Source organism: Corythoichthys intestinalis, chromosome 14 (genome assembly GCF_030265065.1).
Source record: "Corythoichthys intestinalis isolate RoL2023-P3 chromosome 14, ASM3026506v1, whole genome shotgun sequence".
Lineage (NCBI taxonomy): Eukaryota > Metazoa > Chordata > Actinopteri > Syngnathiformes > Syngnathidae > Corythoichthys > Corythoichthys intestinalis.
This window is the reverse complement of record NC_080408.1, coordinates 2,770,923-3,195,136: the sequence shown is the minus strand read 5'-3', so window position 1 is coordinate 3,195,136 and position 424,214 is coordinate 2,770,923. Positions and strand designations below refer to the sequence as shown.

Genomic DNA, 424,214 nt, shown 5'->3' with positions numbered 1-424,214 from the left:
TTTTTTTGTTTTCATTCATTTTTTCCCTTAATTTATATAATTAAACACTTGCTTAAATAATTCATTGGCTGCCATTGACGTCCTATCCATTTGAACTGGGTGGGCTAGCAGTGAATGACCGAACGTTCGTAATTAAAAAGAAAAATTACGTTGCATTTTTATTTGTTATATATATTTTATTTCAATAGATACATTAAAAAAAGCACATTTTAAAATGATTTTAGTAGTAAAATCAACAAATTTACATTTTTCAAAATGTCTTTACTTTTTTTGTCAATTACAGTGGTATGGAAAAGTATTTGAATTTTTTGAAATTTCTCACATTTCTGCATAAAATCACCATCAAATGTGATCTGATCTTTGTCAAAATCACACAGATGAAAAAACTGTCTGCTTTAACTAAAACCACCCAAACATTTTTCATATTTTAATGAGGCTAGTATGCACACAATGACAGAAGGGGGAAAAATAAGTAAGCGAACTAAAAATTTAATTTTTGTACCCCCCCTTTTGGCAGCAATAACATCGACCAGACGCTTCCTGTAGCTGCATATTAGTCTGGCACATCGATCTGGACTACTCTTGGCCCATTTTTCTCTACAAAACTGCATTAGTTCAGTCAGATTCCTGGGATTTCTGGCATAAATCGCTGTCGTTAGGTCATGCCACAGCATCTCAATGGGGTCCAAGTCTGGACTTTGACGTTGCCACTCCAGAACATGTATTTTGTTCTTCTGAAACAATTCTGAGGTTGATTTACTTATGTGTTTTGGATCATTATCTTGTTGCAGCATCCATCCTCTTTTTAGCTTCAACTGTCTGACAGACGGCCTCAGATTTTCCAGCAAAACTTTTGAAATTATTCTTCTATTAATGACTGCAAGTTGTCCAGGCCCTGAGGCAGCAAACCAGCCCCAAATCATGATGCTCCCTCCACCATACTTCACGGTGGTGATGCGGTGTTGATGTTGGTGAGCTGTTCCATTTTTTCCTCCACACATGATGTTGTGCGTTACTCCCAAACAATTCAACTTTGGTTTCATCAGTCCATAAAATATTTGGCCAAAACCTCTGTGGAGTGCTCAAGTGCCTTTTTGCGAACATTAAACGATGTTTTTTTAAGACAGCGGTGGCTTCCTCCGTGGAGTCCTCCCATGAACACCAGTCTTGGCCATAGCTTTACATATGGTTGATGTGTGCACAGAAATATTGGACTGTGCCAGGGATTTCTGTAAGTCTTTAGCAGACACTCTAGGGTTCTTTTTTACCTCTTTGAGTATTCTGCGCTGAACTCTTGGCATCATCTTTGGTGGACGGACACTCCTTGGGGGAGAAGCAACAGTGCCCAACTCTAGACAACTTCTCTGACTGTCGATTGATGGACATCCAGCCTTTAGAGATGATTTTGTATCCTTTCTCAGCTTTATACAAATCAACAATCGTTGATTGCATGTCTTCAGACAGGTCTTTAGACTGAGCCATGACGCACATCAGACAATGCTTCTTATCAAGACAATTCTTACCAGGTGTGTGTTTTATAGTGGACAGGGCAGCTTTAAACCTCTCATCAGTAATTGAGCACACACCTACTGTAACTTAAATGGTTTGGGAAAAATTGGTTTCAATTGCTCTTTCTTAAGTCTCCTTTGGCATAGGGTCCACTTAATTATTCCCCCCCCCTTCTGTCATTGTTTGCATGCTATCGTCATGATAATATGAAAACCTATAGATTTTTGGGTGGTTTCAGTTAAAACACTGTTTTTACATCTGTGTGATTTTGACAAAGATCAGATCACATACTGTATGTTGGTGGTTTTATGCAGAAATGTGAGAAATTCTAAAAGGTTCAGATACTTTTTCATACCACTGTATATAATTAAATATCTGTGTAAATTATTCATCGCATCTCTGGCTGCCATTGACGACGATAAATGTCAAATCCATTTGAACTTGGAGGTCTGACAGCGAATGAATGAACGTTAATAATTAAAACATTTTTAATTAAGACATTTAATTTAAATAGCTAAAGTAAAAAATATATATACATTTTTTTTTTAAATGATTATAGTAGTAAAAAATGAACAATTCCCCATTGTTTTCGGTCTTTATTAATGTTTCATTTATCTAAATAAAAATACACAAGTTTTATAAATTATCGAATTCACAGGCAAAATACAAACTCCAGGTTTTATAACATTGGATGTATACAAGAAACAACAAATACTGTACGCACACGTGACGTGCACGTATTGAAAGGCTATAAAATGGTCAACATAGTCAAAGCTATTGCAGGTTTATCTAGGATTTGTATATGCACGAAGGTTATTAAGGCAACACTGAAAAAATATCCCAAGAATAAACGAAAAGTGTTTCAAGAAAGTCACTCATTTCAGTTCATTTACAATGAATTTTCCCACAAATGGAGCAAAAAAAAAAAGCATTTGAACAAAGCTTGATATTTACAAATGTTTCCTAAATATCATTATAATAAAGAAAGTCATACATGTCCTCTTCATGTTAAATTAGGGGTGTCAAACTGGCGGTCCCAGGGGCAGATCCAGGGCCACTACATCCTTTTGTGAGGCCCGGAAAATTAAATCACGTGCGCAAATGTCATGATTTTTTTTTTTTTTTTTTGCTATAATAAATAAAAAGAAATATATTTTTTGTCAAATTTCTGTAGCCCAAAAATAGATTATATTTTTTTCCTTTAATGTACACAAAAATAAAAAATAAAAAAACAACATATATATGATTTTTAATTAAATCCCAAATTTATTTAAAAAATGATTACCAGGTTTTTTTTTTTAATTGAAAATTGTAAATACACAGAAGACAAAAATTGAAAAAGAATACTAAATGGCGAATATTCATGTGTTTACCTTTTGTAATCAAAACGCAAAAATACTTTAAAATAAATATTTAACGTTTACTGCCCATGTTTTTCAAAAAAAAGGAAATTAAAAATGAAAAAGATTTTTTTTTAATTTAGAGGCTCAATTTAGTTAGTTAGTTTACAGTCAAAATAGGTGACGATTCATTTGCTTATCTAAATGCTAAAAAGTCGACCCACAAGATTTACTTTGGCAGGCCGCATAAAACGACGCACCAAGCTGCGTCTGTTCCCTGGGCCGCCATTTTGAGACCACTGCCTTAACTACTATTGCTAATCAAATTCTCCATTTGAATTGACAGACGTGTTTCTTTCAAAAGCGCAATCAAAAAATACAGTATAAGCACATTCACTTTTAAAAATGTCAAGAATTTTAAAAAGGCTATTTGTAAATGTACTGTAATAATATCATTCTCACTGTACAACCCATTTACAGACATTTATACACAACACAAAACCAACTCATTTACATTCACGAGTCCAAAATGATTTGACGAACAATTACATTTCACTGCTGTGGGATGAAATCACCGTCCTCAACTGTGCCGTAATAATATTTGTATATTTTATATTTTAATTTATTTCTGCACGTCAGAGCATCGTTAACAGCCATTGTTGTCAATAGCCAGTCTGTTTCGACTGGGAGGGGGGCTTCCAGTTTAAAGGAGTTAAGAACATGAAAGGAAATTATGTAGTCCTTAAAAAGTAAGGTGCCTTTAAATATATATATGTATATATATATATTTTAGGGCTGTCAAACGATTAAAATTTTTAATCGAGTTTATTACAGCTTAAAAATTAATTAATCGTAATTAATCGCAATTCAAACCATCTATAAAATATGTCCTATTTTTCTGTAAATTATTGTTGGAATGGAAAGATAAGACACAAGATGGATACATACATTCAACATACAGTACATAAGTACTGTATTTGTTTATTATAACAATAAATCAACAAGATGGCATTAACATTCTGTTAAAGCCATCCATGGATAGAAAGACTTGTAGTTCTTAAAATATAAATGTTAGTAAAAGTTATCGAAATTTTATATTAAGACCCCTCTTAATGTTTTCCTTTTAATAAAATTTGTAAAATTTTCAATCAAAAAATAAACTCGTAGCCCACCATTGTTGATGTCAATAATTACACAATGCTCATGGGTGCTTAAGCCCATAAAATCAGTCGCACCCAAGCGCTAGCAGAGGGCAGCAAAACTCCAAAAAACACAAGTAACAAGTTGGCATTGCACTGTGTTTTCATTTTAATCTGTTTGAGGGGGGCATGTGCATTAATTGCGTCAAATATTTTAACGTGATTAATTTAAAAAATTAATTACCGCCCGTTAACGCGATGATTTTGACAGCCCTAACATATATATATATATATATATATATATGCTAAATATACTTCTAAACTACAGTGCTGGCCAAAAGTATTGGCACCCCTGCAATTCTGTCAGCTAATGCTCCATTTCTCCCAGAAAATGATTGTAATTACATATGCTTTGGTAGAAATATCTTGATTGATTTTGCTTGCAATGAAAAACCACAAAAGAGATCGAAAAAAAAAAAAAAATCATTTTACACAAAACTCCAAAAATGGGCCGGACAAAACTAATGCCACCCTTTGACAAATCATGTGATGCTTCTCTAATTTGTGTAATTAACAGCATCTGTTAGCCTCGGCACTGTGGCTAACCTCCCTAGATGTGGACGGAAAAGAAAAACTGAGGAGAGATTTCAACAAAAGATTGTGCGGATGGTGGATAAAGAACCTCGACTAACATCCAAACAAGTTCAAGTTGTCCCGTAGTCCATGGGTACAACATTGTCAACCCCTACTATTTGTCAGCGTCTGAATGGAAAGGGACTCTATGGTAGGATACCCAGGAAGACTGATGAAATAATTATTAAATGGTTATTAAATATCTGGAAATGATAATATTAAATGGTTATTATATTTGCTTTTAGGTTCAATGAAGGCTCATAATAAGGTATTGATTGCTATAATAGGATGTTCCATGATTGATTGCAGTACATTTTTGTGATTGATAACTATAGACATGTTTAGCTCTTATAGAACTGCCTTGTCATTCTGATTGGTTTAAACCGGTCCAGGTTCCACAGGTCAACTTCAAGTACAAGCCACAGACATTGAGAAACTGAACTGTCTGGGACATCTAAGAAATCATATTGTTGCATTTAATTACTTGCCAAATGCTATTGCTTAATGAAACGTATTAATAGTTGCTTGCAATGAAGAAATGCTTTTGCTTGAATCTGCTCGCAAAGAAGAAATGCTTTGGCTCATTGTGCTCACAAAGAAGGAATGTTTTTCTTCAGGAAGCCTTGAAGACTCTTGCCTTCCCAAGGGCAGAGACGACTGAGACAGTTTTGCTTTGCTGGAATGTGCTGACACAAATGTATTAATCCCACCTACCTGCATACACATAGGCAAACAAATTCATAGAGGTGTCGCCCGGTTTGCTCCCCATCCTTTTAAAGTTGACACCCTTTGTTGTTGTTAGGGCCATCCCAAATAAAAATAGAGCTGAGGGAGTTTTTTTTTAGAACAATTGCAGAAGCTGTATTTTGTAGTACAAAATTGCATTGTATAGTTTCCCTCCTTCTCCTTGCAAGCTTTTCAACTGAATCGAGTGCCTTCTCTCTTTATTTTTGTTAATCTTTATAAATGTCCTTCTAAGGAGTGTTATTTGAACTTGACAAAGACCCCACTTCTGACCCAGAGACATAAAAAAGCCAGGCTGGAGTTTGCCGAAACTTACCTGAGAAAGCCAAAAATGTTCTCTAGTCAGATGAGATAAAAGTAGAGTTTTTTGGGAAAGGGCATCAACATAAGTTTACAGGGGAAAAAATGAGGCCTTCAAAGAAAAGAAAAAGGTCCCCACGGTCAAACATGGCGGAGGTTCTCTGATGTTTTGGGGTTGCTTTGCTCCCTCAGGCACTGGACTGCTTGACCGTGTGCATGGCATTATGAAGTCTGAAGACCACTAACAAATTTTGCAGCATAATGTCGGGCCCAGTGTGAGAAACCTGGGTCTCCCTCTGATGGTTGAAAATATTATGTGATACCTTAACATTAGCACATTATGCCTTATGATAAATTCAATCCGGGTCAAAGGGCGGAATGATGGGGGAAAATATTATGTGATGCCTTAACATTAGCACATTATGCCTTTGTGATGTATGATTGCTTCTGCGACCTAGATTGTAACAACTTCTATTGTTTTTCACCTTGGGTCCCATAGTTAGGAGGGAATCTCACGAGATAACTTAAATAAACATTCTACTTTAACTCATGGGAGCCTCAACTGGGGGGGAATCTCATACCCTTGCGGGGGGTGGAGTCTCACGAGTTCGGGTGGTGCGTTTTCGTGGGGGCAGGGAGTGGCCACCCGTGTCCCCACCTTTAAGAGTCAGGAGATTCCCCTAACTCCCCGGAAGTCTGCCAGAGGATTACGTACGGGTCGCTTGGCTTTGTTCCTTCGCCGCTTTGCCGGAGCGTTTGGCTCCCCGCTCATTTGTCAACGGTAAGCGATTTTCATTGTTAAGGAACAGTTTGTTGTGCTGTAACGGTAACCCGGGGATTCTGGGATTGACAAACTAGATCTCACGTCATCGTTACCACTTATTCTTGTTTTGATACTTGTTGCTTGCTCTTGTGGGGTTGTAATCAATACATCTCATTTATTCTGCATTTTCTAATCAATAAACATCGTCTATTGAGCAAAAGTGTGCTGGTTGCTGACTCACCGCGAACCCGGAAATTTCGGAAAACACCCTCAGAGGTCATGGGTCTTCCAGCAGGACAATGACCCAAAACACACTTCAAAAAGCACTCGAAATGGTTTGAGAGAAAGCACTGGGGACTTCTAAAGTGAGTCCAGACCTGAATCCCATAGAACACCTGTGGAGAGATCTGAAAATGGAACCCTTCAAATCTCAGAGACCTGGAGCAGTTGGCCAAATAAGAATGATCTAAGATTCCAGCAGAGCTTTGTAAGAAACTGATGGATGCCGGAACCGGTTGTTCGCAGTTATTTTGTCTAAAGGTTGTGCTACCAAGTATCAGGCTGAGGGTTCCAATACGTTTTTACGGCCTATTTTTGGAGTTTTGTGTAAAATTGTCATGTTTTTTTCTTCATTCTCTTTTGTCTTTTTTCATTGCAAGCAAAATAAATAAAGATATTACTCATAGGCGAAGTATTTTTATGGGCACGGGAGGCACAACATGTTGATGACCCCGAAACGCAGTATCAGCAATGAAATTAACTTACAAGAATATTTATAATAATAAGTTGACAATGAGCGTTTTTGTTTCCCATCATTCTTGAGGGGAATTTTAAATCAGGCTGCTTAGGCAATGCTTTTCGCCAAGCTCGTCAACCATTGAATATGGTACGCCCGCAGGTGTCGTGCCAATGTAGTTACCCCAGTCAAAAATTGTATCCCCTGGGCGGAGCCATATGTAGGTAGATTTGTGTCTTTATTATTCAATCCCCAAAAAGTTGCTTCAATTAAAAAAAAACTTGCTTCAATCAAAATATATATTTTCAATTTTTAAAAAAAGTCGCTTCAAAACTCAAAAGACTGCATGTGAAAGCTATTTTTCCTTGATTGAATTTTTGGGGGGATTGAAGCAACTTTTTTGATTGAAGTAATGCTGATTTGTGCTTGGGCCACATTTTGGTTAGGATGTTTTTGTCTTATTCAATCCAAAAAAAAAAAAAAAATTTCAAAAAGAAAAATCACTTCAATCAAAAAAAGACAAATTTCAATCATAGAAAACGTTTTTGAATGCGAAAAAATATTTGAGATTGAAAATTTTGCATTTGAATACTTAATTTTTCATTGAAAACGTATTATTTGATTGAAGCAATCCTTTTTGTGTTTGGGCCCTATTATGGGTAGGACATTTATGTCTAAATCATTCAATCCCAAAAAAGTTTCTCCAAGCAAAAAAATTATTTTCAATCAAAGAAAAATCATTTGAAAAATAAAATTGCCCTCCCCTAATTTTTTGCGGTAAAATTATATGCAAAGAAAATGACCGTTTAAGATGCTATTCACATGATCTGTTCAAAAAATAATTTTGACGCCATTATAAAACCTTTTTTTTTGTTTGTTTTTTGGTTCATTTCATTCATTTTTGTTGCAGTTTTATTGCTTTACAACTTTTATATACGTATATAGGAAAGTCAATTTCAAGTGATGACACTTTTCGGCCACCAGGGAGGGCCTGCCCCCCCCCCCCCCCCCCCCCCTTAAAATCCGCTTATGATAGTACTACCAAAGCATTTGTAATTGCAAACATTTTCTGGGAGAAATTGAGCATTTTCTGACAGAATTGCAGGGGTGCCAATACTTTTGGCCAGCACTGTATCTATATATTTGGGGCAGCGGATTACGCAAGGCCAAAGGTGGAACTTTATAAAGTCAAAATATCACTCTTTGTCACATTGTTTATATGAGAAATATAGAACTAAATACTGTATGTACTGTATTCATTTTAATGGAAGAAAAAAAAGCTGAAATTTATTTTACGTATATAGTAATTTAAATATGTTGTTTTTTTAAAGTCATTTCATAGTGCATACATAATGTAGTCATTTTATTTTGTGACTTGTGTTATAATGCAAAATTATATTTTTAAAAAATTATACACTAGTTTTATCTCGTATTTTGAACCCTGCGGCTTTTATCAGTGGTTTTTAAATGGCATGTTCTAAGGTTTCATTTACTATAATAAAATATGTTTTTTTCAATCAATCTCAGTTTTATTGGATTGTTAAAAAGTTTTTGGGTCACCCTGTATATACAGTGCCCTCCATAATTATTGGCACCCCTGAAAAAGATGTGTTTTTTAGCTTCTAATATATATTTTTTTATTCAAATGATATGGGACCTTAATGGAAAAAAAGAGAAAAATCCAACCTACAATACAAGTGCATTCATTCAGTGGGGACAACATCCCACATAAAGAAAAAATTGTTTGACATCAAATAACGTGTGTCACAATTATTAGCACCCCTGGTGTTAATACTTTGTACACCCCCCTTTTGCCAACAAAACAAGGTCTGGGGACTGAGATGGCCATGGGAGGAGCTTGATTTTGTGTCTGGTGAACCATTTCTGTGTCGATTTGGCCATATGTTTAGGGTCATTGTCTTGCTGAAAGACCCAGTGACGACCACGCTTCAGCTTTCGGGCAGAGGGCAACAGATTTTGATTTGAAATTAGGGTTGGAAATCTCTGGCATAAAGCCGATTTGATATGTATCTAGATACACAGGTTACGATTCGATTAAAAAAACAATACATTTTTAAGGCCGAGCGATTCGATACGATTTGATGCAGTGTAAGAACGATACGGTTCGATAGAGTGAAAACGATACGATAGTAAACATTTGTTGTGTGTGTTTGTACAGTATTTTGTACGTACAAAATTTCATAACAATGTTATGTTTTATTTAAAAAAAAAAAAAAAAAAGGCTTACTATATGACTGTCATTTTGTTGGATGGGATTGATAATAAAACAAAACTCCAGTGACAGACAACAATAAAGTGCAGTAATTCAATTACTGTATTTCCTGGTGTTTTTAACACAAGAGGTAAGTAATTTAAGTGCAAACTTTCAACGTAAACATCTTACAAACCAAAAAATATTAATTATATGCAGCAGCTCAAAAAAAAAAGAATTAAACCTGCTAGTGTTATCATAAATAAATAATAAATTATGCTTTACGACTGGTATAATTGGGGGAATAAGAACATGGCATTTTAGACAGACAGGTCAATAATCATTACTTTAACCTAATAAACAGCAAAGTCATTCACTTATGCCTGTGCTTCCTCATTTTTTATTCCTCATCCCTGTCCATATCTTTTTCGAAGGGCAGATTTTTCTTGAAGAAGATCAACTAATCCACATGTTCATGTTTAAGTAGACTGCGTTTCGTGGAAACAATATGCCGCCCTTTCCACCATTGTAGTGAGCTATTTTTCAGGTTTAAAAACTCACGATCTCTGTACCGTTCCACATTTCACACAAGCTCTATCCCATGCGAACACATCTGGCTGCCTTCATCACTTCAAAGTCCGACTTTTCCTGTTGTCCTGGGTGCGTTGAAAATCAAGCGCTGCACGTCGCTGGCGTCGGTGATCACACTGTCCATTGTTTTAGCATGTTGCTTCGTTGCCACTACTAGTTTCGTTTTGGGCTCTGAAGAAAACGCTACGGACCGTGCGTTACAGTGGTTTTGTTAGCTCTCGCGTTGTTATGACGATCGTGGAATGACGGCGACTAGTATCGGTTCTGCCGAAATGCATGGGAAGTTGAGGCAACCACGACTGTGAGTAGTGCTTGTCCATATTATATCATGCGTGCGGTCTTGATCTAAGTGCGCTGTGTGGTGAATGACACAAGCGCAGCATGTGAAGTAAAAGCTAAATATCATATTTAGCAATGCATTTGAAGCCGGTTCTTGTGCTCGCGATAGCCGAATCCTATCTCTACTATCGGTTCATTGAATATTTAATGGCTAATTACTGTCGAATGGTAACTTTACTATTGATACATCTGTATCTCTCACCTGTAGAACCGGATATCCGGTCGTATCAGTTTATCGTTCTCAAGCTTATTTAAAATGTCCTGGTATTTCAAAGCATTCATGATGCCATGCACCCTAACAAGGTTCCCAGGGCCTTTGGAAGCGAAACAGCCCCACAGCATCACTGACCCACCCCCATACTTCACAGTGGGTATGAGGTGCATTTCAGCATGCGCATCTTTCGTGGCACATCAGACCCACTTAGAGTGTTTGTTGCCAAAAAGCTCAATCTTGGTCTCATCTGACCAAAGCACACGGTCCCAGTTGAAGCCTGGGACCGTGTCAAAGGCCCTGGGAACCTTGTTAGGGTGCATGGCATCATGAATGCTTTGAAATACCAGGACATTTTAAATCAATATCTGTTGCCCTCTGCCCGAAAGCTGAAGATGGGTCGTCACTGGTTCTTTCAGCAAGACAATGACCCTGAACGTATGGCCAAATCTACACAGAAATGGTTCACCAGACACAAAATCAAGCTCCTTCCATGGCCATCTCAGTCCCCAGACCTTGTTTTGTTGGCAAAAGGGGTTTGTACAAAGTATTAACACCAGGGGTCCTAATAATTGTGACACACATTATTTGATGTCAAATATTTTTTTCTTTATGTGGGATTTTTTCCCCACTGAATGAATGCACTTGTATTGAAGGTTGGATTTTTCTCTTTTTTTCCATTAAGGTCCCATATTATTTGAATAAAAGAACAATTAGAAGCTAAAAAACACATATTTTTCAGGGGTGCCAACAATTATGTATACTGTATGTATGTATGTATGTATGTGCACTGTATACGGTAATTTTCCGACTACAAGCCACTATCTTCTACTTTGAAGCCTGCGGCTTATGGTACATAGTACTGGAGCATATCCCTTGGGCGATATATAACCTTTATGTTGTCACACCACTACTCCAAAAATGGCAAAAATATGTGTATATTGCCCAGAAAATCAAATCTTCCTTGGTGGCGAAAGACGATATTTGACCAGATTAAGCTTCCTTAAAGGCCAAACCTAGACTTTGAGGTGGCGGGTGCGTCATAATGGGCCGGGGCAAAGTAGGCGGAGGGTGCGGACTCGGTCGCCCGAACATTCCTTGTAACTGTCTGTTATGGTGGACGGGATTGTCTTGGAAAAAATGTCCGCTTTCACCTTTGAAGACGTTGTTCCCCGAATCTTGACCGAAGTGAACTTCGGCGCCGTCTTTTCTCCTCAAGGTGGACTCGCGGCTGGAAGACGCGGCCGACTGGCTGTCGGAGCTGCCGTCGCTGCTGGCGGCCGTCCCTTCCACGGGGGTGACGCGAATGGTCGTGACCGACTGGGGGTGGTAATGGAAAGGAGGGGAGAATACGGAATTGGGAGTGAGAGGATTGCAGGAGTTGGGATCCTGGAAATTGGAATGGGATTGGTGCAAAGGGTAAACTACGTGCGGGTGATTGCTCGGAACTCCTTCCACGCCGAGTTTGCCCTCAAATTTGTTCCCCGCGACGCTCTGCCGGCCGTCCGAGGAGCCGGCGTCCTTCAGGGAGTCGCAGCTGTCCGCGTTTCGCGGTATGTCGTCGATGTTAAAAGCGGACTGTCGGAGGGACGGACGTTTTTCCACGGGAGTCCAGCGCCAAGAGCCGCTGCCGTCCGTGCTGGGGGGTTTCACCACGGGCTTGTTGGACTCGGGGTGGGCTTCCACACGGATGATGCTGCCGCTTCGTTCCAACGCTTGGCCTTAGAGACAAAGACAGGTTAGGAGGTTTTTGAGGGGAGGCAGTGCCCGCCCCTAGTGGCTGAAAAATGTCATTGCATGTAATTGACTTTCCTATACAGGTAGTCCCCCGGTTATGAACAATTTCTGTTCATACTAGAGCTGAAATGAATACTCGAGCAACTCGAGTAACTCGAGTTTAAAAACTGATCCGAGTAATTTTATTCACCTCGAGTAATCGTTTATTTTCACAGCTCTAAGCATCACTTTTTGCTCTGACTACTTTTAATGCGGGACAACGCGCTGATGTCACGTGAGTAGAGGAAGAAGCAAAAAAAAAAAAAAAACTTACTGCAGCCGACAGCCACTACAAACGACGCCGACGTTGCTAAATACTAGCCCGCACGATGCTACGTTGGTACAGGTAGCGTCTGATGCGTCTCATAGAGATCACATGTATGTTGAACTAGATGCGAAATGACAGCCTCGGCCGCGTCTGGGCAGCGTTAGTAAACAGCCTCCATCTTAAAGCAGTAGAGCACTAAGCACTAAAAAAGAGCGCTAAGCGCTAATAAATAAGATTAACGTTACTGTTACTAGCTCACGTAACGTTAGCCCTGCGGAGGGCTAGGTTTCTATTAATCATGACCACTGTCGATGCGTGGCTAACGTGTCTTACATACAGGCTTTAACATAACATAGCGATGTGGAGTGATGAGGGTGTAAAATAAAAACTCAATAATGCTAACTATCAATTTTAGCTCAGTAGTCATTGCTGGATAAAACACCAAGTAGCACTGGTCCCTAATTGTGCTCCAATACAGCCTGTATCATACATTTATTTTGAACACTGCAAAAACTCAAAATCCTATCAGGACTTACAGTTTAGACTAACTTAAAACTTAACTAGAACTTAAAAATGGCTTGACACGAATAGAAATTCAATTGAAACACGTGGGGAAAAAATCCTAACTTTTAAATGATGTGTGTTATCAAGCGTAACGGCATATATATGGCGGAAAACACAGACAAGACTGTAAAAGCAGTTTCTGCTCTTGCACCCCTCTTTAAAATAAACAGCTGCATTTTAAGCCAAAACAACTGTTGTGTTTGATAGATTAATATGTCTATATGCTGCCATAGCAGATTCATGGCACATGAAGCCCCCGAACTATTTTTAATTTGTCCGTTTTACCCTGAAAACCCCCGTTTACAGATGTCGCGCAACCGCTTTTGTTTCAACAGAGCCATAAAACGAAGGTAATTAATTATATTTATTATTCCAAATGTCTGTCGTTTTTAGTTTAGAATCATTCATTGATGTCTCATATTTCGGTTTAAAAAAAAAAAACCTTTAAAAAATTATTCACTCACACATTTTAAACTTTTAAACAAATTATGTCACAATGAAAAAAATGGCGTCTGTAAAAAAGTCATGGATATCTACCTCATAACTATCCCTTAATTGTATTTTTTTGTTTGTCACTGTTGCATTTTCCTCAATATGTTAGATGATAAATAATTGATTCAAACAAAAAAAAAGTTGAAAAAAAACATTTAAAAGGGTAAATATATAAAAAAGAAAATCTCGACCACTCCTTGATGTCTGCGATTTCTGCATCGCGACCCTTGTTATATTACCATGTTTCACCTATCAAATCCCCCAAAAAATCAAGCTGTGGCCATTCACAGCTATGTCTTGACACTCAGTGATACATGCGACATGGAGTTTTTGGATCGAAACAAAGTAAGTACGCAATAATATCTCGTTAAAGTCGTGGCGTCTGTAATTCTGTTCTCGCGTGCTCTCACCTCCAGATATGGTTTTGCTGTTTAAAATTTTTTTTTTTAAAATGCCCTTCTATAAATAACCTCTTGCTGCTTCGCTACTGTGCAGACGTCTCTCTGCTTTGCTCCTGCTTCTCAAGCTTCAATCATCTTTTTAATCATTTTTAAACACCTCTAAATTACTCAGGAGGTCTTGGAATTATCTTTTAATCATGTTTATATTCAAACAAAGGCTTTTTGAGCATTTTTGAGCCTTTTAAAGTGCTTTTTTGTCGTTACTGGAACACAAGTCTGCCTTATCGGAGCTGAGGAATTCGGCTAACGAAAGCTAAGTAGCAGCAACATGCCTCCCCTGTCAATGGATGATTACCACAAACTGCTCCAGAAGATAGCAGTACTGGAAACAAAAATCTACCGGCTTGAAGTGAATATGGAGGTAAACGGACAGCTCGGGAATGAAACCACTCTGCCGATCTCCCAAAACAGCGAGTGGGAGCGGACCCACAGAATGCAAACAAACACCATTGAGACTCAACGGGACCCTGGCAGAACCCAGCACTGGCAGATTTACGATGAAAAGGAATGGCCACCTCTGCAGAAGAATGCGTCATCTACTCCGGCACCAGAAGGAAAATTATCACAGATCAAGGCAACAACAAAGGCTCAAAGCAAAGTGCCTCAAGCTGCTGGAATTTTACTGGAAAATAGATTTACGCCACTCTCCGAGACTCCTGACCCAGGGAAAGTTGGAACACCCAGCTCGAAAGAGAGGTACGATGCTAATGCATGTGCTAGCAGGCTACAGAGAAAGCGACCCAATGGGCCCCGCACTCTGATAGTGGGCGACTTTGCTGTGAATGGGATGAAACACTTTTGTAGCAACAATACCAGAGTATGTTGTTTAAACAAAGCTACGGTGTCTGTTATCTCTGAACATATCTTGAGCATTGCTGCTCAGCATCCAACAGCCACTAGTCTGATAATACACACAGGAGCCCTCGATATTGCGAAGCAAAAATCAGAGCTTTTAAAGCAAGACTTCACTGAACTGATAAACAAAGTCAGAACTTTAAATACTGAGGTGTTTTTCAGTGGACCCATACCCGCGCCCAGGCTGGGGGATGAAAGTTTCAGCAGAGTGATGATGCTTAACAAATGGCTCAAAGCAACATGCGCTGGACAATCGATGTACTTCATTGACAATTTCAACATATTTTCAGGGCGCAGGCACCTCTTTAAGAACGATGGCCTTCACCTAAATAAGTCAGGAGTGCGGTTACTAAGCAGCAGCATGTTTTATCTCTTGAGGCACAGACAGTCTGCTTATCTCGAGGAAAGGAGGCAAGCTGTCCCAAAACATCGGATAAACATGGTGGCTGGGATGAGTGCTGAATCAGACAGTGTGCACGCAGGATCAATCTCTCCTCCAAAAATGGAGCCGATAGTCGCTGAAGGGGAAGTGACTAAGCTAGCCCCGCCAGGCTGTGACCAACCCTCATCTGCTGAGGCTCCACTGCTTCAACGGAAGGAGACCCTGGTAGCAGGTGATCGACCCCCTTCAGACGAGACTCAAGAAGTGGCTCCATCAGCTCAACAGGAGGAGAACGACCCGACCGTGCAATCCTCTGCTGTCGAGGCCCCATCCAGCACCAAATCCTCGCACTCCAAGACGCCACCATGCCGCCGACTCCAGGCTAAGGCCCCATCCAGCCCCAAATCCTCACACTCCAAGACGCCACCACGCCGCCGACTCCAGGATAAGGCCCCATCCAGCACCAAATCCTCACACTCCAAGACGCCACCACTCCGCCGACTCAGTCAGGCTAAGGCCTCATCAAGGCCTAAATCCCCACAGTCCCGGAAGCCACCCCGCCGACGACTTAGTTTGGATGGAATAATGAGTCAACCTGATTGGGACTCCATGGGTCTAGATAGCAAGGTTAACCAGTCTCTTGATCTCCTCAAGTTCATGTCTTCACTTCCACCCTGTACCTGCCACACCCGACAGGTGCCAGGGGAAGATGGCAACAAACCAACCAGCCTCCACTGGAATTCTCTCGGGGCAAAGCCAAAGCACTACAACTCTGGAACTACACGGTATTATCCTTCTATGGAGGAAGCCATGTTTGCGACACCAATATGATGTGCACCGGGTCCAGGCTGTGACAACATTACAAAGACTTTTCTGTCCCAGCAAAAGCCGGGGCCTTATGGAGTACAGTATGTATGCTCAACAATCCCAGTGGTGATAAACAACAAAAAAAGGGCTAGACTGGTGAGAAATAAAAAACGTTCAATAAATTCTGCCAACCTGTTAACCATAGTATGTCATTCCCAAAGCTCACCAGTGAATCCAGTCTGGCATCTCCAATTGGCTCTGCTAAATATTAGATCTTTAGCTGGCAAATCTTTCTTAATTAATGATTTTATCTGCAAACATAACCTTGACATGTTGTTCCTAACAGAAACTTGGTTAGATCAAGATAAGAGTTCGACAGTTCTGATCGAGGCAACCCCCGCAAACTTCAATTTCTTTAGTGCGCCAAGAACCCATAAGAAAGGAGGTGGGGTTGCCAGTCTGATCAGGGACAGTTTTCAATGCACGAATATTTCATGTGGTCAGTTTGATTCCTTTGAGTATATTGTCATTCAGCTAAAAAGCCCTTGCAGAGCTGCCTTGGTAACAATTTACAGACCACCGAAGTATAACACAATGTTTTTTGATGAGTTTACCAAAATACTGTCTTCTGTGTGCATGGACTTTGATTGTGTTGTTTTAGTGGGTGACTTTAACATTCATGTTGATAATCCTGAAGAAAGATGTGCTAGAGAGCTTTTAAATATTTTGGATACATTTGGTTTATCTCAGCATGTCACAGTTCCAACACATAACAGAGGGCACATACTGGACTTAATAATATCCAAAGGTCTTAACATCTCTGAGGTCACAGTGAATGATGTTGCTCTGTCTGATCACTACAGCATTATGTTTAAAATGACCACCCCTGTCCATCCTCTGAAAAGGGAAACAGAGTTTATTAGGAAGCGTTACTTAAGTGATAACACATGTGCGTTATTCACACAGGCCTATGCCTCATTATTAACCCCTACAATAGCTCCAGTGGAAGAACTTGTAAATAGTTTCAGTTCCGGTGTGATGACTGTAATGGACACTATTGCCCCGATTAAGACAAAAACTTTGTCAAGAAAGAAGAGGTCACCCTGGAGAAATGCCATACTAGCTATAAAACAAAAGCAAGTTTGTAGACGAGCAGAACGCAGATGGCGAAAAAACAAACTCCTAGTTTTTTATGATATCTACAAAGAGAGTCTTCGCAAATACAACCAGGAACTGAAAAATGCTAGACAATCATATTTTTCAGAGATCATTAGTAGAAACACCAACAATACTCGCACACTATTTTCTGTTGTTGACAAACTGACAAACCCACAAGCATCAATACCTCAGGAATTGGCATCTGAGGTGTCCTGTAATAATTTCGCAGCATTTTTTACACACAAAGTACTAATGATTAGACAGACTGTGTGCAACTCCGGATTAACAAATGTTACACTAAATGCCTCCCAACATGTCCCCCACGTCAATCTTAGACAGTTTAGCCTCTTGGACTATGCCACTTTAACAGAAATTGTGTCGAAACTAAAGCCCACAACATGCTGCCTTGACATCCTTCCTTCAAACTTTTTCAAAACTGTTTTTCATTGCATAGCCCCAGACATACTTCAGATTATAAATACTTCCCTCCAAACAGGAGAGTTTCCTCAGACTTTAAAAACTTCAGTAATAAAACCTCTCCTAAAAAAACCTAATCTGGATGCCTCAACCATTAGTAATTACAGGCCAATATCAAATCTGACATTCCTGGGGAAAATTATCGAAAGGGTTGTGTTTGAACAGATCCAGACTTTTATGATCCAAAACAATCTTTTTGACTCATTTCAGTCTGGATTTCGGCCACAACACAGCACCGAGACCGTGCTTATCAAAGTCCTAAATGATATTCGTCAGAATACCGATGCAGGCAAATCATCTGTTCTGCTACTATTGGATCTCAGCGCCGCATTTGACACGGTTGATCACAACATACTACTCAGCAGATTGGAACAGTGGGTAGGGCTTACTGACACTATTCTTCAGTGGTTCACATCCTATTTACATGATAGGGATTTCTTTGTGTCAATCGGAAATTATCAGTCAGAACGAACCAAATTCACGTGTGGAGTCCCTCAAGGGTCAATTCTTGGACCACTCTTATTTAACATCTATATGCTTCCGTTAGCTCAGATAATGGAACAGTATGACATCTCCTATCACGCCTATGCAGATGACACACAACTGTACATTTCTGTGTCCCCACATGATTATAGTCCCTTAGTCTCCCTGAGTAAATGCATTCATCAAATCAATGAATGGATGTGCCAGAATTTTCTCCAGTTAAATGTGGAGAAAACAGAGGTGATCATTTTTGGGCCAAAAAAGGAAAGGTCAAAGATAAGCAGCCAACTTAGCACAATGTCACTTACAGCTACAAATCAAGTCAGAAACCTTGGCGTAATTATTGACTCAGACCTAAAATTTGATAGCCATCTAAAGTCCGTCACTAAATCCGCTTATTACCACCTAAAAAATATAACCAGAATTAAGGGGCTTCTGACTCAACAAGACATGGAAAAACTTATGCATGCATTCGTTTTCAGCAGATTGGACTACTGCAACGGTATATTTACAGGTCTTGATAAAAAATCAGTCAGGAAGCTGCAGCTAGTACAGAATGCTGCAGCCAGAGTCCTCACAAATACAAGGAAGCTGGACCACATTACACCGGTTTTGAAATCGCTACACTGGCTTCCAGTGAGTCAAAGGATAGACTATAAAATACTACTGCTCGTCTACAAAACACTTAATGGCCTTGGACCAAAATACATGCTTGACTTGTCAGATTCCTATGAGACATCTAGACCCCTAAGGTCGTCTGGAACGGGTCTTCTGCATGTTCCAAGAACCAGAACCAAGCAGGGTGAGGCAGCATTTAGTTATTATGCTCCTCACCTCTGGAACAAGTTACCCGAACGTCTGAAGTATGCTCAAACCGTTAGCTCCTTTAAATCAGGGCTAAAAACGCTTTTGTTTAGCACTGCATATCCATAACTGTCTATATATTTCAATCTACCTGCCTTCTATTCCTCTTGTGCTTATCTCCATTGCTGATTTCAATGATTATTATTAGTAGTAGTTTTGGCTTTATTTCTATTTTTGTTTTATTTTCATTTATTTATTTTTATTCTGTGATTAAATGCGATCTTTTGTCTTGGTTTTTACGTTGTGTTGATTTAAATGTGATTTTTATGGTTTTCATGTGATGTAAAGCACTTTGAATTGCCTTGTGTTGAATTGTGCTATATAAATAAATTTGCCTTGCCTTGCCTTCTGCTCAAAATTTTTCTTCCCCCAGAAAATTGAGATTTTAAGCTTTCCAGTGATGTATCACACGTGCATATTGGACAGTTTTGAAAGTTGGCTAAATTGGGGGTCTCAGAGCGGAACTTCAAGTCACCTGAGTGTTGTCCGCCATATATGTTTTTTTTTTTTTATACGATCTAAAGGTTTTTTGAGTGAAAGCAGTGAATTAGTCTTTTTTTTTTTATTCTAGTTACATCTGAGATGCAATTGTTGGCTGTTTTCAACAATATACATCGAAAATAAAGACATTGATTGACTGGAAATGGTTTAAGATTAGATGAAATCTCTTATTTTCTCATGTATATTTATAATTGCTCTTCACCAAAAAATATATTTGTTTTATCCGATTACTCAATTAATCGATAGAATTTTCAGTCGATTACTAAAATATTCGATAGCTGCAGCCCTCGTTCATACGCTGGCGATATAACCCGAATTTCCGCGTAAATTGGAATTAACCCTTTAAAAATAACTGTTCAAAAAGTCCAAAAGTATTTGTTTGTTTTTTTTTAATGATGAAAGATACACTGCCCTCAGGTGGCAGCGTTGGGTGCGGGTGGACTGTCGCCTTGGCTTCTATGACCGAGTAGGAGACTCGGTCTTACATGGATAAAGGGTAGCTGCACTCTGGTTTGGCCCACATCAGGCTGTAAGCTGTTTCAGCTAACATGACGATATGACGGTATAAAACATTTTCGATCGTCATATGATGGGGGGAAAATTTACATTATGCTTTTGTGATGTATGATTGCTTCTGTGACATAGATTGTAACAACTTCTCTTGTTTTTCACCTTGTTGCCATAGTCAGGAAACGCGCTTGAGAATCTCACGAGATAACTTGTTTTGCACCATAGTATTGTTTTACTACACGCCTGGGTCCCATAGTTACACGCCTGGGTCCCATAGAGATAACTGTTTTGCACCCATAATATTGACCATTTGTCCCATGTGAAAAGCCCCTTTTCAAGGGGGCTGAACCAAAAGTAGCTTAAATGCTTGTGATTGGACGGGGCCGCACCGCTCGGGGGTGGAAGTTGGCCTCTCCGCCTCCGAGGGGTTCGTCCTTACAAAACCGGACACTTCCGGGCGACCCGTGAAGTCCGCCAGGGGTCACATACGGATCGCCTAGCTTTGCCCCTTTGCCGCTTTACTGGAGTGTTGTTGGGTTCCCACTCGTTTGTCACGGTAAGCGATTTTCATTGCTAGGGGACACTTGGTTGTGCTGTAACGTAGCGCGGGGATTCTCGGGTTGACAAACTCAAATCTAGCATCACGTTACCATTTGTTTGCTTGTTTTTGATATCTGTTTGCTTGCTCTTGTGGGATTGTAATCAATAAATCTCATTTATTCTGCATTTTCTAATCAATAAACATCGTCTGTTGAGCAAAAGTGTGCCTGTTACTGATTCACCGCGAACCTGGAAATTTCGGAAAACATCATAAATAGACCTGTTCCTGTGATATGCATACTGCATATTTTGGCCAACAGATGGCGCCTAACTTGCGCCAACTCGACTGTACATGAGTATTGCATACGTACATGACGAATGAACATAGCAACAGACAACTTAATTAACTCATTTGCTCCCAAAAACGTATAAATATGATCTATTTTAAATTGTTTCAGTGTCCCAAAGACGTATTTATACGTCTTTTACGTTTTTTTTTCACAAGAGACATCTCTGGGTTCTGATTCAACTTAGCTCCAAAGCACAATGCTGAAAATCCATTTTAAAGGAATAAAACTGGCCACTGGAGGGCAGTAGCGCATTTGGTAAGACCCCGAACCCGATTCAACGGAACGAACGGCCGGGCTGCACGGCCAGGGCGCTGGCGGAAGACGACCGAATGGACGTCGAGGATGCCAGGCGGCGGACGACCGGGCAAAACAACCGGGAAGATACCCGAGATGCCAAGCGCTGGACGACCGAGCAGAACAACCGGGACCACCAGTGCAGTGGACGATGCTGTTGAGTCCGTACTGCTCGCCAAGCAGAGCTGTGCTCGGCCGCTCTCGTCCCCCGCACCCTCCAGTGTCCCGCGACTCAGCCGGGACACTGGCGCATGGCCAAACCAGTTCCCCCGCAGGGACACAAGTTCCCCAGGCGAACTCCGCCACGAGACAGTGGTCACCACAAAAGAAAGACTAAAAAAAATCCATCTTTATGAGACAGGCGGCGATGAGGGAAAGGTTTACCCCGGCTGTCGCAGCCACAACAGCGTCATCTCTCTGTTAGTTATGTGTAAATAAATTGTTACTTTGCTATCAAAAGCTCTATTTGTCTTGTTGTTTATGGCATTTTGTAAAAGGAAAACATTATTCAGATGTTTGGGATGTAACTAAAGCAAAAAATAGCTTTGTTAAAGTCAAAGTTATGTTTGAAATGTATCCTTTTACAAAAAGCTCAATTTCTCTGTTTTTTCATCAGAAATGGGAAAATTGCTCAAACTAAGCTATTTTCTAATGCTGATTTCTAAAGAATGGAAAAAGATTAGGGCTGTCAAACGATTAAAATTTTTAATCGAGTTAATTACAGCTGAAAAATTAATTAATCTTAATAATCGCAATTAATCGCAATTCAAACCATCTATAAAATATGCCATATTTTTCGGTAAATTATTTTTGGAATGGAAAGACAAGATGGATATATACATTCAACATATGGTACATAAGGACTGTATTTGTTTATTATAGCAATAAATCAACAAGATGGCATTAACATTATTAACATTGTGTTAAAGCGATCCATGGATAGAAAGACTTGTAGTTCTTAAAAGAAAAATTAGTACAATTTATAGAAATTTTATATTAAAACCCCTCTTAATGTTTTCGTTTTAATGAAATTTGTAAAATTTTCAATCAAATAATAAACTAGTAGCCCGCCATTGTTGATGTCAATAATTACTTACACAATGCTGATGGGTGGTTGAAGCCTATAAAATCAGTCGCACCCAAGCGCCAGCAGAGGGCGGCAAAACTCCATATAACACAATTAACAAGTGGTGTTTTACTGTACCGTCATTTAAATCTGTTTGAGCGGGTAATCTGCGTTAATTGCGTCAAATATTTTAACGTGATTAATTTAAAAAATTAATTAACGCCCGTTAACGCGATAATTTTGACAGCCCTAAAAAAGATACAAACTAACTTTTTTCTCCTGCTGAAAGAAGAGAGTCTAATCTTTCTTTTGGTGGATTCCATGTTTATATAGAAATAGAAGAGAATTTTCTGTGGGCCTTGCAAAATCAGTCAAAATCCAGTAAAACGGCCGGGAGCAAAGGGCCTTGCTCCAGTGAAAATGGTTGGGAGTGAATGAGTTAAATTAGTTAAACAATGGGACTTCGACTTGGCCGACTTTGTTGTACGTATCCGTAAAGACAGTCTTTGTTTAAAAGGACAATTAATTAAACGAGTAATCGATATACTCTGTAAATGTCACTTTTTTCAATCACCTTCACAAGTTTTTTTTGGCCTTGTTGTAAGTCATAGTGAAGACAAAACGGATGACTATTTTCTTTTATTTCTATTTTTCTTTCTATTTTCTATTTTTTTCCCACTAATATAGGCGATAAATTGAAAATTTGGCACATTTAAAAAAATCAATAAAAAAAACAAAACAATTAAGGGCAAATTTATTGTATTTTTGATAGGCTTAGGGTTGCAATTAATCTCAATTTAAGATTTTTTTAAGTCAAATTCCAGTCACCTGCAGGCAATGAATTAATTAGTAAAACAATGGGACCTTGAGAGTTTGAAGAGTACATACCTTCCATTACACCAGTAGTAGAAGCCGGCGGTGACGGGTCTTGGTCCATCAGGGTTCTGTAGCGAATAGATCCGGTGCAACTGACGGTGCTGCCGCCGTCCTCTGATCGGGAATTGAGCAAACCCGGCGGTTTCGAGAAACCGATCACCTACAAAGACAGATTATGGTAATGAGCCAGCTCACCTGACTGACAACATCTACTAGGCATGTGATAATATATCAAAAAGGTGATATATATCGAGATACCTTGTATCCCAAAAGGTTATCGATATGCTCCCACCAAGAATCTATATGTCGTTTTAAAAAAGCTGTCACTGTTTAAAAAAAAAAGAAGGATCCAACAGGTTGCTACTAAAATCTTCCATTAGAATAGTGTGTACATTAGCTCACAGTGACACTTTTTAAAGACGATATATCAATTCTTGGTGGGAGCATAATGCATATGCCGAAATGTTCACACTCTAAGCCGCCACCCACCAGATGTGACACGAAAACGGCATTTGTTCACAGATAAGCCGCACTGGAATATAAACAGCAATTGTCCTCACTGTATTATGGAATATTTACACCAAAAGAAATGAACCAGTAACAGTTTATTTGATGACTGTCATAAGACCAAATGAACCACCATGAAGCTTTGAACCGATTGGCTGCAAAGCTTCATGGTGGTTCATTTGGTAACATTTTATTTGATGACTGTCATAAGACCAAATGAACCACCATGAAGCTTTGAACCGATTGGCAGCAAAGCTTCATGGTGGTTCATTTGGTCTTATGACAGTCGTCAAATAAAGTGTTACCGTTTAATAACACTTTATTTGACGACTGTCATAAGACCAAATGAACCGATTGGCTGCAAAGCTTCATGGTGGTTCATTTGGTCTTATCACAGTCGTCAAATAAAGTGTTACTAGTTAATGACACTTTATTTATTACCGGTTAATAACACTTTATTTGACGAGTGTCATAAGACCAAATGAACCATCATGAAGCTTTGAACCGATTGGCTGGAAAGCTTCATGGTGGTTCATTTGGTCTTATGACACTCGTCAAATAAAGTGTTACTGGTTAATACTTTATTTATTACCGGTTAATAACACTTTATTTGATGACTGTCATAACATTGGCTATAGGGGATAGTTGCCTTTCTCGCAGACACCGTGTAACTGTTTGGATCAGTTTAACACATTCATTATAGTAAAGCATTTAACCATAGTTTAGGCAGACTTCACTCCCTGCACTTTGACACAGTAAAGTGGACCAGCTTATCAGCCCTCACCTGATAAGCGAAGGACAAAAACGTCAGCATCTCTTCGGTGGAGTCAGGACACCACCGCCCTACCAAGGCAACATGTTGATAGCCTGGCGCCTTAGACGTCAACATATGCATCAGTTGCCGTGGCAACCACGACCCAGCCACGAAAAATGACGCATGAACTTGACTGCCCAAACCTGCCACGGAAGGATGATTCCAAGACAACACCCAGGCACATCTTCCGCCCACTCCACCGCATCTTTCAAAAGACTGAACATTTAGCTAACAACTGTTGCTTCTCTGGAACATTCTGATGTATCCGTTGTTTTGCGGACCCAGCATTGCCTCTCCGTCGTCTGTTTTGCCTTGCCTTTTGATCATGGTCGATGAATAAATCGACAACCTGTTTTCGGTGAGCCTTCTTTAAACCGTTCAAAATGGAGTCAGTAAAAAGGGTTAGCGCTGGAGTGAACGCGCGGAGTTTGGCCTTTCCGGCCGACTTGCTGGGGCTGCACCAGCGGGACGATTACTGGTTCGGCTGTCGTGGTTCCGGCGACTTGGCTGGGGGGCCGAATTTCTTCATGGCCTAATTATTTCTTCAGTGACTGTTCCAATTGTTTCATTAATTGCTACTTATGGTATTTGGCAACACTTTATTTGACAGTGACGCCATAAGACTGTCATTAGACAATCACAATCATGACATGACACTGTCATGAGCATTAATGAATGCTTATAACCAGTGTTGGGAGTAACGCCATTATAAATAACGCCGTTACGTAACGGCGTTATTTTTTCAGTAACGGGGTAATCTAACTAATTACTTTTTCCACCGTTACAATGCCGTTACCATGCCGTTACCGTTACTGACGGTCAAAAGCGGTGCGTTACTTACTCTGAATAAATTGAAGAAACTACCAGCCGTGTCGAGTCGACTCTCTGCTCTGTTGATTTGTCATCCAAGACTTGGGATGCGTTCACGTTCGAGAATAGCGCACGTACTTCTGACTCCAAGCTGTTTGTCCCTGCTCATTCAATTAGACAATGATTTCCAAAGTTTGGTAACGTTTCTGTGTTTGCTACACCTGAGCAGCCTCGTTCCCATCTCCCACTGTCAGACAGCAATAATTCTGCTTCCATCTTGAGGACGGCAGACGCTTTGAAGGTGACGTGAATTGTCGGGAAACGAGCCTACCTGAATGCAGCCCCTCGAGAGATGCGATTGAAGTGATTGTGATTGGCTGAGGGTTAAAGTCATGTGTCGTGGTAAGCCAATCAGAGCCGGTGATTTCACAAGCAAACCAGAACAGCGCGTGTGGCAAACACACTTACGCAAAACAGATGCACAGGGTCGGGATAGCAGACCATTCAGAGGAAAAATTGTCCTTTAAGAGGTGGAGATATAGACACTATTTCAAGTTTGTCGAAATTAAAGGAAAGAACCTGCATGTAATGTGTAATTTATGTCCCGGGGCAAAGCTTTTGTCGACATCTGTGGCAAGTAATTCAAATCTGCAGAAGCACCTAACAAGTTAACTACCTGTCTGTTCTTCTCTATTCCACTGACTCGAATACTGCTCAGAAAATGTCAAATTCTTTGACATACAACAAGTTCTTTTTAAAGTAACGGAAATAGTTACTTTCCCTGGTAACTAGTTACTTTTACTATAGAGTAATTCAGTTACTAACTCAGTTACTTTTTTGAAGAAATAGTGAGGAATGAAACTAATTACTTTTTTAAAGTAACGTGCCCAACACTGCTTATAACAGATGTCATTTGGTGTTATCCGGCAAATGATCTCACTTTGGAATGGATGTAAAACATCAGAGCTGGACATAAATGGAGTTAGTAACATAATTTGCCGAATGACACTTCATGACATCTGTTAATAACGTCTTGCCATTATTACGACGGTCTTATGACAGTCTTATGACGCCGCTGTCAAAAAAAAGTGTTAAAAAATACAATAACTAGCAATTAATGAAGAATTAACTAAACAAATAATTAGCACAGAACATGAATTTTGATTGTTATTTACATATGTAGCGCTGCAATGCATGTTAGGAGGCACGTGTTACCTATTAATCCAAATAAATCTACATATAAGCCACACTGGACTATAAACCGCAGGATTCAAAATGAAGAAAAAAAGTAGCAGTTTACATTCCGAAAATTACGGATAACCTTTTCGGCTAAAAATATGTTACACTCCTATATGTCTACCACTCACCTGCATGAGTCGAGGCTGCCCGCCCGCGCTGAGCGGTCTACATGGGAGCGTGCTTTTCTCCGTAACCCTCACCCACTTCTGTTTCGCAGACGCCAGCACATCAAAAGTGCTGTCTTCAGATTCGCTCTCCTGATCCTTGACGGTAGAATTTTCCTCTTCGGGGATGTGAACCAGCTGAGAAGATCCGGGGCGGGACTGGATGATCATTCTCGGTCCGGCCGAGTAGCCACTTCCTCCGTTCTGGATTTGGGGAGTTTTATTTTGAACGCAACTGGCGGCTATCTTTATATAAGAGGCTGGGATGTGAGCTTCTTGTCCAGCAGCTGGCGAGAGGTGGCTTCCCGCGTGGAGCTCCGCGTCCATGCCTCCGGCGGGTGTTTCGGAAGGATAGCGAAGATGTATGTCTCTTTGCGGAGATAAGGAAGCTGGTCTGATGCCGTCCATGACCTGCAGGGACAGTTTCCGCTTGTCGTTTTTATTCTTCCATTGGCTGAGGAGCTGTTTGGATCGGGTGGAATCCATGGAGGTGTGGATGGAGGCGTGTCGACGAGGAACGCGACAACCCTCTGATGAGGAGCCGCCGTGGTTCCTGAAGGAACAAGTTTTTGGACAATCATGAGAAAATTTAAAAAAGAAATATTTCTTTTTTCGCTCGATATCATTTCATTTCCTCACATGATGAACATTCCTTCTAGCTAGCGCCGTCAATGGCAGACAGTGAGTTAATTACTGGAATAGAATCTTTTAATTAATCCTGGGAATTGTTTTCTCTTGAACCCCTTGATGAATTCACATTTTTGGCAAATATGCATAAAAAGCGCGAGGGAAATACAGTGGGGCAGATAAGTATTCAGTCAACCACCAATTGTGCAAGTTATTCAACTTGAAAAGATTAGAGAGGCCTGTAATTGTCAACATGGGTAAACCTCAACCGTGAGAGACAGAATGAGGGAAAAAAAACAGAAAATCCCATTGTTTGATTTTTAAAGAATTTATTTCCAAATTAGAGTGGAAAATAAGTATTTTGTCACCTACAAACAAGCAAGATTTCTGGCTGTCAGAGAGATCTAACTACTTCTAACAAGGCTCCACTCGTTACTTGTATTAATGGCACCTGTTTTAACTCATTATCGGTATAAAAGACACCTGTCCACAATCTCAGTCAGTCACACTCCAAACTCCACTATGGCCAAGACCAAAGAGCTGTCAAAGGACACCAGAGACAAAATTGTAGACCTGCACCAGGCTGGGAAGACTGAATCTACAATAGGTAAAACGCTTGGTGTAAAGAAATCAACTGTGGGAGCAATTACTAGAAAATGGAAGACGTACAAGACCACTGATAATCTCCCTCGATCTGGGGCTCCATGCGAGATCTCACCCCGTGGCGTCAAAATGATAACAAGAACGGTGAGCAAAAATCCCAGAACCACACTGGGGGACCTAGTGAATGACCTACAGAGAGCTGGGACAACATTAACAAATGCTACTATCAGTAACATAATGCGCCGCCAGGGACTCAAATCCTGCACTGCCAGATGTGTCCCCCTGCTGAAGCCAGTACACATCCAGGCCCGTCTGCGGTTCGCTAGAGAGCATTTGGATGATCCAGAAGAGGACTGGGAGAATGTGTTATGGTCAGATGAAACCAAAATAGAACTTTTTGGTAGAAACACAGGTTCTCGTGTTTGGAGGAGAAAGAATACTGAATTGCATCCAGAGAACACCATACCCACTGTGAAGCATGGGGGTGGAAACATCATGCTTTGGGGCTGTTTTTCTGCAAAGGGACCAGGATACTGATCTGTGTAAAGGAAAGAATAAATGGGGCCATATATCGAGAGATTTTGAGTGAAAATGTCCTTCCATCAGCAAGGGCATTGAAGATGAGACGTGGCTGGGTCTTTCAGCATGACAATGATCCCAAACACACAGCCGGGGCAATAAAGGAGTGGCTTCGTAAGAAGCATTTCAAGGTCCTGGAGTGGCCTAGCCAGTCTCCAGATCTCAACCCCATAGAAAATCTGTGGAGGGAATTGAAAGTCCATGTTGCCCAACGTCAGCCTCAAAACATCACTGCTCTAGAGGAGATCTGCATGGAGGAATGGGCCAAAATACCAGCAACAGTGTGTGAAAAGTAGGAGTGGGAACCTCTTGGTACCTCACGATACGATACGATTTGCGATAGAAAGCTCACGATAACTATGATCTGACGATATGGCGACACAACGATTTTCGATACATTGGTCAGGAAATCATTCTAGGATATTCTACAAAAGAACTAATAAACAGAAAAACAAGCTTCTGCTGTGAATTGGAATGAGTTTATCACTAGTACACGTTCAATCCGTTTGAAGTGGGAGGGTGGCAGCGAATGAACGAATGTTCATTCGCTGCCACCCTCCCAGTTCAAATGGATTGGACGTCTATGCCGTCAGTGGCAGCCAATGCCAGGCAATGAGTAATTTTGGGCCATTTAAGGTCATTTACCTGTTGATTTTCAGTTACTTCCTGTTGATTTTGGGGTATTTTATGGGTCACTTGCTGTTTATTTTGCGTTACAGAACAGAAAGTGACCTGGGAATCACCCAAATGAATGGGCCGTGACTGAAACTCAACAGGAAATGACCTGTAAATGCCCCGAAAATCGGACCGAATGACTGTGAATGCTCTGGTTTTGAACGAACGAACGTTCCCAGTCTAAATGGATTGGGCGTCGAGCACCGTCAATGGCAGCCTTTTTTCAAATTTAAAAACTTTTTTTAATTGACACATTTTTAAAACGATATCGCAATTCTTGACAGGAGCATATCGATAACCTTTTGGGAAACAAAGTATCACGATATATCACCATTTCGATATTTTGTCACACCCCTAGTGAAAAGCTTGTGAAGAGTTACAGAAAACATTTGGCCTCCGTTACTGCCAACAAAGGGTACATAACAGAGCATTGAGATGAACCTTTGGTATTGACCAAATACTTATTTTCCACCATGATTTGCAAATAAACTCTTTAAAAATCAAACAATGTGATTTTCTGTTTTTTTCCCCACATTCTGTCTCTCATGGATGAGGTTTAACCTTGTTGACAATTAAAGGCCTTTCTAATATTTTCAAGTGGGAGAACTTGCACAATTAGTGGTTGACTAAATACTTATTTGCCCCACTGTATGGCGGAAAACAAAGACAGGGCTGAAAAAGCAGTTTCTGCTCTTGCACCCCTCTTTAAAATAAACAGCTGCATTTTAAGCCAAAAGAACTGTTGTGTTTGATAGAACAATATGTCTATATGCTGCCATAGCAGATTCATGGCGCATTAAGCCCCTGAACTCTTTTTATTAATTTTTTTCTTTTAAAAATCCGGCTGTGGCCCTTCACATCTGTGTCTTAACACTTGGTGATACATGCTACATGGAGTTTTTGGATTGAAACAAGGTGAGTACGCGATAAAATCTCGTCAAAATCGTGGCGTTTTTAATTCTGCTCTCGCGCGCCCTCACCTCCGGTTAGGGTTTTGCTGTTTTAATTTTTTTTTTTTTTTTTTTTAAATGCCCTCCTGTTCAAAATTAGAATTCTATTAGTTACCTTGGCAACGTGCTGCTGTTGAAGTTTTTATCACAAGCCGTCATCGGGCTGGGCGGAATGATCATCTCCAAATCAGCATTGGTGACCTTGAGATTGGATTGAGAAGGCTCCCGGTAGGAGGCGCTTCGTGTCAGGATTCGTTTCGGCGGCTCCGGGGACAAGCTGTGGGGAGTGGTCCTGATGCTGATCGGTTCTGCTTGGCTGACTGACAACATGTGGTGGCCCACTAGATCGCAAGGTAAAAAGAACACAACAAAGTGGAAACTACAAATTGACCGATAAGGGATTTTCAAATGCTGATGCCGACATCTTTTTTTTTTTTTTGTGCCAATTTTCGACATCTAAAGTAGGGCTTTCAAAATTATCGCGTTAACGGGCGGTAATTAATTTTTTAAATTAATCACTTTAAAATATTTGACGCAATTAACGCACATGCCCCCCTCAAACAGATTAAAATGACAGCACAGTGCAATGCCAATTTGTTAATTGTGTTTTTTTGGAGTTTTGTCGCCCTCTGCTGGCGCTTGGGTGCGACTGATTTTATGGGCTTAAGCACCAATAAGCATTGTGTAATTATTGACATCAACAATGGCGGGCTACTTGTTTATTTTTTGATTTAAAATTTTACAAATTTTATTAAAACGAAAACATTAAGAGGGGTTTTAATATAAAATTTCTATCATTTGTACTAACATTTATCTTTTAAGAAGTACACGTCTTCCTATCCATGGAACGCTTTAACAGAATGTTAATAATGTTAATGCCATCTTGTTGATTTATTGTTATAATAAACAAATACAGTACTTATGTACTGTATGCTGATATATTCAGCTTGTGTCTTATCTTTCCATTCCAACAATAATTTACAGAAAAATACGGCATATTTTATAGATGGTTTGTATTGCGATTAATTAATTACGATTAATTACAAGTAATTGATTTTTAAGCTGTAATTAACTCGATTAAAAAATTTTATCGTTTGACAGCCCTAATCTAAAGCCGATTTTGTTTGATGATATTTGAGGCCAATATACTTTTAAAAACATGTTGGTTATAAAAAAACAAATGAAACAGTCATTATTAGAAGTTAAATCTGTCTTATGCTATTTCATCATGTAAGACTAACCACTAGGTGGTGCAAATTACAAATAAAGATGATCTCCCAAGCACTAACGGGCGGCCTTCATGAGAAAGAATGTTAAATAAACACCAACCCATTATATCAGCTACAGTATATATCACCAGTTGTTTACCATTTAGTTATTTTAATCTTGACCGAATAGTTTCGTTTCTTTACCTTGATGGCTATTGTTGACTTCTGATTGGCACACACTGTGGAAAGAAGAAGGGGGAGGCTTCCTTAACGTAAAAGACAACTTTCGCCTTTTCGACTTATCTTCTCCAGGCCGGAAACTTCCCACCGCAAAAATTCCCTGTATACAAATATACGTTGTCAGTCTGACAGCACGTGAAAACAGCAATTTCGACAGAAAAAATGGACAAAACTATTTGTTGACTGCGTTACCAGGTAGGACGCAACGGCTAACCCCAGAATCCAGCCGCAGTAGACATCAACGGGGTGGTTCCGGAACTGGATGATCCGGGTTAATCCGGCCAGGATAGCCAACATGATGAAAGAAAACACCAAGAGAGGCTTCAGTAGCTTTGTGGAGTCTGTCAGCACTGTGTTTAAATACATCTGAAACACAGTTCATAATAATTTTTAAAATAACAATTTTTAAAAAATATTACTGCCATCGAAAAACTGATATCATAGGTCACCTGTGGGTTATATTTCTGTGCATGCATTGACTTACTGAGACGTAAACAGCAGCAAAGCCAGCCATAGACGCATGCTGAGAGGGAAAAGACTTCCTACAAAATAAGAAGAATCAGTCAAATGTGGCCAGTCAATTGCCAAAATGACAAATTTATGTTTATTCTACATATTGACTTTATTTTTGCCAAAGAAGCAAACAGTGGCTGTCTCAATTTCAGCCATGAGACGTCGCAACAATAACCAAATGACTATTATACCAATCAGTGGTAATAATGTTTTTGTTTGTTTTTTTTACTCGAGGGCACTCATGCTCTTTGGAAGAGTTTCTTAGTTTTGTTCTGGTCTGAATTCAAGGATTTTTGGGTCATCTTTTGGCATAATATGGTCATGTAATAAGTTACACAGTGATTCCTCGCTACTTCGCGCATCAAACTTAGCGCCTTCAGTCCATCACGGATTTTTTTTTTGTCAATTAAAAAAATTTTAAAAATACAGATGAGCTGACCCGAGCCAATCGCGTAGTCTCACTCTCCCTCCCTCCCTCTCCCTGCTCTTTGTTCTTCAGAGAGTGAACTGGAGTTGCTTATTGAAGTAAACGATGATTGACAGCTTTGATTTTGCCATTGACTTGACCTTCAAAGCGCCGCATGCGTCAATCATCGTTTAACTTGTTAAACAGTTGCTTTGGCAACTTATTGTGTGAAAGCAGCTGGAGCAGACTCATTCAACGAAGCATTTAATAAAGACAATCATTTTTTTTTTTTTAATGGATTAGGCATCTACTTTTTTCTGGTTTAAAGATAATTCTGTGGGAAAGTAACATGTTTTAAACCAGTTATCAAAAAAATATATATATTTGTGTGTGTATATACTGTATATATACTTTATATACACATACATAATTTTTTAAAAATCATACTTAGGGAAAAAAAAAAAAATTGGGGGGGGGCGCTACTTCGCAGTTTTTCCACTTATCGCGGCGAGTTCTGGTCGTCATTTACCGCAAAAAACGAGTGCTCATCGTAGTACAGTATGATAATAACAGTTCATACAGATGAAGTTTTGCTTAGAAAAAAATACACCATTGTTTAAAAAAAAAAAAAAACAGACATTGTAAGCATTTACTCACAATGTTACTCAGTACTTGAGTATTCTTTTCAACAAATACTTTTTTTTACTTGTATTTGAGGAGGACTTTAAACACACCTAAGTTTACCTCAAAGTCTATGTTTGCCCTTTTTATAAAAGGCCAAAAACACCCATAAAAAAGGCTCAGGACCTGAAGGGTTAAATTATTTTAGTTTAAAATATTATTTATCATACTATTTCAAATTTAGCAGGATAGATGTTTATTTTACTGTATTTAGTAGGGCTGCCAAAATTATCGCATTAACAGGTGGTAATTAATTGCTTTAATTAATCACGTTAATATATTTGACGCATTTAACCCACATGCCCCGCTCAAACAGATTAAAATGACAGCACAGTGTAATGTCCACTTGTTACTTGTGTTTTTCGGTGTTTTGTCGTCCTCTGCTGGCGCTTGGGTGCGACTGATTTTATGGGTTTCAGCACCATGAATGAGCATTGTGTAATTATTGACATCAACAATGGCGAGCTACTAGTTTATTTTTTGATTGAAAATTTTACAAATTTTATTAAAACGAAAACATTAAGATGGGTTTCAATATAAAATTTATATAACTTGTACTAACATTTATCTTTTAAGAACTACAAGTCTTTCTATCCATGGATCGCGTTAACAGAATGTTAATAATGTTAATGCCATCTTGTTGATTTATTGTTATAATAAACAAATACTGTACTTATGATCTGTATGTTGAATGTATATATCCGTCTTGTGTCTTATCTTTCCATTCCAACAATAATTTGCAGAAAAATATGGCATATTTTAGAGATGGTTTGAATTGCGATTAATTCATTTTTAAGCTGTAATTAACTCGATTAAAAATTTTAATCGTTTGACAGCCCTAGTATTTAGTACTATTTTGTATTTAAAATACATTGCTGATAAATATTGTTTTTCCATGTGCTTATATCACTCAAATATGTACCTAATTATTTCAGGTTTGGGTACAATTATAATAATGTAATTATTAACAAAATAAATCAGTTATTACATCCCAAAAAAAGAATTAAAGAATGACGGTTATCGGGCCGGCTGACTCTACCAATGAGGTGTCCTTGTTTTTTCTGTGTTTTTTTTTTTTTTTAATAGAGAGTTGGCAACCCTACTTGTAGCCACATCAACCTTAATTGCTAATGCTAAGCTAACATGTATGTGAAGCCGTCTCTCCACGGCCAGTGTTGTCAGTAACGCGTTACTAAGTAATTTTTGATTTTTGTTCATTTCATTATTTTTTGTTGTTTTATTGCTTTACAACTTTTATAGACAATATTTTAACAGCTAGGTCTTTATTTTAAATGGGAAGTTCAGAATTTTTGACATTAGGCGTTATCTTGGAGTTAGCGGGGGTTTATTTACTCGTTGGAGTTGATTTGAACAAATTCCGTGCAGTTTGTCAGTTATTTGCTAGTTTCAGGGCTCCGGGGTGGCTAAGCTAGCGCGAGTCAATGGTGGTTGAAATCAACTCCATCGACTAATTAAACCCCCGCTAACTCAAAGATTAAGCCTTATGTCAAAAATTCAATTACATGCGATGACATTTTTTTGTTGTCATTTTTATGTTGAGGCAGCAAAAGGAGAAAAATTGGTAAAAAGTAACTGATAAGTTACTTTTAAAGTAAATTAGTTACTTTGATAATAAAGTAATCAGTAAAGTAATTAGATTACTTTTTTTTAGGTATAATCAGTAATCAGTAATCAAATTACTTTTTTAAGTAATCTGTGACAACACTGTCCACGGCCATAATCTCTCTTTGTTGATGCTTACCTGTGTGGTGCGCAATTTTTTGCCTCCCATTACTGATTCTTTGTAGAATCAGCCGAAACTGATACCACACTTTTTGAAGAAAAATATATTAGTAAATCCTAAATTACTGTAAAGTAATTGCTTTTGAATGCGCAACGTTCGTGCATTTGCTGCTAGCACTCCCACTTTAGATGGATTGGACAGCTAATAGTGATAAACTATTTGGGGTGACGGTTCATCAAGAACAAATCTTATTTTTTAAAACTCACTGGCTACCATTGACGGGGAGATACGTCCAATCCGTTCGAAGTGGGAGGGTAGCAGCGAGTGAACGTTCATTTGCTGACACCCTTCACTTCAAATAGATTGTACGTCTACTAGTGATAATATCAGAAGAACAAATTACATTTTTAACTGCCACTAACGGCCCTAGACCGATAACGTCATTCTAGTGTCGTATTGATACCGATACGGAAACTCGCATTAGTATCGGTAGCAATTTACCTCCCAGCAATGATGAGCGGAGTGTCTTGTCCGGAACAAATGTCTTCCAGAATAAAAGCTTCATCACAAGTTGATACATTTATGTGCGTTAAATTGGGTTTGCACACGTCCAGCCAGTAAGGTGTGTGCTGTCCAGTCGAAAGCTGAAAAATGTCCGTTATCAGCGCGGTTACACACAGGCCGAAGATATGGACCCCTGTGAAAAATCAGGAGAAGTTTGATTCCGTTGTAGTAAAGGGAAATAGTGTTTTTGCTAACATGCTAATCAATAATCAGAGACATGTCTGCTTCTATTGTTTTAGTACAGAACGAAACAAATATATTAAAACCATAGTGTAACCAACAAAAAAATACTGTACCTTCTAACATAGACTTCATAATATATTGACGATTCAAGAGCAGTTATTCTCAAACACACGCAGCGAACTAATTCCGGATTAAGATTGAAAAAGTACGAAGCTGTACCGCATAAAAACAGGAAGAATTGTTTCAGGAGTGATTTCTTCGAGGATTCAAGGTAATTATTATATTTTTCGTACCTAGCATGCATTTTGAAACGTTGTGAAAAAAAATCAATTGGAGAAATTAGCCGCTACGGCATGGGGTGGCAAACCGGTCCTCGAGGGTCGCAGTGGGTCCTGGTCTTTGTTCCAACTGACCCAGCACAGATAGTTTAAATAGTTTATCCAATGAGGTTTCAGCAGAAATGAGAAGCACCTGCCTGCAATCAACTGATTGCACTGCAGATTGGTGAAAATCTGTCCTCTTAAAGGGTTGCAACAAAAACCCGCAACCACTGCGGCCCTTTGTGGAATAGTTTGCCCACCCCTGCGCTACGGCATACTTGGCAAAATTTACGTTAAATAAATGCTAACTGCCCGGCTTTTTAACCAAGAATCAAGACTGTTTTATGTTCATATCTATAAAGAATTCAGAGATTTAAGGATTTATTCGCAAGAATTTTCAATGTAAAAAGCTCTTTTTAAGGCGGACACCACATTGGCTTACAGACTAGCATCATACTTTGACATATTACGTAAGATAAATGCTAACTGCCCAGTTATTTTGCTTTTAACCAAGAATTGAGACTGTTTTACGTTCATATCTATAAAGAATTCAGGGATTTAAGCATTTATTCATAAGAATTTTCAACATAAAAAGATCTTTGTTGTGCATTGAACGTATAATGATGTATAAGGACAATAAAGGGCTATTCTATCCTATTCTGTTTTCAAACAATGCAGAATTGCACTTTCATTTCACAAGAGCAATAAGTGTATTCAAAAATAAATAAAAATACCTGAACTTACCCTCATACAGTGTAAAAAAAATATGAAATGAGGAACAAAATATATCAAAAGAACAATTGGCTAACTTGCATTGCAAAGGTCCGCTAGCTTAAATGCTATAAAATGCTAGCGTTATTTTTTTTAACTGCTCTCAACAAATCATTCAAACAAATACTCCCACAAAAATCTGCTAAATACACTTCTAAACTAAATAACAAATGCATACACAAACATTTTAGCTCAAACAATAGCATACATTATGTTGGTCTTAACAGGGAGCAGCTGGATCCAGCCATGTTAGATGAGTTATGTCATATTCACTGTTGCCACTATCCACCCAAACGAATAAATAATTCTCATGGAATTACTCGAGTTAATCGTTGCAGCACCCGTTTACATGATTCCTATTTCATAACACGTAAACGAAGCAGCACACAGACAAAGATTTTGCTCCGCCAGCACTTCCGAAACAAGTCCTCTGGCGCGGACTTGTCGCTTAATTGCACAAAAGCGTGGCTTCAGAAGAGCACCGTCGCGGGATTCGACTTACAACTCCATGTCATACCTGGGAAAGGACACTAAAAGAAATCAATGGAGCTACACATAATGACTTTAAAAGCTAACTTAAAACAGATGGCACTAATTACAGGTGGCGGCGCATTGCTTTCCTGCCAGGCTGACTTGGCAACACCGACAGCCAATTACAAGAGCAATCCATGCGTGAATGCTCAACTCTGACGTCACGTCTGGGCCAGAAGCCTGCTACATTCGGCTAAGAATTATTCCAAGATCGATCTGTATCAGCTGATATACTGTAATTTTCAGACTATAAAGCGCACCTGACTATGAGCCGCCACCCACCAAATTTGACACAAAAACGGCATTTGTCCATAGACAAGCCAGACTGGACTATAAGCCGCAGCTGTTCTCACTGTATTATGGGATATTTACACCACAAGATATAACCGGTAACACTTTATTTGACAGTGGCATCATAAGACTGTCATAAGACCAAATGAACCACCGTGAAGCTTTTCAGCCAATTGTTTCAAAGCTTCATGGTGGTTCATTCTCATTGCTTCAAGAAGCTTCATTTGGCCATCACTGCTCCCTTGGAGGAGACAGTCAACCTCTGTTGTCACCTGCTGTTAACACTGTTGTCGTCCAACATGCCTCCTAGCGTGCATTGCAGCGCTACAGATGGAAATAACATTTAAAATTTATATTCTGTGCTCATTAATCATTACTTTAGTTACTGTTCCAGTTGTTTCATTAATTGCTAATTATGGTATTTGGTAACACATTTTTTTGACAGTGGCGCCATAAGACTGTCATAAGACCAAAGGAACCACCATGAAGCTTTGAACCAATTGGCTTCATTGCTTCAAGATGCTTCATTTGGCCATCACTGCTCCCTTGGAGGAGACTGTCAACCTCTTATGCCACCTGCTGTAAACACTGTTGTCGTCCACTGTGCCTCCTAGCATGCATTGCAGCGCTACAGATGTAAATAATCAAAATTCAAGTTCTGTGCTAATTATTTCTTCAGTTACTGTTCCGGTTGTTTCATCAATTGCTAGTTAAGGTATTTGGTAACACTTTATTTGACTTTGGCGCTATAAAACTGTCATAAGACCATCACAATTATGACATGACACTGCCATGAGCATTAATGAATGCTTATGACAGATGCCATTTTGTGTCATCTGGCAAGTTATCTCACTTTTGAATGGATGTGAAAGATCCGAGCAGGAGATGGTGATATAATTTGCTGGATGACACTTAATAACATCTGTCATAAACATTCATTAATGCCCAAGATACTGTCATGTCATTATTATGGTGTTTTTTTGGCAGTCTTATGATGCCACTGTCAAATAAGCTGCACTAGATTATAAACTGCAGGATTCAAAATGAGGGAAAAAATTAGCAACTTGTAGTCCGAAAATTACGGTATTAGGATGACTGTTATTGTCATTGTTTGGGTGAGGATCTTTTTCCCTCTTGCGGTTTAGTGTGAAAATAACATGTAAAATGATCTAATACAGGTAGCCCCCGGGTTACGACGTACTCGACCTGAGCGATTTCGACGTTACGACACCGGAGTCTCGTCCGCCATTTTGTCTCCAGTTGTTTTTTAGTCGCATAAACAGTACCCTATTGTCCCTCACAGTATCTTATTTTTTTCTTTACTTTATTAATATGACGTGTTCTGTCCTCACTAAACGGGAAGTTGTTCAGCTTTACAGACATCAATCAAGGCAGTTGTGCTTTTTGAAGCTTTTGGCTTCCTTCACTTTTGACAATTTGTAAAGCTGTAACACATATGTACACTTACGTTCAAAACGACACACATTTTAACAGTAAAACCCTTGACACAAAAGAACTGGTGTTCAAACATCCATAGAGTCTGATCAATATGGAAACTTAGTAGATTAATTTGCCTAGAAAAAGTATTATAACGTATTTACAATTCTCATAGCAAATCGCTTACGCGTAACTTCACGTAACTCCACAAACTGTGGCTTTAAACTTAAATACAAATGCATACACACATATACAGTATATTAGCTGAAACAACTTACAGCCTTATGTGGGCCAAACCAGAGCGCAGCTGTCCTTTATCCATGTCAAACGTCTGAATCTGTCATTCAAGGCGACAGTCCAGCCAGACCCACCGCTGCCACCAGAGGGCAGTGTATCCTCCATCATCAAACAAAATACAATAGTTTTTGGGGTACTCAAAGGGTTCCGACTTACACAGAAACTCGGTTTACGTCGCCAGTATAGGAACAGAACTCGTTCGTAACCTGGGGACTACCTGTATTCTTCTTTTTTTCACATACATGAGCATTATGTAGCACATTGTGGTGTGTGCACTTCATTTGTTGCATTTATAGTCAAACGAAGTTACACTATTGCATTGCTGCGAGCAGGGATGATCTATCATCACGTTTTATCTTTCGTATGATGAATGATTTTTAGTAATATAAAGTGAAAAAAGCTTCAAAAAACTTTGTACAATCAAATTTTGGTGTACAAAAGCCTTCCTAATTCGAGGTACCACTGTAGTAGTATTCTGTGGCTCAAGTTGCTGAAGGCGTTTCCTCACCAATGAAGCGAACAACTCTGCGAATGTAGGAGTTGAAGTTACAGCCCGCGGCGCTGATGTTGGCCTCAGTCTGGATGGTCGATGACCTCCTGGATAGATAGCAGAATAGAATAGCCTCTCCTATTAGGATCTAAACAAAAGAAAAATAATCATTCATTTGGCAGCTCAGCTAACTGCCTGACATTCACAATGATAGATGAACAAGATCTGCTCTTAATATGAACTATTTTTACATTTAGCACATGGTAAAGTAGCCATATTGCCACTTACAACTGTCAAACTAAGGGAACACATCAACATCCTGCTACTGATGTAACTGCTTTAATGTTATCTCATAAATTTATTTATCGGTGCCCATCGACGGTGACAGACGTCTAATCCATTTGACCCAAAACATGTTTTTCCTTTTATCTCTTTAATGCCTGACTTTATTTTGAAAAAAATATATACATCAAAAAGCATTGGGGAACTACATATAGAGTATATGAAAATAATAATATATATTACTTATTTCAAATATCTCAAAAAAAAAAAAAAAAAAGAAACTTCTAAAAAAAAATTTTTAAAAAACAAGATTTTAAAAAAGCAAAAGAATTAGAAGAAAATGTAAAAAAAAAAAAAAAAAAAAAAAAATCATTAGTATTTTGGTATTTAAAACAATTTAAAGAAACCATTTTGGGGTAGATATAAACAGTAAATAAAGAGGAGGTATTTATGAATCCATGCCATCTTTTTTTAAATTATTTATTCATTAACAAAAACAAAAAAAAAACAGTTATTACCATCATATAGCATTTAAGCTAGCAGATTTTTGTTATGCAAGTACCGTATTGGCCCGAATATAAGTCTGCCCTGATCATAAGATGACCCCCCTCTTTTTCAAGACTCAAGTTTGAAAAAATACTTTTTGAACACCAAATTAATTTTTATACAGAAAATAATCACAGTACAACTGAAACAAATGATTATAACAATATATTAGAGAGAAAAAGCATGTTATTTTGCCTCATTCAAATCTTAATATCAGAACATTTAAATATGTAAACTAAAATGCGATCACATTCGTAAATGAATGGCTTCTGGTTTTTGAAATGTAAATAAACCAATCTATTGTGATAAAACAACAAAATTGCAATAACTGCATTAACCAAAGTGAAGTCTAACTGTAACTGCAGTCTTGAAACAAATCTGAATAAGGAAAAACATTGCAATAAAATAATGCAAACTGGTTAAACTTGAGAGTAGCTGAGATTTGTCATGACAGAACATCGCTTGCTTCAATGATATCTGGCGCCATCTAGCGTCGTGAATGGGGAGAGTAGCTGATCTGTCATGCCAGAACATCAATTCAATGATATCTGGCGCCATCCAGCATCGTGAATGGGTATAATGTCTGGACCGCGAATATAAGACGACCCCCTCTTTTCCATTGTTATTTCAATGCAAAAAACACCTTCTTATATTCGGGCCAATACGGTAATTGGCTAACTCGCATAGCAAAAGTCTGCTAGCATAAATGCTATAAAATTCAAATATTTACAACAATTGGCTAACTTGCATAGGAGAAGTCCGCTAGCTTAAATACTATATAATGCTCATGTTTACAACAACTGGATAACTTGCATAACAAAAGTCCATGAACTTAAATGATATATAATGCTAATGTTGTCAACAATTGGATAACTTGCATAACAAAAGTCCACTAACTTAAATGCTTTATAATGCTAATGTTTACAACAAATGGCTAACTTGCATAGCCAAAGTCCGCAAATTTAAGTGCTATATAATGCTAATGTTGAAACCAATTGGCTAACTTGCATAGCAAAAGTCCTAGCTTAAATGCTATATAATGCTAATGTTGACAATTATTGGATAACTTGCATAGCAAAAGTCCGAAAGCATAAATGCTATATAATGTTAATGTTTACACCAATTGGCTAACCTGCATAGGAAAAGTCCACTAGCTTGAATGCTATATAATCCTAATGTTTACAGCAATTGGCTAACTGCCAGAGCCCTAGATACAATCTTCTGGTACGCACCATAATGCTTAAATTTATTTTATTTCTGTCGATCTCCCTTTAGGGGGTCCGTACTCCAAAGCTTTACGTATATTAGTTAATTCATTGGCTGCCACTAACGACCCTAAACGTCCAATCCGTTTGAAGTGGGAGGGCTGACAGCCAATGACGAACGTCCTGCTAGCGATGACCTCATTTCGATTCGCGGATGACTGATGATCGGACACCACGTGATTAGCATAGCATACGTACATACTGTAGCATCTAGCGTGTTGTAAGTGCATTCTACTCACGGTCGTAGTAGGAATGGCAAAAGCCAAGCTGAAAAGCAGAGGCAGAGGACAAACTTCTTTTTGCGGTGTGACATAGGGTAGAGAAAGACTTTTGTCATTGCAGCTGTACCCAGAATGCACTGGTTGGAAAAGATCGGTTAGCTCCAGGAAGTAGAGACTGATGACCGATAGCGCTAGAATAGGTAGCTGCGATAAAAACAGACACAAACGAACACGTTAAAGGTATAAATTACATGAAAAAAAATCACTATAATACCATCTCCTGTCATTATTGCTGTAAATAGACATGTTGGCCAGCAGATAGCGCCCAAATTGCTACATATTACAATTCCATGTCATAGTAGTAACACCAATCGGCCTCAAGATGTCCCTACTGGCTCTTCCGTCCAACCGCCCAAGTTTATTTTTTCTGCATCTGTCTTTAATACTTTTAGTGTTATTGACTTACCAATTTTGTTGATCAACAAAAGCAAAACATTTGACGGGAAAAATTTAATATTGAAACTCAAAACAGAAAACAAACGTTGTCTATAAAATTGAGGAAGTTGAAGAAATCAATTGTTTAAAAAGAAAAATTAGAAATCTTAAAAACAAAAACAACCCGGGTTGATAGATCCTACAAATCATCAAAAATAACTATTGGCTAAAATTTAAAACCAGCTCTTATTAAAGTACATTACGCTTCCTTCCGGTAGGTTACGTTACGCTACGTTACTCTACGTTACGTGAAGCTACGATATGTTATGCTATGCTATGCTAAAATTAGGGATGTAGCAAAAGCAAAATTCTTGGCCAAAACTGGCCAAAAACAAAACAAAACTGAAAGACATATGCATATAATTCATTATTTATTTATTTATACAATTTTATTTTATCTTATTACTTTCCGATTATTACCCCTTGCCTTAGCATTGGTTCTACAACCCTGGACGCTTGAGAAATTTAGTTTAAGAGGTCTGAAACCTTTTAACTCTTTGACCGCCATTGACGGCGACATACGCCCAAACCATTTGAATTCAGGGGCTTGGATGTCCATCAATGGCGGCAAATGAGTTCATATATATATATATATATATGTATACAGTGGTATGAAAAAGTATCTGAACCTTTTGGAATTTTTCACATTTCTGCATAAAATCACCATCAAGTCTGATCTGATCTTTGTCAAAATCACACAGATGAAAATACAGTGTCTGTTTTAACTAAAACCACCCAAACATTGAGAGATTTTCATATTTTAATGAGGATAGCATGCAAACAATGACAGATGGGGGGAAAATAAGTAAGTGAACCCTCTGCCTAAGGAGACTTAAAGAGCAATTGAAACCAATTTTTAGCAAACATTTTAAGTCAGGTGTGTGCCCAATCACTGATGAGTGGTTTAAAGCTGCCCTACCCACTATAAAACACACACCTGGTAAGAAATGTCTTGATGAGAAGCATTTTCTGATGTGCATCACGGCTCGGTCAAAAGAGCTGTCTGAAGACCTGCGATCAAAACCATCTCTAAAAGTCTGGATGTTCATCTATCGACAGTCAGAGAAGTTGTCCATAAATGGAGAGCATTTGGTACTGTTGCTACTCTCCCAAGGAGTGGCCGTCCACCAAAGATGACCCCAAGAGTTCAGCGCAAAATACTCAGAGAGGTTAAAAAAAGAACCCTGGAATGTCTGCTAAAGACTTACAGAAATCACAGGCACAGTCCAATATCTCTGTGCACACATCAACTATACTATATGTAAAACAATGGCCAAGAATGGGGTTCATGGGAAGACTCCGCCTAGGAAGCCACTGCTGTCTAACAAAAACATTGTTGCTCGTTTAATGTTCGCAAAAAGGCACTTGGACACTCCACATAATTTGTGGGCAAAATATTTTGTGGACTTATGAAACCAAAGTTGAATTTTTGGGGGGTAACACCCAACGTCATGTGTGGAGGAAAAATGGAACAGCTCACCAAGTTACTTAAAGCAGACACTGTTTTTTCATCCGTGTGATTTTGACAAAGGTCAGATCACATTTAATGGTGATTTAATGCAGAAATGTGAGAAATTCCAAAAAGGTTCAGATACTTTTTCATACCACTGTATGTATATATATATATAGTATATATCATATATCATTACAAAATAAAAAAACATATATAACTATATATTTTAAAAAGTGTATTCATTTTTCTTGTAGTTTAACTCCATCATATCATTCTGAAGCACAATGTTTAGAAATGTCAAGCTATAAGCTTTCATTTATTGATGGAAGGATGATTTTTCTAGCCCTTCTTTTGTCTGTCAGTTGCTATGTGCCCGCATTTTATTTCTCACTCTGTCATATCATCCTACCCGCTAAACGGCTGCTAGGCAACTACGCGGACTGAATGAGGTTTATTTTTGTATCCGCGCACTCCGGACTAGATCCGCCGAAGTAGGAAAATATCATCCATGTAACGTACAGTACGCTTACAACGAAGATGTGTGTAATTGTAAAAATTGACGGCAACTGACAACTAGTGCTGTACGATATGGAAAAAATCGGCGAACATTCCTCGGCTGTCCTTCCAATATAAGTGAATTGAACGTCGATCGTTGTCAGTGGCAGGGAATGAGTTCATTTTACGTCACTTCCGAGTCATTTTAAGATACTTACTGATCACTTCTTGTAAATTTAGGGTTATTAAATGTTGTTTTTTGGCATATCCGCATCGCTACCTGTTAGTTTTGATGTATATTCTAACTGAGGAAAAAGTTAGGACACTCTACCACCTAATAGCTATTGTTAACCCGTGTTGCTGAAATAGCTTCAGTGAGACGCTTTTTTGTAGCCATCTATTAGGGTCTCCTAACTTTTTCCTCGGTTAGAATATGCATTTTTGTTGATAAATTTGGTTTAATGAGTAAAACAATGTTTTGTTTTGTTTTGTTTTTTTACCTGCAATTAAATCACTTTATTTCCCAGAAATAAAGAAAAACAAGATCAGACATTGATATGTGAACATTTCTAAATAAAGAACTGAATATTTCATGGGTTGTCCTAATTTTTTCACATGACTCTAACTGTGGACACAAAAGTGACCCAAGCGCAGTATTACATGCACTCGATAATTCAAATTTATGGTTTTACGGCACCAGTGTCAAAATAAAGGCATGTGAAATATATATATATGTATATATATATTAGGGGTGTCAAACGATTAAAATTTTTAATCAAGTTAATTACAGCTTAAAAATTAATTAATCGTAATTAATCGCAATTCAAACCATCTATAAAATATGCCATATTTTTCTTTAAATTATTGTAAGAATGGAAAGATAAGAGACAAGATGGATATATACATTCAACATACGGTTCATAAGTACTGTATTTGTTTATTATAACAATAAATCAACAAGATGGCATTAACATTATTAACATTCTGTTAAAGCGATCCATGGATAGAAAGACTCGTAGTTCTTAAAAAAAAATGTTAGTACAAGTTATAGAAATTTTATATTAAAACCCCTCTTAATGTTTTCGTTTTAATAAAATTTGTAAAATTTTCAATCAAAAAATAAACTAGTAGCCCGCCATTGTTGATGTCAATAATTACTTACACAATGCTCGTGGGGGCTGAAGCCGATAAAATCAGTTGCACCAAAGCGCCAGCAGAGGGCGACAAAACTCCGAAAAACACAACAAGCACACATTTCACTGTGCTGTCATTTTAATCTGTTTGAGCGGTGCATTTGTGCGTTATTTGCGTCAAATATTTTAACGTGATTAATTTAAAAAATGAATTACCACCCGTTAACGCGATAATTTTGACAGCCCTAATATATATATTGATATATATATTGATATATATTAAAAGCACTTTAAAATTATATCGGATCATATTAACATCGTTTTACATTATCGGTTTGGGGCGAAAATGCATGTTTCCTTCAAGGGAATTTAAAAGCCACCTGCCATTGTACAAGGGCTGGTCACGGCTTAGCACAGCAGTTATGCTTATTGACCATTAGATGTCTCCAAAGTAAGATGCTTGGGATTTCTTATGTGAGTGTTATCATTATTTATTAAAGCATCCAGTGGGGCATCACGATACAATTATATATATATTAAGTCCGCTCGCATATATTAGTATCTTTTTTTTAAGTTGGGCGATATCAGGATATTTGTTATGCTTTAAAATGTCATTGTCTGACAACTCTAATACAGTATATATATATATATATATATATATATATATATATATATATATATATATATATATATATAATTCAACAGACAAATTAAAAATAGTTCGGGGGCTTAATGCGCCATGAATCTGCTATGGCAGCATATTGTTCTATCAAACACAACAGTTGTTTTGGCTTAAAATACAGCAGTTTCTTTTAAAGAGGGGTGCAAGAGCAGAAACTGCTTTTTCAGCCTTGTCTGTGTTTTCCGCCATATGGTGGCTGCTAATTTCCTTACAGACTAGCCTCATAGTTTGCAATATTTAGGTAAAATAAATGTAAGTAAAATAAATGCTACCTGCACGTTTTGATTTTTTTTTTTGCTTTTAACTAAGAACTGATACCGTTTTACATCCATATTTATAAAGAATTCAGGGAGTTAAGCATTTATTCACAAGATTTTTTAACACAAAAAGCTCTTTGTTGTACTCAGGGGGCTGCCACAATGTCTTAACTAGCAGCACATTCGCCATATTTACATAAAATAAATATTAACTGCCCGTTTTTTTTGCTTTTCTTTTCTGCTTTTAACCAAGAATCGAGACTGTTTTACATCCAAATCTATAAAGAATTCAGGGATTTAAGCATTTATTCACAAGAATTTTATACAGAAAAAGCTCTTTGTCTGTGATTCCACTCGGTCAGCTTTGACGGCCTCGCCAACAATACAGGCCCCCTATTTATTGCCCCCACGTCCTGTGTCCCGTCAATACGTCATGAAGTCTATGATTACATATGTATTATTGTATATAACTATATATATTACATATATGTAGTATACTGTAAAAATGCTGTACATACATATACATATACATATATACATATACATTATATATATATATATATATATATATATATATATATATATATTTATATACAGTATATGGCGGAAAACACTCAGGTGAGTTGAAGTTCCGCTCTGAGAACCCCAATTTAGCCAACTTTCAAAATTGTCCGATATGCATGTGTGATACATCATTGGAAAGTTTAAAATCTCAATTTTCTGGGGGAAGAAAAATTTTGAGCAGGAGGGCATATTAAAAAAAAATAAATACATTTAAACAGCAAAACCCTATCTGGAGGTGAGACCACGCGAGAACAGAATTACAAACGCCATGACTTTAACGAGATATTATCGCGTACCTACTTTGTTTCGATCCAAAAACTCCATGTAGCATGTATCACTGAGTGTCAAGACACAGCTGTGAATGGCCACAGCTGGATTTTTGGGGGATTTTATGGGTGAAACATGGTAATATAACAATGGTCGCGATGCAGAAATCGCAGACATCAAGGACTGGTCAAGATTTTGTTTTTCATATATTTACCCTTTTAACTTTTTTTTTTTTTCAACTTTATTTTTGTTTGGATCAATTATTTATCAGATAACATATCGGAGAAAATGCGACAGAAACAAAAAAAAATACAATTAAGCGATAGTTATGAGGTAGATATCCGTGAATTTTTTACAGACACCATTTTTTTCATTGTGACATAATTCGTTTAAAAGTTTAGAACATGTGAGTGAATAATTTTTTTAAGTCGTTTTTTTTTTTTTTTAAAGAAATATGAGACATCAATGAATGATTCTGAGCTAAAAACGACAGACATTTTTGAATAATAAATATAATTAATTACCTTCGTTTTATGGCTAGTTTGAAACAAAAGCGGTTGCGTGACGTCTCTAAATGTGGGTTTTCAGGGTAAAATGGACAAATTAAAAATAGTTCAGGGGCTTAATGTGCCATGAATCTCCTAGGGCAGCATATACACATTTTGTTCGATCAAACACAACAGTTGTTTTGGTTTAAAATACAGCAGTGTCTTTTAAAGAGGAGTGCAAGAGCAGAAACTGCTTTTTCAGTCTTGTCTGTGTTTTCCACCATATATTTATATTACATATATATTTTAAATTTGAACTATTTCACTGGTGTTTTTTTTTTTTTTTTTTAAATTACAAAAAAAAAAGGAAAAAAATCCTGCAAATGATCCAAAATTAACTGGATAAGATCCAAAATGGACAGAAAGTGACCCAAAATAAATAGGAAGTAACCTATATGATCAGGATTAGTGATGCACGATAATACATTTTTCAACCGATATCGATAACCGGTAATTTCCTGCCCCATCCACCCGATAACCGATAATGTCACGCCGATAATTCTATTCAAATATGTATGTAAAATTTTTTAGTATACAAAGATCAAATGTTACTGTGCAAAAATTTAATTTAGTGCTATTTTTTTCCACATAAAATGTGAACAAGTAGTAAATTCCAACAACTAAACAATGGCAATGACGTTGTGTAATGGTAAGCTTTTGGCAATAATTACTTAGAGAGTAAACACACAAGTTGCACAAAAATGCCTTTAAAAGTAAGCCATTCCTAACATATATCACATTACTACACAGCAAAAACACCTCCTTAAAACTAGCAGCATTGGACAAAACTGTTGATTGCGCACATTTGGAGGCTAAATCAAGTATATAATTATCGGATTGCATTATCGGTTGAATTTCGTTTTATCTGGATTATCTGTGTGACGTCATAATTGCCATTATCGGACGATAATGATCGGTGACCGATATTATCGTGCATCTCTTATCAGGATATATGTAAGTGCAGTATGAATGAGCTTCAGCGTGAAAGCCCAGGGGCCGAATTTGACCCAAAGGCGGGCCGCTTTGGGCCCGCGGACCATATCTTTGAGTTAAACTAGCTCCATGCAGCTCGCTTTTAATCGTCTTGCTATCGATACAACTTGACTGTGCGGAGTCATATTACTGAGGTCAATCGAGGTAGAAAATGGATGGAAATATGCCAGCTTATCACCAAAAAAGCGACATGATATTCAGGTATTAAAATGGACTTTTTTTTTTTTGTTTGCATTTCGGTTTTCCATAAACTGCATCCCCGAAATTGAGTCAGCCTCAAGAAGGGCTTACTTAAACTCATTTGAATGTCAATGTTTTACTCCTCTTTAACACACAATTTGCGATAATCAGTCACATCAGTCATGACCTACTAACTAAACGTTATCTGCCAATCTGTGATTGTTTTATGATGAGATGATAGATAAGATTTTTTTTTTTTTTTAATGTCAGATACATACTAACCTCTACAAAATAAAAACATGGCAGCAGCGTTACGCTGTCCTTTGTCTCCTTTCCAAATTTTAGACGTTCCAGGGTTGTCATCCCGATCTGCTGAGCCTCCCGTTGCCGAGAAACAAGGCGCTCTATTTCTTGAAAAATTCTCTCCTTTTCCCCGCAAAAAAAAAAAAACAGATTGCCTTGGCGAGATGGTGACCTAGAGCTGACGGCGCTCCTGCGTTTCGGCTTTGGCTGTCCTAAATGCGTGGAATTGCATGTGTATCATTGGCATGACGTCCAAATTTCCAACTATTATCGTTGATCTCAAGTCCGCTGCGTGAATAAGGAATGGCAGCTCTTTGCTTACTCGCAAGGGCTCCGCTCTGTTGCCATAGATCGGTTGGGCTAACTTGCGGCCGATACTAGCCGCGCGCGCGCGCGCGTGCCCACGCACTCACGCGCGTGAGCAGACGGTGTTCAGCCTTCACTTGTTCTAAATCTTGCAAAGAAATGCGCAATTTCTTCTTCATTGACGGTGATGGACGTCCAATCCATTTGAAGTGGGAGGGATGGAGGAAAATGTACAAATGTACTCATTGCATCTTGGCCAGAGGAAGAATACATTTTTAACTCATTGGCAATTGTTGACTGGGATTGACGTCCAATTGCTTTGAAGTGGGAGGGATGGCAGCGAACGAAGTATGGATTGGACGTCTACTAGTGATAAACTCATGGGTGGGAAGGTGTATCCTTGCCATAGGAAAAACAAATTTCATTTTTTCACTCATTGGTAACTAGGGGTGGGAAACTCTTGGTACATCCCGATAGATACGATATGACTTGCGATACAAAGCTCACGATAAGGATGATCTCACGACAGGGGCGCCACTAGGTTTTAAGAGCAGAGTTACACAGGATGTCGGTGAATGTAGCGTGCAAGCACAAAACTTCACAAAAAGCTGACAAAGGCAGATGGATAGATACAGTGCCTTGCAAAAGTATTCGGCCCCCTTGAATCTTGCAACCTTTCGCCACATTTCAGGCTTCAAACATAAAGATATGAAATTGAATTTTTTTGTCAAGAATCAACAACAAGTGGGACACAATCGTGAAGTGGAACAACAGTTATTGGATAATTTAAACTTTTTGAACAAATAAAAAACTGAAAAGTGGGGCAGGCAATATTATTCAGCCCCTTTACTTTCAGTGCAGCAAACTCACTCCAGAAGTTCAGTGAGGATCTCTGAATGATCCAATGTTGTCCTAAATGACCGATGATGATAAATAGAATCCACCTGTGTGTAATCAAGTCTCCGTATAAATGCACCTGCTCTGTGATAGTCTCAGGGTTCTGTTTAAAGTGCAGAGAGCATTATGAAAACCAAGGAACACGCCAGGCAGGTCCGAGATACTGTTGTGGAGAAGTTTAAAGCCGGATTTGGATACAAAAAGATTTCCCAAGCTTTAAACATCTCAAGGAGCACTGTGCAAGCCATCATATTGAAATGGAAGGAGCATCAGACCACTGCAAATCTACCAAGACCCGGCCGTCCTTCCAAACTTTCTTCTCAAATAAGGAGAAAACTGATCAGAGATGCAGCCAAGAGGGCCATGATCACTCTGGATGAACTGCAGAGATCTACAGCTGAGGTGGGAGAGTCTGTCCATAGGACAACAATCAGTCGTACACTGCACAAATCTGGCCTTTATGGAAGAGTGGCAAGAAGAAAGCCATTTCTCAAAGATATCCATAAAAAGTCTGGTTTAAAGTTTGCCACAAGCCACCTGGGAGACACACCAAACATGTGGAAGAAGGTGCTCTGGTCATATGAAACCAAAATTGAACTTTTTGGCCACAATGCAAAACGATATGTTTGGCGTAAAAGCAACACAGCTCATCACCCTGAACACACCATAACCACTGTCAAACATGGTGGTGGCAGCATCATGGTTTGGGCCTGCTTTTCTTCAGCAGGGACAGGGAAGATGGTTAAAATTGACGGGAAGATGGATGCAGCCAAATACAGGAACATTCTGGAAGAAAACCTGTTGGTATCTGCACAAGACCTGAGACTGGGACGGAGATTTGTCTTCCAACAGGACAATGATCCAAAACATAAAGCCAAATCTACAATGGATTGGTTCAAAAATAAACGTATCCAGGTGTTAGAATGGCCAAGTCAAAGTCCAGACCTGAATCCAATGGAGAATCTGTGGAAAGAGCTGAAGACTGCTGTTCACAAACACTCTCCATCCAACCTCACTGAGCTGGAGCTGTTTTGCAAGGAAGAATGGGCAAGAATGTCAGTCTCTCGATGTGCAAAACTGATAGAAACACACCCCAAGCGACTTGCAGCTGTAATTGGAGCAAAAGGTGGCGCTACAAAGTATTAACGCAAGGGGGCCGAATAATATTGCACGCCCCACTTTTCAGTTTTTTATTTGTTAAAAAAGTTTAAATTATCCAATAAATGTTGTTCCACTTCACGATTGTGTCCCACTTGTTGTTGATTCTTGACAAAAAATGATAATTTTATATCTTTATATTTGAAGCCTGAAATGTGGCGAAAGGTTGCAAGGTTCAAGGGGGCCGAATACTTTTGCAAGGCACTGTAGACAGACAGACAGACAGACAGATAGATAGATAGATAGAGTGCCCTCCATAATAATTAGCACCCCTCAAAAAGATGTGTTTTTTAGCTTCTAATATATTTTTTTAATTCAGTTAACATGGGAAGCTTAATCTGGTCAAATATCGTCTTTCGCCACCAAGGAAGATTTGATTTTCTGGGCAATATACACACATTTTTGCCATTTGACAAGTTTCGCAGCAGTGGTGTGACAACATAAAGGTTATATATCGCCCAAGGGATATGCTCTAGTACTATGTACCATAAGCCGCAGGCTTCAAAGTAGGAGATAGTGGCTTGTAGTCGGAAAATTACCGTATACAGTGCCCTCCATAATTATTGGCACCTCTGAAAAAGATGTGTCTTTTAGCTACTAATATATTTTTTTTATTCAATTAATATGGGACCGTAATGGAAAAAAAGAGAAAAATCTAACCTTCAATACAAGTGCATTCATTCAGTGGGGAAAAAATCCCACATAAAGAAATAATTATTTGACATCAAATAATGTGTGTCACAATTATTAGCACCCCTGGTGTTAATACTTTGTACAACCCCCTTTCGCCAACAAAGCAAGGTCTGGGAACTGAGATGGCCATGGGAGGAGCTTGATTTTGTGTCTGGTGACTGGTCAACCATTTCTGTGTAGATTTGGCCATATGTTTAGGGTCATTGTCTTGCTGAAAGACCCAGTGACGACCCATCTTCAGCTTTCGATTTTGATTTAAAATGTCCTGGTATTTCAAATCATTCATGATGCCATGCACCCTAACAAGGTTCCCAGGGCCTTTGGAAGCGAAACAGCCCCACAGCATCACTGACCCACCCCCATACTTACTATACTATACATATATATATATATATGTCAGAAAACACAGACATTTCTGCTCTTACACCCCTCTTTAAAATAAACTGCTGTATTTTAAGACAAAAAAACTGTTGTGTTTAATAGAACAATATGTCTATATGCTGCCTTTGCAGATTCATGGTGCAATAAGCCCCCAAACTATTTTAAATTTGTCTGTTTTACCCTGGAAACCCCGTTTACAGACGTCGCGCAACTGCTTTTGTTTCAATCTAGCCATAAAAAGAAGGTAAGTAATCGTATTTATTATTTGAAATGTTTGTCATTTTTAACTTAGAATCATCAGTCCTCCCATTTCAAATGGATCGGACATCAATTACCATCAATGGCAGCCAAAAAGGTATAAAAAAAAAAAAAAAAAAAAATCTGTTCTTTTCCCCACCATTTAGTTATCTATGGGGCGCCGTTTGTAAAGCAGCACATGCTGAAAGTTACGACGACATTTTCTCACATTTAACGCAGCAGTTTTTAAAATGTGTGAAAATTTTAGAGTCACTTTTTTTTTTTGCACATTCAATCTAAATCTTAAATCTTAAATCTAAATCTTAAATCTAAATCTTAAATCTAAATCTTAAATCTAAATCCTTAATGTAAATGTTAAATCTTAAATATAAAGCTTAAATTTAAAATGTAAATTTTAAATATACTGTATATCTTAAATGTAAATCTAAATCTTGAAACAGGTGAAACTAGATATTTAGCTAATATGCAAACACAGTCTGAGCTGCTCCAACTTTTATTTTATTTTTTTTAATTTACTTCCGGTCACCAGTCATATGAATTTACATGTTACATAAAGAATTTAGTTCCACATGTTTCAAGAGTTAGGATTTACATTTAACATTTACGATTTAGATTTGAGATTTACATTTAGGATATATAGTTAAGATGTAGATTTAAGACATATATTTAAAATGTAGATTTAAGAGTTAGATTTAACATTTAGATTCAAGATTTATATTTAAGACTTATATTTAAGATTTAGATTCAAGATTTAGATTTAACATTTAGATTAACCATTTAAATTTTTTTTCTTTTTTTCAAATTTCTTTTTATTGGTTTTACAAAAATACAGAACACCCCTCTCCCCAAACTAAAAATAAAATAAAATAAATAAATAAAAATAAATTTTCCACTCTAAGTTACCAAACACAGCCAACCATGAAGTCCAAGTCTAATCGTAAATGTCCAGAGAGCCATAGAAAGTTCTTCCGTGCCATCACTCTCAATAGACAATAGTTACAGAATCAAAATACAGTGCAATACGTTCAAATGTCCAAATAGGAGCAGCATGGAAAGCGACCATACTATTGCCCATCCCCCATAGCTAAATTGACAATATACAGTAACAGTGCATATGTCATTCCTGTACTTGTGTAGCGGTGTTATCAAAGAATGAAAGAAAAGGTCCCCATGTACTGTAAAATTTCTTTTCAGAACCGCGAAGAATATATCTGATTTTCTCGAGCCAAAGGTTCATCAGCACATCCCTTATCCAATGCGATGTTGTGGGTGGGGCAGCCTCCTTCCACCTCAAAAGAACCAAACGTCGTGCCAAAAGGGTGGTAAATGCAATAACCCTACACCCCCAAGTAGGCAGCCGCAGACCCTCCGGTAAAACTCCAAATATTGATATTAAAGGATCAGGAGTGATTCCGACCCCCAACACTAGGGAGAGGGCTTCCAAAATATTTCTAAGCTCGGACATAACCAAAACATATGGATCAGTGTTGCATCCACCAGCTTACACCTATCACACAAAGGGCTGATTTCTGAAAAGATTCTGGACAATCTTACTTTAGAATAGTGTACCCGATGTACTACCTTAAATTGAATCAGAGCATGAAGAGCGCACATAGATGAATTATGTACCCTGCCCAAAACCTTAGACCACAGTCCCTCTCCGATTGGTATTTGAAGATCCCGTGCCCACAGGTCTTTGAGTCTGGATAAGGACGGAGCTACTAAATGAGAAATTAGATTAAAAATGCGCTTAATTCCCCCTTTCTCTGTCGGATCTAAAGACATAACATCATCTAAAACTGTTGTAAGAGGTTTATTTGGGAAAAGCGGTATGATACTCTTAACAAAGCTTCTAAGTTGCAGATATCTAAAATGATGAGAATTAGGAATATTAAATCTTTGGACTAACTGTGCGAAAGAGGCAAAAATATCATCCACAAAAAGGTCATTTAAATGTGTAAGACCCAGGCTGGACCACAAATGAAAGGCTTTATCAACTGTTGAGGGTACAAAAAAATGATTCGACACCACTGGGCTAAAAAGGCAAGTACCAACTACACCATTTTTTTTCCTAAATTGAGAAAGTATCCGAAGGGAGTGAGATAATACCGGGTTATTTCCCGATATCCCAACTGTCAAGGGCAGTGGCGCACCACACAAGGCGGCTAATGAATTTGGGAGACATGCACGTGATTCCATCTGCACCCAAGTGGGACCATTCTCCTTAAGATGGTAATATGACCAATATGCCATACAATTTAAATTTGCGGCCCAGTAATACAACTGAAAGTTAGGAAGAGCCAAACCGCCCTCGCATTTAGCCCCTTGCAGGAATTCTTTACGTAAACGTGGCTGTTTATTATTCCATATATAAGAAGAAATAATTGAATCCAATTTTTTAAAATATGAAGCGGGAATGAAAATAGGCAAACATTGAAACAAGTATAAATATCTGGGCAATACCGTCATCTTGACAGCATTAACGCGTGCTGCTAGTGAGGTATGCAGTAGTGACCAATTAGCCAGATCAGTCTTAGTCAGAACCAACAGCCTGTCAAAGTTATGCTCACGGAGTCCCTTATATTGCTTGGTTACCGATATTCCCAAGTAATTAAAGCTACTAATATTCACTTTAAAAGGGAAGCTGACTTCACCAATTTCAAATTTGACAACATCTAAAGGCATCAATTCACTCTTATGGAGATTGAGCTTGTAACCTGAGAATCTGCCGAATCGTTGTAGCAGGTCAAGAGTAGGTGGAATCGAAGTTTGAGCTTTAGATATGTAAAGGAGTAAGTCGTCAGCGTACAATGAAACTTTATGTTCTATGCCTCCTCTATTTATTCCTGGTATATATCGGTTAGATCTAATAGCTACTGCAAGAGGTTCAATGGCCAAAACGAAAAGCATGGATTAATTAATCGCAATTAATCGCAATTCAAACCATCTATAAAATATGCCATATTTTTCTGTAAATTATATATATATTCTGTAAAATAAATTGTTGGAATGGAAAGATAAAACACAAGATGGATATATACATTCAACATACGGTACATAAGGACTGTAGTGGGCATTTCACTCTATTGTCATTTAAATCTCTCTATGCCGTCCTCACTCCGAAGCGTCTACTTTTTCCAAAGCTAGACAGCTAGTGAACGACGCCTTAATAATTAGACTTCTTCCTTTTTCATCTGATTTATTAATAAAATAGCCTCAAACCATTGTCCTCTTTAGACCGCCGTAAAACTACAAAATAAAAGTACACAAGCATGCATTAGCAACAACGTTAGCTTAGCACACTATACAGGTTCACTAAACGTAAACAAAAAGCGTCTCATACAAAAAATATAACATTTCGCTTACTAACATAATATGTACATTCTTTACAACAACCATACTTACGGACAAATCTTGTCCAAGGATCATATAGCACAACATTATGAGCCCGAGACGTCGTGCAGCCATAATGAACTGGCAAGAAAACAATAAACCATGTCGCAAAGCGACCACAAGAGTTCGCTGTTGGACAGCAAAAAAAGCCTTGCTGTAAAACTTACCAGAAGGCAGAATACTTTCTGAGAGGGACATGTGCGTTAATTGCGTCAAATATTTTAACGTGATAAATTTAAAAAATTAATTACCGCGCGTTAATGCGATAATTTTGACAGCCCTAATATATATATATATATATATACACAGGTATATATATATTTTAAGTTATAAGCAAAGCAAATGACTGTCTAAGGTGCGCAAAAAATAATTTCTACCAATTATAGAAATATGTTTTTTTTGTTCATTTCATTCATTTTGTTGCAGTTTTATTGCTTTACAACTTTTATATAGACCCTACCCACGTGACGTCACAACTCCGCCCTCCTGACTGGTGCCGCCCAATTGTCCGTCAACACATCGTGTTTACCTGTTACGGCTACGTACATTCCTCCTATTTACGGCGTGTTTTTCTGCTCGTTAACATTAATAATCGAAATGGTGAAGGCGTGTGTGGCGGTCAGCTGCAATAACAGAGAAGATAGACGGAGAGACTTGAAGTTCTACCGGATTCCGAGAGACCCGGAGAGGAGAGCTAGATGGGCTGCTGCAATTCGACGAGAAAACTGGGCTCCAAACGATTACCACAGATTATGTAGTAGTCATTTTATATCTGGTAAGATGCATTTAATATATATTTAGAGGGTTTTGGGCTGGCAACCACAATTAAGATCATTGCTAGGCTAATCGCCGACAACATACACGTATGTATGTAGTGAGAGTGCTATCGCTAAACCATATAAACATTAAAAGCCCTAGCTCCATTGACAAATGACATGAAATACATTAGACTTGACAGTGGATCTTAGCAAGAACAAAAGATTTTGAATTGAAAATTTCGTAACTCACCTTTCCGAGCACAAGATAGATTCCTGCCGAATTCTCGTGGACGAGGACCTGTTTCACCCAACCAGCAACGAAGTATTTATAAGCCTCCAAGCTCTTAAAGTTTTTCAAACATTCGTGAGAATAGGCTGATTTTGTGTGGACAAGATAGTTGTACATATCAGGGTAGCTAGCAGATGTCAGGCAAATACGGCGAAGACAGCGGGTCGAAAAACATCGATTTAGGCATCAAATATGGATCTGGCGAATGGATAAACTGAAGCCTTTCCACATAACGCCTTTTATGCAACGCATCAAGTGAGTTCACGGCATCCGAAAGCACCGGGTCTTCCATGAAATGCATTATAAATTGCTCGATCAATTGAGACCATTGATAATACAGACACAAAATGACCGACAAGGGGGCGGAACAATACAGCGATCACGTGATTTTGTGACGTTGGTGGGTAGGGTCTATAGGAAAGTCATTTACATGCAATGACACTTTTCGGCCACCGGGGGGGGGGCCTGGACCCCCTGCCACCGCTTAAAATCCGCTTATGGCGCCATCCCTCACTTTAAAAGGATTGGACATCAATCACCGTCAATTGCAGCCAATGAGTTAAAAAGTCCAATCATGTAGCTCTTTGCATCCTGCTATTAATTGAAATGAGTTACAAATCACCATTTTCAAGCAATGCAGTAATTACTACAAATCAACGGGTGGCGGTAATGAGTATTGAGCATTTCAAAGCGTACTTAAATAGTCACGAAGAAGAAGGAGCGCTTGTTTATTTCTCACCACACACCGGTTTCGATGTAATGTTCATGTTCGTGACAAACTTCACAAAATGGAGAAGACCTTTAGCGAGTGGAAGAAACGGTGTCTGAACAAAGCCGATCTTAGTAAAAAAGCCAATGTGGATGAAGATATCGTGGATTTAGTGTCTATGCTCAATAGCTGTGAGGAGTATTTCACAACCAGCTCGTGCTCCGGAAGAATTACAGTCATGGAGACGGTGAGCGATGAAGTATTTTGACTTCTTTTAGCGAATAAAAGACTTTTCATCGCATTTGAGCAGTTTGTCACGTAAAAAATGCCCACATTATTTGATTAATAATTGTTATTTATCTGTTTGAGGCTTCCGAAAGCTGTGTTGTGCAGAAGAAAAATCTGACCTGGCTGTTTGTCTCGCATCAGAAATGCAAATTTGATGACGTGGTAAGCATGTTTTATGTAATGAACCTATTCATTATTTGCAGATACTTACTGTTGTGGTATGATTTTGCTTTTCAGATGACTGCTCTGGCCAACTCTTGCGGGAATGCCGTGCTTAAATTTGAACCCTTTGTGCTCCATGTTCAGTGCAGGACACTAGAGAACGCACAGTTATTGGTGAGGACAAAGGTGGTTGCCAAACATTTGATGAACAAGTTCAAATGAACTACAACTGCCCGGAATGCAGACATGATGTGATGCAAAACTGCCATCTTCTGAATAGCTGGAGTAACTTGTTAGAATTTCTGAAGTTCAGAATCCGCAGTGAGCGGTACTATACTGCTGACTAGACATATGCTTTACCACTGTAAAGGTGTTAATACTAGGGCTGTCAAAGATAAAATTTAATCGAGTTAATTACAGCTTAAAAATTAATGAATCGTAATTAATCGCAATTCAAACCATCTATAAAATATGCCATATTATTCGGTAAATTATTGTTGGAATGGAAAGATAAGACAAGATGGATATATACATTCAACATACGGTACATAAGGACTGTATTTGTTTAATATAACAATAAATCAACAAGATGGCATTAACATTATTAACATTCTCTTAAAGCGATCCATGGATAGAAAGACTTGTAGTTCTTAAAAGATAAATGTTAGTGCAAGTTGTAGAAATTTTATATTAAACTAGGGCTGTCAAACGATTAAAATTTTTAATCGAGTTAATTACAGCTTAAAAATTAATTAATCGTAATTAATCGCAATTAATCGCAATTCAAACCATCGATAAAATATGCCATATTTTTCTGTAAATTATATATATATATATTCTGTAAACATACGGTACATAAGGACTGTAGTGGGCATTTCACTTTACTGTCATTCAAATCTGTCCATGCTGTCCTCACTCCGAAGCGTCTACTTTTTCCAAAGCTAGACAGCTAGTGAACGACGACTCAATAATTAGACTTCCTTTTTCATCTGATTTATTAATAAAATGGCCTCAAACCATTGTCCTCTTTAGACCGTCGTAAAATTACAAAAAAAAAAGTACACAAGCATTGCATTAGCAACAACGTTAGCTTAGCACGCTATACAGGTTCACTAAACATAAACAAAAAGCGTCTCATACAAAAAATATAACATTTCGCTTACTAACATAATATGTACATTCTTTACAAAAACCATACTTACGGACAAATCTTGCCCAAGGATCATATAAGCACAACATTATCAGCCCGAGACGTCGTGCAGCCATAATGACCTGGCAAGTAAACAATAAACCATGTTGCAAAGCGACCACAAGAGTTCGCTGTTGGACAGGACAAAAAGCCTTGCTGTAAAACTTACCAAAAGGCAGAATACTTTCTGAGCGGGACATGAGCGTTAATTGCGTCAAATACTTTAACGTGATTAATTAAAAAAATTAATTACCGCGCGTTAACGCGATAATTTTGACAGCCCTAATTAAAACCCCTCTTAATGTTTTCGTTTTCATTTATAAAATGTTCAATCAAAAAATAAACTAGTAGCCCGTCATTGTTGATGTCAATAATTACTTACACAATGCTTATGTGTGCTGAAGCCTATAAAATCAGTCGCACCCAAGCGCCAGCAGAGGGCGGCAAAACTCCATAAAACAATTAACAAGTGGGCATTTCACTGTACTGTCATTTAAATCTGTCTGAGCGGGGCATGTGCGTTAATTGCGTCAAATATTTTAACGTGATTAATTTAAAAAATTAATTACCGCCCGTTAATGCTTTAATTTTGACAGCCCTAGTTAATACAGTTAAATCGATTGATACATTTAAATGTAAGATTAAAACTATGACGTAACATGAGTATATGTGAGTAAATAAAGTGCAATTCTATTTGAACTCAACATTAACTACATTACAAATCCACAGTTAATCAGCCCATATTGAACTGGCAAGAAAACAATAAACCATGTCGCAAAGCGACCACAAGAGTTCGCTGTTAGACAGCACAAAAAGCCTTGCTGTAAAACGTAACAAAAGGCAGAATACTGTCTGAGCGGGACATGTGCGTTAATTGCATCAAATATTTTAACGTGATTAATTAAAAAAATGAATTACCGCGCGTTAACGCGATAATTTTGACAGCCCTAGTTTTAATATAACATTTCTATCACTTGTACTAACATTTATCTTATAAGACCTACAAGTCTTTCTATCCATGGATTGCTTTAACAGAATGTTAATAATAGCAATGCCATCTTGTTGATTTATTGTTATAAGAAATACAGTCCTTATGTACCGTATGTTGAATGTATATATCCATCTTGTCTTATCTTTCCAACAATAATTTACAGAAAAATATGGCATATTTTATAGATGGTTTGAATTGCGATTAATTACGATTAATTTTTAAGCTGTAATTAACTCGATTAAAAATTTTAATCGTTTGACACCGCTAATTTTTACTAGATTGGACGTCTATCGCCGTCAATGGCACTGAAAGTAGGGCATTTACAGGTGACTTCCTGTTAATTTTGAGTGTGCTGAGTCATTTGGCAACATTCTTGAGTCACTTCCCGTTTAGTAACCCAAAATCAACAGGAAGTGACCCGTTAATTTTTTTTTTTTTTTTTAAAGCTATCAGGAGCTGTCCAATCCGGCTTCAGGAACTCTGGTATCACGTTGGGCAAGACTGGAAAGATCATGATGGTACGGTAAAGTGCTAAACTTCTGAAATTTAAACACAAAACTGCTTTTAAGGCAAAAATTTCAACATATTTTTAATGCTAATCAGACAAGCACACATTAGCACACGAGCTAATTAGTATCTACGGACAATTTTAGCACTTTTAGCTCCTCTATGTCAACATGAATGGTGCAGCAGCATGTGCAGGCAAATGCTACAACAAAACAGGCATATATAATTTTAGGAGGCTGAAAGAAACTTACTTTTGAACATTTTTTTGGGATCCAGTACCAGTTTTTAGATAGAAATAGACCCGAAATTGTGCCTTTCGTTTGTGCTGCTATTGTATAATAGATATTAAGCCTGAACGATGTATCGTTTAAACATCGCCATCGCGATGTGCGTGATAGTCCCATCGCAAGCACGTGCGATAGTTTATTTTTTTAAATCCACATATGCCTTGGTTTCTGCTCTGTGCACAGCCTCACACCCTCCCTCTCGCAGCCCTTTGTTCCTCTGTCACTGCGGCACTTGCTTATTAAAGTTAACGATGGCTTTGATCTGGCCAAAGAAGCCGGGCAGCAATCTGTCAATCATCGTTTAACTTGTTAACCCTTTAACACCTAAGCCTATTTTGGCAGAATTTGCATGCATTTGATGTTGCCTTTATATTTCAAAGAAAAAAATGTTCACAATGGCCAAGTTGGGTCCCTTTTTTCAGGACACCTTGAACTTCATGTCCAAACTGTTGTTTTCTTCACTGACCAATTATAATCCACATTTTGGACCCAAAAAGACAAAAAAATCCCAAAATATTTTTTCAAAATTTGTAATGTTGGTGTCCCATTGACAACCAAACATGCTCGACCAACCGTTTTGAAGCTTTATAATATTTATTCAACTTGTTAGGATAAACATTCAATAGAAAAAAATAAGATTGAATAGTTTTATGTTTGACTATTCAACACAAACAGCGGGTATGGTCATAGGCGTTTTTGGCCTTTACACATACTATGGTCAAAACAGGTTATATACAGTGCAAAATAGTGAGAGAAAAAATTAGATATATATATATATATCATCTAACACAAAAAAGGTTTGGAGGATATCTCTTTGTGAAGTTAGGTATTATACCCATCACCTTATCTAAAGTATACGTACATGCAATCAAGCTTCTCGAACACACATCTATATAAAAATTGAAAAGATTCATAGTGAAGAAAAATATATATATAACATTGAAAAAAGTATTTTCAAAAATATTGACAAGTAGTTCAGTTCAATTCAATTTTTTCAGGCATGCGACCCGATATTTCTTTTTTTGCGCACTCAATAAAGTTTGTTTTTGAACAGGTCACTGAGCTGCGTCACATAATGGAGATAGATACATGGTACATGCAGCATTTTAATGCTTATTTATGAGTGCAATAAAACTATAAAACTCAAATGACATTATCTCCCGTTTTTCATGGTCGACTGACTTCAAATAAAAACTGGCGTGGACATCAACTTCCGCACTTTCAAATGAGACCAACCAGCAGCACGTGGGTGACGTAATTACAGCGTGACGAAGCTTCAAAGACGACATGCATAAACACGTTGCTGCCGACACGTTCGGTGTTAAAGGGTTAAACAGTTTCTGCAAGGAAGCCACGCTGGAATGAATGTGTGTGTGTGTGTGTGGAGACGTTGGAGACATAAATGCCAGAAGTGATCATGAGTTTGAAATTTCTACATGTCACTCCAAGACTCCCAGCTAAGGTAGATAAACAGAAGCATTTATCTACTACAGTACTTTATTGTTGTTCAAAAATTTTTTTGGGTTGACAGTTATGTTTAAAACTGATCATAATTATGACTTTTTAAGTGCTTAAAAACAATTTATTACCATTATTTTTTAAATCACTTTCGGGGGGGGAAAGTGAGAAAAAAACATGTCTTATATGTATCTCTTTCCAATACTAAATCTGAATAAATACATTGAGCACAAAAAAACACCCCCCCCCCCAACAAAAATGGGGGTAGGGGGGTGCGCTACTTCACGGTTATTCACTTATCGCGCCGGATTCTGGTCCCCATGAAAAAATGGGGTCACTGTACATTGTGATGATGGTGAGTCATCCAAAGTCTTTCCAAACAGCTATTTGTCATCTAGTGAAAATGTCTTAAAAAAACAAAAACATTTTTTATAATATCGCAATATATCGCAAACCCCCCAAAAATCGCAACAATAGTTTTTTTTCCCAATATCGTTCAGGCCTAATAGATATTGACAATACATATTAATTTCGAGTGATGACGTCACTCGCTTTTCCGTATCCAACTCCCACAATAATAGAGGGTTGTCCCAACAACGAGCACAAACGTAGCACAAACAAATGTCACCCTCTCAGGTCCATTTTGCAATAAAGGGGAGGCTGTGTGACGTCATCACTTGAAATTAATATCTCAAAAACGATAGCAGCACAAAAAATTAAAACCATTTTTAGTCGTCAGGTCTGGTTGACCTCAAGTTGACCTATAAAACAATTGTGAATATCTTAAAAACGATAGTAGCACAAACGATGGAAATCATTTTTATATAAATTTACATCTGATGGGGGGGCCAACTTCACGGAGGTCCTATTTTCTCTCTGTAGGCAGTCCGCTGTACCCACGGTCTGGAAGTTCCGTTGAGTAAACAAGGCAGTCTTTTGGTTTCACAAGAGTACATCCAATTTTTAATTGAAATAGCTAATCAAAAGTTGGAGGAAAATCAAAGACGAATTGAAAGGTCAGTAGTAGTACGGCGCTTTCGTCAAGCTAACATTTCCGAAGAGCCATTTCTCAGATGGAATTCTCTTTTCTAGATTTCACCAGCGTATCCAGACAACTGTGATGACAAACAAACATCAGAAACCACCGGACAAAGAAGAGAAGCTTGTGACCAAGGACAATATATCAATTAAACAAAGTCGTCAAACTGATGATTGCCATAGCGACGAAAGTATCATAGAGAGTGATGAAGATCTGCATTTAGTTAAATGGTTCAACGGTGCTCTTTAAAGTGCATGTGACACGAAAAAGCATGTTTATTTCATAATACACGCGGTATTTTATGCTCCTGAATGATATGGACCGCTTGGATGTGTGTGGAAGCGATCGCTATATTTATTTAGTTTTTTGAGTCCCGTGCCATGAAAATGAGTGACTTCCGGCTTCGGTCTTGCATTGAGGAGGAGGGCGCTGTGACGTGTACGGATGAAGGCGTCCTCTTCACTATACGGCCGTACCGTTGTGTATGAGGTCTAAGGATTCAGCTGATTTTGCGGATTAATACGTTTATTTTTCGCATCACGACAGCCAAACGGCTGCAGAAAAATCTTGCTTTATGAGGGAGAGGCGTGTGCGCCTTTTTGGAGTTTCAAAAGGTTCCCATTCACCGTGGATATTAGCCAAAACAAGCCCTACTACTGTGGGACCATTGGACTTATGAGGAAGTGAGTAAACATCTTGTTTTGTATTATGTCAAATACGAATACAGCGATTACAAAATAAACACTACAAACTTTCTTTAAACAAAGGACTACTTACGTTTGATTATTGAAAGGCATGTAAAAAGCTCTCCTCATGCACATTAGCAGCCACCCTCCTCCGGGGAACGAACTGTAAACTGCACTCCGCCGGGCGGTTTGCAGATCCGCGAAGACAATCGACAACCCAGTCGTCACGTCAATAAATCCAGGCTAGTTATGAGTGATTTTCCGCTTCGAAGACTTTGAAACATCACTCGGTTCAGGTTAGCGTGTCGGCTAGCTGTCACGCCTTTTGGTTTGTTTAAATTCTCCGAAGCCGGGGAAGGGAAATGACATATGTCCGATTTACGTGTCATAAAATATCGTTCGGGAGGTGCGACAGTAAAGATGAAGACAGTTTTGACCATTATGGAGTCATTTTGCCATGTCGTCCTGAATAAGTGCATTTTTATTATTTCATATTCCATTTAGCACAAGACTTATTTGTCATGAACATGCCGTTTATTTAGCAATTGGGGAAAATACTTGGATAAAAATCCTGTAAATATATTGAAGAGACAGAAACAATGACATTTTGCGGCTCTCGTCGCGTTTTCCTCGTTGTGAATAGTTCCCCCTCGATGGGCAGACTGGTCCTTCTCAAGCCATTTATTTAGCTATTGGGGAAAAATACTTGGATAAAAAGAATATCCTGTAAAAATATTGGAGTAGAGAGATGAAACAATAAAAATGCACATAAATGCATGCAAATGTAACTCATTTTGGCATGTTGAAATACTATTTGATCCTGGCCGGCAAATTTCAATAGTTTTTTCTTATTACAATAATACATTTTATTTGAAGGCGCCTTTCTGACACTCAAGGTCGCTGTACAATAGTTTAAAAAAACAATTAGACAAATTAAAGACTAAAAACAGTATCTAATGTATAAAAATAATTAGCAGAACAGTAAAACACAAAGACATCAGGTATTATGATGGATATGCTAGTCTCAACAGGTGAGTTTTGAGTTTGGATTGAAAAATGGGGTGTTAGTCTGTGTTCCTGTGTTCCTTATGTCAGGGGCAGGGGCGTGATCTGTTGGTCCAGCTTTTCAGTGCATCAACAAATTTCCAACAATTTCAAATGACGTTAAATTTTTATAAACAACATGCAATTATTGGGATCTGTTCTGTAAATGAATTCATGCATACTATTTTATTTTATACTGTAATGTCCGTAACTATGTGGAATATTCTGATATGTTTTCCGAGGCACCCTGAAGTGCACGCAACGTTACTGTTGTTTTGGTCACGTGATGCGGGAGTGAGAGAGAGGCACAGCCTGCCGAGAGCCCCAAGCTGTGTAAAAAAAAAAAAAAAAAAAAGTCAGCACGTCGTGTGTTCGATACCTTTGTCAACAAAAAGCTCAAAACAAGACACTATGCACGGTCTGTTTAAGAGACGCTGGGACCGGAGAGCTGTGAGTAGTAGGAAGCAAAGGGGGAGACGGGCGAGAAGTAAAAGTTTGCGGTCGAATGTGGCGGCAGTCCGCTGTTATCGTTTTCTTATTGTTGCCACAATAAAAATGAGAAAGCCAACGACTCCTTCTTTCCCCCCAACGTTTTTATATTATTATTTTCTTCTATGCACAAGAGGTGCCGGATCTGCCCAAATAAGTCCCGGAACACAGGGTGGCCAAAATCAATAGGTGCCGGATCTTGTTCCGGCAAGATCCGGCTCAAAATAACCCCTGCGAGCTAAAAATTTGATTTGGGTGACAAAAACTAAGATAAATGCCAGTTTTCATTTGAGGAGACAAAAACCAGGCGAAAACGCACAATAGTTTCCGTCACATTTTCACAATGTGTGACATTTTATGTGTAGTTATGCTCAGTGTTGTCAGTAATGCATTAGTAACGCGTTACTGTAATCTGATTACTTTTTTCAGTAACGAGTAATCCAACGCGTTCATTTTTCTACTCCAGTAATCTGATTAAAGTTAGTTTCCTTAGTGTCTCTCTGCGTTACTATTTTTTCATTGCCTCATAACGTATGTAAATGAAGATTATTGTTGTCATGTACAAAGAGCATTTTAAATAGAAAATGCTAAATAAAAAGGTTCCCTGTACGTGTTTCCGTGACAACCTCTTAGCTATTTCCGGTTTTGGTCTCGTGTCACATGTGTTGTGGGACTGAAGGCGCAGGCCAGGCGGGTGGACATTGGCGCCGAGTGTTGACACGTTGTGAGGGGATATTGATCCGTGGATATCCACGAATGAAGGTGAGTATTTTTCCTTCATTCTGGAGGGTATCAGCAAAAGGCTGGACTTCCTACATGCGAGGCCGTTTCGTAGCAACGACGGGCAGTCATCGCTCCAAGTTGGAAAGCTTTGTTTAAAATATGCGTGTTGCACATTTATGCTGTGAGGTGATGTGTTCGTGTAGCCTCTGGGGGATGTGTTGTAAGTCCAATTGAGTGTGAAGTGCTTAGTTGCCGCCACGTTTTGTGGCCAAATTGACCGCCTGTGTGTTGAGAGGAGTACTTCCGGGTTGTGGACGCGCATCCGCGCCCGCCACCACCTTTGCAATTTTGTGTAGTCAGTTTGCATTGTTTTACACTGGCACTGATATGCTGTTAACCATAATACGAAATTCAGAAGTTTTGACATTAATTAGTTAGTAAATCTTAGCGGGGTTTAAATGGTCGGTGGAGTTGATTTCAACAAATTCCAAGCAATTTGTCAGATATTTGTTAGTTTCAGGGCTCCGGAGTGGCTAAGCTAGTGCGAAATACTGATGTTCCCCTTTAAAGTCAATTACATGTGATGACATTTTTCTGTTGTCATTCCTATGTTGAGGCGGTGAAGGGAGAAAAATGGGTAAAAAGTAACTGATTACTTTTAAAGTAACTTACTTACTTTGATAATGAAGTAATCAGTAAAGTAACCAGATTATTTTTTGGAGGCGTAATCAGTAATTAAATTACTTTTTCAAGTAATCTGTGACAACACTGGTTATGCTGCATTTTAGCAATGTCTGGTTGTGTCACTCGTGACGTTTTGCGCCCCGCCGACTCACCAGTGCGTCTTCTCCAGTCTTCATGCAGGCTTGCACACAGGTAAGATTTGTTTTCTTATCATGGCTAGAGAGAATATGCAGTGTTGCTTTAGCCTTTAAGGTCTGTGCTGAGCGATTATCACACACTAACTAGTAAGTAACTTGTAGCGTTAGGATTAGGCTAACGGCAAGCGTCTTCTTAAACTCAATTTTTTTTTTTTTTTTGGACATACAGTTCGTGGCGTCCAGCTGGGTATAAAAACTTGGGCTGTCAAAATTATCGTGTTAACGGGCGGTAATTAATTTTTAAATTAATCACAAAATATTTGACGCAATTAACGCACATGCCCCGCTCAGATTAAAATGACAGCAGTGTAATGTCCGCTTGTTGCTTATTATTTGGCGCCCTCTGCTGGCGCTTGGGTCCAAATAATTTTATGGATTTGGGGAGTGAGCATGGTGTAATGACAGCAACAATGGCGAGCTACTAGTTTATTATTTTGATTGAAAATTTTACTAATTTTAATAAAACGAAAACATTAAGAGGGGTTTTAAAATATAAAATTTCTATAACTTGTACTAACATTTATCTTTTAAGAACTACAAGTTTTTCTATCCATGGATCGCTTTGAGAATATTAATAATGTTAATGCCATCTTATTGATTTATTGTTATAATAAACAAATACAGTACTTATGTACCGTATGTTGAATGTATATATCCGTCTTGTCTTATCTTTTCATTCCAACAATAATTTACAGAAAAATATGGCATATTTTAGAGATGGTTTGAATTGCAATAAATTACGATTAATTTTTAAGCTGTAATTAACTCGATTAAAAATTTAATCGCTTGACAGCCCTAATAAAAACAAAATAGGTCTAATACTTTTCTTTTAGCACCGACTGCCACAAACACTTGCAAAATCATTTTTTATCACCAACAGAGTACGCAATCCAACATTTTGAGAGTAATTTTTAATGTAACAAAATGGCACTTAAACAGATGATTTTTTTTTTTTTTTGAAGTACAATTAAAGAGTAACAGGAAAACAAAAACTGCATACTGATGGAAGGATTGCCTGACCACATGTGACATATTAGCTTAGGAAGTTGCTCATTTATTTATCAAACTGTACACGGAATTAAACGCAGATATTAGTGTTGCACAGGGGGTGAAAGTGGGCCAGAACAGTTAGGAACGCAGTTCCGGTATAAGATTCAGGGCCGGAATGCTGTTCCAGTACACGGTGATTTGATGCCGAAAATATGACAGCAACTGTTAAAATGCCATTTATTAAAAAAAAAAAAAAAAATGCTAAGCTGCCACACATGCATTTCAGCTCCAAGAAGAAAATCTACCAACATCAGATTTTCATACACAAGTGTTAACAACGAGCATAATAAAGTGCTTGTGTAGCGTAATCTGTTTTCACCAATATTTATTATTGATTTTATTCCACGGACGGCATGGAGGTTTCCCCAGCTGCTGCAGTTATCAGAGTCTGACGATGATGAGTCACTTCAATGTGCGAATGCACGCGGCAAAGCAAAACGCCTGGACTCATTTATCCGTTCAATTGGCTGACATACTGACATATGATCAGCAGAGATGGTTAGCTCTGATTGGTTCAAATGTGTATGTTTTCTGGAACAGCAAAAAAAAAAAAAAGCTTGTTGAATTGACGCGACAAAAAAAGAGCAATGCAAATCTTTAAGAACAAGGAAAGAGTTGAGGAGGCTTATTTATCATATTTAGTTTTATTTGCTCTGCTGGGGAGGTTCAAAACATCTTAGCTGTCAATGTGCACTTTGGACTATATTTCTTCATTTATGTTAGGATACTTATTCATTTCCTTATGATTTCAAAAAGTCAATGTTTGCGCAATCTTCAAAATCTATTCCAGTTCACTCTGCATAATATGTCATTTGTACTTATTTTTCTGAATGTATGTTACTTATATCTTTATTATTATTTTAAAAAAAAAGGTAAATGTTTACATTAACTTCAATTTTATTATATATCCTATGTTCTTTAGTTAAAATTGAGATTTGGTATTTAGAATGTGAGGAAATGAGGGAAAATAAAAATTAGGAGATGGAGGTTGGGGTTATTGCTCTTTTTGTTAACTTTTAATTTGCAAATCATTGGGAAAAAAAATACAATTTTGAATGAAAATCAGTATTTGTATGTGTTATAGAAATAACAATTAGTGCTAAATAGTGCTAAAACAGTTTTCTTAGCATTTCAGCAGTTTGAGAGGTTTGACCCCCACCCCAAAAAAAAAATAAAAAATTTCTGGCTCCGTGGCGACCTTCACGTCGGGGAGTTCCGCCAAGAAATTCTAGTCACTTTCACCCCTGGTGTTGCACCGATATCTTTTTTTTTTTTTGCCCCGTGATATCGATTCCGCTGTGAAAAACTCATTTAAACTCACAGCAGCAGGATGATTGGACGCATCACGACTGGCGGCCATCTTGGGTGCCTCAGTTTCTACGCTGCATTTCCACTGCAAAGTGCCAGCTCAACTTGTCGGCAATCATTAAACAGAACCTGTAATGTCGACGGTAAGAAGGTTGGTAGATTGGTGACTATGCGATGGCACGTTTTGACCTAACAGTCCAATTTTCTGACATTAAACATGCACCAAAGACACCAATATCAATAATAAACTCTCATCCAATCATCGACTGAGTAAAAACTACAAAAAAATGGGCGCTTCATGAAGACAAGTACAGTAAATTTATTGTTGAAAAACCATCATCAACAGAAAGACCCTGGTGAATTCATCTACTAGCTAGTGGGTTGAACCTGTCGGACGCTGCTAACCGCTACTGGAAAAAAACCACGAAGATATTGAGGGGATATAAGAAAAGAGTTTTCTTTTTACAAGAGTCATTTCTGAGGATTGGAGAATCTTCCCCTTTTCCTTCAGACACAGTTCACCTTCTTTGTGTAGAGAGGTTGGTCCAGCTCCACAGCTGTACTTAATGACTGAGGCCGCCTTACTTGTGTTCTTTAGTAGGGGCAAAGTATAGTTCCATCGGTTTGTTCACCTTCCAGTATTTTTCGCTGACCAGCTCCAAAGAGAAGGAACCGTTCAGGACCTGCGGGGAAAATTTATAAAAGGACATGAATATGCGCTGCGTGCAGAGTCAAATTTCACGACGGATCTCGTTTTTGTTTTGGTTTTTTTGGGGCACAATGCTAACCAAAACTTGCTGAAATCTAAAACAGGGGTGTCCAAACTTTTTGCAAAGGGGGACCAGATTTGGTGCGGTAAAAATGTGGGGGGCTGACCTTGGCCTTTACGTAGAACTATATATTTAGGCAAATTTTAGCATGCTATTCTGTGTGTCACATTTGCTTTATTATTATTCTTTTAAAATTAATTTAGGGCTGTCAAAATTATTGCGTTAACGGGTGTTAATTCATTTTTCTAATTAATCACGTTAAAATATTTGACGCAATTAACGCACATGCCCCCATGTCCACTTGTTACTTGTGTTTTTTGGTGTTTTGTCACCCTCTGCTGGCGCTTGGGTGCGACTGATTTTATGGGTTTCAGCACCATGAGCATTGTGTAATTATTGACATCAACAATGGTGAGCTACTAGTTTATTTTTTGATTGAAAATATTACAAATTTTATTAAAACGAAAACATTAAGAGGGGTTTTAATATAAAATTTCTGTAACCTGTACTAACATTTATCTTTTAAGGACTGCAAGTCTTTCTATCCGTGGATCCCTTCAACAGAAAGAATGTTAACAATGTTAATGCCATCTTGTGTCTAAAAAACGATAGCAGCACAAACAAAACTTTTTACAACACAACCGATTGATATTTTTACTAAGGCTGTCAAAATTATCGCGTTAACGGGCGGTAATTAATTTTTAAAATTAATCACGTTAAAATATTTGACGCACTTAACACACATGCCCCGCTCAAACAGATTACAAACAGACAAACTGTCTGTTGTCAAACAGAAATGACAGCCCAGTGTCATGTCCGTTCGTTACTTGTGTTTTTTGGATTTTTGTCGCCCTCTGCTGGCGCTTGGGTGTGACTGATTTTATGGGTTTCAGCACCATGAGCATTGTGTAATTACTGACATCAACAATGGCGAGCTACTAGTTTATTTTTTGATTGAAAATTTTACAAATTTTATCAAAACGAAAACATTAAGAGGGGTTTTAATATAAAATTTCTATAACTTACTAACATTTATCTTTTAAGAACTACAAGTCTTTCTATCCATGGATCGCTTTAACAGAATGTGAATGTTATCTTGTTGATTTATTGTTATAATAAACAAATACAGTACTTATGTATAGTATGTTGAATGTATATATCCGTCTTGTGTCTTATCCTTCCCTTCCAACAATAATTTACAGAAAAATATGGCATATTTTATAGATGGTTTGAATTGCGATTCATATATTTTTAAGCTGTGATTAACTCGACTAAAAATTTTAACCGTTTGACAGCCCTAAATTAATTATTTCAACAATCTCGCAACTAGCCTTTGTGGCATTCTCTTTCGACTCTCTGGCTCTTGCTGAATACAAACACATGAACGCTACTCGTCTCATCCCGTCTTTCCTGTTAATTTTGCTTTTGCTGCACTTCTCATTAATGTTCCACTCAGGTTCAAATTAGAATGGCAGAATGGATGGCATGTTTGTGTAGTTAAAGAGTGACACTGTGGAAGGCCGGCAGCGTACCCATGTGACGTCAACAACAATGACGACCTACTAGTTAAATGCACCGAACAACAAGCTGCAGATATTTACGTTTTCTGAGATATTTGCGACTACACAACTGTTATGTCGCGTATATACTCACAGTGAACTGGTTGCCAGCAGTGGGTATGTAGATGGTGTACTGTTTCTCCGAAGCCGCGTCTACATTGACGGGACTGGCCTCGGTGTTTCTTCGAAGCTCCTCCAATGCCAGACGCACAGCCAAGTATTTGGACAGGTGATCCACCGTGGCGTTCCCAGATGTCTTTATGTAGCGAGGCACAAACTCCACACTACGCGGACATAAACGGGAACCATTTTACAGACGGTCAATTCAGCGCTCAAATATGATTTCTCAATTGACCTGTTGTGACCGTCATCCTTCTCCATTAGTGTGGGATGAGGCCTGAAAACCAGTTCTATTTCGCTGGCGCCGCTGTCAATCACGGAGTCGCCGCCTCCGTTCTCAGCGGCGTTGTCCATATCGAGTCCGCTGTCGTCACTCGTCTTGGTGCGTTTTATGCTCGGGCCGGCCTCCTGCCAAGTTACGTCAGATTTATACATAGTAAGTGAAACCCAGGGGAAGAAAGTAATACTGGTGTCAATATATTTAATTACAGAGGCCGAGACATGCCAGGCAAACTACAACGTCCAAATACCTCACAAATTGAGTATTAATTAAATTAGCGTGGCGTTGTTACAGTTTGTTTTGAAAGAGTTTGCATTTAGTTTGGGTCGGTACACTATGGAGGTAGATTTGCATCTTTATTTTTCAATAAATCAAAAAGAAAAAAAAATTTCAAGTTTTCAAATTCATTCTTTTGAGTTTCAAATTTATTTTTGCATTTAAACTCGGGCTGTCAAAATTATCGCGCTAACGGGCGGTAATTAATTTTTTATATTATTTAATTATTTTTTTAAATTAATTACGTTAAAATATTTGACGCAATTTACGCACATGCCCTGCTCAAACAGATTAAAACATCATCTCAGGGTGATGTGCACTTTACTTGTGTTTTTTGAAGTTTTGTCGCCCTCTGCTGGCGCTTGGGTGCGACTGATTTTATGGGTTCAGCACCATGAGAATTGTGTAATTATTGATATCAACAATGGCGAGCCGCTAGTTTATTTTTTGATTGAAAATTTTACCAATTTTATTAAAACGAAAACATTAACATAAAATTTCTGTAACTTGTACTAACATTTATCTTTTAAGAACTACAAGCCTTTCCATCCATGGATCACTAACAGAATTAATATTAATGCCATCTTGTTGATTTATTGTTACAATAAATACAGTACTTATGTACAGTATGTTGAATGTACAGTGCCTTGCAAAAGTATTCGGCCCCCTTGAATCTTGCAACCTTTCGCCACATTTCAGGCTTCAAACATAAAGATATGAAATTTAATTTTTTTGTCAAGAATCAACAACAAGTGGGACACAATCGTGAAGTGGAACAACATTTATTGGATAATTTCAACTTTTTTAACAAATAAAAAAACTAGGGCTGTCAAAATTATCGCGTTAACGGGCGTTAATTAATTTTTTAAATTAATCCTGTTAAAAAATTTGACGCAATTAACGCACTTGGCCCAGCTCAGACAGATTTAAATGACAGAGGAGTGAAAGGCACACTTGTTAATTGTGTTTTGCGGAGTTTTGCTGCCCTCTGCTGGCGCTTGGGTGCGACTGATTTTATAGTGTAAGTAATTATTGCCATCAACAATGGCGGGCTACAAGTTTATTTTTTGATTGAAAATTTTATTAAAACAAAAACATTAAGAGGGGTTTTAATATAAAATTTCTATAACTTGTACTAACATTTTTCATAAAGAACTACAAGTCTTTCTATCCATGGATCACTTTGGTTGGTTGGTTGGTTGGTGTTATGCTTTTAACAGAATGTTAATAATGTTAATGCCATCTTGTTGATTTATTGTAAAATAAACAAATACAGTCCTTAAGTACCGCACGCTGAATATATATATATATCCATCTTGCGTCTTATCTTTCCATTCCAACAATAATTTACGGAAAAATATGGCATATTATATAGATGGTTTGAATTGCGATTAATTGCGATTAATTACGATTAATTAATTTTTAAGCTGTAATTAACTTGATTAAAATTTTTAATCGTTTGACAGCCCTAAAAAAAACTGAAAAGTGGGGCGTGCAATATTATTCGGCCCCTTTACTTTCAGTGCAGAAAACTCACTCCAGAAGTTCAGTGAGGATCTCTGAATGATCCAATGTTGTCCTAAATGACCGATGATGATAAATAGAATCCACCTGTGTGTAATCAAGTCTCCGTATAAATGCACCTGCTCTGTGATAGTCTCAGGGTTCTGTTTAAAGTGCAGATAGCATTATGAAAACCAAGGAACACACCAGGCAGGTCCGAGATACTGTTGTGGAGAAGTTTAAAGCCGGATTTGGATACAAAAAGATTTCCCAAGCTTTAAACATCTCACGGAGCACTGTGCAAGCCATCATAATGAAATGGAAGGAGCATCAGACCACTGCAAATCTACCAAGACCCGGCCGTCCTTCCAAACTTTCTTCTCAAACAAGGAGAAAACTGATCAGAGATGCAGCCAAGAGGCCCATGATCACTCTGGATGAACTGCAGAGATCTACAGCTGAGGTGGGAGAGTCTGTCCATAGGACAACAATCAGTCGTACACTGCACAAATCTGGCCTTTATGGAAGAGTGGCAAGAAGAAAGCCATTTCTCAAAGATATCCATAAAAAGTCTCGTTTAAAGTTTGCCACAAGCCACCTGGGAGACACACCAAACATGTGGAAGAAGGTGCTCTGGTCAGATGAAACCAAAATTGAACTTTTTGGCCACAATGCAAAACGATATGTTTGGCGTAAAAGCAACACAGCTCACCACCCTGAACACACATCCCCACTGTCAAACATGGTGGTGGCAGCATCATGGTTTGGGCCTGCTTTTCTTCAGCAGGGACAGGGAAGATGGTTAAAATTGACGGGAAGATGGATGCAGCCAAATACAGGAACATTCTGGAAGAAAACCTTTTGGTATCTGCACAAGACCTGTGACTGGGACGGAGATTTATCTTCCAACAGGACAATGATCCAAAACATAAAGCCAGATCTACAATGGAATGGTTTAAACATAAACGTATCCAGGTGTTAGAATGGCCAAGTCAAAGTCCAGACCTGAATCCAATGGAGAATCTGTGGAAAGAGCTGAAGACTGCTGTTCACAAACACTCTCCATCCAACCTCACTGAGCTCGAGCTGTTTTGCAAGGAAGAATGGGCAAGAATGTCAGTCTCTCGATGTGCAAAACTGATAGAAACATACCCCAAGCGACTTGCAGCTGTAATTGGAGCAAAAGGTGGCGTTACAAAGTATTAACGCAAGGTGGCCGAATAATATTGCACGCCCCACTTTTCAGTTTTTTATTTGTTAAAAAAGCTTAAATTATCCAATAAATTTTGTTCCACTTCACCATTTTGTCCCACTTGTTGTTGATTCTTGACAAAAAATTAAAATTTTATATCTTTATGTTTGAAGCCTGAAATGTGGCGAAAGGTTGCAAGGTTCAAGGGGGCCGAATACTTTTGCAAGGCACTGTATATATCAGTCTTGTGTCTTATCTTTCCATTCCAACAATAATTTACAGAAAAATATGCCATATTTTGAAAGATGGTTTGAATTGCGATTAATTACGATTAATTAATTTTTAAGCCATGATTAACTCGATTAAAAATTTCAATCGTTTGACAGCCCTAATCAAAACATCTTTTTTGATTGAACCAACTTTTTTTTTTTGATTGGAGCAACTTTTTTCTGATTGAATAAATGAAGACACAAATCTACCTCCATGTACACTGCACTCTTAATTGCAATAGTGAATATGACGTAACTCCTTTAACTTGGCTCGATACAGCTGCACACAGTTAAGACCAACATCAGGCAAATTTTTGTCTGAGCTAATGTTTTTTTAATGCGTTCGCAATTTAGTTTATATGTATATTTAGCAGTTTTTTTGTGGGAATATGTGTTTGAATGATTTGTTCAAAGCACTGAAAAAAAACATTACTATTTTACAGCATTTAACCTAGCGGACTTTGCAGTGCAATTTAGCTAATTGTTATTTTGTTGTACTCTGAGCATTATTCTTTTTTTTTTTTTTTTTTTGGTATTTTTTTTATTTTTTAAATGCATTTATTGCTCCTGTGGAATGAAAGTGCAATTCTGCATAGTTACTGAATGTTTCTAATCCGATTACTCAAATTATTCGAACTAACTGATTAATGGATTACTAAAATAATCAGATAAACAGGACAGGTTAAAAAAATATACAGTGGTACCTCTACATACGAAGTTAATTTGTTCCAGGACCTTGTTTGTAAGTCGAAATGGTCGTATGTCGAACAGGATTTCTCCATAGGAATACATTATAATTCCATTAATTCGTTCCACAGTACAAAAACCGTACACTGAATCCTTAATAAATACTGCTGGTACTATTACAAATGGCAATTAAACATAGATAAACAAATAATTATAAATAAAAATCGTAATAATAATAACAATAATAATTCCTGTAAATAATGTAACGAATCGGATTCTAATGTGGCGGACACTTTTTGCTGTACCTGAACGCACCGCGGGGCTGATGTCACAGTGAGATAGGTCGGTGCGGTAGAGATACTACTTTCGTTTTCTCAAGAGCAAAGTCAACTGCGGAGGAAATTGGAAGTTTTGTGCTGGATAAGTTCTTAAATAAATGATAAAAATGTGACGAAGCTGGTGATTGCCTTGGCAATGTTACCACAATAATTGTCACCTTAACTTAAAAAGACTGGCGAACGGTGGTCGGAAGAGGACCGTGGAGCTGTATTGTTGAGACAGATCACATGCGCACCACACGCTCATATTTTTCTATAATTTGCATCTTCATTTCAAAGGTTTCTTTGTTTCACCAAGTGTACCAACTTTTTTAAACCTATGTTGATTTCTCACACAAGAAAATCCACCATGCGTTCATTTGCGGTGCTGTCATATCGTCGTATTTCGAGCATGTCGTCGGATGTAGAAACAAATGGCGAGTCAAATTTTACGTCGGATGTCGAAAAGATCGTGTGTCGAAGCGATCGTACGTAGAGGGACCACTGTATATATCTTTGCAATTAAATATCGTATCCAGATACAACATTCCAGTAGCTACACTTCAATATTTTTTCCCCATACTTTTGACAACTAAATTAAACTGTGATTAATCAACTATCAATTAGTTGTTTGAGGCAGCCTTATTTAACTTTTTTTGTGACGGCAGTCGAGGAACTTTTGACAACTCGTATACAGCTGTAACAATATCAATTTCCCTTTGGGTTTTATATAGTGGTATGATGACCTGATTGCTGTGGACAGATGCATTACTGCAGTGTGAGGAGTCTCCGTTGTCTTCAGCGCCACTGCCATTCTCCACCGTTTGTCTTTTACCACGCTGCAGTCTGATAGTAAAGAAGTGTCATTAGTACAGTGTCTACAAGCACTTTTTCCACCAACACAACAGTAGTTTGGCAAAGTTTGCCAAAGCAGCCATCAGCAGTGTCTTCTTACCGTTTACGTACACAAAAATGTGCTCAACCAAACTGTACTGTAACACTTTGTCTGAATATTGCACATAGGCGCACACGTGAAAATTGACGTTACAGGCGGCTTTACCTGGTGATAGCTTGTATCTTGAGTCCTTCCTCTATGCTGTCGGAAAGTGCTTGCTGGTTGTTATGTTTGCTGATGCGAGCCAGCACTCTTTCCTGGTGTGCTTCGTACTCGTCTCGGCTGGGGTAAATTTTACCTGTTGGGTAACAGAAGTGCTGTACTATATGACGGTGTAAAACGTTTCCCATCGGCATAACTAGACCCATTCCTGTGATGTGCATATTGCTTATTTTGGCTAACAGATGGCGCCTAATTTGCACCAACATGCTACATTCATTACTAACCCTCTATATGCCATAGTAGTACCACCAATCGACCTCAAGATGTCCCCATCTCCACACAATAGCTAGCTAATTGGATTTCCTGGCCAGCTGTACGTGAGTAATGCATACATGACAATTGAAAATAGCAACATACAACACAGGTTGTTGCAATATGTATTACCCCAAATAGAAGACAGTGTTTTTTGCATTGAAATAAGACTGAAAAAGAGGTGGTCGTCTTATATTCGCGATCTAGACATTATACTTATTCACGGCGCTAGATGGCGCCAGATATCATTGAAGCGATGTTCTGTCATGACAGATCTCAGCTACTAGTTTAACCAGTTTGCATTATTTTATTGCAATGTTTTTCCTTATTTAGATTTGTTTCAAGACTACAGTTACAATTAGACTTCACTTTGATGGTTAATGCAGTTATTGCAATTTTGTTGTTTTATCACAATAGATTGGTTTATTTACATTTCCAAAACCAGAAGCCATTCATTTATGAATGTGATTGCACTTTAGTTTACATATTTAAATGTTCAGATATTAAGATTTGAATGAGGGGAAAATAACATTTTTTTTCTCTCAAATAAATTGTTATAATCTTTTGTTTCGGATGTACTGTAATTTCTGTATAAAATTTAATTTGGTGTTCAAAAAGTCTTTTTTCAAACTTGAAGTCTCGAAAAAGAGGGGGTCGTCTTATAATCAGGGCCGTCTTATATTCGGGCGAATACGGTAATTCGTTTATTGTTTAGTAGAGGTCGACCGATATGGGATTTTTCAGCCAATTAGCGATGTCTAAAGCACATTTACTTTCTTTTGCTACTTCTTTTTGTAACACTGGCAACTTGGTTCTGCAAAATTTCAATGACCAAAGCTCATCCTTCAAACAGCGAACATAAGTTATCCTATTATGTTGGCTTTGCATCAGCCAATCTTATACAGTGGTACCTCTACATACGAAGTTAATCCGTTCCAGGACCTTGTTTGTAAGTCGAAATGGTCGTATGTCGAGCAGGATTTTCCCATAGGAATACATTATAATTCCATTAATTCGTTCCACAGCCCAAAAACCTGCACTAAATCCTTAAAAAATACTGCTGGTGCTATTAAAAATGGCAATTACACGTAGCAAAACAAATAAATTATAAATCAAAATTGGAATAATGTAATAAAAAGAATAATAATAATTCCTGTAATAGTGTAACGAATCGGGTTCTAATAAGGCGGACGTTTTTTTGTGTACCTGAACGGACCGCGGGGCTCACGTGCCAGAGACGGACCGGTGAGCTTGAGTTTCACTTTCACTTTGAATGTCCTCTTGAGAACACCATCAATTGCAGCAGACAGCAGGCGTTTTGTGTTGAATAAGTTGTGAAAGAAATGATGAAAACGTGGCGAAGCTGGCGATTTCTTTGGAGACAATAAGAATTGTCAGCTTAATTTATAAAGACTGGCGAACGATGGTCGGAGGAGGACCGTGGAGATGTATTGTTGAGCCATTTCACGGATGCCCACCCCACGCTCATATTTTTCTGTCATTTGCATCTTCATTTCGAAGGTAAGCATCAACTTTTTCCTTGTTTCACCACCTGTACCAACCTTTTCTGAAACCTGTGTTGATTTGTCACACAAGAAAATCCTCCGTGCATTCGTCTGCGGTGCTGCCATTGTCGTCGTATTTCGAGCATGTCGTCGGATGTAGAAACAAATGGCGAGTCAAATTTTACGTCGGATGTCGAAAAGTTCGTGTGTCGAAGCGATCGTATGTAGAGGTACCACTGTATATATATATCAGTCAACCAATATATCGGTACAACCATGATCCTATCATATCAGATATACACAATACAGGTAGTCCCTGGGTTAAACCAAATTTCTGTGTAAGTCGGAATGAACCCTTTAAGTACCCCATAATAACTATCCAAAAAGTATTGTATTTTTTTTTTAATGATGGAGTATACACTGCCCTCTAGTGGCAGCGTTGGCTCTGGCTGGACAGTCGCCTTATGACTGAGGAGCAGACTCGTCTGACATGGATAAAGGACGGCTGCGTTCTGGTTTGGCCCACATAAGGCTGTAAGTTGTTTCAGCTACTATATGTTTGTATGCATTTGTAATTAAGTTTACAGCAACAGTGTGTGGCGTTACGTGTGAGCGATTTGCTGAGGGAATTATAAATACGTTAGCATTCATAGCATTTAAGCTAGCGGACTTTTGCTAGGCTAATGTACTAAATTTACATATTGATCAGACGAGATGGACGTTTGAACACCAATTATTTTGTGTCAAGTGTTTTATTGTTAAAATGCATGTGGTTTTGAACATAAACGTACATAGGTGTATTACAACTTTACAAATCGTCAAAATTGGGAGTAAAAAGTTTCAAAATGCACAACTACCTTATTTGATGTCTGTATAGATGAACAACTCCACTTTTAGTGAGGAGAAAACACGTCATAATAATAAAGTAAAAAAAAAAAATCAGATACTGTGAGGTAGAGCTGGGCGGTAAACCGAAAATTTACCGTCACCGAAATTCTTCATGATGACCGACGTAATTTTGACCATGTCGGTAAATTCGGTAAATTAATAAAACAAGAAAATAGTCTTTTCATCCCGCTTTGACTCTGTGTTGTTCGTCTATGCTCATTCCCCTTTAAGAAAGCAGTGAATGTACTTACGTAGGGAGTCACGTGATCATCAGGAAGCCAATCAAACAGAAGCCCGGTAAGCTAACGCTAGCAGCTAATGCTACAAGCAAAACGTGATGGAGTGTGGCTTAAGGGAGGTTCGCCAAACTTTCACCCGACATTTAATAGACTCTTGGTGGCATCCAGACGGGCTTTCACCAGCTGTCCTCCCTTGTTCTCACAATTTCCGGAGATGGTGCTTTCCGTGCTTTCTACCGGTAGCCAGGCCACAGGCTAACGCTAGCCGCTAACGCTAGCGGCCGCTAGCGGCTAACGCTACAAATGAACGTGATGGAGTCGGATAGCGGCTCTAACCTTGTCGAAACGGCTGAATTTAATGAGTGGATTGGGCATGGACTGCATCTAGCAATTACTATGTCGCGTTATTTTGTATCTGACTGTGTGTGATTTCTCTGATAGCTTTTTATGATGGTAAAGCATTCAGCATAAAGCACAAATGGCCCCAGCTATTTTTCTGTATGTGCTTAATTCTGTGTCATTATTGCTATCATAAAATCTTAAGTGTTTCATTTGCAGAAGATCAATATAGCTTTAATGTGTGTCTGTCTGTTTGGGGGTTCATGTATGTGTGCATTTATTAAAAAATGCACTGGGGGGGGAGACCCCGAAACCATAAAGTAGACACTTGTATTGAATAATTATGTCACAGCAGCCATTAACAATAGATTGTCTTTTTGAAGTGTACTGTTCGAGCTGCAAGTCATTTGTGTTACAATGACATGTTTGCACAGGCATATCGATTTTGACAATGTACATTGTTCAAGCCATACACTCTGTTATAAATGCTCATACTTGAATTCTTATTGTTTACAATTCATTTGTATAAACCTAATGTCTAGACTGCATGTACATTTGTTAAATATATCAAATTGAATGATGGTAACTAAATCAACAAGAAACTGTTAATCTGTATTTCATGCACTGATTCAGATTTTCAAATTATATAACAGTCCGCTTGGACGACTTTATCGTCATTTATCGTTATCGAGATAAATCTGCTCCATTTATCGTGATACATGTTTAAGGCCATATCGCCCACTCCTACTGTGAGGTTCAATAAGGTACTGTTTATGCTAAAAACAAAAACAAAACAAAAAAAACGACAAGAGACCAAAATGGTGGACGAGACTCCGGTGTCGTAAAGTTGATATCGCGTAAGTCGAGTACGTCATAAACCGGGGACTACCTGTATATCGGCCAATGGATGATCTTAAAAAAATCCATATATTAGCCCGATATATCGGCTGGCTGATATATTGATCGCCCTAAAAATATATTGCTATAACATACCCCTTACAGTGATAGATTTTGTAACATTTTACTTGACAGTGGGCTCATAAGACTGTCATAATGAACACATGACACTGTTATGAGCATTAATGAATGCTTATGACGTCACAAACTTAACTCCATTCATGTCCAGTCCATATCTTTTACATCCATTCAAAAGTGATGTCATTTGCCTGATGACACTCCATGACATCTGTCATAAGCATTCATTAATGCTCATAATAGTGTCATGTCATAATAATGACGGTCTTGGGAACTTACTGTCGAATAAAGTGTTACCTAACCCCCCCCCCCCCCCCCCCAATCGCACAGCACTAGTAATCAGCGAACAATGATATAATCACCACCTATTATTGTAATTCATTTTTACACTCATGAGTCATTTAATGTCATTTTTGCATAATTACTTTGGTGACAGTGCATATGACACAAAACGACGGTTTTGTACAGGGACACTTACTTATCAGGGCATCGAAATTAGGGTCAGGACGCAGTGACCTCTTGGAAACCAATTTCTTGCGACACGTCGGACATTCTTTATTGCTAAAATCACAAATAGCACACAAATTAAACTCATTGGCAACAAGAGTCATCCAATTCACCTCTGTTGAGTTGGCCTTCCATTTGATAGCAATTTATTTAAAGTTATGTCAATCATTTGTAGTGCTGCAACGATTAATCGATTAACTCGAGGAATATTGTCATGGTCTGTTTTGAAAGTGTTTGCATTTAGTTTCATTGATTTGGGTGGATACACTACCATCTTATGGCAACAGTGAATATGACATAACTTATCTAACATAACAGGATCCAGCTGCTGCCTGTTCAGACCAACATAAGTTGTGAGCAGGGTTGGGCATCGTTTGAAATTGAATGATCCCGCTTCAGATTCCGATTTTACGTTTCGATTCCGGTTCCGAACGATTCTCAATTCCGATTCTTTTAAGAGGTATGGTAAATTCCATCGTTTATATTAAAGTCTTAACTTCCTGATAGTGTTTTTTAAACAAAATGAACTTCTGATTGGCCTAATTTTAACTCATATACAGTAAATATCAGTCTTTGAACTCGAGCATTTTTTTCCCGCTCGGCGCTCAGGGCATCGAAACAAGGAATCTAAATTTAAAAGTTCGAACGATTCCAGGAGCATCGGAATGTTAGATCCGGTTCCCATCGATGCCCAAGCCTAGTTGTGAGTTTTTTTTTGTTTTTTTTTATGACCGTTTATGCATTCGTAATTTAGTTTCGAGCTATATTTAGCAGTTTTTTGGTGGAATACGTGTTGAAACAATTTGTTAAGAGCATTATAAAAGCATTAAAGCTAGCGGACTTTTGCTATGCAAGTTAGCCAAATGTTCTTTTGTTGTACTTCAATCCTCATTTATTTATTTATTTTTTGGTATTTGAATTTGTTTTAAATGCATTTATTGCTCCTGTGAAATGAAAGTGCAAACCTGCAGTGTCATGTTGCCAATTCGATTACTTGTTTGTGCTGTAAAAAGTTTCATTTGTGCTGCTCTTGTTTTATAGATATTGAGCTATTCATTTCGAGACGTCACTTGCAGCGTGACGTCATCACTGTAAATTAAAAGCAGAATAAAGTGATCCCTCGTTTTTCGCGGTTAATGGGGACCAAAACCGGCTGCGATAATTGAAAAACCGCGATGTAGCACCCCCTGCCCAAAAATCTTTTTTTGTACATATGTTCCATGTATTTATTTAGATTTATCATTGGAAAGAGATACAAGACTTTTTTCACCCCCCCCCCAAAAAAAAAGTATAATGGGAAAAAAAAACACAGACAAGGTTGAAAAAGCAGTTTCTGCTCTTGCACCCCTCTTTAAAATAAAATGATGTATTTTAAGCCAAAAGAACTATTATATTTGATAGAACAATATGTCTTTATGCTGCCATTGCAGATTCATGGCGCATTAAGCCCCCAAACTATTTTTAATTTGTCTGTTTCATCCTGGAGACCCCCGTTTACAGACACTTCACAACCGCGTTTCAGCCCAGCCTTTTCTTATTCCATCATTTGTTATCATTTTTAGCCCAGAATCATTAATTGATGTCTAATATTTAGTTAAAAAAACAATTTTATAAAATTATTCGCTTGCATATTTTAAACTCTTAAACACATTACGTCACAATGGAAAAAAGGTTGGTAAATAGGTCACGGATATCACTTAATTGTATTTTTTTGTTACTGTTGCACCCCCCCCCCCCATATTTTAGATAATAAATAATCGATCCAAACAAAGAAAACTTTGAAAAAAAAAAAAGTTTAAAAGAGTAAATATTTGAAAAAGAAAATCTCGACCACTCCTTGATGTCTGCAATTTCTGCCTTGCGACCCTTGTTATATTACCGCGTTTCAACCATAAAATCCCCAAAAAGTCCGGCTGTGGCCATTCACAGCTGTGTCTTGACACTTTGTGAGACATGCTACACGGAGTTTTTGGATCGAAATAAGGTAAGTATGTAATAATATCTTGTTAAAATCATGGTGTCTTGAATTATGCTCTCTCATGCTCTCACCTCGAGTTAGGGTTTAAAAAAAAAAAAAAAAAAATTTAAATGCCCTCCTGTTTAAAAATTTTCTTCCCCCAGAAAATTGAGATTTTAAAATTTGGCCAAATTGGGGGTCTCAGAGCGGAACTTCAAGTCACCTCAGTGTTTTCCGCCATATACAGTATATACTTTAATAAATAGTTTTTAAGCACTTCAACTGCAATAATTATGATACATTTTAAACATGTTACTGTCCACCGAATTATTTTTAAACAAGAATAAGATAGAAAAATGATTGTCTTTATTAAATGCATCATTGAGTGAGTCCACTCAAATCCGCTCAAGCTGCTCACCTACACACAATGAGTTGCCACAGCAACTGTTCAACAAGCTAAACGATGATTGACGCATGCGGCGCTTTGAAGTTTCTGCTTCCAAGCGTCTCTGGCAAGCTCAAACCTTAACGTCTATCATTCATCGTTAACTTTAACAACAACTTCAGTGCACTGCCTGACCATGAAAAGCAGCAGGAGGGTTAATCGGAGGCTGTACGTCATAGGATCGGGATTGCTCTATTTATTTCTTGAAAAAAATCTGCGATGGACTGAGGGCACGAAGTTTGAAGCGCGAAGTAACGAGCATCTACAAAACCGTTGCAGCACAAACAAAAAATTTTTTGAAGCATCATTGACACCATTTTTAGCCGGTCCAGATACAAATTGGAGGACTGGTTGACCTCAGATTGACCTACGAAAAAAAATGGTACATTTCTAAAAAACGATAGCGGCGCAAACAAAACTTTTTACAACACAACCGATTGATATTTTTACTAGGGCTGTCAAAATATTGCGTTAACGGGCCGTAATTAATTTAAAAAATTAGTCACGTTAAAATATATGACGCATTTAACACACATGCCCCGCTCAAACAGATAAAAATGACAGCACAGTCTCATGTCAATTTGTTACTTGTGTTTTTTGGTGTTTTGTCACCCTCTGCTGGCACTTGGATGGGACTGATTTTATGGGTTTCAGTACCATGAGCATTGAGTAATTGTTGACATCAACAATGGCGAGCTACTAGTTTATTTTTTTGTTTGAAAATTTTACAAATGTTATTAAAACGAAAACATTAAGAGGGGTTTTAATATAAAATTTCTATAACTTGTACTAACATTTATCTATTAAGAACTACAAGTCATTCTATCCATGGATCGCTTTAACACAATGTTAATGTTAATGCCATCTGGTTGATTTATTGTTAGAATAAACAAATACGGTACTTATGTACAGTATGTTGAATGTATATAGCCGTCTTGTGTCTTATCTTTCCATTCCAACAATAATTTACAGAAAAATATGGCCCATTTTATAGATGTTAGAATTGCGATTAATTACGATTAATTCATTTTTAAGCTGTGATTAACTCAAATAAAAATTCTAATGGTTCGACAGCCCTAATTTTTACACAAATTTCTGATTGGGGGGCCAACTTCACAGAGGTAACAAATTCACTAGCTGTGAATGCTCATCTTTCAGTTCAACCGCTCATTGCAAATTGGAAGCATTTTAGTGACGTAAACAAATCAAAATATACTTACCCAGATCGCAAAGCAGTGATAATGCATTCAGCACAGAAACGGTGCAGGCATTCTTTGGTCGTCATGGTGTTTTTAAGCATATCCAGACAGATGGGACACATGAGTTCGCTGTGTAATGACCTGGGCGAAACGGCAATCTCCAACCCATCTGTTATAGCTTCCTATAACAACAGGGAAAAATTCATGAGAATAAATCGGACAACTCATCCTTTGACGCAACTCCATTTTACAATCATAAATGAATAATACATGTTGCGAAAGCCTTTACCTGTGGAGTTCTTTGCAGTTCATAAAGGCTCAACTCCCAGGTCTTACTCAGGGCTTGAACCCCGTTGGTCTGAACTGTTTGAGTCATCGCCGTAAAACTGTAACAACATTTCAAGGTGTAGTCAGGATTTGGGGTGCGACAATACAGTGTATCACAAAAGTGACTACACCCCTCCCATTTCTGCAGATTATTCTTCATCTTTTCATTAAAGATGTCCCGATCGATCGGGTCCAATCACGTCATTTTAAAAGTAACGGAATCGGCAAAAAAATATCAGACATACCTTTTTTTAATATATATATATATATCAGAGGTTGCGCTAGACATTTTCGTTATCTGTCATTTTGACTGACAGGGTCATAAAAATCCGGTCATAGTCTATTTTTACCCGTCACTTAAATTTTTAAAATGATAATGATGACATATTCAATAGTATTTAGTTTTCATTCATTTTTAATTAATATTGTAACACTTGCTTGGCGGCGAAAAATTAGACACGGAAGTCGTGGTATTTTTCTCCCTTGTTACTCTGCTTACCGCCAACAACTCCGCCCCCAAAGAAAAGGAGGCAACGATATAGACCCCAATCACCAACGTCACACAATGATCTTAATTGTGGTTGTCAGCCCAAAATCTTCTAAATATATATTAAATGCATTTTACCAGATATAAAAAGACTACTACATAGTCTGTGGTGATCGTTTGGTGCCCAGATTTCTTGTCGAATTACAGCAGTCCATCTCGCTCTCATCTTCGCGTCTCTCAGAATACGGTAGAACTTCAAGTCTCTCCGTCTATCTCCTCTGTTACAGCAACCAACCGCCACACACGCCTTCACCATTTTGATTATTAATATTAACGAGCAGAAAAACACGCCGTAATAGGAGCCATGTACGTAGCGGTAATGTATAAACATGACGGGCTGACACACAATATGGCGGCTCCGGTCAGGGGGGCGGAGTTGTGACGTCATGTGATTGGGGTCTATACACAGGCGGCAATCTTGTCCATCAATTGGATGACGCGCTGGCACACCGGGTGCACCAATAAGAACCTCGCGTTGATGTGTCAATCACGGTGCCGCCGCCAGACCCCGGTTACGCTACAATATTCTAACAGAATAGCCAACGACGTCATGCATTAAGAGAGACAATAGCTAATTAATATGCTAACTCGCCACCCTGTGGTCTGGGGTGTGAATTGCAACCTGTCAAAATGACTGATGGACTTCAGTTTTTTCCGTCACCGTTTTAAAAAACCGGTCAACGACGGAAAATTTCCGGTTAACGCGACCCCTGATATATATATATATGTATATACATATATATATTAGAGATGCACGATAATTATCGGCCGATAATGGCAATTATGACGTCACACAGATAATCCAGATAAAAAGAAATTCAACCGATAATGCAATCCGATAATTATATACTTGATTTAGCCTTCAAATGTGCGCAATCAACAGTTTTGTCCAATTCTGCTAGTTTTAAGGAGGTGTTTTTGCAGTGTAGTAATGTGATATATGTTAGGAATGGCTTACTTTTAAAGGCATTTTTGTGCAACTTGGGTGTTTACTCTCCAAGTAATTGTTGCCAAAAGCTTACCATTACACAACGTCATTGCCATTGTTTAGTTGTTGGAATTTACTACTTGTTCACATTTGATGTGGAAAAAAATAGCACAAAATTACATTTTTGCACAGTAACTTTTGATCTTTGTATACTTTAAAATTTTACATACATATTTGAATAGAATTATCGGCGTGACATTATCGGTTATCGGGTGGAAGGGGCAGGAAATTATCGGTTATTGATATCGGTTGAAAAATGTATTATCGTGCATCACTAATATATATATATAATTAAATCGTTTTCTAATTGTATTTAACGTTAAAGACAAAATGTCTTACATTCATCCAGAGTCTTTAGTTTTGGCTTAAAGTAGGGCTATCAAATTTATTGCGTAAACAGCTGTAATTATTTTTTTTAAATGAATCACGTTAAAATATTTAATGCAATTAACGCATGCGCTGCACAACCCACTCGCGCATTGTTGCGTTCAATCTATAATGGCGCCGTTTTACCTATATATAGAGAGCTAACAGGCAGCGTAAAATGGGTAGAGAGAATTTTGGCAGTCTTTGAAGGCTCTTTTTAATGGGCTAAAGCCTTAAAATCCCCCTCTCACCAATTAGAAATATCGTGGGAAGCAATGTGGGGAAGAACGGTAGTGGTTGATCTTTTCCATAACACCCTATGTTACTTCCCAATCCAGAGAAGATATATCAATTGGTGCCACTACGCACCGTCGTGGTCGCACGTCCCATCATGCATTTGGGCAGAACAGTTAAATGGCTACAGTATCATTTACTGAAAGCTCAACAAATACACTAGATGGCAATATTTAGTCACAATATACAAAGTCACATTTATCCTTTAAGAATTACAATTCTTTCCATCCGTAGAAAGAATGTTAATAATGTAAATGCCATCTTGAGGATTTATTGTCATAATAAACAAATACAGTACTTATGTACGGTATGTTGAATGTATATATTCGTTCGAGTTTTATTCATTTTTTTTTCTTAATGCGTTGCCAAAATGTATATGATCGGGGAAAAATCGGGAATGATTGGAATTGAATCGGGAGCAAAAAAAAAAGCAATCGGATCGGGAAATATCTGGATCGGCAGACGATCGGGATCGGATCGGGAGCAAAAAAACATGATCGGAACAACCCTACTTTTCATGGGACAACATTGACAAAATGACACTTTGGCACAATGAAAGGTAGTCAGTGTGCAGCTTACATAATAGAGTTAATTCATTTTCCCCTCAAAATATAGCCATTAATATATAAACCCCTGGCAACAAAAGTGAGTACTGCTTGTCATTTTCCCTCCAAAATGTCATGTGACTCGTTACAGGAGTGCTGTCAGCATTGCTGCAGAGATTTAAGAGGTGGGGGGTGAGCCTGTTAGTGCTTAGACCATACGCCGCACTCTACATCAAATTGGTGTGCACAGCTGTCACCCCAGGGGGAAGCCTCTTCTGAAGACGGTACAAAAGAAAGCCCGCCTGTCTCATCAGACCATAGGACATGGTTCCAGTAACCCATGTGCTTTGTTGACATGTCTTCAGCAAACTGTTTGCGGGCTTTCTTGTGTACCGTCTTCAGAAGAGGCTTCCTCCTGCAGCAATTTTAACAACTTTAACGCTTGAGTCACAACATCAAATGAATTAAATGTAGTTTAAAGCTGCCGATACATAATGGGGACTTGAGTATTTTATTTACTGTTTTGAACTGTTAACTTTATACTGAAATAATCGTTTACTTAAGCCTGAGAGGATTTTTGTAAAATTTTGTAACTAAAAACATTCAAAGCAGCTTTCAGCTGAGGGGGGTTGTGCATCAATAATCAAACAAATCGTAGCCTCTGAATCGTAATCGTATCGTGAGGTGCCCCAAGATTCCCACCTTTAATATTCACTGTTGCCACTAGAGGGCAGTTTATCCACCCATATCAATAAAACTAAATGAAAACAAAACGAATATTCGAAGCTGAAAAATTTGATTCGAAGCTTTTTTTCTATCGAATTACATGAGTTAATCGATTAATTATTTCAGCACTAATTAAGACCAACAAAAGCTAATTTGTATCCATTAGTAATTTAGTTTATAGGTATATTTAGCCATTTTTGGGGGGAAAGTGTTTGAACGATTTGTTATAGGTATTGTTTTTTTTAACAAAAAACTTTTATAGCATTTAAGCTAGCTGACTTTTGCAATGCAAGTTAGCCAATTGTTCTTTTGTTGTACTTAAATTTTTTTTTTACAACATTTAAGGCTAAACTCAGGTTATTTTAATTTATTTTTAAATGAAAATGCAATACTGCATAGTTTGAAGAAACACTCAGAAATTTTATTTCGTATTCACATTTAATGCTTTTTTGAAAGTGCAATCTTGGAAAACCATTGTTTGACATCTTCTAAAATTGCAACGCATTAAATGCTCCTAATCAGATGACTCGATTATCAGAACTAACTAGTTGATATATTAATCGACTACTATAATAATCGATAGCTGATGCCCTAACGTCAAGCGACGTCAATGTCGCTCAAACATGACCACTTTCTGGTTTTGGGGGCATTTATAGGTCAATTCCTGTTCATTTTCGGGCATTTGCAGACCATTGCTTTTTGATTTTGAGTAGGGCTGCAGCAATCGATTATTTTAGTAGTCGATTAATCGATGAACTAGTTAGTTCGAATAATCGAGTAATTGGATAAGGAACATAAAAAAATAAAATACTTAAGCTGAGCCTTAAACAGTATAAAAAATAAAATAAGGATCTATGTACAACAAAAGAAAAACTGGCTAACTTGCATAGCAAAAGTCTGCTAGCTTAAATGCTATAAAACACTGACTTTTTTTTTTTTTTTTTTTACAATGCTCTTAACAAATGGTTCAGACACATATTCCAACAAAAAATGGCTAAATATACTTATGAACTAAATAACGAATGCATTAAAAAAAACATTAGCTCAAACAAAAACTTGGCTTATGTTGGTCTTAACATGGAGCAGCTGGATTCATGTGAAATGAGGCAGACTAGAGGGCAGTGTATCCACCCAAATCAATAAAACTAAATACACTTTCAAAATTAACCATTACAACGCCACTATAATTAAATGAATACTTGAAGCAGCAAAATTTAATTCGATTCATTTTTTGTAATCGAATACTCTAGTTAATCGATTAATCGTTGCGGCACTAATTTTGGGTCACTTCCGATTCATTTGGGGACATTCATGCCAGTGACTCCTAAATGCCCCAAAATCAACAGGAAGTGATGGAAAAAATCAACAGGAAATGACCCAAAATTGACTCAACGGCTGTCACTGACGGCCATAAGACCTCCGACGTTCGTTCATTCGCTGCCATCCCTCCCACACAACATAAAATAAAATGAATGTTATTTAATGGAATTTCAGACCCTAAATGTACAAGTCATTCGTCAAATGACGCTAAATGCTTCCGAGCCCAAAAAAAAGAAGGCCCCTTTCTTGCTGACCGATCACTTTACTCTTAACATCGGTTTTCAAATCTTAGCATTAAATGACATCTCCGGTTGAGAATGATTAAACAACAAGTAGGCCAATGCTAACCCCCTTCGCCATTAGCCTAAGACTTTACAACAACAGCCGTGGTATTTATGACACCAAGAAGCACGACGCGCTAAAACAGCTCATGAATCATTTTGCATTTAACAGGCCCACAAATAAATCGAGCCGCTCGAAAATGAAACGTTAGCATCGTAAATGTGCAGAAGAATTAGCTACGCTAGTCGTTGACATGGAAAACAACAACAGTGTGCGACCTCATTAACTCACCGACCAGGTGTACGAAATCCAAAGAGGGAGGTTTTAACGCTTTTCAATGTCAAACGCTACAGGGGTGACATACACATACATGCGAAACACGTATTTTGAAGACAATAATAATGATCTCCATACTTACCTAAAGGTATACGTCGATGGAAGAAGAGTACGTTTTGGTTAATGCAATATGGCCGAGGAGGAGGAGGAGGAGGAGGAGGAGGGAGGGTCTTCTTCGCCGTCTCCTATTGTCTTAAATGGCAGTGAGTGAGCACTTGAGCCCATTACCGCCGCCTGCTGGATAATTTCCCCAAACAATTCCTATTTACAGTAATTTCAGAACTACACATACAAAAAAAAAAAAAAAAAAAAAAAAGGCAAATATCGTTGTACTCTTTAACACACATTTGAAAAGGTTAATATTATAAGAATACAGAGTATAAAAAGTGATAAGTATGGCGGGAACAAACAAAATAAATAAAAGAAGACATAAAATAAGAGGTGGGTAGTACCAAAGTGCTGATGGTGCTGCAGAACCATAGGCGGAGTTTGACTTTTGGGGCAGGGGGGCACAACATGTTGATGACCTCGAAACGCAGTGTCAGCCATAAAATTAATTTACAAGAATATTTATAATAATAAGTTGACAATCAGCGTTTTTTTGTTTCCCATCATTCTTGAGGGGAATTCTAAATCAGGCTGCTTAGGACAGCTATACTTTTCGGCAAGATCGTCAACCATTGAATATGGTACGGCCGCCGGTGTCGTGCCAATGTAGTTACCCCAGTCAAAAATTGCATCCCCTGGGCAGAGCCGTTATGGAGGTAGATTTGTGTCTTTATTATTCAATCAAAAAAAAAAAAAAAAAAGTTGCTTGAATAAAAAGAAAAGTTGCTTCAATCAAAATATATATTTTCAATCAAAAAAACAGTCGCTTCAATAAAAAACAACAAAAAAAATGTTTAAATGCAAAAATACATTTGAAACTCAAACAAATGCACTTGAAAGCCATTTTTTTTTTTAATTGGGGTCAAGTTTTTTTTGGATTGAAACAACATTTTTGATTGAAGTAATGTTGATTGTTTGGGCCACATTTTGGCTAGGACGTTTTTGTCTTTATTATTCAATCAAAAAATAAGTTGCTTCATACAAAAAAATATATATTTTCAAAAGAAAAATCAATCAAAAAAAAGAAAAAATTCAATCATAGAAAACGTAAATGCGAAAAAACATTTGAGATTGAAAAATTTGCATTTGAACACTTAATTTTTCATTGAAAAAGTTTTCTTTGAAGCAGTCCTTTTTGTGTTTGGGCCATATTATGGGTAGGACATTAGTGTCTAAATCATTCAATCCCCAAAAAAGTTCCATCAAAAAGAGATATTTTCAATCAAAGAAAAAAATCATTTGAAAAATAAAATTGCACTCGACTATTTTTATTTTTTTTGGGGGGGGGGGGGGTATTATATGCAAAGCAAATGACCGTCAAATGTGCTAGTCACATGATCTGTTCAAAAAATGATGATTTTGACCCATTATAAAAATATATTTTATATATATTTTTTTATTTCATTCATTTTTGTTGCAGTGTTATTGCTTTACAACTGAAAGGTACCTTATTGTACCTCACAGTATCTTATTTTTTACTTTACTTTATTAATGTGTAATTAATAATATTTGTGCTTATTAAAGATTTGACTTCGTCCACTGTTGACAATTTGTAAAGCTGTACCACACATCTGTACAGTACTTATATTCAAAACGACACGCAACAATAAAACATTTGACACAAAACAATTGGTGTTTAAACGTCCATCTAGCCTCATCAATATGTAAATTTAGTACATTAAATTAGCCTAATTTGCCTAACAAAAGTCCACTATCTTAAATGCTACAAATGCTAACATATGAAGGGAATAGTATCATTTCTCGTGTTTACCGATTGACTGTTTGTATTACTCTAACACACTTGAAATAATCAATCAGGGAATTGTTTCGTTTCTCTGATTTTCTGTACTGTTTGACGGTTTGTATTATTCTAACACACCCAATATAAAATAAATAGCACTTACACCATAGTATAAGGAAAACAAGCGGAATATAGGGCATTAGAGATACATGACACCTTCTTATCACGGAAGCCCAACCAACGTGTGCGTCATGCAACTGACTAAGCAAGATTGACGCTGACGAGACAAGACATCTACAAACCCGCGTCTGCAACACCAATTCTCACAATCAGTTCTACCGGACAGTCAGAAAAAATGGCGGACCATCCTGTCCCAACACAAGGAACACTGGAGAACGCCCGATATCCAACTGATAAGACTCCAACAGCCCCTTTGGTGCTGAGGTGGCAAAATCCACAACCCTCGTTGTCCCGACAATAGCAACTCCCGAATCCTCCTGTCCAATCCACAGACATGAATGCTAAACAACGCCCAAGCACACCCTTCTTCTGCCCACAGCCCGCCCCGCGAGAGCCCTAAAAAAAGACAATCCTTACCTAATATTGTAATTTTTCTTGGCAATCTTTACCTAATATTGTAATTTTTCTTGGGAACCTTGTGTTGACTTGTGATATGGTGACCTTGGAACGAGTCTGCCTCCTTGCCATAGTCAGTTTCGCCTTGCCGTGTGATCGCCGTCGACCTGAATAAATTGTCAACTTCTGCGTCGATGCTTTTTTCCAGCTTTCAAAATGGAGTCAGTACAAGGAGTTGAGACCAAGTTGAACGTGTGGAGTTTGGCCTTTTTGCCAGGTTTTCAGATTTTCGCCAGCCCGGGTCGTTGGATCTGCGCCAGTGCGGGTCCGGCGGTTCGACTGGCATGATTCTGGCAATCTGGCTAACAGGTCGGATTCCTTCACGTATTTACAATTCTCATAGCAAATCACATGTAACTGTAGCTGAAAACTTAATCACAAATGCAAACACAAACATATATTAGCTGAAACAACTTACAAAACAAACTGGGCCAAACCAGAGCGCAGCTATCCTTTATCCATGTCAGACGTCTGATCCTGCTTCTCAGTCATATAAGGCAACAGTCCAGCCAGACCCAACGCTGCCACCAGAGGGCAGTGTAGCCTCCATCATTAAACAACAGCACAATATTTTTGGACATTTTGGATAGTTATTTCGGGGTACTTTAAGAGTTAATTACGTCGTCAGCGTACGAATGGAACTTGTTCGTAACCTGAGAACGACCTGTATTTTGAAGTCACGCAACTCCTACTGGAATACAATTTTTCGCCACCACTGCATGCCATATGAATTTTTTAAAAAATTGCAAAACAGCAGCATGTATCCCTTTTTTAATATATTAGTGAATACAGTGCAAGACAGGTATACTTGGCTGCTTTTTCACTAAATCAACAGTGTGAAGACAACAAAAGGTGCAACAAGCTGCAGTACAGTTAAAAGTAATCATAAGGACAACAAAGGGAGAACACAAACGATTCACTTGCAGTATCTGTTATCAGGTACATACTTTGATGTAACGTAAACACTATCAAGGTAAGGTTTCATTTATTCGCTAATCACATGAACTCTTTATTATTTTTTTTTACAGTGCATGCATGTTTTCCTCTTGCTTAGTTTTTCTGCCTTTTTCCCCAAAAAGCCACCATGCACAGAACAACAAAACAAACAGGTATTCCTTTTGCTATTATCTTGACATTTAAAAATATTAGATTCCTCTGCTACCTGTACATATAACATTATTCCTTTATAGTTTTTTCACAGCATCGTTTAGTATTGTTGAGAATAGTTGTATTTTTTTGTGAATGCTTATGTATTGCTTCAAGATTTAGGTCAAATGAGCTGTTCTGTACAATTATCCTCTTGATATCTGAATTTACATTCAAACCGTATACATAAAGCATTGGAGAAGTATATAAAAATAGTATTGATTCATTGACTGCGATTGACTGTGATCGACGGCCGATCTATTTTAACTGGGCGAGCGAAAAGCGATTCAGCCAGCTCCTCAGTTGAAATGGATTGGACGTGTATCGCCGTCAATGAGTTAAAAACAAAACAAAAAAACAACTAAATATAGAACATTAAATTGAAAAATACAGCTAAAAATGAGAAATGAAATCCATTTATATATTTTTTTTTAAATGGGGTGAAAACAAATAAAAAGGAGTTACTCATTAATACCGGATATTATACTTTTTTATTGATTATATTTTCCCTAAAACATTTGTTGATTAAAAGTATTTTTTAATGTAAAAATATTTTCAATATTTTCTTTCTTTTTAAATGAATTAAATGAATTTTTAATTACTTGTTTCTTTTTTAAATCAAGGATTTTCCAATTCGGAAAAAAAAAAAAAAAAAATCATGAGCTAAAAATGAGAAGGAAAAAAAATCATTAAAAAATTTTTGAATGGAAAATTTTCAAAAAAAGAAATTTTTTTTTATTAATACTGTATATTCTAATTTTTTGTTATATTTTCCTCAAAAATATTTGTTCGTTAAATGTATTATTTAAATAAAAAAAATATCAATATTTATTTAAATGAAATAATCCATTTTTAAAATTATTTTTGATTTTTTTTTTTAAAGGATTGTCCAGTTTTTGAAAAAAAAATATGAGATGAAAATGAGAAAATAAAAAAATATGATTGATTGAGTGATATACATAAAATAAAAAAAGAACAAATTCATAAAAACAATTTGGAACGTTTTCAAAAACAAATAAAAAGGAGTTATTTATTCATACTGTGTATTCCACTTTTTTGTTATATTTTCATTAAATGTATTTTTTAATTCAAAAAGTATTTTTTAATATTCTGTTTTTAAACGAATTAATTTTTAATTATTTTGATTTCATCTAAAGGATTTTCCAATTCTAAAAAAAAAACCCAGCTAAAAATAACTAAGACAAATTAAGAAAAAAAAAAAAAAAAAAAAAAAAAAAAAAAAGGGAGGTAAAGTTTTCAACAATAAATAAAAAAGGAGTAATTTATTAATCCAGTATATCCCAATTTCTTCTTGGTTATAATTTCACCTAAAATATTTGTTAATTTTTAAATTTTAAAAAGAATTTTTAATATTTTCTTTCTCTTTTTAACTTTTTTTTTCAAGGTTTTCATTTTTTTTCTAAAGTGAGGATTTTCCAATTCTTATATTTTTCAAATGTAATTTTTATTATTACTACATATTGTGTATATGTACATATGTATTCCTCTCATTGCTTTTTTTATGTATATTTGAAAAATGAAACTCAGACACCAAGAGGTTAATCAATCCGAAACACTTGGCTCGTTATTGATTGCCAGATATCCCAGAACAAATGCATCGGACATCTCGGCCTGTCGATGGCAGTGAATGTGTTAACATGCAATACAATGTTAAACCACTGAAATTAAGGTTGCCCAGGTCAACTCCAGGACTAGAAGTCATAAAGTACTTCCAACAGGCAAGCCAAAGACCACGCTTGAGTCTCGCAGCTGAACGAACAGTACTGGCCGTTCTCATTGGTTAGCTCCGGCAGACCTTTCCAGGGAGACCTAAAAAAGCAACATTAAAAACTGCGTCAGGAACTGAGCAAAATGCTTGCGCATCGTGTTGATGATGTAGAAGATGTAAAATTCCTACCTCTCCAGATTGGTATAGTGTCGTGAAAGAACATTTTTGACCAGGGTCGCCGTCCTGGCGTAGGTTTCCTCGCCTTGCTTTCTGGCAAAGTACAGTTTAGCACGCAGGAAGTAGCCAACAGGCCAAAGCCACTCCTAGAAGAAACATGAAGTAGAGGTCGGTCGTGGATGCTCGATTGTGAAAATGGCTGATTGTAAAACTCACTGGCCCTTGATGGTAGTTGAAGCCCTTAGCCACATTATAGTTGTCATTGTCAAGTGCGTTGTCATACACACCGCAGTAGACCATATCACTGCAAATACACAAAATACTGTTGTAACGACGCTAACATTTTCAGCTCTATATCGATACTATTTTCGATACTACATAAATAAAAATCCCCAAATTAAAATATTTAATGAACTCTTTGCGCCACTGACAATGACTTAACGTCCAATCGCGAGGCATCCAATCAGCTGTCTGCTGTGAACTGAAATGAGTAGACGTCCAATCCATTTGAAGGGGGAGGGTTGGCAGGGAATTAACGAACTAATGTGAATTCCAATTTGAAATTGGACATATGGTGAGGTCAATGGCGCTGAAAAACGAGCATGCGTTGCTAATTTCGATTGTCTTGCATGCATTACTCCAATACTGTTAGCAAGGGAAGCCAATTACATTGGAGATAAGGACCTCTTCAGGCCAATTGGTGGTACTACTAATGCATATAAGGAATCCTATCAATGCAGCAAGTCAGTGCAAATTGGAATCCATCTGCTGGCCAAAATGTGATTTGCAGGAACAAGTCTATCTATGGCGATAATGACGATATGTAAAATGTCGATAGAAAATTTTATATCATTTTATAGCACTACGGCTGAATCAAACAACTAATTTTCTCCCGACGAGTCAGCAAACTACCGTATTGGCCCGAATATAAGACTACCCTGATTATAAGACGACCCCCCTCTTCTTCAAGACTCAAGATTGAAAAAAGTAAAAAATTAACTTTTATACAGAAATAATTATAGTACATCTGAAACAAATGATTATAACAATATATTTGAGAGAAAAAGCATGTTATTTTGCCTCATTCAAATCTTAATATCTGAACATTTAAATTTGTAAACTAAAGTGCAATCACATTCGTAAATGAATGGCTTCTGTTTTTTGAAATGCAAATAAACCAATCTATTGTGATAAAACAATAAAATTGCAATAACTGCACTAGTCATCAAAGTGAAGTCTAACTGTAACTGTAGTCTTGAAACAAATCTGAATAAGGAAAAACATTGCAATAAAATAATGCAAGCTGGTTAAACTTGAGTAGCTGAGCTCTGTCATGACAGAACATTGCTTCAATGATATCTGGCGCCATCTAGCGTCGTGAATGGGTATAATGTCTACACCGCGAATATAAGACGACCCCCTCTTTTTCAGTCTTATTTCAATGCAGAAAACACCGTCTTATATTCGGGCCAATACGGTTTTTTGACCATTAGTGGACTAATCTAAGAATTTTTTTTTTTGGGGGTAACTAATTTAGCTATGACATTTTTGCTGATGCTTATTAATGCACAAACACATTTTGGAACACTTAAATTCTTTTTTAAAGTACAAATAAACATGTAAATAACAACAATAAATCACAAATAAAAAATTAGGTCAGATGCTAATAGCATTAACTAGTGCAAAAGAATGGAACGTAAACAGATTCAGAACACTGACTTTGCCTTTCCAACATGATTCAAAACAATTCTTAAAAAAAATCTAGCAATAATATTATAGTATACTACTATATATCATAGTAATATAACACTTATCAATCTGATTTTTCATAAAGGGTGTCATTTTAAAGCTAATCTTAGTGTAAAATCTGAATTCTGAAGTATGTGGGATTAACTCCAGAAATCATCATTTATATGGTGAACATGACATGCTTTTATTTTGAAATGTTCACCGGAAGTACGTTCGTTAAACCTCTAACCGTAAGCTTTATACTCCGTAAAAAAAGCAATTTTCGTCATTGCATGTGGTGTCAGTAATAGATTATTATTTTTTTTTCGTTTGCAAATGCTGTTAACCAGCGATTTTTCATGTTTGAAGTGTCACCTTTAAACCGCAAGTTTTGGAGAAGACTGCCAATGTTTTATAGCAGGCTAAAGGAGGTTGTCCTTTTTCCCCATTAGAATAGAATAGAATAGACCTTTATTGTCATTATACGGTTGTACAATAAAATTGTGGAGCATCTCACTTTACAGTGCAGGACAAGTAAAATAAAAAAAAATCTATAAAGTGGCTTGCAAGAATAAATGTATAAAATCCAAATAAAAATAAATAAAAAATATGTATGAGGTAGTCCTATGTTCAGGCAGTGCAAGTAATTGAAGTGAAGTAGCAGCAGTTGACTGTGAAGGCATTGAATATTGCAGATTATTATTGCATGTAAATACTAAGTATTGCACATAGAATATGTGTGAATGGAGGTTTAGTTGCAGAAGTTGAGAGTGAAGGCATTGACTATTGCACAAGTAAAAATCTCAAAAGTGGCTTGCAAGAATAAAAGTATCAAATCTGAATAAATACAAAATATGTATGAGGTAGTCCTATTTTCAGGCAATGCAGCCTCAGTGTAGCATTGCTAACGTTTACAGTGTTTAATATAGCTGTGTTTCCTTGTTTTGTATGTCTGAACTTTCACTCTACGGCGCGTAGATGACCAATAAACATCTGTGAAAGGAACTCAGATGCCATCAACATGCACGCACGCGACAAAACGCAGCCGTGAAAATTACCGACCTCATTTTTATTTACCGTGCGATAAATGGACTCATTGCATATCGCGACAGGCTTAGCAACTTTGATAAATTAACATGTCGTTAGTTAGTTAGATGGAGTTACGATCTGCCAGCTTGTTGTCTCCTGTCATCTCCCATAATTACAACTGGGTGACGGCACTTTAGGTGTTCATTCACGGCCAACGTGCAGCTAAGCTTGGTATTGAAGAGACAAGACACAACAGTGTACCCTCCTTTGTTTCGTTGAAATAAGTCAATGTTTTGGCCACTATGATGCGCTTTTTTGGTAGGGTGCCGCTTTCCCCGCTTGCTTACTGAGCGTCCGATAATCTGAACTTTCCACGCACATATATATATATATATATATATATATTTTTAACCCTTCATTAACAGTCGACAGGATGATGTGCTCGTTGATGCATTTAAGTCAACGATGACGTCGACTAGTCGGGACAGCTTTATGCAGCACTAGTTTAACTTTAATTCTTAGCTGCTATTGACGGTGCTATATGTCCTTTTAAATTACCCCAAATCATCACTTGGCCTACAAAGGGATAAACAACAAAGACTAAATAGCTACAAATAGCTACTAAATAATATTATTTTAATAGCTTAAAATAGCTACTATATCGAGAAAATTAAAAAAGCTGTAATACTCAGGGTCAAGTGTTTTCATTCCGAGGGGTCCCAGTAATTTCTCCTCAGCCATTTCAAGCGCTTTCCAGGCTTTTTCCACTTCAAAAAGTTCTGGAGCCTGCCATCAAAAGGAAATACAAAAACCTTGTCAACACTTCAACCCTTACAAAGAAAATGTTTCCAACAATTTTGAATGAACATTGTCAGACGAGCACACAGGCATTGATCAGACTGCCAGCCAAAATCTGATTTTTAGTGATTGATGTTAACTCATTCACTCCCAGCCATTTTCACCGGTGCAACGCCCTTCACTCCCGGCCGTTTTACTGGATTTTGAATGATTTTGCAAGGCCCACAGAAAATTCTGTTCTATTGCTATATAAACATGGAACCCACCAAAAGAAAGATTACTCTCTTCTTTCAGCAGAAAAAAAGTTAGTTCATATCTTTTTCCATTCTTTAGAAATCAGCATTACAAAATAGTAGTGATGGGACGAAATGAGCCGAGGTTCCGAAGCTTGTGTCGAGTAATGGGAGGGGGGTTTCCACGAAGCTTGTAGCGAGGCGCGCTTCATTTCGGCAAAACCCGGAAATGATGACGTGGAAAGCCTCGCCGGTGGCCGGGGGCCGGCTGAATCTCGTGAGTGCTTCGGAAGTGATCCAACATTGCAAAAACAGGACAGACTACGGTATAAATTGGTTGCAAAACGCAATGGCGATCGCCTGTTATCTCACATTTTGTGGATTTCGGGCTCCTGTACTTGTTACATCTGTGCGCAACAGTGCGACCAGTGCAATCTTTTTTCGAGCCTTGTCCTTTGCTTGCGATGGAACCTGCGCGAAAAGAGCGATCCTCCCCTGTATGGGAACATTTTGATTTGATTGCTTTCAATAAGGTAAGGGAGAAAAACTACTTTAATATAAACGTGAATGTGTGTGTGTACCTATCTGAACCAAACATCAACAGAATGAACAATCCATTAGTGTACTGGGAGGCACAAAAGAATACCTACCCAAATTTATATAAACTGGCACTCACATTTCTCTGCACCCCAGCTTCATCTGTGTCTTGTGAAAGAATATTTTCTAAAGCTGGTGAAATATTTTCCAAAAAAAAAGAAACTGTTTAAAGCCAGCCATTGTGGGAAAGCTATTATTTCTAAATAAAAATGAATAACAAATTACCCCTAGCACTTGTTGTATTTTGTTCACATACTAAATTACTAACACAAGCACATTCATATCTTTGTCTTAAGCAAATAGCCATTGAATTCTTAACAATGTTGACCTCTTGGGCTTCTAGACCACTTGATGGCGCCATAGGGTAAATGAAGCACCATGAAGCTTTGCTACATGTGCAAACCAATTGGCTGCAAAGCTTCATTGCTTCATGAGGCTTCATTTGGCCATCACTACAAAATAGCTTAGTTTGAGCAATTTTCTAATTTCTGATGAAAAAATGGAGAAATGGAGCTTTTTGTGAGTGCATACATTTCAAACATAACTTTGACTTATACACAACTATTTTTTTGCTTTAGCTACATCCCAAACATCTGAATAATGTTTTCCTTTTATAAAATAAGATAAACAACAAGGCAAATAGAGCTTTTGATAGCAAAGTAACAATTTAATTACACAAAGATGAGGCTGTTCTGGCTGCGACAGCCGGTTAAACTTTTCCCTCATCGCCGTCTGTCTCATGAAGATGAATTTTTTTGAGTCTGTGCGGGCTCTGCTCGCGAGCAGCACGGACTCAAAGGCATCATCCGCTGCACTGGTGGTCCCGGTCATTCTGCTCGGTCGTCCAGCGCCTGGCATCCCGGGCGTCCGACCGGTTGTTCTGCTTGGTCGTCCGCCGCCTGGCATCCATTCGATCATCTTCCGCCGGCGCCCGGCCGTGCGGCTTGGCCGTTCGTTGCCATTGAATCGAGCTGCGGGTCTTGCCAAATGTGCTACTGCCCTCCAGTGTCCAGTCTTATTGCTTTAAAATGGATTTTCAGCTTTGTGCTTTGGAGCTAAATTGAATCACGACCCACAGATGTTTAAAAAAAAAAAAAAAAAAAAATGTAAAAGACATATAAATACGTCTTTGGGACACAAAACTCGTTCATAAACCGGGGACTACCTGTAAACATAGACTTCATAATGATATTGACGGGTCAAATTCCACCTTCACTGCACCACGCCTTCAAGTAGAGGCCCATCCCACAATTCACGTCAGTTCGCAGTCAGTCGCAGCGACACACGCTGCGATCCAACGCCGGGTTAAGGTTGAAAAAGTAGGAAAGCTGTACCGCATACAAACAGGAAGGATTTTCTCAGGGAGTGATTTGTTCGAGGATTTAAGACAATTATCATAATTTTCGTGTTTTTCACAAGAATTTTCAACGTGAAACGCTCTTTGTTGTAAGTCTGCCGCCACATTGTCTAACAGACTAGCATCATTCTTCGACATATTTTCGAAAAATAAATGCTAACTGCCCGTTTTTTGCTCTTTTAACAAAGAATCGAGACTGTTTTATGTTCATATCTATAAAGAATGCAGGGATTTAAGCATTTATTCACAAGAATTTTTAATGTAAAAAGCTCTTTGTTGTAAGGCTGCTGCCACATTGACTAACAGACTAGCATCGTACTTTGACATATTCACATGAAATAAATGCTAACTGTACGCTTTTTTTGCCTTTAATAAAGAATTGAGACTGTTTTACGTCTATATCTATAAAAGATTCAGGGATTTAAGCATTTATTCACAAGAATTTTCACCGGAAAAGCTCTGTTTACATAAGGCGACTGCCACATTGACTAACAGACTAGCATTGTACTTAGACATATTTACTTAATAAATGCTACCTGCACGTTTTTTTTTGTTGCTTTTAACCAAGAATCAAGACTGTTTTGCGTCCATACCTATAAAGAATTCAGGGATTTGAGCATTTATTCACAATAATTTTCAACGAAAAAAGCTCTTTGTCTGTGATTCCACTCGGTCAGCTTTGACAGCCACACCAACAATACAGGCCCCCTATTAATCGGCCCTGCGCCCCGTCAATATATTATGAAGTCTATGCTGTGAATTAAAATTCCTGAGCTTAGACTAAAACAGTATAAAAAAACACATGAATGAGGATCTTAGTTCAACAAAAGAACAATTAGCTAACTTGAATACCAAATGTCCGCAAGCTTAAATGCTATTAAATGCTAACATTTTTTTTCACATTTTTTAAAAAACACAATGCTCTTAGCAAAGCGTTCAAAACCATACTCCTACAAAAACTGCGAAATAAACCTCTAAACGAAATTACCGCTGCATAAAATTATGAGCTCAAACAAAAAAATTCCAGCCTTATGTTGGCCTTAACTGGTAGCAACTGGATTTGGCTATGTTCAATGAGCTATGTCATTTTCACTGTTGCCACTAGAAGGCAGTGTATCCTCCCAAATCAATAAAACTAAATGCAACACTTTCAAAACAAATCATTACAACACCACTCTAATTAAACATATCTTTAAAGCAGCAAAATTAGATTCAAAGCTTTTTTGTAATTGAATTGCCCGTTTTAATAGATTAGCAGTTTCAGCACTAAATGGAAACGATGGCACATTTTCATCCTCTTGTTATGTTTTAGTCTCTTAAGACATGTTTTTAGTTCTTTACTACGTCGTTATTAGAAACGTGCGAAATTTCCGATTCATAGATTATTTGTGATTCGGCCGTGGAAGATTCGAGAACGATTCATAGACATCCAAATTCCGATTATTGAATTATACCAGGTAAAGTGGAAATAAAACACAGTCAGCGCAGTCAGGGGCGGACTGGGACTAAAAAGCAGCCCTGGACTTTGACTCAGCCCAGCCCACAAGAATTGCTATACGAAGGGAAACACCGACCCCCTAGGGGGTTCGGGGGCATGCCCCCCCGGGGATTAAAAAAAAAATTTTTTTTTTACACATTTTATTGTAAAATGCATCAATTTCGTGCACTTTGAGAAAAAATGAAGAAAATGTGTCTAGACTGTGACTGTCTGACTTGAGGCGCTCAAAGTACTGCAAGGCTGAACTGGAGTTTGATTCATTTTCTGTACTAGCTCTATGATCAACCTGAATAAACAAATGAAAGAATGTATTTTTCAAAGCAAGTTTTATGTATCCAATTGATTATAATATATCTCTATATATCTCTGTCTATAAAATGACTTCATTGTTTATGCCATAATTCAGTGGTCTCCAAACTATTACACATAGGGCCGCAGCGGGCGAGGGATTTCATTCCAACAAAACAAGACAACACGTATCCACCAATCTGGTGTCTTACAAGTGTAATCAGTTGATTGCAGTCAGGTGCTGCTTGTTTTAGCAGAAACTTCTTTGGTTAAACTGTCGGTACTCGATCAGTTGAAACAAAAACCAGGCCCCACAGCGTCCCTTGAGGACCGGTTTAGAGACCCCTGTTGTGTTGATTTAAATGTGATTTTTATGGTCTTCATGTGATGTAAAGCACTTTGAATTGCCTTGTGTTGAATTGTGCTATATAAATAAATTTGCCTTGCCATAATTAATCTTGCCATACAAATAATAAATTTCAATGAAAATACAATAAACATTTCAAGACAAATCCTGTATACATAACCTTCATTGGAAAGTATTAACCTTAAAACAAAACGATATATAAATGATTAATATATATAACATCAATTTAACTACCTAAACTTTAAAGTAAAGTTTATTAATATTTTGTTATATTTCTTCTGAATTAATATTGCTGCTGCGTGTGCATACGTTGTTTTACAGCTAAAATATTTTTCTTAGGAGAGTGCTAGTAGGACTAGCATACTGTAACTTGACACGATTGCAAACGGGTACATGGGCTAGCTGGCACTAACCCTTTAATTGTCATTTATTTCATTTAAAATGTAGCTACCTGGTGGATAACTGCCAGTATACCGAGCAAGTAACCCTCTTCATCACTACTTACTTTCCCTGCGTTTGTCTGGGGAAGTTCCATATCGTTACCCCCCTCCCTCTTCTTTTCTCTCTCCCTGCACCAGTTGCACGTCAGAGCGGCTGCCGCTCCCACACTCAGCATCGCCGGGGGCTGGGCTGTTGACTTGTTACCCGACGTGGCCGTTGCAGCTTGCGAAAATATTTGTCAATTTATGACATTTTAATGCTTCGCTCTCCAGTTTCTTTAATTTTTTCTCCCTAACCTTCTCAGCGCCACCCTTCTCTTTTCTTTTTTTGCCACCACCATTCGTATTGACGCATGTTGCTATTTTGCTTCCACAAGGATCCAATGAAGGCTACTCTGTGCTTTCTTCGTTCTTCTATCAGATTGGCAGTGCCAGGCGCATTGCTGCCACCTGTCGGATTGGATGCGAACTGTAGTTAATCAGAGGATAGGGGGGATAAAAACAGTGATGTATAATGAATGGCGGCCGCCGGCCGTCCAGGGCACCGGCCGTTCTGTGATCCTCCAGAACCCACAGATTACCAGTCCGCCCCTGAGCGCAGTCTTTGGGACGCCGCGGTCTTCGGGATGCAATGAGGAACGGACCGAGAGTAAATATCTTGTTCAACTCATGCCGCTAGATTACAAAAAACAAAAAAAAAACAACCATATCTGGCTGCGGCCGACAGCCGCTACAAACAGCGACCGGTTGCTAGTTGCTACAAACATACGGCAACATATGGCAATGGTAGATATCACATATGGTAGAACTAGATGGGAAATGACAGACAACGACAGCGTTGGAACATATACAAAGAACTAGATGTGAACTTGTCGCCATCTTAAAGCAGAACACTTCTCTAGAAGGCTCCATTGTAGCGAACCTAATTACTTTTTATCTAAAAACTCCCTAAATCGGCAAAATCTTGACTTGAATCTATCTTTAAATGATGAAAGAGTTTTAAAACTTTGACATGTCGTAGACAGATGGGAAATTATGGAATAATGGGAACAATTTTAACAACTTTAAAGAGCATATGACACGAGAAAAAAAGTCTTAAATGGCATTATTATGTGAATTAGAATCATATTTTGAGACGATTCGACTATATACAACAATTTAGAAAAGCACAGATGACGAGAAATTAGTCTTTTAATCTGCCGGTTAGCCACGCCTACCTTTATAGGGCTTTAGCGTCCCCAACAGGTGGATGACGTCAGCGGTAGACTGGGCTCATCGGTTTTACTATTCAGCCCATTGAGGGGGAATTATTCAGAACGAGGAAAACGCGACGAAGAGAGCGGCAAAGTGTGATTGTTTCTGTGTCTTTACTTCAATATTTTTACAGGATATTCTTTTTATCCAAGTATTTTCCCCAATTGCTAAATAAATGGCATGTTCATGACAAATAACAGTTTTGTGCTGAATGGAATATAAAATAATAAAGATGCATTTATTCAGGACGACATGGCAAAATTACTCCATAATGGTCAAAAATGTCGACTTCACCTTTATTGTCACACCTCCCGAACGATATTTTATGACACCTAAATCGGACATATGTCATTTCCCTTCCCCGGCTTCGGAGAATGTAAACAAACCAGAAGCCGTGACAGCTAGCCGACATGCTAACCTGAACCGAGTGATGTTTCAAAGTCTTCGAAGTGGAAAATCACGCATAACTATCCTGGATTATTTGACATGACGACCCGGTTGTCGATTGTTTTAGTGGATCGGCAAACCGCCCGGCGGAGAGCAATTTACAGTTTGTTCCCCGGAGGAGGGTGGCTGGATTTGTTGTGCAGCTAACGTGCTGCTGCTGCTAATGACCATTAGGAGAGCTTTTTACATGCCTATCAATGATCAAACGTAAGTAGTCCTTCATTTAAAGGAAGTTTGTAGTGTTTACTTTGTAATCGCTGTATTCGTATTTGACATAATACAAAACAAGATGTTTACTCACTTCCTCGTCAGTCCAATGGTCCCACAGTAAATATCCACGGTGAATGGGAACCTTTTGAAACTCCAAAAAGGCGCATACGCCTCTCCCTCATACAGAATGATTTTTATGCAGCCGTTTGGCTGGCGTGATGCGAAAAATAAACGTATTAATCCGCAAAATCAGCTGAATCCTTCGTCCTCATACACAACAGTACACTGTAGCGTGAAGAGGACGTCTTCTACCGTACACGTCACAGCGCCCTCCTCCTCAATGCAAGACCGAAGCCGGAAGTCACTCATTTTCATGGCGCGGGATTCAAAAAAACTAAATAAAAATAGCGATCGCTTCCACACACATCCAAGCGGCCCATATCATTCAGGGTCATAAAATACCGCGTGTATTATGAAATAAACATGCTTTTTCGTGTCACAGGCACTTTAACGGTTGATTCACAACATTAAATTAATTGAATGTAGTTTAATGCTTTTGATACAGAGTGGAGACTTGAGTATTCTATTTACTGTTTTTAACTGTTAACTTGATACTAAAATAGTTTGGTTTAACCTGAGAGGATTTTTGAACAATTTTGGAACTAATGTACAAAACATTAAAATTGTGGTGGGGTGCTTCAATAATCGATTTATAATCGAAACGGAGCCTCTGAATTGTAATCGTAATCGAATCATCAGGTGCTCTAAGATTCCCAGCTCTAGTCGTTATCATGAAAAAAAAAAAAAAAAAAGTTCGTCGGTGAAATATTTTCGGCATCGTTGATGAAAACAACAATGTTACAAAGTATACTCGCAATAGAAGAAGTAGCAACTTACCACAACCATAGCAATGGTAAAGTTTGGTCTCAGTTGGTAGTCACACCAGGGACTAGATGCTCCAAAACTGTCCTTATAGATCCCTTTTTTGTGCACCAGGTCAGGATGCTTCTCATTGGGGTCCATTGGCTCTCCGGACACCCAGAAAGATGGATCAAATGACTGCTGGATCTGCTCATTCCATTTGCTGTATTGGATAAACACCTCTTTCCCTGCAACGCATATGAGAAATGACTTGGAATATCTATAACATATTAGTCTGCACTTGGAACGATAAAACGTAACTGAACAACAAATCTAATTGTTTGTTTGTAAAGAGCGCCCGATACCATTTCTGTGGACTTTGGCTCCATCGTAAGGGAAGAGGCCTTTGCCGTGTAGCTCCACAACCCAGCGGATGGCCGACTTACTCAAACCAATGATTTCCACAGCTGCTCCGTCTCTGCAAAGACAATTTCACAGAACGTTTGTTCATTCGCTGCCAACTGTTCCACTTCAAATGGCTTGGACGTTTACTCGTAATTATTGTTGTCACAGATTACGGTACTTGAAAAAGTAATTTAATTACTAATTACACCTCCAAAACATACTCTCGTTACTTTACTATTATTATCAAAGTAACTAAGTTACTTTAAAGGGATCCTCTATTTTTAAGACAAGTAATTCTTAAAAGATAAATGTAAGTATGAGTTATAATAATTTGATACTAAAACCCCTCTTAATGTTTTTGTTTTAATAAAGTTTGTAAAATTATTTTAAGTGATAGGTCGTCACCGGGCCCGTTGCTGAAATTCCAGCGTGTCACTCGTTAGCTTTCCCAACATGTCGTCAATTCTACCCTTCCTATTTAAACCAGATCTGAAAAGTGAAGAGCAGGACAGCACTGTTGGTCGTTCACAAGCCGAGCTTCAGGGAAAAATGCGTGCAGCAAATACCTGATAAGACAAAAGTTGGGCAAAACTGGTGATGCGAGAGAGTCCTGTTGGGAAGTCCGGTCGGGAGCGAGAGTGTATGCTGTCCGGTTTTATTAGCAGATATTCAAGGTAACCATATTGCGTTTTCAAACTTATCCCAATATAATTATGTAGATTGTTAGCATCCAGAGCTGTCGTGTGCTTACAGTACAGGCCAAAGAGCACACCTTGTGTAATCCATGTCTTGTACATTGTAACGCGTGGTAGCTAGGATACGTGTATAAAAGTACCAAAAAGGGGAGAAGCTTCCACTTATGCACATTTATTCACTAAAAATAATAATTCCACCTTGACCACTCACTTCACTCCCCTTGTTTCCATTTGACTGGAAATTGCATCCAAAAGCAGCACATCGTGGCATTTTACTTGGCGAGTTTAGGCAGCAATAAGCAATTGTTGAACACGAAAGATACCAATGACGTCATCACTGCGATCCCGCAAACCATGGCGCCAACTAACGGTCAAAATATGGACTAAATATTATAAAATATTGCCATTGTTTTAACATTTTATGTGTTTCTAACAACATATTTTAGTACAAGTGAACAATCGTGGTTTATTAGAGCCTACATGTATTTAAGTTAGAGGATCACTTTAAAAGTAATTTATCTTTTACTTTTTTCCAATTTTTCTCCCTTTGCTGCCTCAACATAAGAAAGACAACAGAAAAATGTCATCTTTTCATCCCTTCATCATTTTTCTAAGGGGTGTACTCACTTTTGTCGCCAGGGGTTTGGATATGAATGGCTGGCTATATTTTGAGTTATTTTGAGGGGAAAATATATGAACTCTATTATATAAGCTGCACACAGACTACTTTTCATTGTGTCAAAGTGTCATTTTGTCAGTGTTGTCCCGTGAAAAGATGTACTTAAATATCTGCGAGGAGTGTACTCACTTTTGTGATACACTGTATTGTCACACCCTTAGTGATTAGCATTTCCGCATTACCTGGGAGTAGCTGGTATGCCTTTGTTTCTCGCTCTCTCACTCTCTCCCATTTTATCCATCCAAGTTCCGCAGTTGAAACGGTTTCCTCCGTGGACAAAACCCGTTTCGGGATCCACGTGAATCTCCACATTGAACCCTAGAAGGAAGATCATCATTTTTCATTGGCTATTCTCTGTCCAAACATGAGCAAAGGCGATCTACCTTCATCTCTCATGTTCATGTCTATCTTGGGTCCTGCATTTCGCTCTCTGTAGGAAATTCCCTCCAGGTGACGCTGAAGAATCTCTTGGATGACGTCACACAGAGGCTGCTCCTGGATGCAATGATGTCATTGTTTGCTGGCTCAAAGGTGGTTTGCTTTACACTTAAGGGTACGTACCACTTCTCCTGGTAAACAGGGCTCGCTGTCATCGGTGGGGTACATCCGGGTGACAGGAGACTGGAGGATACTGTGCCCTTGGGGAACATGGCAGACGTAATCCTGAAAAATATTGGTTGATATAGTTTTGTCATGGAAAAATTGCTAAATTTGGACAAATTGACACTATTCGTGTTCCTCAGTCAGTTTGTGGTTACTGCAGACTAGGCATTACTGGTTTCAAGGTTTACTGTGCTATGAAAACCTATCTAATCCACTACTGATAAACTCATTCTGGATTATCTGCAGCTTCCTGATTGATTTTTTTTGGTAAAACCTGTTAATACAACCCCTAGCAAAAAGTATGGAATCACCAGTGTCGGACGAGCACTCACTCAGACATTTTATTATGTAGAACAAACTTCGATAAAAAGCTTGTAAAAATAATGAATTAGTTCAAAAGTGCAACTCCTTGGCAGTCAGAAACACTAAAAGAAATGAATAAAAAACATGGTGGTCAGTAAATGTTACTTTTATAGAGCAAGTGCAGGGAAATATAGAATCACTCCATTCTGAAGAAAAAAATATGGAATCACTCCATTTTGAGTATAAAATACAGACACACCCAGTCAATTTCCTTTCTTTAATTGGGCCCCTGCCTCAGCTTAGATCTGCTCATTACTCAGCAGTTAAAAACAGTGCAGTTATCACACCTTGGAGGGCTGCTGGACCAAGTGGATTCACAAGAATCATGGCTCCAACAAGAGAGATGTCTCTTGAGACCAAGGAGAGGATCATCAAACTTCTTGAAGGTAACGCTAAACGTATGTTTGCCAAATATGTGGGCTGTTCACAGTCAGCTGTATCAAAAATCCAGACCAAGTACAAACAGCATGGCAAGGTTGTTTAAGTTAAGCGTACTGGTAGACCGAGGAATACATCCAACTGTCATGACAAACAACTAAAGGCCATATGTCTTTAAAACAGAAGACAAATGAAGAAATGGGAGGAAGCTGAAGTTAAGAATTGTGCAAAATCGCCAAAAGGAAATGGGATTTTCATACAGGAAAGCTAAAAGGAAACCATTATTGACACAAACAGAAAAGAACAAGACTGCAATGGGCTAAGGAGAGGCAATCGTGGACTGTGAATGACTGGATGAAGGTTACTTTCAGTGGTGAGTCAAGAACCTGCATTGTACAAGGTGATGATGCTGGAACTTTTGTTTGGTGCCGTTCCAGTGAGATTTGCAAAGATGACTGCCTGAAGAAAAAAAAAAATCCCTCAGTCCTTGATATGGGGCTGCATGTCAGGCACAGGCACTGGGGAGATGGCTGTGGTTAAATCTTCAATGAAGGCACAAAGTTTACATTGAAATTTTAGATAGGCTTTCAACAGCCTCAAATGAAAATATGTTTGGGGATAATGAAATAATTTTCTAAGATGACAATGCATCATGCCACAGAGCTAAAACTGTTAAAGCATTCCTGGGAGAAAGACTCAATCCAGTCAATGTCATGGCCTGCAAATAGCCCAGATCTCAACCCTATTGAAAACCTGTGGTGGAAATTACAACCATTACAATCACCCAATCTACTAGTTTTTAAGTTCTCTCCTACCTGGAGGCACTGCAGCCACCACCACACAGCATCACGGCAATTATATCTGGCGAAACGACCTTCTCCGAGCAGATTCGGGATCAAACCGTGACGCAAAGTCCCGGCGAAAGACAAAATGATGTTCCTAAAGATGCATTAAAAGACCTTCAGTTACTGTTCAAATGAATAATACTATGACAGGAAAATCGCACGTGGTTACCGGGCTTCCACGTGTCTCCCCGTGAGCAGCATCAGTCCTCTAAGCGCGATGAAAGTGTCTCTGCCCCAGCAACGGAAAATCCCAGTCGAGAAATGAGGAAGACCTGAAAATATATATTTTAATTTAGACTTGTTTTTTTCCCCTCCAATACTCTTTCTAATACAGACGGTCCCCAGGTTACGACACACTCGACTTACGTGATTTTCACTTTACGACGCCGGACTCTCGTCCGCCATTTTGTCTCCAGTCATTTTTTTGTTTTGTTTTTAAGTTACATAAACTAGGGTGACCAAACGTCCTCTTTTGCCCGGACAAGTCCTACTTTCACGTAGTGTCCTCGTGGTCCGGGCGGGTTTTATAAATTCATAAAAATGTCCGGTTTTTCATGATTTTTCACGGGACCAGTTTGAAGAGAATCCCTCCGACCGCTGGGTGGCAGCAGTTGACATGGCTCCTACGAGAATGGAGGGAAGTAGTAGTTCTTCTTGTTTTTTTTGGCAGTTTAGCCCTATCGTGAGGCATTAAAGCCATCTACTGGGTTGACGATTTGGCCACAATGCCTGAAGTTTTTTTTATTTTTTATGATGAATACGTATATAATGGCAACTGTTGACTTCTGTAGGAGCTTTGACTGTAAAATCCCGTTTGGTGTCGCATCGGCACGCTGCCGATGATTGTAAACTTTTATAGCAAAGTTTGATTTTTGCCTCAGCTAGCTATCAGTAAGCTAAACCGCGCTAGGCATTATGGGAAACGTAGTTTTGAACTGCTACCTTTGGAAACATGCTGATTGAATAGTTTGTCAGTTTATTTCGGTTTTTGTTTGTGTGCAATCTAGAACATTGAATGAGAACATAAATTGAATGGGAATAACAAATTGTCAAGGACAATTGTCGTGATAGTAATTTATAAAAATGTTTAGTTGGCACAAAGCCTACTGTGTGTATGTGTATTGACTGGACTACATTTCTATGGGTCTGCATTATATATATATATCAGGGGTCGCGTTAACCGGAAATTTTCCGTCGTTGACCGGTTTTTTAAAACGGTGACGGAAAAAACTGAAGTCCGTCAGTCATTTTGACAGGTTGCAATTCACACCCCAGACCACAGGGTGGCACATTAATTAGCTATTGTCTCTCTTAATGCATGACGTTGTTGGCTATTCTGTCAGAATATTGTAGCGTAACCGGGGTCTGGCGGCGGCACCGTGATTGACACATCAACGCGAGGTTCTTATTGGTGCACCCGGTGTGCCAGCGCGTGATCCTTATGTCTTCCTTCCCCTTCCGTTTCCGCCTGTTTACCATTGAAGTCAATGGCGGTGGAATCGAAGTTGGAAGGTCTTTATACAAGATCCCGGGAATGTTATTTTGATGTAGGCGGGTGGAGAACCAAGCCAAGGCCTCCATGCTTCGTACCATGTCGATTTCCAAACCATGGGTGCTCGTACTCGTCATAAGGAGATGGACAAAACTGACAGCTCCTGCAGTCATGCCCCCGCTGTTATGGAAGGTAATGTGCTCTAAAAATACGAAACCTAAAATCTGGCGCATGAAACGACTTGTTGCCTTTGCTATTGATATTACGATGATGATTGTAATTACGAAGTTTAATCATTTTTACAACAACTAGCTTCTGCTACTGCTGCTAGCCGCCTGTTGCTAATCGTGTTTGAATGCACCGCGTATATCCAAGTGTTACAAGTTTTTATTCCTTTGTTTACAGCTGGGAAATGCTGTTATAAAAGAGAAGACAACTTGACTTGTACGTTGATGGACATATATCGAACATATATAGTTTGCGTTCCACAATGATGATGACAGCTCGACTCCCGGGAGAGGCCGAGAGAGGCAGGAATTGTGACAGACGGTGGTTCGCCGAGATCGCCGTGATCCAACTACGAACTTGTGAACGGTAGCATTTTTAAATATATGCTATTGGAGCTGGAATTACCGAAGAGGCGAGCGAGATGGACTGCTGTAATTCGACAAGAAATCGGGGCACCAAACGATCACCACAGACTATGTAGTAGTCATTTTATATCTGGTAAGATGCATTTAATATATATTTAGAAGATTTTGGGCTGACAACCACAATTAAGATCATCGTGTGACGTTGGTGATTGGGGTCTATATGGTTGCCTCTTTTTCTTTGGGAGTGGAGTTGTTTTGTTGGTGTTGTTGGCGGTAAGCAGAGTAAAAAGAGGGAGAAAAATACAACTTCAGTGTCTAATTTTTCGCCGCCAAGCAAGCGTTACAAAATTAAAAATGAATGAAAACTAAATACTATTGAATATGTCATCATTATCATTTTAAAAATTTCAGTGACTGGTAAAAATAGACTATGACCGGATTTTTATGACCCTGTCAGTCAAAATGACAGACAACGAAAATGTCTAGCGCAACCTCTGATATATATACATATATATATACATATATATATATATATATATACATATACATATATATATATATATATATATATATATATATATATTAGGGCTGTCAAAATTATCACGTTAACGGGCGTTAATTTTTAAAATTAATCACGTTAAAATATTTGACGCAATTAACGCAGATTACCCGCTCAGACAGATTTAAATGACGGTACAGTGAAACACCACTTGTTAATTGTGTTTTATGGAGTTTTGCTGCCCTCTGCTGGCGCTTGGGTGCAACTGATTTTATAGGATTCAGCACCCATGAGCATTGTGTAAGTAATTATTGACATCAGCAATGGCGGGCTACTAGTTTATTTTTTGATTGAAAATTTTACAAAATTTTATTAAAACGAAAACATTAAGAGGGGTTTTAATATAAAATTTCTATAATTTGTACTAACATTTTTCTTTTAAGAACTACAAGTCCCTCTATCCATGGATCGCTTTAACAGAATGTTAATAATGTTAATGCCATCTTGTTGATTTATTGTTATAATAAACAAATACAGTCCTTATGTACTGTATGTTGAATGTATATATCAGTCTTGTGTCTTATCTTTCCATTCCAACAATAATTTACAGAAAAATATGGCATATTTTAGAGATGGTTTGAATTGCAATCAATTACGATTAATTAATTTTTAAGCTGTAATTAACTCGATTAAAAATTTTAATCGTTTGACAGCCCTACTTCCTTTACTTTTGACAATTTGTAAAGCTGTAACACATATGCAAAAATGCAGCGTATTGAATAGGCCACTCACACGACACCACCACAGTGCAGACAAGACCACAGGCCAAAAGAGGCGTTCTCGTTAGCATTAGCATTGCGAGCCTCCGCTTAAGCTCTCGGGCAACCACAACACCTCTGCTTTCATGGTTGCTGTGGACCCAAACGATGTGCGTAAATCCACTCTCGCAAATCCGCTAGCAATCATAGCTGTGCTGGAATGCAGGGGGGCAGCAGCACTAGCAGCTAGCTGGCTAGTGCTAGCTGCTGTCGTTTCGCTTACATTAGGAGCTTGCTGGCTGGCTTTAGCTTCTGTCTCTTCAGGCTCATGAGCAGCTGGCGGTCTTATACAGGCAGATTGAAAAGCGCCGGCAATGGAGGGAGTTTGTTTCTTCCCGGGATTTTCACCCGGGGCTGCGTTGCGTTTTAAAATGGATCCTCTGCCTCCATTTATTTATTGAGGCTACGTTAATTGATCAAAATGACAAACTTTTGAGGAGGAATGAGAGACAGGGAAGTCACATACATCATCAATTTTAAGACCCAGTTATGAAAATTCAATACTTCAAGACTTTTCAAGGTATTATTTCCAAATTCATAAATTCAATCCTTTTAAAGACTTTTTAAGAACGCGCGGGGAACCCTGTACTCGGTAAAAGGTAAGATTAAGTTAACATAGTGCTAATAAATAAGATTAACGTTACTGTACCTCGACTTAAGCGATTTCAACTTGACGCCGCCAGAGTCTCGTTCGCCATTTTGTCTTCAGTCATTTAAAAAATTTTTTTAGTCACATTAAGAGTACCTCATTGTACCTCACAGTATCTTATTTTTTACTTTGTCCTCACTGAACGTGAAGTTTACAGCTTTGCAGACAGCAAACAAGGCAATTTTGCTTTTTGAAGCTTTTTAGTTCCTTTACTTTTGACCATTTGTAAAGCTGTAACACATATAGACTTATGTTCAAAACGACACACATTTTTACAATAAAACACTTGACACAAAACATTTGGTGTTCAAACGTCCATCTCGTCTGATCAATATGCAAATTTAGTAGATTAAGCTAGCCTAATTTGCCTAACAAAAGTTCATTAGCTTAAATGCTACGAATGCTAACGTATGTCTCTCACACGTAACTCCCCAAATTGTAGCTCTAAACTTAATTACAAATGCATACACAAACATATATTAGCTGAAACAACTTACAGCCTTATGTGAGCCAAACCAGAGCGCAGCTATGCTTTATTCATATCAGATGTCGGAGTCTGTTTCTGTCATACAAGAAGACAGTCCAGCTAGACCAGGGGTGGGCAAACTATTCCACAAAGGGCCGCAGTGGGTGCAGGTTTCTGTTCCAACCCATCAAGAAGAAACCTTTTCACCAATCTGGTCCGGTCTTGCAAGCGCAATCAGTTGATCGCAGTCAGGTGCTTCTTGTTTCAGCAGAAACCTTATTGGTTAAACTGTCTGTGCTGAATCAGTTGGAACAAAAACCAGGACCCGCTACGGCCCTTGAGGACCGGTTTGCCCACCCCTAAGCTAGACCCAACGCTGCCACCAGAGGGCAGTGTGTCCTCCATCAGTAAACAAAATACAATTTGAACTTTTAAATAGTTATCTTGGGGTACTTAACTCATTTGCTCCCAAAAACGTAAAAATACGTTCTATTTTTCATTGTTTCAGTGTCTCAAAGACGTATTCATACGTCTTTTACGTTTTTTTTGTTTTTTTTTTCCAAAAAGGACATCTCTGGGTCCTGATTCAATTGAGCTCCAAAACACCAAGCTGAAAATCCATTTTAAAGCAATAAAACTGGCCACTGGAGGGCAGTAACGCATTTGGTAAGGCCCGCAACCCTATTCAACGGCAACGAGAGGCCAAGCCGCAAAGCCGGGGCACCGGCAGAAGACGACCGAATGGATGCCAGGCGGCGGACAACGAGCAAAATAACCGGTAGGATGCCCGGGATGCCAGCCGCTGGACGACCGAGCAGAACGACCGGGACGACTAGATGCCGTTGAGCCTGAGCTGCTCGCGAGCAGAGCCCGCTGAGACTCAAAAAAATCATCTTTTTGAGACAGGCAACAACGAGGGAAAAGTTTAACCGGCTGTCGCAGCCAAAATAGCGTCATCTTTCAGTTAGTTATGTGTAAATAAATTGTTACTTTGCTATCAAAAGCTCTATTTGTCTTGTTGTTGCTGTTATTTTGTAAAAGGAAAACATTATTCAGATGTTTGGGATGTCACTAAAGCAAAAAAAATAGCTGTGTTAAAGTCAAAGTTATGTTTGAAATGTATGCTTTCACAAAAAGCTCAATTTCTCCGGTTTTTCATCAGAAATTGTTAAAATTGCTCAAACTAAGCTATTTTCTAATGCTGATTTCTAAAGAATGGAAAAAGATATGAACTTTTTTCTGCTGAAAGAAGAGAGTCTAATCTTTCTTTGGAGGGGAGGGGGTTCCATGTTTTTAATAAGCAATAGAACAGAATTTTCTGTGGGCGTTGCAAAATCAGTCAAAATCCAGTAAAACGGCCGGGAGCGAAGGGCCTTGCTCTGGTGAAAATGGCTGGGAGTGAATGAGTTAAAGGGTTAATTCCGACTAATGCGGAAATTCAGGTTACGTCGCTAGCGTAGGAACGGAACTCGTTCGTAACCTGGGGACTACCTGTATTTCTATTCTTTCTTACCTGCAGCCACTGTGGCACAACACTGCTCCTTTAGGCCGGTTATGGGACTGATGCGATACGGGACATTGTCGATTTTCAAGGAAAGAGGTGGAAGAGCGGGGAAGCGTCCGACGCCGCACATCTGAAGTGAAGCCAACGCCAGGTGGCGCGCAAAACTTGAGCCGCTCTGGATGAAACTGAAGCCAAATCATGAGCAGAAAACATGTTTGGATGCAGTCGACGGCGATAGAGGTCCAATCCGTTTTGACTAGGATTAGACTTCAATAGCTGTAAATGCCAGATGGTGAGTTAAAAAGTTACAAATAGTGCTGTACGATATGAGATACGACCAGAAATTCGGCGCCGAAAACTTTTCATTTTTAATTTTAATTAATTTATTAATCGGAAATTTCACACACCTTTAGTCATAACTAGGGTTGTTCCGATCATGTTTTTTTTGCTCCCGATCAGATCCCGATCGTTTTAGTTTGAGTATCTGCCGAACCCGATATTTCCCGATCCGATTGCTTTTTTTTCTTCTTCTCCCGATTCAATTCCAATCATTCCCGATAATTTTTCCCGATCATATACATTTTGGCAATACATTAAGAAAAAAATGAATAAAACTCGGACGAATATATACATTCAACATACAGTACATAAGTACTGTATTTGTTTATTATGACAATACATCCTCAAGATGGCATTTACATTATTAACATTCTTTCTGTGAGAGGGATCCACGGATAGAAAGACTTGTAATTCCTAAAGGATAAATGTGACTTTGTATATTGTGACTAAATATTGCCATCTAGTGTATTTGTTGAGCTTTCAGGAAATGATACTGCAGCCATTTAACTTCTGTCCAAATGCATGATGGGAAGTGCAACCATGACTGTGTGTAGGGGCACCAATTGATATATTTTCTTTGCGTTGGGAAAGAACATAGGGTGTTAAGAAAATTATCAACTACTACCTTTCTTCCCCACATTGCCTCCCACGTTATTTTTAATTGCTGAGAGAGGTATTGTAAGGCGTTAGCCACATAAAAAATGGCTCCAAAGGCTGTCAAAATTCTCTCTACTCATTACACGCTGCCTTTTAGCGCTACCAATAGGTAAAACGGCGTCTTTATAGATTGAACGCGACAATGCGTGAGTAGGTCGTGCAGCGCATGCGTTAATTATTTAACGGGATTAATACAAAAAAAAAATTAATTACCACCGTTAACGCAATAAATTTGATAGCCCTACTTTAAGCCAAAACTACTCTGGATGAGTGTAAGACATCTGTCTGTAACGTTAAATACAATTAGAGAATGATTTAAATAAATAAATATATATATATATATTAGGGCTGTCAAACGATTAAAATTTTTAATCGAGTTAATTACAGCTTTAAAATTAATTAATCGTAATTAATCACAATTCAAACCCTCTATATAATATGCCATACTTTTCTGTAAATTATTGTTGGAATGGAAAGATAAGACACAAGATGGATATATGTATTCAACATGCGGTACATAAGGACTGTATTTGTTTATTATAACAATAAATCAACAAGATGGCATTAACATTATTAACATTCTGTTAAGGCGATCCATGGATAGAAAGACTTGTAGTTCTTAAAAGAAAAATGTTAGTACAAGTTATAGAAATTTTATATTAAAACCCCTCTTAATGTTTTCGTTTTAATAAAATTTGTAAAATTTTCAATCAAAAAAGAAACTAGTAGCCCGATTTTAATCAGTCGCACCCAAGCGCCAGCAGAGGGCAGCAAAACTCCGCAAAACACAATTAACAAGTGGGCCTTTCACTCTACTGTCATTCAAATCTGTCTCAGCTGGTCAAGTGCGTTAATTACGTCAAATATTTTAACGTGATTAATTTGAAAAATTAATTAACGCCCGTTAACGCGATAATTTTGACAGCCCTAATATATATGTTAAAAAAAAGGCATGTCCGATATTTTTTTGCCGATTCCGATACTTTGAAAATGACGTGATCGGACCCCATCGATCGGGACTTTTATTTATCACTGAATAATTCAAAAAATTCTGGCATATGGATACCACCATATAAAATAGCCCAGGAGATTGTTCTATATCGCACAGCACTAATTCAAATAAAGCTACCTTGACATGAGTTTAAAAGTTGCATCCAAAGCTGTGGTGAACGTTGATACAAGGATGGCATCAAAATATGCGGGGATGAGATAGCGTGGGATGTGCTTCAGGTAAATAAACATGGCCTCTAGCCATTTTCCAACCTGCAGCCATAAAATTGACAATCAAGGATTTTCCATGATTGAAGCAATCCTCCATCGTACTTGTTATTGTCCGTTAGGGTTGTCAACATTAATCGAAAGGCATTCATTCATTCAAAACAATCATACGGTTACAAAGAATTCAAAGTTGTAGCGCCGTCAATGACAGCTAACGAGTATATTTTCAATGCATTTCTATTGTCCTTTTAAGGTTGTCCAAGCTTTACCTGTGCCAGAGGCCCTTCTCGATGTATGAGTCTATTGGATATATAGTCCATTAGCCAGTCTCCTTGTCTGAGATTCCCGCACACTGGATGGCCCAGGTCATTGTTGGCACGAATATCAGCCAAAACTGACATCAGTCCTGCATTGACAAATCCAGAATATTCACTATCAGGTATTGCCTGATCTGGACTAGTAAAGGCTTATTCCACTAGTCTTAAACATTATCCATGTCTCATCTAGGCAATTTTGCAGTTTACCTTGAAGGCCTGCATATTTGAAGCTTCCCCATCCTGGAATATTGTAACAGCCTCCGCCATCTTCTTGTTCTTCTGCATCGCAGCGAAACAGCAGGATGTTAAAGTCTGCTAGCGTTAGCTTGGACATCAGCCTATGGAAGAATTTCACTGTATGACATATACACGTGATACAAAACAGCCTGGAAAGGAGTAACAATGTGGACTCACTGTGCCAAAGGCATCTTCAGGGCCTCTGGTGGGTTTTCATCAGCTCGACTGCCTTTACGGTATTTTAGGCTAAACTGGGACAGGAAATAACGGATTGCGCCGACCAACTTCTGCGCTTTGGGGTCCAAACTAACCCTACAAGGAGAAGGAAAAAAGACAAGTGTATGAGCTGTATGAGGTTTATGTTGAATTCACTTGAATTGGATCAATGCAATTTCATAAAAGTTCTCTAAAAGGTCTTCAGCTAGTCCAAAACGCAGCAGCAGGACTTTTAACAGGAACCAATAGAAGAGAGCACATCACCCCTGTGCTCAAGGCCCTTCACTGGCTTCCAGTCGAGTTTAGAATTAAATTTAAAATCCTCCTTCTTGCATTTAAGACCATTAATGGGTTGGGGCCATCTTATCTCACCGATGCCCTGGTTCCATACCGCCCCAACAGAACACTCCGCTCTCAGAATGCAGGTCTACTGGTAGTTCCCAGGGTTTCTAAAAGTACTGTCAGAGCTAGAGCCTTTAGCCACCAAGCCCCTGTATTATGGAATCAGCTTCCAGCTAATATTAAAGAAGCCGAGACAGTCTGCACATTTAAGATTAGATTAAAAACGTTCCTATTCAACAAAGCTTATGGTCAGGCTAGTTGAAGTCGGAGGAGACTCACAGTTTAGTCTAAGCTGCACTAGAAGCTATAAAGCTGGAGGAAGTAAAGCCACTGAGTTCTATCTCCTTTTTCTCACTCTACCTACCACTTGTCTTACTTTATTTCTATTTTCCAATGTTAATATCTAGTTGTCTAGTCTCTTCATCACTAGTCAACCGGTGTCCCCTTTCCCCCCTCCCCTTTGGGGAAGGGCTATTTTTCAGCTGCAGGCTCCTGACTGTCCGGAACCCTGGCTGGATGGACGTCCTCGTTGCTACCCCCGTCTCATCTGGCTAGATGGACCTCTTCTTGTTCCTTTACTCCACTGCATTTTTACGGACTGTAACTTCGCCTGCTAATTCCCATTAGCAGTCTTGGGGCTTCCTGTCTATCCGTCCTGGGAGTGGATCTCTCCTGACTGTGGTACTCCGCTAGGTTTCTCATTTTCTCCCAAAGACTCTGGATTTTTTGGAGTTTTTCCTTGCCGACATGGAGGGTCTAAGGCTGGGGGATACCCAGGACTTGAACTTTATTTATTCATCTTTGTTGCTTCATTTGCTGTTTGTGATTGTGTATCATACTGCCTCTGCAAAGCCCTTTGAGACAACGTTGTGATCCAGGGCTATACAAATAAAATTGAATTGAATTGAATTAAAACACATGATTACATATGGTTAAAAAAGACAGAATTTGTCAGAAGGCTAGTTTTCATCTCCAATCCCAACAACATGAAGTAAAAGCGTGTCCTGGGTTGGCCCCACGGCCTTCTCCCAGTAGGACGTGGCCGGAGCGCCTCAGCATCCAATTCCAGCTAATCAGCAGTGTCTTTAAACCGATCCTAGGCAGGTTGCCGAGATATTGATGAATTGATCCCAAACCAACCATCACATACCTTTTGTTCGTCTCCCATTACACCAGGGGTCCCCATACTTTTTCCTGTGAAGGCCACATAACTTTTCCCTTCTCTGATGAGGGGCCGGGGCCAGTTTGCAACAGAAAAGGTGTGACGATTCCTTAGGCAGAGGTTTAACTTATTTTTCTCCCTTCTGTCATGGTTTGCATGCTATCCTCATTAAAATTTGAAAACAAAAGTTTTGGATGGTTTTAGTGAAAGCAGACACTTTTTTCATCTGTGTGATTTTGACAAAGATCAGATCACATTTGATGGTGATTTTATGCAGAAATGTGAGAAATTCCAAAAGGTTCAGATATTTTTTCATACCACATTTTGACTTTGGAATCCAATGTTTACCAACAGGGTGCAGTTTTGCATTGAGTATGTTCCTAATAAAAGAGTACCTGAATGCAATGACGCTTCCCGGTGTCAGTTTCTTGAAGCTGATTTCCTGCACAAACTCTGATCGACCTTTAGATGTCACGCCAGCTTGGTTCACCACTGAGCTCTCCTGTAACTATAAAAGTATACAATATGTGAAAAGTGAAATGGGATGAAGCATTGATAATTTAGATATTCATATGATATCTTTTTTCTTATAAAACTTTACTTTGGGGGGGAATGAAAAAGGATGTCTTATATGCAAATCAGAGCAGAAGTACTGGGATATACGTAGAAATATACAGGGGAAAAATACATTTATTTACTGGAATATGCTCTTTTATCTCGACTGTGTATTCAGGCAGCCCGTTAATGTAGTCGTCATCCTTTTTAAAACTCTCCGACTGTCTTTCCACCGTCCTCGCTTCCAACACCACCTCCTCAATTTTCCCTGGAGAGACAAAAAATGCAAAATATGTGACTAATACAAGGCAAATAAGTACTATTTACAGTAGTTGTACTTAGGAAACTGGTTGTAAATCTTTTGTGCAAACTTGTTTTGTGAGTAATTACCTACCGGGTATAAACATTGGTGGTACATCGGTGCTATACTGGTGCGTTTTGGGGTTTTTGAAGGCAGTTCGACATACTGCCACCACTGACTGATGGGTGCTGGGGCAGTGGCGAGTTATAGCTACAATATCTGCGTCAACCTGGTCTACGTAGACCTGGAGAGGAGACACATTGTAATAGGCGATGGTAACAAATTTGGATTTAGTTGTACTTCATTGGATGCATTTGATGGTGCGAGTCCATTTTGACTCAGAATGGATTGGACGTCTAACGTTGTCAATGGCAGAGCGAGAGCTAATGATATAATACTAACAGTATATGCAGTCTTAAAAGTCATAACGACGAGTCGCAAGTATTAGTAGATAATTGAATAATAAAAAACAACAAATTTTCAATTAATCTTGAGTTAACTATTCGAACAATGTGAGAATTTTTAGATGAATTCCGAATTAACTAAGAAAAAAAATTGCAACGAATTCTCAGTCAACTATTAAAAAGATGCGACAAATTTGTGATTAATCGCGACCTAATCAATTAAAAAATGTGACAAATTTGCAATAATTCGAGAGTTAACATAAAAAATAAAAAAAAAAAGCGAACAATCATGAGTTAACGATAAAAAAGATGTGAAAAATTTGCGATTAATCTGAGGTTAACAATTTAAATATGTTAGATTTTCAGGTAACCATCAGTTAATTATTTGTAGGGCTGTCAAACGATTAAAATTTTTAATCGAGTTAATTACAGCTTAAAAATGAATTAATCGTAATTAATCGCAATTCAAACCATCTATAAAATATGCCATATTTTTCTGTAAATTATTGTTGGAATGGAAAGATAAGACACGACAGATATATACATTCAACATACGGTACATAATTACTGTATTTGTTTATTATGACAATAAATCAACAAGATGGCATTAACATTATTAACATCCTCTTAAAGTGAGCCATGGATAGACAGATTTGTAGTTCTTAAAAGATAAATGTTAGTACAAGTTATAGAAATTTTATATTAAAACCCCTCTTAATGTTTTCGTTTTATTAAAATTTGTAAAATTTTCAATCAAAAAACTAAACTAGTAGCTCGCCATTGTTGATGTCAATAATTAGACCATGGTCACTCATGGTACTAACCCATAAAATCAGTTGAACCCAAGCGCCAGCAGGGGGAGCCAAACACCAAAAAACAAGTAACAAGCGGACATTACACTGTATTGTCATTTTAGTCTGTTTGAGCGGGGCATGTGCGTTAATTGCGTCAAATATTTTAACATGATTAATTTAAAAAATTAATTACCGCCCGTTAACGCGATAATTTTGACAGCCCTAATTATTTGAAAAAAAATAATCAGGAGTTAATAATGGAAAAAATGCAACAAATTTGTAATTAACCGTACGATATATAATAAAAATATGACAAATTGGCGATGAATCGCAAAATTGCCATAAATCTTCTGTCAACTAAAATTGTAATTGAGTAAATTATTTATAAATGCAACAGATTCGTAATTGAGAGTCAACAATTATTATTATTTTTTTTTAAAGTCCAATTGATCCCGAGTTAAACGATTAAGAAAATACGACAAACTTGTGATTAATCATGCGTTAACCATTTGAAAATGTAAAAGATTTTCGATTAATTGTGAGTGAACTATTTCTCAAAATGTAACGTATTAAGATTAATCATGGTTACCAATTGAAAATGTGAAATTTGCAGTTAACTGCCAGTTAACATAAAAAAATAAATAATTTGCAAATCATCATGAGCTAATTATTTAAAAAGGCAACAAATTTGCAAATAGACACGACCCAATGCAAAACTAGGTAACCTTTCAGTTTTGGTCGATTTTAGCAACGCTGGTGGACGATAGCGATAGTGTTTTGCCTTAAGGAAGACGACGTTTTCCATGAGGACCAGCGCACACCCGCAGTGTTGTAAAATCATAATCTATCGGTTGCCTGCAGATGGATTAAACGATATTTCTGTTTCCAGCGGCTGTGTGAAGGATGAATAGTAATAGGGTAATGAATCCAGTTATGACTAAACAATAGCATATGACGGTTAGCAGTTGTGTGGCTATAAAACTCGTCAGCTCTGACGAGTTCGGTTGAGGGCGATGACACGCCAGCAAGTGAAAGCCGGGCCAATGTTCATTCTTGAGTATCTTTTTATCCTGGTAGCCTCCCTTTTTTCCCTCCTACCACAAAACTTTTGGTCTCTTTTGTTGCTCTGCCATCTTTGCAGAATTTATGCAAAAGGGCTCGCATCGACTTCCGTCTTTATAATGAAAGGGCGAAGTGATACATGCCTGTTTTCCGAAATTTCAAGGTTCGTGGTGAATCAGTAACAGGCACACTTTTGCTCAAGAGAAAATGTTTATTGATTCGAAAATGCAGAATAAATGAGATTTATTGATTACAATCCCACAAGAGCAAGCAACAAGCATCAAAAACAAGCATAACGGGTAACGATGACGCTAGATTTGAGTTTGTCAATCCCAGAATCCCCGCGCTACGTTACAGCACAACCAGGTGTCCCTTAGCAATGAAAATCGCTTACCGTGACAAATGAGCGGGAGCCAACGCTCCGGACCTCCGGTAAGGCGGCGAAGGGACATAGCCAGGCGATCCGTACGTGACCCGCTGGCGGACTTCCTTCGATGCCTTAGCGGAGCGTTAGCTCCCGCTCATTTGTCACTGTAAGCGATTTTCATTGCTAAGGGATACCTGGTTGTGCTGTAATGTAGCGCGGGGATTCTGGGATTGACAAACTCAAATCTAGCGACATCGTTACCCTTGTTATGCTTGTTTTTTATGCTTGTTGCTTGCTCTTGTGGGATTGTAATCAATAAATCTCATTTATTCTGCATTTTCTAATCAATAAACATTGTCTATTGAGCAAAAGTGTGCCTGTTACTGATTCACCGCGAACCCGGAAATTTCGGAAAACAATGCCATATAGCAGCAGTCAGCACATTTTTAGTTATTTTGTGTGGCAGGGTTCCTGCCACCCTCCTCAAAGAAAATTAGTGCTGGTGAAAGACCCCCTCAAGATATAAAAGAGTTGTCATTCAACTCGTTTTCAGTCGACACATCATCACAAATGTTATGAAAATATTTGATAAAGTTTGAAAAGTTACCTAGTGTTGCTTAACAATTAAAAAAATGCAACAAATTTGTGATTAATCATGAGTTAACTATCCAAAAATGTAGATTAATCATCAGTTCACTATTTAAAAATGTGGGGAAGAAAAAAAGCTCTTTGTTGCATATTGTATACATCCTGGGGGCGAAACATGCGCCGTAACAAGAGTAGGGAAGAAATATTTTTGCACTCAAATAATTCATCAAATCAATTTCCCGCCCTTGCTTAGACTGAACCGATACCTGTATGAACCCTTGAGCAGCCAGTTCTTGATGCAACTTATTGAGTGCCAGTTTCCCAGCAATAATGCCAGTCTGGGGCCCGACTTCCATGGTGGAGGTCAGGGAGGCTGAAGCGTTCCACTTTGGGTAAAAACGTTCCTCTTTGACAACAGAAATCTACATACACAAACAATTTATTGAATTCAAAAACTTTAATGCAGCTATATTAATCAATTTCATTGCCGTGTGTGGGCGCACGTTACCTGATGCGGGACTAATTCATCGTATCCTCGGGTGGATCCGGTAGCACAACAGGCCATGGAAACCAGAGCGGAGCTCGGAAGAGAGTCGAGCGCTGAACGCAGCTGCGCCAGAGGGAAAAAAAATGTATTCATGATTTTCATGCGCGACTAACAAAAATCCAGTTGTCGACAGACCTGTATGGGGCATTCGTTGTCATGAGTGACGTCAAGGAACATGGCGTGAGCGATGCAGGGCACCAGCGGGCGGAGACTCGGCTGAACAAAGGCGCCAACTGGTTCGCCGCCGTAACGATAGACCAGCCTGCCTTCTTCGTGGCTGTCGCCGGCTGACAAGGCCTCTGCGAGATTGAGTCAGGGTGCAAAATACAGAGGAGAACTTAAAATTCTTGCGGGATTAACTCATCCACTGCCATTGACGGTGATAGGTTGATTATAGATATAACAAATATTTATTAATCTACCTACACATCTATCTATCTACATCTAATAGATAGATAGGTGTAGATGTAGATATAATAGATATATCAACATCTACCTACAGTACATCTATATAATAGATATACCTACATCAATTTCTACCATTTATATCTAAACATATTAGGGCTGTCAAACGATTAAAATTTTTGATCGAGTTAATTACAGCTTAAAAATTAATTGTAATTAATCACAATTCAAACCATCTGTAAAATATGCCATATTTTTCTGTAAATTATTGTTGGAATGGAAAGATAAGACACAAGATGGATATATATACGTTCAACATACGGTACATAAGTACTGTATTTGTTTATTATGACAATAAATCAACAAGATGGCATTAATATTTTTAACATTCTGTTAAAGCAATCCATAGATAGACAGACTTGTAGTTCTTAAAAGATAAATGTTAGTACAATTTATAGAAATTTCATATTAAAACAACTCTTAATGTTTTCGTTTGAATAAAATTTGTAAAATTTTCGATCAAAAAATAAACTAGTAGCCCGCCATTGTTGATGTCAATAATTGCACAATGCTCATGGGTGCTTAAGCCCATAAAATCAGTTGCACCCAAGTGCCACCAGAGGGCGACAAAACTCCAAAAAACACAAGTAACATGTGGACATTTTGACTGTTTGAGCAGGGCATGTGCGTTAATTGCGTGAAATATTTTAACGTGATTAATTTTAAAAAATTAATTACCGCCCGTTAACGCGATAATTTTGACAGCCCTAAAAGATATACATCTATATCCATCAACATATCTGTCTATTAACATGTAATGGATATATTCAAATCTTGTGTCTCGGCTTCCCTCATTTTATTATGTGCCTGTGACAATCTCCATCTATCTAATACCCTACCCTACCAATCTACATCTACACTTATCTACATCTAATAGATATATCTATATCTACCTACATATATCTACATCTTTCTAATAGATACATCTATAGTTACCTACATATCTCTAATCTTGTGTCTCAGCTTCCCTCATTTTATTATCTCCATCTAATACCCTACCGTACCTCTACACTTATCTACATCTATCTAATAGATATATCTACATCTACAGTACCTACATATCTATATATCTACATTTCTACATCTATATCTATCTACATCCATCTTTATGTACCTACATCTAACACATATAGCTCCATCTATCTACATATAATAGCTATATCTCCATCTATCTAAAGGATATATATACATCTCCATCTATCTACATCTATCTAATAGATATAGCTACATCTATCAAATCGATCAATCCATCCATCTATATTGTTGAGTGATCATGTTTCACCGTCATTGATGACAATAGAAGTTTAATCCAATTGGACTGGGAAGGCTGTTAGCTCCTTAGGCAAATCAGATTGGACATCTATCGCTGTCAATGGCAGCCAGTGAGTTAATGACATCACAAAATGCCTCGCTTATGGCCAGCACATGCAAAAGTTCAGTATCTTAAAACACTACAAAACACCATAATGAAAAATTGTGATATTAAGTAAAATCGGGACACGTATTACATAAAAGTATAACTTACGCGATCGTTATGTGTTTATATAATTGTTTTTAAATTATAGTGATCATGTTTTTACATTATATTCCTCACGTTTTTACATGATAGTTATACATTTATATGATAAGACTGTATGATGTATTTACACGATAGAGATCACATTTTGACATGATAATTCTCACGTTTTTACACGATAGTGTCCTCTTTTAATTGGCATTTATCAAATTTTTACATTATAGTAATCGCGTTTTTACAAGATAAACACCAAGTAAAATGTGATACTAAAAAATTCTTACATGATACTAATCACGTAATAACATGATTAAGACCAAATTTTCACATGATAATTCGCACATTTTTATCTGATCGATAATCATCATGTTTTGCACACTTTATTTTCATGGCAGCAATCACATTTTTCATGATAATTCTCACATTTTTACCTTATAATGGTCAGTTTTTAACCGGTATAATTATCACGTGTTAATATGATAGTCATCTTGTTTGTACTTGATCATTATCATGATTTCACATGATAAAGATGATGTAATAACTAGGGCTGTCCAACGATCAAAATTTTTAATTGAGTTAATTACAGCTTAAAAATGAATTAATCGTAATTAATCGCAATTCAAACCATCTATAAAATATGCCGTATTTTTCTGTAAATTATTGTTGGAATGGAAAGATAAGACACAAGACGGATATATACATTCAACATACGGTACATAAGTACTGTATTTGTTTATTATAACAATAAATCAACAAATGGCATTAACATTATTAACATTCTCTTAAAGTGATCCATGGATAGAAAGACTTGTAGTTCTTAAAAGATAAATGTTAGTGCAAGTTATAGAAATTTTATATTAAAACCCCTCTGAATGTTTTCGTTTTATTAAAATTTGTAAAATTTTCAAACAAAAAATAAACTAGTAGCTCGCCATTGTTGATGTCAATGATTACACCATGCTCACTCATTGTGCTGAAGCCCATAAAATCATTTGGGCCCAAGCACCAGCAGAGGGCGCCAAACACCAAAACACAAGTAACAAGCGGACATTACACTGCTGTCATTTTAATCTGTTTGAGCGGGGCATGTGCGTTAATTGCGTCAAATATTTTAACGTGATTAATTTTTAAAAATTAATTACCGCCAGTTAACGCAATAATTTTGACAGCCCTAGTATTAACCAAACGATTACATTTTTACATTACAGTTGAGTTTTTACACGATAATTACGATGTTTCTACATGAGCGTTAGGTTTTTACATGATGAATAACGCGTTTCTGTACTGCCATCTGTACTAGAGAGGTAAGCTAGCGAATGACTTTAAAAAGATCGTACCAGACACAACGGTCGCTCCATTCAAAACACATTTGAGTACCATACCTCGTATCAGTGACGTAATCCCTAGATTTGTAACGAAGACGTTATCCAGTTCTTCGCTGCCGGTGAAGAGTTCGGCCACCACATACAGGTTAGGGCACACCGTTCTAGCCGCATCTAACATGAACTGGTCAAGCGCCACCACAAAGCCACACGTCAAGGCCCGAGAAGTCAGTACAAAGTGAGGTAGGAAGTGGAGGAATGTCAGTTAGTGAAAAAAAAGAATTAGAAAAGTAAAACCACATGAATTCATGCAGTTCGGGAAAAGAGAATGTGAAAGGAGACAAAATGCAGGGAAAAGAGAAGAGAAAGAGCAGAGGATTAGTACCTCGGATGAGGCTGCTAATTCCCAGCCGATTCACAAATACATTATCAATCAGCTCGCTGCCTGTAAACAGTTCAGCTATCAAATACAAATTGGGTCTGACCAGTCTGGCTGCATCAAGCATAGCCTGGACAAAACATTACATTACAGACAGGGAGAAAAGCAGAGGATTGTAAACACTATACAGCATTTTTGTTGATAGGTTGTTATTATTCCATGTATGCAGAGGTGGGTCAAATAGCCAAACGTTTTACTCAAGCAGGAGTAATGCTACTTCAAAATAATATTACTCAAGCAAGTAAATGAGTTGCCTATACATCAGCTTGTGTATTAAGGGTTTGACAAAAACTCAAAATGGTGATATACCGTGATACTTTGCATCCTAAACGGATATCGAAACGCTCATTCCAAAAATTGAGGTATTGTTTTCAAAAGGTGTCAATGTTTAAAAAAAAAAAAAAAAAAAAAAAAAAATATATATATATATATATATATATATATATATATTAGGGCTGTCCCAAACGACTAATTTTCTCCCGATTAGTCAGCCGACTATTTTTACGATTAGTCGACTAATCTTATAATTAAAAAAAAAATTTTTTTTTTTACTAATTTAGCAATGAAATTTTTTTTGACGCTTGTCAATTCACAAAAACATTTTGGAACACTTAAATTCTTGATTAAAGTACAAATGAACAGATAAATAACAATTATAAATCACAAATAAACAATGAGTTCAAATGCTGATAGAATTAACTTGTGCAAAAGAATGGAATGCAAACAGATTCAGAACACTGACTTCACCTTTCCAAAATGATTCAAAACAATTCTTAAAAAAATACCTAGCATTAATATTATAGTATACTGTAGTACTATATATAATAGTATTATAATAATTATTCATTGCCAATCAGAATTTTCATAAAGGGTGTCATTTTAAAGGTATTCTTAGTGTAGAATCTGAAGTATGTGGGATTAACGCCAGAAATCGTTATTTACGTATATGACGAACATTACATGTTTTTATTTTGAAATGTTCACCGGAAGTACGTTCGCTAAACCGCTAATTTAAGCTTTACACTCCGCAAAAAAGCACTTTTTGTCACTGCATGTGTGGTCAGTAATAGATTTTTTTTCCCTTTTGCAAATGCTGTTAACCAGCGATTTTTCATGTTTGAAGTGTCACCTTTTAACTGCAAGTTTTGGAGAAGGCTGCCTGTTTTATAGCCGGCTAAAGTAGGTCGTCATTTTTCCCCATTCACCTCAAAGTAGCAATGCTAACGTATATAGTGTGTAATATAGATGTGTTTTCTTATTTTGTATGTCTGAACTTTAATTCTACAGCGTGTTGATGAGAGAAAACCATCAGCCCGCACGCATAAATGTACGCACGCACGCACGCGCGCGCAGCGATAAAACACAACCGTGAAAAACCGCCCTCATTTTAATTTACCACGCGATAAATGGACTTATTGCATATCGCGACAGGCTTAGCAACTTCAATAAAACATGTCATTAGTTAGTTAGACGGACTTACAATGTCCTGTCGTTATCATTCACAGCCGACGTGCAGCCAAGCTTGGCATTGAAGAGACAGGACACAACAGTGTACCCTCCTTTGTTTCTTTAAAAATAAGTCAATGTTTTGGACTCTGGTGCGCTTTTTTGGCTTTGTGCCGCTTTGCCTGCTTGCATACCAAGCGTGCGACATTCTGAACTTTCTACGCATATATTTTTTTAACCCTTCATTAGCCGTCGATGGGATGTTATGCTCGTCGACGGATTTACGTCATCGATGACGTCGACCATGTCGACTAGTCGGGACAGCTCTAATATATATATATATATATATATATATATATATATATATATATATGGCGGAAAACACAGACAAGACTGAAAAAGCAGTTTGTGCTCTTGTACTCCTCTTTTAAAAGAAACTGCTGTATTTGAAGCCAAAAGAACCGTTGTGTTTGACAGAACAGTTCGTCAATATGCAGCCATAGCAGATTCAGGTCGCATTAGGCCCCCGAACTACTTTTAATTTGTCCATTTTACCCTGAAAACCCCTGTTTACAGACGTCACGCAACTGCTTTTGTTTCAACCCAGCCATAAAACGAAGGTAATTAAAATTTATTTATTTTTCTTTATTTATTTTCCCTTCAGGCATGACAAATCCAACAAGCATACAGCATTTATATGTGTTTACAATTAATTCAACCCGAAGAGAAAAGGGTAGACGGGAGAAGCCGGAGCTTATTTAAACCCGCCACCAGTATACCTTAGGACGCAGAAAATATTGAATAACAATTTTTGACATTCAGATTGCGTAGTGATTACAAGGTTCTTTTTAAAGTCATGGATATTTACCTCATAAGTATCGCTTAATTGTATTTTTTTTTTTGTTACTGTCGCATTTTCTCCGATACGCTAAATGATAAATAATCGATCCAAACAAAGAAACATTGAAAAAAAAAAAAAAAAAATCTAACAAAACACTTTTTTCCTCCCCAACACCAGGGGTTGCTGTAGCAGGGTCCTGCCACTGCCTTTTGGGATACAAAGTATCACGATATATTACCATTTCGATATTTTGTCAAACCCCTAGTTACTCCCCACCTCTGCTCGTATGTCAATTGTTGTGGTCACTACAACTCCTAGATAGCTTACCTCTGCTACATGTAACGGTGTCGAGTGGCAGTTATCCAGTCGGACTCCGTGAAAATATTTGGCTGTTATTTCAGTGTATTTCTTCATGTGAGCCCACAGGAAAGGGCAGTCTTCCGGTCCCTTGCCATAGCGGAGTTTGACACTGTCGCCCCAGCATATCAACTCTCGACGAATATAGACGTTGGAGCCTGGAGAGGCAATAAATGAAGACCACAGAAACACAGTAAATGTATCAAGTAGCACCACAATGTTACAATATCCAGCGAAACAGAACCACAACAGTAGCCTACATACAAGCATTTTTGCTCAACTGTAAAGATGTCCAATTGTCTTTTAATACTTGTGATTAGCATATCAAAGGTACTAAACAAAAATTGTGGTATTAATTCAAAATACTTTTCTACTGTACACATACTCCCTCTACCAATGCCCTGATGAGTATACAGAGACATTTTAACTGAGACTGTTGACTACAAAACGCCGTTTTTCTAGAGTGTTCCGGGCAAACACGCGCCTATGCCACTTCCCGTGGCAACAGCGCTGTTTTACCAAGCCTCCGTCTAGTCTCTGCTTGGCAAAAACACATGTCTAACTCACTTTTCTAACCCACTTAAGACTTGCTATTAACAGTAAACAATCACAGTTGCTGTTTTTACGTGTCTGGTACTGATTTGATGGTTCAAACACTTGTGCTCGTACAAGTATGGTCGCCATGCACAAGTTTAACATCGGCTGCAGACTGCAGTTACACTTTAGGCCAGAGGGTGGTGGCAGTTGCCAGTAAAAAAGGTGACAAACTCCATATGCTGTATCACTTTTAAATTACAATAATAATACGATTTAGGGCCGGAGCACCAAGTGGTGCGAGAGCCCGATTGTAATGCAAAGGATTATTTTTATATATATTTTTTCTTTCTTCAGGGTAAATGAAGATGGCCAATTTGGAGGGCTAAACATGCTCGAAAATGTACCTAAATGTGTAAATTTCGATAATTTTCCAATGTTGTGATAAACAGAACAAAATGGCTGAGTGCCGCCCCCTTGAATTTTTCAAAAAGGCCTCTCCAATTAGTTTTTTTTAGGAAATCTGGTATTTTAGATTGAATGTGAAGTTTATATCGAGTTACAGGGTGCATATCTGAGACATTGGCGTCTAGAGAGTTAGTTGTATCCTCCCCACAATTGGTGAGACTTGTTTATGAGACGTATGAGATCTTAAGTTACCAAAATGGTGAGTTTTCATTCACGGGCCTGACCTGGGCAGGGTGCCAAAGTTGGCTATTTTTTATTTTATTTTTTGGCAACACGCCAATTTCAGTAATTGACAAATAACTCCCTGAAACAAAGTTCAGTCTTTTTCATATTTGGCATCTATGAGAGGTATCCCAGCCTGAATACGACTGCATTGAAATATTAACTATTAGGCCTGGCGCCTCCTGCTAGGAACAGGAAACGGCCATTTCTACTAGACAGGCTCCATTTGACCTCAAACCTGCATCAGGGGTGCCTTCATACATGTGTTCAGATGCCTGATGAAAAATATTGAGGTGTGGTTTAAGTTGAAGGGTCCAAACAGGAAAGTGAAAATGATTGTCACCATTTTGTCTCGCCACAAATTTTGCACTGTCGTACCTTGGCAGACATACAACATATCTGCGCCAAACTTCCCGTGCTTGGTGAGAGTTGTACCCTGAAGGGTCCTGTAGAGGTCATTTGCAACAACTCTACAGCGCCAACTAGTGACAAAAGAAATCATTCATTTTACTTATACATGTCCAGTTCTTTTCAGGTTGGTAATTGTAGCTACAAGACCTTTTGTAAATTAAATTTATAAGGCCCATGTCCACATGTCTCTGTCTGTTGCCACGAAATTTAGCACACTTGGTCGAGTTGGCTTAATTAGAAAATTCATTTTTTGTTTTGAATAAGGATGTGGCTGCACAGCTCAGTTGCGCCTCCTTTTTTGTAGGACCCTCTTCAATAGGGGTTTTTCCTCCTCGGTGTATGAAAGTATTTCTAATCCCAAAAAAAGAGGCAAGTTTCAAACATGTTAGGTTCTCATGAGATAATGAGACGGGGGACGATCTGCTGCCACCCTAACCGTGCCGTCAGAGTTGCGCCAAACTGCGAGGGCCCGTTCAGTCCTGCTCACAAGCCTATTTGGATTGGATTTTTGAAGATTTGTTTTTTTTTGCGTGTGTGTACATGTTTACCAGGCTCAGCAAAGTTGCGCAGCGGATCGTCCCCCATCACCCAACCATTGTGAGCCAGGAAGTGACACGTCTTCTCCGGTTGATCCAACATTTGCATCTCCTGCTCTAGAGTCATGTCTTGAAATGGGAAGGTGAAATACCTGAGAAAGACAGAAAAAAATTGCAAAACCATTGAAATTACTCAACAAAATTTACTGAACTCTAGGACTCGTAACAACAAGATGACTATCACACTTTGATCTCGCTCACTGTCGTCATTTTAACAGACTAACATTGCTTAAATTTGCCTAAATAATATAAATATTTTGTTCATGAAAGTCTTGCTAGAATGGAAAAGAATGAAAAAGTACCTGGTAACAAGAGGGTTCTTCTTGCTAACAGGGCCTAATTTGGGTCCGTGGTCAGCTAGACGCTCATACAATACATTTCCCACAATACAGTTGGCGGCCTGCAAGTCAACAATTACAAGGAAATGAAAGAGTAACACAGAAAATGGTTGTTTCCATTCACTTAATCATTTGGTTCATCTTAATTTTAAATAAACTTAAAACAAGTTAATAGACGTCCAATCCACTTTAACTTGGTGCAACCCCTCCCAGTCCAAATAGACTGGACGTCTGTCGCCGTCAATGGCAGCTAAAGAGTTAGCCCACCTGCTCTTGATGCTGATGCACAATGTGGTTTTGCTCCTCATTGAGTTGGTTCAGTTTCTGTCGCAACAAATGGCAAGACTCCTCTATGTGCTGAGGGGAATAGCTTTAAATAAAACAAAACAAAAAATACGTTACAATACAACCACAGACTTCATAATTATATTAACGGGTCACAATCGTCAGACACTGCGCCACGCCTTCAAGTAGGGGGCCGCCCACATCAAGAGGAGTTATTCTCAAACACACGTACGCAGCAATCTATCTACCGCCGGATTTAGGTTGAAAAAGTAAGAAAGATGTACAGCATACAAACAGGAAGGATTGTCTCAGGAGTGATTTGTTCAAGGATTCAAGGTAATTATTAGAGGCGTGCGAAATTTCCGATTCATAGATTATTCGCGATTCGGCCGTGGAAGATTCGAGAACGATTCATTAACATCCAAATTCCGATTATTGAATTACACCAGGTAAAGCAGACCTAAAACACAGTCAGCGCAGTCTTCGGGACGCAATGAGGAACGGACCGAGAGTAAATATCATGTTCAACTCATGCCGCTAGATAAAAAAAACAAACAAAAAAAAAAAAAACAATCATACCTGGCTGCGTCCGACAGCCGCTACAAACAGCGACTGGTTGCTAGTTGCTACAAACATACGGCAACATATGGCTATGGTAGATATCACATATTGTAGAACTAGATGTGAAATGACAGTAATGACAGTGTTGGAACATATACAAAGAACTAGATGCGAAATGACAGATTTGCCGCCATCTTAAAGCAGTAGACCTCTCTAGAAGGCTCTGTTGTAGCGAACCTAATTACTTTTTATCTAAAATATACCTAAATCTGCAAAATCTTGACTTTAATCTATCTTTAAATGATGAAACAGTTTTAAAACTTTGACATGTCGGAAGTAGACGGATGGGAAATTATGGAATAACGAGAACAATTTTAACAACTTTAACAGTTGATTCACAACATTAAATTAATTGAAGGTGGTTTAAAGCTTTTGATACAGAATGGGGACTTGAGTATTTTATTTACTGTTTTTAACTGTTAACTTGAGACTAAAATAGTTTGGTTTAGCCTGAGAGGATTTTTGAACAATTTTGGAACTAGTGTACAAAACATTAAAAGTGTGGTGGGGTGCATCAATAATCGATTTATAATTGAATCGGAGCCTCTGAATCATAATCGTAATCGAACCGTTAGGTGCTCAAACATTCCCAGCTCTAGTAATTATTATATTTTTTTCGTACCATGCATGCATTTTGAAACCTTGTGAATAAATCAATGAGAGAAATTACCCGCTACAGCATTGGCGTTATACTTCGCAATATTTACGAAAAATAACTGCTTACTGCCCAGTTTTTTGCTTTTAACCAACAATCGAGACTTTTTTACGTCCATATCTACAAACAATTCAGGGATTTAAGCATTTATTCACAAGAATTTCCAACGTAAAAAGCTCTTTGTTTGTGTTTCCGCTCTGTCAGCTTTGACAAAGATAGGCCCCCAATGAATCAGCCCCGCGCCCTGTCAATACATTATGAAGTCTATGATAAAGCAAACAATACAAGAATCATTTAAAAAAAAAAAAAAAGCCCTTCGGGACTATATAAATAAAACTGACTTAACATGTTTGGAAACAATAGGTGTGTTTATGCTGATTAAACCGCTTTTTGTTCATTAAAAAACAAGAACAACGCAATCACATAAAAACGTCGCCAAAATGTGGTGTTCAAATATGCGGACACCAGGTCCCAAATTTTAAAAACTTTTTTGTTGTTAATCATTGTAGTATTTTTTTCATATTAATTTGATATTTCTTCATGAATGAATAAAATTATAAATAAATAGAGTTAATTAAAACTAATATAATTCAAAAGAAGAAAACAAATACAGATTTTATTATTATTATGTCTGTGGGTAGAGTAGCCAAAATATTTACTCAAGTATGAGTAGAGTCACTTTAAATAATATTAATTTTAATAATTTTCTAAATCCGACCAGCCGATATGAAATACATTTATGTTTTTCAGCTTAATGCTAGTACAGCCTCACTCTCCCTCCTGCTGCTTTTCTTGGTCAGCAGTGCATTGCGAGTTTTGCTTGTAAAAGTTTATGGTGATCGACAGGCGTTGAAGCTTTGATCTTGCCAGAGAAGCTTGGCATCGCTACCTTCAAAGACGTCGAATGTGTCAATCATCGTTAAGCTTGTTAAATACTAGTGTGCTGTGGCAACTCATTGTGTGTACGCGGCTGTTCTCAGCAGTGACCAGTATTTTATAAAGACAAGCATTTTTCTACATTATTTTTTAACCTTTTATTCAACTATATCAGTGACGTGCGGTCAGGGGAGGCAGGTGAGGCAGAGCCTCACCTGTCATCATGACAAAAAAATAATTATAGCATCAAATTTATATTAATATTTGTCCATTGCTCTTTATCTATGACTCATTTCAAACATTTTTTATAGTCAAAATCGCTGAATTTGCCTATTTCCTGTTCAAATAAAGAAATGAAACGAGAGGTGCGGCAGCAACGAGTAAAGCCTCACCTCTGATTGCGCAATCCTTAACAAACTGGGTTGATACATGGAATTGGAGCGTGCTGGTTGCCGTACATCTGCATGTCGCCATTATAATGTTTCCAGATACGTTTATTTGACCTGATTTTCCATAGTCTGGCTAATGTCTTCAACCCTTAAAGTTTAATGTTTGTTAGCGACATATTTAGTTTTGCTGATGGGAAATAAAACCGCAGTGAAAAGACACAGGCTGCGGCAGATAGTACTCTGCCGCACTGCAAGGGGGCGTACGTGAAACTGGACTTTCCGTTAAAAGTGGACGCGGTTAACACAACGCCGGAGCTAAAAGGTTTGCTTCAAACTGCGGGACAGAGGATAACTCGCGCTTTTCAAACGGACTGGTACACCCGAAAAGACTGTCTATGTGGCTGTCCTTCGAAAAATCGCCTTTGCTGCTTTCCCTGCCTTTTCTTCTCAACTTGTGCCAATGTCTGGACTAACACGAGATATTGTGACATTAAAAAACTACCACGAGGCCTCAGCAAACATGAGAGCTCGACCACTCACATCCAAAGCCTGTTTGCTTTAAAAACTTTTGGAAGCTCAAGGATCGATTTGGCTTTGACGAACAGCGGAAGCTCAACGGTAGCATCCTCAAAAGCTAAGGTAAAGAAAAGAGTTTGAAAGACCTCATTAATGCAACCTGCATCCTAGCTAAACAGGAGTTAACATTTCGTGGTAACGATGAGCGTGTAGCTCTTCTAAAAGTGGCATATATGTAGAACGATTACATGGTTTTGCTGAGAAAGATGAAAGGTTTGCTAGACATTTGGACACATCCACTGTGTTTTCTGGCTTGTCAAATAGAACACAGAACGATCTAATTGAAGCAATCCTCTCCATTGAGGGGGAGAGATTTTTTAAAGTAAAGGAAAATAAGGAGGACTTTTACAAAAAGGGCGTAGGTTTGCATAGGGACGGTAGGGACATAACACTACCAACTTTTCAGAATGCTAAAATTGTCCCCACCAACTTTTAAGCAACCTTACCTTTTTTGCATGATATAATGTTCAGTTATATAGAGAATTTAGATCTTTCAATAGTTCCATATGTTGTAAGGATAGAATTGACCCTACCATTATTAAGTGAATTATTTTCACTATGTTTATGTTTGCTAATAAAAACCAGACATTTATTCAGGAAGTTTTCAAAATGTTTCTTTAGTATTTTTTGAAAAAAAAAGGTTTGAATTGAACAGTGTATCATCTAAACCAATGCACGTAAAAGTTATTATCAGTAGATAAGGATTTATTTTGCATTGATCATTTTGCCTATTAATTAATTAGGTTCATATACATTAGAAATGTGGCCCTTTGCCCCCTTCATCCAATCTGTTTGGTCTAAATAATGTCCCGTCCCCAGCAAAAAGTGTACCTACGTGCAGGTTATGCTGTTATATCGTCCCTACGAATGTTGAGACAAAACCTATGCCCTTCCAAAGTAACGCCGGTTTTTGTGGTGAAGGACAGGCGCAAGACCACAAACAGTTTTCATTTCAATCTTATTAAAAAAAAAAAAAAAAAAAAAAGAGCTCGGACCAAGAAAAATACAATAGAATATTTAAAAACTAAATTTTGGCCTTAAATAAAATATTATTTGTTTTTCTTTTCACACTTTTTGTTTAGCAATCTGTAATAAATTGATTAAAGTTTCAGAATTAAAAGTTTTAAAAACAACTGAATATTTCACTAAAGGTCAGAATTGAATTCTGTGGTTTTGTACACCACTCTTTACTCTCATTTATGTTGCATTAATTATAGAATGGTGACGGCCAACACATTGAGGGTGTAGAGCAAATGCATGTTATTTTCTTACTTTTACGTATCGATAATATGTACCGTGTGTGCCTGTTTTGTGAAGAATGCTGATGAGATATGAAATAACCGGTAGCCAATTGAATAAGCTACCCTTTTTGGTTTATATATTTGGAAATCTGACACTAAAGGAGTCAGTGCCTCACCAACCATGAACCTCACCGCACGTCACTGAACTATATCTGAGATGTTTCTAAGTCTAGGAAATTCAGGCACATCTGGACCTATTTTATTTATTTATTTATTTATTTGTGTGATTCAATAAAAATGCTTCAGGCATTTCAATGAAGTTCAGTGTTTACATGATTCCATTTTTTTCCCCCGACAATTTTTACACTTTTACTGCAAATGAATATCGGCTCCAAAAATCGTTTATTGGCCCCTGTAACTACTAATAGTCAATATCGGTCCTGAAAAACTAATATCGGTCGATCTCTACTGTGAATGCTCATCTTTTAAGTGCCACTGATGGAGCTAAAATGACTCACCTGTACGGCGCAAACGTTTCAAGGGCAGAGTTCATGTCCACGGTGTTGCCATATCGTCGCCAAGCAGGGTCCTGGTTGATAATCAGGCCTTTTTGGCCTCCGGTTTTACTACGATCTGCTTTTACACCTTCAAATGTTCAATTTCAATGAGGATAGATGATTAGAGGTCAACTTGTTTCTCAAGGCATCACTGAAACATATGTACAGTACCGCATTTTTCAGACAATAAATCGTAATTCCTCCCCCCCCCCCCCCCCCCCCCCCCCCCCATAGCCTGGTCGGGGGTTCAACTTGTACTCTGGAGCGACTTACTGTATGTGTAAAATTATTAACACATTATTATATCTTTTCAAACTAAACCACAAGAGGCCACTCCAGGAAGGCCTGGGTTTCAACATTGGCGGTAACTTATGAACAAAATGGCACCGAAAATGGCTCTATTCATTTTTAATTTTAATTTGCCTTTCGAGATGACATATCTGTTCTTGGTGTTGGATTTTAAGAATGCGACTTTTATGTGTTTTTTCCCTCTTTCTGGTGCGACGTACAGTCAGAAAAATACGGTACATACATTTTTTAAACATGATAAATAATGTAAAGAACAACAAAAGGCCAGGCCAATTCATTGTTATTTCCTTATCAACTCAAAATGTTTAAGGTTTACAAAGAGATATGGGCATGAATAACGCTTCAATGTTATTTCTAGTTAACTTTTCGGATCTTAAGGCAAATCTTTTGTTGTCAAATCTAGGCTTTAGGTGAAAGTGGCTCTATATCAGCCCAACGGTTGTACAAACCACTTTGTAGCAGCGTCCTGAACTGCTCCACGGCGCTGTCCACTTTGACCTGGAAAAACTCCCAAAGTTTTATCTGAGGGTACACATCCTGCCAGAGCACACTTCGGATTGCCTGACAACACACAAAATATTGACAAAGGCAGTTTGAAATTGTACACAATAGTGCTGTACAATTGACAATTTTCTGATATAACAATATGAAACTTTCTAGCTGCTATTCATTTTTAATATGAATAGACACGTTTCCTGCAATGCGCATGTTGGCTAAAAGGTGGCGCCCAATTTTGGGATTGCACATTACGGAGCCCCTTAAGGGACATCGATAGAAATAAATTCAAACCATCTGGTGTGAACCAGAAACAAACTGGTGCACACCAGAAACAATCTGTTAAACATTAGCATTATATAGCATTTAAGCTAACGTACTTTTGTTATGCAAGATAGCCAATTGTTCTTTTGTAAGATCCTCATTTATTCATTTTTTAAAATATCGTTTGAGGCTAAGCTCAAGGGCGCAACGGACACCAGCAGTTTCAGCGTGCTAAAAATGATAATAGAGGTTTTAGTTGAGCTTTACTTCAATGTTGGACTCAACTCGCACCAAAGCTTAGCCTCAAACGACATAAAAAAAAAAAAAATTGAGGATCTACAGTTGTGGTCAAAAGTTTACATACACTTGTGAAGAACATAATGTCATGGCTCTCTTGAGTTTCCAGTTATTTCTACAACTCTGATTTTTCTCTGATAGAGTGATTGGAACAGATACTTCTGTCACAAAAAACATTCATCAAGTTTGGTTCTTTTATGACTTTATTATGGGTGAACAGAAAAAAGTGATCAAATCTGCTGGGTCAAAAATATACATACAGCAGCGCTAATATTTGCTAACATGTCCCTTGGCCATTTTCACTTCAGTTAGGCACTTTTGGTAGCCATCCACAAGCTTCTGGTTGAATCTTTGACCACTCCTCTTGACAGAATTGGTGCAGTTCAGTTAAATTTGATGGCTTTCTGACATGGACTTGTTTCTTCAGCATTGTCCACAAGTTCTCAATGGGGTTTTGGGAAGGCCATTCGAAAACCTTAATTCTAGCCTGATTTAGCCATTCCATTACCACTTTTGATGTGTGTTTGGGGTCATTGTCCTGTTGGAACACTCAACTGTGCCCAAGACCCAATCTTCGGGCTGATGACGTTAGGATATCTTGAAGAATTTGAAGGTAATCCTCCTTCTTCATGATCCCATTTACTCTCTGTAAAGCACCAGTTCCATTGGACGCAAAACAGCCCCACAGCATAATACTACCACCACCGTGCTTGACAGTAGGCATGGTGTACTTGGGGGTAAAGGCCTCACCTTTTCTCCTCCAAACATATTGCTGGGCATTGTGGCCAAACGGCTCGATTTTTGTTTCGTCTGACCACAGAACTTTCCTCCAGAAGGTCTTATCTTTGTCCATGTGATCAGCAGCAAAATTCAGTTGAGCCTTAAGGTGCCGCTTTTGGAGCAAGGGCTTCCTTCTTGCACGCCAGCCTCTCAGTCCATGGAGATGCAAAACACGCTTGACTGTGGACACTGACACCTGTGTTCCAGCAGCTTCTAATTCTTGGCAGATCTGCTTTTTGGTGATTCTCGGTTGAATCTTCACCCTCCTGACCAATTTTCTCTCAGCAGCAGGTGATAGCTTGCGTTTTCTTCCTGATCGTGGCAGTGACAAAACAGTGTCATGCACTTTATACTTACAAACAATTGTTTGCACTGTTGCTCGTGGGACCTGCAGCTGCTTTGAAATGGCTCCAAGTGACTTTCCTGACTTGTTCAAGTCAATAATCACTCACAAGAAATTGCTAATTTGTGTTGCTGTATGTATATTTTTGACCCAGCAGATTTGCTCACTTTTTCTGTTAACACATAATAAAGTCATAAAAGAACCAAACTTCATGAATGTTTTTTGTGACAAAGAAGTATCTGTTCCAATCACTCTATCATAGAAAAATCAGAGTTGTAGAAATAACTGGAAACTCAAAAGAGCCATGACATTATGTTCTTCACAAGTGTATGTAAACTTTTGACCACAACTGTAAGTACAACAAAAGAACAATTCGCTAACTTGCATATCAAAAGTATCCTAGCTTAAATGCTTTATAATGCTAATGTTTACCATCCAGTTTCTTGTGTGCATGCGCACCAGATTGTTTCTGGTGCGTGTTTAAATTTATTTTATTTCTGTCGATGCACCACAAGGTGCACTTACATTAAGATGGTTCTCATTGGTGACGTTAGCAGGAAGGCCGACGTCCTCGTAGCGTCCGTCTGCCATTCTGGTTGTTAAATGCCAAATGGCTCTGTCCAAAACCCAGGCTGGCCGTAGATGGGGCGAGTTGACCAGATTGTAACCACATTCCGGATGCTCTCGGATCCATTTGCTATTCGCCGCTGCGAGCGAGAAAAATAGTATCAAAATCAATCGGTTAGCGAGCTATTTTCACGCAATGGTAACAGTGGAAAAATAAAATCTATTGCTGTGAGAAACTCAATATTTCTTACTGTTATATTTTACTATTGTTGTTCTTGTGTACAATAACTTTGAAATAGAGATGTCTGATCACGTCATTTTCAAAGTATCGGAATTGGCAAAAAAATATCGGCCATGCCTTTTTAAACTTTTTCTTTTTTTTTTTTTTTTTTAAATTAAATCATTTTGTAATTGTATTTAACATTACAGACATAATATGTTACACTTATCCAGAGTCTTTAGTTTAGGCTTAAGGTAGGGTTATCAAATTTATCCCAAGGAGGGCGGTAATTAATTAAAAAAAAAAAGTAACACGTTAAAATATTTCACGTAATTAATGCATGCGCTGCACAACCCACTCACGCATTGTCGCACTCATCTGTAAGGGCGCCATGTTGCCAATATAAAGAGCTAAAGATGCAGTAGAGTGAATATTAACAGCCTTTACAGACTTATTTTAATTGGCTAAAGCCTTTCAATATCTCTCCCTGCGATTCAAAATATCATGGGAAGCAATGTAGGAAAGCAAGGAAACAATTGATATTTTTCTTAACACCTTGAATTATATCCCATCGCAGAGAAGATATATGAATTGGTAGCACTACGCACAGTCGTGGTTTCACTTGTCATGGTTCCACTTCCCATCATGCATTGGGCATGGCCTTCAATATCATTTACTGAAAGCTAAACAAATACACTAGATGGCAATATTTAGTCACTATATACAAACTCACAAGTCTTTCTATCCGTGGATCCCTCTCACAGAAAGAATGTTAATAATGTAAATGCCATCTTGAGGATTTATTGTCATAATAAACAAATACAGTACTTATGTACTGTATGTTGAATGTATATATTCGTCCGAGTTTTATTCATTTTTTTTCTTAATGCATTGCCAAAATGTATATGATCAGGAAAAATTTTCGGGAATGATTGGAATTGAATTGGGAGAAAAAAAAAAAAAAAAAAAAAAAAAGCAATCGGATCGGGAAATATCGGGATCGGCAGATACTCAAACAAACAATTGGGATCGGATCGGGAGCAAAAAAACATGATCGGAACAACCCTAGTGCCAATACTTTTGTCCGGCCTATTTTTGGTGTTTTGTGTAAAATGACATTGATTTAATTTTTTTTCCAATTCCCTTTTGTGTTTTTTCATTGCAGGCAAAATCAATGAAGATATTACTACCAAAGCATTTGTAATTGCAATCATTTTCTGGGAGAATTTGATTATTATCTGACAGATTTGCAGGGGTGTCAATACTTCAGGACTGTATGACTTCATTTTAATGTCAATGCATTGACTTTGATGGGAAAGTTTCCCGTTCTGCCAACCCTCCCACTTAAAATTTATTGGACGTCTAGTGCCATCAATGGGAGCCAATGTGTTAAGCAGTGTTTAACCAAGCCATGATAGCAATTACTTTACATTCAAGTGAGTACTAAGTAAGTTATTACTAAAAGAAAGAAAAAAAAAGTATTTAAAAAACAACAACAACAACAACCTTGTATCGGTACAGTATCTGCATCAGCTAGGTATCGAAAATGAGAGCCAAAAAAGTGGTATCGGTGCAAAACTTCAATATACATTATAAAACACATGAACATATATTCAGTTACATACCAGTATGGTTGTATACAACATCAGTAATGCACAGCATGTTCCATTCTTTCTTCATCTTTTCCACCAGAGCCCCAACATCCTTCCAGGTGTAGTTTTTACCACCTGGACTGAACTCAGGGCTAAAGGTTAGCTGGTCTGCCAAGGAGTAACAAGACCTGGATTCTCCTAGTGTCTGCAAAGGTGTTAAATGGACCATGTTGTATCCTAGGGATGAAATAAACATATGTATTGATCAGATTTGATTACAGGCAGGCAAGTTTATTTATTAAATAACAAAGTGGTTACAACATCAGGTAGTCTGTTAAAGTATGCATACGCACCTGACTCCTTCGCAACTTGCAATCGGGCTGGCCAGTCATCAAAAAGACCCAAACACTTGGATAAATAAGTCTGAATGCTGATGCAGTCCAACGGGAGGACGTGGTTCTCTGGTCCCACACGAAGAACTGGATTGACAACAACGTAGCCTCCTCCTGATCTTTCTGTGCCTCTGTATATTTGAGAGAAAAAAGTTATTGTTCATTTCAATCCTCTTACTTCAACTATTGTTGTGTTGTTTTGGTTTTGTTGGCGTTGGCTACAGCTTACAGCAGTTGTGCTCTGCGCTTCGGTTGCAAAAAAAAAAAAAACATTGGAAAACCTTCACCAAGTTGGCATACAATGTGTGCTCGCCGGGCAATGTATATTCGAAATTGTTGGAAACCTTTAAGTTATTTTTGGAGTAAAACCTTTAAATGTTTATAGATGAAAACATTTTGAGTGCTTGTTGAGTTTTCTTCAACATAAACTTGACGAAGACAAACAAGATTAATAAGTATTATTGTCCAAAAGACTAAGACGAAAATTTGAAGGGCTGCCAAAAACAACACTGTTACACTGAATATTTTTAATTTGCAGCACTACTTGATGCATTTAACATTTGTGGCTGGTCAAATTAAAATTAGGGCTGTCAAACGATTAAAAATTGTAATCGAGTTAATTACAGCTTAAAAATTAATTAATCGTAATTAATCGCAATTAATCGCAATTCAAACCATCTATAAAATATGCCATATTTTTCTGTAAATTATATATATATTCTGTAAAATAATTTGTTGGAATGGAAAGATAAGACACAAGATGGATATATACATTCAACATAAGGACTGTAGTGGGCATTTCACTCTACTGTCATTTAAATCTGTCTATGCTGTTCTCACTCCGAAGCGTCTACTTTTTCCAAAGCTAGACAGCTAGTGAACGACGCCTTAACAATCAGACTTCTTCCTTTTTCATCTGATTTATTAATAAAATGGCCTCAAACCACTGTCCTCTTTAGACAATAGTGAAACTACAAAAAAAAGGAGACAAGCATTGCATTAGCAACAACGTTAGCTTAGCACGCTATACAGGTTCACTAAACATAAACAAAAAGCATCTCATACAAAAAATATAACATTTCGCTTACTAACATAATATGTACATTCTTTACAACAACCATACTTACTTTGTCCAAGGATCATATAAGCACAACATTACAACGTAGGCGTCAGCCCGAGACGTCGTGCAGCCATATTGAACTGGCAAGAAAGCAATAAACCATGTCGCAAAGCGACCACAAGAGTTCGCTGTTAGACAGCACAAAAAACCTTGCTGTGAAACTTACCAAAAGGCAGAATACTGTCTGAGCGGGACATGTGCGTTAATTGCGTCAAATATTTTAACGTGATTAATTAAAAAATATTCATTACTGCGCGTTAACACGATAATTCTGACAGCCCTAATTAAAATGTAATCATTGTTGTATCATTTTTTACCAAATAATTACGAATGTATTTTATTTTGGCATATCGATAATCCCCACCCGCCATATCGCACAGCACTACTATGCATCATAAGTTTATTGAAAGTCAAATCTTACCCAAATCCAAAGTAGTACTGAAAAGAACCAGCCACTTTGATATCCAGATAGCAAAACTTGTCAGAGTCATCCTCGCGTCCGGTTGGGTTTTTCCAGGTCAAAACGCGAAAAGTATTGCGTTCAAAGCCCTGTCCTTCAAGCGGGTAGTTGGTGTGCACTGTCACTCTCCTGCCCTGAAGACTTGGACCCAGACGGAATTGGAGCTCAAAGCCTGAGGAATAAAAAAATATACTGCGTTAACTTTTTGAAAACTCTTGTGTTGTAATGTGTTGCCTCCCTCCCACTTTAAATGGATTGGACGTCTACTAGTGATAAACTCACTAACAAATGAAGTTGCACCCAGCATACATACTGCCGCAAAGCCAATACTGAAATTTACCTAAATGATTTGAAATTCTTTTATCAGCCGATATCATCTGGCAACCCTTCTCACAAACAATGGCGCTGAAGGAATTAATAAAAAACAGTTTTCACTTGCGCAATACGCAGTTCAAAATTGTTTCGCCTCGAGCCATTTTGAAAAACTTTGTTGGATTATGCTGCCTCAGCAAGTTGTTAAATACTCGCTTGCTTACCGGTGTCCAACCCACGGCCCGTGGGCTACATTCGGCTCACCGCGGTAGATTATGTGGTCCGTGAAAACGAATCATGTGCATTCAATTCTTGTTTTGCACTCAAATGCCAACACCAGGTTCCGATAAGTTTCATCAATGGTTCGATTCCCCGCTCTAATGACCTCGGCTAAGCTTCCTTGAGCAAGATACTGAACCTCACGTTGGTCCTGATGCTGTGCTATCAGTCGATAGTTGGGGATATAGTGTCAAAGCTTTTTGTAAGGTATAAAGGCGCTATTGACTAATCTGAGTAAAACGACCGGAAGCACCCCATCTGCCATTGCTGAAGTGTACACAGCCAGCAGCAGCTAAAAGTACTGTTTACATTGGCTGATCCTGGGCTGCTACTGGGATGTGTAAACACACAAGTAATGGCAACCGACCACTAGAGGACGACAAACACAAATCTCTACTAGTCTAGTCAATACCAGCATAACTACATTTATCTACCTGAAGAAATTCAATGCCTCTTTAAGACCCATAAATCACTAGAACTACCAAGGGTGGATCAGTTGAAACAAATCCATTTTGTATCCAGAGAAGGGTCATCTGACCCTAATCAACATATCTTTTGTGAGCATTGAGGTCCTCATTAGTCATTCTCATTCACACCCGCAAAACCACAGGGTTGGATTGCTCCAATTAACATCTTGAGTGTTTGCAGGGCAGGGCTTTGTCGGACAGTGGACCACTCAGGCAGGAAATCGGGCACACAAATTCACCACATATTCCAAAAGCTGCAGTTGGCCTACAAGACAAGGGACGGTGTAATAAAAAAAAAAATCTTTTTTTAAGTGGTGACCAGGGGTCGCGTTAACCGAATATTTTCCGTCGTTGACCGGTTTTATAAAACAGTGACGGAAAAAACTGAAGTCCATCTGTCATTTTGACAGGTTGCAATTCACACCCCAGACCACAGGGTGGCGAGTGAGCATATTAATTAGCTATTGTCTATCTTGATGCATGAAGTCGTTGGCCTTACTCGGAAAAATGTCAACGCAACTGAGTGTTTGCCTGGCACGGCCAGACTGTTCTCCCTGTATTTTTCAAACACTGAGAGAAAAGTCTGGGACACAGCCTCTCGAATAGGTACAAAATAAATCGACAAATCAGATTTGTTTATTAGCGTGACGTGTTCTTCACGAGCAACGTCACTCTTGCGCGCCGAAAGTCGTCTCTTGGACTTGCTGCAACAACACGGATGGTGAACGGGAGAGCCGAGAATATGTTGCAATCCGCGGTAAATTCAGTTTTAAATGAGCTAAAACACATCGACACGAGTCATTGACAACAGTCTGTCTCACGCTAGCCATGTTGAATAAACTCCGTTCTCCTCGTATGCTTACTTTCGCGCGCAAGTCCCTCGTCCTGCCCTCGACGCTTTGCTAACGGCACGTCTGCCCGTCGCTGATTGGTGCACTCCGCTGTCTGTTTGCCTCTTGTTAAGCTTGTTCGGACAGAATATTAATTAAAAATGAATGAAAACTAAATACTATTGAATATGTCATTATTATCATTTTAAACATGTAAGTGACGGGTAAAAATAGATTATGACCGGATTTTTACGACACTGTCAGTCAAAATGACAGACAACGAAAAAGTCTAGCGCAACCTCTGGTGGTGACATATAACACTTCGCCCTTTTCCCGGGGCTAGGTGTTGGAGGTTGTTGCCGAAACAATTTTTCCTTCTGTGCCTGCTTTGTGCCCACATGAGAGTGAGCCAATTCCTTTGCAAGACCCACCAAGAAGTCCACCCGTCTCTTTTATATTCAAGATGCTAATTGCAGCTATCCAGAGTGAAACCCTCCCTTTAGGCAGCTACTCCACAGGAGTGTGTGGGGGGGTTGTCTGCTGGATTGCTTGTTTGAGTGGTTTATTGTTTGACAAAGCCAAGTAGTCAGCTTGGTATTGGGGTCATTTGATACCTTTCTCGTCTTTATAGCCCAAAAAAGATTACTAGATTTAAAAAAAATTAAAAACCCGCACAAACTCTTACAAATTTAGGATTTTGTAGGTATCTGGCTTCCGATTTGAAAACCACCTATCAATCATTTTGTCGCGAATGTAATAATCTGAGGTGATAGCACAATTTAAATTAAAAAAATTGGTTGGTGCTGGGGCCACTTTTCTGCAGGACTATCACATGTCTGAGTGGGTTCATGCATGACTGGGTGTAATTAGACACACTTAGGTAGATAGATTGTTGGTGCCAGGATTAGCGATCAGGTAGCATAGAATAGGATGTCAATTTATCCACACTTACAAGTGATTTACAAAATACTGGGTTCCCCCACCCCAACAATAACAGTTCAAATAGATAACTTTATGCTGAGAAAAAAACCATTGCTAAAAAAAAAAAAAAAAATCATCATCAAATCACAATGTTACTCATGACTTGAGTATTCTTTTCACTGGATACTTTTTTACTTGTACTTTAGTACATTTTTTCGATGACCACTTTTACTTTTACCTGAGTAATATTTTGAAGTAACGCTACTCTTGAGTAATTTTTGGCTACTCTACCCACCTCTGTCCACGGGTAAATATTATTAGCCAATGATAGCAGCCCCATGTTCATTAATAGCATTAGTGTGTAATAATGTGTATCTTGTTGTTTGTTCTTCTCCTCTTCTGTCTGCATCCTTCCTTTCTGTCCCCCCTTAACCCGTTCCTTGCTTTCACCTAATAAATAAAACATGAAGGACAACTGAAATGGGAGTATATCTAACTCCCATGCGATACATTAAGACTGTTCAGACCATAAGGACACTCAGATCCCTATTCTCCGTGTACCAGCAGCTGAACAAGTCAAAAAAAAAAATTTGATTAGACGTCCGTCGCAGTCAATGGAAAGTGATCATGCCTCACCGCAGAAAAAGTTTACCTTGATCGAGTCTAAACAGGGTCCTCTCCAAATTCTCCTTGTCGTTGAGTATTAGTACTCGAATCTGCTTCATGTCTTGAGGTACCATTTTGACTTCGTCAAATACGGCGAATCCCGGTCACCTGGAAAGTGGACATGTCGCATATTAATTGGAATATTTATCTCATTGCCTTCCATTTACTGGCTTTAAAAATCAACTGTTTTTATACTGACCACGCTTTAACTTACTCAAATAAATACTTATAACACTGAAACTAAGCAAACCCATCAACAACCTTCCTACAGTTGGATAAGCTTTCATTTTCCTTCATAAATTAACATTGGTCATAGATAGGGTTGTCCCGATCATGTTTTTTTGCTCCCGATCCGATCCCGATCGTTTTAGTTTGAGTATCTGCCGATCACGATATTTCCCGATTTGATTGCTTTTTTTTTGCTCCCGATTCAATTCCAATCATTCCCGATAATTTTTCCCGATCATATACATTTTGGCAATGCATTAAGAAAAAAATGAATAAAACTCGGACGAATATATACATTCAACATACAGTACATAAGTACTGTATTTGTTATGACAATAAATCCTCAAGATGGCTTTTACATTATGAACATTCTTTCTGTGAGAGGGATCCACGGATAGAAAGACTTGTGACTTTGTATATTGTGACTAAATATTGCCATCTAGTGTATTTGTTGAGCTTTCAGTAAATGATACTGTAGTCATGCCCAAATGCATTATGGGAAGTGGAACCATGACTGTGCGTAGTGCTATCAATTAGAGCTGAAACGAGTACTCGAGCAACTCGAGTAACTCGAGTTTAAAAACTGATCCGAGTAATTTTATTCACCTCGAGTAATCGTTTATTTTGACAGCTCTAAGCATCACGTATTGCTCGGACTACTTTTAATGCGGGACAACGCGCTGTCACGTGCGGAGAGGAAGAAGGGGAAAAAAACTTACTGCAGCTGACACAAACAACGCCGATGTTGCTAAATACTAGCCCGCACGATGCTACTTTGGTACAGGTAGCGTCTGAGTCTCATAGAGATCACATGTATGTTGAACTAGATGCGATTTGACAGACTCGGCCGCGTCTGGGCAGCGTTAGTAAACCGCCGCCATCTTAAAGCAGTAGAGCGCTAAGCGCTAATAAAGAGCGCTAAGCGCTAATAAATAAGATTAACGTTACTGTCGCTACTAGCTCAGGTAACGTTACCCCTGGGGAGGGCTAGGTTACAATTAATTATGACCACTGTCGATGCGTGGCTAACGTGTCTTACATTCAGGTTTTAACATAACATAGCGTTTTGGAGTGATGAGGGTGTAAAATAAAAACTCAGTAATGCTAACTATCAATTTTAGCTCAGTAGTCATTGCTGGATAAAACACCAAGTAGCACTGGTCCCTAATGTGCTCCAATACAGCCTGTATCATACATTTATTTTGAACACTGCAAAAACTCCAAATCCTATCAGGACCTACAGTTTAGACTAACTTAAAACTTAATTAGAACTTAAAAATGGCTTGACACAAAGAGAAATTTAATTGAAACACGTGGGGAAAAAATCCTAACTTTTAAGTGATGTGTGTTATTAAGCGTAACGGCATTTTTAGGTAAGATATATATATATATATATATATATATATATATATATATATTTATTTTTTCCTTTAATAAGATCTAAAAGTTTTTTGAGTGAAAGCAGTGAATTAGTCTTTTTTATTCTAGTTACATCTGAGATGCAATTGTTGACCGTTTTCAACAATATACATCGAAAATAAAGACATTGATTGACTGAAAATGGATCAAGATTAGATGAAATGTCTTGTTTTCTCATGTATATTTATAATTGCTCTTCACCTAAAAATATATTTGTTTTATCCGATTACTCGATTAATCGATAGAATTTTCAGTCGATTACTCGATTACTAAAATATTCGATAGCTGCAGCCCTACTATCAATTAATATCTTCTCTGCGTTGGCAAATAACATAAGGGGTTAGGATACAAGTCAATTGCTACCTTGCTTCCCCACATTGCTTCCCATGATATTTCTAATCATAGGGAGAGGGATTGTAAGGTTTTAGCCAATTAAAAAAAGGCTCCAAAAGCTGCCAAAATTCACTCTATTCATTTTACGCTGCCTTTCATCTCTCTATATAGGTAAAACGGCGCCATTACAGATTGAGCGCGACAATGCGTGAGTGGGTCGTGCAGCGCATGCATTAATTGCATTAAATATTTTAACGTGATACATTTTTAAAAAAATTAATTACCGCCGTTATAAGGATAAATTTGATAAACCTACTTTAAGCCTAAAATAAAGACTCTGGAAGAGTGAAACATATTATGTCTGTAAAGTTAAATACAATTAGAAAACGATTTAATTAAAAAAAAATTAAAAAAAATTAAAAAAAGGCATGGCCGATATTTTTTTGCCGATTCCGATACTTTGAAAATGACGTGATCGGGACATCTCTAGTCATAGACTTCATTACTTATTGACCTGACACTTCGTCATTCTTTGCGTCACGCCTTACCATAGGGGGCCGAGCTTGAAGCTTCATTTAGTTATAGCCAGCCGAAGATGGCACACGGTCATGTCAAAACCGGGTTTAATCTTGGATTTTTGAAGAACTACGAAAGCTGTACCGCATACAAAAAGGAAGGATCGTCTCAGGAGTGAGTTGTTCAAAGATTCAAGGTAAATTCTATATTTTTGTACCGTGCATGCATTTTGAAACGTTGTGAAAAAAAAAATCAATGGGAGAAGGGTAACCTCTACTGCATTGGCATCATTCTTCGACATACACTCACCCGCCACTTTATTAGGTACACCTGTCCAACTGCTCGTTAACAATTTCTAATCAGCCAATCACATGGCGGCAACTCAGTGCATTTAGGCATGTAGACTTGGTTTAAGACAATCTCCTGCAGTTCAAACCGAGCATCAGTTTGGGGAAGAAAGGTGATTTGAGTGACTTTGAACGTGGCATGGTTGTTGGTGCCAGAAGGGCTGGTCTGAGTATTTCAGTAACTGCTGATCTACTGGGATTTTCACGCACAAGCATCTCTAGGGTTTACAGAGAATGGTCCGAAAAAGAAAAAACATCCAGTGAGCGGCAGTTCTGTGGGCGGAAATGCCTTGTTGATGCCAGAGGTCAGAGGAGAATGGCCAGACTGGTTCGAGCTGATAGAAAGGCAACAGTGACTCAAATAACCACCCGTTACAACCAAGGTAGGCAGAAGAGCATCTCTGAACGCACAGTACGTCGAACTTTGAGGCAGATGGGCTACAGCAGCAGAAGACCACGCCAGCCGGGTGCTACTCCTTTCAGCTAAGAACAGGAAACTGAGGCTACAATTTGCACAAGCTCATCGAAATTGGACAATAGTAGATTGGAAAAACGTTGCCTGGTCTGATGAGTCTCGATTTCTGCTGCGACATTCGAATGGTAGGGTCAGAATTTGGCGTCAACAACCTGAAAGCATGGATCCATCCTGCCTTGTATCAACGGTTCAGGCTGGTGGTGGTGGTGTAATGGTGTGGGGAATATTTTCTTGGCACTCTTTGGGCCCCTTGGTACCAATTGAGCATCATTGGAACGCCACGGCCTACCTGAGTATTATTGCTGACCATGTCCATCCCTTTATGACCACAATGTACCCAACCTCTGATGGGTACTTTCAGCAGGATAATGCGCAATGTCATAAAGCTGGAATCATCTCAGACTGGTTTCTTGGACATGACAATGAGCCTCAAATGGCCTCCACAGTCACCAGATCTCAATCCAATAGAGCATCTTTGGGATGTGGTGGAACGGGAGATTAGCATCATGGATGTGCGGCGGACAAATCTGCACCAACTGTGTGATGCCATCAAGTCAATATGGACCAAACTCTCTGAGGAATGCTCGTTTGGTGCCCAGTTTTGTCGTCTAATCGCAGCAGTCCATCTAGCTCTCCTCTTCGGGTCTCTCGGTATACGATAGAACTTCAAGTCTCTCCGTTTATCTTCCCTGTTACAGCAACCAACCGCCACACATGCCTTCACCATTTTGATTAAACAATGCTAACAATTGTCCGGGAAGTTTTTGGGGTCGTTTACTAGGCGGTGATTCCTTAAACAAGCAGAAAAACACGCAGTAATAGGAGGAATGTACGTAGTGGTAACATGTAAACACGATCAGCTGACGGACAATATGGCGGCGCAAGTCAGGGGGCGATGTTGTGACGTCATGTAAATGAAGTCTATTGATTTGGGTGGATACACTGCCCTCGGGTCTGCCTCATTTCACAAGGGTAAATCCATCTGCTCTATGTTAAGACCAACATAAGTTTTTGTTTGACCTAAATGAATTCGTAATTTAGTTTATAGGTATATTTAGCCGTTTTTTTGTGGGAATATGTACCATTTGTTAAGAGCATTGTTAAAAAAAAAAAAAAGAAAAAAAAAAAAAAAGAAAAACATTAGCATTTAAGCTAGCAGACTTTGGCAATGCAAGTTGGCCAATTGTTCTTTTGTTGTACATAGATCCTCATTTATGTTTTTTATACTGTTTGAGGGTGAGCTCAGGTATTTTAATTTTTCATGTTCCTTGTCTGATTACTCGATTATTCAAACTAACTCATTCATCGATTAATCGACTACTAAAATAATCGATAGCTGCACCCCTACCCTAGTGGTATGGATAAATACAGACATGCTCGAATGAATAACAGTCTACAGACAATCTGTGCATCTATCATCTGACCCTCACAAAAACTTTGACTACCGTAATTTGACTCTTACATTACTTTAACAACAAAGTTTGCAGAGTAGTTTTGACAAAAGTCCGAAGTCTAACCTCTTGGACTCTTTCCAATAATTCATTTGCAGTTTACTGTTGTTTATAGAAACGTTTCAGTGCCATTTACGACAAGAGTTTATTAGTGATAAACGCATTTCAATTCACAGCAGATTGAACATTTATCATCCGCATCAACAATGGCACTGAGGAAGTTAACTTGGAGAGTTGCCAGTGAGTTTGTTACATTGACTTAATGCTGCAACAACTAATCAGTTAAATCGAATACTAAATTAGGTGCCAATGAATTTGTTAATCGATTTTTTCCGGCTGCTATGAGCAGTCCCTTTTGGGTCCTGGCTTGTGAGTATTGTGAGGCTGTGCGCACTCCAGTGACTAGAGCAAGAGAGAGAGTTCACTGCTTCACCCAGGTTGGGTAACTCGGTGTCGAGAGTTAGATTGTCTTGTGTGTTGTCAGATCCAGTGTGCCTCTGTCAGAGGTGAGTAAATGAAGCCAATTTGTTGATGAGATGTTACTACATAGCACGGAGCGCTAATGTAGTTAGCGATCATGCTAATCAGTGTCTCAGGTCCGTTTGTATTTTGTGTTGGAGAAGCATATAAGCACTTGAGTTATTGTTAGATAGTAAAGTTGTCTCGTTTTTTGTTTTAAATAAAGAAGCCACACACATAAACCCATTCATATAACAGTCTCCTTTCAATACAAACTCCCATTCAAACTGTAAATTGGCATGCAAGAGAGTGTGCTCTGAAAATGGATTTGGATTGTATTTATGAGGAGCTGTTTGATAAAGAAATCTGATTCGTTACAGTCTGCCTTCTTCTCATTCGATTTTGTGTTAATGAATCATTGACACAATTAATATCAGCACTTTGCTTGCAGGGAAAAAAATGTCAATCAGCTCTTTTTTTTGGTGTTTTTTTTTTTTTTTGAAATAACAGGACTTGTCGGATTTGTGTACTGCGAAATTCTTTAAATGTTTTTTACTCAGGACATTTATTAAAAACTTTAACCACTTTTATGTACTAAAAACAGTACAGTTGTAGACTACTGTACAGTGGCGGACTTGGCAGTTTTGGGGCCTAAGGCGAACATATCCAGGGGCCGTCTTCATGGGTCCGGGGTATAAAAGGTGAGAAGGGTGTGGAGGAAATATGTTCCGGTACACTAGGGCTGTCCTAAACGACAAATTTTCTCCTGATTAGTCAGCCGACTAGTTTTACGATTAATCGACTAATCTAATAATTTTCTTTTTTTTTTTTTTTTTTTTACTAATTTAGCAATGAACTTTTTGTTGATGCTTATTAATTCAAAAAACTATTTTGGAACACTTAAATTATTTTTTAAAGTACAAATAATCATGTAAGTAACACAAATCACAAATAAACAATGAGGTTAAATGCTGATAGCATTTACTAGTGCAAAAAAATGGAACGGAAACAGATTCAGAACACTAACTTTGCCTTTCCAACATTATTCAAAACAATTCTTAAAAAAAAAAATTCCAGCAATATTATTACAGTCTACTACTATATATAATAGTCGTATGATAATTATGATAATTATTCATTGCCAATCATATTTGTCATGAGGTCATGTGGGAATAACTCCATTTTTTTTTTTGTTCGCTGTTAATGCTGTTAACCAGCTGTTGAGTTTTATTGTATGACTGATTGGAACTGTACTGTAGTTTCGCCACAGGGTGTGCTGTTGTGTATTTTATGTTCGGTGTGAAGAAGAAGAAGAAAGCTAAAAGAGGCATTAGAGGCCTGTTCTCAATATCTCCCTCACTGGCTCTCTCTCATGGAGAGCACGTTCGCTCATGTGTTCGAAATAAACCATAGCCGACGTGCAAAGTAGCAAATGAGCTGTAAAAATAGTGAGCTTAGTGGCGTGAAAACCGTGGGAGGGCTATGTGAAGCTATCGAACAGCTAAGCGATGCTAAACGGCGCCAAATGAAGCTAAGCGACTGATACTCAGTCCGTCGGCGTGGAACAGTGCATTGTAGTACGTGCGTGTGTGTGGGGGAGATAATATAAACGCAGCATTCAAATGGCTTTCTTTTTTGTTTTGTTATTTGTTTGTTTGGTATGCTGACATAATTATACATGACGAATAGTTGGGGGTGCTGCTGGCTCCGGTGGCCTGAGCCGTTGCTCGTTGGGGCAAGGGCAGCTGGTTGGGGGCCCCCTACTGGTTGGGGGCCCCCTACTGGTTGGGGGCCTAAGGCGATCGTCTACTTCGCCTGAATAGTAGATCCGCCTATGAGACTACGGTTAAGTCAGGAAGCTGCAATAAAATATAATTTTTGAAGGAGATGGTCATCCATTTTGTCTTCATTGTTACTTACAACGTGCCTAAAACAACTTCAATTGTGAGGGTAATTGAAAAAGGTGAAAGGAAATTTAAGACGGTCAATTTGACTGTCTTAAATTCTATTAGTTACGCCACTGCACACTTGTATTGTAGCCTGTAATACTTTCCTGCATTAAAATACCTATTTTAAAATGAAAATAATGAGCTTATTGGCTAACCAAACAAGAAAATAAACGAGCGCAGAGTCACCGGAGCCCCCAGAAACCCCAACTTGAGTCTGCGTCGTGCTTTTGCCTGGACAAGGTCAGGAATCTAGTCGATAATGTCAACGTGTATTTATAAAACTGTTCAAGCTAGCTTGCCTCTCTTATCTCATGTCAACCTTTCACGGCAACAACGTGCACTCATATACATGCATAAAACACCAAGACACGCACAAAACAGCTAGAAAGACACTTAGCTAGGAACGAAGTCCAGATTTCTTAGCAAAATAGCTGTTATTCCCTTGAAAGTACACATTAAATGACAACACAGCAACTCCTTCAAACGCATGCATTCTTATTATAATAACAATAAAGCATTTTGGGAGTAAAAACCAAAAAAATATGTGCTGGAATATAACTAAATGTAAAACGTTTCAGGAACAAGAAATGTTGATTTATTACGGAATGTGTCATGTCGACTATGACAGCGCAAGACGAGGCTACGGCAAATGACTGAATGATAACGGTGACATATTGACAGAAAACTATGTACCTGTTCGTCGTATGAATTTCCAGTCTTCGCAAGTCGTCTATTTGCTATGCAACGACAGTTTTACTGGGACATTGGAGGCTGGAGGCGTGGCAGAAATTCGGCCAGGCGGAATTACCGTAATAACCCCAGAAAATGTTACCAACCAACTGGCTTTGTTTGTTTGCGATTGTTTGAATAATAATAATTTTAAAAAAGGCTTTATTTTATTAGGCTTTGTTTAGAGTAAAAATATACCGAAAGTCATTCCCGCCACTTGAAAAAAAAAAAACAACTGGCTTATTTTTTATTATTTTTTAAAAAGTTTTGTTAAGAGTAAAAATCTATGAAAAACCATTCCCGCCACTTAAAAAACAAATAACCGTCTTAGTTTTATTTTCTTTTAAGTTTAAAAAACAAACAAACAAACAAAAAAAACTATCATAGTTGTATTATTTTTTTCTTAAAGTTTTGTTTCGAGTAAAAGTCTATGGAAACCCATTCCCGCTGCTTTAAAAAAACCCAACTAGCTTTGTTTTATTTTTTTTAAGTTTTGTTGAGAGTAAAAGTCTATGGAAACCCATTCCCACCACTTTAAAAAAAACCTTGAACAACTAGTTTTGGTTTATTTAGTTTTTAAAGTTTTGTTTAGAGTAAAAATCTATGGAAACCCATTCCCGCCGCTTAAAAAACCCCCTGAACAACTAATTTTGGATTATTTAGTTTTTAAAGTTTTGTTTAGAGTAAAAATCTATGGAAATCCATTCCCACCACTTAAAAAAAACCCCTGAACAACTAGTTTTGGTTTATTTAGTTTTTAAAGTTTTGTTTCGCGTAAAAGTCTATGGAAACCCATTCCCGCTGCTTTAAAAAAAAACCAACTGGCTTTGTTTTATTTTTTAAGTTTTGTTGAGAGTAAAAATCTATGGAAACCCATTCCCACCACTTAAAAAAAAAAACCCCGAACAACTAGTTTTGGTTTATTTAGTTTTTAAAGTTTTGTTTTGAGTAAAAGTCTATGGAAACGCATTCCCACCACTTAAAAAACAACAACTCTGGACATCTAGTTTTGGTTGATTTAGTTTTTAAAGTTTTGTTTCGAGTAATAGTCTATGGCAGGGGTTTTCAACCCAGTCCTCAAGGCACACTGTGGGTCCTGGTTTTTGTTCCAGCCGATCCAGCAGAGACAGTTGAACCAATGAGGCTTCTGCTAAAACAAGCCACACCTGACTGCAATCAACTGATTGCACTTGTAAAACACCAGATTGGGGAAAAAGTGTTGTCATCTTGTTTGGTAAGAATGAAATCCTGCACCCACAGTGTGCCTTAGTGGAATAGGTTGGGAACCCCTGGTCTATGGAAACCCATTCCCGCTGCTTTAAAAAAAACAACTAGCTTTGTTTTATTTTGTCTAAGTTTTGTTGACAGTAAAAATCTATGGAAACCCATTCCCACCGCTTAAAAAAAACCCTGAACAACTAGTTTTGGTTTATTTAGTTTTTAAAGTTTTGTTTACAGTAAAAATCTATGGAAACCCATTCCCGCTACTTAAAAAAAGACCCCAAACAACTGGCTGTTTTATCATCATTTTTTTTTTTTTTAAGTTTCATTTTGAGTAAAAATCTACGGAAACTCATTCCTGCCTTTTAAAAAAACAACTGGCTTAGTTTTATTATCTAAAGTTGTGTTTAGAGTAAAAATCTATGGAAAGCCATTCCCGCCACTTGAAAAAAAACCCCCAAAACTGGGTTAGTTTTTTAAATATTTTTTTATAAAGTTTTGTGTGGGTTAAAAATTCATGGAAACCCATTCCCGCAACTGAAAAAACAACAACAACAACAACAACAAAAAACTTGTTTTTTAAAAACAAAACAAAACATGAAGCCCATTTCCGCCAGAGGATTTTTTTTCTTCCAATTTTTATTTATTATTTTCCATTTCCAGAAAGTGGCACCAGCAAGTTTTGTTGAGAAAAAAAAAAAAAAAGCATACCTTTATTAAATTTTTGTTGTTGTTGTTGTGGCGGGAATGGACTTCCATACAAATCGTGTTGCAGCTAAAAAAACATGTTTTTTTCCTTTCAGGCTCTGATAAGTGAAAAAAAAATTGAGTGTCAACCCAAAATTGATCTGTTTTTCCACATAAAGTTTTCTTCAGAAATATGATATAAAAAAAGCCGATCATTTAAAACCATTTTCAAACATTCCCATGCCATTAAATATGAAAAAACAGGCATAACTACAGACATGATTTGACACTACAGTATTTTGTTATGTTTTAACTGTCAGGGATAATTAAAGGATATTATTCATCATCATTTTATTTTGAAATGTAACACCAGATTTTGCTACAACTACAGGATTATTATTACTATTTTTCTTTAAATCTCCATCGATATTTTGATTTGCAAATTAATAAAAACATTAATGAATTAATGTTGAGTAGTTGTGTGAAAATTAGCAGTTTGAAATAAATATGATATAACACAAGTGTCGTTAATTTAAAACCATTTTCAAAACTTTCACATGCCATCAATTATGAAAAAGGCATGACTACATGAACAATTTAACGTATTTTCTTCAGTTACGGAGATAATTGAGGAATAGTCATAATCATTTTATTTTGAAATGTAGTACCAGATTGAACAGGCTACAATCTTACACTTTTTTTTTTTTTTTTTTAAGAATCTCCATCTATATTTTGATCTACAAATAAATGTGTCAAATTCATATTTAAACCATCTTCAAATGAATTAACATTGAGCAGTTTCGTAAAAACGAGCAGTGTTTGTATTTGTTGAATATTTTATTTTGAAGGCACACACAGTTTTGGCTGTGTGCTACCGTAATGCTTAGTATAAACAAAAGCGTGTTTGGACATATTTGAAAAAACACATGGAAATATTAAAACAGTGTTCATTATACATGATGCTGTAACAGGTTCCGGAATAATATGAACATACAAAAATGAGAATGCTAATGCTAAAGTATTGCAAAAACATGATAGTGTATTGTTAGTAACTGTAGCTTGTAATAATAATATACAAAATACGAAATAGTGCTTAAAAATACATGAACAGAGCAAAAAAATGGTGCAAAAATAATGAGCATGATGTATTCTGAGGATGCTAGACGTCCAATCGCGAGTAGCCGCTCAATCCGTTTGAACTGGGAAAGTGGCGGCGAATGAACATTCGTTTAATTGCCGCCATCCCTCCCATTTCAAACGGATAGGATGTCTAGCAGCGTCTCTGGCAGCCAATGACGTCAGTGTGATACAGTGGGATGAAAAAGTATCTGAATTTCTCATATTTCTGCATAAAATCACAATTAAATGTGATCTGATCTTTGTCAAAATCACACAGATAAAGAAACAGTGTCTGCTTTAACTAAAACCACCCAAACATTTATAGGTTTTCATATCTTAATGAGGATAGTATGCAAACAAATACAGAAGGGGGGAAAATAAGTAAGTGAACCATCACATTTAATATTTTGTGGCCCTTCCTTTGGCAGCAATAACTTCAACCAGACGCTTCCTGTAGCTGCTAATAAGTCTGGCACATCAATCATGACTAATCTTGGCCCATTCTTCTCTACAAAACTGCTGTAGTTCAGTCAGCTTCCTGGGCATGAATCACTGTCTTTAGGTCATGCCATAGTATCTCAATGGGGTTCAAGTCTGGACTATGACTTGGCAACTACAGAATGTGCATTTTGTTCTTCTGAAACCATTCTGAATTTGATTTACTTCTTTAAATTTGATCATTGTCTTGTTGCAGCATCCATCCTCTTTTTAGCTTCAACTGTTTGATAGACGGACTCAGGTTTTCCAGCAAAACATCCTGATCAACTTTTGAATTCATAATGATTGCAAGTCCAGGCCCTCACGCAGCAAAACAGCCCCAAAACATGATGCTCCCTCCATCATGCTTCACGGTGGGGATGAGGTGTTGATGTTGGTGAGCTGTTCCATTTTTCCTCCACATTTGACGTGTGTTACTCCCAAACAATTAAACTTTGGTTTCATCAGTCCACAAAATATTTTGCCAAAACCTCTGTGGAGTTTCCAAGTGCGTTTTTGCAAACATGAAACGAGCAACAATGGTTTTTTTTTTTTTAGACCGCAGTGGCTTCCTCCGTGGAGTCCTCCCATGAACACCATTCTTCCCCATAGTTTGACATATGTTTGATGTGTGCAGAGATATTGGAATGTGCCAGTGATTTCTGTAAGTCTTTAGCTGACACTCTAGGGTTCTTTTTTACCTCTCTGAGTATTCTGCGCTGAACTCTTGGCACCATCTTTGGTGGACGGCCACTCCTTGAGAGAGAAGCAACAGTGCCAAAGACTCTCCATTTGTAGACAACTTCTCTGACTGTCGATTGATGAACACCCAGACTTTTAGAGATGGTTTTGTATCCTTTCCCAGCTTTATACAAATCAACAATCTTTGATTGCAGGTCTTCAGACAGCTCCTTTGACCGAACCATGATGCACATCAGACAAGGCTTCTCATCAAGACAATTCTTACCAGGTGTGTGTTTTATAGTGGGCAGGGCTGCTTTAAACTTCTCATCAGTGATTGGGCACATAGCTGACTTAAACTGTTTGGTAAAAATTGGTTTCAATTGCTCTTTAAGTCTCCTTAGGCAGAGAGTTCACTTACTTACTGTATCCCCCCCCTCTGTCATTGTTTGCATGCTATCCTCATTATAATATGAAATCCTATAAATGTTTGGGTGGTTTTAGTTGAAGGAGACACTGCTTTTAAATCGGTGTGATTTTGACAAAGATCAGATCACATTTGATGGTGATTTTATGCAGAAATGTGAGAAATTCCAAAAGGTTCAGATACTTTTCCATACCACTGTAGCTAGCTAAAGCTAAGTAACTTAGTGGCAATACAATCATGTTGTTCTCCTTCATAAAAAATACAAAGTATAAAATACTTTACTGGAACTTATGGCACTGTTTAATGGCCCACTTAAAGTGTTTTTTTTATGTATAGTGGTCCAAAAGAAGTTTCCACCCATTTAGGATAAGAGCTTAAATTTGCCTCCATCAAGTGGTGAGATTAGCGGGCGTGCCGACCCCGGGGAGAAGAGGGGTCTCCATCTGTTTCTCCAGATGACGTTACAGACTCGGAACACCAGCAGGATACATGCCAACACCAGGAGACAAACTAGTAAGAGACACCAAAAAAAGTATGCAGAGTATTAGGGAATAATCATACAATCCTTCACTTACTGTTTGGTATTATTGCACGTTTCATCTGGTTAGTTGTGCTTACAGAACTACCCAAATTTTCGCACTATAAGGCACACCTGACTATAAGCCGCCCCCACCAAATTTGGCAGGGAAACGGCATTTGTTCATAGATAAGCTGCACTGGACTATAAGCCGCAGCTGTCCTGTATTATGTATGTATGTATGTATGTATGTATTACGGGATATTTACATGAAAAGGATATTAACCAGTAATACTTTATTTGACATCAGCGTCATACCAATTACTTTGAACCAATTGGCTGCAAAGCTTCATTGCTTCAAGAAGCTTAATTTGGCCATCACTGTCAAACAGTCAACCTCTGCTGCCACCTGCTGTCAACACTGTTGTCGTCCAACATGCCTCCGAGCATGCATTGCAGCGCTACAGATGTAAATAACAATCAAAATTCATGTCCTTTGCTAATAATTTCTTCAGTTACTGTTCCACTTGTTTCATTATTGCTAGTTATGGTATTTGGTAACACTTTATTAGACAGTGGTGCCATAAGACTGTCATAATTACGACATGACACTGTCATGAGCATTTATGAATGCTTATAACAGATGTCATTTAGTGGTATCCGGCAAATTATCTCACTTTTGAATGGATGGAAAAGATCCAAGCTGGACATAAATGGAGTTATTGACATAATTTGCCGGATTCACAACATAAGCATTCAGTAATGCCCATGATACTGTCATGTCATAAGTATGAATGACGGTCTTATGACAATGTTATGATGACGCTTTGTAATAAATTTTTACCTATTAACCCAAATAAATCTTCAAATAAGCCGCACTGGACTATAAGCCGCAGAATTCAAAACGAAGGAAAAAAGTAGCGGCTTATAGTCCGAAAATTACGGTATTTGTTTGTATTTTAATTGGAGTCTTTGGTGCAAAGCGGCCATTTGAGTAGTTGGAAGCCGCGCATTATGGTGTTGCATGCATTTCCTTCCTAGTCTTGATTGCAGTTTCTTCCTGCTCTTACAAGTAACCTTTTTTTTGCATCATATGAAGCACAATATGTGCTTGTAAAACCAATCCCTTGAACTTGTGAGTCTTAATAACCATATTTTATGATAATAAGTGGTGTTTTCTACAGATACAGGTTACATTTACTACACTGTAATTTTTTCACTATAAGCCACTATTTTTTTCCTTCATTTTGAATCCTGCGGCTTATAGTCCAGTGTGGCTTATTTGTCGATTTATTTGGGTTAATAGGTAACACTATATTTGACAGCGGCGTCATAAGACTGTTATAAGACCGTCATAATTATGACAGGACACTATGACATAGATGTCATTAAGTCTCATCTGGCAAATTATGTCACCAACTTCATTTATGTCCAGCTCGGATCTTTTACATCCATTCAAAAGTGAGATCATTTGCCGGATAACACTAAATGACATCTGTTATAATCATTCATTAATGCTCATGACAGTGTTGTGTCATAATTATGATTGCCTAATGACAGTCTTTTGGCGCCACTGTCAAATAAAGTGTTACAAAATACCATATCTAGCAATTGATGAAACAACTGGAACAGTAACTGAAGAAATAATTAGCACAGAACATGAATTTTGATTAAAATATATATCTGCACAACGCAATGCATGCTAGGAGGCATGTTGGATGACAACAGTGTTTACAGCAGGTGGCAGCAGAGGTTGACTGTCTCCCCCAAGGGAGCAGTTATGGCCAAATGAAGCTTCTTGAAGCAATAGGTTTGCAGCCAATTGGTTCAAAGCTTCTTGGTGGTTACTTTGGTCTTATGACGTACACTTATAATACAGTGAGGACAGCTCTGGCTTCAGCAGAACAACGAGCCGTGACTTGCTTGCCGCCAGGGGCTGGCCGATCGGTGAACACAATCAACCCCGCCGCCATGTGTGACATGAGTCGGGGTAGTTTTGTGTATTTTTTTGTTTCGAAAGGCGAGAATGAGACTTGGAAAAGCTAACCCTAAAGCTGCTCGGTTCGGGTTAGCATGTTGGGTAGCTGTCACGTCTCCTGTTTTGTTTACGCTCTTTCCTCCGTCTCTGAAGCTGGGGCAGGGAAATGACATAAGCCGGAGTAACTCCGGTGGCATAAAATACTGTTTGGGAGAGGAAGAAGTCTGCAGTTTTCACCATTATGCAGTAATTTTGTCGTACTGAATAAATGCATTTTTATTATTTCATATTCCATTTAGTACAAGACTGTTATTTGTCATAACCATACCATTTATTTAGCAATTGGGGGCAAACTACTTAGATAAAAAGAATATCCTGTAAAAATATTGGAGTAGAGAGATTGAAACAATCATGACATTTTGATGCTGTCGCATTTTTATTGTTCTAAAACATTCCCCCTCAATGGGCTGAATTATAAATCAGATGAAACTGACCCTGCCGACGTCATCCTCCAGCTGGGGACGCTAGAGCGCTATAATGACAGACGGGGCTAAACAGCAGATTAATAGACTATCATCTGCGCTTTGCCAAATTGTTGTATATAGTCGAATCGTCTCAAAATATGATTCTAATTCACATAATAATGCTATTTATGATTTTTTTTGCTGTCACGGGCACTTTAAACAGTGTGGATGCCATGCGTCGCCAGAGTTGAGAGTGCATTGTTTTACTCGTGCGAAACGAGACGAGTCATTGGGTAAATGCTGGGTTTATCACACCCATCGGACAATGTGCATCTCTGGGGTCTATGAACAGTGGTCGGGGCTCGGCTGGCCCAGACGCTCTGGTTCTCTGCATGATGATTGAACTACCTGTCTAAGGCTGAATTACTTTTTGGTTGACTGCGAAATGAACGAATCAGTAATCTTGTCGTATTAACGACCACGGGAAGCTTTTTTTTTTTTTTTTTTCAATTTTTCATTCTGTAGTTAAGAGTTGAACCAGAGACTTTCATAACCCTCCTGGTAACACTTGCTTTACTAAAATGGACTAACGAAAAAAAGCTTCTATTTTTTTTTTATTTTTTATTATGGCTGCTTGTGTTTAAAGACTTGACGTCTAGCACTCTAGTTTCTTTCCCTACCGAGCAGTGGGTACCGCTGAGCCCTTCCACAGTCAGAAAGCACTCACAGACGGACACACGTTGAGTTTTCCCCTCATTCAAAGTCCAGCTTCCGCCACTGATGTAATGTAAGACTTACCCATAAATATGGCATTCGGGCTGGGGTCCGCTGAGTGAAAATGCTTGAACACGTTCCCGACCAGCGCCACGATCACAACAGGGTACACCGTCAGAATGTTGCGCACCCAGCGATCCAGTGCCCAGTTTTCAAGAATAAACCTGGACAGAAGTTCACTTATGTCATAAATGACGTCACTAAAAACTTCATGTATTGAAGGGTACCACGGATAGAAAGACATGTAGTTCTTAAAAGATAAATATTAGTACGTGTTATAAATAGGGCTGTCAAACGATTAAAATTTTTAATCGAGTTAATTACAGCTTAAAAATTAACTAATCGTAATTAATCGCAATTCAAACCATGTATAAACTAATATGCCATATTTTTCTGTAAATTATTGTTAGAATGTAAAGATAAGACACAAGATGGATATATACATTCAACATACGGTACATAAGTACTGTATTTGTTTATTATAACAATAAAGCAACAAGATGGCATGAACATTATTAACATTCTGTTAAAGCGATCCATGGATAGAAAGACTTGTAGTTCTTAAAAGATAAATGTTAGTTCAAGTTAAAGAAATTTTATATTAAAACCCGTCCTAATGTTTTCGTTTTAATAAAATTTGTAAAATTTTTAATCAAAAAATAAACTAGTAGCCCGCCATTGTTCATGTCAATAATTACTTACACAATGTTCATGGGTGCTGAAACCTATAAAATCTGTTGCACCCAAGCGCCAGCAGAGGGCGGCAAAACTCCATAAAACACAATTAACAAGTGGGCATTTCACTGTACTGTCATTTAAATCTGTCTGAGCGGGGCATGTGCGTTAATTACGTCAAATATTTTAACTTGATTAATTAAAAAAAATTAATTACCACCCGTTAACGCGATAATTTTGACAGCCCTAGTTATAATAATTTGATATTTAAACCCCTCAATGTTTTCATTTTTTGTTTTGTCAAATTTTAAATCAAAAACTACACTAATAGCTCGTCATTGTTGTTGATGTCGCAGGAGGTCACGTCACATGGGCTCCCTGCCGTACTTCCACAGTGTCACTCTAACTATCTAAGGTCGTGATTAAATACACCACAAGGTGTCAATGGCGAGTTTTAAATGAATTCGAGCTCAAGCCAACGAGTGCGTTTTGTCCCTTGACTTCGACGCCGTAGTTTACCGTTTTACCATGGGTTAATTGTAGAGCAGGGCAGTAAACCGAAAATTTACCGTTACCAAAATTCTTCACAATGACCGACGTAATTTAGACCATGTCCGTAAATTTGGTAATTTAATAAAACAAGAAAATATAGTCTTTTCATCCCGCTTTGACTCTGTGTTGTTCGGCTATGTTCATTCCACTTTATGAAAGCAGTCAGTTTGCTTACGTGTGGAGTCACGTGGTTTTCAGGAAGCCAAACAAACAGAAGCCCGGTAGGCTAACCCTAGCGGCTAACGCTACAAGTAAACGTGATGGAGTCGGGCTTAAGGGAGCTTCGCCAAACTTTCACCTGACATTAAGTAAACTCTTGGCGGGTTCCAGACGGGCTTTCACCCGCTGTCCTCCTTGGTTCTCACGATTTCAGGAGAGGATGCTTTCAGTGCTTTCTTCTGGTAGCCAAGCCACAGCTAGCGGCTAACGGTCCAAATGAATAACAGTACAAATGAACGCGATGGAGTCGGATAGCGGCTCTAACGGCTCACAGACTTCATGTAGCAATCATTATGTCGCGTTATTTGGTATCTTTGTGGGATTTCTCTGAAAGCTTTCATGATGGTAAAGCACTCAGCATAAAGTATAATCCAACAGTGAAGCCTATATATAATATGACAGTTTAATGGCCACAGCTATTTTTCTGTATGTGTTTGCTTTATTCTGCCATCATAAAATCTTAAATGTTTCATTGGCATCGGTTCGCGGGTTCGCGGGAAAGCCCAGTGCCTGGACGAAGCTTTGTTGTCAGGCCCCTTAACGTCTTCTGGAAGGCTTCCCCGGCTCAGGTGTTGTGGCAACAATTTAGAAGTCAGAGATGACTGAGGCTAACGACTAAAGCTAACGATTGCAAGCAATTATTTTCTCTGTAGTCAAGCAGATGAATTGTTCTTACTATAAGTTTCATACTCGTCAACTTTTCTCTAACTTACTTGTCTGCATATGTGTGTGTTGATCTGCATACTTGGCAGTGAACCTCATTTTTTTTTGTCTCATTGATGCCGAGCCATTTCCAGCCGTCTTGCCACTGGGGCTGAAACATTCTCTCCCTTTTCTTTTCATATTGGATTTCGCTTTCCCAACTCTTCCGGTGACTTTCTCTTACTTGAGCCATCTTTCTTCCACCCCAGGTGCTTGGCCGGGTGCTGGGGCTTTCAGAAATACGTCGTCTTGTAGTATAACGTAAGTGGGTACTGAGATACTGACAACCATTCAGCAGCAGTGATCAGTTTGCACGAGTGAACGAGGTGTGTTTACACTCCACGTACTGCAACGCCTGGCTGCATAAACTCTAAGGTCTTTGATCGGTATAGCGTAACGTCATCAAAACACGGAACCACTGGGAATTCATTTTAAATAAGATTTTTTTTTTTTAATTGATGCATTTAGGGCTGCAGCTATCGATTATTTTAGTAGTCGATTAATCGATGAACCATTAGTTTGAATAATCGAGTAATCGGATAAAGAACATTAAAAATAAAATTACCTGAGCTGAGCCTCAAACGGTAGAAAAAAATAAATAAAGGAGGATCTATGTACAACAAAAAAACAATTGGCTAACTTAGAAAGCAAAAGTCCGCTAGTTCAAATGCTATAAAATGCTAACTTTTTAACAATGATCTTAACAAATGGTTCGGACACATATTCCCACAAAAATAGGCTAAATATACCTATAAACTAAATTACAAATGCATTATAAAAAACATTAGCTCAAACAAAAACGTAACTTATGTTGGTCTTCACAGGGAGCACCTGGATTTAGCCATGTTAAATGAGGCAGACTAGAAGACAGTGTATCCACCCAAAATCAACCATTACAACGCCACTTTAATTAAACGGATACTCGAAGCAGCAAAATTTAATTTGAATCTTTTTTTCCAATCGAATACTCAAGTTAATCGATTAATCGTTGCAGCACTAGAAGCATTATTTTTACTGGCATTCTTGTGGCCCTGACGTTTTAAAGTGCGTCCAGGCCATCAGGCCATTTATACTACTGTCAATCCCTGGTAATTAAGCGCAATATAAGTGCACTGCATTCACAATTTGCATTCACTTTGCATGTGTTCAGGCTACATAATGTAAAGCTAGCTTACCATCCCACCAGCTCAGCAAACAGGAGGCAAAGTGACACGGTCGCAGCCGTGCTTTTGACCACGCCCCACAATTGAAGGACTACAGCGAAGTTGATCAAAGAAGCGATCGACGTCCATGTCGTGTAGAGAGCCAAACCGTTCTGGACCTGGAATATTTACACGCGTTCAGGTAAAAAAGAATGACATGTGAAAAATAAGTACCGTATTGGCCCGAATATAAGACCGCCCTGATAAGACGACCCCCTCTTTTTCAAGACTCGAGTTTGGAAAAAAGACTTTTTAAACACCAAATTAATTTTTATACAGAAAATAATTTCAGTACATCTGAAACATGATTATAACAATATATTTAAGTGAAAAGGCATGTTATTTTGCCTCACTCAAATCTTAATATCTGAACATTTAAATATGTAAATTAAAGTGCAATCACATTGGTAAATGAATGGCTTCTGGTTTTTGAAATGTAAATAAACCAATCTATTGTGATAAAACAACAAAATTGCAATAAATGCATTAACCATCAAAGTGAAGTCTAACTGTAACTGTAGTCTTGAAACAAATCTGAACAAGGAAAAAAATTGCAATAAATAATGCAAACTAGTTAAACTTGAGAGTAGCTGAGATCTGTCATGACAGAACATCGCTTCAATGATATCTGGCGCCATCTAGCGCCGTGAATGGGTACAATGTCTAGGCCGCGAATATAAGACGACCCCCATTTTTTCAGTCTTATTTCAATGCAAAAAAAACACCGTCTTATATTCAGGCCAAAACGGTAGAGCTGTCCCGACTAGTCGACATAGTCGACGTCATCGATGACGTAAATCCGTCGACGAGCACAACATCCCGTCGACGGTTAATGATGAGTTAAAAAAATATATGCGTGGAAAGTTCAGAATGTCGGACGCTCTGTATGCAAGCGGGGAGAGCGGCACAAAGCCCAAAAAGCGCACAAGAGTGTCCAAAACATTGACTTATTTCAAAGAAACAAAGGAGGGTACACTCTTGTGTCCTGTCTCTTCAATGCCAAGCTTGGCTGTACGTCGGCCGTGAATAAACACCTAAAGCGCCGTCACCCAGTTTGTAAGTCCATCTAACTAACTAACGACATGTTTTATTGAAGTTGCTGAGCCTGTCGCGATATGCAATGAGTCCATTTATCGCACGGCAAATAAAAATGAGGGCGGTCATTTTCACGGCTGCCTTTTATCTCTGCGCGCGTGCGTGCATACGTTGGTGCGTGGGTGCTGATGGCAGATGAGACTCCAGTTCCTTTCTCTTATCAACATGCTGTAGAATTAAAGTTCAGACATACAAAATAAGAAAACACATCTATATTAAACACTGCAACGTTAGCACTGCTACACTGAGGTGAATGGGGAAAAAAAGGCAACCTACTTTAGCCTACTATAAAACATTGGCAGTCATCTCGTGAAAGCAAACTCGCGGTTAAAAGGTGACACTTCAAACATGAAAAATCGCTGGTTAACAGCATTTGCAAACGAAAAAAATGACAAAACAAATCTATTGCTGACACTACATGCAATGACAAAAAGTGCTTTTTTTGCGGAGTGTAAAGCTGAAGTTAGCGGTTTAGCCAACGTACTTCCGGTGAACATTTCAAAATAAAAGCATGTCATGTTCGTCATATAAATAGCGATTTCTGGAGTTAATCCCACATACTTCAGAATTCAGATTCCACACTAAGAATACCTTTAAAATGACACCCTTTATGAAAAATCTGATTGGCAATGAATAATTATTATAATTATTATAATACTATTATATACTGTATAGTACTATACTATAATATTAATACTAGGTGTTGTTTTAAGAATTGTTTTGAATCATGTTGGAAAGGCGAAGTCAGTGTTCTGAATCTCTTTACATTCCATTCTTTTGCACTAGTCAATTCTATTAGCATTTGAACTCACTGTTTATTTGTGATTTATTATTGTTATTTACGTGTTTATTTGTACTTTAATAAATAATTTAAGTGTTCCAATATGTTTTTGTGAATTCATAAGCGTCATCAAAAATTTCATTGCTAAATTAGTAATAAAAAAAAAAAAAAAAAATTAATTATTAGATTAGTCGACTAATCGTAAAAATAGTCGGCTGACTAATCGGGAGAAAATTTGTTGTTTGGGACAGCCCTACAATACGGTACATTCAATTAAGCCACTTTCAACTAGAGGCGAGACGCTTCTCTTGTATTAAAATAGCTGTCCACCTACCAAAATTGTGACACAGATGAGGTCTTTGGGGTAGTAGGTATGTAGCCAGAGTCCGTAGTAATCTGTTGCATAGCAACAGATACTCAAGGCACCGTAGCTGGAAATCACGATCAGGATCAATACAACCAGACCTGACAGCATCAATCTGAAATAGGGGAAATAGAGATGAGCATTCAAGTATAGGGGTCATGAAACAACACGGGAACAAAGTTAATCAAGTAACGGACAACCGATTGGTCAAATTAAACAAATACAGGTACTCTCTTTCAGTATAAACGAAGCATTTTGTCAAAATATGAATTTGCAAAAGTATGCACATACTCTCTGTCCCACAACAGCAGCCATATCATATTCAGCACAATGTTGAGCAGCCAGAAAAAGTAGAAGGCGTACGGCAGCAGACACTGAGCCCAAGATCTGTTGGAAAAGAGAAAAATGATTTTTCAGCTGCCTGATCGTGAATAGTAATATTAGACGCGCCGTGATATTTGCTTACCCTCTGAACACAAATAAAGTGATATAAATGACCATGAGGGTGAGCCAGATATAAATAACACTCCAAATGGAGAAGGTCCAGCCAGCGGGGGTGATGTCGGTCTCGTAACGGGCTGACACATTACTTATCGAGGAATGGAAGGAACCTGCAAAAAGTTGTTTAGTTCACTTTATTTTCCTGTCCGTACTTGTGCAACTACATTATCACACTTGAATTGCTTTGGAATCAACTTGTTGAAAACCATGCCGAAGTGAAGGAAAGTGACGCTTTGCTGCCCTCTTGTGGCAACCAGAAGATATTGTAAAATTATGTAATGTTACTAATAGGTGTGGGATATTCCACAAAACAAACTAAACAGAAAAACAAGCCATTTTTATCATTCTGCTGTGAATTCGAATGATTTTATCACTAGTACAGGTCCAATCCATTTAATCTGGGAGGGTGGCAGCTAGTGTTGTTTTTGGCAGCCCTTTTTATTTTCATCTTTTTGGACGATAATACTAATTAGTCTTAGTCATATTTTTGTCATTTCAAAACATGTTTGTATTGGTCTAGTTTTTGTTGATGAAAACCCAGACTAATTTAATCTAGTTTTAGTCGAGGTTTGTGCAATATTTTCGTATGTAAAATTTTCACCACAGTTTCACCACAAGAATTATTTTTTTTTTTCAAATGAACAATAACAGACGAGCATCTATTAGCATCTACAAATATATCACGTGATAATACATCCCTGGCAGTAAAACTCCGACAACCCGGCCAAAAGGCCAAACTCTGCGCGACGTTAGTCTTAGTCATTTAGTTTGTACTGATTCCATTTTGAAAGCTGGAAAAAGGCTTCGAAACACAAGTTGACAGCAATCATACAGCACAGAGGGACCCAGGTGAGGATCCAAGGTCACCATATCACAAGTCAACGAAAGGTTCCCGTGAAAAATGACGATTAGTTAAACATTCAGTCTTTTGAAGGCTCTCACAGGGTGGGCTGTGGGCAGAAAGGTGTGTTTAGGCGTTGTTTAGGATTATTGTCTGTTTGTGGATTGGACAGGAGTATTCAGGAGTTTCGGTTGTCAGGGCAAAGAGGGTTGCCACCTCAGCGTCAAAGGGGCTCTTAAGTCAGGTGTGTGCCCAATCACTAATGAGTGTTTTAAAGCTGCCCTGACCACTATAAAACACACAGCTGGTAAGAATTGTCTTGATGAGAGACATTGATGTGCATCATGGCTCGGTCAAAAGAGCTGTCTGAAGACCTGCAATCATGGATTGTTGATTTGTATAAAGCTGGGAAAGGATACAAAACCATCTCTAAAAGTCTGGATATTCATCAATCGTCTGGTTGAAGTTATTGCTGCCGAAGGGGGGGGGGGGGGGGGGGGGGGGCAGAAAATATTAAATATGATGGTTCACTTACTTATTTTCCCCCTTCTGTCACTGTTTGCCAACTATCCTCATTACGATATGAAACCCTATAAATGTTTGGGTGGTTTTAGTTAAAGCAGACACTGTTTTTTCATCTGTGTGATTTTGACTAAGATCAGCTCACATTTGATGCAGAAATGTAAAAAATTCCAAAAGGTTCTGATACTTTTTCATACCACTGTACCAAAATCTTCCACCATAATAGTGTCTCCGTTAACTATATAGCTGCCATTGACGGCGCAAGATGCCCAATCAATGGACTGGGAGGGGGCGAATGAATGTTTATTCATCCAAAACCAGAGCAGTTGTCTTTCCCAATTTTTCGGGCGTTTACAGGTGACTTTTTGTTCATTTTAGGGCATTTACGGGTGAGTTTGAGTCACTGTCTATGCATTTGGGGAAATTCCCAGGTCACCCCCGGTTCTGTAACCAAAAATCAACAGGAAGCGATTCATAAATGCCCTAAAATCAACCTGAATTGACCCTGAAATGCCCCAAAATCAACAGAGAGTGAGTGAAAATCAACAGCAAATGACCCCAAATGAAACTCATTGGTTGCCACTGACCGCCATAGAGGTCCAATCCGTTTGAAGTGGGAGGGATGGCAGCGAATAAACAAACAAACAAAATATGCTGCCGCCCTCCCAGTTCAAGCGGACTGGACGTTTACTAGTAATAAACTCATCCCAATTCACAGCGGAAAGATGAAAAGTTTTATTTTTTTGGTTAGTTATAGAATATGCTAGAATGATTTCCTGATCAAAGTATCTATAATCTTTGTATCGTCATATTGTGAGATCATCGTTATTATGAGCTTTGTATCGCGAGATATGACGATTTTGATCTAGAAAATACACAAATTCAGTTATGACTCGAATTGTGGAAATAAAAAACATTTCTTTCATCTAGAAAAAGTACTCCAATAAGACAATAAAACATTCTTCCAGGCGCAACTACAATGAATTATGAACTTTTATTTTGAAATTTAACCAGGTTTCAAGGATTCTGATTATAATTACACTCCGATTTACAGGAAACTTTCTGGAATATGGTTTTATATGAAATAGGGATTACTTCATGACATTTTGAATCCACAGCATTGATGTAAATGTATTTAGGGATCATGCTTTTATTTTGAAATTAGCCCTGGCAAGCTAGTTTGTCTCGAACGTACCTATGCTTTGACATTGAAACTGCATACACGTCACCAATATTTGTCAATTTTCCTTTTCAGTATGAAACAAGGCGTGGGTAGGTTTTCGGGGAGTACATATTTTCATCAATTTATATTGAGTAAGCTCACATACTGCTAGCATCGCGTTAGCAAAATGGAAAAAATACTTTTGGGTGTTTTCTGACACTTACCTTTACCCGCCCCTGCTAAGCCGTTAACAATCAAAGTTGCCACATAAAAAGCCGCACACACGAGAATTACAACGATTCGGGGTACTACGTTGTCCCTCATTTTAACAAAAGTACAATTTAGTCGCGTAAATCCGTTTTAGGGTGGTTCCAATGGTGGAATTTAGAAGGCGTGTGGTTGTTAACATAGACGCCGCCTTGAGTGGGTTGGCCTGTTGCTAGCTGTGAGAGAGTACGCCATGTTGGATGTGGCAAAGCGTCCAATCAGCAACGAGTTAACGCCATAACTTCATACAAAACCCTATAAAGTCAAAGCTTAAATCACAATGTTGCGGAAATGATCCGAACTAAATTCCACCATGCTAGGAAATCCAGTATATGCTGGTTTCTGTACCAGTAAACCCAGTACAGAAACAACAAATCCAGTAAGAACTCGCTAGATTGTTGTGTCCTAGTACTGGTATTTTATGGAGGTAGATTTGTGTCTTTATTATTCAATAAAAAAAAAAGAAAAAGAAAAAGAAAAAAAGTCGTTTCAATCAAAATATACATTTTCTCAAAATATACATTTTCAAAAAATAAGTCACTTCAAAAAAAAAAAGTTTGAAATTTGAAACTATAAAAATTCATTTGAAAACTATTTTTCTTTGAAACAACCTTTTTGATTGAAGTAATGAAGTTTTGCATTTGGGCCACATTTTGGCTATGACATTTATGTCTTTATTATTCAGTCAAAAAATAAGTTACTTCAAAACAACAACAACAGTTCAAAAGGAAAAATCACTTTAATCAAGAATAAAAAAATTCAATCAAAGAGAAAAACTTTCTGAATGCGAAAAAACATTTCAGACTCAGACATTTGCATTTGAACACCTAATTTTTCATTAAAACTGTTTTCTTTGAAGCAATCCTTTTTGAGTTTGGGCCATATTGTGGGTAGGACATTTGTGTCTAAATCATTCAATCCCAAAAAAAGTTACTTCAACCAAAGAAAAAAAATATATACAGTGGGGAGAACAAGTATTTGATACACTGCCAATGGGTTTTCCCATTGACTGTGTATCAAATACTTGTGTGTGTATATATATATATATATATATATATTTTTTTTTTCAATCAAAGAAAAAAAAAACTCATTTTCAAAAATAAAATTGCCCTTCCCTAAAAATGTATATATTTTGAAAATATTTTTTAAATTTGAAATATATTTTTTTTGTAATTGAAGTGTCACTTTTTTGGGAGAGCAAAAAGTTTAGAACTCATTTTTTATTTGAAGAACTAAAAGTTTTGAACGCACTTTTTTTTTTTTTTTTGGAGAGCAAAAAGTTTTGATTGAATCATTTTGACAGAAAGATCCAACTTCGCTGCTACTTGCCATGTTTGAGTGACAGGTGATTACGCCAATAGCATAAAAGCATGATGAAGCAAAAATAATGGCCACCAGGGATCCAGCCAGCCATCGGACTCTGCAAAACTACATATTTCAATCAAAAAGGTTTCAATAAAAAAGAACTTGACTTCAATCAAAAAAAAACAAAAAAAAAAAAATCAATCAAAGAAAAATAGTTTTCAAATGCTTTTTTTTTCAGTTTCAATTTTTGCATTCAAACACATTTTTTTTTTTTTTTTTAATTCAAGTGACTTTTTCATTGATTGAAACTGTATATTATGATTGAAGCGACTTTTTTTTGGATTGAATAATAAAGACACAAATCTACCTCCATAGTATTGCTGGTACAGATCAAGGGGTGAAAATAACAACCTCAAGCACAAAAACTACTGTGAAATCTTTTTTTATTTTATTTTTATTGTTTTTACATCTACTAATGAATGTAACACTGTTGTCACTGTGATATTGAAATTATAATCTGTATATAATACTATATTCTAAAACATCAATATAGCATGAGGTCTCTGAAAAAAAGACTTCTAGTGTTCAGTGAAGTTTCCAATTTTTAATGTTCTGAGGTGGTCTGAGCTAGTTGGTCATGAACCTCTGTGCTGTTGGTATTTTCATAGTCCTTTTCTATGTCCAATGGTCCATATTGTTCTTCTAGTACAGTCAATACTTTGCTTTGGATGGAAGCCACTTGTTCTGTAGGGCAGTATTCATCTAGACTGGATCTGAATCACATTCACAAATACAACAAAAGGCAGAAACACAGGAACACGTTGAGTCATATCTCTGAAAGTACACAGACCCAGTCTTGCTGAAGCTCCTCAAACCTACTTTGACTAAACCTTTTGGCTACAAGATAGCAGCAAATCTGAGCACAAGGGCATATAATGCTGCTTTCACATTTTCTATAAATACAACACATTGAAGCAACAGCATATTTAACCATTTAACTTTAACCATGTGCTTTGTTGATGTAGCAAAAAAAAAAAAAAAAAACACGGTAGATAAGGACATCATATGGGTTTGTTGCATAATCAAACAGAACAGAACATTTTTGCAAACACCTGGTTGAAATGAAAAGAAAAAAATGTGCAAATTGACGATAAATTTTTAAAAAACCTAGTTTCTTACCATTCAAAATGTGTTCGCGCGCCGCCATTTTGTAAAAATAACAATTCCAACTATCCCAGAAACTCTATAATAATAAAATCAAAGTTCTCCAGTAGAAAATACATATTCGGGGGGTGGGGGGGGGTTTCCACGTGCAATTTTCGACTGGACAACTGGTATTAACAAAAATTACAACATGACATGAAGGCAGCGTAAGGGAATTTTTTGGTGAATGACGGAGAATTAGTGAATACCAAACAGCAAGCGTCTCTTCGGACTTAGATATTATAGCAATTTTGTTCAAATTCAAAACCGATGTAGCTATGCTAACAAGCTAATAACTACTGATAACGAATTACTGTTAAATTTTTGTCTCATTTTGGCAGTCTGTTTTAAACAGGTCATAAATTTATGTTAATGTTTCTATCTTTACAGATATAGAGATGCCTGATGCTATTGCCTATTGAACCCAGGTTAAAAACCACTGCCCTCGATTCATCAGGATTTAAAATGAACTGATAACCAACGGCTCACCTGGACATTGTCACCAGAGTAGGTTTGGGCAGGTGCTTCAGTAGGCTTTGCACAGCAGAGATGAGTCTGTCAATCTCTTCATCGGAGCTAATATGATGAGGCAATTCGATGGAGTCGCATGTTAAACCTGCCTGATGTACCTAGAGATGCGAAAGACTTCGATAAAGAAGAAGCACAACACCCCTTTTAATTTTCGTCTTAGTCTTTTGGACGAAAATACTTATTAGACTTAGTCTTTGTGTGTTCGTCTTCATCTAGTTTTCTTTGACACTTAATCAAAATGTTTTCGTCTGTACGTCTATCGCCTTCAACAACAGTGAGACTCAAAGTCTATCGCTGTCAGTGGCAGTAAACGTGTTAAGGACTGCAAGCAACAAAATAATCCCGGGGTGTAAAAAAGTCATTTTTAGAAGATCGGAATTGATAGGAAAAGCAACAAAATACGATGTACAACGATATCGTCCCAAAAAAAAAAAAAAAAAAAAAAAAAAAAAGGCAACAATAAGAACATTAATCATATTTACCATTTCATAATCTGGGTGAGGATTTCTCGACTTCAAACTGGATACCAGGCGCAGAAAACACGACTTTCTGAACAGAGGCAAAAACGGTAATTGCAACATATGGACAGTGATTAGTGTTTCCTTAGATTGAGTGTTGTAAGTGATAACACACATAACGTAATGTATGCTGAATGTAAAAACAGCAGATAAATATGCGGCAAAAAGTAAGGAAAAAAACGTTTACTCACCCTAGTTTGCTGACCCATTGTGAAACAATTTCCTCCCGATCGTCTTCGAGTAGATCGGCGAATGCCGCTTCTAAGTCTTCTAATTGCCGTATGCGACGATCGACGCACTCGTCAAGCTCCTCCTGGACATGGGAACAGAAACCTTATCAAAAACATACAGTGCTGGACAAATGTATTGACACCCTTTGAAAAATCATGTGATTCTGCTCTAATTTATGTAATTAATAGCACCTGTTACTTACCCGTGGCATAAAATAAGTGGTGGCAATTACTAAATCACACTTGTAGCCAGTTAAAATGGATTAAAGTTGACTCAACCTGTCCTGTGTCCTTGTGTGTATAAACAGTTAGGACGAAATATGAATTTTGATTCCTATTTATATCTGTAGCGCTGCAATGCATGCTAGAAGGCACGTGTTGCCTATTAACCCAAATAAAAAGAAGGAAAAAAGTAGCGGCTTATAGTCCGAAAATTATGGTATGTAATCAGGGCCGGCCCAGCCTATACACAGACTATGCAGCTGCTTCGGGCCCCTGACCACTAGGGAGCCCAGCTAGGGGGCAATCTGGCAATTGTTTTATATTCTATTTTGTTTACTACAGTTTGCTTTATTTGACTTTTGTGAGTTTTGATACTTGATTACAAGCTTAAAAAATAAAAGTTCTTCCTTAACTTCTTTCTTTCCTCTTTTAGGAAAAGGTTGGCATTATCTACTGTAAGTACTGACAATCATTTTGGGGTGAGAAGTTTTAAGAATGCAGTGATACAAAATCTGATTATTATACAAAATATGGACATATAGGTTGGATTGCATGTATGGGTTTCACAGTACAGTGTGACGAAATGGTGGGCCAAAAATATGGGCCTCTTGGCATTATTTTGCTTAGGGCCCCCAAATGGCCTGGGCCGGCCCTGTATGTAATTAACAGCACCTGTTACTAACCTGTGGGACAAAACAGGTTGTGGCAATAACTAAATCACACGTGCAGCCAGTTAAAATGGATTAAAGTTGACTCAACCTCTGTCCCGTGTCCTTTTGTGTACCGCATTGAGCATGGAGAAAAGAAAGAAGACCAAAGAACTGTCTGAGGACTTGAGAAGCAAAATTGTGAGGACGCATGGGCAATCTCAAGGTTACAAGTACATCTCCAAAGACATGAATATTCCTGTCTCTACCGTGCGCAGTGTCATTAATAAGTGTAAAGCCCATGGCACTGTGGCTAATCTCCCTAGATAAAGAAAAATTGACGAGGGAATTCAAGGTAAGATTGTGTGGATGGTGGATAAAAAACCTCGACTAACATCCAAACAAGTTCAAGCTGTTCTGCAGTCCGAGGGTACGACAGTGTCAACCCGTACTATCCGTCAGCTTCTGAATGAAAAGGGACTCTATGGTAGGATAGCCAGGAAGACCCCACTTCTGACCCAGAGACATAAAAAAGCAAGGCTGGAGTTTGCCAAAACCTAGGCCAAAAACGTTTTGGAGGAATGTTCTCTGGTCAGATGAGAAAAAAGTAAAGCTTTTTGGGGAAAAGGAATCAACATAGAGTTTACAGGAAAAAAACGAGCCCTTCAAAGAAAAGAACACGGTCCCCACGGTCAAACATGGTGGAGGTTCCCTGATGTTTTGGGGTTGCTTTGCTACCTCTGGTACTGGACTGCTTGACCGTGTGCATGGCATTATGAAGTCTGAAGACTACCAAAAAATTTTGCAGCATAATGTAGGGCCCTAGTGTGAGAAAGCTGGGTCTCCGTCAGAGATCATGGCTCTCCCAGGCAGGACAATGACCAAAAACACACTTCAAAAAGAACTAGAAAATGGTTTGAGAGAAAGCACTGGAGACTTCCGGTAATGACTCCAGACCTGAATCCCATAGAACACCTGTGGAGGGATCTGAAAATGGCAGTTTGGAGAATGCACCCTTCAAATCTTAGAGACCTGGAGCAGTTGGCCAAAGAATAATGGTCTAACATTCCAGCAGAGTATTGTAAGAATCTCATTGATGAATACCGGAAGCGGTTGTTCGCATTTATTTTGTCTAAAGGTTGTGCTACCAAGTATTAGGCTGAGGGTGCCAATACCTTTGGCCAACTCGTCAATTTTTCTTTTCCGTCGACAACTAGGGAGGTTAGCCACAGTGCCTTGGGCTTTACACCTAATGACGACACTGCGCACCGGTAGACACAGGAACATTCAGGTCTTTGGAGATGGACTTGTAGCCTTGAGATTGCCCATGCTTCCTCACACTTTGCTTCTCAAGTCCTCAGACAGTTCTTTGGTCTTCTTTCTTTTCTCCATGCTCAATGTGGTACACACAAGGACACAGGATAGAGGTTGTGTCAACTTTAATCCATTTTAACTGGCTGCAAGTGTGATTTAGTCATTGCCACCACTTGGTATGTGCCACAGGTAAGTAACAGGTGCTCTTAATTACACAAATTAGAGAAGCATCACATAATTTTACAAAGGGTGGCATTACTTTTGTCCGGCCCATTTTTGGAGTTTTGTGTAAAATGATAATGATTTATTTTTTTTCTATTCTCTTTTGTGTTTTTTCATTGCAAGCAAAATTAATGAAGATATTACAACCAAATCATTTGTAAATACAATCATATTCTGGGAGAAATTGAGCATTATCTGACAGAATTGCAGGGGTGCCAATACTTTTGGCCAGCACTGTATGAGCACTGTGGTGTGTCTATTTCCTTTTTTGCATTCATAGTCAAACGTAGTTACATTACTGAACTCCTGCAAGCGGGAATGATAACGTACACTGAATATTTTTTGGTAATATGAAGTGGGAAAAAAAGCGCAGAAAAACATGTCTTAAAATGATTTTTTGTGTACCGACTGAGAATCAGTACTTTTGCTTTTAAACATTGTATCCGGATACAACATATCGGTAACAAGGCTATGATATTTTTTTCAAGATTTGTAAGCATTTCTTACCTGGTTAGCATCAGGAAGAGGTCCTTTGAAGTTGTAAAGTTCCTGAAGGATGGCAAATTCCTCCTTCAAAAGACAGACAATCAACGATTTACTTGACTTTTTCAGTTTTTTTTATTAAAATCAACAGTTTTTATGGACACTAATAATATTGATCTTATTAGGGCAGTCAAAAGAAATTATTTTGACATGCGCGCAGTGTTTTGGTAGCCCATAGTCATATTTTAGTCATCTCAAAATGTGTGTCTTCATCTAGTTTTAGTTGACGTTTAGTAAAAATTAGTGCTGCAGCGATTAATCGATTAACTCGAGTAATTCGATTGGAAAAAAGATTCAAATTAGATTTTGCTGCTTCGAGTATTCGTTTAAGTGGCCTTGTAATGGTTTGTTTTGAAAGTGTTTGCATTTAGTTTTATTGATTTGGGTAGATACACTGCCCTAGTGGCGACAGTAAATATGACTTAACTCATTTCACATGGCTGAATCCAGCTGCTCCCTGTTAAGACCAACATAAGCTAAGTTTTTGTTTGAGCTAATGTTTTTTTTTAATGTATTTGTAATTTAGTTTATTGGTATATTTAGTCGTTTTTCATGGGGATTTGTGTTTGAACCATTTGTTAGGCGCACAGGTGAAAAAAAAACATACTAGCATTTTATAGCATTTAAGCTAGCGGACGTTTACAATGTAAGTTAGGCAATTGTTCTTTTGTTGTACTTATATCCTCATTTATTATTATTTTTTTAAAACCGTTTGAGGCTCAGCTCAGGTATTTTAATTTTCTATGTTCCTTATCTGATTACTCGATTATTCGAACTAACTAGTTCATTGATTAATCAACTAGTGAAATAATCAGTGAAATAAGAAAAAAAAAAAAAAAATTCCAAAAATACATAAATTTTCGAATTTCAAAATGTTGATGCCTGTTGATTGTTGACCCTGGATTCAGCCTTTCTCTTCTTGGTCTGTGTGCTGTTTTTGCCTTGCTGTCTGATTGCTGTCGACTTGGAATAAATTGTCAACTTGTCTTTCGAAGCCTTTTTCCAGCTTTCAAAATGAACCTAAACTAAACTATAATGAATGCGCGGCCTTTTGGCCGGGTCGTTGGAATTGCGCTAGCCTGATTCAGGCGGTTCTGTTGACATGATTTTTTGGGGGGCTTGTTTGATGGGACCCAGACAACGAGAAAGTGGACCAGCAATTGGCTAAGAGGTCAAATTCCAACCCCACCTTTTTATAACGATATCTCGTTTCCTGGTACGAGCATATCGATAACCTTTTGGGATGTAAAATATTGCGATATATCACCATTTCGATATTTTGTCACAGTCCTAATTACAACTCCACTCTAATTAAAAGAATCCTCGAAGCAGCAAAATTTGATTCAAAGCTTTTTTTCTAATCGAATTAGTCAATTTAATCTATTAATTGTTGCACTGCGAGAAGAAACGCAATTTTGTCAATACCTCGGTATATAACTCCTTGAAGGGATTCTTACAGGAAAAGAAATCCAAATCAATATCCAGGATGTAGGGATCTGTGCGACCCAGAAAAGTGGAGATTCTCTTCACAACGTAACTTGTAGATCCTTCTTCATCTTCACCACTTTGATCTCCTTTAAAAGTACTTTTCTCTTCTTCTTGTCCAGCGTCTTTACTGACAACAGCAGGTGGAAGAATACCCGTCGATGAAAGGGCTTGAGAGGAAGGGGCCTCTCGTCTGGGTTTCTTGGCCAGCTGGGGATCTGAGTCCTCTTCTGTTTTCGTGTCTGGAAATTCATTCATTTAGAGGGGAAAGGGTCAAGAAAAGCATGTTGGTAAGATAATGTGTTTCAGCGCTGACCACATTTTTATCATGAAATCGGATTCCCGTGCTGAGACTGGGAAGTTCTTCTCTGTCAAAAGAAGCGGGACTATAAATACGCTGGAGTTTAATCGACAACTAATCGATGATGTAATGAATTGAAAAGCAGTATTTCGAGAGGCGATGATTGTTTGGAGACATTGGCTTAAAAATGATCTAAATCCTTTTAAAAAAAAAAAGTGTTTTTTCAACCTTTTAATGGCAAATACATTCCTTTATTTATTTTATATTTGTCATATATTTTTTATGAATTTGTTTAGTTTGTGTGTATTTATTCTTTTAAAAATGGTAAGTATTCTAGATTTTTAAAATTTTGTTGAATTTTTTTAATTAAAAAGAAAATATTTATTTTTTAAATAAAAAAAATATTTTTGGGGAATATAGAAATAGTATTATGAATTAATTTTATGTTTATTTTTAAATATATATATTTTTATTTTCAATTAACCTTCCATAATTACTTTTGTTTCTTACTATTTTTATCTTGTGTATTTTTTTGTTTAAAAATTTTTAAATTTCCTATATTTAGTATTTTATTTTTGCATTTTTTTGAGAAAAATGATTCTTTTACTCATTTTACTCTTATAATTTTATCTTTTAATTTTATTTAATTTGATTATTTTTTTATTTTTTATTATATTTTTAAATATATATATTTTTATTTTCAATTAACCTTCCATAATTACTTTTGTTTCTTACTATTTTTATCTTGTGTATTTTATTTTGTTTTAAAATTTTTAAATTTTCTATATTTCGTATTTTATTTTTGGATGTTTTTAAGAAAAAGGATTCTTTTACTCATTTTACACTCATTTTACTCTTTTAATTTTATTTAATTTGATTAATTTTTATTTTTTATATTTTTCAAATATATACTGAATAGTCTACATTTTGAGTTTGAACATTTTCTTGAAAAAAATGCGTAAAATTAAAAAAAATATATATTTGAATTTTAATATTTTTTTTAAAATGCTAACTGTAAAATTTTATAAAATACAAATTGTATTTATTAATTTGATGTTTATTTATTTTTTTGATTGTTTCCACATTTATTTTCGTTTCTATCTTATGTTTTTTTGTTCCAGAATTTTAAAACTTTCTATATTTAGTATTTTATTTATTTTTGCATTTTTTTTCATTAAAAAAATATTTTACTCATTTGATTCTTATAATTGTATTTTATAAATATTTTTATTTTTATTATATTTTATTTTTAGTAAAATATGTACTGAATATTCTACATTTTATGAAAAATATTTTTAAAATTTTAAAATATTTTTTAACTTTTATTATTTTTTTTTAGAAAATAGAAATTGTATGATTTAATATTTTTGTTTATTTTTAAATACATTTTAAAAAAATAATTTTCTATAAGTGCTTTTATTTCTTATTATTTTTATCTTATTTGGTTATTGTTTCAGGATCTTCAAATATTAATTTTCGATTAAATATTTTAAAAAATTTTTTTAATGATTACTATTTTTATGTACTCCTCCAATGCTTTATGTACATTTGTCAAACTTAAATTCAGGAATCGGACTCAAACTAAGCTAAAAACATAATAATAATAGCAAAACAATCCTGAAAAGTAAAAATCATGCTGCCAAATACATACCCGGAAAGGACTGCTGATAATTGACTTTGACCACATTTAATATGAGCTGTTTTGGGTTTTCAAGCTGCTCCTCCGGAACATACAGGCCATCGCTGAGGAAGTAATGATCCTTACTTGTCACCCTGCGACAAAACGAAAACCATTAAAGGACACCTTTTTAAAGCGAATGACTGAGCTTTAAACTACCTGATGGTGGTCGTGGAGGAGTCTTTCCCGACAGTCATTTTGTGTTCCCCCTCCGCGATTTGCTGCGACCAGTAGGGATGCAACCAAGCCACGCAAGATATGTGGCCAGCATAAACCATGGGCATGATCCAGTTTTCTATACTCAGCTCACTGTCAAAAGACGATTATCCGTCACGAAGGTACGTGGTCGTCAACCGCGCCGAACCGTACCTAAACAACTTCTCCTTTTCAAAAACCACGTCGGCACACAGGTTGACCGGAATAAGCAGATCTGGATGGGAGTCCAAATGCACAAGCTTAATGTTCTTCATGGGGAGGTGTCTTGATGCAATGGCACGATATATATGGCATACCACCTAGCAGACACAACAAAGTATACGTTTAAAAAAAAAAAAAAAAAAAAAAAAAAAGACCGTATTTTGCACACTATAAGGCACACTTAAAAGCCTTTAATTTCTTCATAAGTGCATCTTATAAGGTAGTCCCCAGGTTATGAACAGGTTCCGTTCCTACGCTGCCGACGTAACCCGGATTTCTGTGTGAGCAGAATGAATCATTTAATTAAATTTCAAAATAACTAGGGTTGTTCCGATCATGTTTTTTTGCTCCCGATCCGATCCCGATCGTTTTAGTTTGAGTATCTGCCGATCCCGATATTTCCGGATCCGATTGCTTTTTTTTGCTCCCGATTCAATTCCAATCATTCCCGATCATTTTTCCCGATCATATACATCTTGGCAATGCATTAAGAAAAAAATGAATTAAACTCGGACGAATATATACATTCAACATACAGTACAAAAGTACTGTATTTGTTTATTATGACAATAAATCCTCAAGATGGCATTTACATTATTAACATTCTTTCTGTGAGAGGGATCCACGGATAGAAAGACTTGTAATTCTTAAAGGATAAATGTGACTTTGTATATTGTGACTAAATATTGCCATCTAGTGTATTTGTTGAGCTTTCAGTAAATGATACTGTAGCCATGCCTAAATGCATGATGGGAAGTGGAACCATGACTGTGCGTAGTGCTACCAATTGATATATCTTCTCTGCGTTGGGAAATAACATAAGGTGTTAAGAAAAACATCAATTGCTACCTTGCTTCCCCACATTGCTTCCCATGATGTTTCTAATTGTAGGGAGAGGGACTGTAAGGGTTTAGCCAATTAAAAAAAGGCCCCAAAGGCTGCCAAAATTCACTCAACTCATTTTACACTGCCTTTTATCTTTTTTTTATAGGTAAAATGGCACCATTACAGATTTTGCGCGACAATGCGTGAGTGGGTCGTGCAGCGCATGCGTTAATTGCGTTATATATTTTAACGAGATACATTTTTTAAAAAATTATTTACCGCCGTTATCGGGATAAATTTGATAACCCTACCTTAAGCCTAAACTAAAGACTCTGGATGAGTGTAACATATTACGTCTGTAATGTTAAATACAATTAGAAAATGATTTAATTAAAAAAGAAAATATATATATATTAAAAAAAGGCATGGCTGATATTTTTTTGCCGATTCAGATACTTTTAAAATGACGTGATCGGACCCGATCAATCGGGAGTCTCGGGACATCTCTAAAAATAACTATTCAAAAAGTCCAAAAGCATTGTATTTTGTTTAACTCATCAACTCCCAGCCATTTTCACCGGCGCAACCCCTTTTGCTCCCGGCGGCCGTTTTACTGGATTTTGACTGATTTTGCAAGGCCCACCAAAAATTCTGTTCTATTGTTATGTAAACACGGAACCCGCCAAAAGAAAGATTAGACTCTTCTTTCAGCAGGAAAAAAAGGAAGTTCATATCTTTTTCCATTCTTTAGAAATCAGCATTAGAAAATAGCTTAGTTTGAGCAATTTTCCAATTTCTGATGAAAAAACAGAGAAATTGAGCTTTTTGTGAAAGCATACATTTCAAAAATAACTTTGACTTTAACACAGCTATTTTTTGCTTTAGTTACATCCCAAACATCTGAATGTTTTCCTTTTACAAAACAACATAAACAACAAGACAAATACAGATTTTGATAGCAAAGTAACTATTTATTTACACATACAGTGCCCTCCATAATTATTGGCACCCCTGGTTAAGATGTGTTTTTTAGCTTCTAATCATTTTTTTTAATTTAAATAATATGGGACCTTAATGGAAAAAAAGAGAAAAATCCAACCTTCAATACAAGAGCATTTATTCAGTGGGGAAAAATACCACATAAAGAAATAATTATTTGACATCAAATAATGTGTGTCACAATTATTAGCACCCCTGGTGTTAATACTTTGTACAACCCCCTTTTGCCAACAAAACAAGGTCTGGGGACTGAGATGGCCATGGGAGGAGCTTGATTTTGTGTCTGGTAAAGCATTTCTGTGTAGATTTGGCCCTATGTTTAGGGTCTTTGTCTCGCTGAAAGACCCAGCGACGACCCATCTTCAGCTTTCGGGCAGAGGGCAACAGATTTTGATTTAAAATGTCCCGGTATTTCAGAGCATTCATGATGCCATGCACCCTAACAAGGTTCCTAGGGCCTTTTCAGTAGAATTCTCGATGACTAAAATATTTGATAGCTCCAGCCCTAAACGATATATTGTGCAAGCCTACTGTGCATGTTATTGTTCACCTTTCAGTGCCATTGATGGCGATAGAAGTCAAATCCATTTGGACTGGGAGGGTCCTTCCAGTGTCCAGGATTTCTTGGGGGACATGGTCAAACGCCTTCTCAAGTCCACAAAACACATTTACACTGGTTGGGATAACTCCCATGACCCCCCCGAGGCCCTGCAAGGACGACCTCCCGACGGACCCTCTTCTCCAGTACCTCTAAATTGACCTTCCCATGGATGTTGAGTGTTCCTCTATAACTGGAACACACCTTCTCCACCCCGGTCTGCCAATTCAGACGCACTGTCCTCCATGTCCACGCGATGTTGCAGCGACTTATCAACCAACTTTGATCTTATGATCACTATGCAGAGTAAATTTAGAAACAAGGCACATACTTACATCGTGGTGGTCCTCCACGATCCAGACCGGCAGGTGTTTATATACACGCGGTGGCTGAACAAAAGTCATAATAAAATCGTCAACGCGTTAAACTACGACAAATAAAAAAACTGATATATAAACTTGTCAAACTCATCAGTAACACACAAGAAATCGACTGTAGTTATCAGTATAGCTGACTAAATACAGTACGTTGCTGTTGTGGGTGGTGTTGTCTTTCTTCTTCGTCTTCTATCCCTTAGCATTACCGCCACCTACAGTGATGGCGGTCAAGTATCGAGGTAGATTTGTGTATGAGTTCTTCATTATTCAATCGAAAAAAGAAGGTGCTTCAAAAACAAAAATAAATAAATTAAAAAAATTTTTTTAAATAGCTGCTTCAATCAAAATACATATTTTCAATCGAAAAAAAGTCACTTCAATTAAAAAACAATCCGATAAAAATAATACCCCCGCCCCAAAAAAAGGAGAGGGCAATTTTATTTTTGCATAAGAATTTTTTCTTTGATATTTTTTTGATTGAAGCAACTTTTGTCCTAGCCAAAATGTGCTCCAAACGCAAAACTACATTATGTCGATCAAAGAGTTGTTTCAATATAAAAAATAACCTGACTTTAAAAAAAAAATTCAAAGAAAAATAGGTTCCAAATACATTTTTTTGAGTTTCAAATTGATTTTTGCATTCAAACACATTTTTTTTTTATTGAAGTGACTTTTTCTTTGATTGAAAATGAATATTTTGATTAAAACAACTTTTTTTGATTGAAGCAACTTTTTTTTGATTGAATAATACAGACACAAATCTCCCCCCATACTTTTTGGGGGGATTGAATGATTTAGACACTAATGTACGGAACCCCTAAAGTGACAAGGAAGAAGAAAAAAAAAACAGAGGGGAAAAAAAGTTCAATTAAAAAAAAAAACAAAAAAAACAGCGCCCCTAAAAAGGGACACGGAAGATTTATTTTCTGTCAAAGCAAAAAATGTAAAAAAAAAACAGAAGTCAAATAAAAAAAATAAAAGTCGGGAGCAATTTTTTTTTTTTTTAACATCGAAGCAAAAAAAAAAAAAAAAAAAAAAAAAAGGTTTTTTTTTCATATCGAGGCAAAATATTTTTTTTTCACATTGAGGCATTTTTTTTGCATCGAATAAAAATAACGAAAAAAAAGTTAACATCAAAGCAAAAATAATAAATCTTGGAAGATACTGTAATTGGAAGATAACAAGACCAACGTCCTCTTTTCTTACACAGAGCCCATGTTCTCTGCATCTGCTGGACATTAATCAGTCACCATGTAGCTGTTCCGGAGTATAGCAATTGGTTGCTCATGCAGTCAACAAGGACCGCCAAATCACAGAGCGTTTTCCGACGAAAATGTCCGGTTGAGTTTAAGACTCGCTTCAAATGTCTTCTGCTTATTTGGAAATCGTTCTTAACATCAAGAACTGGTCTTATTTCATCATATTTTAGGCCTATTTCGAAGTAAAACTGCCCCACGGGTGAACACGCTCCATTGTTGCCATTGTATACCTGGAAACTGAGCCGCACAACGCACATTTAAAATAGCGGAATTATCGTATTGGCCCGAATATAAGACGGCCCTGATTATAAGACGATCCCCTCTTTTTCAAGACTCAAGTTTGAAAAAAAGACTTTTTGAACACCAAATTATTTTTTATACAGAAAATAATTACGGTACATCCGAAAAAAATGATTATAACAATATATTTGAGAGAAAAAGCATGTTATTTTGCCTCATTCAAATCTTAATATGTAAAACTTTAAATATGTAAACTAAAGTGCAATCACATTCGTAAATGAATGGCTTCTGGTTTTTGAAATGTAAATAAACTAATCTATTCTGATAAAACACCAAAATTGCAAGAACTGCAATAACCATCAAAGTGAGGTCTAACTGTAACTGTAGTCTTGAAACAAATCTGAATAAGCAAAAACATTGCAATAAAATCATGAAAACTGGTTAAACTTGAGAGTAGCTGAGATCTGTCATGACAGAAAATCGCTTCAATGATATCTGGCGCCATCTAGCGACGTGAATAGGTATAATGTATAGACCGCGAATATAAGACGGCCCCTACTTTTTCAGTCTTATTTCAATGCAAAAAACACCGTCTTATATTCGGTCGGGCCAATAGACCCTACCCACGTGACGTCACAACTCCTTCCTCCTGACTGGTGCCGCCCAATTGTTCCTCAACACCTCATGTTTCCCTGTTACGGCTACGTACATTCCTCCTATTTACGACGCGTTTTTCTGCTCGTTAACATTAATAATCAAAATGGTGAAGGCGTGTGTGGCGGTCGGTTGCAATAACAGAGAAGATAGACGGAGAAGACGGAGAGACTTGAAGTTCTACCGGATTCCGAGAGACCCGGAGAGAAGAGAGCGAGATGGGCTGCTGCAATTCGACGAGAAAACTGGGCTCCAAACGATTACCAAAGATTATGTAGTAGTCATTTTATATCTGGTAAGATGCATTTAATATATATTTCGAGGGTTTTGGGCTGACAACCACAATTAAGATCATTGCTAGGCTAATCGCCGACAACATACACGTATGTAGTGAGAGTGCTATCGCTAAACCATATAAACATTAAAAGCCCTAACTCCATTGACAAACGACATGAAATACATTAGACTTGACAGTGGATGTTAGCAATAACAAAAGATTTTGAATTGACAATTTCGTAACTCACCTTTCCAAGCACAAGATAGATTCCTGCCGAATTTTCGTGGACGAGGACCTGTTTCACCCAACCAGCAACGAAGTATTTATAAGCCTCCAAGCTCTTAAAGTTTTTCAAACTTTCGTGAGAATAGGCTGATTTTGTGTGGACAAGATAGTTGTACATATCAGGCTAGCTAGCAGATGTCAGGCAAATACGGCGGGGACAGCGGGTCGAAAAACATCGATTTAGGCATCAAATATGGATCTGGCGAATGGATAAACTGAAGCTTTTCCACATAACGCCTTTTATGCAACGCATCAAGTGAGTTTACGGCATCCGAAAGCACCGGGTCTTCCATGAAATGCATTATAAATTGCTCGATCAATTGAGACCATTGATAATACAGACACAAAATGACGGACAAGTGGGCGGAACCATACAGCGAGCACGTGATTTTGTGACGTCTGTGGTTAGGGTCTATACAGTATGTTTTTGAAAAAAATTTTTTTGCTGCGACTTGAACTTTTTTTTTTTTTTTTGCCTCAATGAAAAAAAAAATGCTTCGATAAAAAAAAACAATTTTTTTTTTACAAAAACTTAAAAAAATTTTTTTTTTACTTAGGTGTCATTTTATCCCCGTATTTCCCGCTCATATTCGGTTGTTTGTAGGTGAACGAGTACTTGCTCATGTCGTGTTTAAGACCACACGTTGCTATCCGCGACAATGTGTTGGAATAAAACGCAGGTGGAGAATTGACGGTCGTCACAGATGGATAAAACGGAAAGGATACTTTTGTGTATATTGACACTTGACGACTCTAATCAAATGATGTACAATAGACTGGGGTCCACATTGTCGTGGACTGCTATAATTCAAGCAGTTCTTGAAATCAAGAGGAGCAATTACCTCGCTTAACCGTACGCGACCGAGAACTTTCCTTGTGACACACACGGAGGTCGTAGTGGCAGTCAAGGAAAATTTTTTAAAAAGAACAAACTTTAAAATCCAAACTGAGGCCTGCACAAAATTCTGACCCAGATGAAGGCCCGTGTATGAGTCGTGAAAAAAAAAAGCCGGAGAGCTCAAAGGCAAGACAGTGGAAGCTATGTTTCGTTCGGATTCACTTTCATCGGGGATGAGACAAAACATACTCCATTATGTTTCACCTTCCATCAAATGTCACACTGAGTAGGTATAAAAAAAGCATTATCTGACAAAATTGCCTGGGTGCCAATACTTTTGGCCAGCACTGTAATTAAATCCAGTGGGGCAGATAAGTATTTAGTCAACCACCAATTGTGCAAGTTCTATTCGAAAATATTAGAGAGGCCTGTAATCGTCAACATAGGTAAACCTCAACCATGAGAGAAAGAATATAGAAAAAAAACAGAAAATCACATTATTTGATTTTTAAAGAATTTCTTTCCAAATTAGAGTGGAAAATAAGTATTTGTTCACCTACAAACAAGCGAGCTGCCAAAGAGGTCTAACTTCTTCTAACGAGGTCTAACGAGGCTCCACTCATTACCTGTATTCAAGGCCGGCCCAGCCTATACGCAGACTATACAGCTGCTTAGGGACCCTGACCACTATTTGGCCCCCAATCTGGCAACCTCATGTTATACGTTGTTAATAGAGCATCATGAATAATGCGGCGCACATTGCCGTTTATCTATGCAGACATCCGTTTTCTTGTCATTACAATCTGGCAACCTGGGGAGTAACGTTGAACCTGCTTTGCGATGATTGGTGCTCAAACTTGCTTGGAAAATAGATGCACGAATATTATTAATTTATCCTTCTGGAGCAGAGAAATGAAAGAAGAAGAAAATCAGAGAAGAAACAACAGTATCAATGTAATAGAGCATATTTTTGATGTTGTTGTTGTTGTGCAAGACACTCCGACTTGAACGTTGTTGTCAGTTGAGCTTGTCAATATGTCGTACTGGTAATTTCCATTAGCCACAGGGCGAAAGCCCGGAGCGAATCAAGTAAAACCGAACAAGTTGTCACCTGGCGGCAACGGCAAATGTACGGCTTCCTCTGATTGTAGTAAAACGATATGTTGGCGTAATATGCATTTGGACTGGGGAGCGTAGATATAGTCATTTAATTTATATCGGACATTATTATCAAGTAGTATGCCAATCAGAAAAAAGGTTTGGCGCCATCTACTGTAAGTACTGACAATCATTTGGGGTGAGAAGTTTGAATTATGCAGTGCTACAAAATCTGATTAATATCCAAAATATGGACGTATGGGTTGGATTGCATGTATGGGTTTCACAGTACACTGTGACGAAATGGTGGGCCAAAAATATGGGCCCCTTGGCATTATTTTGCTCAGGGCCCCCAAATGGCCTGGGCCGGGCCCTGCCTGTATTAATGGCACCTGTTTTAACTCATTATCGGTTTAAAAGACACCTGTCCACAATTTCAGTCAGTCACACTCCAAACTCCACTATGGCCAAGATCAAAGAGCTGTCGAAGGACACCAGAGACAAAATTGTAGACCTGCACCAGGCTGGGAAGACTCAATCTGCAATAGGTAAAACGCTTGTTGTAAAGAAATCAACTGTGGGAGCAATTATTAGAAAGTGGAAGACATACAAGACCACTGATAATCTCCCTCGATCTGGGGCTCCATGCAAGATCTCACCCCGTGGCGTCAAAATGAAAACAAGAACGGTGAGCAAAAATCCCACAACCACACGGGGGGACCTAGTGAATGACCTACAGAGAGCTGGGACCACAGTAACAAAGGCTACCATCAGTAACACAATGCGCCGCCAGGGACTCAAATCCTGCACTGCCAGACGTGTCCCCCTGCTGAAGCCAGTACACATCCAGGCCCGTCTGGGGTTCGCTAGAGAGCATTTGGATGATCCAGAAGACGACTGGGAGAATTTTTTGTGGTCAGATGAAACCAAAATAGAACTTTTTGGTAGAAACACAGGTTCTTGTGTTTGGAGGAGAAAAAATAGTGAATTGCACCCGAAGAAGACCATACCCACTGTGAAGCATGGGGGTGGAAACATCATGCTTTGGGGCTGTTTTTTGCAAAGGGACCGGGACGACTCATCTGTGTAAAGGAAAGAATGAATGGGACCATGTATCGAGAGATTTTGAGTGAAAATCTCCTTCCATCAGCAAGGGCATTGAAGATGAGACGTGGCTGGGTCTTTCATCATGACAATGATCCCAAACACACAGCCAGGGCAATAAAGGAGCGGCTTCGTAAGAAGCATTTCAAGGTCCTGGAGTGGCCTAGCCAGTCTCCACATCTCAAGAAAATCTGTGGAGGGAGTTGAAAGTCCGTATTGCCCAACGACAGCCCCAAAACATCACTGCTTTAGAGGAGATCTGCATGGAGGAATGGGCCAAAATACCAGAAACAGTGTGTGAAAAGCTTGTTTAGAGTTACAGAAACGTTTGGCCTCCATTATTGCCAATAAAGGGTACATAAACAAAGTACTGAGATGAACTGTTGGTATTGACCAAATACTTATTTTCCACCATGATTTGCAAATAAATTCTTTAAAAATCAAACAATGTGATTTTCTGTTTTTTTTTTTCTAAATTCTGTCTCTCATGGTTGAGGTTTACCCATGTTGACAATTACAGGCCTCTCTAATATTTTCAAGTGGGAGAACTTGCACAATTAGTGGTTGACTAAATACTTATTTGCATCACGGTATGTAGATCACGTGGAAAAGTAACTGTACAATTCATATTGATGACACAGAAATGTGTAAGATGTCATTGTAAAAATGTTAGGAAAATGTCATATCCTCATGTTTATACATGTCAGCTAATTTCTTGAACCTGGGCCCCCAGTCATTCAGGTAGTAATAGTCCTGCTCATCTTCAGACCAAACAGACTCCAGCGAACTCAACGAGTCCGCCAACGAACCCGCTCCTTCGTAAGCGTAAGTGGCCAACGAGTCATACGGCGGTGCGTTCGGGTTACAGTAATCGCTGTCTTCGACTCTTTGGTTGATGAATTCACGTATGCTCTTATTATCAAGTGATACCGAGCTGATAGGTGGCGACGCTGGATAAAAGGAGCGATGACACCGTGGCATGTCTGCAGGGATGACGTCCCGCCTCTGTTGAGCAGATTCTTCTTCCTGATAGAGCGCTCTAATATCAAAGGCCCGGGTGTCCTCTTCACCTCCACCTTCTTCGTTGTAGATGACCACATTGTCCCGGACGTCGTTGGAGACAATCAACGGCTCCTTTTTTTCTTGTCGGGTTAATTTGAGGAACAAGGCCATTATTACTGAAAGAAAGCAAACAGACCAACCGTTAACAAATACTGTCCTGTATAGGGATGGGGACTTCTCGGTAGTGGCACCGATATAGGAGTAACAGTCTGTCAATGATTGATTAAATGAGCTATTATTGCTAACAAGAAAACAAATTTGTTTTTTAAATGTAGACGCTCATATTTGTTGTGTCCACTAGGTGGTGTGCCAGATACATTTTATGCCATTCCCTCAAGATAAGGTTATTCCAAAAAAGAATGAACTCAGTGTCTGTTATTGACAGGCGACAGCCAATGAGTTATCCACACAATCATTTGATTTCAGGGACCACAATTACTTCCATCACTGCATTCAATATATTCTGCTCACACTTACGTAATAGTACGATGACACACACCAGGATGGTGATGACTACTCCGGCGCTTATCCCTGGAGAGCTTAATTGAGCATTAGCATTACACATTATTATGTGGCCTTCGTCATCACAGGTGCAGACTCGTACTGTTAAAGTTCCTGTGCTGCTCTGCTGTGGGTAATCAGCATCAGAGATGACCACAGGAACCAGATGGACGTCCTGCTCAAGGCGGCTGTAGCTGTCCCGGCGTGTCACAATGCTGCCAGTGTTATCTGAGTTGGGGAAATTCAGTTGGATTTGTCCATCCGCAATATGTGTTCAGTTCAAAATGGGTCACAAATGTTGAAAATCACAATTTTCCACTACCTACATGGTTGTCATTTTAACAACAACAACAAAATCAATCTTTCTGTACCTCCACCATCGGGTAAAATAACCAGCATGATATGTTTGTAATTTAAAACAGAAGAGGTCATTGAATTTTGAGGTCAGAGGCCACAGAGGTCCGAAGAGGAATTTCGTGATGACAAGACAAAAAAAAAAAAAAAAACTTGCAGGATATGTTTGCTACATGAAATTGAAGAGGTGGTTTAATTTTGGGGTCATTAGGTCAAAGGTCACAGAGTTCATAAGAGTACTTTTGTGATAACACAAACCCAACTAAATACAATCAATAGTGCAGCATATGTTTTAATACGAAATGGAAGAGGTGATTACATTGTAGGATCATGAGGTTAAAGGTCACAAAGGTCAGAAAAGGAGTATCGTAATATAAAGACCAAATAAAGCTCAAACTTGCAGGGTATGTTTATTGCATTTAATTTAAGAAGTGATAAATTTGGAGGTCATGAGGTCAAAGGCCACGGAGTTCATAAAAGTAATTTCGTGATGACTCAAGCCCGAATAAAGATGATAGAACCTACAGCATATGTTTGTATAATGATACAAAAGAGGTGATTAAATTTTGGAGTCACGGGGTTAAAAGTCAGAAAAGGAGTATCGTGATATAAAGACCAAATAAAGATGATCAAAGCTGCAGGATATATTTTTTACATTAAATTGAATTGGTGATAAATTTTGGGTTCATGTGGTCAGAGGTCACAAAGGTCAAAAGAGTAATTTCGTGATAACTCATGCCCGTATAAGATTGTCAAACTTGCAGCATATATTTGTAATATGAAACAGAAGACGCGATTAAATTTTGGGGTCAAGGGGTTAAAGGTCACAAAGGTCAGAGCAGGAGCATTGTGGTGTAAAGAACAAATAGAGATGATCAAACTTGCAGAATATGTTGAGTTAAATTGAAGAGGTGATCAATTTTGTGGTCATGTGGTCAAAGGTCACGCAGTTCATGAGAGTAATTTCGTGACAAGTCAAGCCATAATAAAGATGGTCAAACTTACAGGATATGTTTGTGATATGAAACTGAAGAGGTGATTAAATTTTGAGGTCATGAGGTCAAAGGTCAGAAAAGGAATTCCATGATACCGAGACCAAATAAAGATGATCAAACTTATTGGATATGTTGGTGACATGAAATTGAAGAGGTGATAAATTTTGGGGTCATGAGGTCAAAGGTCACAAAAGTTGTGAGATCAATTTTTTGATAACTCTAGCCCGAATAGAGATGATCCAACTTGCAACAAATGTTTGTAATAGAAAACGGAAGAGGTGATTAAATTTTAAGGTCATGAGGTCAAAGGTCAGAAAAGGAATTTTGTGATCATTTGACATAAAACCGAATGAAGATTGTCAAAATTGCAAAATCTGTTATATGAAAGCGGAGATGTGATTAAATGATGGGCTCATCAGGTCAAAGGTCACAGAGTTTAGGTGTTCCATTCTTTTTTTTCACCATTTTATTGGGATTATGAAATAATTTGGCTTGAAAACGGCCAGAATGAAGACTTCTCAACTCCAAATTAAACAATGCTTTGTTCTAGAATGCGGATGTGTGAAAGAAATTACCTCCATTGTCTTTCACAGTAAAATTACTGTATCGGATTTCCTCTGGTGCAAGATAGAAGAAAAACTTGTGTCCGTTCGATGGCTCGTCAGCATCCACAGCACTTACTGTTTGAATACGCTGTCCAAGACATCAACACGTATCAAAAGTACGCTTCGTTTACTATTTCCACAATGCTATTTTCAGGAATGACACAATTTTTCAGGAACGACACAATTTATACCATTGAACTTACCTGACCAGCCTTTGTCCTTTCACAGACGAAGCTTTCGTACAACATGGCAAAGGTTGGCGCGTTGTCGTTGACATCCAGTATTTTGACGTGTACTGAAACATGACTACTTTGCTGAGGATGATCTGAAACAAAAACACTGAAATGTTTCATACGTTTGTGAAATCATTAAACATTGATGATGCCTGAATTGACATTGAACAAATATATATTTAAAAAAAAAAGCATTGGAGGAATAAATAAGTACATTAATAATCAGGGGCGGACTGGGACTAAAAAGCACCCCTGGACTTTGACTCAATCCAGCCCACAAGAATCGCTGTACACAGACCCTCCGGGTGGGTCCGGGGGCCGGCCTCCCCGGGAGAATTTAAAAAAAAAAAAAAAAAATTGTAAAATGCATCAATTTCGTTCACTTTGAGAGAAAAATGAAGAAAATGTGTCTAGACTGTGACTGTCTGACTTGGGGCGCTCAAAGTACTGCAAGGCTGAACTGGAGTTGGATTCATCTTTCTGCCCTAGCGCTATAATCAATCTGAATAAACAAATAAAAGAATTTATTTTCGAAAGCAAGTTTGATGTATTCAATTGATTATAATAACACCTATCCCCTGTGTCTATAAAATGACTTCATTGTTTATGCCATAATTAATCTTGCCACACAAATAATAAATTTCAATGAAAATACAATAAACATTTCAAGACAAATCCTGTATACATAACCTTCATTGGAAAGTATTAACCAGAAAACAAAACGATATATAAATGATTAAAAACATATATCATATCAATTTAACTACCTAAACTTTAAAGTAAAACCATTCATTTTATTAATATTTTGTTATATTTCTTCCGAATTAATATTGCTGCTGCGTGTGCATACGTTGTTTTACAGCTAAAATGTTTTTTTGCTGGCACTAGCCCTTTAATTGCCATTTATTTCATTTAAATTGTAGCTACCTGGTGGATAACAATTGCCAATATACTTAGCAAGTAACCCTCTTCATTCCATCTCAGCCCGGTGGCAACTAGAAAGTCCGCCAAAGCTCTTATCGCTCTATCCTGCCCCTTCGTGGGCCACAACAGGTCTTTCAGCCAGGCGCATTGCTGCCATCTGTCGGATTGGATGCGAACTGTAGATAATCACAGCGTATAGAGGGCATAAAAACAGTGATGTATGTATGGCGGCCGCCGGCCGTTCAGAGCACCGGCCGTTCTGTGATCCTCCAGAAGCTACAGATTACCAGTCCGCCCCTGTTAATAATCATTGTGTTATGTAATTATTAGTTCATTACTTGTAGAAGCCCAATCCATTTGAAGTAAATAAAAAATAATATTGATTGAAAAAAAAAAAAAAAAAAGATTGAAAGATTTGACAATCTTTTTAAAAATAACAAAGAGATACAACGAAATATACAGAATTTATTGAAAATATACATTTTTAAAAATTTCTAAAAATTAAATATAGCGTTTGAAAATAATGTTAAATAAAAAAGGACACCTTTATAATAAATTCCTGCTACTTTTTAAACATTTATTATCAATTGTTTTTATTTTATTAAAAAAAAAAATGAACGATTAAAAAATTCTGGTGATTTTTTTTGCATTTACTTTTACTTCTTATTATTTGTATATTTTAATATCTTTTAAAAATGTTTGTTTGTTCGTTCGTTCGCTGTTAATCCTGCCACTTCCAATGGATTGGACGTGTATTGCTGTCAATTTCAGCAAATGAGTTAATACATACACATAATAAAGCATTGGAGGAATACATAAGTACATGTAAAAAAAATACTGATTAAAAATATATATTGAAAGTTAGATTGAAAAATTGAAAAATGTTAAAAAACAGATCTAAAGTTTACAAAATTGATTGAAAAAAAAAGAGTCTAAAAATTAAAGAAAATATGTTTGGAAAATAAGAACATTAAAAAAAAAGTAGTACTTTATTAATAAATTAATAAATTTCAATAAAAAATAATTAACTAAAAATTTGGATTAATTTTCTACATTGACTTTTAGATTTTATTACTTTTATCTTATAATACCTTTTAGGATTTGTTTTAATCATAGGATTTCCTCATTTTTAGCTGTATTTTGGATAATATTTTTTTATGAATACAATTTTTATGCACTCATTTATTCCACCAATGCTTTATGTACGGTATATTTGTAAAATGTCAATTCAGGCAACAAGCTGCCTTTGACGGCGTTAGACGTCCAATCCATTTTGACTGGTAGGGGTGAATTGGATTGGACGTTTAGCGCCGTCAATGGCACTGAAAGACGCAGTTGCAAAAAATAAATAAATAAATAAAACTACGTTCTTACACATCTCAGTGGCGACGACTGAAATATTATGCCAGGCATTCTCCTCTCTATCCAACGTTTTTAAAAGAAACAAAGTTCCATTTCCGGGATGGACATTGAAAAGATGATTCATGTCCGTCCGACGATCGATGGAATATCTGCGAACGTCCAAAAAAATGATATCATTTAATCTCAAATGTTGCATGTATGTACACTGACATACTTTACTGGACTGTTGGCCGCATCTGCGTCCAGGGCGCTGACCACGCCCACCAAGGTGCCCACTGCGGCATCTTCTTTAATCTCCATTAGATATGTGTTTTTGTCAAAAACCGGGGGCTCGTCTACATCTTCCACAGTAATGTGAGCTGTGGCAACGTCTTTGGTGTTGGCGAATGCAAACCGAGGGTCTTCCTGAGTGTTTTGGACCTGGATTTCGATGGTGTATGACTGTTTGGTCTCATAATCCAAAGGCTGGAAACAAATGAGGCAAAATGAATGGAGATTTGTTGCGATTGATGTTGAATTATTAACATTATTATTACTAATGTTATCAATAGTATGTTATCACACGCACACAACCATAACATTAAAAAAATATTATATACGTGTTAGGGTTTCAACGAATCACATGTGGTTGAGAGACAATTGTGATCATACACTTAGCCAGTGGGTGGAACTGTGCACACATTGAAGCTTCGAGAAATGAACCTTTTCTTGAACCAATTGATTCAATGCCTCGTGAGGCTTCAGCTCACCATCATGACACAACAAGAACTGACTGTACATAGGGCTCTAATGCTGCATTCGAGGAAGGTGGGAAGTCAGAGTTTTCCAACCTCCTACCATGAAATTTTTTATTGGAACACTACTCGAACTGTTAGCTTCTGTAGCTGTGGTTCGGACCACCCAGGCCCCCGCCTTTGGAGACTCCCAACTCCCTACGCCCCCGACTTCTTTGGCCCCTCCCACAGGTGGTGAGCCCACGGGTAGGGGCACCCATGTTGCCTTATCAGGCTGTGCCCAGCCGAGCCCCATGGATACAGGCCTGGCCACCAGGTGCTCGTCTTCGAGACCAACCTCCAGGCCTGGCTCCAGAGGGGAGCCCCGTCTGGGAAAACGAAGTCCATTTATAGTACTCATCATGGGAGTCTTTTGAGCCATGCTTTGTCTGGCCTCTCACCTAGAACCTGTTTGCTATGGGTGACCATGCCGGGGGCATAAAGCCCAAGACAACGTAGCTCCGAGGATAATTAAGACACGCAAACCTCTCCACCACGATAAGGTGATGACTCACAGATTGCGTGTGAAGCGGTTGGGATGAAGATCAACACCTCGACATCCGAGACCATGGTCCTCAGTCGGAAAAGGGTGACGTGCCCTCTCCGGGTCGGGGATGAGATTCTGCCCCAAGTGGAGGAGTTCAGGTATCTTGGGATCTTGTTCAAGACTGATGGTAGGAGAGAGCGGGAGATCGACAGGTGGATCGGTGCAGCGTCTGCTGTGATGCGGACTGTCACCTCATGACTGAGGAGCAGACTCTTGTCTGACATGGATGAAGGACATTTGCGCTCTGGCTGTAAGTTGTTTCAGCTAGTATAGTGTATGTTTGTGTATTTATTTGCATTTAAGTTTACAGGTACAGTTTGTGGAGTTACGAGTGAGCGATTTGCTATGAGAATTTCAAATATGTTAGCATTCATAGCATTTAAGTTAATGGACTTCAGTTAGTTTGTGAGTTCACCCAACCAGTCTACATGTGCTCTGTGGATTTGAAGAAAGCCTTCGACCATGGCCCTCAGGGAGTCCTGTGGGGAGTACTTCGGGAGTATGGGGCACCAAGCCCCCTGGTAAGGGCTGTTTAGTCTCTGTACAACTGGTGCCAGAGTTTGGTCTTAATTGCCGGCAGTAAGTCGGATTCGTTCTCAGTGAGGTTTGGACTCCACCAAGGTTGCATTTTGTCACCGATTCTGTTCACAGCATTTAAGGACAGAATTTCTAGGCACAGCCGAAGTGTTGAGGGGTCCAGTTTGGTGGCCTCAGCATTGCATCTCTGCTTTTTGCAGATGATTTGGTGCTGTTGGCTTCATCAAGCCGTGATCTCCAATTCTTACTGGAGTGGTTCGCGTCTGAGTGTGAAGCGGTTGGGATGAAGATCAGCACCTCCAAATCTCAGACCATAGTCCTCAGTCGGAAAAGGGTGGCCTGCCCTCTCCGGGTTGAGGATGAGACCATGCATACAAGTGAGGAATTCAAGTATCTTGGGGTCTTGTTCACGAGTGACGGTAGGAGAGAGTGGGAGATCGACAGGTGGATCGCTGCATCGTCTGCAGTGATGTGGAGTCTGTACCGGTCTGTTGTGGTGAAGAGGGAGCTGAGCCAAAAGGCGAAGCTCTCGATTTACCAGTCGATCTATGTTCCTACTCTCACCTATGGTCACGAGTTGTGGGTTGTGACCGTAAGAACAAGATCCTGGATGCAAACCGCAAAAATAAGTTTCCTCTGCAGGGTGTCCGGGCTACTCCTTTGCATTGAGAGGAGCGAGTTGAGGTAGCTCGGGCATATGGTTCGGATGCTTCCCTGATGCCTCCCTGGAGAGGTGTTCCAGGCATGTCCTACCGCGGGAGGCCCTGGGGAAGACCCAGGACACACTGGAGAGACTATCTCTCGGCTGGCCTGTAAACACCTTGGGATCCCACCGGAGGAGCTGGTAGAACTGACAAGGGAGTGGGAGTCTGGGCTTCCCTGTTAAACCTGCTGCCCCTGCGACCCTATCCCAGCTACAGTAACAACGGGCAGGAGGCAGGCTACACACCCTAAACTGGTTACCAGCCAGTCGCAGATGGGTTAAATAGATCAAAAATAAAATTGTTCTGTTTATTTTTCATACCTTGCTGACAATCAAAACACCCTCCTGGGTATCTTCATTGGTGAATACGTCAAATACGTCCGTGCCGTCTCCACTAATGATTGTGAAACGCATCTCTGCATTCCTTCCCACATCTTTGTCTGTGGCTGTAATCCTCCCAACTTCAGTGCCAGCTCTGGATAGTTCAGGAACTCGCAACTGGTAGATGCCTTGAAAAAAACACACACAAAAAAATTGATCAAAATGTTTTTAAAACAGTGGTGGATGCTGGTGTTCTAATGAAGGGAAGCTCAAAATGTGTCCGCCTGTGAGTGCGTTGTGATGATGGAGAAGTTCAGTCAAGTCGAGTCTCCAAACACAAGCAGCTACAATGGAAAAAAACACCAGAAATAAGACTGATTTTTTTGCTAGTCCTTTTTAAAAAAGCAGGTGTCCCTCGGATGATTATGAAAATCTACAGTTCATCTCAGGACAACAGAATGAAAAACTGAAAAATGCCTCCCGTGGATGTTAATACGACAAGATCATTTGCTGTCAATCAAAAAGGGATGCAGACTCAGACAGATCATCCAATCATCAGGCAGAGACTTGAGCGTCCCATTATCCATAGACTCCTAGTACAGCTTCTGACAGGCGGGATAAACCCAGGCTTTAGCCAATGACTCGTCTCGTTTCGCTGTAGTGGAACAACGTACTCTCTTCTCTAGAGACGCGCAGATCTAACCTGTTTAAAGGACTGTAAAGCTGCACGAATGAATGAAACACAAGTCGTAACCAGTGATAAGAAGCTAATTTTGAACTAAAGTTGAGCAGGTTGTAACGCATATTTAGTCAATGACATGTACACACAACAGCATATATTTGTTCACTAATTTTTGGACAGTTTGCGGGAAGCTGAGCATCCTGAGAAATGTAAAACTATTGTAGCGTCATCAGTCACTGTCAACCCTGCAGTGATGCAGGCGACCCTCCTATTGGTGCTTTTGATGGGGCAACGCGACACTCCCATTGAGTGCGGACAAAAATAAACAGTAAAAAATGTGCTGCCAAGTCTTAAAAGCGCTAAACTGGTGTCAAAAGTGGGATGTAGGATGGCAACCACAATTGAGGAGAAACCAGGTGGTTGTCCTTCACCGAGACCGGCTCGCCCCCTTTCAATCCCGACCATCTCCATAGATGGAAACAAGGCTGGAGGAACAGACTGAGGACCCTCGGACGCCTCCAACGCCGGCTGGCAGAGAGCGTGCTAGGTGGCGCCGCAGACTTCCTTGCCATTTGGTGGATTACATTCTGGAAGCTGAGGACAACTAACCGGCTTCGTGGGGGGTGTGTAGCATCACCAGGAATACTGTCGGCAACGCAATGATGTGTCAGCGGGACGTTCCTATTGGTGCGTTTGATGCGGCAACGCGACACTCGCATTGGTGGGTTACTGGTAGGACCTGAGTGAGCGCGGAGAAACAGTAAAAAGTGAGCTAGACTTCTGTGCTAATTTACTAAAGCTAATTTCCGCTGCCAATTCTTGCAAGTGCTAGACTAAGTTTGTTTGTTTGCGCGTATGCGTGCGTTCATGGATTTGTAGGGGGGGGATTGGGGGGGTTGCGTCCGCGGGCTGTTGTGTGCTTTTTTGTCAGTTGAACGGAATTTATACAGTCAGGTCAGGAGGCTTGCTGGTCGGGAGGCCTGCAAGTCCCCTGCTACTGGTAACCTGTAATCCAGTACTACCTGTTCCAGGGTCGGGTTGATGGTGACTAAACTGTCTCACCCACTATCTCCTTCTGGAGATTGGTGTGGAGGGTGGCTAGACACCCTGATGAAATGAAAAGCAAGACCCATCTACAAGGGCGCTGGCTCAGGTTAGCCAACAGTGGCCATCCAGCTATAAGACAAGGACAATCTGTTGTAAAACCTACGACTCGAGGAACTTGCTGTCACTGTCCCAGCTTGCTAGGCCATGACAGATGAACCCCGGGTTTAAAGGGTGGGGCCAGGACTGTGCACACTATACTCCACCTTAAAACTCTATTGCGCAGGCTCGAAGAACATGCCCACATTCACGACGAACGGAATTTAACTGTAGCTAAACTAGAGATGTCCCAATCCGATATTTGGATCGGATCGGACGCCGATATGGGCAAAAAAATGCGCATCAGTATCGGATCGGAACACGGAAAAATTCCGATCCAGACTTCCGGTCCAGTTTTTTTTTTGAAAGTCCGGTCCGGGTTTTCCAGCGCACCGATTTACATAATCCATTCCAGTTTTTGCTTCGGTTTCCCTAAAAGCCGGTCCGCATTTAACGGCACACCTTCAACACACTACATTTACACTACCGCCTCCCAATTTACCGAGAGACTTCATCGGTAAAAATGTCAGCTGTGTGGGATCATTTCACCTTAAAGGACGACAAAGAAGAAGAGGCAGAGTGCAACATATGCCACAATAAAGTCAAGCGTAGTGGTAAAGCTGTAAGAGGTTTTAATACAACCAACCTAATCAAGCATTTAGCGACATACCACCACAAACAATATGACGAGTATGTTAAGAAAACCGAAGACAAAAAGAAAGGTCCTACGCAACTAACACTGGCAGAAACTTTTGCTATGCGTGACAAACTGGCACTCGACAGTCCCAAAGCCCAGGGCATAACAAGAGTCATTGCCGAAGAATTCATTCTGGATGACGAGCCATTATCTCACGTGAGTAAAGACGCACCATCCAACACTTAGAAACCACGGTACAACATGCCCAGCCGTCATCACATCCTTAGCGATTCAGCCGTGGAAGATTCGAGAACGATTCACAAACATCCAAATTCCGATTATTGAAATATGTCAAGTAAAGCGGAACTAATACACAGCTTGGTCTTCGGGACGCAATGCGGTCAGTTTCTCATTTACTTTCGGTACTTTCGGTGCAATGCGGTACTTTCGGGACCATAATGCTTGTCATAGACCCGGGTAATGCCAATGCTCAACTCACGGCTTTAGCTCAACTCATGCCGCTGGATAAATAACACAAGAATACCTGACTGCTGCTGACACCCGCTACAAACTACGTCAACGTCGTTTTACTGGAGATAATAGATATCATATGTAAAATAGAACTAGATGCTACACGACAGACTCGACTGCATTAGCAACATTGAAGTATTGAAAACCAGATGCGTTAGTACACAGCCGCCATCTTAAAGCAGGAGACTTCCCTAGTAGGCTGTTGTGAACCTTCCAAGCGAAGCTAATTAACTTTTTATCTAAAATACTCCTAAATCGGCAAAATCTTGACTTGAATCTATCTTCAAAACAGTTTTAAAACTTTGACATGTCGAAAGTAGACAGAAAGGAAATTATGGAATAACGGGAGCAATTTTAACAACTTTAACAGTTGATTCGCAAAATGAAATGAATTGAATGTAGTTTAAAGCTGCTGATACAGAATGGGGACTTGAGTATTTTATTTACTGTTTAAAAATGTTAACTTGATACTGAAATAGTCGTTTATTTAAGGCTTTTTATACAATTTTTGTAACTAATGCACGAAACATTAAAAGCATCTAATAGCTTGGGGGATTTGTGGGATTTTCCACTGAGGTTGTTGGTGTGTTTTGCTTTTTTAAGACTGTTTACAATATTATTTGCACGTTTTACTGACTGACTATGCCATTTCTGTTTGTTATTTATAATGTTTTGTGTTTGTCACTGAATAAACAGGTCAGTTTCTTGTTACCAACCATTGTGTGTTATTCAAACTTACCTAATTCAGCTGGCTAGTTGTTATCAAGAGTACTAAAACCTTTTTCAACATGAGGCTGACAACTAAGTAAGGAGGCTAAATAACTTTAAACTTTAACACATGCTCAGATAGTTCGGTATCGGTATCGGCCAGTATTGGTATCGGATCGGAAGTGCAAAACAATATCGGTATCGGATCGGAAGTGCAAAAACCTGGATCGGGACATCCCTAAGCTAAACTGTACTATTGTCCTTTGTGCATTTTTGGCCCATGTGTGTGTTTTTTTCCGTAAATATTGTCACAATAATCAACTTTGTGTTGATCTGATCACATAGTCTTCTCCGTTTTCCGCATGCGTGTCTAGAGATCGCGAGTGGACGGACCGCATGAGAGACGTATGCAGTGGGCATCGCAGGCGGTCCGCGTTGGAGCTGAGCATAGCACACACGGAGATAGTTGGATTTCAGGGTTAAAGCAATCGCCTCTGGTAATAGTCTCACTCTGGGTGAAGCGTGGTGGGTTGTCATTAACATCGGTAAGACTGATGTTAACCACTGTGGTCCCAGTGAGTCCTCCTCTATGTCCAGCCATGTCTTTAGCCTGGATCACCACTTGATAGATCTCCCTCTGCTCACGGTCCATGTCGGCCGGACCCAACGCTGTTCGGATGACACCTAGACAAAAATACATTAATCTTTTTCACATGGAAAGCTTGTCAGCTTATTAACTCACGGGCTGCCATTGACATTCATCCAAGTTAAAAGTCTATCGCTATCAATGGTGCTAAAACATGATCATTTTTAGTAGCTTCAATACAAACCTGTATTTGGGTCAACAGAGAAGTATGGTTGTCCTTTTTTAAGACTGTACACCAGTTTAGCGCTATTCCCATACATGTCGTCATCTGCGTCTGTAGCTGTCACGCAGAGGACTGATGTACCTGAAACATGTTCAGAAGACATACATTCATACAAAAAGAGAAGACTAATAGATAGTATTGGTGATCATATTTGGAAAGGTGAAAGATTAGTGCTCACCTTGGTGCAACGTCATTGACAGCTACAAATCAAGGTTGAAAGTTTGGTGTGATTAAATAGCTAAAACTAAGGGGAAGGCCAATCCAATGTTATCAGACTGGATTATTGGAATGGAGTATTTCTAGGTTTTGACAAAAAATCAATCAGGGTGCTGCAGCTAATCCAGAATGCTGCTGCCAGTGTCCAAACAAATACAGCTATACCTCAAGATATGAAATGAATTCGATCCGGCCTAGCTTTCATTTCATGATTTTTCTCAATAACAAATCGCATTTTACATGCGTATCGCTTAATTCATTCCAAGCGCTACTGAAACACCAAATTATATTTGCTGTACTCTGATTCACTGTCTTTATTTCTAATGCTTTGTCACCATCTAGTGGCGCATAAGTCTAGCCCATCCCACAGACGTTATCACATGACTACTCAAGCTCATAGCAAACACGGAGTGTTAAAAGACGAGCTAGCATTGCTTGCTAGCTATTTCACCTCGCTGTTATAACTTCCAAGAGTGAGTTATATTATTTTGTGCTTCATACCTTTGTGGCGTGTATATTTAGTTCCGTTACATTTATAGTTAAACGTAGTTACATTATAGCATAGCTGCGAGCGGGAATGACCTATTACAGTACGTATTATCTTTCTTTTCTACCATGAATAATATTTCGTAATATAAAGCGAAGAAAGCTTTGACAACTTTTTCTTGAAATGAATTTTTCGTGGACCGAAGCTTTCTTATCTCGAGGTAACACTGTACAAGGAAAGTATTTTACTCATTGTAAGAGCACTTCTTACTGCAGTTGTCGGTTTATGACTTTTTAAACGATAACTGACATACCAGTATTGCCCAACTCCAAAACTCTGATACCAATATAATACCGATATTGATATAAACAGGTAGTCCCCGGGTTGAGAACGAGTTCCATTTGCATGCTGGTGACGTAAACTGAATTTCCGCGTAAGTTGGAATTAACCCTTTGAAAACAACTTCCTCACTAAACGTGAAGTTGTTCACATTTAGTGAGGACAGAACAGTCACATTAATAAAGTAAAGTAAAAAATAAGATCCTGTGAGGTACAATAAGGTACTGTTTATGCAACTATAAAAACGAATGGAGGCAAAATGGCGAACGAGACTCCGGCGTCATAAAGTCGAAATCGCGTAAATCAAGTACATCGTAACCCAAAGACTACCTGTAAATACGGTCGTGGACTTGACATATTATGGCTAATTTTATTGTGATGAACCACTAGATGCTTTAATAAATATATATAAATATGTATAGTAACACCTTCAAAAGAACTAATGGAAAAAGTTTTGCTGAGCTTTATTTTGTATTTTATTACTTTTCTTAGTGACTGTTTCCTTCTGGCAAAGCAGTAGTTAAACAGTATGTGATGAGATTATAGTTAATTATTTTTCATTGATTGTTCGTTTTATTTGTACACCATGAATGCAATTGGTCTTTGTTCACTTAACTAATCCCAAGCGTCTTTGTTTGGACACATCTAGAAGTCATACTAAGCATAGCTGTATTGCTAAGTTGTGACCAGCCCATGTATAAAAGCTGCAGGCTCATACATGAACTTTTGAGCCAACATACAAATTGGCGATATTTTCTGACCATATTTTAAATGCTTTAGTCGGTTGAGATCATCAGCCACACAATAAATCGACATCTTACCGATATCAGAGTGTTCGGGTACGCTGCCGGTGTAAAATTCCTGGCTGAACTGAGGCTCATTATCATTGATGTCATGGAGTTTGACAACAAACTCTGTTTCTGCTTCCAAGGTTCGGCCTGTAATTTTGTTAACAACTGTTGCTCTGAGAATATAAAAGGCCTTCTCTTCCCGATCCAGGCGGCGCGTCGCGTGCAGGTCGCCGTTATTCTCGTTGATAATAAAGATGGTGCCCGCCCCCTCGCCAGAGAGAACATACTTGGCAAGACCTGTCCCTTTGTCTTGATCAGATTGGAGCTAGGGTACAGAGGAAAGAAAATTGGGTTAAGGGCTGTTTGGAGGGAGACATTTTATAAATTAAGTCATTCAAAGCTATTGCCTGTGTAAAAGGTCAAATCTATTTGTACTGGGATGGGCAAATGAATGCCCATGAATATCACTGATATAAAATGTTGTGTTTGAAGACACCAATAGCAGGTAATTCTGCGCCAGTTCCAGCGTCAGTTTGCCAGATTCACATGGCAATCACGCCTGCGAAACGTCAGTGCGCCAGATGGGGCCTGGATCATCAACCTGACAGTCCAAACGATAGGTTACCAATAGGGCTGTCAAAATTATCGCGTTAACGGGCGGTAATTAATTTTTTAAATTAATCACGTTAAAATATTTGACGCAATTAACGCACATGTCCCGCTCAGACAGTATTCTGCCTTTTGGTAAGTTTTACAGCAAGGCTTTTTGTGCTGTCTAACAGGGAACTCTTGTGGTCGCTTTGCGACATGGTTTATTGTTTTCTTGCCAGTTCAATATGGCTGCACGATGTCGCGGGCTGACGCCTACGTTGTAATGTTGTGCTTATTTGATCCTTGGACAAGTAAGTATGGTTGTTGTAAAGAATGTACATATTATGTTAGTAAGCGAAATGTTATATTTTTTGTATGAGACGCTTTATGTTTAGTGAACCTGTATAGCGCGCTAAGCTAACGTTGTTGCTAATGCAATGCTTGTTTACTTTTTTTTGTAGTTTTACGACGGTCTAAAGAGGACGATGGTTTGAGGCCATTTTATTAATAAATCAGATGAAAAAGGAAGAAGTCTGATTATTAAGGCGTCGTTCACTAGCCGTCTAGCTTTGGAAAAAGTAGACGCTTCGGAGTGAGGACAGCATAGACAGATTTAAATGACAGTAGAGCGAAATGCCCACTACAGTCCTTATGTACCGTATGTTGAATGTATATATCCATCTTGTGTCTTATCTTTCCATTCCAACAATTTATTTTACATAATATATATATATAATTTACAGAAAAATATGGCATATTTTATAGATGGTTTGAATTGCGATTAATTGCGATTAATTACGATTAATTAATTTTTAAGCTGTAATTAACTCGATTAAAAATTATAATCGTTTGACAGCCCTAGTTACCAACTTTTCCCGGGCGAACAGCGCAGACCGAAAGTACTCAAAATCTGATATTCAACGGTCGACGTTTGACGTCACAACTGCCCGCACCCTGAAGGTGGGCAGCCACGCTGCGACACTAAACAGGAGAACACATAGGATTGAGGACACAGCAGCTGGTAAGTGCTTTTTTTCAAAGTCATAATTGCGTTTTGAAGTCACTGCTTGATTGTTAAACAAGGTATTCAATTGAGCGGTAATAAAATGGCCAGTGTATTCAAGCAATCTGCCATGCTTTCAAGTTAAGTAATTCAAATTTGTTGCAGAACAACATATGGAGGGAGACAGCATTAACTTTGTATTGCTGTAAATGTTCAAATGTTGGAATACTGTTGAGGCCCCTGAGTCCCACTGCTCTTCCTTGTGTTTGCGTATGTGTGTCACTGCCTTGACTGCAGGACTGGACAGATGGGTGAGCCTGGGACCAGATGCCGGTGATTATCATCAACAGCTCACTTAAACCGGTCCTTGCCCTCGCATCCTCAAAGTTAACAACTCACCAACACGAGTTTGTGACAACAACTTTCAGCGAACAAACAGTCTTGTTATCCTGATACTGAGCTAATTTTTGTTCCCCCCGAGATCCTGTATTGCTTGCCTGCCAGAATGCCTGCCTGACCGTTCATCTGATCTATCACCGAACTTCCTACTGGATTCTTCGGACACTATCTGCCAGTCCCTCTCATCATCAATAAACTCTTGTTACCACTGCCAGTTTGCCTCCGTCTCTTCGGTTAGGTCCCCCGTTACCCCAGAAACTTAAAAAAAAAACAGCATAGCCATTTTCACACACACATATCCAGGGAAATTCCCAAGTAAGGTGACTCAAGTATTTTCACGCATGTAAAGATGTACCGAGAATGACACAGGTTGGACAGTTTCACAGACTTGTCCCATGTTGCGCACTGGCGATCTCTTTGCGGGGAGGGTTGCTGGCGCAATTTTATAACCCGGACATTACGCCATTTTTGATCAGCATTGGCTGTCACAATGTTGGTCAAATTGTGTTTTGTTCCAGCGAGAGTGTTCCTGGCGTCGTAACTGCAGCCAATTCAAGCTCATCAAGATTGTATTTAAGCCCAGGTTCTCTCCCGCTTAGGTTAGCATTATTGATCCCCGTTGACCTACTGTCACTCACGGACCCATTGTGTAATTCCTCCTTTTCTGCGATCGCGTGAATTTTTGTTTGTATTTAATAAACCCTTGAACGCGTCCCTCTGTTGTTTTTTGCTTTGAAGTACAACCTTGTTTCCGCTGTAGCGGACCCTAACATCGGCAACAAAATAAACCACACATTTCCAAAGATGGACATTGAACTTTCTTCCTTGGCTCTACTGTCACGGACCCATTGTGTTATTCCCCCTTTTCCATGATTGTGTGTATTTTTGTTTGTATTTAATAAACCCTTGACCGCATCCCTCCGTCGTTTTCTGCTTTGAAGTACAACCTTGTTTCCGCACTAGCAGACCCTAACATCGGCAACAAAATAAACCCCACATTTCCAAAGATGGACGATGGACTCTCTTCCTCGGCTCTACGATCCCGTAGCAATTTAATGTTTGTTTACCGCTTTTCGCTATAATGCGAAGAAAGACGGTGTGACGATCAGCCCGCCATTTTATTTACGTCATCAGTAGGGCTGTCAAACGATTAAAATTTTTAATCGAGTTAATTACAGTTTAAAAATTAATTAATTGTAATTAATCGCAATTCAAACCATCTATAAAATATGCCATATTTTTCTGTAATTTATTGTTGGAATGGAAAGATAAGACGAGACAATTATATACAGTACATCCAACATACGGTACATAAGTACTGTATTTGTTTATTATAACAATAAATCAACAAGATGGCATTAACATTATTAACATTCTCTTAAAGCGATCCATGGATTGAAAGACTTGTTGTTCTTAAAAGATAAATGTTAGTACAAGTTATAGAAATTTTATATTAAAACCCCTCTTAATGTTTTTGTTTTATTTAGGGCTGTCAAAATTAACGCGTTAACGAGCGGTAATTATTTTTAAAAATTAATCCCGTTAAAATATTTGACGCAATTAACGCACAAATGCCCCGCTCAAACATATTAAAAGGACAGCAAAGTGAAAAGTGTACTTGTTGTGTTTTTTGGAGTTTTGCCGCCCTCTGCTGGCGCTTGGCTATAGGCTTCAGCATCCATGAGCATTGTGTAAGTAATTATTGACCTCAACAATGGTGGGCTACTAGTTTATTTTTTGATTGAAAATTTTACAAATTTTATTAAAACGAAAACATGAAGAGGGGTTTTAATATAAAATTTCTGTAACTTGTACTAGTTATTATCTTTTATTTATTTTCTATGAATTTTTATAAATATTTATATATTTTATTTATTTATGTATTTATATATTTTATTTATTTTTTTAAATTTATCTTTTAAGACCTACAAGTCTTTCTATCCATGGATCGCTTTAACAGAATGTTAATAATGGTAATGCCATCTTGTTGATATATTGTTATAATAAACAAATACAGTACTTATGTACCGTATGTTGAATGTATCTGACTTGTGTCTTATTTTTCCATTCCAACAATAATTTACAGAAAAATATGGCATATTTTATAGATGGTTTGAATTGCGATTAATTGCGATTAATTACGATTAATTAATTTTTGAGCTGTAATTAACTCGATTAAAAATTTTAATCGTTTGACACCCCTAGTTTTATTACAATTTGTAAAATATTCAATCAAAAAATAAACTAGTAGCTCGCCATTGTTGATGTCAATAATTACACCATGCTCACTCATTGTGCTTAAACCCATAAAATCATTTGGACCCAAGCGCCATCATAGGGCGCCAAATACCAAAAAACAAGTAACAAGCGGACATTACACTGCTGTCATTTTCATCTGTTTGAGCGGGGCATGTGCGTTAATTGCATCAAATATTTTAACGTGATTAATTAAAAAAATTAATTAACGATAATTTTGACAGCCCTAGTCATCAGCCATCGTGCTGTGACCGGGGAATTTAACGCACACAGCTTCCCGGGAAAATCCCGGACATTATACTAAGACGCGACCCGTGAAATGTCCTTTGTAATCTCCGTGTCAGTCAACTTGGGAAATTTTTTTCACATACAACTGCTGCGCATTTAATACAACAATTTACCCGGTGTTTCGGCGTGTGTGAAAGGGGCTTATGTTGTTTTACAATCTAAAAATGGGTTATCTTGAATCTGGAGTTGCTTGTTCCAATTTAAATATTTTGTGAAAAAACAATGTTGTAATGTTATGGCGCATTAATACGTTAGCATTAATAAATGGCATGAAAAATAAATGTTGTCATTATTTTAATAGACAAACTTAATTTGTCATATTAACACATTACTGTGTGATACATTGAACAAAATGGACCACAAATTTAATACTAAAAATGATTTTGATACAAATCCTGCCCAGTGCTGGCCCTGACTGGACAACATGTTTGCCATATCTGGGCCATACATTAATTTGGTTTCTGCTACTTTGGGCCAGTTCTGGCCCAAACAGTTTGCTGATCCGGCAAGTGGATGCAAAAGACACGGGGCGGATCTGTTTTACAAAATTGGGCCTAAATTTGCAGTACATTTGGCCCATATCCGCTTCAGTAATATTTTGCTATCTGGGGATCTTTTTCCATATAACATTGCACTATCTGTATGTACTGTATTTTTTAATTAACGTTTTTGATTCCTGATTCTTTTTTTCGGTCATGTTTTTTGATTCATTTTTTCTCTTACCTTTCCAATGTACTGGTAGTCACTTCCCGTGTACTCTTCTTGCAGGAAAAATTGATTCCACAGCCAGCCTCGCTTCACTCTCCTGGGTAAATTCTTATCCGGGACGCCATTTGAGGCTATTTCCTGTGATGAATCTGCCCTTGATCCATTCAAAGATAAAGCAAGGCTTAGCCATAGAAGACCTACCAATAGGATTCTCATTTTTAGTGCAGTCGTCCAAGTAGCATCCCTTTAAATTGTGAAGAGTCAACGTTTTCACTGGAAAAATAAACAGAAAGATTTCTGGAAAAAAAACAATCAATAAAATACAAATCAACAAAAATCATGAGCAAACTGCTAGAGAAAACTGTATTAAATCCTCTTTTCATTGAGTAATTTAATGAGTAATTACCAACATGCCTATAGACCCTACTCACATGACGTCACAACCAAGCCTCCCCGCCATATCGTCCGTCAACTTGTCGTGTTGACGCATTACCGCTATATAAATTCCTCCTATTATGGCGTGTTTTTCTGCTCGTTAACATTCATAATCAAAATGGTGAAGGCGTGTGTGGCGGTTGGTTGCAATTAGGGCTGTCCCAAACGACTAATTTTCTCCCGATTAGTCAGCCGACTATTTTTACGATTAGTCGACTAATCTAATAATTATTTTTTTGTTTTGTTTTGTTTTTTTTACTAATTTAGCAATGAAATTTTTGTTGACACTTAGCAATTCACAAAAAACATATTGGAACACTCAAATTATTTATTAAAGTACAAATAAACACGTAAATAACAATAATAAATCACAAATAAACAATGAGTTCAAATGCTGATAGAATTAACTAGTGTAGCATCCCGATTGAAAAGATGGTCTCTTAAACTGATGGTTTACAACTTTTATTCCATCCTTGATGTGAACACACTGTAAGAGCTACGGTGCACACAAATAAAGCAACAAAATTAGAAATTAACAAAAACTTTTCACCTTTTTCCTTTTAAACCTTATTTATATATCAATGAATTGCCTATATGAATTGCCTTTACCTTAATTTATTACCTTATCATTGACAATCTCTCCCTTGAGTGCAATCACTGTATATACTGTATATATTTATGACCTTTTAACCTTATATAATTTTCTATACCATAAAATAAACCATAACATGAAATAAACCTTTCAATTAGCATTAAGAACAATACTAATAGCACTTATAGGCCCATTGTCAATGAAACATTATTATTTAGTAAGGCGACAGCACCCTCTGGTGTACAAAAAAAAAAAAAAAAAAAAAAATACAAACTGCGTGAAGGCGCATGAAGTGTTTATTCACGGCCGACGTGCAGCCAAGCTTGGCATTGAAGAGACAGGACAGAAGAGTGTACTCTCCTTTGTTTCTATGAAATAAGGCAATGTTTTGGACACTCTGGTGCGCTTTTTTTGGCTTTGTGCCGCTTTCCCCGCTTGCAAACAGAGCATCCGACATTCTAACTTTCCACGCATATATTTTTTTAACCCTTCATTAACCGTCGACGGGATGTTGTGCTCGTCGACGGATTTACGTCATCGATGACGTCGACTATGTCGACTCGTCGGGACAGCTCTAGTTGCAATAACAGAGAAGATAGACGGAGAGACTTGAAGTTCTACCGTATTCCAAGAGACCCGGAGAGGAGAGCGAGATGGACTGCTGCAATTCGACGAGACAACCGGGCTCCAAACGATTACCACGGATTATGTAGTAGTCATTTTATATCTGGTAAGATGCATTTAATATTTATTTAGAGGGTTTTGGGCTGACAACCACAATTAAGATTATTGCGAGGCTAATCGCCGACAACATACAGTTTCAAATTCAAGATGCTTATTTCTTTCACCATCATTACATTTTGAATAATATTTAGCTGGTACCAAGTGAAAGAAGCTGGCCTCGTCTACGGATCATCAATTAAACAGGTGTGTCCAAACCTTTTGCTAAGAGGGCCAGATTTGGTGTGGTAAAAATGCGGGGGGCTACCTTGGCTGATTTACATAGAACAATATATTTAAACAAATTTTAGCAAGCCCTTCTGTGTGTCACATTTGCTTATTATTTTTTTTTAATTCATAATTTCAACAGTCTCGTCTTTGTGGCGTTCTCTTTCGACACTCGGGCTCTTGCGAAATACCGCTGCTGTGAAATGAAACTAGCTTCAAGTTGCTATAATTTCTCGCTGCGTATCTTCCCTGTAATGTTGTCGTACATGTCAGCGTGTCTTGTTCGGTAATATCATTATCGCGTCACTTCAAACTCTTTGAAAACAGCCACTGTCTCTTTGCAAATGAGGCAGACACAGTTGTTGCGTGTTTTATTGAAGAAATAGTCCAATATCCACCTATCCTTGAAGCGTCGGCCATCGCAGTCAACTTTTTTTTTTTTTTTTTTTGATTGTCGCCATTTTAGAAATCACACAGGGTAATGTTGCTTAGAGTGCTGCTCTTAAAGTTTTTCAAACTTTCGTGAGAATAGGCTGATTTTGTGTGGACAAGATAGTTGTAGATATCAGGGTAGCAGATGTCAGGCAGAGAGGGCGAAGACAGCGGGTCGAAAAATATCGATTTAGGCATCAAATATGGATCTGGCGAATGGATAGACTGAAGATTTTTCCACATAACGCTTTTTATGCAACGCATCCAATGAGTTTACAGCGTCTGAAAGCACCGGGGCTTCCATGAATTGCACTTATATTGCCCGACAAATTGAAACCATTGAGAATACGGATAAACAAAGACGGACAATATGGCGGCCGGATACAGCTACATGTCATTCTGTGACGTTGGTTAGTAGGGTCTATAGCAGGCGTGTCCAAAGTCCGGCCCGGGGGCCAAATGCAGCCCGTGGTCAAATTTCATCCGGCCCCCAGCCTCTGTCATAAAATCAATAACGTCTGGCCCGCACACAGACTGAACAAATTGGTCAGCAGTACTGCTACCAGCATATGAAGTATCTTACACACTAAATGCTGCTCCTCATTTACCCACGAAAAGGCAGCAGCACTCTAAGCAACATTCCCCCGTGTGACCCTTTACTCCCAATTTTCTAAAATGGCGACAATCAACAAAAAAAGAAAGTTGACTGCGACGGCCAACGCTTCAAGGATAGGTGGAAATTGGACTATTTCTTCACTAAAATACGCAACAACTGTCTACAGTCGCTGTTTTTAAAGAGTTAAATGTGAGGCGATATTCCCGAACAAGACACGCTGACATGTACGGCAAGATTACGGGGAAGATGCGTAGCGATTCGCGAGAAATTGAAGCAAGTTGAAGCTAGTTTAATTTCACAGCAGCAGTATTTCGCAAGAGCCCGAGAGTCGAAAGAGAACGCCACAAAGGCTAGATATACTGCCAAACGATTCCGTGGAATTGAGATTGTTGAAATGTATTCATTTAAAAAAATAATAAAGCATATGTGACACACAGAATGGCTTGCTAAAATTTGCTTAAATATATTGTTGTACATAAAGGACGTCAGCCAAGGTCGGCCCCTGACATTTTTACCACACCAAATTTGGCCCTCTTTGCAAAACGTTTGGACACCCCTGGTCTATAGAGTAGGATACTCAACTTCTACAGCACTCACACATATGACAGATGATTGGCTATCTGACATGGACCAACAGAACGTAACAGGAGCAGTACTATTAGATTTTAGTGCCGCTTTCGGTGTCATCGACCACAATATATTATTGAAAAAACTTAGGAGCTATGGCTTTACTTCATCTGCTATAGCTTGCTAACTAGCTTCTCAAATGCACAACAAATACAATGTGGAATTCCGCAAGGTTCTTCATTAGGACAAATAGCTATTTCATATGAACAGCAACTGACCTGACGATCAGTTAAGGTTGTAGAATTCCAATTTAATACCGCTACTATACGAATTAAAAAAAAAAAAAAAAAAAAAAAGCCGAATTCATGAAAAAAAGCGTACTAAAAAAATGGATAGATTTGAAATAAGTGAGCAAAAATCCTACGGAATCAGACGGTGGAAAAAAACTTATTTTACTTACTCACTAATTTCTCAAACCACTTAATGGAAGATAAATTATCACAAATTTTAAAACAAAATAGAAACATAATACATGTTGTGTGTGTTTATGATACACAAAATGATTGTTCACGTAATAACAATTACTCTTTACAAAAGTACTATTTTGTTTCAATTTTCGGCACTAAAACAGCCTAATGGGACATACTTTACATATGTGAGTGTATGTAGCCAGTAGCCACTTACCAGATTTAGCCAAGGGTTTGTCCTGAACAGACCTCTCAATCACTTTTATCAGTTGACTCACTTCAACTTCACTTTTCTTTGTTTCACTTCATGTCACAGCACTTTTCCAAACCCCTCACAGCTCAGGCCCACCCCCATCACACACACGTTCAAACACTATCGTGGAACTTCCGTTTACATTACAGAGTTGCATCCATTAATTTTTTGGGCTCCCGATTCCAACACCTGTACTGTTCTGATACTACATAAAATAAATAAATAAATAAAAATTAGGAGTTTAACAGTACACGCAAGTCACGGTTCAGTAAGTACCTTGGTACAAGGGTCACGGTTGGGTACGGGTTGGGTACAACAGGGAAAACAAAAAAGCTTTTTTTTGTTTTTTTTTAAAAATCACAGCATTTAAAAGTTTTTTTCTATTGGCTAAAACTAAAAAGCAGTTCTAATTAAAGTGCAAAATGAATAAAAGAAAACATAAATCTTGTGAATTTGTGTGTTTATTGCTGTTACATTGTTTAATTCACAGATTATGTGATAAAATACACAACACACCCTTTTTGTAAGGATCCACTGAGGTAACAGTTAATGTCAGATAGCATTTATTTACCCCGGTTCACTACATTTCTCAGTTTAATTAACGTTTACAGCAGTGTTGTTAATCTTACTTCAAAAAAGTAATTAGTTACAGTTACAGTGCAATCAAAAAGTCTCTGAAACTTTTGGAATTTCTCACATTTCTGCATGAAATCACCATCAAATGTGATCTGATCTTTGTCAAAATCACACAGATGAAAAAACAGTGTTTGCTTCAACTCAAACCACCCAAACATTTATAGGTTTTCATATTTCATTGAGGATAATTTGCAACTAATGACAGACGGGGGAAAAATAAGTCAGTGAACCATCACATTTAATATTTTGTGGTTCTCCCTTGGCAGCAATAACTTCAACCAGACGCTTCCTGCAGCTGCAGATAAGTCTAGCACATCGATCAGGACTAATCTTGGCCCATTCTTCCCACAAAACTGCTGTAGTTCAGTCAGATTCCAGGGATGTCTGGCACGAATCGCTGTCTTTAGGTCATGCCACAGCATCTCAATGGGGTTCAAGTCTGGACTTTGACATGGCCACTCCAGAATGTGTATTTTTTTCTTCTGAAACCATTCTGAAGTTGATTTACTTCTGTTTTGGATCACTGTCTTGTTGCAGCATCCATCCTCTTTTTAGCTTCAGCAGTGTGACAGACGACCTCAGGTTTTCCTGCAAAACATTGTGATAAACCTTTGAAATTATTCTTCCGTCTAGGCCCCGAGCAAGCAAAACAGCCCCAAATCATCATACTCCCTCCACCATGCTTCACTGTTGGATTGAGGTGTTGTTGTTGGTGAGCTGTTCCATTTTTCCTCCACATATGACGTTGGGTGTTACTCCCAAATAATTCAACTTTGGTTTCATCAGTCCACAAAATATTTTGCCCAAACTTATGTGGAGTGTGCAAGTGCCTTTTTGCGAACATGAAACGAGTGACAATGTTTTTTAGAGAGCAGTGGCTTCCTCCGTGGAGTCCTTCCATGAACACCATTCTTGGCCATAGTTTTACATATGGCTGATGTGTGCACAGAGATATTGGATTGTGCCAGTGATTTCTGGAAGTCTTTAGCAGACACTCGAGGTTTCTTTTTTACCTCTCTGAGTATTCTGCGCTGAACTCTTGGCGTCATCTTTGGTGGATGGCCACTCCTTGGGAGAGAAGCAACAGTGCCAAACTCTGTCCATTTTCTCTGACTGTCGATTGATGAACATCCAGACTTTCAGAGATAGTTTTGTATTCTCAGCTTCACACAAATCAACAATCTTTGATCGCAGGTCTTCAGACAGCTCTTTTGACCGAGCCATGGTGCACATCAGACAATGCTTCTCATCAAGACAATTCTCTCCAGGTGTGTGTTTTATAGTGGGCAGGGCAGCTTTAAACCACTCATCAGTGATTGGTCACACACCCGACTTAAATTGTTTGGTAAAAATTGGTTTCAATTGCTCTTTAAGTCTCCTTAGGCAGAGGGTTCACTTACTGCATTTTGACTATAAGTCATAGTTTTTTTTTCATAGTTTGGCTGGGGGTGCGACTTATACTCTGGAGCGACTTTTATGCGAAATTATTAACACATTATTATATGATTTCACATGTTATTTTGGTGTTTTGGAGTGACACTGATGGCTTGGTAAACTTGATAGCATGTTCTTTATGCTATAGTTATCTGAATAACCCTTAATAGCTATGTTACATTAACATAGCTATAACGGCCACGTTTGCAGTAAGGCTGCAGCTATCGATTATTTTAGTTGTTGATTAATCAATGAAGTAGTTAGTTCGAACAATCGAGTAATCGGATAAGGAACATAAAAAAATCAAAATACCTGAGTATAAAAAAAATAAATAAATGACGATCTATGTACAACAAAGAACAATTTGCTAAAGTCCGCTAGCTTAAATGCTATAGTAACGTTTTTATATTTTTATTTTTTACAATGCTCTTAACAAATGGTCCAGACACTTATTCCCACCTAATAAAAAAAAAAAAAAGCAAAATATACCTATGACCTAAATTACAAATGCATTAAAAAAAATCAGCTCACACAAAAACTTATGTTGGTCTTAACAGGGAGCAGCTGGATTCAGCCACGTGAAATGAAGCAGACTAGAGGGTAGTGTAGCCACCCAAATCAATAAAGCTAATGCAAACACTTTCAAAACAAACCATTACAACGCCACTTGAAACGAATACTCGAAGCAGCAAAATTTTATTTGAATCTTTTTCCTAATCGAATACTCAAGTTAATCGATTAATCGTTGCAGCACTAGTTCGCATTTCGTTGCTCATGCATCATGTAACATTATCATACTATACATTTATTCAGCATGTTGTTCACTATTGTATTTTTATTTTAAATTGCCTTTCTAGATGACATACCTGTTCTATGTGTTGGATTTGATCAAGTAAATTTCCCCCCAAAATGCGACTTATAGTCCCAAAAAAATGCGGTACTTATTTTTCTCCCTTTTGTCATTGTTTGCACGCTATCCTCATTAAAATATGGAAACCTATAAATGTTTGGGTGGTTTTAGTTAAAGCAGACACTGTTTTCACATCTGTGTGATTTTGACAAAGATCAGATCACATTTGATGGTGACTTTATGCAGAAATGTGAGAAATTTTAAAAAGTTCAGATACTTTTTCATACCACTGTGTGTATCTCTTTTCAATGCTAAATCTGAATAAATACATTGAAAACACACATAAGAAAAAAAAAAAAGTGTTTTTTTGTCGGTTCTACTTCCCGGTTTTTCACTTATCGCGAAACGAGGGCTCCCTGTAACGATGATGTCATTTTAGTGCCGTATCATTACCACAACACTCTTAGAAATACAAACTTCAACTCACCCCAATTAAACATAAAAGCACAAGAACTTTTCCTAAAATTGATATAGGCTCCTCTGGACTTTCATTAGTTAAACGCCAGGAAACAGACACCTCTGGGACACCCGAATGAACCTTGAAAGTGATACCGTGCCAGCCAGAAAGGGAAGTACATTCCTGTCAGGAAGTGGTGAAAAGTGGGCAAGGCCATCTTTTTTGTCTGATGGGGAATTATCTCTAAATCACTCAGCATCATGAGCAAAAAGTAAAATGCTCACACATCCTGTTTGTCAGCCGGGCAGGTCCGGCATTGTTTAAAATATACCTATTAAACATTCAAATTTGGGCATATAAATTCTAATGAGGTAACTTTTCATTTTCTAACCCTAACCCAAATCTGTCACTCCTGTTAAGAAAAAAATGTCATTCTTTTAAAATTCAACTTCTCCAATGAGGTCAGGAAACAGACACTTTCTGGGGAGTTGGTTTTGTCCAACGTGTCCTTGAAATGGACGCAATGACAGACAAAACAGGATGAGTCAGTAGTGATAAAATGGGAAAAGCCACATATTTGTTTGCAAACTCATCGGCTGCCGTTGACGGCACTAGATGTTCAAACCAGGGAAGTTAGAGGGGTGCTGGCGGGCGCACTCAGGCCTGGCCCACAATCAAACTCGACTGCATATTAACAGTCACATTAAGAAGGGTCAATATTTTTAACATTTTGGATGGAAATCCCAAGTTTAAATTGGTCCAGGGCAAAAGGGCAAGAATGTGAACACCATGTAGTGACGTTGTGTGCACATGTTCGCATACTATTCATAGGCGGAGTTTGACTTTTGGGGCAGGGGGGGCACAACATGTTGATGACCCCGAAACGCAGTGTCAGCAATAAAATTAACTTAAAAGAATATTTATAGTAATAAGTTGACAATGAGCGTTTTTAGTTTTCCATCATTCTTGAGGGGAATTCTAAATCAGGCTGCTAAGGAAATAATTTTCACCAAGATCGTCATCTGTTGAATATGGTACGCCCGCCGGTGTCTAGCCAATGTAGTTACCCCAGTTTAAAATTGTATCCCCTGGGCGGAGCCATATGGAGGTAGATTTGTGTTTTTGTTATTCAATCAAAAAAAAAAGTTGCTTCAATTAAAAAAAAAAAAAAAAAGATGCTTCAATCAAAACATATTTTCAACCCCAAAAAAGTCACTTCAATCAAAAAAAAAAAAGTGTTTGAATGCAAAAATAAATTTGAATCTCAAATGCACATGAACACTATTTTTATTTTATTTATATATATATTTTTTGGGGGGGGGGATTGAAGTCAAGCTGTTTTTGATTGAAATTAAGTTTATTGTTTTTATTGAAAAAACTTTTTCGATTGAAGTAATGCTGATTTGTGTTTGGGCCACATTTTGGCAAGGACATTTTTGTCTTTATTATTCAGTTAAAAAATAAATTGTTTAGAAAAAATATATATTTTCAAAAAGAAAAATCACTTCAATCAAAAAAAGAAAAATTTCAATCATGGAAAAAGTTTTTGAATGCGAAAAAATATTGGCGATTTGAACTCTTAATTTTTCATCGAAAAAGTTTTCTTTGATTGTAGCAATCCTTTTTGTTTTTGGGCCATATTATGGATAGGACATTTGTGTCCTAAATCATTTAATCCCCCCAAAAGTTGCTTCAATCCCCCCCCCAAATATTTTCAATCAAAGAAAAAAAATCATTTGAAAAATAAAATTGCTAGTCACGTGATATGTTCGAAAAATAATTTTGACCCATTATAAAAATATATATTTTTTGTTCATTTCATTCATTTTTGTTGCAGTTTTATTGCTTTACAACTTTTATATACAGTGGGGCAAATAAGTATTTAGTCAACCACTAATTGTGCAAGTTCTCCCACTTGAAAATATTAGAGAGGCCTGTAATTGTCAACATGGGTAAACCTCAACCGTGAGAGAATGTGGGAAAAAAAAAAAAACTAAAAATCACATTGTTTGATTTTTAAAGAATTTATTTGCGAATCATGGTGGAAAATAAGTATTTGGTCTATACCAAAAGTTCATCTCAATACTTTGTTATGTACCCTTTGTTGGCAATAACGGAGGCCAAACGTTTTCTGTAACTCTTCACAAGCTTTTCACACACTGTTGCTGATATTTTGGCCCATTCATCCATGCTGATCTCCTCTAGAGCAGTGATGTTTTGGGGCATTCATTTGGCAACACGGACTTTCAACTCCCTCCACAGATTTTCCATGGGGTTGAGATCTGGAGACTGGCTAGGCCACTCCAGGACCTTGAAATGCTTCTTACGAAGCTACTCCTTTGTTGCCCTGGCTGTGTGTTTGGGATCATTGTCATGCTGAAAGACCAAGCCACGTCTCATCTTCAATGCCCTTGCTGATGAAATCTCTCGATACATGGCCCCATTCATTCTTTCCTTTACACAGATCAGTCGTCCTGGTCCCTTTGCAGAAAAACAACCCCATGCTTCACAGTGGGTATGGTGTTCTTCGAATGCAATTCAATATTCTTTCTCTTCCAAACACGAGAACCTGTGTTTCTACCAAAAAGTTCTATTTTGGTTCCATCTGACCATAACACATTCTCCCAGTCCTCTTCTGGATCATCCAAATGCTCTCTAGCGAACCGCAGACGGGCCTGGACGTGTACTTTCTTCAGCAGGGGGACACGTCTGGCAGTGCAGGATTTGAGTCCCTGGCAGCGCATTGTGTTACTGATAGTAGCCTTTGATACTGTGGTCCCAGCTCTCTGTAGGTCATTCACTAGGTCCCCCCGTGTGGTTTTGGGATTTTTGCTCCCCGTTCTTATCATCATTTTGACGCCACGGGGTGAGATCTTGCATGGAGCCCCAGATCGAGGGAGACTATCAGTGGTCTTGTATGTCTTCCATTTTCTAATAATTGCTCCCACAGTAATTTCTTTACACCAAGCGTTTTACCTATTGCAGATTCAGTCTTCCCAGCCTGGTGCAGGTCTACAATTTTGTCTCTGGTGTTCTTCGACAGCTCTTTGGTCTTGGCCATAGTGGAGTTTGGAGTGTGACTGACTGAAGTTGTGGACAGGTGTCTTTTATACCGATAATGAGTTGAAACAGGTGCCATTTATACAGGTCACGAGTGGAGCCTCATTAGACCTTGTTAGAAGAAGTTAGACCTCTTCGACAGGCACAAATCTTGATTGTTTGTAGGTGACCAAATACTTATTTTCCACTCTAATTTGGAAATAAATTATTTTAAAATCAAACAATGTGATTTTCTGTTTTTTTCCCCACATTCTGTCTCATGGTTGAGGTTTACCCATGTTGACAATTACAGGCCTCTCTAATCTTTTTGAGTAGGAGAACTTGCACAATTGGTGGTTGACGAAATACTTATTTGCCCCACTGTATATAGGAAAGTCAATTACATGCAATGGCACTTTTCGGCCACCAGGGTGCGCCTGCCCCCCCTTAAAATCCACTTTTGCTATTGTTAGATATACGCTGAAACGCATGAAAAAATTCACTCCTCCATTAACAGAAGTGTAATCACAGTTAAGCCGAGACCTAGTTTGTGTGAGTGTTTCCGTTCTTTTCACTATGGTCTTCCCTGCAGGGGTTGATTACAGTGGATTATAATCAATTAAGTTGATTTAAGCGTACAGCACGTACGAGTATGCCTTTGTCCTCCGGTCCATCTTTGCACAGATGGTAGAGAGGCGCGCTTTGGAGAAGCACGACTTAATCCCTCCAACACATGGTGGGCTTAATCGGAGCAACTTGAGTGTTTGTGCGCTGCAAATGTTCTAAACTAATGTTAAAAAGTTATACAATGACTATAAAATTCAGTTATTGTTATTCAGTTATTATTATGGAAAGGCAAGAGGGCCTAGAATTATTATTAGGCACACACATTTTAACAAAAGTATATAGTTCATATGAACTGAACCATTTTAAATATGTTGGTGACAAAAATACAGGGCGATTTGGTTACAATGATGCCCTCTATTGATGTCAATGTACTTGGATTCCATTGACGCATATGTGATCGATGCCATTGAGGGCCATGGACGTCCAAATTTTTTCCAATTCATTTTCACTGGCAAAAAAAAAACAATGTCCCCAAATTATCATGAAAAACATGATATCTATCATGTAAAAATGCGGTAGCATCATGTAAAAATATGATAATTATCGTAGAGCAACTTGATTATCATGTAAAAACATAAGAATTTTAATGCGAAAACGTGATAATTATCATGAAAAACTGAGATCGTATCATTTAAAAACATGATAATTATCACGTAAAAAACTTGATAATCATTATGTTAAAAAGTGAAGTACCAGGTAATAAAGTGATTAATATCATATAAAAATGCAATAACTATCATGTAAAAAAGTAATAATTATCACGTACAAATGTGTTAATTATATAAAAAAACGTGATAATTATCATGAAAAACGTGATAACTATCATGTGAAAATGCGATACCAGCATGTAAAAGCATGATCATTATCAAGGAAAAACTCGATAATCATCATGCAAAAATGTGATATAATGTAAAACCGTAATAATTATCATGCAAAAATGTTATAATCATCATGTAAAACTCAGATTGTATCATTTAAAAACAATTATCATGTAAAAACTTGATAATATCATGAAAAAAACGTGATAGTATCAGGTAATAACATGACTACTATCATATAAAAATGCAAGAACAATCATGTAAAAATGCAATAATAATATCATGTACAAATGTGGCAATTATCATGTAAAAATGTGATAATTATCATGTAAAAATGTGATAATCATCATGTAAACAGATCGTATCATTCAAAAACAATAATAATCACATAAAATCTTGGTAATCATCATGTAAAAACGTGATCGTATCAGGTAATAATGAGATTACTATAATATAAAAATGCAATATCTATCATGTAAAAACGTAATAATCATCATGTACAAATGTGATAATGATCATGAAAAACGTGATAACTCATGTAAAAACGCAGTAACATCTTGTAAAAATATGATCATTATCACGGAAAAACTTGATAGTTATCATGCAAAAATGTGATATAATGTAAAACCGTAATAGTTATCATGTAAAAACGTGATAATTATCATGTAAACCGTGATCGTATCATGTAAAAACCTGTTCGTATCATGTAAAAATGTGACCGTATCGTGTAAATTTTTTATCACGTAATAACATGATTACTATCATACAAAAATGCAATAACTATCATATAAAAACGTAATAATTATCACGTACAAATGTAATTATTATCATGTAAAAAATGTGATACTTATCATGAAAAACGTGATTACTATCATGTAAAAAACGCAATAGCATCATGTAAAAACATGATCATTATCACAGAAAAACTCGATAATTATCGCGTAAAAATATGATATGTAAAAATGTAATAATTATCATGTAAAAACGTGATGATTATCATGTAAAAACTTGCTCATATCATGTAAAATTGTGACCGTATCGTGTAAAAATTTTATCGTATCATGTAATAAGATAGTTACTATCATATAAAAAATGCAATAACTATCATGTAAAAACATAATTATCGTGTTCACATGTGACAATTATCATTTAAAAATGTGATACGTAATTATCATAAAAAACGTGATAACTATCATGTAAAAAATGATTTTTTTTTTTCGGATGGCAGCAATACGCTCCCATAATTGTTGTCAATTGGAGGTGGGCGACAATAATTTGAGGGCTGAGGTTGAGGTAAAAGAAAAAAAAAAAAAAAACATAGAATCACTTTCAACTACAAAAGAAAGCAAATAATTGATGATAATCTTTAAATACGCTATGATAATTTGAAAATTAATATAAAACAAATGTTGAAATTCAAGAACGGATGACATGACAGAGTCCTAGGGGGGAGGGAGATGACAAGATTAAGGGATAGAGGCAGCCAAAGAGGGAGAAACACACACTAAGAGAGGATGAGGAGCAAGACGGAGCATTTAGTGACCTCCGCAAATAAAGGAAATTGACCCGAACTGGAAGATTTGGATCCAATTCAGCAGGTTGGTTTCATGTACGTAGTAATAGGTTATCAGTCCTAACTTAACATGTTGATTATACCTTCGTGTTTTTGCAAAAATTCTGCATTCCAGAGTTATCATTACTTCATTGCAGTAATCATGTTATTGGACCCCCCCACCGCACCCCCCACGACTTTTGCACCCTCAGTGCATCGTGGACTTTTAAAAATATATGAAAGAGTTTAAACATATCTATGTACACCTTATTTACATCTATGTATGTATGTACACTTACACACATAGTAGTATCATATGTAAGAGACATTAAGCCTGATGTGAAAATTCTGATCTCCCCTTTAAATTCAATTATCGGAAAGCCAATTACCCTAATTTTCAGACTATAAGCCGCTACTTTTTTCCCTCATTTTGAATCCTGCGGCTTATAGTCCAGTGCGGCTATTTGATGATTTATTTGAGTTAATAGATAAGACTTTATTTGACAGCGGCATCATAAGACTGTTATAAGAACGTCATAATTATGACATGACACTATCATGGGCATTACTGAATGCTAATGACAGATGTCAATATGTGTCATGTGGCATATTATGTCACTAATGTCACTCCATTTACGTCCAGCTCAGATCTTTTACGTCCATTCAAAAGTGAGATCATTTCCTGGATGACACTAACCGACATCTATTATAAGCATTCAATAATGCTTATCACAGTGTTATGTAATAATTATGACAGTATTATGGCATCATTATCCAAGAAAATCTTACCAAATACAATAGCTAGCAATTAATGAAACAACTGATACAGTAACTGAAGAACTAATTAGCACAGAACATGAATTTTGATTGTTATTTACATCTGTAGTGCCGCAATGCATGCTAGGAGGAATGTTGGATGACAACAGTGTTGACAGAAGGTGGCAGCAGAGGTTGACTGTTTCCCCCAAGGGAGCAGTGATGGCCAAATGAAGATTTTTGAAACAATAAGGCTTTGCAGCCAATTGGTTCAAGGCTTCATGGTGGCTCATTTAGTTTCATGACAGTCTTATAATGCCATTGTCAAATGAAGTGTTAACGGTTAATATCTTTTGGTGTAAATATCCCATTATACAATGAGGACAACTGCGGCTTATGGTCCAGTGCGGCTTATCAATGGACAAATGCCGTTTTCATGTCAAATTTGGTGGGTGGCGGCTTATAGTCAGGTGCGCCTTATAGTCCAGAAATTACGGTACATGCGACGACATTTTTTGGTTGTCATTCTTATATTGAGGCTGCAAAGGGAGAAAAACTGGCAAAAGTGACCGATAAATTACTTTTTAAGTAACTTAGTTACTTTGATAATAAAGTACCGTAATTTTCGCACTATAACGCGCACCGGACTATAAGACGCAGCTGTTATTATTATGGGATATTTACACCATAAGATATTAACCGGTAACACTTTATTTGACAGCAACATCATACGACTGTTAAATGAACCACCATGAAACTTTAAACTAAATGAATGCAAAGCTTCATTGCTTCAAGAAGCTTCATTTGGCCATCACTGCTCCCTTGGGGAAGACAGTCAACCTCTGCTGCCACCTACTGTCAACAGTGTTGTTGTCCAACATGCCTCCTAGCATGCATTGCAGCAAAACAGATGAACAAAAAAAATCAAAACTCATGTTCTGTGCTAATTATTTCTTCAGTTACTGCTCCAGTTGTTTCATTAACTGCTAGTTATGGTATTTGGTAACACTTTGACAGTGGCGCTATTAGACCATTATAATTATGATATGACACTGTCATGAGTATTAATGAATGCTTATACCATATGTTTTTTGTAGGGCTGTCAAATGATTAAAATTTTTAATCGAGTTAATTACAGCTTAAAAATTAATTAAACCGCAATTAATCGCAATTCAAACCATCTATAAAATATGCCATATTTTTCTGTAAATTATTGTTGGAATGGAAAGATAAGACCCAAAACGGATATATACATTCAACATACGGTACATAAGTACTGTATTTGTTTATTATAACAATAAATCAACAAGATAGCATTAACATTATTAACATTCTGTTAAAGCGATCCATGGATAGAAAGACTTTTAGTTCTTAAAAGATTAATGTTAGTACAAGTTGTATAAATTTTATAGTAAAACCCCTCTTAATGTTTTCGTTTTAATAAAATTTGTAAAATTTGCAATCAAAAAATAAACTAGTAGCCCGCCATTGTTGATGTCAATAATTACTTACACAATGCTCATGGGTGCTGAAGCCTATAAAATCAGTCGCACCCAAGCACCGGCAGAGGGCGGCAAAACTCCATAAAACACAACAAGTGAGCGTTTCACTGTACTGTCATTTAAATCTGTCTGAGCGGGGCATCTGCGTCAATTGCGTCAAATATTTTAACGTGATTAATTTTAAAAAATTAATTAACGCCCGTTAACGTTAATTTTGACAGACCTAGTTTTTTGTCATCCTGCGAATTATCTCAATTTTAAATGGAAGTAAAAGATCCGAACTAGACATAAATGGAGTTAATATGAATAAAATTAAAATGGACATAATAAATCAACAAATAAGCTGCACTGGACTAAAAGCCGAAGGATTCAAAATGAAGGAAAAAGTAGGGGTTTATAGTCCATAAATAATCAGTAAAGTAACCAGATTACCTTTTTGAGGCGTAATCAGTAATTAAATTACGGTTTGGTTCGTAGACAATCCAGCAATGTGAGGCGGGGAAGCCAGTCTTATTTAAATCAGCTATATGTGTGGATATGTTGACGTCCTATTCTATGCTACCTGATCGCCAATCCTGGCACGGACAATCTCTCAACCTGAATGTGTCTAATTGCACCAAGCAAAACAGTTCTATCCTGTGGCATGCAATCTATACAGCAAGTATGCAAAACACACAATTCCTCACTCTTATTCGTAATTTCTCATTTGCTCTAGATGTCCAAGTTGACTTACAAAGAAGACCTGAAAAGAAATAGCAATTCAAGCCAAATCAGATTCCTATTCTTCTTCCTCTTGGCTCTCGAAATACTCAACAATTTCTCCCTGATGATCAGATGGGAACATGCCACCATCTTTCTTTTATGCTGCTGTTTCCTGTTGGACTACGCTTCCACCGATCGTCACTGTCCTCAGCGCCGGTTGAGGAAAAAAGGCGGGCCGAGGCCGAGACACGGAAGGTCACACGTACCGCGTATTAAAAGAGGTTGGGTTTGGAACCAGTTCTTTGTGCTGGAAGAATACACCGGCTCTGAACCACAGTATGTTGGTAAGGTACGTTCTTATAAGTAATCTTTTCATGTCTTGCTGACGATTCAGAGAAAGCTTTAAGCTTTTTTATGGTAAATTAGAAAAAAAACAGCAACCTCATAAAAGCCAGTGTTCACATTGTGGATCATGTGGGCCACAGTATTAACATTTTTTATAGTCTACAAGACCCAAAATGTGATGTCCACATATGACTCTATTGTGATAACATTAACATTTTTGAAAAAAAAAAAATATACAGTGGGGCAAATAAGTATTTAGTCAACCACTAATTGTGCAAGTTCTCCCATTTGAAAATATTAGAGAGGCCTGTAATTGTCAACATGGTTAAACCTCAACCATGTGAGACAGAATGTGGCAAAAAAAAAACAGAAAATCACATTTTTTGATTTTTAAAGAATTTATTTCCAAATCATGGTGGAAAATAAGTATTTGGTCAATACCAAAAGTCAATCTCAATACTTTGTTATGTACCCTTTGTTGGCAATAACGGAGGCCAAACGTTTTCTGTAACTCTTCACAAGCTTTTCACACACTGTTGCTGGTATTTTGGCCCGTTTCTCCATGCAGATCTCCTCTAGAGCAGTGACGTTTTGGGGCTGTCGTTGGGCAACACGGACTTCCAACTCCCTCCGCAGATTTTCAATGGGGTTGAGACCTGGAGACCTTGAAATGCTTCTTACGAAGCCACTCCTTTCTGGCTTTGATCATTGTCATGCTGAAAGACCCAGCCACGTCTCATCTACAATGCCCTTGCTGATGGACGGAGATTTTCACTCAAAATCTCTCGATACATGGCCCCATTCATTCTTTCCTTTACACAGATCAGTCGTCCTGGTCCCTTTGCAGAAAAACAGCCCCAAAGCATGATGTTTCCATCCCCATGCTTCACAGTGGGTATGGTGCAATTCAGTATTCTTTTTCCTTCAAACAAGAGAACCTGTGTTTCTACCAAAAAGTTCTATTTTGGTTTGATCCGACCATAACACATTCTTCCAGTCCTCTTCTGGATCATCCAAATGCTCTCTGGCGAGCCGCAGACGGGCCTGGACGTGTACTTTCTTCAGCAGGGGGACAAGTCTGGCAGTGCAGGATTTGAGTCTCTGGTGGCGCGTTGTGTTATTGATAGTGGCCTTTGTTACTGTGGTCCCAGCTCTCTGTAGGTCATTCACTAGGTCCCCCCGTGTGGTTCTGGGCTTTTTGCTCACCGTTCTTGTTATCATTTTGACGCCACGGGGTGAGGAGGGAGTTGAAAGCCCGTGTTGCCCAACGACAGCCCCAAAACATCACTGCTCTAGAGGAGATCTGCATGGAGGAATGGGCCAAAATACCAGCAACAGTGTGTGAAAAGCTTGTGAAGAGTTACAGAAAATGTTTTACCTCCGTTATTGCCAACAAAGGGTACATAACAAAGCATTGAGATGAACTTTTGGTATAGACCAAATACTTATTTTCCGCCATGATTTGCAAATAAATTCTTTAAAAATCAAACAATGTGATTTTCTGTTTTTTTCCCCCCACATTCTGTCTCTCATGGTTGAGGTTTACCCATGTTGACAATTACAGGCCTCTCTAAAAATGTTCAAGTGGGAGAACTTGCACAATTAGTTGTTGACTAAATACTTATTTGCCCCACTGTATATTTTAAAACTTTTCTATAAATGAATAAATACAATTATATATTAACAGGATATTACTAGAAATTAAATTAAAATGAATCTAAAACCAAATACAATCTGGTTGTGACTACCAATAATACTCTTATGCTGCCTTCATATGGTCTCGTAATTATAGTAAATACCACTTGTCGGGTGGAAAGTGCACATGAATGCCCCCTCAAATCGTATTTGGTACTGGAGAATTGGGATTTTATTATGATACCTGAGTTTCCCAGATGGTCGGACCTTCTACTTTTCAAAATAGCGGCGCATGAACAAGAAGTAATGAATGCTAAGAAACTTTGTTGTTTTAAGAAAATTTATCATCAATTTGCACATGTTTTTGACACCGACATAATAGTGTTGTATACACACTTTAAAAACTCGAAATATTGAGTTGATAAGTTAGTGTTTTGCACACACAACAAAAGGACGTCCATGTTGGCATTTTTTTTTTTTTTTCAACAACAACAATACTACATGAACAGGATGCGCTCATAATTACCAGCTAGCAAGTGGTAAGGATCATCTTTCCCAGAGCATGTGAAGGCACCATAAAACTGATAAATAATAAATAAAATAGCTTTAACAAAAACAATTTTTAAAATTCTCTTTTTCTGTTCTCAATGAAAAAAAAAGAATGAATATTTTAGAACAATTTGTCTTTTTTTAATTTAAACTATTAAAAAAAAAACTAAAATACATACATTCCACACTATTTACCGATTCCACCTTTTTATGTTTTTTTTTCATTTTAAAAATTATGAAAAACTAAGTAGTTCAAACATTAAAAAAAAAAATAATTGAAGGAATATTAAGATTCTCATCTCATTGTCTTCAACTGACAACGATAGACGTCCAATTAATTTAAATGCTCATCTTTTAGCGCCACTGACGTTCATTCATTCAGCCTAAAGGAATCTGACCTTTTAGCCAGATTGCTGGAACCATGCCAGCCGAACTGGCGCAGCTCCAGCGACCCGGGCCGGCAAGATTCCAAAAACCCGGCAAAAAGGCCGAACCCCACCCGTTTACCTGAGGGGCAGTTTACATGGCGACTCTGCGACACAAAGACGCAATGACTGAGTAGCGGACTCGCCTCGCGTGCGTATGGTGTCGGCGAAGACGAAAAATTCTGAATCCTGCCTCCAAAGTGGAAGAATCCGATTGCCGGTGATTGAGGGTGGCTTCATCGGCATGCATATCAAAGGCTCCCGCGGCGCGAGACCGCGACGTTAACGTCAGCACCAGTGTTGTCAGTAACGCGTTACTGTAACCTGATTACTTTTTTCAGTAACGAGTAATCTAACGCGTTCATTTTTCTACACCAGTAATCTGATTAAAGTTAAGTTTCCATAGTGTCTCTGCGTTACTATTTTTTCATCGCCTCATAACGTATGTAAAACGAAGATGATTGTAGTCATGTACGAAGAGCATTTTGAATAGAAAATGCTAAAATAAAAGGTTCCCGGTACGTGTTTCCATGACAACCTCTTAGCTATTTCCTGTTTTGGTCTCGTGTCACATGTGTTGTGGGACTGAAGGGGTGGGCCAGGCGGGTGGACATTGGAGTCGAGTGTTGACACGTTGTGAGGAAATGTTGATCTGTGGATATCCATGAATGAAGGTGAGTATTTTTCCTTCATTCTGGAGGGTATCAGCAAAAGGTTGGACTTCCTACATGCGCGGCAGCTTCGTAGCTTTGCTGTAGCAACGACGGGCAGTCATCGCACCAAGTTGGCAAGCTTTGTTTACGTCATATGCGTGTTGCACATTTATGCCGTGAGGTGATGTGTTCGTTTAGCATCTGTGGGATGTGTTGTAAGTCCGATTGAGCGTAAAGCGCTTAGTTGCCGCCACGTTTTGTGGCCAAATTGACCGCGCGTGTGTTGAGAGGACTACTTCCGGGTTGTGGACGCGCATCCGCGCCCACCACCTTTGCAATTTTGTGCAGTCAGTTTGCATTGTTTTACATTGGCACTGATATGCTGTTAACCATAAGCCGAAATTCAGAAGTTCTGACATTAGGCTTAATCTTAGAGTTAGCGGGGTTTAATTGGTCGGTGGAGTTGATTTCAACAAATTCCAAGCAGTTTGTCAGATATTTCTTAGTTTCAGGGCTCCGGAGTGGCGAAGCTAGCGCGAAATTCTGATATTCCCCATTAAATTCAATCGTCGGAAAGTCAATTACATGTGATGACATTTTTCTGTTGTCATTCTTATGTTGAGGCGGCAAAGGGAGAAAAATGGGTAAAAAGTAACTGATAGATTACTTTTAAAGTAACTTAGTTACTTTGATAATGAAGTAATCAGTAAAGTAACTAGATTACTTTTTTGAGGCGTAATCAGTAATCAGTAATTAGATTACTTTTTCAAGTAATCTGTCACAACACTGGTCAGCACTCGTACACGTCACATTGGGCGTGCGCAGCGGTGCTACTCAACATTAAAAACAGCAAAAGTGGTGGAATGTCGGCTTTAATTTACTGTTTTAATAAAATTTTAGATTAAATATGTTGAATGTTTCTATGCGTTACTATATTGGTCGAAAAGTCTGAGGGAGACGGACTCACCGAGACGACAGAGCAGAGCAGGAGTGGGGAGGAAGCTAGAAAGTTGTGACGCCGAGCAAACGCGATGCTAGGTAGCTCCAATAATACATGTTGTAGCCGATAGCCTACAAACTACGCCCGCATGTTATGGTAGATATGGTAGACATGGTAGATATCACGTGTACTGTACATAGATATAACTAGATGCAAAATGACAGACATGGCACTAAATGCGTTAGTAGACAGCGCCATCTTAAAGCAGTACTTTTTAGGACGGCTCTGTTGTAGAGAACCTTCCAAGCGAACCCAAGTAACTTTTTATCTAAAATACTTCTAAATCGGCAAAATCTTGACTTGAATCTATCTTTAAATGATGAAACAGTTTTAAAACTTTCATATGTCGAAAGTAGAGAGAAGGGAACTAATGCAATAATGGGAGCAATTTTAACAACTTTTAACAGTTGATTCAGGGTAAAGGGTAAATTAGGGTAAAGAATTGGGCTCGGGCCAATTTTACCAAATACCTTCACAAAAAACTTCACATAATGTGGCCAATGTTTTTTTTTTTTTTTTTGGTGGAACAAAAAAAAGTAATTATCACCAATTACTTTGCCAAGTAACTAATTACTCTTACATTCAGGTAAATGAGTTACTAACACAATTACTTTTTGGGAGAAGTAATTTGTAACTATAATTATTTACTTTTTTTCAGTAAGATTAACAACACTGAGAAGGACCCAGGCGAGGTTCTAAGGTCACCATATCACAAGTCAACAAAAGGTTTCCGAGAAAAAAAATGACTGTTATTGTTGTCAATGCTACGCAATGAGTTAAGAAAGTAGTTCATATTCGCTTATTTTTCCCATTTTTAAACTTAGTTTAAAAAAAAAAAAAAATTAACAAAAACAACAGAAAAGGACAAAAACCGGTAAATATTTACTGTGTGTAATTTTATTCATTCATAAATCTGTCAAAATGAATTGGACGTCTTGCGCTGTCAATGGTAGCCAATTTGTCAATTTAAAGAAAAAGATTTTAGTTACTTATTTGGTTATTTCAGTTATGGTTATAATCTGTTATTTCATCCGTTAGCTCCACACGGATATGGACCAAGGTGACAGTGAAGTGAAGTACACTCTTTCAGGAGAAGGAGCTGGATCTATCTTTACCATTGATCAAATTACAGGAGACATACATGTTCTGGTGAAGCTCGACAGGTCAGTTTTGACATTCCGTTTCTTATACAAGTTTGAAATGAGGTGAGGTTATCTTGCGTGTTTTGTGAAAAATATATCCAAACGCCTAGTTCATTTGACGTGGGAGTGTTGACAGCGAATGAACATTCATTCACTGTCTGAAAGAAAAGGAGAACATTTCCAGTGGCGGTTTTAGGGGTGGGGTGAGAAGGGCACTGGCACTAAAACCAGTTCTCCTATGTTCTCCTTTGCATGGCAGAGAAGAAAAGTCCCAGTACATCCTCAAAGCCCAAGCCAAAGACGTCAGAACGGATCTTCCTTTGGAACCCGAGTCAGAATTCATCATCAAGGTTCAGGACATTAATGACAACGAACCGCGATTTCCCGATGAACCGTACGTTGCCATCGTCCCCGAGATGTCTCCAACAGGTACTGCCCATCGTTTTCATTCAATTCTACATTTTAAAACAGTCACGTATACACGTATAGTGGTATGAAAAAGTATCTGAACCTTTTGGAATTTCCCACATTTCTGCATATAATCACCATCAAATGTGATCTGATCTTCGTCAAAATCACACAGATGAAAAAACAGTGTCTGCTTTTACTAAAATAACCCAAACATTTGTAGGTTTTCATATTTTAATGAGGATAGTATGCAAACAATGACAGAAGGGGGCAAAATAAGTAAGTGAACCATTACATTTAATACTTTGTGGTTCTGCCTTCGGCAGCATTAACTTCAACCTGACGCTGCCTATAGCTGCAGATCAGTCTAGCACATCAATCAGGACTAATTTTGGCACATTCTTCTATACAAAACTGCTGTCAGATTCCTGGAATGTCTGGCATGAATCGCTGTCTTTAGGTTATGTCACAGCATCTCAATGGGGTTCAAGTCTCGATTTTGACCTGGACACTACAGAATGTATATTTTGTTCTTATGAAACCATTCTGAAGTTGATTTACATTTGTGTTTTGATCAATGTCTTGTTGCAGCATCCATCCTCTTTTATCTTTAAATGTCCTGCAAAACATCCTGATAAACTTTGTATTCATTCTTCCATTAATGATTGCAAGTTGTCCAGGCCATGAGGCAGCAAAACAGCCCCAAATCATGATGCTCCTTCCACCATGCTTCACGGTGGGGATGAGGTGTAGATGTTGGTGATCTGTTCCATTTTTCACACATGATGTTGCGTGTTACTCCCAAAAAATTCAACTTTGTTTCATCAGTCCACAAAATATTTTGCCAAAACTTCTGTGGATTGTCGAAGTGCCTTTTTGCACATTAAACAAGCAACAATGTTTTGATATATTGGACTGTGCCAGTGATTTCCGTAAGTCTTTAGCAGACACTGTAGGGTTCTTTTTTACCTCTCTGAGTAATCTGCTCTGAACTCTTGGCGTCATCTTTGGTGGATGGCCACTCCATAGGAGAGAAGCAACAGTGCCAAACTCTCTCCATTTATAGACAACTTCTCTGACTGTTGATTGATGAACATCCAGAATTTCAGAGATGGTTTTGTATCCTGACCCAGCTTTATTCAAATCAATAATCCTTGATCCCAGGTCTTGCATCCCAGGTCAGACAGCTCTTTTGACCGAGCCATGATGAATATCAGACAATGCTTCTCATCAAGACTTTTCTTACCAGGTGTATGTTTTATAGTGGGCAGGGGAGCTTTAAGCCACACATCAGTGATTGGGCACACACCTGACTTAAATTGTTTGGTTAAAAATAGTTTTCAATTGCTCTTTAAGTCTCCTTAGGCAGAGGGTTCACTTACATATTTTCCCCCTTCAATCACTGTTTGCATGCTATCCTCGTTAAAATATGAAAACCTATCAATTTTTGGGTGGTTTTAGTTAAAGCAGACACTGTATTTTCAACTGTGTGATTTTGACAAAGATAAGATCACATTTGATGGTGATTTTGTGCAGAAATGTGAGAAATTCCAAAAGGTTCAAATACTTTTCCATACCACTGTACTTTCCCGTACGTATATTTCTATTCCTTTTGCTTGAAACTGTAGTTAAGTGAAACATATGTACACAGGCAAAGCCTGATTTAGTGGCCCATCTGTCTGCCAAATGCTATTGCTATGAGTTAATTTAACAATCAGAGTCTTTAGTTGCTAAGCTGTTAATACTTTGCTAAGTGCAAAGTCCTGTCTTTTACAGTTTAAGCATGTCTTGATCTTTAGCTAACTCAAATGTGTCCAATGTACCAGTTAGTGTTAACTTTGAAGACTAGTCATGATTGGTCTGTGTAGTTGTTGAGTTTCCCTGGAGGATCCTTTTTTCATCCTGGTTACATATAATTAACAGTTTTCCGTAATGTATTTTTGCTGCTATAACAGTCAGGGCCGGCCCTGGGCATGGGGGAGCTTAGCGGTTGCCTTGGGTGTCATCTCGTGGAGGGTTGAATCAAATATTTCCCAAACTAACATACATTTTAATAGCTACATATTATCTAGAAATATTAACAACAATATAACACCAAAATAATAAAAAATTGGCATTAAATCAAAGGTTATTCAAACTCACGGTTTCAGAACAGAACTAAAATGATCACAAACTAAATAGCAAATAGCTAGCTAGTTAGTGTAGCTAGCTAGTTTAGGGTGAGCAAACGTCCTCTTTTGCCCGGACAAGTCCTACTTTCACGTAGTATCCTCGTCGTCCGGGTGGGTTTTATAAATTCATAAAAACGTCCGGTTTTGATGATTTTTCACGGGACCAATTTGAAGAGAATCCCTCTGGCCGCTGGGTGGCAGCCCCTGCCTGCGATGACATGGCTCCTAGTAGTAGGTAGTGTTGTATCGGTCGTGAACGATTCGTTCTTTTTGAACGAATTGTTTGGGTGAACGAGACCGAACTAATCAACTTCTGCACTGATTCGTTGAAGTTGGGGCTTGTTAGCTGTGTGGGAGGACGTTGAGCAAGCGGCAGCGTCTTCTGACATCGCACACGACCAATCAGATGCCAGCCTCATTGCGGGCAGAGGAGGGAGCGGAAACAGAATCAGGGCGTCTGTCTCTCACTTCCACGTGTGGCCAATAAGCAGCCAGCGTGCACGCAGGGGGCAAGACTGAGTTATGTCACTTCCCGTTCACTTACTCGGTCCTCGGGCTCGTGACCGAGCTTGTTGCTAACTTGGCTTTCCAGTCATGCGGTGAACGAGTCAAAAAATGAAAGGAAATGACTTTGTCACATATTTGTTAATGTGAAGCCTATCATATGCTGCTCAAACAGACAAAAACACCACACAAAACTAGCGAGTATGGTTTAGTGTACGACTTTTCTCAACAGACTCGGCACTACATAAGTGACGACATACTATCAAATTTACAGTAGTTTAAAACACTTTCGCGGGTAGCTACGAGGCAAGCAAAAGCTGAGCTGCGGTTGCGTGACGGCAGTGCAGGGGGGTGAGAACTGTCGTTGTATGGAGGCTTCAAGGGAGCAATGTCTAACTCATATGTGCACAGAAAAAAGAATATTTAGTATGATCACCATAATACTGATTTGCAATGAAACTATATACATGTCCATTTTTTCGGATTGTTTTTTTTTTCGTGTCAGAGCGTGTCGTGTGTGGTTGGTTTGACAAATTATGTCCATCCATCCATCATGTGCTACTCAAGCGCCCAAAAACAACGCACGCGGGTACGGGAGATGTCGCAATATGACTACATTTTTCTTAACAGACTAATGAGAGTAGAAAGGCGACATCGTAAAGAGCAAACAATTATTTCTCGTCAGCATTTGACGATCTGAGATGCGGGGACGACAGGGGAGCTGACCGGATTATTTTATTTATTAATACCAGTGATTTGCATTGAAACCGGGTCAAAATGTAGTATTGTTTTAATTTCAGAGCAACACATTTGACAACTAGCTATTTACACTTTAGTTTTAACAATAGTTACCAAAAGTAATAGTGATGAGCATAAAAACAAAAACACAACAGAGCGTGAGGTAAATATGATGTGTTGGTGGTTCCATATTTAGAAATTAAACTTTCGATTTATTTTTATTTTCGTGACAGCAAGCATGCCGCGTTGGCTGGTAGTAGCAGCATTGTTTATGTGATCAAGATCATGCTAAAGAAAGTCCGTGCGCCCCCGACCCCAAACCCCCACTCTACCCACAAAAGGAAAGTGTTTGACCGTGTCCTAAATCGAAATGCAAGCACAAGCCATGACTTTGATCCCATAGAAATACGACAGACGACGCGGAAGTTCTCCCTCGCTTTTGCAGGTAGGGAGACGAGGCTGGGAAAGCAGAATGATATCGTCTGTCACTCATTTCTGAAACTACAACGAGCAGTCAATGAGGAGCCTGTGTGCAAGAGAGGGAGGGACTAAGCAATGTCACTTCCCATTCACTAACCGAACGATTCATTTGGGCGGGGAGGTGGATGAGGGGAGTGAACGATTCGTTGAACAATTTGTTCGAACGAGTCTTTTTACTGAACGAACTGGAATGGATTCGTTTCCTCAAGTGAACGACAGATCCCGTCACTAGTAGTAGGGAGGGAAGTAGTAGTTCTTGTTTTTGTTGGCAGTTTACCCCTATCATGACGCATTACCGCCATCTACTGGGTTGACGATTTGGCCACAACGCCTGCCCAGTTAAGTTTTTTTTACGATAAATACGTATATAATGGCAACTCTTGACTTCTGTAGGAGCTTTGACTGTAAAATCCCGTTTGGTGTCATATCGTTGCGCTGCCGATGATTGTAAACTTTTATAGCAAAGTTTGATTTTTGCCTCAGCTAGCTATCAGTAAGCTAAACCACGCTAGGCATTATGGGAAACGTAGATTTGAACTGCTACATTTGGAAACATGCTGGTTGAATAGTTTGTCAGTTTATTACGGTTATTGTTTGTGTGCAATCTGGAACGTTGAATGAGAATATCAATTGAATGGGAATAATTCGTCAAGGACAATTGTCGTGATAGTAATTTATAAAAATGTTTAGTTGGGACATAGTCTTCTGTGTGTGACAATGACGCAACAAGGAGTGAAAAGAAACTGGGAGCTTATATGCACACAGAGACGAGGGGTAACGACACAACGAGGAACAGGTGAGCACAGGAGGATGCAAATTGGAGGATACACTAGGAGTCACAACAGGTGAAATCAATGGGCAATCACAGGGACAAGTCACACTAGGAGAAAACCAACACAAAACCTAACACACCCTAAGCTAGTTACACGTTTGCCTATTCACTCATGATAACGGTTGTTGTTTTTGTTGTTCAGGAACATTTGTAACCCAGGTCACGGCTACAGATGCAGATGACCCTACGTATGGAAACAGTGCACAGATTGTCTATACCATCCTTCATGGCCAGCCATACTTTTCTGTTGACCGCAAGTCAGGTGAGGTACTTTTTGAAATAATCACACATAATTTTTGATCGTTTTTTTTCCCCATTACAAAAATACTTTTTACAATGGTCTGAACCATACATATACTGTATCTAAAAGAGTGCTGCAACAATTAATCGATTAACTCGAATAATTAGATTCGAAAAAAGCTACAAATTAAATTTGGTTAGGGTTAGGTATTCAATTAATTAGTGTGGCATTTTCATGGTTTGTTTCGAAAGTTTTCTTTTAGTTTTATTGGTTTGGGGATACACTGCCCTCTAGTGGCAGCAGTGAATATGACATAACTCATCTAACATGGCTGGATCCAGCTGCACCCTGTTTAGACCAACATAAGGTTGTAAGTTTTTGTTTGAGTTAATATGATTGTTGATGCATTCGTAATTTAGTTTGGATGTATATTTAACAGTGTTTGGTGGGAATATGTATTTGAACGATTTGTTGGAAGCATTGTTAAAAAAAAAAAAAGTACTATAAAGCATTTAAGCTAGTGGCTTTTCCGTCCGTGCGTCCATCCGTGCATCCGTGCATCCATCCATCCATCCATCCATCCATCCATCCATCCATCCATCCATCCATCCATCCATCCATCCATCCATCCATCCATCCATCCATCCATCCATCCATCCATCCATCCATCCATCCATCATCTTCCGCTTGCTCTGGAGTCGGGTCACGGGGGCAGCAGCTTTAACAGGGAAGCCCAAACTTCCCTCTCCCCTGCCACTTCAACCAGCTCCTCCGGCGGGATCCCAAGGTGTTCCCAGACCAGCCGAGAGACATGGTCTCTCCAGCGTGTTGTCCCTGGGGCCTCGCACCGGTGGGACATGCCTGGAACACCTCTCAGGAGAGGCGTCCAGGAGGCATCCAAACCAGATGCCCGAGCCACCTCAGCTGGCTCCTCTCAACGCGATGGCCGAGCTTCTCACCCTATCTCTGAGGGATAGCCCGGACACTCTGCGGAGGAAACTCATTTCGGCCGCTTGTATCCGTGATCTTGTTCTTTCGGTCACAACCCACAACTCGTGACCCTAAGTGAGGGTAGGACCATAGATCGACTGGTAAATCGAGAGTTTCGCATTTCAGCTCAGCTCCTTCTTCACTACTACGGACCAGTGCAGAGTCCGCATTACTGCAGACGCTGCACCGATCCGCCTGTCGATCTCCAGCTCCCTCCTTCACTCACTTGTGAACAACACCCCAAGATACTTAACTCCTCCACTTGGGGCAGGATCTCATCCCCGACCCGGAGAGGGCATGCCACCCTTTTCCGACTCAAGACTATGATCTTGGATTTGGAGGTCCTGATCTTCATCCCGACCGCTTCACACTAAGCTGCGAACCGCTCCAGTGAGAGTTGAAGGTCACAGCTTGATGAAGCCAACAGCACCACATCATCTGCAAAAAGCAGTGATGCAATGCTGAGGTCACCATACCAGACGCCCTCAACGCTTTGGCTACGCTTAGAAATTCTGTCCATAAAAATTATGAACAGAATCGTTGACAAAGGGCAGCCTTGGCAGAGTCCAACCCTCACAGGGAACAAATTCGACTTACTGCCAGCAATGCGAACCAAACTCTGACACAGCCCTTACCAAGGGACTCGAGTTTTGTCCCTCATGCAAGATGCATGTACATAGTGTAAGAACGAGATGTTTACTGAGCTTAACCTACCAATTCTGTCCGAAATTGATATCCCTGGTGCTAAATTCACTGGTAAAGAGGTGGAAGAACATACAAATGTTCAGTTAAAGAGATAGCTTGTGTGTCGAGGGCTGAAAAAGACGGGGAAGAGAGCTTTTTTTATCGACTCGTTTTTCTTATGTGCATTGCCTTACGCCACTGACAATGACATTCTCCTGTTTCAACGAGCTATCCTTTAACACTATATGCCCTGTCTTTCTTATATATTATTTCCTCTGGTTGTCTTACGTCTCTGACCGTTCATGGGGGTAATTTATTGCTATTTTTGTGTAGCGATCGCAAATGCTACTCAGTTTTTTCATTAATAACAAATCTTAATTCGATTTACACTCCCCCCTTACTAAATTTCTTTACAACAGAAAAGGTAACAACAATGGCAATCAGATACCATTTTAGTTTTTTTCCAGGTCATTCATTGTCAGACAGAAGCAGCACGGCAAAACGCCACGCTAAAAAATGAGTAAAAATATCAAAATGGCTTACTTCTTAGTCCTCTTCAGGGCAGGGCAATGGATCAGCATTGTCTTAACCACAGCCCCCAACAAAATATTTACTGCATACGAAGGTGAATGGCTTCCTCTTGCTGGCATTAAACTGGTCTTTTGGACGTCTGCGCAAGTTGAGCCTTTCTTAACAGTTTTTGGCTTCGGGAAACGTATGAAGAAAACATCCTTCATATGTCGTCTGTGTCGAGTTATTTCCACAAGTTCCATAGCGGCAGTGTTTACTCGGCATGTTCTTTTTTGAAAGATTACCGGCAGAAAACAAGCGATATTAACATGGTTATTTTGCCCTGCGGTCTAAAAATATCATTCGTGCGGTACGTTATTGACGTCCAATTCATTTGACTGGCACTGAATGCTTTTGTTTTAGTGCCATTGATGACAAGCGAGGCCAAATCCATTTTGACCGGGGGGGTGGCCGCGATCAACCCGTGCCAGAGGTCCTCGTCTTTTTGAATTTACGTCAAACGCCCTGCAAGTGGGCCTACACAGTGTTAATCTGAATTGGCAGTCACTACGGGAAACTCATCACTTGCGTCTTAGAAAAGATTATTGGCTTACCAGCTGCTGAGGAGGAGAATGCTTATAAACTTTATATGCAAGATATTCATCTGAAATCGGGCCCAATCACGCCATTTTCAGAGGATCGGAATCGGGTAAAAATGTATTTGCATGAACTCATTAGGTGCCAGTCTAGACAATTTATCATAATTCAGAAGAATATTTCACTCTAGTAGTTAAATATGATTTCCCTTTTTTGTAATATGTGATTGTTGGTGAATTTTAAAGTTTAAAATACATGTCGCTTTGATTTGCTTTTTAGGGGTCATCAGGACGGCTTTCGCCAACATGGACCGTGAGGTGAAAGACGAGTATCAAGTTATCATTCAAGCCAAGGATATGAGCGGCCAACTGGGGGGACTCGCCGCGACGACGACCGTCAACATCTCGCTCGGAGACGTTAATGACAACCCGCCACGTTTTCCAAAGAGTGTGTGAAAATTTCATTTACAAAAACAAATTCAAATGGAAAAATACAACCAAGAAAATCCTAAATGCAAAAGGTTAAAAAAAAGAAGAAGAAAATGTAGAACATTAATTGAAAACAAACATTTTGAAAATGAAAACATTTACAAAAACAGATTTCAATGGAAAAATACAACTAATAAGAACATCTAAAAAAGATTTTTAAAAAAGAAATTGAATGAAATATAAAACATAATTTGAAAATAACATTTTTAAAAATCTAATCATTTACAAAAACAAATATTAATATGAAAAAGAAACCAAATAATAAGAAATTTAAAAAGATAAAACAAAAACAAAAAAGAAATGGAAGAAAATATAGAATATTAATTGAAAATAAACATTTTAGAAGAATAACTGATGTAGAAAAACAAATTTTAATGGAAAAATACAACTAATAATGAGAAAATCCAAAATTAAAGAGATAAAAAAAAAAAAAAAGAATTCCAAGAAACTATAAAACATTAATTGAAAATAAACATTTTAAAAGATGAAATCAATTAAAAAAACAAAACAAATTTTAATGGAAAAATACAACTAATAAGGAGAACATCTTTAAAAGATTTTTAAAAAAGAAATTCAATAAAATATAGAACATTATTTGAAAATAACATTTTTAAAAATCTAATCATTTACAAAAACAAATATTAATATGAAAAATTCAACTAATAATAAGAAAATTAAAAAGATTAAAAAAAAAAAGAAATGGAAGAAAATATGGAACATTAATTGAAAATAAACATTTTAGAAGAATAACTGATGTAGAAAAAGAATTCCAAGAAACTATAAAACATTAATTGAAAATAAACATTTTAAAAGATTAAATCATTAAAAAAAAAAAAAAACCAACAAATTTTAATGGAAAAATACAACTAATAATGAGAATATCCTAAATTTAAAAAAAAAAAAAAAAAAAAAAAAAATCAAAGAATATACAGAACATTAATTGAAAATAAAAATTTGAGAAGATTAAATCATTTACAAAAACAAATTTTAATGGAAAAATACAACTAATAATGAGAAAATTCTGAATTAAAAGGATTTAAAAAAAAAAAAAAAAAATAGAAGAAAATATAGAACATGAATTGAAAATAAAACATTTTCGGAGATTAAACCATTTACAAAAACAAAATTTAATGGAAAAATACAGGAAACAATGAGAAAATCCTAAATTAAAATGATTTTAAAAAGAATTACAAGAAAAAATATAAAACATGAATTGAAAAGAAACATTTTTAAAAATTAAATAATTTACAAAAAAACAAAAAGGAGGAATCTATAAATTCCTCCTTTAACTTCTATTAATAAAAAAAAAAAAACAAATAAATAAATTAAGGATGATAACTATACTAAAAAGGAGTAATCTATTAATTCCCGTTTTTTTTATTATATTAAAAAAATGATATATGTATATTTTTTTCAATGATTTTTTAAATTTAAGGATTTCCCCATTTTTAGATGTATGTTTCCAGTGTTAATTTTCTGCATTTATTAATTTTTAAAATCAATTTTACTTTATATATATTTATACATAAAAAGGCATTTAAGGAATAATACAAATGTATTAAATCATTGGCTGCCACTGACGGCACTTGACGTCCAATTCATTTGAAGTGGGAGGGTTGGCAGTGAATGAACAAACGTTCATTCGCTGCCATCCTCCCACTTCAATTGGATTGGATGTCTACCAGTGATAAACATATTTAAAACATTTTAATTTAGCTTTTACTCCATTAATCAAAGGCAGTAAAAGAGTTAATCACTTAAATCCTCAATTGTTTTGGTCATCCGTAGGTATTTTTCATCTTCCGGTTCCTGAAACAGCAGTATTGGGTTCTGTCGTGGGCTGGATTTTGGCCAACGATTTAGACGCTGACAAAAACGCAAGGGTTGCTTATTCCATTCTACCCGGTGAAGACGGAAACATGTTTGACATTGTCTCCGATGCTAAAAATCAAGAGGGTGCCGTCATCTTAAAAAAGGTACTTTCATTCTTCACCGTCTGCCAATTTCATCATTGCACAGGTCGTCTCTTCATCCTTATTTTTTCAGTCTCTGGACTACGAGACAAAAAAGTCCCACACTTTCAGGGTGGAGGCATGTAACACACACTTGGATCCACGTTTCCTGCACTTGGGACCTTTCGTTGATTCAGCTACGGTCAAGGTGAACGTCATGGACATGGATGAGCCTCCCGTTTTCTCGGAACCGTACTACTCCATGGATGCGTACGAAGACACACCGCCAGGAACCATCATTGGCTCTGTTACAGCGCATGACCTCGATGGCAGTAGCAGTGCAGTCAGGTAAAACTAACAACCCAGATAGCAGACCGACCTTGAATAAACGTTGATTTTCCATCAAAATCATCAGTATGTTTGACATGGAAATTTTCGACAGTGTCGAATCAATCTTGCTATTACCAATGACGCCTGACAGTTACGTTGAATCAACGTTGTTCTTTGGTATGTCAGGCGATGGTTGGGTTAACGTTGTTTTATAGTCGATGAACTAATGTTGACAATTAGTTGATTTATGATTGACCGGGAAATATGATTGAAAAGTCATCGAATTATGGATGAGCCGGAGTTATGGTCAAAAAATAGTTGTGTTTGTGGTTGTGGTTGCTCTTCTACAGAGCCTTGAACATCAACGGTGTCTTACGGTATAATGAACCGCATTTGTCATTACTACTTGTATATACAGTGCCCTCCATAATTATTGGCACCCCTGAAAAAGATGTGTTTTTTTAGCTTATAATAATTTTTTAAAAATTCAAATAATATGAGACCTTAATGGAAAAAAAGAGAAAAATCCAACCTTCAATACAAGTGCATTCATTCAGTGGGGAAAAAATCCCACATAAAGAAAATCATATTTAACATCAAATAATGTGTGTCACAATTATTAGCACCCCTGGTGTTAATACTTTGTACAACCCCCTTTTGCCAAAAAAACAAGGTCTGGGGACTGAGATGGCCATGGGAGGAGCTGGATTTTGTGTCTGGTGAACCATTTCTGTGTAGATTTGGCCATATGTTTAGGGTCATTGTCTTGCTGAAAGACCCAGTGACGATCCATCTTCAGCTTTCGGGCAGAAGGCAACAGATTTTGATTTCAAATGTCCTGGTATTTCAAAGCATTCATGATGCCATGCACCCTAACAAGGTTCCCAGGGCCTTTGGAAGCGAAACAGCCCCACAGCATCACTGACCCACCCCCATACTTCACAGTGGGTATGAGGTGCTTTTCAGCATGCGCATCTTTGGTGGCACGCCAGACCCACTTAGAGTGTTTGTTGCCAAAAAGCTCAATCTTGGTCTCATCTGACCAAAGCACATGGTCCCAGTTGAAGCCTGGGACCGTGTGTATTTTCGTGTGGGACCAAGATTGAGCTTTTTGGCAACAAACACGAAAGATGCGCATGCTGAAAAGCACCTCATACCCACTGTGAAGTATGGGGGTTGGTCAGTCATGCTGTGGGGCTGTTTCGCTTCCAAAGGCCCTGGGAACCTTGTTAGGGTGCATGGCATCATGAATGCTTTGAAATACCAGGACATTTTAAATCAAAATCTGCTGCACTCTACCCGAAAGCTGAAGATGGGTCGTCACTGGGTCTTTCAGCAAGATAATGACCCTAAACATATGGCCAAATCTACACAGAAATGGTTCACCAGACACAAAATCAAGCTCCTCCCATGGCCATCTCAGTCCCCAGACCTTGTTTTGTTGGCAAAAGGGGGTTGTACAAAGTATTAACACCAGGGGTGCTAATAATTGTGACACACATTATTTGATGTCAAATAATTTTTTTTTTATGTGGGATTTTTTCCCCCACTGAATGAATGCACTTGTATTGAAAGTTGGATTTTTCTCTTTTTTTCCATTAAGGTCCCATATTATTTGAATGAAAAAATATATATATTAGAAGCTATAAAACACATCTTTTCCAGGGGTGCCAATAATTATGAAGGGCACTGTATAATGCATACGTATATAGAAACGGTGCGTTTGCTGTGATTGGCATACAAGCAAAGGCTTAGTTAGTCTGGATGTTAGCTAATTAGAACTTAGTTCAGGCAAACTTATTTTTTTTTCCAATTAAAGTGCTAAAATCACCAGATACTAGAAACTGCAATTTCTGGAGAAATTACTATGCGGCTTTGATGTTGGGAGATACAGATCTTAGCCCCGCTCAGGCTAATTTGGAGACATTTCTGGAAGAATATGTGGGGACACAGGTTTTGTTGCCATTGGAAATGAATGGGAAATTTGCATGTCCATGGCCATCAATGGCATCTTATACGTCAATGGAGTTCAAGTACATTGGCATAAATAGAATCGACATACATGGCCGTCAATGGCATCAATGCAATGTAAATGCCATTGAAAATGAATGGGAAATTTGGATGTCCATTGGCCGTCAATGGCATCGACTTCCATGGGAAATTTGGATGTCCATGGTCGTCAATGGCATCCACTTACATATGTGTCAATGGAGTCCAAGTAATATTGGCATCAATAGAATCGACATAAATGGCCGTCAGTGGCATTAACTAAAGCAAATGCAATTGTAAATGAATGGGAAATTTGGACGTCCATGGCCGTCAATGGCATCGACTTACATATGAGTCTTCAACGTGCCCCACAGCCAAAACCGTTTGAACAACCATCACCGTTCCAATATCAAAATGACCAAAATTTTTGACGCAGGGAATTTTTCGAATAAACCACAAAATTATATGTAACGGGTACACATTGTATCCGTTGTGGAATGTGGAAACCTCCCCGCCGATTCCTTCATGTAAGGACGCTAGCGGCTGTGCCGTCGGCTCAAGCTTTATTGGCGCAGTGGTTAACGTCCTTGCCTGCTGACTAGCTTCGTCGCGGCGCACGGATTCGCGTTCCAGCCCGTTACATTTATTTTCGCCTGTAAGCGCAGATTAAAAAAAAAAAAAAAAAAATTCAAACTGTCTAGTCCTACAATTTTGGCTAAATCACATAATTTGCAGATAAAAAAAATCCAGGACAGTAAGGGACATAAAAGTTGTATAGAGAATTTGCCAAAATCTTAGGATTCTCCAAAAAATTTCCAAAAACTGTCCCATTCATTTCTAACGAGATGTCATTGACAGCAATGTACGTCCTAATTTCCCATTCATTTTCAATGGCAGGAAAACATAGGTCCTTGGGATTTTTGACCATATCCAATGACAGCCCATTGACATTCAACTGGCGCCCAAGTAAGTCGATGCCATTGACAGCCATGCACGTCCATGCCATTGACGGGCATGTACGTTCTAATTCCCCATTCATTTTCAATGGCAGAAAAATCTGTGTGGTTGTGATTTTTTACCAAAAACTTAGCATTACAACAAACTGACATTGAACTAGCACCTACGTAAGTCGATGCCATTGACAATCATGCAACAGAACGTGTCCCCCGAATTTTCCCCAAATCAAAGGAAGTGACTTGATATCAACATGTCGGTCTGCTATCTGGGAAGTAAGCTGGAAAAACTGACATCTTGTCGAGAAATGATGGAGAGGGAAGTTACAGTGTTGTGAAAAAAAAAACGTGTCCCAAGAAGCTGCAACAAAATGTTATGATCCAATGAAATTCACCAGAAATGGGAGCTAAAGTACTGTAATTGACATCTGTGAGGTCTGAAAAGGGTTCCAAAGCTGCTTCCAAAGCTCCAAGGACTCCTTGCTGAGAGTCAATATCCACAATGGAGAAAAGATGCAATAGTTGTCAAACTTCCCAGAATTGGCCGTCCTACCCAAATGTCCCACAGCGATGACTCATCTCTGAGGTAACAAATGAAGTTCATCTAAAGAACTGCAGAACTCCTCAGTTACAGTCACTGTTTACGACTTGACATTGTATATACAGTGCCTTGCAAAAGTATTCGGCCCCCTTGAACCTTGCAACCTTTCGCCACATTTCAGGCTTCAAACATAAAGATATACAATTTTAATTTTTTGTCAAGAATCAACAACAAGTGGGACACAATCGTGAAGTGGAACAAAATTTATTGGATAATTTAAACTTTTTTAACAAATAAAAAACTGAAAAGTGGGGCGTGCAGTATTATTCGGCCCCCTTGCGTTAATACTTTGTAGCGCCACCTTTTGCTCCAATTACAGCTGCAAGTCGCTTGGGGTATGTTTCTATCAGTTTTGCACATAGAGAGACTGACATTCTTGCCCATTCTTCCTTGCAAAACAGCTCCAGCTCAGTGAGGTTGGATGGAGAGTGTTTGTGAACAGCAGTCTTCAGCTCTTTCCACAGATTCTCCATTGGATTCAGGTCTGGACTTTGACTTGGCCATTCTAACACCTGGATACGTTTATTTTTGAACCATTCCATTGTAGATTTGGCTTTATGTTTTGGATCATTGTCCTGTTGGAAGATAAATCTCCGTCCCAGTCTCAGGTCTTGTGCAGATACCAACAGGTTTTCTTCCAGAATGTTCCTGTATTTGGCTGCATCCATCTTCCCGTCAATTTTAACCATCTTCCCTGTCCCTGCTGAAGAAAAGCAGGCCCAAACCATGATGCTGCCACCACCATGTTTGAAAGTGGGGATGGTGTGTTCAGGGTGATGAGCTGTGTTGCTTTTACGCCAAACATATCGTTTTGCATTGTGGCCAAAAAGTTCAATTTTGGTTTCATCTGACCAGAGCACCTTCTTCCACATGTTTGGTGTGTCTCCCAGGTGGCTTGTGGCAAACTTTAAACGAGACTTTTTATGGATATCTTTGAGAAATGGCTTTCTTCTTGCCAGTCTTCCATAAAGGCCATATTTGTGCAGTGTACGACTGATTGTTGTCCTATGGACAGACTCTCCCACCTCAGCTGTAGATCTCTGCAGTTCATCCAGAGTGATCATGGGCCTCTTGGCTGCATCTCTGATCAGTTTTCTCCTTGTTTGAGAAGAAAGTTTGGAAGGACGGCCGGGTCTTGGTAGATTTGCAGTGGTCTGATGCTCCTTCCATTTCAATATGATGGCTTGCAACAGTGCTCCTTGAGATGTTTAAAGCTTGGGAAATCTTTTTGTATCCAAATCCGGCTTTAAACTTCTCCACAACAGTATCTCGGACCTGCCTGGTGTGTTCCTTGGTTTTCATAATGCTCTCTGCACTTTAAACAGAACCCTGAGACTATCACAGAGCAGGTGCATTTATACGGAGACTTGCTTACACACAGGTGGATTCTATTTATCATCATCGGTCATTTAGGACAACATTGGATCATTCAGAGATCCTCACTGAACTTCTGGAGTGAGTTAGGGAGGCTAGCAGGGTGGTGTGATATCAAATCTGTTTTTTTACCGCAGATTTTTTTTTTTTTTGTGGAAACCAAAGGAGCTCCCCAGCAGACTGAGCACGATTGGCCGAAGCACCCCTCTCTATTAAGGTCGCATTATGCATCTAAAAAAAAAAAAGTTCTCCATCCATCCGCTTAATCCGGGGTCAGGTCGCGGGGACAGCAGCTTTGGCAGAGAAGCCCAGACTTCCCTCTCCCCAGCCACTTCAACTAGCTCCTCTGGTGGGATCTCAAGGTGTTCCCAAGCCAACCGAGAGACATTGACTGTCCAGAGTGTCCTGGGTCGTCCCCGGGGCCTCCCGCCTGTGGGACATGCCCGGAACACCTCTCCTGTCTGTTAACATTGTTTTTGAATATTGAATTTTGGAGTCCAACCCTCACTGGGAACGATTTTGACTTGCTGTCGGCAATGTGGAGCAAACTCTGGGACTGAACAGCCCTTACAAAGGAGATCGGTACCATGTACTGCCTAAGCACCCCCTACATGACTCCCCAACGGATATGGTCGAACGCCTTCTCCAAATCCATCCACAACCGGTTGGGCGAACTCCCATGCACCCTCGAGGACCCTGCCAAGGGTGTAGAGCTGGTCCACTTTTCCACGGCCGAGATGAAAACTACACTGCTCCTCCTGAATCTGAGATTCAACTTCCCGACTGACCCTCCTACCCAGCACCTCTGAATAGACTTTACCGGGAAGGCTGAGGAGTGCGATCCCTCTTTAACTGGAACACACTCTCCTGTCCCCTTTCTTAAAAAGGGGGACCACCACCCGGTCTGGCAATCCAGAGGCACTGTCCTCGATGTCCACATGATGTTGTGGAGGCATGTTAGCCAAGACAGCCCCACAACATCCAAAACCTTTAGGAACTCCTTGCCACCGAGGAGCTTTCCAACTACCTCAGTGACTTCGACCCCAGAGATAAGAGAGCCCAGCTCGGAGTCCCCGGATTCTGCATGCTCAAAAGAAGGCGTGTCGGTGGAATTGAAGAGGTCTTCGAAGTATTCTCCCCATCGACTAACGACGTCCCGAGTCGAGGTCAGCAGTAACCCATCTCCACTATACACAGTGTTAATGGTGCACTGCTTTCCTCTCCTCAAATGACGGATGGTGGACCAAAATTTCCTCTAAGCCGTCCGGAAGTTGTTATCCATGGCCTCGCCAAACTCCTCCCATGTCCGAGATTTTGCCTCGGTCTGCCAATCCAGAGGCTCTGTCCCCGATGTTCACGCGATGTTGTAGCGGCCCTTTGAGGACCGGTTTGACACCGGTGCCCTAGGACATCATAACTACTATAACTAAATAGCATAACTAGCAAGTAATGAAACAACTGGAACAGTAACTGAAGAAATAATTACATTAACTTTGAATGTTATTTACATCCCTAGCACCGCAATGCATGCTAGGACCATGATACACCCCTAGTCACCTAGTCAATCTGTTGTTTTATTCTGGTTTTTTTATTGTGGCAACTGTTTGTTGTGACTGTTCTTTTTGGTTCGTTCCAACCACAAAGATTGATAGCTCATTTGTTGCGGAGCCATTACCGAGGGTAGAGGTAGTTAATCAAAAAATCCCCATAAAAATGCAATTTATACTTCGGTGTGACAGTTTTTTTTTGTTCGTCTTTATGCATTTTTGGGCACATGCAAGTTATACTCCGGAGCAACATATAGTCTGAAAAACACAGAACTTGTAAGGTGGTATAGAACTTTTTTGGTTAGATGTAAGAAACCGTCAAACACAATGGTCTGGGGTTGTTTTACTGCTTCAGAACCTGGATGACTTAGTGGGATTGATTGATTGATTGAACAGAGAATGCTGGGCCAGATCATTCACATAAAAATTTGAAAGACTTGTATCCAGTAATACGAGATGCTTAACTTATTTTTTCTGCCGTTTCTGCAGGTATTCACTGGAATGGCACCAAGATTATGACAGCTATTTTGACATTGACACTATAGATGGCACCATTTTCTTGAATGAATTCTTGGACAGAGAAGAAACATCTGAGCACAATATCACCGTAGTAGCGGTCAAAGTCTGTGAGTAGTCATTAACACTTGGGTGAGCTCTGGTTTTATTTTTGTGCATTTCTTTATAAGGCATTGAACTCATTGGCTAACCAGTATTGACGGATTGTGGATACCATGTCTTTATTAGGTTTTATGTTGTTGTTGTTTTTTTTTTTTAAATACTAAAACTAGTCAAGGCCCTTACAAAGGGTTAAAATACATATTCGCTCTGTGCTTGTATTCAAGATCATTTCAAATGTACGCTACTTCGCAATATACAGGTAGGCCACAAGGGTAAGAAAAAGTTCCCTTCCGACGCTGGCGATGTAACGTAATTACCACGTAAGTCGGGATTCACCCTTGTAAGTACCCCTGAAATACCCGATAAATCTCAAAATAACTATCCAAAAACATATATTATACATAGGGTTGGGCATCGTTTGAAACTGAACGATTCCGGTTCCGAACGATTCTCAATTCAGATTCTTTTAAGAGGCAGGGTAAAAAAAAATTGCATGGTTTTTATTAAAGTTTTTACTTCTCAATGATTTTTTAATTATATGGACTTCTCCAGGGCTAATTTTAACTTGTATATAAATATCAGTCTTTGAACTCGAGAAATTTTTTTCCGCTCGGCGGTCAGGGCATCGAAACACGGAATAGAAATTTAAAAATTTGAACGATTCCGGGAGCATCGGAGTGTTAGAAACGGTTCCCTTTGATGCTCGATGCCCAACCCTAATTATATGTCATTGTACTGTCCTCGCCAAGATGTTAGACCTAAGTCCTAGCTAGACAGCGAGCTAATCCCTGAAATGAAGATGTTAGTATTCCGCGTGGTTATCTTATTCACTTTATTCAGCTGCTCATGACATCAACACTTGCAGAATAAAACTAAAATAAAAATGAAATTAACTCAGTTTCATCTTCAATAACGGCAATTCAAATTTAAATTTATAACTAGCTGCTAATACAGCAAAAACGATCCACACAAACGATTAGCATGTATCAGTTAGCGTTCGTTCATCATTAAAAACAAAAAACTCGCCAATGTAAACAGTGCAAAAGGTGTTATATAAAGTTATGGATGCTTAACAAGCAACAAATGTGTGCGCAAGCTTGCAGCTGTTGTCTGTCCCCTCTCTCTTCTTCGTGTGTACATGTGCTAGTGTGCAGAAGTACTATCAACTCTGTTTCCTGCGCCAGAACAAAGTCAACATTTAAAAAAAAAAAATTGCTTGAGACAAAATAGAAAGAAAAGACAAAAAAAGACTCGTATTGTAAAATCGAAATCACATAAATCGGGCATGTCGTAACCAGTGGCGGAGCTAGACTTTTATCCTTGGGGTGGCCAGGGGGTGGCCGAGGCTATTTCAGGGGGTCCACAGACTATAACAATGCATTTGTTTCTTGACTTATCAATTGCAATCGGAGTGTCAAATGTTGAAATGTACATACTAAGCACAAAGGAGATGAGATTTATGTATATTTAATTTGCATTTTATTAACAATGCAGAACGTTCAGAAAAGCATAATCTTCGGTTATTGTGAGAAGTCGCAAAACGTTTCACAAAGTATTTTTATTTGTATGCCCGAGCCCGAAACCACCCCGAAATTTTACGTTTTATTTGTAGGCTCGAGCCCGTAACCCCCCCCCCAAAAATGTATGTTTTATTTGTGAGGACTCAGGAGGAGGATGCGATGCGTGGTTGCAATGTGCATGATAACAAATTAAAGCCTGTCTTTTGTAACAAATTTTCCCAGTTAAACAATACTGTAAGATGCATACTTAATATACATTTATATCTTATATTTTATCTTTTACATTTGTGTGTCTGTTCTATCATGTGGATAATTCATGCGTCATTTCCATGGCAAAATGCAATGCACATTTATTTTAATTTCTTCGAGTTGGCAGAAAAAAACGCAAGTTTTCTTTATGTTTAAATAGTCTACCTATTTTGATGATCATTATAAATTCATTTACACAACGAAATAACGCTGGAAAGGTTTGTTAAATATATTTCTGTGTGGGATATTGTGCTCACTACGCGCCTCTCTAACAAGGAGAGGAACAGCGGCATATACAAAAATAAACTAAAATACTTTTAAATAACATTCTTTAATTTAATGACTCGCATCAGAACACACAAAAGAAGAACCTGCCTTAAGGAGCACTGAAACAAAATAAATAAGTACATTTTAAGGAACACCATGCACGAACTCCACGATGTCCTGCTTAGCACAAAGAGGTGCAGCCCCCGAAACAAATGATAATAACGATGTTTGACAAATACCTTTTACGCCAGTACAATTTTTAAAATGCCTGCTCAGCGTCAAGGTGCCAGTCTTTCTGCTCTCGTACGAGAGCAAAGCGCCACATTTGTTGCATTCGGCAAGGCCGACACAGTTTTATGTAGCATCTTCCACTATCAGTTGAAATCCTTTCCACACACCACTCGTGGATTCTTGCCTTTTCAATCCCCCCGTCTTTAGTTTGCTTTTCACCTGTTGCTGCTCTATTCGGGTCGGTTCGGGTTCGGGCTCAAAATCTAGGCTCTACGGGCTCAAGATCTAGGCTCTACTTGGAAGCTAGACGCCATGGGATATAACGTTAACGTTTGCTTGATGCCGTGGCTCTCTGCTAGTAGCGAAAACAACAACAAATCTCCTACCTACAAGTTATTTTAAACATTGACTCATTAGCACACCAGCATATAACTTACTTTACGACGAGGATTTCAGTGTCCGTGAAGGGTATCATTCGTCTCTTTCTTTGTTGTCATCTTCTGTCAAGTTCACAGTGTCAACGATGACCGACTCAAATCAGACTCAAATCTTCCTCTGTTTCAGTGGCAATTCTTCTTCTCCTAATGAAAGCGGATTGCAACGCTTTGTGGTACATAGCGCCAACTACTGTACAGGAAGGACTTAGCAGTCGGTGCCGCGATATGTCAATCACCTGGGGTGGCACCTGGGGGGTCCAATCAGATTTCAGGGGGGTCCAGTGCTACCCCGGCCTCCCCTCTAGCTCCGCCCCTGGTCGTAACCCAGGGACTACCTGTAATAGGGGTTATGAATCATTGAATCACATGTATACTCATTGCTTTATTTTGCCCTTTTTCAGTAAATCCTTTGCTATCTACCAAAGTGTTGGTGACGGTCAACGTCCTGGATGTGAATGAGTTCCCCCCTAAACTGGAATTTCAGACAGATACATTTGTGTGCGAGACGTCCAAAGCTGGACAGGTAAATTGACTGGTATATTGAGCTCTGCTTTTCATCATGGGGTGTCAAAATGCCTTTTGAGCAAATAATTCTTATGGGGGAATCACACTCCTCAGCCTCCCTGGTAAAGCCTATTCAGGTGTGCTGGAAAGGAGGGTTCGTCGGGAAGTCGGATCTCGGATTCAGGAGGAGCAGTGTGGTTTTCGTCCTGGCCGTTGCACAGTGGACCAGCTCTACACTCTTGGCAGGGTCCTTGAGGGTGCATGGGAGTTCGCCCAACCAGTCTACATGTGTTTTGTGGATTTGGAGAAGGCCTGTGTGCCTCAGGGAGTCCTGAAGGGGGTGCTCCGGGAGTACGGGGTACCGAGCCCCTTGATAAGGTCCAAGTACGACCGGTGTCAGAGTTTGGTCTGTATTGCCGTCAGTAAGTCGAATCCGTTCCCAGTGAGGGTTGGACTCCGCCAAAGCTGTCCTTTGTCACAGATTCTGTTCATAATTTTTATGGACAGAATTTCCAGGCGCAGCCGAAGCGTTGGGGGTTACGGTTTGGTGGCCTCATTATTGCTTCTCTGCTTTTTTGCAGATTATGTAGTGCTGTTGGGCTTATCAAGCCGTGACCTCCAACTCTCACTGGAACGATTCGCACCCGAGTGTGAAGCTGTCAGGATGAAAATCAGCACCTCCAAATCTGAGACCATGGTCCTCAGTCCGTAAAGGGTGGTGTGCTCTCTCCGGGTCGGGGATGAGATCCTGCCCCAAGTGGTAGAGTTCAAGTATCTTGGGGTCTTGTTCACCAGAGAGGGTAGTAGGGAGCGGGAGATCGACAGGCGGATCGATGTAGCGTCTGCAGTGATGCGGACTGCACCGGTCCGTAGTGGTGATGAAGGATCTGAGCCGAAGTTCTCGATTTACCAATCGATCTACATTCCTCCCCTCACCTATGGTTACGAGCTGTGGGTCGTGACCGAAAGAACAAGATCCCGGATACAAGCGGCAGAAATGAGTTTCCTCCGCAGGGTGTTCGGGCCCTCCCTTGGAGATAGGGTGAGAAGCTCGGTCATCTGGGAGGGATTCAGTGTCAAGCCACTACTCCTCTGTGTTGAGAGGACACAAAATAGCACGATGGTTGTGATTCTGTAAGGTGTCTAGTGAATTGGATGGGCAGGCGAAAGACGCTCCCGTCGGACAGGTCAACTAATGGTGAAACCAGATAAGTTGATCGGGCGACGAGGTGGTGCGTCCACTTGCTTTTAAAGGTGCCTGATGGAGATTGCACGCACCTCTGGCCCCCGTATCCGTCTGATGTCCAACCTGCAATCAGCTGAAAACATGCACACCTGCCCAAGGCGTACCTGGTTTCAGGAAGGAGGGACCGAGGCCCTTTCACAACATTGGTTTACTAGCCACGTAAAAATGAAAACAAATCTTCCCCAACTAATCATGTGCTACGTATGTCATCTCTGGTAAACAGGTGATTCAGATGGTCAGTGCTGTGGACTTGGACCTTCCGCCTATCAGTCAGAGGTTTTTCTTCAAGACTCCTAAGGATCTTCACAACAGAATGTTCACTGTTCGAGATTATGGAAGTAAGAAATGGGTTGAAACTAGGGCTGTCAAACGATTAAAATTTTTAATCGAGTTAATTACAGCTTAAAAATTAATTAATCGTAATTAATCGCAATTCAAACCATCTCTAAAATATGCCATATTTTTCTGTAAATTATTGTTGGAATGGAAAGATAAGACACAAGATGGATACATACATTCAACATACGGTACATAAGTACTGTATTTGTTTATTATAACAATAAATCAACAAGATGGCATTAACATTATTGACATTCTGTTAAAGCGATCCATGGATAGAAAGACTTGTAGTTCTTAAAAGATAAATGTCAGTACAAGTTATAGAAATTTTATATTAAAACCCCTCTTAGTGTTTTCGTTTTAATAACATTTGTAAAAATTTCAATCAAAAAATAAACTAGTAGCCCGCCGTTGTTGATGTCAATAATTACACAATGCTCATGTGTGCTTGAAGCGCATACGACAGGAGAAAAAAAGTCTTAAATAGCATTATTATGTGAATTAGAATCAGATTTTGAGACGATTCAACTATATACAACAATTTAGCAAAGCACAGATGACGAGAAATTAGTCTTTTAAACTGCCAGTTAGCACGCCTACCATTATAGGGCTCTAGCGTCCCCAACAGGTGGATGACGTCAGCGGGTGACTGGGCTCATCGGTTTTACTACTCAGCCCATTGAGGGGGAATTATTCAGAACGAGGAAAACGCGACGAAGAGAGACGCAAAATGTCATTGTTTTAGTCTCCCTACTCCAGTATTTTACAGGATATTCTTTTTATCCAAGTATTTTTCCCCAATAGCTAAATAAATGGCATGATCATGACAAATAACAGTCTTGTGCTAAATGGAATATGAAATAATAAAATGCACTTATTCAGGACGACATGGCAAAATTACTCCATAATGGTCAAAACTGTCAACTTCACCTTTACTGTCGCACCTCCCGAACGATATTTTATGACACCTAAATCGGACATATGTCATTTCCCTTCCCCGGCTTCGGAGAATGTAAACAAACCAAGAGGCGTGACAGCTAGCCGACATGCTAACCCGAACCGAGTGATGTTTCAAAGTCTTCGAAGCGGAAAATCACACATAACTAGCCCGGATTATTTGACATGACGGCTGGGTTGTCGATTGTCTTTGTGGATCGGCAAACCGCCCGGCGGAGAGCAATTTACAGTTCGTTCCCCGGAGGAGGGCGGCTGCAGTTGTTGTGCAGCTAACGTGCAGCTAATGTGCACGAGGAGAGCTTTTTATATGCCTATCAATCATCAAACGTAAGTAGCCCTTTATTTAAAGAAAGTTTGTAGTGTTTACTTTGTAATCGCTGTATTCATATTTGACATAATACAAAACAAGATGTTTACTCACTTCCTCGTAAGTCCAATGGTCCCATAGTAGTAGGGCTTGTTTTGGCCAATATCCACGATGAATGGGAACCTTTTGAAACTCCAAAAAGGTGCACACGCCTGTCCCTCATAAAGCAAGATTTTTCTGCAGCCGTTTGGCTGGCGTGATGCGAAAAATAAACGTATTAATCCGCAAAATCAGCTGAATCCTTAGTCCTCATATACAACAGTACGGCTGTTTAGTGAAGAGGACGCCTTCACCCGTACACGTCACAGCGCCCACTTCCTCAATGCGAGACCGAAGCCGGAAGTCACTCATTTTCATGGCGCGGGATTCAAAAAACTAAATAAATCTAGCGATCGCTTCCACACACATCCAAGCGGTCCATATCATTCAGTAGCATAAAACACTGCGTGTATTATGAAATAAACATGCTTTTTCGTGTCACATGCACTTTAAGACCATAAAATCAATCGCACCCAAGCGCCAGCAGAGGGCAGCGAAACTCCAAAAAACACAAGTAACAAGTTGGCATTACACTGTGTTGTCATTTTAATCTGTTTGAGGGGGGCATGTGCGTTAATTACCTAAAATATTTTAACGTGATTAATTTAAAAAAATGAATTACCGCCCGTTAACGCAATCATTTTGACAGCCCTAGATGAAACGTGTTCTGTTCACCTCACTTATGTGCAGTTAGGACTTCAATGTAAAGCAGAAATAGCTGTTTCGAGGTCCTTAAGTGCTAACGTTGATGATTTTTGTTGTTGTCTTGCCTTGTTCTTTAGACAATACAGCCGGCATCGTGACACGACGCTCTGGAATCCAGCGCGGGACACGAGACTTGTATCTTCTACCCGTCGTAGTGGAGGACAGCGGTTACCCTGTCCGGAGCAGCACGTCCACCCTCACAATCCGAGTGTGCTGGTGTGGGACAGAAGGCTTGCTGCTAACTTGTTCCCCAGAAGCCGTCTACATGCCCATGGGTCTCAGCACCGGAACTGCAATAGCCATTTTGCTGTGTGTAGTCCTGTTAATCGGTAAGCAGAACCACACAAGGTTGTTCTATCTACTAATTGATTGATGCGTGATGTTTGACATCTGGGAGCTATGATTTTCTAATGTTTGATCCAGAATCCTGTGATCTTTCCACCTCAGTTATTCCTGTAGTCTGCATCGACCGAAGACACCGTCGATACAAAGAGACTGTCGTGACATCCAAAGACGATATCCGTGATAACGTGGTTCATTACGACGACGAGGGTGGTGGCGAGCAAGACACCCGCGCCTTTGACATCGGCACCCTGTGTAACACTCACCCGGTTGGTGCCCCGACCCACTCCAAGGACAAAAACAAGTACGGTCACGGGGTTTTGCCGCATCTGAGGACTCGTAACGATCGAGTCAAGACACCGGATATCCATCAGCAAACCGCCAGCGTCATCTCCCCTGCCGACAGCCAGTTGCATTTTCCCTGTTACAGGATAACTCAAGGAAAAACGGAATTCGTCCGAGAGATCGTCGAAGAGCGCGGGGGCGAGAATCGCAAGAGTTACGTGCGATCGGCCTACGACTCGCTCACCACGTTCACCTCGGAAGATCACGGTTCCGCGGCTAGCTCGCTTTGTTCTGTCGCGGAATCGTGGGGAATAGACGATTTAGGAGATTTGAGTTCTATTGGGGAGTGGGGGCAGTCGTTAAAATCGCTAGTTGGGATTTTTGGGAGGCAGGCTCCGACTGTGTCGGAAGAAAGCTGACGCGGACTAGGATATACGTCTGTTTAAGCTTACGAATGTACGATGGCAGCTAACGAGTGCCCTGTCAGGGGTTAACTGGAGTGATAATATTTGTATCAAAAATGCCGTGATGGTGAGAGGCATAAAAGTTGTATACAGAATTTGGAAAAAAAATACGGTTCCCCGGAAATTTGACAAAAACTTGCCTATTCATTTTTAATGAGAAAAAAAAAAATCAAAATGTATCGAGTCCTCCAATTTTTGACCAAATCACACAATTTGGGCATCAAAAATTCCAGGACGGTGAGGGGCATAAGAGTTATGCACAGAATTTGGAAAAAAATTGCCAAAAACATGCCCATTCATTTTGAATGGGAAAAAAAGAGAAGTTTTAAAGTGTATCTACTCCTTCAATTTTTGACCAAATCACACAATTTGGACATAAAAAATTCCGGGACGGCGAGGGGAAAAAGTGACAGAGGAAAATTTTTTGAAAAAATGTACGGTTTCCCGGATATTTGACAAAAACTTGCCCATTCATTTTTAATTGGAAAAAAGGAAAGTTTCAAAATGTATCTAGTCCTTCAATTTTTGACCAAATCACACAATTTGGGCATCAATAATTCCGGAACGGCGAGGGGAATAAAAGTGACAGAGGAAAATTTTTTGAAAAAATGTACGGTTTCCCGGATATTTGACAAAAACTTGCCCATTCATTTTTAATTGGAAAAAAGGAAAGTTTCAAAATGTATCTAGTCCTTCAATTTTTGACCAAATTACACAATTTGGGCATCAAAAATTCTGGGACGATGAGGGGCATAAAAGTTGTATACAGAATTTAGAAAACATTTACGGTTCCCCAGAAATTTGCCAAAAATATTCCTATTCATTTTTAATGAAAAAAAAACAAAAAAACATCGCGCTGCACAGCCCGAACCGTTTAACCGATCGGCACCGTTCAGTTATCGGCACAATCGGAATTTTCGTGTGACACAGGGAATTTTTCAAACGTCAAATGTTTCTGTTCGCCCGTAAACGGCGATTTTTCGGGAAAAAAAAAAATTTCAAAATGTATCTAGTTGTTATTGATAACCTTAAAAAAGCTTGAAGTACCTGTGACATGATAAAAAAAAAATTCTTAAATAGCATTATTATTGGAATTAAAATCATATTTACAAAGCGGAGCTGATGAGAAATGAGTCTTTTTAATTTGCCGTTTAGCTCCTCTTGTCATTATAGCGCTCTGGCGCCTCCATCTGGGTGATGACATCGTGGAGTAGCGATTTCAGCAGATTTAGAATTCAGCCCAATGGAGGAGGAAGCATTTTTCAGCGATTCTGGTTCTTTCAAGTGATATTGTCGATCCCGAGGAAGCCTTTACCATACAGCCATATATGTTTGGGTCATATTTGGAGGAATAGGAAGATTCAGAACGACAACAAACACGAGGCTGATGACTATAGCATGCTGTAAAATGTCCACATTGTTTTTACCCTCTACTCCAAATTTTTAACCGGATATTCTTTGTATCGAAGTATTTTTCCCCGATTGCGAAATAAATTGTATGGTCATGACAAATAACAATCTTGTGTTAAATGGAATCTAAAATATCAAAAATGCATTTATTCAGTACGACAGCAACATAGTCTTTCAACTCCCTCCACAGATTTTCTATGGGGTTGAGATCTGGAGACTGGTTCGGCTACTCCAGGACCTTAAAGTGCTTCTTACGAAGCCACTCCTTTGTTGCCCTGGCTGTGTGTTTGGGATCATTGTCATGCTAAAAGTTGAAAGACCCAGCCACGTCTCATCTTCAATGCCCTTGCTGATGGAAGGAGATTTTCACTCACAATCTCTCGATACATGGCCCCATTCATTCTTTCCTTTACACAGATCAGTCGTCCTGGTCCCTTTGCAGAAAAACAGCCCCAAAGCATAATGTTTCCACCCCCATGCTTCACAGTGGGTATGGTGTTCTTGGGATACAATTCAGTATTCTTTTTCCTCCAAACACGAGAACCTGTGTTTCTACCAAAAAGTCCTATTTTGGTTTCATCTGACCATAACACATTCTCCCAGTCCTCCTCTGGATCATCCAAATGCTGTCTAGCGAACTGCAGACGGGCCTGGACGTGTACTTTCTTCAGCAGGGGGACACGTCTGGCAGTGCAGGATTTGAGTCCCTGACGGCGCATTGTGTTACTGATAGTAGCCTTTGTTACTGTGGTCTCAGATCTCTTTAGGTCATTCACTAGATCCCCCCGTATGGTACTGGGGTTTTTGCTCACCGTTCTTGTTATTATTTTGACACCACGGGGTGAGGAGGGAGTTGAAAGTCCGTGTTGCCCAACGACAGCCCCAAAACATCACTGCTCTAGAGGAGATCTGCATGAAGGAATGGGCCAAAATACCAGCAACAGTGTGTGAAAAGCTTGTGAAGAGTTACAGAAAACGTTTGGCCTCGGTTATTGCCAACAAAGGGTACATAACAAAGTATTGAGATGAACTTTTGGTATTGAGCAAATATTTATTTTCCACCATGATTTGCAAATAAATTCTTTAAAAATCAAACAATGTGATTTTCTGTTTTTTTTTCCCACATTCTGTCTCTCATGGTTGAGGTTTACCCATGTTGACAATTACAGGCCTCTCTAATATTTTCAAGTGGGATAATTTGCACAATTAGTGGTTGACTAAATACTTTTATTTTCCCCACTGTAGCTTACTCGCTTCCTTTTACTGTCCAATGGTCCCAGAGTTGTCAGACTTGTTTTGCCCATTCTTTGTGGTGAACAGGATCAGGACCTCTCCCTGGTGCAGCAACAAAAGCCTGCAGCACATTGGGCTGGCGTGATGTGAAAAATAAACAACTTAATCCACAAAATCAGTTGAATCTGCAGTTTTTCTGCATAATATAATAATGGCTGTACTGTGAAGATGATTAGTCCGCTGACGTCACATTCGCCTTCTTCCTCAATACAGACTCTGGCTGGAAGTCACTCATTTTCATGGCGTGGGATTAAAAAAAAAAAAAAAAGAATAAAAATATTGATTTCTTCCACTCACATACAAGCGATCCATTTCATTCAGGAGCATAAAATACAGCGTGAAATATGAAATAAATATGCCTTTTGCCGTCATAGGCACTTTAAGACTTAAAAATATATACATTTTAAAAAGGATTTCAAGTTTTTCCAAAATTTGGACATTCCTTTGCCGTCTGTGTTCATGCAGCATATTTAATCTCCAGATTTGACACTGCGGTCACACCATATTGATTTTAGGGATGTTCCCAAGTCAATAAGTTATCAAGCCCTCACTCCAAATCTTAAAAATGTTTACCAAAATGGTTTTCATAGGCACAAAAATGAAATTTGACTCATTTTTAAATATGGGTTATCTGACCACTTGGAGTCCTTTAACAAAGAGAGATGAGATGAATGATTGTCACCAAGCTGCAATAAACAAAAAAACAACAAAAAAAACATTCACTACAATCAGCTGTTAAGGCAGCGTGACCTTGAAACTCCTGATAAACTGTAATAACACCTGTGAAATCGCACACACAAGAGGGCGTTCAGGTGATCATTACAGCAAAAATAAATAAATAAATAAATTCATCCGCGGGGAAGATTTTCTTCACCTGGTTTGAAATACGATGTAGTAAAAGTCACATCTCAATATTACTCTTAAAAAGTAAGTAGATCATGTCAATAAATCATAATAGCTAATAATGGCTAAACCTGAATGAATTGTATGCTATGATGTAATTTGTTATGTAAATACAAAGGCTAGGTGAGTTAACTCGGTGTTAATTACAGTACTTTAACTAGGCGTTGAACGTAATAAAATTGTGCTAAATACAATGGTACCTCTAATTACGAACATCCCTACATACAGTTTGACACACCTCAATGGGAAAATATTGCCTCTTGTTACGAAAGAAATTTCAGGGTATTAAATATTTCAGGATATTGCCTAGCATTCCTGGAATCTAAGAGGGACCTCAACTGTATCTCTTGTTTTTTTTTTTTAACCTTATGCACATCTCTTATTTTATGTTTAGTGTGCAATAATCTAATTGTAACATGTATTTTTGATGCATTTTTTAAAATGCATTATAAAAGATTTATGTCTGAATTTTGGGGGGCTCGGAATGGATTAGGGCATTTACATGGAAATACTGTCTCTCCTTACTTCTAATTTTCAAGTTACGAAACTACTTCCAGAACCAATTAATTTTGTAAATAGAGGTACCACTGTACTGCTTTTGAATTAGTCATGATACAGACTGCGATTTATCACATTTATTAAGCGTAATTAATCTCACAGGGTGAGAGGTGATTACATTATGAGGTAAATAAGTCGATTGGTCCAAATTGAATTGGGCTGCCTAAGCAGAGGTCTACTCTCTAAGACAGTGGTGTCCAAACTTTTTGCAAAGAGGGCCAAATTTGGTGTGGTAAAAATGTGGGGGGCCGACCTTGGCTGACGTCCTTTATGTAGAGCAATATATTTAAGCAAATTTTAGCAAGCCATTCTGTGTGTCACATATGCTTTATTATTTTTTTAAATCTATAATTTCAACAATCTCACAACTAGCCTTCGTGGCGTTCTCTTTCGACTCTCGGGCTCTTGCGAAATACTGCTGCTGTGAAATTAAACTAGCTTCAACTTGCTTCAATTTCTCGCTAATCGCTACGTATCTTCCCTGTAATCTTGTCGTACATGTCAGCGTGTCTTGTTTGGTAATATCGCCTCACATTGAACTCTTTAAAAATAGCGACTGTCTCTTTGCAAGTGAGTCAGACAGTTGTTGTGTACTTTAGTGAAGAAATAGTCCAATTTCCACCTATCCTTGAAGCGCCAGCCATCGCAGTCAACTTTCTTTTTTTGTTGATTGTCGCCATTTTAGAAAATTGGGAGTAAAGGGTCACACGGCGGAATGTTGCTTAGAGTGCTGCTGCCTTTTCGTGGGTAAATTAGGAGCAGCATTTAGTGTGTGAGATACTTCATATGCTGGTAGCAGTACTGCTGACCAATTTATTAAGTCTGTATGTGGGCCAGAAGTTATTGATTTTATGACAGAGGCTGGGGGCTGGATGATATTTGACCACGGGCCGCATTTGGCCCCCGGGCCGGACTTTGGACATGTCTGCTCTAAGAGAACTGCCCTAGTTTATATTTGTATTTATTCATAACTATATATATTAGGGCTGTCAAACGATTAAAAATTTTAATCGAGTTAATTGCAACAGAAAAATTAATTAATCGTAATTAATCGCAATTCAAACCATCTATAAAATATGCCATACTTTTCTGTAAATTATTGTTGGAATGGAAAGATTAGACACCAGACGTTAATTATAACAATAAATCAACAAGATGGTGTTAACATTATCAAGATTCTCTTAAAGCGATCCATGGATAGAAAGACTTGTAGTTCTTAAACGATAAATGTTAGTACAAGTTATATAAATTTTTATATTAAAACCCCTCTTAATGTTTTTATTAAAATTTGTAAAATTTTCAATCAAAAAAATAAACTAGTAGCTCGCCATTGATGATGTCAATAATTATACCATGCTCACTCATGGTGTAACACATCAGTTGGACCCAAGTGCCAGCAGAGGGCGCCAAACACCAAGAAACAATTAACAAGCTGACGTTACACTGTGCTGTCATTTTAATCTGTTTGAGCGGGGCATGTGCGTTAATTGCATCAAATATTTTAACTTGATTAATTCAAAAAAATAATTAGTGCCCGTTAATGCGATAATTTTGACAGCCCTAATATATATATATATTAAAAAAATAAAAAATAAATTGTTAAAAATACATACACCCCTCTCACACACATATATTTGTATACCCACAAACACACGTATACAGTGGGACAAATAAGTATTTAGTCAACCTCCAAATTCTCCCACTTGAAAATATTAGAGAGACCTCAACCATGAGAGACAGAATGTGGAAAAAAACAGAAAATCACATTGTTTGATTTTTAAAGAATTTATTTGCAAATCATGGTGGAAAAAAATTATTTGGTCAATACCAAAAGTTCATCTCAATACTTTAATATGTACCCTTTGCTGGCAATAACTGAGGCCAAACGTTTTCTGTAACTCTTCACAATCTTCACAAACTGTTGCAGGAATTTTGGCCCATTCCTCCATGGAGATCTCCTCTAGAGCAGTGATGTTTTGGGGCTGTCGTTGGGCAACACGGACTTTCAACTCCCTCCTCACCCCGTGGCATTAAAATGATAACAAGAACGGTGAGCAAAAATCCCAGAACCACACGAGGGGACCTAGTGAATGACCTACAGAGAGCTGGGGCCACAGTAACAAAGGCTACTATCAGTAACACAATGCGCCGCCAGGGACTCAAATCCTGCACTGCCAGACGTGTCCCCCTGCTGAAGAAAGTACACGTCTAGGCCCGTCTGCGGTTTGCTAGAGAGCATTTGGATGATCCAGAAGACGACTGGGAGAATGCGTTATTGTCAGATGAAACCAAAATAGAACTTTTTGGTAGAAACACAGGTTCTCCTGTTTGGAGGAGAAAGAATACTGAATTGCACCATACCCACTGTGAAGCATGGGGGTGGAAACATCATGCTTTGGGGCTGTTTTTCTGCAAAGGGACCTGGACGACTGATCTGTGTAAAGGAAAGAATGAATGGGGCCATGTATCGAGAGATTTTGAGTGAAAATCTCCTTCCATCAGCAAGGGCATTGAAGATGAGATGTGGCTGGGTCTTTCAGCATGACAATGATCCCAAACACACAGCCAGGGCAACAAAGGAGTGGCCTCGTAAGAAGCATCTTAAGGTCCTGGAGTAGCCTAGCCAGTCTCCAGATCACAACCCCATAGAAAATTTGTGGAGGGAGTTGAAAGTCTGTGTTGCCCAATGACAGCCCCAAAACATCACTGCTCAAGAGGAGATCTGCATGGAGGAATGGGCCAAAATACCAGCAACAGTGTGTGAAAAGCTTGTGACGAGTTACAGAAAACGTTTGGCCTCCTTTATTGCCACAAAGGGTACGTTTTGCCAACAAACAAACAAAAAAAAAAAGACCAAAATGAGTCACTTGCTGTATATAGGGGTTAAACATTGTTCATGTTGATACTCGGAGATATATTCTATACATGGGGAAAAAATGGCTTTCACTACACCAGTACTTCTCAAATAGTGGGGCGGGCCCCCCCAGGGGGGCCCAGCACGATGCTGGGGGTGGCGCATGTGACCTTGGGGAACATACATTTTTATCAGAATAGAATAAAGTGTAAAAATAAGTGCACATCCACTCAGTGGGTGGCAGTGCCACTCTCATTTTCAGCGTGTGCGCAGTATTTTTGAATAAAACGAGCACACAGCAAAGAGCTCTGGAGATATGAAAAGCTTAGACAAGGAAATATGACGAAGCATATGTAGTGTATAGCTTTTGGCTTTGACTTTTAGGACAGTGGGGGACAAGGAAAGACCAGACTGTTTACTTTTGCAGCGGACAGCAGGATTTTTTTTTTCAGCGATTGCCAAATATTGCCAACAATCCTCCCGCTTTGTTAGTGTTACATCAGTAAACCAGCGAGCACTATCAGCATCATATAAGGTGGCATACCAAGCTGCTCAGTGCAAAATAACCCCACACCATAGCAAAGGAGCTGATACTGCCTTCATCAAAAATGAAAACTGTCCCTCTGTCCAATGACACTGTCCTGTTGTTGTATTAATTTTTGTTTTTTCGGTCAAATTGTTCGATATATTGTCCTAATGAGTAAATGTTGCTAATCAATTTGAATGTATTATTATTTATTGATTTTATTCAATTTTATTTTTCAGCATCACACGGCCCAAAAAATGTCTTTTGAGTGTATTTTTACAGAATGGATGTTTTTTTTTTTTTTTTTTTTTTACCCTTTATTATAAGTTGATCTATGCTACTTTTTTCTTTAATATTAAAAAGAACACAATATTATGCAGAGTTGTACTTATAATAATAAGAATTTTATATACAAAGGATACTACAGTATGTTTTCAGTGGTGGCAGAGAGTTGGGGGGCGCGGAACGTTTACGTCTTCGGGGGGGGACGTAACAGACAATAATTGAGAAGCACTGCACTACACACAGAAATGAAGAGAAAGAGAAAGAATGATGATGAACTGCTGATGGTTTTGCAACGTATCGACATGACTATGCCGCTGACAAAAAAAAAAAAAAAGCTCGACAGCGAGTCATCCCAAAATGTCTTTTACTTTTACGAGGAGAAATGTAGACCACGATCTAGTGGACTTACTGTTTCATCATTAAAAAATTTACAGGAGCAGTGCTCCAATGGTTGGAGTTGGCAATGACAATAAAGCAATTTGTCACGTGTGAAGAATGCAAAAAGGCACATTTCACTTAGCCGTTAGTGACCTAAAAGGGGGAAGGACACTCCAGGTTACTAGAGTGTGAACTCATGTTAACTTGAGCAGATGACAGGAGTGAGGTCACTTTGGCCAAATTAGCTCCTTTGATGAAAGAATGATTCCATGATAGACAACATTTCACCTTTTTCCTCTAATTTGCCGAGATCCAAATAGATTTTGACTGGGAAAAAAATATTTCAAAATAAAACATTTTAATATTTCAATTTTTAATGATATATGATTTTAAAATAATTAAGTTATTGATTTGGATTTTTTTTCCCAACTTATATTTTATATTATTTTTTAAATAATAAATGTAATCATTTAAAAAGTATATTTCTCTGGCTGACATTGACATCCAATCCATTTTGGCTAGATATATATTTGGATGTAATATAATTAAAAAATAAAAATGTTAGAATTCATTGGCTGCTACAGTATCAATAGCGCTAGACATCCATTCTATTTTGACCCCAAAATGTTTTAATTTTCTATACACATATATATTATAAATATGTATACTGTATATATCTTTTTCTTTTCATTGACTAATTTGCTGCCAATGACAGGACTACACGTCCAATTTCTTTTTTTGACTGAGCGATGAATAAGTACAATTACACATAATATTTACATTGTTTTGTCATTTTCTCTATTTTTTTAAAACTAAAAAAGTTAAATAAAAATAAAACAAAGTGAAGAAAAAAATAGAAGAAAGAAAGAATAACAGTTAAATCATTGCCTACCATTGACAACAATAGACATCCAGTTCATGTATATATCGGAATGTGTATGTGTTATACAGTAAACACACATATGTATATATGTACAGTGAGGGAAATACAATAGTATGGAAAAGAATCTGAACCTTTTGGGATTTCTCACATTTCTGCATAAAATCATCAAGTGTGACTTGATCTTTGTCAAAATCACACAGATGAAAATACAGTGTCTGCATTATCTAGAACCACCCAAACATTTATAGGTTTTCATATTTTAATAAGGATCGCACGCAAATAATGACAGAGGGGTGAAAATAAGTGAATCCTCTGCCTAAGGAGACTTAGGCTAGGTTCATACTACAGGTCTTAATGCACGAATCCGATTTTTTTCGTGTTTTTCCGACTCGAGTTAGGCATTAACTTGACGGTCTGAACGGGACAAGTCACAGAGAAGTGGACCATTTCAAATCTGATCTGGGTCACTTTCGCATGTGGTTCAAATCTGATCTGGGCCACATTTTTTCAAAACGTGACCGGCGGTCTGAACTGTCAAGACTCCCAAATCGGATTTCATGCAGCAATTACGCCCGCAAAGAGCAAGAGGCACGGTGGACGGGAGCCATGTAGGCATTAGCGCACAAAACGGGCTTGACCACAGTCATAAAAAAATAAAATGAAGAATAAGCCTTACAATTTTCGATTTTCATTCTGTGCGCCGAATGAGCAATATTTTATTATAGCACACATGGCCGAATCGGGACAAACTGACGCACCCACGTCATTTCACGCACACACGTCAAGGCTCGTGTGTGCGTGTATGCGTTCTTTCAGTCCATATAAACTTTAAATATAAGACTAAACGGGGATTATTAGTGTCTGTTATTTGTGTCCTCTTTTTGGAAATCAAAATATGATCAGTCTGGAATGACATACCGCTAGCATTTGTGGTAATTTGTGTTGATGCTTCTTCGCATGCGGGTCTCTACTGAGCGCATCACGGACTGCGAATTAGTGCACATGCGTGATACTTGAACAGTCCCCATGGACAAAGGCAGTCTGAACGGGCAGGCCAAAAAAACATATGGCAAAAAAATCGGATTTATGCATTTAGACCTGTAGTATGAACCCAGCCTTAGAGAGCAGTTGAAACCAATTTTTACCAAATAATTTAAGTCAGTTGTGTGCCCAATCACTGATGAGTGGTTTAAAGCTGCCTTGCCCACTATAAAACACACACCTGGTCGGACATGTCTTGATAAGATGCATTGTCTGATCATGGCTCAGTCAAAAGAGCTGTCTGAAGACCTGCGATCAAGGATTGTTGATTTGTATGAAGCTGGGAAAGGATACAAAACCATCTCGAAAAGCTTGGATGTTCATCAATCGACAGTCAGAGAAGTTGTCTACAAATGGAGAGAGTTTGGCACTGTCGCTTCTATCCCGAGGAGTGGCTGTCCACCAAAGATGACGCCAAGAGTTTAGCACAAAATATTCAGACAGGTAAAAAAGAACCCAAGAGTGTCTGCTAAAGAATTAAAGAAATCATAGGCACAGTCCAATATCTATGTACACACTTCAACTATATGTAAAACTATGGCCAAGAATGGTGTTCATGGGAGGACTCCACGCAGGAAGCCACTGCTGTATATATAAAAAAAACAAAAAACATTTTTGCTCGTTTAACGTTTGCAAAAAGGCACTTGGACACTCCACAGTAGTTTTGGCTAAATATTTTGTGGACTGATGAAACCAAAGTTGAATTGTTTGGGAGTAACACACAACATCATGTGTGGAGGAAAAATGGAACAGCTCCCCAACATTAACACCTCATCCCCACTGTGAGGCATGGTGGAAGGAGCATCATGATTTGGGGCTGTTTTGCTGCCTCAGGGCCTGGACAACTTGCAATCATCAATGGAAGAATGAATTCAAACTTTTAGCAGGAAAACCTGAGGCAGTCTGTCAGACAGTTGAAGCTAAAAAGTGGCTGCAATGATCCAAAACACAGAAGCAAATTAACTTCAGAATGGCTTCAGAAGAACAAAATACACATTCTAGAGTGGCCAAGTCAAAGTCCAGACTTGAACTCCATTGAGATGCTGTGGTATGACCTAAAGACAGCGATTCACGCCTGACATCCCAGGAATCTGACTGAACTACAGCAGTTTTGTAGAGAAGATTAGTCCTGATCGATGTGCCAGATTGATCTGCAGCTACATGAAGCGTCTGGTTGAAGTTATTGCTGCCAAAGGGGTGCCCACAAAATATTAAATGTGATGGTTCACTTAGTTATTTTGCCCCCTTCTGTCATTGTTTGCATACTATCCTCATTAAAATATGAAAACCTATAAATGTTTGGGTGGTTTTAGTTAAAGCAGAAAGTTTTTTCATCTGTGTGATTTTGACAAAGATCAGCTCACATTTGATGGTGATTTTATGCAGAAATGTGAAAAATTCCAAAAGGTTCAGATACCTTTTCAGACTACTGTATTTCCCTCACTATACATATATACATATGTATGTGTGTTTACTGTATACACTCATACAAATTTTTATATATACATATTAGGGCTGTCAAAATTATCGCGTTAAAGGGCGGAAATAAATTTTTTAAATGAATCACATTAAAATATTTGACGCAATTAACGCACATGCCCCGCTCAGACAGATTTAAATGACAGTACAGTGACATGCCCACATGTTAATTGTATTTTATGGAGTTTTGCCGCCCTCTGCTGGTGCTTGGGTGTGACTGATTTTATAGGCTTCAGCACCCATGAGCATTGTGTAAGTAATTATTGACATCAACAATGGCGGGCTACTAGTTTATTTTTTTGATTGAAAATTTTACAAATTTTATTAAAACGAAAACATTAAGAGGAGTTTTCATATAAAATTTCTATAACTTATACTAACATTTATCTTTTAAGAACTACAAGTCTTTCTATCCATGGATCGCTTTAACAGAATGTTAATAATGTTAATGCAATCTTGTTGATTTATTGTTATAATAAACAAATACAGTCCTTATGTACCGTATGTTGAATGTATATATCCATCTTGTGTCTTATCTTTCCATTCCAACCATAATTTACAGAAAAATATGGCATATTTTATTGATGGTTTGAATTGCGATTAATTGTGATTAATTACGATTAATTAATTTTTAAGCTGTAATTAACTCGATTAAAAATTTTAATTGTTTGACAGCCCTAATACATATACGTATATCCACGTTGCTCCTGGTGCTGTGTCACCAGTAGGTAGATAAGGATATAGTGTTGAAGGTGGAAAGGCACTATAAGAGTGTAACTATATCCAAATCCATATATAAATATTTATATCTATTTTTCCATACCAGTGGATATCTACGAAAAGCTATTGTCCCCAATGTTTCAGTGTGTTCACTTCCCTGGGTACAAAGGTCACGCTCCTGTGAACGCCAAGAAAATAATCCAACTCCCAGTCAGTCACTGCAGCCTTGACCTTGACTCAGTCAATTAGCTAAATTCACAAGGATAATACATATCGCTCTTTATCAGCATTTACAGCACAATTTCGCTCCTAATCAGCGTTTTCTACTTTTAAATGTAAGGTCTGTCCATTTCAAATGTCTTTTTATGCCCCGAGATAACCAGAAAAGTCCATTCAACGACATGAGAATGGAATGAACTGCGTGATTGAGATGCTGTTTCATATTTTATTATTGATTATATTGTGATCTGTATGCAGAATTGTAATAAAAAAAAATGCAATTTCTGGAGAAATCGCAATGGTAGCTTTGCTGTGACACTTTCTATATCAGGTCACTTCCTTTTGATTTTGGGGGATTTCGGGGTCATTTCCTATTCATATCACCATCTTGTCGCCCCCTGGTGCTAATATCGTATTGGCCCGAATATAAGACTCACGTTTGAAAAAAGACTTTTTGAACACCAATTTTTATACAGAAAATAATTACAGTACATCCGAAACAAATGATTATAAGAATATATTTGAGAGAAAAAGCATGTTATTTTGCCTCATTCAAATTTCAATATCTGAACATTTAAATATGTAAATTAAAGCGCAATCACATTCGTAAATGAAAGGCTTCTGGTTTTTGAAATGTAAATAAACCAATGTATTGTGATAAAACAACAAAATTGCAATAACTGCATTAACCATCAATGTGAAGTCTAACTGTAACTGTAGTCTTGAAACAAATCTCAATAAGGAAAAACATTGCAATAAAATAATTAGGGCTGTCAAAATTATCGCGTTAACGGGCGTTAATTATTTTTTAAAATTAATCACGTTAAAATATTTGACGCAATTAACGCATGCACTGAATGAGCCGCTCTCGCATTGCCTCAAACAGATTTCAATGAGGCCGTTTATGGACATCAAGAGTGAAGAGAATGACACCGGCCGCTTGGGGGCAGCGCAGCGCCGTTCCATACTAATGTTATTCCCTCTAATAGTGGGAGAATTAGTAGTTGTGAGACGTTTATGCTGTTGCTTTGTGCTCCACACATATTTCGGTAAGTTTGCTTTCTTTTAGTGGCAATCATGTGTCTCTTGTTGTATTTTGGGTAAGATATGCACAGAGATATATCTGTTATAAAGGCGAATGGACACAGGCGTTCTTTGGGCTGCGCCGTTTATTGGCATAAGCTTCTGCAACTCCTTCACAACAAACAGAAGTATCATTTAGTGAAAGCACAACAAAAATAATATTGCTATCTCTCAAAAAAAAAAAATGTTCACAAAAAGAAAAGCACTTCAGTCTGTAGTAATGAGGCCCTATTCTCACACAGCTAAACAACAATGCAAAGTGAACTGGCATTACTCAGAGTTTGGTCACTCAATTCTTATTATTATTATTTTTATTCTTCTTATTATTATATTAACTCTGCTTTTGATTGAAAATTGTACAAATTTTATTAAAACGAAAATATGAAGAGGGGTTTTAATATAAATTTACTCTAACTTGTAACTATAACACTTATCTTTTATGAACTACAAGTCTTACTATCCGTGGATCACATAAACAGAAAAAATGTTAATAATGCCATTTGCGGATTTGTTGCTATAATAAACAAATACAGCACTTATGTACAGTATGTTGTATGTATATATCCGTCTTGTGTCTTATCTTTCCATTCCAACAATAATTTACAGAAAAATATGGCATATTTTAGAGATGGTTTGAATTGCGATTAATTGCGATTAATTATGATTAATTAATTTTTAAGCTGTAATTAACTCGATTAAAAATTTTAATCGTTTGACAGCCCTACAAATAATGCAAACTGGTTAAACTTGAGAGTAGCTTAGATCTGTCATGACAGAACATCGCTTCAATGATATCTGGCGCCATCTAGAGTCGTGAATGGGTATAACGTCTAGACCGCGAATATAAAACGACCCCCTCTTTTTCAGTCTTATTTCAATGCAAAAAAACATCGTCTTATATTCGGGCCAGTACGGTAATTAGCGTGAAAACAGATGGCTTGACATCTAATGAAATACCTGCACACATGCTTAGCCAATTTAGCTAGAAGATTTTTGGAGAGACATGTCCGAAGATGGATCTCACCAGAGGGGGCAACAAGACCCTGCTACAGCCGCATAATATTAATTTATAAGAAAAAGAATAAGAAGAACATTGTATCCAGCTTGTTTTCCATGTCTCCCTCCTCCAAAAATCTGAATCAAATTATCAGGATTGTAATCAGGCAACTGCAGAACTTGCTGATGAGCTGATCATTTGATTCAGGTGTGTTGGAGGAGGGAGACATGGAAAACAAGCTGGATTGCGGCTCTCGAGGACCAGGGTTGGCCCCCCCTGGCTTATTTTAAAAGTAAACTTGGTGGAAAACGGATTAAGGCTCGTTTCTGTTATTGAAGTGCCAGCTTTTACTCGGGAAACGGAAGACGATTCATTTCTCGTTTTTTGTTATCACACATAAAACTAAAAATGGAACTGGGCTCATTTTGCAAAATTGGACAAGCAGTTCTTGAATGCGACACGAGCAGTACCTCGCTCATCTGCACACAACCGCAACCTTCAACCTACTCCTTCCTTCCTTCAGCAACGACGTAAACAAGAAAAAAATGCGATATTGGATAATTTCCCGCTGCACACCTGACGATCTCTCACGGGCACACTGGTGTGCCACGGCACATCAGTTAGAAAAACACCGCTCTAAAATACGGCTGCAGCTATCGATTATTTTAGTAGTCGATTCATCGATGAACTAGTTAGTTTGAATAATCGAGTAATCGGATAAGGAACGTGAAAAATTAAAATACCTGAGCTGGGCCTAAAACGGTACCAAAATTTTTTTTAAAATGAGGATCTATGTCCAACAAAAGAATAATTGGCTAACTTACATAGCAAAAGTCCGCTAGCTTAAATGCTATAAAATGCTAAAGTTTAAAAAAAAAAAAAAAGTTTTTTTTTAACAATGTTCTTAACAAATGGTTCGGATACATATTCCCATAAAAAACAGCTAAATATACCTATAAACTAAACCACAAATGCATTGTAAAAAAAATTAGCTCAAACAAAAAATTAGCGTATGTTGGTCTTAACAGGGAACAGCTGGATTCAGCCTTGTGAAATGAGGCAGACAAGAGGGCAGTGTATCCATCCAAATTAATGCAACTAAATGCAAACACTTTCATAATAAACCATTACAACACCATTTTAATTATATTACTCGAGTTAATCGATTAATCGTTTCAGCAGTACTCTAGAAACAACATTATTTCATTTTCTCTCACTTCAGAAAAGAAGAATTCCCCGATTGCCATGCTATGTAATAAAATGGGAACCGGAGCACTTCAGGGGCCATTCAAATTAGAGAGGGGAACAGTGCCCCTGTGGCCCCCCCCTTAGGGTGCGTTCCCGGCGGCAGTGAGCGCTGGCGTCGTCATAGCATTCTGTTCGGTGGACGTAGACACACACGTCACAGCTAGTAAAGCTCTTTATAAGGCTATAACAATCTCTCCTACTTCTTAAAATAAAACGACTGGTCGCGCTATAAATGTACAGTGGTATGAAAAAGTATCTGAACCTCTTGGAATTTCTCACATAAAGTCACCATCAAATGTGATCTGATCTTTGTCAAAATCATACAAACTTGTCTGTTTTCAGTGTCTGTTTTCAATAAAACCACCCAAACCTTTATAGGTTTTCATATTTTAATGAGGATAGCATGCAAACAATATTCGAAGAGGTAAAATATGTAAGTAAACCCTCTGCCTAAGGAGACTTAAAGAGCAATTGAAACCAATTTTTATTAAACATTTTAAGTCAGGTGTGTGCCCAAGCACTGTTGAGTAGTTTAAAGTTGCCCTGCCCACTATAAAACACACACCTGGAAAGAAATGTCTTAATGAGAAGCATTGTCTGATGTGCATCACGACTCGGTCAAAAGAGCTGTCTGAAGATCTGCGGTCAAGGTTGTTGATTTGCATAAAGCTAGGAAAGGATACAAAACTATCTCTTAAAGTCTGGATGTCAATCGACAGTCAGAGAAGTTGTCTACAAATGGAGAGAGTTTGGCACTGTTGCTTCACTCCCAAGGAGTGGCCGTCCACCAAAGATGACGCGAAGAGGTCAGCGTAGAACACCCAGAGAGGTTAAAAAAACCCTAGTGTCTGTTTAAGACTTACAGAAATCACTGGCACAGTCCAATAACTCTGTGCACACATCAACTATATGTAAAACTATGGCCAAGAATGGTGTTCATGGGAGGACTCCACGGAAGAAGCCACTGTTGTCTAAAAAAAAACAAAAACATTGTTGCTCGTTTGATGTTAACAAAAAGGCACTTGGACACGCCACAGAAGTTTTGGCAACATATTTTGTGGACTGATGAAACCAAAGTTGAGTTGTTTGGGAGTAAGACACAACATCATGTGTGGAAGAAAAATGGAAAATCTCACCAACATCAACACCTCATCCCCTACCGTGAAGCATGGTGGAGGCAGCATCATGATTTGGGGCTGTTTCGCTCCTTCAGGGCCTGGATAAATGTATCATTAATGGAAGAATGAATTCAAAAGTTTATCAGGATGTTTTGCAGGAAACCTGAGGCCTTCTGTCAGACAGTTGAAGCTAAAAAGAGGATGGATGCTGCAACAAGACAATGATCCAAAACACAGAAGTAAATCAACTTCAGAATGGTTTCAGAAGAACAAAATACACGTTCTGGAGTGGCCAAGACAAAGTCCTGACTTGAACCCCCTTGAGATGCTGTGGCATGACTTAAAGACAGCGATTCATGACAGACATCCCAGGAATCTGACAGAACTACAGCGGGTTTGTCGAGAATGATGGGCCAAGATGAGTCCTGATCGATGTGCCAGACTGATCTACAGCTACAAGAACCATCTGGTTGAAGTCATTGCTGCCAAAGGGGGCCACAAAATATTACATGTGATGTCTCACCCACTTATTTTCCCCCTTCTGACATTGTTTGCATACTATCCTTGACAAGGAAATTCAACTTTGAACTCCCAAGACAAGTGTTAACTCGATAGCTCGATGAGAAATGAATCAGACCCCAACCATGGATTGCTTTGCTTCGAAGGCTTTATGAACAAGAGCTCTCGGGTACAGACGCAGAGCCATGCACAAAGCGTCCTCTCCGAATGTGGACAAAAGAGAAATGCAGAGCATGCCTCTATTTATGGGTTGACATCATAGAAACAAAACCGAAACTTACTATAGCATATCCTGGTAAAAAACATCTCAAGTTACAGAAAAACATCTCTAGTAGGGGAAAAACACCTCAAGGTATGACCTTGAACACCGACTCCTAGAATGATGATGAGCTCAGTCTGATAAGCCACAGTCGCCCGTTGTATTCATTCAGGGCATATTGGAAAACACAGGAACATAACAGTCCATATTTGGGCATATTGTGATACAGTCTACAATAGTCAAGGCTACGGGAAGGCACACTCAAACAGGTTAATATAACAATGATGCTCTATGCTACAATGTTCTCATGCAAGCATAACAAAAGCATACAAAATATGATGTATAATGGTTGTGTTTTAAGTAGGGCTGTCAAAATTATCGCGTTAACGGGCGGTAATTAATTTTTTAAATTAATCACGTTAAAATATTTGACGCTATTAACGCACATGCACAGCTCAAACAGACTAAAATGACAGTACAGTGTAATGTCTGCTTGTTACTTGTTTTATGGTGTTTGGTGCCCTCTGCTGGCGTTTGGGTCCAACTGATTTTATGGGTTAGTGCCATGAGTGAGCATGGTGTAATTATTGACATCAACAATGGCGAGCTACTAGTTTATTTTTTGATTGAAAATTTTACAAATTTTAATAAAATGAAAACATTAAGAGGGGTTTTAATATAAAATTTCTATAACTTGTACTAACATTTATCGCTTTAACAGAATGTTAATAATGTTAATGCCATCTTGTTGATTTATTGTTATAATAAACAAATACAGTATTTATGTACAGTATGTTGAATGTATATATCCATCTTGTGTCTTTCCATTCCAACAATAATTTACTGAAAAATATGGCATATTTTATAGATGGTTTAAATTGCGATTAATTAATTTTTAAGCTGTTTAAAAATTTTAATCGTTTGACAGCCTTAGTTTTAAGCATGAATAAAATTCTCTCACAATCCTCATTGAAATATGAAAACCTATAAATGTTTGGGTCGTTTTCGTTAAATGGTAAACGGAGAGTACTTACAGTATATTGCGCATTTAACTACATGGTTACCATGTCCAAAATGCTTTACATTAGCACACATTTACCCTTTCACACACCAATGGTGCTGCTGCCATGCAAGGCTCTGGCCAACCCATTGGGGACAAATTAGGGCTTGTCCAAGGGCACTTCAACAGTGGGTCGTCGTAGCCAGGAATTGAACCGCTGACCCTTCGGTTCCAGAACAACTCTAGCTACCAACTGCGCCACGGCAGACTGTTTTTCTGTTTTTTTTTTCCACAGTTTTTTCATCTGTGTGATTCTGACAAAGATCAGATCACATTTGATGGTGTTTTTATGCAGAAATGTGAGAAATTCCAAAAGGTTCAGATACTTTTTCGTATCACTGTAACAATCAAAATTCATGTTCTGTGCTAATTATTTCTTCAGTTACTGTTCCAGTTGTGTCGTTAATTGGTAGTTATGGTATTTGGTAGGGTTGCATGATATCCATTTTTTGAAACCGATACCGACATCGATAACTTCACGCTCCTCAAAGCCGATACCGATATCAATAACCGATAATAAATATATAATTTTTTAAATCTATAAGCTGAGTTTTTGAACTTCTGCACTGCCTGACAGCCAGCTAAGAATGAATGCACTTCCATAAACCACAAGGCATGGTCTTTTCTTGCTTTTATGGGAAGACACTTGTCTTAATATTGTGAAAGTACAACAGAAAAATACACATATTCAATACTAAATATACATCAAACTGCAAAATACACGTGTACACACAACTATTATATGTATAGCATAGCACACTAGCTTGAGCTACGAAAGCATTGGCTGGCTTCTATAACACAACTTATGAAGTTCTGTACATATGATCCATCACCACAGAAGTAAACATATATTGCACATCCATATGTTGTAGTAAACATAAAATACTTACATCTATTTCCGAGGCGGAAACGTAACAGAAAGCATTCACGACTGTCAATGCTACCGCTAGACACCGTCTTTTCTTGCTTTTATGGGAAGACACTCGTCTTAATATTGTGAAAGTACAACAGAAAAATACACATATTCAATACTAAATATACATCAAACTGCAAAATACACGTGTACACACAACTATTATATGTATAGCATAGCACACTAGCTTGAGCTACGAAAGCATTGGCTGGCTTCTATAACACAACTTATGAAGTTCTGTACATATGATCCATCACCACAGAAGTAAACATATATTGCACATCCATATGTTGTAGTAAACATAAAATACATCTATTTCCGAGGCGGAAACGTAACAGAAAGCATTCACGACTGTCAATGCTACCGCTAGACACCGTCTTTTCTTGCTTTTATGGGAAGACACTCGTCTTAATATTGTGAAAGTACAACAGAAAAATACACATATTCAATACTAAATATACATCAAACTGCAAAATACACGTGTACACACAACTATTATATGTATAGCATAGCACACTAGCTTGAGCTACGAAAGCATTGGCTGGCTTCTATAACACAACTTATGAAGTTCTGTACATATGATCCATCACCACAGAAGTAAACATATATTGCACATCCATATGTTGTAGTAAACATAAAATACTTACATCTATTTCCGAGGCGGAAACGTAACAGAAAGCATTCACGACTGTCAATGCTACCGCTAGACACCGCAATGTGTAAGTGATTGAACCAAACTACTGTAACAAAAAATAGATGCAGTGAATTATTCTGACCAGCAGGTGGGAGCAATGGCCCTCAAATGGTCAACTGATTTCCCATACTAGTGTGTGAAATGTAAAGCCAGAACACTACATATTATCGGTCCTATTATAAATGTTATTGGAATTATCGGGATGACGTCATAATTCCTCTAATCGGACTGATAACTATAGGACCAATAATTAGCGTGCACCAGTAGCATTTGGCAACACTTTATTTGACAGTAGCGCCATAAGACTGTCATTAGACAATCATAATTATGACATGACACTGTCATGAGCATTAATAAATGCTTATAACAGATGTCATATCTCACTTTTGAATGAATGTAAAAGATCCGAGCTGGACATAAATGGAGTTAGTGACATAATGTGTCGGATGACACTTAATGACTTCCGTCATAAGCAGTCAGTAATCCCCAAGATAGTGTCACGTCATAATTTAGCTCGCCGTGTTTTTATGACATCTTCACAAGAGGACCAAGCTTCTTCACATTCTTCGGTGGTAAACTTTCGGCCTTTTAACCGAAAATGCCATTTTAGCTATTTTCGGCCGAAGGCTACGGCACGAATTTTCAGTCACATCTCTATCGATAACCTTTCTGGATCTAAAGTATAATGATATATCACCATTTGGATATTTTGTCACAGGCCGACTATAAAAAGAACAAATTCTTTATATGTTAAAAAGTTGACCATCATCACTCAAAACCCCAATATTTGGTGCAAATGTGAACCTTAGCAATATCCAAAAAGTGCTGCCGCGTGATTTGTTTGGAACGTTTTGTTGCGGTAGCCCAGTGAAAAAGCCGAGACCTTGAATCTATTTACCAACTCTTGTGTCTTTCCCACTGTCAAATTGTACCACTGTCCATGGACTCTGGTCAAGGCCATCATACACATGCAGACACTCATATTGATTCACTGGAACTGTAATTCCCAGAGAAGTCATTTTGGCATGACTGAATAAATTGGTGAAATCAAATTTCCACCCCAAATGGAGTTAAGGCAGATGGCGATCTCATTTCAAGCAGGAAAATGACATAATTCGGTAGAAAATAAAATAATAATACATCATCACTCAGCTCTCTCAAAGCGGTGATGACATAATATGATTTTTTTTTTTTTTTTTGGCCCGCCTTCGGACCCACCCCGAGACACGCTATAAAAACCTCCGGCGTGGTAATGTGTCATTACTCTCACTTGAGTTCATGCCGCTTGATGACACGCGCACGTTGACAAAGGTCGATTGCGCAATTTTGTTCTGTTAAAGACTTGTAGGAAAGAGGCCTTACTTTAATTGTTGGAATTCCCATCATTGCAATCATGATCATAAGCATCGCTCTGATATGGGCAGTGATGGTGGGGTTCTGCTGCATCCTTTGGTTGGCTGTAGGGATACGTCGCAGGTAAGGTCACATTCAATTTGACAGCGCCAATTTTGAAACATGTTTCTATGGTCAATTATTTCATGAGCAAAAATTCCAGTCTGCACGCAAATTTAATGAGCATGTTTAACTGCAATTGAGGGTGGTAGACGTTATGCCTGCACAATATAATGTTTGAACATCGCCATGTGCACATGCGCAATAGTCTCATCGCAGAACATGCAAAAATGTTTCTTTTTATGTAAACTTTTGTTTTTCTTATTAAGAAAAAAATGCAATTATGCAGAAATATGGCTTCCTGGATCCCTTTATGTACACCAGTCTTCATCATTCACAGATAAACCCCCTTAGCCTAGATTAAATGGTATTTATATGAATACTTGGGATGTCCCGATAGCATATTTTTGCACTCGAGTGCCAGTCACCTGAGTTTGAGAGTTTGCCGATACAGAGAATCGGCAGATTTTTTTGCTCATGCTGCCGAGAAAAGCCTCTCACTTACACAACGAATGAGTTCCCACAGCACACTTCAGACTGAGTACCAAGCTTAACGATGATTAATGCATTTGTGCCTTTGATCGTAGAGCTACCGAGGCGTCTCTGACCAGATCAAAGCTCCAAACCTGTCAATCATCGTTAACTTTAAGTACCAAACGCCAGCTGCACTAGTGACCAAGAAAAACAGGGGCTGTTTACATGGTGACTCTCCGTGAATACGAAAAATTTCAAATTTGCATTTGCATTTGTGTCTCCATTTGAACAATGTCGCAATTCTGCATGAAAACGATGTAGTATTCATGCCAGGCCCTAGGGGGCAGTGCAGATTTACTGGGCGACAGAGAATGATGCACTTGGACCCCACCAAGCGCCCTCAGCCCGGAAAAAAATATGCCCGCCCACTCGAAGCAATGTCATTTTTCCTTTGTTCAAAACGGCACAAAAATTGAAACGTTTAACATATTTAAAAATATTAGTAAAACAGTAAATTAAAGCCGACATTCTGCCATATTTGGTGTTTTTAATGTTTAGTAGCACCGCTGCGCAGAGTGCTCACGCCCAATGTGACGTGTACGAGTGCTGACTTTAACGGCGCGGTCTCGCACTGCAGGAGCCTTTGATATGCATGCCGAGGAAGCCCCCCTCAACCCCCCGCAGTCGGATTCTTCCACTTTGGAGGCAGGATTCAGAATTTTTCGTCTTCGCCGACACCATATGTACGCGAGGCGAGTCCGCTACTCAGTCATTGCGTCTTTGTGTCGCAGAGTCGCCATGTAAACTGCCCCACAGTTTGGTCACACTGCTTTTCAGGGGGGAGCGTGAGAGGCTGTACAAGCATGAAGCAGAAAAACATAAGTATATATGGCGGAAAACACAGACAAGGCTGAAAAAGCAGTTTCTGAACTTGCGCCCCTCTTTGAAATAAACTGCTGTATTTTAAGCCAAAACAACTGTTGTGTTTGATAGAACAATATGTTTATATGCTGCCATAGCAGATTCATGGCGCATTAAGCCCCCGAACTATTTTTAATTTGTATGTTTTACCCTGGAAATCACCGTTTACAGACGTCGTGCAACCGTTTTTGTTTCAACCTAGCCATAAAAAGAAGGTAAACAATCGTATTTATTATTTGAAATGTCTGTCATTTTTAGCTTAGAATCATTAATTGATGTCTAATATTTCGCTAAAAAAAAAAAAAAAAAAAAAAACGACAAAAAAAATTATTCACTCGCATATTTTAAACTTTTAAACAAATGACGTCACGATGAAAAAAAAATGGCGTCTTTAAAAAAGTCACGAATATCTACCTCATAACTATCGTTTAATTGTATTTTTTTTGTTAGTCGCATTTTCCTCAATATTTTAGATGGTAAATAATCGATCCAAAGAAAAATGAAAATAAAAACGTTTAAAAGGGTAAATATATAAAAAAAGAAAATCTCGACCACTCCTTGATGTCTGCGATTTCTGTTATATTACCATGTTTCACCCATTAAATCCCCCCAAAATCCGGCTGTGGCCATTCACAGCTGTGTCTTTACACTCGGTGATACATGCTAGCTTTTGGGTCGAAAAGAGGTAAGTACGCAATAATATTTCGTTAAAATCATGGCTACTTTAATTCTGCTCTCCCGTGTTCTCACCTCCAGTTAGGGTTTTGCTGTTTAAAAAAAAAAAAAAAAATTTTTTTTAAATACGCTCTCGTTCAAAATTTTTCTTCCTCCAAAAAATTGAGATTTTAAGCTTTCCAATGATGTATCACACATGCATATAGGACAATTTTAAAATTTGGCCAAATTGGGGGTCTCACAGCGGGACTTCACGTCACCTGAGTGTTTTCCGCCATATATATTTTATTTATTGTTTTTAATTAAAAACTCGATCCTTTTCACTCAATTCTGATCCTCTGAAAAATGGCGCCATCTGTCTGACTTTCGATCATGTGATCGGATCGGGACATCTCTAATGAATACAACGTGGTCATAGTGAGTCAGCCAAAGTCTTTCTAAACAGAGGTCGGGTGAAAATTCTTCTAGTTTTAATAGCGCAACATTTATCGCAAAAAATTGCAATGTCAGTTTTTTCCGATTTTGTTCAGCGCTAGTAGACGTCCAATCCCCTGGTACTAGCGATCCTTCCCAAATGTAGCTACTGAGCGCAAGAGTGGTCCAACTTGATTTTTAACTGATTGGCAATTATAGATGGTAACAGATGTCTAAATTATTTTGAACGGGATGCATGGCAGTGACCATTCACAAATCTGAGCAAAAGTGGGCCAACTTCATTTTTGTCAGCTTTAATTGATTGGCTATCATATATGACAAGAGACACCCAATCTATGTTTACTAGGAAGATTGGAAGTGACCATTCACAAATCTGAGCTAATAAAAGCAAGAGTGGGCCAACTCCAGTTTTGTCATTTTTAATGGATTAGCTGCCATAAATGGCAAGACGTCCAATCTATTTTGACTGGGAGGATTGGAAGTGACCATTCACAAATCTGAGCTACTATAAGCAAAAGTGGGCCAACTCCGTTTTTGTCATTTTTTATTCCATTGGCTCCCATAGATGGCGAATGACGTCCAAACCATTTTGACCGGGAATGTTGGAAGTGACCATTCACAAATGTGAGGTGCTATTAGCAAGAGTGGGCCAACTCTAGTTTTTTCATTGTTAATACATTGGCTGCCAAATATGGCAAAACACCCAATCCATGTTCACTGGGAGGGTTTGTAGTGACCATTCACAAATCTGAGCTACTAAAAGCAAGAGTGGGCCAACTCCAGTTTTGTCATTTTTAATGGATTGGCTGCCATAAATGGCAAGATGTCCAATCTATTTTGACTGGGAGAATTCGAATTGACCACTCACAAATCTGAGCTACTATGAGCAAAATTGGGCCAACTCTGTTTTTGTCATTTTTTTATTCTATTGGCTCTCATAGCTGGCAATAGATGTCGAAACCATTTTGACCGGGAATGTTGGAAGTGACCATTCACAAACCTGAGCTACTAACCGCAAGAGTGGGCCAACACTAGTTTTGTCATTTTTAATGGATTGGCTGCCATAGATGGCAAGACGTCCAATCCATTTTAACTGGGAGGGTTGGAAGTTACCATTTACAAATCTGAACTACGATGAGCAAGAGTGGACTAACTCAATTTCTGTCATTTTAAAATTGATTGGCTGGCATAGATTTCAAGAGACGCCCAATCCATGTTCACTGGGATCATTGGTAGTGACTAGGGTTGTTCCGATCATGTTTATTTGCTCCCGATCCGATCCCGATCGCTTAGTTTGAGTATCTGCCGATCCCGATATTTCCCGATCCGATTGCTTTTTTTTTTTTTTTTACTCCTGATTCAATTCCAATCATTCCCGATAATTTTTCCCGATCATATACATTTTGGCAATGCATTAAGAAAAAAATGAATAAAACTCGGACGAATATATACATTCAACATACAGTACATAAGTACTGTATTTGTTTATTATGACAATAAATCCTCAAGATGGCATTTACATTATTAACATTCTTTCTGTGAGAGGGATCCACGGATAGAAAGACTTGTAATTCTTAAAGGATAAATGTGACTTTGTATATTGTGACTAAATATTGCCATCTAGTGTATTTGTTGAGCTTTCAGTAAATGATATTGTAGCCATTTAACTGTTCTGCCCAAATGCATGATGGGAAGTGCAACCATGACTGTGCGTAGTGGTACCAATTGATATATCTTCTCTGCGTTGTGAAATAACATGGGGTGATAAGAAAAAGATCAGTTACTACTTTTCTTCCCCACATTGCTTCCCACGATATTTCTAATCGTAGGGAGAGGGACTGTAAGGCTTTAGCCAATTAAAAAAAGGCTGTAAAGGCTGCCAAAATTCACTCTACTCATTTTACACTGCCTTTTACCTCTATATACAGGTAAAACGGCGCCATTACAGATTGAACGCGACAATGCGTGAGTGGGTCATGCAGCGCATGCGTTAATTGCGTTACATATTTTAACGTGATGAATTTTTTAAAAAATTAAATACCGCCGTTATTGGGATAAATTTGACAACCCTACCTTAAGCCTAAACTAAAGACTCTGGATAAGTATAACATATTATTTCTGTAACGTTAAATACAATTAGAAAATGATTTAATTAAAAAGAAAAAAAAAAGGCATGGCCGATATTTTTTTGCCGATTCCGATACTTTGAAAATGACGTGATCGGACCCGATCGATCGATCGGAACATCTCTAGTAGTGACCATTCACAAATTTGAGTTACTGATTGCAAGAGTGGACTAACTCCATTTATGTCATTTTTAAAATTGATTGACTGCCATATAATGCAAGAGATGTCCTATCCATTTTGACTGGGAAGGCCACAAGTGACCATTCACAAATCTGAGCTAAGAGCAAGAGTGGACCAATTCCAGTTTTGTCATTCTTAATGGATTGGCTGCCATATGCCACGTTTACATGGAGCCAAATATTCCAATTACAATCGGAATATTTGTTCAAACCGAATAAACGTGTTCCATATAAACACCTCATTCGGAATGAACAGGCCCAAACCGAATGGAATTTCATTCCGATTCACAGGGGTGGAATATTCCTTTTCCCAAACCGATTAGAAGTAAAATTATATCATGTAAACAGGGAAGCGGAATGGTGTCTGGTTGCGTTCTTTCCGCGCATGCTCCGTACTGACGTGGTGACGTCACTTGGTGACGTAAGTAACGTCACTTGCAACGTGGCCTCCAAGCACACGCACAGCGCACCTAATTGGAGTCCGGCGGAAAGTTTATATCCATGAATCCCTCCACCACCCCACACAACTTTTTAAATGAACGGTGTGTCATTCTGAAGTTTTGTTTCCACTCGAAAAGTTAAAACAGCAGCTGATCTGACGATCGATCTCCATGTTTTGCAACGTGACGCTTTGTTTTGATTAAGCTGCGCATGTCAGACGGCAGTTGCCAAACGTCCTTTCGGAATAAAGGCACACACATGTAAACGCTGGATCGGAATAGATGAAGTGACATGTAAACAGCTGATGTGAAATTTCCATTCGGAATGATTTGAATCGGTATGAGTAAAAGTCAGCATGTAAACGTGGCTATAGATAGCAAGAGAGGTCAAAACCGTTTTGACTGGGAAGGCTAGAAACGACCATTCACAAGTGTCAGCCACAGAGAGCTTGAATGGGCTAACTCCATTCGGCTGCCTGAATGTTTATTCTCCCACCTCCCGGACCAAATGGATTGGCTGTCAATGGCGGCCAATCAGTTAATCTACGAAATAACATTAAAGCCGATCTAACAGTAGGAAGGTTGCTGACGTGCGTCCCTGTTTTGAGTGTTGTGTTAATATGCCAAAATGACTGTGTGCTCAATGCAGCTCTTGTTTGTCTAGCTTTACAATGGCAGTCAATGAGTTCATTGCAAATATCAAGCAAAGCAAATTTTTTTTTTGCTTCTCCTCAATATCCACAGGCAGCCAAGAGAGCCCGCAGTTGAAAACGGCTTCATCCCCTATCTTGGTTGCGCCTTGCAATTCGGGGCCAACCCTCTCCAGTTCCTCCATAGTCGTCAAAAGAAGTACGGCCACATTTTCACATGCAAGATCGCGGGCCAGTACATTCACTTCCTGTGTGACCCCTTCTCTTACCACTCAGTCATCCGACAAGGTAGACACCTGGACTGGAGGAAATTCCACTTTGCTACATCAGTAAAGGTGAATGGGCGGCAGAAACCGTATTTTACTGGTTATAAGTCCCACTTTCTTTCCTCCATAGTTTGGTCATCACATCAAGTTGAAAATATGTTTTATTTTATAAATGCGTTTTAGAATCCCTTGTAAGTGTGGATATTTTGATCCGATTCTATGCTGCCTGATCGCTAATCCTGGCACCGATAGTTTCTCTACTTCAGTGTGTCGAATTGTACCCAGTTATGTGTGATTCCCACCAGACATGTGATAGTCCTGCAGACAAGTGGAAGGAGACGCCCCTGGGCCATAGCCCCTCCACAGCCAATCAGGGGGGATGAGCCAGCGCAACCCGTCCCTCCAAGGGGGCCGCCTTCATTCCCCCGGCAACCAGGGTGGTCCCCCGGGCCATCCTTGCCCCCATTAACTGGCCGTCAGGGAAGGGATGAGGGCACGCGCCACTGCCTGCCTAGCCAGCCCACCAGCCACTGCCGCAACCACTCAACGGACACGTCACACAACGGGACCTTTATGACCCACTAGACAGGGTCCCCACCCGGAGTGGGCAACACCTTGCTGACCCACTGGTGCTTGGCCAGCGATCCACGCCGGAGCCCAAGGAGGATACCCAAGCATAAAAGAGAGGTGAAGGCAGAAGCATGAAAGCGCCAAGAAGCCACTAGTGGTGCCAGGATTAGCGATCAGGCAGCATAGAAAAGGATGCCACCATATCCACACTTACAAGTGATTCACATAATACTGGGTTCCAAACCTTACATTGCTGATTTGTGTATGCTCCACCCCTCCATTTTCTCCTTGGTCATCAGGTCCCCCACATGGTGTCAATTAGCTAACGATAGCGCTACTACAGTGCCTTGCAAAAGTATTCGGCCCCCTTGAATCTTGCAACCTTTCGCCACATTTCAGGCTTCAAACATAAAGATATGAAATTTAATTTTTTTGTCAAGAATCAACAACAAGTGGGACACAATCGTGAAGTGGAACAACATTTATTGGATAATTTAAACTTTTTTAACAAATAAAAAACTGAAAAGTGGGGCGTGCAATATTATTCGGCCCCTTTACTTTCAGTGCAGCAAACTCACTCCAGAAGTTCAGTGAGGATCTCTGAATGATCCAGTGTTGTCCTAAATGACCGATGATGATGAATAGAATCCACCTGTGTGTAATCAAGTCTCCGTATAAATGCACCTGCTCTGTGATAGTCTCAGGGTTCTGTTTAAAGTGCAGAGAGCATTATGAAAACCAAGGAACACACCAGGCAGGTCCGAGATACTGTTGTGGAGAAATTTAAAGCCGGATTTGGATACAAAAAGATTTCCCAAGCTTTAAACATCTCAAGGAGCACTGTGCAAGCCATCATATTGAAATGGAAGGCGCATCAGACCACTGCAAATCTACCGTCCTTCCAAACTTTCTTCTCAGACAAGGAGAAAACTGATCAGAGATGCAGCCAAGAGGCCCATGATCACTCTGGATGAACTGCAGAGATCTACAGCTGAGGTGGGAGAGTCTGTCCATAGGACAACAATCAGTCGTACACTGCACAAATCTGGCCTTTATGGAAGAGTGGCAAGAAGAAAGCCATTTGTCAAAGATATCCATAAACAGTCTCGTTTAAAGTTTGCCACAAGCCACCTGGGAGACACACCAAACATGTGGAAGAAGGTGCTCTGGTCAGATGAAACTAAAATTGAACTTTTTGGCCACAATGCAAAACGATATGCTTGGCGTAAAAGCAACACAGCTCATCACCCTGAACACACCATCCCCACTGTCAAACATGGTGGTGGCAGCATCATGGTTTGGGCCTGCTTTTCTTCAGCAGGGACAGGGAAGATGGTTAAAATTGACGGGAAGATGGATGCAGCCAAATACAGGAACATTCTGGAAGAAAACCTGTTGGTATCTGCACAAGACCTGAGAATGGGACGGAGATTTATCTTCCAACAGGACAATGATCCAAAACATAAAGCCAAATCTAAAATGGAATGGTTCAAAAATAAACGTATCCAGGTGTTAGAATGGCCAAGTCAAAGTCCAGACCTGAATCCAATGGAGAATCTGTGGAAAGAGCTGAAGACCGCTGTTCACAAACACTCTCCATCCAACTTCACTGAGCTGGAGCTGTTTTGCAAGGAAGAATGGGCAAGAATGTCAGTCTCTCGATGTGCAAAACTGATAGAAACATACCCCAAGCGACTTGCAGCTGTAATTGGAGCAAAAGGTGGCGCTACAAAGTATTAACGCAAGGGGGCCGAATAATATTGCACGCCCCACTTTTCAGTTTTTTATTTGTTAAAAAAGTTTAAATTATCCAATAGATTTTGTTCCACTTCACGATTGTGTCCCACTTTTTGTTGATTCTTGACAAAAAATAAAAATTGTATATCTTTATGTTTGAAGCCTGAAATGTGGCGAAAGGTTGCAAGGTTCAAGGGGGCAGAATACTTTTGCAAGGCACTGTATATACAGTATGAAACATTTAAAATGCATTTATTCAGTACGACATGGCAAAATTACTCCATAATGGTGAAAACTGTCGACTGCTTGCACTTTCCCAAATGATATTTTATGCCACTGGAGTTAGTCCGACTTTTGTTAGTTCCCTGCCTGGGTTCGGAGAGCGTAAACAAACCAGGAGGCGTGACAGCTAGGCGACATGCTAACCCGAACCGAGCGTTGTTTCCAAGTCTTATTCTCGCCTTTTGAAGCAAAAAAAAAAAAAAAAAAAAAAAATCACACAAAATTAGCCCGGATCATATAACATGGCGGCGGGCTTGTCGATCATCTTCACGGATTGGCAACCCCCCCGGCGCGAGCAAGTTACAATTTGTCGTTTCCCTGCTGCGGGCACGAGAGCTCGTTTGCTGGGGAAGCAGCTGGAGAATGACCGCCGGACAAACCGGCCAACGTAGGAGGAGCACATAGCTGCCCGAGCCAAACCCGAGGATAGTGGTCTATTGCTGGGCCCACGAAGAGGGCAGAGGGGGCTGGAAGTCTGGTCTCATCTCTGGAGGAGACGAATCCGCCTACAGAGATGAGGTACAGCGACTGTCAGCATGGTGCTTGGAGAACCACTTGGTTCTGAATTCCACCAAGACCAAGGAATTAATAGTGGACTGCAGGAAGGTGCCTGCCTTGGAACCGGCACCTCTCTGGGTAAACAGTATATGTGGAGCGTGTAAAGACCTTCAAATTCCTCGGCGTACACCTATCTGATGACCTCTGCTGGTCAGCTAACTCCTCGGCCGTGATGAGGAAAGCTCGCCAGAGACTCCACTTTTTGAGGGGCCTCAGGAGGAACAACACGGGCAAGGAACTAATGACTGCCTTCTACCGAGCAGCTATTGAGTCCATCCTCACCTACTGCATCTCAACGTGGTATGGAACCTGCTCGGTAGCGGACAAAAAAATCACTGCAGAGGGTGGTGCAAGCGATGGAGAAAATTATTGGCTCCTCTCTGCCACCTCTGGTGGACATTGCTGCTGCGCGACACCTCAAAAAAGCTAAGAACATTATTAAAGACTCTTCCCATCCTGGTCATCACCTGTTTGAACTGTTGCCCTCTGGCAGGAGATACAGGGCGATGAAATCACGTACAACTAGACTTTTTTCAGGGCCATCCGCGTTCTCAACACTGAACAGCACTAATTGTTCATGATGCTGCTATGTAGCGACTTTTGCACAATAATTTATTCCTTGTCTTTTATTTCGTAGCATGTTTAAGTTGTGTGTTATTTTACTGTCTTGTGTTTTATGGTCCCACAGAGTAGCTTTCCAATTTCGTTGTTTGCTTGGCTTGCAATGACAATAAAGGAATTGAATTGATAAGAAGAACCGCACGGATTATAGCACTCTCCTCGGAGGAGGACCGAGGGGGGTGTGCGACAAGCCGCCAGTAGTCGGCTGAGTGACATTTCTGGTGGACAAGGAGCATTGTCAGCCACAAAATGAGAGCCACCTCCGTATTAAAACGTGTGCCATGATCCCAGTATTTGACATAATACCAAAACACGATGTTTACTCACTTCCTCGTAAGTCCAATGGTTCCACAGTTTTCAGACTTCTTTTGGCCAATCTCGGGGTGAATGGGAACTTTTTAAAACCAAAATATGGCTCACACGCCTCTCCTTGGTGCAGCAACAAAACCCTGCAACACATTTGGCTGGCGTGATGCGAAAAATAAATGAATTTATCCGCAAAATCAGCTGAATCCGCAGTCCATCTGCATGCTATAAAGCAGGGATGGGCAAACCGGTCCTCGAGGGCCGCAGTGGGTCCTGGTCTTTGTTCCAACTGATTCAGCACACACAGTATAACCAATGAGGTTTCAGTGGAAACAAGGAGCACCTGACTGCAATCAACTGATTGCACTTGTAAGAAACAAGATTGGTGAAAGGCTGTCCTCATGATGGGTATGAACAAAAACCCGCACCCACTGCGGCCCTTTGTGGAATTAATTGCCCACCCCTGCTATAAAGCAATGCTGTATTGTGAGATGCTGACTCGGGTGACGATACATTCGCATTCCTCCTCAGTCCAGAAAGTCACTCATTTTCATGGCGCGGGATTCAAAAATTGAATAAAATGATCGCTTCCACACACATCCAAGCGGTCCATTTCATTCAGGAGCATAAAACACTGCGTGAAATATGAAATAAACATGCTTTTTGCTGTCACAGGCACTTTAATGTATTTCTTGTTGCATCCAATGAGCTAAATAACCCTTTATAGACCTATTCCTGACTGGCTTTCCAGGCATTTGGCCACGACAGCTTCGACCCTCGGCACGGCCACACCACAGAAAATCTCCACCAGACATTTCTGAAGACACTGCAAGGAGAAGCATTGCCTTCCCTGATTGAGAGCATGATGGGACACCTCCAAGATGTCATGTTAAAGTCCAACACACTCAGTCCCAGCAAGGATAACTGGGAAGTGGACGGCATATTTGCTTTTTGCTACAAGGTAAGCAAACGTCAGGTCGGTAGACCGCACCGACCCAATTGACCGTTGCGAACATGTTCTCCAGGTGATGTTTGAATCAGGTTACCTGACATTGTTCGGTAAAGAGCTCGGCGAGGATAAGGGCCAGACCCGGCTGGCTGCTCAGAAGGCCTTGGTGCTGAACGCCTTGGAGAATTTCAAAGAGTTTGACAAGATCTTCCCAGCTTTGGTGGCTGGCCTGCCTATCCACGTCTTCAAAAGTGCCTACAGCGCCAGAGAGGTCAGTGGAAACCACTGTTGTTTTTGTCAAAGGAGATGATGGCCAATTATTGTCTGATGAGACGGGAACCAGACGAAAATATACAACAGTTATGACGGCAGTTAATTTTGGAATCGTCATTAAACTACCTGCTCCAACTGAAAACACATCAAGTAGTGCTGCAACCTAAAACTCTATTCTAAACGGACGCAGTACATTAGCATACATATTATTAATAAATCGAATGATCTACTGATTCTTGTGACTGGTAGTTTTGACTTTTGACACTGCTGTATATGTCGTTTTCGTCAACGATACAGTGGGGCAAATAAGTATTTAGTCAACCACTAATTGTGCAAGTTCTCCCACTTGAAAATATTAGGAAGGCCTGTAACATGAATAAACCTCAACCATGAGAGACAGAATGTGGAAAAAAAAAACAACAGAAAATCACATTGCTTGATTTTTAAAGAATTTATTTGCAAATCATGGTGGAAAATAAGTATTTGGTCAATACCAAAAGTTCATCTCAGTACTTTGTTATGTACCCTTTGTTGGCAATAACGGAGGCCAAACATTTTCTTTAACTCTTCGCAAGCTTTTCACACACTGTTGCTGGTATTTTGGCCCATTCCTCCATGCAGATCTCCTCTAGAGCAGTGATGTTTTGGGGCTATCGTTGGGCAACACGGACTTTCAACTCCCTCCACAGATTTTCTATGGGGTTGAGATCTGGAGACTGGCTAGGCCACTCCAGGACCTTGAAATGCTTCTTACGAAGCCACTTCTTTGTTGCCCTGGCTGTGTGTTTGGGATCATTGTCATGCTGAAAGACCCAGCCACGTTTCATCTTCAATGCTCTTGCTGATGGAAGGAGATTTTCACTCAAAATCCCTCCATACATGGCCCCATTCATTCTTTTCTTTACACAGATCAGATGTTCCGGTCCCTTTGCAGAAAAACAGCCCCAAAGCATGATGTTTCCACCCCCATGCTTCACAGTGGGTATGGTGTTCTTCGGATGCAATTCAGTATTCCTTCTCCTCCAAACACGAGAACCTATGTTTCTACCAAAAAGTTCTATTTTGGTTTTAACACATTCTCCCAGTTCTTTTCTGGATCATCCAAATGCTCTCTAGCGAACCGCAGACGGGCCTGGACGTGAACTGGCTTTAGCAGGGGGGACACGTCTGGCAGTGCAGGATTTGAGTTCCTGGCGGCGCATTGTGTTACTGATAGTAGCCTTTGTTACTGCGGTCCCAGCTCTCTGTGGGTCATTCACTAGGTCCCCCCGTGTGGTTCTGGGATTTTTGCTCAGCGTTCTTGTTATCCTTTTGACGCGAGGGGGTGCGATCTTGCATGGAGCCCCAGATCGAGGGAGTTTATCAGTGGTCATGTATGTCTTCCATTTTCTAATAATTGCTCCCACAGTTGATTTCTTTACACCAAGCGTTTAACCAATTGCAGATTCAATCTTCCCAGCCTGGTGCAGGTCTACAATTTTGTCTTTGGTGTCCTTCGACAGCTCTTTGGTCTTGGCCATAGTGGAGTTTGGAGTGTGACTGACTGAGATTGTGGACAGGTGTGTTTCATACAGATAATGAGTTAAAGCAGGTGCCATTAATACAGGTAACGAGTGGAGCCTCGTTAGACCTCTTTGACAGCCACAAATCTTGCTTGTTTGTAGGTGACCAAATACTTATTTTCCACTCTAATTTGGCAATAAATTCTTTAAAAATCAAACAATGTGATTTTCTGTTTTTTTCCCCCTCCCACATTCTGCCTCTCATGGTTGAGGTCTACCCATGTTGACAATTACAGGCCTCTCTGATCTTTTCAAGTAGGAGAACTTGCACAATTAGTGGTTGACTAAATATTTATTGCCCCACTGTATATATACGATTTGTCGCGCGTTATCGTCCGTCATGAAAAAAAATGTTCGTGACAAAATATTTTCGTTGTCGTTATCATTGACGAAAACAACACTGGTTTGAAGCCATTTTGAAACGTCCTAAATATGTGACTAAAACTAAACTAATAAGTATTTTTCGTCCAAGTGTTGATTTCTTTTGGCTTTTTCTGTGTAGAATCTAGCCAAAACAATGCACGCCGAGAAGCTGTCCAGGCGGGAGAATGTTTCGGATCTGATCTCCATGAGGATGATCCTCAACGATTCCTTATCCACCTTCAATGATTTGAGCAAGGCGAGAACTCACGTTGCTCTGCTCTGGGCTTCGCAGGCGAATACCTTACCTGCAACTTTTTGGAGTCTTTTTTACATGATTAGGTATGATCATTTTATTTGTCCTTTTGTCTGACCTACCTGTTATTTATTTCATATGTAGTGGTGATATATCATATTTTTTTCCTTGACTAATTTTGATTTTATTGAACCCATACATTGCCAACCCAGGTACAGTAAATGTGTTTTAGTCACAGAGGATGTGTTGTGGGTTGTTCCGATCATGTTTTTTTGCTCCCGATCCGATCCCGATCGTTTTAGTTTGAGTATCTGCCGATCCCAATATTTCCCGATCCGATTGCTTTTTTTTTTTTCTCCCGATTCAATTCCAATCATTCCCGATAATTTTTCCCGATCATATACATTTTGGCAATGCATTAAGAAAAAATGAATAAAACTCGGACGAATATATACATTCAACATACAGTACATAAGTACTGTATTTGTTTATTATGACAATAAATCCTCAAGATGGCATTTACATTATTAACATTCTTTCTGTGAGAGGGATCCACGGATAGAAAGACTTGTAATTCTTAAAGGATAAATGTGACTTTGTATATTGTGACTAAATATTGCCATCTAGTGTATTTGTTGAGCTTTCAGTAAATGATACTGTAGCCATTTAACTGTTCTGCCCAAATGCATGATGGGAAGTGCAACCATGCCTGTGCGTAGTGGAACCAATTTATATATCTTCTCTGTGTTGGGAAGTAACATAGGGTGTTAAGGAAAAGATCAACCACTACCGTTCTTCCCCACATTGCTTCCCACGATGTTACTAATTGTTGAGAGAGGGATTTTAAGTCTTTAGCCAATTAAAAAAAGGCTCCAAAGACTGCCAAAATTCTCTCTACTCATTTTACGCTGCCTGTTAGCTCTATATATAGGTAAAGCGGCGCCATTATAGATTGAACGCGACATTGCGTGAGTGGGTCGTGCAGCGCATGCGTTAATTGTATTAAATGTTTTAACGTGATTAATTAAAAAAAAATTAATTACCGCCATTTACGCAATAAATTTGATAGCCCTACTTTAAGCCAAAACTAAAGACTCTGGATGAATGTAAGACATTTTGTCTGTAACGTTAAATACAATTAGAAAAAGATTTAATAAAAAATAAATAAAATAAAAAAAGGCATGTCCGATATTTTTTTGCCGATTCCGATACTTTGAAAATGACGTGATCGGACCCGATCCATCTTTAGTTGTGATCAATAGTGAAAATGGAAAATTTATATTGAAAAAAGCCATTAACTCATTGACAAACCAAAGTGAACTGTTTTCATTGCCCAAACAGTAAATTTAGCATTTTATTACTTGCAACTATAAAACTGAGGAAACGCATCAAAAAACCTTTCTACTGTTCAATCGGCTTTAACATTTTTATAAATAAACTCATTGGCTGTCATTGACGGCCGTTGACATCCAATCTATTTGGACTAGGACTAAATTACGAATATATAAAAAAAACATTATCTCAAACAAAAACTTACTTTATGTTGGTCTTAACAGGGAGCAGCTGGATTCAACCATGTTAAATGAGTTAGGTCATATCCACTGTTGCCACTCGAAGGCAGTGTTTCCTACAAAATCAATACAACTAAATGCAAACACTTTCAAAACAAACCATTACAACTAAAGATGATCACGTCATTTTCAAAGTATTAGAATCGGCAAAATAATATCGGACATGCCTTTTTTAAATATATATACTATATATATACTTATGTACTGTATGTTGAATGTATATATTCGTCTGAGTTTTATTCATTTTTTTTCTTAACGCATTGCCAAAATGTACGTATATGATCGGGAAAAATAATCGGGAATGATTGAAATTGAATCGGGAGCAAAAAAAAAAAAGCAATCGGATCGGGAAATATCGGGATCGGCAGATACTCAAACTAAAATGATCGGGATCGGATCGGGAGCAAAAAAACATGATCGGAAGAACCCTAATTACAACCCCACTCTAATCAAATGAATACTCAAAGCAGCAAAATTTGATTTGAAGCTTTTTTCCCAAATCAAATTACTAGCGTAATCAATTAATCGTTGCAACACGAACCCCGTCTAAGACTGACAGTGAGCTGGGATAGGCTCAAGCACCCCTGCGATCCTCGTGAGGATAAGCATCATGGAAAATGAATGATTGAATACAAACAAATATAATAATAATTAATAGCAAAAAATATATGTTGTATGTTATGATTAATGATAATAGAGTTAAATGTGGAAATTACACAAAATTTACTAGCCCTAAAAATGGTTAACTTGCTAGCAGAGGTGGGTAAAGTAGCCAAAAATTTTACTTCAAAATAATATTCCTCAAGTATAAGTAAAAGAAGTCATCCAAACATATACTCAAGTACAAGTAAAAAAGTATTCGTTGAAAAGAATACTCAAGTAATGAGTAACATTGTGAGTAACTTCTTACAATGTCAAATTTTTAAGTAATGGTATAGTTTTATTTCTCAGCACATCCTCATCTATATGAACTATTATTGTACTGTACTATAGCTCAGTGGTCCCCAATCAGCTAGCTTGTAGCCACATATTATGCAGAATAGACTTGGTTGTAGGCTCCTCCCCCGGCTCACTAGGTGGCCTTTTCCCTGTAAAAAAGCTGTCCAAGACATCGCCGCTCGCAGCACACAGCTAACAACAGCTAACGTTACTGTTTACATTGACTGACTCTGGGCTGCTATAGCTTTGCAAACACCCCAGGAATGGCGGCCAACCACTAGAGAGCGACGTACAAAAATCTCATCTCAGATTAGTCAAGAGGCACAATCCAGATTGTGGTCGTTAACAAATTATTTATAATTATTACATGACCGTTTTATGCGAAAAAGATGACACAAAAATGATCAAATTCAGACCAGAACAGTATTACCTATTAACCGTCCAAAGTGCATGAGTGCCCTCTAGTGGAGAAAAAACATTGTTACCTCTGAAAGGTATAATGGAGTCATACTGTGACGTCTCATTTGGTGAAACTGGTAGAGCTACTGTCAGCATTTCTGGCAAAAATAAAGTCAATATGTAGAATAAAGAAGAAAAATGTAACGACTAGTGTAGCCCAAAGTAGTGGAGTAAGAGTAGTGTTTCTTCTTCACAAATCTACTTAAGTAAAAAGTATTGTTTGGTAAAACTACTCTAACAAGTACATTTTTCATGTAAATGTAACAGAGTAAATGCAGGGGTTAATTTGTGCTGGATCCTGTCGGAACAGGATCCGGCACCTCTTGATTTTGGCCACCCTGTGTTCCGGGACTTATTTGGGCAGATCTGGCACCTCTCGTGCATAGAAAACAATAATAATATTACAAACATTTTTTAAAATGTATAAAAAATAATAATGATATGCAGAACAAATCCGAAGAGTTGTATGTTGTTTATAAAAATTAAACGTCATTTGGGCCTATACAATAATTACAACTGTGTTATTGGGATAAATTATTATAGAAGTTTAATAAATTAACGGATAAATACAGTATATTTCTAAACCAGAGACTCAAGGCACGAATATAACGGGAAGTGATACATTTGGTGATGAGGCCCTTGCCATGTATTAATCATCTAGCCATGTTACATCATGATTATTACACGGCAACTGACCAATCAGAGAGCTCGTCATCCCTTCGCTATCATATGTACTTTGCGGTCCGGCACCTTGTGATTTACAAATTAAGCACTGATCAAAATGTAATATGTTACTACCCTCCTCTGCTTGCTAGCCATCCCGTTCAAAACAGTTTGGACTTCTATCGCCCTTAACGGCAACCGAAGAGTTTATTTAGTTACTTTGTCTTATGCTGAAGAGCAAAACCCTTTAAATCCCTATACTTTGCCTCCAACTGCTATCTGTACTGTAGTTACGTCACATTACCTAACGCTTATCAATTTCAGGTAACAGATAGTCAATAGGTTAGCCTGATAGCCCAGTGATAAGCATGTTTGACCTTCATTTCTGAGACTTCAGATTGCTTTTGCTGTGTTCCTGTAGGCTTGAAAAAACACAGAATGAGAACAATCTGTCCTGAAACTCATGTTAATAGAGATAAATGACAATACTGCACATGTAATATCAACCTAATATGCACCTTTATCTGTTTGTAGGAGCCCAGATGCAATGAAAGCAGCTCGTGAGGAGGTGCAGAGAGTTCTGGCGGCTTCGTGTCAGACCGTTAACCCAAATGACCCCACGTTGAGCTTGAAAAGGGAGCAACTGGACAACATGCCTGTTTTGGGTGAGTTTATTACCATTCAAAATAATAGATATCACATATAAAGTGAAAAAAAAATATCTGAACCTTTTGGAATTTCTCACATTTCTGCATAAAATCACCATCAAATGTAATCTGATCCTTGTCAAAATCACACGGATGAAAAAAACAGTGTCTGCTTTAACTAAAACTACACAAGCATTTTGTGTCATCCAGCAAATTATCTCACTTTTGAATGGGTGTAAAAGATCCGAGCTGGACATAAATGTAGTTATGACACAAATTTCCGGATGATACTTAATGCACATCTGTCATAAGCATTCACTAATGCCCATCATAATGTCATGTCATAATTATGACGGTCTTATCGCAGTTATATGGCGCTACAGTCAAATAAAGTGTTACCAAATACCCTAGAAGGGCCGAGAACCAAAAGTGGTATTTGCCATGTGTCAAAATGGATTTTGCCATGTGGCATTTTTTTTTTTTTTGCCATGTGCCAAAATGGATTTTGCCATGTGGAATTTTTTTGCCATGTTGCAATTTTTTTTTTTGGCCATGTGGCAAAATGAATTTTGCCATGGGGCATTTTTTTGCCATGTGGCAAAATTGATCTTGCTATGTGGCAAAATGGATTTTGATATGTGCCATTTTTTTGGTATGTGTATTTTTGACCATCCAATTTACAGTAGTTGAATGAAAGTGTATGGTCAAAAATTACAACCACACATATTTTTCTTCTATTTAAAAATGAATGGAAAACTTGGACATGCATGGCCGTCAATGGCATAGACGTGCATGGCCTACATAACTACCATATTCCCCCTAAAAATGCCATATACCCCCTCCCCCTCCAAATGCCACAAACCAAAACCATTTTGTCACATACCCCCCAAAAAATGCCACATGCCAAAATCCATTTTGCCACATGGCAAAAAAAAAGAATGCTACATGGCAAAATCAATTTTGCCACACGGCAAAAAAATGCCAAATGACAAAATCAATTTTGCCACATGCCAAAACAAAATACCACATGGCAAAACCCATTTTGCCACACGGCAAAAAAAATGCCAAATGGCAAAATCCATTTTGCCACATGCCCCAAAAAAATGCCACATGGCAAAATCCATTTTGCCAAATGGCAAATACCACTTTTGGTTCTCGCTGTCTCTCAAATACCGTAGCCAGCAGATAATGAAACAAGTGGAACAGTAACTGAAGAAATAATTAGCATGATACATGACCTTTGATTGTTATTTACATCTGTCTTATGACACTGCCATCAAATAAAGTGTTACCTATTAACCCAAATGAATCAACAAATAAGCAGCACTGGACTTTAAGCCGCAGGATTCAAAATGAGGGAAAAAAGTGCGGCTTATAGTCCGAAAAAGAAAAATATCATTAAAATAACCGCCTACTTAACTCATTCACTGCCATCAACAGTGATAGATATCAAATTTATTCAAACTGGGATGGATTTCCTGGACATCTATCACAGTCAGTGGCATCATGAATGAGTAAAAGAGGTATCACTTTACAGGGAGGTGATGGTTCAATTCCAACCTGTCCCAGTCCAATGATTTAAAAATTATATCACCCTCAAGAGAATATTAGTCGAGAAAATCACTCTCCTCACGCTCACTATAAGTATAAGCCCACCATAGAAGTCCCCTGATGCAAGATGGCCGCCAGTTACTTACTCCGCTGACTACTATAAACTTATATACTGCATGTGATATCTATGAACAAAAGCATATTCCCATGTGACATCTGAACACTCATCGCACTCGGCTTGCCCTACCACAGCCTTGTCTTTCCTATCCTCCCATTTCCATGTGCACCAATGAGTTAAATTCATCTTTCCATCACAGACAGCATCATAAAGGAAGCCATGCGTCTATCCAGCGCGTCCATGAACGTGCGGATTGCCAAAGAGGACTTTTTACTTCACCTCGACAACCAGGAGGCTTACCGAATTAGGAAAGACGACGTCATAGCGCTTTACCCACCCATGCTACACTACGATCCAGAGATCTACGAAGACCCATACGTAAGAAGCGTTCAAACACGTCGGATAAACTTGCACGCGGTTTTTAATACTTTGTTTTCCTGTCCTCTGAAACCTGCAGGAGTATAAATTCGACCGATTCCTGGATGAAAACGGGCAAGAGAAAAGCACTTTTTATCGCAACGGAAGGAAATTACGTTACTTTTGCATGCCCTTCGGCTCCGGGGTCACCAAATGCCCCGGTCGATTTTTTGCCATGTATGAAATTAAGCAGTTCTTGACGCTGGTTTTGTCTTATTTTGAAATGGAACTTCTGGATCCCGCGATCAAAGTCCCGCCTCTTGACCAGTCACGCGCCGGTTTAGGAATCCTTCAACCGACGTATGATATCGATTTTAGATACAAATTGAAATGCAACTTTTAATTTTGGTTGATCTTGAGAAAGAAAAAAAACATGTACTGATAAGATGTGGCAAAATGTACATAATGTATATTTAAATGTTAATTGATTGGTCTATATGTAAATAGATGTTTTCAGCCATGTATATAACGCATAGATTTGTTGCTATGGAACATAAATTCTGCTTTTTTATGAAGTCAATGTTTTTTCTTTATATTATTTTGTAGTACTACCAGGAGTGAAAGTGGCTAGAATTTTTTGCCAGAACTCCCTGACATAAAGGTCAGCACGGAGCCCTTAGGGTGGCGGTTAAACCTCCTCAAAAAATGCAAAAACTGCTTTTGGCATTAATTGGCCACAAGGTTTTTTTTCCTTTTGGTAAGAAAAAAGACAACATATGTTTTTAATTGCAACTGTGAATATTAACACTAGAACTACCAAAGGTGGATCAGTTGATACAAATCACTTTTGTAACCAGAGAAGGATCATCTGACCCTAATCAGCATACATTTTGTAAGCACTATGGTCTTTATTAGTCATTCCCATTCAAACTCAAACCACAGATTGCTCCAATTAGCATCTTGAGTGTTTGTGGGGGAGGGCTGCCTTGGCTTTGTTTGACAATGGACCGCTCAGGCAGGCAATTGGGCGGACAACCTTATTACATATTCCAAAAGCGGTGGTGTGATAAAAAACAAGACAAAACAAAACAGTTTTTATGTGGTGACATATGACACTTCGGCCTTTTCCCGGGGCTAGGTGTTGGAGGTTGTTGCTGAAGCATTTTTTTCTTCTGCGCCTTCTTTGCGCCCACATGAGAGCGAGCCAATTCCTTTGCAAAAAAGACCCACTGAGATGTCCACCAGTCTCTCTTAGGGGCAGTTTACATGGCGACTCTGCGACACAAAGACGCAATGACTGAGTAGCAGAATGGCCTCGCGTGCATATGGTGTCAGCGAAGACGAAAAATTCTGAATCCTGCCTCCAAAGTGGAAGAATTCGATTGCGGGGGATTGAGGAGAGCTGGCTCCGCATGCATATCTAAGGGTCCCGCGGCGCGAGACCGCGCCGATAACGTCAGCACTCGTACACGTCACATTGGGCGTGCGCAGCGGTGCTACTAAACATTAAAAACAGCAAATATGGCGGAATGTCGGCTTTAATTTAACGTTTTAATAATATTTTTAAATTAAATATGTTGAATGTTTCCATTTTTGTGCCTTTTTGAACAAAAGAAAAATGCCATTGCTTCGAGTGGGTGGGCATATTTTTTTCCGGGCTGAGGAACTTGGTGGGGTCAAAGTAATCATTCGGTGTCACCTTGTAAATCTAAATAAAGCCTGGCATGAATACTACATCGTTTTCATGCGGAATTGCGACATTGTTCGAATGGAGACGGGCCCATATAAATGCAAATGTGAAAATTTTCATATTCCGGAGAGTCACCTTGTAAACGGCCCCTTATATTCAAGATGCTAACTGCAGCTATCCAGAGCGAAACCTCCTCCTTCACACCTAGGCAGCGACTCCACAGGAGTGTGAAGGGGGGGAGGCCTGCTTGATTGCTTGTTTGAGTGGTCTTTTGCTCGACAAAGCCCAGTAGTCAGTTTGGTATTGGGGTCATATTTGACACCTTTCTGTTATTTCTTTATAGCCCCCCCACCCCCCAAAAAAACGCGAAAAGGGGCGAAAAAGTGGACAAAAAAATCCCAACTAATTTTATATATTTTATATATACGCGAACAAATAAGACCAGTGGTGTCCAAACTATTCCACATAGGGCCGCAGTGGGTGCTGGATTTCATTCCTACAAAACAAGATAACATCTTTTCACCAATCAGGTGTCTCGCAAGTGTAATCAGTTGATTGCAGTCAGGTGCTGTTTGTTCATTGGTTAGACTGTCTGTGCTCGATTGGTAGGAACAAAAAAACAGGACCCACAGCGGCCCTTGAGGACAGGTTCGGACACCCATGAATAAGACTGAATTTTGTTCAATGGTTTTCTGACCATTGACAAAATGGATGCTTGTTGAATTTATTAAATACATTCAGGTTCATTCTTAAAGGACCGGAATGAAAATAAATAAATAAATTAAAAGCCAATCCAAATTTTGGCCATCCATCCTGGAAAAGACTAATTCGTTACTGTGCTACCTTACAACTTGTTGTGTGTCATTCAGTACAGTCAAATACAGTAGAGTACTCAAAAATAGGTGTGACATCAAGTAACCACACCTGACTAACAAGTTCCCTACTACAGTACTGTATATCATTTGGCATTCCTGCGTTTACCTTTGACCTAGAGCGGTGCTTCTTAACCTAGCTAAAGGTACCAAATCCAACAAGTTACACATGTGCATTTACCAAACAGAGTGAGATACAGTGGTATGAAAAAGTATCTAAACCTTTTGGAATTTCTCACATTTCTGCATAAAATCCCCATCAAATGTGACCTGATCTTTGTCAAAATCACACAGATGGCAAAACAGTGTCTGCTTTAACTAAAACCACCCAAACATTTATAGGTTTTCATATTTTAATGTGGATAGTATGCAAACAATGAGAGAAGGGGGAAAAATAAGTAATTTAATATTTTGTGGCCCGCCTTTGTCAGCAATAACTTCAACCAGATGCTTCCTGTAGCTGCAGATCAGTCTGGTACATTAATCAGGACTAATCTTGGCCCATTATTCTCGACAAAACTGCTGTAGTTCAGTCAGATTCCTGGTGTGTTTGGCATGAATCGCTATCTTTAGGTCATGCCACAGCATCTCAATAGGGTTCAAGTCTGGACTTTGACTTGGCCACTCCAGAACGTGCATTTTGTTCTTCTGAAACCATTCTAAAAGTTGATTTACTTCTATGTTTTGGATCATTGTCTTGTTGCAGCATCCATCCTCTTTTTAGCTTCAACTATCTGACAGACGGCCTCAGGTTTTTTCCTGCGAAACTTTTGAATTCATTCCTCCATTAATGATTGCAAGTAGCCCAGGCAGCAAAACAGCCCCAAATCATGATGCTCCCTCCAGACATGACATTGTGTGTTACTCCCAATCAATTCAACTTTGGTTTCATCAGGCCACAAAATATTTTGCCAAAACTTCTGTGGAGTGTCCAAGTGCCTTTTTGCGAACATTAAACGAGCAGACAGCAGTGGCTTCCTCCGTGGAGTCCTCCCATGAACTCCATTCTTGGCCATAGTTTTACATATAGTTGATGTGTGCACAGAAATATTGGATTTCTGTAAGTCTTTTTAGCAGGCACTCTAGGGTTGTTTTTGACCTCTCTGAGTATTCTGCGCTGAACTGTTGGCGTCATATTTGGTGAAAGGCCACTGCTTGTGAGAGAAGCAACAGTGCCAAACTTTCTCCATTTGCAGACAACTTCTCTGACTGTCGATTGATGAACATCCAGACTTTTAGAGATGCTTTTGTATCCTTTCCCATTCAGCTTTATATAAATCAACAATCATTGATCGTAGGCCTTCGCAGGCCATGGTGCACAACAGACAATGCTTCTCATCAAGACATATCTTACCGGTAAAAATTGGTTTCAATTGCCCTTTAAGTCTCCTTAGGCAGAGGGTTCAGTTACTTATTTTCCCCTCTTCTGTCATTGTTTGCATGCTATCCTCATTAAAATATGAAAACCTATAAATGTTTGGGTGGTTTCAGTTAAAGCAGACACTGTTTTTTTCATCCGTGTGATTTTGGCAAAGATCAGCTCATATTTGATGGTGATTTTATGCAGAAATGTGAGAAATTCCAAAAGGTTCAGATACTTTTTAATACCACTGTAATAAAGCTTTTTTTTCTTTTTCAATTCATAACCGATATAGCTAAGCTAGCGAATTCCCCTTCAAAAAACATGTTTTAAACATGTCAAAATTCTATGTTTAACGTTTTTTTTCTTTTTACAAATATAGAGATGTATATAGTAGGGCTGTCAAAATTATCGCACTAATGGGCGGTAATTAATCTTTTAAAATTCATCACGTTAAAATATTTGACGGAGTTAACGCACATGCCCCGCTCAGATTAAAATGACAGCACAGTGACATGTCCATTTGTTACTTGTGTTTTTTTGTCTCCCTCGCGCTTTGGTGCGACTGAATTTATGGGTTTAAGCACAATGAGCATTGTGTAATTATTGACATCAACGATGGCGAGCTACTAGTTTATTTTTTGATTGAAAATTTTACAAATTTTATTAAAATGAAAACATTATGAGGGGTTTTAATATAAAATTTCTATAACTTGTAGTAACATTTATCCTTTAAGAACTACAAGTCTTTCCATCCATGGATCGCTTTAACAGAATGTTAATTCCATCTTGTTGATTTATTGTTATAATAAACAAATACAGTACTTATGTACAGTATGTGGAATGTATATGTCCGTCTTGTGTCTTATCTTTCCATTCCAACAATAATTTACAGAAAAATATGGCATGTTTTATAGATGGTTTGAATTGCAATTAATTACGATTAATTAATTTTTAAGCTGTGATTAACTCGATTAAAAATTTTAATCGTTTGACAGCCCTAGTATACAGTATAGCATTGGGCACGTAGCCTAGCATAGCCAAGCCCTAAACCTGTTGCCATCTCATCATGACACGTGACATTTCTTTGATTTTTTTTTTCTTTCAAATTTGGAGGAATAAATCCTATATTGCTCAATATTATGCCTGTTTAGTTGCACTGACATCGATCATGTAGTGTCGTTCATTTTTACACAAGGGCGTAGGTTTGCATAGGGACGGTATATTGACATAACACTACCAACTTTTCAGGATGCTCAAATTGTTCCCACCAACTTTTAAGCAAACTTATATGCATTATATAATTTGTTCAGTTATATAGGTAATTTATATTGTATTCCCATATGTTGCAAGAAAAGCATTGACCCTACCATTATTAAGTGAATTATTTTCTTTATGTAAAAACTAGGGTTTTTCCCGATCATATACATTTTGGCAATGCATTAAGAAAAAAATGACTAAAACTCGGACGAATATATACATTCAACATACAGTACATAAGTACTGTATTTGTTTATTATGACAATAAATCCACAAGATGGCATTTACATTTATTAACATTCTTTCTGTGAGAGGGATCCACGGATAGAAAGACTTGTGACTGTGTATATTGTGACTAAATATTGCCATCTAGTGTATTTGTTGAGCTTTCAGTATATGATACTGTAGCCATGGCCAAATGCATGATGGGAAGTGGAACCATGACTGTGCGTAGTGCTACCAATTGATATATCTTCTCTGTGTTGGGAAATAAGGTGTTAAGAAAAAGATCAATTGCTACCTTGCTTCCCCACATTGCTTCCCATGATATTTTTAATCATAGTGAGAGGGATTGTAAGGCTTTAGCCAATTATAAAAAGGCTCCAAAAGCTGCCAAAATTCACTCTACTCATTATATGCTGCCTTTTATCTCTCTATATAGGTAAAACGGCGCCATTACAGATTGAGCGCGACAATGCGTGAGTGAGTCGTGCAGCGCATGCATTAATTTCGTTAAATATTTTAACATGATACATTTTTAATAAAATTAATTACCACGGTTATCGGGATAAATTTGATAACCCTAACTTAAGCCTAAACTAAAGACTCTGGATGAGTGTAACATATTATGTTTGTAACGTTAAATACAATTAGAAAACGATTTAATTAAAAAAAAAAAAAAAAAAAAAAAAGGCATGGCCGATATTTTTTGCCGATTCCGATTCTTGAAAAATGACGTGATCGGGACATCTCTAGTAAAAACTTATATTTACCCCTTTTCACTTGCTGAATGCGCAGGTCCATCTCCCCTTCAAACACACGTTTGATTGGCTGATGACTTCATCTGCCCCCGACACACAATCACGCTCACACTTGCCCAGCCCCTATGTCGACAACATGCCGCCACCTCCTCCGCCCCCTTCAAAAGAGGAGGGAAATTAGAAGTTTTTTCAGCCAGCAGCAGCCACTGTAAGTAATTTCAAAAGACGCCAATATTGTGGAGGTGGGAAAAACACCACTATTTTTGTTAGTGAAAGTCCGACCTGCATCAGAGCTAGCATAACATTAAACTGTGTGAACTTGCTAACCTGATAAACTCGAGTAGGAAGCTGCTTAGAGAGAAGTGTCCTTCTGTTTGTGTTTTCTACTGATAACCTTAATTACAGTAAACTCCGAGAAATGTAGCAAACTCTGCTGGAAACTATAGAACCAAAAAAACGTGAGCAAAAAGCTGCTTAGAGAGAGAGGGATGTTGCATAAACTCATACGTTGCTCACACAACACAACATAATCATAATTATTAACTATGTACATTAAAAAAAAAAAATCTTGGGATGCCACGAACTACCCACACTAGCGCTGCGATCGACTGGGCGATCGTGATCGACATAATGAGCACCCCCTGATTTGGCCTATCAATTAATTAGGTTCATATTCTCGAGAAATGTAGCCCTGACCCCCATTAACCCAATCTTTTAGTTTATTTATGTCCCATCCCGAGCAAAAAATGTACATGCAGATTATGCTGTTACACCGTCCCTACCAATGTTGAGACCAAACCTACGCTCTTGTGTTTACATCTCAAATCATTTTTTGCTGATACATAGTAAAAGTCCCATGCAGCTACAATCTACCTGCCTAAAAACAATGACTCCGAACAGTAAATGTATGACTGATGGTCAGGGAATGTTGTAGCCCAACTTGACTATGACTTTTAATGGGTTATAATAGCACCCTGTCAGACTAGCGTCATGTCAACTTGAGTTGATTGCATGGTTCTATCTAACGCAACTTTAACACAAAAGAATTACAAGTGACAAGTAAAAAGGACATAATGTCCTATTTTGGCACCATAAAGATTTCTTCATCAAAATTATTAAGGAAGTGTACCAAAATTAACTCACTTACAGGGCACTTAAAGGTCACTTCCCGTTGATATTGGGTCACTTTCTGTACATTTTAAATCATTTCCTGTTGGTTTAGGGCATGTCTGGGTTGACAAAAAAGGACACACATTGATGGACGGTTATATTATCATTGTAAAATAAAAGACAGTAATAAAATAATATATATATGTGCAGTTTAACTTGTAAAAATAATGCTGTTACATTTCAAGCAGGATCTCAGCACCACTCTGTGAAGCTCCACGCTCCTCTTTGGGGAGCGTGGAGCTTCACAGAGTGGTGCTGAGGTATTTCCTCTTCTTATTTGTCCAATTAATGAGTGCGCCTTTCGTCCACATGACGCTACTAAGAAAGTTCGGTTGGTGCAGTGCAGCGCTTAATTTGTAAATTACAAGGTGCCGGAACGCAATGTACATTTGACATTGCAGGGACGACGAGACGGGCACAGGTCCCGGAACATACGCAGAAAATGGTGCTGAAAACAACACGCAAATGCCCACTTGCCATGCTGTTATAAATAAATGTTATGATAATAATTTACAACTAGCTCTGCAAGCAGGACTCAACGGGCCCTCGGGAGTCCTGTGTTGATTTCTCCAATTTCTTTTCGGTGATTTTTTTGGGGGGTCATTCGGTTTTTTTTCCCTTCGAGGAGGAGTCGGTCTCGTAAAAAAGGCCAATTCCTGTTCCCAGCAGGGGGCGCCAGGCCTAATGGGTGATAATTCAATGAAGTCAAGTTCAGGCTGGGATACATCACGTACATGCCAAATAGGAAAAAGATTGAATGTTGTATGGGGGAGTTATTAGTCATTTTCTGAATTTGGTGTTTTGTCAAAAAAATGTCCGACTTTGGCACCCCATCGACTTTGGCATGATGAAAAATACATCGTATCTTTTTTTCTCCTACAGATGAAGTAGCAGAGTGTGAAGCAACAGCCTTAATGAGTCACAGCAGTTCTTCACTGCTGTCATCAGATGAACCAATTTATCCCTAATATATTTCATTGAAAAGTACATACTATTTTTTTTCCTCCCACAGAAGAAGTAGCAGAGTGTGAACCCTAAACCCTAACCCTAAACCTTAACCCTAACACAAAAAAAAAAAAACACCCCGTGAATGAAAACTCACCATTTTGATATGTGCAAATTTTAGTGAGTTTTTGAGCATGTTCAGAACTTCAAATTGGCCATTTTCATTTGCTCTGAAGAAGCCATAACCCTTAACCCTAACCCTAATCCCCATATAAACCCGACTTTGGTACTCCGCCCAGGTCAGGCCCGTGAATGAAAACTCACCATTTTGATAACATCTCATATGTCTCATGAAGAGTCTCACCAATTTTGAGGAGGATCCAACTAACTGCCTCGGCGCAATGGTCTCAAACGTGCACCCTGGTTTTCGACAAAAATGGCATGTTTTTCAATATTAAATCCAAAATACCCGATTTCCTGTTGGGTTTGGAATATGGGTGCAGGAGACTTTTTGAAGCATTTTGGCCCAAGGTATTGACTACCCAAATTTCATCGCTCTACATTGAAAAAAACCTAAATGGAGAGGCCTTTTTTAAAAATTCCAGGGGGCTCCACTGAGCCATTTATTGACATTTTTTCACAACGTTACCAAATTATCGAAATTTTCGCAAATCTGCATGTATGTGCAAATTTTGGTGAGTTTGAGCATGTTAAGACCTCCAAATGGGCCATTTTCATTTGCCATGAAGAAAGAATAATAATAATCCTTTGCAGAACAATAGGGCCTTTGCACAATGTTGGTGCTCGGGCCCTAATTATTTAGGCTATACTCTGCACAGCACGGGCAATTGCCCACGCAACCACAGGTGTGACTTTCAGTAACGTACAGTCTAACTTGTAAAAGATTTCTTTTAAAAATCTGAGATTACAATAAATAACACAAACCATTCTTTTGCAAGTTTCATCCCCCTTTTCTGGCCCCAAAGTTCCCACCCCCTTTAAACAAATTCTGCAGCCCAAACCCGACTCAGTCAATGATGGAACCCCATTTTCCTCTATAACCTCTTCGCTTCAGACAGGACAGTAGAGAATGAACTGAAATGCCCTCAACTAAACTCATGATTCAGAAAAGGCCATTGCGATTCAGGGCTAACAAGTACAGAGTTGAATGTTGATCTCACTCCGGCTGATTCTTGCTCAATCCACCGGCTATTCATCCCACACAGTGTTGACACAATCTGATCACACGTCAAAGTCATTCCAATTGTTATTTCAAACGGATGTTTTAAATAATATTTGTGTTTGGAAATAGGAGTTGGAACCTGATGGTCAGGCACGTGCAGGGGGGGGGTGTAGGGTGCTTGAGCACCTGCCCCTTTGCCCCTACATGCCCAAAGTGCCCCTTTTGATTGGGCTTTTTTTTATTGTTTGTTTGTTTTTTGGTGCGTATGTGTGTGTTGGACGACTGTGCGGGCAAGCGATCGAGTACTTTACCGAAAACACCAAAAAGGCGTCTGTGTGCTGCTAAGCCGCCGCATACCCCCCCCCACACACACACACTCTGCACACTATTCCTCTGTGAGCTGGGTGTGTGGTGAGGAGTCTAAGGACATCTGGTGGTTGAAAACAAACGGTGTTACCCAGAGGTTGCGCTAGACATTTTCGTTGTCTGTCATTTTGACATACAGGGTCATAAAAATCCGGTCATAATCTATTTTTACCCGTCACTTAAATTTTTAAAATGATAACGATGACATATTCAAAAATATTTAGTTTTCATTCATTTTTAATTAATATTGTAACGCTTGCTTGGCGGCGAAAAATTAGACACGGAAGTCGTGGTATTTTTCTCCCTCTTTTTACTCTGCTTACCGCCAACAACACCAACAAAACAACAACTCCACCCCCAAAGAAAAAGAGGCAACTATATAGACCCCAATCACCAACGTCACACAATGATCTTAATTGTGGTTGTCAGCCCAAAATCTTCTAAATATATATCAAATGCATCTTACCAGATATAAAATGACTACTACATAGTCTGTGGTGATCGTTTGGTGCCCAGATTTCTTGTCGAATTACAGCAGTCCATCTCGCTCTCCTCTTCGGGTCTTTCAGAATACGGTAGAACTTAAGTCTCTCTGTCTATCTTCTCTGTTACTGCAACCAACCGCCACACATGCCTTCACATTTTGATTATTAATGTTAACGAGCAGAAAAACACGCCGTAATAGGAGGCATGTACGTAGCGGTAATGTGTAAACACGACGAGCTGACGGACAATATGGCGGCTCCAGTCAGGGGGGCGGAGTTGTGACGTCATGTGATTGGGGTCTATACACAGGCGGCAATCTAGTCCACCAATTGGATGACGCGCTGGCACATCGGGTGCACCAATAAGAACCTCGCGTTGATGTGTCAATCACGGTGCCGTCGCCAGACGCTACAATATTCTGACAGAATAGCCAACGACGTCATGCATTAAGAGAGACAATAGCTAATTAATATGCTCACTCGCCACGCTGTGGTCTGAGGTGTGAATTGCAACTTGTCAAAATGGCGGACGGACTTCAGTTTTTTCCGTCACCGTTTAAAAATACCAGTCAACGACGGAAAATATTCGGTTAACGCGACCCCTGGTGTTACCCTAATAAACCGTGTTGGAGCAAATAGTGAAAATTCTTACACCAGGTTTATTGTGAGGATTTAAAAAAATAGTAATAATACGTAATTTCCTCTTTATGAACCATGGCTCTTTCAATCTCCCTTTAAATGTAAGATTTATATTTCATTATGTAGACATGCCTCGTAAATAAAGAGCTTGATGAGGCTGCTAAAGGCAGTGGATCCCTCATCAGCTGCGTGAAGAGCACAATTGGTAAGAATAACACAGTTTGCAAGAATATTAAGGTATAAAATACAACACAATTACAATGTTATTGTCCTACAATATTTTATGTAATGAAGACAATTGTATCTTTTCTCGTATTTACCGATCGACTGTTTGTATTACTCTAACACACACAATATAAAATACATGACACTTATACCATAGTTTAAGGAAAACAAGCAGAATATATTTGCCATAGGGCATAAGGGATACAGGAGGCCTTCTTATCAAGGAAACACAACGTGTGAGTCATGCAACTGACTGAGTAAGATTGACACTGACGAGGCAAGACATCTACAAGCCAACGTCTGCACCACCAACTTCTGCAATCAGTTCTCCTGGACAGTCCAGAACAAATGGCGGGACACACTTAATGACATCTGTCATAAGCATTCAGTAATGCCCACGATAGTTTCATGTCATAATTATCACGGTCTTATGACGCCGCTGTCAAAGGAAGTGTCACCTATTAACCCAAATACAGTGGGGCAAATAAGTATTTAGTCAACCACTAACTGTGCAAGTTCTCCCACTTGAAAATATTAGAGAGGCCTGTAATTGTCAACATGGGTAAATCTCAACCATGAGAGACAGAATGCGGAAAAAAAAAAAAAAACAGAAAATCACATCGTTTGATTTTTAAAGAATTTATAGCAAATCATAGTGGAAAATAAGTATTTGGTCTATACCAAAAGTTCATCTCAATAATTTGTTATGTACCCTTTGTTGGCAATAACGGAGGCCAAACGTTTTCTGTAACTCTTCACAAGCTTTTCACACACTGTTGCTGGTATTTTGGCCCATTCCTCCATGCAGATCTCCTCTAAAGCAGTGATGTTTTGGGGCTGTCGTTGGGCAACACGGACTTTCAACTCCCTCCTCACCCCATGGCGTCAAAATGATAACAAGAACGGTGAGCAAAAATCCCAGAACCACACGGGGGGACCTAGTGAATGACCTACAGAGAGCTGGGACCACAGTAACAAAGGCTACTATCAGTAACACAATGCGCCACAAGGGAGTCAAATCCTGCACTGCCAGACGTGTCCCCATGCTGAAGAAAGTACATGTCCAGGCCCGTCTGCGGTTCGCTAGAGAGCATTTGGATGATCCAGAAGAGGACTGGGAGAATGTGTTATGGTCAGATGAAACCAAAATATAACTTTTTGGTAGAAACACAGGTTCTCTTGTTTGGAGGAAAAAGAATACTGAATTGCACCATACCCACTGTGAAGCATGGGGGTGGAAACAACATGCTTTGGGGCTGTTTTTCTGCAAAGGGACCAGGACGACTGATGTAAAGGAAAGAATGAATGGGGCCATGATTCGAGAGATTTTGAGTGAAAATTTCTTTCCATCAGCAAGGGCATTGAAGATGAGACGTGGCTAGGTCTCTCAGCATGACAATGATCCCAAACACACAGCCAGGGCAACAAAGGAGTGGCTTCGTAAGAAGCATTTCAAGGTCCTGGAGTGGCCTAGCCAGTCTCCAGATCTCAACCCCATAGAAAATCTGGGGAGGGAATTGAAAGTCTGTGTTGCCAAACGACAGCCTCAAAACATCACTGCTCTAGAGGAGATCTGCATGGAGGAATGGGTCAAAATACCAGCAACAGTGTGTGAAAAGCTTGTGAAGCGTTACAGACAACGTTTGGCCTCCGTTATTGGCAACAAAGGGTACATAACAAAGTATTGAGATGAACTTTTGGTATCGCCCAAATACTTATTTTCCACCATGATTTGCAAATAAATTCTTTAAAAATCAAACAATGTGATTTTCTGGTATTTTTCCCCCCACATTCTGTCTCTCAAGGTTGAGGTTTAACCATGTTGACAATTACAGGCCTCGCTAATATTTTCAAATGGGAGAACTTGAACAATTAGTGGCTGACTAAATACTTATTTGTCCCACTGTATATCAACGAATAAGCCGCACTGAACTATAAGCCGCAGGTTTCAAAATGAAGGAAAAGAAAGTAGCGGTTTATAGTCCAAAACTTACAGTACTTTTAGTATAATTTATACAATTTATACGGATCGTAATTACTACCCACAAAATCGTTTTGTGTAGTGTAGCAATAAACTCATTCTGAATGATTAAAAGAGTCACATGATTGGACGTCTACGATTGAGGAGTTGCTGCCTTTTTGGTAATCAGGGAACATGTTTCACAGTTGGGACAGTGTACAGTTCTTTGACCCTGGGACCTGTGCCCACTAACACTTTTCAGCACGTGCATATGTGTAGACTGCTTGCATTTACTAATTAACGTTTTGCCATTAGTATTGTGTGGATTTTTGCTTCTCACGTCTTGTCTTTCATCGCGTAGGTTAACGTTGGTCGGTAAAATATACCTCTTTCAGAAGTTGCATGATGCAACCTTTGACTCTTGACAGCAGGGGTGTTTTTTGGTCAGACAAATGGCAATCGCTGCTGTGGCAGTCATTGCCCTCTGTGAGAATATTTGTCTAAGCCGCACGAGACAACAAAGTTGTTATTGTGAAAGAGTTGGATGAAGTAAGAAAAAAAAAAGGTTATGTACAGTTGAGATTGGCGTTTTACAGTTTTTCTTTTTTTTTTACACAAAAAAATCTATCATAATATGGTCCATTTTATATCCCGATACAATGCATTCATCATTATTTGGTGAAAAATCATACACAGATAATGTGTATGTGTATGACCAGTAGAATCGCCACTATTCACTAATGTTGAATTGACATTACACTGTTTAATGCATCTATTAGTGCTGCAAACTAAAATATACAATGTAAACAGAAGTAGCCAGTACTTGATTTGTAAATCATAAGGTGCCGGAGCGCAAAGTACATATGACAGCGCAGGGACGGGCACAGGTCCCAGAACATACGCTGAAAACAACACACAAATGCCCGCTTGCCATGCTGTGAGACTTAAAAGCCTCAATTTCAGATAATATCCATGGTATAAATGTTATGACAACAATTTACAATTATTTAGGCTATACTCTGCACAGCATGGGCAATTGCCCACGTAACCACAGCTGGGACTTACAGTACACAGTCAGCAATTAGTTTCTCAACAGGTCTATCTTGTAAAGCATACCCCCAAAAAATCTGAGATTACAATAAATAACACAAATCTTACATTAATATTATTAGTTATAATAACGGGTGGGTTTGAGGAAGTTCTTTGATTGGTCAGTTGCCATGTAATAATCACGATCAGTACTTAATTTTTAAATCATAAGGTGCCAGAACGCCAAGTACATATGACGGCACAGGGATGACGAGACGGGCAGAGGTCCCGGAACATACGCAGAAAAATGGTGCTGAAAACAACACGCAAATGCCCACTTCCCATGCTGTGGGACTTACAAGACTCAATTTCAGATAATATCCACACTATAAATGTTATGACAACAATTTACAATTATTTAGGCTATACTCTGCATAGTTTTTATAATAACGGGTGGGTTTGAGGAAGCTTTCTGACTGGTCAGTTTTCGTGGATTTATCACAATATAACATGGCTAGATGATTAATACATGGCTAGGGCCTCATCACCAAATGTATCACTATGCCATTATATTGAGTCTGTGGTTTACAAACATATTTATCCATTAATTCATTATACTTCTATAATAGTTTATTCCAATAACACAGTTTTAATTATTGTATAGGCCCAAATGACATTATTATTATTTTTCTTATATACAAACAACATGCAATTGATTATTAACCCCTGGAAGTCGCACAGTAGTGTATGTGTTTATACTAGGGGTGTCAAACGATTAAAATTTTTAATCGAGTTAATTACAGCTTAAAAATTAATTAATCGTAATTAATCACAATTCGAACCATCTATAAAAGATGCCATATTTTTCTGTAAATTATTGTTGGAATGGAAAGATAAGACACAAGATGGATATATACATTCAACATATGGTACATAAGTACTGTATTTGTTTATTATAACAATAAATCAACAAGATGGCATTAACATTATTAACATTCTGTTAAAGCGATCCATGGATAGAAAGACTTGAAGTTCTTAAAATATAAATGTTAGTACAAGTTATACAAATGTTATATTAAAACCCCTCTTTATGTTTTCGTTTTAATAAAATTCGTAAAATTTTCAATCAAAAAATAAACTAGCAGACCGCCATTGTTGATGTCCTTAATTACACAATGCTCATGGGTGCTGGAGCCCATAAAATCAGTCGCACCCAAGCGCCAGCAGAGGGCGACAAAACTCACAAGTAACAAGTGGACATTGCACTTTGCTGTCATTTTAATCTGTTTGAGCGGGGCATGTTCGTGAATTGCGTCAAATATTTTAATGTGATTAATTTAACAAAATAATTACCGCCGGTTAACGCGATATTTTGACAGCCCTAGTTTATACTTGTGACTAGAGGTTTTGACTTTTAAGTTTGCATAATATCACAAGGCGGCACGGTGGCTGAGTGGTTAGCACGTCTGCCTCACAGTTCTGAAATCAAGGGTTCAATCCCGGGCTTCGGCCTTCCTGTGTGGAGTTTGCATGTTCTCCCCGTGCCTCCGGGAACTCCGGTTTCCTCCCACATCCCAAAAACATGCATGGTAGGCTGATTGAACACTCTAAATTGTCCGTAGGTGTGAGTGTGTGCGTGAATGGTTGTATGTCTCCTTGTGTCCTGCGATTGGCTGGCAACCAGTTCAGGGTGTCCCCTGCCTACTGCCCGTAGTAAGCTGGGATAGGCTCCAGCACCTCCGCGACCCTCGTGAGGAAAAAGCGGCATGGAAAATGAATGAATAATATCACTAGAAATTGGGATGGGAGCTTTGCTGTGGTGGTTGGTACATTGGGATCTTCCTGTTTTTTTGGGCATTTTTGGGTCACTTCCTGTTGATTTGGGAAAATTTCGGGGTCACTTTCTGTTGATTTCTTAAAGTACATGACCATAAATGACAAAGATGTACACATGCGTCACTCGAATCCAAGTACATTAGCATCAATAGAATCGAAATACATGGCCGTCAATGCCAAGGACGTACATGGCTGTCAATGGCATGGACGTACATGGCCGTCAATGCCAAAGACATTCATTAAATATCATTAACCCATTAGCTGCCATTGACGACGCAAGACGTCCAATCCGTTCGTTTATTCGCCCGTCCTGGTCAAAATGGATTGGACATCGAGCCCCGTCAATGGCACTGAATGGTGAGCATTCACAGCCTGTCTTCCCGGTCTAAACGACTTGGACGTCGTCGCCAGCATTGCCTTCCAATGAGTAAAATACTATGAAAAACAAAAATTATGTATTTCTATTTTTATTCATTTTATATTTAGTTTTTTTTTTTCAATTAACATTGTATCAATTTATAAATTCGTAATGTAAAAACAATTTCAAAAATACAATTTTATTACAATATTATAGAAATTGTTAAATAATAATAATAATTGCGAATATGTATGTTTTTTAGTGAACAAAATATTCCACTAAATACACAATCTAACATAGTGACTTCCCTGAAAAGGCTTTAAAATATATCTAATGTGTCACAACCTTAAAAATAAGAAAATAATAACTTGATGAACCACAATTTACCTTTGCTAAACCAAAGCATATCTCGGCATTTTTTTTTAAACTAGGGATTTTACATATATTTATATAATATCATATGGCGTCACTTGGATGTATCCGAAGGAGGCGCAAAGGCTCCACTTTGTCTACAATGTAGAACAGAAGAAGAAACAATTTGTCGTAGAAGAAGAAAAAAGACGGAAGTACTTCATGTCATCTAGCGTTACTGAAGTTCAATGAATATTTAATGCTCATTTACAACGCTAACATGCTTTCTCTTAATAGCATGTTTAGGGCACGAGTTTGTTTCATTACTAACTCTTTGAGTTCCGCACGCAGTGCTGGCACTCGACCTAAAGCCCCGTGGTGCCTGTCAGGATTCGGACAACCGAGGGGAAATCACCTCCATGTTGTTAGAAGGTCGCCGCTTAACCTGAAAATCAAGGTACCTACTTGATAATGACGGTCAGACAGATGAAGCCTAATGGAGACCTGAAGCTTCCACCGAAGTTGCATAGAACCACTTCTGTCAGGCTGCTTGACTAAATCTTGTTTTGTAATTTAAACCACGTGTGAAGCCCTCCGCCTCCCCGTCATGGGAATAATCACCTAAATTAATACAAGTTAGTTTGTTGGGTTTATGTAATTAGTTTATGGTTAATTTGTGGCTAATGCGATGCTACGAAATAAACTACTTTATGTTGCATATATTAATTACACTGATTACCAAAGAGAGGGTCATTATGGTATGATATATATTCTAGTGCAGGGGTGTCCAAACTATTCCACAAATGGCCATAGTGAGTAGAGCTGGGAATCTTTGGGCACCTAACGATTCGATTACGATTACGATTCAGAGGCTCCGATTCGATTATAAAACGATTATTGATTCACCCCCCTCCTTTTTTTTTTTTTTTTTTTTTTTTTTTTAAATGTTTTGTATATTAGTTCCAAAATTGTTCAAAAATAATCTCAGGCTAAACCAAACTACTATTTCAGTATCAAGTTAACATATAGCAGTAAACAAATATACAAAAATAACAGTAAATAAAAAAAAAAACTCCAGTCCCCATTCTGTATCAGCAGCTTTAAACTACATTCAATTAATTTAATGTTGTGAATCAACCGTTAAAGTTGTTAAAATAGCTCCCGTTATTCCATAATTTCCCTTTTGTCTACTTTCGACATGTGTAAGTTTTAAAACTATTTTAAAGATAGATTCAAGTCAATATTTTACCGATTTAGGAGTATTTTAGATAAAAAGTTAATTAGGTTTGCTTGGAAGGTTCGCTACAACAGCCTTGCAGGGAAGTGTACTGCTTTAAGATGGCGGCCGTTTACTAACGCCCGCATCTAACTTTTTGTAGGTGTGCTGCTAAGGCTAACGAATCTCTAATGCATCTAGTCCTATATAAATGATATCTACCGTAACATTATGTGGATGTACTTTGTAGCCGCTTTTGGGCAGCAGTCAGGTATGTTTTGTGTTTTTTTATCTCGTGGCATGAGTTGAGCTAGAGCCGTGAGTTGAGCATTGGCATTACCCGAGGGGCCGGGTAATGAGAAGCATGATGTTTAGCTACTCTCGCTCCGTTCCTCATTGTCCGCGCGGCGCGCTGAGTGTGTTGTACTTCCGCTTTACTTGGCATATTTCCACGGCCGAGTCGCGAATAATCTAAGAATCGGAAATTTTGCACACCTCTACTAGCTTGAGCTACTAAAGCATTGGCTGGCTTCTATAACACAACAACTTATTAAGTTCTATACATATGACCCTTCACCACAGAAGTAAACATATGTTGCACATCCAAAGGTTATAGTAAACATAAAATACTTACATATATTTCCGAGGCGGAAACGTAACAGAAAGCATTCACGATTGTCAATGCTACCGCTAGACACCGCAGTGTGTATGTGAATGAGCTTGTAATGTGAACCAAACTACTGTAACAAAAAATAGATGCAGCCAATTATTCTGACCAGCAGGTGGGAGCAATGCCCGCAAATGGTCAACTGCTTTCCCATGCTAGTGTGCTAGCACAGTACATATTATTGGTCTTATTGATAATGTTATTGGATTTATCGGGATGACGTCATAATTCCTATTATCGAACCGATAATTATCGGACCAACAATTATCGTGCACCAGTATCGGTCATCGTGAGGAATTTGGGTAACGGTAAATTTTCGGTATGCTACTTGTACGTACTATAATATTTAATGTAATAGGTATCAAAGCAATTTTATTATTTATTATTCTAATTAAAGATTTTTTATAAATCGGTGTTACCTAACAGCACATATGAGTGATGCCTTGTGAATTTATTTTTTGTTCCTTAATTTTTTTTTCAGGTGCAGTCTCTCACGCCATCGTCATATCTTTCTACCTGCGCTCAATCTGAAGATGGGAATCTTATTTACACAGGCAGTCTGGGAACCGCAGTTCGTGGTGAGCTGCTTTATTACCCTCAACTTGCAGTAAAAGAACCTTGTTTTAATTCTACTTTTGTTTTGTGCAAAACAACTGCAAATGGCTACTTATGTTACTATTCACCTCTGATCAGGGGTGAAGTTCTTCTCTTACAGCACAAGCGCGGCCAGTCTCTTTCTCATGCCACAGATCCTCTTGAAAACTGGAATCGGCGTCCAGAGCCTTGCCCTCCAAGTGGTTTTCTGCGGCATTATCGGCTGCTTCACCTTCCTTACCCCATTGTTCCTCCACCTTCTTACCAAGGGTTACGTCATTCGTCTGTACCACAACCCGGAGCGGGACACCTATACCGCAATAACCTACAGCGTCTTCCTGACTGAGCTAAGGACAGTCTTTCATCAGAAGCAGGTCAGTATACCAGCTGTCAGCAAGATGTTCACCACCTTCTACGCCAACAACACGGGGATGCTGGTGAACCCCGATATGTTCTCCCTGCCTCAGGACTACAATCACCTGATGGGCTATGATAAGCCTTTCACTTTAAAAGCAGAATACATGGACAGACCGTGATCTAAAATCATTTCAATACACGCATTTTGTCACTCGCCTGTCGCAAAATGCTTTTTTTCTCTCGTTATTTTTCTCTTCTGTCTGCTTTTTTCCTTTCTGTCCCCCCGTAATCCCTTCCTGTTCAAGATGTAAATGTAAAAAAAAAAGCAACAACCCATGATTAAAATTGTAATATTACAGGGTACCCGCGGGTTATGAAAAGTATTAAAAAAGCATTGAATTTAGTTTTCCATTATTAAAGGTATTCAAAGTATTAAATTAGCTGTCGTAAGTCTGGAATTTTTTCACCGTGGTTTTAATTTTGAAGAACTTTTGAAGAATTTTTGAAGAAGTTTTTTTTTTTTAATCCATAACGAAGATGACGCGTAGAATTTTTACGATGCACTGCACTACAAATCATAATGCACTTCGTGTGTGCGTGCTGTTAGCATCATTAGCATCAACATCACAACAGCAGGCAATCGCACAGTACCGAGTACTAGCGTAAGGAACTGCTCAGATGCCTTAGGTGTTATGTTCGACGAAAGCCTCAAGACAACCAAGTCCAAACAGTTGGGCCAGCATGTGAGGTATTGGATCGGCGACCAAGTCACATCCAGATACTTTGGGTTGCAGTTTATGGGTCATGCGAAAGCAGTGGACCTGCTTAACATTTCAAAGTAAGTTGCCAATTTCTCCAATTAAAATGTGTTAGATGCAAAAATGTATTTCTGCACTGTTTCCCTTTCGAATGAATGTGAATTTCGTAGTTTTAACTCAAGAGTTAGCCATGTTCAATGGGGTGTTGGCAGGTGCACTAGCCTTAGCATGGATAAACCGGAGTCGTAGATCCACCATCACCCCTCAGATACACAACACAGTTGACACAATTGTTGGAACGAGAGCGGGGTAACGTTGATCTGAATAACATGGCATGGTGATAGGCAAATTATAATGTAGGTGATAGTAAAACACCTCCTGGTATATTTAAATGTTTTTCTTGATTGAATAAGAGTATGGATTTTCTCTATCTGATTAAAAGAAATGTCTTCAATAGCTAACAAAGGATTAACATGTGTCTTGTAATGTGATTAGAAAAAAAAATTACCAAGGGAAATGGTCATGTGTAGCTTTTTTATTTTGTGGTAATTAATGGTAAACTACTGCCATTAAGTGGCTGCTTTTTAAACTTTCACTGCCAATTGCAAGATTTTCCCAAGCACTTTTACAGTTAAGGTGACCAACTAGACAATCACCAACCTACCACCTTGACTAGGTCCTCTTAAAAGGGAAACCTGTTGTATTGCAAATGTAATTTCGGAAGTTGCTTTACAAAAATAGTGTAAAATCCATTTTATCCTGGGGAAAAAAATCTGAAAGACCTTATATTTAAATGTGTTTTAATTGTATCGTCAGTAAATGTGCATTCTTTTGTCAAACACACTTGATAATTGAGGTTAAATATGATTCAATATTATCTAAATAATTGGTGCGAAAAAAGTATTAATTTTCAGTTGAAATGGCATTAAAAAAGGTCTTAAAAGCCTTGAATTTAGATTTATCAATCTGGGGGGACCCTGTATTACAAGATTAATGACGTAAAAAGACAATGGTTTTATATAAAATTGATGTCCATCGTTTGTGCTACATTTGTGCTGTAAAAAGCATTTTTAAAATATTTACTTTTTTTTCATAGCTCAATCTGTGGTCAGCCAGCCCCCCATTTTGATCAAAAAAACCTGCTAATTATGTTACTTTTATACTTTGTTTGTGCTGTAAAAAGTTTTATGTGTATTGCTATCGTTTTTGAGATAGTAATCCAACGCTAATACGCTCATCAAACTTCGCACCCTCAGTCTATCGTTTTTTTCCAATTACCGTAATTTTCGCACAATAAGGCGCACCTGACTATAAGCCGCGACCCATCAAATTTGGCACGAAAACGGCATTTGTTCATAGATAAGCAGCACTGGACTATAAGCTGCCGCTGTCCTCACGGTATTATGTGATATTTACACCAAAGGAAATTAACCGGTAACACTTTATTTGACAGCGGCACATACGACTGTCATAAGACCAAATGAACCACCATGAAGCTTTGCAGTCAATTGGTTCCAAGCTTCATTCTAGGGCTGCAGCCATCGGTTATTTTAGTAGCTGATTAATCAATGAATTAGTTAGGTCGAGTAATCGAATAAGTAATATAGAAAAATTAAAATAACTGAGCGTCAAACGGTATGGGGAAAAAAAATAATTAAATGAGGATCTATGTGCAACAAAAGAACAATTGGCTCACTTACATAGCAAAAGTCCACTAGCTTAAGTGCTATAAAATGCTAACTTTTTTAAAAAATTATTTTACAATACCCTTAACAAATTCAGACACATATTCCCACAGAAACTTGCTAACTATACCTATAAATTATGAATTCATCAAAAAAACATTAGCTTCAACAAAATCTTCGCTGATGCTAGTCTTAACAGGGAGCAGCTGAATTCAGCCATGTGAATCGAGGCAGACTAGAGGGCAGTGTATCTACCCAAATCAATAAAAACTAAATGCAAACACTTTCAAAACAAACCATTACAACGCCACTTTATTAAAACGAATACCCGAAGCAGCAAATTTGATTCGGATCTTTTTTTTCTAATCGTATACTCGAGTTAATCGATTAATCGTTGCAGCACTACTTCATTCCTTCAATAAGCTTTATTTGGCCATCACTGCTCCCTTAGGGGAGACATAAAACCACTGCTGCCAGCTGCTGTCAACACTGTTGTTTTCCAACATGCCTCCTAGCATGCATTGCAGCGCTACAGATGTAAATAATAATCCAAATTCATATTCTTAGCTAAATATTTTTTCAGTTACTCTTCTAGTTGTTTCATTAATTTCTACTTATGGTATTTGGTAACACTTTGTTTGGCAGTGGCATCACGAGACTGTCATTAGACAACCATAATTATGACATGACACTGTCATGAGCATTATTGCACGCTTATAACAGATGTCATTTGGTGTTATTCGGCAAATTATCTCACTTTTGAATGGATGTAACAGATCCAAGCTGGACACAAATTGAGTTTGTGACATAATTTGCCGGATGATGCTTAATGACATAAGCATTCAGTAATGCCAATGCTAGTGTCATGTCATAATTATGACGTTTTATGACAGCCTTATGATGCCGCTGTCAAATAAAGTGTTACCTATTAACTCAAATAAATCAACAAATAAGCCGCACTGGACTATAAACCGCAGGATTCAAAATGAAGGAAAAAAGTAGCGGCTTATAGTCCGGAAATTACGGTAAAAAATAAATAAAAATGTTTATATATGCATGAATACATGGAAACATTATTTTCTTTTGTATACAGTGTGTATATACTGTATAGTGTAGCTTAAACAGCATTGGAAAGATACATATAAGACATGTTTAAGTAATAGTTTAGGGCTGCAGCTATCAAATATTTTAGTAGTCGATTAATCGATGGACTAGTTGGTTTGAACAATCGAGTAATCAGATAAGGAACATGAAAAATTAAAATACCTGAGCTAAGCCTCAAACGGTATAAAATAAAATAAAAAGATCTATGTACAACAAAAGAACAATTGGCTAACTTACATAGAAAACGTCTGCTAGCTAAAATGCTATAAAATGCAAACGTTTTTTTACAATGCTCTTAACAAATGGTTCAGGCACATATTCCCACAAAAAACGGCTAAATATACCTATAAACTAAATTATGAATGCATTAAAAAACAATAGCTCAAACAAAAACTTGGCTTATGTTGGTTTTAACAGGGAGCAGTTGGATTCAGCCATGTGAAAAGAGGCAGAACAGCAGTGTATCTTTTATCGATAAAATTAAATGCAAACACTTTCAAAACAAACCATTACAACGCAACTTTAAACGAATACTGAAAGCAACAAAATTTAATTTGAATATTTTTTTCTAACCGAATACTTGAGTTAATCGATTAATCGTTGCATACTAGTTTAGTACATTTTGGAATGTTTGAATAATGACACCAGTACTAAAGGAAAACTAGGGAAGCAAGAGGGTGATTTCTGGTATTTCAGGCCTTTATTTTGATGAGTTTGAATGATTATGGCAGAAAAACAAAAAAATCCAATATTTCACAATTTTAAAATTGATCTTAACACAGAAATGCTGGCCTTCTAAAAAGTGTTAAAAGTAATATGCCCGCAATACTCTGCCGGCTGCGAGGCGTTTGGCACAATTATGAAGCTATTGTTGCCTTGATATTGTCATTCAGGGGTTTCTGTTCTCTCATCTTCTTGACAATACAGGTAGTCCCCGGTTTACGAACGAGTTCCGTTCCTGCGCTGGTGATGTAACCCGGATTTCCGCGTAATTAACCCTTTAAATACCCCAAAACACCCTCAAAAAAAAAAAAAAAAAAAAAAAAAAAAATATCCAAAAACATCTTGTACCGTCCTTCCCAAGAGGTCAAGCTAAGTCCTAGCTAGACAGCGAGCTAGGCTCCGAAATGACGGTATCAGACGTCCGTGTGGTTTGCTGACTTTATTCAGCTGCTTATGACAATAATACTTGCCAAATGAAACTAAGATCAAATCAGTCTTCAAAAACAGCCATTCAATTTGCATGTTCAAGAAGCTGCTGATACAGCAACAATAAACGATTAGTGTGTATCAGTTAGCGTCTGCACATCATCAAAAAAAATCACATAAATTCACCCCAAGTATTCGACCCCAATTGAAAATGCACAATAAACAGTACAAAAGGGCGTAGATACAGCCGTTGCCTCTGGATGCTTCACAAGCAACAAACGTGTGCGCAGGCTGTCAACTGTTTACTCGGATGCTCTGAGTGTGTGCGCGTTTGTACATGCGCTCGCTGTTTATTCTACACTTCCTGCGCCAAAATAAAAGCAAGAATCACAAAATAAAAGTCAAAATTAAAATAAAATAAAAAGTGACTCAGGCGTCGTAAAGTCGAAATCGCGTGAGCAGGGCCGGCCCAGGCCATTTGGGGGCCCTAAGCAAAATAATGCCAAGGGGCCCATATTTTTGGCACACCATTTCGTCACAGTGTACTGTGAAACCCATACATGTAATCCAACCCATACGTCCATATTTTGTGTATTAATCAGATTTTGTTGCACTGCATACTTCAAACTTATCACCCCAAATGATTGTCAGTACTTACAGTAGATAGCGCCAAACCTTTTTCTAAAAGAGGGGAAAAAAAGAAGTTAAGGAAGAACTTTTATTTTTTAAGCTTGAAATTAAGTATGAAAACTCACAAAAATCAAATAAAGCAAACTGTGGTAAAAAAAAAAATAGAATATAAATTAATTGCCAGATTGGGGGCCCCCTAGTGGTCAGAGGCCCTAAGCAGCTGCATAGTCTGCGTATAGGCTGGGCCGGCCCTGCGCGTGAGTCGGGTCCGTCCTAACCTGGGAACTACCTGTACAATGTATTGGACAGGCTGTGATTATTTCAATTCCCACCAGGGGGAGCCATTGTACCACTTGTACTACTGTAGTGCCACACTGTTCTGAAATCTGGGTTCCAATCAGTTATGTGTGACTCTAATGCATGATAGGCATTTTTGTTGTTGTTGTTGTTGTTGCTTGGAGTAAATCAACAACTCCACCAAATATTATATTTTAGCACATTGAAATAAAAAACAAAAAAAAAATGGTTTGTGTTTTTGTAATCTCTATTGTTCCAATTAAGAAAAGTGACAATCTCGACAATCTAAAAGTAACACTATTACTGCTGATTTTCCAGTTTTTGTACAACACGAACAAAATAAGAACTTGAAATGACAAATGAAAATAATCCATTTGCCTGTTGCGAGTTACTGAGGCAGCTTTGCTTTTGGCCTTGACAAACACCGTTCCAGATTTGAACAGATCAATAGACGGGCTGATAGAAATAGAGGCACTCTCCCAGGACCCGGCAGGGAGAGAATCCGCCAAGCGTTTCACATTCCTGCTCGGGCCCTTTGCACCCACCAGCACGTCACTCTGTAAAATGGTAAGGCAGCTGTCCACATCCATCAGCTCAAAGTGCATCTATGAACATTTCCAGTGCACCGCACACACAAACACACACTGATGCAATGGAATTGCAGATAAATACAGTCGGATATGCACAACTTCTCTTTCCATCCAAATATTTTTTGGTAAAATATTTTTAAGCAGCGATAAAATTCGACTAATTTTCCAACCATCTTGCACAGCAGATGGCATTTGAAATGGACCGACTGTTCTCGTAAAAGACATTATTGTAAATTAGCTCGTAGGAAATTGCAAATAACTCATTGGCTGCGCTAGATATCTAATGCATTTGGACGTCTAGTGCTGTCATTGGCAATGAAATGCGATCACGACTTTTTATAACCAGTCAAACAAGAACGGGAGCTAGACATAGAAATTAAACTAGTAGGAAAACAATTTAAATTTATTAAATGGCGTTCAGGCTGTAATAACGGAAACAAGATTGTTGATGTGTTTTTCCAATTTCAGTGTTGTTAGTGTTAACACGTCAAAGTTATAGAGTACTCCAGGTGCCAGGGTAGAAAAATATTTTTCATAGCTAATTCTGTACTCACAGTTTAGTAAACTGTACTCGCGATTTTGTAATCTGTACCCACGGATTACTAAACTGTACCCACGGTTTACTAAACTGTATCAACAGGTTGCTAATCTGTACTCAGTTTAGTAAACTGTACCCACTGTTTACTAAACCGTGCCCACTATTTAGTCATCTGTACCAAAGATTACTAAACTGTACCTGCAATTTAGTCATCTGTATCCACAGTTAACCGTACCCACAGTTTAGTAATCTATACCCAGAGTTTACAAAACTGTGTTTAGTATCTGTACCCACAGTTTACTAAACTGTATCCACAGTTTGCTAATCTGCACTCACAATTTAGTAAACTGTACCTACTATTTACTAAACTCTGCCCACTATTTAGTAATCTGTACTGAAAGATTATTAAACTGTACCTGCAATTTAGTCATTTGTACCCATAGTTTAATAATCTGTACCCCCAGTTTACTAAACTGTTCCTGCAATTTAGTAATCTGTACCCACAGTTTACTAACTTTACCCATGGATTACTAAACTGGACCTGCAATTTAGTCATCTAAACCCAGTTTTGTAAACCGTAACCACAGTTTAGTTAACTGTACCCACAGTTTACTAAACTGTATGCACAGTTTGCTAATCTGTATTCACAGTTTACTAAACTGTATGCACAGTTTGCTAATCCGTATCACAGTTTAGTAAACTGTGGGTACAGTTAGTAATCCGTGGGTACAGTTTAGTAATCTGTACCAAAAGATTACTAAACTGTACCTGCAATTTAGTCATCTGTACCCACAGTTTGGCAAATCATACCCCCAGTTTACTAAACTGTACTAACAGATTAATAAACTGTACCAACAGATTACTAAATTGTGCCCACCATTTAGTAATCTATATCCACAGATTACTAAACTGTACCTGCAATTCAGTAATCTGAGCCCAGTTTAGTAAACCGTACCGGCAGATGACTAAACTGTGCCCACTATTAAGTAATCTGTACCAACAGTTTAATAAATTGTGCCCATTATTAAGTAATCTGTACCATCAGTTTACTAAATTGTGCCCACCATTTAGTCATCTTTACCCACAGATTACTAAACTGTGCCTGCAATTTAGTCATCTCACACACAGATGACTAAACTGTACCCACAGTTTACTAAATTGTGCCCACTATTTAATAATCTGTACCATCAGTTTACTAAATTGTGCCCCCTATTTAGTAATCTGTACCATCAATTTACTATATTGTGCCCCCTATTTAGTCATATTTACTTACAGATTACTAAACTGTACCTGCAATTTAGTCATCTTTACCTATAGATGACAAAACTGTACCCACATTTTACTAAAACTGTACCCACTATTTAGTAATCTCAACTAACGGTTTACTAAATTGTGGCCATTATTTAGTAATCTGTAACCGCAGATTACTAAACCATACCCACAATTTAGAAAACCGTACCCACAGGTTACTAAATTGTGCCCACCATTTAGTCATCTTTACCCACAGATTACTAAACTGTACCTGCAATTTAGTCATCTCACACACAGATGACTAAACTGTGCCCACTATTTAATAATCTGTACCATCAGTTTACTAAATTGTGCCCCCTATTTAGTCATCTGTACCATCAATTTACTATATTGTGCCCCCTATTTAGTCATATTTACTTACAGATTACTAAACTGTACCTGCAATTTAGTCATCTTTACCTATAGATGACTAAACTGTACCCACATTTTACTAAAACTGTACCCACTATTTAGTAATCTCAACTAACGGTTTACTAAATTGTGGCCATTATTTAGTAATCTGTAACCACAGATTACTAAACCATACCCACAATTTAGAAAACCGTACCCACAGGTTACTAAACTGTAGCCAATATTTAGTAATCTGTACCCACAGATTACTAAACTTTACCCACTATTTAGTAATCTGTACCCACAGATTACTAAATTGTGCCCAATATTTAGTAATCTGTACCCACAGATGACTAAATTGCGCCCACTACTTAGAAATCTGTACCCACAGTTTACTAAATTGTACCCACAGATGACTCCTGAAAGTGACAATATTCACGGCTACAAAGATAGTGTGTATTAGTTACCTGTCAAAACAATTTAGTACGTCAAGGGCAACCCATGTGCAGCTGGTTACTTGTTTGGTCCATTGGGTTTTGGAGTCCCCGGCAAACCAAATTTAAAAACTACCATTGCCGGGTCATTGCTAAACTGTGGGTACAGATTACGAACTCGCGATAGGAATCTGTGGGTACAGATTAGTAAACTGCGAGTACGGTTTTACAGATTAGCTATGAAAAATATTTCGTTCTACCCTGGCACCCAAGGGGACTCTAATCAAATTTACTTTGTGGTCAACGTAAAAACATTTGTCAAGCACTCTTGTCACCGTCAATGACAGCCAATGAGTTAGGTATAAAAAAAGCAACAATTCCGATTGAAACATGGAGAAAAATGAAGATGTATGAGGCACAAACTTTATTGCAGCAAATTTCAAGAGTTGCAAAGTCTGCACACTCCTTCCCGTTCGTGATCAGCTGTCCATGCATGCCGTAGTTTGGAAACCTGATCGAGAATCTAATGTTAAGTCTCAGGTGTTGTTATTTTCTTCCTTCCTATTTCCGACCTGCGAGCACTTGCTTCAACTTTCACTGCGCTCCAAGTGGCATCACAAATCATCCCCAGGTCCAATCGGGTTGCGCAGAGCACCAAACGCAGCCTTTGAGTCCATCCAGAGACGCCGGGGGGTGGCGACGGTTTCATCTTTCTCTCCTACTGCTTGCTTTCTTCTTGCGCCACTTCCTCACCTATCTATTTTCAGTCCTCCATTTTGCCCATATCTGCCATTCTGATTGGAGGCCATGTTAAAAGCCCCCTGGCTGATGGAGAGTTAGCGCTTGGGTGACAAGTTTGGATGCATCTGAAAAGCAGAAAAGCCGCAAATACTTGTTAATTGCTCTTTCAAGGGAACCACGGACAGAAAGACTTGTGTTCTTAAAAGATAAATGTTGGTATGACTTATAATAATTTGTTATTCAAACCCATCTTAATGCTTTCATTTTTATAAAATTCGGTCGCCATTGTTGTTGCTGACGCAATGCAATCTGGGCGTTGACGTACTTTCACAGTGTCACTCGTTACCTACATAAACATGTCGTAGGTTCTGCCCTTCCAATTTCAACCCAACCAGAAAAGTGGAGAGCAGGACAGCAATGTCGATATTTCACAAAACGAGCAGCAAAAGCAATTAATCGAAGTTCTCCGGCGGGATTCGAACCCACGTTTCCCGAGCAATAGACAAGCACAAAGACCACAGGACTATACTATCACGTGACAGAAAGGGAAACGCAACTGAAAAAAAGTGCGGCTTACTTCAGACAGCAAGCAGACAACAATAATTTAGGGATTGCGTAAAAGTTTGTTTTTTTTAACACACCAAAAAACACGCGAGCATGAAAAGGGAGACACAAAAAGGGTCCGTGACAGTAGGTCTGGATCAATTTAAAAAAAATGAAGAAGAAAAAAAAAAAGAGGGAAAACAAGCAAACGTGAAAACCACGGTGAAAGGCAGATAAAAGCTAAAAAAAAAAAAAAACAAGGCAGTGATGCAACTAGTAACGAAGGGATTTACAAACTGTCAAATAGCAGCAAGTAAATATCTCGGCAAGCCGCCTAGGATCGGTCTAAAGACACTGCTGATGAGCTGGAATTGGATTCAGGTACGACGTTGGGAACTCATCCCACAGCTCTGTCACAAAACAATGTGCTGCAGGCTTTTGTTGCGTGTCAGCCTTTTTGGGTTTCAAAACGTTCTCGTTCACTGCGGAAAATGGCCAAAAACAAGTCCAACAACTGTGGGACCGTTGGACTGACGAGGAAGCGAGTAAACCGGGTGTTTTGTATCATGTGAAATGCAGGGATCATGGCACACGTTTTAATAGGAGGTGGCTTGCATTTTGTGGGTGACAACCACGGTGGGTGAAAACTACGGTGAAAGGCAGACAAAAGATAAAAAAAAAAAAACAAGGCAATGATGCAACTAACAACAAAGGGATATACAAACTGTCAAATAACAGCAAGAAAATATCTCGGCAAGCCGCTTAGGATCGGTTGAAAGACACTGCTGATGAGCTGGAATTGGATATAGGTAAGACGTTGGGAACTCCTCCCACAGCTCTGTAACAAAACAATCTGACCAGCAGCAGAATGTGACAAAATCATGCCAGTCGTCATACTAGCTTCGCTTGCTAGGTAGCACATCTATTCTCCCAGTCCAGCCTAACCGCTTCATCACCCCAGCGTGCATTGCGCTCGTAAAACATGGCAACCTCAGAAGGTCAAGACGTGTACTAAATATTATAGATTATTAAATCAACATATTACAACTTATTTTAGTAAAAGAGAACAATTGTGGCTTATTAGAGCCCACAAATCTTTAAGTCCAAGGTTCCCTTTAACAAAAAAGGAATCAGGAAGCTGCAGCTAATCTAGACTGAGTTAATCACTAGTAGACGTCCATTCAATTGGAAGTGGGAGGTTCATTCGCTGCCAAATCTCCCACTTAATATGGATTGGACATCTATCGCTGTCAATGGCAGCCAATAAGCAACATAATGATTAGGCCTCTGTTGCAGGTATTACTAAAATTTAGTGCACTGGCCCAGCTTTGGAAATGCCAACTGCCAAATAAATATATGACTTACCTGAGTTCAGATTTGGTCAAGTCAGGAAATGGACAAAAATAATTGCTAGACCAACATTTAGTAGCATCACCAGAGCCACCAAGATAGAGTTGGGACCCTGTGGGGGGGAAAAAATTCACATCATGGCAATGCCGTGTCATGTCATTGTTCAGAATTGCATCGTGCAATGGCGTACCGCACGCAGTCTATTTTTAGACCGTGACGTCGCATCGTAAAGCGGAAGAAAAGCCGAAGTGGGACATTATAGACCCGCCCTCGCGTAGACTCAACGTAATTAGTGCTACTTTTCTCCGGTAATCTTTCAAAAACGAACATGCTGATCAGGCATTGCTTTTTTGGAACTTGTAGAAACGACTCTAGACATAACGACACATGAAGGATGTTTTCTTCATACGTTTCCGGAAACCAAAAACTCGGGAGGAAAAAATGTGAAGACCGAATCAACTTGCGCGGACTTCAACACCAGCTCGGCGAATCCATTCACGTTTCATATGCAGTAAACATTATGTTGGGTTGGCATGATCTTTCAGAGGACAAAGAGGTAAGCCATTTTGATATTTTTAACTTATTTTTTTAGCGTAACGTTGTGCCGTACTGCTTCTGTCTGACAATGAATGACCTGAAAAGAATTACAATGGTATCTGACTGCCACTGTTACCGTATCTGTTTTATATATATATATATAAAAAAAAAACTTTAGTAAGGGGGAAGTGTAAATAAATTATAGGATTAAGATGTGTTATCAATGAAAAAATTAAAAGTGTTCGTTGACTGTCACTGAGTAGCATTTGCAATCGCTACACAAAGCTAACTAAACTACCCCCAAGAACGGTAAGAGACGTAGGACAACCAGAGGATATATAAGAAAGACAGGGCTGATGGTAAAGGATAGCTTGTTGAAACAGGAGAATGTCATTGTCAGTCGCGTGGATAAAAAAGCTAAAGCTATGCTTAGGTCGGCTCGTTTTTTTTCGTCTTTTTCAGCCTTCGACACTAAAGCCATCTCTTTAACTGAACATTTTTATGTTCTTCCACATCTTTGCCAGTCAATTTGGCACCAAGCACATCATTTTCGGAGAGAATTGGTAGGTTTAGCTCTGTAAACATCTCCTTCGTACACGATTTCCGTTCATTTCCTATTAGGGACAAACGGTGACTTGTCCCTACTTAGCAACAGTAGCTAATGTCATGAATATTAATGAACGAAAGTGACGTGTTGCTTGCGGTACGCCATTGGATGATAATTTTATTTATTTAATAGGGACCGTACACATTAATGAACATCTAAAAGATTTAAATATGCCAGATTGTAGCAAAATGCTAATTTGCATTCGCAGTCCCTAGATAGGTAACACAAAAACACATAAAGACAAGAACAAAATATCACAATAAAACAGCACAATACAGAAGGTTACTAAGAATTAAGAATTTAAAAAAACTTAAGAATTTATTGTGGGACACTCCCTGATGGCGAGTGGTAAACTGTTCTCGATTTTATTGCCCTTTACAGAGAGAGAATTGTGACTGAAGGCTGTTTTTCTGATATGGACCTTGCAGTCCCCTCTAGAGGAGACCCTGGACCTGAGACTGCTGAGAGGCCTTTAAAAAAAAAAAAAAAAAGTCTAACATGGGAGCTGGGGCGAGTCCATGTTACACCTAGTGTATTAGACAAGCCGTTTTTAAAAATTCTCAAGGCTCAATAAAAAGTACTTTTAAAAAAATGTTACAAACATGGAATGACATTGGTTTTCTGGCAAATACCTTTAACGATTTCTTGTACAGTGATTGTATGTTACTGCATGTATTTACACCTGCCAGTTGCCAACTTGTACCGTATTTTTCTGACTATAAGTCGCAGTTTTTTTTTTCATTGTTTGGCTGGGGGTGCGACTTATACTCAGGAGCGACCTATGTGTGAAATTATTAACACATTATGTTAGCATTTCACATGTTATTTTGGTGTTTTGAAGTGACACTGATGGTTTGGTAAACATGTTAGCATGTTCTTTATGCTATAGTTATCCGAATAACTCTTAAAAGCTATTGCCATGTATGCGTTTTGCCTTTGGCAATGTGTTTTCAATTGTATTATTGACTTTTTTATATTGAAATGCACGCTTATAGTTTGTGGCACTTTCACGCCCAAGTGGGTGCGCACTCGCACTTGTTTACGTGAAGAAGAGCGCTCACACGCCAAAAGAAGACGGACAGCTACGCAGCGTCTCTGAGCGAGTGGGCGAAAGAAAGAGAGAGAGACACTGCTGCGAACCTTCGTTCAATGTATATGCTTGTAAAATATCTGTACAGAGGCAACGCCTGTGTGTATCATCTTTTCTGTTGTTGTTGTTGTCATGTGTTTTCCACCCGCGATCGGACATTTAGAGCCAGTTGTGTGGTTGTTTGAACGCTGTGCTAATGCTAGCAAACGCATGCTAACCGTTTGTGTCATTGCTGTAATAGCACTTAATTATCATTTATTTACGTTGATGCGAACCTGTTTGGTATCGAGGACGAAATTGATTCAGCAAATTGTACGGACGCCTAGCACCGTCATTTGGGAGTTTAGCTAGCTGTATAGCCAGGACTGAGCCGTGGCGTCCTGGTGAGGACAGTATATTCATATTGAATTGTTGAACATTTCATTGTTCATGCATCATGTAACATCATAATGTACACTTATTTCTTACTTCACTTCTTATTTCACTTATTTCATGTTGTTCTCTATTGTATTTTTATATTAAATTGCCTTTCAAGATGACATGTGTTGGATTTTATCAAGTAAATTTCCCCCAAAAATGCGACTAATACTCCGGTACGACTTGTATATGTTTTTTTTCCCCCCTTGTTGGGCATTTTATGGCTGGTGCGACTTATACTCAGGTGCGATTTGTAATCCGAAAATATACGAAATGCAATATTCAATGTGTGATAAAATCATTGAGTGTAGAAACATCCTAGCAGCCCCAAGTGTTATAAAAGATCTTATTTGTTTATAATTGTTCAGGTTGAATTTGACAATATTACATATTCTTTTAATTAGAGGTGGGAATCTTGGGGCACCCAACGATTAGATTCCAATTCAGAGGCTACGATTCGCTTGCAAATCGATTATTGATGCCCCCCCCCCCAGCTATTAGCATTAGTTAGAAAAATTGTACAAAAATCGTCTCAGGCTTAAATAAACTACTATTTCACTATTAAGTTAACAGTTCAAAACAGTAAATAAAATACTCAAGTCCCCATTCTGTATTAGCAGCTTTAAACAACATTCAATTAATTTGATCTTGTACATCAACTTTTAAAGTTGTTAAAATTGCTCCCGTTATTCCATAATTTTGACATGTGAAAGATTTAAAACGGTTTTATCATTTGAAGATAGTTTCAAGTCAAGATTTTGGCGATTAGGAGTATTTTAGATAAAAAGTTAATTAGGTTTCCTTTCAGAGAGCCTTTCAGAAAAGTACTGCTTTAAGATGGTGGCTGTTTACTAACGCCGGCAAGTCTAATTTCACATCTAGTTCCATATACATGTGATAGCTGCTGTAACATTAATATGGATGTAGTTAGTAGCAACGTGGGCATTGTTTGAAGCGGCTGTCGGCTGCAGTCAGGCATTATTTTTTTTTTTTGATCTAGCGGAATAAGTTGTGGGTCCGTTCCTCATTGTGTCCCGAAGACCGCGCTGACTGTATTTTAGTTCCGCTTTATTTGGCATTTTTCCATAATCGGAATTTGGATGTTTGTGAATCGTTCCCGAATCCCCCACGACCGGATCACGAATAATCTAAGAATCGGAAAATTTTGCATGCCTCTAATTTTAAATTAAATGTTCACACGTGAATTTGGCAAGTCATTAATATACAAAGAAAATAAAAGTGGGCCAAGTATTGACCCCTGAGGCAGGCCAACAGGGACATGTAGAAATGTTGATTTGACACTGTTAAATCGAGACACACTGTCTTCTGGATCCTAAATAAGATTTTATCCACTGAATTAGTGCTGCAACGATTAATCGATTAACTCGAGTATTTGATTAGAAAAAAATATTCGAATTAAATTTTGTTGCTTCGAGTATTCGTTTAATTAAAGTGGCGTTGTAATGGTTTATTTTGAAAGTGTTTGCATTTAGTTTTATTGATTAGAGTGCCTACACTGCCCTCTGGTCTCCCTCTTTTCACATGGCTTAATCCAACTGCTCCCTGTTGAGACCAATGTAAGCTAAGTTTTTGTTCGAGCTAATGTTTTTTAATGCATTCATGATTTAGTTTATAGGTATATTTTGCCGTTTTTTTTTTGTGGGAATATGTGTCTGAACCATTTGTTAGGAGCATTGTAAAAAAAAAAAAAAAAAAAAAAAAGCACTTTAGTATTTTATAGCATTTAAGCTAGCTGACGTTTTCTATTTAAGTTAGCCAAATGTTCTTTCATTGTACATAAATACTCATTTAAAAAAACAAAAAACAATTTGTACTGTTTGAGGCTCATGTATTTAAATTTTTCATGTTCCTTATCCGATTACTCGATTATTCGAATTGACTCGTCCACCGATTAATCGACTACTAAAATATTCGATAGCTGCAGCCCTACACTGAATTGCACCTAATGAAAAATTTTATTATTTTTATTTTATTTTTTGCAATGATGACGACGTCTTTCGTGAACGAACACTTTTTTTCATGACGAGTTAAAACGTGTCTTGGGAGACTAAAACATAACACGATGCCAGTGTTTTCGACAAAAATGCGCCATAGTTTCCGTCACATTTTCATAATGTGTAACATTTAATTTGTTGTTAGCCTGCATCGAATCAGTGTCTACTTGTGTCACTTATGTGATGTGCTGCTGCTCTCCAGTCTCCAGGCTTCCACACACGGTAAGATTTGTTTTCTTGTCTTGGCCAGAGAGAATATGCAATGTTGCTTTAGCCTTTATAGGTCTGTGCTGAGCGATCATCACACACTAAATGTAACTTGTGGCTTTTGCAGGTAATCCATGTTGTTTGAACTAGTAGTTTTGAGAATTTCAGTTCTGATCTGAGAAATGTACCGAAGCAATTGAGAAAAATTGTAAACCATGCTCAGGCAAGGTCGCGTCAACACTTACCGACTCCTCTTCAACAATTTCCGGGCTAATTTCCACACTGACTTTTTTGGTTTCCGCTAAACTCTTTGGTTTGTTGGCTTCTGTTGCTTTCGGCTTGGACGACTCCGGCGCTTTCTCTTTCGTCGGGACCGGAGAAGGACTGGGGACGGGCGAGATCTTCTGCGCCGGTGCCCAAACTTGTTTGGCGGGGGGCGGCAAGCGCGCCAGGCTCGACGGGTGAAAATCGTCTTCCACGTCGATTGGTTCGTCAGGCGGTGGCATTTTGACGTCCTTGACGTAGTAGCCGTGGTATTGGGAGTGAATCTGTCCGTTGTTAGGGTAGTTACTGTTTGGCACGGTTGGTTTATTCACTGGTGGAGGTTCGGACTGTTGCCTCACTTCTTTTCCGAGAGAGACTTTTGATGCTGCCTTTGTTATTCCTGTTTTTTTAAGAAAAGAAAATGTCACAAACATTAAGTCATTGGTTGCCATAGACGTTCAATCCACTGGGCATCGAATCATCCTTTGCTGTGAATTTCAATGAATTTATCACTAGTAGCGCAGTGTTCCATAATCTGCAATTCTGATGAGTGCGATGTTATGAGGCTTTTAAAAAAAGGTCGACCGATATATCGGCCGGGCGATACGTGGACTTTTTTTCAACATCAGCCAACAGCCGATTAAAAAAAAAAAATCGGCCGATTAACAAACAAAACAAAAAAATCAGATAAAAAAAGATTTTGATCAGATGGCTGCCGTTTACTGTCGGTAGGACCCCGGAAGGACCCCGCAGCAGCTTGAAGGCAGGCTGCTACAGGAAGCTTTAGGCTTGCCTGTTTTGGAATTATTGTAATTTTTTTTTTTTTTTTTTAATTGCTTGAGAGAATATGCAATGTTGCTTTAGCCTTTTAAGGTGAGTGATCCTTTCACTCTAAATGTGACTTGTAGCGTCAGTGTTGCATTCACGTTAGCATTAGCTTTAGCATGGCGACCATTTTCTTAAAATCTCGCTTGTTTACATGTCGTAGCGACGTCCTAGTGGGTTTAATTATTTGCAGATCATGTACTGATCTTGCCGAGTGTGTATAATTATAAAAAGAAGTGCTGCGTTTGTTGGTTTGGTAGCACTAGACCAAATTAATCTTTTAAGTCTCAAGTCATGATTTTAATTTGAAGCTGGTTTTTTTTTTCTTTTTCAAAAATTGCCTTTATCATCTTACGTGCCTAAAAAAAAACAACCTTATATCGGATTTCCAAAATCGGGTTTGGATATCTGCAATCGGCTGATAATTTCTGTTAGATATTGGGATCGGCATTGACATTTGAAAATACTATATCGGTCGACCTCTACTTTTAAACCCTTGATACCTGAATTTACATGTACTAAAATATACAGTAAAGCATTGGACTTGGAGGAATACATAAGTACCGTATTTTTTGCAGTATAAGGCACACCTAAAAGCCAACTTTCTCAAAAGTTCATGTTATAATTAGGGCTGTCAAATTTATCGTGTTAACGGATTGTAATTAATTTTTTAAAGTAAAGTATTTTTTCAGGAATTCATTTTTAAAATTAATTACGTTAAAATATTTGACGGGATTAACGCATGGATGTAATGACCCGTTCATGCGTCGCCTTAAACAGTTTACAATGACGCCATTTTAGCACACTGAGAGCGAAGAGGCGGAGAAATGCGAGTGGACACAGGCATTCATTGGACCGCAACTTTTATTGACTTTCGCAGCCACTACAACAGTCATGGTTGCCCAACTTCCCATCATGCATTTGGGTGGAGCAAGAGATGATCTTGATGACTTTATTGCTTCAAGAAGCCATCACTGTTCCCTTGGGGGAGACAGTCAACCTCTGCTGCAACCTTCTGTTGACTTTTGTCATCCAACATGCCTCTTAGCATGCATTGCAGCGCTACAGATGTAAATAACGATCAAAAATCATGTTCTGTGGCAAATATTTCTTCAGTTACTGTTCCAATTGTTTCATCAATTGCTAGTTATGGTATTTGCTAACACTTTATTTGACAGTGGTGCCATAAGACTGTCATTACACAACCATAATAATGACATGTCTCTGTCCTGACCATTCATGAATGCTTATAACAGATGTCATTAAGTGTTATCCGGCAAATGATCTCACTTTTGAATGGATGCAAAAGATCCAAGATGGATAAAAATTGAGTTAGTGAAATAATTTGCCAAATGACACTTCATGACATAAGCATTCAGTAATGTACATGATAGTGCCATGTCATAATTTGATGATCTTATGACAGTCTTATGACACCGCTGTCAAATAAAGTGTTACCTAAAAAAAATCAACAAATAAGCCGCACTGGACTATAAACCACAGGTATCAAAATGAAGGAAAAAAGTAGTGGCTTATAGTCCGAAAAAATTACGGTAGTCGAATTGTCTCAAAATATGATTCTAATTTATATAATAATGAAATTTAAGTTTTTTTTAATGCTGTCACAGGCACTTTAAAGCATTCAGTAGGGCATTACAATGCAATTTGCAAAGTCCAAGACTGCATATATCGGTATGGGTTTAATATCAGTATCGGATTTTTGGAGTTGGACAATATCGGGATATCAGTTATTGGTTAACAAATCATTATCTAGTACACACAATTAGTATTAACAATATTGTTAAATATTGAGAAATAAGTTTGTTTTACTAAATTTTAAAACATGCACACATCTTTTTTTGGCTTTTTCTTCTGTTTTATTGTTTGCTTACAATGACTCCTCATAGGAGACTGTATGTATGTGGTAAACCGCGGATAAAAAAACAACAGCAGCAGCAATCAAAGCAATTTTACCTTGGGTTAAAGGCTCAGCTGTCGGGGTTTTGTTGACTTTCCCAGGAGGCTTTGCTTGACTGACGTTGGCAGATGCTTTACTGCTGAAGATACTCTTCTTCACGAGTGTCGGTGAGGGAGTGGGGCTGGGGCCCGGGCTCTGAGACGGAGATTGCGTCGGGGTGGTGCCTTTCCGGTAGAAATGAGGGCTACTCGATGGACTTTTCTCCACTTTATTCTCCTCTTGGACATCCTTCACTTCCACTGGTTCGTTGTATTTCTGCCGTACGTAGTCTGGGCCTGCAAGAGTTTATCAGCAAGAGTTCAATCCTTTTCTTTTGCAGATTATACCTTTAACCATAAGCGGAGTTTAAGGGGGGGGCAGCCCCCCCGTGGCTAAAAAGTGTCATTGCATGTACTGTAATTTCCCGAATATAATGCACACTTTTTTCCCCCCAAAATCAACTTGTAAAATCATGGTGCGCATTATAAATGGGTACATGAATGGAGACAGAAAAAAAAAAAAAAAAAAAAAATATATATATATATATATATATATATATATATATATATATATATATATATATATATCAGGGCTGTCAAAATTATCGCGTTAACGGGCGTAAATTAATTTTTAAAATTAATCACGTTAAAATATTTGACGCAATTAACGCATGCACTGAAAGAGCCGCTCTCGCATTGCCTCAAACAGATTTCAATGAGGCCGTTTATGGACATTAAGAGTGAAGAGAATGCCACTGGCCGCATGGGGGCAGCGCAGCGCTGTTCCATACTAATGTTATTCCTTCTAATAGTGGGAGAATTAGTAGTTGTGAGACGTTTTTGCTGTTGCTTTGTGCTCCACACATATTTCGGTAAGTTTGCTTTCTTTTAGTGACAATTATGTGTCTCTTCTTGTATTTTGGGTCAGATATGCTCAGAGGTATATCTGTTATAAAGGCGAGTGGACACAGGCGTTCTTTTGGCTGCGCCGTTTATTGGCATACGCTTCTGCAACTCCTTCACAACAAACAGAAGTATCATTTAGTGAAAGCACAACAAAAATAATATTGCTATCTCTCAAAAAAAAAATAATATTCACAAAAAGAAAAGCACTTCAGTCTGTACTAATGAGGCCCTATTCTGACACAGCTAAACAACAATGCAAAGTGAACTGGCAGAGTTTGGTCACTCAATTCTTATTATTGTTATTTTTATTCTTCTTATTATTATATTAACTCTACTTTTGATTGAAAATTGTATTAAAATGAAAATGTGAAGAGGGGTTTTAATATAAAATTACTATAACTTGTAACTATAACATTTATCTTTTATGAACTACAAGTCTTACTATCCATGGATCACTTAAACAGAAAGAATGTTAATAATGCCATTTGTGGATTTATTGTTATAATAAACAAATACAGCACTTATGTACAGTATGTTGTATGTATATATCCGTCTTGTGTCTTATCTTTCCATTCCAACAATAATTTACAGAAAAATATGGCATACTTTGGAGATGGTTTGAATTGCGATTAATTACGATTATTTTTAAGCTGTAATTAACTCGATTACAAATTTTAATCGTTTGACACCCCTAATATGTATATTATATATATATATATATATATATATATATATATATATATATATGAACCGATTTTTTTTTTAATTGACACAGTGATGGGGGAAAATATTACGTGCCTTAACATTAGCACATTATGTATGATTGCCTCTGCGACCTAGATGCCCTAACATTAGCACATTCACCCTGGGTCCCATAGTTAGAAGGGAATCTCACGAGATAACTTGTTTTGCACCATAGTATTGTTTTATTACACGCCTGGGTCCCATAGTTACACGCCTGGGTCCCATAGCTAGAAGGGAATCTCACGAGCACCCATAATATTTACCATTTGTTGCATCTGTTGCAGCACAGCTCATTTGTCCAATGTGAAAAGCCCTTTTTCAAGGGGGCTGAACCAAAAGTAGCTTTAATCTTTGTCATTGGGCAGGGCCGCGCCGCTCGGAGACGGAGGTTGGCCTCTCCGCCTCCGCGGGGCGCGTCCCTACAAAAACCGGACATTTCCGGGCGACCCGAGAAGTCCGCTGCTGGATTAGACGTACGGATCGCCCAGCTTTGTCCTTTTGCTGCTTTACCGGAGTGTTGGCTTCCCACTCATTTGTCACGGTAAGCGATTTTCATTGCTAAGGGACATCTTGTTGTGCTGTAACGGTAACGCGGGGATTCTGGGATTGACAAACTCAAATCTACCGGCATCGTTAGCGTTTGTTATGCTTGTTTACTTGCTCTTGTGGGATTTTAATCAATAAATCTCATTTATTCTGCATTTTCTAATCAATAAACATCGTCTGTTGAGTAAAAGTGTGCTTGTTACTGACTCACCGCGAACCCGGAAATTTCGGAAAACACACAGCCACGTTGTGTTGAAGAAACGTATGCTGCGATCCGTTGCCGACCACTACGGTACGTGACGTCACCATTTTGTTTCGGTAATACTTCACTCTGATCGGCCGAATGATTTCGTCTGTGTTAAATTCTGTTTTTTTCACTCTTCATAAAGCACAGAATTTAGTTTCTTGAACTCATTTGAGTCAACGTTTATTGCAGCTCCGCAACTCGGACCTTATCAAACATAACAACACAGACTTCCTGTGTGTGTCCGTCAACTATATCTGTCCCTCGGGAAACTCAAACATAAATAACAATAGTTCCTAGTGGTGTCATCAATAATCGATGCGGCGATGCATCCCGATGCAGGCATGGACGATTCGATTCGATGCGGGCAACAAGCGAATTGATTCAGCGCATTTTAAAATATATACAGTGGGGAGAACAAGTATTTGATACACAGTCAATGGGAAAACCCATTGGCAGAGTATCAAATACTCTTTTTCCCCACTGTAAGTATGTTAAAAAATCTTCCCTGCGCAATTCCGGTGATGCAACGGATTTGGTTTCCCCCTTTGTATTATTATTCTCATGTTTCATTTTTTTTTACACACCGCATAACTCTAGTCAAGTTTCCCACCAACCTCGTAGAAGCCAAAATGTCTCCAGATGTCTGCTTTCAATGTTTTAGGTGCATCGATAATCTTTCTCGCTCCCTCTTTCTCCGCTTCAGCCATTGTTGTGTTATGTCTTATCTCTTAGAGGTTAGATCTTGTGCCCGAACCCGATTAACATTTTGGGCCTGACCCGACCCGAAATGTTAGGCATTCACGTTCGGGTCGGGTCGGGCCGCCGCGCCGGACTAATAAATTATTTAAAAAAAAAAAAAAAAAAAAAAGCATAAAACCGAGAACAGGCTCTCGGTATTGTGCATTTGCTTGTGCACGCACATGAACGCCGTGGCCCACGTTTTTTTTTTTTTTTTTTTTTATGAAACTTTCCCAGTGTTATTTCGTTGTGTAAATGCTTTTATAATGATCGTAAAAATATTGAAACATTAAGAAAATTTGCGTTTTTTTCTGCCAACTTAGAATTTGTTATGAAGGACACTTTTATTGATGCACACAAAGGCCACAGAAATGTGATCCTTTTGAATCTTCTCCTCTGTGTGTCTGCAAAACCGTTTTTTTTTTTATATGAAACTTTCCTAGCGTTATTCCGTTGTGTAAATGCTTTTATAATGATCATAAAAATATGTAGACTATTTAAACATTAAGAAAACTTGCGTTTTTTTTTTTGCCAACTGAGAATTCGTTACGAAGGACACTTTTATTTATGCACACAAAGGCAACAGAAATGTGATTCTTTTGAATCTTCTGTGTGTCTGCAAAACCCAAGGGTTTTTTTTTATATTAAACATTTCCAGCGTTATTTTGTTGTGTAAATGCTTTTATAATGATCATAAAAATATTAAACAATAAGAAAACTTGCGTTTTTTTCTGCCAACTCAAAGAAATGAAAATAAATTGCTGCTGCTGCGTTTTTTTTTTGTTTTTTTTTTCCTTTTTGCGGCACTCCAACAAAAAACAAACAAACAAAAAAAAACGGGTTTTTCGGGCTGGGCCTGCAAATCTAGCTAATTGATCGGGCTAGGCCTGGGTCGGGCTTCAGTACTAGCGGGCCGTGTCGGGTCGGGCTGGATTTTTTTAGGCCCGATCTAACCTCTATATATAGTGGGCTAGGCCTACATTTTACTTTTGTTTAGAGCTGCAACGATTAATCGATTAACTCGAGTATTCGATTAGAAAAAGATATTGGAATTAAATTTTGCTGATTCGAGTATTCGTTTAATTAAAGTGACGTTGTAATGGTTTATTTTGAAAATGCTTGCATTTTGTTTTATTGATTTGGGTGGATACACTGCCTTTTATTCGGCCTCAATTCACATGGCTGAATCCAGGTGCTCCCTGTAAAGACCAACATAAGCAAAATTTTGTTTGAGTATTTTTTTAAACATTTTTTTATGCATTCATAATTCAGTTTATAGGTATATTTAGCCTATTTTTGTGGGAACATGTGTCTGAACCCTTTATTAAGAGCCTTGTAAAAAAGTTTTAGCATTTTATAGCATTTGAACTAGCAGACTTTTGCGATGTAAGTTAGCCAATTGTTCTTTTGTTGTACATAGATCCTCATCTAGTTTTTTTTATTATACCGTTTGAGGCTCAGCTCAGTTAATTTAAATTTTCATGTTCCTTATCCGATTACTCGATTATTCGAACTAATGGTTTATTGATTAATCGACTACTAAAATAATCGATAGTTGCAGCCCTACTTTTGTTCTACATTGCAATTTAGTTGATGTTTAGTTTGCAACTGAACTGATCCCTGGATTGATATTGCTATAAAGATGCTGCTGCACTACAATATTTTCTTTGTCGTTTTCTTTAATATTTACTTGAATATTTTTATTGATCGTTGTGACTAAAATACAGTGACTGTTATTACTGATTTTGCACAGGAGTTCAGATGTTGCACTGTGTGAAAGGCTGCTACTGTGTGTAAAAAAAAAAAAAAAAAAGAAGAAGCCCTGGTCTCATTCAAAGCACTAATTAAATGCTGTGATCTTTTTTATCTTTTTTTAAATATATACAGTATATCTGAAAGTATTTTCATTTGACTTCAACCAGGAGTGACACTAGAGCCAATAAAACGTTGTTTAATGTCTGACCGCTTGTGTTGCCTCATGATTCACGAAAAATATGCTTTGCTTTAGAATTTGAATGCATCGCGGTGCATTGCCGAATCGAACCGAATCGAATCGTGGCCCTCCGAATCGTAATCGAATCGAATCGTGAGGGCAGTGCAGATGCACACCTCTACTTTCCAGTGATGTATCGCACATGCATATCGGATAATTTTGAGGTCGGCTAAGTTGGCTAAATTGGGGGTCTCAGAGTGGAACTTCAAGTCACCTGAGTGTTTTCCGCCATGTACTGTGTGTCGAAGGTAGGTGGCTGTTTTGGTTTAGGTCGGTAACAGCTTTGGTTTTGAAAATATTTTTAAGTTTTTGAAAATAGGTTTCCCGTTTCCCGTGTCATGTCATAGGTTATGAAGTCTAGAGTTTGAAAAAAAAAAAAAAATAATAATAATTATTATTGTGCATGAAAGGTTTCAATTGTTGTGCTTATTTGGCCATGATTACCTGGCTGATGGAAACTGGGGGAGAGTTCTCTGGCCACAGCCCTTGCAATATCGGAGTCTTGGCTAGCCGACTGCGCAGCTTGATCTGCTGCCTCTGCTTTGGCCCTTGTGTGAGATGTCCTGCAAAAATCCATCCGTTAAGAAAAAGTCATGATCATATTGCAGTCATATTTATACATACCGTAATTTTCAGACTACAAGGCGCACTTGACTATAAACAGCCAACCACCAAATTTGACACGAATACGGCTGTTACCAGATAAGCCATACCGGACACCAAACTTCAGCTTTCCTTACTGTATTATGGGATATTTACTCCAAAAGATATTAACCGGTAACACTTTATTTGACAGTGGCGTCATAAGACTGTCATAATTATGACATGACACTGTCATGAGCATTATTGAATGCTTATGGCAGTTGTCATTTAGTGTCATGCGGCAAACAGGGGTGGGCAGAGTAGCCAAAAATTTTACTAAAGAGTAGCGTTTCTTCCAAATAATATTACTGAAGTAAAAATTGTCATCCAAAAAATGTACTCAAGTACAAGTAAAAAAGTACGGTATTTGGTGAAAAGAATACCCACGAGTCAAGTCATGAGTAACATTGTGAGTAACTGCTTAATATGTCAGATTTTTTTTCTCAGCACAAAGTTATTTAACGAGCTGTTATTAATATACTGTATGGTAACATATTACAAAACCACATTAAGCCAAAGCAATACCACAACAAAAAAATATTACAGTGAATTACAGTGAGAGAAAAAAAATCTACAGACATTAAGCATTATTCGCCATATTCGATCATATTTCCGGTTTTCCGTGGTCAATCGTCGCCAAATTAAAACATGGAGAGAGACTAAAATCCGCGCTTTCGAGTCATGTTGACGGCAACGCTCTATGTCAAATACTTAATTTTTTACCATGCTATAAAGATGCCACATGATTGAACAGCCGGGGGTGATCATAGACTGGCATGCTTGAGCCTAACTGGTATAATGGAGTCATGTGATTATTATTGCGAAATCTCATTGGTGAAACTAGTTGACGTCTCTGGCAAAAAAAAGAAAAAGTTTTAAAATCTAATATGTCGAATAAAGAGGAAAAATGTAATGACTAGTGTAGCCCAAAGTTGCGGAATAAGAGTAGCGTTCACAAATCTACTCAAGTAAAGGTAAAAAGTATGGCTTGGTACAACTACTCTCAAAAAGTTACTCCAGTAAATGTAACGCCTTATAAACCACCTCTGCCGGCAAATGAGCTCACTTTTGAATGGATGTAGAAGATCCGAGCTGGACATAAATGGAGTATAGACAACATTTTTTAATTAATTAATTACACATAATGCCATCTTAATGAAAGGTTCCCATGTTTCCACTTGACTCTAGGAAAAGTTATGATACTGTTGTAACTTAATTTGACGGCGTAATTACACATTTTTATCTCATGTATGACACGCCAACTGCACCCCCTGCTTTCAACGACCAATCAGATCAAGCGTTTATCATCCAATCACACCAGCTGCCTTTAACAACCTATCAGATCAGCGCCACCTGCTTTCAGTCATCCTAACTGTTATATATCGGAATGAATGGATAGGTTGATAATGAGGGACTTGCCCATAGACGTGTAACACCTTTTAAATAAGAACCTCATTACCCACGATTCATTCTAAATTTAATTAGAGGGGTTTGAGACCTAAACTTAACTTGTCATCCTTATAAATACAAAAATATACATTTATTCAGCCCTAATCTTAACTAGAGGCAATCCCATCAAAAATTTAACCATATTACTTTAAAGTATTAATATACAGTGAGAAAAATAACTATTTGAACACCCTGCAATTATACAAGCTCTCGCTCTTAGAAATGATGGGTGGGTTTGAAATTTTCATGGTCGGTGATTGTCCACTGTAAGAGACAATCTGTAAAAAAAGAGAAAAAATCCAGAAATCACAGTGTATGATTTTTTCAACAATTTATTTGTATCATACTGCTGAAAATAAGTATTTGAACACCTGTCTTTAAGCTAGAATTGTGAGCCTCAAAGACCTGTTAGTCACCTTTAAAAAGTCCACCTCCACTCCACTTATTCTTCCAAATAAGGACTTTTTGAGTCTGACTTTTTCAGGTGGTTAATTGCATATCAACACCTGTCCACCCCATACACCCTAAAATGCTATCCAAAGACACTAGAGACAGAATTGTAGACCTCTACAAGGCTGGAAAGAGTTACGGGGCAATTGCCAAGCAGCTTGGTGATATAAGATCCACCGTTGGAGCAATTATTAGAAAATGGAAGAGAGCTAAAAATGACTGTCAGTCTCCCTCGGACTGGAGCTCCATGCAAGATCGAACTCGTAGGGTCTCAATGATCCTAAGAATGTTCAGGAATTAGCAAAGAACTACACAGGAGGAGATGGTCAATGATCTGAAAGGAACTGGGACCATCTTTTCCAAGGTCCCTGTTGGTAATATACGAAGACATCATGGTTGAAAATCATGCAAGGAATGGAAGGTTCCTTGCTTAAACCAGCACATGTCCAAGCCTGTTTTAGGTTTTCCAATGACCATTTGGATGATCCAGAGTAGTCATGGGAGAAAGTCATGTGGTCGTATGAGACCAAAATGCAAACTTAATTCCACTCATAGTGTTTGAAGGTAGAAGAATGATGAGTACCATCCCAAGAACACCATCCCTGCTGTGAAGTATGGATGTGGTAGCATCATGCTTTGCTTGTGTCTGTCGGTGACACTACACTTGAGCTTTTTCCTCCCTCAAAAAAAGACAAAATCCCTAGTATGGGAGTACTTCAGCTACCGAAAAGAAACAGGGCCACGTCTTAGAGGACGAAGGACAGCCGACATGCTTGCGGAGGGTGGTTGCCAGTGGAAGCAACACCTCCAACATTATTTCGCATTAACTTGACCATCATCCGTCACTTTACTCAAAATTTAAGGTAAGTAAACGCTGTCAAGAACGTTTCCCACCAGCTACGAGAGTTCACTTCAACGTGTGTGTTTAGTGTGTTTAGCGATGGTAAAACAAATACTATAACGTAAGCTTCTTAACTAGGCAGATAACGTGGCTAGTTAGCATGCCAAGACAGCTGATTAGTTTCCTCTCTATCGTTAGCCTACTTTTGTAAAGTCTTTGGGGGTGATTTTCTGCACATGGGACTGGACGACTGCACTGTATTAAGGTGAGGATGATCAGGGCGATGTATTGTGAAATTTTAGGGAATTACCGTCTTCCCTCAGTTAAAGCGTTGAAAATGGGCCATGACTGGGTCTTCCAACATGACAATGCCCCAAAGCAGACAGCCAGAATAACCAAGCAGTGGCTTTGTAAAAAGCATCTCAAGGTTCTAGCCAGTCTCCAGACCTAAACCTAATTGAAAGTCTTTGAAGGAAGCTCAAATTCTGTGTTTCTCAGTGACAAGTCCAGAAACCTGATTTATCTAGAAAAGATCTGTGTGGATCAGTGGTACAAAATCCCTGCTGCAGTCTGTGCAAACCATGTGAAAAGTTACAGGAAACATTTGGCCTCTGTAATTGTAAACAAAGGCAACTGTACCAAATACTGACATTTTCTCATGTGTTCAAATAGTTATTTGCAGCAGTATACAGTGTTATGAAAAAGTATCTGAACCTTTTGGAAGTTCTCACATTTCTACATAAAATCACCATCAAATGTGATCTGATCTTTGTCAAAATCGCACAGATGTTATAACAGTGTGTTTTAACTAAAACCAACCAAATATTTATAGGTTTGTATATTTTAATGAGGATAACATGCAAACAATGACAGAAGGGGGGGAAATAAGTCAGTGAACCCTCTGCTCGAGGGAACTTAAAGAGCAATTGAAACCAATTTTTACCAAACAATTTAAGACAGGTGTGTGCCCAATCAGTGATGAGTGGTTTAAAGCTGCCCTGCCCACTATAAAATACACACCTGGTAAGAATTGTCTTGATGAGAAGCATTGTCTGATGAGCATCATGGCTCGGTCAAAAGAGCTGTCTGAAAACCTGCGATCAAGGTTTGTTGATTTGTACAAAGCTGGGAAAGGATACAAAACCATCTCGAAAAGTCTGGATGTTCGTCAATCAACAGTCAGAGAACTTGTCGCCAAATGGAGAGAATTTGGCACTGTTGCTTCTCTCCCAAGGAGTGGCCATCCACCAAAGATGACACCAAGAGTTCAGCGCAGAATACTCAGAGAGGTAAAAAAAGAACCCTAGAGTGTCTGCTGAATATGTACAGAAATCACTGGGACCAGGGGTCGCGTTAACCGAATATTTTCCATCGTTGACTGGTTTTTTAAAACGGTGACGGGAAAAAACTGAAGTCCGTCCGTCATTTTGACAGGTGTCAATTCACACCCCAGACCACAGGGTGGCGAGTGAGCATATTAATTAGCTATTGTCTCTCTTAATGCATGACGTCGTTGGCTATTCAGTCAGAATATTGTAGCGTCACCGGAGTCTGGCGGCGGCACCGTGATTGACACATCAACGCTAGGTTCTTATTGGTACACCCGGTGTGCCAGCGCGTCATCCAATTGGTGGACTAGATTGCCGCCTGTGTATAGACCCCAATCACATGACGTCACAACTCCGCCCCCCTGACTGGAGCCGCCATATTGTCCGTCAGCTCTTCGTGTTTACACATTACCGCTACATACATGCCTCCTATTACGGCGTGTTTTTCTGCTCGTTAACATTAATAATCAAAATGGTGAAGGCGTGTGTGGCGGTTGGTTGCAGTAACAGAGAAGATAGACGGAGAGACTTGAAGTTCTACCGTATTCTGAGAGACCCGAAGAGGAGGGCGAGATGGACTGCTGTAATTCGACAAGAAATCTGGGCACCAAACGATCACCACAGACTATGTAGTAGTCATTTAATATCTGGTAAGATGCATTTAATATATATTTAGAAGATTTTGGGCTGACAACCACAATTAAGGTCATTGTGTGACGTTGGTGATTGGGGTCTATATAGTTGCCTCTTTTTCTTTGGGGGTGGAGTTGTTGTTTTGTTGGTGTTGTTGGCGGTAAGCAGAGTAAAATGAGGGAGAAAAATACGACTTCCGTGTCTAATTTTTCACCGCCAAGCAAACGTTACAATAATAATTAAAAATGAATGAAAACTAAATACTATTGAATATGTCATCATTATCATTTTAAAAATTTAAGTGACTGGTAAAAATAGATTATGACCGGATTTTTATGACCCTGTCAGTCAAAATGACAGACAACGAAAATGTCTAGCGCAACCTCTGACTGGGACTGTCCAATATTTCTGTGCACACATCAACTATATGTAAATTTGGGCCAAGAATGGTGTTCATGGGAGGACTCCACAGAGGAAGCCACTGCTGTTTAAAAAAAAAAAAAAACATTGTTGCTCGTTTGATGTTCACAAAAAGGCTCTTGGACACTTCACAGACGTTTTGGCAAAATATTTTGTGGACTAATGAAACCAAAGTTAAACTGTTTGGGAGTAACACACAACATCATGTGTGGAGGAAAAATGGAACAGCTCACCAACATCAACACCTCATCCCCACTGTGAAGCATGGTGGAGGGAGCATCATGATTTGGGGTTGTTTTGCTGCCTCAGGGCCTGGACAACTTGCAATCATTAATGAAAGAATGGATTTTGCAGGAAAACCTGAGGCCGTCTTTCAGTAGTTGAAGCTAAAAAGAGGATGAATGCTGCAACAAGACAATGATCCAAAACACAGCAGTAAATCAACTTCAGAAGTTTCAGAAGAACAAAATACAAGTTATGGAGTGGCCAAGTCAAGGTCTAGACGGCCAAGTCAAGGTCTAGACTTGAACCCCATTGAGATGCTGTGGCATGACCTAAAGACAACGATTCATGCCAGACATCCCAGGAATCTGACCGAACCACAATTTAGAAGAGAAGAATGGGCCAAGATTAGTCCTGATCGATGTACTAGACTGATCTGCAGCGTCTGGTTGAACTTATTGCTGCCAAAGGGGGGGGGGCACAAAATATTTAATGTGATGGATCACTTACTTATTTTCCCCCTCCTGTCATTGTTTGCATACTATCCTCATTAAAATATGAAACTCTATGAATGTTTGGGTGGTTTTAGTTCAAGCAGACACTGTTTTTCTCATCTGTGTGATTTTGACAAAGATCAGATCACATTTGATGGTGATTTCATGCAGAAATGTGAGGAATTCCAAAAGATTCAGATACGTTGTCATTAGGGTTGTTCCGATCATGTTTTTTTGCTCCCGATCCGATCCCGATCATTTTAGTTTGAATATCTGCCGATCCCGATATTTCCCGATCCGATTGTTTTTTTTTTTTTTGCTCCCGATTCAATTCCAATCATTCCCGATAATTTTTCCCGATCATATATATTTTGGCAATGCATTAAGAAAAAAATGAATAAAACTCGGACGAATATATACATTCAACATACAGTACATAAGTACTGTATTTGTTTATTATGACAATAAATCCTCAAGATGGCATTTACATTATCAACATTCTTTCTGTGAGAGGGATCCACGGATAGAAAGACTTGTGACTTTGTAGATTGTGACTAAATATTGCCATCTAGTGTATTTTTTTGAGCTTTCAGTAAATGATACTGCAACCATTCAACCCAAATGCATGATGGGAAGTGGAACCATGACTGTGCGTAGTGCTACCAATTGATATATCTAGGTGTTAAGAAAAAGAACAAATGCTACCTTGCTTCCCTACATTGCTTCTCATGATATTTCTAATCGTAGGGAGAGGGATTGTAAGGTTTTAGCCAATTAAAAAAAGGCTCCAAAGGCTGCCAAAATTCCCTCTACTCATTTTACGCTGCCTTTTATCTCTCTAAATGGGTATAAACGGCGCCATTACAGATTGAGCGCGACAATGCGTGAGTGGGTCGTGCAACACATGCATTAATTGCGTTAAACATTTAACGTGATACATTTTTATAAATTAATTACCGCCATTATGGGGATAAATTTGATAACCCTACCTTAAGCCTAAACTAAAGACTCTAGATGAGTGTAACATATTATGTCTGTAACATTAAATACAATTAGAAAACGATTTAATTGAAAAAAAAAAAAATTAAAAAGGCATGGCCGATATTTTTTGCCGATTCAGATACTTTGAAAATGACGTCATCGGACCCGATTGATCCGGATGCCGATCGATCGGGGCATCTCTAGTTTTCATACCACTGTGCCATGAAAATTTCAAACCCGTCCATCATTTCTAAGTGGGAGAACTAGCAAAAACGAGGGTGTTCAAATACTTTTTTTCCTCAATGTATCTACTTCTAAATATAAGCAAGGGACAAGAGCTGTACCTTGCTTTCAACGACCAATCAGATCAAAAGTTTGTCATCCGCCAACTGTGCCCCCTGGTTGAGTACTGTGGACTGCAGCTGGACCTACTTGCTATTGATGGAGCTAGATGTTCACTTCATTTGAAATCAGAGGGTAGGCAGCGAATGAATGAACGTGATAAATTTATTGAAAATTCACCGCAAAAGAATTTCTGTTTATTCACTGTCTCGAAGAACATTGTAAGTCGATTTTCTGACCCACGTATTATTACCTGGAGACGGCGATCTCCACTTTGGTTCTGGCAATGGCCGCGGCTCTCACCGCTCCTTCGATGGCTCGATCCACCTTCTGCTTGGTCTTGGTGTTCTTAAGCGGGATTAGCTGCTTCCTGATACCTTTGGCCAACACGTTATTTTTGTACTTCCCTTCTTCTTTGGTGCCGTTGGGAAAGACGGTGCAGCCGTAACCGTTGCGTTTATTGTTTAACCATTCCCCTTCGTACTTCATGCCGTTGGAACGCTCGGAGACGCCGAAGCCGTTGCGTTTGTCGTTCTTCCACTCGCCCATGTAGGACTCGGTAGTGGTGGCGTCTACATTGTCCTCTAGAGTCAAGTAGTCGTCGGCCGGGTCTCCGTCGCCAAAGCTGATGGTGGAATTAGCGTCACTGGAACTGATACGACTCATGGTGGTTTCGCTACGTGCCGAGCTGCGCTTACTGGAGATGGACGAGCGCGAATCGGATTTGCGCAATCGTTGCAGGCTGCCGAATAGGGATCCGCGGCGGAAGAGACCCTTCTTTTTCTCGCTACCTTCACCGTCCGAGTGGAAGTTGAGCACGAAGCCGCCGCGGGTGCCGGCGGGGCTGTCGGACAGACTGTCTCGCAAAACCGTGCCGTTGCTCTGCTCGCTACGCAGGGAAGCCAGCGAGGTCCGGAGAGGCGAGCGGATGACCGACGCCATGCCATAGGGGACGCTCTGGCGGACGCCGTAGCCGTGGCGCATCCCGCCCGTCCACTGACCCTGGTATGTACCTGCGGGGACAAGAGACGTAAAATTGAGACCAAAAAAAGGGGTAAGAGAAACGAAACCCTTTGATGCTTGAATTTACATTGAATTCTTAAGGTCGAGTTACGCTTCTGCATCAGACCTGTGCCGTCAAGGAAGACCCGCCGTTTAGCTCGACTTTTAAGGTAATGCGCATTGCAGAACCGCAACGTTGTACTTTTTGATGGGTTGCAAAATTTGTCAGAACACCGGTCCGTGAGAAAAAGACCCAACTAACACCAGTCCGTGGTGCAAAAAAGGTTGGGGACCCCTGGCTCAGACGGTTGTTTCCGGTTCAGCGCGAAATCACCACCATTGTCAAACATGATTTTTCTACACGCAAAAATGGATTAAGCCGACGAGAGTATCAACGAAGAGCAAGTACGACAACTTCTACAATGTCTCGGCAAGACTTTATGAAGATTGCCAAATGGCAAGCAATTTGTGGGAGGAGATTGCTGAAAATACAGGGCTGGAGATCAGCCAGCGATTGAATAAAAAAATGGAAGGACAACCGAGACAAGCATGTGTGTGTTCGGAATCGAATGGCCACATGAAGCGATGACTCAGTCGGCCAAAAACTGCCAGCTTTTTATCACTTTATGTCGTATTTTTGATGGGTGCACTTCATCAATTATTCCCATGGACAACCTAACCGGCCACAGAGGGATGGTCCCGAAACAACACTCAGCCACACCTTCGGCCCGGTCTACTCCACCACGGACTTAAAAGACACTGGACACTAAGCTGCTCGGAGACATTTTCTATGTAGCCTTGTTTTGGATCCAGACTTGTTCCCCCGTCGTCTGTTTTTTGCCTTGTTTTTGACCATTGTCGACGAATAAATTGTCAACCTATTTTCGGTGAGCCTTCTTCAAACTTTTGGAATATGGAGTCAGTACAAAGGGTTAACACAAGAGGTGAACGCGCCGAATTCCCTCCTTCCCGGTTGGCACACGGAAGCGGTAAGCAGCGGAGCACCACTTCCGTTCGGTTGTCGCCGTTTCCGTGCGGCCTGGCCGGAGGTCGATTACCAACAGTTGGTGACCCCAAACTGGATAAAGGGCGCTTTCGTCCCAAAATATGTGCTTGTGACACGAAAAATTAAAAAACCCGATTTCACCGGAGAGCTTGGGGAGACTTGAAACAACTGAGTAAACGGTGACGGTCCCTCTTCTAGAACGTAGTGCTCCATTTATGGATTGATATCATGCGCTTGTGATGGGGGAAAATATTACATTATGCCTTTGTGATGTATGATTGCTTCTGTGACCTAGATTGTAACAACTTCTATTGTTTTTTACCTTGAGTTTCATTGTTAGGAGGGAATCTCACGAGATAACTTGTTTTGATTGTTTCTTACACGCCTGGGTTCCATAGTTAGGAGGGAATCTCACGAGATAACTTGTTTTGCACTCATAATATTAACCGTGGGAACACAACATCTGCTACCGGACGGCGCAACCTGAGAACCACGCAAAGAAAAGCCCCTTTTTCGAGGGACTGAACCAAAAGTAGCTTTGTCATTGGACGGGGCCACGCCGCCTGGGAGCGGAGGTTGGCGGTCTCCGCCCCCGTGTGGCGCGTTCCTACAAAGACCGGGCATTTCCGGGCGACCAGTGAAGTCCGCCAGCGGGTCACGTACGCCTGTCTTTGTTCCTTCGCTGCCTTACCGGAGCGTTGGCTCCCACTCATTTGTCACGGTAAGCGATTTTCATTGCTAAGGGACACCTGGTTGTGCTGTAACGTAGCGCGGGGATTCTGGGATTGACAAACTCAAATCTAGCGTCATCGTTACCCTTGTTATGCTTGTTTTTGATGCTTGTTGCTTGCTCTTGTGGGATTGTAATCAATAAATCTCATTTATTCTGCATTTTCAAATCAATAAACCTTGTCTATTGAGCAAAAGTGTGCCTGTTACTGATTCACCGCGAACCTGGAAATTTTGGAAAACAGCTTGTGTGCGCTCGCGCTTCTTCATCTCTATACCCGTGTACCCGCGCTTGGGTGCGCACACGCTCACGCTTTTTTCCTCCCTATCTGCCGCGCACACACACTGGCGCACACACACGCTTGTGCGCGCTCGTGATCGCGCGCACCCGCCCATCTTATTCCTCCCGGACACCCTGGGCGGCACAAACAAAAGATTGTTGTTTCCTGATTTGATTTGGTGGGACACACGTAATATTACACTCGCATACAGTGGGGTAAAAAAGTATTTAGTCATCCACTAATTGTGCAAGTTCTCCCACTTGAAAATATTAGCGAGGCCTGTAATTGTCAACATAGGTAAACCTCAACCATGAGAGACAGAATGTGGGGGGAAAAAACCCAGAAAATCACATTGTTTGATTTTTAAAGAATTTATTTGCAAATCATGGTGAAAAATAAGTATTTGGTCAGTACCAAAAAGTTCATCTCAATACTCTATTATGTACCCTTTGTTGGAAATAACAGAGGCCAAACATTTTCTGTAACTCTTCACAAGCTTTTCACACACTGTTGCTGGTATTTTGGCCCATTCCTCCATGCAGATCTCCTCTAGAGCAGTAATCTTTTGGGGCTGTCGTTGGGCAACACAGACTTTCAACTCCCTCTGCAGATTTTTCTATGGGGTTGAGACCTGAAGACTGGCTAGGCCACTCCAGAACCTTGAAATGCGTCTTATGAAGCCACTCCTTTGTTGCCCTGGCTGTGTGTTTGGGGTCATTGCCATGCTGAAAGACCCAGCCACGTCTCATCTTCAATGCCCTTGCTGATGGAAGGAGATTTTCACTCAAAATCTCTCGATACATGGCCCCCTTCATTCTTTCCTTTACACAGATCAGTCGTCCTGGTCCCTTTGCAGAAAAACAGCCCCAAAGCATGATGTTTCCACCCCCATGCTTTGCAGTGGGTATGGTGCAATTCAGTATTCTTTATCCTCCAAACAAGAGAACCTGTGTTTCTTCCCAAAAAGTTCTATTTGGTTTCATCTGACCATAACACATTCTCCCAGTCCTCTTCTGGATCATCCAAATGCTCTCCAGCGAACCGCAGCCGGGCCTGGACGTGTACTTTCTTCAGCAAGGGGACACGTCTGGCAGTGCAGGATTTCAGTCCCTGGCGGCGCATTGTGTTACTGATAGTAGCCTTCGTAACTGTGGTCCCAGCTCTCTGTAGGTCATTCACTCGGTCCCCCCGTGTGGTTCTGGGATTTTTGCTCCCCGTTCTTGTTATCATTTTGATGCCACGGGGTGAGGAGGGAGTTGAAAGTCCGTGTTGCCCAACGACAGCCCCAAAACATCACTGCTCTAGAGGAGATCTGCACGGAGGAATGGGCGAAAATACCAGCAACAGTGTGTGAAAAACTTGTGAAAAGTTACATTTGGCCTCCGTTAATGCCAACAAAGGGTACATAACAAAGTATTGGGATAAACTTTTGGTATAGACCAAATACTTATTTTCCACCATGATTTGCAAACAAATTCTTTAAAAATCAAACAATGCGATTTTCTGTGTTTTTCCCCCACATTCTGTCTCTCATGGTTGAGGTTTACCCATGTTGCCAATTACAGGCCTCTCTAATATTTTCAAGTGGGAGAACTTGCACAATTAGTGGTTGACTAAATACTTATTTGCCCCACTGTATATGCATATGTATATAAATATATGTGTATGTGATATGTATGGGTATGTATATGTAATTAAGATTAGTTTGCGGGTACCCCCAGGTTTTAGTCAGATTGCGAGGAATTGGCAATTGCAAGCTAATTGTGATAGTTGGTTTCTGATTTGATGAGGGGGCTGTAACACGTAATATGTGTATGCATTTATATGTATATTTAGAAGTGTACATATATATGGATAGGCATATATTTGTCCAAAAGGAAGTGGTTTGACTGGCGGTCAGCGTCAGGCCGGGTCAAATTCACAGGGACTGGGGACGCGGCGGTCCCCCCCCTCTCGTCTGACGAGGCGGCTGTTATAGCTGGGTTGTGGTTCCTGAGGAAATAGTCCTACCTCAAAAGAGGGTTAAAGGCCCGTCGGCGGGGACACCCGGCATCCTTGAGCGACTTTTTGTGGTTCAGGACGACCGTGGGTACAACCGACAACAGGTTAAGGCCGCTGTTGGAGTGACGACCAACAGCATAAAGGGCCTCTTGAGGATGCAGAGTTTGCTTTGGTAGCAAAACATGGCCATGAGTATACATTCGCCCGGCGAAAATATAGGTTAGGGACCCGAGATGGATGGTTGTACAAATGCACTAAAATTGGCCATGACAAGAAAAATGACAATTAAAATGGGGAAGCCGGGGTGGACTGCCACTGTTGTTGTTTCAAAGTTAAGTTGCTATGTTGTCATGTGGTCTCTTGTTAAAGTAAGTGGACGTTTTGTTTTGTTTTGCTTAGTGTTGTGCGAAATAAAGCCGAAAAAATAGGAAGCGCCCCGTTAACGTTAAGGGAAACAGCCGTTGGCACGGCACCTAGAGTCGCGCAGTCTGATTAGAAAAGAACAATGTGTTCAAAATAAGGAGTGCGGGCCTTCGGTGGCCCCTATATGCAACATGGGGTCCTCGACGGCATCCGCGGGGTTTTTGCCAAAATTAATTATTAGAGGAGGTTAGAATTGAAGCTGGGAATTTTCCAGTCCTTTTTTAACTATTTAAGATAAAATTGAGAGTCAAAGAGGGGGGGGGGGGGGGCACATGCTCCTCCGACGTTGGCCGGTTTGTCCGGCAGTAATTCTCAAGCTGCATCCCCGCAGCAGGGTAATGACGAGCTGAAATTTGCTCGCCGCCGGAGGTTGGCCGATCGGTGAAGACAATCAACCCTGCCGCCGTGTGTGATATAAGTCGGGGTAGTTTTGTGTGATTTTTCGTTTTCGAGAGGCGAGAAAAAGATTCCTAAATGTATTCCCTCAATGCTTTTTGAGGTATATTTGTCAAATGTAAATGTCTTACTTTTACCTGCACTACTTTCCAACAAACAATGCTTTCATTACCTTCCATAGACAATGATAGACTTCCAGCTCATTTAAAGCAACACTAGGTAACTTTTTTTTTTTTTGTTGAATAATTTTATTGTCATCATCATCCATATCATTGACAATCATTGACAATTACAAAATGTGATATGATTTGCCCGAAGGAACCGAAGAAGAAGACAAAGGCGAACGGGAAGAAGCATATGCTTATCAGTTTCCCGTCCCCCTTACTACTAAAGACGCACATCCAGACATGGTACATACATCAGATGGCCACAAACTGTACAATAAACAATCTGGGTTTGGTAACTCAGCGTCCAGTCACGCTGCTTGATTAATTTCAGGGCGTACAAGTTTATGGCTTTATCATGTCCCTGACATTTTTGCATCTGTTTGCTGTGGGAACATTTTGTTGTGGCTATGTGTGTGGCAAAAGTGATTATGTGTTATCACAGCTGGTGTGAGTAGCGACTTAAAATGCTTTTCTTATGCAACAATTGGCGCACACAAAGATCACTGTAACAATTTCCTCGGACATGACGTCTCCACAGCGAAAAACATGCTTATTATTCGTTTTATACAATATCTTTTCCATATACTCAGTAAACAAAACATTTGAATCAGGAGCTCGGTAGACACAGCAGATAATTGTGTTTTTACGTGTCATGTTATATCCGTGCAAATTAAAGTCAGAGCCTTTGTTATCTTTAGTAGATAATCCTTAATGTGTTCAAGATTCTTGTAGCGACTCCTGCCGTTGATAAGTTTCAGTTTACCGTCCACATCCACGAGTTGTTATACTGGTCCGCTGTGTAGTACTTACAGTTATCCAGCTACTGTAGAAGTTGTGGTCCAGAAGTGTGGTTTCAGATGTCATCATTAATTTTCGTCAGCTGGTCAAGACTCGTAATAGCTTTAATCTTCATATCTTGCATCTTGACAAGGATCCTGCTATCCGAGACCCAGGTATTGGGTATTTTCCCAGCTTTCTTGAGTTGACGTGCTTTTCTTGCAATTTCGGCATTTCGGCGAGTCAAGTTGTCATTCAAAAAAATCTTCAACCCTTTCAGGTGCCGGCGCTGGTTAAGCAGAGCAGTATTGGTCTTGTGCTCTGCCAGCTTCATGAGCACCGTCGCCGATCCTCTCCCCCCAGATGGGAGCAGAAAGCAGCGACGGATGTCCAGCGGTTCCATGTTTATTCCATACTCTTTCAGCTTAGCAATTGCCAGTTGTGCCACTGCGTCACCTGGGCTAGGCGTCAGTTGTGCAGAAATGATGAGCTCATTTGCGCGTCGGCAAAAAATTTCCAGCCTCTTGATGCAAACATCACTCTCCTCGACCGCCTGCTCGAGTTTCTCGTTTTCAGCGCGAATTAACTGGAGCTCTCTGACGATTTCTTGATTCTGGTTTTGAATCAAGCCAGTCAAGGAGACCTCCCACTTCTGTATGGAGGATTTTATTTCATCCAAGTCTCCAGGTTTCAAATTCTTTGGAGCCATAGTGGGAGTCAAACTTGCTGGCCCTGAGCGCTTATCGGTTAAGATAAGAGAGTGCTTCAGGAGCTCAGAGAGTGCGTCTGTACACGGTGAAGTTCAGCCACGGAACGGAAACTTTTCAACCTTTATAAAATATTTCCATAACATTTGTGATAATATGTCAACTGACAACTAGTTAAATGACACCTCTTTTATATATTGAGGGGGTCTGTTCCTGCCACCCTTCTGAAAGTTAATTAGTGCCGGTGAAAGCGATCACCAGCACTAATTAAATTTCAGAAGGGTGGCAGGAACCCTGCCACATTACAAAACTACAAATGTGCTGACTGTTTTACGCCACACGTCCCTTTTCTCATTCATTATAAAGACATAAGTCAATGCGTACATTTTCGCGCAAATTCTGCAAAGAGGGCAGAGCAACAAAAGAGACAAAAAGTTTTGTCTGAGGACAGAATAACAGGGATGGTAACAGGATATACAGAAAAAAACATTGGCCCGGTGTTCTGCCAAAATATCTGACATCGGCGAAACTACCTCCATTAGTTGAATTTGACACCCAAAGTACTACCGTGCGCTCTAAACGTTTTTTGTTTAGATGCATACAGGCATAACATACTAAAAAAATGCCTGAAGAAAACACTTAAATGTAGTTAGATCAAATAAGGATAGTTTAAATTCGCTACGTGACTAATGTGGTCAACTGCTTCAAAGCTAACACAAAAAAAAAAAACACAATGGTTAAAAGCATTAGAGGGTAATACATGCAAAAAGTATCTTTGAGGCAGTGAAAAGGTTCTAAAAAACGAAATCAAAACAAAAATAGTGAGTACTTGCCGCTTCTAACCGATGTGCGCATGCTTGTTGATGCTTGCGCAAGCGCGCTGAGCATTGTGTAGGACGTTTTGCCGTGTAGTAAGGAATGGCCGAACACCGGCATTCACTTGCTGGTGTGAATACCGCCAGCCCCCCCTTCAGCCGAACTCATCACACTAAACCACAGGTTGCTAACAGTCATATGCTATTGTATAGCTACAACTGGAGTCATTACCTTATCACTAAAGATGTCCGATCACGTCATTTTCAAAGTATCGGAATCGGTAAAAAAATATCAGACATGCCCTTTTTTAATATATATAATTAAATCGTTTTCTAATTGTATTTAACGTTACAGACAAAATGTCTTACATTAATCCACAGTCTTTAGTTTTAGCGTAAAGTAGGGCTATCAAATTTATCGCGTAAACGGCGTTAGTTTTTTAAAAATTAATCACGTTAAAATATTTAATGCAATTAACGCATGCGCTGCACGACCCACTCATGCATTGTCGCGTTCAATCTATAATGGCGCCGTTTTACCTATATATAGAGCTAACAGGCAGCGTAAAATGAGTAGAGAGAATTTTGGCAGTCTTTGGAGCCTCTTTTTAATTGGCTAAAGCCTTAAAATCCCTCTCTCAACAGTTAGAAATATCGTGGGAAGCAATGTGGGGAAGAACGGAAGTGGTTGATCTTTTCCTTAACACCTTATGTTACTTCCCAACGCAGAGAAGGTATATCAATTGGTGCCACTACGCACAGTCATGGTTGCACTTCCCACCATGCATTTGGGCTAAACAGTTAAATGGCTACAGTATCATTTACTGAAAGCTCAACAAATACACTAGATGGCAATATTTAGTCACAATATACAAAGTCACATTTATCCTTTAAGAATTACAAGTCTTTCTATCGGTGGATCCCTCTCACAGAAAGAATGTTAATAATGTAAATGCCATCTTGAGGATTTATTGTCATAATAAACAAATACAGTACTTATGTACTGTATGTTGAATGTATATATTCGTCCGAGTTTTATTCATTTTTTTCTTAATGCATTGCCAAAATGTAGATGATCGGGAAAAATTATCGGGAATGATTGGAATTGAATCGGGAGCAAAAAAAAAGCAATCGGATCGGCAGATACTCAAACTAAAACGATCGGGATCGGATCAGGAGCAAAAAAACATGATCGGAACAACCCTACTTATCACCATTCATCCTTCATACAACCGCTGAAAACAGAAATATTCTTTAATCCATCTGCAGATATATTTTAGATTGATTGACGATTTTACGACACTGAGCATGTGCGCTGGCAAAACACTACCGCTTTTGTCCACCGGCGACCAACCGACCAACACTGAAAAGTTACATAGTGTTGCTTTAAACTCATGTTTCAGTGCCAATGACACCGCTCGACGTCCAATATTCCTGTACGAGTCTAACAATTCTAAGAACACGGTCTAGTGACGAAAAAAGTTGCTTCACAATGTGCTTACGAGAGGTTTGGCCTCGGGCCTTGGCCCTGATGCGTTAGCTGGAGAATGTGAGAATGTGCTATTTTAAAAGATGGAAGTAACTGGAGACACTTGGAAGTCTGTCGGCTTGCCAAAGATATCTCCGAGCAACTATCGCGCTATACGGAATAAGCCTAATCGACTGACTGACAAAACTACAGCAAATACAGCATTAGATAAGGGTGTCTTACTAGCATAAAACCATAAACTTCTAATTACTGACAGCAAGGCTTAAAAACTGCTGCAGAACGCTTTCTGCGGGTATACCGCTTTCCTTGCACGTCCCAAAAACATCCATACTAGGGTAATTGAGGACCCTCGATCTAAGTACAGTGGGGCAAATAAGTATTTCGTCAACCACCAATTGTGCAAGTTCTCCTACTTGAAAAGATTAGAGAGGCCTGTAATTGTCAACATGGGTAAACCTCAACCATGAGAGACAGAATGTAGAAAAAAAACCCAGAAAATCACATTGTTTGATTTTTAAAGAAGTTATTTCCAAATTAGAGTGGAAAATAAGTATTTGGTCACCTACAAACAAGCAAGATTTCCGGATGTCAAAGAGGTCTAACTTCTTTCAACGAGGTCTAACGAGGCTCTTCTCGTTACCTGTATTAATGGCACCTGTTTCAACTCATTATCGGTATTATCAGGGCCGGCCCAGCCTATACGCAGACTATGCAGCTGCTTAGGGCCTCTGACCACTAGGGGGCCCCCAATCTGACAATTGTTTAATTTATATTCTTTTTTTTTTTTAACCACAGTTTGCTTTATTTGACTTTTGTGAGTTTTGATACTTGATTACAAGCTTAAAAAATAAATTCTTCCTTAACTTCGTTTTTTCCTCTTTTAGAAAAAGGTTTGGCGCTATCTACTGTAAGTACTGACAATCATTGGGGGTGAGAAGTTTGAAGAATGCAGTGCAACAAAATCTGATTAATATACAAAATATGGACGTATGGGTTGGATTGCATGTATGGGTTTCACAGTACACTGTGACGAAATGGTGGGCCAAAAATATGGGCTCCTCTGCATTATTTTGCTTAGGGCCCCCAAATGGCCTGGGCCGCCCCTGGGTATAATAGACACCTGTCCACGACCTCAATCAGTCATTGCCTGGTATACCACTCACCGCTGTTCCAGCGATTGAGTCTGGCGACCGTCCGGCGGATCAAATTCCGAGGGCGGAGCAAGCCACAGCAAACAGACAGCGGAGTGGACCAATCGGCGACGGGCAGACGTGACGTTGTTAAAACAAGAAGTAATTAGCGTGAGCGGAGAATAGAGAAGTTTATTCAACATGGCTAGCGCGAGCCATGTTGAATGTTGTCAATGACTTGTTTTGATGTGTTTTTGGTAATTTAAAACTGGTTTTACCGTGGATTGGAACACATTCTTGGCTCTCCCGTTCGCCATCTGTGTTGTTGTAGAGATGACTTTCGGTGTGCAAGAGTGACGTTACTCGTTACGAACACGTCACGCAAATAAACGAATCTGATTGGACGATTGATTTTGTACCTTACTCGAGAGGCCGTTAATGGGCTGGGTCGCAGACTATTTCTGACAGTGTTTGAAAAATACAGGGAGAATAGTTTGGCTGTGCCAGGCAAAGTCAGTCACACTCCAAACTCCACTATGGCCAAGACCAAAGAGCTGTCGAAGGACACCACAGACAAAATTGTAGGCCTGCACCAGGCTGGGAAGACTGAATTTGCAATAGGTAAAGAAAATGGAAGACATACAAGACCACTGATAATATCCCTCGATCTGGGGCTCCATCCAAGATCTCAGCCCGTGGCGTCAAAATGATAACAAGAACAGTGAGCAAAAATCTCAGAACCACACGGGGGACCTAGTGAATGACCTACAGAGAACTGGGACCATAGTAACAAAGGCTGCTATCAGTAACACAATGCGCTGCCGGGGACTCAAATCCTGCACTGCCAGACGTGTCCCCCTGCTGAAGAAAGTACACGTCCAGGCCCATCTGCGGTTCGCCAGAGAGCATTTGGATGATCCATAAGAGGACTGGGAGAATGTGTTATGGTCAGATGAAACCAAAATAGAACTTTTTGGTAGAAAAACAGGTTCTCGTGTTTGGAGGAGAAAGAATACTGAATTGCATCTGAAGAACACCATACCCACTGTGAAGCATGGGGGTGGACACATCATGCTTTGGGGCTGTTTTTCTGCAAAGGGACCAGGACGACTGATCTGTGTAAAGGAAAGAATGAATAACGCCATGTATCGAGAGATTTTGAGTGAAAATCTCCTTCCACCAGCAAGGGCATTGAAGATGAGACGTGGCTGGGTCTTTCAGCATGACAATGATTCCAAACACACAGTCAGGGTAACAAAGGAGTGGCTTCGTGAGAAGCATTTCAAGGTCCTGGAGTGGCCTAGCCACTCTCCAGATCTCAACCCCATAGAAAATCTGTGGAGGGAGTTGAAAGTCCGTGTTGCCCAACGACAGCCCCAAAACATCACTGCTCTAGAGGAGATCTGCATGGAGGAATGGGCCAAAATACCATCAACAGTGTGTGAAAAGCTTGTGAAGAGTTACGTTTGGCCTCTGTTTTTGCCAACAAAGTGTACATAACAAAGTATTGAGATGAACTTTTGGTATTGACCAAATACTTATTTTCCACCATGATTTGCAAATAAATTCTTTAAAAATCAAACAATGTGATTTTCAGTTTTTTTTTTTTTCCCCACATTCTGTCTCTCATGGTTGAGGTTTACCCATGTTGACAATTACAGGCCTCTCTAATGTTTTCAAGTGGGAGAACTTTCACAATTAGTGGTTGACTAAATACTTATTTGCACCACTGTATGTGATATAAGTAGCTGTAATAAACTACGCAGTTCATGTACATGTTGTTATTGGGAAAAAAATAAATGTGGGGAAAAAAATTCATATGAAGCAATTTCGCTGCGGCACGACATGTTGGGACTGTCTGACTCTGATGTAGCCCACCACCACCACAGCTTCAAAAAAATCCTAGGGGAAACCCTGCTTACGTTCAAAACTACACACATTTTAACAATAAAACACTTGACACAAAACAAATGGTGTTCAAACGTCCATCTAGACTGATCAATATGCAAATTTAGTAGATTAAATTAGCCTAATTTGCCTAACAAAAGTCCGCTATCTTACTACGAATGCTAACGTATTGGCAATTGTTATAGCAAAACTCCGCAAACTGTAGCCTTAAACTTAATCAAAAATGCATACACAAACATATATTAGCTGAAACATATTACAGCCTTATGTGGGCCACATCTGAGCGCAGCTATCCTTTATCCATGTCAGACGTCTACTTCTCAGACATGCAAGGGGACAGTCCAGCTAGACCCAACCATACCACCAGAGGGCAGTGTGTCCTCCATCATTAAAAAAAAAATACAATACTTTTTATACAATACTTTTGGACTTTTCGGATAGTTATTTTGAGATTTACTTAGAAGGTTCATCCCGATTCACGCGGAAATTCGGGTTACGTCGTCAGTGTCGCAACGGAACTCGTTCGTAACCCGGGAACTAGCTGTATTTTGGCCCTTCAATTAAAATATCTGACCTACATAATTATTTAAATTAAGTGTAGCTTATTGGCTACCATGATAATTATTAACGTCCAATTCATTTATTCATTTAATTCATGTTTGAGGACAATGACGTCGCTAGACATCCAATCCATTTGACTGGGTTCGTTCATTTGCCCTTCCAGTCAAAATGGATTGGACCTCATTCATTTGCCCCTCTCGGCCAACATGGATTGGACGTCTAGCGCCGTCAATGGCAGCCAATACGTTGACAGGGAAGTGACACGGAAATGCCCCCAAATTAATCGTAAGTAAGCCATAGGATGGCATCAAAACGTACCAGGAGGGACCTCAGAATGCCCTTAAATTAGGGGTGTCAAACGATTAAAAATTTTAATCGTGTTAAATACAGCTTAAAAATTAATTAATCGTAATTGATCGCAATTCAAACCATCCATAAAATATGCCATATTTTTCTGTAAATTATTGTTGGAATGGAAAGATAAGACACAAGATGGATATATACATTCAACATACGGTACATAAGTACTGTATTTGTTTATTATAACAATAAATCAACAAGATGGCATTAAGATTATTAACATTCTGTTAGAGCGATCCATGGATAGAAAGACTTGTAGTTCTTAAAAGATGAATGTTAGTACAAGTTATAGACATTTTATATTAAAACCCCTCTTAATGTTTTCGTTTTAATAAAATTTGTAAAATTTTCATTAGAAAAATAAACTAGTAGCCCGCCATTGTTGATGCCAATAATTACTTACACAATGCTCATGGGTGCTGAAGCCTATAAAATCAGTCGCACACAAGCGCCAGCAGAGGGCGACAAAACTCCGAAAAACACAACAAGTACACATTTCAGTGTGCTGTCATTTTAATCTGAGCGGGGCATGTGCGTTAATTGCGTCAAATATTTTAACGTGATTAATTTTAAAAAATGAATTACCGCCCGTTAACGCGATAATTTTGACAGCCCTACTTAAAATGTACAGGAAATTACTTGTTGCCCTCCCTAGAGGCCGAAAAATTACTTTCCTATGTTTGAATTTAAAATAAAGCAACAAAAATGAATGAAATGAATAAGAATCATACACAGTATTTCATAACGGGTCAAAATTATTTTTCAGACAGATCAAGTCACTAGCACCTAAGAGACTGTAACCCTACTAACAATGCCTATATCTCATTGTCATAAATTTTATTGGTGACACTGCGTTCCGGGGTCAACAACATGTTTAAACTGGGAAGCTCCTCCCACTTGAAATGGATTGGATGTCTAGCGCTGTCAAAGGCAGGTAGTGAGTTAACAAGTAAAATGGAAAAATATCTTCCATTATTATCTAGAAAAGTGCTGGCAAGTGACAAGAAATTTCTCGGTTTGCAATTGGAAATTGTATCCGCATACAACATTTGACTATTGATACTTTTGACAACCTTAATATCAAGTTATTAATCATTACAAATCGAGTGTCTCAAATCATTACCTATATACGTATAGGGCACTAGGGTGTTGATCCACCACACACTGAGAAAAAAAAAAGAAAATTATTTTTATTCACATTGCAAACAATGAATTTACACTGTATTAGCAGTAGAATTTCAGATGTGATTTATTAGCCATTTTTCTTTAAAAATGACCCAATGTTTCATTTTTTCCAGTGTGTGGGGTAGGTCAATGTTTTTTTTTTTCTCAGCACAAAGTTATCAATATGAACAGTTATTATTAAACTCCAATAAAAGCTGTTACATAACCGCATTTTGAAAATTTACTGCTAATACAATGCAAACAAATTAGTTTACTTTTAATATTTATTATTATTATTTTACATTGTATTTTCACTTAAACTTTAGGTGCGATTGATAAGCCAATATATTTTAAATTGAGCCAATGTTTAGTTTTTTCAGTCCACCCGCCATGTCATAGTAACCACTGAGTTATTTTTCCTTAAAACCCACCCACCCCCCAAAATAGACTGGTAGTACAATAAAAACATATTTTCGCATATATATATAATATAATGTATGTGTGTGTACACATAAGAATAGGATAAATAGTATCTATTTATAAGCATGAATCTCCAGTCTATCAACAGTTAAAATGGATTGGACGTCTGTCGCTGTCAATGGCAGCCATAGAGTTGTGTGGTCAAGACAAAAAAAAAATAATCAAAATTCACACAGGCTACGCTTATTTAAATATGTCTTTATTTTTTCTCTTTTTAAAAATCATATTTATTAATTTATTTTTTGAAGTTTTAATTATTAAAATGTATTTATTTAGATGTTATGATCTTTTAAATATATATATATATATATATATATATATTACTATCTAAACAATTGTTTTTCCTCGAAATGGATCCTTCAATCAAAACATTAATTTTTTAATATATATATATTTATATTAATGTCCACCGTAAAATACACGTGGGCAACGATAACACTACATTATGCTCCATGTTAAAATGGATAGGACATCTATTGCTTTTAATGGCAGCCAAAAAGTTAAGCTATGTGACCAAAAAAAGAAAAAAGAATAAAATTCACACAGGCTACACTTTATATTTAATGTGTCTTTATTCTTTTTTTCAGTTTATTATTTGTTTGAATTTATTTTTTGAAGTTTATGTAAGAATGTAAAAATTACTCATTTTATTTAGAATTATATATTTTAGTACTTGTGGCATTTTTTAATACGCGTTTTTTTTTTTTCATAATTCTTTATTATACATCTTGGTTTAAATAATTGTATTTCCCCTAAATGGATCCTTCAATTAATTAATCCATTTTATGAGAATGATTGATATATATTTTTTAATTCAAAATACACACAGGCAAAATTAATACTACATTTGGATGTCAAAAATATCGTCTCGTGGCATCAAGTCTGAGACCCATGTGAATGTTATAAAAACAATAAAGAAAAAAAACTTTTAATTCGGATTCAACCATTTAATGAGCCCTTAAGACGTACCCACCTCCATCAGAGTATGTTTCGACGCCATATCCGTCCTGCAGCCCGTTACTCCAGGTGCCCTCGTACCTGGCTGCCGTGTTGAGGCTCTGCCTTACTCCGTAGCGCCCCTTGAAGCCGTGCGTCCACTCTCCCCGATAAATCCACTTGCCCTTGGTTTCCACGCCGAGCCCGTGGCGTTTCCCTTGCGCCCAGTAGCCTTTATAGAGGTTGCCGCTGGGCCAGGTGTACACGCCGACCACCTCGAAGCCGTTGGACCAGGAGCCCGAATATTCGCCCTGGCCCTTGGGTCCGGTGCACACACCGTGGCCGTGAGCTTTGCCGTCCTCCCAGCCTCCGCAGTAGGTGCCACCATCGTCAAAGTCGAAACGGCCGCCCGTCATTCAGAAAGTATATGAAACTTGGGAGTTCGGAGAGAGTGGATTGCTTTTAAAAGTGAGTCCGGCGGACCTTGGGCGGGGGCGGGGGGCGACGCTGATGCGGGGCGGCCGGGAGCATCGGCAGTTACGGGAGGACGGGACACCGGCACCGGGCCAGTCCAGGGGCGGCAAGCTCACTCCACAGGCACAGCTGACAGCCGCCTGTCACAGTCTCGCTACTTGGAGTGACCGCAATACTATCCTTGGGCTTTCAGCATGCTGCTTCCTCTAAGGATTTTCAAAATAAAACAACCCCAGTCATCCGCTGCCTTAGTAAAGGAGCTATGAAATGCTACAGAAAGTGACTTTAACAATAGCAGCCAAAAGTTTGACGAGAGCAGTGCTTCTCAATTATTTTCTGTTACCCCCCCCCCCCCCCCCCACGAAAGACGTAAACGTTCCGCGCCCCCCCCCAACTCTCTGCCACCACTGTAAACATACTGTAGTATCCTTTGTATATAAAATTCTTATTATTATAAGTAAAGATGTCCCGATCGATCGGGTCCGATCACGTCATTTTCAAAGTATCGGAATCGGCAAAACAATTTGGACATTCCTTTTTTAAATATATATACAGTGCCTTGCAAAAGTATTCGGCCCCCTTGAACCTTGCAACCTTTCGCCACATTTCAGGCTTCAAACATAAGATATAAAATTTTAATTTTTTGTCAAGAATCAACAAGTGGGACACAATCGTGAAGTGGAAGAACATTTGTTGGATAATTTAAACTTTTTTAACAAATAAAAAACTGAAAAGTGGGGCGTGCAATATTATTCAGCCCCCTTGCGTTAATACTTTGTAGCGCCACCTTTTGCTCCAATTACAGTTGCAAGTCGCTTGGGGTATGTTTCTATCAGTTTTGCACATCGAGAGAGTGACATTCTTGCCCATTCTTCCTTGCAAAACAGCTCGAGCTCAGTGAGGTTGGATGGAGAGTGTTTGTGTCTTCAGCTCTTTCCACAGATTCTCCATTGGATTCAGGTCTGGACTTTGACTTGGCCATTCTAACACCTGGATACGTTTATTTTTGAACCATTCCATTGTAGATTTGGCTTTATGTTTTGGATCGTTGTCCTGTTGGAGGATAAATCTCCGTCCCAGTCTCAGGTCTTGTGCAGATACCAACAGGTTTTCTTCCAGAATGTTCCTGTATTTGGCTGCATCCATCTTCCCGTCAATTTTAACCATCTTCCCTGTCCCTGCTGAAGAAAAGCAGGCCCAAACCATGATGCTGCCACCACCATGTTTGACAGTGGGGATGGTGTGTTCAGGGTGATGAGCTGTGTTGCTTTTACGCCAAACATATCGTTTTGCATTGTGGCCAAAAAGTTCAATTTTGGTTTCATCTGACCAGCGCACCTTCTTCCACATGTTTGGTGTGTCTCCCAGGTGGCTTGTGGCAAACTTTAAACGTTGACTTTTTATGGATATCTTTGAGAAATGGCTTTCTTCTTGCCACTCTTCCATTAAGGCCAGATTTGTGCAGTGTACGACTGATTGTTGTCCTATGGACAGACTCTTCCACCTCAGCTGTAGATCTCTGCAGTTCATCCAGAGTGATCATGGGCCTCTTGGCTGCATCTCTGATCAGTTTTCTCCTTGTTTGAGAAGAAAGTTTGGAAGGACGGCCGGGTCTTGGTAGATTTGCAGTGGTCTGATGCTCCTTCCATTTCAATATGATGGCTTGCACAGTGCTCCTTGAGATGTTTAAAGCTTGGGAAATCTTTTTGTATCCAAATCCGGCTTTAAACTTATCCACAACAGTATCTCGGACCTGCCTGGTGTGTTCCTTGGTTTTCATAATGCTCTCTGCACTTTAAACAGAACCCTGAGACTATCACAGAGCAGGTGCATTTATACGGAGACTTGATTACACACAGGTGGATTCTATTTATCATCATCGGTCATTTAGGACAACATTGGATCATTCAGAGATCCTCACTGAACGTCTGGAGTGAGTTTGCTGCACTGAAAGTAAAGGGGCCGAATAATATTGCACGCCCCATTTTTCAGTTTTTTATTTGTTAAAAAAGTTTAAATTATCCAATAAGTGTTGTTCCACTTCACGATTGTGTCCCACTTGTTGTTGATTCTTGACAAAAAAATTAAATTTCATATCTTTATGTTTGAAGCCTGAAATGTGGCGAAAGGTTGCAAGATTCAAGGGGGCCGAATACTTTTGCAAGACACTGTATATGTTTTTTAATTAAATCGTTTCCTAATTGTATTTAACGTTACAGACATAATGTCTTACATTCATCCAGAGTCTATCAAATTTATCGCGTAAACGGCAGTAATGAATGTTTTTTAAATTAATCACGTGAAAATATTTAATGCAAATAACGCATGCGCTGCACGACCCACTCGCGCATTGTCGCGTTCAATCTATAATGGCGCCATTTTACCTATATGTAGAGCTAACAGGAAGCATAAAATGAGTAAAGAGACTTTTGGCAGTCTTTGGAGCCTCTTTTTATTTGGCCAAAGCCTTAAAATCCCTCTGTCAACAATTAGAAATGTCGTGAGAAGCAATGTGGGGAAGAATGGTAGTGGTTGATCTTTTCCTTAACACCCTATGTTACTTCCCAACGCAGAGAAGATACATCAATTGGTGCCACTACGCACAGTAATAGTTGCACTTCCCATAATGCATTTGGGGAGAACAGTCAAATGGCTACAGTATCATTTACTGAAAGCTCAACAAATACACTAGATGGCAATATTTAGTCACAATATACAAAGTCACATTTATTTCTTTAAGAATTACAAGTCTTTCTATCGGTGGATCCCTCTCACAGAAAGAATGTTAATAATGTAAATGCCATCTTGAGGATTTATTGTCATAATAAACAAATACAGTACTTATGTACTGTATGTTGAATGTATACAGGTATATTCGTCCGAGTTTTATTCCTTTTTTTTCTTAATGCATTGCCAAAATGTATATGATCGGGAAAAATTATCGGGAATGATTGGAATTGAATCGGGAGGAAAAAAAAAAAGCAATCGGATTGGGAAATATCAGGATTGGGAGATACTCAAACTAAAACGCTCGGGATCGGATCGGGAGCAAAAAAAACATGATCGGAACAACCCTAATTATAAGCACAACTCTGCATAACATTGTGTTATTTTTAATATTAAAGAAAAATGTAACATAGATCAACTTATAATAAAGGGTAAAAAAAAAAAAAAAAAAACATCCATTCTGTAAAAATACACTCAAGATACATTTTTTGACCGTTTGATGCTGAAAAATAAAATTTTATAAAATCAATAAATAAGAATAAATTCAAATTGATTAGCAACATTAACTCATTGGGACAATATGTCGAACAATTAGACTGAAAAAACAAAAATTAATACAACAACAGGACAGTGTCATTGGACAGAGTTTTTTATTTTTGCTGCAGGCAGTATTAGCTCCTTTGCTATGGTGTGGGGTTATTTTGCACTGAGCAGCTTGGTATGCCACCTTATATGATGCTGATAGTGCTCGCTGGTTTACTGATGTAACACTAACAAAGCGGGAGGATTGTTGGCAATATTTGGCAATCGCTGAAAAAAATAATTCCTGCTGTCCGCTGCGAAAGTAAACAGTCTGGTCTTTCCTTGTCTCCAACTGTCCTAAAAGTCAAATCCAAAAGCTAAATGCTTAGCTAAGGTAAAACGCTTGATGTAAAGAAATCAACTGTGGGAGCAATTATTAGAAAATGGAAGACATACAAGACCACTGATAATCTCCCTCGATCTGGGGCTCCATGCAAGATCTCACCCTGTGGCGTCAAAATGATAACAAGAACGCTGAGCAAAAATCCCAGAATCACACTGGGGGACCTAGTGAATGACCTACAGAGAGCTGGGACCGCAGTAACAAAGGCTACTATCAGTAACACAATGCGCCGCCAGGGACTCAAATCCTGCACTGCCAGACGTGTCTCCCTGCTGAAGCCAGTACACGTCCAGGCCCCTCTGCGGTTCGCTAGAGAGTATTTGGATGATCCAGAAGAGGACTGGGAGAATGTGTTACGGTCAGATGAAACCAAAATAGAACTTTTTGGTAGAAACACAGGTTCTCGTGTTTGGAGGAGAAAGAATACTGAATTCATCCGAAGAACACCATACCCACTGTGAACCACGGGGGTGGAAACATCATGCTTTGGGGCTGTTTTCTGCAAAGGGACCCGGACGACTGATCTGTGTAAAGGAAAGAATGAATGGGGCCATGTATGGAGAGATTTTGAGTGAAAATATCCTTCCATCAGCATGGGCATTGACGATGAGACGTGGCTGGGTCTTTCAGCATGACAATGATCCCAAACACACAGCCGGGGCAACAAAGGAGTGGCTTCTTAAGAAGCATTTCAAGGTCCTGGAGTGGACTAGCCAGTCTCCAGATCACAACCCCATAGAAAATCTGTGGAGGGAGTTGAAAGTCCGTGTTGACCAACGACAGCTCCAAAACATCACTGCTCTAGAGGAGATCTGCATGGAGGAATGGGTCAAAATACCAGCAACAGTGTGTGAAAAGCTTGTGAAGAGTTACAGAAAAAGTTTGGCTTCCGTTATTGCCAACAAAGGGTACATAACAAAGTATTGAGACTAACTTTTGGTATTGACCAAATACTTATTTTCCACCATGATTTGCGAATAAATTCTTTAAAAATCAAACAATGTGTTTTTCTGTTTTTTTTCCACATTCTGTCTCCCATGGTTGAGGTTTACCCATGTTGACAATTACAGGCCTCTCTAATCTTTTCAAGTAGGAGAACTTGCACAATTGGTGGTTGACTAAATACTTATTTGCCCCACTGTAGGTGCCTGTTTTGGGTTTAGGTCGGTAGCAGCTTTGGTTTTGAAATAATTTGAAGTTTTTGAAAATAGGCCCCCTACGAATCGGCCCTGTTTCCCGTGTCATGTCAATAGTTTATGAAGTCTATGACTGATATAAAAAAAGAATATCCTGTAAAAACATTGGAGTAGAGAGATTGAAACAATGACATTTTGCTGCTCTCTTCGTCGCATTTTGCTCGTTCTGAATAATTCCCCCTCAATGGGCCGAATTTTAAATCAGATAAAACCATGACCCTGCTGACGTCATCTTCAATTATGGGACGCTAGTGCGCTATAATGACAGGCAGGGGCGAAACGACAGATTAAAAGACTAATTTCTTGTCATCTGCGCTTTGCCAAATTGTTGTCTATAGTCGAACTGTCTCAAAATATGATCCTAAATCACATAATAATGCTATTTAAGACTTTTTTTTTTAAATCCTGTCATAGGCACTTTAAATTGGGAAACGAGAGTAAGTGGTACGGATAACATATAATTGTCAAAAGATTATTTGACATATACAGTTGTGGTGAAAAGTTTACATACACTTGTGAAGAACATAATGTCATGGCTCTCTTGAGTTTCCAGTTATTTCTACAACTCTGATTTTTCTCCGATAGAGTGATTGGAACAGATACTTCTTTGTCACAAAAAACATTCATGAAGTTTGCTTCTTTTATGGCTTTATTATGGGTTAACAGAAAAAGTGATCAAATCTGCTGGGTCAAAAATATACATACATGGATCTGAAAAAGCGAGTCATTGACTTGAACAAGTCAGGAAAGTCACTTGGAGCCATTTCAAAGCAGCTGCAGGTCCCAAGAGCAACAGTGCAAACAATTGTTTGTAAGTACAAAGTGCATGGCACTGTTTTGTCACTGCCACGATCAGGAAGAAAACGCAAGCTATCACCTGCTGCTGAGAGAAAATTGGTCAGGAGGGTGAAGATTCAACCGAGAATCACCAAAAAGCAGATCTGCCAAGAATTAGAAGCTGCTGGAACACAGGTGTCAGTGTCCACAGTCAAGCGTGTTTTGCATCTCCATGGACTGAGAGGCTGGCGTGCAAGAAGGAAGCCCTTGCTCCAAAAGCGGCACCTTAAGGCTCAACTGAAGTTTGCTGCTGATCACATGGACAAAGATAAAACCTTCTGGAGGAAAGTTCTATGGTCAGATGAAACAAAAATCCAGCTGTTTGGCCACAATGCCCAGCAATATGTTTGGAGGAGAAAAGGTGAGGCCTTTAACCCCAAGTACACCATGCCTACCGTCAAGCACGGTGGTGGTAGTATTATGCTGTGGGGCTGTTTTGCGTCCAACGGAACTGGTGCTTTACAGAGAGTAAATGGGATAATGAAGAAGGAGGATTACCTTCAAATTCTTCAAGATAACCTAACGTCATCATCCCGAAGATTGAGTCTTGGGCGCAGTTGGGTGTTCCAACAGGACAATGACCCAAAACACACATCAAAAGTGGTAATGGAATGGCTAAATCAGGCTGGAATGGCCTTCCCAAAGTCCTGACTTAAACCCCATTGAGAACTTGTGGACAATACTGAAGAAACAAGTCCATGTCAGAAAGCCATCAAATTTAACTGAACTGCACCAATTCTGTCAAGAGGAGTGGTCAAAGATTCAACCAGAAGCTTGCCAGAAGCTTGTGGATGGTTACCAAAAGCGTCTAATTGAAGTGAAAATGGCCAAGGGACATGTTACCAAATATTAGCACTGCTGTATGTATATTTTGGACCCAGCGGATTTGATCACTTTTTTCTGTTCACCCATAATAAAGTCATAAAAGAACCAAACTTCATGAATGTTTTGTGTGACAAAGAAGTATCTGTTCCAATCATTCTATCAGACAAAAATCAGAGTTGTAGAAATAACTGGAAACTCAAGAGAGCCATGACATTGTGTTCTTCACAAGTGTATGTAAACTTTTGACCACAACTGTAAGCGTTAACTTTGAGTTACGAGTCTAGCCGCCACTGAAGGAATGAGCTCTTATCTCAACGTACAGTAAGTTGATATGGACCGCGAACTTATTAGGTGATGCCAACTGCTGGTGAGATGGCAGCGCTGGCTAAAATATCGTCGTCTTTGCAACTTCGGAGAGGTTGACTGAAATATTTCCACCTTAAAAGAAATGATGATTCATTGTCAGCTTTACATGTGGGGTTTCAGCTGCACCAACAGGTGTGGCTGTCGCTAAATTTAGATGTACAGCGACGTTAGCGGAGCAGGACTGGTCTTAACAAGTTAAACAGTAAAATTCACAGTCCTTATATTTGGAATAGAAACTGTAGTCGGCTTGTACGTGTTTTTTTCAGATGACTAAAAAAAAGTATATAATGAGTTAAGCGATTTAAGCATTTATTTACAAGAATTTTCAACTTAAAAAGCTTTATTTTTCGTGACGGCGACCATGTTGGATTACACAATACCGTAACTTTTGCTTGAAATATTTACGTAAAATGAACGATAACTGCCAGGTTTTTTTTTTTTGCTTTTAACCAAGTATCTAGAAGTTTTACATTCATATCTGTAGAAATTCCGTGATTTAAGCATTTATTTACAAGAATTTTCAACTTAAAAAGCTTTATGTTTCGCGACAGCCACCATGATGGATTACACAATACTGTACCTTTTGCTTGAAATATTTACGTAAAATGAACAATAACTGCCCGTTTTTTGCTGTTAACCAAGAATCTAGACTGTATTATGTTCATATTAGGGCTGTAAAATGATTAAAAATTTTAATCGAGTTAATTACAGCTTAAAAATTAAATAATCGTAATTAATCGCAATTCAAACTATCTCTAAAATATGCCATATTTTTCTGTAAATTAGTGTTGGAATGGAAAGATAAGACGGATATACTGTATACATTCAACATACGGTACATACTGTAAGTACTGTATTTGTTTTTTATAACAATAAATCAACAAGATGGCACTAACATTATTAACATTCTGTTAAAGCGATCCATGGATAGAAAGACTTGTAGTTCTTAAAAGATAAATGTTAGTAAAAGTTATAGAAATTTTATATTAAAATCCCTCTTAATGTTTTCGTTGTATTAAAATTTGTAAAATTTTCATTCAAAAAATAAACTGGTAGCTCGCCATTGTTGATGTCAAGAATTACACCATGCTCACTCATGGTACTAACCCATAAAATCAGTTGGACCCAAACTCCAGCAGAGGGCGCCAAACACGAAAAAAAAAAAGTAACAAGCGGAAATTACACTGTACTGTCATTTTAGTCTGTTTGAGCGGTGCATGTGCGTTAATTGCGTCAAATATTTTAACGTGATTAATTTAAAAAAATTAATTACCACCCGTTAACGCGATAATTTTGACAGCCCTAGTTCATATCTATGGAAATTTTACGATTTAAGCATTTATTTATAAGAATGTTCAACTTAAAAAGCTCTTTGTTTTGTGACCGCCGCCATGTTGGATTTTGTATACCTACACAATAACGGAATTCAACCTAAAAAAGTTTTGATTGTACAGGGTGTTCCAAAATGGTTGACCCCATTCTAAATACCCATATCTCGGAAACTACTTGATGGATCTTAATGAAAATAAATACACTTTATGTTGAAGGTCATAAGTTTTATTGGTTAAATTTACAAAGAAAAGTACAAATATTTGTTGGTTCTTTGACAGATTTTCATAAATGTTCAATATGAGCGCCGCTTGCAAAATGCCTTTTCTTTTGAAAGGAACGGCTTTTCTTAACCTGAAAAGATAGAAATGCCAAACGTTACACACAAAAACTTGAAACGTTTCTACACAAGCTGTGAAAATTTGAGGTCATTCCAACGAATATTGTCAAAATTATTGGCCTACGAAATGGGGTCAAACATTTTGGAACACCCTGTGTATAGAAAAATGCAAACTTTGCTTTCGTTGAGTAAAATTGAAATGATTCTGCGTGCTTTACTCATGTATTAAGTTTCTGATGTGAAAATTGAGTTATTTATTAGTTGTTGAAAACTTACACACTAAATTAAAACAAATTAAGTTGCTATTATGGGCAAAAACTGATATATACATATATACAGTGCCTTGCAAAAGTATTCGGCCCCCTTGAATCTTGCAACCTTTCACCACATTTCAGGCTTCAAACATAAAGATATGAAATTTAATTTTTTTGTCAAGAATCAACAACAAGTGGGACACAATCGTGAAGTGGAACAACATTTATCGGATAATTTAAACTTTTTTAACAAATAAAAAACTGAAAAGTGGGGCGTGCAATATTATTCGGCCCCTTTACTTTCAGTGCAGCAAACTCACTCCAGAAGTTCAGTGAGGATCTCTGAATGATCCAATGTTGTCCTAAATGACCGATGATGATAAATAGAATCCACCTGTGTGTAATCAAGTCTCCGTATAAATGCACCTGCTCTGTGATAGTCTCAGGGTTCTGTTTAAAGTGCAGAGAGCATTATGAAAACCAAGGAACACACCAGGCAGGTCCGAGATACTGTTGTGGAGAAGTTTAAAGCCGGATTTGGATACAAAAAGATTTCCCAAGCTTTAAACATCTCAAGGAGCACCGTGCAAGCCATCATATTGAAATGGAAGGAGCATCAGACCACTGCAAATCTACCAAGACCCGGCCGTCCTTCCAAACTTTCTTCTCAAACAAGGAGAAAACTGATCAGAGATGTAGCCAAGAGGCCCATGATCACTCTGGATGAACTGCAGAGATCTACAGCTGAGGTGGGAGAGTCTGTCCATAGTACATCAATCAGTCGTACACTGCACAAATCTGGCCTTTATGGAAGAGTGGCAAGAAGAAAGCCATTTCTCAAAGATATCCATAAAAGTCTCGTTTAAAGTTTGCCACAAGCCACCTGGGAGACACACCAAACATGTGGAAGAAGGTGCTCTGGTCAGATGAAACCAAAATGGAACTTTTTGGCCACAATGCAAAACGATATGTTTGGCGTAAAAGCAACACAGCTCATCACCCTGAACACACCATCCCCACTGTCAAACATGGTGGTGGCAGCATCATGGTTTGGGCCTGCTTTTCTTCAGCAGGGACAGGGAAGATGGTTCAAATTGACGGGAAGATGGATGCAGCCAAATACAGGAACATTCTGGAAGAAAACCTTCACAAGACCTGAGACTGGGACGGAGATTTATCTTCCAACAGGACAATGATCCAAAACATAAAGCCAAATCTACAATGGAATGGTTCAAAAATAAACGTATCCAGGTGTTAGAATGGCCAAGTCAAAGTCCAGACCTGAATCCAATGGAGAATCTGTGGAAAGAGCTGAAGACTGCTGTTCACAAACACTCTCCATCCAACCTCACTGAGCTCGAGCTGTTTTGCAAGGAAGAATGGGCAAGAATGTCAGTCTCTCGATGTGCAAAACTGATAGAAACATACCCCAAGCGACTTGCAGCTGTAATTGGAGAAAAAGGTGGCGCTACAAGGTACTAACGCAAGGGGGCCGAATAATATTGCACGCCCCACTTTTCAGTTTTTTATTTGTTAAAAAAGTTTAAATTATCCAATAAATTTTGTTCCACTTCACGATTGTGTCCCACTTGTTGTTGATTCTTGACAAAAAATTAAAATTTTATATCTTTATGTTTGAAGCCTGAAATGTGGCGAAAGGTTCAAGGGGGCCGAATACTTTTGCAAGGCACTGTATATACATGATATGTTAAATATTGCTATTGATCCTGAAAATGATGTTGAATGTACAAAAATATATTGGTTTCACTTAAAAAAGATTGATAATTTGATGAAGACCAAATTTTGGCAATACAAAAGTTTTGTGGCCTACAGAAAGTAGTGTGAAAATTGAACAAAAAATGTACTTCAAATACAAAAATATGTTACATAACAAGCGAATTAAGTAGTGGTGCTGTGAGATCCAAATTTAATATTTTGTATGACTTCCATGGGCTTCGGCAAGGATTCATACAATTTATTGATGAAGTCATTGGGAACATCAAAAAAAGCATTCTTGCATGCCTCCGAAAGTTCATCAACATTCTTGGGTTTCGTCTTCCATGCTTCCTTTTTTATCCTACCCCAGACATGCTCAATGATGTTCATGTCTGGTGACTGGGCTGACCAGTCCTGGAGGATCTTGATCTTCTTTGCCTTGAGGAACCTTGAGGTAGAGATTGAAGTATGCGATGGAGCACCATCCTGCTGCAGAATTTGTCCCTTTTTATAGTTAGGAATGTAAGAGGCAGCTAAGATTTGTTGATATTTCAGACTATTTATGTTGCCTTCCACCCTGCAGCTCTCTCGCACACCCCCATACTGGATGTAACCCCAGACCATGATTTTGCCACCACCAAACTTCACTGTTTTTGGAGTAAATCTCAGATCCATGCGGGCTCCAGTAGGCCTCCTGCAAATAGTGGCGACTGTGGTGTAATTCAATGGAAGATTCATCTGAAAAATCCACCTTTTGCCACTTTTCCAGCATCCATCCTAATGACAAGCTGTGGGTCTTGGCAAATGCCACAGTTTTTGCCTCTTACATTCCTAACCATAAAAAGGGACAAATTCTGCAGCAGGATGGTGCTCCATCGCATACTTAAGGCTCTACCTCAAAGTTCCTCAAGGTAAAGAAGATCAAGATCTTCCAGGACTGTCCAGCCCAGTCACCAGACATGGGTAGGATGAAAGAGGAAGAATGGAAGACAGAACCGAAGAATGTTGATGAACTCTGGGAGGCATGCAAGACTGCTTTCTTTGATGTTCCTGATGACTTGATCAAAAAATTGTATGAATCGTTGCCGAAGCCCATGGAAGTCATACAAAATATTCAATTTGGATCTCACAGCACCACTACTTAATTCGCTTATGTTATGTAACATGTTTTTGTATTTGAAGTAGGGCTGTCAAACGATTAAAATTTTTTCATCGAGTTAATTACAGCTTAAAAATTAATTAATCGTACTTAATCGCAATACAAACCATCTATAAAATATGCCATATTTTTCTGTAAATTATTGTTGGAACGAAAAGACAAGACACAAGACGGATATATACATTCAACATACGGTACATAAGTACTGTATTTGTTTATTAGAACAATAAATCGACAAGATGGCATTAGAATTATTAACATTCTGTTAAAGCGATCCATGGATAGAAAAACTTGTAGTTCTTAAAAGATAAATGTTAGTACAAGTTATTGAAACTTTAAATTAAAACCCCGCTTAATGTTTTTGTTTTATTAAAATTTGTAAAATTTTCAATCAAAAAATAAACTAGTAGCTCGCCATTGTTAATGTCATTACAACATGCACACTCCCCAAACCCATAAAATCATTTGGACCCAAGCGCCAGCAGAGGGCGCCAAACAACAAAAAACAAGTAACAAGCAGACATTACACTGCTGTCATTTTAATCCGAGTGGGGCATGTGCGTTAATTGCATCAAATATTTTAACGTGATTAATTTAAAAAAATTAATTACCGCCCGTTAACGCGATAATTTTTACAGCCCTAATTTGCAGTACATTTTTTGTTCAATTTTCACACTACTTTCTGTAGGCGACAAAACTTTTGCCTTGCCAAAATTTGACCTTTATGTCTTCATTAAAAGATAAATCTTTTTTCAGTGGAACAAATATATTTCTGTACATTCAACATCATTTGGGAGGGTCTTAGCTTTCATATGAGCCATTTCTGAAACCAATTGAATAATTAAAAGTCAGGTTATTAGCAATTGTTTCTACAAAATGGATAAGCGACAAGACTTTTGTCAGGGACTGTACAACATGCAGTTAGCTAGCTAACATCCTAAAACCACACACATCTAATCTGAATGTCAAGATTTACAGAACATCTCATTGCGGTGATATAAATTTCTAAATGCTATGTATCTCCTGCTATTTATGCTACCCTATTATGTTGAAGCATAAAACATTGTCTCTATAACTAGCAGGAAGCACTAGCTCAAATATCTGTCATGAAGGTAGCGTGAGCCACAGGCAGAATAACGTGTGCCGTGTTTATTAAACCATGAAGTCGCTCTGTTATTTGGACCTACATACCGACATAACACAAACGAGGAGATGAAGTATTAGTGTCTGGAAGCCTGTTAGCTAGCTAGGATGCTAACGCCTCTCGCCGCTGGCCCCGGTGGGATACATTCCAACGACTAGAGGCTTTAAGCGGGTATATTGTCACGGCTCAAACGTATAGGGATTTCAAGGCATGAATGTAATTCAAGCATCCCAAAAATCTGAAGGAATATTTTAATGCTTTCCCTTTTGAAACATGGTACACTGCAATTGTATAATGTCTTAATCAGATTATTTTCTTAAATCTAGTCCAGGGGTCGCCAACACAAAATGTTGAAAAAGCCATATTGGACAAAAAAAAAAAAAAAAAAAATGTCTGGAGCCGCGAAAAATTAAAAGCCTTATAAAGAAGTCAACACATGCTGTATGCATCTACAGTGCTGGCCAAAAGTATTGGCACCGCTGCAATTCTGTCAGATAATGCTCAATTTCTCCCAGAAAATGATTGCAAGTACAAATTTTTTGGTAGTTACAGTATATCTTCATTTTGCTTGCAATGAAAAAATACAAAAGACAATAGATTTTTTTTTTTTTTTAATCATTATCATTTTACACAAAACTCCAAAAATGGGCCGGACAAAAGGCTTGGCACCCTTTGAAAACTCATGTGGTGCTTCTCTAATTTGTGTAATTAGCAGTACCTTTTACTTACCCGTGGCACATAACAGGTGGTGGCAATAAATAAATCACAATTGCAGCCAGTTAAAATGGATTAAAGTTGACTCAACCTCTGTCCTGTGTCCTTGTGTGTACCACATTGTGCATGGAGAAAAGAATGAAGACCAAAGAACTGTCTGAGGACTTGAGAAGCAAAATTGTGAGGAAGCATGGGCAATCTCAAGGCGACAAATCCATTTCCAAAGACCTGAATGTTCCTGTGTCTACCGTGCGACGTGTCATCAATAAGTATAAAAAGCCCATGCCACTGTGGCTAACCTCCCTAGATGTGGGAGGAAAAGAAAAATTGTCGAGAGATTTCAACGAAAAATTGTGCAGATGGTGGATAAAGAACCTCGACTATCATCCAAACAAGTTCAAGCTGTCCTGCAGTCTGAGGGTACAACAGTGTCAACCCGTACTATCCTTCGGTGTCTGAATGAAAAGGGAATCTATGGTAGGATAACCAGGAGGACCCCACTTTTGACCCAGAGACATAAAAAAGCCAGGCCTGAGTTTGCCAAAACTCACCTGAGAAAGCCAAAAACGTTTTGGAAGAATGTTCTCTGGTCAGATGAGACAAAAGTAGAGCTTTTTGGGAAAATGCATCAACATAGAGTTTACAGGGGGGAAAAACAAGGCCTTCAAAGAAAAGAGCATGGTCCCCACAGTCTAACATGGTGGAAGTTCCCTGATGTTTTGGGGTTGCTTTGCTGCTTCTGGCACTGGACTGCTTGACCGTGTGCGTGGCATTATGAAGTCTGAAGACTACCAACAAATTTTGCAGCATAATGTAGGGCGCAGTGTGGGAAAGTTGTGTCTCCCTGAGAGGTCATGGGACTTCCAGCAGGACAATGACCCAAAACCCACTTCAAAAAGTACTAGAAAATGGTTTGAGAGAAAGCACTGGAGATTTCTAAAGTGGCCAGCTATAAGTCCAGACCTGAATCCCATAGAACACCTGTGGAGAGATCTGAAAATGGCACCCTTTAAATCTTAAAGACCTGGAGCTGTTGGCCAAAGAAGAATGGTCTAAAATTCCAGCAGAGCATTGTAAGAAACTAGTTGATGGATACCGGAAGCTGTTGTTCGCAGTTATTTTGTCTAAAGGTTGTGCTACCACGTATTAGGCTGAGGGTGCCAATCCTTTTGTCCGAGTTTTGTGTAAAATGATAATGATTTAATTTTTTTTCATTCCCTTTTGTGTTTTTTTTCATTGCATGCAAAATAAATGAAGATATTGCTACAAAAGCATTTGTAGTTGCAATCATTTTCTGGGACAAATTGAGCATTAACTGACAGAATTGCAGGGGTGCCAATACTTTTGGCCAGAAGTGTACATAATGAATTTTCATGATTTAATGTTTATTTTCCCTGCAGTGCTTGACCACGTGACTACTCTGTTGTATGATGCCACCTCAAGTTGTTCATTACATGTTCATGTTCATTACAATATTAAGGAATTGTTTCATTGCTTTTATTAAATTAAAGAAATGCAATAAACAATCCGATTTCTGATGTCATTTTTAATTTGAGGTTTCGAAAAACAACAAAATGGAATGTGCATAACGTGCCCCTTATCTGGGCATGTCTTTGATTCTCTGTATCTCGGTTTTGTTTTTGAAATCTGCAAATAGCTGTTCTTATATGATGATGAATGTCTGCTTAATGTACTCACCATCTGTGAACAGTTTTCCATGCTTTATTATCTCCCCAGGTTGCAACAAAACTTGCAGCAGTAGTGGAGTTTGGCGATGCAATCCACTTCGTAAATCTATTTTTCTTCAGAGGTAATGCAATCACATTTTTTCTCTCATTGACAACTTCTCGCCACAGAGTAAGCATCCAGGCAATCCTTCCACATTGGCAATGAAGGCTTCATGGCGCCGGTTTGTTTACAATAGCCATTCGCCTGGCATCCCGCCCTGCTGATAGAAACATGTGTCTCAGAGTATGAGGCAAATCTTCGTTGACAGAAAGGTTGAATTTTATATCTTATTTTATATTTTATATCTACACATTTTTACAGCATTCTGTGGCTGGCTTCTCGTCAAACAAAGAATCAACTACAAGATCCTCATCATCACCTTCAAAATACTCCATGGCCTGGCCCTTCCCTACCTTTGAGATCTTCTCCGTCTAAACAACCCAACCCGTTCACTTCGCTCTACTACTATTCTTCCCCTCTCCGTCCCCCGTGTCCGCCTCTCCACCTTTGGTTCCAGAGCTTTTAGTCATTGCGCCCCCAGCTCTGGAACTCCCTACCCCCTGATCTCCGCAGCATATCTACTCTATCACTTTTCAAATCTAGACTGAAAACACACCTGTTCACTCTTTCTTACCCACCATAACCCCTAGCTGTTATATTTTTATTTCTTTTATTGTGCTTTTAATTTTTGATCCTTTTAATACCTTTTTATCGTACTATGATTCCATGTCTCTTGTAAAGCGTCTTTGTGTGTTTTGAAAAGAGCTCTAGAAATAAAATATATTATTATTATTTTTATTATTACTGGAAAACGTTAAAAATGTTTGTGTCATTTTTGTCCTCCTACGGGAACCATATCAAAACAAAAAAATATATCTTCCCAATTTTGTCAAATCGTGCACAATTCGATCACATTAGACAACCATACTGAGCAGCTACCAAACACTAAAACATACTGTAAAAAGGTTGTCCGCCCGATTGCCTGCCGGAGCGGTCCACTGTCCGATAAAGCAAAGACAGCCCTGCCCTGCAAACACTCAAAATGCTAATTGGAGCAATCCAACCCTGTGGTTTTGCGAGTGCAAATGACTAATGAGGACCTCAATGCTTACAAAAGATATGCTGATTAGAGTCAATTGACCCTTCTCTGGATACAAAAGTGATTTGTATTGAAGGGAAAAAGTATGGTTCTCGCACACACCATATAATTGTTTGCATTAGTATAACACATTCATTTAGCTATAGTTTAGGCAGACTTCGCTCAGTGGCCTTGAGCACGGTGAAGTGAATCACCGTATCGGCACTCATGAGGGGGAAAAGGAAAAATGGTACCGTTTCTCGCAGGCACCGTCTAACTGTTTGCATTACTCGAACACACGTAATATAATCAATCAGGGAATAGTATCATTTCTCATATTCACTGTAGGACTGCACTACTGTCACACACCTAATGTAAAATCAATAGTGCACCATAGTTTAAAGAAACAGAATAGATACACAATGCCATCTTATCACAGAAGCCCAACATGTCCATCACGAGCAAGATTGACGCACCAACTCTGGCAATCAGTTCTCCCCACAAACGAACAAGGACAAAGACCAGCGCGTTTTGTCCTAAAACAAGTAGCGCCAGCCCGGATAACAAAGTTGATAGCTGGCGCTTGTGACGTCAAGACCAGTGTCGGTCGCTGTGGCAACCACATCCCATCCACGCACGAACCTAAACAGCCCGAAACCGGCCAGAGAGGGATGATCCCAAAGCAAAAACCTGGACACACCTTCGGCCGGCCCACTACACCACGGACTTAAAAAACACTGGACACTGAAAGACGGATTCGCTGCTCGGAAACTTTTCTATGTAGCCTTGTTTTGGATTCAGAATTGTCCCTCCGTCGTCTGTTTTTGCCTTGTTTTTTGACCATTGTCGAGGAATAAACTGTCAACCTGGTTTCGGTGAGTCTTCTTCAAATTTTTGGAACATGGAGTAAGTACAAAGGGTTGACATAAAAAGAGAACGCGCGGAATTCCGCCTTCGCTGTTGGCGCGCGCGGAGGCAGCATTGGCAAAGCGACACTTTGTTCGCCTGTCGCTGTTTCCGTCTGTCTGGGCCGGGGGGGGGGGGGGGGGGGGGGGGCAATTCCAACAGTATCAACTGAACCATAGGTACTGTAGTCCCCGGGTTATGAATGAGTTCTGTTCATAGGCTGGCGATGTAAAAAAACAAATTTCCGTGTGAATCGGAAATAACCATCAAAGTACCCCAAAATACCCCCGAAACCTCAAAATAAGTGTCTAAAAACCTGTATTATACATTATATTAATAAGATTAAAAAAATAAAAATACTGTGAGGCACATTATGTTAAATGCCGTTATATTGAGTTTCTATTCGAGCTTAAAAAAACACAAAAACTTCTTGGGATTTACTCGTGGGTGAGTCGCCTCGCTGAAAGAAAAGGGCGCTCTGGAAAGAGTAGGAAGGCGAGAAAGGGGTGGATATCACGGCAAGAAGAACAAGAAGAAAAATACAGCACCACCTCCTTGTGTCTAAAATAGTTTGTCCAAGCCATTCACACCCACGTCTCCCAGCGGCGCTCTGAGCATCCATCAATAATGATGTACAGATAGTCATGTACCTGGCTTAAACCTGGATATATTTTCTGCCGGATATCCAGGGTTGAGTCAAGGGATCAGGAGCCATTGTTGGGAAAACGGTACTTGCCTCTCTCCAATCACTTTGTCCAATTTATGGGCGTCTGACGGCCTGTACCACAGGACACTAATAAAAACAAAATCTGAATAATGAAAAATATACAAGGGCTCCCTTGACTTTGCCATACGGAGAACTATTCAATAACCTTTTTAAATCATTTATTAATTATTTTTTAACATTATACTCTGTATCCGCAATAAATATGCTGGTCTCCTGCATAACTAGCAATTTGGCCGTAGGCTACCTTTATTTTGGACCACATAAAGGTTCGTTTTAGTATCATTTTATCTTGGACAGACAGCAGAGAACTACTGCACCTCTTTCAATATTACTATGCTGCCCTCTACTGGAACATATTGTTTCACCATTCATACCCATTGACAAGTTCATATGACAGTGCTTCACATTTACATTTACGGAGCCCCGAAAGGAACACTAACAGAAATAAATTTAAACCATCTGATATGCACCAGATTGTTTCTAGTGCACACCATAAACAATCTGGTAAACATTCACATTATGTAGCATTTAAGTTAGTGGACCTTTGTTAAGCAAGTTGGCCATTTGCTCTTTTGTTGTGCTTTTTAAAAAAATCTGTCATTTATAATAAATTGTCATTTATTCATTTTTTATATAGTTTTAGGCTCAACTCAGGCGCTAGTTGAGTCCGAAATTAAAGTAAAGCTCAATTCAATCTTATACCGTATTATAATTTTTAGCAGGCTGAAACTCCTGGTGTCCGTGGCACGTCAAACGATGTAAAAATAAATTAAACGATTAAAAATTTTCATCGAGTTAATCACAGCTTAAAAATTAATTATTTGTAATTAAGCGCAATTAATCGCAATTCAAACCATCTCTAAAATATGCCATATTTTTCTGTAAATTATTGTTGGAATGGAAAGATAAGACACACGACGGATATATACATACTGTACATAAGTACTGTATTTGTTTATTATAACAATAAATCCACAAGACGGCATTAACATTAACATTCTTTCTGTGAAAGGGATCCACGGATAGAAAGACTTGTAATTCTTAAAAGATAAATGTGAGTACAAGTTATAGTAATTTTGATAGTTTGTATATTGCGACTAAATATTGCCATCTAGTGTATTTGTTGAGCTAAACTTAATGTTTGAATAGAGTATTATTTTGCATAGCTATTTTGATAGGGAATGCCAGATCTCTTTGCATTGAGCGCTTTTCTTTTTGTGAACATGATTTTATTTTTGAGAGATTGGAATATTATTTTTGTTGTGCTTTGACTAAATGATACTGTAGCGACTTAAATGTTCTTAACTGCCCAAATGCATAATGGGAATTTAAGCAACCATGAGTCACAGTGGTAACTGCAAATGATATATCTTCTCTTGGTTGAGTTCAATACATGGTGTTAAAAAAAAAGATCATTTCCAGTTACTCTTCCCCATGTCGCTTGCCACAATAGTTACAACAGTTGCGGAAGAGATGCCACTGTTTTTTCCATTAAATGCCTGCGTTACCAATTCACCCTTCTTGTAAATTGACGGTGCTATGGACCGGCGATTCATGTTGGCTCATTGTCGTCGGTTGACTCGGTTCGTCCGTATTCCTCCTGAGGAAGACGGCGGCGTACATATAAACACCGAGAGGCGTTGGATGGCTTTTTGTGGGTACTTTTATTAACAAAACAAAAGCATGTGACGGACGCAGCACTTGAGCCTGCGCTAACTACGCACTTTCTCTACTCTCTCGCTCCCTCTCTCGCTCGACCACTCTCTTCCTCACTGCTCAATCTGGCAATGCCGGTCACATTGAAAATAACAGCGGCCCCCTTGGCGGGTGCCGGTAACACCTGTGTCCACTCCACTTGCTTCTCTCTGCCCTTAGCTCTCAATATACTTCAAACGGCGCCATTGTAGTCTGTTCGCGGCACTGCTTAAGTGGGTCGTTCCGCGCATGCGTTAATTGCGTTAAATATTTTAATGCGATTGATTTAAAAAATTAATTACCGCCCGTTAACGCGTTAATTTTGACAGCCCTAAAATAAACAAACGAGGATCTAAGTACAACGAAAGAACAATTGACTAACTTGCATAGCAAAAGTCCGTTAGCTTAAATGCTATATAATGCTAATGCTTACCAGATCATTTCTAGTGCGGACCAGATGGTTAGCATTGATTTTATTTCTGTCAATGTCCCTTTAGAGGTCCCCCACATTTTTTTTTCAATTCTGAGATGATACAATATCATGGTTCACGGCTAATGCCTGAGAAATATGATGAAATAGAAATGTTTTGAATATGTAAACCAGATGAAACGAGCACTTTATTCGATTTAAGTGTAAAAAAAACAAGAAACAACGGTTGTAGTAAAACAATACTAACACAAGATGTCAGTATACCCTATCTGAAAGGCCTTAATAAATCTTGAGCATCTCACATGTGCAACAACAAAATATTTGAAAGCAATCGCTGGCTTGCAGAGGACTGTGCTCAGTGCTCACATTTAATTGTCCAGGAAAAATAAGGACAATGACAGTCACACAAGGGCGTATGTTTGCATAGGAGTCGGTAGGGACATAATCAGGGGTGAAAGTGGCTAGAATTTTTTGCCGGAACTCCCCAACGTGAAGGTCACCACTGAGGCAGAAATTGTATTTATTTATTTTCATGGGGGGAATTGGGAATTGTAAACATTTACTTTTGCTTTCCTTTTTTTTCTTTTTTCTTTTTTAATAATAAAGATATAAGTAACATACATTCTGGAAAAAAAAATCCCAAAAGACTTATATTATGCATAGTGAAATGGAATATATTTTGAAGATCGCGCAAACATTGACTTTTTTTTTAATCATAAGGAAATGAATAAGTAGCCTAACATAAATGAACAAATAATAAGTCCAAAGTCCACATTGGCACTAAGATGTTCTAAACCTCCAAATCAGAGCAAATAAAACTAAATATGATAAATAGGCCTCCTCAACTCTTTCCTTGCTCTTAAAGATTTGATCCATTTTCTGTTGCATTGCCCTTTTGTTGTCACATCAATTCAACTTTTTTTTTTTTTTGCTGTTCCAGAAAACATGCACATTTGAACCAATCAGAGCTCACTATCTCTGCTGATCACATGTCAGCATGTCAGCCAATTAAACGGATAGATGAGTCCAGGCGTTTTGCTTCGCATTTGCACATTGACGTGACTCATCATCGTCAGACTCAGATAACTGCAGCAGCTGGGGAAACCTCCATGCCGTCCGTGGAATAAAATAAATAATAAATATCGGTGGAAATGGATTACGCTACACAAGCCCTTTATTATGCTTGTTGTCAACACTTGTGTATGTGAATCTGATGTTGGTAGATTGTTTTCTTCTTGGAGATGAAATGCATGTGTGGCAGTTTAGCATTTTTTTTGGGACATTTGCCGTCATATTTTTGGAATCAAAGCACCGTGTACTGGGACAGCATTCCGGCCCTGAATCTTATACCGTAACTGCGCTCCGGCCCTGAATGTTTTACCGGAACTGTGTTCCTGACCATTCTGGCCCACTTTCACCCCTGGACATAATACTAGCAACTTTTCAGGATGCTCAAATTGTCCCCACCAACTTTTAATCAACCTCATTTGCAGGGTTGTTCCGATCATTTTTTTTTTTGCTCCCGATCCGATCCCAATCGTTTTAGTTTGAGTATCTGCCGATCCCGATATTTCCCGATCAGATTGCTTTTTTTTTTTTGCTCCCGATTCAATTCCACTCATTCCCGATCATTTTTCCCGATCATATACATTTTGGCAATGCATTAAGAAAAAAATGAATAAACTCGGACGAAAATATGCATTCAACATACAGTACGTAAGTACTGTATTTGTTTATTATGACAATAAATCCTCAAGATGGCATTTACATTATAAACATTCTTTCTGTGAGCGGGATCCACGGATAGAAAGACTTGTGACTTTGTATATTGTGACTAAATATTGCCATCTAGTGTATTTGTTGAGCTTTCAGTAAATGATACTGTAGTCATGCCCAAATGCATGATGGGAAGTGGAACCATGACTGTGCGTAGTGCTACCAATAAATATTTTATCGTGATACATTAAAAAAAAAAAAAAAAATTACCGCCGTTATTAGGATAAATTTGATAACCCTACCTTAAGCCTAAACTAAAGACTCTGGAAGAGTGAAACATATGTCGGTAACGTTAAATACAATTAGAAAACGATTTAATTAAAAAAAGGCATGTCCGATATTTTTTTGCCGATTCCGATACTTTGAAAATGACGTGATCGGACCCGACGATCGATCGGGACATCACTACTTATTTGTAATATATAAAGAATTCAGTTACATACACTACCGTTCAAAAGTTTGAACCGGTGTGTATCATATGGGATTCTTCATTATGTACACTAAGGTTCAAAAGTTTGGGTCTTACCATTTGTTGTATGCATAGAATAGATCCTACCATTATTAAGTGAATTATTTTCATTTTGTTAAGACTTACATTTACCTCTTTTCACTTGACCAAAAGCCTTGTTCTGTGATTTTTCAATTAATGTTGAACATGTTCAAACTAACCAAAATATGTGTTTGAATGAAAATGAATTCAACTTGAATGTCATGAACGGAAATCAATGGAGGCAGTGTAACTAAAGTGATTCAAGCAGACTTCTTCTCAACAAATGACGTACACAGTACTAAGCAAACAGTTAAGACTAATAATAATAATGCGTTGAAACTTTTGATCAGGTTTTGATAGAAAAAAGGACTCAGGTGATGATTATGATGACATTTCGGTGAACCAAATTAGAAGTGATACATGAGACTGAACATTGGATTCCAAATGACATACACCCCCTCTTTATTAAAAAGGATTGAGAAATTCAAGAGGCGCGCAGTAATAGTTTTTGTCGGATTCATTCTCGAGTGTCCAATTACAGCCCAGCTGGAAGAGAGGAGACGTATCCTCAAAGGAGTTTTGATTGTCTTTTTAACACAAGAAGATGACGGAAAATAAAAGGATTAGATCGTGAGGAGCGTGCGTTACGATAAAAGAAAGGTGCGACGCTACGTTTCTGAAATTCATCCCTTTTCTCTCTTGGAAGAACAAATGAAAATGCTCACAAAATACAATAGAATCCTTTATTGTCACTGTAAACATGGTCAACCATAGAGTTGTCCGATAATGACATTTTAACCGATATTGTCAAATTCCAAAAATCTGATACCGATATCAAACCCATACTGATACATGCGGTCGTGGACTGGACATAGTATGGCTAATTGTATTGTGATGTAGGCATGCAGCTATCGATTATTTAGGTAATCGATTAATCTATTGATTCGTTAGGTCCAATTATCAAGTCATCAAAAAAGATATAGGATATGTAAAACAAAAGTGTTCATGCTTGCAATAATATTGCACACTAGATAGTTTTTAGTGCGCACCACATATTATCTGTACCTTGTTACTATCTGGTGCCCAGTACATTGTTTCTGGTGCGCACCACATACTATCTGGTGCTCACCAGAAAATATCTGGTACACTAGAAACTAGATAGTTTCTAGTGCACACCACATATTATGATCACATATTATTGAAAACATTAGATTATCTGGTGCACACTAGAAACTATCTAGTGTGCACAGGATTTTTTTTTGGTGCGCACTACATGGTTTCTAATGCACACCACATAGTGTCTGTACCTTGTTACTACCTGGTGCCCACTAGATTGTTTCTTGTGCGCACCATAAACTATCTGTTGCACACCACATACTATCTGGTGTGCACCAGAAACAATCTGGTGCGCACTAGAGAGTTTCTAGTGTGTACCGTATATTATCTGTACCTTGTTACTATCTGTTGCGCACCAGCTTGTATGTGCAGACCAGAAACAATCTAGTGGGCACCAGATAGTAAAAAGATACAGATAATATGTGGTGCACACTAGAAACTATCTGGTACAAACCAGATAGTTTCTACTGTGCACCACATATTATCTGGTGCGCACCAGATAGTTTCTAGTGTGCACCAGAAACAATCTGGTGCGCACTGGATAGTTTCTAGAGCGTACCATATGTTATCTGTACCTTGTTACTATCTGGTGCGCACCAGCTTGTATGTGCGGACCAGAAACAATCTAGTGGGCACCAGATAGTAACAAGATACAGATAATATGTGGTGCACACTAGAAACTATCTGGTACAAACCAGATAGTTTCTACTGTGCACCACATATTATCTGGTGCGCACCAGATAGTTTCTAGTGTGCACCAGAAACAATCTGGTGCGCACTGGATAGTTTCTAGAGCGTACCATATGTTATCTGTACCTTGTTACTATCTGGTGCGCACCAGCTTGTATGTGCGGACCAGAAACAATCTAGTGGGCACCAGATAGTAACAAGATACAGATAACATGTGGTGCACACTAGAAACTATCTGGTGCACACCAGATAGAAACTATCTGGTGCACACCAGATAGTTTCTAGTGTGGACCAAAATGTTTTTAATAATATGCAATAATAATATGTGGTGTGCACTAGAAACTCTTTAGTTTCCAGTGCGCATTAGATATTTTCTGGTCCGCACCAGATAATATGTGGTGTGCACTTGAAACTATCTAGTGTGCACAAAAAAAAAAAAAAAAAAAAAATCCTGTGCGCACCAGATAGTTTGTAGTGTGCACCATATATTATCTGGTGTGCACCAGATACTAAGTGGTGCACTAGAAAAACTATCTGGTGCGCACCAAATAATATAATATATTTTTAATAATATGTGATAATAATATGTGGTGTGCACTAGAAACTAATTTCCAGTGCGCACCAGATTTTTTTGGTGTGCACTATATAGTTTCAAGTGCAAACCACATATTATATGGTGTGCACCAGATAGTTTCTTGTGTTCACGAGATAATTTTTAGTGTGCACCACATATCTGGTTTGCACCAGAAACAATCTGGTGAGCACCATACAGTGTATAGTGTGCACAAGCATCAGATAGTTTCTAGTGCACACCACATATTATCTGGTGCACACCAGATAATGTATGGTGCACACTAACACCAGATAATATGTGGTGTGCACTAGATATTTTTTGGGTGCGCACTAGATAGTTTCTAGTGCACACCACATATTATCTGGTGCGCACCAGACAGTTTCTTGTGTTGACGAGATAATTTTGAGTGTGCACCACATATCTGGTGCGCACCAGAAACAATCTGGTGAGCACCAGATAGTCTCTAGTGTGCACAAGCACCAGTTTTTAGTGTGAACAACATATTATTTTGGTGCGCACCAGATAATATATGCTGCATGATAGAAAATATGTGGTGCGCACCAATTTTTTTTTTTTTTTTTGGTGCGCACCAGATTGTTTAAAGGTATTTCATTTCTGTCGTTGTCCCTTTAGGGTCTCCAATAACAATATTATATGTAGGGAGCTTTAGTGTGCAAAGCATCCCCGCAAATACGACAATTATGTGAAAATGATATTCACGATCTAGTCTCTTAAGTAGCTGTGCTTACCGCTCCTACAAATAAGCCCTTGTTATGTTGCAAATGCTCACTTTCACTTAACTGCCCTAAAACAACTAATTATGTGGTTAGAAAATGACGGCAGCACTTAGAAATAAAGTATCCCCCAAAGGGAAAGCATTAGCGAGCAGTTATGTGTCCATTTTTGTAAACCGGCAGTCCCAATTTGCATATTTTACTTTGGTGCAACAGTGAAATTGGCCATCCCTTGAATTTGAAATCCTTCAAGTCCTTGCAGACGTCACAACGATCACCCGAGCTCCACTTACTCTCGACTGTAAACTGGAGATAGTATCTTTTCTCGTAGGCACCGTCTTACTGTTTGCGTTTTTCTGACACACTTAATATAATCAATCAGGCAATAGTATCGTTTCCCATTTTTACTGTTTGACTGTTTGTATTACTCTCACAAACCCAATATAAAATAAATAGCATTTATACCATAGTTTAAGGAAAACAAGGAAAATATAGGGCATAAAGATACATGACGCCCAACGTGTGTGTCATGTAACTGACTCGCAATCAGTTCTCCCGGACAGTCCAGAACAAATGGCGGGATGCACTGTCCCAACACATGGAAAACTGGCGAATGCCTGATATCCAACGGACAACACGACTAAGAAGACTCTAAGAGCCCCTTGGACGCTGAGGTGGCAAAATCCACAACCCTCGTTGCATGGACAACAGTAACTCTCGAATCTTCCTGTCCAATCCACAAACAGACAATAATCCCAAACACACCCTTCTTCCTGCCCACGGCCCGCCTCGCGAGAGCCTTCAAAAGACTACAAGTCTAACTAATCGTGGTCATTTTTCTCGGGAACCTTTTGTTGACGTGTGATAGGGTGACCTTGCCTCCCCGCCTGAGTGTTTCTGTTTCGCCTTGCCGTTTTGATCGCTGTCGACCTGAAGAAATTGTCAACTTGTTGTCGGTGAGCCTTCTTTAAACCTTTCAAAATGGAGTCAGTACATAGAGTTAAGACTAAGGTGAACGCGCAGAGTTTGGCCTTCTGACCGGATTGTCAGGTCTCGCCTGCCCGGACCGTTGGAGCTGCGATGGAAGGCAATGGAAAGAAATTGAAATTTATACTTTTAAAAGTTAATAAATAAATAGGATTAGGTTTTAAAAGGAAAAAAAAAAACGTATTTATAAATATTCAATTTTAATTTCATGTATTAAAAAAATAGCTTAAAGCAACACTTGGTAACTTTTCAGTTTTGGTCAATTTTAGTGACACTGGTGGACAAAAGCGGTAGTGTTTTTCCTTAAGGAAGCTGCTTGCATGCTTTTCCCATGAAAACCAGCGTACACTCGCATAGTGTCGTAAAATCATGATGTTTGACTGCAGCCGAATTAAAAGAATTTATATTAAAAAAGCTTAATTATAGTAACATATGTTACAGTTTATACTCATATACATATATAGTGGTATGAAAAAGTATCTGAACCTTTTGGAATTTCTCACATTTCTGCAAAAAATCCCCGTCAAATGTGATCGGATCTTTGTCAAAATCACACGGATGGAAAAAAAACAGTGTCTGCTTTAACTAAAACCACCCAAACATTTATAGGTTTTCATATTTTAATGAGGATAGCATGCAAACAATGACAAACGGGAAAAATAAGTGAACCATCAAATTTAATATTAAGTGAACCCTGTGCCTAAGGAGATTTAAGTCAGGTTTGTGCCCAATCACTGATGAGTGGTTTAAAGCTGCCCTGCCCACTATAAAACACACACCTGGTAAGAATTGTCTTAAAGAGAAGCATTGTCTGATGTGCATAACGGCTCGGTCTGAAGAGCTGTCTGAAGACCTGCGATCAAGGATTGTTGATTTGTAAAAAGCTGGGAAAGGATACAAACCCATCTCTAAAAGTCTGGAATTTCATCAATCGATAGTCAGAGAAGTTGTCTACAAATGTAGAGAGTTTGGCACTGTTGCTTCTCTCCCAAGGAGGCCATACAACAAAGATGATGCCAAGAGCTCAGCGCACAATACTCAGAGAGGTAAAAAAGAACCCTAAATTGTCTGCTAAAGACCAACAGAAATCTATGGCCAAAAATGGTGTTCATGGGAGAACTCCACGGAAGAAGCCACTGCTATCTAAAAAACATTGGTGCTCGTTTAATGTTTGCAAAAACGCACTTGGACACTCCACAGAAGTTTTGGCAAAATATTTTTTGGACTGATGAAACCAAAGTTAAATTGTTTGGGAGGAACACACAACGTCACATGTGGAGGAAAAAATTGAACTTCTCACCAACATCAACACCTCAACCCAACCGTGAAGCATGGTGGCGGGAGCATCATGATTTGGGGCTGTTTTGCTGCCTCAGAACCTGGACAACTTGCAATCATTAATGAAAGAATGAATTCATAAGTTTTGCAGGAAAACCTGAGGCCGTCTGTCAGACAGTTGACGCTAAAAAAGAGGATGGACGTTGCAACAAGCCAATGATCCAAAACAGACGTAAATCAACTTCAGAATGCTTTCAGTAGAACAAAATACACGTTCTGGAGTGGCCAAGTCAAAGTCCAGACTTGAGCCCAATTGAGATGCTCTGGCATGACCTAAAGACAGCGATTCATGCCAGACATCCCAGGAATCTGACAGCAGTTTTGTAGAGAAGAATGGGCCAAGATCTGCATCTACATGAAGCGTCTGGTTGAAATTACTGCTGCCAAAGGGGAGCACAAAATATTAAATGTTATGTTTCACATAATTATTTTTCCCCGTTCTGTCATTGTTTGCATACTATCCTCATCAAAATATGAAAACCTATAAATGTTTAGTTGGTTTTAGTTATAGTTCACACTGTTTTTTCATCTGTGTGATTTTGACAAAGATCAGATCACATTTGATGGTGATTTTATGCAGAAATGTGAGAAATTCCAAAAGGTTCAGATACTTTTTCATACCACTGTATGTTAACATCCACATTTGAACGGGTATACAGTACGATCATTATCGTTGTGCGTGATTATTGGGAATGTTTTTTGATTTTTACACTATGAAAATCAAGTACTGAAAAGCAGATGAGTGATTGTGGTTGTTTCAGATAAGTAGGTGGCATGAAAATAGAAGCTCTCCCGTACTTGACCCCGGGACAAGCAGCTAGCGGCGTTCCGCGTATGAGTGCTGACATAACCAGCGCCATTTAGCTCCAACAAACATGACTGCGGCACAGAGCTGGTAAACAAAGTGCTTCAATGTGGATAGTTTAACCTCCAAGCTTGGCTTTGGCATTTTAATATTCGATTTGAACTCATTGACGCCGATAGGCGTCCAATCCATTTGAACTGGGATTATTGGTCGAGATAAACTCATTTAAATTCATAGAAGAAATATGATTGGACGCTTACACTTGATTACATCAACTGTAAAGTTTATGTATTTTATTTCTGATGCGACATACTACACGTTAAACTGTATTTTCCGGACTATGAGTCGCGCTTTCTTCCCATATGTTACTTAGCACGAGCGCTAAGCTAGTTAGCGATTATGCTAATCAGTGTCTTCAGTGTCCGTTTGCAATGTGTTTTCGAGAAGCATACATTCCCTGACAAAAGTCTTGTCGCTTATCCATTTTGTAGAAACAATTGCTAATACTTGACTTTTAATTATTCAATTGGTTTCAGAAATGGCTCATATGAAAGCTAAGACCCTCCCAAATGATGGTAACTGTACAAAAATATATTTGTTTCACTGAAAAAAGATTTATCACTTAAAGAAGACATAGAGGTCAAGTTTTGGTGCGCACTAGATAGTTTCTAGTGCACACCACATATTATCTGGTGTGCACGAGATGGTTTTTAGTGTGCACCATGTATTATCTGGTGCGCACCAGATAATATGTGGTGTGCACTAGATTTTTTTTTTGTGCCCACTAGATAGTTTCTAATGCACACCACGTATTATCTGGTGCGCACCAGACAGTTTCTTGTGTTCACGAGATAATTTTTAGTGTGCACCATATATCTGGTGCGCACCAGAAACAATCTGGTGAGGACCAGATAGTTTCTAGTGTGCACAAGCACCAGATAGTTTTTAGTGTGCGCAACATATTATATGGTGCGCACCAGATAATACAGTTGTGGTGAAAAGTTTACATACACTTGTGAAGAACATAATGTCATGGCTCTCTTGAGTTTCCAGTTATTTCTACAACTCTGATTTTTCTCTGATAGAGTGATTGGAACAGATACTTCTTTGTCACTAAAAACATTCATGAAGTTTGGTTCTTTTATGACTTTATTACGGGTGAACAGAAAAAAGTGATCAAATCTGCTGGGTCAAAAATATACATACAGCAGCGCTAATATTTGGTAACATGTCCCTTGGCCATTTTCACTTCAATTAGGCGCTTTTGGTAGCCATCCACAAGCTTCTGGAAAGCTTTTGGTTGAATCTTTGACCGCTCCTGTTGACAGAATTGGTGCAGTTCAGTTAAATTTGATGGCTTTCTGACATGGACTTGTTTCTTCAGCATTGTCCACAAGTTCTCAATGGGGTTTTGGGAAGGCCATTCGAAAACCTTAATTCTGGCCTGATTTAGCCATTCCATTACCACTTTTGATGTGTGTTTGGGGTCATTGTCCTGTTGGAACACCCAACTGCGCCCAATACCCAATCTTCGGGCTGATGACGTTAGGTTATCTTGAAGAATTTGAAGGTAATCCTCCTTCTTCATGATCCCATTTACTCTCTGTAAAGCACCAGTTCCATTGGCAGCAAAACAGCCCCACAGCATAATACTACCACCACCGTGCTTGACGGTAAGCATGGTGTACTTGGGGTTAAAGGCCTCACCTTTTCTCCTCCAAACATATTGCTGGGCATTGTGGCCAAACAGCTCGATTTTTGCTTCGTCTGACCACAGAACTTTCCTCCAGAAGGTCTTATCTTTGTCTATGTGATCAGCAGCAAACTTCAGTCGAGCCTTAAGGTGCCGCTTTTGGAGCAAGGGCTTCCTTCTTCCACGGCAGCCTCTCAGTCCATGGAGATGCAAAACACGCTTGACTGTGGACACTGACACCTGTGTTCCAGCAGCTTCTAATTCTTGGCAGATCTGCTTTTCGGTGATTCTCGGTTGAATCTTCACCCTCCTGACCAATTTTCTCTCAGCAGCAGGTGATAGCTTGCGTTTTCTTCCTGATCGTGGCAGTGACAAAACAGTGCCATGCACTTCATACTTACAAACAATTGTTTGCACTGTTGCTCTTGGGACCTGCAGCTGCTTTGAAATGGCTCCAAGTGACTTTCCTGACTTGTTCAAGTCAATGACTCGCTTTTTCAGATCCATGTATGTATATTTTTGACCCAGCAGATTTGATCACTTTTTCTGTTAACCCATAATAAAATCATAAAAGAACCAAACTTCTTGAATGTTTTTTGTGACAAAGAAGTATCCGTTCCAATCACTCTATTGGAGAAAAATCAGAGTTGTAGAAATAACTGGAAACTCAAGAGAGCCATGACATTATGTTCTTCACAAGTGTATGTAAACTTTTGACCACAACTGTGTATGGTGCACGCTAGAAAATATGTGGTGCGCACAATTTTTTTTTTTTTTGGTGCGCACCATATAGTTTCTAATGCGCACCAGATTGTTTAAAGGTATTTTATTTCTGTCGTCCCTTTAGGGTCTCCATTGAACAATGAATCTTGTCTGGGGCTTGTCTGGTTGCGTCTGGCTGTGCGGGGGGTCCCGTCGGGCGCGCGCTGGTGTCGTGGGCGGGTGGGGTGGCCGCGCGGGTGCCGGTCCGGGGCCGCGGCCCTTCCCCGGCCGGCCGGGTTGGGGTGGAGTTGGGGTGGGGGCCGGGACCTACCTACCTACCTCTTACATTCCTAACCATAAAAAGGGACAAATTCTGCAGCAGGATGGTGCTCCATCGTATACTTCAATCTCTACCTCAAAGTTTCTCAAGGCAAAGAAGATCAACATCCTCCAGGACTGGCCAGCCCAGTCACCAGACATGAACAGGATGAAAGAGGAAGCATGGAAGACGAAACCCAAGAATGTTGATGAACTCTGGGAGGCCTGCAAGACTGCTTTCCTTGATGTTCCTGATGACTTCATCAATAAATTATATGAATCTTTGCCGAAGCCCATGGAAGTCCTACAAAATATTAAATCTGGATCTCACAGCACCACTACTTATTTCGCTTATGTTATGTAACATATTTTTGTATTTGAAGTACATTTTTTGTTCAATTTTCACACTACTTTCTGTAGGTGACAAATCTTTTGTTTGACCTTTATGTCTTCATTAAATGATCAATCTTTTTTCAGTGAAACCAATATATTTTTTTTACATTCAACATCATTTGGGAGGGTCTTAGCTTTCATATGAGCCATTTCTGAAACCAATTCAATAATCAAAAGTCAGGTTTTTAGTAGGGCTGTCAAAATTATTGCGTTAACGCGCGGTAATCAATTTTTTAAATTAATCACGTTAAAATATTTGACGCAATTAACGCACATGTCCCGCTCAGACAGTATTCTGCCTTTTGGTAAGTTTTACAGCAAGGTTTTTTGTGCTGTCTAACAGCGAAGTCTTGTGGTCGCTTTGCGACATAGTTTATTGCTTTCTTGCCAATTCAATATGGCTGCACGACGTCTCGGGCTGATAATGGTGTGCTTATATTATCCTTGGACAAGATTTGTCCGTAAGTATGGTTGTTGTAAAGAATGTACATATTATGTTAGTAAGCGAAATGTTCTATTTTTTGTATGAGACGCTTTTTGTTTATGTTTAGTGAACCTGTATAGCGTGCTAAGCTAACGTTGTTGCTAATGCAATGCTTGTGTACTTTTTTTTTGTAGTTTTACGACGGTCTAAAGAGGACAATGTTTTGAGGCCATTTTATTAATAAATCAGATGAAAAAGGAAGAAGTCTGATTATTAAGGCGTCGTTCACTAGCTGTCTAGCTTTGGAAAAAGTAGACGCTTCGGAGTGAGGACAGCATAGACAGATTTAAATGACAGTAGAGTGAAATGCCCACTACAGTCCTTATGTACCGTATGTTGAATGTATATATCCATCTTGTGTCTTATCTTTCCATTCCAACAATTTATTTTACAGAATATATTAGAGCTGCAACAATTAATCGATTAACTCGAGTATTCGATTAGTAAAAAATATTCGAATTAAATTTTATTGCTTCGATTATTCGTTTAATTAAAGTGGCGTTGTAATGGTTTATTTTGAAAGTGTTTGCATTTAGTTGTATTGATTATGGTGGATATGCTTCTCTCTGGTCTGCCTCATTTCACATGGCTGAATCCAACTGCTCCCTGTTAAGACCAACGTAAGCTAAGTTTTTGTTTGAGCTAATGTTTTTTATGCATTCATAATTTAGTTTATAGGCATATTTAGCTGTTTTTTTGTGGGAATATGTGTCTGAACCATTTGTTAAGAGCATTGTAAAAAAAGTTAGCATTTTATAGCATTTAAACTAGCGGACTTTTGCTATGTAAGTTAGCCAGTGTTTTTTATGCATTCATAATTTAGTTTATAGGCATATTTAGCCGGTTTTTGTGGGAATATGTGTCTGAACCGTTTGTTAAGAGCATTGTAAAAAAAGTTAGCATTTTATAGCATTTAAACTAGCGGACTTTTGCTATGTAAGTTAGCCAATTGTTCTTTTGTTGTACATGGATCATCTTTTTTTTTTTATACCGTTTGAGGGTCAGCTCAGGTATTTTAATATTTCATGTTCCTTATCCGATTACTCGATTATTCGAACTAACTAGTTCATCGATTAATCGACTACTAAAATAATCGATAGCTGCAGCCCTAGAATATATATATCATTTACAGAAAAATATGGCATATTTTATAGATGGTTTGAATTGCGATTAATTGCGATTAATTAATTTTTAAGCTGTAATTAACTCGATTAAAAATTTTAATCGTTTGACAGCCCTAGTTTTTAGCAATTGTTTCTACAAAATGGATGAGCGACAAGACTTTTGTCAGAGACTGTATTAGCACTCGGGTTATTGTCTCATTTCGTTACAAGTTCAAAAGCCATATAACAAAGAGTGAATATCCGAGAAATAACCCATGACATTGAAAAGTCTTTACTGTAATGCACAAGTCGGAGAAAATGACATCACTAATGTACATTGTTTTATAGCTGAAGGCAGGGACAAGACACGGGGCGTATATGTGCCACCCGCTGACCCACAGATGGCGATACTAATTGTGAGTGCAGGCCTGAAGCACACAGTCATACATACTGTAGCGTCATTTGCCACCCTTCCGACTCCTTATTTGGGTTTTATCGACAAAAGATTTCTGTTACCTCTTTCTTGTCGAGGTGATTAACCTCCCTGAAGTTGGCCCCCCATCAGACGCAAATTTATATAAAAATTATGTCAATCATTTGTGCTATGATTGTGCTTGTTTTGTGCTGCAAAAAGTTTTGCTAGAAACCGTAGCAGTTCAAACAAAACTTTTTACAGCACAAAACAAGCACAATCATAGCACAAAAGTAAGTTTCGTTTGAAACTGTAGCAGTTCAAACAAAACTTTTTACAGCACAAACCAGCACTAACGACGCAGAAAGAAATGGCATCATCACCGTTCCATTCCGCCGCAGATGGGGGGCTGCGTGTGACGTCATCACTATACATTATCATCAATATCTCTAAAACCGTAGCAGTTCAAACAAATTTTTTTACAGCCCAAACGAGCACTAACGAGGCAGAAAGAAATTACACCATTGGGGTTCCATTCCGCCGCTGTCATATCTGTATGCCTTCTCAGTTGTTTTTTCTTTCCAGCATCTGATTCAGCTGGATGGGCGGGGCCGTGGCCGCACACCTGTGGCGCATTAGGAGCGCTCACTATTTAAGGACTCCTGTCACCGTCTGCGAGTGTCGGACTATTGCATATGCTTGTTCCTGCCTTGCTTACCGCTGTGTGCTCATCGTCATCCTCGGTGCCTTCCGACGTTCTTCGGTCGTGTTCTGGTTTGATCTTATTTACTTTTGTGCTCTTCTGGATTTTGTAGTTAGGATTTTGTACTCTGTTATATTCACGCCATCTTGGGTGCTCTTTTAGTTGTTATATCCGCGTTTTCTAGCGTGCTCCCTAAGTTGTACTTGTTATATCCGCGTTTTCTAGCGTGCGTCCTAAGTTGTACTTGTTATATCCGCGTTTTCTAGCGTGCGTCCTAAATTGTACTTGTTATATCCGCGTTTTCTAGCGTGCGTCCTAAGTTGTACTTGTTATATCCGCGTTTTCTAGCGTGCGTCCTAAGTTGTACTTGTTATATCCGCGTTTTCTAGCGTGCGTCCTAAGTTGTACTTGTTATATCCGCGTTTTCTAGCGTGCGCCCTTTGTTATACTAATTAAACACAAACATTTGCTCTATTGATCTCCTGGTCTGTGTTTTTGGATCCACATTAACGGCTTGCCGTCATAACAGAATAGTCCGACCATGGATCCCACAGACTCGGAGGGTATTCGCCACGCGCTTGCCGGTCATGGTCATATGATCAGCAAGCATGAACAATCGTTAAATGAACTAGTGAACGTGATCACCGCGCTAACCACTAGAATTGAAAATATGGCCCCACCTGCACAGTCCGGTGGCGTAGGTAACGCTGCCGCGGCGCCCGATCACTCCGCCCCGTCTCCGGTTGTTCCACCGGCTGCTTTCCGGGAGCCAGTGTTGCCACACCCCCATCGTTACGAGGGAGAACCCGGCGCTTGTCGACAATTTCTGCACCAGTGCTCCCTTGTATTTGACCAGCAGCCATATACGTTCGCGAGTGACAGGTCCCGTGTAGCGTATACCATGAGTCTACTCGCCGGTAAAGCGGCCACTTGGGCAATGGCGGTAAGCAACGCTAATCCCGCAATCCGTCAGTCATTCGAGACTTTTAAAACAGAGTTTGTGAGAGTATTTGATCACCCGGTTAGAGGCAAGGAGGCAGGCAGCCGCCTGCTGGATTTTTTTCAAGGCGAGCTTAGCGTGGCGGACTACTCCATCCAATTCCGCATTTTGGCCGCGGAGTGCGGTTACGACGAGGCGGCGCTGTGTGGAATTTTTCGGAGGGGGCTGTCGTCTGCGGTGAAGGACGAGTTGGCGGCCCGGGAGGATTCCTCGGGCCTGGAAGACCTTATCTCCTTGTCCGTGAAGTTGGACAATCGACTGAAGGAGCGCGAGAGGGAACGAGCCTTGGAGCAGCGGGGCCATCGTGGGTCGTCATCGCGGTACGGTCCGGCAACGTTACGTGCAGACGGCTTCGTCGAATCACCATCAACCTCTACGCCGACGCGGAGTCCGGTCCTGGCGGGGGAGGAGCCAATGCAACTCGGCAGCGGTCGTCTTTCTACGGAGGAGCGGCGGAGACGGATGAGGGCGGGCTTATGTCTTTACTGTGGCTTGCCGGGGCACCACGTTGCCGCCTGTGACGCGATCTCTTCACGTCGTCCTGGATCTTCGGCCCCTGGGGTTCCTCTCGCCAGAGGGGGGACCAGGTTCGTACATTATGGCAATCAGTCAAATGATTTGCCTCGCAACGAGTCGATTGAACTAAAACAAACTCGAGGTGAAATGAGACTGCAATTGCCGGGAGAGGTTTCGCATGGGGGGGGTTAATTTTAGGTTCACTGCTTTAATAGATTCAGGGGCAGATGAATGTTTTATGGACCAGAGTGTTGTTGATGCTCTTAAATGCCCATTAATAAGACTCTCTACTCCTAAAAAGGTTCTAGATCTCGATGGGCGACCCCTGGCGGACGTAAGGTTTATAACGCCCCCGCTTAAAACAAAGCTGTCCGGGAACCATTTTGAGGTTCGTAGCTTCTTGGTTATGCCATGTAAATCGGCTTCGGTTGTGCTAGGGCTCCCCTGGCTAAAGATGCATAACCCTAATATTGACTGGACTAAAACACAAGTAGTGACTTGGAGTTCCTTCTGTTACGCGCACTGCTTACGCTCGGCGTGCCTACTTCCGGATCAAGCCCAAACAGTTGCCGAGCCTGTAAATTTAGTAAATGTTCCTGCCGAGTACCATGATCTCGAACAGGTTTTTAGTATAGACCAGGCTAAGACCCTGCCTCCGCACCGCCCTTACGACTGCGCCATTGACTTGCAGCCCAATGCCCCACTACCTAGCTCGAGGTTATATCAAATTTCTAAACCTGAGCAGGAGGCTATGAGAGATTATATAACCTCTTCTTTGGCAACTGGCCTAATTCGCCCTTCGTCCTCACCGTTGGGAGCGGGTTTTTTTTTCGTTGGCAAAAAAGATGGGGGTCTTCGGCCGTGCATTGACTACCGGGGCCTTAATGAGATTACTGTTAAAAACAAATATCCGCTGCCATTATTAGATTCGGCCTTCGCACCGTTAAAGTCAGCCACCATATATACCAAGTTAGACTTGCGCAGCGCTTACCACTTGGTTAGGATTCGGGATGGAGATGAGTGGAAAACCGCTTTCAAAACCCCGCTCGGACATTTTGAATACTTAGTCATGCCTTTTGGTCTGACTAATGCACCCGCTGTTTTCCAGAGCCTCATAAATGATGTGCTTCGTGACATGCTAAATGTCTTCTGTTTTGTTTATTTAGATGACATCTTAATATTTTCTAGAAACTTGCAGGAACACCGCCAACATGTCCGCATGGTCCTCCAAAGGCTTCTGGAAAATAGGCTGTTTGTCAAGGCCGAGAAGTGCGAGTTCCACCGCGGGTCAATGCAATTTCTTGGTTTCATCGTCGAAAAAGGGCAATTACGGCCTGACCCAGCCAAAATTCAGGCAGTTGCAGATTGGCCAACCCCCACTTCACGTAAGCAGTTACAAAGGTTCCTCGGGTTTGCCAATTTTTATAGGCGTTTTATCCGGAACTATAGTATGAGGGCCGAGCCCCTTACCAGGTTGACCTCTAATAAACGCCCGTTTGTGTGGTCCTCTGTGGCGGAAGCCGCTTTTGTAGGTCTTAAAAGGGCATTCACTAGCTCACCTGTCCTTGTTCACCCTGACTCAGATCTTCCTTTTGTGGTCGAGGTTGATGCGTCGAGTTCCGGAGTGGGGGCCATCCTATCCCAGAGGTCTGCAGTCGACCAGAGACTACACCCCTGCGCATTCTACTCCCGCCGCCTCACCCCCGCGGAGGCAAATTATGACGTCGGCAACAGGGAGCTGCTCGCTATAGTTCAGGCTTTACAGGAATGGAGGCACTGGTTGGAGGGGACGGAGGTGCCGTTCCAAATACTCACCGACCATAAGAATTTGGAGTACCTCCGGGCTGCCAAGCGCCTCAACACACGCCAGGCCCGTTGGGCGCTGTTCCTGACACGTTTCAACTATGTGATTACTTACCGTCCGGGATCACGCAACGGGAAGCCCGATGCCTTGTCAAGAATTCATGAACCGGTGGAGGAAATGTCTTCAGAGGAGCCTGTTGTTCCAGAGAACCTGATCATCGGCGCACTCCGATGGGAGGTTGAGCGGCTGGTGGAAGACTCTCTACGGGGTGTTAGGGTGCCCGGAGGCTGCCCTGCTGGCAAACTTTTTGTTCCGGACGCTCAGCGTGCAGGAGTGCTAAAGTGGGGGCACACCTCGAAGTTTGCCTGCCACCCGGGTGTGTCCCGCACGTTCTTCCTCATTTCCCAGAGGTTTTGGTGGCCGGGTATGCGAAAGGACGTCATGGACTACATTTCTGCGTGTTCCATCTGCGCTCGGGGCAAATCGGCCCATCAAGCTCCAGCAGGACTTCTGCGTCCGTTGCCTGTTCCATCTCGTCCTTGGTCCCATGTTGCACTCGATTTTATTACTGGCCTTCCACGCTCAAGGGGATATTCCGTCATCTTGACAGTGATTGACCGATTCTCCAAGATGGCGCACTTCGTCGCTCTCCCCAAGTTGCCTTCAGCTCTGGAGACCGCTGACCTGCTGGTAACACACGTTTTTCGAACCCATGGCATTCCGTCTGACCTAGTTTCTGACAGGGGACCCCAGTTTGTGTCTCGGGTTTGGAGAGCATTCTGCAAAGCTCTGGGGGCCACGTCAAGTATGTCTTCCGGCTACCACCCACAGTCCAACGGACAGACAGAACGGGTCAACCAGGAGCTGGAGGCTGCCCTCCGTTGCGTTTGCCAACTGCATCCGGCCTCCTGGGCCTCACACTTGCCTTGGGTGGAATATGCCCACAACACCCTCATTAGCTCAGCCACTGGGAGGTCGCCTTTTATGTCGGCATACGGGTTCCAACCACCACTGTTCCCTTCTCAGGAAGCCGAGGTCGTCGTGCCGTCCGTCCAAGTGCACCTGCGGAGGGCCCATAGAGTCTGGAGGGACGCTAGGGCTGCACTAGTCCGCACTGCAGCCCGCAACCGCCTGATTGCTGACCGCCACAGAAGACCCGCTCTGGTCTATCGTCCGGGCCAGATGGTCTGGTTATCAACACGGGATTTGAACCTTGCTGGGACTTCCAAGAAGTTGGGCCCTAGGTTCGTGGGCCCTTTTGCTGTGGACTCTGTGGTGAACCCCGTCGCGGTCAGGCTACAGCTTCCCGGTTCAATGAAGATCCACCCAGTCTTCCACGTGTCTCTGCTCAAGCCGGTCTCCACTAGCCCCCTGAACCCTCCACCAGTGCCTCCTCCTGCCCCTCGCGTGGTTGACGGTGGGCCGGTATATACGGTGCGTACTATTCTCGATTCTAGGAGGCGGGGAAGGGGGGTGCAGTACCTGGTCGACTGGGAAGGTTATGGCCCTGAGGAGCGCCAATGGGTCCCCCGCTCCTGGATCCTCGATCCATCGCTTTTGCGGGATTTCCACTCCCTTCATCCCTCGAAACCAGGTGGTCCGCCAGGGGGCGTCCGTTGAGGGGGGGGTTCTGTCATATCTGTATGCCTTCTCAGTTGTTTTTTCTTTCCAGCATCTGATTCAGCTGGATGGGCGGGGCCGTGGCCGCACACCTGTGGCGCATTAGGAGCGCTCACTATTTAAGGACTCCTGTCACCGTCTGCGAGTGTCGGACTATTGCATATGCTTGTTCCTGCCTTGCTTACCGCTGTGTGCTCATCGTCATCCTCGGTGCCTTCCGACGTTCTTCGGTCGTGTTCTGGTTTGATCTTATTTACTTTTGTGCTCTTCTGGATTTTGTAGTTAGGATTTTGTACTCTGTTATATTCACGCCATCTTGGGTGCTCTTTTAGTTGTTATATCCGCGTTTTCTAGCGTGCTCCCTAAGTTGTACTTGTTATATCCGCGTTTTCTAGCGTGCGTCCTAAGTTGTACTTGTTATATCCGCGTTTTCTAGCGTGCGTCCTAAGTTGTACTTGTTATATCCGCGTTTTCTAGCGTGCGTCCTAAGTTGTACTTGTTATATCCGCGTTTTCTAGCGTGCGTCCTAAGTTGTACTTGTTATATCCGCGTTTTCTAGCGTGCGCCCTTTGTTATACTAATTAAACACAAACATTTGCTCTATTGATCTCCTGGTCTGTGTTTTTGGATCCACATTAACGGCTTGCCGTCATAACAGCCGCAGACGGGGGGCTGCGTGTGACGTCATCACGATAAATTAGGGCTGTCGAACAATTAAAATTTTTAATCGAGTTAATCACAGCTTAGAAATTAATTAATCGTAATTAATCGTGATTAATCGCAATTCAAACCATCGCTAAAATATGCCATATTTTTCTGTAAATTATTGTTGGAATGGAAAGATAAGACACAAGATGGATATATACATTCAACATAGGGTACATAAGTACTGTATTTGTTTATTATAACAATAAATCAACAAGATGGCATTGACATGAACATTTTGTGAAAGCGATCCATGGATAGAAAGACTTGTAGTTCTTAAAAGATAAATGTTAGTACAAGTTATAGAAATTTCATATTAAAACCCCTCTTAATGTTTTCGTTTTAATAACATTTGTAAAATTTTCAATCAAAAAATAAACTAGTAGCTCGCCATTGTTGATGTCAATAATTACACAATGCTCATGTGCTTAAACCCATAAAATCAGTCGCACCAAAGCGCAAGCAGAGGGAGACAAAAAACACAAGGAACAAGTGGACATGACACTGCTGTCATTTTAATCTGTTTGAGCGGGGCATGTGCGTTAATTGCGTCAACTATTTTAACGTGATTACTGTCAAGTTGAAAAACAGATCCTCACGTAGACATTCATGAAATTACCCAAAAATAAGAAGAGAAGACACTCAGTTTTCTTGGCCAAGGAGAGCAAAGAGGGACTAGACAGAGAGATGCTAGATTTCGCTGTATAGTCACCAAAATTGATCTAAAAAAAAAAAAAAAACCTTGCGCTCTCTTTTAGTAGGGGTTTGTCCTGACACAGACGGGTGTCGCCCTAAAGGGAGGGGGAAAGCAAGCTGGAGACACCCATGTGATTTTGGTTGGCTATGTGTGAGGATGTAGGTGGAACTAACTAAATACACGTGGGTAAGCAAGGGCACTTAGGTAAAGTGGCCAGAATGACCCAGACACTTCAGTTATGCAACGCTGCGGCCATGGTAGATGTCCTCGACTTGACAGTCTGGACAAAAGTCAAGACGTAAGATGCTGAAGATGTCCTAGAAGGTCTAGTTACGCAATGTTGCGGCCATGAAGCAAGGCAGTTGTCACCCTGACCCTTTTTAACACTTTGTAACACTTAAACATTATACTTAGTATAGCAAGCAATAATCATTTACTGGTTATATCAAATAAGAAAAAATATGGCAATATGTATTATGTATGTATTAGGTATATATGAGCACAAGCAGATATTCAATCAATCAAGCAAATATTCAATCAACCCTCGATAATTAACTCAACATTTCCCACCTGTTTATTCAATATTTGCGACAGAAACATTATCAGAAAGAACCTTTTAAAAGGCTTTATTCAATTGAATCATTAGACATGTCGACGTATATTGTCATAACCCGGAGCTGAAGGTGGTGGCGGGGTCTGAAAGAAAGTTTCCGGAATGGAAAAACCATCATCATCATCATCGTCAGGGAGATCGCCATCATTTAAAGCCACTTCGCAAACCACAAACTCCGCATGGGCACCAATATCATACTCCTCTCACAGGGCCAAAAGGGGATATAATTCCTGTAATCTTGGATCTATAGCCGCGGAAACAAACCGGTGAAGTATAGCACGAATGCAGGGAATGCAACAACAACCATATAATCCCAGAGCCACCAGGAACACTGTTACAGAGACCAGAATAGTATATAGCATTGACCTATACTTACCGAACGTTGTTTCCCACCAACGGGACACATCGGGGGTCCACTCCCCAGAGTGACCCTTCATCATTAAAAAAATTAATTAGCACCCGTTAAAGAGCATACGACATGAGAAAAAAAGTCTTAAATGGCATTATTATGTGAATTTGAATCATATTTTGAGACGATTCGACTATATAAAACAATTTAGCAAAGCGCAGATGACGAGAAATTAGTCTTTTGATCTGCTGATTAGCCACGCCTACCATTATAGGGCTTTAGCGTCCCCAACAGGTGGATGACGTCAGCGGTAGACCGGGCTCATCGGTTTTACTATTCAGCCCATTGAGGGGGAATTATTCAGAACGAGGAAAACGCGACGAAGAGAGCCGCAAAACGTCATTGTTTCAGTCTCTCTACTCCAATATTTTTACAGGATATTCTTTTTATCCAAGTATTTATCCCCAATAGCTAAATAAATGGCTTGAGAAGGACCAGTCAGCCCGTCGAGGCGGAACTATTCACAATGAGGAAAATGCGACGAAGAGAGCTGCAAAATGTCATTGTTTCTGTCTCTTTACTTCAATATTTTTACAAGATATTCTTTTTATCCAAGTATTTTCCCCAATTGCTAAATAAACGGCATGGTCATGACACAAATAACAGTCTTGTGCTAAATGGAATATGAAATAATAAAAATGCATTTATTCAAGACGACATGGCAAAATTACTCCATAATGGTCAAAACTGTCGACTTCACCTTTACTGTCGCACCTCCCGAACGATATTTTATGACACCTAAATGGGACATATGTCATTTCCCTTCCCCGGCTTCGGAGAATGTAAACAAACCAAAAGGAGTGACAGCTAGCCGACATGCTAACCCGAACCGAGTGATGTTTCAAAGTCTTCGAAGCGGAAAATCACACATAACTAGCCCGGATTATTTGACATGACGACTGGGTTGTCGATTGTCTCTGCCGATCGGCAAACCGCCCGGCAGAGAGCAATTTACAGTTCGTTCCCCGGAGAAGGGCGGCTGCAGTTGTTGTGCCGCTAACGTGCAGCTAATGTGTATGACGAGAGCTTTTTATATGCCTATCAATGATCAAACGTAAGTAGTCCTTTATTTAAAGAAAGTTTGTAGTGTTTACTTTGAAATCGCTGTATTCATATTTGACATAATACTAAACAAGATGTTTACTCACTTCCTCGTAAGTCCAATGGTCCCACTGTAGTTGGGCTTGTTTTGGCCAATATCCACGGTGAATGGGAACCTTTTGAAACTCCAAAAAGGCGCATACGCCTCTCCCTCATACAGAAGGATTTTTCTGCAGCCGATTGGCTGGCGTGATGCGAAAAATAAACGTATTAATCCGCAAAATCAGCTGAATCCTTCGTCCTCGTACACAGCAGTACACTGTATAGTGAAGAGGACGTCTTCTACCGTATACGTCACAGCGCTCTCCTCCTCAATGCAAGACCGAAGCCGGAAGTCACTCATTTTCATGTCGCGGGATTCAAAAAACTAAATAAATATAGCGATCGCTTCCACACACATCCAAGCGGTCCATATCATTCAGGAGCATAAAATACCGCGTGTATTATGAAATAAACATGCTTTTTCGTGTCACATGCACTTTAACGCGATAATTTTGACAGCCCTAGTAAAAACTTTCTACAACTATTGTGCGCCTTGATTTGCTGAATTTTATAAGATAATACTTTTTTCTTTTTCCCTCGTTTAAGTTATGAGAAGTCCATTCCTGACGTGCGATAGGCTGATTTATCCATTTATGACCTTGACAGCCAACATGTTCTCTGCATGAAGTTAATTAGTCATTACAGTCAGGCTTTAATAAAAAGATTGTTGACTGTTATGCTGTGACACCAGAAGCCATTATCTACGGCCCACCCACACACATGCACGCAGCCTATGCTTGTGTTTTCCCTTCTCTTTATTCCATTCCGCTAATTAGTCCTCCACCCTTCTATATGTCATTTTTCTGGAAACGATTACATGAGAAAATGAACAAATATTTCTCCTTCGCCTCTCAAATCATAAAAGTGTCCCCAAATCATGAGTTTATATATCACAGGTAGTGTTGCACCGTTACTGACAATAGTATCAATGAGTTAATAATTTAACCAAATGTACAAGACATCTTGCTGATCTAGATAAGTTTTAAAGTATACTTTACTCTGGCTGGGTCTCCAAAATATCTTTTCAAGTTTTGGATTTAAAAGCAAAGAGCAATTTTGTCCAAACCACCCGATAGCTGAAAGAACTTCCATTATCAACAATGTATTCTTGTCGTGTTTATAAGATTGCGTCATTACGCTTGATGGCCACCATTCTGAAAAACCATTTGGAAAACTTTGTGTTCATTTTTTTCTTTCTTTACTTTGACTGCTTTGTTCCTAAACGTAGGCAGAAGATAAATAAGCCTGGAGAGAATTGTTGTTTGAAATCATCAACTAGTAAACATGCATTTTGTTCTGATAGGCAAGTACTATAGCAAGGGAATTAAAAAGGCCAAAATGGACTACAGGAGGAAAATAGAGTCCCACTTCAACAGCAACAGGCTGTGGGAGGGGTTGAGGGGCCTGCAGGACATCACCAACTTCCCGGACTTGGACATCACACAAGATTGTCATCCATTGAATATGCCACGCCCGCCGGTGTCGTGCCAATGTAGTTACCCCAGTCAAAAATGGTATCCCCTGGGCAGAGCCATATGGAGGTAGATTTGTGTCTTTATTATTCAACCCCAAAAAATGTCACTTCAATTAAAAAAAAAAGCATTTGAATGCAAAAATGAATTTGAAACTCAAAAAACTCGCCCCCAAAAAATGCACGTCAAAGCTATTTTTCTTTGACTTTTTTTTTTTTTTTCAATTTTTAAGTTTTTTTGATTGAAGCAACTTTATTCATTGATGTAATGTTGATGTGTTTTTGGGCCACATTTTGGCTAGGACATTTGTGTCTATATTATTCAATGAAAAAATAAGTTGCTTAAAAAAATATATAGATTTAAAAAAAAGAAAATCACTTCAATCAAAAAAAAAAGAAAAATTTCAATTGAAAAAATATTTGAGAATGAAAAATTGGCATTTGAACACTTCATTTTTCATTGAAAAAGTTTTCTTTGATTGAAGCAATCCTTTTTGTGTTTGGGCCATGTTAGGATTGGGACATTTGTGTCCAAATCATTAAATCCCCCCAAAAAGTTGCTTCAATCACACAAAATAAAATTTAAAAAAATTCGGTCAAAGAAAAAAATCCTTTTTTAAAATATTTAAAAAAAAAAAAAAAAAAAAATGTTTTAATTAAATGCAAAACAAATGACCATCTAAGGTGCGCGAAAAATAATTTTGACCCATTATAAAAATATTTTTTTGTTCATTTCATTCATTTTTGTTGCAGTTTTATTGCTTTTCAACTTTTATATATAAAGGAAAGTCAATTATATGCAATGACACTTTTCGGACACCCAGGCCCCCCCCTGGCCCCCCCATAAAATCCGGTTATGCATGTGAGGCATGTCTTAAGGCCGAGTTATGCTTCTGCGGCAGACCTGCGCCGTCAAAGCAGACTTTATGACCCTCCGCTGTAGCCTTTCGTGTTCCTCCACAATTTTCTGACTTTTACGGCGTCAACGCATAGTGATGTGGTGTAAATGGACTGTGATTGGTCCATTCAGAATGTTGTTTCCGGTTCAGCGCATAATCACCGCCATTGTCAAACATTATTTTGCTAGGTGCAAAAATGGACCAAGAACGATTGCGGAAGCTGTATTTTGTAGTCCATTGCATAGCTTCCTCCTTCTCCTTGCAAGCTTTTCAACTAAATTGAGAGCCTTCTCTCCTTATTTTGGGTAATATTATGAATGTCTACCAAAGGATTCATATTTGAACTTGACAGTATCAACGAAAAGCAAGTACGACAACTTCTACAATATCTCGTCATGAAGCATAAAGCAAAGGTTTGGTGTCAAAGGAGTTGTTTTGATGTTTAATTTTCAACAACAGACATTTCACACTCGATACATCATCACTTATTGAGAGTGCCTCGGTGCGTTTATGATAACGTTAACATCAAGGCTTCCAACGCAGTTTGGGAAGTGCCATAGCCGCCAGAAATCTGCTATGGCTTCCCAATGGCTGGTTGTTGGACACGGCAAACAAATAGGGCTGGATTGCTTTGCAGACCTCGGACAAAACGCTGGACGTAGTGCTCGACGCCAGTTTGAAGCTAGCCGCCACAGCTTGCCGGTTTCCACCCGAGGCTAGAAGTCTCTGTGTGGCAGCAAAAGTCGAACAAACAGCCTCGAAACAGTCTTCTGCCTCGCCTGCGCCTCAACATTTGTATGCTTTATTCAATGTTGATGAGCTGAAGATCCACATTCCATTTTGCATTGTTTATTGTTTTTTCTCTGTTAAACTAGACTAGAGGAAGTCAACAAGCATGCCCCAGAACCCTACAAACATAACGCCATAACCCTCTAGTGGCTTGGCGGTGAATTACAGAGCAACGCGTTCTCTCACCGCAGAACTATCGAATGCTCATTGACGCCGTCGTCACTTCACCGTCACCGCAACGCAGGAGCATAACTCAGGCTTTACAGTTAGTGAACCCCAGGAAAGCTGCTGGACTGGACAGAGTACCAGGGAAAGTACTCAGAGCATGTGAAGACCAGCTGTCCCACATCTTCTGCAGGATCTTCAACCTCTCCCTGTCCCAAGCAGTCATCCCAACCTGCCTGAAATCCGCTACCATCATCCCGGTTCCCAGAAAGACACCAGTATCTGGCCCAAATGACTACCGCTCCGTTGCCCACACCCCAATAATTATGAAGTGCTTCAAGAGGCTGGTTCTCCGGCACATCAAGGACAGTCCCCTCCCCACACTCAACCCTCACCAGTTCGCATACCGGGTGAACAGATCCACAGGGGACGCGATCAGCTCTGCACGCTGTGCTGAGCATCCTATGCCAGGATGCTCTTTGTGGATTATAGTTCTGGATTTAACACCATCATCCTGGACATTCTCATTATAAAGCTGGACATCCTGGGCATCCCCTCCTCCATCATATACTCCTGGATCAAGGACTTCTTGTCCAACAGACCCCAGACTGTGAGACTTGGCCCCCACCATTCTTCCACCCGCACAGTGAGCACCAGCTCACCACAGGGCTGCGTACTGAGCCCCCTCCTGTACTGCCTCTACACCTACGACTGCAGTCCAATCCACAGGAGCAACACCATCGTCAAGTTTGCTGATGACACCACAGGAAGATGAGGCACCCTACAGAGAGGAAGTCCACAAACTCTCAGTCTGGTGCTCAGACAACAACCTGGCCCTGAACACCCCCAAAACCAAAGAGGTCATCATGGACTTCAGGAGGAACAGCACCGACCCGCCGCCCTTGTACATCAGTGGCAAGTGTATGGAGGCGGTCCACACCTTCAGGTTCCTGGGAGTCCAGATCTCAGATAACCCCTCATGGACAGCAAACATAACAGCTCTCAAAAAGAAAGCTCAGCAGCGTCTACACTTCCTGTGAGTCCACAGGAAGAACGAGCTGCTGCTGGCCTTCTACCACTCATCCATTGAGAGCCGGCTAACATACTGCATTATCTCCTGGTACGGGAGCTGCACTTCCGCAGACAAGGAGAGGCTTCAGAGGACAGTCAAGGCAGCGCAGATGGACATCTACTCCTCTCGGTGTCTCAGCAGAGCTCTAAACATCCTCAAGGAGAGCTCACATCCTGGTTTCCAGCTGTTTGATCTGCTCCCACCTGGGAGACACTATAGGTGTTTAAAAGCAAGAACAAACAGATTGAGGA

The 424,214-nt window shown here is 39.0% G+C and overlaps 11 protein-coding genes across 23 annotated transcripts; 4 read left to right on the top strand and 7 right to left on the bottom strand.

The window, feature by feature from the left end:
- Positions 1-11,214: 11,214 nt before the first annotated feature.
- Positions 11,215-49,949, bottom strand: LOC130929336 (phospholipid phosphatase-related protein type 4-like). The gene is made up of 11 exons (XM_057856420.1): positions 49,549-49,949; positions 42,218-42,403; positions 39,904-40,033; positions 35,503-35,698; positions 32,142-32,199; positions 31,850-32,023; positions 31,622-31,757; positions 30,325-30,550; positions 26,740-27,328; positions 23,254-23,401; positions 11,215-12,238 (listed from the first exon to the last, which is right to left on the bottom strand). Exons 1-11 carry the CDS (start codon positions 49,627-49,629, stop codon positions 11,511-11,513), a joined length of 2,652 nt encoding a protein of 883 aa, XP_057712403.1. The 5' UTR covers positions 49,630-49,949; the 3' UTR covers positions 11,215-11,510.
- Positions 49,950-58,345: 8,396 nt separating this feature from the next.
- On the top strand, positions 58,346-69,410 carry tyw3 (tRNA-yW synthesizing protein 3 homolog (S. cerevisiae)). 3 transcript variants are annotated; one of them, XM_057856424.1, is made up of 6 exons: positions 58,392-58,658; positions 58,781-58,861; positions 58,937-59,035; positions 61,488-61,559; positions 64,176-64,309; positions 64,386-69,410. In XM_057856424.1, the coding sequence occupies exons 1-6, from the start codon at positions 58,491-58,493 to the stop codon at positions 64,579-64,581; spliced, it is 750 nt and encodes a 249-aa protein (XP_057712407.1). In that variant the 5' UTR covers positions 58,392-58,490; the 3' UTR covers positions 64,582-69,410. The 3 variants fall into 3 exon arrangements, with proteins under 3 accessions (XP_057712408.1, XP_057712407.1, XP_057712406.1); XM_057856423.1 differs by having other exon boundaries at positions 58,392-58,670; XM_057856425.1 differs by lacking the exons at positions 64,176-64,309; positions 64,386-69,410 and adding an exon at positions 62,890-64,135 and having other exon boundaries at positions 58,346-58,670.
- A 322-nt stretch (positions 69,411-69,732) lies between these two features.
- Positions 69,733-92,844, bottom strand: rnf2 (ring finger protein 2). Of its 2 annotated transcripts, none has more exons than XM_057856421.1 (9): positions 92,723-92,844; positions 87,199-87,295; positions 86,931-87,091; positions 83,280-83,362; positions 78,547-78,679; positions 78,233-78,332; positions 73,198-73,370; positions 72,937-73,126; positions 69,733-71,196 (listed from the first exon to the last, which is right to left on the bottom strand). In XM_057856421.1, the coding sequence occupies exons 2-9, from the start codon at positions 87,283-87,285 to the stop codon at positions 71,095-71,097; spliced, it is 1,029 nt and encodes a 342-aa protein (XP_057712404.1). In that variant the 5' UTR covers positions 87,286-87,295; positions 92,723-92,844; the 3' UTR covers positions 69,733-71,094. The 2 variants fall into 2 exon arrangements, with proteins under 2 accessions (XP_057712404.1, XP_057712405.1); XM_057856422.1 differs by lacking the exon at positions 92,723-92,844 and adding an exon at positions 92,596-92,616.
- Positions 92,845-97,798: 4,954 nt separating this feature from the next.
- On the bottom strand, positions 97,799-160,815 carry agla (amylo-alpha-1, 6-glucosidase, 4-alpha-glucanotransferase a). Of its 2 annotated transcripts, none has more exons than XM_057856419.1 (35): positions 160,716-160,815; positions 152,832-152,953; positions 149,332-149,542; positions 147,752-147,921; positions 147,432-147,635; positions 145,545-145,726; positions 143,290-143,401; positions 142,493-142,619; positions 137,599-137,701; positions 137,296-137,393; positions 136,946-137,085; positions 134,733-134,920; positions 132,065-132,188; positions 128,515-128,678; positions 128,341-128,442; positions 128,099-128,254; positions 124,711-124,861; positions 124,460-124,584; positions 124,157-124,269; positions 122,219-122,353; positions 122,012-122,142; positions 121,757-121,893; positions 121,399-121,532; positions 119,283-119,458; positions 113,422-113,524; positions 113,223-113,346; positions 111,625-111,726; positions 111,447-111,558; positions 111,246-111,381; positions 109,650-109,762; positions 109,321-109,532; positions 101,623-101,720; positions 98,394-98,481; positions 98,190-98,323; positions 97,799-98,101 (listed from the first exon to the last, which is right to left on the bottom strand). In XM_057856419.1, exons 2-35 carry the CDS (start codon positions 152,917-152,919, stop codon positions 97,984-97,986), a joined length of 4,611 nt encoding a protein of 1,536 aa, XP_057712402.1. In that variant the 5' UTR covers positions 152,920-152,953; positions 160,716-160,815; the 3' UTR covers positions 97,799-97,983. The 2 variants fall into 2 exon arrangements, with proteins under 2 accessions (XP_057712402.1, XP_057712401.1); XM_057856418.1 differs by lacking the exon at positions 132,065-132,188 and adding an exon at positions 131,740-131,863.
- A 2,657-nt stretch (positions 160,816-163,472) lies between these two features.
- Positions 163,473-178,122, bottom strand: LOC130930502 (uncharacterized). The gene is made up of 7 exons (XM_057858487.1): positions 177,937-178,122; positions 175,153-175,297; positions 174,978-175,073; positions 174,657-174,801; positions 172,420-172,565; positions 169,121-169,260; positions 163,473-165,873 (listed from the first exon to the last, which is right to left on the bottom strand). Exons 1-7 carry the CDS (start codon positions 178,034-178,036, stop codon positions 165,725-165,727), a joined length of 921 nt encoding a protein of 306 aa, XP_057714470.1. The 5' UTR covers positions 178,037-178,122; the 3' UTR covers positions 163,473-165,724.
- Positions 178,123-179,710: 1,588 nt separating this feature from the next.
- c14h5orf22 (chromosome 14 C5orf22 homolog) lies at positions 179,711-191,601 on the bottom strand. 3 transcript variants are annotated; one of them, XM_057856484.1, is made up of 11 exons: positions 191,545-191,601; positions 191,353-191,406; positions 188,548-188,693; positions 188,338-188,487; positions 188,152-188,273; positions 186,140-186,441; positions 184,679-184,741; positions 181,728-181,849; positions 181,501-181,567; positions 180,977-181,116; positions 179,711-180,057 (listed from the first exon to the last, which is right to left on the bottom strand). In XM_057856484.1, the coding sequence occupies exons 3-11, from the start codon at positions 188,646-188,648 to the stop codon at positions 179,889-179,891; spliced, it is 1,236 nt and encodes a 411-aa protein (XP_057712467.1). In that variant the 5' UTR covers positions 188,649-188,693; positions 191,353-191,406; positions 191,545-191,601; the 3' UTR covers positions 179,711-179,888. The 3 variants fall into 3 exon arrangements, with proteins under 3 accessions (XP_057712467.1, XP_057712466.1, XP_057712468.1); XM_057856483.1 differs by having other exon boundaries at positions 191,353-191,591; XM_057856485.1 differs by lacking the exon at positions 191,545-191,601 and having other exon boundaries at positions 191,349-191,507.
- A 6,092-nt stretch (positions 191,602-197,693) lies between these two features.
- LOC130929558 (cadherin-6-like) lies at positions 197,694-325,195 on the bottom strand. 4 transcript variants are annotated; one of them, XM_057856792.1, is made up of 12 exons: positions 325,118-325,195; positions 217,730-217,987; positions 212,500-212,794; positions 210,598-210,717; positions 210,278-210,451; positions 206,067-206,254; positions 203,400-203,650; positions 203,198-203,334; positions 200,870-200,991; positions 200,637-200,754; positions 198,689-198,940; positions 197,694-198,327 (listed from the first exon to the last, which is right to left on the bottom strand). In XM_057856792.1, exons 2-12 carry the CDS (start codon positions 217,928-217,930, stop codon positions 197,819-197,821), a joined length of 2,367 nt encoding a protein of 788 aa, XP_057712775.1. In that variant the 5' UTR covers positions 217,931-217,987; positions 325,118-325,195; the 3' UTR covers positions 197,694-197,818. The 4 variants fall into 4 exon arrangements, with proteins under 4 accessions (XP_057712775.1, XP_057712776.1, XP_057712774.1 ...); XM_057856793.1 differs by lacking the exon at positions 325,118-325,195 and adding an exon at positions 225,432-225,537; XM_057856791.1 differs by lacking the exon at positions 325,118-325,195 and adding an exon at positions 221,989-222,049.
- LOC130929556 (cadherin-12-like) lies at positions 231,384-267,987 on the top strand. Of its 3 annotated transcripts, none has more exons than XM_057856788.1 (13): positions 231,384-231,483; positions 234,411-234,741; positions 240,043-240,167; positions 240,406-240,575; positions 245,422-245,541; positions 248,581-248,748; positions 250,578-250,765; positions 250,836-251,089; positions 258,025-258,161; positions 261,259-261,380; positions 262,831-262,945; positions 265,092-265,343; positions 265,462-267,987. In XM_057856788.1, the coding sequence occupies exons 2-13, from the start codon at positions 234,736-234,738 to the stop codon at positions 266,058-266,060; spliced, it is 2,256 nt and encodes a 751-aa protein (XP_057712771.1). In that variant the 5' UTR covers positions 231,384-231,483; positions 234,411-234,735; the 3' UTR covers positions 266,061-267,987. The 3 variants fall into 3 exon arrangements, with proteins under 3 accessions (XP_057712771.1, XP_057712770.1, XP_057712773.1); XM_057856787.1 differs by having other exon boundaries at positions 234,411-234,746; XM_057856790.1 differs by lacking the exons at positions 231,384-231,483; positions 234,411-234,741 and having other exon boundaries at positions 240,103-240,167; positions 240,411-240,575.
- On the top strand, positions 287,829-308,531 carry LOC130929560 (cytochrome P450 7A1). The gene is made up of 8 exons (XM_057856798.1): positions 287,829-288,021; positions 293,993-294,233; positions 298,990-299,199; positions 299,264-299,458; positions 301,525-301,724; positions 305,805-305,935; positions 307,786-307,964; positions 308,044-308,531. The coding sequence occupies exons 1-8, from the start codon at positions 287,939-287,941 to the stop codon at positions 308,344-308,346; spliced, it is 1,542 nt and encodes a 513-aa protein (XP_057712781.1). The 5' UTR covers positions 287,829-287,938; the 3' UTR covers positions 308,347-308,531.
- tmem70 (transmembrane protein 70) lies at positions 324,833-333,889 on the top strand. The gene is made up of 3 exons (XM_057856799.1): positions 324,833-325,109; positions 327,017-327,113; positions 327,229-333,889. Exons 1-3 carry the CDS (start codon positions 324,912-324,914, stop codon positions 327,663-327,665), a joined length of 732 nt encoding a protein of 243 aa, XP_057712782.1. The 5' UTR covers positions 324,833-324,911; the 3' UTR covers positions 327,666-333,889.
- Positions 333,890-336,876: 2,987 nt separating this feature from the next.
- LOC130929559 (junctophilin-1-like) lies at positions 336,877-376,804 on the bottom strand. Of its 2 annotated transcripts, XM_057856796.1 has the most exons (7): positions 376,210-376,804; positions 360,094-360,853; positions 352,483-352,601; positions 346,883-347,161; positions 344,065-344,483; positions 338,962-339,058; positions 336,877-337,178 (listed from the first exon to the last, which is right to left on the bottom strand). In XM_057856796.1, exons 1-6 carry the CDS (start codon positions 376,586-376,588, stop codon positions 338,978-338,980), a joined length of 2,037 nt encoding a protein of 678 aa, XP_057712779.1. In that variant the 5' UTR covers positions 376,589-376,804; the 3' UTR covers positions 336,877-337,178; positions 338,962-338,977. The 2 variants fall into 2 exon arrangements, with proteins under 2 accessions (XP_057712779.1, XP_057712780.1); XM_057856797.1 differs by lacking the exons at positions 336,877-337,178; positions 338,962-339,058; positions 344,065-344,483; positions 346,883-347,161; positions 352,483-352,601 and having other exon boundaries at positions 360,283-360,465; positions 360,539-360,853.
- Positions 376,805-424,214: the final 47,410 nt, after the last annotated feature.

Bases quoted from the DNA above. Each gene is read 5' to 3' on its own strand.
- LOC130929559 (XM_057856796.1), bottom strand. From the start codon at position 376,588: ATGACGGGCGGCCGTTTCGACTTTGACGATGGTGGCACCTACTGCGGA. The intron at 352,602-360,093 runs GTAATAATACGT...GGATTTTTGCAG, and splicing joins GTGGAGATCGCCGTCTCCAG to GACATCTCACACAAGGGCCA. The intron at 339,059-344,064 runs GTAAGTGTTGAC...TCCCCCCCACAG, and splicing joins AAATTGTTGAAGAGGAGTCG to GGTCCCAACTCTATCTTGGT.
- LOC130929556 (XM_057856787.1), top strand. From the start codon at position 234,411: ATGTCCAAGTTGACTTACAAAGAAGACCTGAAAAGAAATAGCAATTCA. The intron at 248,749-250,577 runs GTGTGTGAAAAT...GGTCATCCGTAG, and splicing joins CCCGCCACGTTTTCCAAAGA to GTATTTTTCATCTTCCGGTT. The intron at 258,162-261,258 runs GTGAGTAGTCAT...GCCCTTTTTCAG, and splicing joins CGTAGTAGCGGTCAAAGTCT to TAAATCCTTTGCTATCTACC.
- LOC130929560 (XM_057856798.1), top strand. From the start codon at position 287,939: ATGATCATAAGCATCGCTCTGATATGGGCAGTGATGGTGGGGTTCTGC. The intron at 299,459-301,524 runs GTCAGTGGAAAC...TTTTCTGTGTAG, and splicing joins GTGCCTACAGCGCCAGAGAG to AATCTAGCCAAAACAATGCA. The intron at 301,725-305,804 runs GTATGATCATTT...ATCTGTTTGTAG, and splicing joins AGTCTTTTTTACATGATTAG to GAGCCCAGATGCAATGAAAG.
- c14h5orf22 (XM_057856483.1), bottom strand. From the start codon at position 191,421: ATGACTTTTGTTCAGCCACCGCGTGTATATAAACACCTGCCGGTCTGG. The intron at 188,274-188,337 runs GTAGTTTAAAGC...GTTTTGTCGCAG, and splicing joins TCCTCCACGACCACCATCAG to GGTGACAAGTAAGGATCATT. The intron at 184,742-186,139 runs GTATTGACAAAA...TGTCTTTTGAAG, and splicing joins TCAAGGAGTTATATACCGAG to GAGGAATTTGCCATCCTTCA.
- rnf2 (XM_057856421.1), bottom strand. From the start codon at position 87,285: ATGACTCAAACAGTTCAGACCAACGGGGTTCAAGCCCTGAGTAAGACC. The intron at 83,363-86,930 runs GTAAGTATATTT...TTGTGATTTTAG, and splicing joins ATCACTGCTTTGCGATCTGG to CAATAAAGAATGTCCGACGT. The intron at 73,127-73,197 runs GTCAATTGAGAA...ATGTCCGCGTAG, and splicing joins AAGGATGACGGTCACAACAG to TGTGGAGTTTGTGCCTCGCT.
- agla (XM_057856419.1), bottom strand. From the start codon at position 152,919: ATGGTACCTCAAGACATGAAGCAGATTCGAGTACTAATACTCAACGAC. The intron at 147,636-147,751 runs GTGCGTATGCAT...TTTCATCCCTAG, and splicing joins GCAAGTTGCGAAGGAGTCAG to GATACAACATGGTCCATTTA. The intron at 124,270-124,459 runs GTAAATAAATGT...ATACTTTTATAG, and splicing joins AGATAAAAGAGCATATTCCA to TTACAGGAGAGCTCAGTGGT.
- LOC130930502 (XM_057858487.1), bottom strand. From the start codon at position 178,036: ATGAGGGACAACGTAGTACCCCGAATCGTTGTAATTCTCGTGTGTGCG. The intron at 175,298-177,936 runs GTAAGTGTCAGA...AACTTTTTGCAG, and splicing joins CTTAGCAGGGGCGGGTAAAG to GTTCCTTCCATTCCTCGATA. The intron at 169,261-172,419 runs GTAAGCTAGCTT...ACTTCTGTCCAG, and splicing joins TTTGCTGAGCTGGTGGGATG to GTTTATTCTTGAAAACTGGG.
- LOC130929558 (XM_057856792.1), bottom strand. From the start codon at position 217,930: ATGAGAATCCTATTGGTAGGTCTTCTATGGCTAAGCCTTGCTTTATCT. The intron at 212,795-217,729 runs GTAAGAGAAAAA...TCTGTACCCTAG, and splicing joins ACTACCAGTACATTGGAAAG to CTCCAATCTGATCAAGACAA. The intron at 203,335-203,399 runs GTATGTCAGTGT...GGACGTTCGCAG, and splicing joins GCGGCCAACAGTCCAGTAAA to ATATTCCATCGATCGTCGGA.
- LOC130929336 (XM_057856420.1), bottom strand. From the start codon at position 49,629: ATGACAACCCTGGAACGTCTAAAATTTGGAAAGGAGACAAAGGACAGC. The intron at 32,024-32,141 runs GTAAGTCAATGC...ACTGTGTTTCAG, and splicing joins TTGCTGCTGTTTACGTCTCA to ATGTATTTAAACACAGTGCT. The intron at 23,402-26,739 runs GTGAGTGGTAGA...CTGTCTTTGTAG, and splicing joins GGCAGCCTCGACTCATGCAG to GTGATCGGTTTCTCGAAACC.
- tmem70 (XM_057856799.1), top strand. From the start codon at position 324,912: ATGCTCATTTACAACGCTAACATGCTTTCTCTTAATAGCATGTTTAGG. The intron at 325,110-327,016 runs GTACCTACTTGA...TTTTTTTTTCAG, and splicing joins CGCTTAACCTGAAAATCAAG to GTGCAGTCTCTCACGCCATC. The intron at 327,114-327,228 runs GTGAGCTGCTTT...ACCTCTGATCAG, and splicing joins TCTGGGAACCGCAGTTCGTG to GGGTGAAGTTCTTCTCTTAC.
- tyw3 (XM_057856423.1), top strand. From the start codon at position 58,491: ATGGAGAAGACCTTTAGCGAGTGGAAGAAACGGTGTCTGAACAAAGCC. The intron at 58,671-58,780 runs GTATTTTGACTT...TATCTGTTTGAG, and splicing joins TGGAGACGGTGAGCGATGAA to GCTTCCGAAAGCTGTGTTGT. The intron at 59,036-61,487 runs GTGAGGACAAAG...TTTTTTTTAAAG, and splicing joins TAGAGAACGCACAGTTATTG to CTATCAGGAGCTGTCCAATC.